The following is a 501,193-nucleotide window of genomic DNA, read 5'->3' on the forward strand; positions in this document are numbered from 1 at the left end:
AGAGGTTCTTGGGTTCAGGGACCTGCACTGTCTCCATCAGGCTCTGTGAGGAGGTGGTGGCCAAGGTGGTGGTTGATTTGTCCAACACAAAAGGACTGAATCCCTTTACCTTGGATTCTTTACTCTCATCTTGCCTAGTTTTTGGCCTGATACATTAGACCCAAACCGTGATTAGTCTAAGCTCATTATAGATGTCATTTGCTGCCTCATTATTAAATTCTCTGCTACACCTAACAGACAAGTTTTTCAGAAACAGGTTTATCTTTGTTTTGATCCTGTATGGCTCCGTGTACCAATAAGTTCCTGGTAATGCTCTCTGGTGCTGTTCTCTGGCACTTGCCCCTCTTCCTTATATCAGGAGGCAGTGTCTCTCCTTTCCTGAAGACGTTCTGTGAGAGGTAGTAAGATTCCTCACTGAGTAGCTTCAGCTGGGATAGGAAATTATTGCCCTTCCTTTTCTGTTTTCCATCCATTGAGCCTGTTATGACTGAGGTCCTCAGATCACCTCTCAAGATTGAGGGGAAAGAGTTTCAGACGTCTACAATATCAAATATACCTCCCTAGGCTGTTTCAGGAAAGCTTTATTACAGAGTACCTAATACTAAAAAAACTGACCTCTCCACCCCCACCCACCCAGCCAAGCAACAGGGAAGTACTGATTATGGCCACAAGCAGAAAAGAGGCACACTGAAGAGGGGAAACAAACACACACAACTATTTTGATAGTCTTCCCAGGAGTTAGAAACCTGGGGAGAAGACACCCAGTAGCTTGGCCACTTCAAGGAAGTCTAATGTGAATCCTAACAAGCTAGTTATGACCTCCAATAATACTGGAGGCTCACTTGGGTTTGAGTTGTCTTATGAAAGCAATTGAATCTGCAACCAAATTCCACAAAGTGGCCCATCTCCCTACCAGCAAGGCAGTTTACTTTTCCTTTTTCTTAAACACCCCATGAACACTGCCTGCTGTAAGTCTTAAGCAACTGCTGGGAGTAACTTGTACATTCACTTAGAAAGTGCTGCTTTTATTCAGAGGCCTTATATACTCCCCTCCCCATTCAGCCAACCCTGGCTAGGATGCTGACCCAACCCCTCAAATACCCTTGTCACTTAGCTGCCAAAAGTCTTTTACTCCTGAAAATCCAAATCCTACTGTTGACCTTTCCCCTATCTCCGGTACCCATCTCAAGCTATCATTATTCCTCCCTCTAAATAAAAATTATTAGCTGATCAACATTCCATTCCAAACTAACTCTTTTATTTTTTAATATTTCATAGATTATTGCTGAAAAAACCCCCAAGCTATCCAGTTTATTCCTCTTTTGTTACCAATTTATGACCCTATCATCTTATACAATAAGGAAAATAGTCCCAGGGAGATAATTGGCCAAAGATCACCCAGCTAATTAATAGCAGAATTGGTTTTCTGAACCACTACAGATGAGTACGCAGGTCTCCTGGATCCCCAAGGCAGCCTCTTTCTACTATAACCTAGTGGTCTATTCTTGTGCGGCCCTGGAGTCCTCATCTATATTTCTATTCTCCCATCTTGGTGCAATAGAACTGGAGACCCATAGTTTCCTATGGGATCTTGAGAAAATCATTTCACTTTGCTAAACCTCAGTCTCTTCTTGTTTCACTTAAGAGTTAGAGGTTTAGGAGCACCTAGGTGGCACAGTGGATAAAGCACCAGCCCTGGAGTCAGGAGGACCTGAGTTCAGATCCAGCCTCAGACACTTGACACTTACTAGCTGTGTGACCCTGGGCAAGTCACTTAACCCCAGTTGCCTCACCAAAAACAAACAAACAAAAAAAGAGTTAGAGGTTTAAACTAGATAGTCTCTAAGGACCTATCCAATTCCAACATTCTTCACCCTCACTTACGATTTCCCTATTGTGGGATCTTCCACCACCCTTTTGTTGGTCTTCGCACATTCTCCTCTCCTTGTTCTTAGAACATACCCTTGGAAGAAGGGAAAAATTTTGTTTTGTAAAAAAAAAAAATGTGTTTGGCAAGAGAAAAATAAAAACCACTATCTAAGATGGAAAATTTCCAGGGTGGATGAGTTTTGGACATTCCATTACTTCATTCAAAGTTTAAAAGGTTAAAAGACAACTCAATTTTCTATCACGGGTTTTGAAGAATCTGAGAGGTCGAGGGGAACTCTAGCTTTAGGACTTAATGATAAAGCTACAGTGACAATGTAATATATTTCTAATGTGCCCTGTATTATAGAGAATCCTTGAAAATTATCTTTTGCTGAGATGGAGGGTGGTAGGAGGAATAAACAGGTCAAATTTCCCCAGTTGTAGACTTTGGGATTGTTTTGTGCTTTTTTGAAGTCAGTATAAAAACAATAACTACCAGCTAAAGGCCTTTATTCTCCTTCAAGATTAACATGGCTATTCATCAACTTTAAATTACTATACTTAATACAAAATATTCCAACATATTTTAAATAGTATTTTTAAAAATTATAAATAATGTTCCTCCAATTTTGTTTTCACTTAAATATTTGCATGTTGTTGGACCATTTCAAAAACATTTTGCCTTTACTAAAACTAGAAAGTGCCAAAATATCTTGGCCAAGGATGCATCAGGAAGAGAATGAAATTCTGCTATAGATGAAGCTGAAGACTTTTGATGAGAAAGTTGTCAAAGAAAGCCATTTCTGTGGCTCACAAAATGGTACACTGAGCTGTGACATGACACTTTACAAATACTGCCAGACTTTCCTGCGTTGTCATCTCAGCTCTTGCTCAAACCACCCTTTTCCAAACCATGAGAATTTTTTCCATGCTTGAACTCTCCTGAATCTACACTTAACAGCTTCTGGAATTTATTTCTACTCCTATTTCAACTTCAAATTTAATATCGACTAAAGTACGGTTAAAAAACATCTTTTGTTGATAAATGATACCCTCTAACAAGTAATAGGTCTTAGCCTTCCTGTAGATCCCTTCAACTCAAGGTTTCAGTATATTAAATTAGTTCCGTACTTTAACAACTTGGCAAACATAAAATTCTATATGCTTGCTCAAAACAAAAGATGTTTATAGAGCCAAAACGCACATCAGAATTTCTTCAAAATGTAGATCTATTTAAAATGTTAAAATACATGCATAATCTAAAGCTATCATAACCCAAAGAAGTCTGAAGCAAATGGGCATGATGGAAACCTAGAGAGATGGGGGGGTAGTGGGGGAGGAACAAGAGACTTCTGGTTTTCATCCATGCTGACAAGGATGAAAGGGCAATAGACAACATTCCTGGGCCTCAGTTTCCTCATCTGCAAAATAAGACAGTCTGGTGTGATGTTTAACATCTAAATGCCTTAAATTAGAAGCTTTAGCACCAGTCTTTGGGCATTAAGCATTTATTAAAGCATACCAAGTATTCACGTGGAGTTCAGAAAGTTAAGAAAAGGCCTATCTAGCCTAGAGTTCCAGCCTGGTTTGGTTCTTCCTCAAGTCCTCTGACACAAGCCTGCTTCAATCACAAACTCCCCAGCAAACTGAGTGTGGAAGCTTTTTATAGGTCCGGAGCATAGGCGGTCCTTACACACTGCTTCAAGCTGATTGGTCTCAAGTTGAGTTAACTTCTGAGAACAATACCTTCTTAAAGGCTAGCCAGGTGTGCTTACAATCCAGTTAACTTGAAGTAGGATAATCAGCAAGCAGTCAATCACTCTCACTTAATTCAATCAGTTTAGATTAATCTCCAGGTGGGCCTTTGAGTATCTGCTAAATCCCATTATTTTATCACACTGGCCAATTTGTCTTTTAGGCAAAGTGCACTTCAATAATCAATTTCCCCATGAAAATAAATTTAGTGTGCATAGAGAAAAATTTTCCCTATCTTCATATTAAACAAAGGGCAACAGAGAGCAACATAGAGTCCATGCAAAGCAATAGCTAGTGAGAAAATGACAGGTTTTCTGATTTGGGAAGGATGTCAAAGGGCATTTGGATCAGCCTATACAAAGCAAGAACCACTTCCACAACATCCCCACAAATGCTCATGGCATTATAGACCTACACCTAAAAGGTATTCAAGTAAACCATCTCCTCCTTATTTTATGGATAAGGAAAGTGAAGCCTAGAGATGTTAAGTGATTTGCCAACAGATAGTGAGCATAAGAGGTAGAATCTCAATCCAGGTCTTTAGACTCCAGATACAGTGCTTTCAACCCCAGCTCCCCTCATTTTATAGAAAAGGAAACTGAAGTCTAAAGAAGTTGGTGTGACTTTCAGCAAATTACCTCAACTCTCTACACCTCAGCTTTGTCATCTATAGAATGAGGATATTAGAGCTGATGATCTCTGAGGTCTCTTTCAGTTCTAACATTCTAAAGCTTCTAATGTCAGTTGGAGTTTCAAATCCAGCATCATAATGTCTCCTGAATTATATTGTGTATGAACTCCTTATTCAGGGTAGTGCAGTGGATGGAGCACAGGGCTCGGAGTCAGGAAGACCTGAGTCCAAATCCAGACTCAGATTCTTACTAGCTACATGATCTTGGGCAAATCATTTAACTCTGTTTACCTCAGTTAGTTTGTCTGTAAAATGAGCTGGAGAAGGAAATGGCAAACTGCTCCAGTACCTTTGCCAAGAAAACCCCAAATGGGGTGAAGAGATAGACACAACTGAAACGACTAAACAACAATGAATTACTTAAACATGCCAAATCTAGGACCCTATCCTGAAAGTCAACAGAGAGTACAATGATAGCAAAACTTCATCAATATTCAAAAACCAGGCCTGGTATGTGGGTGGCAGTGGTGCTATGAGGCATACAGAAAAACATTAAATAGACATTACATAGCTCTACTTATCTTTCAGGATCTGGAGTTGGAGGACCATACTTTGAATAGTAGCTCTGCCATTCTTGGAAAAATCACTTAACCAACCACTCTGGGCCTCCATCCCTCATCTGTAAAATCTCTACATCCCCATCCAGCTCTAAATCTATAATCTTAGGATCAAATAGGTCCTTATTAAGTTTCTTTTTCTTTTCCCCTCCTCTTCCATCTGTCCTCTTGCCCTTTGGCACTTCCATCAACACTTTATCCAAACTTGGATTCAGTCTCAAAGGCAAAACTAAATGAACAGCTGTGTTTTTCAATCACAGTCTTTTGGATCTTCTTCCTTCATGAGTCATGGAGGGAATCATGGGGCTAATTAGGGGAAATTTTGCCATTGATGAGGGTAGAATTTTGATTTATTGGTAATAGTCACTATTTTTGCAAATTGATTTGGATGTTTCCTCTCCCTTAACTTATATAGATTGCTTTATATGTGAATTTGAATTCTCACCTCTGCCTTTGATATAGATCATTGGATCTGTTCCAATGGCATTCATAGCTCTAAGCCACAACTATACCTTCTTCTTGATTAAAAGTGTTGTACAAGAGTAAAACTGTACCTAATATAAACAAAGGTTCCAGAGAAGCCAGCCTGTTTGAATTGTATTTTGTGCAATATTTGTTATTGAATTCTTTTTGAAAATCAGTTATTCCAGCTGAACAAGTTGTGGTATATGAATGTAATAGAATACTATTGTGCTGTAAGAAACAATGAGCAAGCAGATTTCAGAGAAACCTGGAAGGACTTACATGAACTGATGTTGAGTGAGATGAGCAGAACCAGGAGAACATTGTACACACTATCAACAACATCATGTTTTGATCAACTGTGGTAGACTTGACTCTTCTCAGCAATATTATGGTCCAAGATAGTTCCAAAGGACTCATGATGGAAAATGCTCTCCAAATCCAGAAAAAAGAACTGTGGAATCTAGATGCAGATCGAACCATATTATTTCTACTTTTTTTGTTTTTCTTTTTTTTTTCTCTTTTGCCGTGATTCTTCTTTCACAGAATGACTAATGCAGAAAGATGTTTAATATGATTGTACCTATATGACCTATGTCAGATTGCTTGCTGTCTTGGGGAAGGGAAAGGGAGGGGAGGGAGGGAGAAAAATTTGGAACTATAAATCTTATAAAACAAATGTCAAAAATTATCTCTACGTGTAACTAAAAAATAATAAAATACTTTTATGATTAAAAAAAAAGTACCACAAGTCAATAAAAATTCTGTTCTATATATTGTCCAAAAAAATCAGTTATTCCCCTCTCCTGCTGCTTGAGGATCTGGCCACCACCATGAATGACACTATAACCATCAGTACCAGGAATTTATGTAGTATGTTTCAAAGGACTTTATAAATATTATGTCAGTTGACCTTCACAACAACCCCACAAGATAGGTACTATAATTATTTTCATTTTACTGATGAGAAAATTAAGGAAACAGAAGTTAAATGACTTACCCCAGAGTCATACAACTAGTAAGTATCTGGACACATAGCTGTATTAATCTTTAAAAAAATATTACTTTCAGAGGGAAGCTAGGTGGCACAGTGGATAAAGCACTGGCCCTGGATTCAGGAGGACCTATATTCAAATCTGGCCTCAGACACTTAATACTTACTAGCTGTGTGACCTTGGGCACTTAACCACTTAACCCTCATTGCCCCTCCCCCCCTGCCCAAATATATATATGTGTGTGTGTGTGTGTGTGTGTGTGTGTGTGTGTGTGTGTGTGTGTGTGTATGTATATGTATATACTGTGTGTGTATATATAAAACATTCAGCATTTTCCCATGACCTGATCTTATGGTTTTCTTGCATAAATTTTATGAGTTACAGCCTTTCCTGAGAGAAGACTATTATGGTAATATGAAGACTACAAAGCCTTATAACAGTATTTGAGGCCAGATCTGAACTCACGTCTTCCTGATTCCAGGTCCAGCACTCTTTCCACTACACCAACTAGCTAGAGAAAGGATATGGTCACAGGAGGGGACCTGACAATTGTGGGAGAGAGATGACAGGCTCAAGATTTAGGAAAAAAGAATAACAGGGAAAATGGCAACTGGCTTCTCCTCACAAGACTCAGCCTTTGGGCACATTCATTTCAGTGTACCAGAGATGAACTAGCTGTGACCAGATGACACCAGAGGTCTCTGACCAGATGAAGGTAGGTCAGATTGGGAATAGCTTCTATCAGCTCCCAAAACCACCCAGATCCCAAGCTTATGGCTGATGCCATGAGTCCCAGGTCCAGAATTGCTTCAGAATTCCTATCTTTACGTTGGCACTACTTTGGAATTAACCTCAAATTATGCATTTCCTATAATTTCGAGGTTGATAAAGCTTTTGTACCATCTGGGGGTTTCTAGAATGTAGATGAATGGCAGACTCACAGATGTCTTATAGACATTTTATTGTTTTATTATACATTGTGTGCTAGTTATTATGTACTGTTTATTCAATTCTTGATTCTAGCCTAGAAGTAAAAACAATCATGTGAAAATTCCATCCAAGTATGCTTGTCCTCTTCTGTGGAGAGCCAATGCTATTGTGCCAGGTTAGGTGACTAGAGCTCACTGAAATACAAGTCCCCCCAAAAAAGGTAATGGGTCATTGGTGGGGGAGGGTTTAGCTAACTTTTTTTAGTATATCCAACAATCCATCCACTCCATGACACATGGACAAAAGAGCTAGTAGACAGATACCCCCTGAATCTTTAAGAGTCCTAGAGGAGATAAAACTTTCTCAACACTTCCACTCAGTGGAGGAAGTACAAATTACCAGAATGTGCATCATGTGCCCCAGGCCCCACATCCTCAGAGTTTACTAGAATTGAATGAGTGACTATTAATGTTTGCTGGTAGTTCAATCGATCGATAAGTATTTATTAAACACCCCTTCTATGCTAGGCACTGTCTTAGGTGCCAGAATTGATTATGAAGATGAAAAGGATGATGATATTTATACAGTGCTTTAAGGTTTGCAAAGCACTTTACAAATACTGCTTCATTGTATCCTCACAACAACCCTGGGGAGTAGTTCATAATAATAGCTACATTTGTAGAGCACTTAGTATGTACAGGGCACTGTGCTAAATATCTAAAAAGGGCAGTTCAGAGGAGAGGGTGAACCTAAAAGATCCCTCATATTTCCGGGATCCCAATATTAAGTCAAGTCACCCAAATAATGCTCCATATATCAAATTCGGGCCCTCACAGGAGGAAGAGGGTAAAAGAAGATAGAAAATTGAGTAAATATCATGGAAAGGGAATATGATAGAGGGAAATAGTCATGATGATTGACTATAATGGCAAAACGTATGGTACCTACTCTGCTGGGCTATTGTGAAGAAAATTCTTTGTCAAATTTAAGATACTGTATAAAATTTATGATGAACAGGATGCTATCAGAAAAACCTGGAATGAACTGAAGCAGAGTGAAATGAGATGATCTGCTGGGAAGCACATGATTATTCTCAGGAAGGCAATGATCCAATATAACTCTGAAGGACTTATGAAAATTGCATTCCATCTACAGAGAAAGAACTGATGGTATCTGAAAACAGATTGAAACACATTTTTTTGACAATTCCTTAATCTGAAGTTTTGTTTTTATCTGTTTTCTCTCACAGCCTAGCTAATGTGGAGATGTTTTCCATGACTACTCATGTATAACTTATATTGAATTGCTTGAGTTCTTGGGGTGGGGGTAGGAAGGGATGGAGAAAGAGAAGGTGGAACACAAAGTTTTTAAAAATTGATGTCAAAATGTGTTTTTACATGTAATTTGGAAAATAAAATTCTAAACAGAAAAAAAGAATGACATAGACATTCAACTGGGTATGGGAATCTATCTTACTATACAGGAAAGAAAAAAAGGAAAGGGGGAGAATGACGGGGTGCTTGTAGAAGGGAGGACAGGTTGGGGGAGGCAGTAATCAAAAGCAAAAATATTTGAGGAGGGACAGGAGAAGGAGAAAGATAGAATAGATTAAATGGGGATTACATAGGATAGAGGGAAATATAGTTACCAATCATAACTACAAAAGAATTCTGAAGCAAGTTTCTCTGATAAAGGCCTCATCTCTCAAATATATAGAGAATGAGTCAGATTTATGGGAAGAAGAGCCATTTCCCAACTGATAAATGATTTAAAAAATGGTCAGTTTTCATGTGAAGTAATCAAAACTGTCTATAGTCATATGAGACAATTCTCTAAGATCATTATTGATTAGAGAAATGCGAGTTAAAATGAACTGAGGTACTACCTTACATGTATTAGGTTGGCTAATAGGATGGGAAGGAAAATGACAAAAGTTAGAGGGGATGTGTGAAAATGAGACACTAATGCATGCTTGTTGAACTGATTTAACCATTATGTAGAACAACTGGAAACTATGCCCAAAGGCCTTGAAAACCATGTATATACCCTTTGATTTAACAATACTGCTACTAGGTCTATATCCCAAAAGAGATTTAAAAAAACAAAAAAGGAAAAGAATCTATATGTACAAAAATTTTTACAGCAACTCTTTTCTGGTGGAAAACAATTGGAAATTGAGGGATCGACCATCAACTGGGAAATGGCTGAACAAATTATAGTACATGATTGTGATGGAATACTATTATACTATAAGAAATGAACTAGATGCTCTCAGAAAAACTTAGAGAGACTTACATGAACTGATGCAAAGTGCAATGAGTAGAACCAGGAGAAAAATGCATAGCAATACTGCAAGATGATCAATTATGAAAGACAGCTATTCTTAGTATTACAATGAATCAAGACAACTCTTAAGGACTTATGAGAAAAAAATGGTATTCATCCCCAGAGAAAGAACTGATGCAGTCTGAATACAGATCAAAGTGTATTTATTAAATTTCTTTATTTTTTTTGTTTTTAAAAAAATTTTGGTCTGTGTTTCCTTTTACAACATGACTAATATGGAAATATGTTTTTCATGACTACACAGGTATAACCTCTACCAAATTCCTTGCCTTCTCTCTCTTTTTTTTTCAGGACAATGAGGGTTAAGTGACTTGCCCAGGGTCACACAGCTAGTAAGTGTCAAGTGTCTGAGGCTGGATTTGAATTCAGGTCCTCCTGAATCCAAGGCCTGTGCTTTATCCACTGCACTATCTAGCTGCCCCCAATTGCTTGCCTTCTCAATGAGAGGGGTGGGAAGTGAGGGAGAGAATTTGGAACTCAGTTTTAAAAACAAATGTTGAAAATTTGTTTTTACATATAATTGGAGATAATAAAATACTAAATAATTTTTTTCAAAAAGTCCCCCTCACAACCAATTGACAAAGTCAAAGAAAGTTTAGGCTACAGACAAAAAGATTTTGAATGAGGCTTGAAGATATGTATATGCCCCTTTACTCCCTTTAAAATGTGAAGTTTTCCTTGATGCTATTCTAATTGGGGACCCAACCTGTGACTTGGGAGAACCATATTGATATGGTAACTCATACCTGCTAGGATTTGCTATCTGTTGGACTGCTAAGATTCACATTTCATAAAGCATTCCTGCCTTGACTCTGTATCCATAATTGTCCCACCTTATCTTTGTGTTCATAGCTGACAAGTTAGCTTTTTAAAGGTCACTAAGGGAACACCAAACCTTTGGCTAGCCATCAGAGAACTCACTACAATTCCATTAGGAGGTATTTCTTTGCATTTCATAAAATGGTAACAAGGTACAGATACATTTCTACAGTTCATCTAACATCTCATTGTCTTCTTTAGCTGCCCCCCCTTTTTTTAGTGAGGCAATTGGGGTTAAGTGACTTGCCCAGGGTCACACAGCTAGTAAGTGTTAAGGGTCTGAGGCCGGATTTGAACTCAGGTCCTCCTGACTCCCGGGCTGGTGCTCTATCCACTGCGCCAACTAGCTGCCCCTAGCTGTACCTTTTGAGATTTTATTAACTGAGGTGGGATTGGAGGCATCATGACTAAATCTGCACACTCTCTTTCCAACATATATAGTAGTGGGAAATATTCTGTCATGATGAAAATATATGTCAATTTTCAGGACAGAATGAGGAAAAATAGAATATTTATGTCTTTATTATGTTATAAAATCTCTTTCCCGAGATGCTTAAGGCTAAATACTAAAAGAACTTCAGTATTATTAATATAACCCTGTAATTATTCAAACTAGGATAGCAGTGTTTTTGGACTGCTATCATCAAGAATTTATTTTCTTCCCTAACAGAAATTCCAATTTTATGCAATTTACTTATTGTAAAAAAGGTTTAAAATCTTAAATAGCCTTAGCTAAAGTAATTTTAAACTGAAAAATTGATAAATGGCCTTTTTTTTAAAGAATAATGATTTTGTCTGAGACTCTGAGAGTATATCAGGGAAAATTTCTGGGTCACACAACCAAAATGATGGAAGACTAGACCTTTTTCCCCCAGTGCCCACTAAATTTTGAAAAAAAAAAACAGAAGAGGAATTATTCACTGCAGATAGAATAATTACAGTTAAATATTCAGGATATTAAAGATAGAAGCCCAACAAGGTAATACTCTAATGAATTAACTCAGGGGGTCCCTAATCCTTAATGTGCTAACTCAGGATCTCTCCCTTGCCAACCTCCAAGCTCTGCTAGGGAATACAATCTGACCTGTGAACTTGTGCTATGGAACTTGTTCAGAAATTGTCATCCTGCTACATATTCTCTATGGATCTCTACTCCCTACCTGTCCTCCACCTTTTCGCAATAAGCAGCAAGTAGTGACTCTATCCTGGCAAATGAGGGACAATCAGAGGTAGGGTGGCTTCCTTTTGACTGGGACTGTCCCTAAATTATTGAACCCCAAGGCTTTTAAAGAAGCATCTGGGAGGGCAGCTAGGTGGCACAGTGGATAAAGCACTGGCCTTGTATTCAGGAGTACCTGAGTTCAAATCCGGCCTCAGACACTTGACACTTATTAGCTGTGTGACCCTGGGCAAGTCACTTAACCCTCACTGTCCCACAAAACAAACAAAAAAAAAAACAAAAGACAAAACAAAGAAGCATCTGGAATGTCTGTACCAATCTCCCTTGATGCTACAAAAAGTAGCAGGTCCATCCCAACCAAAGACCAGAGGCAGGAACAGAACTGGAGCAATAAACCAAGGAGCATGGTTGTATCCAGCCTGGAGGAAAGGGAAAATCTACCTCAGGTTAATCCTGTCCCCCTAGAAACTATTTAAGGAAGTATTGAAGCTGTTGGAAAGTAAATTCCCCTTTAAAGTTCAAGATGAAACAAGGAACAGAGAGAATTGCAGAAGATACAATGAGCATTTCGATTACCTAAGATTAAAAAGTTTGTGTACAAAGTCAGTATTATTAAAATTAAAAGGGAAACAGTTAAGTGGTAAAAATCTTTACAGTATACTTGTCAGATAATGGCCTCACTTCCAACATATATAAGGACTTAATTCAGACATAAGAATAAGAGCCTTTCCCAAATGATAAAAATTGTCGAAAGATATGAACAACAGTTTTCAAAAGACTTTCAATTAGCCAATAAATATTTATTAAGCAGGGGCAGCTAGATGGCACAGTGGATAGAGCACCGGCCCTGGAGTCAGGAGTACCTGAGTTCAAATCCGGCCTCAGACACTTAACACTTAACTAGCTGTGTGACCCTGGGCAAGTCACTTAACCCCAATTGCCTCACTAAAAAAAAAAAAAAAAATTTATTAAGCACCTACTATACTTCAGGCACTGTGCTAAGCCATGAGCATACAAATACAAATACACACACACACACACACACACACGCACGCACGTATGCACGCACACACACACACATGAACAGTTCCTGTCTTCAAGAATCGAAAAAGACAACAAGCAAAAGAAAACTGAAGCAGGTTGAATGACTTGCCCAGGATCACATAACTAGTAACTGCCTGAGGCCAAATTTGAACTCAGGTCTTCCTGATTCCAGGTTGAGTGTTTTATCCACTGGGCCACCTAGCTATCCCCAATGACAAAATGGGAAATGACAAAAAGGTTAATTTAAAAGAAACCTGAGAAGACTTGCATGAACTACTGTAGAGTAAAATGAGCAGAACCAGAAGAACAATTTGTATGAGAACAACATTATTGAAAAAACTAACATCTTTGAAATACTTAAGAATTCTGATCAATGCAATGACCAACCATGATTCTAGAGGACCCGTGGTACCCATGTCCTGCTAGAGAGATGATAGACACAAGAGAAAGTATAGGATATATATTCTTGGACATGGATAATGGGGAATTTTACTATGCATATTTGTTATGTGTTGTTGTGGTGTTTTTTCTATTGGGGGGAGCATAAGACAGAGAAAATAAATGCTTGTTAATTCATTACAAATAAAATAAAAGGTAAACAAAGAAGAAAGTTCCTCAATGTAGGAAGAGGCTAAGGAAGCATAGTAGTTCTACTATCAAAGAAGTCAGAAAATGAGAGACAAGGAAATAAGAGGGAAAAAGTTTAAAGGTACTAAAGATATCAAGAGGAAAAAATTCAATTAAAAACCTATAACATCAAAAAATTAACAAAGAACATACCAAAATTAAAAGAATGAGTACTAAAACTTCAAGAAAAATTATAAAATTTATCTAAATAACCATTACACGGCAAAGGAAATTGAACTAATGCCTGATGAAATACACAATCCTGTACAATTACAAGAAAGAATGGAGCTACAACAAGATATTCCAAAATAATTAAAATGAGAGAAGTTAAAAGGGAACAAAAATCTGAATTTTTGGATTGAATGGCAGAAATAATATGCAAACTAGAAAAACATGAATCTACAATGGCTAGTCTCAAAAAAGAAATAAAAGAGAGAACAACAGATTAGGAAACTAAATATACTAAAGTAAAAGACAATGTGGAAGAAGAGAATCAAAAGGTAATAATGCTAAAAGAATACATAATATCCATACAAGCAAAAACTATTGATCTTGAAGACAAAATGCATAGAAACATGTTGTATCATAGGTCTACCAGAAGAACATGACAGATCTAAAAACCTGAACACCACAATGTAGGAAATGGTACAAAGAAACTAACCAGAACCATCATATACTAAAAACAAAGCAACATGTATTCACAGATTACCTGTGGACCCAAAGAATTCACAAGTCAACTCTAGGAAACAACAACAAAAACCTTCTATTCAAACTCTGAGACACAATGGTTAAATTTAGCAATGGCAATAAGGAACAATAAGTCCTGCAAGTGGCCAGGAGAAATATCTTCAAATATAAGGAAAGGAAATTCAAATAACACAAAGACTATTCATTATCCACTAAGAACTTCAGAAGGAAATGGAATAATATAATATAAAAAGTAAAGAAGCTCAAGACACAGCCCAAAGTAACAAACTCTGCAAACCTGAGCCTAGTTATCAAAGAAAAAAGATGGATGTTCAATAGAGATATTTCAGAAATTCCTGAGAAAAAAAACAGACAAGTAGAATATTCAACTTGTAAACATCCCAAACAAAAGCACATAAAAAGTAAATAAATACAACTATAAAAGAAAAAAAAGTAATAAAGTAGATTACTCTATTTCTACATTATTTCTTTAAAAAACAGAAAGAGGAAAGTTGACCTATTTGGGTTAAAATAAAATAAGAGGAACCAATGAGAGTTTTTTTTAAAGTGCATAAAGAGATAGATGAAACTAGAATTTATTTTTTATCTTGATTAACTACTTTTATTTTATTCAAGCACAGTATCTATTATTGAGCACCTACAAAGAACTCAGTACAAGGAACTGAGCTAGACACTGTGAGAGAATAAAAAAAGATGAATAAAATATTTTCCCTCAAAGATTTTTATAATGAAATAGGCAAGAGAAGATATATACAAGTAACTAATACAAGGTAACACATTGTAATTGTTATTAGAAGAGTGAAAAAATTAAAAGGACTGAGGCCTACTAATTGTAATGACAAAACTTAAGTAAACACATCCCAATTTTCATGTCATTTAAAAGAAATATATGAAAAAGTGGAATTTAAAGAAATATAAGTGATGGTGGAAGAAAAAGTCTGAAATACCATGAACTAAACTACACAACTCCACTACAGCTAAATCAACTTATTTTATTGGACTAAATTGCAAAATGGAAGACTGCATAAATGAGAAAAGAGATGGAGAGTAGAGGGAAATATATGACATACCTTAAATCATGGGCAAACAACAAAGGGAAGATAAGCTCTGTAGTTTCTCAGGAAGAAGAGGAACTATAAGAATGGGAGAGGTGGCAAAAGGAAGGGACTGCAACAGAGTGGGCCTCAACCCAAGAAGGGTAGGGAGTCCCATATTCTATATTGAAAAATAGGGACCCCACAATGGACCCCACCTGGGAAGAGTTAGTGATGTATAGAGAATACTTGCTCTGAGTATTGTGCTTCCAAGGACAACATGCTACCTCTGAAGAAAGACAATCAGATATCCTGCGTGCAACTGGAATCAAGAAAGATGGGAGGACATAGACTCAGATCGAAAATTAAATACCAAATGGCAAAGTGAATCATGATGTAGAGAACAAGGGGTAGAGCTGGATATAGCACTTCCCCTTTTCACCCTCTTTTCAACAGAGAGGGGTAGAATAACTAGTTTAGAATGGGACATACACTGTTAAACTGTTGTTTTGTCATTTGGTTATGCTTACCTGTCCTACTTTGTTATAGGTACCCCTCTCTCACTGAACTCTCCTTCATGTCAGAAAATGACTATATGTACAAAGAAAAAAGCATCAACTTAAAAACGAAAAATAAAACAAAATGGTTAGATTATATTATTCAATTTCAATTCAGCTTAACCAGCAAATATTAGGTGCCTGGAAGGTGCCAGGTACCTAGCTACATGTTGGTGTTTAAAGGACAAAAAGCAACAGTCTCTGTCCTCAAGAAGCACACTTTTGAGGGAGGGGAGGTACATGACAGGGACAATATATAACAAATATTAACAATATAAACAAATACAGATGAGGAAGCACTAATAATTAGGGCAATTAGGAAATGCCCCTTGCAACACTTGTACAGTGCCTTGGATGAAACCAGGAATTCCAAGAAGCAGAGGTGAGAAGGGAGAGCATTCAAGGACTTGGAGATGGGCTGGACAAAGAAAGAGACAAGAGATGGAGCACCATGCTCAGAGAACCCATAGTAGTCTGGTTTGCCAAGAATACTAGCATTCTTAGAATTTAGGAAATTGTAATATTTGTATTAAAATATATGCTATCTAATTTCCTAAAATGTGGCCCACATGGTAAATAATGCCTCAGTGATGATTTCTAATTCCAGGGTTACTTGTTACATCTAAATATGGAAATTTGTTACCACTATTTTTATTTCACATTAACCTTCCTATGAATTTTAATCATTAGGAATAGAGAGTTTTTCATTTTATCTATATATATATATGCATCTCAATGTTCTTTGGTTGTATCTATGCCTACATTAACATTATAGTTATGTCTTCTGATTTATATAATGGAAAAACACTAAGATTTTTCAAACCTTGTGAAGTTAGGTTTGATGTCCCCAAGGATGAGTATGATTAACAGTCCTGGAAAATAACCCAACCATAAAAAAGGCAACATAGCATCAGTTTGTCAACTTGCTTGAAACACAAGTGACAGCAGCAATTTTCTCTTTTTTACTAGACCACCATGAATCAATATTCATTAAAGGGTCTGGTATTCAGTGCTTTACAGGTGCTCTTTTGTATCTTGGGAATATTAAGTCTTTGTATAATATTCAGTCACTAATTGCTATTTAGTTCCTCCAGTTCTGTCTCTGCATCTTTTTGTATCACTATTTTTCTCTTGCTCAGCAAGCCTTCCTTGCTTGGCAGTATTTTACATCTTCCTTTGGCTTATATGTTTGTAACCATTTTCCTTGTGTAGATTATTCCTACGCCTTCACAAAGCCTCAGAAACAGCCTGCGTATTATTTTGACTTCATTGAAATTCTGTTACAAAATTCCACCCCCTCCCCTTCTTTTTAATGTTGTTCCCACAGATACCTTGCCAAAAATTTAGTTTCCTGGGAAACTTTATGAAGAAATTTTCCTGCACGGTATAATCTTGGCAAGTATAATAAAATCATTGGGTGGGTCTGCTTAGCTTACAAAATTTATGATCTTATCTTTAAAAGTAGAGAATGGTTTAATCAAGAGGGAAAGAAATTTAACCATGTACCCAGGTTACATTTTTCTTCCAGTCCTCCTCCAGTGGAGTCAGCTGAGAAAAGTATGTTGGTTTAAGTAGGAATGGAGAGAGGGACTAGACCTGTGATTTCATTAGTATTGGAAATTTCCAGACAATGAAACTCCCTCTATTAATGTAGGTTGGCACCATCTTTGGAACTTTTAGTCTCCGAGCTGAGGTTTTTAACACTGGGCTAAAAACAGGCCCCTAAGAGATCTATTGATTGATTTCAGGGAATCCATAATCTTAGATGAGAAAAAAAAATACATCATTATTTTCACTAATCTCTAACTAAAATTTAGTATTTCCTTCTATTATTTAAAAACATTATTCTGAAAATGAATCCATATGTTTCATTAGTCTGACAAAGGGGTACATGACCAAAAAATATTAAGAACCCCAATCATAGAGCATTTTCTAGATTCAGTGGCATAGCCTGAACCATATAGCCACTATGCATCAGAGGACATTACATCTCCCTCTGAAACATACTGAAGACATCCTCTGACTTCTTTCTCTGAGGTCTGCACTCCATCTACTAGGCCACACCCCCTCTCTAATGAGTATAATCCTCATTATTAATACCCTGTTCCCATACATTCATCCAAGGAGCAATGTTATTGTATTAGGGATACTGAAGTGTGGTCACCAAAATATTTTTCTGACAAGGGCTCTGATTCTTAATTCATATTATTTCTTAGATTTCTGTTGGTGACAATGTTTTATAACCTGGAAAAAGTAGTCTTAGACTAGCTATAAATAAAATGAAGAACTAATGAAAACTATTACTGGCCATTGCATCTTACCAGAGAGCAGGACTGTGGAAATGACACAAAGAGCTGAGAAATTTTGAAGAAATGCTGCAAAAAAGGAGGAGATAAGAGCATGGAGCATTGTCAAGCCTCGGAGGGATACCATAGTGTGATGGTCAAGGTCCCTTGACTTCTGACACTGAAATGCTTAAGAGAATAGAGAAAAGCTCGAAGAAGTTGTGTTTTTCTTTTTAATCAAGTTTGCAGAGGCCTCTGACCTTGTTTCAGATTCATTACCACCAGATCTTTTGTTGTCTGTCTGTTCCAAATACCTCTGGTACCTTACAATATAGTAAAGCATACAAGAATCCCCTATGGACCCATACAATACCACACATAGACACAGAAAGGCAGGGGGAGGGAAGAAGCGAGGGAGAAGGAGAAGAAGGAGAGAAAGAGAGAGTGAGAAAGATACCCAGATGGCAAAGAAATGGAAATCAAGGGGATGCCCATCAACTGGGGAATGGCTGGGAAAGTTGTGGTGTATGAATGTAATGGAATACTATTGTGCTGTAAGAGATGATGAGCAGGCAGATTTCAGAGAAACCTGGAAAGACTTACATGAACTGATGCTGAGTGAGATAAGCAGAACGAGGAGAACATTGTACACAGTATTAACAACATTGTGTGATCATCAACCGTGATAGACTTAACTCTTCTCAGCAATGCAATGGTCCAAGATAATTCCAAGGGACTCATGATGGAAAATGCTCCCCAAATCCAGAGGAAAGAACTGTGGAGTCTAGATGCAGATTGAACCATACTGTTTCTACTTTTTTTTTGTTTTTGGTTTTTTGTTTTTTGAGGTTTTTCCCTTTTGTTCTGATTCTTCTTTCACAACATGACTAATGCAGAAATATGATTAATGTGATTGTACATACATAATCTATATCAGATTGCTTTTTGTCTTGGAGAGGTGGGAGGGAAGGAAGGGAGAGAGAAAAATTTGGAACTAGAAATCTTATAAAAACAAATGTTGAAAACTATCTCTATATGTAACTAGAAAATAATAAAATACTTTTATGATAAAAAGAAAGATAACCAGAAACCTCTATTGCAGCTCTTGCTCTCTCTTTTCCTCTATCAAATAAGCATCTTGGCCTTAGCAGCATAATGAGCTAGACTATTGAACACCAACAAAACAGGCCCGTTTCTCCCGGTTTTTGTGCTTTAACTGAAAACCCCAGCATGAGAGACTAGAACAATGGGAGGTAGGCTGTTTTGTAGGTAACAAAATCTCAGTAGTGGAAGAGTGCTAAGAGGTTATATAGTCCGAACACACACAAACAGTAATCTCTTCTACAAGATGCTAAACAAGTAGTCATGCGACCTTTTATTGAAGACTGCCAGGGAAGGAGAGTCTACTAGCACTTATTCCACTTTGGGGCAGTTCTAATATTTATGACATTCTATATATCAAGCTTAAAATTGACTGCAACTCCACTCATTGTTACTAGTTCTGTCCCCTGGGGCTAAGAATAACAAATATATTTCATCTTCTACATGACTTCCAAATAGCAAGTTTATCCCCCATAAGTTGTCTTCAGGCTAAACATTTCCATTATCTTCAATAGATTTTCATGGGATATGAATTCAAGGCTTTTCATCCTTATTTCCCTGCTCTATGCCTTATTCAATTTAACCAAAGTCCTTACCAAAATGTGGTACTTGGGGAAAAATGTTCCAGGTCAGGGAAGAATTTGAGGAAAGGGGGCCTAGATAAGAGCATGAGGGAATTAGTCTGGGAATGCTAGTAAAAACAGTTATGTATGGAAAACAGTGGGAAAAACCAGCAGCCCATAGCTGACAGTTATGTCCAGGATTTATTTAAGCTGTGTTAGTATATATGCTTATCAGTGGTGTTCAAAAAATTGGGGATGCTGGAAAAAAAATTGTCTGGGAGGGAGTTTTAAGACGTGGTGAGTATTTGGGAAAGGAAAGAATGATTCCAAATCTGTGATTTGGTGTAGAGCTTGAAAAGAGAACAGAGGGTGACTGAGAGGTAGAGAAACAGTCACAAAGGAGAAGCATCAGCATCATGAGGGAAAGTCAGGGTCTAGGCAGCCCCAATAGTTGACGTAGAAAGAGACATGAATCTACATATGAGAGAGAAAGAGAGTTTCTGGGATTTTGTTGCCACAGAGCACTGGGAGGGGATTCAAAAAATTGGAGTATTGAGAGAGGTGTATGGAGTATAAAGGAGAGTGTAGGTCGCGGCGGTTTGAACTTTGTTCTGTCTTGTGCAACTTCCTACTCTCCACCCCCATAAAGGGATACCCCTACTGGGGAAATATGATAAGAAAGCTCAGTAAGATCCTCTACCTGAATGGCAAGAATATAATCTCCCTATAGTCTTTGAAAAAGAAGAGTTTATCTGAGCAAGGCAAGGAAACCTAAAGACCGGGATGACAGTGCAATTAATGTCACTGTGAGGGAAATGTTTCCAACTTTAACGGTAGCAGTTGGTTGATGGGCCATAATCCTTAGAAGGGTAAATGTTTAACCATTTTAATTCATTTCTTTTACTCTTGCTTTACCTTAACAGAAAGTTGGTTCTTAAAGAATAAGTTTAACATTAGGAAAACTATTAACATAATGAACCACATCAATAAGAAAACCAACCAAAATCATATGATTATCTCAATAGATGCAGAGAAAGCTTTTGACAAAATACAACGCCCATTCCTAATAAAAACACTAGAGAGTTTAGGAATAGGTGGAGCTTTCCTTAAAATAATAAACAGTACCTACCTAAAGCGATCAGCAAGTATTATATGCAATGGGGATAAATTAGAGGTCTTCCTAATAAGATCAGGGATGAAACAAGGGATGTCCATTATCACCCCTATTATTTAATATTGTACTAGAAATGTTAGCTTTAGCAATCAGAGAAGAAAAAGGAATTAAAGGAATTAGAATAGGCAAGGAGGAAACAAAACCATCACTCTTTGCAGATGATATAATGGTATACTTAAAGAATCCTAGAGAATCAACTCAAAAATTACTGGAAACAATTAACAACTTTAGCAAAGTAGCAGGATATAAAATAAATCCACATAAATCATCAGCATTTCTATACATGACCAACAAAGTCCAGCAGCAAGAGATAGAAAGAGAAATTCCATTTAAAATAATGGTAGATAATATAAAATATTTGGGAGTCTACTTGCTAAGACAAACCCAGGAACTCTATGAAGACAAACTACCAAACACTCTTCACACAAATCAAATCAGATCTAAATAATTGGAAAGATATCAATTGCTCATGGATAGGCAGAGCTAATATAGTAAAAATGACAATGCTGCCTAAATTAATTTACTTATTCAGTGCCATACCAATCAGACTACCTAAAAATTGTTTTATAGAGCTAGAAAAAATAATAACAAAATTCATCTGGAAAAACAAAAAATCAAGAATATCCAGGGAAATAATGAAAAAAATTCACAGGATGGTGGGTTAATGGTACTAAACCTGGAGCTCTACTGTAAAGCGGCAGTCATCAAAACTATCTGGTACTGGCTAAAAAATAGAGTGGTAGACCAATGGAATAGGCTAGGCACAGGAAATGCAGTAGTAAATGACACTAGTAATGTAGTGTTTGATAAACCCAAAGACTCCAGCTTCCGGGATAGGAACTCAGTATTTAACAAAAACTGCTGAGAAAACTGGAAGATAGTATGGCAGAAATTAGGCATAGACCAACATCTTACACCTTATACTAAAATAAGATCAAAATGGATACACGATTTAGACATAAGAGGTGATACCATAGGTAAACTGGGAGAGAAAGGAATAGTCTACCTAACAGATCTTTGGAAAGGAAAACAGTTTATGACCACACAAGAGATAGAGTATATTATAAAATGTAAAATGGATGATTTTGAATACATTAAATTAAAAATTTTTGTACAAACAGAAGCAATGCATCCAAAATTAGAAGGGAGGCAGAAAGCTGGGAAACAATTTTTGAGGCCAGTACTTCTGATAAAGGCCTCATCTCTAAAATATATAGGGAACTAAATCAAATTTATAAGAATCCAAGTCATTCCCCAATTGAGAAATGGTCAAAGGATATGAACAGGCAGTTTTCTGATGAAGAAATCAAAGCTATCTATTCCCATATGAAAAAATGCTCTAAATCACTATTGATTAGAGAAATGCAAATTAAAACAACTCTGAAGTACCACCTGACACCTATCAGATTGGCTAAAATGACAAAAAAGGAAAATAATAAATGTTGGAGAAGCTGTGGGGAAATTGGAACACTAATGCATTGTTGGTGGAGCTGTGAACTGATCCAACCATTCTGGAGAGCAATTTGGAATTATGCCCAAAGGGCAATAAAGCTGTGCATACCCTTTGACCCAGAAATACCACTTTGGGGTCTTTCTCCCAAAGAAATCATGGAAAGGGGAAAGGGACTCACATGTACAAAAATATTTATAGCTGCTCTTTTTGTGGTGGCAAGGAATTGGAAGTTGAGGGGGTGCCCATCAATTGGGGAATGGCTGGACAAGTTGCGGTATATGAATACAATGGAATACTATTGTGCTGTAAGAAACGATGAGCAGGAGGAGTTCAGAGAAACCTGGAGGGTCTTATGTGAGCTGATGATGAGTGAGATGAGCAGAACCAGAAGAACATTGTACACAGTATCATCAACATTGAGTGTTGATCTACTGTGATGAACTATATTCTTCTCACCAATGCAATGGTACAGAAGAGTTCCAGGCAACTCATGATAGAAGAAGATCTCCAAATCCAAGAAAAAAAAAGAACTGTGGAGTATAGATGCTGAATGAACCATACTATTTCTTTTGGTTTTGGTGCTGTTGTTTTTTCTATTTTGAGGTTTTTCTTCATCGCTCTGATTCTTCTCTTATAGCATGACTAATGCAGAAATAGGATTAATGTTATGTATGTATGTGTGTATATATATATATATATATATATATATATATAACCTATATCAGATTACCTGCTGTCTAAGGGAGGGAGGGAGGGAGGGAGGGGAGGGAGGGAGAAAAATCTGAAATTGGAAAACCTGTATAAACAAAAGTTGAGAACTATCTTTACATGTAACAGGAAAAAATAAAATACTTTATTAATTTTTTAAAAAGAATAAGTTTAGTCACTTTTCTCGTATAATAGCATACAAAATGTGCAAGAAGAATACAGAAGAAAATTCAGAGAAAGACACAGGCAAGCAAGACTTCCTTTAAATTAATGTGTTGAATTCATTGGGTACTTTTTAAAAAACAAGCTGTATGTAATAGAACTTCATGGTTTCATATACAAAGTAGGGTTTTTCTATTCTTCGAATGTGAAAATGTTTTAATTGGCATTTATAAAGTTTAGGATTTTTTTCAAGTAAGAAGCATTTTTAAAAATCTATTCCTCTGACTACCCATGGAGCAAATAAAAACAAAAATCAAGGTTCAGAATAACAAAAAAAAAACCTTTTTTTTTTTAAATAAAAAACTTCTTCCTCAAACATAGATCTGAAAGCATCTCGCCATTCTCTATTTTTTAAAAAATAAAGTGACTTTTTCTATTTAGGTTACATATCTCCATGGAGCTTATTGTGCCATATGGTATAAAATGATGGCCTAAACCTAATTTCTGAAAAACTGTTTTCTCATTTTTTTCAGACTTTCTTTTCAAAGTGGGAATCTTTCCTCCAAAAGTTTGTCTTTGGGAGTTTTTCAAACATTGGGCTGCTTTGTCTAATTGTTTCTTGGGCTTGTTATTCTAGACGGTTCTACTGATTTTCTTTTCTATTTTTTTATCCAGTACCAAATAGTTTTGAGGATAATGTCATAATGTACTTTGAAATCTAAAAATACTGTATCTCCATCATTCATGCCCTGCACTTATTTCTGTTCAGACTTTAGATCTTTTTTCTTTCAAATGAATTTTGTCATATTGATTAATTTTATAAAATAAGCCATTGGTGCTTAGGTATAGCATTACATCTGTAAACTGATTTAGTCAGGCTATTTACTTAAACTATATTGGAGCAGCCTAATCCATCAGCCTATACTTCTATTCCATTAGTTGTCTTCATTTATTTCAGCAGAGTATTTATAATTGTACTTACCCAAGTCTTGAGTGTGTCTGGAAACATGTTAACTCAAATATTTTATGCATTGTGTAGTTAATTTAAATTAATTTTTTATATTTATATGTTCAAGGAGGACTGGTATCTCTGGTGTGAGGGCCTGCTGAGCCCTTTTCAGGGCTGCTCATCCACCTTTGGTGTCCATCTTTCGCCCAACTTTCAACCGAGGCTCCAAGAAGGTACAGCATGCACAGTGGCCACAGACAGGCCTCAAACCCATCAGTGAATTAGGGGGATGTCTACCCCAAGCATGTCAAGACTTTTCTGGTAGAATAGGCAGATGAGAACAATTTGTTCTAATTGCTATGAAGGGAGCTAAAGCAGGAACTGTGGAATGCTTAAAGGTTGGTCAGACATGACAAGATGCCACTGTCATTCATCCCAGGTCATTGCCAGTTGTCCTGATTTTTGTCTTGCTACTGGTCTTTGATGACTCTGGAAGAGAAAATGAGATCTATGACTTTGTGCAACTCTGCCTCACAGAAATCCAATTCATGGACAAGTCAAGATATCACCCACCATGTCCCTAGTTCTCTTTGAAAACAAAGGATGAACAACAAATTAATTTTAAAAATAATTTTCTACTGTTTTCATTGACATTATATAGAAATATTAATGACTTATCTGTACTTAATATTTATCTACCACTTTACTGATGCTATTCTCTTAAATAGTTCCTTTGCTGATTTTCTAGTGTTTTCTAAGTAAAACACCATAATATCTCAAATAAGGACAATTTTCTTTCCTCTTTGCTGATTTTTAACTTGTCTCTCTCGCTTTATAAATACAGCTAGTATTACTTGAACTTGGTCAAAAAGTATTGGGTAGAGAACATATCATTGCTTTAACCCAATACTTACTCAGAAAGTTTCTATTATTTTGCCTTTGCAGTGAATATTAGTTCTTGATTTTAGACAAATAGAGGGTTTTTATCATTTGAAATAAGCTCTTTTCTGTGTCTATGCTTTTGTGGGATTTTAACATAATTTAATATTGTATTTGGTTAACAACTTTTTCTACATCTATTCACTTAATCATGGTGTTTTGGTATTTATATGATTACTTAATTGTTTTTATAATTTTGACCAATTCTTACATCCTACTATTAATCCAACTAAGTCACAATAACAATTTTATGTACATATGGTTTTTGTAGCTTTACAACATTAACAACATCTAGATAAAATATTTTGTTAAGATGTGTTCATTAATTTTACTACTAAAATTGGGTTATAGTTGCCTTTCTCTGCTTTACCCCCTCCTCAAGAGTTTAGGTATCATGACCATATTTGTCTCATGAAACAATTCTGATAAAGTGTTTTCATTCCTAGTTTCTCAATAATCTAATATGCAAATATATCTGTGAATCTCTTTGAAGTGGGTTATCTCTCCAATGATAAGGATCCTGTCCATGCCTGTCCATTAATATCATAATGGAGGAGCACAGGATCTTAGAATCAATACAGGAAAGGTTCTGAGAGATCATCCAGTCTAACTCCTTCATTTTATAAGTTGAAGCACATAACAAGTTGACCTTTTTCACTCATAGATTTCTTTAATGCCATTCTTTACTCCACTTCTTTTAAAATCTTTGTAGCGTGTGTTTTTAAAACCTGCTCGTGTCCAATTTCTACCTCTTTTTGCCTTTGGGGTGATTTTTTTAGTTTCAATTCTTTAGATCCTGTAGTATTCCATAACTTGGAGCCATATATCAATGCCCAAAAAGTAGTGGTTCTAAAAAGATGGACATTTATTTCAGATAAAGCTTGCAGTCACTTAAAGAACTTTGCTATTTACAAAAGGAATTCCAGTCCACTGTCCTTCTAATTCAATCCTATATCCAATTTATAGTACATCTGCAGTTTTATCAAAGACATATAATGATGGACAAGCACTAAAGGCATTTTTCATCCACTTATTTTTTTATTTGTGGACAATCAAAGCCAATTTCTTTTTAAGGATTTAGTATCTCATCCAGGAGGCCCAGCAATGTTCTTGGACTTGAGTCAATTGATACAATGTCATCCATAAACAGGAGCACCTACAGGACCTCCTACCATCTGTAGGGAATCATTCTTCAACTTGAAATCTGCATTGGATTGCCTACGTGAAAGTGGCAAATACCTTTAGCCAACATAACTTTCCCTATTTTAAGGATCAACTGACATTATTAAAATTTCATCCAATAAGATTATCTCTGTTATTATATTTCAAAATATCTTTGAAAATTTTACAATATGCATGGATGACACCTTTTTGGAGGAGAAATTTTAAGGTTGCATTTTGCTTTACCAAATAAATGCTTTTTAAAAAATATAGTCGGGGGCGGCTAGGTGGCGCAGTGGATAAAGCACCGGCCCTGGATTCAGGAGTACCTGAGTTCAAATCTGGCCTCAGACACTTGACACTTACTAGCTGTGTGACCCTGGGCAAGTCACTTAACCCCCATTGCCCCGCAAAAACAAAAACAAAAAACCAAAAAAAAAAAACAAACAAAAAAAAATAAATAGAGATTTTAAAAAATATATATATAGTCAATAAAACTAGGTAGGGTAACATCTTGTAGTGTCTACATCTTTTCGTCAATCATGTGATAGTAAAAAAGGTGCTTTTTAATTATTGAGAAGCAGTATAATATAGCTATTAATTTCTCTTTAAATTTTTGATAGGATGCATTCATAAATTCACATGAACTTTATAGCTTATGCTACTTCTCTTGATGAGATTGGGATGTTTAAGATCTCTATTTCTTATTTGCCAGTTTATTTTATATTTTTGTATATATCCATTTTCTTTTAAGCTCTCATTTTCTCTGGCCTATAATTATATATAATAATTTCTGATCATTCTTTTGATGTTCTCTGTATTGCAAATTCACTTAATTTTAAATAATTTGATTCTTATCTCTTTTTCCATCATACGTCTAATGCTTTGTGATTTGTTAGTTTTTTCAATGAGTTTGCTACATTTGTTTTTATGATCACTTTTTAAAGTCTTTTTGATTTTGTCTATTTGTCCTCTTATTTTCATGATTACTTCTTTTGTGTTTTTGAAGTTTGCTAATTTTTGTTCATTATCCAATTTTTAATTGCATGATCAGTTCATGAATCACTGTTTTTTTCTAGTTTATTAATGTTTTCATAAATGTAAGTTTTTTTGAGGACTGCAACAGCCATATCACCCAGATTTTTGTATGTTGTCTCACTGATGTATTATATTTCACACATTTATTCATTTTTTATGATTTGTTCTGTAACCCATTTATTGTTCAAAATATCACTGATTGCAATTGCTATGATTGGTGATTACCTCCATTTAGGTCACTATCCTTTGCTTGTATTCCCTATACTAATTAATACATGGTGTAGGTAACAAATGCTTTCATTTCAAATTATATCCTTTTGTATTTCTTCCATTTTCTGGCTTTCACTGAGACTTGGCTCCCTCCTGTTGATACAGCATTCCTGGCCTCCCTTTCCAGCACTAGCTGCATCTTCACTCATTTTCCCCAACTCACTGGTCATGAAGGGGAAACTGGAATATTTTTTGTTCCCCACTGCCTCTTCCAAATTGTCTCTCTACCATAATCATTCAGTAACCATTCTCTTCCTTTGAGAGTCACTCAATCCATATCTACCACCCAATCAAAATTCTGGTAGCTGTTGTCTGCCAATCTCTAGGACGCTCCTTATTCTTTCCTCTATGAGTTCAATGCCAGGCATAGTCTTTCCTCCTCAACTCCTGCCCTCATACCAGAGCACTTGATATTCCCTCAAACATACTATCCTCATATTTCCTCAACTTATTTCACATGATCCCCCAACAAATATGGTCATACCTTTGATCTTGCCATTACCCACCAATGTACCACTTCCATTTTCATGAACTCTAAAATTCCTTTAGCTAATCATAATCTATTGTCATTCTAACTCTCCCTCTGCCTTGCAAGCCAAACTCTATTCTTAGTCTGCCCCTACAATTCCTTGACCTCTCACTTCTTTCCTAGACCATCAACCCTTGCCCTAGCTACATTTTCCTTTCTTCCCTATCTTGACCCCTTTGGTGAACCAGTTCAACTTTATATTGTCCTCTTCTCATGAGTTCCTTGCCCTCTTAGTCTATCTTCAGTCTTGTTCCCAAGCTTCAGCCTTGGGTCACTCTCACCATCCACTGTCTTTGATCCTATACACATATTGCTGAATGAAGCTAGAGAAAATCATGAAACCTTCTTGACTAGGTCCATGACAAATTTATGTTACATAACCTCAACTGGTTCCTCACTATTATATCTCTCTAATTTATTCACTCTCCCACTCACTATAGAAACTCTTCCAAACCTTTTCTCTCCTCAAACATCCCATAATTTCCCTTCTTCCCATCCTCTCAGCTGAAAACGTTGCTTCATATTACACTAGAAAAGTTAAGAATGTTCATCAAAAGGGGGGCAGCTAGGTGGCACGGTGGATAAAGCATTGACCCTGGATTCAGGAGTACCTGAGTTCAAATCCAGCCTCAGACACTTGACACTTACTAGCTGTGTGACCCTGGGCAAGTCACATAACCCTCATTGCCCCACAAAAAAAAAAACCCATTAAGAATGTTCATTAAATGCTCTCTCTCCCTTCCTCTTCATCTGACATGACCCAAACATTTTCTTCCATTATCTTCTCCTTTACTCCTATCTAGCATAATGAGGTAGACCTTTTCCTTGTCAAAGCAAACCCCTCTACATGTACAAGTGATCCCATTCCACCCTGTCTTCTGCAGCAAATTGCCCCTTCTATCATCTCTACTTTCTCATTTATCTTCAATCTCTCCCTATCCACTGGTTGCTTCACTACTGCCTACAAATGTACCCATTTCTCTCTCATCCTCAAATTTATTCAACCATCTCAATTCATTATTTTGTTTTTGTTTTTGTTTTCTGTTTTTGTTTTTGCAGGGCAATGAAGATTAAGTGACTTGCCCAGTGTCACACAGCTAGTTAAGTGTCAAGTGTCTGAGGCTGGTTTTGAACTCAGGTCCTCCTGAATCCAAGGTCAGTGCTTTATCCATTGCTCCATCTAGCTGCCCCTTTCTCCATTCATTAGTGTCCCATATTTCTCCTCCCTTACATGACTAAACTCCTTGAGAAGGCTATCTACAACAGGTATTTCCACTTCCTTTCCTCTCACTCTCTTCTTAAGCCTCTATTGTCTGACTTTCAACATCATTTAACTGAAATGGCTCTCTCCCAAGTTTCTAATGCTCTTTTAATGGCCAAATATAATGATCTTTTCTCAGTTCCTATCCTTCTTGACTTCTCTGCAGCCATTAACGTTTTCAGTCATGCACTTCTCCTTCATAATCTCTTCTCTCTAGGTTTTCTTTTCGTTTTGTTTTTTTTTTTTTACTTTTACTCTAAAGGTTTTCAAGACACAACTTTCTCCTAGTTCTCCTTCATTCAGGTCATACCTAATAACCATGGGTGTCTCTCAGGGATCTGTCCTGGCCTCTCTTCTCTTTTTATACAATTTCACTTGGTGATTTCATAAGCTCTCACAGATTTAATTATGATCCCTATGCTGATCATTCTCAAATCAACTTAGCCCCTCTGTCTACTGACCTCGAGTCTCACATCTCCAACTGCCTATTAGACATCTCAAAGTAGATATACCATAGACATTCTAAATTTAACATGTACGAAACTTATCTCAGTATCTTTTTCTTCAAGCCCTTTCCACTTCCTTATTAATGATCATTTTTCCCAGTCACCCAGATTCAAAATCTAGATGTCATCCACAACTATTTACTCTCTCGCCCCCTATATCAAATCTACTGCAAAGTCTGTTGATCTTACCTTTGTGACATCTCTCAAATGTGCCCCTACTTTCTTCTGACACCACTACCATCTTGCTGTAGGCCCTCATCACCTCACACTTGAACAATTGCAATGTCCTGATGGTTGATCTCTTGCCACAAGTCTCTCCCTACTCCAATCCATCGTCCACTCAACTGTCGAAGTGATCTACCTAAAAAGCAGAGCTAACCATATTACTTCCCACACACACATACTCAATAAATTGTATTGACTCCCTACCTACCTTCAGAAGCAAACATAAAATCCTATTTGACACTCAAAACTCTTCATAACCTGCTCCTCTATCCTGTCAGCTTTCTTATACCTTACACGCACCCACCATGTACTCTATGATCCAATTACACTGGCCTCCATCATGTTCATTGAACAAGACAGTCCATCCCCTAGGTCTTTGGGACCTGAGATTATCACACTTTCGTATTTTTATCCTTAGTGCTTAGCATGGGACCTAACAATAAATTAACAATTTGTTGATTAATTAACTGATTTCCTAATTGCAATCAACATTTGTAAAAGAATTATGGGATACTGAGAAATGTCTATTCTTTAATATCCCTATTTAGAAGTCATTTAAATTTAGATGGTTTAGCTTTATGGTTCCATTTTCATCTTTCTGCTAGATGCATATAAACCTCTGAAAGTGGAAAATGAAAGCCTCATATAATTATTATGTTGTTATGCCTGTCTTTTCCATTATGATTATAGACACAATGCAATTTTGTACATATATATTTGATGATATTTGTATCATCTGTAATACTGCAAATATAAAGTACTTTCCCTGTTTATCTGGTCATTATGAATTTTTATTGTTGCCTTATCTGTGATCATGATTGCAACTCCTGTTTGTTTGTTTTTGGAATTACATCATGCAGAATAAATGTTCTTCCAGTTCCTCATTTTCATTTTGTACCCGTCTTTATTTTTTAAGTGTTTTCCTTATATGCAATACATTGTTGGGTTTTATTTTCTTATTCATTCTACTATTCAGCTTCTTTTCATTGGGGAGTTTAATTCATTTGTCATTAAGATTATAATTTTAGGCTTGTGTTTTCCTCCATTTAATTCCTTTGAATTAATCCATCTGAATAGTTCTTATGCAGTAACTCAGTGTTTACACTAGGGAGAATGAGAAAAACTCTGCACAAGACCACAAGACTCATGTGTCCAAAGGATGAGACGATATCCATTACAAGTTGGCTATAAGGGAGGGTGGCTGCTATCCTCCAGAATGGTGTCAAAATTGAGGTTCTTTTTCAGCTTTTCTTTTTTGGAGGGAGAGACAGAGACAGAGACAAAGAGACAGAAAAAGAAAAAGAGAGCTTTTGTTGAGTGCTTACTATGTGCCAGGCACTGTGCTAAACACTGGTGATACCAATACAAGAAAGCAAGATAGTTCCTGCCCTCTAGGACATTATATTCTTTTTTTTTCCTTTTCTTTTCTTTCTTTCTTTGGGTTTGTTTTTTTTTTGGTGAGGCAACAGGGGTTAAGTGACTTGCCCAGGGTCACACAGCTAGTAAGTGTCAAGTGTCTGAGGCTGGATTTGAACTCAAGTCCTCCTGAATCCAGGGCCAGTGCTTTATCCACTGATATCTATGGCACCAAGTCCTTTGGGGCCATTTGGGCCCAGTTGGATTATTACCTGTGAAATTATAACTGGGAAGATCTTCTCAGCTACTTTTAGAGGAAAAAAGCAAAAAAAAAAAGCAAGAAGCAATTAAAACTGCAAATAAATACATAACAATAAACAATATTAACATGAATATCTCCCAGTAGTTTTGCTTCTAAGGTTTCTAGCCAGTGGCAGGAAAATAGCCTCGAACTGTTTTCTCAGAAAAGATCCTCTGAGGCAGGTACTTATTATATGCTTTCCCCTTGGGATTCTGTGTATGAATGCTAACTCAATTTGAAAGTTGAAGGGTAATAAACTTCCAATACACAAAAAAAAGCATAACAAGGAGGAAAAAGTCTCAATTATTAATATAACTATGTAAAGATGTATTTATGTAAGTATGCTCTAGCAAGCAATACCAATTAATTTGCATTAGCCATAGAAAAGATGGCAGCTGCAATTGCAAAATTCTTAATAGTAAACAAAACTTTGTACATATAATAGTTATAGGATCACAGATCTGAGGCTGAAGAGGCCTCATTTTGGCCCCCTCATTTGACAGATGTGGAAACTGAAGCTAAAGGATTTGCCCAAGTTTGCATGGGTAGTGTCAAAGGTAGAATTTGAACCCAGATCTTCTCTCTCTGGAGTCAGAGCTCTTTTGATTGCACTAAATCGACTCTATTTTTTTTTAAAGTCACAGAAACCACAACCAGATACTAAGAAATGAATTGAACAACTCATAATTTAAGGGACTTTGTGTGAGTATATTTCAATGTTCTCTCTATTATTATAAGTGCCACTTCCTCTTCCCTTATCCCTTTTGTTACTGCTCTTACCCTACCATGTTCCCCCAAGTAGGCCAAAGAACTAGAAATATCACTTCCCATTCCCCGCCCCCTTAAAGTCAAATGTGATAAGACTTATCACCAAATGCCTCCTATCATTTGTCTCCTTTCTGACTTCCTTAGCTATTTCTATCTTAGCATGACCCCTTGAATTAAAAAAAAAAGTTTCATTCGGGAAGTAACATGGATTTTAATCCATATATTAGTAAGTAAATCAATTTTCTTTCCTTTCTCCTGATTCTTTGCTTCTTAAATTTTTAGCCTTTTCTATCCTTCAATAATCTTTGTTTGCTTGTAAATACTTGATTAATGTAGAACTTGAAAAATAATAAACAATAGTCTTATGTAGACCCAAAATCATTAGAAATCTATTTCATTGTTAAGATTTTTCTTTATTAACTATAATCTCTTATTTTTCTTTTGTTTTTCCTATTTGAAGTGTTTCCACCTCAAGTATGTGTGTTACTTATAGTGGGGAGAAGAGGAAGATCAAAGAAAGTCTAAAATCATTACTCAAGATAGATGAGATGATGACAGTGGAGAGAAGACAGAACTACTCAACTTGTGTTTTTCTTCAGCATTTTTTTCAAAAGATAAAAGACAGTCTTCGGATTGGAGAAGACAGAATGAAAATATGTAATAGAAAACCCAAATCCAAGGTATGTAAAGGGTAATAATATCTAGCTGTCCAAGATGAGTCAAAATCAGAAGGCCCAGAGAAACTGCAAACCAGGATTGTGGTGGTAGTGGTGGCAGCAGCAGCACTTTAAGGTTTTCAAAGTGTTTTACAAATATTAACTCATTTTACCCTGCTAACTACCATGGGGGAGGGGGAAAGTACTATGATTATCCCTATTTTACAGATGAAGAAACCGAGGCAGAGGTTAGGTGTTGTGGCAAAGGTCACAAGTATCTGAGGCTGGATTTTAAACTTAGATTTTCCTGACTCCAGAACCAGCTCTCCATCCACTGTACCATTAAGCTGCTTCAACTGAGATTATAACAAGAATTACTAGTTAGAAAGCCTGAGTTGTAAAGGTTGGGGGATTTATACCAGGAGTGTAGGGCTGGTTCAACTTGAAGAAAACTATCAACATAGTCAACCACATCAATAACAAATATAACCAAAATCATATGATTATCTCAAGAGATGCAGAAAAAGCTCTTGACAAAAGACAGCACTCATTCCTATTAAAAACAATAGATAGCAAAGGAATAAACAGAGCTTTCCTTAACATGATAAGCAGTATCTACCTAAAACCATCAGGAACCATTATATGTAATGGGGATGAGTTAGAGGCATTCCCAATAAGATAAGGGGTGAAACAGGGATATCCATTATCACCTCTATTATTCAATATTGTATTATAAATGTTAGCTTTGGGGGCAGCTAGGTGGCACAGTGGATAAAGCACTGACCCTGGATTCAGGAGAACCTGAGTTCAAATACAGCCTCAGACACTTGACACTTACTAGCTGTGTGATCATGGGCAAGTCACTTAACCCTCATTGCCCCACCAAAAATAAGAAAGAAAGAGAAAAAGAAAAGAAACATTAGCTTTAGCAATAAGGAAATTGAAGGAATTAGAATAGGCAAGGAGGAAACAAAGCTATCCTTCTTTGCAGATATGATGGTATACTTAAAGAATCCCAGAAAATCAACTAAAAAACTACTTTTAACCATTTTAGTAAAGTTGCAGGATATAAAATAAATCCCCATAAATCATCAGCATTTCTATACATGACCAACATAGCTCAGTAGCAAAAGATAGAAAGAGAAATTCCATTTAAAATAACTGTAGAAAATATAAAATTTTTGGGAGTCTACCTGTCAAGACAAACCCAAGAACTCCATGAACACAATTACAAAACACTTTTCACAACAAATTAAATCAGATCTAAATAATTGGGAAAATATCAATTGCTCATCAATAGGCTGAGGTAATATAATAAAAATAACAATTCTACCTAAATCAATTTACTTAGTGCCATACCAATCAGACTACCTAAAATTATTTTATAGAGCTAGAAAAAATAATAAAGTTCATCTGGAAGAACAAAAGGTCAAGAATATCAAGTGAACTAATGAAAAAAAAGTACATAGGAAGGTAAGCTAGCAGTACCAAATCTGAAGCTATAGTATAAAGTGGCAGTCATCAAAATTATTTGATATAAGCTAAGAAACAGAGTGGTGGGTCAGTGGAATAGGTTAAGCACAGGAGACACAGTAGTAAATGACTACAGTAATTGACTGTTTAATAAACCCAAAGACTCCAGTTTCTGAGATAAGAATTCACTGACAAAAACTGTTGGGAAAATTAGTCAAAATGGGTACATGATTTAGACATAAAGGGTGATACCATAGGCAAATTAGGAGGGGAAGGGATAGTTTACCTCTCAGATCTATGAAGAGAAGAATTTATGAATGAACAAAAGATAAAGAATATTAAGAAATGCAAAATTAATCATTTTGATTACAATACATTAAAAAGGTTTTGTATAAACAGAAGCAATAAAGCCAATATTAGAAGGAAAGCAGAAAGCTAGGAACCAATTTTTACAGCCAATGTTTCTGATAAAGGTCTCATTTCTAAAATATATAGAGAACTAAATCAAATTTATAAGAATACAAGTCATTCCCCAATTGAGAAATGGTCAAATGATATGAACAGGCAGTTTTCAGATAAAGAAGTCAAAGCTATCTATTGCTACATGAAAAAATGCTCCAAATCACTATGATTAGAGAAATTCAAATTAAAACAACTCTGATGTACCACCTCAAACCTATTAGATTGACTAATATGACAAAAAAGAAAAATAATAAATGCTGGAGAAGCTGTGGGGGGGAAATGGAACACTAATGCATTGTTGGTGAAGTTGTAAACTGATCCAACCATTCTGGAGAGCAATTTGGAACTATGTCCAAAGGGCTATGGGACTGTGCATACCCTTAGACCCAGTAATACCACTATTAGGTCTGTATCCCAAAGAGATCAGAAAAAAGGAAAAGGTTCCACATGTACAAAAATATTTATAGCTGCTCTCTTTGTGGTGGCAAAGAATTGGAAATCAAGGGGATGCCCATCAATTAGGGAATGGCTGAACAAGTTGTGGTATATGAATGTAGTGGAATACTATCGTGCTTTAAGAAATGATGAGCAAGCAGATTTCAGAAAAACCTGGAAAGACTTAAGAGGACTGATACTGAATGAAGTAAGCAGAACCAGGAGAACATTGTACACAGTAATAGCAACATTGTATGATGATCAACTGTGATACACTTTGCTCTTCTCAGCAATACAATGATCCAAGACAATTCCAAAGGACTCATTATGGAAAATGCTCTCCATATGTAGAAAAAAAGAACTGTGGAATCTGAAAGCAGATTGAACCATAGTATCTCTGCTTTTTGTTTTGTTTCATTTTCTTTTCTTTCCTTTTTTGAGGTTTTTCCCATTTGTTCTGATTCTTCTTTCACAACATGACTAATGTGGAAATATGTTTAATGTGACTATACCTATATAACCTATATCAGATTGTTTTCTGTCTTGGGGAGAGGGGAGGGAAGGGAGGGAGGAAGAAAAAATTGGAACTCAAAATCTTATAAAAACAAATGTTGAAAACTATCTTCATAAGTAACTGAAAAAAAGAAAATACTATTAAGATTGAAAAAAAGACATACAAACCAATAAAGAGAGTGAGGGAGTGTGTTGCCCAAATAACATAGATGCTCCCTGTCTTCCTGTGTAGACAAAATTTACAATCATAAATGTCTCTTCATTCATAATGACTCTTTGAAAATGATTTTTAAGAAAATGCATGCAAAGAAACTAGCTAAATCATTTCAAATGAAACTGTTTGAGGGGAGGGAGTGAAAATTTTAGTCTTAATTTTAGGACTGTCCTGAAAGAGTACATCTTGGGACTCATAGAGGATAACTTCTGTTCCTAGGTTTAAGAACTCTGCAGTTATCTATGTTTCCCCTGAATCATCCTTGACTAAGTCTCATATTCTTGTATGGAAGACCTAAAAAGCTACTGTGAGGACAAAAGAAATTGAAAGTGTGCACTGTCCTCAACCAGTAGAACTGGCTCTTTTTCTAATCAGATCAGCTTTCCTCAAAGCATTACAGAGCAGTCTACAAGCTGTTTCCCTTCAATAGACTAGACAGGTGACAAGGTTTATTACTTTCATTTCACATTAGTGAAAAACAAGCATAGAAAGGTCAGTTATTTGGCTGACATTGTAAACTAAGAGATGGAAATTTGAAGGAAACACCCACAAACCACCCAATGTGTCTAATTCTTTCAATTAGATCTTGTTGCTATCTATCCATTACATGTCAGTCTTGGTAATTTTTGTAAAAAACAAACAAACAACAACTACTGTGTACCAATTCCTATCTCAACTGCAGTATCAAGAATGACATTTACATTTCTTTTCTCATTGGTTTCTAGGAAAAAGTTACATGATTATATAACCCACCCCAAAAATTCCACATTTCAGGAAACAAATAGGAATTTATTTTTAAACTCTTAGTACATATAAATTATAAAAGGATTTATAATGGAAAAGTGTTGTCTTTAGGCAAGCTATGGTTGGGATTGATTATATCCACATCAGTATATGTGGCCACCAAAATTTAGTGTAAAAGAAGACACAAGAGTAAGGGGGAGTCACATAACACCTGCATTCTCCTTCACCTATCTTCATCAATAAATATTTTTTAAGCCCATACTGCCAGGTACTGTGCTAAGCACTGGAAATAAAAAGGCAAATATATGATTTCTTACTTCAAGGACATCACATTCTAATGGGGGAGACAATATGCAATTAACTACATACATTATGTAAATGTGTCCGTGTGAATACATGTTGTTATTTTTCGGTTGTTTTTCAGTCTCGTCCAATTTTCTTCGTGACCCCAGTTGGGGTTTGCTTGGCAAAGACACTGGAGTGGTTTGCCATTTCCTTCTCCAGCTCATTTTACAGATGAGGAACTGAGGCAAATAGAGTTAAGCAATTTGCCCAGGGTCACATAGTTATTAAGTGTCTGAGTCTGGATTTGAACTCAGATCTTCCTGACTCTAGCCCAGCACTCTATCTACTGTACCAACCTAGCAGCCCAGGTGTGTGTGAATTCTCTCTTTCTCTCTCTCTCTCTCTCTCTCTCTCTCTCTCTCACACACACACACACACACACACACACACACACACACACACACACACACACAGAGTATAAGTGGGAAGAAATATCAGAGGGAAGGCATTAATAGGTAAAAGCGGAAAGGTGAGACTACAGCACTATCAGATAAGAAGATATACTCTTCAGAGGAGAACTAGCAAACAGAAGGGCAAAGCATGATGGAGAATGGTGGAGAAAAGAAAAACTATAATAAGCAGAGGATGATTAGGGCTTTCCTCCAGGTCTCTCTAGGCATGTGTACTTCCATTTTGCAGGGGACTTGAAATATTAGAGGGAGCACTTCCTATGAAAGAGGGTTTCAGCAGGAGCCATTGGACCTGTGAACTCCCACCCAGAGAAGATGACATCTACACCTAGATTTTGGTTCTCTGGGAAAAACTTTCCTCTCCATTTGTATGAATTTGGGGCTTCCATCCTTAAGAGGCCTGCCCCTCCCTCCCTCCCCCCCCCCCCCCCTCTCTCTCTCTCCATGGGCAGGCATTTCTCTCACTAGAGCCATTATTGCTGAATAGGGCAGACTTCCTACCCTCCACCTGGACTATTTATGGCAATTGGGATGCTCAGGACCAGCAGCAGAATCAGAGGTGATGGCACACTACACCAAATAAATGAAAACAAAATAATTGAAACAGAATGATTTGAAAATAAAATGATGACCAAGCTTGGCCCCAAATAAGAGTTATAAGATCACAGAATCATAGATTTAGAGACAAAAAGGACCTTAGAAATCACCAACTCCAACTTCCTAATTTTATAGCTGAGAAAATTGAGGTCCAACGTTAACTGGATTGCCATAACTTGGTCATACATTTAATAAGTAAAAGCAATATGACTTGAACTCAGAACTTTCTAACTTCAAGGCCAACCTCTACACTGTCTCCCCCTGCTTCTTTACAGTAGTGGGGGGGACTCTACATGTGACATCTTTTTTTGTTGGTTTTTTGGTTTTGGGGTTTTGGGGTTTTTTTAGTGAGGCAATTGGGGTTAAGTGACTTGCCCAGGGTCACACAGCTAATAAGTGTTAAGTGTCTGAGGCGGGATTTGAACTCAGGTACTCCTGATTCCAGGGCCAGTGTTCTATCCACTGCGCCACCTAGCTGCCCCCCACATCTTTTTTTTAATATGCTGGTATCTTTTATAGAAATTTTTATAATGGGTTATTTTATGGAAGGAAGTGGGGGAAAATATATAGTGAGAAATGCAAGTGATATAAAGATATTAATATTTTAAAATTTTAAGAGAAGCATGTTCTACAATTTTATGAATTGTCATCCCTTGTAGATTTGGGAAGATCTCAAAAATAAAATTCTAGAGTCACAAAGAGAAACTGACTAAGAGGAAAAGTATAAAGAGACTAATGGGGATGCACAGGGAACTAAAAAAAAAAAGATTTTTAAAAGATACATACAGGGGCAGCTGGATGGCGCAGTGGATAGAGCACCAGCCCTGGAGTCAGGAGTACCTGAGTTCAAATCCGGCCTCAGACACTTAACACTTACTAGCTGTGTGACCCTGGGCAAGTCACTTAACTCCAATTGCCTCACTAAAAAAAAAAAAAAAAAAGATACAAACATAAAGAGGAAGGGCAGGTAATGAGGATAACCATAAGAATGTGATTTAGGATCATATTTCAAAATGAGCTAAGATTGATAAGGAGAGTTAGGAAAAAAAAAAGGAGTGAGGAAGGACTAAAGAATATACCCCTGCCTCCGAGTAGATAAAATAACTGACAATAGACAGAATTGAATAACTATTATTATCCTTCCATCTTATCTGCCAATGAGAGTAATAATCTTTTGACTGAAAAGGACAGAACAAAAAAGGTCTGATAAGATGCTGATAATGAACATTATAAGAGAGCACTTAACTACCCTCTAATTCAAATCACTGAAATCAAATGAACAATCTCCTCTGAACTCTGAAAGAACTGCCAGACGTGATTGTTAATAAGGGACTGTCTATAACTGTCCACATTAGTGCATATGGTTGCCAAATTTTACTGTCAAAAACGGGACACAAGCAGGGAGAATGCACAGGCATAAAATGCCTGACTTCAATGAGTATTGCCTTCTCCTTCACCTAACATCATCATTAACAAGTACTTAAGCACTTACTAGTGCCAGGTTATGTGTTAAGCATTGAAAATACAAAGAAAGAGGAAAAAAAAAAAAACATGATCCTTGTCCTCAAGGAGACATCATTTAAGGTAAAAAAATTCTATTAGATCTATCCAAAAGAGGGATGGACTACCTAGGATGGTAGTGAGTTTGTCTGAGCCTCCCACCCTCCAGAAGTCTTTTATGAAAAGGTAGAAAACTAACCATATATGTTTTCAGTAGATCCTGGTCTAGATGGCCTCAGAGATCACTTTTGACTCTGAAATTCTGTAATTCCTAGATATCGAACCCCAATTTATCTGTTCTACATCAGAGAGCACTCCACTTTTTACTCCTTCTACCCTTGTTTACATTGCTCTTAGAGATTTATGAATTTGACCAGAAAGACTAAAGCTATAATTGGGTCTCTACCAAGCACATAATTTTAAAATTTTGAGACACCTTTTTAATACATACCCCCACCAAAGTCTGTTATAGTGGTCTCTGTAATGCATCAGTCTGAGGCTCCCAATGATCTATCTCCTATTAAAAATAAAATCTGGGGCAGCTAGGTGGCACAATGGATAGAGTACCACCCCTGGATTCAGGAGGACCTGAGTTCAAATCCAGCCTCAGATACTTAACACTTACTAGCTGTGTGACCCTGGGCAAGTCACTTAATCCCAATTGCCTCACCAAAAAATAAATAAATAGATAAATAGATAAAATCCAAAATTATAATTGTTTTCCTTGTCATATAAACTAACCACAAGAATCTGAAATAGGGACACCTAAACACAATCTGAAGTGTATGTCTCCAGTCCAAAGAGTAAAAATTCAACTAGCATATGATCCACTTTTCCTAACATATTTATTCTTTTACACATGGTCTGTGTATTCTGGTATCAGATATAGCATAGACTAAAGGGCATTGGTTATAACATAGTAAAGTTTGCAACTTCTTTCTTATTTATAGTTTTGAATTCTATTTCACTAGTGAAATATTAAAATCTACCTTATCAATTTTAACTTAATTTTTATTGTGTATTTAATTATCAACACAAATATTTCAATATACAAAGATTGTATTTTTGCAATTTGATTTTCTGAATATACACATATGTAAAATTTGATAAGACAGTAAAGAATTGAGTCCTGCACTTTTTATGCATTTAAAAATGGTTTATTGATGCCTTTTTTATATCAATCACTACCTACTAACCTATCATTCCATCCCCTCCCCTGTAGAAACCTTCCCTTATAACAAAGTTAAGGAAAATAAATCAATATATTGGCAATGTCTGAAAATACCTGTTATTCAATTACTGATTTTCTATTTAATTATTTCTGCAAATCAGTTACCTTTTCCTATATAAATTTAGTTGCTTTGCTTTTAGGCACAGAGATGTTTAATGCTGACATTTCCTTGTTAATACCTTTAAATTTTACAAAATGTCTTTTTCTCATTTGAAATTAGCTTTATTGAATATCACTGGAGTAATTACAAATTTCCTATAGCTAGCTCAAACGTGGTAAATTTTAGAAAATCCTACCATCTCAAACCTCTGATGTGCTTCCTATACACAACATATTATTGGGATTTTTCCAAAAAAATCTATTCAGTAAAAATTTTATGAGCATGTATGTATGTTCAGGGTGATAAAGGTTAAATCTGACATATTCTGCCATTTTGTTGTTCCTTTCTTCACAAATACAATCTTATTTCACTAATCTCAATTTTTTCTCAACCTTAACAGACACATATATCTACCCATAAGAAGCCTGAACAAAATTTTTTTATTTAATACCATTAACTTTGCTTTTCAAAAATCTGACCACCATCCTATTATGGTAGGAAATTTGTTCCACGAATTGGACTTTTCTTTTTACTCACAAACAGCTATCAATCTTCGTCCTCTTTATCCTTCACTTTTTGCTTTCTTCATATATCTTTAAGCCCTAAAACAACCTATTCTTTTTTTCCCTTATATTCCCTCAATTCCATTACATTCTTTGGTAATCAAAAAATACTGTTTTCTAATTCCTTGTTGTGATTGTATCCAGATCGTGACTAATCAAACAATGCTGTAAAGTTTCAATTTTATTAAGATGCTTAACTTAAAGATTCCAGTTTTTCTTGGAAGTTTTGAGATTTAGCTGTTTTTTCACATCAAAAGTAATTTTAAGTTCCACACTTTAAATATGTTGGGGGGGGTTGTGTGCCCCTTTTCCCTACAGCCGGGAAGCTGATTTGGGGTATAACCTTAGACATATTACGTTTCTTTTCTCCCCACCCTTCTTTATGATGGACAAGCTTTACTTTTCCAAGTGAAGTTCTGCATACACAGGAGCAGACCACCCCAGACCTAGTCCAGAAGTATACACAACAGAGGGGCAATTCCTTGTGCCAAGAGAAAAGGGGAGAGCCACCAATACCACCCCCATCCCTAAACCAAAACCCAACCAGGGAAAGAGCTCAAACAAATAACTAAAACTTGAGGGGCCTTCTTCAGACAGCAAACTCCCCCTGCCATCCGTGTTCTTTGGAATAGATGAAGGTAGACTGGAGGTGAGGGAAGGGAATAAGACAAAACAGAAGGGGGAAAAGCTCCCAAATGGGCAAACTGAACACTGTAAAAAAAGCCCCCACTCTTGTTTTTGTTTTTTGTGGCAATGAAAGTTAAGTGACTTGCCCAGGGTCACACAGCTAGTAAGTGTCAAGTGTCTGAGTCATATTTGAACTCAGGTCCCCCTGAATCCAGGACCGGTGCTTTATCCACTGCGCCACCTAGCTGGCTCGAAGCCCTCACTCTTAATGACTGGAATTGCCTCTGAATTCAGGATAAAGCTGGGATAAGGAACAAGAAGTACAGGGATGGGTGGGTGTTCAGTCGTCAAAGTAGGGTAAAATTTATTTGCAGGCAAAGCAAAGGAGAAAAGGCAAACTATGGGGCGGGACGGGGGTGGGGGTGGGGGGTAGCTGTATTGCCAGTGGAGCCAAGGGAAGGCGTGGCCCCTGACACCTGGTGAGGATTCGATGGTGCAGTAAACCAGCACACACGCACACTCACACCACATAACCCAGAGTCAGCTGGTTGTGCCCGGGAGGGCACACTCACACCATGTGTCCCACAGGCAGATGCGTGTAACGGAAGGCCCCGAAGCTCGCTGATGGGGCCCAGGATGTAGGTGGGGGCTGGGGCGGGGAAGGGATTAGTCGAGGCTGGGGAGGGCCCTCACTCCATCATCTGGTCTTCGGGGATCCCCTCGGCCTCCAAGGGGCCCGCTCCAGGCTGCTGCTCCCCCTGGCGGGCGAGCTCTTCGGTGAGAACCTCGCAACGCTTGTACAGGTGCAGGGCCTCAGCCTGGGCCCGCCCCAGGTTCCTGCGGCAGGCCTCCAGCTCCTCAGCCAGCTTCCTGAGGTCCGCCCTCAGGGCCTGGTTCTGGCTCACCTCGGCTGCAATACGCAGGCTGGCCTGGGCCTCGGCCTCCTCCAGCAGCCTCTCCTTCTCCGTCAGGTACCGCTGAGCCACCTCGCCCGCCCCTTCAGCCTGCCTCTGCAGGGCCTCCCGGGAGGCCTGCAGCGAGGCCTGCTGGTTCTGGAGGCTGGCCAGGCGGCGAAGCAGCAGCGACAGCAGCAGCGTGAAGCCCGTGACATGCAGGTTCCGCTGGGCTCGGAAGAGCTTCATCTGGTGGTGCTCCAAGGCCGACGGGCAGTTGAGCAGGCTCGACTTCTCCATGGTGTCAAACTTCCTGATCTCCCACATGGCGTCCAGGAACAGCAGGGCCAGGATCAACAGCAGGATCCCAAAGAAGGGCTGCCCGTGGCTCAGTACCAGGATTACCAGGCGGGAACTGAAGATCTTCTGCCATTTCTGCGCAGAGATGAAGGGGCTGCAGAGGAGCAGGACAGCCAGGATCTCAGCATAGAAGAAGGTGGCCACCGCCATCCACTGAAGACTCATCCTGAGGGGCTGCCTGGATGGGCTTGAAGGAGAAGGGGCACGTGGCTGGGCCCCCAGGGTGATCACTAAAGCAACGGCTTTCCAGGGGGTGGGGCTAGCCTCAAAGTGGATCTGGGAGGTCACTCCAGCCTGCCCAATCCTCCAAGCCTTCTATGATTTTGGAGGCTAAATAAGCCACCTGGAACAGCATTCTGTCTAGTATTTTTATTTATAATAGAGACATATGTAATATATCTAGTACCCTTCACTAAACCTAACTATGGCTTCATCTATTGTTTCTTCTCTTTGGGGAAAAATCTTGTGAAAATCAAATCATCTTTTAAAAAAAAAAGTGGTGCCTTTCTCTTTAAGTTCATATATGTAGAGCTGGAAGGGTCCTAAGGTAGTAGGAAAGCCAACACTTTCATATTAAAGATGAGGAAATTGAGGCCCAGAGAAGATAAATGACTTTTTCCTGCCTAGGATAAACATCAACCTACCTAATACCTTTCATTAAACCAAACTATGTTTTGATTTGGGTTTTATTGTCTTTAGAGCATAATACCTTGGAAGCACCAAAAACTTACAGACACCTCTTCCCCCCAAACTAACTCTTAAAACAGCAACACAAAAAAACCTCAAACTTGGGACAGTGCCTTTTCCATCCTGAGAATAGAGCCCAACTTAAACATAAAGTTAAAAGTGAAGAAATAGGATGGGAAAATGAGCAAAAAATAAACAAGAGTCTGACCAAAAAGAGTTATTATGGTGACAGGGAAGATCAAAACAAAAACTTAAAAGACAACAGTGTCAAAACAGCTACAAGCAAACTCTCAAAGGAAATATATATATATATATATATATATATATATATATATATATATGAATTGGATACAAGCCAAACAAAAAATTCCTAGAAAAGCTCAAAAAGGATTTTCAAAATCAGATAGCAGGTAGAGGAAAAATTGGGGAAAGAAATGAGAGAGATGCAAGGGAATTATGAAAAGAATCAACAACTTGACAAAAGAGGTAAAAAAAATTAAAAATAATAGCTTAAATGCAGAATTGGCCATATGATAAAAGTTACCAAAAAATCACTGAAGAACCCCTTAAAAAGCAGAATTGGCCATATTTTAGGGTGGGGAAGAGGTACAAAAGCTCACTGAGGAAAATAATTCCTTTTTTAAAGTAATAAACTTTTTTTTAGAGTTTTGAGTTCTAATTTTTATTCCTTCTTCCCTCCCTACCCTCCCCTCTCCCTGAGGCAGTAAGCAATCAGATATGGGTTATACATATATGATTATGTAAAACATTACCAAATTAGTCATTTTGTAGAAGAAAACTTGAATAAAATAAAAAATGAAAGATAATGAAAAATAGTGTGCTTCGGTTTGTGTACCATCAATATCAGTTCTTTCTTTGGAGGTGGATAGTATGTGAAATAATTCCTTAAAAATTCGAACTGGGGAAGCGGAAGCTAATGGCCCCATGAGATATCAAGAAACACTAAAACAAAACCAAAAGAATGAAAAATAGAAGAAAATGTGAAATATCTCAATTGAAAAACAACTGACCTGGAAAACAGACCAAGGAGAAATAATTTAAGAATTATTGGACTACCTGAAAACCATGATCAAAAAAAATAATTCAAATATTGTGGAGCCACAGTCAGGATCACACAAGATTTAGCAGTTTCTATGTTCAAGGATCAGAGACCTTGGACTATGTTATTCCAGAAGGCAAAGGACCTAGGATTACAAGTAAAAATAACTTACCTTGCAAAATGGAGTATAATTCATGGGAAGGGGGGTGAGGAAAGGGGGGAGGGAAATGCACATTTAGTAAAATGTCTTTCAAATAGTTTTTGAAGAATTCCTGATGAAAAGGCCAAAACTGAAAAGAAAATTTGACTTTCAAATATAAGATTCAAAAGCACAAAAAAGAGAAACATGAAAGAGGGAATCAATAAGGTTAACATGGGAAGATTATAATTATAATTCCTAAGAACTTTATCATTGTTAGGTTGTGCACTATCAAGGCCAACATTTGTCATTGTTCAATTGTTTTTGACTCTGTGTGACCCCAATTGGGGTTTTCTTGGCAAAGATACTAGAGTAGTTTGCCATTTCCTTCAGCTCATTTTATAGATAAAGAAACTGAGGCAAACAAGGTTAAGTGACTTGCCCAGGGTCACACAGCTAGTAAATATCTGAAGCTGTATTTAAACCCAGGTCTTCCTGACCCTAGACCTGGTGCTCTATCCACTGCACCACCTAGCTATGCAAGGGTAACTGACATACTTCAAACCAGTCACTGAGTTAGAGGAATGTCTACTATAAGCATGTAAAGAACGGGGGGGGGGGGGGGGGGGCCCCCCCGCGGGGCAGCTAGGTGGATAAAGCACTGACTCTGGATTCAGGAGAACCTGAGTTCAAATATGGCCTCAGACACTTGACAGTTACTAGCTGTGTGACCCTGGGCAAGTCACTTAACCCTCATTGCCCTGCAAAAAAAAAAAGGTGAAAGCAATTCATTTCAATAGCCACAAAAGCTGCTGAAGCAGGTGCTGTGGAGCTCTTAGAGCTTGGTCACACATCAGAGATGCCAAGGTCACCCACTGCATCCTGAGCCACCACCAGTGATCTTGACTTTTGCCCTGCCACTGGACTTTGATGACTGTAAAAGAGTGAGCATGACAACTCTCACTTAAATCTAATTCACATGCAAGTCAAGACATTACTCCACAATGTCACTGGTGCTCTTCAAAAATGAAAGACAAAAGTCAGCATCATTATGAGGGCAGTTAGAAGAAATTTCCATAGAGGACACAGTGTGAGTTGACTATGATGGGATGATTTTTTTAAATGAAAGTAAGGAATGAGAAAGAGGGATATACACTGGGAAAGGGGGGGAAGAAAGATGAAGAACAGGAAAAATTGTTTCATAAGAGGCCCAAAAGAAGAAGCTTTTACAATAGAGGGGCAAGTGGAGGGTGGGGGGAAGCATACTTGAATCTTCCTCTCATTGGAATTAGCTCAAAGAGGGAATAACATATACATTCAGTGGGGTATAGCAATCTACATTACATTTATAGAAGTTTTTGTGGTGGCTTAAGAATTGGAAATTGAGGGGATGCCCATCAATTGGGGAATAGCTTAATAGGTTGTGGTATATGATTGTAATGGAATATTATTGTTCTGTAAGAAATGACAAGCAGTATGATTTCAGAAAAACCTGAAAAGACTTAAATGAACTAATGCAAAGTGAAGTGAGCAGAACCAGGAGAAGCTGTACACAATAGCAGCAATATTGTATAATGAAGGAGCAGCTAGGTGGCGCAGTGGATAAAGCACCAGCCCTGGATTCAGGAGGACCTGACTTCAAATCTGGCCTCAGATCATTGACACTTACTAGCTGTGTGCCCCTGGGCAAGTCACTTAACCCTAATTGCCTCACCAAAAAAAAAAAAATAAATATATATATATATATATATATATATATATATATATATATATATATATATATATATATATATATATATATATACACACACACACACATATATATATATTGTATAATGAAGAATTGTAAATCAATTCGTTATTCTCAGCAATAGAATAATCCAAGATAATCCCAAAAGATTTATTGTAAAACATGCTATCCTCCTTCAGCACTTAAATTGTTTGAATACACACTGAAGTATACTATTTTTCACTTTCTTTCATTCTTTTTTTCAAGTCTTCTTGTATAAAATGATTAATATGGAAATGTCCTACATGCTTTCACATGTAGAACCTATGTCAAATTGCTTGCCATCTCAAGGAGAGGGGTGGGAGGAAGGAAAGTAGAAAATGTGGAACTCAAAACTTTAAAAGTTAAATTTTTAACATGTAATTGGGGGGCATAAATATTTTTACAAAAAAAAGAAAAGAACTCTATCTTACCCTACTGGGAAGTAGGAGGAAAAAAGGATAAGAGAAGGGGAGAGGGGCTAATAGAAGAGAGGCTATATTAAGGGAAGTTATGGTCAGAAGCAAAACAGAAACAGGCTTTTCAAGAGGTACAAGGGGGAGAGAGACAGAAAGATAAATGGAAAAATAGGATAGATGGAAACAGTAATCATATGAATAGAATGAACTTAACCTATAGAGTGGAAGCAGATAGCAGAATGTACTAAAAAATAGAATTCAACAATACATTGTTTACAAAAAACATACCTGAAACAAACACACAGTAAAAATAAGGAGATAGAGGGGGCAGCTAGGTAGTGGATACTGTCCCTGGATTCAGGAGGACCTAAGTTCAAATCTGGCCTCAGACACTTGACACTTACTAGCTGTGTGACCCTGGGCAAGTCACCTAACCCCAACTGCCTCACTAATATATGTATGTGTGTGTGTGTGTGTGTGTGTGTGTGTGTGTGTATACACCTACCTGCCCCAAGATAATTAATTCCAATACTGCATAAACCAGTTTTTTAAATAGGCAAAGAAGGACCCCTATCAAATTCCTTTTTACAACACAAATTTGGTACTGATACCTAAATCAGGAAGAGCAAAAACAAAACTATATACCAATTTCCTTAATATTTATGCAAAAATGATGGCAGCTGGGTGGCACAGTGGATAAAGCACTGGCCCTAGAATCAGGAGGACCTGAGTTCAAATCTGGCCTCAGACACTTGACACTTACTTACTAGCTGTGTGACCCTGGGCAAGTCACTTAACCCTCATTGCCCAGCAAAAAAACCAACCAAACAAACAAAAAATATTGATGCAAAATTTTTAAATAAAATACTAGCAAGAAAATTACAGCAACATATCACAAAGATCATATACTATGAGCACGTGGGATTTATACCAGGAAACCAAGGCTGGTTCTATATTAGGAAAAGTATCAGCATAATTGATGATATTGATAACAAAACCAGCAAAAAATTATATGATTATTTTAATAGATACACAAAAAACTTTTGACAAAATACAACACTTATTCCTATTAAAAACACCAGAGAGCATAAAAATAAATGGAACTTTCCTTAAAATAAGTAGTACCTATCTAAAACCATCAGCAAGTATTATCTGTAATGAGGATAAGATAGAAGCCTTCCCAATAAGATCAGGGGAGAAGAGAGTGCCCATTATCACCGCTATTATTCAATATCATACCAAGGATGCTAGGTATAACAATGAGAGGAACCAAAATTGAAGGAATTAGAATACACAATGGGGAGACAAAACTACCTCTCTTTGGAGATGATATAATGTGTACTTGCAGAATCCTAGAGAATAAACTAAAAAATTACTTGAAATAACAGTTATAAGATATAAAAACAACCCACAGAAATCATCAGCATTTCTATATATTACCAACAACATCCAGCAGGGAAATAGAAAGAGAAAATCTATTTAAAATAACTACAGATAATATAAAATACTTGGGATTCTGCTTGCCAAGACAAACCCAGGAACTATATGAACACAATTACAAAACAGTTCACACAAAGTCAGATCAAATTGAAAATGTGATTTTTAAAAATGTCAATTCTACGTAAATCTTATTTTATAGAGTTAGAAAAAATTATGGCAATTCATGGAAGAACAAAAGGTCATAAATATCAAGGGAATCAATGAAAAAGTTTGTGAAGGAAGGTAGCCAAGCAGTATCACATTTCAAATTATATTGCAAAGTAGTAATTATCAAAACAATCTGGTACTGGCTAGGAAATAGAATAGATGAGTAAAATATAATACACAGTAGTAAGTGACCATAACAATATATTGTCTGACAAACCCAAAGATCCAAGATTTTGGGACAAGAACTCCCCATTTGACAAAAACAGCTGGGAAAACTGGAAAGCAGTTTGGCAGAAAGTAAGTATACACAAACACTTCACACCATATACCAAGATTAAAGCCAAAACAAGTTTTAAGCATAAAAGGTGATAAAAGTAAATCAGGAGAGAGGGGAAAGCTTTACCTGTAAGATCTATGAAGAAGTGAAGAATTTATGACCAAACAAGATAGAGAACATTATGGGAAATTAAAATGGACATTTCTATTACATTAAATTAAAAGGGTTTAGCACAAACAAAACCAATGCAACCAAGATTAGAAGAAAAGCAAGAAACTAGAGAAAAAATTTTATAGTAAGTTTCTCTGATAAAGGCCTAATTTCTCAAATATATAGGGGACTGAGTCAAATTTATAAGAATCAGTCATTTCCCAATTGATAAATAGTGAAGGGATATAAATAGGCAGCTTTCAGAAGAAATGAAATATATCTATAGTCATATAAAAATACTCTACATAACTATGATTAGAGAAATTCAAATAAAAACAACTCTGAGGCATGACCTCACATCTATTATATTGACTAATATGACAAATATGTTGGAGGGGATGTGGGGAAATAGGGACACTAATGCACTGTTGTTGGAGTTGTGAACTGAGCCAACCATTCTGGAGAGCAATTTGGAACTATGCCCAAACCGCTATAAAACTGCTTATCCTTTGATCTAGCAATACCACCACTGCTAGATCTGTCTATATCCCAAAGGGATAAAAGAAAAAGTCCTATATGTACAAAAATATATATACATATAACAGTTTTGTGTGTATCTCTGTGTGTATGGTGGCAAGAAATTGGAAACTGAGGGGATGCCCATCAATTGGTGAAAGGCTGAACAAGTTATTGTATATGATTGTGATGGACTACTATTGTGCTATAATAAATGATCAGGATGCTTTCAGAAAAACCTGGCAAGACTTAAATAAACCTATGCAAAGTATGGTGAGCAGAAGCAGGAGAATATTGTACATAGTAACAGCAATAGTGTTCAATAATCAACTGAGAATGACAGCTATTCTGATCAATACAATGATCCAACACCATTTTGAAGGGCTTCTGATGAAAAGTGCTATACACCTCCAGAGAAAGAACTAATGGAGTCTGAATACACATTGAAGCATACTTTTTTACTTTCTTTTTGCTTTCCTTTCTTTCTTTCTTTTGATCTGCATTTCCTTTTGAACATGGCTAATATAGAAATGTTTTGCATTACTACATATGTATAATCTATGTCAAATTATTCTAAAGGGGGAGAAGGGAGGGAGAGAATTTGGAACTAAAAAAAGAATGTTAAAAAAAATTAACAGTGCCTTTCTTCTTAGGATTATAGATTTAGAACTAGATGGGACCTAAGAAGCCATGGATTTCAACCCCTTCATTATAATTGGAGAAAACAGAACAGAGAGATTGACTTGTTTAGAGTCAGAAAGCTTGACTACTTGTATAATTATCCCCTTAACAATGTGGTATTACAGCTTGAAATGATGCATCAGATGCATCAGGGTGTTCTAAATGTGAAGTTTATCCCTTTTCATGTATTGTAAATTTTGTCCATTCACAATCGGTCCCTTGTCTTCAATATTTCACTGAATTTTTCTTGTATGGTTTCCTCATATAGGATTTTTTTCTTTTATATATTTTTGTGTTTTGGTCCCTTCCTACCTTTCTAGTATTCTTACCTTCCTCCACTACAAGTATTTTAAGATCCAGTCACAATGACATCCTTGCTGTTCATCTCACAAGATATCCTAGCCCAGTGCATTTTTATTCACTGTTGCCCATGCCTGAAATTTTCTCCCTCTTCATCCCCACTTCCTGATGTCTCTACTTTCCTTCAAGTCCCAGCTAAAATCCCATCTTCTGCTAGAAACTTTTCCTGACCCCCTTTAAAGCTAGTGCCTTCCTCCTGAGATTATCTCCAATTTATCCTATATGTATCTCATTTGTACATAATTGTTGGTATGCTGTCTCCCTCATTAGACTGTGAGCTCATAAAAGGAAGGACTGTTTTTGCCTTTCTTTGTATCTCCAGTTCTTAGCACATTGCCTAACACATAGTTGGTGACTGATAAATGCTTCTTTACTTAACTTAGCTAGAGTTTCCTAATATATGACATTCTCTCTCTCTCTCTCCTTCCCTCAATCTCTCCCTCCCTCTTTTCCTCCCTCCTTTCTCCCCCCTTTCTCTATTCTCCCCTCTCCCCAGCTTCCTTATCTTCCTCTACCTTCTCCTCCTCATCTTTCCATGAGATTTTTGAGAATCCCAATTATTCCTGAAATTTTCCATCTTTGTTTTGTCCTTCAGATCCATAACTTTTATATGTATTGTTTTGAAATCTTTTTCTGGGCTTCTTTTTCTGATTGTTCTGTTCCTTCTTTTATAAAATAATTCTTCTTTTCATCTAACTTATTATTTTGTTTATATTTTCCAATGACATTTCTAACCCATTGAGTTTAATCATCCTAAAAGTTCTTAGTTGCATTCAGTTCTTTATATCTTATGACAGTTTTATTGATATCATTTTTTCCTTTAGTTCTTTCAATGTGATTATCCTTTTTAGTGTGTTTGGGGAAATCTCTAGCTTTGTTCACGGCACTGTCTTTAGGAGATAAGACTTGGGCACATGAAGCAAAAAAACAGTTCAAGAATTTCCTTCTTGTGCCATCTTTTCTCCCTCTAAACCCTCTTTCAATTATCCCATCTCCTATGGGTTCAATTATTATCACTATGCAAATGAATGCCAGATTTAGCTATCCAACCTTAATCTCTCTAGTACCTTGAGATCTTACCAGCCGCCTGCTTGGCCATCTCCAAATCATCTTCTTTTTTTACTTTCCCTTGGCCCCACATAAAATTAGTTGCCAACCATTGTCCTTTCCATGTCCTCAACTTCTTTGACACCCATTCCCTTTTCTTCATCTACACACTTAGTAACTGTGTAGGCAGAGAGTTGGATTCTGTTACCTATTTCCTGGACTATTACAGTAGTTTCCTCTGCTTATTTTACTCCCTGATTTCTTTCAAGGCTCAGTTCATGGACTATTTATTTCCAATGAGAAAGCTTTCTTGATTCCCTAACAATTCATGCTCTCTGCTTCTTCAAATTATTATGTATATATCTGTGTAAAATATAATAGAATTTAAACTCATTAAAGTGCTAAATTATTAATACCCTTGGGAATATACCCCAATGAAATCAAAGTAAAAGAGAAAGCTACCATATATAGTAAATATTAATGGCAAAGATCTGGAAACAAATGGATTCTCATCATTTGGGGAATGGCTGAACCAAGGTGAATGAACTTCATGGAATATTATTGTGCTATAAGTAATGAGAAGTGTGAGAAATTCTAAGAAATATGGGGGGAAGTGTGAAGTGAAGCAGAACCAGGAAAATAATATACACAATAAACATTAAGAGGCCAAACCTTAAGTAATTATAATAATGAATCTTGATCTCATAGTCCAACTCTCCTCTGGGCAGAAAGGTGGGGGACAGCCACTGTATTGATTGATTCATTCATTCATTCATTCATTTTTTTTCTTTTCGGTGAGGCAATTGAGGTTAAGTGACTTGCCCAGGGTCACACAACTAGTAAGTGTCAAGTGTCTGAGGCTGGATTTGAACTCAGGTCCCCCTGAATCCAGGGCTGGTGCTTTATTCGCTGTGCCACCTAGCTGCCCCCCATTCATTCATTTTTACAATGCTAGGAATGGGGGGATGCTACATCTGAAAAATAGGAATACAAAAACAAAAGGTAACAATCTTTTATTTAAAAAAGAGTATAAGTTCCTTGAGGTCAGGAACAGATTAGTGATGAGAATTTATTCCTCAGGTGCTCTCCCAGGAAGTGTGAATTTTCAGAGTCCTGTGATGACAATTATATAACATTAAAAATAGTGTAAATATGTAGTAATAGCAAGAGAGTATTTCCACCAATATTACCCTAAGGGATCTAGAAGGCAACAGTAGAGTGTAAGAAAAGCAGCATCTTGTAATGGAAAAACTATTGGAAAGACGTGTTTGAATCCTATCGCTGATGCATGCTACCTATGTAATTATGGGCTGATCACAACCTCTCTGAGCCTCAATTTTCTTATTTGTAAACTGGGATTAATACTACCTGTAATACCTACCTCATAAGATTGTTATACATATCAATAAAAATAATATGTATAAAGCACTTTAGAAATCTTGAATTTTAGTTACTATTAATTAGATTCCTTCACAACATCCATAGCACCACATGAATTCCATGCTATCCATCAACTCATCTGGAATTCTCATTGCCCTCCCGGTTCTACACCTCCATGGCATAGAGAAATTAAGAAATTGTCATCATCATCATTTCATTTTTTCAATGAAATTGAGATGGAAATTATCTATTTGGGGACAAGTGACCATCCTGCTATTATTTCTCTATATCCATTATTCTTCAGATTCTTAAATGGATAAAAGTAACTGCTTTTATAATTAAATAAAAGTATTAAAGTGGTGTTTAACTATTTGCCATGTCAAACTGGTCATCATCATTGTTTTGAGGTCATTCTATACTACCTCTCTATTTCATTGATTTCTTTCTTTTTGGGGGGCAATGGGGGTTAAGTGTCTTGCCCAGGGTCACACAGCTAGTAAGTGTCAAGTGTCTGCTTTTCCCTTTCAATATCTCTTTTTAAAGCCATATTTGGCAACATCTGGGTCACTTCGTAAACAAACAAGCTAAAAGGTTGTTTATTCATTCCATTTTGGATCATCTACTCATTTCTCTCCCACAGAGCAAATGAGCCAGCCTGCATCTGCATGTTAGAAAGCTTCCTGAATTAAAAGTACAAAAAATCTGATGTTCATCCATGGACTCTGTGTTTTATTATTTTTAAAAGCCATGAAACACAATTTAATAAAACACAGTTCTAAGAAAGCTGACAGTGTTTGGGGTTCCCTGTACAGAAGTTTACAAAACACTGACAAGACTGCTGTTGTCATTGCTTAGAAATGGATGTGATTTCTTGTCTCTGAGTTTTTAAGCTAATGAACAATTCCTTTTTCTCAACTTTAATAATGTTAACAGTTCAAAAGACCACGGTAAAATTTACCAACTTTCACCTAGGGGTGATTCCTTGTCAGATTTTTGTTGGTGTCTCCTCACTCTTGTTGGACAGTCTCACACATAGGCAGTTCATCTCAAGCTACATTGTTACTTAGATTTTTCAGGAAGCATTTTCTAACTACACTTGATTAGGATGAAACAGAAGCAATTTTTGAAGAAAATTAAAAATTTAAATTTCAAAGACTTAATGCTAGGTTCCCTGGTTCTTCTCCAGTCTACTTAGAGGACAGATGCTGACTCAGCTGCTGTGCCAAGTTGAAGAGAGGCAGCCTGGTGGAATGAATAAAGTTTACCTCAGAAATAAAAAAACAGGTTCAAATCCTACCTCTGATACCCACTGTCCACATGACCCTGAGCAAGTCACTTAATCTCTGAATGTTCCCGGTATCTCTCTAAGACTTAAGTTGCAGAAAAGGTACAGATCTTTATTGACAAAGGGAGGCAGCTTGGTACATTGAAAAAAGGTATCGGGTTCAAATCCTGCCTTTGACAAGATACTTACTTTAGGACAGTCATTTAATTTCCTGGGCCTTGGTTTTCTCAGCTGTAAAATAGGAGGATAGGGAAGATAGACTCTGGAATCCCTTTCAGTTGTAGGTCTAGATGATTCCCTCATCTGGGATTCCTTATGTGAGTGAAATCACCAAAGAGGAAAAAATGTTATCTTGAATAGGATCTTGAAGCTATCATGAGAAAGAGACCTGGAATGGATCATAGGAGCCATTGAATCCTCACTTTACATATTAGAAGACTGAGGCAGAGGGAGGTTATGACTTGTCCATAGTAAGCATCTGAGTCTTTTGCTTCCAAAGCCACTGTTCTTTCCACAATATCATCATTGCATTGAAAAAATAAATATAAAATTTTAATTGCCACACTTCACCCTTTCCTCCCCCATACTTCCTCCCAATACTCCCACAATTTCCTAAAATTTAATAATAACATTAGCCTGGAGCAGCTAGGTGGCACAATGGATAGAGCACCGGCCCTGGATTCAGAAAGAACCAAGTTCAGATCCGGCCTCAAACACTTAACACTTACTAGCTGTGTGACCCTGGGCAAGTCACTTAACCCCAATTGCCTCACAAAAAAAAAAAAATCAAAGTGCTAGACTAGCTGATTTTAAAGTTCCTTTCGACTGACTGAAATAATAACATTAGCCTGCTCTTTTTTTCATTAGGAAACAGGACAATTTTACAAGAGCTGGGTCTAAGAAAGCAATCATACAAATTACTCATTGACCTAAATCTTTCTAGATTATGAGTTTTCCCCTATTTGTGTTGTGATATCAAGCACTGCCACTAGGAATACTGCCCAGGCTCCACCACTGCCAGGTACAACAGATTGCAGAGGTACTGAGGTCAGTGCCTTAGTAGAAGAACAGCCTGTACACTGTGAGATGCTTGGCATGCAAATTGGCCATAACTGACAACACCAGAATCCACATCTTGGGTCCTGCTGTAAATGACTCCCTTGCATTTGACATTTCAGTTTGGCTTCCTCCCCATTCTCTACTCTTGGCATTTTCCTCTTGGGCAACCTGAATTTCTAATTCTTCCTGTGATTACTTTCCCTGGTTTTGGAGCTCCTTGGCACCTGTTCCTTATTCATGTTCTTTGTATTCCTTCTTGCTTGATTATGACTCAATATCCCTCTCTACCCCAATTTCCCTTTAGGACAGAATTCTCATGTTGTAATTCTTTTTTTCAATACCCCTATTTTATGTCTGAATCAGCCCAATGTTCCATAGTTCTGCCCACTCTGGACTGTCATAAGTCCAGGGTGATATATATTTTCTAAGAGAAGAATGACCTTTAATGCTCAACCAAAATTTAATAAAAACAAACATTTTAAAGGACCTCCTACGTTCAAGGCTCTGTTCTGGGTACTAGAGATATAAAAAATAACCGAAAGCCCTTTCCTTCAAGGAAATTTTTTAAACTTTTTCTGGGGCAGCTAGGTGGTGCAGTGGATAGAGCACCGGCCCTGGAGTCAGGAGTACCTGAGTTCAAATCCGGCCTCAGACACTTAACACTTACTAGCTGTGTGACCCTGGGCAAGTCACTTAACCCCAATTGCCTCACCAAAAAACAAAACAAAAAAAAACCCACTTTTTTTACTCTGAATATAACAAACATCAAGTAAGATGAGCATTTCCATGTACAAAACAGTACAAAAAAAGAGGATTGCATATACAGTTCTGTCTGTGCCACCTACAAGCATGATTCTCCCTCCAAATATACAACAAATTCAAAATGTTATTTTCAAAAATATTCTGCTTCTCTCTTTCCTACTGATTTTTCTGTTCCACACATTTAAAAATGTTTCAATGACAGGCTTTCCTTTTTTTCTTTAAAAAAAAAAATGACAGGGGCAGCTAGGTGGCACAGTGGATAAAGCACCAGCCCTGGATTCAGGACTCCCTGAGTTCAAATCCGGCCTCAGACACTTGACAATTAACTAGCTGTGTGACCCTGGGCAAGTCACTTAACCCTCATTGCCCTGCAAAAGCAAAAACAAACAAAAAACAAAAAACAAATCCAGCCTCAGACACTTGACACTTACTAGCTGTGTGACCCTGGGCAAGTCACTTAACCCCATTGCCCTGCAAAACACAAACAAACAAATGACAGTAACCTTATCAATGAGCCCCTTCTGTCCAAGTGCACTCTTCCAAAATAAAAGAAGGAAAACTAAAATCCTTATCCAAAAATGCATACTCATGCAAAATGAATCTCCAAATTAGCTATGTCCCAAAATATATCTCATTCTATACCTTGAGTTTATCGCCTCACTGTCAGGAGGTGAGTAGCATGCTTCATCAGTTCTCTGGAACCATGATTGGTTACTGCATTATTAAGTCAGCTAGTTTTTCAAAGTTCTTTTCTTTAGTGTGGTTGCATGAATTATTCTATACCTGGATTTTTCTAGGCCTAGAAAACAGTATCCCAGAACAGGACCAAAGGTTCAGCAGCCTAAGAAAACCAACAGAGAAGCCTAGAACCCCTGAAAGTGATAGATTGACAATCCCTGTTAAGGAGGATTTACTTTCACCTGGGAGATGCCTCTACCCCTAAACCTTCTCCTCTGATTACTGAGTGACAAGAACCACTATTCATGAAGTGCTTAAGCCATCCATATTCTCTTCTAGCTCCACTCCTGACTCTGTGGATTTTTCCCCCTCCTTGACAACAGTCTTCTCTCTCTGGAGATGCCTCCACTCCTGAGCTCTCTCCTCTGACTAGTAAATAAATGGATAGAACCATCATTTCATACAGTTCCTTGGCAACCCATGATCATTATTCTCTCAGATACCCTCGTGTCTTTGGACTTCTCCACCTCCTTGCCAGGAGACTGACCCCATGCTTTACAATTCTCTTTTTCATTTTGTCTTCTCCTATTAAATGGCATGCTCCTCTGCTGTAGCAACCATTGTTTTTTCTTGAAATTATATTCCTAATAGCACAAGACATGTAACATTTTTGTTGCTCAGTCATTTTTCAGTCATGTCCAACTTTTTGTGACCCCATTTGGGATTTTCTTGGCAAAGATACTGGAATGATTTGCTATTTCCTTCTGAAGTTCATTTTATAGAGAAGGAAACTGAAACAAACAGGGTTAAGTGACTTGCCCAAGGCCACATAGCTAATAAGTGTCTGAGGCCAGATTTGAATCCACGAAGGTGAGTCTTCCAGATTCCAAGTCCAAAGATCTATCCATTATACCACTTGGCTGCCCACATGTAACGTAGAAAATGTTTAATAAATGCTATATCTATAATGTATGTATGTAATCTATAATTTATATGTATACTTATCTATATCTATCTAGGTATATATTTCTTTCTATCTATCTATCCTGGTTCTGCTCACTTCACTTTGCATCAGTTCCTACAAATCTTTCCAGGTTTATCTGAAAATGTCTCTTACATAATTTTTTACAGTGCAATAATTTCCATTACATTAATATGACAATTTGTTTAGCCCTTCTCCAATTCATGAGCACTGTGTAGTTTCTAGTTCTTTGCCACTACAAAAAGAGTTGCTATATAAATTTTTTAACATAAAGGTCCTTTCCCCTCTCCTTGATTTCTTTGGGGTGTAAGTATAGTAGTGGTATTGCTAGACCAAAGGATATGCATGATTTAATGACTTTTGGGGAATATTTCTGAATTACTTTAGTTGCATTATAGGATGGTCAAATCAATTCACAACTTTACTAAGAGCTTATTAGTGCACCTATTTTCTAGAAGGCCCTCCAAAAATTGTCATTTTCTTTTTTCATCAGATGTGAAGTAGAACCAAAGAATTATTTTAATTTGTAATTCTCTTATTACTACTGATTTGGAACATTTTTACATGGGTATTAATAACTTTAATTTCCTTTAAAAACAGCCTATTCTTATCTTCTGACTATCTTTTGGGGAATGGCTTTCAGATTTTGAATCAATTCGTTATATAGCCTGAATAGAAGAACTTTAACATAGAAATTTGATGCAAAGATTTTCCTCCAATTAATTGTTTCTCTTCTTAATTTTAATCAGATTTATTTTGTTTATGTAAATAATTTTCAATCATATGTAATCAAAATTGTTCATTTTATCTTCTGTGATTCTCTCTCTTTTATTTGGCCATAAACTCTTCCCCTATCCATAATTGTGAAAGGTATTCTTTCTTTGCTTTTATGATGTAATCTTTTATATCTAAGTCATGTACCCATTTAGATGCCATATTGTATGATATTAGTCTAAACCTAATTTCTGCCAAATTGCTTTCCAGTTTTCCCAACAGTTTTTGTTGAATAAGGATTCTTTGGTCCAGTAGTTAGAACCTTTGGGTTTATCAAATATTATACTTTTAAATATTGTATATATAATCTTTTCTAATAATTGACATATATTCTTTAATCAGTACCAAGTAGTTTTGATACTTACTGCATTGTAGTACAGTTTAAAATCTGTTACTCCCACATCCCTTTGCATTCTACTATTTTTTCATTATTTCCATTGAGATTCTTGACCTTTCATTCCTCCAGATAAATTGTTAATATTTTTTCTAGTTCTGTAATGTAATTCTTTGGTACTTAATAAGGAAACTAACTCAGTTAATATTATGGTTTTTATTAATACCACATGACCAAGAATACCTAGTGAATCTCTAATTATTCTGGTTTATAGTATTTTTTAGCTTTATAAAATGTTTATGTGTCTTGGTAGATAGACTCTCAAATACTTTATACCTTCTGTAATTTGTATCTGTTATTATTGGGGGGTTCCCATTAATATACAGAGGTTAATTATTCACTTGGGTTTCTTTTATATTCTATTTCATTGCTAAAGTTATTGTTTCAAGTAATTTTTTAGTTTCTTCCCTAGGGTTCCCTAAGTATACTATCTTATTATTTGCAAAACTTTCAAGGAGTTTCAGGGCACACAAACAACTAGACAAGAAAAACTGAGGTGAGAGGGAACACTAACAACTGGAGAAGTGAAGGAGAGAAGGAATCAGGGAAGGCTTCATGGAGAAAGTGGTACCTGTATCTTTAAAGAAGACAGAAATTCTAAAGGAAGAGGTTAAAAGATAGTATGTGGAGGTAGGAAATGGAATGTCAGTGTCGAGTGCAGGGGATGGTTGATAATTGGAATGTAGGGGGCAGTTAGCGCAGTGGATAAAGCACTGGCCTTGGATTTAGGAGGGCCTGAGTTCAAATCCAGCCTCAGACACTTGACACTAGCTGTGTGACCCTGGGCAAGTCACTTAACCCTCATTGCCCTGCCAAAAAGACAAAAAAAAAAAAGATAATTGGAATGTAGCATCCATGAAAGAAAATAATATTAAACAAAGCTGGAAAGATAGGTGGGAGCCAATTTGGTTTTTGTTTGTTTTTTGTTTGCTTGTTTTTGTTTTTGCAGGGCAATGAGGGTTAAGTGACTTGCACAGGGTCACACAACTAGTAAGTGTCAAGTGTCTGAGGCCGGATTTGAACTTAGGTCCTCCTGAATCCAGGGCCTGTGCTTTATCCACTGTGCCACCTAACTGTACCCTGTGGGGACCAATTTGTAAAGAACTTTAAATGCTAGATTAACAAGTTTGTATTTTATTCTAGAACAGTGGGAAGCTCATAATTTTTAAGCTGTAGAATGCAGAACTGTACTTTAGGATGATTATTTTGTCAGCCCTTTGAAGAAAAAATTGGAGAAAGAAGATAGTAGAAGAAGATCAATTATGAGGCTATTACAGTAAACTAGATGAGAGGTCTGTGAAGGTCTGAAATTTTGTGGTATCTGTATGAATGGAGAAGAGGAGACAGATGCAGGGGATAATATGGAGGGAAAATTGATGACTTGGCAACTGACTGGAAATGGGAGTTGAAAGAGAGGAAAGATCCAAGAATTACTCTTAGATTGTGAATCAGGAAGGTTATGAACTATGTGATTGAAAAGATGGAAGTAGAGGCAGCTAGGTGGTTCAGTGGATAGAGCACCAGCCCTGGATTCAGGAGGACCTGAGTTCAAATCCGGCCTCAGACATTTGACACTTACTGGCCGTGTGACCCTGGGCAAGTCACTTAACCCCAATTGCCTCACCAAAAAAAGAAAAAAGAAAAAAAAAGATGGAAGTACCTCCAAAAGAAAGAGGGAAGTTTGGAGGAAGGGCATACTTGGGGGGGGGGAAACAATTCTGTTTTGAATACGTTGAGTTTGATATGCCTACAGGACATCCAAGTGGAGATGTACAGTTGGCAATTGTTGATGCAGAATTAGAAATTGAGGAGAAGTTAAGCCTGAATATATAGAATTGGGGACATCTGAAGCCCTGGAAGAAAGTGTGATTACCAAGAAAAATTGAGTATAGGGAAGGAGAGTATAAGGAAGATAAGAGGGACTGGGATCGAGCTAGTTGACTTCCACCTCTCTTCTAGCTCTAAATCTATGATCCCATGAGCAACCTTAACAGAGTCCTTGGGGAATCCATGTTACAACAAAGGAGATGGAAGATGATCCAGCAAAGGAGATCTCGAATACTTGAAGAAAGCTAACATATCCCCCTTTTTTATCTTCTCCAGGCTAAGTATCCCAAGTTCCTTCAACTGAGTCTCATGTGACATGTTCTTTTTTTTAAAAAAATAATAAACATTTTTTTAAAGTTTTGAGTTCCAAATTCTATCCCTCCTTCCCTCCCCTCCCCTTTTCCCTGAAGCAGTAAGCAATCAGATATAGGTTATATATACATGTACAATTATGTACAATATTACCATATTTTGTATAAGAAAACTTAAAAGGAAAAAAGTAAAGAAAGTAAAAAATAGCCTGCTTCAGTCTGTGTTCAATCAATATCACTTCTTTCTTTGGAGGTGGATATTATGCATCATTAGTCCTTTGGATCATTGTATTGCTGAAAATAGTTAAATCATTCACAGTTCTTCAGCAAACAATATTGCTGTCACTGTGCTCAATGTTCTCCTGGTTCTGCTCACTTCACTGTACATCAGTTCATACAAGTCTTTCCAGGCCTTTCTGAAATCATCCTGTTTGTCATTTCTTATAGCACAATAATATTTAATGTGGCACATTCTTGAGGCCTTTTTTCATTAAGATTGCTTTCCTTTATGGGGGCAGCTAGGTGGCGCAGTGGATAAAGCACCAGCCCTGGATTCAGGAGGACCTGAGTTCAAATTCGACCTCAGACACTTGACACTTACTAGCTATGTGACACTGGGCAAGTCACTTAAGCCTCATTGCCCCACAAAATAAGCAAACAAAGATTGCTTTCCTTTGCACATTCTTCAGCTAAATGAGAAATGTTTATTATCCATTCATTCAATACACATTTTTAGTGTCAAAAAAACTGTATGAAGTTCTGGAAATACAAAAACAAAAAAGATTAAATAGTCCCTGCCCTCAAGGAAATTTCATTTTATTTTATGTGGGGAAGGAAAGAGAAGACATCATAAACACAAACAAATAAGTACAAAGAAGATTAAATTTTAATACAAAATACACTACAGAGAAGATACTAGTAACTGTTTAGGGCAGTAGAGAATAATGGTAGGTCTTATCAGGGAAGTAACACTTGAACTGAGCCTCAAAGAAAATTAAGACTTTTCATAGGTTTTCCATGATTCACATGTAAAATTAATATCACATTTATTGTCATCTCAATGAATGGGGGAGGGGCACATGGGAAAGAATTTGGAACTCAATTTTTTTTTTAAATAGTAATACATCTATCTAAAAAGAAAGAAAGAAATTAGGGCTTCTTCAAGGTATGGATGAAAAGGGTTTACATTCTGAAAATAGGACACAGGGTTAATCAAGGCACAGAGAAAGAAGATGGAATAGCATATACAGAGAACCACAAGTGGGCTAGTCTGGCTGGAATTTCGAGTACATATGCAACATGCCAGCAAAGGTAGAAAGAATCCTAATTTTGAAAGGATTTTAAATGCCAGACAAAGGAATTTGTGTTTTATCCTAGATGCAACTGGAGTCCACTGACCAGGGGAGTACTATGATCTGGCCTATATTTTAAGAATATAAACATGGCAGCCAACTGGAAGGTTTCTTGGATAAAGTGTAAGACAGAAAACAGAAAGACCAGTTAAGGGATTTCTATTGTCCAAGTGAGAGGTGATGAGGGCATGAAGAATGGTGGGTATGGTGTAAGTAGAGAGATAGGAATGGTACAATGTGTAAGTTAGCAAATGGTTGGGTATAAAGCTAAGAGAGAGGGAAAAGTTGAGTGGAAGGATATCTTTTGTTCAATTCTTTTCTCTTTTTCATCCCAGGTTGCCAAAAAAAGAACAAAAAACTCCATAACCCATTTTGATGTCAACAAGTCAAGTAAACAAGCATTTAAGTGCCTAGTATTGCTAGAAACTGTCCTAAATGCTAGGGATTCAAAGAAAGGAAAACAAGCCCCTGCCTTTAAGGAGCTCACATTCTAACATCCTTACCTTTCCTTTCTTGTCTTAGCCATGAATATATTTTTAACACCACTGACACTATTTTTACAGGGCCATGCAACAATTTATACTCTACTCCTTTTCTATTACCAGCCCTTGCTTCCATCTTCTGTACATGTCTTTTAATCTAAGAATAAGAAAAATAACTGGTGCACACCCTCTCCTTAAGGGGCACCTCTACTTTGGATACAAGTGGCCCAGACTATGTCTAGGCCTAGGGGAGACTAACCTCTAATCATTGTAAAGGCTCTGTATAACCCACCATGAAGGGCAACTTGGTACATGCTCTAAGGACTGTGCCCTCATTGGCCAGTTCCCCCAATATATTTAATATTATTTTATCCAATCAATTATTTAAAATTCTTATATTTGATGGGGACCTTCGAGGTAATTTAATCCAACCCTTTCGATTTACAAATGAGAAAGCTGAAATGCAGAGAGGGTAACTAGCTCATTCAAGGTCTCATAACTCATTGCCTCTTTTTCTAGCCTGGTTATACCATATGTACTTGAAATTACTACAGTTATACTTACACCACAAATATTCCCCAATTCAGACAAACCAACACTGTGATGTGTATCACAAATATTTATGAGTCAGTTCATTATTATGATATTGTTTCAAAAATTACAGTGGAATGGCAGTGGGGAGATGAACTGCTGGAGAACTACTCTAAGAACCCAAAACTATGGTACATATTGACTATACTTTTAAATCCTCTTCATATGCTGAGATGCTGACTATTATCCCTTTACATATTCAAGTTTGCACTTCAAGCCTCAAGAATCTGTGGCTTTTTTTTTCCCCAATCACGAATATTTGGCCTTCAATTTGAGAGACAACTACTAGGTGGCCTTAGGTGTCTTTATCAAGTATTACAAACTACAAGTTTAGGACATCTGCTTTCACCTCTCTCAGGAAACAAACCTCTACTTGAGCTTTACAAATTTAGAACAAAACTGATTTGAACTAGAATAACGTAATGATTTCTAAGTACTCCAACAGCTCCAGGATGACTTGAAGCAGAGGAGGGCTCTTGTAGACCTGCTTGCCTGAGTCATGAATGACATGAATGATAATTGGGCTATAATGGGCTATAGTATCCAGGGGCAGAGCTCTGCGAGCATTGTTTTGGAGGAAAATGCTACCGCTGTCCAATGGTGAGATGACCTACAGATCTGACAACACAAATACAAATACAAACCATTCAATAATCAAGAATTTATTATGCTCCAAATATGTGCCAAGGACTTTTCTGGTCACTGGGATGGATATAAAGGCAAAAATGAAATAGCCCCTGCTTTCAACGAACTTCATTAGCAACAATCTAAGCCAAGGGTCCTGTATCTTCCCAACGTACCTAAGTACAGAAACTCACTAAAAAGATGCATACCAGTGAACTATGATTAAGCTAGATTAACTTGGGGGGGGCAGGGAATTTGAAACATTCTTCTCTCTTTTGAATCATTAATTTGTTTCCAAGCTATGAGGTCTTTCCTGATCCCCTTAGCTTATCGAACTTCTTCCCGAATGCCTTGTATAGATTTTGCTAAATTTTATATCTACTAATATGTGAATATGGCATCTTCCCCAACAGAATGTAAGTTCTTTAAAGGCAAGGGCTATTTCATTTTTGTTTATGTATAATCAGTATCTGACACAGTGCCTGGTATGTAGTAGACAAGTAGACACTTGATAAAGACTAATTGATTGAAATATATTTGTGTGATAACAATGATAAGAACTAACATTTATATCATACTTTGAGATTTCCAATGCACTTTTCATAGCTTTACAATAATACCCCACTTACCAAAATTGCTTCCCCACATTGATTCTTTTTTTTGTGGGGCAATGAGAGTTAAGTGACTTGCCCAGGGTCACACAGCTAGTAAGTGTCAAGTGTCTGAGGTCAGATTTGAACTCAGCTCCTTCTGAATCCAGGACCAGTGCTTTATCCACTGTGCCACCTAGCTGCCCTCTACCTCACATTGATTCTTAAGAGCCCTTTAACATGTAACAAACCATTCTCTTCCCACAGTTAGAAATTAATATTAAAATGCTAATATATTTGGGAGAAAGAAGTAATTTAACAAGTCCTGAAATTGGATTCAAGAAGACCTGGTTCAAATCTTGCCCCTACACTAGCTATGTGATCCTGGACAAGTCACTTATCCTGTAACACAGACTAGACCTTAGGTAACTCCCTGGGATTTATCTACTATATTGAGATTTGTTTTAATGGAGTGAATTCCTACAATGGAAATACCCTGAGTGATATTAGATCCATTTGGTAAGTAAAGGTTTTCATAGAGAAAAGAGTAGTGGAATACCAAGGGAAAGGGAGCACATTGACAGAAAAGGGACAAAAAGAAGAGAAACGGTGCACTAATGACAAATTTTACCTATTCCACAATTTTAGGTAAAACCAACCTTATTGGCAGGTGACAACCACTACAACCACACGCCAAAACCCTAATGTGCTTTGTAATACATTTCTGTAATTCCAGAAGAGGAAGAAATGTGCTTCTGAAAAGAGTAGTCAGCGCCAGTCTAAATAACTTTGAGAGGCCTGCCCCCTACTGGAATAGTGAGATATTGCATATCAGTATTTTCCAAAACTTTTCTTACCTAGGTGCTGATGCTATCCTTGTCCTATCTCTTATTGTTAGATGTGTGTGTATGTGTGTGTGTGTGTGTGTGTGTGTGTGTGTGTGTTAGAAAAGAAACTTGCTGAAATGTTTGTCTAAGCTTGTAGAATCATTTGTTTGCACTCTACAATGGAGTTCGTGGGTTTCCTTATTTGTGATCATTAGAGTACATCATTCAAAGCCACACTAATAAAGTCCATGAAAAGAAAAAACTCTTTGTTTTCCGATGCCATTTTCTTATTAATTTGTAAATACTCAAATTAGTAGAAATAAATGCTTATAGTCAGATTCAGCTTGAGTAAATTGCCACAGAATAGTCCAGTTGTCTTGCTATGCTCCAAATGTTCTGGAAATGCCCTTGGATTTGAACAAATGGATTTTTCAAGCAAAATGGTATTAACTGTTAAATCAGACTTTTTACCTGAGACTCTCCCAAGGGTTTGTGAATGTTCTTTCCCCCATGGATCAGAAAAAGTTAATTTAAATTAACCCTAAAATCTATCATCTCAAGGAAAGAAGCATTGGCAAGGCAGTGATTTTCCTCTTATCTCAGGCTATCTAAACATTGGCATTTGTTTATTCTCCATATTCTTGCACATAGTCTTCATATGACTGTTTTATAACATTAACTGTTTGGGATTAGAACTCTGAAAGACTAAACTGAACCAGAAGAATCATTTCAACAATAACATTATAAAGAAAAACAACGTTGAAAGACTTAAGCACTTTGATCAATGCCATAACCAACTATCATTTCAGAGGACTAATAAAGAAGTGTGCTACGTGTCTGCTAACAGAGTGGTGATGAACTCAAGGCACAAAATAAGACATAGGCTTTCAGATTTAGACAACTTGGGCATCTGTTTTGCTAAATGCATATTTGTTATGAGCTACAGATAGAGTAGCTCCCAAAAAGAAGAAAAGAAAGGAAAAAGGGGCATTGAAGCAATTTTTAATGTACAGAAGAGAACAGAATCACATATAAGCTGGCATCTTTGAAGTTATGTATTGAATTTATGTTATAGTTGAAAAGTAAGCTATACATTTTCAAAATTAATAGTTGTGAGCAATAGTCTTTTTTAGTTCTAACTTATGCATATAGAAATGCCCCTTGTATTATGTTTGTTAATATCAAAATAAATAAATAATTTTCAAAAGAAAGATTACAAGCCTGAGAAGAGCTGGGGTCCTAATTCATTGAGTATAATTATGTATGATACAGGTAAGTTCTTAGAAAATACTCCTTAAAATGGTTAGAAGTAATTAAAGGAGGTTGAGGGAGAAAAGAGCAACCCCTACCCCTAAGCAGAGTAAATATTTGAGTTGTTGAAAAAGTGGTAAACATTTTCATTTCTGGATTAGAGACAACTGGTAGTGTAGTAGATAGTGCTCAGTGCTTGGAATAAGAAAGATCTGTATTCAAATATGGCCTCAAAGACTTACTAGCTGTGTGACCCTGGGAAAGTCACTTAATCTCTATTTGCCTCTTTCCTCAACTGCAAAATGGGGATAATAATAGTGCCTATGGGGTTGTTGTGTGGATCAAATGAGATAACATTTCTAAAAGCACTTAGGATGGTGCCTGACACATATTCGGCACTATATAATTGTTCATTCCCCATCCCCCAGGCTAGAGAAATGAAATAGTACCTCTATATTATTTCATCAAATTATCACAAATGATTTTCACCTAGTAGGCAAATTATTTGAGGAAAAATAAACAAGTAAGAGGCAGCTAGGTGGCACAGTGGATAAAGCACTGACCCTGGATTCAGAAGGACCTGAGTTCAAATCTGGCCTCAGACACTTGACACTTACTAGCTATGTGACTCTAGGCAAGTCACTTAACCCTCACTGCCTGGAAAGAAAGAAAGAAAGAAAGAAAGAAAGAAAGAAAGAAAGAAAGAAAGAAAGAAAGAAAGAAAGAAAGAAAGAAAGAAAGAAAGAAAGAAAGAAAGAAAGAAAGAAAGAAAGAAAGAAAGAAAGAAAGAAAGAAAGAAAGAAAGAAAGAAAGAAAGAAAGAAAGAAAGAAAGAAAGAAAGAAAGAAAGAAAGAAAGAAAATAAGCAAGTAGCAAAAGTCAATATACACTTATTCAAATCCTGTTGGATTTGTTCCTTCCTTCCTCTATTCCCAGATAGCCAAGAGAATCAATGTATCTTTTCTGCCTCAGAGAGAGGAAGTGCATGGAGGCAATAAAATCCTTCCTTATTTTGTCTACTCTGTGACCCAACCTCACTGTATTTACTCAGTTATGCTTTCCTGCATTTGCCAGTTTTAAAAAGGAATATTTGTCTGGCAATAAAACCCAGTAGCTAAAGGGCAAGCATAGATTTGTTTATCCAAGCTGTGTGACAATTAATAATGCATACTTTAGAATATAACCTGTTAGCAACAGGTGAGTGAGTGGGTTACAGAAATACATAACTGAGCCAGGCAGCAGAGGTGAACTCTAAAGGCTCTGCTTACACCTGTATTATAGAAGAGGAAGTATTTAAACAAGGTTCCTGCTGAGATCAGTGCTGGCATACAATGTTCAAGATTCAAGCCAGCTGGGGGCAGCTAGGTGGTGCAGTGGATAAAACACCAGCCCTGGATTCAGGAGGACCTGAGTTCAAATCCAGTCTCAGACACTTGACATTTACTAGCTGTGTGACCCTGGGCAAGTCACTTAACCCTCATTGCCCTGCCAAAAAAAAACAAAAAAGATTCAAACCAGCCCAGGGTATGGGAGAGTGGGAGCAAAGGAATAGGTAGGATTCTCTGGAGGGCTTTGACAGTTCAACTAGGGCCTGGTGTTCCTCCTTGCTTCCACCAATCTTCCCTCTCTTTAAGCCTGGGTGTTGATCCTCTGGGAAAGGCAGCCAGGATTTCCTGTAGCCCACCTGTCTACATCCTCACCCCCCACGCCCAGGATTTTGAGTATGGATCCCTGAGTTGGCCTTGTGCAGGACACATACTAGATACAGAGGGAATCGTGGTAATGGTAACATGGCCTGCAGATTTGGCCTACAGCCACACATCTGATCCTCTACAAATAAGGTCAATCTTCTGTTCTCCAGCCTCAATTTGTAAAAAAAAAAAGAAAAGAAAAGAAAAGAAAAGAGAGAGTTTCACTGGTTCCCGTCTAACTTTAAATCCTATAATCCCATGAGTTAAAAGGACAGCATAAGTACTTTGAGCACCTAGAGAACAGAAGATAGGAGATGTCAGGGAATAGGAGAGAAGGGTAGGGGTGTGAAGAGAGAGAAGTGCACCAAAGGCAAACTTCACTTACTTTCAATTTCTTTATAAATTTTGCATAAAACTTTCACTGTCCCCTTTTCCCTTCAGGAAGGATTCAAGAGCAAAGCAACCATTTAACTGTAGCCAAATCCCTTCTCTCCTCATCTACAATTCCTTTGTCTTGATTAAAGAGTATAGGCATGAAATATAGAGACAAATAAGGCAAGGTGAGTTGGGTCCATTAGGGATGCTTCACAGAGACAGCCCAGAGTCAGATTTGTGCTGCAAACAGAAGGTGTGTACGAGGCTATTGTATGCTATGAATAACTGTGTACATATGCAGGTTAGTGAAAATTATGTTTGTTCCAGGAGCAATGACCACCAGGCACCTTTCTTTACTTCTTTGTTGTTGTTGTTTGTCCTTCATTCTGAAAGAGCACCATGACACAAGGATGATGTCGTGACTTACATTGAATTGTAGTTAAGTGAGGGAGGGTTATGCAACCTCACTCTCTCCCCCAGAGCTATCTGGGTCCAGTGGATAAACATCAGGATGACTGAAGATGGCCCCACATGTTTAAGGCAAGTGGGGTTAAGTGACTTGCCCAGGGTCACACAGCTAGTGTCTGAGGTGAGATTTTAACTCAGATCCTTTTGACTCCAGGGCCAGTGCTCTATTCACTGCACCACCAAGCTTCTTACTTCTTTACTACTTAAAGGGATCTAAAATGTCACCCATACAGGGATTCTCTACAGTGGGACAGATCTCAGCCTGTCCATGACTGCCCATCATGTGTGACCCTTTTCCATATCCTCATATAAATCCAATCACTGGGAGTACACATAATTCACAAGGATTTATCTACTTCTTTTGATGTTGCAGGGATACCAAGAGAGCACATACATTGTCTCTTTGTTTATCCCTTATTCTCATGTTACCCACCCATCTTTTGTTCTGATCATCGATATTTCTGGTGACATCCTTTAAGCTAACATGTATCTGTAATTTCTCGTTTATAATATGCTGCAACTGCTCCATTGGTCTTTTTGGAAATACTTAAATGTAATTCTTCATGGTATTACATGACTCGGTGGCATGTAACATCACTGGAAAGTCACTTTTCCTTCCTGGGAAGAATTCACCAGTGCTAGACAACAGCTTATGATGTGGCAAGCACCCTTGGGTATCATCAAAAGTTCTCCTGAATTGCTTCATGTGACCATTTGTCTTGAGTAACTTTTCAATCATGTTTCACGGGCAATAAGGAAAACATTTCTTCTAAAGTCTAATTTCATCACCAGGTGGTATAGTTAGCCACTATCTTGATCTAGATCACAGGAAAATGCAGTCCATGGGCAGTCTCATGTTCACCCTGGTGTTTGTGCATTCTTCCCAATACTCAACCTATACCAGAGCACACTCAGGTGAGATTAACAAGCTCCCTATGAGTGTCACACAGCTATTGCCTCGATCCCTGACCCCACCTGTTTGTGAGTAGCAGCTGCACACAACATTAGCCTAAGAGGTTGTAGACAGATTGGATTTATCCAATCAGAAATCTTTGCTATCAAGGCCCCAAGAACAGGAAAAATTTCATTCTCCTCCCATTGTCTTGCTGTTAAGACAACACAATTGCATCTCTATTCATTGACAAAGAATCAATGAAACGCATAAGACCAAAATAGATTATAAGACCACTTCCCCAGGCCCTGACCACCCTGACATCCTATAAATGTTCTGCAAACCCAGGAATTAATGAAGACATGGCTCAGTGTTCTAAAACCCAGGTCTGTCCCTCTCACTAGGAGTGAGCAGCCATCCCCAATTGCTGTTCAAGTCATCCCTCAAGAGGAACAAAGTCTAGCCAAATGAGAAAACTAATGATTCAGGGCAATCTTGCTGTCATAAGTTCACAGATTTAGATCTAGACGTAACTTTGGAGAACATATAGTCCCAGGGTTCTTAACCTTTTTTGAGTCATGGATCCCTTTGGCAGTCTGAGGAAGTCTGTAGACTCCTCAGGCAGTTTTTAAATAATTGAAGGAAATGCTAAGTTTCCATTAAAAGTGAGTGTGCAGGGTAGCTAGATGGCGCAGTGGTTAAAGCACTGGCCCTGAATTCAGGAGTACCTGAGTTCAAATCCGGCCTCAGACACTTAACACTTACTAGCTGTGTGACCCTGGGCAAGTCACTTAACCCCCATTGCCTGCAAAAAAACAAAAAACAAAACAAAAGTGAGTGTGTGTGTGTGTGTATACATACATACATACATATATATACATATATACATATATAAATTCGTTCATTTATTTATTTTCCGTCCAAGTTCACAAATCCCTTGAAATCTTTAATCAAACTTCTTGTGGGTCCATGGATTCCAGGTTAAGAACCCCCTACCTATTCTAACCCATCCCCTAGATGAGGAAACTGAGATCCTCTGGTTTCATAGCAGTCCTCAATTAACAGAATTGGTATGCAAAACAAGCTTAACCAACTCCAAATCCAGCATTACTTCCATTGCATCATGCTCCCTCTCTGACAAACTTTCACAAAGTAAAACTACCACATGCCCTAGTACAGTAGGCATTGTGCCATTTCACTTGTGTAAGGTCTGTTCCCATAGCTAATATATTGGTTTAAATGGAGGAAAGGAGAAAGGAGATCAATGTTAGGACACAGATGCCCAAATCAGAGGATATAAGCATTGGCATGTAAGAACTCAGTCCCTACCGCTGTCTATTACCCTCCCCCTTCTCCCTTCCTCTGAGTCCTTTTGTGTCTCAGTAGCCACAGCCCCCCATGCTACCCTGCCTCTCATTTCTACCTCCATCTGCTCTTCTGCTTTTTGTGAAGCATCATGAATGGAATCAGCCACGTCATTAACCTAGACAAGGAACCTATACTCATCAACTTGGAAATAAATGTTGCCTTCTATCACACTAAACACATGGAATCCATGGCCTTTATCCCTTTCTCTATTCCAGAAGTCTCTGTTGCAGAGCTATACATAGAGGCATTTGTTTTCTTTTTTAAAAAATAAATTGTATTGGTAGTTTTGTGGTTATGTTACAAAATTTATCTTCAAATGCATATACCTTCTCTTTCCCCCTACCAGAGTCAGGAAGACCTGAGTTCTAATCCAGCCTCAGGCACTCACTAGCTGTATCACCGTGAGAAAATAACTTAACCTCTTTTGCCTCAATTTCCTCATCTGTACACTGAGGATAATAGTGCCACCTATCCCCACCAGGTTGTTATGATAATAAAATGAGATAACATTTGTAAAGTGCTTTGCAAACTTTAAAATGCTACGTGAACACTAACTATCATTAAAGAATGGAGAATATCATGGAGAATAAAAAGAGTTAGAGGAAAACCTGTTAGTAAAACTAAGCACACATTGTCCAGTGAAAACTATTATCCTTAATTCATTATGAATGTTTCTCAAGGTATAAACTCTATGCAGCTCAGTCTAGCATTACTCAGTTAATTTGGTGCAGGCATTAAATTACTATATCTTTTCTAGCCTTTCTCCAATCCAGTAGAATGTAAGCTACTTGACGATAAGGACCGTCTCACATTTGTACTTGTATCAATACCCTCTACCACTGCACCTGGCACATGGCGGACACTCAGGAGAGACCTGCTGATTAATTTCACAATCCTTCCTTTCACTTGTCTTCTTGTGATGTAATGGATAGAATGTTGGTCCTGAACCTGGAAGACTTGGGTTTAAATCCTTCCTAAGGCACTCTCTGGCTATGTGAACAAAGAACCTTTTGTCCTGTGATCATTTAATTAATGAGGCTGGAGGTTAGATGAGGTAACCTTTAAGGTCACTTCCAGATCCAAATTTATGACCCATTAGTCCTTCCCAACACCATATTTTTAGAGATGACACGATAGTTAGAATCCTGGACATAGCGCCAGAAAGACTTGAGTTCAAATTCAGCCACAGATAATAGTGGCTAAATCACCTCTATCTGCTTCTGAGGCATCATCCAATGGGGATAATAATAATGCCTAACTCCTAGGAATGCTAAGAAGATAAAATGAGATGATGTTTGTAAAGCACTTTGCAAACCTTAAAGTGCTGTATAATTAATATCTATTGTTACTGTTATTATTCTCATATACAAGTTAGAGATCAGAACACCTACAGCACCTCAGAGTTGTTGTGAGGAGTAGATAGAAAAACTATCTCAGAGTTACAAAGAGTTGGGTTCAAGTCTTACCTCTGATGTGTACCAACTGTGTGATCCTAGACAAGTCCCTTAACCTTCCAGTGTCCCATGGCGTTCTCTAAGAATGTAAGTTGCAAAGCATTTATTGACCTGCATTGGAAAAAAGAGTTTCTTCATCAGAAGAATGCCAATGGAATCATTCCTGGTCTCCCCACTTAGTTTTAGGATTCTTACAAACATGTGACACATTAACCATAATTGAATATTTTTAAATTTTCGTTTATTTTTAATTTATAGAATAAAACAAGCATTTCCATAACATAGTATAATTTTTTAAAAAGATAATTGGACATGAAACTGCAAATCCATTATGTACAATTCACTATTCCTTTTAAATATATAATAAAATTATTATATAAATTTCTTTTTTTCCCTTTTTACCCTCCCTCGCCCCCACCCTAGAGATGGCTACCTTTAGTCACATGTGTGTATATATGAGTGTGTGTTTGTGCGTGTATACACATAGAATTATGTGTAGAATGGTTCTACATATATGCATGTATATATGTGTGTGTACACATATATACACACATACACATATATAAGACCATTCCATATATAATTGTATTTAGCTGTTCTTTCTCTGGATTCAGCTAGCATCTTCCTTCATATGTCCTTTACAGTTAATTTGAGTGTTTATTGGATTTAGCCAGTATCCTCTGGCTTCGGTGTGCATAAATTCCCAGAAAAGTCTTTTCTCTGCCCTAAGCACTAACACTTTCCTAAGTGCTTAAGAGTGAAGCTTCTAATTCTCATCAGCTTCATTCTTCTTCCTTGAATCCCCCAGCCCTCAGTGTCTTTAAAAATTCCCAGTATTCTTTATAATTCTCCCCCCATGTCACCAATTTACAGGAGTTGTATCATTCTATCATCTCCCTGACACATTACCATGCTAAAAAGCTTCATTCAATTCACACAAACTGTTCAAGTATTATCTTTTCCCTTGGAGCATTAACATTCTTAACATTCATATTTACATTTTATAACAGTTACCTCACCAGTCTGAAGTCCCCAATCAATTCAGTTATTTTTGCAGAGGGATTGCTGCCAAGCACTGTGACTCAAGAACCTTGAAGTTTAATCCTGCTCTTCCAAACATCATATTTTACCATTTGCTTCATGAATCAAGTTGAGGAACTTGATGAAGTCACTAGTCTCCTTGACCCCACTTCCAACTTGAAGCAGTATAAGAGTGATTCCTTTAGACAGATGAAAATTAATCTTATTTCTAAAGACCTACAGAATAGAGCAGCAGAACAAGTGGTAGAGTTGTACTTAGAAGAGATCCGGGTCTAAATCATGCCTCGATCATTTTACTAGTCATGTGACCATGCAAGAGCCATTGTACCTCTAAGAGCCTCAGTTTCTTTACCTGCAAAAAGGGAGAAAAATACCTATACTATTTACCTCTCAAGGCTATAATCAGAAGCCAAGGAGATAATGTATTCACAGTGTTCTGTAAACCTTGAGATGCTATTTAAATGTAAGGTATTATTGTTATTTATCTGATAAATGATGAATGTTCAATTGTTGTTTGGTAATGTTCAACTTTTTGTGGCCCCATTTGGGGTTTTCTTGGCAAAGATACTGGAGTGGGGGGGGGGCAACTAGGTGGCACAGTGGATAGAGAACCAGCCCTGGATTCAGGAGGACCTGAGTTCAAATCTGGCCTCAGACACTTAACACTTACTAGCTGTGTGACCCTGGGCAAGTCACTTAAACCCAATTGCCTCACCAAAAAAAAAAAAAAAGATACTGGAGTGGTTTGCCATTTTCTTCTCCAGCTCATTTTAAAGCTGAGGAAACTGAGACAAGCTGAATTAAATGACTTGCCCAGGGTCACACAGCTAGTAAGTATCTGAGGCTAGATTTGAACTCAGGAAGATGAGTATTCCTGACTCCAGGCCCTGTGTTCTATGCACTTTGGCACCACCTAATTGCCCATAGCTCACACTGATATGAGGCTTTTTGCATATGTTACAATGTGAAAAACAAGAGAACAGAGCTGTTAGTCGTTTTACTCCATGACACCTTTTGTGGGCTTTCAGAGTGACCTTCTCTCTAGCCACTCCATCTATCCTCCTGTTTCTTTTCTGGAAGGGTAGTTCCTTTTCAAACAAGCCATATAGTAGGGAAAGAGAAATGTTGGATGCTTGACTTGCTGACAACTAGCTCGTCGCAATGTTACGGACTCACTTGCTCCCCAGATATGGTGGATGTTTTCTTTCTACTCTGGGAAGTCGTTCAAATAAATCAATAAAGTAAACTTGAAGCATTAAAAAAATCACTCATTTAATCAATAATTCTCTCCCTACTTTGAATTTGAGCCCCTAGCCAGAAATCCCATTCTGGTAAATACAATATTTTTATATCTCTATTCCTTCCAGGGTCTTTCCCAATTGCCACATTATTCAGTCCCTCCTATCCACCTAAAGTTGCATCAATCAATAACATAGAGTCAACTTTATCTAAAAGAAAAAATTGTTTATATGAATTTGGAACTTATTGGCTTAAAGATAAAAAGTGAACCAATAAACCAGTGAAATGAGAGAGACAGAGACAGACAGAGAGAAGTGGGGGAGAGAAAAAGGTGAGAGAAAATTGGGTCAAGGACAGAGTTTTGGGAGAATCCACACTTGATAGGTAGAAAATGGATTCTACTTCACTACAGATAGTGTTTCTGAGGATTTGGAAGATTTATATTAAACATCTGAGCTTTTTTTTTTTTCATTATGTGAATGAGACCCAGAAGGAGTGAGGCTTCAAGAACAAGTGTAAGAATAATCGAGAAGGCTGAGTTTATGAGATACACATGCCCATACCTTGTGTTTTATTGGCCTTTTATCCAATTAAACTACTTACTAAAGGTAATGATCCTATGTACTGAAGCTTTTGGTTGACAAAACATTATAAAAAGAAGCAAAGGGGACAGCTAGGTGGAAACCAAGCCAGAGAATGGGTAAGTCATATACCTAGACCAGATAAATAAGAGAGGACTTTGGGACAGTGAAGTGGCAGTGAGGAGCAGAGAATTGAGTAGATTCAGTGTGTCCCTTGTCCTTGATCTTGAGACCCATACAGACAGAGCTACCACTCATCCCTAAAACTCTAACTGGAAGACACCTATAAGCACTGAAGTTCAGTGCTTCCCACCACTGTTCCACAGAATTAACAGCTATTTTGCCTAGTTTCACTTATATCACACACAAATACACACACAAACACACACATATGATCCAAGAGATACAATGGAAAGAGCTCTGGCAGTGAAATCAGAGCACCTGGATCCAAATCCATCCTCTGTCACTTCGAACCTGTGTGACTTGGGACAAATTACTTTTACTTCTTTGAGCCTTAGTTCCCTCACCTATAAAATAAAATAGTTGGAAAAATGTTCCCAAGGGTCCCTTCTAGGTCTGAATTTATGAACTTATGGACAAAAAAAGAGTACTTAATCATACAACTAAGCAATAGTGATCAGTTATTTTTTTTTTAAAAAGAGTGAAGCAACAGCTGTTTAGGAAGTTCTGTTAGGAGTGTCAAAATTTTGAGTTGTCAACACAGGCTTAAGGTGGCTGGGGTAGGCAGATATGTTCTTCATTGAGAAGTAAGTACACCTAGGCTGTCTCAAAACTTAAAATATTTACCAAAAAATCCACCAGACTACCAAAAATAAAGAAAATTTTTCTTTAGACAGGGATCACTAGTAGGTTATTAATCAGCCTAACAATTCATCCCAGTTCAATATTTAAGTAGGAATTATTCAATCTTTGACTCTGCCCCCTACGTATTTGTAATGCTCTCTTCCTCTTCCCTAGCTATTATATCAACCAAAAGAAGTACAAATGATCATTATCTTTTATATACAATTTAATTGGATTATATAATAGGATAATTAAATACAAACAACAGACAGGACAAATGCAAGCAACATCTCCCTCCCCCCAGTCCTCACCCTGTCCCATTCCCTTCGGGAAAGAAAGAGACAAAAGCTTAGGTGCTTAGTGCAAAACTCCTGACTCCCTCACCTGCCACTCTTTTTTTTTTTTTTTTTTTTTTAGTGAGGCAATTGGGGTTAAGTGACTTGCCCAGGGTCACACAGCTAGTAAGTGTTAAGTGTCTGAGGCCGGATCTGAACTCAGGTACTCCTGACTCCAGGGCTGGTGCTCTATCCACTGCGCCACCTAGTCACCTGCCACTCTTACTAGTCCTCTTTACTGCTCTGTCATTGACTCAACTATATGGGTACTCCCTGGCTTAGCAACAAATTTGAAGTTCTAGTTCACCTCTGTACTTGCTCAGGTATGGGAATGATTACTTGCTGCCCTACTCTGCTCCAGTGCAATAATCATTCCCAAGACTACAAACTTACCAATATTCCAGCTCTCTCAGTTTCTTCAGCCTTCACCTTCAAAGTCCATGACCAGTAACATTATTCAGTTGTCCTGCATAAGTCCATGGGAAGTCACTTTCAGGAGTCATGTATTCACTATTCCAAAAGTTATCTGGGAAAGCTAGCCTATGGGAAATGTATAAGGTGTGATAAGATAATGACAGTGATTTTTTTAAATGAGCATACAAGATCTTGTGTATCTAAATGAATGCTATATCAACCATTCTGAAAAGTTATGGCCATATTCCAATGATGCTATTACTCAAAATATTTTTTGAAATTAATTTGACAGACACTGGATGGAAGCAGTTTCATTATTTTATAACATCTAACTTTTTTACCAAAATGCCCAACTTGTTATTATTATCCAGAATTTGCTCCAAATGACTTGTCCCTGCTTCCAAAATTCAAATTTACCTGCAAAGGATGAAAATTCATCACTCTGATGGGCTTTAAGGGGAAGGGGGGATTGCCACAGACCCTACAGACACTTCCAAAAGAAAAGGTCTTAAAACATTTTGAGTCTGAAATAAGTGAATGCCCTTTCAAGGGGACTTCTTTGGCAATAATAATAATATTTTCTAGCATTTCCAATTCACAATAGACATATATGTTATGATTTATCTATTTATTTATTTATCTATTAAAAAGCAGTCACATTGTGGTTACAAATTATCTTCTTATTAGTTTTATTTTGAGTAAGGTCTCATACTTTTCTTGTTCTTGTCCTGTATAATTAAATTATAAGCATTTTGAAGGCAGTTCCAGCGTACTAAAGTCCCAGGAGAGATGAAACTCCCCAAATAAGATTACTTTTAAAGAGTTAAGCGAGAGGGGCAGCTAGATGGCGCAGTGGATAGAGCACCGGCCCTGGAGTCAGGAGTACCTGAGTTCAAATCCGGCCTCAGACACTTAACACTTACTAGCTGTGTGACCCTAGGCAAGTCACTTAATCCCAATTGCCTCACTAAAAAAAAACAAAAAACAAAACAAAACAAAAAAGAGTTAAGCGAGAAAGGTGGGAGACATCAAACATAATTAAGAATTAACAAAATAAATTTCCTCATAATATGGACTGATTATTTTATTTTCTAATCTGGACCAGTCATTTTTATGAAATACCATGTCACAGCAAGAGAGATTTCAGCAAATAATAGAAAATTAACCAACTGCATCAGAGATAATGAATCATGCCGAGAATAATAATTACATTCTGACTAATTCTGGAAGCAAACAGGGAAAGAAATCATGTTAACAACTAAGTTAACACGTAGCAAATACTCAAACAAGATCATATCTCTAAGTTCTTGGTAAATTGTAAATCAAGAAAGCTTACCATTCCTGCCAGTCAGGAGACTCCCTCCTCAAATAATTAAATAATCCTGTATATACTTTTGTTTATCTGTTACACTGACCTTTCCATCTTCAGTAGTGCATAAGCTCCTTGACAGCCAGAACTGATTTCTATTTTTAAAATGGACTCCCATCACTTAGTTCAATGCCTGACGCAGAGCAGGAACTTAATCAAATGTATATTGGATTGGAGTCAGGTCCAGTTGGGCCATAGTTCCCTTGCTACCATAGGATATCTCAACTATAATGGCTCAGGTGATTGACAGCAGTTATATTTTCAAATGATCATATGTAGGGATATTTATGTTCTGCTTTTATTTGCTTGCACCTAGGAGCCCTAAAAACTCTCTTCTGTGGGGCTGTCTCTGCTGTCAACTGTGCAAACCTCATATTGAGGGCAAATTACATTAGAAACTATTCTAAACGTGTAGATGCTTCAACCAGTCAGTCAGTCAATCAATATTTATTAAGTGCCTACTATGTGTCAGGTACTGTGCTAAGCACTGGGGATACAAATATAAAAAAAAAGACAGTCCCTACCCTCAAGGGGCTTACAATCTAATAGGGGAAGACAATATAAAAAAGAAACTAAAAGGGATAAGGGGAATGGGTACCTGCCACTGGGGAATAGTGGAAATGTCAGAAGTCCTAAAGTAGTGAAGCCAGGGAAGAAATGAAGAGATCAGAGAGGGTGGTGATGAGATGGAATAGTAAGTTTGGTGAGATCTTGCCGGGTGATGAGGTTTTCCCACTGATGAGCATGGTGGGAATGTTAAAGAAGTCCCAAAGTAGTGCAGCCAGGTGAGAAATAAGAAGTTCAACCATATGATTGTGGAGTTTGGAACACCCCCACCAAAAAAGTAATCTTAAGAGCTTTTCTGCAATGCATTTTTAGACATTGCAAAAAAATTTTTTAAGGAAACTAAGTATATGTCCTTGATATTAAAGTGAAGGCAGGGTTTCTTTTTTTGCACTATCACTCCAATCCATCTGTTCTTTTCCATTCCCTCTGCCACCATTCATCATCAGGACCTAAGTAGAATAGAATTTATCATTACTTTATATCTTTAACAATGTGATGAAGGGGGAGAATCACTGGTTTTAAGCTCAAATCCCAGCTTTTCTGCTTACCACCTGTGCGACCTTGGGAAGGTCACATAACTTCTCTTTTTTTTCTAATTTATTCAAAGAATTGGGTTGAACTAGATAATATCAAACGTCTTTTTCAGCTCTAAATCTTTTATTTAATATTTTGTTGCCATTCAAATCCAAGTTTTTATGCAGAATATAATGTCATTGGGGCATTTAAGCTTTTAAAGCTTAAAACTACTAAGACTTTTGGAACACCATTTATCTACATGTCTGGGCTAATGTTAAAGCTGTCCTAACTGTTTTCTTACCCCCTAGTCTATCCTATATAGTACTACTAGAGTAATCTTTTTTTAAACCACCATTTCCATCATACTCCTTTAGCAAGGCATTCAAGGCCTTCCACAGTCTGGCGCCAATTTAACTTTGCCACTTTTTTTAAAACTCCCATGGGTTCATCATCTCTATATAAATGGCCCAGATCTTCATATCCAGCCTCCACTTCCCCCCAAGCCTCATTCCCAGATCACCATATCCCTACTGAACATTTCAAACTGAACACCCTGGAGACATCTCAAATACAGGATGGCCAAAACTGAATCATATTTCCCCCAACCTTCCCTCCCCCTTCTAAACTTCCCTATTTCTGTTGATGGCATTCTTCACCATTCTTCCAGTGTCTAACATTTGGAATTTCAGCATTATATTCACTCCTCATTCTCCCTCATCTCACATATCCAATCGGTTGCCAAATCTTGCCATTTCTACCTTCACATCTTTCAAGTTTGATCCCTTCTTTCTTTTCACATGACTACCCAGACTACCCTCATCACCTTTCAATTAGATAATTGCTACAAACTGCTAACTGGTTTCCCTAACTCAAGTATCTCCCTACTCAAGTCCAATTTATGCACTGATGCAAACTAGTTTTCCTTAAACACAGACCTGATCACGTGACTCCTTTACTCAGCCAATTCCAGTGGTATCCTGTTGCCTCTAAAATAAAGCACAAACTTCTCTTTTTTAGCTTTCAAAATTCTATACAAACTGGCCCCAAACTATCTTTCCAACATCATTATTACTCTCTATTCCATACTCTGCCATCCTGCCAAACTGGCCTTCCCCATATCTGGAATCCTCTTTACCTCCATCTCATAGAATATCTTTGTTTCTTTAGGAAGCAGCTTAGGCACTATCTTCTCCTTCTCCTTCTCCTTCTCCTTCTTCTTCTTCTTCTTTTTGGTGAGGCAATTGGGGTTAAGTGACTTGCCAAGGGTCACACAGCTAATAAGTGTCAAATGTCTAAGGCCACATTTGAACTCAGGTACTACTGACTCCAGGGCTGGTGCCCTGCACCACCTAGCTGCCCCTAAGACACTATCTTCTAAATGAAATCTTTCCTTATCTCCCCAATTGCTAGTGGCCTTCCCTCTCAAATTACTTTTCATTTAAATACTTTTTACATATATGCATATATGTGTGTACATATACATATATAAACTTTACACATATAGATATATTATCTCCCCCCTTAGAATATGAGATAATTTTGAGATTGGGAAGGTGGAGGAAGAGGATTAGGGAGAGACTAGGAGGGGTGGGAGGCTAGGGGGAGAAAATAACAGGGATAGAGTAAAAAGAGAATCTGAGAAGGAAAATTGTAAGTAAAAATAAGGTGGAGGGAAATTCACAAATAGTAATTATAACTTTGAATATGAATGGAATATTTATAGCAGCTCTCTTTTTGGTGGCAAAGAATTGGAAACTGTAGGAATCTCCATCAATTGGAGAATGGTTGAACAAGTTATAGTATATGATTGTAATAGAATATTACTGTGCTATAAGAAATGATGAGCTCAATGATCTTAGAAAAACATAGAAAGACTTGCATGAAATAATGAAGAGCAAAATCAGCAGAACCAAGAAAACATTGTACACAGTAAGAACAATATTGTTTTAAGAATGACTTTGAAAGAGCAGCTAGGTGGCACAGTGAATAAAGCACTGGCCCTGGATTCAAGAGGACCTGAGTTCAAATCTGACCTCAGACACTTGACACTTACTAGCTGTGTGACCCTGGGCAAGTCACTTAACCCCCATTGCTCCACCAAAAAAAAGGAAAGAAAAGAAAAAAGAAAAAGATTGAGTGAATAAGTAATTTTGACTATTAGAAATATACAAATTAAAAATAAAAGGACATATGAAGAAAAACACTATCTGTATCCAGGGAAAGAACTGATAAATAGAAGTATATATAGAATAATTTCATACACATACACCTACTTGTGTCTAATGGTAGCTATCTCTAGAGCAGGAGTTGGGGAAAAGGAAGAAAATAAAGAAAAAAATTTACATGGTAACTAGTATATATTTAATAAGTTGTACATAATATATTTGCAGTTTCATGTGCAATCATCTTTTTATTATATTATGTTATGGAAATGCTTGTTTTATTCTGTAAGTTAAAAATAAATTAAATTTTTTAATGTGATTAGGGAAATTTAACAAAATAAATGAAAATACAATAAAACATAAGAAAGTAGAGATTGTTTCATTATTTGTACTTGAATCTCCAGCACCTGGCACAGTGTTTGACACATATTAGGTCCTTAATTACTTGTTGATTAAGTGATCTTCCAGTGTTCAACTAAACATATCCTCTGTTCCAGCTAAGAATAGTTTTATAGACTGAGGTCTGGACCCCATATTTGCTACATACTGCTTTTATAAGCTGCCAGTCAATAAACACTTATTATGTATTTACCATGTGCCAAGCATTGTGCTAAATTCTGGGGCTACAGTGAAAGGAAAAAGATAGTCCCTGCTCTCAAGAAGCTCATAGTCTAATGAAGGAGACACTGTGCAAATAACTAACTGTATTATATGAAGGATAAATTAGAAATAATCAAAAGAGGACACATACTAGAATGAAGGGGGATTGGGAAAGGCTTCCTATAGAATGTGGGATTTTAGCTGATACCTGAAGAAAACCAGAACAGCCAAAAAGGCAGCGATGATGAATGAGAGCATTCTAGGCATGGGGAAGAGCCAGAACTGGGAAATGTTTAGTAAGCCAGTGTCACTGGATCAAAGAGTATGTGTGAGAGTGTAAGGTGTAAAAAGACTGGAAAGGAGGCAGCTAGGTGGCATAGTGGATAAAGCACTGGCCTTGGATTCAGAAGTCCCTGAGTTCAAGTCCAGCCTCACACACTTGACACTCACTAGCTGTGTGACCCTGGGAAAGTCACTTAACCCCCATTGCCCTGCCAAAAAAAAAAAAGAAGAAGAAGAAGACTGGAAAGATAAGGGGGAAGCCAGTTTATGAAGGTCTTTGAAAGCCAAACTGAGGATTTGATGTTAGATCCCAAAAGTGATAGGGAAACCAAAAAACAAAACAAAACAAAATAAAACAAAAAAGTGATAGGGAGCCACTGAAGTTTATTGAATGGGGGAGGTGAGATAATATGGTCAAACATGTGCTTTAGGAAGATTACTTTGACTGTTGAGTAGAAAATGGACTAAAGTGTGGACAGATTAATGGTAGGAGAAACCAGCCAGTTATTGCAATACTACAGGAATAAGGTGAGGACGGTTTGCATCATAGTGGTGGCAGTGACAGAGGAGAGAAAGGGGGAATATTTGAGAAATGTTACAAATATAAGATTGACAGGCCTTGGCAACAAATTGGATGAGGGGAGGGAAATGGGAGTGAGAAGAGAGGGAGGATTACACCTACATTGTAGTCCTGGGTGACTGGAAAGATGATAGTACCTTTGATAGTAAAAGGGAGGTTAGGAAGAGGAGAGGGTTTGAAAAGAAAAATAATTAATTCAATTTTGGACATGTTGACTTTAAGGTGTCTATGGGACAACCAGTTTAAGATATCCAATAGGCAATTGGAGATGTGAGATTAACTGAGATTAGGGTTGGATAAGCAAATGTGAGAATCATCAGCATTTGGATAATCTTTGAATCAACGGAGGCAGATGAGATCAACAAGTGAAATGGTAAAGGGGAAAAGAAAAAGAGGGATCAGGACATAGCCCTGGATGAAAATCCAGCAAATAGGACTAACAAGAGGTCAGATAGATAGGAGAAACACCTAAAGAAAAGAGGGCATCAAGGAGAAGATGGTAATTGACAATGTTAAAGGCTGCAGAGAGGTCAAAAAGAATGAAGATTAATAAAATGCCATTGTATTTGGCAATTGAAAGATCGTTAATATCTTTAGAGAGAGTAGTTTCAATTAAATGATGAAGACAAACTATAGGGACTTAAGAGAATGAGAAGAAAGGAAGTGGAGGCACCTGGTGTAGACAGCCTTCTCACACAAGGGGAGAAACATATGAGGCAATAACTATCGGGAATGAATCAATCAAGTAAGAGGTTTTTGAGGATGAAGGTGATGTGGGTATGTTTGTAGGCAGTAGGGAAACAGCTGGTAGAGTGAATAAGTGAGGATGAGAAAGGGGACAACCATTGGAGAAGACAGGATGGAATGAGATCACTTGTCAAATTGCTTACTTTTCTATGCCTTGATTTCCTTATCTTCAGCTGGTTTAGATGATCTTTGAGGTAAATTCCAACTCAAAAGGTTTAACCCTAAATTCCTTAGAAGTGTTTGTTAATCCTTCCTCTGTAGTTTTGTCCACACCACTCTAACATAAGAATAAGAGGTTTGTTGTTTATACTAGGTGCTAAATTGAATAAATGTGTTAAATTGTTAAATGAAAGAATGATTCCCAACCCCCATTCAGATTATACCCATTCTTCAATACCAAGCTCAAATCCCAAATCCTCTATAAAGCCCTCCCTGACCATCCCAGCTTGAAGTGATCTCTCCTTCCTCTGAACTCCTGTAGCAATCATTACCTGTATCATTTGTTTATCAGTTAATCATTACTGCCTTTTTGATATTTACTCTATTATTACATCAAGATGTTATTACTTATTTCTTTTATTATTATTTAATTTTTCATGTTTTAATTTCCTAATTGGACTTAGAGCTAATTGAAGATAGAAACTGCATCATGTGTCTTTTTATCCCTTATAGCATTTTTCCCCAAACAGAACTATGTTGGTGACCAGTATCTACATTATCTTTATTACTATAAGGCCTATGCCACCTCAGTGGTGTATTTCTCTATGGCTCAAGGGATTGGGGCGGGGTGTGGGGGGGAGGTTGAGGAGAGAACCAAGGGCAAAGATGTGTCAGGTATGGAAGGAGTAAAATTCAGGAGTTAGAAAGAGGAAATTCCAGGGTATGGTATTTTTTCCCCTATATTTAAAAGTTTTAAGATGTAGGAAGCAAGCTAGTAAAAAGTTTTCTACACCAGTAAAATTTTGCCACAAACTGGTGTTCATTTGTAAATGTCAGCTGAAAGATACTACCCCATGTTTATCAGTGAAGTGCCCAGTATACAAGAGCTTAATAAATATTTTTATTTGATATTTGTTTGGTTATCTCCAATGGAAACAAAAGATGGCTAATGGACCTTTCTCCCAATCTCTGAACCAATAGTCACCCCCCGCTTTAGACTGTCACTCAGCACTGCAAATTTATTTTGTGAGTTCTAGATAAATACTGATTGAGGAAGATCAGACTCTTCAGATAGATGTCTGACTGTGGCAAATTAGTTGTGAACCAAAGATGTTTAGTATGAACTGGTATGAAAGTCAATTAGCTAGTAGTCACCTCCTCGGATAAATTCATATTTCAGGAAATGAAGAATCACAGCTGCAGCAACAGATGCAGAGGGGAGAGGAGGGGGATATCAAGGTCCCTCTTGCCATCTGCCAAAGACAAAAGGCTTGTTCAGAGAAGCCAAGGGTGGAGCTGGTCTTTTATTTTCTTCCTAGTTCTCTATGGGTTTACACAAATTGTCCAAGAGTACTTTCTTTTCATATCATATGTGCTACCTTGAATCTCCTTACAGATATTTAGAAATTATAAATGGTGAATTTAGGTAAGGAAAATCTCATCAGTTGTATTCACTTCAGTTAAGTATCTTTACATATGTATTAGACCGGCAAGGATGAGGAAGACATGATTTAATGTCATGCCAGATGCTAAACTGTCTGCTTCTACAAAGGGAGTTTAGAATGTGTGACCTTTATGAGGTTTATAATTCATTTTCTTTTTGGAGGGACGTTGCAATTAAAGTTTGGAATAATAGTTTGATAAGAAGATCCTTCAAAAAACCATTAGGGAATTAATATAGTTTTGAATTGGTTTGCATTTAGGAATAAGGAAAAAGAAAGGCTGCATCAGGTTTTTTTTTTAAGAGATGGCAGTGTTTTAGGGGTAGGTAGCATGACACAATGGAAAGGTTTGTGGGCAGTTTGGTGCAGGAAAAAGGATTTGGAACTTGAATTTCAGCTCTGCTATCATAGGGTATGACCTTGTGCAAATCATGTTCTCTCTGTGAGCTTCTTCTTCCCCATCTGTAAAATGAGGTAGTTGGATTATCAGAGGTTCTTAATCTGGAGTCCAGGAACTTCAAAAAAACAGCTGTACTTCAATAGAATTGCTTTCCTTGGTTACCTTGCATTTAAAAATATAATTCTGAGGAGTGAATAAGTTTCACTAGGCTGCAAAAGGGTTCCATGATAGAAAAAAAAGGGTAAGAGCCCTTGGATTAGATGACCTCTAAGATCTCTTCCAACTTTAAATCTGTGATCCAAGAATTGCATCATTTCTGCTCTGAACAGTTGGTTAATTAGGGTGAAAAGCAATTATTTTATAATACATTGTCATGTTATTAGTGACCTAAGTGCCTTACCTAGAGATAATTAATGTACTCTTTCCTGGAAGATTTCCTTAAAAAGGAAAGGAAGGAGTAGAAGCAAAGATTTAAAGCAGGTAGAAAGTTTAACACTTCATGCTATAAGCATAAATTACCCCCACATAAACACTGCTCAGTATTTAATGGGGTATATTTTGTTTTAAAATGAAGAAAAAGACAAAGAAGAAGGATGTCTCCTATAATAAAGGGTGAATTTTTATTTGAAAATGTTTGACTATTGCTTGTAAAAATTATGAAAAAGTATAGGTTGGCTTAAAAATGTAACTTCAATACATCAATATGAGTTAACCATCAGGTATTTGCTGTATGTTTGAAACCCCAAAATGTTTTTCGTTTTAATTTATAAGTAAAGGATAAATGAAATGTAACTGTTAGGTAAACATGAAAAATTAATATTTAAGCCCTGAGTTGTAGTAAGTGAAATTTTGCTATTTGAGGTAAAAACTCTTGGGACTATCATTTAATATTTTTTTGAGTGTTGATTACAGGGATGGTTGTCTGAATAGTCACAAAGCCCATAGTAAAAAATGACATGTCCTGCATTCTGAGAACCACAGATGGATCTCTGTCCCTGGAAAAAGTTGAGATGACCTTGTCATGGCCTAAGGTAGGATCCTTTTAACTCAGTTTCCCCATCATGTATTTCCTTTCTGAACAGGAAATTTCTCCACCTAGTTAATCCTGGGCCTTGCTTTTGATACCCTGTGAATATTTGATTGGCTGTCAGATATGACTCATGCCTGGATTCAGAGGTAAGGGAGTTTTTTCCCTTCTTGTTATCTATATGTCAGGTCAGTCTGTGCCCTCAAGGGGCTGAGTCTTCACATTATTATAACTATGTCCCTATTTTTCTTTTTATAGCAAATTTCTACAATCAGGACAGAAGAACAGTAGAAGTTTTGTAAGTTACAATACTAAATCTATTGATTAATGGATTAATACTGAAGTATATCTGAGTTGCTATAATAAGATCCAAATATTAAAAAATCCTACAATTTTAATCTGTATTTGTAGTCAAATTTATTATGATTTATTGTAAATAAAGATGATATCCTCCTAAAAGGAGAATTAGACAAAGTAATGAGAGAAACATGTAATATAAAAGTTTTTCTAAGTAAATTGAATGGTAAATTTTGAGAAAATGACAGGATTAGATTGTTTTCTCTAAGAACCATATACATATGTATATGACTGACTTCTGAAGCATCTAGCATGCAAATTCAAGCTTTGATAATGTTTTAGTAATGAGTTCTCAAAATTGGATTAAGGTGTACATATAAAATTGTATTCATGATTATAAAATGAAATTATTTTCCATTTTTAAGTATCTCATAATTTTAAAAGAAAGAAGAGTTCATTTTTACAGTTAAACCCTCATGATTATTTTTTAAAAGATTTTTATATCAGATAGGTTTAGGTAAAGATTAAAAACAGTAAGTTTCATATAAAAATGATATTTTTTGAAGTTTTAGAATTGGAGAACCAAATATAAGAGATTGTATTAAATTGTGTTGTCTTATGGCTGACAGATTTTAGAATTACCTAGGAATCTCTACAAGTAATTCAGTACCAGAGAATCAGAGCCCCCTTCATATTTGCCCTGCGAATGAAACCTATTCCAGGTTACATTCCAAGAGAAGATTTCCAGGAGCCTGATGACTACCTGAGACATCTGAGGCTCAAGACAAGAAGAAATGATTAAATCAACATTGCAAGTGGAATACTAGGATACAAGGAGATAGTGTTAGTTAATATTGATAATCATTATTGTATTGCTTTGGTCTTTTGTTTCATGGTATTTATGTTTAAGTTATAATGATTATCTTGGTGACATGTAAATCTCTTTTCTCAAAATTAGTTCATTTTGAGCCCTCTATGTAGTTTGATCTATAACCTGACATGTAATTCTGGGTATGAATATGTGAAAAACCTTATGGATTGGCATTATAGATAAGTGATCCATGGCAGTAGAGAGCAGCCCACACCCCCATGAATCAAAAGGGAGAAATTGAGGGAATTGAGGGGATTGGAGCAGCAAGTGGTGATGGGAATTGAGTGAACCACACTAACTCCATCTTGTGACTCAATTCTGGAGCTAGTTCAGCTTCCTTTCTGTTCAACTATGAGTCTGGTCCAACTTCTGTCTTATAAGAAAACATTACTTAATTGTGAGAATTATGAAAAAATTTTATTCAATTCTGGGAACTGAAAGGAAACTTTATTCTATTGTTTGAACCTAATCCCTCATGACTGAGAAGCTGGACCACCTCTACCTGTTGTTGTGAGACCATTAAGGACCTATGTTATACTATCCAGAAATCCAGTCAGATTCAAAGATTGACACAAGGAGTTTTCTCACAATTATATGTGTCAAACAACCTGTATGCCTCTATGTCTTATCTGAAAATGGGCACTGTACTGATCAATGAGTTATTGTTTCCATGTTCCTTTGATTGTTTACAGGCACTTGGAGGGAGGGGGGAGGGGGATATCCCTTTTCCTGAATTCAGGGAATTAAATCTGTTTGGTCTCCCCCTCCCAACTTGAAAAGTCTTTAATCTTTCCTCTGATTAGAAATCATATTACCTAATGTTGTATTGTTTCCTTTTAATTAATTGATCTTATTTGATTAATTGTTTTTAAAGTATAAAAATCTGTCTCCCTCTGTATGTAGGTTCAGTGCCAAAGCTGAGGAAAGCTATTGGCTCTGATTTGTTGGGCATTGCTTAATAAATCGATATGCTCTAGGCTTTGTTTCCTTGGTCATTTCATTTTTCACCCACTACACCCCCTCCTATGAATCTTTGCCTAAGATTTAAATCCTTTAAACCTAAATTAGTTTTGTTTGTTTGTATAAAGAAATATACAATTTTCTGAGAGTACCACTTTGGAAATGAGTTCACAGTGCAATGTCAAATTCAAACTGTGGATGATGACAGGGACAATGAAATATTCTTTTTAAAGCTGGTCACTTTGAGCAATAGGCTATAAGAAATAGCAATCTAATTTAAAATCATGCCACAGTATATCAGTGGTGGTGGTGGCAGGAAGTATTTCTTGGCTGAATGAAATTTTTAAAACTTTCAATAGAAAAACAAATGAGCTGCATTTTCTTTAGGGGAGAAGACTTGAGGGCTTATGCCCAGGAGACTTATGATGGAAATAGGCTTATTGTGTTTACAGACTATGATTATAATAGTCAATAACTAATAGGAAATTTCCAAGGAAATTACTCTGGTGTGAATGCCCAGAGGGTTCAATGTCTAGCATCAAAGAAGGGTCTTGAAGAAATAAAGTGAAATGTTTGAAACATTTGCTAGTTTCTATTTATCTTTGTAAAGAAACAAGCCTTCATTATTCTATTTAAATGGTTTTGAAGCTGTTGCTTTTTCCTATACACTTATAGCAATAAGTTGTATTGCTAGTTGTTTTCCTATTTAAAGAAAGTAATTTTGGGGCAGCTAGGTTGTGCAGTGGATAGAGCACTGGCACTGGAGTCAGGAGTACCTGAGTTCAAATCCAGCCTCAGACACTTAACACTTACTAGCTGTGTGACCCTGGGCAAGTCACTTAACCCCAATTGCCTCACTAAAAAAAATAAATAAATAAGAAAGTAATTTCTCTTTGTTGAAGAGCTACACTGAATTCTGATTTGGAGTTATATAGATCTAGAATTTTAAATTATAGATTGTACAACATCGGAACTAAAAGCAATATTAGAAATCATCTCATCACAGAATCCAAAATTTAGAGCTGGAAGGGACCCTAGAGGTTATATACCCCAATCCCCTCATTTTACAGCGAGGAAACTGGAGCCCAGAGAAGTTAAATATGGACAATCATAGCTAAAAGCCAATATTTATATAGCACTTATAATGTGCCAGGCACTGTGCTAAGTTCTTTATGGTTATTGTTTCATTTGATCCTTACAAAAACCCTGGGAGGTAGGCACCATTATAATCTCCATTTTACAAATGAGGAAAACTTTGGCAAACAGAGGTTAAGTGACTTGCCCAGGGTCACACAGCAAGGAAGTATCTGACGTTGCATTTGAACTCAGATCTTCCTGACTTCAGGCCCTGTGCTCTATCCACAGTAATTTGCCAAGTAAGAATTTAAATTCAAGACCTTTGAATCCAAACAGAGTGCTCTCCACCACACCACATTGCTTCCCTTTACAGATGAAGATACTAAAGCTCAGAGGAGTTAAGTGATTTGCACAAGGTTCTACAGTAAGTTGCATCCCTTTTTTAAAAGCATACAGCTGGTGTTTGAGAAAATGTTGAGCATTGTGCACTGCTCCTTATAGGGAAATAGGCATTTTTAAGTTTTTACTTTTTCTTCATTCTCATTTCTGTGCAGATTTAGAAACGGGTTTTCTTTTGTTCCAGTGAGTTCCAATTATGGAGAAGTACAACTTCATGAATCAGCCCATCCACTCTTTGAAAGCTCTAATAGTTAGCAAGTTTTTTTTATCGCAACTTTGTACGTTTTTCAAAGTAAAGCAAATAATACCACTTAGGAGAATGTTTTTAAAAATTAATTTACAAAATAAACATAATTACTTCAGGATTTCAAGGACATATGACTGCATTATAGAGATTACTCCCTCCACTGATGCAGATTGTAACCCCCTAACACTTGGTGCATGGTTTCCAAGGGATGCTATACTGTGACATGATATTTGTGTCCAAAAAAAGTATAACCCTATGGCCAATCTGGTAAAAAAGTAACAATGACAATCTCAAATCCACCATGTCTCAACTTCCTTCCAAACTTCCCTATTCCTACTAAGAATACCATCATCCATCCAGTTATCTAGATTCTAAAACTAGGTATGATCTTTGACCTGACTCTCATCCTTTCCCCACATATTCAATCAGTCACCAAATTTTGTCATTTCTACCACTGCAATATCTCTTGCACCTTCCCCTTTTCTCTACTCACACAGCTATTACCTCCTAAATGGTACCCCTGCTTCACATTTCTCCCTATCCTAGTTCATCTTCTACAAAGCTATCAGCATGCTTTTCCTAAAGAGATATGACAATCTTGAAAAAACAAACAAAAACAAACAAACAAAAAAAGGAGATGTGACAGGGGCAGCTAGCTGGTGCAGTGGATGGAGCACCGGCCCTGGATTCAGGAGGACCTGAGTTCAAATCCGACCTCAGACACTTAACAATTACTAGCTGTGTGACCCTAGGCAAGTCACTTAACCCCAATTGCCTCACCAAAAAAACAAAGAGAAAGATATAACAATGTTATTCCCTACTAAGTAAACTCTAGTGATTCCCTGTTGCCTCTATGATCAAATACAAGTTCCCCTATTTAGTTTTTAGATTTCTTCACTATTTGGCCCCACCCTACCTATTCAATCTTATTACACATTACTCCCCTTCCTGCATTTTCTGGTCCAGACAAATTGGCCTTCCTGTTATTCTCCACACATGACATTCTATCTTCACTCTCTTCATATATATGTAATATAATAATAGCTGTACCCCATGCCTAGAATACATTTGTACTGCACATTTGCCTCTTAGAATATCTTGTTTCCTTTAAAACTTTGCTCATAAAGCCTTTCCTAATATACCCAGCTGCTAGTGCCTTCCCCTAAATCTCCTTCCCTCCCTTCTTCTCTCTCTCTCCACATATATATCTATATATCTCTATATACATATAGAAACAGATACAGATCCAAATAGAGATTAAAAATGATAAAGATAGAGATAGATATATATACACACAAACATATATTTGCATATATAGGTAGCTATGGGTGTAGGTATGTAGGTATAGTCATATTAAATGCTTTTGATATTCTAATTCACCTTTCAGTGCACTATATAACTTCCTTCAAGTTTTTATATTTTTTAATGTAATAAACATTTTTTATTTATAGTTTTGGGTTCCAATTTTTATCCCTCCTTCCCTCTCTCCCCTCACCCTTCCTTGAGGTGTCAAGTAACCAGATATGGATTATACATGTGTGATTATGTAAAGGTTTTTATATTTTTAAATATTTTCACATTTGTCATTTTTTATGCTGCCACAATCTTCCATTACAATACAATAACACAATGTATTCAACACTTCTCCTATTATTAGCTAAATGGATTGCTTCCAGTTTTTCACTATTAAAAATAAAGCAGCTATAAATATTTTTATATACCTAGTTCTTTCCCTCCTTTTAATGGCAAACTTAGAATATAGTCCTGGTACAGGGATAATTGGGTCAACAGGTATAATAATTTATATTTATTATTGTCTATTGCCAGATTATCTTCCAAATGAGTACCCCAATAAATAAGTCTACCAACAGTATAATCAAGTGTTTATTGTACCACCATCAAGCCAACATTGAATTTTATCACTTATTAACATATCCTTGACATAGCCCCAGTTGCTGCTGACCATCTCCACCCCATTGGATTCCACCCTACGCTGATAAATGAACCTTCTCTTTTAGCTTGCTCAGATTTCCACAATATTGTCATTTCTTGCAATCTCAACATGACTTTTCATTGAAATACCTTCTCCTCTTTCTCTGTCCTATCAGGTTTCCAGGACCCCCTTATTATTCTCTTCTCTCATTAGAATACAAACTCCTTGAGAAAATGACTGTCTTATTGGGGGTGGGGAGAGTATCCTGTGCTTAGCATAACACTTGGGACAAAGTAAGTGCTGTGAGAATTGGAATGGCACCCCCTGCTGGGAGGGACATTGTGAGTTCTAGACATGAAAAGAAAGCATGTGACTTTATCATCCAGAAGTGATGTCAGCCACCCATGGGACCTGTCAATCAAAGTTACCAGCCAATTAGCTTGGAGCTGTGTGTGTGTGTGTGTGTGTGTGTGTGTGTGTGTGTGTGTGTGTGTGGAGAGCCCTGTTTCCTGTTTCACAAGAGGTTCTGGGAGAAGTCATGGAAGAGCAGCCTTTTTTGGTTCCTGATTTGGGCTTGGCAGGTGAGATGCTGGTGTCTTTTAGATAGTTAGATGAAGTTTGCTTTTTACCTTTCTCTCTCTATTCACTACCTTTTAATGCACTTAAATAAATACTTAAAAGTCTAAACTTTTGCTAAAGCTTCTAATTTAAGATAACCACTCATTAGATTTTAGAAATCATAGCTAGAATTTTAGACCCTTACAGTGCTTAATTAATGCTTTTTCTATCATTTACCTATCTACCTGTCTATAATTTCAAACTATTTTGGCCAACCTCAGAGATATAAAGTGGTAAATCAAAGTTGTTTTAAATGTGTGTTTCTGATAATTACAAGTTTTGAAACATTTTAAAGTGATCTTTCTGTGAAAGATATGTTTCAAAACCTTTGACTATTTATTGATCAGAGAATGGGCTATTGTTAATGTAGATTTATAGCAGCTTCTATAAATTTAAAAGGTAGCATTTTGTAAGGTCTATTTGCTTACCAGAAAGTAAATGGGAAATAGCTGAACAAATTATTGTATATGAACATAATGAAATACTGTTGTACCATAAGAAATTATGAAAGCCATGAGTTCAGAGAAATGTTGGACTTACACAGAATTAAGTGAGTAGAATTGGGAGAATAATTCATACCTCACTAACTATACTCACTTTGATAAATGCAATGACAGTGATGAAGCATAGGTACATAGGTACCTTCTGACAGAAAGGTGATTAACTTAAGGTATAGAATGAGACATATACTCTTTTCACATGGACAATGAGGATTTGTTTATCTTGATTATTCATATTTGTTACAAGAATTTCTTTTTCATTTTTTCTTTTAAATTGAGAAGCAGAAGGGAAAGAAAATAAATACTGTTTAAAATAAAATAAAAAGAAACAAAAAATCTGTTACAGATAGATACTTTTCCCTCAATTTCTTCCTTTTTTAAAATTTTGGACACATTGATTTTCATTGTTCAAAGTCTATTTGGTTTTATATAACCAAACACATCACATATATCTTACATTTGTTGGATAAATAGATGAAATTGATATGTTATTCCTATAAAACTAATTAATAAATACTTCTCACTGGAATATTGGTCAATGGACAAAAACTAGAAAAAGTGCTCAAATTCCTTATTAACCAAAGAGATGCCAATCAAAAAAAAAAATTCCATGATATCATGAAAATCCACTAAAATAAAAAAGTGGTATAATAAAATGTCATGTCGGTAGGGCTGTGAAGAAATAAACTCAGACAATATTTTGAGTCAGACAATGGATTGCACAGCAACCTGGAAACATCTGAGTCACAAAATTAATCATATCTTTTATAGGAATTGTGGGAATTGAATGAACTACACTGACTCCATCTTGTCACTCAATTCTGAATCTAGCTCAGTTTTCTCTCCATGCAATTATGGGTCTAATGTAATCTCTGCCTTGTGAGAAAACTTTAATTATGGGAATTATGAGAAAAAATTTTGCATTGTTTGCACCTAGCACCGCATGGCTGGGAAGCTGGACTACCTCTACCTTTTGCTTAGAAACCCTCGACTAAGGGCCTATGTCATGCTGATCAGAAACCTAATCAGATCCAAAGATTGATGTAAGGAGTTTTCTCATAATTATACATCTCAAGAAACCTATATGTCTTATCTGAAAACTGGCCCCCTACTGGTCAATCAGTTACTGTGTCCTTGTTCCTTTGATTGAATACTTGGAATGGAGGAAGTGGAACACCTCTTTTTCTGATTTGAGGGAATTCTACCTGTTCACTCTCCCCCTCCCAACTAGGAAAGTCTTCTAATCTTTCTTCCAATTAGAAATAAGATTACTTAATCTTGTATCCTGGTATATATGTAATTAATTGTTTTCTTTTAATGCATAAAAATCTTCCTCTACCTGCATTCAGGATTCAGTGCCAATCTAAATGCATGGTCCCAATTTATTATGCAATTGGCTTGCATTGTTTAATAAATAGATATGCCTAGGGGCAGCTAGGTGGTGCAGTGGATAGAGCACCAGCCCTGGAGTCAGGAGCACCTCAGTTCAAATCCCGCCTCAGACACTTAAACTTACTAGCTGTGTGACCCTGGGCAAGTCACTTAACCCCAATTGCCTCACTAAAAAATAAATAAATAAATAAAGATTGAGCCTGGAAGCTCAAACCTCTGTTTCCTCAGTCATTTCATCTTTCACCTGTCACACTTTTGACCCAGTAACTCCATTATGAGATTACACCATAAAAATATAATAAGGAAAAGTGGGAGGGAGGAAACTATCTGTACAAAAAAAAACTTTATAAGCCATCTATAATATGCATTTGCTATATTTATTTGGAATAGCAAAAAACATGAAAACATTTATTCCAAAGACTAGAGAATGACTGAATAATTTATAGTTTGTCCATATAGCAGAAAAATAATCCCCCCATAGAAATACGCATACAAGGATTGTGGAAAGGCATATGCTGGTGCTATAAAGCATTACTGACAAAACCATAACAATGTTCATGTTGAGTTCTATTATATGTTAAAACAAAACAAAGCAAAGATAATAAAACCTCTTAGAAGCATGGAAAGTGACAGAGAAAATTATTTCCCATTTATTTGTTTTCCATTAATCTGTTAGACTCTATTATATGTATGTGTGGTTGTTTGTTTGGTTTTTTTTTAATGAAAGTTACATACTGGGGTAGCTAAGTGGTGCAGTGGATAAAGCACTGGCCCTGGATTCAGGAGGACCTGAGTTCAAATCTGACCTCAGACACTTGACACTTACTAGCTGTGTGACCCTGGGCAAGTCATTTAACCCTCATTGCCCCACCCCCCCAAAATGAATGTTACATACTGTATTCCTTGTATTATCAATTTGATTACTTTTCTTTCTTGAAATTAAGCAACTTGTTTAAAATGTCCTTAAGATGTTTGTTATTGACAACATACTGTTCATGTTCTTCTTAACATACTGTCTAACTTCTTAAGAGGACTACAAAACATTTGCATTTAATATAAAAATTGTTCATTTTAGCTTATAATTTAAAAATTATCATTCTCTATTAATTTGCTAAAAAGTGATGCAAACTATCTTATTTTTTTATTTCTATTACTAAACCAATGTAACAAAACCAAACTAAATGGCACTCCTTTATCCACCATCCCCTTCCCTTTCCAATTTCATTAACCTGTCTTTTCTTTTTCTCTTCACTTATCTGCAAGATACTTTAAATCATATAATCCTGTTTCTTTTCCTTTTTTCTGTTTTCTGTTTATCTTCTCAGTCTTTTGCTTTTAATGCCAACTTTATCATTCAGGAGTTAAAACACAATACTTCAGTTATTATTGTCACCAGAAGGAGGCTCTCACACTAAAATAACTAGTTCATCTCACTGGAAAAGAATTTCTTCTTCAATGTACTTAATTCTTTGCTTGTTTTTCTAGTTCATTTTAGAAGCTCTCTTAAAGTAAGTTATTTTTCTTCAAGAATTCTTTCATTTTTAAAATGTTCATCTTTGTTTTTAAATAGAATGCTTAAATTTTCTGGGAAATTGATTCTGAGATTGCAGCTTTTGATCTTAAATGGTATACATGCCACATTCCAACTTCAATTATTTTTAGTATTTCCAAAACAATTATTTGAAATTCTGATGGATTTTGTGGTTGCTGTTGTTGTTAATTGATGCCTCTTTCCTGATGACTTGAAGGATTTTTTTCATTATAATTATAAAGTTTGGTAAATTTATCTAGGTTGCAAAATTTTTTTAAAAATCTCTTTCAATCAATTAACAAGCAGTTAAGTGCCTATTATGAGCAGGCCCTGTGCTGGCTTCGAGGAAGAAAAAAATCCTTTCCCTCAAGATGCTTACATTCTAATGAAGGAGGCAAGGATGTATATAAGTACATATAGAATTAATACAAAATAGAGAGAAATGTGGCCTAGTGGAAAGCCAGGCTTTAGTCTCTTTCTCTGGAATATGCTGGCTTGTGACACTAGGAAAGTCACTTAACTTCTCATTTTTCTAAGCAATTCTTTGTAAGTATTTGCAAAGAAAGTACCCACCTGAATTGGTAGAAGGAGTTTCCTCACCTTTGAGTTCCTTATATAAATGAAATTCCAGATCTGGTCCCTATTTCTTGAATACAAAATAAATACAGGGTAGTAAAATGCAGTTAGATGGCACAGTCTATGGGTTGCTGGCCCCAGAGTCAAGAAGACTCATCTTTGTAAGTTCAAATTTGGCCTCAGATACTGACTAGCTGTATGACCCTGGGTAAATCGCTTTCTTTATATGTGAAACAATCTAGATAAGGAAAGGGCAAACAATTCCAGTACCTTTGCCAAGAAAACCCCAAATGGGATCATGGAGAGTTGGAAATAACTAAACAACAGCAAAAGTAAAATGCAAGGTAGTCGTGGAAGTAGGACGTTAGCTATTGAGGTGAATGGAAAGACTGAATGCAAGGTGGTGCTTCTGCTATGTCATGAAGGAAGAGAGATTTTATGAGGTAGAGATGAGGAGAAAGTGCATTCCAGACTTGGAAAATATCCAACATAATGGCAAGTGATAGAAGGTGATGTGTGAGGAACAGAAAGGAAGCTAGTTTGTTTGGATTCTACAGGGCAAGAAGATTTGTTGTTTAGTCATTTTTCAGTCATGTCCAACTCTTTATGATTCCACATAGGGGTCTCTTGGCAAAGGCACCAGAACGGTTTGCCATCTCCTTCTCTAGCTCATTTTATAGATGAGGAACTGAGGCAAACAGGGTTAAGTGAATTGCCACGGGTCACATAGCTATTAAGTGTCTGAGGCCAGCTTTTAACTCAGGAAAACAAGTCTTCCTGACTCCAGACCAGCACCTTATCCTCTATATCACCTAACTGCCCTATTTATTTTCATGGATATTTTTAAATTCTTTATTCTTTGTCCCATTTTGCCATTAATTTCCTCCTGGGCTTTTAAAAATTGTTTTTACTTCTTTTAATTCTTCCTGGGACTTTTTATTTGTATTCAATTCTAATTTAATTTCTCTTATTTGCTGATTTTTATCTTTCATTTAATTTCTTATCTAAACCTATTATTAATTTACTTATATCTTTCATGATTCTTTCTTTGTTTCTGGTGCTGTTTTAGTACTATTTTGGGATGCCTTTCTTCTGGTATTTTTTACCTTGTTTCCCTTTAAACTTTTCTTTAAAGTGCATGTGTCAGGGGCAGCTAGGTAGCACAGTGGATAGAGCACTGGCTCTGGAGTCAGGAGTACCTGAGTTGAAATCTGGCCTCAGACACTTAACACTTACTAGCTGTGTGACCCTGGGCAAGTCACTTAACCCCGATTGCCTCACTAAAAAAAAATATAAAATAAAATAATAAAGTGCATGTGTTTCTTTGGTTGGCTGTTTTTAGTGAGTTTTAATTTTCTCTTGGAGATTTGTAGCAATTTTCTTTTCATGATTTCCATTATTAGTTTGTTTTTTTTCCAGTGGAATCATGAGGAACTAGGGTTCCTTGTGGCTTCTCATTCCACTACTTTCCCAGACATCTGTCATTTTTCCTTCATATTTACAAAAAGTTTTTGCGAGTGTTTTTCTTCCATTTAGATCACTTTCCCCCTTGTCTCCTTTTTCACCTGCTATACTCCAGAGATATCACCAATAGTGATAACAGTCTTTAATAAAGCCAGTGCTGATGAGCAGATCAATTGCCTTAGAAAAAAGGCACAAGATCAGTGTGTCTATTAGAATTATTTTGCTCAGACCAGAATCTTAGTTTAGATGAAGGGAAGTATGAAGGTGATGTGGGGAAAGTTACTTTTACTAATTACTTTAATAGCATTTCAATCTGTTCCATTAAATCTTATTTTCATAAAACCATTTTTATTGCTGTTAATATAATATCTTTGATACTATTTTTATATCTTCCCTTAAGGGCTAAGTTGTTGTTGAGAAGGATAAAATGGGAGGGGTTTTTCAGTTTCCTGAAAGTGGCTATGGATTTTTCCCACTCTGATGGTACAATCTACCCAAGGTAACAAACCGTAGAAGTTGGAAGGAATGTTACAGACCCCCTGGAAGTGTCAATGGCAGCTAATTATAACCTTTGTTAGCTGTGAAATGCCAGGACTTGCCTGAACTTGTTATATTACTGCAAGGTGAAGAATTTGCCACTCCAAAGGTAGCTAACCAATTTTAGGAAATTCATTTTATGGATTTTCATGTTTCATGTTTGGCAGCTTTGGTGATTATTTCTCTTTAAGTTTGATTATTATTCCACCAATCTCCTTCCCTGTTGGGATTCATGATGAACATTCTTGGAATCACTCCCCCCTACTCATCTACCTCCATGCTTTCTTATTTCACCCTTTCCAAATCTATTAGCCCCTCAAAGTTTGTGGTAGTCGTAATAATTTTTTTAAATCTAAGGTCAATAAAAAACAACTGTAACCCAGGCTTACTTGTTCTCCCTGACTCATGACTTCCAGGCTTGCACAAAACAGCTGCTTCTAAAGAAGGCTCTGCCTAAACTTCTATGCTAGGTGGGGAAAAGATTACAATAGTTCCCTTGGGAATTTGCTTTCATGTCTCATTCCTACAGTCTGGAAGATTTCCTTATATCTTTAAAAGGTGTTTCCTGGTTCAATTTAAACCTATTTGCTTCTTTTTTCTGCCTTTAGTGAAGATGCATAATAACACGTTCAATGTAACAAACTCTCCATGTGTTCAGGACTATGCATCTCTGGGTCTTAGCAGTTAATTCCTAAATGGCTTAGATGCTACTGTGCTAAGTGCAATGTAAATAAATAATTGATGACTATGTGTTTCTCATTTTCTGGTCCCCAGACATATCTGTGTGGATTCCACCTCTGATCAATCCAAAATCAGATTAGCCAAGTGATGTACTATTATTATCCCTCCGTGTAAGTGTAGTTCTTTTAATATGCAATCTTATTAATGCTCTGACTCAAAGGATAAAATCAATATGGTGCAATTCTGAACTTTGGGCACTTGTTTTCAGGCACAACACTGCCTTGTTATAATGCTGACATCTACTCTGATGTGCAACTTTAATTTTTTTTTGGTGGAAGACCCTTTAGAGTAAATATAATATTAGCATGAAAGGGTACAAGCTATACATTTGGGGGATTTACACAGGGATGTTATTTTTTAATTTATAAAAGTATTTTATTATTTTCCAGTTACATGTAGAGATAATTTTCAACATTTGTTTTTATAAGATTTCTAGTTTCAAATTTTTCTCCCTCCTTCCCTCCCCCCTCCCCAAAACAGCAAGTAATCTGATATAGGTACAATCCCATTAAAAATATTTCTGCATTAGTCTTGCTGTGAAAGAAGAATCTGAGCAAAAAGAAAATACCTCAAAAGAAAAACAACAGCACCAAAAACAAAAGAAATAGTATGGTTCAATCTTCATCCATATTCCACAGTTCTTTTTTTTCTGGATTTGGAGAGCATTTTCCATCGTGAGTCTTTTGAAACCATCTTGTACCATTGTACTGTTGAGAAGAATCAAGTCTATCACAGTTGATCAACACATAATGTTGATGATACACAAGGATGTTATTAATCCAATATAATAGCATGACTTGTCCAGTGTCCTCTAAAGTAAGAAATTATGAAACTGCAGCTTATTCTTTGGAACAGCCATAATGATTCATTTGAGGTACAAAGCTTTGATTAGATGAGTGCTTAGACTGCATTGTGGTTTTATTCATGTGAAGCCCTAGAGCTAGTTAGAGAATCATGTTGAGACTCACTCTGGGCAGATCATGTCCTTCCCCTCTCTAAGCCTCAGTTTTCTCATCCATAAATTGAACTAGATGATCTCTAAGGTCCCTTTCAGTTCTCAGGCTATGACCTGTGAACTTCACTGTGTGCTCATTTCAAGTCTTCTCAATCCTACTTGATGGGACTTCAACCTTTTGACAAGCACATTCTCTTATAAGTGAGATGACTCCCTCCACTGGTGCAAATCACAAGCTTTTTCTTCCTCTGCACATCTTGCTCTCTTTCATAAATCTGTAGAAGCACCATGCAATGCCCTGAAGGGTTTCCTCTGGGTCTTTTAATATTTCATAGACATCATTTGAAAACTTGAGTCATTAATCTGTTTTTATGGATACATAACTGACCCACATCTTTTTTCCTGTCATTCATGTTCTTTTTTTTTTTTTTTTTAGTGAGGCAATTGGGGTTAAGTGACTTGCCCAGGGTCACACAGCCAGCAAGTGTTAAGTGTCTGAGGCTGGATTTGAACTCAGGTACTCCTGAATCCAGGGCCAGTGCTCTATCCACCGTGCCACCTAGCTGCCCCCATTCATGTTCTTAATGTGTTTGATGCCACTGCTTTCCTGCAAGTCACCATTGGTGAAACCTTGAAGATTATAAATAGCCAACCTTTTGTCTTTCTGTTGTCTTTTAATTATGTTCAGAAATGGTAATAATCAAAGTCAATCTCTTTACCTTTATCCACTTATTTCTTCAGAGTTAATAATTTATTTGTTTTTTTTTTCATTTTTTTGCAGGACAATGAGGGTTAAGTGACTTGCCCAGGGTCACACAGCTAGTAAATGTCAAAGGTCTGAGGACAGATTTGAACTTGGGCACTCCTGAATCCAGAGCTGGTGCTTTACCCTAGGCTTTAGCCACCTAACTGCCTCAATAGTTTGTTTAAATAGATCAAGTCATAGCCATTGTGATTATATGAAGTATAATCTCAACTTTATCTTTTCTTCTAATTTGGTGTTGTTTTTTTACTTTTCCTTTAACTGATTAAGGGTGTTTCTCAGGGCTGGTCCTCAGACAAAAGGCACAGAGTTCCTCTGAGACTTTAAGCCCAAAACTAGAAGTTTGGTAGAACCTGCTAAAATTTATACTCCACTATGTAATTTTTTTAAAAATTAGTCACCTCCATCTAATTTTTAAGTAGAACTTTGGGGGAGGCTGACAATGGACAGTCTCCAAGCCTTTAAAGTTCTGAAGGATATATTATATTCTAAGCATAGGAGTAGGGAGAAAAAAAACAAATATAAAATAACCATGAATATCGTGTAGTCCTTTTCTATTTCCACATCAATGGTAGCAGAATGACAGAAAAAGAGTCAAAAGATGTGAAGGATGACACAATTTCTAGAGCACTTAGAAACATAAATTTCACTATTGTTACTTTGAACTTGAGTTCCTTGTCCAGTGACCAATGAAATGACACACTACTGAAGGAAATGAACCTTAGCCACAATGGCATTCTCACTATCAATAAAACCAGGAGACATAAAAGCATTGTAATCAAATAGAAGGATAACTCACAGGGTTTCCTTGAAGAGGTAAACATAAGTAAAATTTTTACTTTTAAAGAGAATGCCTGGGGCAGCTAGGTGGCTCGGTGGATAGAGCACCGGCCCTGGAATCAGGAGTACCTGAGTTCAAATCCGGCCTCAGACACTTAACACTTACTAGCTGTGTGACCCTGGGCAAGTCACTTAACCTCAATTGCCTCACTTAAAACAAAAAAGAGAATGCCTGACAGATTTTTAATACAATAATCAGCATAACTATAACTTTCTTTTCTAGTTTCAACTCAGGTTGCGTTCTATAACTCATACTGTGAAGAAAAAGGTGTTTTTGATTGAGAAATATATGCAGTCTACAAGGTCTTAATTTGTAAAAATAAAATAAAGAAAAAATTTTCAGTTGAAGAAAATGGTAAAATGGGTTTTGTCATGCACAGAAGAGGAACAAAAACATCATTTCATAATATATTTTCAGGGATAATGCTAAACAATGACAAGGAGATCATCGAGAAAAAAAGAAATAGCAAGTATCTTTTAAAATAGATGAATAATAACTAATAATGATATTGGGCATTTATATTATGGACACTTTTAAGATAATCAAAAGTAAAGAAATTCAATGATAATTTAGCAAACAGCTGCTAACTTATTATGCTCAGTTACTTTGGTGCAAAGTAGGACACAGAGGATCATGGTGAGATAATATGTGAGAAAATGTAGTTTGAACTTAAGAAGTAAAAAAGGCCAAAGGCTTACAGATTCCTCAGAATCCTCACACCTATATCATGAATTCTTTCCTCAAGAAGAGATTTAGGGGGCAGCTAGATGGTGCAATGGATAGAGCACTGGCCCTGGAGTCAGGAGGACCTGAGTTCAATTCTGGCCTCAGACACAACACTTACTGGCTGTGTGACACTGGGCAAGTCACTTAACCCCAGTTGCCTCACCAAAACAAAACAAAAACAAGAAGAGATTTGGAAGGCCCCTAACATGGTACATGCCAAATAACGCCATCAATAATAAAACTAGCCATATTTAACAGAATAGGAATCCTTTCAGAATCAGCCATTTATGTCATTCAGACCTTTGATTTGTTAGGACAAAGGTCAAAATTAGAGAACTAGATAAAATGAGAAGACTGCATGAAAATCCAATCCAACTTATTTAATCAATCATGACTCAAAGTAATGCAAAATAAATGAATAAAAAGTTGAATGAATCATGTCTAAAACCAGTTGAACTGATTTAAAACAATTGACACTTTGAATATCCCAAAAGAATTCGGGAATCGTCTTAGACAATAAATTCCCTAAGCAGAGACTCATGATTGTCCAAACAGTTTAGAATATAAACTTATTTGCAAAATATTACAGGGTAAGAAGACAAGAGAGGAAAACGAACCTCCAACAAACTTGTCTTAAAACCTAAGCAAGAACATACTAAAAAGACAACAAATAGATGCCAAAAAAAAAAAATGGAACAGTTTTGCCAGCATTTCTATAGCCATCTATACTCAACATCGATAATTTTGGAATGGGGCAGCTAGGTGGCGCAGTGGATAGAGCACCAGCCCTGGAGTCAGGAGTACCTGAGCTCAAATCCGACCTCAGACACTTAACACTTACTAGCTGTGTGACCTTGGGCAAGTCACTTAACCCCAATTGCCTCACTAAAAAAATAAAAAATAAAAATAATAATTTTGGAATGACCATATTTGGATTTTGGGTTTCAATATCTCAGTGTCTCTGAGAGAAGGAGAGAACAAGAGCCAGAGCCAGAGCCAGAACCAGAGCGAGCAAGAGCGAGCGAGTGAGAGAGAGAGAGAGAGAGAGAGAGAGAGAGAGAGAGAATGGAAACATGCCCACACATATATATCAAGTATTCATAATGAAAATACAAAAAAGAAACAAGCAGACTTCACAAATAATTTTCTAAAACAGACCATATCTTCAAGGGGAATAGGGAAAGTAATAAGCATTTAAGTACCCATCATGTGCCAGGCATTGTGCTAAGTGTTTTACAAATATTATCTTGTTTGATCCTCACAACAACCCTTCAAGGTAGGTGCTATTATTATTTTTTATTTGACCCTAACCAATAGATTTATTTCTTCTCTCAGTGACGGTCTCATTTTTCTTTCTTCCTTAGGTTTTGGGGAAACTGGAGTCAGAGTAATAGACTGTCAGTCATCTAGTCCAACACATAGCTGAATAGAAATCTTCTTTTTTTTCTTTTTTAAAATTGTTATTCATTTTAACTTAAATACAAAAAGACAAAAAATAAGAACACTTCCTTATACACAGCACAATATAAAAAGAGGATTCAATTTAAAACCAAGAATTTCCATTTCATACTGTTTATTTTTTTTTAAGTATATAATAGGAGGCTGCTAGGTGGTGTAATGGATAAAGCACCAACCCTGGATTCAGGAGGTCCTGAGTTCAAATCCAGCCTCAGACACTTGACACTTACTAGCTGTGTGACCCTTGGCAACTCACTTAACCCTCATTGCCCACAAAAATAAATAAATAAATAAAATAAAGTATGTAATAAAAATGCACGTCATTTTCAAAGCTATCCTGCTTTTCTGTACTTCCTTCTACATTTTCCTGTTCTCTGCTGTGCAGTTTTTATTTTTTTCTCTCTCCCTCTCCACCTTGCCTTAGAGAAGGCTATCATTAGACACAAATATGCATACACATACACACACACACACATATATATGGTCTGTTGTAGTTGATTTAAGTATTAATAATACTCAAAATGATTTAGTCATTTAAAGTTGTTCTTAGAACAATATTGCTATTACAGTGTATGTTTTCTTAGTTCTTCTCATTTCATTATTTCATGCATCTCATTTCATTATTTCATTATTTCTTCATTATTTCATGCAAGTCTTTCTATGTTTCTCAAAAATCAACCAGCTCATCATTTGTTATAGCACAGTAGTATTCCATCACAATCATATACCATATTTTGTTTAACCATTCCCCAGTTGACAAGTAGAGCCTCAATTTCTATTTCTTTGCCACCACAAAAAGTGCTGCTATAAATATTTTAGAACATATAAGTTCTGAGAATGAATAGTGGTATTGCTGGGTCAAAGAATATACACAATTTTGTAACTCTCTGGGCATAATGCCAGATTGTTCTCCAAAATGGTTAGGCCAGTTCATAACTCCACCAACAGTGCATTAATGTCCCAATTCTTCTACATCCCTTCCAATAATTGTCATTTACCCTTTCTATCATTTTAGCCAATCTGATAGGTGTGAAGTGATACCTCAGAGTTGCTTTAATTTTTATTTCTCTAATCAATAGTGATTTAGAGCATTTTTTTCATATAACTAGATATAGTTTTGATTTCTTCATCAAAAAACTGCCTATTCATATCTGTTAGCCATTTATCAGTTGGGAATGATTAATATTCTTATAAATTTGACACAGATTTTATATATTTGTGATATGACACCTTTATTTGAAAAACCATCTACAAAATTTTTCTCCCAAATTTCTCTTGTCCTAATTTTGGCTACATTGGTTTTATTTGTACAAAAAGTTTATCATTTAATGTAATTGAAATTATTTATTTTATACCTCAGAATGCTTTCTCTTGTTTATCCATAAATTGTTTGATAAGTGATATATTCCACGGTCTTCTAATTTTCTTATATATCCTATATATAGGTCATATATCCATTTTGATCTTATCTTATCCTTCCACATTGCACCTTTCACCATCTCAGTTTTGATATATTGTGGGTCAGCATAAGAAATTAAATGGGAATTTGGGGGGAGTTTTGCAGAAGCTGCAAATAACATGCAAAGGCCAGTAGATAACCCAGAAAAAGTTTAGAAACTCAGAAATGAATAAAATATATGTATAGTATTGTATAATATCAATACATTTTGTCTTTTAATACCATAATAATTCAGACTTCTCTGGCACGAAGGGAGAGTCAAAAAAATTTTAGATCACAGGGGTGCTATACCCCTAACCCCTGTGATGTGGAAGGGCTAACTATATATCATCATATCATCTGCAAAAAGAGATTGTTTTATTACCTCACTGTCCATTCTACTTCCTTTTATTTATTTTTCTTCTCTTATTGCTATTGTTGTCATTCCTAATACAATATTGAATATTTCTGGTGACAATGGGCATCCATGTTTCACTCCTGATCATATTGGGAAGGCTTTTAGCTTATGCTCATTACATATAATGCTTGCTGATTGTTTTAGATAGATGTTTCCTGTCATTTTAAGGAAAAATCCATTTATACCTATGCTTTTGAGGTTTTTTAAAATAGGATTTTGTTGTATTTTATTTAAATTTTTCTGCTTTTATTGATATAATCATATTATTTGTTATTTTCATTACTGATATAATCAATTATGTTAATAGTTTTCCTTATGTGAGAAAATAATTATTAATCAATTTCTTGGGGGACCCAGGCTTCAGTGCTTTCTTCCCTCCCTCCCCCCAACTCCAGAAAGTTCTCCTTGAGACTTTATCAAATCTCATCTGGGACAAATCCAAGGGAACAAAAGGAATGGAAATAAATTCTTTTATCTAGCTTGCTGAAGGACTGATGGAGTTAAATCATACCTAGATTTTGCCTTGAGCAAGTTGAGTGAGGGGTTTTTCACTCTTTTCCCTGATATCATCCCTAGGGTTCATTTAGATATAGACCACCTTCAAGTCATGTCAACCAATAAGAGTTGAATAATGCTAACAAATTAGATTTCTTTGATGTATATGACCCAATTAGATTTAATTGATGTATAACCACCTGCCTCTTATCAAAAGGGATAAAAAACCTGGATAGGTAGCCATGTTGGCTCCCTTGACTCTCTGAGACTACATGGTCTTTGTCTCTCTCACTCTCTTGGGTCTCCTTGAGAACATATGCTGTCTCCCTGGGAGACCACATGGGTTTCTTGGGGGATTTTCTCCTGCTTGCACTAACTGGCATACTGAAGCTCTCTCCTTGCCTTCTCTACCATGTGGCCTGGAACCATGAGAAATTAGGGAGACGAGGTCAATCCTTACTAGTATTATATTGATAAATAAACTGGTATCTATGATAATTAATTTTCAAGTGACACATTTATGTTAAACCATTCATGCATTCCTGGTATAAATCTCACTTGGTCACAATGTATAATTTTAATAATATATTGTTGTAGTCTCCTTGCTAGTATTTTATTTAGGGGGGTTTTGCATCCATATTCATTAATGATATTGTTCTATAATTTTCTTTCTCTTTACTCTTCCTTGTTTGGGTATCAGCATCATATTTGTTTCATAAAAGGAGTTTGGTAGGACTTTTTCTTTGTCTATTATTCCAAATAATTTATTTAATATTAGAATTAGTTGATCTTTAAATGGTAAAATTCAATTGTAAATCTATCTAGTCCTGATGATTTTTTTTTCTTAAGAAGCTCATTTATGCCTGTTCAACTTCTTTTTCTAAAATAGGCTTATTTAGGTATTCTATTCCTTCTTCTGTTGGTCTAAGCAGTTGATGTTTATGTAACTATTCTTCCATTTCACTTAAATTGTTAAATTTATTGGTGTAAGACTAGGCAAAATAACTCCTTATAATTGTTTTGATTTCATCTTCATTAACTATATATTCACCCTTTTCATTTTTAATAGTAGTGATTTTCCCTCTTTTTAAAATCATATTAACCAATGACTTATTTCTTTTATCATAAACAAAATCCTAGTTTTATGTATCCTTTCAATGGCTTTCTGATACTCAATTTTATTAATCTTACCTTTAATTTGTAAGATTTTCAGTTTGGTGTTTAATTGGGAATTTTAAATTTTTTCTTTTTCTAGTTTTTTAACCTCCATACTCAATTCATTGATCTGTTCTTTCTCTATTTTATTGATATAAGCATTTAGAGATATACATTTTTCTCTGATTACTGCTTTTGCTGCATCCTTTAGGTTTTGATATGTTGTATTATTATTATAATTTTCTTTAATGAAATTCCTGATTGTTTCTATGATTTGTTCTTATCCCACTCATTCTTTAAAATTACGTTCTTTAGTTTCTGATTAATTTTTAAATTGTGTTTCCATGATGACTTATTGAATAACATTTTTATTTGCATTGTGATCTGAAAAGGATGCATTTAATATTTCTGTTTTTCTGCACTTAACTATAAAGTTTTATGCAGTAATATATGGTCAATTTTTGTAAAGGAACCATGCACCATTGAGAAAAGGCTGTATTCCTTCTATCCCTATTCAATTCATTTCAGATATCTATCATATCTAGCTTCTCTAAGACTTGATTCACCACCCTAACTGCTTTCTTATTTATTTATTTTTTTGTTTAGATTTAGCTAATTCAGGGAAGGGAAAGTTAAAGTCCTCCTCTATTATGGTGTTATTATCTATTTCCACCTGTAATTCATTTAACTTTTCAATTAAAAATGTAAATGCTATAGCATTTGATGAAAATAGGTTTGGTATTGATATTTTTTTCCTATGGTACTACTTATCATAATGTAATTTGCCTGTTTATCTCTTTTAATTATATCTATTTTCCTTTGACTTTGTCTGAGATCATGATTGTTACCTGGTTTTTTTTCTGCCTCAGCTGAAGCATAATTAATTCTACTCTAGTCCTTTATTTTAACTCTGTATGTATCTCTCATTTTTAAATGTATTTCTTGTAAACAACATATTGTCAGATTCTGATTTTTAATTCACTCTGCTATCCATTCCCATTTTATGAGTGAGTTCATCCCATTCACAAAGTTATAATTACTGTTTGTCTTTTCCTCCATCCTATTTTTCCTCATGATTATCCTTCTCGCCCTCCCTTTTTACCCTATCCCTCCTCACATGTCTGATCTACTTCTTACCATTACCTCCCTAATCCACACTCTTTTAAAGAATCCCTCCCTTATCCTCTCCCCCATCCTACTTCATCTATAAGTCCTTCTAAAAATCCCTCCCCTGTCTTGTCCCCTTGCCCTGTTTATAAAGAAATAGATTTAGAAATAAATTTATACCCTTCTAGATGTATATGTTATTCCTATTTAACCCAATTCCAATGAGAATAAGGTTCCAGCACTACCAGCTTCCACTGTAACAGTTCTTCCATTTGTTGTGGGGAAATAGGTAGGGCTTTGGGATAGGGGTTCTTAGGAATTCCTCTTTAAAGAATTATGCCCTCTTTTAGCCCTCATTGCCCTGTCCCGCCAAAAAAGAATAACTAAGAATTATACCCTCTTGCATACAAATCCAATTAGAATAAAATAATAGTTTATTTAGGTGCTAGGGAAAGGAAACCAAGAGAGAAATCCTTGGACTTCTCATGAGGAGAAGGCGTGGCACTCTGAGACCTTTCTCCTTGAGCAGGAGACAGTAGAGAACTGATGGTGGTCTGATGAGGTCATCATCTGACTGTGGAGAGTTCCCTTATTGGGGGAGGATCATCCCCCACTGGTGGTGGCTGGGGGAAGTTGGGTGAGGGGTGGCTCCTGATCTCTCAAGCCATCTCTGTCCTCCTCATGCCACAAAAGCAGCAGCCACACCTAATCTTATCTCCCTGAGGGGTGGGGGAGACTGGAATGAAGGGTAGTTGTCCTGGGGCTAACTCAGTCCCCATTCTGGTGCCACTTATCTCTTTAGGTGTCTGTCCTTTGGTTTAGTTTCTCAAGGAGAAGGTTCTTTGATGTACCCCAGAAAACTTCTGAGGTACCTAGGGGCTCATAACACATTCATGCCTTGTTTGTATGAGATAATTTCTCCATTCTACCTCTTCCTACCCAATTTTATGCTTTAGAATCATCCCATCATTTTCAAATCATCCCCAGGCGTTCTATCTATATATGCTCTTTCAAACTATCCAAGTAATGATAACATTCTTAAGAGTACAGATAACATTTTTCCATATAAGAAGTAAAAAGTTTGATCTATATTGAGTCTCTCATAATTGGTGTTTAATGTTTACTTTATGTTTCTGTTAGATCTTCTTTCTTTCTCTTGCTCTTATTTTTTCCCCATTTTTTCCTCAACCTCTCTTTTTTATTTTTAAAATCCTTTTTAAACTCTTCCAAGAACTCTTTCAAGGCTTATGACTATTTGACATTTTTCTTTGAAGTAGGAGTGGCTTTTTTAACTTCACTATCTTCTTCTGAGTATGAACCTAGATCTTCTCTATCCCAATAGTAACTATTATCAAGTTCTTTCTCCTTTGCTTGCTCATCATTGTTATTATTATTGTCTTTAGCAACTTATTGTTATAGTCAGATTCTAGTGCTGAGGTGTGAAGGATGATGCCTCAGGCTTCAGGTTTTTTTGTGCTATTATTTTCTTTTTTTTTCTTTTTTTTTTTTTTTACATATAAGGTATTTTATTTTTTCCGTTACATGTAAAGATAATTCTCAACTTTTGTTTATACAAGCTTTACAATTTCAGATTTTTCTCCCTCCCTCCCCTCCCTCCCCCCTCCCCTAGACAGCAGGTAATCTGATATAGGTTTTATCTATATACCTATATACATATACATATATATCTATACACACATATATATACATATAACATTAATCCTATTTCTGTATTAATCCTGTTATAAGAGAAAAAATCAGAGCAGTAATGCAAAACCACAAAATAGAAAAAAAAAACAACAGCACCCAAAACAAAAGAAAGAGTATGGTTCAATTAGCATCTATACTCCACAGTTTTTTTTTTTTCTTGGATTTGGAGATCCTCTTCTATCATGAGTTCCCTGGAACTCTTCTGTACCATTGCATTGGTGAGAAAAATATAGTCCATCACAGTAGGTCAACACTCAATGTTGATGATACTGTGTACAATGTTCTTCTGGTTCTGCTCATCTCACTCATCATCAGCTCACGTAAGACCCTCCAGATTTCTCTGAACTCCTCCTGCTCATCATTTCTTACATGTGCTATTATTTTCTAAGCTCTTTCTGGGATTCCAGTCTCCGGCATTCCTCTCTGCCCTTGAGCCATCACTAGGGCCCCTAGCCACATTGTCACCACAAATTCTCTTAATCCCTGCAGTCCCTCTGTTGGCTGAAAACTTCAGCTCAACTGTCTGCCTTGGAACTGAATCCAGGGACTCCACTCTCCTGTAAGTGCCCATAGCCAGCAGTCACAGCTCCTCTGCTACTGTTCTCACTGGTATGCTCACTCCTCCTCACCCACAGCTACAGCCCAGGGCCATGTTTGGTTAACACAAATGGGTCTGGTGTCCTGAGACAGTGGAGGGCACAATTTTCCCATATTCAGCTGTCTGAGGATGGACTAGATCAGGGGTTTGTGTGTCCTAGAGGACCCCCATGGCAAGAAGCTTACGGACCCTTTCAAAATGTTTTTAAATAACAGAAGTAAGTGCACAATTTCCTCTGAGGTTGGTTAAAATGTATTTTTTCCCCATTATAAGTTCATGAAGCCCCTGAAATCTATCAATGAACACCTTCCATTGACCCCAGGTTAAGAACCCTTCATCTAAGTGATCTCTAAGATCCCTTCCAGCTCTAAATTTACAATCTTCTGACTTCCTGAGGCTACAGTAGATGTTATTATTAACCCAAATTTTCCCATTGAGGAAAATGAGGCAGAAATCAAATCACTTCCCCAGAGTCACTCAGCTACTAAGTATTTGAGGCAAGATTTAAATTCAGGTCTTCTTGACTCAGACCCAGTGCTTCATCCCTTGTGCCACCTAGCCGTGTCTTCATAGCAACAGTTAACTGAACAATGCAAAGAATACAAAATTCTATGGTTTTTGTTTGTTGATTACAAAAAAGCATTTGACTTAGAGTAAATTCCAACCTTAGTTTCTCCTCCAAAAAGGTGTCCCCTGTCAACATGTTAAGACTGTATCAGATTCCTGGAAATAAATCGTGTGTAATAGAAAGAAGGCTGGTTTAGGCATCAAGAAAGACCTGAGTTTGAATCCCAGTTCACACATCTAATAGCTGTGTAACCATGGCCAGGTTACATAATATCTTGGGCAGGTACTAGAGAAGAACAATGAACTAGACTTTGAATTTTTTTTTTTTAGTGAGGCAATTGGGGTTAAGTGACTTGCCCAGGGTCACACAGCTAGTAAGTGTTAAGTGTCTGAGGCTGGATTTGAACTCAGGTACTCCTGAATCCAGGGCCAGTGCTCTATCCACTGCGCCACCTAGCTGCCCCTAGATTTTGAATTTAATATAATAAGAAGGCCAGAAAACATTTAGAAAATTACTGAGAGTTTTTAATGATCTCAAGTTGCTTCCTGACATGAAATCTAATCCTTTTAAATATAATATTATCCTGGAGATGTTATATGGTTCTAGATCATGAAAGATGATGATTTGCAAAGAATCCAAATTGCAAGTGACCAATGGAGAGATGAATGGTGGGTGTAAGTGCACTGCGCTTCTTAATATACTGATATATAATGTCTATATAATGTCATATGATATGTATATATGTATGATGGTAAATGATGACTTGAATACCAAAAATTACACAGAAAACATCATCAAAGAAATGTGATTAGAAAATAAAGTAGGCCAGCAATGTAGCCAAAGTAAGAAAAAATATTATTAATGTTCTGTGTACCTATGGTTCCTCTCAGTAGGAACCTGGAGGGCAGGGACTTTTTGAATTTCTTTGTTTGTACACCTCCCCACTAGTACCTATCATAGTGCCTGGCAAATCATAGATACTTAAATAACTGCTTATTGAATGGAATTAATGGACAGTCCGAGTGAGTATTTTGGATATCCATAAAATAATATAAGTTCTAAAAGAAGACCTTCAAAGTGCCAGATTAATATATGTATATACATACATATATATACATACATACACACACACACACACACACACACACACACACACACATTCTCATTCTCTCTCTCTCTCTTTCCCCCTCTCTCTCTCTCTTTCTGTCTCCTCAATGGAACAATGGAACAATATGAACAAGAATCACACAGGATGTGAAGGTATGGATGGAATACATCCTGCACTGATGGAAGGGGTCACCCCAAACATGGTATCATGGATCCATTGAAATGCCAGTGTTTCATGAGGCCAAAGAGCTCCTCTCTCTTAGCCACTAGTTACATAAGTGAGTTTATTTAAATATCCATTCATTTTCCAAATGAAATTGTTTTTTATCACAAAACATCTTTAAGAAGGGTAATTTTTCACTAGATACTAATATGGAAAAGAGGCAACCTGGCATGATGGAGAGAGGGCTAGCTTTTGAGTCAGGAAGAATCAGGTTCAAGTACTGTACCTGATGCACAGTAGTTATATGACCATAGAGAAGTTACTTTACCATTGAGTGCATCCAGACAACCAAAATTATACATTGCAAAATTGTTGGCAATATTCATTGATGAAAGAAATTCCCACAATTTAAGTTAACTACATAGATGAAATCACAAGTCTGGTATTCTATCCCCTCCCTTTTTCCAAAAACAAATAAACAAACAAAAAAACAAAAAACCCACTCATTTCATTTTGAGCAGAATGTCCTTTTTGTCCAGTGTGAATGAATTGGGAAAACAATGGCCTTGCAGTAAGCCAGAGACAAAGGAAGTTTCTTGGAGACAAAGGAAATTATATTTAACTTAATGGGTACAGAATAGAATATTTAATCTAAAGAAATTTCAGTAATTTTCATTAATGTTTATTAATTAAAAACTTAAGGCAGCCAGGTAGTACAGTGGATAGGGCTCTAGGCCTAGAGATAAGAAGACCTGAGTTTAAATCCAGCCTCAGACACTTACTAGTCTTTTGACCCTGTAAAGCGCTTAGCACAGTGCTTGGAGCATGGTAAGAACCTATATAAATGTTTTTTCCTTTCCCTATTTTTATTTTTCAGTTTTGCTACCCAGTTGCACTCTCATCCTAAGAAATAAAAAAGCCTGTTTCATAAATAAATCTACCACCTTGCCCTTCTCCCAAAGCCTGGGGAAGGGGGGGAGGTTCATTCCATAGGGATCCAGCCACTCCCATTATGAGGGATGCTTAATCTTTCATTTCTTTCCCCACCCACATCCTCAGAATTCTAGACCCCTCTCTAACACCAGACTCCCTCTCCATCTGCCTCTTTGTAATCCTTCCCCCAAATTCCAGTCCTATAAGAAATGAGATATTCCCACTCACCCTGATCACTACCACCATCACCATCTTGGAATTTGGCTGGAACAGGGGAAAGGGAGTTGAATAGGAAGTATGGAGTAGGCTGGGATGGTTTCTGTTTGGATGTATTGGGGGTGGGGGGCAGGAGAAATGCAGTTTTTACAAAGTCAAGAATAAATATTATTTGTGATATAACTACAAAAAAGGGGGAGGGGGGCACAGTTAGGTGGTACAGTGGATAAAGCACTGGCCCTGGAGTCAGGAGGACCTGAGTTCAAATCCAGTCTCAGACACTTGACATTTACTAGCTGTGTGACCCTGGGCAAGTCACTTAACCCTCATTGCCCTGGGGAAAAAAATCGGGGAGGGTGCAACTTTGCCTTTTAAGGCAAAGGCTAAGCTGCCTTAGAAGAGGCTGGTAGGCAATGTCTCTGAACTAAGAATGTCATATGTGTTTCCTTAGAATTCACTGATATTATCACAGTAATTGTTTGCTGTTTTAAAGCCATAATGTGCAAGTAGAAATGACTAGGGACCATTTAGCAGTAACTTCTGATCCTAAATGAGTTTTTGCTTTGATTAAAGGAGAGCAGTTTTCCTTTTCAGGGTCTGTTTGAAACAAGATGTAATTATTTTTCAAAGATCTATTAGATTTGCATTTGCACTCTGAGTAAAAGAAGATATTTTATGCAATAAATTCTTGATATACTTTATTTTTAAAGGATTTAATGAGTTCAAGAAATAGTAATATTGTTTTATTTACTTAATTTTAACCGACTCTTTTTAAATTCAAAAGAGTTTTTTAAAATTGAATCTATAAAAAAAAAAGTAAGGGGCAGCCAGGTGGCGCAGTGGATAGAGCACCGGCCCTGGATTCAGGAGTACCTGAGTTCAAATCCAGCCTCAGACAATTAACACTTAATAGCTGTGTGACCCTGGGCAAGTCACTTAATCCCAATTGCCTCACCAAAAAAAAAAAAGTAATCTATTATTTTGCTTCCCCTCCCCCCATCAAACTTTTCTCTTCACTTTTACAAGTCTAATCTGCCATTTTGCAAATCAATAAGTGGGGCCAGGGGATTTAGGTTCATGGATTTCCTAATGTTGACTGATGTTTTCCCCAAAATGTAGAGAGATTTCAGTTGGAATGGTCAGGCCAAGACCCAGGGAGTGACATCATATCTAGCCTGAGGCAGGGTTAGGATCTAAGTATACACTGGTGGTTAGGCAAACCCCTTAGGTATTGTTCCAGTTGATTACTTTCTGGTGTTGTGTCTTGGACAAAGGAAACTGCTTCACTTCTCACCAGTAGATATTGATTGCCTTAATTAGCAAAGCAAAGGATACTACACAGAAATGTACAGCATCACCACACAATCACAAGGACATCCCTCCCCCCATCCCAATCGTATGCCAACTCAGGATTCCAGACTTTGGATCTTGCAGTAGCACATCTTTCTAATACTTTAAGATTGCCCAACTTCATAACTGGCACATTTTTACCAAATGGCCCTGATTGCAAGTTAGTGATCCTGACCTTACCCACCTCTATCCACTTGCTATAAATCAGCGAGATTTCCTGTAACAAGATAGTTTGAAAAGTCATTGTTTCAATTTCAGTAGGAAGCCATGTTGGCCAGCTGATACCCATCTCCTCAAGGAGAGGTTATGGAGTCAATATATAGAACAAGACATCCGTTTTTTGGACGTAATCAGTTCAGGAATTTGCTTTGCTTGTCAGGGTGGAGAGAGAGAGTTTATTATGTGAGGACCCAAAGAAGGTTTCAATACTCTATCAATGGGTGGTGAGTCTTGGTTATATACAAAAAGAGTAGGCATGGTAGTGGCAAGTTTATCAAATGAAGATCAGGTCAGTGGTTAAGGGAGGTTTGGCGTTGTAGCTGGGGTACCATTAAAGGAGGGTTAAGGGAGGCTTGGTGTTACAGCTTGGAACATAGCAAGGCCAGGGTCTGTTTGAGATAAACAAAATCAGAGGCTATATGTGATTTTCTACATCAACTGCTCTTATTAAGATGGATTTTTTTTAAAGCCCAGTCTTGCACCAAGTCTCATCCTCCAGCTTTTTTTGAACTTATAAGCTTCAGTTCTTATTGTTACCCTTACTAAGTTCTATGACCACCATGGAATCTTCCTAGCCCTCATATAATCAGCTAGAAGAACTACCTTTTGTATATCAGCCTTTATATATATAGTTAATCAATTAAGAAGTATTTATTAAGAACCTTCTGCATGTCAGGCATTGTGCTAAGCCCTAGGGCTACAAATAGTGAAATAGCCCCTGCCTTCATGAAGCTTATACCCTAATTCATAGAGAAAACATATAACAAAGTTCAGCTGGGAGGGTAGAGAGTCCCAGAAATCCTAAGAGTGTAACAACAGGTTTGATGGAAAGACCTAAGGGGTGGGGGAGCAGGAACTATAAAAAACTTCATTAAGAAGGTGATAGAGTTGAGTCTTGAAGGAAAACAGATGTTCCAAGAAGTATTGATGAGAAAAGAGGGCATTCCCATGGACAGGGAGGAAGGGAGGGAAGTAATTGATGCAAAGTGTGAGCATGGGAGTGGAGCTCATGCAAAGAATCAAGTAGGTGAATGTGTCTGGATCTTAGATTGGTAGAAGAGAGAAGTAGAGAATAAGAATAATGGAAAGGTAGCAATGTATGCAGTATGTAAGGAATATGGTGGAATTAAACATTACAAGATTGGACAACTGATTGTATATGTGAGGTGACAGTATGACATCTAGGATGACACTAAAATTATGAATCTGTGTCAGTAAAAATGGTGGTATCTTTGACAGAAATAGCAATATCTAGAAAATATGGCTAATGCAGAAATATGTTTTGCTTGACTTCATGTGTATAATGGCTATCATATTTCTTACCTTATCAATGGGTAGAGGGAGGAAAAAATTTGAAACTAAAAACAAATAATTTTTGTTAAAATCCAGAGTGGGTTCAGGTGGAAGAAAGATAATGAGTTTGGGTTTGGACATCTTAAGCTGGAGATACCTATGAGATGACCAGTTTGGAATGTCTAATAGACAGCTTGTGACATGGGACCAGAGTTCAGGAGAGAGACTATGACTGGATATGTAGACTTGAGAGTCAACTGCATGAGATGATAATTAAAACTATGAAAGCTGATAAAGTCACCAAGTGAAAGATTATGGGAAGAAAAGAGATGGGGAACCAGAACAGAACCTTGGAAGTACACCCATGGTTAGAACATGATATAATGATCTAGCAAAGTAGACTGAGAATAAATGATCATAGAGGTAAGAAGAGAACTAAAATAACAATCTCGAGAAAATCCAGAGAAGAAAGAATACACAGGAGGAGATAATGACCAACAGTATCAAATGCTGCTATGAGGCCAAGAAAGAGAATTGAGAAAAAGCCATCAGATTTGGTAATAAGGAGAGCAGTGGTAACTTTAGAGAGAGCAGCTTCAGTTGAGGAGGTCAGAAGACAGAGGGTTTATGAACAAGAGAGAGAAATGGATTAAGGAGTATAGAAAGCTTTTTTTTAAGTTTGAGAAAGGAAAGTGCCATTTAGGATGAAAGTTTATAGGAACAGTAGGTTCTAGTGAAGGTTTTGAAGGTTTTTACACTTATTGCTGTTTCCCTGTTCCTCCTGAATAGCATTCCATGTATCTCATAGCTGCAATTGCACTTCCTCCTCCTCTCCATCTTTTAGAATCTCTAGATTTCTTAAAACCTAAACTTAACTACTACCTCTTAAAAGAAGGATATGGAGTTCTTAGAAGCCTCTCTCACCTCAAGAAATTACATATGTGTGTGTGTGTGTGTGTGTGTGTGTGTGTGTGTGTGTGTGTGTGTGTGTGTGGTCTCCCCCAGCCCCTACTCCCCACATCATCCCATGCCATAGAATGCAATCTCCTTGAGGAAAGGAACTATCTTATTTTTGTCTTCTTATCCCCTAAAATTAGCATGCCTGGCAGATAGGAAGTATTTAATGAATGCTTATGATTTTTTAAATTATTGGTTTTGCCCCCTCCCCCTTTTTTAATAATAAAGTTTACATCTTCATTGGATGGTCTATTGAAAAAGTCTATGGATTGTGATCAATGCAATTACCAGTAATGATTTTGAGAGCCAATGGTGAAGCAAGCCTCCTTATTGGTAGAAAGGCAGTGGATTACAAGGCATACATTATCACACATGGCCAAACATGTTGATTTGTTTTGCTTGATTTCATTTATTCATTACAATCAATATGGTTCTGTGGGTGGGTGGAAGTAGAGAGAAGCATTGGTCAATGATAGTGATATAAAAAAGAACATCAATAAAACTTTTTAAAACAATAAGCAAAAAAAAATAATAAGCAACAACACTAAAATATAGCCAAGCTTACATTCATTCCAGTGACAAATTTTGGTCCCAGAAAACCATTGATAAAACAAGCTTCTTTCCCTCTTCTTCAGAGAAATGTATCAGACTTTAGGTACAGTTGCTATTTCCCTTTCATACTGTGGGGGCCAAATTTAATATGTAGAGAGTTAATTGGGTGACTTGCCGTAATATTGGGGTTCAGAAAATAATGAGGGACCTCTACGTCCAATACTTTCTCCCCTCCGAACTGCCTTTTTAGATATTCTCCCAGGCTAATAAGAAAGGAGCTTAACGGCCTCTTTTCCACAAACAAATCAGGTTTTATTCATGGCAATAAATATACACAGCAAAGGTGAAATTAATAGAGTCAAAGACAAGGGAATAGGCAAAAAGAAAAATGGATAATCCCCCTAACTCTAGCAAAAACCTATACAATCCCCAAACTCACTTCCAGCTCAATTCATTCAAAGAGCCAGGCTCATTTATTAACTCACCACCTGGGGTCCGTAGCTTCAAAGGGAAACAGCTATGCAGCCAAGGCCCACAGGACAAACTGTCAGGAAAAAACCTCTCTCTCATCCACTCCCGCAGCTCACCCAACCTCAAAGGGACTAAGCTCCCCTCAGCAAGCGCTTACTCTCCCTCCCCAAAAGGGGAGGTCCTTCAAACTCTATCAGAGAGTGGTTTCTCCTGCTGACATCAGCAGCATATCTCTCTCAGGACAGGACAGGTGTAGCCCATTCCAATCAGTCTGCCAAATTCCATTATTTTACCATAATACCTAATTGTTTTTCATGAGATTCTAGGCCTTTTGTTCTTCTAAATGAAGTCTTTCATTATTTTATGTAGTTTTATAAAATATGTATTTAATTGGTAGTTTTTGTCATGTTATTTTTCCCCATGCACACACACAAACACACAGTTGAGAGAAGGGGCCATTTCATTTTTGCTTCTGTATCTCTGGTGTTTAACACTGTGCTGGACATATAGCATGTACTTAACCAGTGTATGTTGAAGCAAGGTGGCACAATGGATAGAGCATTGGGCTTGGAGTCAGGAAGACCCGAGTTCAAATCTGGCCTCAGACACTTAATAGCTGTATGACCTAGACAAATCAATTCATTTCTGCCAGTTTCCTCACCTTTCATTTCCTAAAAATGAGGATAATAATAGCACCTACTTCAGATGTAAAGAACAAATCAGATAATAATTATAAAGTGTTTAGCACAGTGCCTGGCACATATGTGGTAAGATTATTGGATTTGGCTGACTCATTGGGAGGGGCCACACCTGGCCTGCCCTGAAGTGATGTATGCTGCTGATGTCAGAAGGAGAAAGCACTCTCCACAGGCAGTTTTGAAGGACCTCCCCTTTGGGGGGAGGAAGATTAAACACTTGCTGAGGGGAGTCTCAGTCTCTTCCAGAGTCTCCTTCTTTCTGGTGGTGCAAGTAGCAGGAGCAGATGCCCCAGATGGTGAGTTAACATAAAAGCCCTGCTTTCTTTTGAATTAGCTGAACTGGAAGTGAGTTGGGGATTATATAGAATTAGGTTAGATCTAGGAGGATTACCTGTATTTCTTTTTTCCCTATTCCCTTATCTTTGATTTTTATTAATTTCACCTTTGCTGTTTATTTTATTCCCAATTAATAAAATCTGATCCGTTTGTGGCTTTTCTTATTGGCCTGAGAGAAATATCTTAAAAGGCAGTTTGGAGGGGAGGGAGCTTTGGACCTAGAGGTCCCTCATTATTTCTGGGACCCCAATATTATGGTAAGCCACTCAATTAACTCTCCATATATTAAATTTGGCCCTCACACATAGTAAGCACTACATAAACGTCAGTTATTAGTATTGAATTTCTTAAATCCGATAAAGGGGATCTAGAAAATTGTTTCACTTTAAAAGGAGTTCCTCATAATATAAATGATGGAGAATTACTGGTTTAGATGGTGAGGAATTTGGTTTTCAGGATGTTATATTTCAGGCTGTAGAGTTAAAGTAAATGGGATTTTTTTCTATTACATGTTATTCTACTTCACATAGCTCCCTCAGCCAAACTTTCTGCCCCCACATGTTCTTTCCTCTTTCCCCCTATCAGCACTGCATGACCTTTTTTACACCAGATAGAATGGGTAGAGCAGTAGGCTTGGGGTCAGAACTGTGTTTGAATTTGGATTCCTTTAGCTACCATTTATGTGATCCTGGACAAGTCAAGTCTCTAGGCCTTGACTTCAAAGGAAACCATTGTGGAGGAAGTGGTACATGAATTGGGTCTTGAAGGACAAAAGAGATTTTAACAAGCGTAGATGAAAGAGAAAGGGAGAAATCTATTCCAGGATTGGAGGGTAGCATGAGCAAAGGCAGGGAGGTAAGACAAAACAAGAGGAAATAGAAGGAAAAGTAATATAGGATTGTAGATTTATATCTGTAAGGGACTTGGGATATTATCTCCTTCAGATTTCTTAACCAGGGGCAGGGTTTGCACACGCACACATACACAGAGATCCTTTTGTCAATGTGGTAAAATTTAATACCACTGGGATTTACTTACTATACTCATAATTGAAAGAAATACTAGGGGGCAGCTAGGTGGCGCAGTGGATAATGCACCAGCCCTGGATTCAGGAGGACCTGAGTTCAAGTCCAGTCTCAGACACTTGACATTTACTAGCTGTGTGACCCTGGGCAAGTCACTTAACCCTCATTACCCCACAAAAAAAAAAAAAGGAAAAAAAGAAAGAAATACTATATTTCACTTAGAGATTAATGAAAATGTAATTTTTTACCATCCAGGTTCACAGACTGCCTCCCCCATCTTGCAAATATATCCCTTCAACCTCCTAATAATCCTTAATGCAATCCAATTTCTTCTTACAAATGAAGGAAAAGGGACAGCTAGGTGGCACAGTGGATAGAGGACTAGAGTCAGGAGGACCTGATCTCAAATCTGATCTCAGACACTTACTATCTGTGTGACCCTGGGCAAATCCCTTGACTCTGATTGCTTCAAAAAAACAAAATAAAAAATGAAGGAATGAGGCCCCAAAAGACTAAGTATATTTCCAATGTCATGAATGTAAATGTAAAAGTAAATGTAAAAAGTAGCAGAGCCAGAATTTGAATTGAACTCATTTGAATCCAAAGCCATGGTTCTTCCCCACTGTACCAAGCTACCTGCCAAGTCTAATTTTCCTGGAAAGTAGAGTAAATGAAGAATAGTATTATGAAATAAGGCTGGAAAGGTCACTCGGAGCCAGATTGGAGAGAATCTTGAGTCCCAGGATCAAGAGATTTACATTAATCAGGAGGCAATAAGGAACCATTGATATTTTTTGAGTCAAGGACAGACATGGCCAGAGCATTATATTCAGAATATTTCTTATAAAATATGTTGAAAAATATATTGGAGAAAGGATAGATTGGAAGACCTGTTAAAAACCTATTATGCTATGCTAAATGAGGGAAGAATTTAGGACAAAATAAGAGAGAGCATTATGAGATGTAAAAGGGATAGTTTTGATTACATTACATTTAAAAGGTTTTGCACAAACAAAACCAATGTAGCTAAGACTAGAAAGAGAGCAGAAAATTGCATTAGGCCTAGTGGCAGGGGTGAGATGGGGGCAGTTTGTATCTGGTTTCTTTGACAAAGACCTCATTTGTCAAATATATACAGAATGGGGTTTAATTTATAACAAAATTGGTCATTTCCTAATTGATAAATGGTCAAAGGATGTGAATAGGCAGGTTTTAGAATAAGAAATCAAAAGTATCTATAGTCATATGAAAAAATCCTCAAAATCACTATTGATTGGAGCAATGCAAATTTTAAAAATTTTATTTATTTTTTATATTAAACATTTTTATTTAAAGTTTTAAGTTCTAAATTCTATTCTTCCTTCCCCTACCTCCTCCCTGAGGCAGTAAGCAATCAAATCCAGGTTATACATGTACAATTATGTAAAATATTATCACATTCATCATTTTGTATAAGAAAACTTGAATAAAAGGAAAAAATGAAAGAAAGTGAAAAATAACATACTTCAATCTGTGTTCAATTAATATTAGTTCTTTCTTTGGAGGTGGATAGTATGCTTCATCATTAGCCACTAGGTCATTTACAATTCTTCATTGAACAATATTGTTGTCACTGTGCATAATGTTCTCCTGGTTTGAGCAATGCAAATTAAAACAACTCTGAGGTACAACCTCATACCTATTAGATTGGATAATATGACAGAAAAGAAAAATGACAACTGTTGGAGGGGATGTGGAAAAATTGGGACACTAATGTACTGTTAGTAGAGTTGTGAACTGATCCAACCATTCTGGAGAGCAATTTAGAACTATGCCCAAAGTGCTATCAAACTATGAATATTCTTTCACCCCATTATACCATTACTAGGTCTGTATCCCAAAGAGATCAAAGGAAAAGGAAAAGGTCCTATATGTGTAATATTTTTTTCTTGTAGCAAAGAATTGGTAATTGAAGGTGTACCCATCAATTTGGGAATGGCTGAACAAATCATGGCACATGATTGTGATGGAATACTATTGTGCTATAAGAAATTATGAACAGGATGGTTTCAGAAAAACCTTCAAAATGATTGTAATGTATAATCTATATCAGATTGCTTGCTGGCCTCAGGAGGGGGAAGAGAAGGGAGGGTGGGAAAGAAATTTGGAACTCAAAAAAAAAAAATTTATATGTAATTAGAAAAAAATTAAAAAGAAAAAAAAGAAAAAGAAAAACCTGTGAACACTTATATGAAGTATGCAAAGTGAGCTAAGCAGAACCAGGAGAACATTGTACACAGTAACAGCAACATTGTAAAATTATCAACTGAGCTATTCTGATCAAAACAATGATCCAAGACCATTTTGGAGAATTTATGATGAAAAATGCTATCCGCCTCTAGAGAAAGAAGTGATGGAGTCTGAATGCAGATTGAAGCATGCTTTTTTAAAAAAAAACAACTTTATTTTTCTTGAGTTTTTTTGGGGGGGAGGGAGGGTCTGGAACATTGCTAATATGGGAATATATTTTGCATGACTTCACATGTATAGTCAAATAGTATAAACAATTTAGAAATATTCCTTACATAATTCCAAATTGTCTTCCACAAATATTGAACCAATTCCCAACTCTACCATCCATGAATTAGTGTATCTTTCCTCCTTTAAGAACAAATTTTCCTATGTCTTACTATTTTTGCCCACTGATAGTGTTGGGGTGATACTTCCACATTATTTTATTGTTATTTCTCTATTGGTGACTTTTGAACAGTTTTTTGGTTTTGTTTTTTCAAGGCTATGGGGTTAAGTGACTTTCCCAGGGCCATATAATAATTGTCAAGTGTCTGAGGCTGGGTTTGAACTCGGGTCCTCCTGACTCCAGGGCCAGTGCTCTATCCATTGTGCTACCTAACTGCCTGACTTTAGAACAGTTTTTCATAAGCTCATTGATACTTTGTACTTCATCAAAATGGTTTGTTCTTATCCTTAGATCATTTGTCTATTGTTAGTCTTTTAACGTTATAGATTACCTATAGAGTTTAGATATCAGGATTTAATCAGAAATGTTAAATGCAAGGATATTTTCTCCAATCTAAATCTTTTTTTCTAATTCTAGATTTGCTGATTTTATTTGTGGAGTTTTTAATTCTATAGAATCAAGATTTTTATTTTGTTTTTTATGACCTTTTTTATCCTATATATTATGATTTCCCCCATCCACAGTTGTGAGATACTTCCATTTCACTGTTTTATATTTAAACCAGTCTGTTATTGTCTTATGTGTTGTGAGATGCTAGTCTAAAACCTTTGCCACTAGACTTTGTTTGTTTGTTTGTTTTTTGCCGGGCAATGAGGTTTAAAGGACTTGCCCAGGATCACACAGCTAGTAAGTGTCAAGTGTCTGAGGCCAAATTTGAACTCAGGTCCTCCTGAATCCAGGGCCAGTGCTCTATCCACTGCACCACCTAGTTGCCCCTGTCACTAGACTTTTGTCCAGTTTTAAAAATAGTTGTCAGAATTCCATTCCTGCTAACCTTGTAAACTTAGGTTTATCAATGACTAGACTGCTGAGTCAATTTGTTTTTAGTCTTCTACAATATTACTTAATCAGCCTTTGCCACTGATCTATTTTTCTATCTTTAATTTATATTTTAATCTATGTTTTCATACTGGATAGTTTTGATATGTATTGTCTTTTTTATGTAGTTTGAGCTTTTTTAGCACCAAGTCCCCTCAGAAACAATGGATTCAAAGAAAAGGAACAATCCAGCAAATCTTTGACAAGAATAGGTCATCAACAACATCATACAGGATATTGAGAATGGGGAAAAACTGGTCAAGAGAAGTCAAGTCAACAAGCATTTATTTATTAAACACTCACCATCCATGGTCCAGGCACTAGGTTGAGAACCAGATACAAAGAAAGACAAAAAACAGTTCCCGCCCCCAAGGAGCTCACATACTAATGGGGAGCTAAGAGGCAGACAACTATGTATATAGAATATATAGCTATATCTATATATGTATGTATGTTTATGTATACACACACGTGTGTGTGTGTGTGTGTGTGTGTGTGTGTGTGTGTGTGTGTGTGTATGGAGAGAAAGAGACAGAGAATTGGAGGTAATGTCAGAGGGAAGGCACTAGTTTTGAGGAGAGGGGAAAGGTCCTCTTGGAGAAGGTAAGATTTGAACTGAGACCTGAAGGAAGCCAGGAAGCAGAGACAAGGGGAAAGAACATTCTAAGCATTGGGGACAGCCAGGGAAAGCATGAAGTCAACTACCTCGTGGAGGAGTTGTATCTATAAATCTGTACACTGCCACCATTCCAGATGTTGTTGTGGTCCTGTACTGGTATAATTTTATTAGAATGTTTATCTTTTTTTTAATGGTTGAACAATAGCAGGTGATATTACTATTTGGTTGGAATAGGAACCATTATGGAGTTACTGATAATGAAGTCACAAATCAATGTCCTGAGCCAGACAGGTAGCCCAATGCCCGGAGGAATAAACTGTGTCCATAGGTAATGACGCCTGAAAAACAGAGACCCCTACAAATTTCAAGTCTGGCTAAAGTTTTTTGAGACCACATATAAGGGACACCATTTATTGATGTTTCCAATGGTACCCGTGTAGACTATAATGAGTTGAATGCAATGTGCACACCCTAGAATTTTGCTAAAAGATTCATTAAGTAAACTGCTACAGTCTTACCCTGGTATGGAGAGGACCCCAGAGGCTCTGACAGAGCTGATCAAGCTGGAAATGCTTCCATCATAGGTCTAATGAAGGGATCAATTGATGAAGACCAGTAAAGCTAATTTCAGAAAAGCTTTGCTTGAGAAAGTGGGCCAATGCATAATGAATTATTTTGTCCCCAGTAGCTTATGAAGCCTCTTGAGGAAGGCATGGACAACATTGCAATCTGCAACTGTGGGAAAAATACACACATTGATAAATGAATTCATTTTTTGAAATGTGGAAGTAACCCTTATAGAGTACTACTGAAGAACACCATTTGGGCAGCACTCTCTGGCCCCTAATTGGAGGGTTGCTAAACTAGAGGGCAGAGTTTAAAAGTCCTTTCAAACTTCCCATTCAAAGATGACTTCCAGGGAAGGCATCTCTTCATATCCTATCAGGTTTACTCCTTTTATTCTACTCCATCATGTCCCCAAGAAAACTCATCATTAGGAAATTCATCATCTTTCTATGTTATAGCAGTTTTGGAACTCAAGAATCATGAGTACTCATGGCACACTCTGATCCTCTGATTGAAGGACATGTAGTATATAATACCCATGTGTAACAAATGACACATGAAGTATCTCAATAAGTCACCGATTTTCTTGCATCATTTATAGTATATGTTGTCTAAGTTAAAGAGATGTTATATATGTTAATGTCCTGTAGATGTTAAATATTTGTATCATGTATTGTCATATGTATCATGCAAAAGATATAACTTCTGTATATTGACATGTTATATATATATTTGTTATATATCACACATGTATATGTACACAAGTATGCCTATAGCTAAACATATGAGTATAAATATAGACATATAGAGATAGAAATATATATACATATGTATAGAAATATGCAGATATGTATGCACATATGTTAGCTTTGGTACTCTCATCTCATTAGAACCCTCAGTACTGTCTACCACTCTCATCAGAAAGATAAAGAACTTTTTCTAAAGCCTTAATTTTAAAAGGGTTCTGAAGCCAGCCATCTCTTCATATACATGCACATATGTATACATATATGTGCATGTATGTGTATATATATACATGTTGCTTACATCTATCATCTGTACTATGTATGTAGTATATTACCTATGTGTAATAAATGGCAAGATGCCCAAGTGTGATGTCACTTATTATACATAGTCAATGTCATTGGATGTGGTTATATTATTTATATTGCATGTTTATATATATATATATGTGTGTGTGTGTGTTATATGTGTACATTATATATTAAAGTATCATGAATGCTATATATAGCATGTGCTATATAAGACATGTTTGTTATATACATATCTATTATGACACACATATGTGTGCATGGATGTAGATAAGACAGACACAGATGTAGATGTAAATATAGAAATAGATATGTCAGCATTGGTACTCACATCTTGTTAATACCCTAAGTACTCTCTACCATTGTGGTTAAAATGTTGGAGTAAAGAAGTCTTTCTAAAATCTTTGTTTTAAGACAGCTTATATGTGTGTACATATGTATGTACGTGTCTATATATATACATGTGCATGCATGTATGCATGCACACACAAATGTATACATATATATTGCTTGCATATATGGCCTAGGTGTTAAGTGTAGAATATTAGCCATGCATAATTATATACACATAGAGAGATGGCCAATCAAGGATCCATTGTTCAAATAAATATATTTCAACTTAGCTCTTGAGTTCTAGTCTGAGGTGTGGAATTTCTATAAAGATCTTTGTTCTACATTCGGAATGTAGGCAAAACTCCAATTGACATTACTGAGGGAGTTTTGCCTTTGCAATGTGTGGGAATGGGCTTTAAGCCAACAATCAAGATGGATTTTAAATTTAAATGCTAACATCATTTCAATGATATCCCTTTTTTGACCAAGAGAATAAAGCCACTGTCTCCAAAATGGAACTAATCTTATTTGTGTTCAGATCAATAAAAGAAGGCAGAGAAGACTTCATGCTGATTCTGAATTCTTATCCCAGTCTTGTTAATATAACCTCTAAAATCTTTAGAATTTTGCTCTTGGGAAAAGTTCTAGAAACAAAATTCATCCCCCCCCCCAAAAAAAAGTCTTTTATCTTCAGTCTAATATAAATATTACTGGAAGTCTTTTCTTTTTTTCACAAAAAATACAACTCAACATTTACTAATAAAGACATTTCCTTTTGGTAGTTTCCCAGAACTAGTTCATGAAAGATTAGAGCTACAGGGGGTGTTCAAGGTCACTTGATCAAGGCCCATTATTTTACAGATGAAAAAACTGAGGCCAGAGAGGCCAAGATCACACAGCAGACCAGACCTGAGATATGTCTCAAGGCCTCTCTCTGGTAAATCACCTTGCTTTTTCAACTCTAAACTGAGGTTCTTTTCCTATAATCTTTGAAATGTGCATATTTCATTGACCTTCAACATATTTAACAGATTTAGACTTTTCTGTTTTCCCCCATTGTTTATTCTTCCTTTCCTCCTTCCCTCAAGTCCCTATATCTGATAACCAGCAATGCATTATTAAAAATTTTAAAGTCCCTAAAAATGAAGAAGAAACTCAGGATTCAAAAAAATTATCAACCTTTAAAAATGTTATTATCATTATCAGTTTCATGACTAGCTAATTTCATGATCAAGGTAGAATTCTGTTTTATTGTAACCTGAGGTTCAATGGTTATTTGCATAAGACTCCGTTCATTGGTGAAGATTGATACTCTAATCCTGGGAGAGGGGCATGAAAGGTTGAGTTGGGAAGAGCTTGAGGCAGAAGAGAGATCCTGCTGGTCTGACTTCCAGATTCAAGAGAGAAGACAGAGGGTTCCTTATTTTCTTCAAATCCCAAAATGTTGGCTTCTTCCAACTTGGTAACTCTCCATTTTGCATAAGCAACTCTGCTTGGTTTCAACTCCATAGAACATCAGCCATGTAATCCTTTAATTCCCATCCCCCCCACCCCCATTTTCATCTTTCTTTTGTGTTGTCTTCTTCCATTATATTATAGGCTCTTTGAGGGGAAGGACTGTCTTTCTTTTTCTTATTTGTATCTGCAGTGCTTAACATAGTGCCTAGAACACAGTATGCACTTAATAAATGTTTGTTGAATCCAAAATTGAATTGAATTCTTCCAGAGTCTTTTTCTCCCTTCGTGTACCTGAAGAGAATCTGGAAATGTCTGGAACTTCTCTCTTGAAGCAGGAAGTCAGACAAGCAGGATCTCTCTTCTCCCTCAAGCTCTTGCCAACTCCACCCTTTACACAGGTCTAGATCATCAAATAATCAATCTGAACAATAGAATCTTATGCAAATGGACATGGGTTATACTATGGAGAAAAAATCACTGACTTCCATGAACATTGAGACTATGAGGTAAATTTCAGGTCCCACTTAATTGTTCTTCATAAAATAGTTTTGATTATATGAGATAAGTCACCTTACTGGCTTTAGAACCTAACTGGGTGTTAAAGTGTGACTGAACTGTGTTCTGCCCTCAGGTGCACTATAGTGCAGCCAAACTGCCCGGCAGATACACCTCTTGCTTTAACATTCTTGCTCCTGCCTCCTTCCCTTAGGCAAGTCTGTATTGCAGGCTTGGAATGCTTTCTCTTCCTACCTCTGCCCCCTTGAAATCCCAAGCTACCTTTTTTAAGCCTCAACTCAAGTACCAACTTCTATGTGAGACCCCTCTACTCATTAGTGTTCTCCCACAAAAACTAAAATTAATGCATTAGGCTTTATGTTTTATATAGGAGAATGTAAGCTCATTAAAGGCAGGGACTATTTTCTTTTTGTCTTTGTATTCCTAGGACTGATCATAGTGCCATGCATTTAATAAATGCTTATTGAATGAATGAATGAATGAATGAACAAATGAAGAGTATTCTTAACCCAGTTTTGATAGATGACAAGGTTATCTGCCAAGAATAAATAATAATAGGGTAAAGTGTTAGGTTGCTAAGTGGATAGAGGGGCTGGGCTGGGGACTGGGAAGACATCTTGAGTTCAAAACTCCACCCAGACACTTCCTAGTTGAGTGATACTGGGTAAATCACTTAACCCTGTTTGCCTCAGTTTCCTCATCTGTAAAATGAGCTGGAGAAGGAATTGGCAAACCACTCCACTACCTTTGCCAAGTGACCCAAATGAGGTCACAAAAAGTCAAACACAACTGAAATGACTGAACAACAAAGAACAAGGGTTAATGACAATAGCAGCACTTACATAGTGCTTTAAGATTTGCAAAAACACTTTTCAGATATTATCTCATTTGATCCCCACAACAACCTTAGAGGAAGGTGCTATTGCTATGCCCATTTTACACAGTAGCAGACAGATGTTAATAACTTGTCTGGTACTCACACAGATAGTAAGTGAAGGAGGTAGAATTGGAGCTCAGGTCTTACTGACTTCAAGTCCAGCATTCTATCCACTATATCAGAGCTTCTTAAACTTTTTTCACTCATGACCCCTTTTTGCCCAAGAAATTTTTATGCAACCCCAGATATATAGGTATATAAAATAGGTATACATAACCTTTTACTGTTGTCCAATTTTTCACAATCCCCACATTCAGTTACAGGACCCACAGTTTAAGAAGCTGGGCACTATATCACCTAGCTTGCTAGTGAAAGGGTATAATGAAGCCTTGGGCTTTGGAATAATTTCTGTGGGGAGTGGGCGAAGGAATAACTGAAATGAATATGAAAACTTCTACCTCTAGTCTGCCTAAACCTAAATATATAATAACTAAACCATGCTCCTTTACTGAAAGGGTATCCTGTTGGGCCATGAATTCCATCCTATACCCCCTCACCTTTCTCTAGCCTTGCTCTTCATTTTCTATTTCCAGTAACACTTTCTTGTCCCTAAGGACCCCTCCTCCTCCATATTGCCTCCCTAGGCTATAGAAGAGTCTCAGAAATCCACAGTTGTAACATAGCCAAGTCTCACACACATACAAGTCTTCATGGACTAAAATCGATACTTTATATTTTCTCTCAAAGGAAATAGGGAGAGAGGCAGTCCAGTCTATAGAACAGAGAAGCAGCTGTTCTTTGATGCCTCTCTTTAAACAAGCTACTACGTTTTGTGCAAAGTGAAGTTTTTCCAATATCTTTCTCAGGGGATAGGATCATAGATTAAAAGTTGGAAGGAATCTCAGAGATCATTGGGTCTAATCTCCTTATATCACAAATAAAAAATAAGGCCAAGGGTGAGGATGGGTGCAAAAGGATGTGCACAAGGTCATCCAGGTAATAAGTAGCAGAGCTGGGATTTGAACTCAAATTCCGGTTTTGAGACATGCATTTTGGAATGTGTGTCTCTCTGCGATTTAAATTCAGCTCTGTTAGGAAGTGGGGCAGCTGGGTGGAAGACTGGATAAAGTGCTGGGCATGGAGTTAAGAAGACATGAGTTCAAATACAGCCTGAGCTCGATGACCTTGGGCAAGTAATTTAATTTCTATTTGCCTCAGTTTCTTCATCTTTAAAATGGGGAGATTAATAGCTTGTACCTCCCAGTGTTATTGGGAGGATCAAATGAGGTCATTTTTATATAGAGCTTAACACAGTGTCTAGAATATAATATACACTATATAAACATTAGCTAGTATGATGATGATGATGTTTCATCTTCATTTTTTTGAACTTGTGGTTTATCATTATGTTGATAAGAATTCTAAAATCTTTCAACATTGGTTTTCTCTTTACTGTTATTATTATTATTATATAAATGTTCTCCTGCTTCTATTCATTTTACTTTGCATCAATGATCAAATGATCTTCCCAGTTTCCCCTAAAATCATCCATTTCCCCATCTCTTATAGTACAATTATGCTCCCATTATATTAATATATATACATATATATGCAAATCTGATAAGGATGAGGTAGAATCTCAAACTTGCTTTAACTTTTCTCTAATTTTTAGTGATTTAGAATTTTTTTTATATGATTTCTGATAGCTTGGATTCCATCCTTTGAAAACTGTCCATATCCTTTGACCATTTATTCATTAGGGAATGGATCTTATTCTTGCAAAATTTGAATTGGTATTTTATATATCTTGGAAATTAGATCTTTATCATAAAAACTTGTTACAAAGACATTTTCTAGTTATCTATTTCCTTTCTAATTTTTACTACATTAGATTTGCTAGTGCAAAAGTTTTTATTGTCTATTTTATCTTGTATGATCTTCTCTGTCACTTGTTTAGCAAGTTTCTCTTACTCACAAATACAAAAGGTAATGTCTTCCTTGCTCCTCTAACTTGTTTCTGTTATATCTTCTACACCTACGTCATATATCAATTTGGAGATTATTTTGTTATATGGAGTATGGTGTTGGTCTAAACCTAATTTCTTCCAGATTGCTGCTGTTTTCCCAGAAGATTTTTGTCAAATAGTGAGTTGTTGTTGTTATTGTTGCTATTATTCCTCCTTCATTCTTTTTTTTTTTTTTTTTTTTGGTGAGGCAGTTGGGGTTAAGTGACTTGCCCAGGGTCACACAGCTAGTAAGTGTCAAGTGTCTGAGATCGGATTTGAACTCAGGTCCTCCTGAATCCAGGGTCAGTGCTTTATTCACTGCACCACCCAGCTGCCCCATCCTTCATTCTTTAAGATGACCAATGACATCATCACGAGGGTGATGTCTTGACTTAAAAGTGAATTAGATTTAAATGAGGTAGAGCTGCCCTTCCCCAGGAACTACAATCTTTAGATTTATCAAACTCTATTTTACTGTGTTTGCTTCTGTTTGGTGTATACCTACTCTTCCACTGATTAACCTCTTTGTCTCTCTGATACCCTGCTTCTACCTCTGTCTTTTTCTGTCTGTCTTTCTCTGCCTTCCTATCTCTTTCTGTCTTTCTCACTCTGTCTCTGTTTCTCTCTCTGTCTCTTTAGAAGAGCTGAATTGTTTTAATGATTTCTACTTTGTAGTACAGTTACTTATAGATCCCCTTCCTTTCCTTTTTTTATAATCATTATTACCATTGAGATTCTTGCCTTTTTCCCCTCAATGTGAATTTCATCATAATTTTTCTAGCTCTTATTTGATTAGTACAGTATTGAATAAGTAAATTAATTTAGATAGCATTGTCATTTTGTTATAGTAGCTTGATCTGTTCATGAGCAAGTAATGTTTATTTAGGTCTGTATTTTTGCAAAGAATGATATTTTTTGTCAAATTCAAATAGTCTCTAGGTATATCCAGACCATATCTGGAATATTATTCTTGGCCCCCACATCTTAGGAAGGATATTGACAAACTGGAGGGTAACTAGGATGATAGAAAATTGGAAATCATGCCATTTTGGTTAAAGGGAATGTTTAGCCAAGATAAGAGAAGACCTAGGGGCACATGGGAACTGCATTTAAATATCTGAAGGGCAGTCAAATGGAAGACAGGTTGGACTTGTTCTGCTAGACTCTGTAGATGTGATCTAATGAACAGAAATTACAGGGGCAGATTTCAGCTCCAGGTAAGGAAAAATATGCTCATAATTAGAACTCTAAAAGTGAAATGAGCTGTTTCATGGTATTGAGCTCTTCAGCACTGATGGTTTTCAGAGACTAAGTAGGCTAGAGAAGGGCTTCTTAAACTGTTCCCACTCTCAACTCCTTTTTGCCCAAGAAATTATTATACTACCCCTGGTATGTAGGTATATAGTATAGTATACATAACATTTTGCAGTTGCCAAATTTTTCACAACCCCCACATTCAATTACGTGACCCCATATGGGGTCATGAGCTAGAGTTTAAGAAGTTAGGGGCTAGAGGATATACCTGTTCAGGTATGGGTTGTACTATATGACCTCTGAGGTTATAAGATTCTGTCTACACAAAAAACTTGTTTTTTCTGGTTTTGGTTTTTAATCTTGAATGGTTAGGGAATTCTAGGTGTTCTACTTAGCTGAAGATTTTGATTGACTGAATATTCTCCTATAGATGAAGGGTTAATTTTCATAGAATTGAGCTAATGTGAAAATATTTAATAGTAAAAATTTTTAGAAGATAATTTAATCTTTTTTCTGATTATTCCAAAGGTACTTCAGAATCATTCTGGGCCTCAGGGTCATCATTATAAATGTCTGCTATTTAATGCTGTAGTTTATGATGAAAGAAATTGATTCAGATCTGTCCCCAAAAGCAGATTTTGTCCAAAAATTCCTGATATCAGACTGTTTATTTTTAATTTTTTTCTCCTTCTTATAAAAGTAATGTATACACTGAGGGGAAAAATTTATTCTCTGAGCCTCCTGGTAGATTGTATTCTAGAAAATGGTCATTTGCTGAAATAATGCCCTGTATTACAATGGAGTTTGTCTTTTCCCTCTACACTATATTTCAAATTTTCTCTCCCAATTTTATTTACAGATTCAAGGTGTTCTTTGAATAAGGTATCAAATAAACAGAAATGTGAGAAAAACACTCATAGCACCATTTCACTGCTTAAACTTTGTGCTGACTCATTTGCTCCCTCTTAATTGAGCCCTTCTTTTAAAAAAATTAATTACATCTCTAGTTCTAAAACTGCTTTCTTCCACCCTCCTTTCTTTTTTGATTTGAAGTTCTGTGTTCACAGACTCCTCCAGGAAGGAGGAGTTCAGTAACAACATCTCATAGAGTTCTCATTCTTCATATGGCATTCAATAATTATCCTGGGAGTAGAAGTTACATTTTTTATGTCCACCTTCTGACTGGTTGTACTTCTAACCTCATGCAGGTTTTCATGCCTAAAATAAATTGTCTATTTTCTGTTACTTTACTCTAAGCAAAGCTTACTATATTTAAGAACCTGCCTCAGGGGGGAAATGAAGAGAAGGCCATTATTTCCCACCCTTATGATGAAATATGGCATATTTCCTTTAAACATGTAGATTCTTCATTCAGAAACTTTTACAAATTGCTTCCCCGTCAAGTGAATATAGGATTTTGACAAAAATTAATTTTCATATGTTCTATAATTTTAATTTGATTATAAATAGGATTTTAAAAATTTGCCCAACCCCATTTCACTAAGATAAACAGGCAAGTGTTGATAGGCATGTGTGGCAGGCCTATTTGCCTGCTTTGCTTAAATGATCTATTCTACCAATGTTATTGACAATTTGTACTGATCACTGAAATTGGCTGGATTTGCTGACAGTGGCAGTGATGCACTGAATAAGAAATGATTTATAATGGTGGCATGGTGAATCACAGGCACATGTGCTGGCAGTAAACACTAAAAACTGATGGATGCCCTTTCTTCTCATGGAACTCTACACTTGCAACACTGGTGTAGGTCTCAAAAGGAAGATGGGTAAAGAATATAAGCAGGGAAAAGAAGCAGAAAAGACCCCTTCTCTTTATCCTTAAACTCAGTGGTTCACGGTTTCACATGATCACAGACTTGATGTTAGAAAGGACCTTAGAAACCATTTAGTCCAACTTTCTCCTTTCATATATGGGGAAATTGAAGCTCAAAGAATTTAAGAAACTTGTTCATGGTCTAATAAATAACAGAAGGGGGCAGCTAGGTGGCGCAGTAGATAGAGCACGGGCCCTGGAGTCAGGAGTACCTGAGTTCAAATTTGGCCTCAGACACTTAACACTTACTAGCTGTGTGACCCTGGGCAAGTCACTTAACCCCAATGACCTCACTAAAAAAATAAAATAAAATAAGTAACAGAGGGATGTGGGGGAAGCTAGGTGGCTTAGTGGGTAGAGTTCTGGGCCTGAAGTTAGGAATACTCATCTTTCTGAGTTCAAATCTGGCTTTAGAAACTTTCTAGCTATGTGACCCTGGGAAAGTCACTTAACCCTGTTTGTCTCAGTTTCCCCATCTCTAAAATGGGCTAGAGAAGGAAATGGCAAACTACTCCAGAATCTTTGCCAAGAAAACCCCAAATAGGGTCATGAAAAGTTGGACACAACTAAAATGATTCAACAATAACAAGAAGGATTTGAACCCAAGTCTTTCTGACTCCCAGTTCAACACTGAAATAGCTATTATGCCAGGAAGGGACACTGCTCACTGTGGGGAAGGAGAAAATTAATGAACCTGATTTACCATAAGCTGATCCAAAGAGGAAACTATGGCCTCATTGGAATACACAAGCAAAAGCATAATTCTGCAGCAGCCTGAAGGAATTCTTTCTGTGGAGAGTGGATATTATTATTATTTGGGGGGGGGGCAATGGGGGTTAAGTGACTTGCCCAGGGTCACACAGCTAGTGAGTGTCAAGTGTCTGAGGCTGGATTTGAACTCAGGTCCTCCCGAATCCAGGGCCGTTGCTTTATCCACTGCTCCACCTAGCTGCCCCAGAGAGTGGGTAAAAGAACAGAAAGTCTCAAATAGTGCCATGGCATTTTGTGCCTGGGCATGAAAGAACTATAACCCTATCTTCTGCATTGTGTATCCTCTTGCTAGCAACCAGAGATCCAAGGAGATCCCTTTATCTTGTTCACCATTAATGTCATAATGAGTACTGTCAAACACCTTGTTAAAAATCCAAGTTACTAAGTTCATGAAATTCCACTGATTTAGTAATTGAGTCAAACTTTTCAGGTATTACATGTTCTTAATAAACCTGCATTGACTATAAGCATTCACCATTTCCCCTTCTAAATGCTAATAGACCATGCCCTTAATAATGCCCATTTGAGAATTTCTTAGCAAAAAATTATCAACATGCATTATTATATTTAATCCTTATAACAATCAATTATGGACTGTCTTATTGTACAGATGAGGAATATGAATCAAAAGTTCTCTCTGACACTTAACCAAGTGTTTTCCAAGGTCACACAGCTAGGGAGTGAGTAGGGATTTGAATTCAGGTATTACCTCCAAGACTAGCACTCTATCCAATGTGCTATGTTAGTCCTTCAAGCTAAGCCTGCCTGTCTGTAGCTTTAAATGATCTACCCTCTTCTGTTGTTTTCTTAAAATTGGGATATTAGACTGTTTGTTTCCTATAGTACTTCATCCATTCTCCATGATTTTTTAGAACTCACTAATCATAACTTAGCAATCATATCCACCAGTTCTCTGATGTTCTCTGGAGTCAAAATCAAGCAGAACTGCTGATAAAAAATGGAAAGCTATATGGAAAGTCCTGATTTAAGGTTTCTCTGAAGGAAGGCTTTGGAAAGCGTTTACTTCTCCACCCTTTAGCCCTCTAATCAGAGGGAAGAGAAAACTGAGGGAGTTAAGATGTTTCCATTAATTGGGAAATGAGTGAACATATTAGGGAATATGAATAAAATAGGATATTATTATGCTGTAAGAAATTGTGAAAAGTGCCATTCAGGCATCTGAGAGGACTTGTATGAACTGATGCAGATTGAAGTGAGCTGAACCAAGAGAGCTATTTATACAATAACAGAAATATTGCAAAGAAAAAAAAACTTAGAAAGAATTAAGAATATTGATGAAGTATGCAACTCTCCTTCTGACAGAGAAGTAAAGAACTCAAGGTGCAGAACGAGGCATGAATTTTTGGAAATGGCCATTGGGGTAATTTGTTTTGCTTGACTATGCAATCTGATACAAAGGTTTTACTTTTCTTTCTTTCCATTTTTTGGTTTTGTTTTGTTTTTGGTGGGGTTAGCTTGAAGGAGGGGCAGAGGGAGTTTCTTTATGGGGTTACCAAAATTAAAAGAAAAAATGAATAATAGAGGGCCATTGATGTATTTTTTAAGAAGAAAATAAAACAAAGGTCAGTAGGAAACAGAGGCAAGTGGGACACCTCTGAAAATAATTTGTTGAATGTATATATACTTAAAAAGAAGAGAAAGCTGTTCGTATTACAGATTTGCAGTTTTATATACAATCCTTTTCTTCTATTCTACTTTATATGTGGATATTTTTGTCTCATATGGTATAGGTTAAGTTCATAATAAAAAGAAAAAGAAAAAGAAAAAAGATAAGTTTGCTAAGACCTGTTGATAATGAAGCCATGCTAGATAGTTGTGATTCACTAATCATTCCTTGAATAAGTTCTAGACTTTTTCAGGGAATCAAAGTCAAGCTTATTGTATTACGAATTATAGAATCTATTCTCCAGTACTTTTTGAAAATCATAACATCTTTTTTCCCCTCATTATGTAGTACTTTTCCTGTTCTCCAGAACCTTTCAGAGATTCCTAATAGTGGTTCAACAATAAACATCTGCCAGGTTTTTTTTTTAGTATTCCTATTGGCCATTTTTGTTCAGTCCTTTCTAATCTAAAGATCACTTCTTCTTGACAGAGAAAACAAAGCAAAATAACTGAATATTTGCTTTCTCTCTACTTTCAGTTAACATTGTCCCATCCCCCCACCCCAAGTAGCAATTCTATCCCTTATTTGATCCTTTTATTCCCTCAATACAAGTTGTTGTTGTTGTTTTTAACAGATTTTTATCTTTTTTTTTCCTCATTAGTCTCAGGTCATTCTAAGCTTTAGCATTCTGGACATTCTTGGTTCTTCTAGAACCAAGCCATACTTTTCCTTCTTTATTTTTTATCCTTAATTACCTGCCTTTCTTCCATCTTCTGTGTTTAAAAATCAAAGCTACCACCTCACACCTATCAGAATGGCAAATGTAACAAAAAGGGAAAATGCTGGATGTCAGAGGGGATGTGGGAAAACTGGGATGCTAATCCACTCTTGGTGGAGTTGTGAACTGATCCAATCATTCTGGAGAACAATTTGGAACTATACCCAAAGGGTTATCAAACTGTGCATACCTTTTGATCTACTAATATCACTTCTAGGTTTATATCCCAAAGACATCCCCCAAAAAGAGAAAAAGACCTATTCGTACAAAAATATTTATAGCAGCTCTTTTTGTGGTGGCTAAGGATTGGAAATCGAAGGAATGCCCATCAACTGGGGAATGGCTAAATAAGTTGTGGTATATGATTGTAATGGAATATTATTGTGCTATAAGAAATGATGGGCAGAATGATTTCAGAAAGGCCTGGAAATACTTATATGAACTGATGTATAGTGAAGTGAGCAAAACCAGGAGAACATTGTACACAATGATAGCAATATTGTTTGATGAAGAACTGTGAATGACTTAACTATTCTCAGCAATACAATGATCCAAGACAATGCCAAAGGACTAATGATGAAGCATACTATCCACCTACAAAGAAAGAACTGATATTGAATGAACACAAACTGAGAGATACTATTTTTCCACTTTCTTTCTTTCATTTTTTTCATTTTATTACTTTTATTCATTTTGTACAAAATGAGTATGTATTGTAATGTTTACATAATTGCACATGTATAACCTATATCTGATTGCTTATTGCTATAGGGAAGGTAAGGAGAGGGAGGGAGGGAGGGATAAAATTTGGAACTTAAAACTTTAAATAGAAATGTTTATTTAAAAAAACTGAAGTTGAAACTTTCCAGGTGACACAGCCAACAAGTTGGATAATGAAACCTTTTCTTTTGGGTCCCCACAATTTCTCCAACCTCTGTCAAATAGACATTATTCCTAAGAGATATAGAACTTTTGGCTGTCTCCATGGTCTAGGACACCAAAAACCCAATTGAGGTAAAAATCCAATGAAGTAACACAATCAATACGTCAGTTTAGCCCCTCCTCTCCCACTGACCACAAACCTGTAGCAGCAGGATTACACAAGATTACCCATAGGCTTGCAACAGAACTCTATGCTTCCCTTGCCTCGCTGAGAGCCTCAGAGATCAAAACAGCAAAAATTTGCTCAGGCTAGCAAGAAATATAACTCTGCTCTATGCCACAACAGAGCTCAGCTGGAGTACAGAATAACAGTGAGAATGGTACAGGACATTTTGGGAGTAGAGTGCAGGCAGATGTGAGGCACTCTACTGAGCCTGATGGAAAGAGTACAGCATCCAGCTGTTCTTCCCCATTCCCCAACAGTTACTTGGGGCAGAGACTGAGGCTTTTGTACTGTGAATTTCCCAGTGTATGAGACACTGTTTTCCAACCTCCCAGGGAAATTTCCATCACAGGTGAGGAGAAAGGGAAGGGAAGGGGAGGGAGTCAGAAAGTGAGTAATAGGAGATAATAAGAGGTAAAAGACTAAAATTGCTAAAGCTCTCAGGAGGAATAAAACTCAGTTAAAGTCTTTGAATATAAGTAGATAAACTGGCAGGAATATGTTAATAACAGAAGGGAATATGACCTCCAGATTAGGCCAAAAAAAGTTCACACAGCTATGAATTAATATTGTGAGGAAAGGAATATTAATTAATACCTGATGAAGTAGAGAACCCTATGAATTCCAAAGTGAGCATGAAACCATAGCAGAATGTTCCCCAATGGTTTAAGAGAAATATAAGAATTTTGAAAGCAGAATGTGTGGCCTTCAGAGTAAAAAGTAATTGGCCAAACAACAAAACTTGAATCTATGGTTTCAAGTTTCACCAAAGAAACAAGAGAGAGGGGCAGCTAGGTGGCATAGTGGATAAAGCACTGGCCCTAGATTCAGGAGGACCTGAGTTCAAACCCAGCCTCAGACACTTGACACTAGCTGTGTGACCCTGGGCAAGTCACTTAACGCTCATTGCCCCACAGGGGGAAAAAAGAAAAAGAAAAGAAACAAGAGAGAATAATTCATTGAAAATGCAAAGACATGGACACGATGGACAACATGGAAGAAAAGAAGTAAAAATAATAACATTAAAAACAAAATATAATCTCTACACAAGCAAAACATTAACTTGAGGACAAGATGCATAGAGACAACAAAGACTTTTAAATATAAAGACAATGAAATTTGAATAACACAAGAATATTCTGAAATCACAAGAAACTGTAGGAGGGAATATAGTAATGTATTGAGCAGAGCAAAGGAACTCACAATGCATCCTAAAATGATCTATACTGCAAAATTGAGCCTATTAATGAAAAAAGACGAACATTCAATAAAAAAGAGGCATTCAAAACATTCTCAGAGAGAGAACCAGATGTAAAGAAATTGTTTGCTTCTCAAACATTCCATTCAACAAATGAATAAACAAATACAATGACTGAGGACAATAACAACAAAGAGATCATTAAGGGATCACTTTCAAAATACACAAAAGGTGGGGGCAGCTAGGTGGTGCAGTGGATAAAGCACTGACCCTGGATTCAGGAGGACCTGAGTTCAAATGTGACCTTAGACACTTGACACTTACTAGCTGTGTGACCCTGGGCAAGTCACTTAACCCCCATTGCCCCACAAAAAGAAAGAAAGAAAGAAAGAAAGAAAGAAAGAAAGAAAGAAAGAAAGAAAGAAAGAAAGAAAGAAAGAAAGAAAGAAAGAAAGAAAAAGAAAAAAATACACAAAAGGTGACAAGGGTAAAAGTAGATGTCAGACAGAATTGATGATGAAGAAACAGGTCTGAAACATCATGGACTAAACTTCATAAATCTCACCTTCAGATAAATTAATGATTTTTGTGGGACTAAACTGTAGAATCAGAGGATACTTAAAAGAGGTAATGGAGGGGCAGCTAGGTGGCGCAGCTGATAAAGCACCAGCCCTAGAGTCAGTAGTACCTGAGTTCAAATCCGACCTCAGATGCTTGACACTTACTAGCTGTGTGACCCTGGGCAAGTCACTTAACCCCAATTGCCTCAAAAAAAAAAAGGTAATGGAGGAAGAAGATAGAGGTAAATATGTGATGTATCTTAATAAAGACAAAGGATAACCGTGAATGTAAAATTAACTCCTGTGATCTCTTAACAATAAGAAAGGAAGAGATTTCTAAGCAAATGGGAAAAAATTACCAAGGGTAGGACAAATGTCAATAACAGAAGACCAAATAGAAATCTTAAATAACTAAACCTCAGAAAAAAAAATAGAATAAGCTATAAAGGAACTATCAAAGAAAAAAAAGCTATTGGTTCTAATAGATTCACAGGAGAATTCTATCAAATTTTGAAAGAACAATTAGCACTCATACAACAAAAGTATTCTCAAAAATTGAGAAAGAAAATAGCCCACCCAGCTTAATTTTATGAGACAAATATCATTTCAATACCCAAACTAAGGAAGGATAAAGCATAGAAAGATAACCATAGCTGAATTTCATTAATGAGTATTGATTTGAAAATTTTAAATGAATTCCTTTTAGACTACAAAAATTCATCCAAGAAATAATCCATCATGATCTAGTTGGATTTATAACTAGGATACAAAGATGGTTCGACATTAGGAAAACAATCAACATAATTAGTCCTATGAAAAACAAAAGCATCTAAAATCACACAATTTTATGTCAGGAAAAAGTCTTTGTCAAAGTACAGAATTCATTTATGCTAAAATCCCTACCAAAAATAGGCATAGAGGGATATTTCTCAATATCATAAAAAGTATAAATCAAAATCAAAAGCATTATATGCAACAAGGATTTCTAATAAATACAGGAGTAAAGTAAGGAGGATCACTCTTCAAACTATTGTGTGACATAGTTTTGGAAATGCTAGTAAAAGCAGTAAGACAAGAGAAAGAAATTAAAGGTTTAAGAACAGGTAAAAAGGAGATAAAACTAATCCTGTGTGCTGATTATATGGTTTACTTGGAAAATCCTAGAGAATCAGCAAAGATACTAACTGGGACAATTAAGAAAGAGCCTTAGCAAAGTTTCAGGCTATAAAATAAATCCTCAAAAATCAATAGCATGTATAAAAATAATAACAAAATCCAAGAAGCAATAATAGAAGGGGAAATACCATAATCCAAATAATTATAAATTATATAAAATATCTAAGGATCAATATATCAAAGCACATTAAAGACTAGTATAGATGTAATTACAAAGTATTCCTTAAAGACATAAAGGACAACTTAAATAGAGGGATAGGTAGGCAATGCCAATATAAGAATGACAATATAATCAAAGTTAATGTATATTTTGAATGCTATACCAATCAAATTACCAAGGGGATGCTTTATAGAACTTGATAAAATAATAAACTTCATTTGGAAAAACTATAGATCTGGAATATCAAGGGAAATCATATAAAGAGGTATGGACAAAGGGGGAATAGTCCTGACCTCAAATTATGTTATAAAGCAACAGTCATAAACACCATTTGGTTCTGGTTAAAAAAAAAGAGAGAGAGAGAGATCAGTGGAACAGAATAGACAAGAGAGAATAACAATGTAACTTCATAACTCATTGTTCAATAAAGTGGGAAACATATATTACTTAGGAAAGAATCCCCCCTTTTTTAATGCTGGGAAATGTGGAAAGCCATTTTGCTGGAATTATATTTAGACCAACACTGCACTACATTCCACAAAACATTTTATTTTGTTTTGGTTTTGGTTTTTGGTGGGGCAATGAGGGTTAAGTGACTTGCCCAGGGTCACACAGCTAGTAAGTGTCAAGTGTCTGAGGCTGGATTTGAACTCAGGTCCTCCTGAATCCAGGGCTGGTGCTTTATCCACTGTGCCACTTAGCTGCCCCCACAATACATTTTAAATGGATATATGACTTTAATACTAAAGCTCATACTATATAAAATTTAAAAAGAAGCAAATTATATAACTCACAGCTATGGGTAGGAGATTATATTATTAATCAAAACCGGGATAGAGGCAATTACCAAAAATAAAATATATAATTTTTGATTACATGAAACAGAAAAGCTTCTGCATAGACAAAATTAATGCAAATTGGGTTAAGAAGGGAAGATGATATAGATATAGAGAGTGAAACATTCATACCCTTTGACCTAGAGATTCCATCACCAGGCATATACACTAAGGATGTCATTGATATGAAAAAAGTCCCCATATACATCAAAATATTCATAGTAGCATTTTTTGTGATTGGAGAAATTGATAAACAAATTATGGTACATAAATATGGAATAGTATTGTACTATAAAAAACATCAATGACAAATACAGACAAACATGGAAAGATCTACATGAACTGATACAGAATAAAAAGGCAAAGCCAAGAAAATAATTTATATAAAGACTACAGTAATTTAAATGGAAAGAATAACCACAAAAAAGTGAATGTTGGAAAATTATAAAGAATAAACATGTCAGGGAAGCTAGGTGGTACAATGGATAAAGCACTGGCCCTGGATTCAGGAGTACCTAAGTTCAAATCTGACCTCAGACACTTGACACTTACTAGCTGTGTGACCCTGGGCAAGTCACTTAACCCTCATTGCCCCACAAAACAAACAAACAAACAAAAAGAATAAACATGTCTTAGATAAGATAAGACATCAGAGGTGCTTTATAGCATATCTAAATGACTAGAGTGCTGGCCTAGGGTCAGGCAGTCCTGAGTTCAAATCTAGCCTCAGTCTTTTACTAGCTGCATGACCTTGGGCAAGTCACTTAACCTTTGTTTGTCTTAATCCACTGGAGAAGGAAATAGTAAAACACTCCAAAATCTTTGTCAAGAAAACCCCATGGATAGTATGGCCCATGGAGTCATGAATGAACAATAAAATATGTCGATAAAAAGTATTTTAAAATGGAAAAAAAAATGTAGTTGTTTGGCCAGTTCTCTGTACATTCACACAGTTCTCTTCAGAAAATTCTCTGTTATCTATTCATCAGAATTGTTTTTCTTTATGTTTTCAAATTTTCATTCTGAGGGCTTTCTATTTTTTCTGGGCTCCCTTTTCCAGTGGCATTTTATTTCCTGGGATTCTACCTACCCTTTTCCTAAATCCTTTGACATCTGGCCTCCTAAAATCTAGGATGCATATCAAACTATGCCCTACTTTCTTCTATTTCTCCAGTAGAAATTCTTAGAAAGAATTGTCAGTTATCCCCAACTTTTCCATAATTTCTACTCTACCAACAAGTTGATCCTTCTTTGTAAAATCAGATCCAGAATAGAATTCCTACTGTTGTTTTCTTTATCACTTGAATGATGGAATTATCATTATAGCAAGTCAAGAAATTATTAGTTTATTAGATGTTTGCTGAATTGAATTGATTTGAGCTACATTATCGACAGTGTCAGCATCTTAATTAAGAAATGTGCTAGTCATGATGATAAAGCTGGCACATTTGCTATTCAAATTAGATCTACTTAAGACAGGCATAACAAACTTATTCCTTAATGCTAGGAAATTTCAGAGAAAGAAAATTCATTGTATCATTACTTTAATGTCAAATGAATGGCATTTTTTTCAGATTATTGCAGATATTTTCAAACCAAATAAATATGTAATGGAAAATTGCATAGACTGTCCAATCAGTGGAGCATATGATATGAAAGGTTAAGTCAATGGGACTATATCATTGTTCATAAAAAGAATCCTTTGGCCATGTTTGTATGTACATGTGTGTGTTAGGGGTGGAGGAAGTTGAGGGTGTAAGTATATTTTATGTCTTGACACATTTGATGAGGAGGATGCCAGAGGATGCTTTTTACTCTTTTGATATTTAAATTGCAATAAATGCTCACTGGTTGAATGAATGAGTCATATAAAGAAATATATATATATATATATATATATATATATATGAACCTTAATAGCTATGTGTATTAAAAGAAATAAAATTGTAACCTTAAGAGACAGCTGTTATGAAAGTAAGTCTCTTCAAGAGACACCTTAAAAATTACTGGGCATAAAACCATGCCAGTAAATCTCTATAATACAATATCTTATATATATTATACAATATATAATAAAATACAGTATATAATATAATATTGTATATTATATATATATAATACAATAATATAATACAATATGTTCTCCAAAAAAGACACCCTGACCTAAAATCGTGAGGTTGATAAAATCTACCTTTGGTGCCTTAGCTGCATGCCTCTTTCTGGGACTTTACCACCATCCTTTCTGTCTCTGAAATGGCTTCTACTTTCTACCTCACTTTTCCATGTACTCCATCACCCAAGCCTAGAATACACTTCCTCTGACCTCTTTCTCAGAGAGTCCCTCTCTTTCTTTGAGACATAGCTCAGACACCATCTTCTACATGAAACCTTTCCTGATCTCACAACTTCCAGTACCCCAGGGACACTGGCTTCCTGGCTGTCTCAGAAATGAGGCATTCCATTTCTTGGTTCCTGGAATTTTGTCTGGCTATTCCCCATGCCTGGTGTGCTCTCCCTTCTCAACTATGACTACTGAGCTCCCTTTAAGTGTCAGCTAAAATCCCATTTTCTATAGGAAGCCTTCCCCAACCCCTCTTCATTCCAGTGCCTTCCCTCTTTCAATTATTTTGTATTTATTCTGTATATAGCTCATTTTGTAAATATTTGTTGGCATGTTGTCTTCCTAATTAGATTGTAAGCTGCTGGAGGGCAGGTAATATCTTTTGCCTCTTTTTGTGTCCCCAGGGCTTAGCACAGTGCATAGTAGGCACTCAATAAATGTTTATTTATTGATTGATTATCTAATTACTTTGTATGTATTAACTTTATATTTAGGCTATTATATATAAATGTATTATATAATATATACACAATATATATTATATGTACTTGTTATCTTTTCCATTAGAATGTAAGCTCATTGAGAATAGGGATTGCTTCATTCTTTGTTTTTGCAACCCCAATGCCTACCACAGGACTTTGTACATAGTAAATATTTAATAAATGCTTTTTGTTTGATTGATTGACACTTTTTTGTCTCTTTATTCTTATAGAATGGTTTAATAAACTTATTCACACTAACTTATAAATGACTGATGATGTTTAAAATGTTAAACTGTTGGGGGCAGCTAGGTAGCACAGTGGATAAAGCACCGGCCCTGGATTCAGGAGTACCTGAGTTCAAATTTGGCCTCAGACACTTGACACTTACTAGCTGTGTGACCCTGGGCAAGTCACTTATCCCTCATTGCCTTGTTAACAAACAAACAAACAAAAAAAAACAAACAAAAAATGTTAAACTGTTCATCAGAAGTATGGTGTCCTAGAAAGAATGCAAGACATAGAGGTCAGTGACAATTGAGTTTGAATTTGAATTATAATAGACTTTAAATGTTATGCTTTGTCTTATTCTTCCTTATATTCAGAATCCTGATACATATAACCTTGGAATGAGCTTTAGGACAGAGTTGCTTTTAAAGTCTACCATTATGATTAAATGTATCATTGTTCAAAATTATGGTTTTTAGTCTAGTCCTATAATTTTGTCCATTCAGGGAATTCCTTGCATGAAAACTCCATCTACTGGTATGGATGTATAGCTTTTCTATTCTAACTTATGCTTGGGTGACCTAGGTTCAAAGAGTTATTTCTAAGAATTGAGAAAGTTATCTTTTGTAACTATTCTCCAACATTTAGGAGTAAATGTTCTCTGTATGGAGAGTTAAAGGATAAATTTTGCACCACTAAAAATGAAAGCAAATTCTGCTATACAATTCACCTGTGTTATCATAGAGTTTATTACAGCTTGTGTTATAACTGCTGAGATTTTAGATAGATAGAAAATACAGGTGTTATAAATGCTGCTAGGGCTTCCTCATGTATTTATGGGTAAAGTCTCTCCTGGACCTATAGAGCTCTTGTTATTTCCTATGGTATTTGTCAAGAGATAAATATAAGCACTAGCAAACATGTGAGAGTCATTAGACAAATTTTAATCAGCAATGAAATTTGAGGCTTTCTTGTTTAGGCTTATAGACTGAAAAAATAACATCTCACTTCACAATCGGGCCTCAAGGTCTGGGGAGTATATGCTCAGATTTTCTGAAGTCATGATTTATCTTTTGGGTAACTTGTTCTTGGCACACATTCAACATTCTTAGCACCTTCAGACCAAGGTAACTATTATTGGTTTGAAAGTCTGTACTGAACTGTTTCTCATAATTAGCCTAAGGATGACATACATTTAATAACCTTGAGAGGCAACTCTCTCAGAATGGGCACCCTGCCCAGTGCAGGTGCTAATAATTATCCCTCTTGGAAGAAGGTACAGTTATCTTTGAGAGAGAGTAGGGGCAGGGTGGAGGCAAAATTTGATTAGTAATGATCCTTGAAGGGAAGAGGAGAAAAGAAAAGAAAATCTGTTGAACTTTTAATCAGTAAGTTGCCTATTAAAGTTCAGTCAAAGTTGCCTGTTAAAAAGAAGTGATTGGTTTTCCTTCAAAATAACGTTATAAACTTTAAACATGCAAGCACAAAGTATTACACTAAACCATACTTAATACAAATGTTTCTTCTGCCAAGGAAGAAAATATCACCAAATGGAGGTTGTACTGGTGCTTTTGATACACAATAAGCAATAAATTGATCCAATCCTCAATAACCTGTTTACTCTTACATCATACCTTGGTCCAACGCCTCTTTCCCCAGGCGGGTTCTTTTCCCATAAATTACCCCATAATCACCAGCAGGTGTAAGTCCTTGGCCTCTCTAGAGGAAAGAGATTTGACATACACCACTGTTTAAGTTGAATTTAACCGGCTAGAAAAAAATTTTAAATTCTAATTCATTGTGTTTCCTCATTACTCAGATCAAATTACTTAGTCACTTAGAGGTTTTTCTGACTAGGTTAATGAATGCACACACATGCACATTTACCACACAAAAAGAGTAATTTTTTTCTTACCCTACCCAAAGGACACACCAGTATCTGAATGTGTGGTAACTGCACTTGGGCTTGGGCATTTTCAGGGCCTTTTTTTGAGCTGGGAGTGAAGGGTATGACACTGGAGATTTTCTGGAGTATTAGACATTGTATGTATCTTTTAACTGGGGGTATCTCTTGGCTCAAAAAGTTAATGCTGGTGGTAAATTCTGTTTTCAAGAAAGAATAATTAGAAAATAATACATTATATTCTTTTGCTTTTTTTTCAGCTACCAGAGCTAAATGGTACTTTTTTAGTGATGCTTTGATAAGAGACAAATGAAAAAAAAAGTGTTGACTATCTTTGGCTTCATGCTTTTAAGCATAATACTTTGAGAGGGTTCAATGTGATATATAGAGAGCTGATATTGCAGTGAGGAAGGCCTGGGCTCAGGCTCTGGCTCTGCTTCTATGACCTTGGTCAATTTAAGTGCTCTGAGCTCCATGCAATTCTCTGAGACCACAAGTTGCAAAGCAGTTGTCTTTCTCTATAAGTGGAAGGAGGTTCTGTCCTGAGTTTATATAGTTTCATTTTTAAATGTTCACTAAAACCTACAACTGAGACATAGCTATAGCAAAACGTGTAAACAGCTGATTTGTTTGAGTTGCAAACAGACATATATTTCAGTTCAATTCAGCAGTCATTCTTTAAAAACCTGCTTTGTTTACAGAATGTTAATTATAGTGGACACAAAGATAAAAGGAACTAGCCCTTAGCCTAAATAAATTTATGTTTTACTTTGGGGGTACAGGTGGGAGAGGAAGAGGAAGGATGAAATTAGCCAACCAACCAATTAACTATTGTATGGAGCAAACTGCCTCAGTTTACCCAAATAACTCGAGGAGACCACCAAGTCAAGCAGAGACAGATTTATTACATCCTCATGAGGACGGGCAAAACCCAATTACACATTGAAGTCTTGCAAAGATATGCCCAATCCTCTAGGTTTTTATAGTAATCTTGAAAAGGACTGTCCCCACGTACACCTAGGGTGGATGAGCTCACAATCTAACATCCAATCCTGTCTCATCCAAGGTGCGTGTTCAGCTCGTGATCAATGTATGGAGACATGCATACGTGTTCCAGGAGCAAGGGGGAAAAGGGGAGGGGGAACAAGGTCAAACCAAAGGAAAAGGAAACAGGGGAGTGAGAGTCAGATGTTTCAAATCTCACAGTTCCCACTGACTCCCCTCTCCAGGCCCCTGTCTCTAAAGATAAGGATGACAGGGTTAAAATTTATCTTCGGCTATGTTGGGAAGTCAAAGAAATAATTGGCAATTAAACTTAAAGGAGACAGTGAGAATTTGACAAGCAATAAACTTCTAACAAACTATACTGGGGCAGGTCTGGGTACCTTCCAGACCCCATGGTCAGAGTTTAATCTGACTCAAATCCATAATCATATCATACACTATCAAGCATTTATTGATCTCCTGTTGTGTGCTAGGAAACATGCTAGTGGCTGAGGATTCCAAGACAAAAAATGCAAGTCTGTTATCAAGGATCTTGCATTCTCTGGAAGACATGACAAGGATATATACAAGTAAAGGCAAAAAATAGAATTGGATTCACAGTTTTCTTTGATATAGGGAACTCTAGACTGAAGAAACTCCTGTTATTAATGAAAGTTAGCACCCTCTTTGCAACTTAGGGTTTTAGAGAGTTATCTAGAGCAATGAGAAGGACAGTGCCTTGCCCAGAGTTACATAGCCACTATATGTCAAAGGTGGGACCTGGACCCAGCTCTTCCTGACTCCCAGGTCAGCTCACTAACCACAACACCATACTGCTTCTCATGTACCTATAAATAAATAAATGAATGAATGAATAAACAAACAAACAAACAAACAAATAAATAGAAGGTAGTAAGACAGGGAAGCCACTTGCTGTTGAAAGTAGAGGGGGGGGCAGCTAGGTGGCGCAGTGGATAGAGCACTGGCCCTGGATTCAGGAAAACCTGAGTTCAAATCCAGCCTCAGACACTTGACACTTACTAGCTGTGTGACCCTGGGCAAGTCACTTAACCCCAATTGCCTCACCAAAAAAGAGAGAGAGAGAGAGAGGGAGAAAGAGAGAGAGAGAGAGAGAAGGAGGTTGAGGAAATGCTTTATGTATAGTGGGTGTGCAAATTATGTGGGACAACCAGTGATTCTGATGTTTCATTTTGTTACAGCAATAGTCATACATATGCTTTTCTACTCAACTGGGCCAATCTTGACAATTTGAAACTAGATTGAATTGGTTTCCCCACCTTTAGTCAGTTCTTTGTCAGTTGAATGCTGGATTGTGTGCAATTTTTTGTTGCTCTTTTGTTGTATTATTTTATTCTTTGGTATTTAGGAATAGATATTCCTCCTTCCCTCAGTGCATCAAGCCCCACATGTGGTTTGCTAGAAGCAGGTAGGGAATCTGCACAGACTCTCTTCTAACCCTGTTACTATAAATCCAGAAGTCATCTGGAGCCAAATATGGTGAACAAGGAAGATGAAAAAACTATGTGATATCATTTTGGTTAAGAAACAAAATTATTTCAGAAAAAGTCTTCTGTGGGCTGGGCAACTGTCAGGGGGAAGAATCACTAGACCACAATACATAGTTTGTAGAACAAAAGTCCAGTATAGGGAAGGGTTTTGGGGAAAATTATACATTCTATCACACCAGGGGACTCTTTTTTTTTTTTTTTGGCGGGGCAATGAGGGTTAAGTGACTTGCCCAGGGTCACACAGCTAATAAGTGTAAAGTGTCTGAGACTGGATTTGAACTCAGGTCCTCCTGAATCCAGGGCTGGTGCTTTATCCACTGCACCACCTAGCTGCCCCCAGGGGACTCTTAAAGACTCTAAAGGGGCATTCCATTTTCTATTGGTAAGTTTTTTTGTGGGGTAGGGAAGGAGAACCAGTAAGGAAAAATATGTTCTTGCTCAAGTGGAGATGGGTGGAAGATATTCTGTTTTGGGTCTCAGATGTGGGGCCTACTCACTGGGCTTGGATATCATGAGTTCTTGGGAGTTGATACCCGTCCAGCAGCTGTCTGTGCTGGTTATTATTATGGGTAAGCTTTTCTGGTCGCCTTCTGGTTAGTATCTCCAGCTTCCTTTAAGACTCAAGTGTCCCCTCCTGGAGAGGAATTTTCATGGTCTCCTCAGTTGTTAATGCCATCCTTTCTAAAGTTATCTTCTATCTGCTCTATTATTTAGATTGTATATTCTGATAGATAGATGATAGATAGACAGATAGACAGATAGATAGATAGACAGATAGATAGATAGATAGATAGATAGATAGATAGATAGATAGATAGATAGATAGATAGATAGATAGTTTCCTTCATTAGAATGTGAGCTTCTTGATGGAAGGGACTGTTCTTGCTTTTCCTTTTTATCTCCAGAGATTATTGAAATGCCTGACACATAGCAAACAAGCATTAATAAATAACTTGTTAATCAAATGTTCAATACAATTTTATTGACATCCCTATAGGCTGACTTCAGTTATCTTTTGTTTTACCTTGTGCTTCTTTTTTTTGGGGGGGGTTGGTGAGGCAATTGGGGTTAAGTGACTTGCCCAGGGTCACACAGCTAGTAAGTGTTAAGTGTATGAGGCCGTCTTTGAACTCAGGCCCTCCTGACTCCAGGGCCGGTGCTCTATTCACTGCACCACCTAGCTGCCCCTACCTTGTGCTTCTTAAAGGAGGTTCAAGGCATGATTTTTAAAAATGCAAAGTTCATTTACCTCTGACTCCGATTGCCTAATTATAAAGGAAAATTTATCTTCATTCTCCTTACATTGTCAATAAAAGCCATGGAATACTCCATTCCATTTTACTTTTCCTAAAAAACTTCTCAACTATCTATCCAAACTGCATTCACCACAGGGGGAATGGGAGCTTTTTCCTTAGCTCAATAAAAGGTCTCACTATAAACCCAAACCACATGTTAGCCATTAGAAACCTGGCCCTGTATCTGGACAACTAATCACCCAGGGCTCTTTTTCTTCCACAATACCCTACACTTAAAAAAAAAATTAATGAGGTCACTGCAAAACAACCATTTACCAGTCAAATATTCTGGACTTGTTTTAACTCTAAGCCAGTCCTGTAATTCAGGCTTGGGAGTTAAAATACAGTAAGGCACTCACATAGCATAAAATGCAACTAAAACCAACTTCATTGATAACAAGCGATAAAAAGGATATAATTTCTAAAGTTAAGTGCCACTCCCCTCCATCTCCATAGTTACCACACCCACTGCCCTTGATAAATCAGGAAGGTGTTCTTCATTGGGCACTAAAAGCAGTTTTAAAACCTCTGACATCAGTTACTCCTAGCCAAATAACTTTCCCTACTGTTTAGAGAGTGAACCCACCCAATATAAAATAGGCATAGTTCCTACCATATCAATCAACAAATATTTATTAAGGGTATTCTTTGTGCCAAGTGCTGTGCTAGGTTTTGGGCAAGATACATCTTTGAGCTAATACATGGTCTCTGCTCTCATTGTACTTGACCTTGAGTTTTGAAGTTATTTCATGATGGTGTTTGATGCTTGATTTGTCCAAGGTCTTTGATGCTTTCCTTAAAAAAAGTGTTCAGGGCAGCTAAGTGGTGTAGTGGATAAAGCACCAGCTCTGGATTCAGGAGGACCTGAGTTCAAATCTGGCCTCAGACACTTGACACTAGCTGTGTGACCCTGGGCAAGTCACTTAATCCTCATTCCCCTGCAAAAGAAAAGAAAAGAAAAGTATTCAGGACAAACATGAAGAATCTTGAGTAACCTTTAACCTCTTTATTTTCCTGATCTTTCACCATATTTTCCAACACAGAACAACATTTTCTCTTGGGCCCACCTTCATTTTTACCTTGCCAAATATCATGCTATATGTTGACTTAGTTTAGAAGATCTTGAGTTATTCATGGAATTTCCAAATTCTTCTTACTGTTCTTATCATCCTCTCCAAATGATTTTAGCATTTAAGCAATAATCATCTTCTTGGTTGTCTGTTTGCTTACATAGGGTAGGTCAAAAGTCACAAAGGGGTTTCAATATTTAATAACTCCTTTATTTTTTGTTTTTAATTTACAATACCATAGCATCATATACAGTATATATAGGAAACGAATCTACATTACATGTGAAAAATAAAATCTCATAAAAAGCAACAAATAAAGAAAAATTATTTTCAAAAAGTTATTAAAACATTTTGAAGCATGACAAATATAGTCTATGAAATGATATTTCTCGTCACCTTTGGGCATATGATGAAGCCAGCTCCCCCGATTCCTTTATTTACTTCACTAGAGAGAACCTATGAAACATCTTTCCACTTGGCTATAATTTAGTCTTTATTATCTTCTGTGTTTGTATGGCTTTGGTTCACTTCTGAGAGTAGTGTGTCAATTTGTTGGTCTTTACATAAAGATCACACATTAAGAGGACTAACAACTAAATATGGGTGAGGGTCTTAAAACTGTGATTCTTGGCACTCACTGTCTCCTTTTATGTCCCTCTATGACTTTTACTGCTTAAGAGGAAGGGACTATGAAAGAAGACATACTAGAGCGAATCCCCTTCCCTACTCTAGGGGCTAGAACATGCATAATTTGTATTTGGTTGATGTGGGGGGTTAGTTTTGATGGCCTGTTTTTTCCTGTTTCAATTCTTTGTTGTAAGGGATGACTCTTTGGGAGGGGCAGGGAAAATGGACATATTGGAAATATGTCAAAAATGATGTACAAACAAAAGATGTCAATAAAATGTTTTAAAAAGAAATCAAGCGATGGATTAAGTGATCAAAACATTTTTAAAAAAGAGGAGGGGACAACATAGGATAGAGGACCATTTTATGTCTTGTTCCCCCAAAATGAATGACCATAATAGTCAACTTACTGCTGATTTTCCTCTTTGTAACAAGGCTGGAAGGCAAACACCTTCTGTTTCTGTGACCTTTCCAGCTTGCTGGAACTTGGAAGAAGTTTGTTCTTCACTAGTATAACCTTTAAGAATCCAGGGTCACATCCATCCCATGATTAGATAGGTTTTTTGGGACAGTTATTCATGAATGTCTGTTTTTAAAGTTACATAAAATATTGGCAAATAGAACAAAGCAATATAAAAACCAAATTTTTCGTTATCACTGAGTTGGCTTTATAACAGAAATGCAAGGATATTTTAACAGTAGAAAAACAATAAAAATAATCTTCATCAACAAGAAAAACAGTGAGAATCCTATGATTATATCACCCAATGCCCAGAAGAAATTATAATGTCTCTTTATTTTATAATTGCTAAAAATACATAGGAATGGAAGGATTTTTCTTTACTATAATAAAATATATCTTTGTTTAGATAGGTTGTTTGAAAGACGGCCTTATCATCACTGGAGAAATGTTAGAGGCATTCCTAATAAAAGTAATTGTAAAGCAAAATTGTAGGAGCATCATAGATTTTTAGAGCTTCAATGGACTTTTAGAGATTACGCAGTTTAATCTTGTCATCTGACAGTTTATGGAAACTAAGGCAAACAGAGGTTAAGTTATTTGCCTAGGGTCACCGATTAGTTATGTGTCTGAGATCCCATTTAAACTAATTGGAGGCCCCACACTTTATCCACCAGGCCAACTAGCTCCCTCTGAGAAGTCAGCATTAGGTTGACTGTACTGGTCAAATATGTGCTTCATTTGGGTTGTACTGCCATACTCTCTCTCTCTCTCTTTTTTTTTCCGGGGCAATGAGGGTTAGGTGACTTACCCAGGGTCACACAGCTAGTTAAGTGTCAAGTGACTGAGGCTGGATTTGAACTCAGGTCCTCCTGAATCCAGGGCCGGTGCTTTATCCACTTCACCACTTAGCTGCCCCTGTACTGCCCTACTCTCAAGGTTTGATATGTAAGACTTTTGCCCCTACACTGAAAGCCCCCAAACAGCTGCAAAATTCTAGTTTGCTCTGAAACTGTGATTTCCACAGGGGCTATTTGCAGCAGAAGCTGGTAAATGTTTAACAACTAGCTGGAGGTGGTGGCAAGTATGCATGACATACTTTTAAATTTAATCTGCATTATTAACATTTTTTCCATCACCTTCTTAAGTCTACATAATCAACAAAACAACACATTGAGCTCTAATAGCATTAGTGGGTTTCTTAGGTGAGAATACTCACTCCGAAAATTTAACAATTGGCTCTCCTAAGACTAGCTTGTTCTACAGTAACTCTAGGTTTCTTTTTATATGTTGGGCTTAGTGTGACCTGCAACTGAATGACCTAGATTGCTATTTGAGGTTATTTTCTCCCCTTTCTCCTTCTTTATGTCCATTGCTCTTTGCTATCACCTCTTAAGAATGTTGTAAACACATGGGTACATTTGGAGGAGTTACTGCATTTGGGGATACCTGGCTTCCAGATAGTATTCTCCTCATTCCCACACTGACTATTTCTAGGGCTCCATTTATCAAAAATTAATGCATGGTATTGGGTTTCATTATTGTTTTGGGGGGCTCAATCCATACACTTATGTCTGCTTTTCTGTTTTCTCCTTTTCTTTATACTTTTCTTGTATTTTATGGCATGAGCATCACTGGGGCTTAACTTTGACAGTTATACCAGCTAAGGAGAATGCTCCCTTCTTACGGTCTATGCAATGACTAATCAATCAGTTACATTTTGACATTATGGATCTTTTCTGATTTTTTTTTTACTCCTGTTCACAATTAGAGGCATTTTCATGGTCTGTGACCATTCTGAACTCATTTGAGGATTCCCGAAATTGAATGTTGGATATGTGGTGAATTGCTATATATTCCTTTTAATTCTGCAAGCTTCCTAATCGCATGGTCAGTGTGTTAATCACCTTGGTATCCCTACAGTCCCTAGCATAGTATCTTGTACATAGTAGGGACTCAATAAAAAATAGTTTAATGAATGAACATCTGAAGGTGTTTTTTAATCAAGTAAAAGCAAAACCTTTGCTAGAAGCAACAAGCCAATAAAAACCACTATTTTATTTTCTTTAAAAACAGAATCAAGTAATGCTTCTTGGTTCTCAAACCAAGGATAACCCCAGCTAGGCACAAAGAATCTTCACTTAGGTGTCAGAGAAAGTTGAATTCCCATGATGCCACTCCCTCATTCAGAACCCACATCAGTGCATCAGCAGTCAGAAGGTCACTGAGATTAATGGGGAGTCATTAAATGTCACAAAAGCAATTCTGTATGTAATATAAAATGTAATATAAAGTCAATTTAAAGAGATGGTTGGGAAAATAAATGAAAGCATAAGTCTAGAAGTGGCATTTCATGAATTGAATTCCTTAGAACAGTCAAACTATGAATTTAAAAAGCAGGGACCTTGTGATCTAGCCTAAAATTGATATCTACCTCTTTTATCCTTCTAAGTTAATGGTGGTAAAATAGTCACCACTGACGTCTTAATTATGAACAGTATTTGACTTAGGAACATGGAATCACACCCAACTCTGGACTTTGGATAATAGATAGCTTAAATTATATCAGTATAAAGCACATGACACCAATATCAATAATATGTGTTTAGGATCCTTGGACATGGTAGAGTTTTGTATATTCCAAGCTATTTTCCAGAAGACTATTTTACATTTGTTCAGCAAGTTAAGACAAAGATTTAATGTTTACTTAAAAAAAAAAGATATAAAAGGGGCAGCTAGGTGGCGCAGTGGGTAGAGCACAGACCCTGGAGTTGGGAGGACCTGAGTTCAAATCTGGCAAGTCACTTAACCCCAATTGCCTCACCCCCCCAAAATAAATAAATAAATAAAGATATAAAATATGATATAATGGAAAAACTTTTGCATGGAAAATTGGAACCAAGTTCTGGTCTTAGTTCTGTCACCATTTGTATGATTTGAGGCAAGTCATTTAACCTCCTCTGGGACTCAATTTCCTAATCTATAAAATGAAAAGGGTTGGTCTAAATGATTACTAAGAGTCCTTCTGTGTCTTAAGTTCTATTATCCTATCCTATACAATTCCTTCCATTCAATCTCCATCTAATTCACCTTTCTGACTGCAAAATATGGTTCCCCATCTTAGATCTTGGGAGCTTATATCAAATTAAAACCTTAAAAGCTGGCATTTTAGTGAACTGTTGTGAACACGATTGGCCAAGCAATCATTAGTAGTGGTAATGACTGCAGATATGTTGATAAGTTTTCTTTACCCTCAACAAAAGATGGAGGGACTGGCCTTTCTTCATGAAATGACAATGTTCTCTTTGCTATACTTTAAAGATCATTCCTGAATTTTTTTCCAATTAAGTTTGGATTGTCCAAAAGACTATCTTTATTACTACACTAGGTATTTTCCTAAAAATCTTAGCAAAAACTGATTTTTTGAAATTTTGTGTGTTTTAACAATGTTCTAAGAAAGTTGGCTATTTTGAAAAATCCTATAGAGAGGTTTGCAGGAGGGAAAATAGGCAATCTTGATTACATAAAATTTAGAAGTTTTTGCACAAACAAAACCAATGCAGCTAAAATTGGAAGAAAAGCAGGAACTTGGGGGGGGGGATTGGCAAATTTCTCTGATAAAGGTCTCATTTCTAACAGATATGGAACAGAGTCCAATTTAAAGAATAAGAACCATTCCCCTATTGAAAAAAGGTTAAAGGCTATGAATAGATTGTTTTCAGAGGAAAAAACCCCATGCTATTAATAGCCATATGAAAAAATGATCTAAATCACTACAAATACAAATTAAAACAAGAAAAAAGAAAAGGGTGCGTATATACAAAAATATCTATAGCAGCTCTTTTGTGGTAGCAAAGAATTGGAAACTGAGGGGATATTTATCAATTAGGGCATAGATAAATAAGTTATGGTATATGAATATGATTGAATACTATTGTGCTGTAAGAAATGATGAAGGGGACAGTTTCACTGTAGCCTGAGAAGATTCATATGAACTGATACATAATGAAATGAGCAAAACTAGGAGAACAATTTATACAATAACAACAATATTGTAAATAACAACAACTTTGAAAGACTTAAGAACTCTGATCAATACAAAGACCAACAAGTACAGACGACTTGTGAGTCCTTTGTAGAACATTCTGCCTACCCCCAGAAAGAGAGAGGGAATAGGCTTAGAGTGCAGATTGAAGCATTTTCTTTGGATGAGGCTAATGCAAGTTTTTTTTTTTTGCTATATGTATTTGTAATGTTTTTTTTTTCTTGCTTTTTCAATGGGAAGGAGGGGAAGTTGAGAGGAAGAAAATTCAGGTTCAGGAAATAAAATTGAGTAACAAAATAAAGAAATCCTAAGGTGAATTTGTGGTAAAGTGAAGAATTAATTTGTAAAAAACTAATCACTCCCTAATTTATTTGCTTTGTGGTTTTGGATATTAATATATTTAGTTTGATTGAAGTGAGTCACTCCTATAATGATAATACTGTATCAACTTAAAACTTAAGAATGTACACAGTTGGTCAGGGTCCAAAGGATCTCTGGGTTTGTGTTTCCATTTTGCTCTGATGGTTAGTTTTTCCAATCTATTTCTGGGTATATTCATAGTAACATAGATTTAGAGATAAAAGGGTCTTCAGAGACTATCTAGTACAAGTCCCTCCTTTTACAAATGAGAAAACATTCTCAGAGAGGTTAAGTGACGTGAGAGAAGGCAGAATTTGAGTCCAAATTCTTTGACTCCAAATTTAGTGCTCTTTGCCTCTCTCTAATACAGACTAGGAAGAATTTCTTCAGCACCTACTATATGCCAGGCACTATTCTAGATACAGAATAAAAAACTGTCACAGCTTTCAGAGAACTAATATTCTTGCAGGGGAGGGACAGGAAATGCATGTTAAAGAAAGGTTCTTGAGACATGTACAAAGGGTTCTTAATCTGGGTTCTATGAACTTTTTTTTTGTGAACTTGTTTTTAAAAAATATTTTGATAACTATATTGCAGTATAACTGGTTTTCTTTGTATGACATGTAAAATTTTAATTTGAAAGCATTCTTTGGGGGCAGCTAGGTGGCACAGTGGATAAAGCACTGGCCCTGGATTCAGGAGGACCTCAGTTCAAATCAGAATTCAGATACTTGACACTTGTTAGCTGTGTGACCCTGGGCAAGTCACTTAACCCTCCTGGCCCTGAGCAAAAAACAAACAAACAACAACAACAACAAAAACCCAAAGCATTCTTCACATGTGGAAATAAAACAAATGTAAACTGTAAAGACTCTTTGGCCCTACCCCCATACCTTTTGGTTCAAGAGCCAATGCCTTTGATTGATTCTCACACTATCCTTCACACATAAAGATAATGGTACTGACCCAACTGTTGATCTACCAGTAGTTTTGCATGCACTTTACTTTGATTTTGCAGTAGTGTTGATAGTTCTACATTGGATTTCTTCTCCTGTTCTGAGTGGGAGGGATGTACAAGATGGTGGCAGAGCCTAGGGATGGAGAAATTCTGGTTTTCTAGGTGGAGCTAATTGGTTTGTGTATTTGTTTCAAACTGGTAATACTAACTTCATTACCATTTTTATATTTCATTGAGTCCTGATACATTGGCTAGAAGAATCTAAGCCCTTCTTTAAGATCTCTATTTACATTCAGATGACTTAATGGAGTTCACATTCATTCAATCATGTTTCTTTTTCCTTCAACATATTTTTTATTTTATTTTTTGGTGTGGTGCTCTATGTTCGGGGATTGGGATGTTGGGTGGGTTTGGAGGTGAAGCATGTTCAGCATATTTGCTCCTTCCTTAAAACAAGTGTGCTAAAGTTGATTTGTTTTTCTGAGAACCTCTTTCTTCTATAGTTGTATAGTTTTTTAAGTTGGATTTTAATTTCTGTTCTGGCTAAAATAGTTATACTACTATACAGCCTAGCCCTAATTGGCCCATTGTTTCCTAATACTCTTAAGTAATTACATCCCCTTATCTTTACTTTACATCAATGTTTTAATTTGGCCCTGAGTTGTGTTTTTCATATAACATTTCAAATTTTCTTTTGGGCAGCCATAAAAATTCTTTTCAGGGATTCTTTGTAAAATCCTATGAGCTCTTTTAAAAACCATGCCTATTGCCTCCTTAATAGAATATTGATTAAGGAGTGAGATTCACACAAGACTGTGACCTATTATTCATTGTTATAATTTCTTTTTTTTTCTTTCTTTTTTTGCAGGGCAATGAGGGTTAAGTGACTTGCCCAGGGTCACACAGCTAGTTAAGTGTCAAGTGTCTGAGGCTGGATTTGAACTCAGGTCCTCTTGAATCCAAGGCCAGTGCTTTATCCACTACGTCATCTAGCTGCCCCTCTTTTTTAGTTTCTAAGGATAAGGATTATCATTTCAATGCAATGTACAGTCTAGAACACGTGGGGCCATCATTGGTCAGATTCAACCTGACCACATATAAAACACCTACTATGTTTAATGTGAGTATTGTTTTAAGCAGCCAGTGTTAAATAATACGTCTTTATAGTTAAGATTACTATGCCTAAAAGAGAAATTATATAGCAAAAGTACTTTTGTAAGTTTATGAATAAAGTGTTTTTGGGATGTTCAAAACTGACATTCCATTTGTGTACCAATGTTGTTATACAGGCTGTCTCTCATGCACAGAATTCAACCTACCCTTTAATGCACAGCTCATGTGCCACCTCTTACAGGAAGCCTTTCCTGATTGCCCTAGTTATCAGTGCTCCCTCCTTCTTCAAATTCATATTTATCTGTATACTTTTTGTATGCTTGCTCCACCCGGAATATAAGCTTCTTGAAGGCACCACTTATTTTTCGTTTTGACTCTGAATCTCCAGTGCAGGACACATAGTAGGCACTCATTAAATGTCTGGTGGATTGGATTGGATTGTAGCAGACAGTAAACTAATTTTAACTCAAATTGTTTTCTTATAATACAGGATTTTTTTTTAAAACCAGTTTTTAAGTATCTGGTCAACAGTTCTTGAATGGGTTAATAGATCTCATTATTAAGTGTTTAGAATTGGGAAATGAGCGCCCAAAGCATTCTTCAAAATTCCAGATCATCACCTCCCAGGGATCAGAAGGGCTGGGAACAAGTTTACGAATGGCATTTCATTCACCAATGGAGGACTACGATTAGATTAGGAAAGGTGGGGAAGGAATATTGGCAGGTAGAGAGCACCGGAAAGTTACAACTTAGGTTATTTTTTAACTGGCGACCTAATAAAAAAAAAGTGCCTTGAGGTTGCTTCCTTCTCTATCATTTTAATAGACCTTCATTTCCTCATAATGGGGGTTGTTAGGTCTTTGCATTCCGGACCGCATCGCTAAACCGAGGGTTCGAAACCCCCTCCCTCTAGGAATCAGCTTGGGGCTTGGCTATTGCACATTTGACCCCTCCCTCTCATCTCCCCTGGGCATCGGAAGGAAGGGGGCGGGAGAGATGTTAAAGGTATTAAAACTAAAAAATAAACCAAAAAAGAAAAAGAAAAAAATCTTAGTCCAGCTCCAGCTCAGTGAATGGAAACTTCTCTCTACACTACCCCACCCCCCCATCTCGTTCTCCCCCGCCTTTCACCCCCACTCCCCACCCCCCTCTCCCTGCCCGCAATGGCAGAGACCTAGCCCGGCAAGTCTCTCAGCTAATGCAAATGACCCAGCAGCCCTCCCTCCCTTAGCTCTTTGGGGGCATGAGCGGGTGGTGCTGCCAGACGAGCGGCAGCAGCCTCCGCAGCCAGCCGCAGCGAGTAGCGGCCACCGCCTCCTCGTTCTGCCTCCATCTCTTCCCTCCCCCTCCTTCTTCCATCTCTTCCCCCTCCTCCCCCCCTCCTCATCCCCTCCCTCCTCCTCTTCCCCTCCCCCTTCTCCCCTTCCCCCTCCCTCATCTCCTCCCTCCTCTTCACTCTCTCCCTCTTCCCCCTCCCTCCTCCTCCCTCCTCCCCTTGGCGTGCTCAGCCTCTCCGCTCAGCTCGGCTCGGCTCGGCTCCCCTCCCCTTGTGGCTGGCCCTGGCAGGCAGGCAGGCAGGCAGGCGGCAGGCGGCGGGCGGGCGTCAGGCAGGGAGGGAGGGAGTGCGCGAGCCCGGGTGAAAGGTGTCCGCCGGGAAGGAAGGGAAGTTAGGAGTAGCAAGAAGGTCGTTGGCTGCTCGGGGCGCCTCTTCCCTCCCCCCCACCCCAACCCCCCACCCCCTTTTTCTCCAGCAGCATCATGGCGGAGCCCGGCGACTCTCCTGTCCACGTCCAGCCCCAGCAAGCAGCCCCGGTGGCGACGGCGACGGCCGCGGCCACGGCAGCCCCGGTTCCGGCGGCGGCGGCGGTGGCGGCGGCTGCCGGGGCGGCCGGAGCGGCCTCGGCGGCCCAGGCCATCGGCTGGCCCATCTGCAGGGACGCGTACGAGCTGCAGGAGGTGATCGGTCAGTGCTGCTGCCGGGCTCACCCGACCCCGGGGCCCGGGAGGGAGGCTGGGTGGGTGGGTGGGGTGATTGCCCGGGAGGGAAAGGATGCATGCATGCATGCATGCACGCCCCGTGGACTAGGAGGACGAGGATGAGGAGGAGGAGGGGGCGGCGGGAGCCGGCTTTCGCGGCCTACCGGCTTTTTCCCCCCCGCACCCCTTGGGAACCTCTTGGTGCAGGAGGCCGGTCTGTGGGAGTGCTTGAGCTCGGCGGATGTGACTCGCACTGCAGCCGAGCCGCAGAGTGCAAACTTTTATCTCCTGGGTCCCTGGCAGCCGGGGAGGAGTGAAGAAGGGACCGGTTTCCTCCTCCTCTTCTGGTTTCCCTAGAAAAGCCAGGAGCCCCTTCCAGATGTTCGAGGCGGGGTGTGTGTGTCGGGGGGGGGGTCGCATGCATGCAACTGTTTCTGCAGCTGGGGACGTCCCCCCTCTCTTTGACTCGCCTCCACCTCTTCTCTCTCGCGTACGCTTGGGGGTCTCGTAACTCTTGCGGTTCTGTCTGCTTTCTCCTCCCTCCGGGGCCTTTTAACCTTATGCTCTGGGTTTGGGTTTATCTCTGTGCCCTGGGGCAGTGTGTGTGTGTGTGTGGGGGGGGGGGGGAGGGGGGCCGGGGGGCGGGCGGGGAACCGGGAGAAAGAAGCTCTCCGGATCTCGGTTTGTGTTTGTCTGCATCGTTGGGGTGGTGGGTGGTGGGGTTGGGTGTGGTGTGGGGAAGATGCTTTTTCTCTGGATGTGACGCCGGCCGGCTCGTTCTCTCACTCTCTCTGTGCAAAACCTCCCCCCCCCCCTGCCGCGCGTCTTTGGGAAGCCCCCTGTGCCAAGCGCGCCTGCCGGTGCCGGGCGTTGCGCCTTCCCCAAGATGGGGGCGCGGTGCCCGTGCCCGTGCGCGCTGATGCTGCTGCCCTTGCTCGCTGGTCCAGCGCTGGCTTGCGAGCAGTGAAACCTTAGTCGTCCCGCCTGCGATCGTCTCCCGGCCTCTGCGGGGGCCTCTGAGTCGGCTCACACACACCACCGTAGCTTGCATTTTTAAAAACCTGGGAAAGTTCCACGTTGAGGCCGGATGTGACCTCTCTCGGGCCACTAACGTAAAGGGCCAGGTTGATTTCAGCTCGGGCTGGTGGTTTCCCTCCTTGGGGCTGGCTTGTTCAGGTCCTGAAACCCAAGAAGGGAAACCTAAGTGGCCAGGGGTACACACTGGTTCTGCATTCCCCACCTTCCCTCCCCACCCAGGTTTGTGCGCCATATTCAGTTCAGTGGGCGTGGGGGTACTTAAACCGGGTGGTGAAGTGTTTAAGAATTTTTCTATTAAAATGTTTTTGAGACCCTTACTTTTTCTAGTCTCCCTTTTCTTTTACAGGTTTGATCCAACTTTGGGAACTTTTATCACCTCCTGTGTAAATGTACAATATTTAGGGTTTAGGCAAGTGGATACCTTACCTGGTCAGCAAATCTAGGGTAGAGGAAAGTGGGGTTTAAGTACACTCTTGTGAAGTAACTACAGACAGGATTGTTTTTGAAGGGGTACAGATTCTTGAGTATATAGGTATGGGTGCTTGTACTATGAAAACTCTCCATTCAATACAGGTCAGCAACTTCTGGACACGAGGAAGCTAAATGGCACACAGCCAGTTTTTCAAAGGCAGGATTAAAACCCAGGTCTTCCTTATTCTTAGAGGGGATCCATTTTTCATTCTACCACACTGATAAAAAAGACTTCCGAAGTTGAGATGTATCCATACCTCTTGATACTTCTCTTCTCTTCTCTTCTCTTCTCTTCTCTTCTCTTCTCTTCTCTTCTCTTCTCTTCTCTTCTCTTCTCTTCTCTTCTCTTCTCTTCTCTTCTCTTCTCTTCTCTTCTCTTCTCTTCTCTTCTCTTCTCTTCTCTTCTCTTCTCTTCTCTTCTCTTCTCTTCAGCTGTAGATATGATCCCAACGGTATGAAACTCAAGAGAGAAGGTCTTTGAACTTTCATACTTATTAGAAGTTTGGAACAGATTTCTAAGGACTAGTCCCTCTCCCCCATCCCCCAGGCGAGCTACATAATATTATTTTGGAAGTCCAGGATTCTGGACATTTTTAGTTGGTTCCTGTTGTTGTTTTTAATGGCATTAATGATGTGATATTGCTTTAAAAAATAGTCTGTACAAAAAGAAAGTGGTAGTATCAGGCTTATTATTTCATTAGGGTTAATTTACAACCCATATATTTAAAAATGAATCTCTACTTGAATTGATAATTGTGAACCATTAGAGAAACTTTTGCCCTTTCCATTAAAATAATTTAAATTAAAATTAAAGTGATTTTTTTCTTCTTGCTGTAACATTGTTGACTTAATTATTAGTTGGTCACTTTAATACAAAATCACCCATTTTCTTGAAAAAGTTTATGAGAAAAGCTTGTTTAATATCTTGGCCTGGCTTTCTGCACAACTGCACTCTTTGCCCTATTTTGCTCATTGTGTAGTTTGTTATTTCCTTTAAGTGTTGTTGATGAAGGGACAAACTATATAAAGTATCTCTTTGGCAGCAATATTGCAAATAAATAGGTGGATCTGGGTGTTGCAGGGGATTAATGTTTACAGGGTATCACTGTAAACCCATTTCTACCAAGCCTTAAGAATAAGCACTTTTTAAGCTAAACATTACACATTAAAGTTAGTAGTACAAACACTGAACCAGTTTCAATGGAAGTTCTAGTTTTAAAGTCTTTTTGCTCTGGAACCACCATACAGCAGGTGTCATATGGTATCCCTTTCCAGCAGTATAAATCATGACCAGCAGGAGGCCCAGAAATGCCTATTTGGGTAGGAGAGATGAGAAACTGTTTTAACTTGACAGTGTGGCATAGAATACTTTTCTCTTTTCCTTCTCTGTAGAGGTTTGAGTTTCAGGCTTAGGAGAGATTTGTTTTACTGAGAATCCAAACAACCCAAGTTCAATGAGTTGGCTTTTTTTTGGACCCCCTCAAATAAAATAGAAGGCTTTGCTAGTCTAAAAATAAACTTTTCCCTTTTATTGACCTTGTTTGTCATCCTTGTTGTATGAGCTCAGTGAGAAAATGGTTACAGTCTACAGTTTTATAATTTTTAGAAGCTGTTGCAGACTAAAACTTTACCTTAAGTATAATTGAGGGGTTATATGCTAGGGAGAGGTTAGAAATCTGGGATTTCTTTCTTCAGCTGTCAGTATCTTAATCATAGCATGTTTCAAATATTTCTATAACTCAACATTTCTTATACAAATGTAAATAGGTGAAGGAAATTTCCATGTCTTTCATACTCTTCCTTTCTCTTCACTTGTTTTCATATGTACTAAAAAAAGCTGCTTTCTTTTATCAAACAATCAGTCTTTATTATAATTTAATCAGTTTTGATTTGAAAAACAAGGAATAATAAGGGAATCCCCAAAACTTTAATACCTGTGTGTGAGAATATGCCTCCTGGTGGCATCCTGTGAATCGTGTTTACAATCCATCTCTTGTTTTCAATATTTTCAGTTAAATGAATTCTTGTTGAATTGAGTGAGAAATTTTCTGCTGTGATTTCCAGAAATGGAATGTAATGTTATTTTCTTGATGAAGTTTGGGAAGACCAATTATTTAAAACATTTTTCTACTTGCCGCATCCATTGCATTGCCACTTTTCTCTTCATTGCTTACAAATACTTTCCTGAATTAGATAATTTTCCAGGTTTGCCTTTCAGCTTGTATGTTTCCTTTCCCCTATTTTATACTCTAAATAATTCTGCTTTAATCAGATCTATTGCTTATCCTTGCCATATATATTTCTATTTATTTATCTATCTATCTGTTTATTTTTTTTTGTGGGGCAGTGAGGGTTAAGTGACTTGCCCAGGGTCACACAGCTAGTAAGTGTCAAGTGTCTGAGGCCAGTTTTGAACTCAGGTCCTCCTGAATCCAGGGCCAGTGCTTTATCCACTGCGATTCCTAGCTGCCCCCTGCCATCTATATTTCTGAAGTGATGAGTTTAGAAATCATCACCCTATCTTGTGATTACATAGGCATACATAATTTAAAATGTCATCTTCTGATATATCTGCTGTTAATTATTTAGTTCCTTGTTTTTACTAATAATCACTTTGTTGTATCTTGTAGAACATGATAACTTTTTTTTTCTTCTGATTCTACTCTTGGTTCTGGAGTTTTTGTGTTGGCCTCTTTTAATCCATAATATTTTGGTGTTGGAAACTTTTTGGGTTTCCTTAGTTCTTAGTGGAATTTGAAATTTTTCTTTTGAGGATTTTTAGTAATTTTTCTTATTTTTGACATATCATTTGCAGTATTTGAAGGGGCAGATTCCACTGTGACCCCCCTCACTCTGTCTTCTCCCAGAAATCTTTTTGGTCAGAGAGCTAGAGCTGGAGGATATCTGAGAGACGACAACTACATCTTATAGTTGGTACTGAAATTTGGGTAAGTCAAATGACTTTATCCAAGGTCACCCAGGTAGTGAAGGATTTGGACATAGGTTCTCTGACTTAGAACCAGTGGTTCTTTTTTTTTTTTTTTTTTGGTGAGGCAATTGGGGTTAAGTGACTTGCCCAGGGTCACACAGCTAGTAAGTGGTAAGCATCTGAGGTTGGATTTGAACTCAGGTACTCCTGAATCCAAGGCAGGTGCTTTATCTACTGCACCATCTAGCTGCCCGGTCATTCTATTGTATGATAGCATTTTATAACTCCAATTAATTTAAAGTTTTGAGTTTAAAATATTTTCATTGCATCACATAATTGGAAATTTGAATAATTTCTTTAAAGCAGTGGTTGTAGATTTTTCCTCTTTTTCTCATTAGACACCAAATGGATCATTGACCTAAAATGTTTTATTTTCTTGAGTTTATTTTTTGCAGGATGCAGAACACATACTGACTAGCCTGTCTTTGCAGTAGTTTTGGACTTGATTTCTAAGCATCACTGCCCTCTTGCCTTTGATGATGAGTCAGGGTCACATAAGAGGTAGCTCATTATATATTAGTCAAAGGAGTATGTACATAGATTCTCTTGTAATTGTGTATGTGCCATCTTTGAGTACATATGTATGTGTGTATATATGTATACAAACATAATTCTTGATTGCTAGTATTCCCAATAGTAAGTAGGTGATAGAGATCTAGAAGAATATCTGGATTCTCCTTTTCTTGCTTTCCAGATTGGACAGGTAGTGATATTCAAATTCAGATTCTTCTCCACATCCCAGTAATGAAGATAGGTCATCATGTCACAAAGTCTCATTACCTAATTCGGACATTTTTGATGGTTTTATTCTAGAGAAAGATCAGGGAGGGGCTGTTAGGTGGCGCAGTGGATAAAGCACTGGCCTTGGGTTCAGGAGGACCTGAGTTCAAATCCAACCTCAGACACTTGACACTTACTGTGTGACTCTGGGCAAGTCACTTAACCCCAACTGCCTCACCAAAAAAAAGAAGAAGAGGAGGAGGAGGAGGAGGAGAAAGATCAGGGTGCTGTGGAAGCTGCTTTGGGAAGCATTAGGAAGATTGTGGCAGTGGAGTAGATTTTTGGTCTCCTGTGAAAGCTGTTATCTCATTGATCTGTATATAGACTCTGATCTTGGAATCCTTTAGATCCTGTGTCTTGCTATCAGTATTAATTTTATTATTAGGGTGTGATTTTTAATCCTAATAGTAAAAGGCTTGAAAGAATTGACTAGGGTACTATATAGTGTTCATGAATCTTTCTATCTTAAATTTTTATCTAAATTATTTTTAATTAAAATTTTTTTTAAGCCAAGAAAAACATTTACTGAAATAACTTTTACAGGTACAGTTGATATTACAGTGGGAAAAGCCTGTGGTTAATAGGAAAATTAAACCATAGATATATTCTATTCCTATTTTCTTCATTTGATTTATGCACTGATTTGCCTCTTAGCTCTGATTTGTTTTCCCCTGTGGCTATTTTCTATTAGTGTTAAATTTTTGATAGTATTTGAAACAGGAACTAGACTATATGCTGGACTTTGTCCTAATCTTTCTTATTTGTTGGATAATGCCATACAAAGCTTTAGAAATGCAGAATCTCAGAGTTGGAAGGGATTTCAGAGGACATCAGAGGCATGTGTCCATATATCCCTAAACCAAAGTGACCTCTACAATATTCCCAATAAATGGTTATCCAGACTTTGCTTAAAGATAGCAAGTGAGGAGGGGAAATCCCACTGCCTAAGAGATGGCCCTTTCTACTTTTGCATAGTTCTGATTGTTAGGCCATTTTCCTTGAAATCAAGCCTGAAAATTTCCTCCTTTCAGTATTTAACCATTACTTCTAGTTTTCTCCTAAGGGTCAGAGCACAGTTTATCTTCCACATGACAACCTTTTAAATAGGTATTGTGTTTCCTCTAAATCTTCTCTTCTCTATGATAAACATCACCAGTTTTTTTTTTTAAACTGATTCTCATGTTAAATAAGACAAAGAAAGCCTGCATATGCTGTGAAGTTAAGGCCCCTTCACTATCCAGGTTACATGTCTTCAAACATGGCCTTTATAAAAATGTGGTGCCCAGAAGTGAATGCAGTGTTCCAGATGTTTTTTGATTAAGGCTGAATACAGCATGCCTACCATCACTCCAGTTGCGGATACTTGTCCCCATTAATGCAGCCCAAGATTGCTTTAGCTTTTTTTGGCTGTCTTTATTACAGGCTCATTGATTGATTGGCTTCCTTATCACATCGTTGATATATTGAGCTTGCAGTCCACAAAACTCCCTAAATCTTTGCCAGATGAACTGTCACCTAGCTACATCTCCCCTATCTTATGCTGATGATGAATTATTTCATCTATAAAATTAGGGGGGTTGGATTAAATGACCTCTGAAGACCTTTACAGCTCTAATTCTGTGATCCCATGAAAATGCATGCAAATTTTATTTCCTTTGAATACATGGTTTATCCAAAACTCTTTCCTTGTTCTATTTACTATTTTATATTGAAGGACGACATAATTATTTGAGAGAACTTTTGTACCACTGTGTTTTAGCACAAATTTAGCTCTGATTATGTTTTTGCTTATAAAAATAATTTTGAGAAACCTTTAAGTCTGAGATCTTGGTGGGTAAGTATGGTCCAGGGGCCTGGGCAGGAGGGCCTTGAGACCCTCTTGGGGAGTCTGAGGTCAAGACTATTTTCTTTTCTTACTTCCTTTTTTTTTCTTCAGGGCAATGAGGGTTAAGTGACTTGCCCAGGGTCATACAGCTAGTTAAGTGTCAAGTGTCTGAGGCTGGATTTGAACTCAGGTACTCCTGAATCCAGGGCCGGTGCTTTATCCACTGTGCCACCTAGCTGCCCCAAGACTATTTTCATAATAATAAGGCATTTACATTTCTAGTAAAGTAAATATTGATACGTAGAACTCACCCATATAAACCCACTTGAAAGCTCTTTGGCAAGTTCTCAATAGTTTTTATGTGTGTAAAGGGGTCCTGAGACCAAAAAGTTTGAGAACAACTGCTTTAGATAAAGCAGTATTGGCAGTTCTTTTCCAATACATGATTTACTTTGGTATGAAGATGCTTTTTATCATTATTATTGTTATTGTTGTTGGCAGTAACAACAATAATAATGGTAATAGCTAACATTGTTATAGTGCTTTAAAGGTGCAAAAGCACTTTACAATTATTATGCATTTTGATATTCACAACAACCCTATGAGGTAAGTGCTGTTAGACTTATTCTTATAATGTGCCAAGGGTCTGTTGGAGTTGCTGTCTGTTGGTTGGCAGCCTTCAAACACAAAAGAGGTTGAGTTCTCTCTGGAATGTTCCTGGCAACAATGATTCCTTGTGTGTGGTAAGGGCGCTAGTCTTGAAGAATCTTGGTTTGTATTTTGGTTCTGATGCTTTGTGACCTTGGCCAATTCACTTTTTTCTCTGTGAACCCCATTCTCTAAGTGAGGCTGTTTTTTCATTATTCTCCTCATAGGATTATTGGGAAGAAAGCTCTTTGGAAGCCTTAATATTCCATAAAAATGTTGTAGCACTCTAATACTGCCCAGAGATAGGTTCATCAGAGGACCTACCTCCAGTTGAAAAAAGGGAGATTCATTTCCAGCAAGACTGCCTACCTGGCAATGATGTTCTCAGCCATTGTAACTCACAAAGGCCATCAACAGGGCCAGAGAGGGGTTGTGATGTGCACTGGTGAGTCCTTTACCCCTCCTGATGAAGAGAGAGATCATCAAATAGTGCTAACTTTGGACTCTTGATGATTCTGGGACAGAATATTAGTCTGGCTTCCTACCAGGAAAGAGAGAAGCGAGAAGAGAGATGACTGCTGTAGTTTCCTCCTCTTTCCCTCTGCTAGCATTCAGCTAGAGAGTCAGGGAATTTAGGAAGTAGCTTGGTGCTGCAGTGCATAGAGTGCTAGTCTTGGAGTATGATAGACCTGAGTTCAAATCCTGAACTTTGACTCTGGCCAGTCACTTAATTTTGGTTAGTCTCAGTTTTCCTTATCCATAAAATAGAGATAGTAATGGCAAATGTAATTATATATATGCAAAGGGCTTTGCAGATCTTGAAGAGCTTTCTAAATGTTAGTTGTTCTTGTGATTGTGAGGAGGAAGAGGATGGCTATTCATTGCAGAAATGGGTGACAATTGAGAAAAATCATATGAGCTTTAAGAAACCATCTAGTCCAACTTCCACATTTTATAGATGAGGAAACTGAGGCCCTGAGAGTTTTAAGTGAATTGTCTAAGGTAGTAAGTGGCAAGCCTGAAATTTGAACCCATATCCTCAGACTCTACCCACCTCTCTTGCAGTTTTTGAATTGGTGCTTACATTCATTGTCAGTTGCTGGCTCCACAAGTGGTGAGCATAACTTTCACAAAGGCTGCTGTAGAGTAGCGAACATCCTCTTCTAAAAAAGGATGTAGCAGTTGGCTGCCAGGGCTGCAGTTTTCTTCCACCTCCGAGTTCACCCTGTGCAGGTTGCCATGTTGGCAGGAAGTGCAGCTGACTGTCAGAGAGCTAGGAGGGAGGCCAGGGAAATTTGCTTTTAGGTAAAGTCATCATATGCAGACCAGAAGGGCCTCCTCCCCTGAAGGGGAACATTGCTTGACTTAAAAAAATAAAATAAAATTGCCCTGCTGGGGTTCTGCATACCAGTATTGTTAACGATGGTGCTGATTTAGGGCTTTTCCACCAATCAGCTCAAAGAGCTTTGCAGAAATTAGCTCCTTAATCCCCACATAGCAAGGGTAAGCAATTCTAGTGTTCTCTGCCTTCCTGAGTCCTGGAGGTAGGTGAGCAGAGGTGGGGCGAGATGAATTTCTTTCTCTCTTAAAAGAGGGGGTTGGATTGATCCTATCTTGAGGTCTTCTTCAGCTCCAATATTCTGTCTTGTGAATCTATGAAGGGAGTTTTCTGAGATCAGAGAAGCAGAAGTGCAATTTAAGAAAAGGATGAAGCCTACACTTCCAGGGAATCTTTTTCTTTGGATCTCTTGAGTTGAGATCAGAACATCCTTCTCTGTTTTCTCTGCTGCCTTAACTTTTTCTTTAGTGATCCACCTTTCCAAGTTTTGTTTTGTTTTGGAAGGGGAGAGGGTTGGGGGAGGCCTAGGTAGTTGGGGTGACAGCACTCATACTTAATCCTGGACTTTTTTTCTGAATACATTTCATGAGCCATGTTTAGAAGTCAGGATGGGAGAGGAATTAGGATATAAGAAGAATAAGCAAATCTCTGGGAAGGTGGGTTTCAGAAGAGGCTTTGTTGGTGGGAATTCTCCATTAAAAATATAAGGTATTGGGGCGGCTAGATAGCACAGTGGACAAAGCACCGGCCCTGGATTCAGGAGTACCTGAGTTCAAATCCGGCCTCGGACACTTGACACTTACTAGCTGTGTGACCCTGGGCAAGTCACTTAACCCCCATTGCCCCGCAAAAAAAAAAAAAATAAATAAATATAAGGTATTGAGGAATCTAGTGGCCTCCCGGTTGCTGGACCACGGATTTGTTTCTCTTTTTAGTCATCAGGACTCAGAGATGTTTAACTTCCCTATAATATCTTCTCTGGGTTTTCCTCTACTGGAAAGAGATATTTTCACATCATTAAATGAATTGATTCAGTCTGTTTCAGTGCCTAGATAGTTATGTCTAAGTCATAGTGTTATGACAGTTTAAAAAAAATGACTTCCAAGATTTTCCTTAGAACAACACGATCTTTGATGCTGGGGAGTGGGGGTTGTGTACGGGTAAGACCTTATTATACTTTGTTACAGAAGCATCACAGGCTCTGCGTAATTGAGGAACTTTGGAAAATTGGAAGTCTTTCTGACAATATAGACCAGCAAGGTTTTTATTTCCAGAATTGGTTGACTCAGTTCCTTAGACAGTAGGGAACCATTTAACATTTTTGAGCAAGGGAGCGACATTCATTCAAGAAGCATTTAATACTTGTTTCCTAGATGCCCTTGTGATATAGAAGATGAGTATCTCACAGAGAGCAGTTGTGAGGCTTGTGGTGTTCTGAACAGACTTCAACAGATAACAAACAAATGAGGAACTTTGATGTTATTGGGAAAGATGTATGCTTGAAAAAAAGATGGTCTGGTCACATGGTGAGGGTGAGGTTTGACAAGTGGATGACAGGCTTGAGTGCTTAGAAGATAGATAGCAAGGAAGGCTTCCAGTGCTTTGGGTAGACTTCTGGAAGGCCATGCACAAGAATGTACAGCTGCAATTTCTATTACTGGCAAGAATATCCAAATGGGTGTGATCACAGATCCGTCTGCTGATGTTCTGGAACTCTGTAAACAAACATAGTCCCATACCCTCCAAGAGTTTCCATTCTTATCTCCTAGAAGACCTTACATCTCTTATGATTGGAGTTCTACCATAAGAATGCTGATCTAGCAACATTGTTTAGCTTAGACTGGAGAAGGGAAAGACCAGAGGCTGGGAGAAGAGATAAGAAGAGATTGATCTATGGTATCATCATTGGGCATGAAAAAGGGGGAGTGGATTAGAGAGATAGTTTGGAGATAGCAACAATGGGACTTAGCTGTGGATGGAATTCTTTTTCAGGTTTGAGTTGTACTAGCTGACCATGGAGATCCCTGCCAAGTCTGCACTTCTATGATTATGTCACAGCTTAGTATGTGAGGGGACAGGGGTATATTACAAGTCTTTTCTCTCTAGCCATCTGCTCAGTTGAGACTATACTAAAACTTATTTCATGAAGTTTTTTGAGCATTAAAAAGCCAATAGAAACAAAATCTTAAAAGTATTACATTTTACTTCATATTGTGGGATTAGATAAATTATAATTTGTGATGATTGGTCTTAAGAAGGCTTGGAGGCCCTGACTGTTGTTATATATCTTTCACACCTCTAAATAAATGATAGCAGTTTTGCAAAATGGAGTCAGGAAGACAAGTCCTCTCTCATTCCTCCTGGCTATGTGACCCTGGGCAAATCACTTAAGTTCTCAGTGCCCTGCATCTCTCTTAGATTAATAAAATTGCAGAATTGTTGCCAGTTAGCATTGGTGGAAGGGATTTTTTTCTCTAGGAACTCCCTCTACCATTAAAATCAGAGAGGCTGACCAAAAAAACAAAACAAAACAAAACCCAAAACAAAACCGCCTTTTTTTGGCCAGGGTAATGCCTAGAGGAAAAGAGTTTGTACCCTAAGGACTACCTTTCCATCTGCTGTGCAGCCACAGCTTGTCTCCACTAATTAGAATTCGAGACACTTGAGAGCAGGTACGTCTTGCTTTTCTGTATCTGTGGTGTTTTAGCACAGTGCTTGGACCATAGTTCTTAATCTTTCCCATTCCATTCATTAGGTTTTATTAATTTATTATTTTCTCAGGTGAAATATTAATTTTTGTGGCTGCCATGTTTCCAACCTTTGGTCTTTGCAGAAAGCCATTTGGGGTTAAGTTATATGCCTAATATAAAAATAATTTGATTGAAAGATGGAGATGACCCATAAAGTTGGTATTGGTTAATTTTTCCATGTAAGGGACAGATCTTTTGGAGACTAAGGTCATTGGAGTATTCTCTTAGTTGGGGTTGAGATATTAGCATAGGAAGGGAGATGTGGCTTCTGTAACTTGTATTTTCTGGATTGATTTCTTGTTAACCTGTATTGTGTAACTCTGACCTCAGCCCATGTTGTTTGAGTAGCCCTTTCAATTTATAGATTTAAATTCTATCCTTACTTTGATAAAGTCTGGCTGATGAAAGTGATGGTAGGCATTAGAATACAGTAGTCAAAGAAGTGGTAAGGTAGAATTCTATAATATAAAGGGGACTTGAGAGGTCATTTCAAGCTCCTCATTAGATTGTAAACTTCTTGAGGGCGGGGACTGTCTTGTGCTTCTTTTTGTATATCCAGAGCTTAGCACAGTTTAGTGATCGATTGAAGGACTGATTAAAGCCCACTGTGTCTAGAAGAGGCTGTGCTTTGTCCCTAAGATCACACAGGTAGGCCCAGAGCCAGGACTAAAACACAAATCTCCTGACTTCTAGCCCAGTGTTTCTTCTATTTTGCCAAACTTCCTTTCTGCCAGTGGAAAGGAAGAGCATTGAAGCTAGCAGGTGGGATATGGTCTACTGACCTCAATGAATTTTATAATTACTGTTTTAGTAGAAGCAATGTGTGTGTCTGCCTAGGGACAACAATTCCCATACAGGTATAATGATAATACTCTTATATTTATATAACACTTTGGTCAAGAAATATGAACAATATTTTGGAGATTTTTAAAAAATCTTTTGCAGTAACCCTTTGCAGAAAGCTGACTGTTGAGAAGAATTGTCTCTCTCAACTCTGCACAATTGAGGGAAAAATGAAGTCTGAGTAGTAGATTTCTCTCCTGGCCATCCCCAGCAGTACAACTGGCCATTTGCCAGGACCCAGGCCTGTGTGCTTAGGTATTCTTGAGTGAGTTCACAGAACTGTCTTTACCAATCTTTACCATTCACCCTATCACCGGAGCTTCCCACAATAGTATTTAAATAATGTTACTTAAAGCACAGGTGTCAAGCACACAACCTTCGGGCCACTACACTCCTGAATGCCAGAGCCAGATTAAAATGCAATTTGGGATTAAATATTTAACAAAATAAAGACACTTAACGTGGGTAATGTTAATAGGTGCTTTTCCCAGTCAAAAGTAGCCAGCAGGCATCCCTGTGTTGGTTTCACGGTTTGAGTTTGAGTTTGAGACCAGTGACTTATAACAAGACAGTGTGTGTGTGTGTGTGTGTGTGTGTGTGTGTGTGTGTGTGTGTGTGTGTATATGTAAACTTCCTCCATCAACACAGATAGGAAGTGGCAGAGGTGGGATCTGAACCCAGGACTTCTGACTCTCTGTCAGGTGCTTTATCCACTGGACCTTGATGCTTCTCAAGATCACTGCTCTCTGACCCAGATTCTGTGAAGCAAACCTTCTTGTAACAGTTCTGAAATCTTGAAGACAGTGTAGGTCCTATGTTAGATCTGAAGGAAAATGTACTTGCCTTAAAGAATTTCTTAAATATCTGTGGATTTAGTCTCTTGACTAATGAATATTATGGCCTCCAGTGCTGCAACATTGGGGTTAATTAGAATAGCTGTTTTTAATTCTTTCCCCCTAGTGTGTTTGAGGATTGACATTGATGCTGATTTTAGGATTGTAGAAGTCAGGTAGGCTAGGGGAATGTTTTTTTCAGTGTGCTCTGCATTGGGAATCTGGTCAGTTCAGATTTTAAGAGGAACACTGATTCCCTATGTGTATTGAAAATGGACACCGTTGATGACGTGAGGGGATCGTTTTGAAGTGCGAGGGTTGTTGTTTTTTTTTTAATCTCCCTGGTTGAGCTCTCACATCTCTCTGGGAATGTTTTTTTTTGTTTTTGCTTTTGTTTTTGTTTTGGTAAGTGCTTGTGATTTCAATGAAGAACAAAACACTGCACTCCCTCCACGTTCCCAAAAAAAGTCAATGGCAATTTTCTAAAAACTTAGGAAAACATTATTTGCCTTTTCTTGAAAGATCATGGCACAGCACTACAGGGACTTATCTGGCCTGTGACCGGGCAAGGACTCACTGTCCCTGTGGTAGGAAAACCTCCAGAGTCCTGGGATCTCGGCTCCATAGGAAATGGATACCCTGGGGGACCAGAGTCATCTCAGTTTTTTATCCCATCCTTTATCCTGACGGGGAAAATCTGGCTTGGTAGCATTTTTGGTGGGAAAAAAATAAAAACACAAAAAGAAACAGTTGCTCCTCTAGGGAAGTTTTTAAATTAATTACTGTCAGAGGCAGTCAACAGCAGTGTTTGTTGAAATCACTGAAAGATTGGACTTAAATTCCTGCCCTTTCTGATAGTTTCTGGCTTAAAGCAGAGATAGAAATATGTATTTTTACTTTTCAAAATATAATTTTCATTACGTAGTCTTTCCCACAAGCATCTAGAGGACTAATGAGACAGCTCTCTTTGGGGAGGGAGTTGGCAGTTTGCAGCTTTGCAGGATTTGGGGCAGAGTATAACATCATTCTGTGGCATGAAGTTTGGGGGCAATGAGAGACAGGTCAGAGAGGACAAAGACTTGGAGGAAGCTCTGTGGGAGCAGTGAGCAGAGGGAAGGAGTGGCTGTGAACTCAGCCTTTGAAAAAGGCTACATTTAGAAAGTGCAAAAGCCCTGTGGTCATCAGGCCCCAAACCAATTGCATGTGCAGTGTTATCCAAAGTGGATCCCAGTTTATGTATGTTTAGAGGAGTATGTATGTATACAAAAAAAACCCAACCATATTGAGGGCTTTATGCTCTCCAGCTCTGACTAAAATAACACGGTTTGGTCTTTTTGATCATTGAAGGTTTTGAGTTATATATAATTGATTGCAGAAGGGGACCTCAGAGTATCTGTTTCAACTCCCCCTACTTCCTCTCTTGATTTTATAAAGGAGGAATATGAGAATCCAGAATCTTAGAGTTGGAAGAGACCTCAAATAGCAATGATCTTGGCCAACTCAAATCCTAATCGAGAATTTCTTCTACAACACACAGAAAGAGACTCACTTGGGGTGGGGGTGGGGGGGGTGGTCAGAGATGTTGTTCACTTGCCTCAGTAGCATCTGACTCTTTGTGACCCCATTTGGGATTTTCTTGGCAAAGATACTGAAGTGGTTTGTCATTTCCTTCTCTAGCTCATTTTATAGATGAAGAAACTGAGGCAAACAGGGAGAAGTGACTTGCTCAGGGTTACACATCCAGTCTGAAGCTGGGTTTGAACTCAGATTTTCCTGATTCCAGGCCTGGGACTCTATCCTCTTTCTCACCTGGCTACCTGGGTTCAAATCTTGCCTCTGATGCTTATTATGAACCTCCCTGGGCCTAAGTTTCCTTATCGGTAAAATGGGGAGGTCGGGCTAGATGGCCTCTCAGTCCTCCACAGATCAGAACCAGTAGTGCTCCGAGGTCGCGGCTTCTGGAGGCAGTCCATGATATTTTTGGAAACATCTAATTATTAGGAAGGCTTTGCTTAGATGGAACTGAAGTCTTATTTTCCATAGGAGAATCTCCCATAGATCCTGGTGGATCCAGGTGAATTTTCCTTATATGTGACAATCCTTTGAGTATTTGAAGAATTCTTTATATACTTGAAGCATTTGGGATTCTGTCGGTGCCTAGACTTTTTCCCCTGCTACGGACAACAATCCCTCTCACTTGGTAGTTGGTCTTTGATCGTTGCTGTGACTCAATGTTTATTACCTTGCAACCAAGCTGGTGATGAGTCTTAGCATCTCAGCCAGGCTGGCCCTCGGATGACACACGCACTGACACACGCACTGTCACTGTTTTGTCCTCAAAACCTTTCCATTATGGTTGACTGCCCAATTAACTTAGACTCTTACCTAGAATAGGTTAACAGCACTTGGGCCACCTCTAAGCCAAAATGAAGCATACTATGAGAACTTGGTGAGCAGGCTTTGTAGACTACAAAACACACACATACACACATACAACCTCCAAAGAACACCGACTTTGGAATCGGTACAGGGATCAAACCTGCATGTGTCATTCATGGAAGTGCTCTTGGCCTCAGGATCCTTATTTGTAAAATAAGTCTGTTGGATTAGAAGGTCAGCCTCTAAAGCCCTTTCTGGTTTTAAATCTATGACTTTAGGATGCCGACACATATATACCTGCTAAGGATCGAACTTCTTAGGGCACTTTGGTGGTAGAGACAAAGGAAACATGAAAACAACTGCTTTATGAGTAGTTTTTGGTGGAGGAAATAGTGTATGTAGGGAGATCTTTACCCTCATCTTTTTTGTGTTCCTTGTGTGAATGGTCGTGTTCCAGCGACTGGGGCTACGTAAACCTCCCCTTCCCACTCCACACCCTCCAACTGCCTCCTCCATTGGCTGTTTTGTATTTTTGGAGTCCTAACTGCAATGCCTGACCTTAAACCAGTGTTGTTACAGAAACAAAAACGATCATGTTTAAACTTTATTATTTTAGAGATTGGAAGAGGTATAGGAGAATGAAACACATTGTCCTCTTCTTGGTAGAATCAACTAACCAGTAGGAATTTATTAAGCACTTACTTTATTCTAGGCTCTGTTAAGTGCTAGGGAAACTGACCCCCCCCCCCAAAAAAAAAAAAAAAGCAAAAACAATCTCTGATCCTAACAGGTTTATATTCTAATGCAGGAGACAGTGGTATGAGTAAAGAGATACTTGCAAGTTAAATTGGCCTTAGGGAGAAGGCACTAGCATGTGGGGAGTGGGGTAGCGGTCCATGAAGGACCTCCTGGAAGAGATGGCCCCTGACCTGAGTCTTTTTTTTTTTTTAAATTGCAGGGCAATGAGGGTTAAGTGACTTGTCCAGGGTTACACAGCTAGGAAGTGTCAAGTGTCTGAGGGCAGATTTGAACTCAGGTCCTCCTGAATTCAGGACTGGTGCTACTACTGCACCACTTAGCTACCCCCTGACCTGAGTCTAAAAGGAAGGCAGAGATTCTAAGAAGTAGAAGTTAGGGGGACAACCAATGAACAGGGCCTGGGATGGGAGTTTGACAGTTGTACAGTATGATGGGGGAAAAAATGATCCCTCCTGGCTGCTGCATAGGCTCATGACAGTAATGGTTGCCGCGTTAGTCAGTTTTGCTTAACTTTTATGTGACATAAGAAAAGTGTGTGTGTGTGTGTGTGTGTGTGTATGAGAGAGAGAGAGAGAGAGAGAGAGAATCTGGTGTAAAAAAACAGGTGCTAAAAGAAAAAAAGGTGGGGCAGCTAGGTGGAGCAGTGGATAGAGTCCTGGACTCAGGAGTACCTGAGTTCAAGTCTGGCCTCAGACACTTAACACTTACTAGCTGTGTGACCCTCGGCAAGTCACTTAACCCCAATTGCCTCACTAAAAAAATAAAAAGAAAAAGAAAAGAAAAAAGGATAGAGGGATGTTTTGAATCATCGCTAAGTTGTATGGTTTCTTTAAGATATACTTTTTTTCTGTCATTCAGTGATATAGATATACCTTTGTCAGGGGCAGCTAGGATATGCGGTGGATAAAGTGCTGGGCTTGGAGCCAAGAAGACGGGAGTTCAAATCCTTCCTCAGACAATAGCTTTGTGACCCATGGCAAGTCACTTAACCCTTTTTGCCTCAGTTTCCTCATCTGTAGAATGAGGAATCTATAGAAAGAAATGGCAAACTACTCCAGTATCTTTGCCAAGAAAACCCCAAATGGGGTCAGAAAGAGTCAGATACTACTGAAATAACTGAACAACACCACCACCTTTGTCAAACGAAGTAGAAATCAGTTGTTGGTAGAAGCATTAAACATTGTTTTGTACCTTAATGAATCTGGGGAAATGGAATGTTTTCTGTTTGTGGGGACCCTGAGTTTTAGGTTTAGAAAAATTAGGGTGTCTTCTAGGAAAGGTAAGATAGAAAACTCAGCTACTATAACCCTTTTTGGGGGGGATAGCAGTGTTTCTTGGATTCTTAGGTTACTTTGCAGTGCTCTTTGAAAATAGCTAATTTAGGGTGATATAGGATGTGTATATATTTGACTAAACATTAGTCTGAAACATTCAGCAATATGACTGATCTTCAAGTGATATAGGTAACAGTGTAGTGAATTAATATTTTCTGGCTAATAGTTTTTCTTGACATTATAAAGGTAATTATCTTGAAAAGTAAAATTATTTTCAAGTGTGTATAGTAGAACAAAAGCTGAATAACCTCTTTGAACTCCTTAGAAGAAAGGAGTTTACGATACCAGGAACAGAGACTTTATGAACTGTGATTATAAAAATAATATTTTTGTTGAACAAATATATCAGAGCTTCTATATCCAAGCGAGCCCTTGCAGCCTTTGAGAAGTCATCTTGGGAAGGTAAAAATCCTTTCCATTGAGAGTGGTTTTGGTTAAAGCATTTCTTAGCTTCCTTTTTAGAATTGTCTTAAAAATCCATGGTACATTCTTTTGAATTTCCCCAGTGGTGGCAAATATTTGACCCGTGGTGGTTGGTGGGGTTTGGAAATAGCCAAAAGTCATTTGAGGCTAATACTTATGAATGAGATGGTTGATCAAACTAGGTATATCCTAATTTGTTGCTTTTGGTTTTGTTTTTTAGTAACATATACCTGATACATTTGAGTTGTTATTAGGTAGTTATTTATCGATCTCATTAATTTTTATCTCATTACAGTAAAGGAACAAGTGACTTCTTATATAGCTTACGAATTGGATTTTCAGACCTCTCCTCCCCACCCCCCCCAACAAGAACAAGAACAAGAACAAGTTCCACCAGAAAATTAAACAGTTTCAGTATAAATAAAAAACTGTAGTTCCTCTCCAGGTGACTGACTACTTAGATGGAGAATAAGTCATTTAGATATATAAGTACTGGTGTTTTTGTTAGGGGGAAAAACCAGTTTCCGGTATACACAGCAGCCCTTAGTATAAGAAGCAGAGTGTTTTATTTTTGACTGTGATGATGACAATGTCTGTGTGTCATAATTTGATCCTTAGAACAGTTTTTTAAAATAAATGAGATGAGAAGAGATTGTCAGTTACAATGTCTTAAGAATATGTCTAGAACTGAAATGACCATTTTTCTTCCCAATTCTGCTCCATTTTTCAAATTCTTTTCATTGATATGATGACTCCTCTTCCTGTCAGCTGTGCCCATTGTCATCTTTGATTCCTTCCTCTCCCTTCTCTCAAATATCTAACCCAGTTGTCAAGTTCTTTGCTTGTCCACGGATGTTGTCCAGACCAATGTTGGGCCTCCTTATGATCACATACCTGACTGTTGCAGAGGCTTTTGCTTCTTGCCCAAATTCTGGCTACCTGCCCTAGTACTACTGTCAAAGTAGCCTTCTTCACATGCAGGTCTGGTCATGCTCACTATTACTTTAAAATCTTCCATGGCTCAGGGCAGCTAGGTGGCACAGAGGATAAAGCACTGGCCCTGAGTTCAAATGTGGTCTCAGACACTTGATACTTACTAGCTGTGTAACCCTGGGCAAGTCACTTAACTCTCATTGCCCTGAAAAACAAACAAATAAACAAACAAAAACAACAAAAAAAAACCTTCCATGGCTCTCCATTACTTGATAAATAATACACAAATAAATAGCTTAGTGTTTTGCAGGCTATCCAACTTGTTAGCTTTTTTTTTTTTTTTTTTGGGTAAAATACAGTGCCCAGAAATGAACAGAATTACTCTGACTAGGCCAGAATACAGACGGATTGTCGCTTCTATTTTTGGAAGCTATGCCTCTATACAGTCTAGATCCTGCTAGCTTTCTTGGCTGCCACATTGTTAGCTCATATGGAGTGTCCAGTTTATCAAAAGTCTTAGATACTTTTTAGCTGAACTGTTCTAGCCATACTTTCTCATCTTGTATTCATGAAACTGATTGTTTGAACCCTTTTTTGTGTTACAAAATAGATATTCATTTTTATCAAAGGAGCTTCCATCTAACTGCACCACCAGCCAAAATCAAGGTAAAATGAAAAGTGATTGGAAAAATATCTTGGATAAAAGTCTGACATCCAGATTCTCTAAAGAAATGATGCAAATTTGTACATTCTGTTTCCAATGGATAAATGGCCATGGTTAAAAGTAAGTTAGTTTGGGGTGTATTTGTTGCCAGGGTGAGAGGCAGAATAGTAGAGTAGCTAGAGAGGCCAACTTCAGAGTCAGGGAGACCTGGACTCAGGCCCTGCCTCGACACGGACTGGCTTTGTAACTGAGTAAATCCTGTAATCTCTCAGTATACCAGGCAGTTCACTTTAAGTTGCAGCTAAAGTGCTGATCTTCATTGGTAGATGATGTTTTCTCAGCAGGATACCAGTGAGATCACTGGTCTCATCCCTTCCCAAAAATAGCATGGTTCTGAGGATGTAGTAAATAAAATAAAACTCATAGTCAAGAATGTTTTATTCGACTGGGGGACTCAGTGGATAGAGTGCCAGGCCTGGAGTTGGGAAGACCTGAATTCAAATTTTACCTCAGATACTTATTAACTATGGACCCTGGGTAAGTCATTTAACCCTGTTTGTCACAGTTTCCTCACCTGTAAAATATGTTGGAGAATGAAATGGCAAACCACTCCAATATCTTTGACAAGAAAACCCCAAATAGGGTTAGGAAGAGTCAGATAAGACTGAAAATGATTAAATAACAATATTGTGAATGTGCCAAGGTGGGAGATTGTATGTAGAGTTTGGGGAACAAGTAGTAATCCAGTTTGACTGAATTATGTGATGTCATTGTTCAGTCCTTCATTCATGTCATACTCTTTGTGACCCCATGGATCATACCGTCCATGAGGTTTTTGTGGCAAAGATACTGCAGTGGTTTGCCATTTCCTTCTCTAGTAGATTGAGACAAACAGGTTAAGTGACTTGCCCAGGGTCACATAGCTTGGGCTGGATTTGAACTCAAGTCTTCCTTTGACCTAGCTGTCTCATTACAATGAATATACACTAAAGTTTTAATAAAAAAGAAGAAAAATCTGTATGAAAATATTCGTAGTGCTCTTGTTTTTTTTTAATTCATTTTAATTTATTTTTAATTTTGGGGGCTGAGGCAGTTGGGGTTAAGTGACTTGCCTAGGGTCACATAGCTAGTAAGTGTTAAGTGTCTGAGGCCGGATTTAAACTCAGGTCTTCCTGACTCCAGGGCCGGTGCTCTATCCACTGTGCCACCAGCTGCCCCCAATTCAGTTTTATTTAATTTTCATCTCCCTTCTACTTACTGTTCCCTTCTACTCCCAATTGAGAAAGCAGGAAAAACAAAAGATGTTATACACATGTATAGTCAAGCACTATAAATTCCCACATTTTTTGTGTTAAAAAACAACAACAAAAAGTATGCTTCCCTTTGCATTCTCGAGTCCATCATCTTCATGGATGTGAGTAGCATGTTTCACCATGAAGTCCTCTAGAATTGTGGTTGGTCATTGTATTGACTTTCAGAATGGTCTTCTGCCCATTTTACTTTGCATCAGTTCATATAAGTCTTCCCAGGTTTCTCAGAAGATATCCCATTCATCATTTCTCATTTCGTTCCTTCATTTGTAATGGTGAAATACTGGAAAATAATTTAATAGCAGTTGGCAAATGGGTCATATGATCATAAATCTATAGCAGGAAGGGACCATAGAAGCTCTCTAGATCAACCCCTCATTTTTCAGATGAAGAAACTGAGGCCCAGGGAGGCTGTGACTGGCCCAAAGTGCAATAGATAGTTTCTGAGGTGGGTTTTGGAAACCCCAGGTCCTCTGACTCCAAAGCCAGCTTTCCTTTAACTCTGCTCTGGTGCTGAACAAATGGTGATCTAGCAAGGGAATGAATGCATTACTATTGTGTCACCAAAATGATACTTAGGAAGAATGTAAAGACCTAGACCAATCTCCCAGCATATGCATGGACGATATAAAAATTTCCATAGATTGTCAAAGGGTAGCAAGGGACATAGAGGAAATAGATTGTTACTAGTAATTTATTATGTCTGTAATAAGTAGAAAGAGTACTGACTATTGCAGCCAGAATCCATCTTTGACACTTCCTCTGTGACGTTGGGCAACTCTTTTATCCTCTATGGGCCTTAGTTTTTGTGTCTGCAAAATGGGAGGATTAAACTACATGACTTTCAAGGTCCCTTTCAGCTCTACATCTAAGATCTTATGAACCATGTGATATTTTTTACAAAATAGTTTATTTCTTCCCCAAATCCTATTCTGATGCCTTATTTTGCGATGGAACATGAGCTTTGGCCAGTCTTTCTAAGCTGAAAAGACTTTGAAGATGGGCTTGGCGATGGACTGTGTCTGTTACTTGAGGGCCATTTGTGCCAAACTGGGAAAGACTGGCCACCAAAGTTAGGATTTTTTTGCTCTCATAGTAACTCATGAACATCATCTGTGAAGGTATAGAGGTTAACAGTGAAAGCATAGACTTTAATGAAGTGTTTTAAGTTCGTTTTAAAAAAGTATTTTAAAATAATATTATCAGCTTTAATGAATAGATAAAAATGTTTTGTAATAAAGCACCAGTGTTGGTCCATTATTATATGTGGAAGCACTAAAAAAAAGCATTTTGTCTTAATGAGTAGGTATTCTCCCCTTCCTTGTCAACACCATTTGTTTCCTCCTTGCCTACAGTTTTCATTTTGTTTTGTCTTCCCTCTAAAAAGGTAAATTCACCTTCATTCTGAATTATCTCAAATCTTTGAATTCTGAATTAATGAAGGCTTCCCATACTTTTTATTTGGCATGAGTCTTTTAAAGACACTGTGTTGTGGAGATGTACCTCTTTGTCTGAATAAGGGGAGCAGGGGCTATATCTTTCCATATCATGTTCCAGAAATCTCATTCTGGAACCTGGAGCCTCTGGAAGAAGTCATTTTCCCATGTCAAAACATAAAGCAACTTGTAGATACTTCAGTTTCATCTCAGCTCTATCTTCTACATGGATCTGGTAGGAGGAATTTCTGACCCCAAGTGTTTCATTGTGCAGCTGGTAGTTTAGTGTTTCAGAGGTGAAGGAATGTTAAAAATTCCCTGTGGAATATTTCTGGAGGCTGCTTTGTGTTTCTGAGGGGTCAATTTCAAGGTATCTTTTTTCCTGATCTCCTCCCTTCTTTCTCCCAATCATTTTCTCCCCAAACAGTGATTTTTCTGGGTGGATATTTTGGTGGAGATGTTGAATGGCTGCTGAGTTCTGAACTTGGGCTGCCTGAGGCCCTCTGAGCTTGCCCAGCTGCAGATCTGCTCTCTGGCTTTTTTTTTTTTTAACCTGGTTAATTAATTAATTAAAAAATTTTTTTAATCATAAAAGTATTTTATTATTTTATAGTTACGTGTAGAGACAGTTTTCAACATTTGTTTTTATAAGATTTCCAGTTCCAAATTTTGCTCTCTGCCTTTTTAAATGAGAGTGCTCACTTGTTGGATGCAGATAGTTGAAATAAAATCTAATTTCAGACTCGCCCTTTTAAAACTCTGTTTGCTTGACTCTCATTTGGGGGGAATTTGGGTTTGGTAAAAAAAAAAAAAGACAAAGAAAGGCATATTTGTTTTTAGAAAAGGCAACCAAAGAAGCTTTTGTTTATTTTGGAATGTTTGTTCTTACAGACTTTATTTTAATCCTGATCTAATAGACATTTTAGAGATCAGCAACATTAAGCACCTGTTTTATTAAAGAATTTGAAGTGGTGTCAGAGCGTGGAAAAATTCCTTCAAATCTCTTCTAAGTGAAACTTTAAGCTGTCCTTTGGGCAACCTGTTTTTTGACTGATAAGGCATGTTAATCTCTATTTGATTGCTTTAGTAGGGGAGAAAAAATCATGATGCCCATAGTAACAGTAGATTTGTAAATGCCCCTTTTTATGGACTAATAAAGTAACTTTAAATTTTAAGCAATTTGATACTTTTAGTTTGCCTCAAAAAAAAAAGAAAGAAAGAAAAGAAAAAGAGCATGAAATATACTTAAAAACAGCTCTAAGGGTTTAACAGTATCCTTTTTACTGTGGAACTGAAGTGATACTGGAAATAATAACTAAAGTATTCTGAGGGAAAACGTTTATGTTCCTACTTTAGTTGATACCAAGTAAAGACCAACATGGCTATAACACTCAAAGACCGAAGTGATAGAAAGGATCATAGAAATACTTTGAATTATTTCTTTTCTCCTAAAGATACGAAATAAACTTCCAGATGCAAAATCCATTGGGGAATCAATGACGCTGAGAGATTTAACTTAAGTGGGATCCATAAAAGTAAATTTCTCAAATAAGGAGCCACCATTTTTTGGGTGAAGATATGATCTTTCTACCAAATGACTAGTTTCACATGCTTAATTAGCTTCTTTTGGGTTCAAGAGCATCTGCTTTATTTTTCTAGAAAATAACGCCATTTTGCATCTGTCCAAATCAGGAAATTGGCCAGATACATCTTGCCTAATTCTTTATCCAATATAGACCCCATTTAAATACAGGCTACATTTTGTGAAATCAATTAAGTGGGTCACTTTCTACAAGCTACTACCTTCTAGCTGAAAAACTCATGATCTTATGTATTGACTTAATAAGATGCTGAAATCAAATATGAATGTCCAAGTCTCTTCAGATCCTTTGTTTTGTCTTGGAAATATTTGTCTACTTGGTTTAAGCAATAGCACAGCTGCTGATTTCAGTGAAAGTGGGGTGATGAGCAGAATAATGGGACAAGTGGAAATGTTCTCAGCAAGCAGGATGCTTTTGTTCAAAAGGACAACTTGATTAAATTCATATCCTGTTGCCAGTTGGTTGAATTCTTAGAACAATTGCAAATTTAGTTCTTAGATGCCACAGAGTGTTGTTTCTTTATTACTCTCTTCCTTGTCGAGAGGATAAATAAAATGTAACACATCTCAGAATGAGTAAATTATTACAAGGATGAAAGAGTAGTGTTTGTACACACTCATCAAAACAAAACAAAAAAAACCTCCAAACTACAAACCATGTTAGAGTTTAGATAGTTTTGACCATGAGAACATAATAATACATATACATTAGAATCATTAAACTTCAGAACTTGTCCAAATGTTGGATCTGGAAATGTGTAAAACTTGCCAATTTGGATGTGATCACCGGTTTTTAGGATAGATTTAAAACTGAAAAGAACCTTAGAGGTCACATTGGCTGACTTCTTCATTTTACAGGTGGGGAAACTGATGTCTGGAGAGGTTCAAGGTTACACTGAAAGTGGTAGAGCTGGGATTCTCTCATTCCAGATCCAGAACACTTGCCATTTTACCATTATCCTGTCTGTTGATACAACTTGAAACTTAGGAAGAAAGTTAGTACCCGTCAGTCAAAGTATAAACTCCTGATCCTGGCATTCAGAGACCTCTAAAATCTGGATCCAACCTACCTTTCTAGCCTTATATCCTTGTACTCCTATTAATATATTTAGCTTTCTAGCCAAATCAGACTGTTTTCCTGTCTCACATTCTTTCTCATCTTCACCTTGGGTAAAGCCTACATCATCTCTTTTTTTATCATAAGTAGGCACTTAGTTAATATTTGTCGACATAACGTAGATGAAAACAATGCTAAAAGGGGGTCTGAACTTCAATAACCAGTTGTTCCAATAATGTACAGATAATGGAACATTCTTTTCTCCTGTCATTAGAGATGTGGGGGACCTACAGGAGCAGACTGTTGCACAAGAGGCAGCTAGGTGGCACAATGGATTGAATGCTGGCTTTGGAGTGAGGAGAATGAGTTCAAATGAGGCCTCAGACACCAGCTGTGTGACTCTGGGCAAATCACTTCAACTCTGCCTCAGTTTCCTCATCTGTAAAATGGGGGTAATAACCTTCCAGGGTTGTTGTGAGGAACAAATGAAATAATAATTGTAAAATGCTTAGCATAGTCTCTGGCACATAGCAAGCACTATATAAATGTTAGTTATTATTATTTTTAATTTGATGGTCTGGTTCCACTGGTGGTGTGTTCCTCCTAAGAATTCTAAGGTTTTCAGTTTTTTGCTGGGAATCCCCCTCTTTTTGGATCTTAGTTTGGTTGGGTCAGGTATCATGTTTCTTCTGTATTCTGTTATTTCACATGTAAGACCCTGAAGTGTTAAGTTTTAATTAAAAAAAAAACTATTAATGTAGTGATATGGAGCAAAAGATCATAATGCCAGTTGTATTATGTGCTTTTTGACTCAATGAAACTTTGACTTTCTGTTGCATTTTTTTGCAGTTGTGTGTGAAACGAAGGTACGAGGAGATAGAATTGAGAAGGCATTTTTACATTGATATATTTTTAGTCTAGCATATGTTCTTCAGTGCATTTCCTTCTCCCTTCTTCCCCTTCCCCCCAGCAAGTGTCAATCTATTGGCATCTGGGCACTTTGACTCTACAGAATGGGCATTTTTAATTTAAGAAATTTAAAGAATTTAAGGAAAAGGTTTTCTGATTGTGTGGTAGTTTATGTATTGTGATATGTTATAAAAAAGATAACTGTTAGGTTTTAGAATTTCTACCAGTTTCATGCATTTTTTCCTTTCTAGTATTATAATAAAAACACTTGTATATTCAACTTTTAATTTTCCATGTTAATGGAGTAGAATATGAGTGTGGATAATCATTGAATTCTGGGCATATTCCTTAGAAATCTCTCTATTATAGTGATCTGAAACCTGGAGACAGTTGTAATTTCTAGGGAAGCAGGATACTAGAAGAAAGCCCTGGGGGAGAGTCTTAGGAGTAGAGGAAACCTCCATCCCCTTTGATGAGAGGGATGTCTTCTGCAAAATGGCTTCTTTTTAGTTGCTTAGCTTGGAACATTTGGGTTACAAAGAGGTTGATTGGAAAGGGAGACACGATATATCCTTGACTAATTGATAAAAGTTTTTGTACTAAAACCAGGTACTAGGTTACTTTAAAATTCCATGGGAGAACATCAGGGAATGATTTGGAAACAAACAAATTAAAAAGAAAAATCTATGTCCTTCCCCTGTCCTCTCCCAGCCTGTCACAGCTGGCTGACTGTCCTTAGACCAGGACAATGGGAGAACAGAGGAAACCAACAAATAGATCTTTGTCTTTCTGAAGCTGGGTGCGGTTGGGAGCCAGAGGGAGAGTCTGTCCTGCGAAGCTCAGGCTAGAGAAGATGTCAATGGGATCTGCTTAGGCACTGGACCAAAGGTAATCCCAGCATGGTTAATCTATGGATAGAGCATCTGTATGTTCCCAACTGAGTATTGAATGATTTGAAGGTCTCCCCCACCCCCTGAAAACAGCTGCTGAAAAATTTATGTTCTTTTAACTGATGCACCCAGAAGCCAGATGTGAAAAAGTATTTTGATGGGTCATTCAGGTGCTACCATCATTCCATGGCTGGAAAGAGTTCTGATTAATTATTAGACTGCTCGTTTGCAGTCTGCCTTCCCAGAGTATGGTCTCTCACGAGGATTGGGTCACTTTTACATCTACTTCTGATGGTTATTTTTATCCTTGGACTAACCCATGGTTTATTGCTCTGCTCTTACACAGGTGGTTCATGATGGGAATGAAGAGTTGAGAAAAACCTTTAATTATATATCCTAAAGTGGGAATGTTTTGACCTCTGGGCACTTGAAAGGAGTGTGGCCCCCCAAAGCAATAATAGTAATGGGTCCAATGTGGTATGTTGGTCGCATCCACCTTTTTAGTGTCCTGTCCTTTCAGTGTGTCTACATATTTCCAAGCATCTCCCTCACCCTCTCTGTACCTTTCTGCTCTAGTCAGTTAGGACAATTCCCTATTTCCTGTGCCTTCCTCCTGCCTGTTGTATTGTCCTCTGCTTCATCTGCTTCTCCTAAAATATACTTTTTTCACTTTAGTTTTTCATTCTGAACTTTATTAAAATACCAGATATAATAGGCATGGCCATATACAGAGGACAGAAAAAGGATTATTACGTGAAATGGGTCTCTTTTATGCATAGCTTGCTTTTCTTTTAAATGTATATAATAAATGCAATATGTTGACTTTTTGAAAAAATAGATTTTATTGATATCTTTCAGTAAATATCCTCTTGTAGCCCTGCCCTTCCCCCTTTGTTTCCTCCTAGAATCATCCCTCATGAACAAATAATTTTTTTTAAGAAAAAAGAGAATGAAGAAATCAGTCTATACATTGAATACACTGATGATACATGCAATATTCCACATCTATAGACATTCCATTTCTTCAAAGGAGGAGGGAGAGAGATGTCTTCGTATCTTCTTTGGGGCCAAGCCTGCTTTTTTTTAGTTCTGTAACATTCAGTTTTGTTTCATAGTTTCAAGATGTAGTTTTTAGAGCTATCTTGCTTGTCTGTGATTTCTTTAGGCCTTCCCTCTGTTCTCTTCTGTGCTTTAAAAAAATACTTCAATGACCCCCTTTTCTTTGTTTTCCTTTCACAACTATCCCTAGTTATCCTCCCTCCCCAAACCATATTTGTATTTCAAGATATGCTGTTTGGTTGGTGATGTTAAAAAAAAAATCATGCAGCAGATGGGAGACAATGTGATACAGTGGAAAAACTGATAGGAGTCAGAGGACATGGACTCAAATCCCACCTATGATACATAAGTACATATGTGACCCTAGGCACATGACTTCACCTCCAATGGCTTCAGGTTGGGTTGGGCCAGATAGTCTCAAAGGTACCTTCTCGATCTAGATATGTGATCTTATATGTCTCCTAAATCTCCTTGACTTTATTTCTAAATACTGTAAATGTTTCTTTCAATTCATTTTATCAATTCACCGTCACCATCTTGGATGATGGGAATATAACACAGATGCAGATAAGCAAATTTAGGTAATTTGAGGAAGGAATCATGAAGGACCTTCCACCCCATCCTCCAGTAGTTTCAGGTTAATTTTTTCATGCTATCAGTAGACCTTTTCTTTGTTATCTGTGCTGTTCCACCATTCTCTGTGAGTGTAGGTGAGCTTTTATTGCTCTAACCCTCTCCTAGGGCTAGAGCTTGGTTCAGACAGTTTCCTAGAAAAGATGAGAAACTAATCATCAATAAAAAATGAAATTTTGCTTCTTCTCAGACTTTTGACTCAGCTTCTGTTGTCCTGAAGTTAATTGTCTAACTTGGTAAGCCATGGGATGTGGAATATAATTCCATTTAAAAAATTATGTGCCTGTTATTCTTCAGTGAGCAATAATACTGAGAATAATAATGCTTAGGAAGGTGGAGCACAAGTTACTGGAAATCAAGGCTGCTGCTTCCTATTATTTCTTTTGTGACCTGTAACTTTTTCTATCAATGGGATCCTTTAATAACAAAATAACAGCAATCTTGCTTTCCCGATTTCTAAGGCTATTATAAGAAAGAATTGTAAAAATATGTACAGCTCTCTTATAGCATGTAATCTTCAAAGACTCATTACTTTTAGAGATTCACTGATAATGCATTATTTCATTCCAAAACAATACTAAGGCAGCAATGACCTTGAAATCGATCAATATTTATTTTGGAACTGATACATTTGCAGTGCTGCTTTCTGATGGACTGGTCCCAATTATTCTATAATCCTTCCTTTCTCCACCTTCCCTGTTTATGGAGAGGGGTGGAGGGCAAAATAATGTTGTTTTTTTCTTTTAACAGAAAATTGCTATCCAGAAGTTCGAGGTTATGTAATTTTCAAATTCATTGAATTTGCTTAGCTGTGGAATTCTTTGATTTTGCAAAATTAGAACTCCTTTTATTTTTTATTTTTTTTGGGCAGGGCAGTGAGGGCTAAGTGACTTGCTCAGGGACACATAGCTAGTAAGTGTCAAGTGTCTGAGGTCGGATTTGAACTCAGGTGCTCCTGAATCTAGGGCCTGTGCTTTATCCACTGTGCTACTAGCTGCCCTAGAACTCCATTCTGCTGATGGACCTGGGGCTGTTGCTGCTGTCCCTCTGTAGTCTCTGTCTCTCTCCATCTTCGTGCTTTACATCAAGTTAGGATTGGAACAACAGTGAGTCCTTGAAGTCAGTGGAAGGTGATATAAGGCATAGGTTTCAAGGAATTGGGTAGAATTTTGTGACTGACTTAGGAAAATCAGCATGTCTTTGGCCCTGAATTTGAAAGCCTAGAGTTTAAGGGGGCATTTGCTCTCTTTGGCCCCTCTGAGGAAGGCTCTATGTGGTTCCTTTGTGTCTGGCTCAAGCAGGAAGTCAGTCAGTGCTTTCTCAGAACAGTACTGCAGAAGCAGAGGGCCCAAGCCACCTTGCCTTCACTCCCAGGTGACTGGAGAATGGCATGTCCCTTCTCAGTCAGACTTGGTGAGTCAGCTCATAGAGGGACTGAGATAATGTTGCTTCATCCTTCCCAGTCTTTCCAACCACTCCTGCCTTCCGCTCTAGGGCTACTTTCCATCTCTATCTCCTCTGTATATATCTTGAATGGACCTCCTTGTAAACTCCTCCAGGATAGAGATTGTTTCAGTTTTTGCTTTGTGTCCCTAGCACTTAGCACAATGTCTGGTATACAGTAAATGTTTAATGAATGTTTGTTGACTGATTTCTGCTAACCAAATGTGGAGTTTTAACCATCCCTCCAACCCTTATTGTCCTGGAAGGAATTTTGTTCCCAGAGGTTTTGTTAATCACGGTATCTCTTTAATAATATAGACAGTGGTGATAGAGAAAGGAAGGTCCGTAGATTCCTGCTTGTCTGACTCAGAGTAAAGTAATATGCCTACTTGGTAGAAGACTCATAGATGAGAGGTGTGGTGGTTGAATTAGGCATTAGATTAAGCTAGGTGATTGAAAACACACTAATAACAAATGTTTTTGAAGGCTGAGGATAGCAACTCTTCCTTCTCTGTGCACAGAAACGTCTGTGGGATTTGCCCAACTCAGGAATAGTGGGCTCATTGCTTGTTTTTTACTTCATTAGGTTACATCTACTATGGAACCTCCTCCCCTTCCCAGACAAACTTGTGTTACCCATTAGTCCAGAGACCTTTTGCAGACATCTAAAGGTGGGATTTTAGAATCATAAACATAACATTTTGGAGTTTATGGGAATTAAATAAATAATCTAACCTCCTAATGTTAGAGATGAGGAAATGGAGGCCCAGAGAGGTCCTAGGCCGCACAGTTGCAGACCTCTATATTGGCTTGAGGCAGCAGGGAACAATGGAAAGAGCTTTGCTCTATGGTCAGTGGGCCTTGGTTCACATCTAGCCTTTGATGCTTATACTGCACATTTGACCATGAATTTATCCTTCCTGGAATTCATTTCCCTTATCTGTAAAATGAATTTCCAAAATGGCAAATGGTCTTTGCTATTGCATGCAGTTATATACCCTTCTCTGCCTAGATACCTGGGCACTTGGGCAGGAGCCTCATTTTGATATTTCCAGTGGAAAATTTGGGTGCAAAATGAGGGAGAAGAGAGGAGAGAGATTATGCATTTGGATTCTGGAGTTGTAATTTGATATTTAAATAAAAAATGAATAGCCCAATCCCAGTAGTTAAGGGAGAGTTCTTATCTGACCTGAGCTAGGATATTTCTTTAGGGGAGCTTTATGTTAACTTCTTCACCAGGATCATTTGTTACCCCTTTGTTCATCTATGTACATCGTTCATCTTGACCTCTCTTTGACCCTTTCATTTGAATTCCAATAGTTTTCACATGGGGGAAAATGGAAGGTAGGGAGGAAGGAGGTGGGAAGTCCTCTCCCCTATCTGAACTGTTTATTTCCTGCCCTTCCTCTAAGCTACAAAGTTTCCCCTTTTAAACTTTTGCTTTTATTGTGTTTATGAATGAATGAGGCCCTTTGTAAAGCTTATTGGAATGTTCTGTGGGAAGGACACTATGCAAAAATTAATTGTATTGCATAACTGCCCGTCCGCATGGAGGCCAAATCATTTTTGGCACTTCAACAGATCCTCCTCTGTGGTCAGTCATATGAGACTAGGATGCCCGGTGCCTATGAGATGCAGCTCTGTCCTCATCAACCAGTGCCCCTGGGGATGACCTTTAGCCTGGCTCAGACAAATGTCTTATCTTGTATTTCTACAAACCCCTGCTTCTTAATACAATGGAGAATGTGACTTTGTTTCTTGTATGATTCTTTCTTTGGATGCTGATTCTTTACAGATGTCAGATTTTTGTCCCTCTTTCTCATCTATGGGGGAAGAAAACTGGCATTCTTGACTGTCACAAGGGCTGTCTTTGGTGCCCATGATTGGCCTTTTAGTCCTAATAAAACTCTCTTTAGTAGGATACCTGTTGTGGGACACATTAGGAAACTGGCTGGGAAGTTCAGTGTGTTTTTTTTTTCAGTCTCTTCCATCCCTTCTCCTTTTCTACCTCATGATGTGGGTGTTTTCTGAGGGTCTGTCCTTGGCCTCTACGTACCTTCTTGGCAAGGAAGCCATGCCATTGCTTCTCCCTTGGCAATTTTTCTTCACTCCCACAACTGATTTATTTTGCCATCCTTAACCCCTTTATGAACTCTCCAGACCTGCATGTCTGTCTGTCTTTGAGGTATCTCTGCTAGATGTCTCCCTGACACCTCAAATTAAGCGTAGCCTAAACTGAGCTTATCTTTCCTTCTAAGCCTGCGCCTCCTCCTCCTTCTTCTCTCTCTCTCTCTGTCTCCCCCCTTTTTTTTTTGGGTGGGGCATTGAGGGTTAAGTGACTTGCCCAGGGTCACACAGCTAGTAAGTGTCAAGTGTATGAGGTGGGATTTGAACTCAGGTGCTCCTGAATCCAGGTTCTGTGCTTTATCTACTGCACCACCTAGTGGCCTGCCCGCTCCTTCTTACAGAACTATATTCTATTCCTGCCCCACCCCCCACCCTGTTCATTTACCTCTATTTGCACTTTAGGATTATCTTTTACCTTAACTGGTTTCTAGAAATATTCACATCCAATCCTGCTTTCTTGTTCCATGAACAATGGCCATGTGATTTCTAGCCTCCATGTCTTTGTTCACAACAATTCCCTCCCTCATCCTCTTCATGTGATCAGTTTTTTAAAACCCACCACAGATAGTATAGTATCTCTTTTACTGTGCCATGCTGCATCTATCTTCTGAATTGCTTCTGCTTTTGACAGCCTGGCTTTTATACTTATTCCCAAGGCACAGGGCAAGGGGAAGAGGGAGGCCCTCACTTGCGTTTAGAATTCAGTTGTTGGTAATGGTCATTTCTAGGGGATTATAATTTAGATCAAATTGCACAGTATAGTTCCTCCATTGGTTCCTTCCTTCCTTTTATACTGTGAAATTAAGTTAAAATGATTTTAAAGTGAGTCTTGAAAGAAAAGTTAAGTGATACAGTGGTTAGAGCACTGGGCCTGGAGTCAGGAAGACCTGAATTCAGATTTAGCTTCAGGTACTTACTAGCTCTATAACCCTGGAAAAAGACTCGTTATTAAGTGCTGCTTGCCTTAGTTTCCTCATCTGTAAAATTCTGATAGTGATATTTACCTCTCAGGGTTTTTGTGAGGATGAAATGAGATTTGTAAAATGCTTTGTAAACCTTAAAGTGCTAGATAACAGCCACTGTTATTGTTGTTATTATTATTACAAAAGGTAGAGTGTATTATTGGAGATGGAGTAGTCACAGTCCTTTTGACTTGGTGATTGTAGTGGTGGTGGTGGTGGTGAGGTGAGTCATCTGCTGATTGGCACATGTAGAATACCAATTAAGATTCAAGAGTTAGATCTTAATTTGTCCCAGCTGGAGTAGTTAACCACCTTTTCCTTATTGGCTGCTTCTCTGAATCTCCACTGGTCTTTGATGACTCTGGAGAAGGGAGTGAGGCACAGCTCTGCCTCACTTAAATCCAGTTTGCTTGTAAGTCAAGACATTCCCCTCCTGATGTCACTGGTCCTCTTCTAGAGTGGATCTCCCACCAGCTTTCTTGCTGTCCTCCTGTCATACCCTCTCCATTGCCCATACTCTTGGGCTGACTCTTCCTGGATAGGATGCAGCTACCAACAATAAGGTTTTGGAGTACAGTCCTGTCGATTTCATAGGATCATAGATCCTAGAGCTGGAATAGATTTGTCCCATGACTTCATTTTATAGATGAAGAAACTGAGGTCCACGAAGGTTAGTGACTTTTCCAAGGTTCACAGGTCATGAGTTTTCAGGTGGAACTTGAACTAGGTCCTAATTGAATGCTCTTTCTAATGTACCATGCTCACCTTGTGCCATCCTTCAACTTCCCTTAGAAAACAGTAAAACATGTTGATGTTTCATTAATCTATTCAAACAGGAATTTACTCTAGGCATATATTGTCTGCTGTATTTAATATGCTTGTGTATTGACCACCTACTTAATGCATTTCTTTTTTTGTTCAGACTAGTAATTTCATTAGGATGGGGAGCCCTGATGTAGAAAATTTTCTTTTACCAGTTGCTGATTCGCTCTTATTCTATGATCTGTAATCTTAGAGAATTGATGTTAAAGGGTTGAACTCGAACCTGACTCCAAAGCAAACTGACTCCAAAGCAAACTGTTTCTATTATTGTGAGATTTAAAATTGGATATTAGATCATAAATCTACCCTACTTAACCTTTCCCTTAATTTATCTCCCAGACTCCAGCAGTAAGTGACGGCTATCTTCCTGACAAATTTCAGCATTAGGAGAGGCCAAAAGTAAGTCATCAACATATTGTACTAGTGTGGAGCCTTTAAAGGTAATGGAGGCCAGATCCTGCTGTAAAATTTGGGAAAATAATGTGGGACTGTCTACAAATCCCTGTGGGAGTCTAGTCCAGGTCCACTGTCTATTTTTCCAGGTAAAAGCAAATAAATATTGGAAGTCCTCATGTACTGGTATGGAGAAAAAGGCAGAGCAGAGGTCTACCACTGTGAAACATGTAGATTCATAGGGAATGGATGAAATTATCGTAACCGGGTTTGCAACTATAGAATGTCTAGGAATAACATAATTATTAATAGTTCTAAGATCTTGCACAAAACGATAAACAGGTTTACCATCTGGCCCAGGCTTGGGTTTTTTAACTGGCAAAATGGGAGTATTGCATGGAGAGTGATGACATGGAATAATAATATGCTGGCTTTTCAAAGCCTCAATTATAGGGGTGATCCCTTCTATTGCTTCCCTAGACAATGGATACTGTGGAATGGAGGGGGGTGGTCCCCCCTTAACTTTAAAGGTAACAGGCATAGCAGACTTAAGGAGCCCCACCTCATTAGGGGATGAGGCCCATAAAGACTCAGGAATGTCAGAGGGGATTTTGGATACCTCCCCTGCTGTTCCTTGAGCTTCTGTAAGTAAAATTGGTAATAAATGAACAGTATCCTCAGGCAATTGTAGGGAGACAGCCCCATCTGGAGTACAAGATATGGTTGCTCTAAGCTTGCAAAGGAGATCACGACCTAATAAATTTACAGGGGCATCAGGCATGAGTAAGAACGAATGTTCCACTGTTAAGGGCCCCATAGATACCATGCAAGGATTCAATTTTGCCACTCTCTGGCTCTTTCCTGAGACTCCTACTACATTCAAAAGTCCTACAGGTCTACACCCAACATCTGCTTTGCTTACTAATACTGATTTAGAGGCTCCTGTGTCTAGCAGATAATCATAATAAGTCTCCCCCACTTTTAGGGTGACATGTGGTTCTTTACTCTGGGGAGGTGAATGGACTGGTACAAGGGCATTCAAAAAATCTGGATCTGGGAATATATGTCTTTCATTATCTATGTTCCATTCCTCCCCAAGACCCTGTCAATCCTGTGCCCTCCTCTGAGAGGGACCTTGGTTACCATTATTCTGGTACTGCCTTTCTGTATTCCTCCGAAAAGATCTATTTCTATTTTGATTTCGCCTGTAATTAGAATTAGAATTTCTTCTCCAAGTCCTACATTCTCTCAATTCATGCCCCTCCTTACGACAGTAACAACACACCTTAGTGTCCTTGTTCCGGTGTTCACATGGCTGACAGGAACAACACACCTTAGTGTCCTTGTTCCGGTGTTCACATGGCTGACAGGAACAACACACCTTAGTGCCCTTGTTCTGGTGTTCACATGGCTGACTAGGAATCACCGGTGCCAGAATGCTCTGTTTGGGGTGATCTGGACCTGTCTCACATGAGTCAAAGACATAATTTGCAAGTTCCTTAAGTCTATCAGCTGTTAAGCTCCTCCAATCTGGACACTGGGTCAGAAAATATTTGCGTACTTCTGGCAGTGAATTACAAATAAACATGTTGAGAATAATATAAGAATCTTTTGAATCAATTGGATCTAATCTGGTGTATTGCCTGGCGGTCTCACAAAGCCTATCGTAAAATCTGCTTGGTCTTTCATTAGCCTCCTGAAATGTGCTCATAAATTTCATCCAGTTTTCGGGTTTTCTAGAGCATAATTCCATTCCCTTCAGAAGTGTTTCCCTAGCATCTTTTAATCTTTGGAAATCCCTGTCATTATTATAATTCCACTCTGGATCCTTTAGAGGCCATTCCTCATCGACCTTACCCTTCGCAACAAGGGCATTTCCTGCTGAGATAATATCTGTAATCTCAGTTGGGGACAGTAAAGTTTCCATAAGGCAAGTAACATCAGCCCAAGTGGGTTGATATATATTAAATATAGTCCTTAACTGTGAAACTACACCATTTGGATGTTTCTCAAAACTAGGGAAGATTGTTTTCCATGAGCTCAAGTCAGTTGCTGTAAAGGGGTGATATTTTCTAACCTGAAGTGACACTCCCTTTTTATTAAGTTCTATATCTTCCTGCAAGGGAAGTAGTTTCAGCTGATTTGATTCTAAAGACTGGCCAATATCCGTTTCTGTAACTGGGTTACCTCCAGTAGGGGGAGCTATCTTAGCGTCTCCCTCGCCACGTGGTGAGGCTGGGTTACCTTCAGCAGAGGGAGCCATCTTAGTGTCTCCCTCGCCACGTGGTCTACCTTTAATCTCTTTCCACATTAAAACCATGATAATACCCATAATGAGAGTTATAGTCATGTGAACTATCATGAGTATGGTATTACAATTTATTTCAACTGGAGGCATAAAATTCCTACTAATATTAAACACATTTTCAGTGGAGACAGTTACACTCATACCATTATACCAAAAAGATTTTGCTGTGTGAGTGAGGAGGAGACCGATAACACAATGAAGGAATATCGAGTAAACTAGATGTCTGTTTGGACAGTATGGTACCCCAACACGCCCCAATGCAAAAAACCGAAAAAAAAAACCAAAGGGAAAATGACATATTCGATCATATTTCAAACTGGACTGGCTTTTTCCTTTAAAACAAGGCTTTTAGAGGCTTAAAGTCTTTAAGGGAGATTAGACAAAGGGAAAGTCCGTGGGGGGGGGTATTTGGAAAATCCACCAAATTAGCCGGCTTGTGGCCAAACTAGGGAGGGTGGGAGGGTCCTTAAGGTCCCTTCAGGGTCGCCAAACTGTGAGATTTAAAATTGGATATTGGATCATAAATCTACCCTACTTAACCTTTCCCTTAATTTATCTCCCAGACTAGTAAATGGAAGAAGCTTCTGGTTTTCTAGATAGACCATTTATTGTATGGTAGTCACAAGGTGATGTTGATTAGAAGGATAGGAAAGTAGAAACACAATACAAATCGTCTTAAGTCTAAGCTTAGTCTATATTCCGTATAAAACTCACCAAAAGAGAAGGCCACCTTTGGGGAGAGAGAGACCGTCTGTGCAGCGCAGTCAGGAGACCAGCAGAGCAGGAAAAAACTCCACTTCTGTTCTCTCCTTGCCTTTTAAGCTCGCACCCCGGAAGTCGAGTGCGTAGCTCATGCCGTTGGTCTCCTCCCCAAAAGGGTGGTCCTTCAAAAACTGGCGTCTTTCAGTTATCCTAACCGACTGTTAAAAAACTTTCATATTTTTTACCACAATTATATTACACTTCCTCCCAGCATACAATGCTGAACATTGTATAAAGCATAGATACGTGGTTTTTGCCATCTAAGAACATCTTACAACTTGTGTGTATTTTATTATGAACTTATGATGATAGTAGCTATATATTTTGGTATTACTTTTTGAAAAACATATGAATTTCATGCTATATTTTTCAAGGTGCTTGATATATTTTCCTGATTTATCGTTTGTTGCTATTTGATAAATCCTATGAACAGTTATCCTACAATTACTAATAAAATCTCACTTAGGAATCACAGAACTTTACAACTGGAAAGAGTAATAAAATGCTAATGCATCCTTCTCCTTTTCCAGGTGAAGAAACTGAGCCTCAAAGAGAACATGACTTGGCTAAGGTCACACAGCTGTGTGTTAGAAGTAATATTAATAATTCAAAATTACATAGCACATAATTAAAATGCTTGAATCATAACAGACTTATGAAGTAGTTACCACATGTGTTATTCCCATCTTACAGAGGAGGAAACTAAGGCTCAGACAAATAGCTTGCATGAGGTCACACAGCTGGCATCTGAGCCAAGGATCAAATCCAGATCTCTTATCTCTAAGCCCAACTCTACATTATACCAGGCTATCTAGTTTGACTGGAAGGGGTGTGTGTATTTGGGGAAGGAGGAGGGAGAGGAAGAATAGATGGTGGTTAAGGTTTCTCCCAATGCTAGATTTAAGGCTAGAACTAAGAATATGACTCTGCTGAGCATGGGGAGGAGATAGTCTTCTCACTAACAGTACATTTCAGTGACTTCTTATGTAAACACTTGATTGAACAGATGTATTTATCTGGTCCATTTACTAAAACTCCAGGTATTCAAGATATTCCATTTCTTCCAGCTGCTTCTCTTTACTTGAAGACCACATTCCTTTCTGAGGAGTGGTTTATTCAAGCTGCTTTCTTTTCATTCTCTGTATGCACTCCAGTGGGCTAGCATGGATAGAGTGCTGGCTCTGGAATTAGGGAGACATCTTCCTGAGTTCAGATCTGGTCTCAGACGCTGAATAGCTGTGTGACCTGTGGCAAGTCACTTAATCCTGTTTGCCTCAGTTTCCTCATCTGTAAAATGAGCTGGAGAAGCAAATGGCAAACCACTCTAGTATCTTTGCCAAGAAAACCATGAATGGGGTCATGAATAGTTGAACATGACTGAAAAACAACTGAACAACATGCACTACAGCAATAAAAGAAGCAAGGTGTTCAGTGGCTGACTTTGTTTTTCCCATGCAGATTGTGAATTCAGTGGGGCAGCTCCTTCTACCAGTAGAGATCAGCAACTCCTCAGTAACTGGCAGTTTCAGTGATGCCTGGGGTATTTGATTTGCCCATGTCTGTGTCAGAGGCTGAATTTGAACATAGGCCTTCCTGAGTACCAGGTGGGCCCTCTGTTTACTCTTCCATCCTGTCTCCTCGGACTTAAAATTGTCATTAGAATACTACACGATATTAGCATTGAACTGTTTTCCTTCCTTCCCTGTAGGAGCTCAGGTAGACAATTCAGTTCTGAAGTGCTTATTGAAGGAGGGACATTAGTAAGCTAGAGCTTTTCCAGAGGGCTACCCAGGTGGTGGGAAAGCTCATCATGCCTGCAGTGAACTGAAGTTTGGGCTTCTGGAGAAGAGAGTATGGTGGACGTAGGGCAGCAGAGTTGTCTCCAGTTGTTTGGAGGACTGTTGCTTGGAAGGGAAATGAGATCTGTTCATTTTAGCTCCTGTGGGCAGACCTAAGACTAATGTGTTGTTTCTGGGAGGCAGATTTTGACTTAATATTCGACAGAGGATTTTCTGTTGATGGGAATGCTCTAGAAATGGAATGTTCTGCCTTGTAAGGTTGTTTTCCATCGCTAGAGGTGTTCAGGCAAGGGTTGGATAACCATCTGTCAGCAATGTTATAGATAGGTTCATACATCGAACAGGAATTTGGACTAGATGAGAAGCAGCATGGTACAGTGGGAAGAGTAACAAATTTAGAGTCAAAGGACTTGGGTTCAACCTTCTCTTAGGAGTATTGCCTGTGTGACTGTGGGAAAGTCATTGATCTTCCTTTGTTCTCAGTTTTTTCACCTGTAAAATAAAGGGGTTGAAGTAGATGTCTTCTCAGGACCCTGCTAGCTGTAGTTTGATGACCCTCTGTTCTCTCCAGTCCTTTCTATGGTTATTTTTATTTTTTTTTCTGGTGAGGCAAGTTAAGTGACTTGACCAGGGTCACACAGCTAGTAAGTGTTAAGTGTCTGAGGTGGGATTTGAACTCAGGTACTCCTGAATCCAGGGTCAGTGCTCTATCCACTGTGTCACCTAGCCGCCCCAACAAGGGCATTTTTTAGAAAAGGGGATATATGTTCACTGGATGATTATATTATAGTGGGCTATTGAAAGCATAAGATAGACACACATATAATATACATATATAATAATACCGTATTATACATATTATATTATGTATCCCATGTGTGTAATACACACATATATCCCTCATATTCTCCAGAAGCCATATGTATGTGTGTGTATCCATGTATATGTGTATACATATTTATTTAAATGAAAGACTCGAAAGTTCTGTATTCCATTTAAGGGAGACATTTGAGCTCTTTGTACAGCCCTAGGAAGGGATTTAGAAATCCCATCAGTGAATAGTTGTTGTTCGAGCATTTGAAGACCTGTCCCCTAGCCTAACTCTAAAAGGATGACTTTGTTTCCTATTGAAATCTATGAGATGAAGTCTCTCCCGATCTTCCTGGTTGGAAGTGATCCCTTCCCTAGAATTTTCCACTACACTTTGCTTAAACTTCCTTTTTATACTTACTGCATTTTCCTAAGAATGCCACTTATTATGTATATGAACTTAAGTAAGATATTTAATTTTTCGGGGTCCTACTTTCCTCATTTGTAACAAGAGGGAGGTTGTCAAGCACACTAATGCATTATTGGTGGAGCTGTGAAATATGGGTGTAGCTATCCTGGAAGCAATCTGGAATTATTTGTTTACTTATACTTTTGACTTAGCAATACATCTGCTAGGCCTGTGCCTCAAAAAGATCAAAGAGGGGGCAGCTAGGTGGCACAGTGGATAAAGAACCGGCCCTGAATTCAGGAGGACCTGAGTTCAGATGTGGCCTCAGACACTTGATACTAGCTGTGTGATCCTGGGCAAGTCACTTAACTCGTTGCCCTGCAAAAAAAACCAAAAACAAATCTAAAAATGAACTTACATGTACAAGAATATTTATAGCAGACCCCTTTCATTATAGCAAAGAACTGGAAGGTAAGTGGCTACCCATCAATTAGGAAGTGACTAAAGAAGTTATGGTATATGAAAGTGATGAAACATTATTTCACCACAAGAAATAATGGAAGGGATGGCTTCAAAGAGACCCAGGAAGACTTATATGAACTGATGCAGTGATGTGAGCAGAACCAGAAGATCCCTTTATACAGTAACAACAGCATTGTCCAGACGATGACTTTGAAAGGCTTTAGGGAGTTTATCAACATACCGACATCTGTCCTCTTGAATCAGTCTGTGCCACCCAGCTCCTGACAGAGACGTGATGGATGGCCTTAGAGCGTCGAGAGACAAACCTGTTCAGACAGGGCCATTGTAGGATTGTTTTGCTTGATGTTTAACTTTTAGATTTATTCACTTTCCTCCATCTTCTGTGTTAGTAATAACTCAGGTTTATAGAGTGTTTTACAGTTTACAACTTGCATTCTTCACAAACACTCTGAAGCTGGTAATGCAAATGTTAATATGAAAAGTTTACAGGTAAGGAATTCAAGTCTCAGAGAAGTTAAGTAACTTGACCAAAATAATTGCTATGAAGTGGCAGGGTCTAGACTTGAACTCAGGCCTATTGACTATCCAATACATAAGTCAGTGATCTGTAAACAAATGCTTAACTATATTGAGAGTCCTGTCTAAAAGAACAGGGACGATTGTTACAGGGTGGGGTGTGGGTTGTTTTTTCTCTTTGTGGGGGGAGAGAAAGAAAAGAGGGTCATTATAACATGTTTCTGAAATGAATAGAAGGGAACAGAGGGGAGGCCAGAAGGTATCACAGTCTAGCAGGACAGCTTTTAAAGTAACAGTTTTAATTTATTACATTCATAGTTTTAGGTACAGCTCTTTTTTCATATATATTCATATATATATATATATATACACACACACATACACACACATACGTACATACACACATATGATAATTAAGATCAGAATAAAAAAGATTGGGAAGGAGAAGAATTGGACTCCCAGCCCTAAACTTATGATCCTTTTTTTCACAATTATTTGTATAAGTGTCTTTTGTTCCCTGCTTTATTATAAGTTCCTCTGGAATAGGGTTTGTGTCTTATTTTTCAATCTGTATCACCTAGCATCTGGCTTACAAACTATAGGCACTTAATAAATGTTTGTTGAGTGGAATTGATTGCACCTATTCTTTTTTTCTTTCCTGTCTCAGAAGATGAAGTGTCCGTGCTGCTTTACAGGGTTAATCCCTCTAATTGTACCATCCCTTTATACCTCCTCTAGGACCCTGTTTTATTAGTTAGGTCTTTGTAATAAAGTGATAGGACCTCTTTGCTAAGGTCCCCAGGCTGAAGACCTGTTCTATAACATAGCCATGTGGTTGTTTGCCAGGTTGATTCCTGGGGGTCTGTGACCTCTCTTCCAGGGATTGAGCTTACTACTCTTAAATTCATTGATTCATTACCCCTACCTTGGCTACTCCAGGGACAATTCTATTTCTGGCTCTAGCCTAGGGTTTGTTTACAAGAAAAGAGGGGGAGAAAAAAAGAAGTACTCAACGTTTAAACAAGAATCGGATACAGACACAGGACAGGTGATTTATTCCTATTTTGAGAAAGGCATGATAAGCACAGAATTCAATTCACTTAGCTGGTCATTTCAAACCTTTTGGGGGGCATAAATATCTTTGCAAGGCTGCTAATTAGCCACGGTACATTTCTCTTTTGTTTTCATTGCCCGGTCAACTGAACTTGATATTTCCATTGGCCTCTCTCTGTTGCCAACTTCTCTTTAGGGCCAGCTCTCTCATGTCACTGCTTGGGCACTTTCTCTTGGTGTTGGTAGAACTGCCCAGTGCAGGTGGTTCCCCATGTAGATAGCCACTGTCAATCCAAGGGATAGATGCTGTTGCCACAGCTTTGCTGATGAGAGATGCCACCAAGACTTTAGGCCTCCAGGTCTTTTGGGTTTTCACAAGACCCTATTAAAAGGGAGATGGCACCATCTCATCCTGGGTACTGGTTTGCCTATTTGTGTGCTTGTAGCTTTCAGCTGATTGGGAAATGGAGTGGAATCCCTTTTCCTAATTAACACTGGATAACTAAAAGCTGTGCTCTTCCTAGGGGAGGGGTGAGTTGCCCTTTTTGTATATCCACTAAGTCTCAGATCAGTAGCCAATCATTGAACTCTTGACTGATGGCTTAATATACATGGTAAGAAGTGAACCAGTTGGTTGACTGTGATGGCTGTTGCTTATGGGGAGAGTAGATTAGAAGAAGGAGAAAGGAGATTTATTAGACTCTTTTTCTCTTATTCATTTTGAATCTATTCCTTTCCACAGAACCCTTAGCACTTGCTTAGAGACATGTATGGGACTTCTCATTCTAAAAAATGATGGGCCTTCCTTGGGCCTTCCATTCTATCAAGTCTACCCTGTCTTTATTCCCCCACTTTATTTACTACACTTCCTGAAAAGAAGTATTCTGCATGTAATGCCTCTACTTCCTCATGACCTCATCCCTGATTACAATGAGGCCTTTCCCTGCCCCACACACACATCTAGGACCACTTTTGACACCATTATCTTCAAATCTACAGTCCAAAGCTTAATCCTCTGAAGTTGTTGATAAGGTTGACCACTTCTTCCATATGGAAACACTATCTTCTCTTTTTAACTATTCTTCTATTTTCTGACTCCTTAGGAGACTTAATGTTATTGTTACTCAAGGCTTTCTCTGATGTCCTTTTCTCTCATGTTCTCATTTACTTCTCATTTCACTGGATCATCTATAGGCAGATGACTTTGAAATTTATATCCTCAGTTCTGATCTTTTTCCTGAGGTCAAACACATGTTTAGGCGTCCATCTGGTACCTCAGCTTACCATATTTAAAACGTAAGTAATTGTTTTCATCTCGGACCCTCTCTCACATCATTGTCAGTAACACTATCTACATTAGAAGCCTTCTGGTATCTGTAACTGATGTGTCTCCCTCACCCCTGTCCAAGTAGGTGTTGAATTTTATTAGTTCAACCTATGCATGATTTCTTCTGTCTCTTGTCTATCTTCACTGCTACCATCCTAGTACAGATAGACTCTCATCACCTCTTGGTGGTCTCCTAACTGGTCTTCCGGACTCTGCTTTCTTCCCCTTCTGAGTCATACTTCATACCTTTTCCAGATTAATCTTTCTTTATCTGGTCATGTCACCCCTGCTCTTAAAAGCCCTCTGGTGACTCCTTATTGCTCCTCGTCCCACATTTGATGCCCTCTATATTATGGTGTACTCCACAATCTTATATTCCAGTGTCATGTCAATCAATAAACATAAATTTATTCATTGCCTGTGATGTGTCAGGCACTGTGTTCAGCCCTGGGGATACAAATATGAATAATGAAACAATCCTTACTCTTAAGGAGCTTACATTCAAATGGAGACAGATACACACACACACACATATATGTATTCTATATGTATATATGTACAGAATAAAGGCAAATTGGTATGCAAATCAACTGGGGAAAAAATAAAGTAATTTATTGGCAAAATGAATCTTAAAACTTTTGATATCCCTTAAAATTTTTAACATATAATATGATTTTGCGTGAGGCTCTTGTTTTTATACAATTTGGCATTGAGTTCACAAGATTTTGATATGTATTCTGTGGGTCTTTACTGTGAAACAACACAGAACATTGGTTAATCAGTGTACTTTTGTCAGGCAGTTCCATTTGCCTAATTGATAGCCTTGTTTTTTTAGCCCATAGGTCTTCTGTGGGCATTGAAATAAGTTTGAGTTCTCAGGCCACTAAATCATGTTTATCTCCATCTTTTGAATATATTTCTTAACCTTTCTTGACACATGACATATTGCAGTCCTCTTTCTCTGAATTTCTATAATTGTGGAACAATTTTAGGCCTCAATATATCAGTGTATTTATTCAGTCAGAACCGAAAGGTACAACTTTGTTGGGAAGGCATAGCTTGTCATCTATTCATGTGATGGATATGCTGAACTCTAAGTAAACTCTCCTGGTGAAAGAAGTTTAATGTAATCAAACATGCATCTTATGGACAGTATCGCAAGTACCTGGAGGGGCCAGGATGATCAATAAACAAAGGGAATTGGAGTTACTTCCTTTTGAGTTAATCTAAGGTTAGTCTGTCCAATTACAATATTTACTTTTAAATGTGTTGCAGCAAAGTTGAGCAATACCGCCATATTTAGTAACACTCTTGAAAAGTAGTGGGAGGAGTGAAGAGATAAAAGGCACACTTTGACTTTTAAAATAGTGATGCGGAACAGATTTTCAACCCTTGCTGTGTGTCTGTTTGGTAGACCCTTGTCTTATTAGAGTCAGGCAACAAAGGCTACACATAATGCTAAAATTGGAGTCAGGAAAATCTGGGTTTAGATTTCAGCTGGGTCGCTTCCTAGCTGTGTGACTGTGGGGAAGTCACTAACCTTTTTATGTCTCCGCTTCCTTATATTATCAAGTGGTATCATAATAGCCATAGTGGGATGTATAGAGTGTTCAGGAGGACCAGCTCCTTTGGTGTGAGGGTTTCATGGGCCCTTTTCAGGGCTGTTCCTCTAGCTTGGGTGTCTGTCCACCTATCACCCAACTCTCATCTCTGGCTCCAAGAAGCATGGGCCATATTCCAGGAAAACCATCTCGGCAGGTGGGCCAAACCAGGTTGAGGGTAACTGGCAGCCTCACATCTGTTGGGGAGTTAGGGAAATGTCTACCCCAAGCATGGGAAGACTTCTCCCAGCAGAATGACTGGGTGAGAACAGTTTGTTCCAGAGGCCTTGAAGGTGGTTGAAGCAGGAACTGTGAAGCACTTAAAGCTTGGTCAGGCATCGAAGATATCAAGGTCATCTACTGAATCCGTGGCCAGAGCCAGTCATCTTGACTTTTGTCCTGCCACTGGACTCGGATGACTCTGAAAGAGAGTGAGGCTAATGACTTTATTCAGCTCTGCCTCATTTAAATCCAGTTCCCTGCAAGTCGTCACCTGTGATGTCATTGGTCCTTTTTGAAAAATGAAGGAGAAACAACAGTAGCCAGAGTACGTGTCTTACATGGTTGTTTTGAGACACAAATAAGTTGAAGTATATAAAATGCTTTATAGGAGTTATGTAAATGCCAGTAATATTATTATTAGCATATCCAAGGCAATGGGAGGTGTGAGGTTTAAAATCTAAGGTGTGGTCGCCTTGTTTCTACCTCCAATGTGGGGGGAGAACTAGCTAAGGTTTACTTATAAGCTAGAAACATCAGCACCAGTTTTTGGCATTAAGCATTTATTAAAGGGTTAAGAGAGAACATGTGGAATACAGAAAGTACAGAAAGAAAAGCCTCTCTCCCTTAGGGTTCAGACTGGCCTCCTTCTTGTCCTTTCCTTTCTGCTACCAACCCGAGGTTCCGGAACCAAAAAGACCAGAGCCAAGAAGCCAGCCTCATCTCCTACTTCCTGTCCTCCTCCCCCAGAAGGGGAGGTCCTTCAAGCTGATTGGTTGAGGGTGCTGTGCTGTGGAGATGGGAAGAGGGAGTGGGGTTTGAGTATATTCTCAATGCAGGCTGGAGAATGGGAACTCCTTGAGATTTCCACTGTTTGATTTTTATTTTTTTATTCCCAGTGCCTGTCACATAGTAGGTACTTAATCAAAACTTGTTGAAGGAATGAACGCTGAGAAATATAGTCTGAAAATACCATCTACTCTAGTTGCCTATACTCCCCCTCCACATAATTCCTGAGACCTTTTAACTTTAGTCCATTTTAAGCACTCTCAGGCCTTCTCTTTTATTAAACAATAAAAATAATTATTATTTGGGCTATTTCAGAACTTCCTTGGAATAATACAAAGACTTTATTAGGCTATGGCACACAAGAAACATGGTCCCTGTTCTCATGTGTCTTATTGAGGGGTTGAAAGGTGGCATACCTAATTTAAAAAGATAAATAGCAATCCAGGGTAGCATATGAAAATTACCAAGGGAATGGTATCTATACATATACATATACATATACATATACATATACATATACATATACATATACATATACACATACATATACATATACATATACATACACATATACATATACATACACATATACATATACATACACATATACATACACATACACATACACATACACATACACATACACATACACATACACATACACAGGGATGGGGTACCTAAATAAATGTGTGTATACATGTATACACACACGTGTACATGCATGTGTTCACACATGTATGTATGTATGTGTATATATGTGTGTGTTTATACACACACACACAAATAAAATGCTGGCATTACTAAGGCAGGTGTGAGTAAATCTTTCTTCTTATGTCCACTGAGGGACTTCAGCTAAGAACTCTTTAAGTTGGTCATGATGGTCTCTCTGTGTGGGTTTCCTTTTCTCATCACTTTCAGTAAGACTGGATTACCTACTCCCCAAGCTGGTCTAGTCCTTTTGGTGTCGCTGATTTTTTATGTTCCCCTGTGTCTGGAGTGCCTGGTTCTCTCTAACACTCTTGGTCTCTTGAAATCCTGCCTATTCTTCAGAGCCCTGTCCAAGTGCACCCAATTCTAGGAAGCTCTGAATCACTGTGGTTGCAATATAAGCAGAGTCAATTTGGTAAATAATCAAAGACCCATAAAGGTTGCTTAAAACTGGTTATGCTGGTTAGTACAAAGATAGTTGGCTGGTAAAAATAGGATGATTTGAGAGTTTGAGTAAGTTCCGGAAGTTGTCTTTTTGGAATGCCCCTCCAGAACCTGCCTCTTGACCTGGGAGTCATGATGCATGTGTAGAAGATACTATAGATATGTGGCCCATTCCCTGATTCAGAAAAGGGAGCCTGTGGAAAGGAAGGAGGAGGACAAGGGTGGATATAGCCAGAATCATGGGGGTGAGGATGGTGTTTGGGCTTCCAGTGTTTGGCTGCTTCTCCTAAGTCTCTTAGGTCATACTTAATGCCTTAGTGTCTCATTAGCTTGCTTAAGTTGGGAAGAGAGTCTAGTACAGTGGTGGTAGTGGAGACTCACTCACACACACATACACACACACACTCTCTCTCTCTGTCTCTCTGTGTCTGTCTCTCTTGTCTCTCTCATCTCCCCTTGATGAATACTATTTGCAGAAGGGCTTTTAACCTGTGCTTCCTTAGCTTGGCAGCAAGACATATAAATAGGTAGTGCATCTCACTCATATTCTTACCTTGTGATTCCATTTGATCACCTGTGATTTTTCTCCGATTTGGGGACCAGTTTTTAATTGGGAAGTGTTAGCTAAGCGGCTCACTGCAATATTGGGGCAAGGAAGGAGACAGCTTCCCTCAAAACAGAGCAGGATTTATTTTAACAAGAATGAACTTAAAAAAAACACAAACAGGGGGCAGCTAGGTGGAGCAGTGGATAGAGCACCGGCCCTGGAGTCAGGAGTACCTGAGTTCAAATCCGGCCTCAGACACTTAACACTTACTAGTTGTGTGACCCTGGGCAAGTCACTTAACCCCAATTGCCTCACTAAAAAAACACACACACAAACAGGATCAGTAGGATCAAGGGAAAGGAAATAAAATGGGGAAAGGGAAATTATACAACCTAAACAACACCACCACCCAGGAATCAGCTGAGAACACACGGCAGCGTCCTGTCGCCTTTCAGCTTCAAGCTAGAATGGTGGAAAACCCTCCCTTTTTCCCAGCAGACCTCAGGCTGACCACACACAGCCCCCAGCCAATTGGCTGGCCGCTCTGACAGTCACATGACTGCCCTCACTAGGCTTCCAATCATTATAATTTTTCCAGGCCTATGTAGGTGTTGGCGAGTGGTGATGACCAGCGCCATGGCAACTGATACAACCAGTGGGTGGAGCACTGTGCCATTTGCGGAGCCCCAGAGGCCAGTGTGCATGCCAAGTTTTGTTTTTTTTTAATTCTAGCCAAAAGATGGGGTCATAAAAACCTCAAATAACAATGAATTCTTTACATTAATGAGATTATCTGTTTTTCCTTGGAACCACTTTTCCTGTGGTGTCTCCTTTGCTGCTTCCTGGCTATACCCGTAACTCATTCCCTCTTCCTTTGAAGACTCCTCTTGAAGGAGTCCTTTTTAGGTCCCCACAGTTAGTGCCTTTCATCTCCTCTGTACTTATCTCCTATGTACAGATTTATTTGTATGTTGTCTCCTCCTTTAGAATGTAAACTTGAGAGGGGCTCTTTTTCTTTGGTTCCCGTCAATCCCCAGCATAGCTCCTCCACATTGTAAGTACTTAATAAATTCCGTGTTGATTCATCATTGATTGATGCCTTCTTTATTTTCTGGGAAGTGATCATTTGGACTTAGTTGCTTGTCTTGATGCTTACATAGAAGAGGGTATGGGGCCCTCCTTAATGTATGTGCAGAAGAACTCACACACACACACACACACACACACACACACACACACACACACATACACATTGATGGAATGTCAGCAGTAGGTCTGGTATTGTGGTGGGGGTGGGAGGTGACAAACAGAGTATGTCAGCCCGTGATTTTGCTTATTCTCTTTGAACTAATTTATCAGGTATTGCCTGGGTGCTGGGTGCTTTTTTAAAAATTGAAAACTCATTATTAGTCATAGTTTTAGGGTCAGTGGAAACGGTTTTAAGATTTGAAAAATATTTGCTGACAAAGCTGACCACTGGATCCTCATTCCTTGTTTCTCAAGTATGTTGCCAAAGGTTAATGATGTTGTTGGTTGAGCTAGATTATGGGCTTATCTTTTATGTTGTTAGCGTCTCAGTGATCTGCTTCTAGAGTATAAGCTTAAACAGTGAATAATCATAGAGTGTAATGTCTGGAAGGCCCCTTGGAGGTCATCTCATTCAACTTTTATATATGCAGAAACCTAGGCCCAGAGGCATTAAATGACTTACCCATTAAATGGCAGACTTGGCATTTAAATCCAGGTCTTCTGATTGCCAAGTCCAGTGTTCTTTCCAGTATATTTTGCTGTTTTTTTTTTTTGCAAATTTGACTATGGAATATATTCAAGTGTATGATGTTTTGAAAATTGAATCAGGGTTCCCTCCTTCACTATGTTTTTGCTTTAGCATGGCTGAGGGAAGAGAGAGATGGCCTGAATCAATAAAACCTGGGTTCAAGTCTAGTCTTCACTGGTTGCTGGCTGAGTGACTCAGGGCCAGTTTTTTTGCCTCTTAGTGCCCCAGGAAACTTGCCCTTGTCCAAGTCATCCTTTGTAATGGATGAACTTCCCTTGACTGGCACATGGCATCATTGAAAGATCTTTTTAAGTGATATGATTTCATTCAGGTCTTGCATTGGAAGCATTCGTACTCCTGATAGGATAAAATAAAAGCAACAGTACCTTCAAAAGGCCATTATGATAAATAAACTAATATTCAAATCGTTTTGTGTACAATGTAAAAATGGTTCAATATAAATCCAAAGTATTTTTATATAGTCTTAATTAACTACTTATATATATATATATATTTACCATGAGATTATTAATTTACCTCTATACAGAACATTTTCACCCTCAAATCCCAAGATACAGAAATAGAAAGGTAGACTGCAAATGCTAACTATAAACAATACTAGCTCTGAGAAAGTTTATCAGCCATGTATAGGAATGTAAAAATGGATTCAGTGCTGTTGGTCCCTTCTACTTCTCACCCAGGTCTTTATCTAGGAGTTGGCAATGCCAGGGGACAGCAATATAAAAATACAAAAATTAAAAAAAAAATTGCTCAAAAAAGATAGAAGTCACCAATTCCATAAACACTAGCTGGACAATATGGAATCAAGTTGCATCTGGTACCATCTTCAAGCAAAAAATAGGTGATGAAAGTCTAACTGAAAATTCCCAAAGTTCTCTTCTGCTGTAAGGCATCATTAAGGAGTTCCACACGAATATTTGGAGAACAGGCCTCAGAAATAATGTTGAAGCTGTGGGATAAGGTATTAAGAAGAGAGACGTCACTCCAATGTAGCCAGTTCCTCTATTTCATGCTGTACTTCGTTTTTATGCTCTTTAAATTCAGTTATTTTCCAGGAGGTTTCCTTTATAATCTTGTTTTTGGCTCTATCTTTGTCCAGTTTCAGGAACTCGTTGAGTGTTAAATCTTCCATCTTCTTAATGCTGATGAAGGCACAACTAGATGAATGCTTTTTATGTTCCAACATAGGATCATCATCTGGTTCCCAGCCCTCTAATTCCTTGAAACAGAGGGAGCACTGGACTAAATCAGGCTCTTTCTCACTTGGGCAGTGGATGAACCCAGCTTCAGCCATCCACTCCAGGGTGCAGGCGCAAGTACTCCGTGAAAGGCCAGTTCTGGAAGGTAGAGATGCGGGTATTGAGCAGGTAGAGCTGCCACATCCGGGGCAGCTGCGGGGTGCTGCTCATCTTGCAGCCAGGAACACAGACCGTTTCAAACTCAGCCACTGCCCAGCATGCCGGGAGTACTTGGGTACATATCTTTTCAAGAAGGTGCCTCTGTCTGGATTAGTAGGGGAGCTACTCCTCCCTCCCTCCTAATGAAATTATTTGGATTGAATAAGGGGGAACCAAAAAACATATTTAAATGATTTTGTATTCCCTAAGTCTGCTTAAGATTGACACTTGACCAAGGTGCCACAGAGTTGGTTGTGTGTATAGCGGAGCTAAAGTTGTAGATTAAAGGCAAGGGGAAATGGTTGCCCTTGTCCCAGTCATCCTTTGTAATGGATGAACTTCCCTTTACTGGCCCTAGGTGTCTGTCAGGCTAGAGGGTAAGCCAGGTGTTGGCAGGGCAGAGATGCTACTTTTTTTTGTACCTCATAGACCCCAGGAGGCAGATAATAGGCCCTAAGTAAATATTTGTTAATTGATCAGTGGATGGTGACTTTGCATCTGCTCAGTCATGGGGGTAACAGAATGACAAGGCCCCTGAGGAATAACCAGTGGTATTTCCTTCTCCAGTGCTTTTCTCACCGTCTCAAGCTCTGTGTATTATCCGTGAAATACTGCTCTTTTTGTGACTGTCTTGTTCTCCCAGGCATAGACAGGTAGCTTTTCTTTTGGTAGGGGTGGGGAGGGTGGGCTATAATTTGTTCTGGCAGCCCATCGTTGGTTTCTCTGTGCCCATTATTGGTCCAGTGACAAACTGGGCTTGGTTGCTACTTTTTTCTTACCTTGTCCTGAATGTTGGGTGGCTTCCAAACAAAGTATAGTACTGGATTTGTTAGTATCTTTACAGTATCATATATTTAATTTGCTTTAGGTTATAAGTTCCTGGAGGATGAGGAACAGCTCTGTGTATAGTGCCTCATGTGCTGCTCTGGTACTTCTGCAGATCATACGCTTTGACAAGAAGTTCCCGTATGTTTAAATCTCTGGAATCCCTATGATTATTCTTGTCCTAAAAGCACACGATGCATTTCAGGAGTATGCATCCTTTCCCCCAAGCATTTACAATCCTTTCTTGTCTTCTTGGCTGGATTCTCTTAAGGATCCTATTGTTCACGGTTCACTTTCTAGTTTGTCAGACTCTTGGATGTCATATCAGGGCTATTGAAAATGATAGAAAAAAGGTCTAGAGTCTGACACTCCTGACAGCTGTGACAAATCTTATTCTTTATAAAACCAGCTTCGGGCAAGACTCTTAGGTGCTGAACTCTCTGGAGATGTAACATTTCATGATTGATTCTCTAAGGCAAAACATTTCCCCTACCTTTCTCTGGGCCTCCTTGTTCTCTTTTGTTGTTTTCCTGTGTACGATCTACTCTTGGCCACCTTAGGTAGATTATCCAGTTTGTGGATTACTAATGTTCCTTATTTCTTCCCTCTGGCTATCTGAGGGCTCATAAGGCTAGCAGGGACCTTGCAAGGGCATCTAATGTGTCTTCTGCCCCTCTCTCTTTCCAGTGTTCTCTATGCTCTTCCCCCTCAACACACATAGACACACCCTTGGACACACCTTTCTGGCAGACCTTTACCTAAACAAATCCATTGCTTTGCTTTCCAACTCATTAGTCTTGTTCTACCCAACCCCCCTCTTTATTTTAAGTTTTCCATGTATGGCCCATTCATAACAGTTTTCCTCTGGAAACTAACTGGCCCTTCTATTACTATTTTGTCTAACATCTGGCTTTCTTGGAACAGATTAATGACCTTTGATGGGGTTTGCTCATACACTTTTCTATGAATAGTTTGACCAGTACTGAATAATCAATAAACTATTTTTAACTGTTCAGCAAACTTTTACTAAGTATCTTCTACATTCTAAGCACTCACTGTACCTATTCAAGGTTATCTTTTCATTTTCATTTTCATTTTCTTCCTAAGTATTTGTATCAAGGCCTTTGTAGCCAGGGGAAGGCAAAGGAATAGTTAATCTCATTGCTCATTAGTAACTCTTACTGAAGCTGTATTGAGGTTTAGAGATTTCAATTTGGTTTCTCTAAGGTTTCCATTTGGAGAAGGGGAATCCCTTTGTTTTATCTACCATAGGCATTGTTCTCAGTTATCTCTCCTGTTGGATGTTTTAGAAGATATAACCATAACCCTGACTTTTGCCCTCTCAGGAAGCATCTATCCCCTTTATCCTAAAGGGGCTTGTTGAGAGCTATTGCCTGAGGTAGCAACTCCTTCTGAGCTGTTTTTTTTTTTTTTTGGCAGAATAAAACTTTCCTTTGTTCTAGTTTTTGATGGTTGCTGGAGGTCATCTTTTTAAGGATGCTTTCTTTTAAAACTTTTTGACCCGGTAGCCTAAGAAGTCTTTGGGGAAATGCCCATGAACTGAAAATGGGAGAATTCTCCTTATCCATTGTTGATAGGCTTGTGGTATACAAGCAGTTTGATGTGGATAACCTAGAACTATGATTTAGGATCACAGAACTGGATTGGACCTTAGAGAATAATTCCTTTATTTTATTTTATTTTATTTTTGCGGGACAATGAGGGTTAAGTGACTTGCCAGGGTCACACAGCTAGTAAGTGTCAAGTGTCTGAGACCGGATTTGAACTCAGGTCCTCCTGAATCCAGGGCCAGTGCTTTATCCACTGCACCACCTAGCTGCCCCTAATTCCTTTATTTTAGAGATGAGGAAGTGAATCTAAGGGACTTGCTGAGGATCACACAGTTATTGTTTGAAAGAGGATTTGAACCCAGGTCTTCTGACTTTATCCAGTACTCCAGCTACTATGCCATCTTGGGATGTTGACCCCAGATAGGCCTTTCATATTTTTCTTATAGATGAGTAAACTTAGGTCTGCAGATTTTATATGAATTAACCTAGTTTACTTATTTAGTCAGTGGCAGGGCCAGGGCCCCTAATGGGTTTATATGGGTAGAAAGGATTGAGGTAGGATTTGGACTCAGGTCTTATGGTTCTGATGCTTAGGCTTTTTCCATTACACCCTACTGATGCATCCTACAGACCTCTTTCTCTTAGTCATATTTTAACAACCACTTTTTCTCCAGTGGAACATTTTTGCTGCTAGTTAAATTCCAACTTTGCACAGAGGGCATCAATTCCCAAATATTTAAATGGAAGATCCTGGGAGGATTTTTTCATAGTTTATCTAGTAAGAGTTTGAAATCCAGATCCATCTGGCAGTGTAGTTAGAAAATGTAAACATTGTGAGAAATGCCTCTTAGAATTTTAACTCTTTGTAGGGCATATTTTCAAGGAATTTTTGATGGAAATTGACCTTAACTTAAGGGAATATTAGCAGATATTATTGTACCTTTTAAAAAACTTCAGTTATTTCCTCAGTTGACATTTTTTGCATTTAGCAGTTTTTCTGATTCTACTAAATTTTAGATATCTAGAAAAAAATGCATCTGCTTTATTTTGAAATAATTGTGACTTGTCCTGTTTAATGCTGAGCTAAGTGAGCATATAGGCATACCTAGCCTAGTGCTAACTGATTTGACACAGGGGTAGTTAAGTTCATAAGAGAAATGTTTTGTTTTGTTTTTTAAAAAAGGTGGTCCATTGAAGACAAGGCCATGGGCTTTCCCAGATTTGCAGTGGACATTGATTATAATGTTTAAATGATAATAGTTGGTGGCAATCTTATGCACAGTCTTATCTCTGTTGTGTGTGGGTATACCCATGTCATCAGAATACAAGAAGACTTAACAAAGGCAGTATAATTACTTGTAAACTTAGTGTAAAAATGAAAGGGAATGTTTGTAAAGTGGTGAAAGGAGGAAGAGCGCTTGCCAGACATTTATGTGATAATTATAGAAAACCCAAACGAGGAGATTTTTATCTTGACATATTTTAAAAGTGTGAAAACGGGAAAAGAAAGCATGTCGTTTCACTTAGTTAAATGGTTTATGATTTTTATTTGAGAGTAGAAAGGCAGGAAAGATGGTGGTTTTGTGCATGTGGGTGTTTTTCATGGCTTTGCTGGTGCAACAATGGCTTTTCAGTCTTCTTATCCAGTCAGATCCTTCCTGGCTTCTGACACGGTTGTATGCATGACTTTTGTTGGAACAGGAAAAAATCTATGAAGGGGGTTAGGGGGGCAGAGCCAAGATGGTGGAGGAAAAGCAGTTACTCACCGGAGCTCTCTCCCAAACTCCTCCACATACCTTTAAATAATGCCATAAGACAATTCCTAGAGCAGAACCCACCAAAGGACAGGGTGAAATAATTTTTGAGCCAAAGACAACTTAGAAGGTCTGTTGTATCATGATGGAAAGGTCTTTTGTACCAGGGTGAGAGTGGAGCACAGTCCAGTACAGGCCATTACAGTGCAGACCTGGCACCAGCAAACCAGGATCAGGCCTTGGGAGCCATTAATCAGCAGTGGCAGCAACTGCTTCTGGAACTGTCAGGCCACAGAGTTTGGTAAGGGGGTCAAATAACTGGTCAGAAGGAGATTATAGGTGTCTCTTTGCTAGCACTGGGAGCAGGGCTTTTGCTTTGCCTATACTCAGATCCAGGTTGCAGTGCTGGGTGGCAGTTCCAGGGCAAGGAGAAGCACTAGCACATCAGAGCTTTTGTGGCTGCAGTGGAGGGGGCCCCTTTCTCACAGTTCCAGGGCAGAAAAATGGGCTTCTGGTTGCTCACAGACCACAGCACAGGCCAGGAGAGTAGCAAACACACCTCTCCTTAGATCATACCATCTTGGAAGAACTGAAAACTTACAGGTCCCTAGAAGTATCTCTGAAAACATCTGCATGAAACTTGGAAGCCTGAAATAGTGTGCCCTCTACCCTGAAAGCAGGGTCCTACTGTTGCAGAGTTAAAATTCAAGAAATAGGCTGGGAAAATAAGCAAACAGAAAAAAATTCTGACCATAGAAAGCTATGGTGACAAGGAAGATCAAAACATACCCTCAGGGGGCAGCTAGATGGCGCAGTGGATAGAGCACCAGCCCTGGAGTCAGGAGTACCTGAGTTCAAATCTGGCCTCAGACACTTAACACTTACTAGCTGTGTGACCCTGGGCAAGTCACTTAACCCCAATTGCCTCACTAAAAAAAAAAAACAAAAAACAAACAAAAAAACAAAAAAACATACCCTCAGAAGAAGATAACAGTCAAAGCTCCTACATCCAAAACCTCCAAGAAAAATATGAATTGGTCTCAGGCCATGGAAGGGCTCAAAAGGGACTTTGAAAATAAAATAAGAGGAGAGGAAAAATTGGGAAGAGAAATGAGGATGCAAGAAAATGATGAAAAAAATTAACAGCTTGGTAAAGGAGACACAAAAAAAGACTGAAGGAAGTAACACCTTAAAAACAGACTAGGTCAGATGGTAAAAAGAGGTACAAAAAAGTCAGTGAGAAGAAGAATGTCTTGAAAAAGCAGGTTTGGCTTAATGGAGAAAGGGGCACAAAAATTCACTAAAGAAAAAACTCCTTACAAAGTAGAATTGGCTAAATGGAAAAGGAGGTACAAAAACTCATTGAAAAAAATAATTCCTTAAAAATTAGAATTGAGCAAATGGAAGCTAATGACATCATGAGAAATCAAGAAACAATAAAACAAAACCAACAGAATGAAAAAATAGAAGATAATGAAATATCTCATTTGAAAAACAACTGACCTGGAAAATAGATACAGGAGAGATAATTTAAAAATCATTGCTCTACCTGAAAGCCATGATCAAAAAAAAAAGATAGGCAACATCTGTTAAGAAATTATCTAGGAAAACTGCACTGGTATTCTAGAATTAGAAGGTAGAATAGAAATTGAAAGAATCCACTGATTATTTCCTGAAAGAGGGCATTCAATGAAAAAGAGGACTTTCAGGCATTCTTTATGAAAAGACCAGAACTGAATAGAAAATTTGGCTTTCAAATACAAGACTCAAGCAAAGCATAAAAAGGTAAACAGGAAAAGCAAATTATAAGGGATTTTAAAAAGTTAAACTGTTTACATTCCTATATGGGAAGATAAGATAACTCATAAGAACTTTTTCATTATTGGGGCAGTTGGAAGGAGTATATATAGACAGAGGGCACAGGTGTGAGTTGAGTATGAAGGGATAATATTTAAAAAAATAAAATTAAGGGGTGAAAGAGGAATGCATTGGGAGAAAGGAAAAGGGAGAGGTGGAATGGGGCAAATTATTTTGTGTAAAAGAAGCAAGGAAAAGCTTATACAGTGGAGGGGAAGATGGGGGAGGTAAAGGGAAGTGAGGAAACCTTGGTCTCATCAGAATTGGCCAAAAGAGGGAATAACATATATACTCAATTGTATATAGAAATTTCTCTTACCTTCCAGGAAAGTAAGAGGGGAGAGGAATAAGAGGGAATAGGGTGGGTGATAGAAGGAAGGACAGATTGGGGGAGGGAGTGCTCAAAAGCAAAACACTTGAGGAGGGACAAGGTGAAGGGAGAGAGAATAGAATAAATGCGGGGCGGGGGGGGTGAATGGGGAGGAATAGGATGGAGGGAAATACTGTTAGCAGTAGTAACTGAAAAAATTTTGAAAAGCAAGTTTCTTTGATAAATGGCTTATTTCTCAATATATAGAGAACTGAGTCAAATTTATAAAAATAAGAGCCATTCCCCAATTGATAAATGATCAAAGGATATGAACAGTTTTCAGATGAAATAATCAAAGCTATCTCTAGCCATATGAAAAAAATGTCCTAACTCACTATTCATTGGAGAGATACAAATCAGAACAACTCTGGGGTACTACCTCATACCTATTAGAACAGAAGAGAAAAATGACAAATATCGGAGAGGATGTGGGGAAAAATGAAACATTAATGTACTACTGGTGGCATTGTAAACTGATTCAACCATTTTGTAGGGCAGTTTGGAACTATGGCCAAAAGGCTAGAAAGCTGTGAATACCCTTTGACCTAGCAATACCTCTACTAGGTCTGTACTCAAAAAAATAAAAAAACAAAAAGGAAAAGGACTTACAGGTTAAAAAATATTTATAGCAGCTCTTTTCTGGTGGCAAAGAATTGGAACTTGAGGGGTTGCCCATCCGTTGGGGAATGGCTGAACAAATGGTGGTATGTGATTATGATGGAATACTATTGTCCTTTAGGAAATGATGAGCAGGGTGCTCTCAGAAAAACCCGGAAAGACTTCTATGAGCTGATGCAAAGTGAAATCTACTTTCTATAAAGTGACAACAGTGTTGTGGGATGATCAGCTGTCAATGACTTAGCTATTCTCAATAAAATAAATGACCAAAGACAGTTCTGGAGGATAAAAAATGCTATCCATCCCCAGAGAAAGAACTTATGGTGTCTAAATAGAGATTGCAGCCTATATTTATTTTTCTTGAGGTTTTTTGGTCTGTTCTCTTTCACAACATGACTAATATGAACAAAACAAAACATGACTAATATGGAAATGTTGTACATGACTACACGTGTATAGCCTATTGCTTGCCTTCTCAATGGGATTCAGAGGGGGAGGGAGGAAGGGAGAGAATTTGGAACTTAAAGGTTTAGAAATAGTTGTTAAAATTGTTTTTACATGTAATTGGGGAAAAATAAAATACTAAATAGAACTGGGGGGAAAACAAAAACAACAACAACAAAACCTTACATGGGGCAGGTAGGTAGCGTTACAGTGGCTAGAGCACCCATCCTGTATCTGAGTTCAAATGTGGCCTCAGATACTTACTAGCTGTGTGTCCCTGGGTAAATCATTTAAGCCTGATTGCCTCCTGAAAATAAATAAATGAATGAATGAATGAATGGAAATAAAAAACGTCAATGAACGGGGGCAGTGTGACACAGATAGAATGCTGGACTTGGGTTGATGAAGGCCTCTCTTGGACACTAGGTTCATGACTTGGGCAAATCATTTCCTAATGCATAAAATGTCAAGAATAATAGCACATACCTTAGAACATTGTGATGAGGATCAAGAGATACTATGTATGTAAAGCTCTTAGTGAATCTTAAAGCTCCAGATAAGTGTAGGTGATGGTGATGACGATGTTACTGAAAATATTGCTTTAATGAGAGATGCTAGGACGAGTAATTAAAAATTATTTGCTTCTATCATTTGAGAGTATATGATATGTGAAGAAAAGTGTCTTTGTGGCCACCTGAGCTCTTTGTTGGATAGCTAAAATTGTTTTTTAGGTTAGATGTTCTTATAAAAAATAACACTGAAATCAAACTGTCTTAAGATCAAATCATTTCTAAGCCCCATCTAACCAGCCTAGTTATTTCAAGCAGCATTTGATGTGACCATATTCCTATATGACCAAAGAATTCGGGCAATCCAGCGTGGTCTGTTGCATGGGCTAATAACAACTTTTATTTTCGTCTTATTTGATCAGCACTCAACCATTTCAGGTAGCTTGTCTACATGTATTTATCTTCATTTTACATATGAGAATGCTTGAGACTCATAGGGACTTGCCCAAAGTTATTCATCTAGTAAGTGGAAGAACTGGGATTCAAACCCAGGTTTCACGTTTCCAGCTCTAGGATTCAGTTTATTAAATTTCATTTTATACACAATTTTTCAGGAACATACATCTAGGTACTCCCACATTGGGATTTGACCTGTAGATAGCAATCTCTTACTCTGCTCCAGGCATTCTCTTGAGATGTCTAGGCAGGCTCACAAGCTAAGTTTAGCAAATATAAACACCGTCGGCGCAACATCAATATTCTCTGAGGCCAAGAAGAGGCTTTTATAGATTTATGTGAAGAAGCTCCTTGGTCTCCTTTTTTAAAGCATTGAAAATAAATCTTATTATGTCAACTGAATTTTGGATAGCTGCTTAACCCCTTCATCATCAAGACTTTAACATTTCCAGCTGACCCAAAGCACTTCCTTTAACTCTATTTTTAGCCATGGAGGGGAGTGAAGGGCAGGAATGCCTAAAATATAGTGCTTGAGTGAAGAATCTAGAAGACAGCTGGGGAAACTGGGGATTGCATGCAGATATATCACTTACTTTCTTAGATATGTCATTGAGGATTCTGAAAGGCAAAAATGTAACTTCTAAATAGGTTGCAATCTCCATTTATCTGTACTGAGTATTCCCCTCTTAGTTTTCTTTATCTACAAATGTTGAAATAAAAAAGGAAAGTAATTCACAACTAGGGCTATCTGTATTTGTTTAGCAACCCTCTGATGCTTTCATCTGCAGAATCTAATCTGATCTCTTTACAACAAAATGTAGATAGTGAACATTAAAATTTATTTTGATGGTGGATTATAGTGTAAAATAATAAATTCCCCCCTTTCCCCCCACAGCCTTTTAAAAGGAAGCTGGCAACTTTCTCCAATTCATTGCCTCACTTTACTGGTGTTTTGTCCTCCATTCTAGTTTCCTAGTTATATAATCCGTAAGTAAGGTGGTTCTGTCTTTTTCTTTTTTATTGGCATGCTTTGGCAAGACATTGACACATAAATTATAGAATGACAAAATTTGAGAGTTAGAACCGTAGAACTGATTTCGAAAGTCATCTCATCCTACTTCTTCATTTTACAGATGAGGAGATTGTAATCTAGACAGTGACCTTCCCAAGGTTACAGAGTCTGCTGTATAGCAAGAACCTAGGGGTCTCAAGTCTCAGTTCAGGCCTCTGTTAACCCCTAATTTGATTGTTCTCAAAACTAGAGGGCTCGATAAATCTCCTTGGGGCAGAGCTAGAACTAGAACCCAGGATCTCTGCTTCCCTGTCTGGTGCTCTTTTTCTCTTTTGGTCCACACCTGTAATTTCATTGGTATAGGGAATTCACAGTGGTGAAATTCCTTTCACCAATGCAGACCTACACTTGTGGATAGAGATCCAGCTGGGTTTCCAGTCCTGCCTTTGACATATTCTAGCTGTGACCCCCAGGGCAAATTAGACAATTCGCTCTATTTATAGAAATCCCAGAATTTTGGAGGGAGAAGATACCTTAGTGACCCAGTCCAACCCTTTCATTTTTGCAGATAAGAAGTTGAGGTTCCAAGATGGGAAGAGGGGATATAACCAGTCAGTAGCAGACATGGAAACTAGAACTGAGGCCTTCAGGGCTCTTTGCCCATTGTTTTAGCTGTTAGCCTCAGTGTATCTGCTGTGCCTTTTCCTGAACAAACTAGTCAACCTTGTCATTTATGTTTGCTAGTATTTTAGCCCTTAGTTTGAATGAAGGTTAGGTTAATAACTGAATATGGGGGAAATGTTTGTAGCTGGTACTATTAAGATTTTTTTTGATCCTTTTAAGAGTTTCTTCTTGACTCTGGAAGAAAAGGGGTGCTGTGGTGAAATAAAAAAATGAAAACCTCCAGAAATAAGCTTTTCTAATTAAATTATTTTCTCTTTCAAATTTGTATTTCTTTATACTTTTTTTTTCCTCCCAGGTAAGAGTAGTGATGTATTTATATACAGATGTCAATTGTGAAGCAATGCGCAGCATTGCTTAATTGTTTATCATTTTTCTAACCCTCCCTTTGCTACCTAGGAACCGTTGCTCTTTTCCTGTTGTAGTTACTAGATCTCAACTTCTTACTGTATATTCCTACTCCTCTCTTTTTTTTTTTTTTAAGTGAGGCAGTTGGGGTTAAGTGACTTGCCCAGGGTCACACAGCTAGTAAGTGTTAAGTGTCTGAGGCCGGATTTGAACTCAGGTACTCTTGACTCCAGGACCGGTGCTCTTATCCACTGCACCACCTAGCTGCCCCCTACTCCTCTCTTTTGATGATGTCTTTTTGTTCCAACCAAAGCAGCATAATTGATAGAGATGAGTCATTTGAGCTATCATCCAGATAAGGCTTAAAATAGTCCAATCTGTATGTATGCATATGGATGTTAGTGTAGGGCTGCAAGGTTCCTGGAATGATAAATACCTCTAAGTGTTGATTAGAGTGTGGTGAAGGGAATATGGGAGTAGTAAAATTTTTTTCTACCCCCCCTTTTTTTTTCCCTTTAGGAGTATATATAGGTTATAGGTTTTTTGGATGATTTATTGTAGTCTTGGTATGATACTTTGGTTTAATGACAAAATTTTATTTTTCCCATAGAACACATTTGTTTTTTCTTTCTTATTTCAAGATGACAATATAGTAGGACACACCCCTTCCCCTATATTCCAGTGGTGGAACGTTTACTTCTGGGGCAGTTCAGAGAAGCAGACATTTTTATCTGGAAGGGCTCATAAGATGAGATAGATGTAGAGCTGGGAGGAACCTTCTAGTATAGCCTCCTCAGTTTATACGTGAGGAATCCAAGGCCCAGGGATGTTGTCACGTGGGCAGTTAACATCAGAGATGGGATTTGAACTCTGGTCCTCTGACTACAAAGAGTACCTTTTCCACTATAATAAGCTGTCCTCCCTCCCCCCCCCCTCTCGTGGGGCATTGAGGGTTAAGTGACTTGCCCAGGGTCACGCAGCTAGTAAGTGTCAAGTGTCTGAGACCGGATTTGAACTCAGGTCCTCCTGAATCCAGGGCCTGTGCTTTATCCACTGTGCCACCTAGCTGACCCAGAAGCTGTTCTCAAAAGCAGTTCGACAGAGGGATTAGAGTTTTGAACTTGGAGTCAAGAATACCTAACTTTAGGGGCAGCTAGATGCCTACTTTTAAAAACGTTCTGAGAAGGGGTCCATTGGCTTGACTAGACTGCCAAAGGGGTCTAGGACACAGAAAAGGTTCTAAACAGGGAGCCCCACAGTTCATTCTTTCCTTTTGTTAAGAGGGTATATGATTAAAATATTAATGTAGTAGATATATTGTTAAAAATTTTAAATTACATCAACTGAATTTGTAACTTAGAAATTGGGCATCATGACCAGAAAACCTCTCTCAGGCTCCTGTGGCTCCTGCTTCTTTGGACACTTGCCTCTTCTGAGCCTCAGTTTACTTACTTATAAAATAGGGATAATAATAGAACCCCTCTCAAAATGATGTTTCTAGGAGCAAATGAGATGCATAAAAAGTGCTTTTTAAACTCGTGAACCCTATGTAGCCATGGTGCGTTGTGAACACCAACTCTGACTTTCTGAGCAGGCTCTTTGATGCACCTGACCCTAACAGAGGCAAGTCTAGAGTACAGAATGGGGTACTCCATGGTGCAGCCCCTGAGTCCTCTCTCTCATGAGCCTCGGTGTAACCTCATGTGTGGAAATGTGCCCCTGTTCCTCATTACTGTAGCTCTTGAGCCTCTGCCAGTGTGCTTCCCTTTTCCACAGTCAGGCACCATGATATCATGAGCTCGTTATACAAATCATTTTACTAAACTATAAGGCAGAAACAGGAATAATAATATTTATCCATTATCAGCAAAACCAGAAAGAATCAAAACTTCTACTCAGTAGATGAAAAAAGCAGGAATAATCAAAGCATTATAGTCTGCCCATATACTTAGGTCATTCTCTACAATGAAAAGGGGAAAGTAGATACTTACTCAGAGGAGTTGTGCAGTGAGACACACGTGTGCTTTGCACAGTGCCTGGCACATAGTAGGTAGGCACTTAATACATATTGACTGATTGAATAGGAAAACTCATGCATCTGGAGTAACTTATGGCTCTGAATCAGAGGCCTGTCCTTTTTAGTTCTTCCCTGCTGGGCAAAGCTGTTTATCTTCTCTAGCTGATGAAGCAATGACAAGTTGATTATTGTGGCTTTTGCTATTATTTTAAAGCTCACAACCACCATTAATAAGGCACTGAGAAGATGATGCTATTGTAGTGGCCAGCAGTTCCTTTTCAGCTGCCCAGCTCTTCAGATTTGCAAAGAATAGGGAGATTCTGCATGGTCCAGTTAGCTCCTAACTCCTCCCAGCAAAGTAGATGTAGGGCCTCTTTCTTTCTCTGTGTCTCCTGGCAGGAGAAGACAAGAGGTATCTCTGAAATGTCTCCTCTCAGGGACTTGAAGGAAATAAGGCAACAGGATTCTTCCAGTGAGGATTCAATAGCTGTTCCAGCCTTTTGCTAGCTAGAGCAGTTCCTCTTTTCCAATCAGTAAGTTCCCAGTGAAACAGTTCAAAAGTCAGCTGGCTCAGTTAAAAGAGTGTCAGGGTCTTCTGCCCCCTGCCTCTTGTGACTTCTCTACTCTGCCTACTTTCTTGCTTTTTCTGTCTTTTCCTGTAGTTTTTTCTCTGCCCTCTTCACCATTTCTAGTACTTAAAATCAGATTCTCTTCATGATCAGTGACTCATCCTTACCTTCTGAGGCAAAACTCAAGAAATGTTGCTTTCTGTCAGGTATGATCCCAGTACTCCTTATATAATCTTCCCATTGTCCCCCAACAGTTATTTGTCTTACAGTTATTTAAGTTGAACTTTTAAAACTTAAAAAAAGGGTCACATGCAAATGATCTGACGAGCCACAGTGCTCTGTAGCCACTGTCAGACTCACTTATTGCTCTGCCTTCAAACAGATCCTCCTCTTAGTCTGTTGATCTGAGGGGCATTTCTGTGTCTGGTCGTCAGAACCATCTCTCTTCCAAATACTTGATTTAGGAGCCTGTGTTTCTTAGGATTTTATCAGTTTCCTTTACAGAAATGTACTTTTTCTGCCCTTTTCAGTGCCCAAACTATTCACATGTAAAAGAGGGGCAGTACCATACAGGTATATAAATATGATCCATGATTACTATTTGTCCAAAGTAAAACAACTGGCAAAGAAGACTTGAAACTGAATAATTTCCATCAGCTGAGAAAGGTAGGAATTAAATTAGTTGTTTAACATGTCATGTGACTATCATCAATCACTAATTTGTAATGTCCACACATCTATTTATAATTAATAGGGGTATTTAAAGCTTAGGGGTGCTGGCATTTGTGGTATAAGGAAGTGGGTTCAATATTTAAAAAAAATGTTTTTAATGGATTTTCCCCTTGGAATAAACATTTCTTAACACACACACACAGAGTCCTACAAATATACAAATACTGTTCTTCTAGAATTTGATTGTTTTTTGCCAATAGAGCCAGGAGCAAATTTGTCTTAAAATGTGTGATGAGGGGACAGCTAGGTGGCACAGTGGATAAAGCACTGGTCCTAGATTTCAGGAGGACCTGAGTTCAAATCCAGCCTCAGACACATGACACTTACTAGCTGTGTGACCTTGGGCAAGTCACTTAACCCTCATTGCCCCACCAAAAAAAAACCCACCCAAAACCAAAAACAACACTTTGGGTAGCTAGGTGGCACAGTGGATAAAAACACTGGCCCCTGGATTCAGGAGGACCTGAGTTCAAATCCGGTCTTAGACACTTGACATTTGCTAGCTATATGACCTTGGGCAAGTCACTTAACCTCATTGCCCCACCAAAAAACAAAACAAACAAACATGTATGATGATACTTAAGAATAACGTGGCCTTGCCTTTCAGCAGCAGTATAAAGATATTCTCTTAGTTATCTAGAATGTTAGGGAATTGTTGTTCAGTCACATTGACTCTTCCTGATCTCATTGGGGTTTTCTTGGCAAGATACTGGAGTGGTTTGCTGTTTGCTTCTCCGGATCATTTTACATTTGAGGAACTGGATTAAATGATTTTCCCAGGGTCACAGAGCTAGTAAGTGTCTGAGCCCAGATTTGAATTCAAGTCTAGTCTGACTCTAAGGCCCAGTGCTTTATCCACTGAGGCCACCTGGCTGCCTCCAAGAATATATAGTAGAAGGATATGATTGAGTCCTTTGAAGTCATTCTCAAAGATTTAGGGATATAACCCTCAAAACATCCTAGTTTCTTAGTATCCCATTTTGTATTGTTACCCATAAAATTAACTTTTTTTTTTTTTTTTTGTGGGCAATGGGGGTTAAGTGACTTGCTCAGGGACACACAGCTAGTAAGTGTTAAGTGTCTGAGGGTTGGATTTGAACTCAGGTACTCCTGACTCCAGGGCCAGTGCCTCTATCTACTTGCGCCACCTAGCTGCCCCATTCATAATTTTTTTATACTTAAATGAATAAGTACTATGTTGTAATTCAGTTTCACATATCAGTATCCATTATTCCCTTAGTCATTTGTTTTTTGTTTGCTAATTCCTAGCTTTCTTGAGTTGTGATTTAGATTGTGGTTTTATATAAAAGTAAGAAAAAAGTTAATGTTTTCTCTTTGTTCCCAGTACCCTTTTGGAGAGGTAGTGTGCCACAGTACATAGAAGGCCAGTGTTAGAGTCAAGAAAATCCTGGGTTGAGTTTCTTCCTCTGGCAAAAACCAGCTTTATTACCATGGGCAAGTCCCTTAACCTCTCGGATCCCTAGACAACTCACTAAAATGATAAGTTAAGGATGAATATTAGTGGAGGGAGTTTCCATGTGGGTTATATCCTATACAAATGAAATAACAGGTCTAGAAAAAATAAAATATCAAGTATCATCCCAAAAATGTTTTTGTTTCCCAAATGATATAGACTGCACTGCACTTAATTTTAGGTTCTTATTTTTAATAATTTAGGATAGTCATTTGAGGTTTAAAGTTTCTTTCCTCAATATTCTTGGACCATGGATGACAAAAACAAGCCTCTTGAAGGCTAGGACTATTGTCTTTGTTAACCCTCAGATGGGCAAAGTCTAGGCAGTATAAAGGTACTGCTGGGGAAGCTGCAAAGTCCTGGTTAGCAGTCATATGACATTTGGAGGAATTATCCATCCTTTATTCCCTGAAGTAATGGAATTCATCTCAGGAAGAAAGAAGCATTTCTCTCTTTTCCTTGTTATTATGAAAAACCACCATAAATGTATTTTAAAGGATCTGATGGCATCTAATTTTCTAGTATTTTGTTTCTCTGTCCAGAGGACATGAAAAATCTAGAAGTAGAAAAGTGTTTTTTTTTTTTATTTGTGCTATTTACATCACTGTGTGATAAGATGAATTAGAAGGCCCTGTTCATTCATTGTTCAACATTTGGACACAAAGCCGAATGACAGCTTGAGGTTCCAAAACTTCTCAACAAGCCCAGGATGATAGACCTCATCTAATCACATTATACTTGCTTAGTAGAGATATGTAAAGCGCTACATTTGAGTTTAATAACTCAGGATGGTGAGGCATGGCTAGATCGCCAGTTCATTTGAAAATGGTCTGGGTTTTAGTGATCACAAGCTCAAATGTGAGTCAGTTATGTGACATGACCACTAAAAGACTCTGGATGTATTGAATAGTGTGTAATTTAAGATTCTAAATGTGGGTTCTACTCTGTTCCCCCCCAGTTTTGGGGGAAACTGACTAAATCACTGATAAAACGAGTTTAGGTTTTTAAGGGTTTATTGAAAGATAGAAAGAGAAAGATTGAGAACAGAATTCCAACAGCATGGCAATCCTATCTTTTCTCAATTTTCCTGTGAAGTCTTCTGCCCCGCCGCCACCACCACCACCATGAAGTAAGGAACCCAAAAAGAGACAGAGCTCTCCGAGCAGGCCCTCCTTCCTCCTTCCTGTCCCCTCCCAGAAAATGGGGTGGCTCCTCAAGTTGATTGGCTGGTAGCCTTGATAGACAGTACCCATGAGCAAATGTCACTTCCTGACCTCAAGGAAAAGCCACATGGCCTTGCCCTCTGAGGCATTCTCCTCATGGTGGAGCTTTCCTATAGTAAGTCTCCAGTAGGTGGCGTCGTTCCAATCATTACAATAGAGGCATTTCTACATACTGTGAGGGACGTGATAGTCCTGCTATACTCTGCCCTTGTGAGACTGCATTTATAGTATGTGCATTTCTGGGAGCCGAATTTTAGTAAAGAAAGACCTTGGTAAAGTAGAGTTTAGACAAAGGAGGGTGACTGGTGTGGGTGGGAACTGGTCTGCAAGTTAGAAAACTGAGAGGGCATGTGATAGTTGTCTTCAAGTATTTGAAGGACTCACATGGAAGGAAGGATTAGATTTTTTTTTTTTCCTGCTTGCCTCAGACGGCGAGAACTAGGATCAATGGCTAGATGTTGTTCATAGCATATTTAGCTCAGTGTAAGGAAAAACTTAGACCTGGCCAAAATTAGAAGGGACTAACTTTGGGCAGTGGTCAGTTTCTCTATTTGAGACATTCAAGAGGATCTGGAAGGTGCCTTTGTTAGCATAGTTGTAGATTGGATTCTTGTTTAGGTAGAGGTTGAACTAGATGAGTTCTGAGGGGTCCTTTCAGCTCTGAAATTTAGTGATTTGGCAGTTCATTACTTGACATTTGTACTGTGCTTGTCATTTTCCTAGACACAGGTCTGACCATGCTGTTTCTTTCCTCAAAAAATCTTGAATGGCTCCCTATTTCCTTTAGAATCAAATTAAAAATCCTTAGTCTGGACACCTTACTTTGTTAGTCTTTTACATTTTACCCTGCGTTCTAGTCAAAGTGACTCCTCACATCACATTTACCTCCATTTTCTATGCTTTTTTTTTTCTTTTAGAATTTGCGTTGTAAACTGAACACCAAATTTCCCTGTGAATGTAACAGAACAGAAAAGAAGAATTTTCATGAAATTGAATTTAAAAACCATTTTACATTTATATATAAGGTCTTCCCCTGCCCCACCTCTGTGCCGTGTTTACCTAGTGTGCTTCTCCTCTATCTGGAATAAACCCTAGCCTTTTTTTTGGGGGGGGGGATTGTGAGGCAATGAGGGTTAAGTGACTTGCCCCATGTCACACAGCTAGTAAGTGTCAAGTGTCTGAGGCCTTATTTGAACTCAGGTCCTCCTGACTCCAGGTGGGTGCTCTATCCACTGCACCACCTAGCTTCCCCCCCCAGCTTTCTTCCAATAGCTTAGTTGCTACCTCCCTACATGAGGTGCTTCCTGCCTGAAATAACTTTATCTTGTTTTGCATAAACCTTGAATATTTCAGAGAAGGGCTGATCTGCATTAATAGAGAGTTCTATCTCTTATTCCTTGTTAGTTACAGTTACTTGTGTTGTATTTCCCCAGGAGAACAGAAGCTCTTCGAGGCAAGGCTGCTTTGGACCTTGTCTTGTATTCCCCTGTGACTGGTTTGTTTTTTTGAGGTGGAGTCAGACCTCCAGCATAGGGAGCTCCTAGTGAGGAAACCCCTTCGTGTATGTACTTTGACCCTTGCTTGGCAGCTCGTACTCTTTTTTTTTTTTTTTTTTGTGAGGCAATTGGGGTTAAGTGACTTGCCCAGGGTCACACAGCTAGTAAGTGTAAAGTGTCTGAGGCCACGATTTGAACTCAAGTCCTCCTGAATCCATCCACTGGCGACACCTAGCTGCCCCAGCTCATACTCTTAAGAGAGTTGCCTGGGAGCTACTGAGAAGTTAAGTGATTTGTCCAGGGTCGCTCAGCCAGGCTGTGTCAGAGGTGGGATTGAATCCTCTTTTCTGTGACTTTGAGACCTGCTCTTTATTCAGTATTCTTGTTGCTTTGCACACAGTAGATGCTTAAAGAAGCATTAAATTGAGTTGAATTGTTTCACTTGTGCTTAGAACTGGAACTCAACTTTAAGTCTATCTTCACTGGTTCTTCATAAGGAGGACTGTTTAAAAAAATACTATTTTAAGAAGCACTGAATCACATAGTGCATCATCCACCGATCCAGAGATAGATTATGAACCCCAAGCCTATTACTTTGCCTTATTCAGACTTTCTAGTTCAGTTGATCAGCCCCTTTCTCCAGGTGAACTTAATTTGAACCACTTGGGTGCTATAGTTTGAAGAACTTCTCCCTGAAATAATAGTTTTCAGGAGGCATGGGACCCCTGTAGACACTTGTGTTTTTCTTGCCTTTAGAGGGGGGTCTTACTGACTATTTAAGCAGCAGGGTGGTACAGTGGATAGGACCCAGAATCACCAAGACCTGAGTTAAGGCCTCAGACGCTAGCAGGTCAAGTCACTTAACCCTTGTTTGCCTCAGTTTCCTCATCAGTATGATGAGCTAGAGAAGGAAATGCCAAACCTCTCCAGTATCTCTGCCAAGAAAAACCCCAATGGGGTCAGGCACTGTCCAATGTGACTGAACAACAGCATCAAACAACACAAAGCATTGTTTATCTGGACAAATAGGATTTGACATTCCCTTGTGGAACATGTTGGCTTCCATTTACTTTGATTTAATCAGTGTATGGAAGAGGTTTTTTTTGTTTTTGTTTTAGCTTTTTTTTTCTTCTTTTGGCTAGGCAGGATTAGATGGACCGTCTTCTTGGAGCAGAACAGAACATTTTTCCAAGCCAGGTTATGATATTTTATTTTATTTATTTCATGAAGTCATAATAAGGAAAAAGAATCTCAAAGTTAGTTTTTCGGGATATAAAAATAAAGTTGCTCTGTAATACAGGTGTTTGACTATTGGCTAAGGGGCATTCGGAAGTCTGTAATTGTTCCAGGACCGTTACCTCCTACTGGTATTATTATGTCCTCTATCCCAATTTGTTCTACTGTTTAGTCATAACAACATTAAATTTTTGAGAATAACATACCCTTGTGCAGGTTTTAAAAAAATTTATCGTAATAGCTAGCCGGGAATGTCATTTAAGATTAAAGTGTCTAACCTATTCTGTTCAAATATTCCATTTTAATAATAATATTTTTGTTTAGATTCTATTTTGACAGAGTTCTTTTATATATGGTATTACGTAATTACAATATAGCCGATATCAGTTCAACTCAACAAATATTTATTAAGCAACTGCTCTATGCATGGCAACCTATGCTCAGGGCTGGGGATGAAAAAACCAAAAACAAAACATTTGGAGTAGCAGATATTATTTAAGGCATTTTTCGGTCTGGCCTCTTGTCCAGCTTCTCTAGCTCCTGGCCCATTGTCCTAAAGGCTTTCTGTTTGTACAGTGTCTACACCTGCTCTTCCTTTTGGAGGTGGTCTGGGTTCAGGTTTACTAGGAAAAGCCCATAGCAGCTCTTAGCACATTAGTCATGGAGTTTTAGAGTGCCCCACTCTATCCCCCCTTAAGAAAAAAATAACTTAAAACCTAAACATTTTGTTTTAAGACGAGAGAACACAAAGAATTGTAACTTTTCCATTAAAAAGTTTATACCTTGCCACATATTCTAAAAATTGTTGTTGAGGCTAAACCAGTTTTTTGAAAGCTGATAATAATAATAAAAAAAAGTATACACTTAATTTAGCTTCTGTGTTTGAATTAGAAATTGTGTTTTTGGGAAGGTAATGTTTACCTTTTATCTCGTGGATTTTTTTTCTGAGCTAGTCAAGCCTCATTGCTTACTGTACAGTACACTGTTTTATTTATTCTTATTAAAAAGGCTCTGCTCCAAACTGGTTACTAATGAAGAGCTAGATTGCATTATAACATTAAATAATATGTATTTTCATAGACTTTTCTGAAAACCTCAGAAGTTAGTTTCATTCATGTTTAAAAACCCTATAACCGGGGCAGCTAGTTTGGCACAGTGGATAGATCACTGGCCCCGGATTCAGGAAGACCTGAGTTCAGATCTGGCCTCAGAACCCGTGATACTTGCTAGCTGTGTGACCCTGGGCAAGTCACTTAACCCAATTGCCTCACCCAAAAAAAAAAACGCAAGAACCCACAACAACAACAGCAACAAACCATATAACCCTCTCAACAAATGTTTAAAGTAGGTCAGAAATAATATTAATACCATTTTATAGACCCTAACAATGAACTATTTGAAGACCTTTGGTGGAAAATTATGAGCTGTCAATAGGATGATACAAATTTTGTTTTGGCAATAAATGTCCAGTTTCATTGAGACATCTTGTCTTGTTCAGTTCTGCCTCCATTGCGTCTTTCATCCATCTGCCCCCATCTCTCATAGCATAGAACCCTACCACAGCCATTTCAGACCCTCTGTTAACAGTAGCCTGAACATTTGCAGTAACCCTTAAATGTCTCCCTCATCTCGGGGTCTTTTCTCTCCAGTGCCTTATTTCAATGGAGCCAGAATAATCTTGTTAACACCCAAGTTCTTGCCAATGCCTCCCTCCTCAATCAGGAATCTTCAGTGGTTCCTCTTCCCTCAAGGAAACAATATAAACTCTAGCAGTTTAAAAACCATGTACAGTCTGACTGTGGCCCACATTTTTTTCCATCATCCAAGTGGAGAGATGGAGTTAGCTTTCCTTCTTCTGGCCTAGTTGCTATTCCCAGAATTTCCCAGCCAGAAGACATTTGCAGAAGCTGTCCGCCCATGCCCATTCCCTGAGCACTCCAGGGCCTTTTGAGAATGTTTATCTTCTTTCAAAGCTCAATTACCTGTTAGCTTCTACAGCTCAATCCCTGCTAATTCTATCTCCTCCTTAAATTTTAAAAAAATTTACTTTGTTTTACATGTTATATCACTTATTACAGCAGTAAAACTTCTTGAGGGACAGGGCAGTTTTTCATTTTGTCTTTATCTATTGGGTTCTTTTTTTTTTTTTTGCAGGGCAATGGGGGTTAAGGTGACTTGCCCAGGGTCACATAGCTAGTAAGTGTCAAGTGTCTGAGGCTGGAATTTGAACTCAGGTCTTCCTGAATCCAGGGTTAGTGCTTTATCCACTGTGCCACCTAGCTGCTCCATATCCACTGTTCTTATGCTCACTGAGCCAATGATTGAGTGTACTCCCCAGTATCTAACATATTTCCTGGTGTTATGGAGAAAATTGGTGGGGGTTTGGAGTAGGGGGTTCTTAGGAATTCATCTTTAAAAGAATTACACCCTCTTGCCACAAATCCAATTAGAATAAAATAATAGTGTATTTAGAGGCTAGGGAAAGGAAATCAAGAGAGAAATCCTTGGACTTCTCATGGGGAGAAGGCATGGCACAGAGGCCTGGCTCTCTGAGATACCTATCTCCTAGAGCAGAAGACTGGCAGATACTTTATTAGAGGACGGATAGTGGTCTGATGAGGTGATAGCGTCTGACTGTGGAAAGTTCCCTTATTGGGGGAGAACCATCCCCCACTGGTGGTGGCTGGGGAAGTTGGATGATGGGGCGGCTCCGGATCTCTTAAGCAACCTCCCTCCAGCTCTTGTCACCAAGGCAGCAGCCACACCTAATACTTATCTCCCTGAGGGGTGGGGGAGACTGGTTAGGTGTGTCTGTCCTTGGTTTAGTTTTCTCAAGGAGAAGGTTTTTTTGATTTACCCCAGAAAAACTGGGGTATGAGCCCACAACACTGGGTAAACCAAGGATGGTCACCTAGTGCTAAACTCTATTGTAATAGTGTTTGAATCAGATTTAAAAAAATCTGTATCCTTCAACGTACCTTTACCTTGTGTAGATTAGGTCTTTCAAATGCCCAGGTACTCCTATCCATAATTCCTTGTTCCTCTTCTTGTTAGTATGTGGTTTCCCCACCCCCTTTGGATTCCTCCCTTAAATGAGCTTATGTAGACTGGTATTTGTTGCTGCCTTAGCTATAGTTTGAGGTCCAGCTTGAGTTTAAGTATATTCATTCCCATTTGATTCCCTACACCCTTTCTGGCTATCTCTCTTCAAATCAGTACCCCAGGCTAGTCTTTGTTTTGCTGTGGTATTATCAGATGGTTGTTACAAGTGCTGGCCTTTCTTTGTTGAGGTCTGTGACCTCCAAATGTTTTAACAAGTCAGGTCTTCCCAGGTAGTGGAGCTCATTCAGGTCATTGGTGAAATTTAAGTACACTTTGCTGAGAGGCTATTTTCCCTCCTCTCCTAGGTTTTTACTGTTCAGTTCTCTCTAAATCTGTGACTACAAACATGCAGGAAGAAAATTCATTGACTTCTTTCCCTTGGCCAAATGTAGATGACTCCCAGCAGCTACCAGGCTGTTGGTGCCAGCTTGACTGGAGCTCAGATGAATCTGTGCCCCTGCCCATCATATACCCATCACACGGGTTTGCCTTAAGAAACTTAAAGGGGAGAGAGAGAGGAGATGTGTGTTTTGTAAAGGAATGAACACGGTGCATTCTATGTATAACAAACATCTGTCCTCATTGTACTCTTCGGATGGCAGGGGGCATTTGATTTAGAGATTTGTAGTATAGGGTGTTCTTTTCACATTGTTATGGGGGAAAGTGGGGTAAGGGTTTGGGGTTAGGGGTTGGGGTTCTTAGGAATTCCTCTTAAAGAATTACACCCTCTTGCACACAAAAGCAGTTGAGAATAGGATGGTAGTTTATTTAGGGGCAAGGGAAGGGAAGGGAAGGGAAGGGAAGGGAAACCAAGAGAAATCCTTGGACTTCTCTTCGGGAGAAAGGCACAAAGCACGTGGCTCTGAGGTACCAATCTCCTGGAGCTGGAGACAGGTACTTTATAGGGGACTGACGGGGGGTGTGACCATCTGCCTGTGGAAAGTTCCTTTAGTGAGGGAGGACCATTGCCCACTGGTGGAATTGGGTGAGGGGTGGCTACAGATCTCTCTAGCCATCTCCTCTGAACACAAAGGCTGCAGCCACACCCAGAGTTATCTCCCCTGGGGTAAGGGAGATCAGAATGAAGGCTGGAGGTCCAGAAGCTAGCTCAGTCCGCTTATCTCTCTAGGCCTATCTGTCCTCTGGTTTAGATTCCTTGATGTGCCCTGGAGAACTTCTGGGGTGCTCTGCGCCCTCAACAACTTCGTGAGAGTGCTTAAAGATAAAGGAATCTTTTGGATAAGACTTCTTTTAGAGGAGGTAGGAAGATGAAACAGATGGTGGTAAGTGGTCAATTGAAAGAACACATGCTAGATAGAATCAGAGAGTGTCCTTAGAACTAAAAGACACCCTGGAGGTCATCTTAGACTGAGGCATCTTGGACTCCTTCGGCAGTCTAGTGAGGTCTATGGATCCCTTTTCAGAGTATTTTGAAATGCATACAATAAATACATAGGATTACAAAGGAAATCAATTATATTGAAATACAATTATCAAAATATTTTTTAAACAATGCATAGACCCTAAGTGAGAATCCCTCATCTAGTCTAACCCCTCATTTTACAGGTGGGGAAACTGAGGTCCAGAGAGGAAGGGACCTGCCTTCTTTTTTTTTCTTTTTTTCTTTTTGGGTGGGGCAGTGGGGGTTAAGTGACTTACCCAAGGTCACACAGCTAGTAAGAGTCAAGTGTCTGAAGCTGAATTTGAAATTCAGGTCCTCCTGAATCCAGGGCCAGTGCTTATCCACTGTGCCACCTAGCTGCCCCTGGGACCTGCCTTCTGAAAAAAATCAGTGGTAGATCAAGAACCCAGGTTTCTTAACTCATTCCTGTCTGATCTTTTAACATAAGTGATTTCAACTACAGAAGACTTGTAAACATGCAGTTTCAATTCGACAAGCATTTATTGAGGCATCTAGAGCATGTAGTGAATATAATGCTATACCTTGGAGTCTTGAGGACCTGAATTCAAATTCTGCCATTGCCACTTCCTGCCTTTATAACCTTGGACAAATCACCCTCTGCCTGACTCAGTTTCTTCATCTATAAGATAGGGATAACCATAGCACTTGCTTTTCGGGGTTGTTGTGAGAATCAGTAAGATAATATATGTAAAGCACTTTGCATTCCTTAAAGTACTATATAAAATGTTTAACTTATTATTTGTGAAGTACCAACTTACATTCGATGTATTGGAGATGATGCAAAGACAAAATGAGACATTTGTGCCATCATGGAATAGCTTTCTCAAGTAGTGTTCTGAGTGCACTTAGTTTGCTTGGATAACTAGTAGTGAAATTTCAGGAAATAGATATTATTTTCTTCAGGGCCAAAAGCAGGGAAAGAGGCAAAAAGTAAGGCAGGAGGGTCATGGAACCCCGAGAAGATCGGTTCTGGATTCAGGTATTACATCTGAAAAGAAAGAGTGTATTTGTTGAAGATTTTTTGTTTTGTTTGTGGTACCTATTAGTTAAAACAAACCTTCAACACTGGTATCTATCTGTACTGTGCTCCCTGGAAAATTGATGTGTCTGTCATTTCACAGCTATTTACTGAGTGAAAGGTGGCAAAGTCGCGCAAAATAGTGGACTAGAAAGTCCTCCCTGTTACTCAGAATCAAACTAGTGACCTGGAAACGATCTTATAGAATGATTTTGGTTCTTGTTCTTACCTTTCTTTAATGAACGCTTGGAAATGACTTGAAAACTGAAGGCAGTGTTAAGAGCATTCTATTTCCAAGTAGCACCGCAGTACTACTTTGGAAACTTATTGTTTGCAGTATAGCATGGATTGTGAATTGGATATTCTGAAAACCCCTCTCTCTTTACGCCTACATCCCCCGTTCCTCCCCACCCCCAGGACACACGGGTACTACTCAGCTGTCAGAGTCATGGCTGTAACTGTGGCATGTGTGGGAGGTGGGGGGATACATTTTTATTACTTGGCCACCGTGATTCCTGCGCTCACCACTGCTGTGCTTCCCACTTAGGCAGCGTAGGTCACAATGACACCATTGACTTTTGTTTAGTATAAATGTTTCAAACAACAGCAAAAAATAATCATCCTGTTTATACAATAGTAAGTAAAAAGCGGTCAAGATGTAAGAGCCATCCATAAGCTTGCGTCCCACATTCCCATCCATGTATACACTTTCTATGGGGGGAGAGTGAATACACACTAAAATCTAGTGGAAAAAACACATGAGTAGGGAAAGCTATGTGCCCAGGGCAGTTTGCAACTTTGGACTACAGGCCTGGATGTCAGAAATCTCTTAGGAAATGGTCTGCACCATATGTTATCTCTTCCTCTTCTGAGCCTCTCTGCTTACAGCTAGATTTTAACGTTATTTCTCTGCCATTTTTGCGTCACTGAGGTAGTGTTAAGTTTCTTTTAAGAAAGCAAGCAGCATTTTGTAACGGTTTCACTGAAACTGCAGGCCCTAAACCTGGAGGACTGTGGGCTTCCTTAACCTGGGCTTGGAAGCAGTATTAAGCCATTTTAGGGGGATCAGCAGCTCCCCAGATCTGCCTTTTGTGCCAGGAGGAGGACTTTTCTTCTCAAGGTAGAAGGTAGAGGGTAATGCAATCAAGTCACTGAGGGGTTTCCTTTGTGACTTTCCGTGGATGAATGCTAAAGGGCGGTACACAAATAGGTCACTTCCCTTTGTCTTTGCTCTCTTTAATTATACACCTTTAATTAATTTCCAAAGGGCTACCTCAGTCGACCTCCAAATCAGAGAGCTCCCTGCATGAAATGCAGAACTTGTCTATCAGTTTTGCTTAGCTCAAGTCAGTTTCCGTATTCTATCTTCTGAAGCAACTTTTCTCTTGGACTCCTTGGTGTTTAATCATACTAGCTTTCTTATTCTTCTGACTCTTCTTTGCTCCTATAGCTTCTAAAGTCTCATAGGGTGGCATTCCTCATGAGTAGTCTTGTTGGAAAAAAATCCAAAGGCATGCTACAATCAGGTACAGGTGTTTCCTGTAGCCTCTAAATCATTCCGTGGTTTAGAGTTTCTTAGTTTAGTATTGTTCAAAACCCTGCAAAGAGTCATATGTAAATGCTGCCATCCCACCCGCAGCCAGTAGTTTTTGGGCTTTGATGTTCTTTCAAATGTATGTTTGAAAACATGTTTGAAGCAGCTCTTTTTGTATATGAATGTACATTGTCTGTCCCTTTCAGTCAGTAAATTGTTTACATGCCAAAGGGGCATTAGTATGAATCTGACCTGTGATTTTACTGGAAATAGAACACTATCGGTGACTTCTGCCTAAGAATCCTTGCTATATCACCTAGCAACTGAGTATCTGAAGATTTTGATGTGGTGGAGGCAGCCTTTGTAACCTTCAGAATAGCTCTAATTATTAGGAATTCTTATTTACTCCTACCTACATCTGGCATTGTATACTCACAAGGCATCTCTTTTCTCCTGGGCTACTTGTAGACTATTACATAAAAAACATACCATATAATAACCAGAACCTCTTTCTCACTTCATAATTTCTGTCAGTAGAAACCACCACTCACCATGTCTCATCATGTCTAACACCCATGGATCTTCACATCCATCCAATTACTAAGTTCGTTCTACCTTTGAAACACCCTTCATATCTACTAAATCTCCTTCTATTCCCAGGCTCTCACCTGTACTCTTGCAGTGGGATCATAGCTCAAGAGGAGGAAGGGGTCCTTAGAGGTCTTCTGGTCCAAACCTTTCATGTTACACATGAGGAAACTGAGGCTTTAGAGGTTAAGTAATTTGCTTAAGGTCACCCAGGTAGTAAGTAGCAGAACATGGATTTTGAATTAAGATTCTTCGACTGAAAGGCAGACCTTTTCCCCCTTGCATCAAGGATGTCTCTTGAGTCTCCCAAAAATGTTTCTCTTTCGTATTTCAGCCCACGTTTTCAGTGTTCCCAGACTTATCTTTCTTATGTATAGATCTGGTGTTTCTTCTTGTGCGATAAAAAAATCTTTCAAGACTTTCTCTTCAAAGAAACGTTACACTCTTCTGGTTGGCATTCAAGACCTTTCACACTTTGTGCTATCTTATTATTTCAGTCTTCTTTCAAATCTCCCTCCTCTCTGGACTCTACCGGTCAGCCAAGATGGACTGTTCTGGACCAGTTCCTCATGTTTGGTAACTTCACTCTTAATGAGTTGAGGTTTTCAAGGACTCAATGTAAGCTGGCTCTATCGAACCACTTAAAGGAGACATTTAACCAAATCACAGAATTTGCCCATCACCACTTAGGAGCTGGTCAAGCAGAGACATGAACTTGAAAGTAACCAGAATGTACCTTTCTTCTTCTTCTCCAAAATTCTGAATAACCTGTGGTTGTTATTGCTATTTAGTAAGTATTTAAAAAGCCCCCACTAACTTTTATAACTTTAGAAATGTTAAAAGGTAGCATTGGCATCCCCTCCGTATGACTGCTTGTATACACAGATACCTGTTTCATCAAAGTGTTAACAAAGATTAAAGGCTAACCAGTCAGCTTCTTGCTTGGTAACCTCTCTCTCTGTTAACTCTTTCAGGCAGCGGTGCTACTGCTGTGGTCCAGGCTGCGCTATGCAAACCCCGCCAAGAACGAGTAAGCAATAAAAACGCAGTCAATTTAGAAAAATGCCAGACGAGCATGGATGAACTACTAGTAAGTAAAGATGGGTGGAACAAATGAATGGTTTAGTATTCTTTTTTTTCCCCCCTGGATTGATAAAATGGATTGAGAAAGAGAGTAACACTTGGGTGTATAGTTTTGGAAGCATTTATTTCTTAAGGAACCAGCTTTAAATTCCTTTGCTCAAATGTTCGAATTATTGTAGTAATGACACCTAACATAATGTTTTATTAAATTCAATAAGCAATTTGGAAGCACTTGTTATATAAAAAAACATTGTGCTAGGATATACGGAGTACAGAGATGAATGAAATATAGTCCTTTCCAGTAGTAGTAGTGATAGTAGGGCCTCCACCAGTTGAGGACGACCATGGATCAGTGCCTTGAGGAGCCACAGGCCACAGTGGTGCTGTGCAGACCAATATGGGAGCCGCAGCTCCTGAGTGACTCATAACTGGTAACTGCTGCATCCCGTGTTGTATCTACGTCATGGGGAGTAGCTGAGTGTCCTCTTCAGGGCACTGGCCTGGGGTGATCAATATGGAAAACAAGCTGGTGCCCATGCAGCAGGTTTTCCCTTTCTGAGACATTGGTGGATCCAAAGGAGAGTCCTTTCCAGTAAGGAGCTTATAATCTATTGAGTACATGAACTAGAAGCCTGGGTAGAATAGATTGGTTAGGTCATAAACAAGGAGAGCTGGGTAAGGGTATGCTTTTAGTGATTTTTGAAAAGTGGGAGGATAATAACAAAGGGACAAAACAAGAGAAGGAACAATGTCGAAATCTCCAAAAAAGAAAGAAGAGAGTAGAGCCTGCACACTGTTGGACAGTGAGCTTTCCTGAGACCTGGCAAAATCCTAGAACCCCAAAAGGTCTTTAGTGGAGTGCCCCAGGGATATTGTCCTAGTCCTCTTTTAACATTTTGATTGTTGACTCCGATATAAAGACATAATATAGCTTGCTTACCAGACCTGCTGTTATACAAAATTAGGAAGTATAGATACTATGGATAATACAGTTTAAATCTAGAAAGATCTCTGCTAGCTAGAACATTAGGCTGAATCACTGATTTTTTTTTTTGTCCTGGACCCTGCAATTTTCAGTGTAATTTCAGTGAAAATTATGAAACTTAATAGGGTGTAAATGTAAAATCTTAAACATGGGTCCAAAAACTCAACTTTATAACTTCAAGATGGTGAAGACATAGGAGATAGCAGTTCATCTGAAAAAGATTAAGAGTGTTAGCGAACTACAAGTTCAAACACAATGTGATATGACAGTTAAAAAAAAAAGACTGTGTTTTAGGCTGCATTAAGAGAGGTGCAGTTGTGCCTCTCTCTCAGGACTAGTCCTTAGGCATAGCACATCCTGAGTGTTGTGCTCAGTGCTGGACACAGCCTTTCAGGAGGGGCATGAATGAGTTGAAGGGTACCCAGAGGAGAGTGACCAAGATGACGGAAGCCCTGCACAGTGTCATATAAAGTTCATCTAAAAAAAACCAGGGATGCTTTGCCTAGAGAAGAGAAGGACTTAGTGAGAGGGCTGTATTATGGTATCTATCTTTTAAGTATTTGAGTGACTGTCACGTGAAGGAGATAGCAAACTTGTTTTGCTTGGGCCCCAGAGACAGAATTAAAGAGTATGAGGTAGAAGTTGCTGAGAGGAAGATTTAGGCTTGATAAAAGAAAGAAAATCTTTTCTGACAGAGTTCATTGTACATTGAATGAGCAGTTTTCATTTCACTTAAAATCTAATGGCTGAATGACCACCTTGTCAGGAACATTATCGTAAGTGTGACTTAGAACAGGGAGCCTGGGTTGTTCACTCACTGTCATTTAGGGACCCTGAGCTTTGAGATCACATGGCTACCAGGTTCAGTTCTAGGGAAGCTTAGACTCTAACGAGAGAGGACCAGGCTCTTTCTGGAGCTTTCTGTATTTTATGCCCCCATGCCAGAGTATCATGGAAAAATCTGTTAGGTTTTATTATTGTCTAGGGTCTCCCTAAAAGGTAGAAAGTGACTCAAAGTACAGTGTAGATCAGGTAGAGGACAGCTGTTTATTTCAGAACACAAAGGCTCAAAAGCTCTCATTGACAAAGATATAAAACATGATATATCCTGTTTTAACTCTTCTAATAGCGTGATACTTAAAAACAAGGAAACTGAGTGTGATTGTGGTATACATATTTCACTTTTGCCATGGCTCTGCAGTGTCCCACACGACTGCCCTCTAGCTCATGTCCTCGGCAAGGTGAGCCAGGATATTGCCTTGTGTTCTGTGTGTTGGCATCTTCTCCAAGAAGAGTCTTCTGCAGGCACAGCCAGCATTAGGTTAGGGATCCAGCAGTTCTTGAGTTCTTAAACTAGTGAGGTTGTCTCCCAGCGTGGAAATGTCTTTCTCAGGATCTCTCAACCATACTCTGGGAAAGAAACACAAAGCAAGAGAAACAACCAGACGCCTTGAGAACCTAACTTAGACTTACTTAGATGACACAGTGCGCGTTTAATGAGCAGGTACTGTATATGCTGTGGAGGAGAGAACTCTTTCCTCACCATGGGAAATCCACAGAGAGTGAGTTCTGTGACACACATTCTAGAGACCCAAGAAGAGTCAGAATGGAGTTTTGTCTTCAGAGTCTTGCTGAGTGGGTAATATCTTTCTCTAAAATTAGTGTCTAGTCGTTTTGTTGAATTCCCTTCCCTATTTCTGCTGATACATGTATCACAGGATGCTTGGTGTCATATATCACACTTGTGGTCTTGAGGTGATCAGGGTACTCCATGCATGTTTCCATGTACACTTCAGTGAGGTATGTTCTTAGCCAGAACAGATCACGGGAGCACACATAAAGAGGTGATTTCTGTTTAGGTTAACTGCTTTAAACTAAATAACCTCTTGGATCCCTTCTAATTCTATGATTCCAAGCATGGAAGATGAATTGAAAAGATGTTTAGGGGAAAGATGGGGATGATGAATTTGATAAATGGCGAACATCTAGTATGCCAGGATGATAGAATAGTTGGATAAACTCGGAATAGTGTAGGTTTGGATCTCTCATATATTAGAATAGCTAGGGCCTTAGCTTAAGTCCTGCTGAGCCACCTTACAGGAGATCTCTCTCGACCAAGAGGGTCTTGAAGTGCTAATGCAGTTTAGCATGGCCTTCATTCTCAGACTAAGAAATCTGAATTTTATCAGCAAGTGGGTAGCCATTCAAAGTATTGGTTTTTTTATGATGGGTGTGACATGATTAGAACAATTAGATTAAATGTAGCAGAAGTGTGTAGGATGGATTGGAGCAGGGGGCCAGAATAGAGGCCAAAGAGATTCAGCGAGAAAGTTACGGGCAGTAGTCTGCCAGATAGGTTATTAGGGGCCTGGTCTATGGTGGTAGTAGGTATGGAAGAAAGGAGACTGATTGGAGAGATCAGTCCGAAGTGGTGGACGGATTCTCAATAAGACTTGATTCTCTTTGGGTATGGATTGAACGCGATGGCAATGATATCATTTCGCACTCTCTGAAATTCTGTGATTCTTAGACTTGGCTAGTGGTGTGATATGAAAGGGGGAAGGAGAGGGAACAGAAATAGGAAAGCGAGGAGGAGCAGCTATGTGTTCTGGAGTAAAGAGAATACGATTCCAGGTACAAATATCTAGCAGGAAATTGGAGACTGGCATCTAGAGCTCAAGGAAGAAGTCAAGGCATGGGTTATACATTTGTGATTCATGTGCATCAAGATGACATTTGAGTCACTGAGAGTAGGGTCTAAAGGAAGAGTATATAAAGAAAGAAGAGAAAAGTCCTGGGGACAAATATTACAGATGCTTTCACACATCTTACTTATTTATTATAATCAACTTGTGTGAGATGGGCAGAGGATGGGATCTCTGTCTCACATCAGGAAACCGAGGCTCAAAAATCTTGTGTCACCTGGATAGGAAGAAGCAGAAACAGGACTTGAACCTAGAACTTTTAATTCTCTATCCAGAATCTTGGCTCACAAGACTTATGAGTCATTGTGTGTCTGTAATTGCTGGGGAGCTTGGATTTGGCTACTGAGAAGCAGCTTGTTTTTCCTATAGAAGATCCTGTGCCTCCTATTATAAATAAAGTCCTTTGTGTAATGATTGGAACTCCTCAGTGTGGGTAGGAAAGTAGTGGTAAGTTGATGTTTTTGCTTTTTCATTGTATCCCCAGTGTTTTACCATGGTGCCTAGCACATAGTATTTCATACATGCTGGTTAGTTGATGGATTGATGGAATGATGGAATAATTGATTTTTCTGAAATAAGTTGTCTAGCAAGCTGGGAAGAGTTTGAGAATTTAATCTCATAAATATAGTTATCTTTGTGCCTGCCAATTTTCTTTTTTCTCCTTTCTGGCCATTTATATGCGAATGCTGGAAAACTGCAGGGGAGGAGTTAACTGATTGGTTACTAAAACAGTAATCCCAGTGCAAATATTAGTCTAGCAGCTCCAAACAAGTTAGAAAGTATAATGACACTTGGCTGCAAATGAAGAAGGCTTTTGTTATATTCTGTACTGGGAATGAAATGTCATTAACAAGAGCTTTTTGTCTCCATTCAGAATATAGCTTTTATTTCAGGTTTAATTACAGTACACTATAGTTTAAATTGAGTTCAGGCATAAAGCTGTAGTTTTCCAGATCTTCTTGGTCTTATAATTTAAATTAGGCAACACAAACGCATGGATTTTGTTGGGATGGAAACAGCAGATTGGCTATCGTAACAACTCAGATTAAGGAGAAAGGGGTTTCCATAATCCAGAGTTATTTTTAAATTTGCATACGCTTTAAACTGCCTTCAAAAATTCACCTTTCATGTGGCTGTCAAGCTTATATATTGTACTCACAGTGTTAAATTATCCTGAGCGTTTTTTTGTTTTCTGCTATTATGAGCAGGTAGCCAGTGATCATGTAGATGGAAATGATTTCCTTTTTATTTCTTCCAGTTTCAAAATCGCTTTGCCTGGTAGGGAAGAGAAAGAGTCACTATTTTGGGGGAATATTTTAAAGTAATTCATTATTAGGTAATGTTTTTCTAGGTGATTGGCTTTATTTTTTAAGATCACCAAAAATCAGCACCTTGTTGAGGTCTGCTTACTTTTCAGAGAATCAGATTTAGCTTGATGGAACCTAGAGATCATCCAGCCCCGTCTCCTTATTGATTCAGGAGGACCTGAGTTCAAATCCAGCCTTAGACACTTGACACTTACTAGCTGTGTAACCCTGGGCAAGTCACTTAACCCCCATTGCCCTGCAAAACAAAACAAAAAAAACCCCGTAACATTAGTATCACCATGGTAGTAAGTGGCAGAGCCAGGACTGGAACCCAGGTTGGTCTGTCTACAAATACAGTCCTCATTCCACTGTATCCTGTTGCCTTAGCTCTTCTTACTTTGGTGTTCCTGGTGGTTAAGGGGTGACAGCTGAAGCTGATCCTTCATTCTTATAGAAGGGCACTTCTGGTACTTGTACCTGAAAATGTTGGGTGAGTTCCCCAGGGCTGGAAGACTAGATTTTTTGTTCCTGTAACTTCAGCTTTTGGACTGTCTTATTGTTTCCTCTTAATTCCATAAGCATTTATTAAGTCAACTACTATATCAGAGACACTTTACTCTCTTGAACTTATTATCACAACTAGTTTCCCTGTTGTGTCTTTGAATAGGTAATAGTAATGCTGATACAGGATATGGGGCCCTAATCAGTCAACCAAATATAATTTATTAAGTGCATACTAAAGAATAGAAAGGATAAAAGACAAAAATAAAATAAAGTGATTTTTTTTTTTTTAAGGGGGAAGCAGTACCATGGGCTTCATGGACCAAGGTGGTACTCAAGCTGAATGAAAGAGACCTGGGGTTCTTCGAGGTAGAGGGGTGAGGAGGGAGGGCATTCCCCTGTGTGGGGGAGAGCTAGTGCAAAGGGGTGGGTTGGTAAGAGCAAGAAGGCCAGTCTGGCTGGACCTCAGAATGTTGGGAAACAAAAGAATACCCTGATGAGAGTCACAAAGGAGAATGGGCCCTCCCTTTTTATTTACTCTAACCAGGAAGCAGAGAGTAAGTGGCCCCAGGAAGAACAGCACTTCTGGTAGGCCAGTGCCTCCCACCAGTGGGGAAGGAACTCTTTGTTGCTTTGGAGGTAGGGAAAGGTTTGAGAGTTGCAGATAGTGTGGATTCTTACAGTTGTTTTTTTGTTTGTTTGTTTTGTTTTTGAGGGCAATGGGGGGTTAAGCTAGTAAGTGTCTGAGGCTGGGGTTTGAACTCAGGTCCTCCTGAATCCAAGGCTGGTGCCTTATCCACTGCGCCACCTAGTCTGCCCCCCTTCTTACAGTTTTTTAAAAACTATTTTATTGGGGGGGCTAGGTGGTGCAGTGGATAATGCAACCGGCCCTGGAGTCAGGAGGACCTGAGTTCAAATCCGGCCTCAGACACTTGACACTTACTAGCTGTGTGACCCTGGGCAAGTCACTTAACCCCCATTGCCCCAGCAAACAAACAAACAAAGAAACCTATTTTATCTTTATTGTGATATCACTGTCATATTGAGGGGAGAAATCCCTCACACCTCCCTAGGCTGAACCCTTCCTTTTGACAAAATCAGGAAACCAAAATCTCTGATACCTTGGCCCATGTGTGATGACATGTACAACAGCTGGTCCTAGGAGTTTCTTCACCTCTCTTACCATGAGGAGGATTTGATCAGTTTTAACGAATTCTTCATTACCAATATAGTTTTCTTCTGCATCATGGTAGTATGAATGAGCATATATATATGGATGTGTATATGTGCGTATTATCCTTTGCATTTTATTCAGAGAGTAAAAATCAGAAGCATATGTTTAAAATTTAGAAACAATGATAAGAGCTTATAATCAGCAAATTAACAAATGTTGATTAACGCCTACTATGGTCCAGGCACTAGGAATACAGCTACAGGAAGTGAAAGCTGTTTCTGTTCTGAATTGATTTACATTATAATGGGGAGAGACAACAATATGTATATACACGGTATAAATAGAAAGTTAATAATACAGTTGTTAAATACTAGATAGTTGGGGAGGGAGAGTATTATGGTTTGAGAGTTAAAAAAGGCGTCATAAGAAGATGTTTGCATTGGCATTTTAATGGAAGCGAGGGAGTTTTTAAGTTGGAGATCATGCCAGGCATGAAGGATAACCAGGACAAGGTTTTGGAGATGGGAGATGGCATGTGAAGACTGAGAGAAGGCCACTTTGCCAGGATAACAGGGTAGGAGTGGAGGAACAATAGCCAGTTGAGGCTGCAAAGGTATGTTGGGGTTTGGATGCTAAACAGAGGATTGTATCTTTCGTTTGGCATTGGGTGAATAAGGGGGGTCACCTGGTCAGAGCTGCACTTAAGGACACACTTTTGGTAACAACGGGGGGATGGACTAGAGCGGGATAGACTTGAAGCTGGGACACCACTTAGGAGTGGAGAAGTGATGAGGGTCTGAAATAATATGATAGCTGTGTAAGTAGAAAAAAGGGGTCACATGTAGAAATGGCATGATTTGTTGACTGACTGGATGTTTAAGATGAGGAAGAGTGAGGGATTGAGGATAATGCCACATTATTGATCTGGGAGGCACCAGGATTGGATATCTTGATATGAATCATGAATAGAAATGGTAGCTAAACCTGTGAGATCAGACAAAATTACCAAGACAGATTTTAGAGGGAAAAGAGAAGGGGCCTGGGACATATCTTGGGAGCACCCACAGTTAGGTGACAATATGTTGAGGATAAGAAATCAAAGGAGAAATAATCTGATTGGAAGGAGATGAGCCAATAGAAGAATAGTAAGGTATCATTAAAACCCAGAGAGTAGAGATGTGACAGGAAGAGAGAAGGGGTAGTTCATAGTGTCAAAATACATGAACATTCTATAACCTTTGACATGTTTTTATATTTAACCTTTTCAAGAGGAAAACGAGTCATTATTTGACTTTCATAAAGGACTGAATGAACTTGAGCCTATGAGATCTTTCATGTTAAAAAAAAGTAGCATTTACACTAAGACGTATTTCAAGATCTATAGATCTAAAGACTTGAATAACTTGTTCAAGGAAACTCAGGTAACAAATGAAAGAAGTGGAATTCTGCTTCATCGGTCAAATCTAGTTTGTTGTTTTTTTTTTTTTCTGCCATGCCAGGTTGCCTTCTTTTAAGTTGTAAAGACTGCAGTGCCTGCAATTTAATTATCTCCCTGGATTCAGGTTTTGACAGTGTTTGGACATCCGGTATCTTAGTAATCCCTTCATTCCCTGTATGTGTATTATATGCAGGATTAATACATGGATTTTTTCTTTCCAGGTCAGTGCACTAGATCCTTTTGCAAACTGTGGCATTGTTTAACTAGAAGCCATTGTTCTTATAAGAAACAATGGTAGCTGGAGTCCCAAACTACTGAGAGCGTTATGTCATGGGAGGACCTTTACACTGATGTTAACCTTTTGCTTACTCCTTGCCTGATCTGAGCTGTCTAGCATAGATAGTCTCCTCAAGTTGAGTTTTTCTTTTATTTATTTTTTAAGTGAATATTATAGGAGATCAGTGACTGTTTTTGAGGAAACTTTATATAGAATATTTGAATGCAGTTTTTTTTAAAAACTATAGAAAAATAGTATGCGGTTAACTAGAAGAGTTGAGTTTGGTATTGATCAATGGAAAAATCATCATTAGTCTCTTAATAGTAGGCATCTCATGGGGGCATCTAGGTGGCACAATGGATAGGGCACTGGCCCTGGATTCAGAAGGACCTGAGTTCAGGTCCAACCTCAGACACTTGACACTTACTAGCTGTGTGACCCTGGGCAAGTCACTTAACCCTCATTGCCCCCCCCCCCAAATTAGGCATCTCTGAGAAGATTTTTCTACTTTGAAAAACAGTTTTAAGTAAAAAAAAACTGAGAGTTATATTGCCTTTTTATTTGAAGCTTTTGCTTGGGAAGGTGAGATTCAGTTATTTAATATATTTTGTTCTGAAAAATCATGGTGTTTGAAGGAAACTCATTTATTTGGTTTCAAGTCAAGTTTTCTTACCAACACCCCCCCACCCCCCCAACTCCCTGCTAATGATTTTAATACACCTCTCACTTAAACACTGAGTGGGTATTCAAAATGGGAACCTGGTAACCAAACCCCAAATGAGAGACTTTGAGTTAAGCAGCTTTTTGGAAAAAGGTAAGGAAATAAAAGGTGTCAACAGACGCTAACATTGCCAGAAGTTGGCACTTATGGACAATACTTTAAAAGTCTGAAAACAAAGAGTGAATGCCAGTTTGCTTTAGAATTAAGGGAGAGAAAGATCTGACAGAGATGGTAAATGGATTAGATGACATCACTGGTGCTAAATAACCTAAGTAAATTTTAATGAAATTCACTAGATTAAAGAGGGATTTGTAATACTTTATTATTAGTTATTATTATAGTGCCTGGAGAAGTGAACTTTAAGTAGGTAGAAGAAGGAAGAATGTAGAATGGGACGGTTGAATATATAGAAAGGCAAGGTTTTTACCTTGATGAAATGATACTTTTCCATAAGCCTTTATGCATTTGATGCCAAGAGTTAGCCTAAAACATGTGTTTAAGCATATGTATTTATTTGTGACACAGAGATAACATTTTTTTTTGGTTTGTTTTTTTTTGGGGGCAGTGAGAGTTGATTGACTTGCCCTGGTTTACACAGCTAGTGTCAAATCTGGATTTGAACTCAGGTCCTCCTGAAACCAGGGCCGGTGCTTATTCACTGTGTCACTTAGCTATCTCCAAGAGATAACATTTAATTCATCTCAATGAATGCATTTTTTGGGGGAGAAAGTAGTAGATATAGTGCTGGACTGCTAAATGTGGGAGGCAGGAAGGCTTGGGTTTAAAATACCACCTCTGATACTTGGATAGATGTATAACCTTGGGCAACTATCAGTTTTTTCATCTGTTTTGAAGCTCAAATGAGATGATATTTTTAAAGCACTTTGAAAACTTTAAAATACAACATAAATGTCAGCATTATTTAATGTTCACTTTTTCCTCTGCTGTCCAAGCTTTGAAGATATGTGAAAACACAAGTGTGCTATGATTTCTAGCCATATTATATAACTTCTTAATGTATTTTTGTAGCTAGCCTTTTAAAGGGAGGTAATTATATAGCTTCTATAGGATTATTCAGTAAGTATTTGTGAAATGAATGCATTAACAAATGCCAAATGATCTATGTAGATCAGGTACAATCATGATACTTAGAGGTGATTTTCAGTGGCGATGGAATTGTTAAAAAATAGATATTTAGAAAAAAGTAAGGTGTGTCATTAGCACATTCTCATCTTATTTAATTTTCTACGCTCAGAAATCTGAATCCTTTGTGGTCCACTCTCATGTGCCACATCTTTATCTTTGTTAGCCAGCAGTAGTACAGCTACTTCTCTTCTGCTTTCATGAGCAGTCATTATATCACAGGAGCCACCAGGAGTAGATTCAGTTGGAAATGAAGGAATGATCTTTCAGTATGTGAAATCATGGCTCTTTGCCCAAGAAGATCTTCCCCTCACTGCCCTCCCCCCATCCGGGCAGTGAAAGGATAAGTAATTGATTCCATTGTGAAATAACCTTTAAGTTCAACTGGGATTTTAGCATGTTTCTCTGGGAACTTAAAAAAAGTACACATAAGTTATGGCTATATGCTCATCGTGGTCTGCACCGAGCACTGATTAAGAGTCAGGAGACCTTGCTTCTGCTCCAAGCTTTGCTGCTGAGTAGCTGAGTGACCTTTAAAGTCATTTAACTGGGATTCTGCTTTATTTAATAGGAGTGGCCCTTAAGAGTTAGCAAGGCTTAGTGGCTAGAGCTAGCCTTACACTCAGGAAGCCTTGGTTTCAAGTCTCATCCTGGCTATACACTGTGTCTGTGACCTTGGGTAAATCTCTAAATATCTGTTTCCCACTCAGACCCCTCTGACCTTCAGTTGTAGGACAGCTGCCAGTCTCCACTGATACAGAAAGCTCCTGCCTTTGATCTTCTTGCACCAATGCGCCTCTCTAGTCCAAACAAACACACAAACACTCAATATCAAACTCTCACTTAATAGAACACTTAGTAGACAGCAGTATTGACTGGAAAGTGGTTTGCATGGCAGGAATTCTGTTTTCTTACTGACCTCCATCATAAGGTCAGAAATTCCAGTGTTTTCCTACAATTTTTCTGTTCTGGCCAAGGTAATAAAATATACTTTGGCCAGTAGAACTTTTGAAAAAAACATCACACTTCTCCAGTACTATGAGCACCTCTGATTTCATTAGCCTGGGTATTCTCTTACCAAAGCATATGATAAGAAGTTAGTAGACATTCTTTGAGAGTTGTGCTCAGGGTGAAAAATCCATCCCTCTGTCCAGATTCTGTCTGTCAATGGACCTTTTCAGACTTACCTGGGCTGTTGGATAGCAGACTTTTGCTACCTACTTACTAAGACCCTACATTTACACTTAGACTAAGTTTGTACATTAATGACAAAAGAACTCTGATAAAATTTCACACCATCATTCACAAAATATTGCCAGTAGTCCATGGTATGAAGGTGTTTCTGCGGTTCTACAAGACCCCTTTATTAGAGAAGGCAGTGTGATATGTGAGGCAGTTTGTTATAGGAGTTAGTGATGGTCCCTGGAATAAGGAAGACTTGAGTTCAAATTTCACCTTTGTCTAAGACTCAGAGCATTGATATAGAAGAATTGAGGTCACATTCATATTGATATCTTTATTGTAAATGGAAGCAGAAGAATTGTAAGCCAAATGGAAGGATACCTTCTTCTTAAATGAAATAATGACAGTTCAGGATGTGGTTTTTATTCTCTGCCCCAAAGCAAGAGAGAAGAAGCATTTCATGGGGCATTTGGTCATCTAATTTCTTTTTTAGAATGCTTTTAATAATAAGCATAGCAATATGTTCACCCTGAAAACAAGCACAACTTTTGTAGAGAGAGAGAAGTAGTGACATTCTCTGAAGAAGTGGATGAGATTCAGCAGCTGGAGGTAATATGGAATCATGGCTTAGAGACCTTGAGTCAAGTTCTGCCTTTGACATATACTGAATGTGTATAACTCTTGCTAAGTCACTCTTTTTTTTTTTTTTAAATGTATATAGGTATTTTATTTTTTCCGTTACATGTAAAGATAGTTCTCAACTTTTGTTTATACAAACTTTAACAATTTCAGATTTTTCTCCCTCCCTCCCCTCCCTCCCCCCTCCCCTAGACAGCAGGTAATCTGATATAGGTTATATCTATATATCTCTATACATATACATATAGATATAGATATATACACACACACACACACACACATATATATATATATACACATAATAACATTAATCCTATTTCTGCATTAATCCTGTTACAAGAGAAAAAATCAGAGCAGTGATGCAAAACCTCAAAATAGAAAAAAAAAACCAACAGCACCCAAAACAAGAAATAATATGGTTCAATCAGCATCTATACTCCACAGTTCTTTCTTTCTTTTTTTTTCTTGGATTTGGAGATCCTCTTCTGTCATGAGTTCCCTGGAACTCTTCTGTACCATTGCATTGGTGAGAAGAATATAGTCCATCACAGTAGGTCAACACTCAATGTTGATGATACTGTGTACAATGTTCTTCTGGTTCTGCTCATCTCACTCATCATCAGCTCACGTAAGACCCTCCAGGTTTCGTTCAACTCTTCCTGCTCATCATTTCTTACAGCACAATAGTATTCCATTGTATTCCATAGACCACAACTTGGCCGCAGCCATTCCCCAATTGATGGGCACCCCCTCAACTTCCAATTCCTTGCTACCACATAAAGACAGCTATAAATATTTTTGTACATGTGGTCCCGTTCCCCCTTCCATGATTTCTTTGGGGGGGCAAAAGACCTAAAAGTGGAATTGCTGGGTCATAGGGTATGCACAGCTTTATCGCCCTTTGGGCATATTTCCAAATTGCTCTCCAGAATGGTTGGATCAGCTCACAGCTCCACCAACAATGCATTAGTGTTCCAATTTTTCCCACAGCCTCTCCAACATTTATTAGCTGCCTTTGTTGTCATTTTAGCCAATCTGATAGGTGTCAGGTGGTACCTCATAGTTGTTTGAATTTGCATCTCTCTAATCACTAGAGATTTAGGAGCATTTTTTTCATATGGGAAATAGATAGCTTTGGGTTTCTTCATCAGAAAACTGCCTGTTCATATCCTTTGACCATTTCTCAATTGGGGAATGACTTGGATTCTTATAAATTTGATTTAATTCCCTATATATTTTAGAGATGAGGCCTTTATCAGAAGCACTGGCCTCAAAAATTGTTTCCCAGCTTTCTGCCTCCCTTCCAATTTTGGATGCATTGCTTCTGTTTGTACAAAAATTTTTAAATTTAATATAATCAAAATCATCCATTTTGCATTTTATAATATACTCTATCCTCTTGTTTGGTCAAAAACTGTTTTCCTTTCCAAAGATCTGATAGGTACACTATTCCTTTCTCTCCTAATTTACCTATTGTATCACCTCTTATGTCTAAATCATATATCCATTTGACCTTATTTTAGTATAAGGTGTCAGATGTTGGTCTATGCCTAATTTTCTGCCATACTATCTTCCAGTTTTCCCAGCAGTTTTTGTCAAATACTGAGTTCCTATCCCAGAAGCTGGAGTCCTTTGGGTTTATCAAACACTACATTACTAGTGTCCATTTACTACTGCATTTCCTGAGCCTAGCCTATTCCATTGATCTACCACTCTATTTTTTAGCCAGTACCAGATAGTTTTGATGACTGCCGCTTTATAGTAAGCTCCAGGTTTGGTACCAAGCTACCCACCTTCCTGTGAATTTTTTTTCATTATTTCCCTGGATATTCTTGATTTTTTGTTTTTCCAGATGAATTTTTGTTTGTTATTTTTTCTAGCTGTATAAAATAATTTTTAGGTAGTCTGATTGGTATGGCACTGAATAAGTAAATTAATTTAGCAGTATTGTCATTTTTACTATATTAGGCTCTGCCTATCCATGAGCAATTGATATCTTTCCAATTATTTAGATCTGATTTGATTTGTGTGAAGAGTGTTTGTAGTTGTGTTCATAGAGTTCCTGGGTTTGTCTTGGCAAGTAGACTCCCAAGTATTTTATATTATCTACGTTACTTTAAAATGGAATTTCTCTTTCTATCTCTTGCTGCTGGACTTTGTTGGTCATGTATAGAAATGCTGATGATTTATGTGGATTTATTTTATATGCTGCTACTTTGCTAAAGTTGTTAATTGTTTCAAGTAATTTTTGAGTTGATTCTCTAGGATTCTTTAAGTATACCATCATATCATCTGCAAAGAGTGATAGTTTTGTTTCCTCCTTGCCTATTCTAATTCCTTTAATTCCTTTCTCTTCTCTGATTGCTAAAGCTAACATTTCTAGGACAGTATTAAATAATAGGGGTGATAATGGACATCCCTGTTTCACCCCTGATCTTATTGGGAAGGCCTCTAATTTATCTCCATTGCATATAATACTTGCTGATGGCTTTAGGTAGATACTGTTTATTATTCTAAGGAAAGCTCCCCCTATTCCTAAACTCTCTAGTGGTTTTATTAGGAATGGGTGCTGTACTTTGTCAAAAGCTTTCTCTGCATCTATTGAGATAATCATATGATTTTGGTTGGTTTTCTTATTGATGTGGTTGATTATGGTTAATAGTTTTCCTAATGTTGAACCAGCCCTGCATTCCTGGTATAAATCCCACCTGGTCATAGTGTATTATCCTGGTGATCACTTGCTGTAATCTCCTTGCTAATATCTTATTTAAGATTTTAGCATCAATATTCATTAGGGAAATTGGTCTATAATTTTCTTTCTCTGTTTTTGCTTTGCCTGGTTTTGGTATCACCACCATATTTGTGTCATAAAACGAATTTGGTAGAACTCCTTCTTCACCTATTTTTCCAAATTTATTGTATAATATTGGAATTAATTGTTCTTTAATGTTTGGTAAAATTCACCTGTAAACCCATCTGGCCCTGGGGATTTTTTCTTAGGGAGTTCATTAATAGCTTGTTTCAATTTCTTTTTCTAATATGGGTTTATTTAAGGATTTTATTTCCTCTTCAGTTAACCTGGGCAGTTTGTATTTTTGTAAATATTCATCCATTTCATTTAGATTGTCAAATTTATTGGCATACAGTTGGGCAAAATATTTCCTAATTATTGCTTTAATTTCCACTTCATTGGTGGTAACATCACCCTTTTCATTTTTGATACTGGTAATTTGGTTTTCTTCTTTCTTTTTTTTAATCAAATTAACCAATATTTTATCTATTTTATTGGTTTTTTCATAAAACCAGCTCTTAGTTTTATTGATTAATTCTATAGTTTTTTTGCTTTCAATGCTAAGTCACTCTTAGTACTGTAGGTAATTTTCCAAGTCTATAAATGCAATATGTATTCTTTATCCACTTGGAAATGGACTTGTATTTATTTATATTGATGTAGGGACCTCCAGGCTAAGGAAACCCCTCTTGCTGATACACATAGGCACTTTTTCTGCAAGTTGCAGTCTTTGAGATTGAAAAGATTGAACTAATATTAATATGCCAGCTGACTAACCTTCTGGGCACTGCCTGCCAACTGCTTTGGCTAGGTAGGTGGCACTACCAGCAGTCAAGGGCCTCTGAGAAAGTGCAGCTCTTTTGAGTGGGGGATGGAGTATCTTGAAGCACTCAGATCCTGTGTTCAGGCCTTTAGGTTACTCTAATAGTCTTCAGAGTGCTATCTCTGCATCTAGTTTCTCCCCCTCCAATACATCTTTCACAGCATTATGAGACTAATTTAAAGCATTGCTTTGATTGGGTTATTTCCCTGGTAAGAAATTGTCTGTTGTTGCTTTTTAGGATTGATTAGAGAATTAAAAAGTCCATATTCTATAGGTTGCCTATTTATGGTCCTCTATAATTTGCCCTTAGTCTGCTTTTGCAGGTTAATTTTGAATGTTTTATTAAACCAAACCTTTCCACTATTGGCAGTTCCATTTACTTACTGTCTTGCCAACACAACTTGTGCTTTCTCCCTCAAGGTTTTATTTACATCTTTCCTCCCCTCCTGGAATTTCTTTTTTCTTTACCTTTCCAAATGCTATCCATAATTAAAGACTCAATACAACTCCTCCTTGGTCACTGCAGCCTGAACTGACCTAGCTCACATCTTAACAACTTTACAACTTATTGCCTGGCATTCTTCGTTTGGAAATTAATCATATATTTTTGTGTGATATATTACCATTAAATATCATTTATATTTCTTGTGAAGTTTAAAGCTTTCATGTTTTGTATTTTTTCCCTCCACTAGATTCTAAGTTTCTTGGTGTCAGGCTGTGAGTAAGTCACTTAAACTTTTGTTTTTCAGGAAATTCTGTAAACTGAAGAGAAGGTGCTGACCTACATTTGTTGAGTGCAGTTCTTCACCTGGGAATTCACTGTAACAGTGAAATCTTAGGTCTGGTCCTTGCCCCTAACATTTTCAAAGGAAACAAGTAGAAATATTTATAGCTTCCTTGTATTTTCCTTGTATTTCTGTGCCCGGCTCTTAGCACAGTGCCTGGCACATAGTAAGCACTTAGTAAACGCTCATAACCTTGCCTTGTCCTGCCCTATCCTAATTCTCGTTTATATAGCAGACAAGGTCATTCTTCTCGACGTCTATATACTCTCTACACAATTATGTCAAGTTATCTCTTTCACTGGGTTAACCTATAACTCTTATATTAGCCTTATCACTTGATACTACCTTATAAAGTTATTTTATGGGTTTTAGAAGCTGGCTTCCTTAGATCAACTGAGAACTGCCTTCCTTCATAACAAGACTGCTTTTCTCTACTCCATTTTTGCCTTTTTTTTCATAGTGTTCTTCTGTGGATTAACTCTCTTCCTTTTTCTCTTGCTTGTTCCTGCCTTCCCTTCCTTCTTAGTGGAGTAGCAAGGCCATTGTGGGGTTTCTGTATTTTAGAGAATAAAACAGCAGTGATTTTCTTGGCATAGTGGATATTTTTCAAGTTATTAAGGGGCAAAATTTGTTACTGTCTTTTGATTTATCCTGTTTGGTTAATTACAGCATCTGTGGGCCCAGCACAGCCCCTCTAGTCTAAAGTTTTTCTTTCCTTTTTAAATTTAGCTTTGAAAACTAAAAGCACAAAACCTTTTTTTCCAGGAGCTACTGGGGCCTTTGGCATTGTTTTCTTATGCAAAAAAAAATTGAAGTAATTCTTTCCTCATAGTTTGAGGGAGGGACTCTATGAAGATGTCTGAAGCCACAAGAGTTATGGAAAGTGGCTTTTTCACAATTGTGTCTTTGAAAATAGTTAATCCGCCCCCCCCCCCCATGCTTTTGCTAGTAAGAAAATTTTCAAGTATTTCATGAACCATTAAATTTTTTTTATAGCCTTGGTATATCTTGTAGACTTGAAAACATTCTTTATATTTCTGTTGTACAATAAAAGTAATAAAACACATTTTGTTGAATTATAGCTGTTATCTCCTATAAGGGAGAACACTTGGTTGTACTTTGGATGAGTCATTTTTTCCCTTAGGTGGCTATTTAAGAGATGGGCTTGTAGGAGACTAGGCTATAACCACATCATTCCTTGTCTAGGCAGGCACTTTATTGTTTTTTGTTTGTTGTCTACAGCACGTAATTAGGATCAGGAAAAGAAATTCTCACTTTTTATGCATGTTTGCTGAATATATACTTCATTATTGAACAGATACAGTTCATGATGTTACCCTACCTTTCTGCTCTCTTTGTTAGTTAGAGGGGCCTATTTTTTAAAAACTCATTTGTTGGCGCTGATGTCTTGATTAAATAATATATATGAATCTGGCTACCCAGAGTTGGTGGACACAGCATCTTTTCCCTTTTAACAGGCAGCTCCTATGTCTGGAATGGAACCCTTCCCAACACACACACACACACACACACACACACACACACACACTTCTTCAAAACACACTTGAGTTACTACCTTCTACTGTAGACCTCTCTTGATTTCCATTCTCCCACCCCAAGTGATTAGTGTTTTTTTACCTCTTGAAATTGCTTTGTATCATGAATGAAAAAACATTTATTAAATGATTTCTATGCTTCATACACTTGTGCTAAGGGGTGTAGTTGTAGGTTAGTCATTTTTCCTCATGTCTGACTCTCTGTGACCCCATTTGGCATTTTCTTGGCAGAGATACTTGAGTAGTTGGCCATTTCTTTCCCTAGTTACAGATGAAAAACTGAGGCAGACGACATTAAGTGACTTGCTCATATCATAGAGCTAGTTAGTGTCTGAAGACAGATTTGAACTTAGGAAAATGAGTCTTCCTAGTTCCAGGCCAGTGCTCTATCCAGTGTACCACCTGGCTGTGCCATGGGCTAGGAAATACAAGTATAAACAAGACAATCATCCTTGCCGTCATAGAGCTTACGTTCTCAAAGTGGGGAGCACTTTGGTAGAGTGGGGCCATAGAGGAGGAGATTGACAAACTCTTTCCAGGAGCAATGGCAGAATCAGTTGGATCGCATTTGATCATAGTTTTGGAACTTTAGAGTGGGAGAGAGGGTGATACAAAGGAAGTACAGGATGGGATCAATGAATAGATGGCTCTGGAATAGGAAGTGAAGTAAAGCATCTGGAGAGACAGGCTTCACTAATGGGGCGGGGTGCAGGGCACACATTCTGGAGATGAAAGGGTTAACAGTTCTAAGGCATTTTCTCTGATCCAGTGTCAGAGTGCCTGGTCTATTAATCTGAATGTACTTTTTATCATTTATTTGTGTATATGTTGTAATCCTTCCCACCAGAATGTAAGCTTCTTGAAGGCAGTGGCTGTTTTCTTTCTTTTCTTTCCTTCCTTCCTTCCTTCCTTCCTTCCTTCCTTCCTTCCTTCCTTCCTTCCTTCCTTCCTTCCTTCCTTCCTTCCTTCCTTCCTTCCTTCCTTCCTTCCTTCCTTCCTTCCTTCCTTCCTTCCTTCCTTCCTTCCTTCCTTCCTTCCTTCCTTCCTCCCTTCCTCCCTTCCTCCCTTCCTCCCTTCCTCCCTCCCTCCCTCCCTCCCTCCCTCCCTCCCTTCCCTTCCTTCCCTTCCTTCCCTTCCTTCCCTTCCTTCCCTTCCTTCCCTTCCTTCCCTTCCTTCCCTTCCTTCCCTTCCTTCCCTTCCTTCCCTTCCTTCCCTTCCTTCCCTTCTTTCCCTTCCTTCCCTTCCTTCCCTTCCTTCCCTTCCTTCCCTTCCTCCCCTTCCTCCCTTCCCTTCTTTCCCTTCCTCCCTCCCTCCCTCCCTCCCTCCCTCCCTCCCTTCCTTCCTTCCTTCCTTCCTTCCTTCCTTCCTTCCTTCCTTCCTTCCTTCCTTCCTTCCTTCCTTCCTTCCTTCCTTCCTTCCTTCCTTCCTTCCTTCCTTCCTTCCTTCCTTCCTTCCTTCCTCCCTCCCTCCCTCCCTCCCTCCCTCCCTCCCTCCCTCCCTCCCTTCCTTCCTTCCTTCCTTCCTTCCTTCCCTTCCTTCCTTCCCTTCCTTCCCTTCCTTCCCTTCTTTCCCTTCCTCCCTTCCTTCCTTCCCTTCCTCCCTTCCTGTATTCCTCCCACCCTTATCCCCCAGCTTAATATCTTATACATAGTAGATTCTTTGGTGTTTGTTAAATTGAATTATTAACAATCACATTAACAAACATTCCATTTGACACATTTTTACCTACCCCTCTTCCTCATGTCGCTGGCCTTTACATGCCTTTCATACAATGGAACACTTGAACTTCTTAAATTTCTATCTACTTTTGAGAATGTTGCTGTTCGTAGCTTGCTCTAAACTGTTCTTTTTGGCAGATAGCAACAGTGCATAAGTATTAGAGGACAGAATGAAATATGTTGTGCATGACACCCAGCTGGTGCTCTAGGAAAGGTTCAAGGTAATAAAAGACAATATAGCTGCTTATGCAGTGAACATGAATGGGAAGTTTTGAATTGAAAGCTTATTCCTTAAGACAAATCATTTCACAATTTAATCTCCCTTTTCTCAGTTTTAGAACCCTCATTCCCACATTGGGCAGCCCACAATTTTGGAGTACTACACATTGTTTAAAAAGTTTGTTCCTCAGTGGTTTGTTGCTCAGAGTATATTTTCTCAATGGAACAATGCTTACATCCTTAGGCTGGATTACATCTTTTCATGAAGAAGTCCTAGCAGCAAGACTGGAGACTCTCTTACTTTTAACAGATGATCTCTTTTTGGCTCTAAATCTCTCTTTTATGCTTACACAGTGGGAGTGGAGATTATTGTAGTGTGTCCAGCCACCCATGGGAATGGGGAAAATATTTCAGCAGGTTCTGAACTGGAGAAAGAAACTGTTCATGAATTGAGTAACAACATGTCAGTGGTGCATTATATTTGACACATTTTTGCCACCCTTCCTCCTCATATTGCTGATCTTACATGTCTTCCATACAGTGAAACACTGAATTCAGTAAGTTTCCCCTTGAGTGTGGCCCTCTGTGTGCATGGGATGGGGCATGATAGTAGTATTATTGTGGGAGATGCTTGATGGAGATACTGAAGTGTGGGCTAACTTCTCCCCCCTAGTCATTTCTGGGGCATACATAGAGATTGGTTTGCCCACTTCCATTTTCATCACTTGTGGGTGGCTTCTCTCCTTTTGTTTCCTTTCCTTCCTCACTACAAAACAGAACAATATCAAAGCTTCTCATCTATCTTCCTGCCCTTGATGTTTTGAAGTTCTCTAGGTGTTGTTTTTTTTTGGGGGTGGGGGATGGTGATTGTTCAAATTGCTAAAAGTTACCAGAAACACATTGGATAGAAAGTTTCTCTTTCTCTACCTTCCCCTCATCATCATTTTTCCATTTAAATAAGTTAAGGAAAGACAAAAGTCCTTTGTGATAATGGTGAATCTTTGGATTTTCTGAATGGAGGTTATATTTCTTTTTCTCTTTTTCCTTTTCTTCTTTTTTCTTCTTTTTTTTTTTTCAGGGTAGTGAGGGTTAAGTGACTTGCCCAGGGTCACACAGCTAGTAAGTATCAAGTGTTTGAGGCCAGATTTGAGCTCAGGTCCTCCTGAATCCAGAGTTGGTGCTTTATCTACTGAGCCACCTAGCTCTCCCCCCCACCCCCCATTTCTTTATATTTCAAAGGACCTTAAGTTGGAGTTTACTGGGTATTTCATCTTTTGGATAGAATAGGGCTTGTAGTACAGGCAAGAAGACATGTGATAAGGTTGTTGAACTGACTAACAAACACTCCCATAGTGTATCGTATTTTATTTATTGTTTGCCCCCTCTCCTCCCCGACTCTCATATTGCTGGGTTTAGATGCCTTTATATAGCAAGACATTTTTGAGATTGGTGTCCAGTCCTGACAACACAAAGCATAGTCATCTGGGGTGGGGGGAGGTGAGAAGCTAGAGGTAGGGGGAGGGTGTCCTGGTCTGCTGTCAAGTTATATATGAAGGGTAGGGGGGAGAAGAACAATTTTGAAGAAAGGCGGCAGTAACAGAAGAAGTGGAAAAGTTCATGTTGCTACTTAGCTAATCAATGGTTACCATTCCTGGGTAGCCATTTGTATATTATGTGGGTATATGTAATATACCTACTGCCTTAAGACTGGACTGACTACTGCCTGCATCTTATCTTTCATTCATTAAATTTGTAATGTATGTATCATTTGGCTCATGACACTAAAATTATTTTCATGATACAGTGGTGGAAAGAGACCCTATCTATAATGAGCAAAGACTATTTGATATTAGGGAAGTCACTTAATCTTCATGGGTCTCAGTTTCTTCATCAGTAGAATGAAAGGGCTGCACTTGGTTGGCCTCAGAAATCCCTGCCAGCTCTAGATATATAGGATCACAACACACATGCGTACATATACATGCATGTGTATATGTATTCACATTTTATGTATGCAAAGTGTTCTGTATACAAATGTACCCATATCTGTTGATCTCTATTTGGAGTTTAGCAGGGCAAGAATTAGAGAGGAAAGGTTTCAGGACATGTTTTCTTTCCTCCTTTGTAAGAAAGGGATACTTTTTGTATTTCTTTTACTCTGTTCAAAACAAATAATAACATTTTTGCTTTTCTCAGAATTTTTAAAAGAGTTGAAAATGGATACTAGGGGCACAAACACAAAAACAAGACTTGCTGCCCTCATTGGAAAATGAAGGGAAGGAGAGAAAAGCATCTTTTTTTTTTTTAAATGAGGAAAGGGAAGTTCTTACTTAAAAATGTATTAATTATATAACATTTATGTGTCTATTAGAGTTCTAACGTCACTTTCTTAGTTGAGGAACATAAATATTAGTAGTTTTGTTTGCTTTTCAAAAAGCATTATGTTTACAATATTTAAAGTATAGTTTATGTAGATGACAATTACAAATATGCTTTTACTTTTTTATCAAAAGCTGTGGAAAACTTTTAGCAATCTAGGGTCATGTTCATTTTCCGGCTTATGAGAAACAGACAAAAACTTGAAAAGGAGAAACAATATCATTAAATTAATATTTTAGTAAAAGAAAGCATATTCTTAGTGTCCTCCACAGTTTCAAGCCAATACAGAAAATTCACCTTCATAGAAATGAAGCTGTAGAAAAGAGCACTGCCCCCTGGAGGCAAAAATTTAGTTTTGCTTTTTCATTTCAAAGTTGTCCTGTCCCCATGGCTTCTAGCATCCAGGAATTAAAATGAGTTGATACAGTTGGTAATTTTTCATAAGTTGATTACTTTTTTGAAATAACTTTGTGGTAATAAAGTCCATTGACATGAACAATGTGAAAACATCTTCCCTTTGAAATAATTTTGTGATCTAAAATTTTCCTCTTTAAAAAAAAAATAGAAAAAAATTAACAATTCTTTTTGTCTACCTCTGTGTTTCTTTTTTCCCCTTGCCTTTTTATATCTTTGGACATTCTTTTTTACATTTAAAAAAAAATTCATTTGCCCTGCCTACTTATATCACTCGTAGGAAGTTTTTTATATCAGGCCTTAGTTTAGGAAACTTAGCTGTGTATCAGTAGGCATTTTACTAAAGCCTCCATTCTTGTATTTAAATGTTGTTTTCTTCCTTCATATATTACTCATTATGTTTCAGAATCGCTGTGTAAGACATTTTGTTGAGCAGAGAAGCAAGCAGATATTTTTTGTTTTTGTTTTTGTGGGGCAATGAGGGTTAAGTGACTTGCCCAGGGTCACACAGCTAGTAAGTGTTAAGTGGTTAAGATAGTATTTGAACTCAGGTCCTCCTCAATCCAGGGCCTGTGCTTTATCCACTGCGCCACCTAGCTGCCCCCTAGCAGATATGTTTTTTAGTTTCCTTTGTGTCAATTCATTGATTACAAGCAAAAAGATCATTTCAAAGTTAGGTGTTTTACTGCAAGGTTTGGTAACTTTATTGACTGGGGCCTTCTCTTCTCTCCCCCCCCCCCTCCCGTTTCAAAATCCATTACAATCTACCTTCACACCTGCTCATTTGCCCTCACTTTAGTCAGGTTGACTAGAAACCATCATAGCTGCTGCATATGTTTTCTCTCTCTTTCTCAGCATTCTGATCTCTTGTGAAGAGAACATGGCCTGGCATAATGAGTGCTAAATATCTGTAGTCTAGAATCAGTAATCTGAGTTTGTGGGGAGGGGACATGAGGATGTGGGACAGTTTCCTTGTATGTACTTCAGCCCTTATGTCACCAACTTGGGGTTTTACTAATAGTTAAGCGTCAATAAAAACCTTTTTTTAAAAAATTCAGATAGTGGTACTGGCTACAAATTTATAAAATGACAGAATCCCCCAAATTAGCTTAGAATTCTTGTAGTTAGTACGGAGTCTCTTACTTAGATTAAATGTGACCTCATCAACTCTTCTCTCTTATCCTTGTCATTATCCATAGGATTTTCACTGTGTTCTGAAGGCTCTAAGTGTCTTTTTTTGAACGCTTTTATTATCAACGGAACTTTTGTTATTGAAAGAAAAAAGAAAGCCTAGTGTTAGTTTTTTCTCTGTGTGATGATATTCATATTGCTTCAGTGTTTGTTTTTTTGTTTTCTTGCTTTAAAAATTTTTTTAAAAACTTCTAAATAGAAGATAGGAAGGAAGAAAGGAGGGAAACCAGCATTTATTAAATGCCTGTTATGTGGTTTGGATAGAATGCCAGGCTTGAAGTTGGGAAAACTGATCTTCCTACTTACTAGCTATGTGACCCTGGGCCAGTCACTTAACCCTGTTTGCCTCAGTTTCCTCATCTGTAAAATAAGTTGAAGCAGGAAATGGCAAACCACTCCAGTATCTTTGCCAAGAAAACTTAAAATGGGGTCACGAGCAGTTGGATATGACTGAAACAACTGAACAACAAATGTGATTCCTTTAGGACCTAGACCTTTGATTTTATTGGTATAGGGAACTTCTAGGGAATAAACTACCTCTATCAATGCAAGCTTGGGCCTTCTCTGCAACTTAAAATCTTAGAGAGTTGCCTAGACCAGAAGTGTCTGACAGGTAGGCCCTGTAAAACTCCTGAGTCCATCCCAAAGTAAATTAAACTATAATTGGGAAAACAAACTGAACATAAATACAGAAGAACATGAATGACATTAATATGTGGTTTTCTAAGTCAGTATGTGGCCCGCTCACTGGTCCTGTTTCTTTTTGAGTTTGATGTCACTGGCCAAGAGCATGGAGGTTTCATGACTGAAGCAGGACCATAATATAGCCAGTATGTATCTGGGGTTGGACTTCAGCCTAAGTCTTCCTCTTTTTGAGGCTTTTTCTCACTCTCTTGCCTCTATGGAAGAAGCTTCTTTACTCTGCATTTTTTGTTTGTTTGGGTTTTTTTGTTTGTTTGTAGGAATTCAACATTTTTATTCTATGATAGATCAGAAATGCATGTAACTGTGCAAGTAGGTGTGTGCATGTACTAAAATTCCCAAAGGATTCTACAGGTATTCCCCAAAAATCTCATTATACGGAAAGTCCAGAGAGGTCAGAACTCTTTCTAGTTTTTATAACTGCCATTGGTCTTTCAAGCACAAAGCCAGGGAAGGAATATTCATTAATGGTGAACACAACTAGTTTCGACTGTTTCCCTGAAGATGATTATGATGATGGTGACGATGATGACGGCGATGATGATAACCTCTTCAAGACTTCAGGTTGTAAGTGGTATATAGGTATAGGAAAAGCAGTGGTGCACTATGGGAAGGCCAAATGGGTTTCAGATGTAGAACAGGACATTGCAGTGCCCTGAGACTGTTATGGGAACATCAGTTCTTTCTCTGTAGATGGATTGCAATTTTCCTAAGTCCCTCAGAGTTATATTGGATCATTGCCTTGCTGAGAATAACCATGTGCTTCCCAGCAGATCATCTCATTTCACTCTGCTTCAGTTCATGTGGGTCTTTCCAGGTTTTTCTGATAGCATCCTGTTCATCATAACTTTTATTTAGTACCTTAAACTTGACAAAGAATTTTCTTCACAATAACCCAGCAAAGTAGGTACCATACATTTTGCCATTGTAGTCAATCATCGTAACTGTTTCCCTCCATCCTATTCCCTTTCCATGATATTTACTCTATTTTCTATCTTCTTGATCCTATTCCTCCTCAAAAGTGTTTTACATCTGACTGTTCCCTTCCCCTGCTTTGTCCTCCCTTCTTTCCCCCTTCCCTCTTTATCCTCTTCCCCTCCTACTTTCCTGTAGGGTTAAATAGATCACTCCTCCCAATTGGGTGTGTATGTTATTCCCTCCTTGAGCCCACTCTGATGAGGTTGAGGTCTTTGAGCTAATTCTGTGTTCTAAATTTTTCTTCCTCCCTCACTCCTCAACCCTCCCTATGAAATCAAGCAATTCAATATAATTACCCTGCATTTTGAGCATGAGTTTTCTAGGAACAAATTTTTACTTAAACTAAACTTATTTGAAATCTTTCTGCTTCAAAAGAAAAATATCCAAAGATGGGCTAGTTAGTCCATGCCTTTGGAAATCTTCCTCTCACAAGCCATGTTGGAGTTAACAATTTCTAGTATTCTGAAACAATAGACAAAATTCTATAGTCAAGACTTAGCAGAGAGGTTCAGCATTTAGTTAACAGTTTTATTAGAACTTAAAATAATATTGATGCAGACTGAAGAATAATTTTCCTAATACCTGAGTCCTTTTCTTTGTGTGCTCCCTGTCAGGCAAGAATTCTTAACTAAAAGATATTTTTATAATTTCAGTATGGTTTCTTTTATTTTATTCATTTAAAAAACAATTTGCCTAGAAGGCGTCCATAGGTTTCACCAGATACCAGAAGCTTCTAGGATGTTCCTTTCTATCTGGTCAAAGATGAATCCAAGAAATATTTCTTGTAAATGAAGTCATCAAAGACTTCTTTCTTCTTTTAGTCTGAACATTAACTTAATCTGGTCCAAGCGTGAGGGGGAAAGGTATTGCTCTTAGAATCAATATAGAGCATCTAGATTGTCCAGGTTGCATTAATTCTGTCCTTTGGAAGAACAGAATTCTCCCTGAACTTTTACTCAATGTATCAAAAGAAAGTGGTTAGTCCTTTGGTAAGAGGGGCAGGGGGGAAGACAAATATTTTCAAAATTGGTAATTAGAGAAATATTGATAGAGTTTTCATTTAGATGTGACTAAAGATTTTAGACTTAAGTCCCCAAATTCTAGTTTTAAAAGCATAATTTTAAAGGACATTAAGACTTTTTTTTTAACACCATGTATATTAACATGGAATTATTAAATCTGAACATTTCAACAACCTCTAATATTTGAAAGATAATAGTGCTAGTTCACATTGCTGCAGTTCCTTAGAGTTAAAAAAAACAACACCCATTTTTACATACATTCCCTCTTTTCCCTTTACTAGAATCTTATGGGCCTCTTTTCTCAGCCTTCTAAGTCTAAGATCCATCTTATTCTTCCCCACCCCCCAAATCCCAACATGTAGTTCTATTTAAAAAAATACTTAGATGGCTCAGCAATCTTAGCATTGTAGACGTAGATCACAACCAATACATTCTTGGCCATTCTTTCCTTCCATCAGTTTGCCATAGAAGATTCATATAACGTTATGGGGAATAGCTTTTTTCATACATTGGTAGGATAACACATGGGCTATCCACTGGTTATATTTTGCTTTTGTCATATGATTAACCCATTTTCTTTTTTGATCATGCAGGTCTTATGTAGCATTCTTTTTTTTTGTTGTTCTTTGGAGTTCTTTTATTTATGTGTTACATTCTGCTAATACCCATCGTGAACCTCTTTACTGTCCAATTCTTAGGTGATTCTGGTGTTCCATGACTTGCACAAATAGAGAAACAATAGTAGAATTAAAAAAGAATGAAGTATTTAAAAGATGAACTTTAATTTCTGAGAGAAGTTTGGGGTCATTAATGGAACTTTGCACCCTCTCAGAAGCAATCTAGTCTTCTCTTCTGCTTTTACTCTGGGCCCAACTAGTCTATTTGCAGTGCCTGTATGGGATGTATCTACTGTTGGCTGTTCACTGAAACTACATGTTATAGCCTAAACAATAAACATTCTTCATCTGCATGGTTTTTTCTATGTGAATGATGAAGCTTAAATTCTTTTGAGTAGTTAGACATCTCACCCAGGAAGTTTGCCATTGTTTTCAAGCTCGATTTCAGCCAGCATGATTTCATCGTCTGAAGGGTCTCACCATGTATTAGGAATCCCATAGACTGTACTCCACAGTGTTGAATATCTCTTTCTAGCATACTTATCCTTATTTTATATCTCATCTGATAATTATGATTAGAGGGTCATTGGACAAAGTTATCTCTCTTTTTCTATTTTAATTTTGATATATGGATGGGGAGATGTTGGAAGAAAGCCTTTAAGGTGGCATTTGGTTCAAGTGAATCTAATGCTTTTTTATGATCAATGAAAAGTGATGAATCAATAAGTATTTATTGAGTGCCTACTGTGTGCCAGGCACTGTGACAAAGAGGTAGGCATACAGATAAAGGCAAAAGACTACTTTTTCTCAAGAAGCTTATAATCTAATGAGAGACAACATACAAACAGCTACATATAAGCAAACTATACACATGAAAAGTCGGAGATAATTAACAGTGGGAGACACTAGAATTAAATGGGATTGGAGAAGATTTCTTATAAAAGGGGGGGATTTTAGCTGGGATTTGAAGGAAGCCAGGAGGCTGAAATGAGAAGTGAGAGACTATTCCAGGCATGTGGAACACCCAATAAAAATGCCCAGAGCTGGGAGATGGAATATTTTGTTCAAAGAATAGCAAGGAGTACAGTGTCACTGGAACTCAGAGTATGTGATGGGGCATAATGTATAAGAAGACTGGAAAAGGGTGAGGGTGGGGGGAGTTGGGGCAGATTATAAAGGGCTTTAAATGCCAAATGTTATTTTATATTAGGTCCTAGAGGTGATAGGGAACCATTGAAGTTTATTGAGTAGGGAGGTGACATGATGAGACCAGTGGTTTAGGAGGATAACTTTTTCAGTATCTTAAGTCTTTCAGCCAGTTATGTGATGGTAACCTTTGATCTACCGTGAAATGAAAGCTTGCCTATTCCTAACTCGTCCCTTCATGATAGTTTCAGTTTGTGGGTAGCTTATTCCTGTAAGATTTTTATAGAGATTAAGTAAAGTAGATGTATTGACCAGTAGTAGTTGGTATTCTCTTGTATGCCTTTTCTGGGAGCATTTAATGAGTTCTAAGATTTTCCCAAGTTTTAAATTTTCAGATAACTTGTGAGATGATTCCATGATGCCCTTACAGTTGTGTTGCTTTAGCATGGTTCTTTTCTGTGTACGTTTGGTCTAATTCAGCTGCATCATCTTTGATTTCTCTGGTGTCATTTTCTACCTTTTTATTTTCTTGGACTAAGTTGTTAGAGTTCAGTTATCAGGACTTCACTTTCTGTGATTTGCAGATATTTTCTATTGTTTTCCCTTTTTTTTAATTGCCCTGTTTTCATTCTTTTTGGGGGTAGCGGGGGCAGGGCAATGAGGGTTAAGTGACTTGCAGCCAGTGTCAAGTGTCTGAGACCGGATTTGAACTCCGGTCCTCCTGAATCCAGGGCCGGTGCTTCATCCACTGTGCCACCTAGCTGTCCCCTCCTGTTTTCATTCTTAAATGTCTTAGGTAGAACCTTACTTAGTTTAGTTTCTCATTTTTCTACTCCACTGCTTCTTACTGTTTTATGAGGTGATACTGCTCTTTGAGAGGAATGATGGTTTCATCTTTTGCCTTTGTATTCCCTCTTCTTAGCATAATGCCTGGGAAGTAGTAAGCACTTAATAAATACTTGTTGCTTGATAATTTGTCATCTATTTCCGTTTTTACAAGTAAGTTTATATTTTAAATTGTTGTTGCTCTTGGTTGTCATAGCTTTCTAATTATCAAGTACAATACATTAATGCATGTTGACTAAATTACTTTTTTAGGTTCTTTGGGGCTTCTTAGTATAGCAGTTGATTTACTTTGGTTCAACTTCTATGCAAAATTATTGCAGTCAATGCCTGTCTTTTCTCCTATCTTTCATTTTCATCATAACATAGAAAGATCAGGAATTGTTTTCTGTACACAGCATTCTTTCTTTTTTCCACATTTATTCTTCTGACTTTGGACTGTTTTGATTTTTGCACTAACGATTGGGTGGTCTAATTGTCCATAAAATATCTGCTTCGGGAAGTATTACTACATCAGTAATGAATGAGTCATTTCCTGTGTTATAATCAATTTTTTTTGGTGATGTCATTTGATGCTTGCCATATCCATCACTTTTTCATTTTTTTCTTGAAGAAAGTATTCATGTTGCATAGTCATGAGGCATTTGTGTAGTGCCCACAAATCTTTGGCTCTTATTCCTCATTTGTGTACCATATTTTCCAACATCTCATTGTCCTCTCCTCTTCTTACCTTTACATCAGTGTCACAAAGAATCATAGTGGATATTCTCTTCATCTTTTACAACATAATATACAGTTATTTTTGTGGTGGTCTTTTTGTAAATGCTTACCATAAGAATTGCAATGTAGAATGTCTCATGACGTAATATTTCTTGTTGCCTTGGGACGATAAAACCAACTCAGCCAACCTCTTTATTTGCCTCTCCAAGAAGAATCTGTGAATTTGAACCATTTTTCCATTCATCTGCAACTTTTTTCTATATTTGTTTAGGGCAAGAACCACAAGAGTGATAGGATTAATTTCCTTCAGTGATAGATCCACTTATTGGCCATTCGACAGTGGACATACATTTACCAACATCTAAGTTAAAATTTATAGATGGTCTAAAACCTTTTATTGTTATTGTTCCTAGCTCCTTTTACCACCACTTTGTCACTGTTACTGTAGAGGTTACTACATAGGACCAAGGGCTATTTTGCATTTTTCTTTGCTTCATAGATTGCCATCACAAAGTAATTCATCACCAGCTGGCCAATTTACTAAGTGATGGGCCTCTGTATACATAGATAGGCAGGTATTGGGAAAGCAGACTCAGTCTGTTGCCATGGCCTTGCTTGAAGCCATTACATAGTGGTAGAACCTATCAAAACTTGCCTTTGAGATCCCCAGATTTTGTTTATGCATGATGTGGCATTGAAGTAAGAATTTTTTTGGTGTTTGATTTTTAGAGAGTTAGCTCTATAATAGACTAGACCATTTCCCTCAATCAGGATTGTGTAGTAGAAAAAGTACTGGGTTTGGCATTAGGAGAGACATGGAATCCTAGTTTAGCCACTTGCTGTGTTATTATAGGCAGAGTGTTTCACCCTCAACCTCAGTATCTGTAAAGCAGGGAGAATAATTGCATTATCTCCTTCAGTCTTCTTGGGAAAGTGCCTGTATAAAGGTAAACTCTTGTTGTTATCCATGGCTTTGAGATTTAGATTTGGAAGGGACCCCTGAGGTCCAACCCCCCCCTCCATGTATAGAGAGTAACTTCTCCCATAGTGATATGGGATTTTATAAATCTAGAGGTAGAAAAAGACCAGGGATTGTCTAGTCCAACCAACTCATTAACTCATCAACAGGGAAACTGAGGCACACCCAGGGAGTGATATAACTTACATTTGGTTACACTGGTAGTATTAGAAGCAGGACCTGAGCTTCTGACTTCAGAGCAAGTGTTCTTCCTTCTATGCAATATACTGCCTTCCAGTTTCACGAATTAATTATTTGGGGGCGGGGGGGGAGTCAGTTGTGGTTAAGTGACTTGTCCAGGGTCACACTGCTAGTGTCAGAGGCCGGATTTGAACTCAGGTCCTCCAGACTCCAGGGCTGGTGTTGTATCTACTGTGCCACTTAGCTGCAATCCCCTCTCAAGCCCTTAACTCTTAAAGTTAGTAATTAAGCGGCTAGTGTGGGGAGAAGGGTTAGAGCTGGGATTCTTAACCTCTTTTTGTGCCATGGACCCCTTTGGCAGGCTGGTGAACTGCCATTTGCAGGATAATGTTTTTGTGTGTGTGTGTGTTTTGTGGGGCAATGAGGGTCAAGTGACTTGTCCAGGGTAACACAGCTAGTGTCAAGTGTCTGAGGCCGAATTTGAACTCAGGTCCTTCTGAATCCAGGGCCGGTGCTTTATCCACTGCACCACCTAGCTGCCTCTCGGATAATGTTTTTAAGTGTATAAAATGAAATACAAAGTAGACCAAAGGTTAATGAAAATAACGATGTTTTTTTTCCCCGTTTAAGTTCATGTGTCTTGAAATCTATTCTTGGACCCATTGGAGGTTCAGAATTTGTGGGCTAGAGGATGTTTATTAGCTTGATTGAAATGATCTCTTTATCTTTATTTTTCCTTTCTCCCTCTACCCCTCTTTTGTTCTGGTAGAGGCGAACTTATACTTTCACCTAAAACTTCAGAACACTCGTAAAATTCAACTAAATTCCCAAATGCCAAAAGTTCTCCTGGAAAGAAATATGATAACTTGTAGGTCATGGCATGCCTAAAAAAGCTTGCTCTGTTCCCTTATGGCTCCTTCTCTCAAACACACCCTCACTTGTACACATGGGCACCCACCATTCTTCTCTGTCTCCAATGTCAGAGAACCAGATACTTTCATTAGGAAGTGATACTGGCTGTCTGAAAGAGAAGGACTGAAACAAGTGTTTTCCTGACTCTGGCCCAACCCTGCTTTTGTACAGAAGACTTTCCTTTCTGAACAGCAGATGGACAGTAGAGTTGTTTATGGGCCATTTTGTTTAATGATTTAAAACTTTAGATGTTTATAGCTACAATGAGGGTAACTGTCACCTGTATTCATTTGCATTTAGCATAAAATGATTAGAGATAGGAACTCTGCATGGTCAAGAAAACTTTGCTCATGTTTCTGTGAACAGCAGGGGATGCCTGTTTAAACTGGACTCCATTTCATGCTGCAGAACTTTAAATGGGCCATTCTCAACAATTAACAGATGTCAGAATGAGTTAAAAAAGGAATGTCCTGGGCAGGCTTCCATTGCTCCTTACAAAATTGTCCTCTCAACTCCAAACCTAACACCAGAAACAGACGGAAACTGGACCTCAGGTTTCAGATCTTGTTTAAAGGACAGAAGTTGACTGAATTGAAAAGTGTCAGATTTAGAAAAGCTGAAATTATTTAGTTTTGTGGAAGGGCAGAAAGGAGGTGAAAGAGAAAGGAGAATGTTGTATAATAAATAGAAATAAAAAGCAGTAGTACATTTCCCCATGATAGTAGGAGCTTATAATTATTTAAAAGCAATTCTTTTCCTTATATTTATCTTTTACAGATATGGTTATTTGACAGTCATACTTATTACAATGATCTTTGAAGCATGTGCTAAGCAGATTTAGTGCTAGTATTAATTATATTATAAAGAGAAAAATTTCAAGAACCTAGGCTATGCTGGTCTGTTGACATTCAATAGTACACATTTAGACAAACATTTCTGATTAGCCTTGAGTTAACCAATCCATCAGTCAGTCAGTAAATTAAATGCCTCATGTATGACAGTTCTAGATACTGAGGATAGTTACAAAAGTGAGGATGTCCCTGTTCTCAAGGTACTTAGCATTTCAGAATAGATAAAAAACAAAGTACATGGGGAGTGGAATGGGTGCACTGAAATTCTTGCAGAGTGGATAAGGCACTGGCCTTAGGTGTAGGCTTTAGTTATAGAGAAGTTTTGAAGATTGATCTCCATTGGTTTTGTTTAATAATCTTTGTAAAATGTATACTTTTCCCCTACCTTTAAAAAATACAGACAGGGTAGCATTATCTTTATTTAATAATTTGGGACATCTTTAGTGGCTTGGGGACAGTGTTATAAACATGTTATTGTTTTACATACACACAAACACATACATACATGTATATGTGTGAATATCTATATCTGTCTGTTGATTGATCAATTGATTGATAGATCAAGACTGGCTGTTAGGTAAAACAATAGATAGAGCACCAGTCTGGGAATCAGGAAAACCAAAGTTCAGATCTGGCCTCAAGATGCCTTGTGAGTCTGGGCAAGTCACCTAACTTTGGTTTGCTTTAGTTTTCTCATCTTTAAAATGGGGAAAATAATAGCACCTTCAGCCCAGGGATTGTTGTGAGGATAAAATGCAATATTTGTAAAAGTACCTAGCACAGTGCCTGAAACACAGTAAATACTAAAGAAATGTTGTTTAGTTGTTTTCAGTCGTGTCCAACTCTTTATGATCCCTTTTGGGTTTTTCATGATACTGTTTCTTCAGCTCATTTTACACATGAGGAAACTGAGGCAAACAGGGTTAAGTGACTTGCTCAGGGCCACACAGCTAGTAAGTGTCTGAAGCCAGATTTGAACCCTGAGAGAGGAATCTTCCTGACTACAGGCCTAGAACTCTATCCACTGTGCGACCTAGCTACCTTCTATAAATGTTAGCTGCTATTATTATTATTAGTAGTAACTTTAGTTAACTTTAGTATTATAATTAGTAGTAGTATTAACTTTTATGTGTGTGTATGTGTAACTGTGTAAAGCCACTTTTTAGTAAGAGAAGCTAAGGTACACAAGTGATATAGTTAAGAAGAAATGAGGCATATCTAGAAAGACCTGCATTCAAATCTTATGTCTTGACATTTAACTCTTGCCCATGTGACCAGGGGCAAATCAGTTATCTTCATCTTTAAAATGGGCATAACAAAACCTGTCATAAGTACCTTATAGGCTTGTTCTGAGGCTCAAATGAAATAATATACATAAAATACTTTTCAGACTTTTAAAGTGCTAAGTGTTAGTGATTATTACTTATTGGTGGAGCTTGAACTAGGGAACTTTGGTCTCCTATTTTCTTGTCCAGTGTTCTGTGGTTTAGCATTTCTTTGTCTATGGACAAGAGTAAAATTTTGGTTCTACATCTTAAGAAATCATTACAGTCTCAGTCTAACTAATGCTTCAGGCATCATAATCACACTTGCAAAAAACCAAAAGATTGCCTTTTCCCCCCACGGTACTGTGTCATGTTTTGCTTTCTTTATAGAAAGAAATCCAAGCCATGAGCCAGTGCAGCCATCCCAACGTAGTGACCTATTACACCTCTTTTGTTGTAAAGGATGAGCTTTGGCTGGTTATGAAATTATTAAGTGGAGGTAAGTTGTTTGTATTTGGGGGACTCTGGGACATAGAGTTAAGATTTCTTCCTATGTGTGGCATGTTGTCATTGCCCTAAACTGTTCCTGTGCCCTATTTTGGCACAGAAGCAATCCTGGGTTCTTGAAGACCGTGGTAATAGACTGCCAGGTCTGGGAAGTTCTACCAAGCTGAAAAGCCCTGGCAGTGGGTTCTTGGGAGAGGTTCACCATCAGAAAGTTGCCCACTAGGTCACGATTTTTTTTTCCTGACCATAGCAACTCAAGAATTTCTCTGCTGAGAGGTATAGTGACTATGATCTGTGTTTGTAGAAGTATCTTCACTGAATGAAACAGCTTCATTAAGATGGGTGGTTGTAACCAGAATATTGGGAATTGACAAAGGACTTTCTCTCTCCAGCTTAGAGGGCAGTCTTTCTCAATGGTTGGCTCACATCAGCATCTTTTCCATAGACCACCCTCTGGTTCAGATGCTTAGCTCCCACCCCAAGGAACACAGAACATTTTAGGGCTGCCTAGGCAAAGCCAAGCAGACAGTAGCAGGGTTGATGTAATTGTTAGGACTGAGCCCAAGCCCCCAGAGAGGAAGCAGGGAGCTGTCCAAATTTAAAAGATGACACAGTCAGTCTTGGATCTAAAGAGGCCCAGAAATGAAATAAAACAAGGAGCTGTAACTTCCTTGGATCTACTTTGGCAGACTCATGGAGAATCTAGGTGAGCCTAGCTCAGCTTTGTTCTGGGTTCCAGCCAATCCTATTAGTCATTGTTTCCTTGAGTGCCCACTTGGCTTGCTAATTTTTTTTAAAGGGAGAAAAATAGAGGATAGAGAAGAAGCCCTGTCATTGCATCTTTGGATGCAAGATTATTTTGCCTCTGGTTGAACTGCCTCACAAGAAAGACAATCTGGAGGATTTCCAGGGACTCAGGACTCTGTACAGGATCAAATACCCGGTCCCATGTCTCAGGTTTTAGCTCCTGACTTTGCTTTTCAGCTTGCCATTTTATTTTTAATCCCATAAAGCAACCTTTACTGAATAAACGTTTTTAAAGGTTCACTAAATCACTTCCATTCCTTTTCTTATTGCTCTTTGACCTGACAGAAAATTTCCCTGCCCTTTTAAAAAGGAGGCCTTCCTATACTGGACTTTGGGTAAGAGGAAAGTTAAGCAAGTTTCCACAGGTAATCCTCTGAATGCAGACTGATGTGGAAACTTGCTCATTGTTCTGTCTCAGCAAAGCAGGAAATTATTTTGCAAGCTTGATGGTGTAGTATTGCCATATACAAAATTCCTTTGGAATTTGGCCTTTTCCTCCCTAAATGATCAGAATATGTAGTTTTAAAGAACATTTCTCTCTGAGGGGAAAAACTTATTGATTTGCTTTTGATTGTCTCTTGATTGAGAGGAGGAGGTTGGCCCAATGCAGTAATGTCTGATGGGGAGACAACTTCCTCACAGTTAATCACTGTAGGCCAGAGGCCAATTTTAGGGCCTTAAAGAAGCCATTTGTTAACTCCTCAGAAATGCTCAACCCCCAGGTAATTACAGCTATTATAAATGACCTGGAGGTACTGAATATTAATTAATATGTGTTGAAACTTGAGTTGTACATTGCCAAAGGAATCTGTTCTGTTTACTTTAACATTGTATTGAATAGTTTTTCATTATAAAGATTGGGCTGTTTCCCTCAGGTATAGTCAAAGGGATGTATTGATAACCCATAAAGAAAATGGCCCTTAGTTTGTCAGTGTGGGTCTTGAAGTAGTGAGCTACTTTTTTTTCATCCATCTGTTCTGCACCCATAATTTCACTGCTGAGGAGGAGCTATGACCCTTCATCTCTTCAGTTCTCCCCTACGTTTATCTCTTAGTGTTTTTTCCTCACTTCCTCACTTCTTGTGTCCTCTTTGAATCCTTCAGGATTCAAAGCCTTTCCATCATCAAGGAATGGAGAAAGGACCTGGTACTACTGTTTCCCTGAAAGCTGAAGGTTTGATGTCAGGAAAGACTTCCCAACACTTCTGTCATGGGAAACTCACTACCTTCCTGAGGCAGCCATTCAACAGCTTGGCTTGTTAGGAATTTTTTCCTTATATTGAGCCCAAACCTGCTTCTCTGAAACTTCCATGCATTGCCTCTAGTACTGCCATGTGGGATCAAGCAAAATAAGCCAAAGAGCCAATAGAAAGGCCTTTGCGATTCATATTTTTATTGTTTAAAATTCTTTTGAAGTATTTGTGTGTGTTTGAAGTCACACAGAAGAATATACTACTTATATAAACTTGGAAATTAAGCTAAATGCTTAATTTTGAAAAGTAAAATTAAAAAAAATTATCTGTGGTTTTGTGTTATGTGCTGCCCCCGCCCCCCCCCAGCAATCCCTTTCTTATAATCTGCTTCCATAGACCTCTCCCTTAAAACAAAGAAAAACAGTTAACTGTTGAACAAAACCAACGGACACAATGCCCTTGTCTGACAGTGGCTACAAGATTCCATGTCTATAGTCTACCATTTCTCTGCTAAGAGGAGGGAAGGGTGTATTTCATCCAAGGGCTTTTGGAAGCAAGATTTTTCATTACATTTAATATGACTTTGGGGTGGTTTTAATTTATGTTATTCTGATCATATCTATTCTCCCAATTTTGTTTATTTCACTCTGTATTTATCCACGTGTCTTCATTTGAGAATATTTTAAGTTTGTACAAATAGCTTTTTTCCTCCAGTTAGTAGAACACTGATCTGATAAGGCAACTAAGGCAATTGTTTTTAAAAGTTGTACTTATCAATTTAGGTTCAATGCTGGATATCATAAAGTATATTGTCAATCGAGGAGAGCACAAGAATGGAGTCCTGGAAGAATCAATCATAGCTACAATTCTTAAAGAAGTTTTGGAAGGCTTAGATTATCTGCACAGAAATGGTCAGATTCACAGGTATGAATATCTGAAGATTTTCTTGTTTAGATACTTATTTAAAGATTATCAGAGTAAATCATTTCATGCATGGAAAAGTTTAGTGACATTTCTAGTTTCATTTTCTGTAGATAACATAAGGAACAGTTGATTGACAATTTAAGTACATAAGGAAAAAGCTTGAGAATCATTTTGGGTGAGATGTACTTACCTACAAACTTAGGTCATCTATTTTATGATTCTGAAATGCCAGTTTATTTTAGAGAACATTTCTTTGGAATTAATTTCAAGGTAATGCACATTTGAGATATAGATATACATACATATGTGATGCATTATTTATTTATTTATTTTTGGTGAAGGAAGGGATGTGTTAAATTTTTAAAATTTAGACTTCATTTTGTTGCTACTTCTATTGGCTTTGTTTATTTTCCCAGGGCTTTGATAAGTGACACAACCAAGTTTTCATTGAAAAATTAATTTGCACACTATAAAAATATTGATTGTTGCATAGAAAATCTGCAGTGTACTGCTTGGCTCATATCCTCTGTTTTGTTTTTGCTTTTTAAAACATTTTTTTTATTTATAGGACTGGGATAATGGCTGCAAAGATTGTAATGGGTTGATAAGAGTAAGGGATATCCTTTTGAGAAGGAAAGGGGAAGGACATACTTGCTAGATCTCTCTCCTTTTGAATATGTTCCAGTAGTTCTTGAAAGAGTACTGGAGCCTAGAAGACCCCAGGGATTCTGCTGATTCACATGGTTTTCCATTTGTTGGTAAAGTTTAATCTAGTGGGCCACTATGTCAGTTCCAAGATATGATTAGAGGTTTCCCCCCCTCAGAACAATAAATAAATTTATACTTGTAACATCTGTTTTCTCCAACCAGATTTTTCTTTTTTACCATGTGACTTGTACATTTCCCCAATTGCATGTATAAACAATTTTTAACTATACATTTTCTTTATGAGCAGTCATCAGTACTGCCATGTTAGTAGGACTGTTCATCTAATCAAACTCTTGAGAGTAAGGACTAGAAATGTTAGAATGTCCTACTTGGTATTGATAATGAAAAGACATAAGCTCCATAATCAGTTTCCACAGAGTCGAAACTGATGTATATTGGATTATTTTGAAGAATATTTTGGAATTGTTCTTAGGGGCAAATATGAATGAAGGTAGTTTTAAATAGGTAGCATTTTAATGAGAAACCTGATAGTATAGTGGCTTGAGGGCTTGCCTTGAAGTCAGGAAGGACAAGGGTTCAAGCCCTACTTTCTACAAAAAGTAGCTGTGTGGCTAGGCAAATCTCTTGACCTCCCAGTGTTCTAAGCAGTTCTTTAAGAATGTTTGGAGGGGGCAGCTAGATGGCACAGCGGATAGAGCACCAGCCCTGGATTCAGGAGGACCTGAGTTCAAATGTGACCTCCGACACTTGACGCTTACTAGCTGTGTGACCCTGGGCAAGTCACTTAACCCTCATTGCCCTGCCTCTCCCCCCAAACACACACACACACACACACACACACACACACACACACACACACACACACACACACACACACACACAGAAGAATGTTTGGAGCCACTGTCAATCTGTACACCAAGAGGTCTTTACACCAATGAAATAACAAATATGTTTAAAAACAAAAAAAACATTGGAGTGCTTCATAAGCTGAAAGTGTTATGATTCAGATCTGACTTTGTTACCAATATGCAAGATCAGGGTTTTATTTTTTGTGATTTAAATTAAATCTAGCTAATGACAGAATATGAAATACCTTGGTTACTTCAGTGTTGGTCACATTTTCTAATTTACAAAATAATATTCGTGAAGTGCAATTCAAATTAATACTATTTGCCTTATTAAAAAATCTTCCTGAAGAAATGTATATAACATAATATGTATACTTTGTATAATTAACTTCTGATTTATTTCTGATAGGGATTTGAAGGCTGGTAATATTCTTTTGGGCGAAGATGGTTCAGTGCAAATAGCAGGTAAAGATTATAAATCTAAAATTCATTATTTGTTTATACAAGGGTGTTCTGCTCTTCAGTTTCTGGGGGTTTTGATTTGTTACTGAGAAATGAATAAATGCATATAATCTATTTTCTCCAGACAGTGTTCAACAAGGCCTGATTATACTATTTATAGTTTCTTTTGCAATCCAGTGCCTGTGGCAATACCGTTTTTTACTTTTGTCTTGATAAATTCATGCTGTATCCTTTGACAAACAATATTGTTTTGGCTAATAGCATTTTAGTTTAGACAAATCATTCTGTCCTTCTTGGGGTTTTGTTAGGCTCACTAATATTTTGATTGAATAGTGAACACTGATCAAGTGTGGGAGGTAGAGATTTGCACAACTTTGAAAAAAAATCTCCTTAAAAAATTCCTAGTCTTGATGACGCTGAGAGAGTTCAAAAACTTAGTGACAAAATAAAAGCCCTTTTTTGAAGGGATTTCCAGGGAGCCATCCCCTTCTGTTTTTAATGCCTCTTCTTATTCTGATAACTTTCTCATAACCAATGGTAATATATAGATAAACCTTTATTAGCTCTTAGGTAATGACCATTCAGGAGAGTCTATTGCTTTGGGAATTCATTCGGCTCTCTCATTTTACCCCCAATAATGCTGAAAATATTGACTGAGCTCATTTGGTCTTGTTGGCGGTGAAGATAGAGCTACTCCATTTTACAAATGAAAAATGCCACAAAGACTTCTTTAATTCTCCCCAATTCCCTGTGTACAAGCTAAATCAGATCAGAGTTGTTGGCCTTTAATTCACTTTTCTCTCTGTGTTCTGCCTGATCTTGAGATCTGTGTATAGATACTATATCACTATCAGAAACCCACTAGGCTTGTTGAGAATAGACAACACTTGTCTGGAAGGTTTTCTATTGACCAATGCTTGCTTGCTTGCTTTCTCTAGGGGCCAAATAACTTTTTGGTGAAGTAAATCTTTTAGGGAGGCTCCAGTACACCTATGACTGTGTACAAGAGTCAGGGCACAGGATCACAGCCCTAGAGCTGGAAGGATCATATGAGGAAACTGAGGTCCAGAGAAGTAAATGACTGGCTGCAGGTCACACATAATAAGTGGCACAGCTGGGATTAAAACTCAAGGCCTGTGAGTCTGTATTCCATGTTCTTTCCACTACACCATGTTAACATCTGATGTGACTGTAGGACAAAGGTTTTGACAGACAACTGCATTCCTGAAGGAAAGTATTGACTTTCTCCTTAAAGGAAGGAATTGTCTTGAATAGGCAAGGAAGAGAAATTAGAAACTTTGTGGAGCTGAGTGTCTGCTTCCCAAGAAGCCAGCAACAGTAGAAAATAACACAAGTAAACTTCTTTGCAGCTGTTTCTATCCTGAATGATAGGTTTTATCCTAACGGTTTGTTTAGTGGTTTATTTGCTATTCCTGGGGCTGCTTAGCTAAGCTCCTCATTCACCTAATCCTCCACTTCAGGTACTTATTAGCCCTTACCACAGAAGCTAGGGACAGTTTAAGAATGCTTCCATTGAGTATCTGAAAACTAAGGATAAACTTTTGGACCCACTTTAAAATCTCTTGGCTCTTTCCTTCCTCAGTGCTCTTTCCTTCCCCCTTTTCTTAGCTCAGGGCTGTCTCTACATTAGCTGTATCCTTCGCAGTCACCTGAGTTTGAATGGATTACACATGTCCTCTAGGTGGTTGGCTTCTGAGGGCATCTGTGAGCTAATAAGAAGTCAGTGGATGCTAGTTGGGAAACCAGAAGAGTTAACTTATCATTTATCCTGCTTCAGGTTGATAGTGAAGTATAACAGATGTTCCATTTTTATAAAGAAATTGTCACATCCTGATAGGAGGGTTTGAGTAACTGCATTATGTCTTTGAAGTAAAATGACCTATCAATTGCTGTCCTTTTAATGCCTTCTCTTCACTATCTGGCAGCCATTTAATCCCATTAGTCTTATATTAATGATTTGGTGTTCTTGACTGTGCCTTCTATGAGTTTTTGGACAAATCATCCTTTTCCAGTTTGGATTTCCTGAGCTTGGCTATTCCTGAATTGTTTTCTTCCACCATGTTGAAGTATGCCCTGGTATTTTGTTAGGCTGTGGATGTGTGCCATATACCACAGGGATGGTTGGTGGGAGGGGAGGAAGGGGGGAGATTTTCTATGTTGTGTGGACATATGGCATATATCTTGTAGTAAATATGAGCACATTTTACAAGCAAAAGGGTTATTTTGAGCCTTCTCTAGTGTCCTAAGATAAGAATCACTTGTAAACTTCAGTCTAGAAAGCATTTATTAAGCACTGATTATATGCCAGGAACTGTGCTAGATGATGTGGTTACAAAGACAGAAACGAAACAGCCTCTGCCCTCTCCTCCTGGAGAGATGCAGCCTATACACAACTGACCTCAGTGCCTGGGAAATTGAGAGAGAAAGAGCCCTCTAGCAGCTCAGGTGGGTGGGGAAAATAAGAGGCACCTGAGTACCTGAGTTGAACCCTGAAGGCAGATGAGGTCTCCAGAGGCAGAGATGTGGTGAGGGGAAGCTTCTGGGCAGAGGAGATGGCTTGGCTACTGAGGCTCAGAGATGGAAGATGGACAGATGCTGCTGCTTTTAGTTTGACCAGGAGTCCATTTTGGAAAAGCAGCTTGGAGTAGTGGATCAAGTGCTAGACTGGGAGTCAGAAGACTTAGGTTCCAATTCTGTTTCAGACACTTTGGAGTTAAGTGATGTTAGGAAATCATTTAACTTCTCTGGGACCTGGTTTTCTCAGCCATAAAAATGTAGGGGATTGGATTCCTTTTAGATCTGAATGTACGATTCTGTGAATGGATGGTATTCGGAGATAAAGTGGGGGAGGGGTAGTTAGTTGGGAGCCAGATTGTGAAAGTTTTTCACTTTTACCTTATTGGCAGTGGGGAGCTATGGAACATTTTTGAGCAGGGAGTCATATAATAGGCAGACCCATGTTTTAGGCTGTTTGAAAGCTGTGGGGAGGATGGACTACAGAGGGGAGAGATTCTAATTAGGGAAACCAGTTATGAAGCTATTCCAGTCTAGGTTAGAGGTGAAGAGTTGCACTTGTGTGCTGGGTATTTTGTGAATGGAGAGAAAGGGATGAAATAGATTGATGCTGTGTGGTTAAAATGGCAAGAGTTGGTGGCTGGTTAGCTATGGAAGATGAGGGAAAGAGGGCAGAATCCAGAATAACTAGGTTATGAACTAGGTTAATAACTAGATTATAAAGGTTGTGAAGTTGGGTGACTGGGAGGATGATGGTGCCCTCAAAAAAATAGAGAAATTTCAAGGAAGAATAGGTTTAGGGTGGAATATAATTGATAATAACGAATAATAATAATTCCATATAACAATAATCTTGTATATGTTGCCATTAAGATGCCTATGGAACACCCAAGAGCAGGTAGTCACTAGGCAGTGGATCCATTCATGAATGGACTTTATTAGAGAGATTAGTATTGATTATATAGATTAGAAACTATATGGTTATTCTTGGAGATATTTTCAAGGTAAAATGTTAGGTTTTGCTTTCCTGGAGGTTCTCTTCCTTCCAATTTTCCCCCCATTTTCTTTCTTGCTCTTGACCCTGATCCCCCAGTCTGAGTGAATGAGTGAATGAGTGAGTGAGTGAGTGAGGAAGGGAGGGAGTAGAAAGGAGAGTACATATGAGCCCTGGGTAAATACCAGCAGAAACCCTTTCTAGGCCAAGGACAGAATGAAAGACCTTAGGGGAAGAAAGTTAGTATATTTAATTATATAGAGAACAGTACAGACTTTGTATGTAGAAAAACTGTCTATTACACAGATCCTAGTTGTTGAGATGAAGTATGTTCAGGTGTCTGCAGCTGTAGGAGGTCAGGAGGACAGAGCCTCATAGTTGGGTTAAAAACAAAGGAGCCTGGATAGCTTTCAAACACTGATAGCATTTATAATTGTACAAACAAAAAGAATCTGGGCCATAATTAGATCCTCTGCATCTGTGCATAAATTGATCACCATCTGGGCCAGGGAACATAGTCCACACCTTTTCCCTCTTCCATCTCCTCTACTGCTGTTGAAGCCTAAAGTATTGCACAGTCACTTGTGAGGTTGTGGGGGGAACTGGGGAGGGGGAGGGATTGGAGGTGTTCCAAGGAGAAGCACTCCTCTTGTGAGTCATCATCACATGCAGACCTCTACTGAGGAGCTCCCTGGGTCTAATCAATGCAGAGTTTTTAAACCTGATACACAAGGACTCTTCTTTACCTTCCAGATAAATAACTTGATCAGACAGTGTCTATAAAATTAATATCTAGCTCTCACTACTGTTTTCCAGAAAGAGAAGTAGCCATTTTAGTCATGCTTCTCCCATAGTACACTATGTCTTTCTCATTCAGTGCCAGGGAAAGGCAAAAGTCTTTGGTACATCTTGTTATTTGTGCGCAAAGGTGAATTCTCATTTTAAGCAAACTTAATGTGAGAAAACCCATAATTATAAAACTGACAAATTATTTCCTGTGGGAACTTTTCCCCCTCATATTTCAGGGGATTCAGTTTTTGGATTTCCTTAAATAGTGGGTTTTTCTGGAAAATTTTAAATTTATTTGATTCACCATAATCATTTTCATTTTGGTTCAATCAGCCACTGTTGATTAGAAAAAAGTTGTTCATAAATCCATTAACTGTGTAAGAAGAAGCAGTTCATTACTCCCACTGCTGTAGGCTCTGTTTATGGATTTCCCTTCCTTAGTTTTAGTAATGTTTGGGAAATGAGAAGAGACATGACTTAAGCTAGGTATAGCATTGTTTTGAAAAGGCCTGGAGTAATGTGGGGAGCTAGGGACCCTGGGATGGTTTCATCAGCATCTGTCTGTTTGACTTTAGTCATATTTTTAACGCCCACCTATATTCTCTTGGCACTCACATTCCAGGCACAAAATGGAACAGAGTTTTGTTTGTTTGGTTTTTTTTCCTTTTGTTTGTTGGTTGGTTTAAATAATGAGTTAGGATAGTTATTTTCAGTGAGGGGGGGTTGTTACCTGGGTTTTTGTTTTGTTTTTTTTCCTCTTGGTATATTTTCAGATTCAGCCTGTGAGTTGAGTCTTCCGTGACTAAAGCTTTTTCCAGTAACACCTGCAGCTAGACTTGACTTGCCTGGAAGTAATCAGGCTTTATGCTTCATCCATAAGAACCCAAAGGGAGGTAGATATGCTGACTGAGTGTTATTCGTAAAACCGCACGGGGTTCTGCCTTTCACTGCTTTGGCATGGAGTTAAAGAGGAAAGGACAGTGCTACAAGAAGAAAGGCATTCTTTGGTTCTCAGGAGAAGCAGTGCAGTCAGGCTCTGAAAAGCAGCATCCCTTTGGAGAGCTGGGATTGAGATGCAAAAAGTCTAGTACTGGGGCTATTCTGTGTATGAGGCAACTTCAGACCAGAGTCTGGCTGCTGCACTGGGGAACTTAACTGTCCTGAGGATTCAGAAATAGGTGATTCCTCCTAGTGCCTGTGATTGTTGCAGCACACACACAGAGGGGGGAGGCCTCTTTTTCTTGTTTCTTTTGTCCATGGGCAGGTGGTGGTGATAGCACTGTAGTATGTGGGAAAAATTAGGCAGACAGAGAACTAGGATTCTGGAAGCTTCACTTAAGCCTCAATCCCTTTCTCCTTCACTTGCTTCAGATACATGCCCAGAGTGACTGCCCTTCTGGCCACATCCCCACTGATGAGTAATTCAGGCTCAATTTGCTGTTCAAAGAAGAGGGTTGCTTTCTGCTTGAAGCTTGAACCTCTCAAGAATACCTCTTCTTTATTGTGCTCTTTAATTTTCTTTATAGAACAAGGTGAGTCCTTTTAAGAGGGCTTAGGTAGTTAAAGCCAGGTCATTGAAGATGTAGAACTAACTGATCACCTGCTGTAACATTTTGTAGGCAGAGGCTGTCAAAATGTCAAGTTTGATGGCATCAGTTTTTTAGATTTTTGCTTCAGGCATGCCTCTAGAATGTTATGTTTTATGCTAGTGGTTTCCCACTAGTTTGGACTTGGAGTAAGTTTCATAACCTGGACAATAGATTCTCTAGTGTAGTTGCAACTACATACATAACACAGTGGCATATGGGATTGGGGAATGATTGTTTTTTCCCTTCCCTCCCCCTGCCCCTCCCCTTCCCCTTCCCCCTTCCTTCTTTTTTCTTTTTTTTTTTTTTAGGGGCAGTGAGGGTTAAGTGACTTGCCCGGGGTCACACAGCTAGTAAATATCTTGTGTCTGAGGCCAGATTTGAACTGAGAATGATTCTTAATGGAAAGAAAAGGGCAAAGAAAGACTAGTCCTGAAATACTGTGAGAATTTAAAAACAGCTCTTCATAGTTGAGCCAGGCCTAGCATTAGGCAAAGTAGGCAATTGCCTATGACTTGGCACCATAAAAAGACAATGAAGTGCACTGTGTATTCCTTTTTGTAAATACTTATTTTTAACTTCAGATAATTCATGTTCCTCATGGCATTTGGGTGTTTGCTTTGTGTTAGGTCATATTACATGTGTGGAAATGAAGGAATGGACAGAAATCCTCAGGGGCTACAATTTTCAGGCCTTACCTAGGGTAAACAAATAACCTTCTCTCCAACGTTGCTTGGTGGCAGAGTTCTGTGGGCATGAGTTAGTATGTGGGAGGGGAGAGTTGAGTGTAAAAATAGAAGGGAGTATTATGAACAATTCCTTTACACCCCCAAAAGGGGCATGTGTTAGAAAATTTGCAAACTATGGTTTACAAAATTATGTAATCCTCTTGAATGCCTCCCCCAACCTAGGAGGTGCCATTTTGATTCTCCTACCCACCCCAACACCTACCACTCCACCCCTACCATATCAGTTCTCTAAAGCAACCTCAGAGTTTATGATTCTTGGTTTGACAGCTAGTGTTGAAATCTGAGTAGGAAGGGGGTATGTGGAAAAGACCTAAAAGAGGAAGACGCTTTTTTATTGAGCTCACAGTTAACAGCTATGAGTATCATCTCTCAAATTCTCTTGAAATTTCACCACATCTTTTCTGAGCATCTTAAACCTCTTGCCCCACCTCCCCTTCACTTTATAAATAATTCCATCAGAGGACATTTAATTCCTTAGCTCTAAAGGCCAAGCCAGATTTTGTGCCTTTCATTGTTAAAGGGTAAATAAATATTTCAGAGTCATAGCTAGAATTTTAGTGGAGAGAGAATAGTTTGTTCTTGTTCAATCATTTTTCAGTGGTGTCCAACTCTTTGTGACTCCATTTGGGGTTTTCTTGGGAAAGATACTGGAGCGGTTTGCCTTTTCCTTCTCCAGCTCATCTTACAGATGAGGGAACTGAGACAACAGGCTTAAGTGATTTATTCAGGATCTCATAGCTAGTAAGTGTCTGAGACCAGTATTGAACTCAGGAAGATGAGTCTTCCTGAGTCTAGGCCTGGCATTTTGATCCACTGCACCACCTAGCTTCTATACCAGCATTTAATAAAGGATAGGGGACATGATGTTAAATATTAGTCCTATTATAGATCTAAAACATTACATATTTTAAAGGTCGAAAATGAAGTCATTCAAATGAATGTTTTCCAACTATGACTATGGGCATGTCTTCCTTAGTTAATAAATAAATGGGTAAAAAATTAAGAAAATCCTGAAACAATGGGTAGGAATTCAGAGGCCTTCAGCATAGTCAGAAAAAACAATGCAAATAAAAGTTACAAAAACCTAGGACATAAATTCTTTTAAAGCTGAGTCTGGTTCTTTGATACTTTTCAATTGAAATGCTTTCCTCCATATAATTCTCTAAAAAAGACAAGGAATTTCCTGGGGGAGGGGAGCACTATGTGTGTTATTAAAAGGTAATAAAATAAACGAATGGACTTTTTATTTTAGGATTTTGAAAAAATGTTCCCATTTAATTAAAAAAAAAGACGTATGGCTTGTAGCAGGAATGTAATCAATTTCAGAAACTCAGTTTTCCATTACATATTTAAACCATTGTGGGAAACTGTATGGGTGCTTAGAAGCTGTCATTAAGATTATTCCTATCCATAAGCAGCTGCCAGCAGCTGTCTAAAGAACTTTAAAAAGTCTTATAGGATGAGTCCCATGGAAGTGAATTATTTGCCCTCCCACCCTGCTGGAATTTTACCTCTGTGAAAGCCTAGCAGAGTGAAAGGGGGTTAATAGAAAATGGAAGGAGGGGATGATTGATGGAAAGAGGGGTCTGTAGGGAAGGAAGACAGATGCTTTCCCTGTCCCTGAGGTGTGCTAGACTGTTTTGATGAGACTTGTTATGTAAAATAAGTTTTTAGTTTGTAGGAAAAGCAATACAAGTTGTTGAGCTATAGTTTTATTGGTAAGCATATTTATATATTCAGCTTATTTTCTATATCCCAGCATCTGAAATTATTCTAATCTTGAGCTTAAGGACAGCACCTGCTCCTTGGAAAAGGGGAAAACACTGTTTGGAGAAGATCTATATGTATCCTGGGTAATAGGTTGTCTCGAGGAAAGAATCTCCCATATACCATAACTCTCTTTTATGTAGCTTGGCTCAGGCTTAAATCTTCCAGCTAGCCACTTCAATGCTGGGGACTCCTCTCACTTAGAAACACTTGAGTTCCTTAAAGATGCTTTTTGATTCATTCCATTTTAGACATTACCTGTTCTGAATCCTTGTTATGATTGCCTACCAGCCCCATGATCATTCTCTTTCCCTCAAGGAATTTACTTGTGTCTAGCTTATAGTCTTTCCTTCTAACCCAAACCTCACTATCATACCTGAGTGTAAACAAGCCATGATGCATTGATTGAGCACCTAATCTGTATGTACCAGGCACTCACTGAGGATACAGAGACAGCAGTGGAATGACTAGTCCCTGCCTAGAAGGAGCTGACACTGTTGCCTCAAACACCCTAGTCTTCCAGTTCTTCAACTATCTTTACTTCAGCTACCACTCAGAATGGTTATAACTCTTGTTCTAACTATTTCTCAGGAAGACCTGGGTTCAAATTTGACCTCAGATATGTATTAGCTTAAGAAAAGTACCACCTTTGCCTCAGTTTCCTTAACTGTTAAATGATGATAATAATAGTACCTACCTCCTAGGATCAAATGAGGTAATACTTGTGAAGTGCTTAGTATAGTATCTGGCACATGTTTAATAAATGCTTGTCTTCCTTCTGTCCCTTCCTTCCACTCTTCCTCCCTCCATGCTGTCACTGTGTTGTAGAACTAGCAGTTCCCCTCTCTTATCACAACCCTCTTACTCCATCTCTCCCCAAGATTTACTTCCCCTGAACTTATTCTTCATCATCAGGACCTCCTGTTTGTCCTCTGTGTCTAGTGTCCCTGCTCCTGCTTTGCCTTCCTCACTCTGCAGTCTTGAGCCTGGTCTGCCTCTGAATACTCTACCTTCTTATTCTGTCACCAGCCATACTTTGTCAGACCCAAATCCTGTCTTAGCAGCTCCAACTAACGTGTTGTTACATGCTGCTGGGGGAAAAGCAAGCAACCATGTTGACTGATTTCTTTATAAATTCCTTATCTGTTTTTAACCAGACTCTCACCACCACACAGCATCCTTTTGTTCTTTTTCCATGACTGATTCTGTATCACCTTCCCTGCAGCAGCTGTTCCAGACCTCTTCTTTTCCAATCTCTTCATACCACTCCTCTCCCCATATTCTCAGTTAGGCACCTCATCTTTACTGAGAAAATAGAGGCCTTTCACCTTGAGATCTCCCTTCTTTCCTAATCCACATTTCAACCCCAACCTGTGACACCCCCCATTCTCTTGTTCTTTGCTCTAGTTATATTACAGCTCTTTTCTTTACCACAGCCAGTCCTTCTACTTGTACTCTTTGTCTGGTCCCTCCCTGTCTCATCTGGAAATGTGCTTCCTCAATTGCTCCCTTTCTTTCTCTCATCTTAAATCTGTAAGTGTCCTCTGAATCCTTTCCTGCTGCTTAGAAACGTGTGTATCTCTTCTCATCATTTACCAAGAATAAGCCAGAAACCTTTATTTCTTTGCCTTTTGGTGAAAGTACTGCCCTTTTCCTCTTCTTCCTTTCACAGTCAGACTCTGAAAAATCATCTATACTCAATTGCCTCCGTTTTGCCTACTTTCCCTATCCCCCAAATGCCTTTTAATCTGATTTCTGACTACCACCCAACTGAAGCTGCTGTCTTCAGGGCTACAAAGGATCTCTTAACTGTTAAATCTGGTGACCTTTTCTCAGTCCTAACTTTGCGAGACCCCTTTGTAGCTTTTGACACTGTCAATCTCTATTTCCTCCTGGATACTTTCTTCTTTTTCTTCTGTAACGAAATATTTTCCTGCTTTTCTGACTGTTCTTCAGTCATTTTTATTGGATCATCATTTAGCATTAAGCATGGATGTCCAAAGGGGCTTTCTTGAGTCCTTTTTTCTAATTTCTTTGCACATTCTTGGTGATCTTAGCCCCCACAGACTCAAAGCTCTCTAAGTATCTTCTAAATCTAAATCCATTCCTTTGAGCCCCAGTGTTGCACTTGTCAGCTACCTCTAGGACATCTCCACCCTGATTTCCCATTGGCATTTCAAACTCACATTCAAAACAACTGCCATTTTCTTCAAAAATCCATATCTTTGTCAAACTTTCCTGTTTCTTCTGAGGGCACCATTGTCCTAATCATCCCCTTTCACAGTATTGGATTTTGCCTCCTTTCCTTGCTTAACCTCCTGTGTCCTATCCATTTCCAAGTCTTTGTGATTACAACATTGCCATTTTTCTCATTTCCATTAGCTTTTCCTCACTCATGTAGTGTCCGCTTTGCTCCGGGCACTCTATTTCACTTGGACTACAACTGATGAATTGATCTCTCTGGTTCCCTTCTCTCTCCTCTGCAGTCCAGTTTCCACATAGATGCCAAATTAATATTCATAAAACACAGATCTGACTCATTCCCTGACTCAGAAATCTTTTAAGTTCATTATTGTTTCTGATGTAAAGTGTAGTCTCCTCAGCCTGTCCCTTGAATAACTTGGTACCCACCCACCTTTTCAGAGGTATTCCATATGACTTCCTTTCATGATAAGATCTGATCAGACTGGCCAACAGGGTAGTCCCTGAATCCAGTGTGCCTTTTCCCATTTCTGTGCATTCTCAAGGCTGTCCCTGTCTGGAATATACTCATTCTTTCCTTCCACCTTCTGGATTCTCTGGTTTCCTTTAAGGACAAGCTTAGGCACTTCCTCCTACAGGATGGCTGGTAATGCTCTTATTTTACATTTATCTACCTGTATACCTGCTGGATTCTCTAGTTTACTTCCCCTGTCCCATAGAATGTAAGGTTCTTGAGGGCTGAGCCTTTTTTCTTTGTATGTTTGTATCCTTGGTGCCTAGAATAGTGCCTTGTACACACTTGCGTTGTTCAGTCATTTTTCAGTTGTTTCTGACTCTTTGTGACCCCATTTGTGGTTTTCTTCGTAAAAATACTGGGGTGGTTTGCCATTTTCTCTTCCAGCTCATTTTACAGATGACGAAACTGAGATAAACAGGGTTAAGTGACTTGCCCAGGGTCACACAGCTAGTATGTGTCTGAGGCCAGATTAGAACCAGTGTTTTATCCACTTTGCTACATAACTGCTCTTATTTGCACTAAGTTTTAATAAATGTTTGTTGAATTGAGTAGCATATTTATATACCATACTCTTTAACATTAGTTTTCAGAGAAATAGAATGCAATAAAATATACAACCTCTAAGTTAACACATTGATGTTTCTTTCACTTAGAAGATAAGGATCTTCATTATGAAGATTATTATTATTATTATGATTTTATCTAGAATGTGAGTTAGGATACCTGAATATCTGAATACCTGAATTCTGAATGATCTTGGGCAATTCATTTACCCTACATGGGTTTCAGTTTCTTTACCTGTAAAATGAGGTAATTGGACTAAAGATAAGAAGGGTGAGGGAACTGTGAAGGATATTTGGAGGGTTTCGGCCATCCCGATAGCCTTAGGATAAATGGTTGGAGGAAATTGTAATGTTTAGCCTGGAGAAGCAAAGAATTAGAGGGCACACAATAACTTTCTTTAAGTATTTGACAGGCTCTTGCATGGAAAGGATTAAACTCGTTCTTCTTTGCTTTTGAGGATATAATTGGGAGCTGTAGATGGAGGTTACAGAAAGACAGATTTAAGCTTGATATCAGGAAAAACTTTCCATCAGTTAGAGCTCTCCAGAAGTAGAATGAGTTGCCTCAGGGGATAGTGGTTTTCCTTTCACTGTAGGTTTTCAGGCTGGGGATCAGAGCTAGAAAGGCACTTAGAGGCCACCTCCCCTAACCCTCTCATTTTACAGTTGAGAAAACTGAGGCCCAGAGTGATGGAGTGAATGCCTGAAGTCACACAGATGGCAAATAGTAGAGCCAACATTCCAACTCATATCCTATGGTTCCACAATTCCACCTTCTTTCCTCTATGCCATGTAGCTGTTGGGTATGTTGTTAAAAAGCATTCTTGTCGGGGGCAGCTAGTTGGCGCAGTGGATAAAGCACTGGCCCTGGATTCAAGACTCCCTGCGTTCAAATCTGGCCTCAGACACTTGGCACTTAACTAGCTGTGTGACCCTGGGCAAGTCACTTAACCCTCATTGCCCCACCAAAAAAACCCAAAAACAAAACAGCATTCTTGTCCAGGTAGGAACTGGACTCGATAGGTAGACTTCAAGCTTCCTTCTAGTTCTGAGACTGATTCTGTGGTTTCTGAAAATTCTTATTCTAAGATTTTATTTGTGGTTAATAGTGAGTTCTGCTAAACAGAATGCTAGTTAATAGAGCATTTACTGTATAAGGCTCTTACTTTTGAGTATTTGCTTACCTTACTTAGGTTCCCAAAAAACTTAGTTCCTAAGGGGCCTTACAGAGGTGCTTTTGTTATAATTTGCTTACCTCTTTAAAGTTCTTTAGAGATTGTTAACCTTGACTAGTTGTTCTATAAGCTTAATAAAAATTATTAAATTCCTCTTAAGTGTGTGTAGTACTTTAATCATTCCCCTTAAGGGAACATCTTTGTGGCTTAAGAAGTTATTTATTCTGGTTTCTCACAGGCTTCTGGTAATCAAGTTAGTGAGTCCACGTGGAAAGTATTTTCCCACATGATAAGGACATGACCATCTAGACATATATGGTCATTGTTTTGAAATTTTATATTAATAATTCATATCCTTTTTTGTTTCTTTGCTGATTCAGCATCTCTGGAGTTCTTATGACTTCAGGGTATTACTATTTACTTTGAGAAAAATTTGAGTTCAGGTAATAACGACTTTTATCTTGTACTGATTTTTTTTATCGTAAAAGTATTTTATTATTTTCTAGCTACATGTAGAGATAGTTTTCAACTTTTGTTTTTATAAGATTTCTAGTTTCAAATTTTTCTCCTTCCTTCCCCCCTCCCCAAGACTGCAAGCAATCTAATATAGATTATATATGTACAATCACATTAAACATTTCTGCATTAGTCATACTGTGAAAGAAGAATCAGAGCAAAAGGGAAAAACCTCAAAAAAGAAAAACAAAAAAGTAAAAATAGTATGGTTCAATCTGCATCTAGATTCCACAGTTCTTTTTTTTTTTTCTGAAGATCATTTTCCATTATGAGTTCTTTGGAACTATCTTGGACCATTGTATTGCTGAGAAAGAGTCAAGTCTGTTACAGTTGACCAACATACAATGTTGTTGATACTGTTGTACTGTTTTTTTTACTTAATCTGATCAGTTTCATATCGAATGCCATATTTTAGCCTAAAAAACTCTCATTTTTAGTAGGCTGTGATTTATCTCCATTTGCAGATGAGAAGCCCAAGCTACAGAGATATATTACATAATCATGTGTAGATGCCCTGAATCTTAACTCATTTTCACAAACTTTTTATGTATTGTCTTTCAACTCTCTGGGCTCATCCCAGCATGTTACTTCCTCTTTTTGGTCCTGCACAAATGAGGAGTTTTCATGGGAAGGCCTTTTAGGTCCCATCCACTTTTTTTTGTTTATTTGTTTTTGCGGGGCAATGGGGGTTAAGTGACCTGCCCAGGGTCACACAGCTAGTAAGTGTCAAGTGTCTGAGGCCAGATTTGAACTCAGGTATTCCTGAATCCAAGGCCGGTGCTTTATCCACTGTGCCACCTAGCTGCCCCCCCCCCTTCCACTTTTATCATTCTCTGAATGAGCATCACCCCTCACTGTTTGGGATTTCGTGGAAGCCTGATTATCACTTAAGTAAGAGAATGACCTTGTACGAGAAGAAGGCATCTCCCATCTGTTGATGTAGCTATTCTTTTAGCAGCACCAACCAAACACTGGGTAGTGGAAGTTGAAGCAAATACAGATTTAGATTGCTCTTGATTATTTGAGTGTGAGAATTATCTCTAAAGCGGATTGCTTGAGAATTGAGAGTCCTAGCTGCTATGTGCCATAAGTTTGAGGAAGCTTCAGTTTAGCTGGACAGCTGCATGTGGATCTTGGTTCTTCTATCACAAGTTTTCACGATTTGGGGAACGGCGCTTGGGAAGTTATTCATCATTTATCATCATTTGTACCAATACCTCCCTCCAGTGGTCTGGCTAATTTACTATATCAGTAGCCAAACTAAGAGCTGATAATGGATTGCCTTGCAATCCTGTATCTCTGTGCCCTTAGTGCCTCTGTCTTTCCCTTGAAGTTTGGAGTGGGAAGACAAATATGGCTGTCATGGAGAGTGGGGGTGGAAGTGCTTGGTTTGGGGATGGTAGAGCCACAGCACTATTAAAACCCCCCCCCACAAACCAGTGCTTAATTATTTTCCTGATTGTTTTTATTTTCATGTCAGTGTGGGATGATAATTTCATATCCAGAATGCAAATTATGCTTACTGCCTAGAGTTACTCCTTTAAAAGTTAACATTTTAACACATCTGTAGAATATCAAAGGGGAAAAACAACAACATATGGCAGATGATTCAGGGAGACCATATAGGTTCTGATATAGTCGGGAATGTTTTCTCCTGAACTTGTCTTGAATTTTGCAGTTAACTCTGTATACATGAAGGCAGTGTGTTGTATACTCTGCATTCTCTGGGTGGCAGTGCTGAGAAAGTCTGTGGAACTGTCAGACTTCTTTTTCTCTGGTGTTTAAAAGAAGAGGCCAGGGCTCTTTCATCAGGCAATAGGAAACATCTGCAGGAATGGCTGACAGACAAACAAAAACTGTCGGCCTGGGTTGATTCAGTGTCACAGGATTAATATCTCCTTTCAATTTTCCCTCTGTGCTACTTTGTGGGGACCATGCTCTGCTTTGAGGTGGGGCCTGGAAACTGTTTTTGTTCTGAATCTTCTTATGATGCTAAGCAGATGCAGGGGTGGGAAAGAGTCTCCATCTTCTGAACTGATGTCGCATTTTGCATCTCTTTTGTTGCAGTTTCAGATTTTATACCTAATTCTGGTAATATCACAGTGCAGGTATCTCAAGAACCAGAACAGTATTCAATCCATCAATGTGCTGAGCATTAGGGATATACAGACAAAAATGGAGCATACATTCAGTGGACTATATACTTGTTCATTTCTTATCAAATGTTATGAAGTACATTTGGGGATAGCAGTGTCTCATGTCCCTAGAAGCCCCTGGGGCTCACTTTGCTCTTGAAAGGAGACCTAGACTCAAATTCTTCCTCTACTAGTTCCTACCTGTGTGACATTAGGCAAGTTAGTTGTCCTCTCCGGATCTCAGATTCCTCTCCTGTAAAATGAGAGGGGGGGTTGAACTAGAGGAAGTAACCTCTTAGTCCTTTCCAGCTCTAATATTCTAGCTTCAGAAGATGGTTTTAGATCTTTTCTCAATTCAGTGGATTAGTTGTGTACAGGCATAAATAACAACTGTGTGTAGCTTGTGTCATCTATATAACCAGTGATAGAAATGTTAAGCAGTACAGGACCAAGCAAAGATTCTTGGAACTTTCCTTTAGAGAGTGCTTCTTTTCAGGCTGAAGTAGAAAATATTAGTGAATCCTATTCACATACTAATACTACTATCTGGCTAGCTCAGTTGGATAAGAATTCACCTAAATACACAAATACCTAGTTCATATCTCTTCATATTTTCCCCCAATAACAGCCTAAGAAACTTTGGTAAACCATATCAACAGCATTCCTCTGTAATACTTATCTCAAGCCTAGGAACACCTTCAAACAAAGGTTCAAATAAGTTTAATTTGCCACAAGCTATTCTTTTTTTTTTTTTTTTTTAGGTGAGGCAGTTGGGGTTAAGTGACTTGCCCAGGGTCACACAGCTAGTAAGTGTTAAGTGTCTGAGGCCAGATTTGAACTCAGGTCCTCCTGAATCCAGGGCCACTGCTTTATCCACTGTGCCATCTAGCTGCCCTGCCACAACCTATTCTTGATGCGGTTACTCTAGTGGTTCTTGAAATCACTGTTTCTTCCCCTGATGTGCACTAATCTTCATTTAACAATATAGCAGAGAATTTTTAAAAACCAGCAATAGAAGTAAGTATCACTAGCTCAGGGTCTGCAGACTTTATTCTCTTTCCATTTTCTGTAGTATAAGGCTTTTAACCGTACCTTTGTCTCTCTTCATGTTAAGGAAAATGAGTGTTTATCAGTATTAGTAGCTCAGTGATCACTAAGTACTAGCTTGAAGTTAGAGGATCTGGGTTCAGATCCCACCTCTGTCACAAATGACCTGTGTGACCTTGGGCAAGTCACTTGAGATTGAAGTGTATGGCCTCCAAGGTCCCTTCCAGTTCTAACTCTAATATCCTGTGATCAGTACTCTAAGATATAGTTGGGCCTGGTAACAGGAGATCATTAAGGATAGCCAGATAATCTTTAAATATTTTGGAATTCAGAAGAGAGACTAGATTGTTCTTTTTGTCCTCAGATGGCTGAATTAGAAGCAATGGGTGGAGGTTGCAGTTAAATTGCCTTTTGTAAGTCAGTGTAGAGGGAGGTAGGAGCAAGTCAAGTCTACCCACGTGTGCGTCCCTCCCTCAACCCACACTGCACTCCTTGCCATGTATACTGTTTCTCTGTTTCAGTTCTCCCTTGAAAAACGGAATGTAAGCGTATATAGGGTGTTCTAAGCATCTCAGTGTGATTTGCACTAAAACTTTTGGAACTCTGTCTGTGTGTGTGTGTGTGTGTGTGTGTGTGCGCGCGCACACACGCGAATATATTCTTTACAGCTTAAAATATTTCTGTGTCTTTATTCCATTCTGTCTCAGAAAACCTTTTTAAGCCTAACCTGTGCTTTTTATTTCTTCCCTCATACTATAGCAAATGGCAGCAGCAGGGTTTAAGGGACCCTCTTTGTCTACATTATAAAGTGTTTCAGATGTACAAAAAAATGAAAGCTGTAGACTTTGGGGGCCATATAGAGTTTTGGTATCTAAGGAAATCTTTAGGTAAAAATGTTTTCAGAAAAGAAGTGGAGAAAAAGCAAGCAAAGAGGTTAGACAGATGGCTTTTGAAATGATTCTAGTTCAATAGCTAAAGATCTAGTGGAAGTTTCTAAAGCCAAGTCTGTACCTGATCATGCTAAAGACTGTGTTCATACTCGATTGTAAGAAATACTCCACATGGTGTATAGTGATATTGCCATTTAAGCAAACAAACAGGGATATCTAGGCTGTTGCAGTAGGCTCCAAAGAGATCTTTTGTTTTCATTATCTGCCCACTCAAATTTATTCTTTATGTCATTTACCTATATGATTATTCTTTTTTAATAAAATAAACAGGTAGGGGCAGCTAGGTGGCGCAGTGGATAAAACACTGGCCCTGGATTCAGGAGGACCTGAGTTCAAATCTGAACTCAGACACTTGACACTTATTAGCTGTGTGACCCTGGGCAAGTCACTTAACCCTCATTGCCCCGAAACCCCCCCCCCCCCCAACCCAGATAATCATTTAGCCTTTTATATCACTACTGTGTTCCAGTAATCCTCTACATGAGTACCCTCCCTTATAATAATAAAAAGTTAAGTAAAACCACCCTATACAGCAACTGAATGTGACAGAATATATAGCATTCTGTACCCATAGTCCCACATCTTTACCAAAAGGAAGTGTGTTCTAGGGTCAGTCACCTGAAACCAATATCAGTCATTCTGTGTGACCAGAATTCTGTTGTCTTTTAATGTTTTCTTCAAGTACATTATTACGATCATTGTATATATTGATGTTATATAGCTCTTGGTTTTACAACTGTCTGATCTATTTATCATACCTTATATATTATAACATATCGTAGCTCTTTAAGCTCCATCAGGATGTCTCACACTTTTTAAGCTCATCTAAACATAGCGCTTTGCACCCAGTAGGCATATAAAAAAACAAAAACAAAAAAACTGTTGTGTTGTTGTTGTTGTTGTTGTGTGAGTGAATGAGGTTTACCCTCACATTGGTGATTTTGAGACTTTGGGAAATTATTCACAGAAAAGTTGCGGGGCGGGGGGCGGCTATTCTAGAAAATAGTCTAGCCATGTAGAGTATATCTAGGTGAGGAAAGATAGAATACTCATTATATCAAAAAATTCAAGACAAGACATAAGGCTTGTTCATAAATTACATTTATAAAGAATTTAATTGTGAGATTAAATTCTATCTTTTTTGATAACCAACCGCACTGAATTAAAAGATTTGTATCAGTCAGTAGGGAGAAAAGCTTTCTTGACTTTTATATATATTTGCTGACTTAAACTTGGGAAGCACTTCATTGTCATTCAAGAATTATGTTTTAGGCAGGAAATAAGGAACAAAGAAGTGTATCATATTGATATTTAACCTTTGGGGTGGGGAACCTTTCTGAATGCAATTGCCCTTTAGAATTTATGGATTTTGGGGGTGGGGTAAAAAAGGACCAGGTTAACAGATATTGGCATTCATTAGCATATGACACATGGGACACTGTAGCTATGAAGGCCAAAGAGATTGTGGATACATAAAAATTTAAGTAGGTTTGATCTAATAGATTCCTCAGGGGAATTAAAAACAAACAACCTGTGTGTCCTGCTTGCAGTCTCCTCTTGGGATTTCTAAATGCAGTGGAAGAGAACACTAAATAAATTCTATTTATTTTCCTTGTGAAATTCCTTAATTAGGAAGTGTATATTTTACTGGGTATTTCTGATAAATGTAAAGGAATGCTATGCTTAAGGACTGCCATGCAGCAAAGTGCCTGATTGGGGTGGAATGCCAGTTTTGAGTCAGGCATGCCTGACTTAAGTATTTGATTCTCTATGGGACCCTGGGCAAGTCACGCATATACATAGATATGTATATGTGGATGTGTTCATATATACATAGATTTTGTATATGAAACGAATATTTGTCTATACGTCTATATAGATAGATATAGATACATAGGCAGATGTAACACAGTGCCTTGCATTCTCAAGTGACCAGCCCTAATATAACCATGGCCTTGTTCATTCCTGGTTAACCTTTTCATGGTTCAGAGGGTAGAGGGGAAACACTTTATGATGGGTAGAAAACTTGGAACACAGGGTTTTTAAAAAATTCAGAGATTGTGAAGATTCAGTGGCAGTTAGTTAACAAATAAATGCTTACTAAGAACCTCCTGTATCCCAAGCTCTGGGCCAGGCCTTGGGGACATAAAGGCAAAAATGAAATTACCTGCTCTCAAGGATCTTACAGTCTATCCGGAGAACCATGATACAGATATGTAAATTTATGCAAAATAAATACAGTGTGATTATGGTAGGTGGGGGCATAGATATTGTAGAAGTAGAGAATTTTGAGGTAATATCTAAGAGAATAAAGGAAATAAAAATGAAGGGAGTTGATGCTTGAGGTTGAGTGGAGTCTTAGTAATTTCTAGTTCGTAATTTTATATATGGTTAAAACCTTGAGGAGGAGGATCCTATACAGAGATTTTTAGGTAGATAGATGATGTGGTTAATATTTTGTTTGCTGGTTCTAGATGAACCAGAATAACAGGAAAAAAACCCCAAATCATTATAATCACAGAAGTTGAACACAAGAGCTTCTTAATTCAGGTGGAAGGTAAAATAATTTTTATTTTACATATTCATCTAAGAACAAGGGGTGAGGGCACATTTAGATAAATATACATGGTAAAAATAAATGGTGATGATTAGAAGTCACATTTCCAAGATTTTAAATAAAATGCAACCAATTCATAATAGTGGTTGTATCCCACTAAAATGTGTTGTAGTAATAATAATATTAAATATGGAAGGAAATTGTAAAAAATCTGAAACTTCCTGGAAGAAATTCATGCAAATGCATGCATATATTCATGTGATTTTTGAAAATCTTTTTTATGAGGAGAGAAGTAGAATTAAGGAAGTTAGACAGATTGAAAATATTCAAGTTAATGAAGAAAGTTTAAAATCTGTGTCTTACACAGAGGTGAAGAACAGGACTTGGAAAGACATGATAATATCAGATATATTCCAAAGGTAGAACACCAGATAAGGTGGAGTTTAGCATGATAAATTATAAAATAATAGCTGAAAGTGGTAGAGTAGGGAGGCATTTTGAGTTGATAAGAGAATGTATGGAAGCTGGTCCAAATGAAAACACGCTGTGGGTTGAGGAGCTCTCCAAAGAAATGTTAAATGAAGAAGGAAAAGTCTTTGCTATTAGTTCATAAAAATTCTGGATGCAAATGTCAATTAAAGTAGGAGAGACACAAACATATTTAGTGGTCTTTGGGACACTATCTCCAATGAAGGCATAAGGGTAAGACTTGGAATGGAAGCAATAAAGAAATATTTAGAGGAAGTTTGATAATGGAAACCGACAATCTCAAAAACTAAAGAAATCATATGAGATAGAAAGTAATAGTGATAGCAGAGCCACAGAGTCATAACATATTCAGAAGATTCATTTGTATTTCCTTTCTTCTATGAAAGTATTATTAAAAATGAAAATGGTGTCTTCCTATCTTGTTTTAACTTTTATGAGATGGTCAGGTGTCACTGCCCTGTCAACTGCCCCAGAGTTTTTGGCAAAAAGAAAATTGAATCACCATGTTTGTTTTCCTTTGTGCCAAAGGTTCTTAACAACTTGGGGTCTTTGCATTTAAAAAAAAAATTGGTAACTGTATTTCAACATAAATAATCATCTCTTATCTTGTGTATTTTACACATTTAAAAACAATCTTGGATCCTTTGGCTTCACCCGACTGACTGCCTGAGAGGTCCACAACACAAAAAAAGTTAAGAATCTCTGCTCTTTGCTGATAGTGTGGCCCTTTCAAACTTTGATTTTTCTTGTTCTTCTCTGCTTACCATCACCAACTAGAAACAGGTGCACATACATCTACACTCATGCATGGTCACACACACATGCACATGTGCATGTACACACAGCACCTAAAGATTCATATTATGTTACTATGTATTTGCTATTTAATTTAAAAAAAATATTCTATTGGAATTCTATTTTTTCCTTATTAATTTTCTCTGAAAGACAAGAACAAAGCAAGGTGTACCCTCCATGACTGCCCTCTGTGAGAATGTACTTAATGTTTGTTGATGATGACCAAATGGTGTTAGGAGATGGTACACACTTGAGAGGAGGACGTGAGGTTCTGGAGGAGCCAATGCAGGCACCTCTGAAAATGTTCCTGTGGTTTTTGGCAGTACATTTCTGTTTTGACCAGTAACAAATCTAAGACTTGGAATCTCATCAAACTGCTCAGGCATTGTTTTGGGGGATATGCACATGTCATTTAGGATTAAACAGAGAACATCAAACTAGTTTTTCTGTATTGAGTAATCACTATTTGATCTTTACTCAGCAGAGAGCTTGGCAACTCTGGACTGTTAACCCAACTACCCTGATTTGCCCTTATTCATTTCCTTTTCCTCAAAGGAAAGTTCTTTGACTCTCACTGATGAGCAGTGAAACCCATGAGACTAAGCAGCTAACTAGAAATTTTAGGATTGTTCCTTTTTTATTATTACTTTAATTTGCTGCGGGGAATATGGCAAGTTATTTTAAATCCTTTGATGCCAACTTTTCCTATATTACCCATATCTAATCAGTACTAAATTCTATGGATAGTACCTTTGTGATGTTTCAGTACTATACAATTCAGTACTATACAATATTGTTTAGTTTCATGTAAGTATATGTTGTTATTCTCAACCGGATTATAAACTCTTTGTGGCAGGGACAGTGTCTTGTACAACTTTATATGCAGTAGAATATAAGCTCTTCAAGGGTAGAGGCTCTTTTTAATTTGTCCTATGCCTTGCATAGTGCTTGGCCCATAATGAATACTATATGTTGAATTGAATTTTCTATAGTATCCAACAGTGCTTACTGCTACAGTGCTTGTTCAGTTTGATGCATCGTGCATTTTAAATTTCATTATTTTATGAGAGGCATTGTCAATAGTGGCCAGAGAGCTGGCTGCACAGCCAGGTAGTCCTTTGCACTAGTCCAGCTTCTGACGAGCCAAGTCAAAGAGCATTTACAAAAGAGACAGAGAAAGGGAAAAACAGCCCTTGTCCCCAAGGAGCTCACAGTCTAATGGGGTAGATAACATGAAAACAGTTACTTATGGATAAAATATGTATGGCATAAACAGAGGGAAGGCACTCATACTAAGGACTAGAAAAGCCTTCTTAGAGGTGTTGCAGAGAGGATGCTCTTCTGCATTGGTAAAGAGAGTTACTTCACCTGGGGGTGCCCCAGGCAAGTCCAGTTCTTACTACCCTTCTTTTTATGGCAACTCATTGGCAAGAAAGGGCCGTGGCAGGCTTTTTCAAGGTGCGGTGATTGTTAAACCTTGGGACACAAAAGGTTATTTCTGAGGAATTGTTACATATGGTTCTATGTCCAGTGAGCAAATTGCTGAAAATAAGAGCAGGGCACATATTTCAATTGTGGGTACTAGTAATATAGTGATGTTAATTGGGGAAAAGTGGAACTAATAACCTAAGCAGGTTGTCATGCTGCCTTGTTTAGATCAAAGGTCTGTAAAAACCATTCTTAACCTGTAGGCTGTACAGAAAAAGATGGTGGCATGGATTTGGCTCACAGACTATTGTTTGTTAACCTCTGATTTAGAAAATAAGGTAGGCCTGTTTTTAATAGGATGGTGGTAGTATGCTCATCCATGGGGTACTGGGGGAGAAGGGATATGAACTAGATGGCATCATCAGGATTCTTCTAGTCTTTAGATTTTGTTTGTCTTGTTCCGTTGTATAGCACCTCTATGTGGAGGCAGCCTGGAGAATGAAGTCAGTAAATACTGAGCACTATCTCTGTGTCAGCCATTATACTAGACCCTGGAGATAAAAAAGACAAAAACGGAACTCCAGAACTCGAGGAGGATATATTTTATTGAGGATAACAACATGTACACGTTTAAATACAATCAAAGTAAATACAAGGGAATGTCATTCTAGCTGTGACAACACAATGTGCCAGTATTTCTGTTTACACTGGTACACTCTGTACTTTGGGGACTATGTTCTCTCCCTGTATATAGATTTTCCTTTACATAGGAGACACGCCTGTTCAGCATATTGCATATTTATAGTTGTATGTTTATGTAGTTGTTATGATAGATACTTTCTAACTTGGGCATAGGTTTGTAACTTTCCTCTTTGGGCTTTAAAAATTTCTAACTCTAATGGTTTAAAGGTGAATTTTCTTAGATGATATTATGAATAAACCCACCATAATTTGAATTATGAAAGATGTATTGATAGAAAGGTTTTAACCAATAATGAACTCTAATTTTAAATCTCCCTCAGTGTTTTTGTAAGTTTCCAACTCAAGTTGACAGCTTGTATAAGAAAATGAGAAAATAAAGACCAGAAAATCCCACAACCTTTAAACTGTACAAGTGGCCAACTGTACACTGTGTATATGACTTATGTTTGGAAGACACTAAGGAGGTTTCTTGATTAATTTTCATTTTAAAATACCTTCTACTTATACCCTCAGTAAGATACATTTGCAGATTATACAGAATTCTTTTATACTAATCCATAAGCAATAAATTATTTTAGCTTAAAATCAGTTAAGATAAAGTCCATAATGGGAATCTTTTTCAGAATTAGAAATTCCATTTAAATTAATATCTTAAGAGTTTTTCTTACATTATCTTTCCCCTGTCTTAACACAGTAAATCCATTTAGCTCTACTGCTTGAGAATTGTCCTCCCTTTCTCCCAAGAAGCCTGACCCTTTGGTTCTGGCAGTTTCATTTCAAACCTCTTAATAAAGCATGGTTTCTTAAAATATTTATAATTGGAAGATGTTTTCAATTTGACAGATATATCCAGATGAATCCAAATATTTTTTAAATGAAATGCATTTTTGAACAATATTAGCATGAGAGGATGAAGGAATAAAGTTTTTGTTTGTCAGTTTTATTCCTTTTCCTCATATTTGCAGTCTTACTGAGGAGAGTTTGTAAATTTAAAAGAATGAAAATCTATGATTACTGTAACACAACAAGGAAACTTTTAAAAGGCAACATTGAGTAGCAAAATTACATGGTAATTTATTATCCCATATAGGACAGCCTCAAATAAAGTTCTAATAAATTGTGACCTTGGTTTGTTTCAAGTTGTATTGTGGTGATTGCTGTTACTCTGACTGCTAAAGAAGTATGACCAATCAAAGAAGTCATATGAGAACACTTTTGAAGATTTTAGATTGCTTAGCATTCTGTCATTTTTTTGAAAAGCATTTACTGTCCTTCAATCTTGCTGGATCACCTGGATATGGTCCTTTTGTAGGTCTGTATCAATATTTGTGTTGGTAATCCTTTTTTTTCCCCTCTTTATGTAAAACTGTCCATTTGTGTTTCGCAAGGCATATACATATTTATATTCACACATCTCTCCCACCTATATTTAATGTATTTCCTTGTGAAAGAATTTTAAATGGATTACAGATGTCATAAAGAGTATTATTTAGCACACAAAAGCAAAACCATTTATATTCAGGAAGAATTATCCAAAAGCCAAACATTGAGAAAAGTCATTGTATATACCTTAAGCTTTTTTCTCTTGGTTAATTCTCACATTGAGACATATCTGGGCATGTTGTTTGAGTTAAACCTAATAGTGTTTATAGATTTGTTGTTATGGTTTTGGTTAAGGTGCCTAGAGAGATCTAAGATTAGAGAAGGGAGTATGGGAACAATAGAAGTTATTCATTGCTGGATTAAAAACCAAAAAACACTGTCAGTTGGAATCAAGAAGGCAAGAAAATACCAGAAGCCAACCAGCCAGAGGATTGCTTGTTGTGATCTCTTTGTAGGTGATCTTGTAAGTAGTTTGTCTAAAGTTCATGTTCTTGTACATAGATGCTATCTTCTGAGCCTCTGCGGGGTATTGGGCTGATGTGAATGTGTTCGTAGCGAGCAATTTGTCCTAAGTGTATCATCATTAAAATATTAAAGATATGTATTATAGGTTCCTAATAAAAAGGTTGCACACAAATTAAATGATTGTCCTTTGCTTATTTTCCTTTCAGATTTTGGTGTAAGTGCTTTCCTGGCAACGGGAGGTGATGTTACCCGCAATAAAGTAAGAAAAACATTTGTTGGCACCCCTTGTTGGATGGCACCTGAAGTCATGGAACAGGTAAAAAGATTAGAATTATTGATTTCTACATATATATTATATAATTATTGAGTACGGTGAACTGACACCACATAGACACAAGTTGTGGATAAATAATAGTGGATTCTTACTATGTAACGTGATTGCAGTATGTGATATTAAAGTAGATTTTTCTTCTTGCAACAATAGGTGAGAGGCTACGACTTCAAGGCTGATATGTGGAGTTTTGGAATAACAGCCATCGAATTGGCTACAGGAGCTGCACCTTATCACAAATATCCTCCTATGAAGGTAATTACTATTGAAAATTATCTGTCTGATCTTAAATTTGGTTCCAAGGAATCTGCAGTTCTTTTTTTTTTTTTTTTTGTATTCGTGAGAATGAACAAAAACCTGTCTATCCCACCAACTTCAGTGTTTTGTGGTTCTTTGAACACTTACTGTGAGTGACACAATTGATTGTATCTGCTGGAATTGAGGCTTTATAATCTGAAGGTGGCGCTAACTAAAGAATTCATTCAGATTCACTGTGATTGGTAGGTAACAAGTACTGACATTATTTCTTTTGAAATCCATTTACAGATAAAGTGCAGATGGAGTGTAAGGCCTGGAGTCAGGAATGCTGAGTTCAACTGCAGCCTCAGATACTTATTAGTTGTGTGGCCCCAGGCAGTTCACTTAACTTCTCTTTGCCTCAGTTTCCTCATTTGTAAAAGGGGATAATAATAGCACATACCTCCCATGGTTATTGTCAGGATCAAAGGAAATAATATCTGTAAAGTGTTTAGTACAGAGCTTGGCATACAGTAAGAACTCTATAAATATTAGCTATTATTTAAATCAGCTAAGCGGCTGAGTTCCTCAGCCTATCAGTTCTCTAAAGTTTGTGCCTTCCCTGGGGCAGTTAGGTGGCTCAGTGGATAGAGCACCAGCTCTGGAGTTCAGGAGTACCTGAGTTCAAATCCGGCCTCAGACACTTGACACTTACTAGCTGTGTGACCTTGGGCAAGTCACTTAACCCCCATTGCTCTGCAAAACAAAAAAACAAAAACAAAAAACAAAAACAAACAAAAAAATATTAACTAGCCCACAAGTAGTTTCTCTCATGAACCCATGTGCCAAGTGCTAGTGCACCTGGGCTATGTGTTGAGGTTGAGAAATTTTAGAGTAAACAAAATGTACAAAAACCACTTTTTTGAGCTGAGAAGGCTCAAAATTGTTTAATCTTACCTGGGGCAGAAATTGTAAATTTAAGATAAAATGCCTAACATTCTTTATTCAAGCCTCCCCCCCCCCCCCCCAATTTCTTTCTCCCCTCCTAATTTTGTTTTGTCATATACCAAAGTCATACTGACTAATGCTAGTCTGAAACCTTAGGAGCCTTTCTTCTTGTTTTACAATTCTTGTGATTTCTCCTTTTTTTTTTTTTTTTGTTATCCCCAGTGAACAATAAATTGCTCACTTTATCAAATTTTTATTCACTGATCTGAAAGAATTGCAGAAGAATCTAGGCACACATGATATCATTGACATAAACTAATACTGATTTGTGTATTCATGGCATAGGAACATTTTGTGGCCTGAAGTAATTTATTTGCAAAATCTACTTTTCAAAAACAAGTGATTTGGGGCTCCAGGAAGCCATTTTCCCCCTTTCCCCTTTGAATTTGCTGACAGATGCATCACAAGTAGCCGTTGGAAGAAAGGACTTGTACCTTTTTGGTTGTATTTCTCTTGTTTCTTTAGTAACATGCTGTTCTTATCCTGGATCTCTCTCTTTCACTGTCTTTTAACCTCAGTTTGGACAAGTGATCCTACCATTCTCTGCATGTTCTTTCCTTTCCAAAAGAGGAAAATCATTCTACTCCCTAGGATTTGCTGCATTAATATTTAATTTTAGTAATGTGTTATAAAATTCTGGGTTATTTCATCTTATTTGTGGTAAATAGTGTGTTTCATGTCTCTTCTTTGTTGAATTTACTCTGATGCTATTTGGATTTGTATTCCCTCTAACTCGTTTTTTCACTTCTGATTTCTTGTTACAGGTCCAGTGGTCCCATGCCTTGAAATGATTGTTATAGTTTCATTAAGACAGTTTCCTCCTTTCAGTTTCAGTGATTTGGTTTCTTTGAAGGCTTGGTTCTCTGAAAACTAAACAGTTCTTTACTGGCATGACTTTCACCATGTCCTTAAAAAAAAATTATCTAATTGGAGAGTTATGTGAGGGGGCAATGTTGCCCAAATCTTTCTCCTTTCAACGTCTGTAGGCCACTCCAATCTAGAATGACACAGAATCAGAAGTGACAGCCTGGCTTTTGTGGTGCTGTTACTATATCCTGACATTTTGTGCCGTTATTATTTAACTATCTTTCTCCTTTGAAATTAATTTTTATAATGGATATATAGTGTTGCATTTTCCGAATATATTGACCAGCTTATTAATAAAATAAACATGTTTCTCTGTGCCTCATTCTCAACATATGTAATAGATTTCATGATATGTGGTAGTAATGTTAAAAAAGGTTATAAAGCATATATGCATGTTTGTATAAAAGAAAAAAAATATATGAAAATAATATAATTTTGAAGAAAGTTTTCCCATCAGAATTTTCTTTTTTGGTACATGTGTAAAATCCAAAAGATTTTTCTTTGTTGAAATTTTACCTTCCTTTTAGGAAGGAAAGTACCAAACCTTTTCTTTTGTTTGTTTCTGATACAGGTGTTAATGTTGACATTGCAAAATGATCCTCCCACTTTAGAAACAGGAGTAGAAGACAAAGAAATGATGAAAAAATATGGCAAGTCCTTTAGAAAATTACTTTCATTATGTCTTCAGAAAGATCCTTCTAAAAGGTATGTCATTTCTACAAAGACAAATTAATTACCTGACCTAAACTGTTATGTTAGAGCTGAAACAGATCTGAAGAGGTCATTTACTCCAATTACTATTTATTGATTAGGAAAGAAATTAGGCACAAAGAAAGATACATATATACACTCATCCACACACTTTCCCATAAAGGTGCTTATGTGTGCTCACAGACAGACACATTCACACACACAGTGATTTAAATTATTGTTATTATTTATGGGGAGGGGTTGTGAAAGGTGGGAATTACCACCTAGCCTAAGGAAATGAAATTGACTCCTTGGGTCCCAGATGTCTCTCCTCCCAAGGGGTAATTGTGTAGGGAGAAGAAAGACAGGTTTGGAGAGTACTTGTCACTCTTGCAGATGAATTCAGTAGGTAAAAACAACAAAATCTTACAGCATGGGGTCTTGGTTCTGTTACCAGTATTTATTGTAGGTGTTAGGAGACTCTTTTCATGAAATGAAAAAAGAAATCAAAGGAAATTTTCTGTGCTGCATATAAAAGCTCCTTTGACATCTTGAACAGGGTAGGTCGAGCTGACCTCCTATTATTTGAATATCTTGCCAACTCTAGTCTAAACCAGGCATGGCTATTGAATTTTGCATGAGTTGCTTTTTCCATACAGAACAAACTGTTTGTACCACTTACAAGATTATCAGTAAAGAAGATTAAGGAGATTTTTACATTAAAAAGATCAATCATATGAACAGAAGAAACAAATGGCATCCAATTAGCTGTAATGCTTCCCATTTATTCTTGGGTTATTGCTGTGAATATGTGCTCTCATAGTCAGGTTTTTCTTCCTTAACTTTTGTCTGTGACTTTGAAATACCCTAGGTAGCTATGATATATTCCAGTAATCATTATTACTTCATTAGGACTATTGATTATCTGAACTACTGAAATATGCACTATATATAGGCCTTTCTCATTGATTTCTAATAATAAATCCATTGTTGACCTTGATTAGTGTATGTAAATGTAAAATCATTTATATGATTTAAAATCATATAGTAAACTTATGGAAGTAGACAGGCTCTTAAGAAATTCTCTGGAAAAAAAAAAAGAAATTCTCTGATCTATTCTGTCTCTATCCCATATAGCAAAATATGTAGGACCATAACATTTAGAGCTGGGAAAAATGTTAAAGGTCTTGTCTTCTGATACCTTCATTTTAAAATTTGGAAGAAGGTGAGGCCCCAGGAGGTTAAGCAATTCACCTAAGGTCATCTAGATAGTAAATGTTGGAGGTGGGATTTCAGCCCTGATCTTCAGATGGTCAGTCCAACACTTTTCCATTACAAAACACTTAAATCATCCTTGACAATTCAGTATGTATAGTTTAAAATCTATGGCAAAGCATATTTTTCTTCTAGCACTTTTCCGTGTTTTACAACCATGTCTTTAGGGAGTTTTCCCTCTTCTCTTACCAAAATCCCACATGCCACAAATCAAGACTTTTCCTCTATAGAAAATATTTTTACGCTCTTGACTATTAAATCATCCTTTTTTAGACTTGACAATTCCAGGTCTTTTAACCATGCTTTGTAGGTCCTATTCCCCAGTTCTTTGAATTTCATTTCTCCCTTCTAAACCCAAAGCCCACCCTGAGAGATAATACTTTAATAAGCTTATGAAAGTATTCTTTAGAATTGAATTGTTACTTTGGTAATGTGTTTATAGCAATGCATCTTATCATTTTTCTCATTTGGGCCTCATTTCTGGCCTCTTATTATTATATTTCAGTGTCCTTTTTCTTTAATGGAACTTCATTCCATTTATTTGTCACCAAGCTTACAGTTGGTGAAAGTGATTTTAAATTCTCACAGAGCCCTCTCTCATCTCTTCTTTTTATTCTCATTTTTTAAAGTAAGTGCTATTCCATTCATTTAATTTATTACAGTCATTAATGAAAATGCTAGTAGAAATGACTCACAGGCAGAAACAGAACTTAAATTGCTACATCCCCATATCCTCCATCCCTTCCATCAACAGTGGGTCATTATTTTTTAGCACTCTCTTCGAACTAGTTATGAAATCTACTGATATGTATGAAAAAGTGTACAAAACCACATTCATAAAATAATTAATAAACATTTATTAAGCACTTGCTGTGTGTCTTATGTATTTCCCAAATATAGGTGGCAGAGTTGACAAAATATCCAGCCATTCCTTTAAAAAAAGAATCAGTGTCCAATGTCTTATGATTTCTATCCCTTTTAAGGAAGACTGAAGAGAACTCAAAGTTACTTTTAAAAATAGGGAAGTGGAATTTGCATAAGTGAAATATGAGAAACACATAAGTCTTAAGCATTTCTGTGGAGGGAAAAAGTGACTTAAGCAAAGTACAAAGAATAAACATTTTTATACTAGAACTTTTCAAGCACTAGATCCGAGGTTCTTTGCTTTTGTATCATGGAGCCCTGTGGTCATGGTCTGGTGAAGCCTAAGACTATCCCCTTCCCAGAATAATGTTTTTTAAAATGCCTAAAATAGAATACATAGTATTATAAAGGAAACTAATTATATTGAATCACAGTTATTCAAATATAAATTTTATAAGCAAGCTTTTCAGACTCCACATTAAAAACCTTTGTCCTTGTCTATACTTTCAGTCCTTTAAGGGTCTCTGGATGATTTATGAACATGAATGCAGAGGATCCTTTGGGGTGGACATCTGGCTTGCTGCTTTTGCTTTTGTATGTCTCACAAGCTAAGAAAGGTTTTTATTGGATTTTAAAATGTAAAAAAAAATGTCACCCCATGGCAGCCCTCTGGTCCATTGTTTGCCCAGGAGTGTTTCATTTAAGGGAGAGGAGCTGTTAATCCTGGTAAAAACTGAAAACCTGTAGACTGCTGGGTGGCTTTCAAGCTTTAAAATGAATCATCACTCAGAACATGGACCTTTCCTGTAGGTGCAGGGAGCTCCTATATTTATATTGTGTTACATTGCAGTGGAAAATTGCTGGTAACCATGAAGGGAGGGAATGTAATTGCAGTGTTCTCTCTTCTCTTGTCTCTGTCAGCCAAAAGGATTGAGTCACACAGTCTTCTCATTGTGCACTGTACTTACGTGGAAATATAAGTACTGAAACACCGATGTTTCCTTTACTTTTCCCTTCATTTTAAAAGTTAATATGTGGATATCCTTCTCATCCTTTCTTCTATCCTCTTTTCCTTCCTTTTTTCTTTTACCTACTCTGCAAGGCAGTGTGTTACAATGGGCAGGGTGCCGGACTTGTTGACAGAGGACTTGGAATCAAATTTGCCTCTGCTTTGGGCAAGTCACTTAATCTCTCTGGGCCTCAGTTTCCTTATCTGTAAAGTAAGGAAAGTGGACTAGATGGCCTTTCATGTACCTTTCCAGCTCTAAAATCCATGATCCTATAGCCCACAAGTTCTACATCTGTTTTTTTCTTTATCCTCATATTAGACATATTACAATTGAGGGAAATTGTTGACTTCTTTTTCTTTTTCTTTTTTTGCAGGGCAATGGGGGTTAAGTGACTTGCCCAGGGTCACACAGCTAGTAAGTGTCAAGTGTCTGAGGCTGGATTTGAACTCAGGTCCTCCTGAATCCAGGGCCAGTGCTTTATCCACTGCACCACCTAGCCGCCCCCGACTTCTTTTTCAAACCCATAATCTGTTCGCCTAGTTTTAGGGAGAAAGTGGGCTTTGTCATATGCTGTTTCATTGCCCTATGCAATTTGGTAAAGCAGCACCTGTTGATTAAATTTGTTATTTAAAAAAATGATTACAGTAATCTGTTGACCCTTTTCTTGGGCCATAGTGGTTTTTTATTGGGGGGAGGGGGCATTTTGATGGGAAGGCATATGGATAAATAAGCCTTTCTCTCTACCCTGTGTCCCTTCATGCTTTGCTTTTGGACCTGCTTTCCTTGTCGTCACAGAAATTATGTTGTGATAGAAAATATTATTGCCCAAACTCCATACCCCAAGATAAACCCTGTTAGTCTGGTATTCTGAAGAGAAAGTACTTTGTCTAGGAGAGCTTAAGTAGGAGAGCAAGAAGAACTTCATTTTCCCACTTGAGTATCTTATTTGTGCATCCACTGTCCTCCTTCCTCACTTCATTTGCCTCACTTCCCAGTTTTGTATTTAGTGAATCTTTGCAGTTTTTATGATGTCATTAATGCAATCTTGAAACTGTACCCTTGAGGATGAAGCACTAGAAGCAGTGATAGCTTGTCCAAATTGAGACCTATCAAATGTTTCAGCATCATATTATTTTTAAATCCCTTTGTGATTTTAAAATAGGATGGTCATTTTCCTGTCTTTTGGAGGCCCCTCAGTTTTGTTTTAGATTGTGAAACAATAGGAAGGAGCAGCTAGGTGACTCAGTGAATAGAGCACTGGACTTGTAATCAGGAAGATCTGAATCAAACCCCTACTTTAGACACTTATTAGCTCTCTGACCCCTTGGCAAGTCATTTAACCATTGCCTGCCTCATTTTCCTCATTGTAAAATGGGATAATAATAGTACCTACTTTCCACGGTTGTTGTGAGCATGGAATATTTGTAAAACATAAAAATGCCATATGAATTATTATTATTATTTAAAATATATCTTCAGCTTTCATATAACACATTTTATGGATAGCTTGCCCCTTACCTTTGTCTTTTCTTAACTCCTTTCATATAAAGTTATCCAAAGGGCAGCTAGGTGGCGCAGTGGATAAAGCACCGGCCCTGGATTCAGGAAGACCTGAGTTCAAATCCGGCCTCAGACACTTTAACACTTACTAGTTGTGTGACCCTGGGCAAGTCACTTAACCCCAATTGCCCCACCAAAAAAAAAAAGAAAGAAAAAAAAAGATATCCAAAAACTTATATTCACCTCTCTTCTCAACTTAGTATTTCTCCACTTCCCTAATGCTTTGAATTGCTTTGTAAGTTAAAACAACAACAGAAACCCCTATTAAAACCTTCCTAAATTAAATCATGTAATAATGATGATGATGATGATAATCCATTTAAGTTACTTATTTCTGTGTAGACATGTATATATATTCATGTATTTAAAATAGAAGAGTTTGGTGGGTCCTTGCCTCAACAGCCCTTTCCCCTTTCAACTACTTGTTGTTCACCTCCTAGTAAATGAAATATTTTTAGCAAATAATTTTTTGGGAGGAGAATGCGGTGTGGTAGTCCAGACCCATGAGTTCATATGGAAGCTCCCACTTCTTATGCAGACAGGCAACTCTAACTTTTAGTATTCCCGGGAGCAGTGAGAGGCAAAGTGACCTGCTTATCAAGACACAACTTGAAATCCAGGTCTTCCTGACTCCAGACCCCTCTATTTCCTATACCATGCGTCTGTCGTGGAGAGCAATTCGTGGTAGTTTTGTCGGACGGGTGTCATTAGCTATAACTGCTGCTCCACTGGAAATCTGAGGATTGAGGACTGGATAAGCATTCTCTAAATTGTGACCCCTTAACTGACTGTCATTGACATGGTAAAGGATCTTACTGTTGTCATCTGTTGTTGTTTCCTCTCTCTGTTCCTTTCTTTTTCTGTTTTCATCATTTAAAAAAATTATTTATTTATTTAATTTTTTCTCAATTATATGTAAAGATATTTTTTGAGTTCCAAATTTTTCTCTCACCTTCCCTTCCCTCCCCCCTCCTGAAGCCATTTAGCAATTTGATATAGGTTATACAGTACAATCATGTTAAAAATATTTCCATATTAATCAGAACAAAAGGGAAAAAAAACCAAGAAAAAATAAACGAGAACAATAACAAAAAAGCAACAACAAAAAATGCTTCAGTCTGCATTCAGACTCAACAGTTCTTTTTCTGAATGTGAGAGCATTTTCCATCATAAGTCTTTTGGCATCATCTTGGATCACTGCATTGCTGAGAAGAGCCAAGTCCATCACAGTTGATCATCACAAAATGTTGTTGATACCGTGTACAAGGTTCTGTTGGTTCTGCTCATTTTACTCTTGCTGTTCCTTTCTTGACTGTATTTATTGAGGAAAGAAAAAAAACCAAGAAATGGTCACCTTGGGAAATAATAATAATACTCTTAAATAAAAACTCCCTGAGAACATAGAGCCAATATAGCCATTCTATATATTTGGGGCAGATATATTTTTTGGCCTTCCTAAATCAGTTTTTCAACTCCCTACCCCCAATTCAGTAAACATTTAATCCTATTTTCGTTGTGGAAAACAGTGGGGAAGATACACCGCTTCAATAAGGCACAGACTTTGCCCTCATAGAGCTTATAGGTCAGCTGGGAGACAAGACAAACACAAGATAACTCTTGTGCAGATAGTGCATGACTGTTTCATAGGCTTCCAGATGGCCATTGGGAACATCTTAGGAGTGCTTCCGAGTTTGACAGATCTTCTTAGGCCCAAGGGACTTTACCACAAGCTGGAGGAGAGCAGGGTCATGCAACATACAGATTGTGTTCTTGCATTATTGATAGAGAAAAGGATTTCTGGCAGCATTGTCACTCTACTGCCTTGGGATTTGCCATGAGCAGTGAGGATCAAAGAGAGTCAATTGACTTTGCTCCACATAATGAACTTGTAAGGTTTAAAATAGCATCATTTGGACAGAACTGCACCATTGCTGCTCTTTTATGTGGGTCCATTTTATAATTTAGCAGCCAGTTTGGCTGTTCCTAAAGTTGTCTTTTACAGAATACTCCAGATTTTGAGTTATTTCATTCAGGCACTGTATATTTTGAGTGGTCATTGTTTCAACTCTGATTTATTATTGATCTTTCAGGCCCACAGCAGCAGAACTTTTAAAATGCAAATTCTTCCAGAAAGCCAAGGTAAACTGCTTCATAACCTCACAAGTCAACCTGCTCTTTTGAGATGATGTTGAATTTCTGTGCTGCTTAGTTGATTTTAACTGGCGGAATGTTTGTTTTACAGAATAGAGAATATCTGATTGAAAAGCTGCTCACGAGGACACCAGATATAGCACAGAGAGCCAAAAAGGTAAGGTCCTTCAGATGGCACATCCCTATCGGAGTTTGTTCCCTTGAAAGAAGTGGATTTCCTAGGGAAGTGAAGCCACTGTCTCATGCAAAGGTGGAACATGTAAAGGGTGACTTTTTTTTTTTTTTTGGCACAGGGCAATGAGGGTTAAATAACTTGTTCAGGGTCACACAGCTAGTAAGTGTCAAGTGTCTGAGGCTGGATTTGAACTCAGGTCCTCCTGAATCCAGAGTTCGTGCTTTATCCATTGTGCCATCTAGCTGCCCCAAGACTGATTTTTGTAGTTGATAATTTACTAAAAACCCTTCTTTTTTTTGCTGACAACCCTGGTCATTTTGCTGCTTGGTTGTGTTTTCACATTGGAACAACTAAAACCCACCTGTTTTTGTAAAAGGCAAAAAGAAGATTGTGGGAAAGGAGACAGAAACTGATGGATAAAATGAGGCATTAGGATTTCAGATATCCCTGAGCACCATTAGCATTGTTGATAGGGCATTAAAGGGTGAAGTCATGCAAGTTTTCTAATATAGTCTTAGATGACAAAAATCAACCTGGTTGGTTGATTTGAATGAGTTCCAGGCTTTGGGTATTTGCTTATCAAAGATCTGGAGCCTCTTTGCTGTTAGACCATCTTTTTATTGTTATGGGCTGATAAGAGGAATTAAAATAATTTTTACCTGGAACCATAGTTTTAAAAGTGACTTGGCCAGGTTTGTCTATTACAGATTTTGTGCTGGTATATTTGAAGGTTTTATTCTGTGTTTGACACACAGTCATAGAGAGATCATTTATTTTAAAATTAGAGGAGTTATTTTTAAAAAGTGCTAATTTTCTACATATTTTGCTTTTTATGAGATTCAGGAAAGTATGATTTTGGGTTATTTTCTTTTCTATTTTAGTAGTATGGTAGAAAATGGTCTTTTAAAGACGGGCTAGAATTAAGTTATTTCAGTAAGACAGTTTCCAGCTATTGTCTGTAGGAATAGCCATCATTTGAACATTAACCTCTTTTAATGCATTTTAACATGACTGAATTTAACTGATGACTTCAAATTCAAGTTTTAAAGCTTTTATAAAAGGGACTTGAAGAACTAATCTGGTAGGACTTTAAGTTATAGTATTGTTGCTGAATTTCTGTCCTGAGTTCTTCACACTGATGAAATCTTGCATTTGGACTTGGGCAGGGAAAGCTTCATTTCAGAGGAATTTATAGGGTGAGAAGCAGATAACTAGAAATCTTTACACACCCAAATAGATATAGATTATCTGTAAAGTAAACTTGTCAGCAAGTATAAATTGTATCAATCCATGTACCTTTTTTTTTGGGGGGGGGGTGAGGCAATTGGGGTTAAGTGACTTGCCCAGGGTCACACAGCTAGTAAATGTCAGGTGTCTGAGACTGGATTTGAACTCAGGTCCTCCTGAATCCAGGGCCAGTTCTCTATGCACTGTACCACCTAGCTGCCCCAATCCATTTACTTTTTAAAGTGTTTTCCTTATCCTCATTCATGGAATTCATAGAAATATTCTAAGAATAAAATAATAATAACATGATTTGGTATGAATGTTATTTGACCTGGGGAGTGATTGGTTGTTTTCAAGTCTCTGTCTTGTGGGTATTTTGATTGTATAGTAAATAGCCCTTTTGGTTAAGAGAGCATTGTGTCCGAGGATTCTAAGAAGAAAGTAAAAGGACTTCTTTCCATTCTCACAAAAATAAATTTATTTCAAAAATCACTGAACTATTTTGTTCAAATTTAGAGTTAGATACCTGTATGAAGTGCCTCAAGCAGTGGCCTGCATTCCCAAGACAAAATTTTAGATAATGATCTCAAGGAAATGGAATGTCTTTTATCTTTACATTCTATGTACTTTTCATTTATTTTCCTCTCTGAGGAGAAATAATGTCTGCCACAGTCTTTCTTAGCTTAGGTGGCATGGGAAGAAAGTAAAGGAATTCATTATAATTTTGAAGTGAGCTAGAACCAAACCATATTTGTTAGCAAAATCTACTTTTTGTGGACATAATAATTTTTAAGAAAATATTGAATAGATGGCATGATATGTTTGTTGGTTGAATTGATGAATAAAATTGAATACCCCAAAACACTTTTATCTTTTGTGTTAGATTCACTGATTAATATTGTTTCCTGAAGCAATTTCCCCTTGGTAATTTAGAATTATGGGGGTTGCATTTCTTTACCAAAGTGTTTGCTGAGTCATCGTTGTAGTTTTTTTAATGAACATATATTTGTCCCCGCTTCACATTAAAAGTTGCATTGGAAAATTCCACACTCCTCAAAATGAAGAAGTAATAATAGATTTTGGTAAATTCAGTCATCTATATTAATATTTTCCAAGGAAATGTTATTTATTGATCAACATAAAATGAAGTACGTATTGTTAACATAATTTTGTTTCTAGTACCTCATTAAAGCATATAGGATTAATAGCTTTTTTCGGGGTGGGGGTGGGGCAATGAAAGTTAAGTGACTTGCCCAGGGTCACACAGCTAGTAAGTGTCAAGTGTCTGAGGCTGGATTTGAACTCAGGTACTCTTGAATCCAGGGCCGGTGTTTTATCCACTGCACCATCTAGCTGCCCCCGGATTAATAGCTTTTTTAATTAGAGTGGCAAAAACATTTAGCTGAATGCTTTTCTTATAATCAATTGACAAGCATAATGTGTATGTACCTGTGTGTGTGTGTGTGTGTGTGTGTGTGTGTAAGATGACAAATGATTCTAATAAGGTATTTTGTTAGGCTTATTAATAAAACATTTGGATATAACTTAACTCCCCATTTTAGGAGGATGTAAAATGAGGTTTAGATGTAGTTTTTTCAACCACATCCTCTGTCATTTAATTGCTGTTTTATTGTATTATTGGGCAAGTCACTTGACCCTTCTGGGCCTCAGTTTTCTTATCTGTAAAATGAATTGGGCTGGATAAACTTCAGGGTCACTTCAGCACTCACATTTTGTGATTCCAAGATTTTAGGACTGTCACTTAAGTTTTGTGCTTATTTTCTCATCTCTTAAAATGAAATATGGCCATTGAAATGAGAGCTACAATGATCATAAAATCATATATCCTCATGATAGGAAGGGACCTTGGAAATAATATAGTCCAACCCATACTTGAGTAAGAATCTTTATAAAAATAATTATAATTATAAAATCATCATATCATATATAATTCTTAGGCTATTTTATCTCATTCGATTGTCACAAAAACCCTGTGAGGTAGGCCCTGATTTTACAGTTGAGGAAATTACAGCTCAGATGGGTTAAATGATTTGCCTCAGCCACACAGCTAGTAAGTGTCTGAGGCAGGATTCCAATAAAGATCTTCCTCATCTCAGGTCCACTGTTTCATCTGCTACTGCCCCTCTAATGTCTGTTGCCTTTTTTATAATGTACTCAACAAATAGTCATTTAGCCTCTGCTTAAAGGTATCCCATGATTAGGAATTTGTTATCACTTGCTGTGTTGCCCGTTTCATTTTTAACAGCTCTCATTGTCAGGGGGATACATTGTGGCATAGGGTAGGAGATCTTAATCTAGTATTTGTGAACTGTATGTCTGTGCATGTGTATATGTATATCCACACATGTGTATATACACACCTATATACATGTGTATATATACACACATAAATACCTACCGACATACTTAGATATACATGTGTATAGTATATCTACACACAACAGTATTTCAGTATATTTGGTTTCCTTTTCAGTCTTAGGTATTTTATTTTATGCATTTAAAAACATTATTCTGCGAAAGGGTCCATAAGCTTCCCCAGACCAATAAAGGTTGTAGGGAGAGATGGGGATCCATCCATGATCGAGAAAGAAGAGTAAGAACTCCTGGTATAGCAGATAGACCTAGTTGTTGAGTCAGGAAGAGGTGGAGTTAGGATCCTCTAATGCTTATTAGCTATTTGATCATAAGCAAGTTTCTTTGTTTTTCAGTGCCGTCATTATTAAGACTAATATTTAAAGATGAGTTGCTGTTTTTCATTGTTGGAAGGAGTTTCTACACCAAGAATTTTTTAGACTATTGTATTTAACCTTCCCTTCATACTCTGTATTCCTCTCCCCAAAATAAACAGAACTGAAACCTCAAAAACAAATCATCAGGAGATGTTACTTTTCTTATCTGAGGGCAAGAATTCTTCTTGCTCCTGACAGCCTTTCATATGTTTTAAGAAAACTGTCGGGGCAGCTAGGTGGAGCAGTGGATAGAGCACTGGCCCTGGAGTCAGGAGGACCTAGGTTCAAATCTGGCTTCAGACAGCTAAGGCTTACTAGCTGTGTGACCCTGGGCAAGTCACTTGACCCAAATTGCCTCACCAAAAATACAAACACCACCCCCCCCCCCCAAAAAAAAAAGAAAACTGTCATGTCTCCCTTTATTCCTTTATTGACCCAGGTAAAAATCCCATCCTTGATACCATCCATCAGTTGTCATATGCTACGATTTTCCAGTCCTCTTACTGTCCTGGCTTCTCTGTTCAGGACTTGTTCCAGCTTTTCAAAGAACTTTCTAAAGAGAATGCACTCTGGTTTGACAGTCTTCTAAAATGGGGCACTTCAATATGCTATAGATATATAAATGTATGTATGATACATGTATATATATATAGATAGAGAGATAGGTACCTATACAGTCACACAATGCCAGAAAGAGAGGAGTGGTAAAGAAGAACTTAAATACAAAGAGTATGCACCTTGTAATTTTTTTTTTACAATGACCTTTCTTAAAAATGTTGTTAATCTTCTTCTCTTTGGCCATCTCTGTCTCAGCTTATTATACAGTATTTTATAATATCATAGGATAATTGATTTAGATCTGGAAGGGGGTCTTCAAAGCCTTCTAGATTAAATCCCTTATTTTATGAGAAAACTGAATAATTGCCCAAGGTTAGACAATTTTCTTAAATTCATCGTTCTGCCTCTAACTTGTTTCTTCCATCCTGCATCACCTTGTATAGTATTCAACTGTGTTTTGGGGGTATTATTTCTTTATTGGGTTCTCTTCTGCCTTTTTTTAGTGAAATCATGCGACATTACTATTTCTTTGAATTGTTTCATCTCTTATTTAGGCTCAGCTTTTTTTAGTTGAATAACCCAGTATGTTCCAGTGTTTTATGATCTGATTCTTAAAAAAAAAAATATTAGTTTGCAATGCAACCAAAAAAGCAAATTTTGTTTTTTGCATATTTATGTAAGGAGATCATTTGCTGAGGTCAGTGTTGTGACAATAGGAGTTTTCTTTTTTTTCTCTAGAGAATGTGAAATCTTCACTAGTGTCTTTCTAGGACATGACTGTTCCTTTCTTCATGTCTGAAGTCCTTACAATGTGTGTTTGTGTCTGTGTGTGAGGTGAAACTTGAACCCAGCTCTTCTCACCTGTGAGACTTGTCCTCTATCCATTATGTCCCTATCTCTAATTTATAATATTGATAAATGATAACAGTAAAAGCAAAAATATACCTGTAATGTGTTTTGCACATCTTAGGGTGGGGAATTCCCTATAAATGCAAAGCGATACATTTTGAATGGTTGTATGACTGCTTCTCATAGCTGGCTTGTCAGTAATATGCACATTTCTTCTTTTGGGGGGGGGCGCAGGGCAATGAGGGTTAAGTGACTTGCCCAAGGTCACACTGCTAGCAAGTGTCAAGTGTCTGAGGTTGGATTTGAACTCAGGTCCTCCTGAATCCAAGGCTGGTACTTTATCCACTGTGCCACCTAGCTGCCCCTCTTTTTTTTTTTTAATCATGAAAATATTTTATTATTTTCTAGTTACATATAGAGATAGTTTTCAACATTTGGGTTTTTTATTTTTATATTTTTATTTTGCAGAGCATTGAGGGTTAAGTGACTTGCCCAGGGTCACACAGCTAGTAAGTCAAGGATTTGAGGCCGAATTTGAACTCATGTCCTCCTGAATCCAGGGCCAGTGCTTTATCTACTGCACCACCTAGCTGCCCCCTCAAGATTTGTTTTTATGAGATTTCTAGTTTCAAATTTTTCTCCCTTCCTCCCCCCTCCCCAAGACAGCAAGCAATCTGATATAGGTTACATATGTACAATCACATTAAACATATTTCTCCATTAGTCATGCTGTGAAAGAAGAATCAGAGCAAAAGGGGAAAACTTCAAAAAAGTAGAAATAGTATAGTTCAATCTGCATCTAGATTCCATAGTTCTTTTTTTCTGGATTTGGAGAGCATTTTCCATCATGAGTCCTTTGGAACTATCTTGGACCATTATTGCTGAGAAGAGTCAAGTCTATCACAGTTGATCAACACACAATGTTGTTGATGCTGTGTACAATGTTCTACTGGTTCTGCTCTTCTCACTCATCATCAGTTCATGTAAGTCCTTCCAGGTTTCTCTGAAATCCACCTGCTCATCGTTTCTTACAGCACAATAGTATTCCATTACATTCATATACCACAACTTGTTCAGCCATTTCCCAATTGGTGGGCATCCCCTCAGTTTCCAATTCTCTGCCACCACAAAAAGAGCAGCTATAAATATTTTTGTTCATGTGGGTCCTTTTCTCTTTGGGAAAAAGACCTAATAGTGTGTATTGTTGGGTCAAAGGGTATGCACAACTTTATGGCAATATGCACATTTCTTAAAGAAGGCTATTTTTGAATGTTTTTCCTTTTGAAAAACTTTAGTGAGCTCTGTGTACCTGAGTTCATGCCAAAGCGAGGTAAATTAAAACTTTCTTTCTTTGTCATTTTGACTGGAAATGGACACAACTTCAACTTTAGATGATTGTTTGCCAAAAATCTTGTATTGGTGCTTGAAACAATCCCTTAGGATTCCTGTGAGCAAGGGTGAGATTAAGCAGGCTAAGATTGAAAGTGGCTGTGCTTGTCCTACTCAGTTACCACTAGGAAAATACTTTAATCACTCGATTCAGTAAATTAATTTAAGATTTAATTGGTAGTGTGCCATCAGTTGTCTTAGGTGCTTAACCTTGAACCTAGTGATATATCAAGTCAGTAGCTTAGTCTTTTGGTGTTCTTGGCTTTCTTATATTCTTTTTTCTTCATCTTTTTGACATCATGCTCCTTCTCCCTCCTCCTTTCCAACAGCCTCTGAAAATGAAATGTTGATAATAATTTCATACTGGTTCCTGATCTTGACAATTCAACTCCAGATTCTGTACATTTGTACAGACCTTCTTTGGGCCTGAAATTTATTTCATCCTCACTTCCTCCTTTCAAAATCCTTGTTTTCCTTGAAACCTTAATTAAGGTACATCTTCTTTTGTGAAACCTTTTTTGATCACCCCCCCCATTTTTCCCATTAATTTTTTTTAATAAACAAAAATCTATTTTCTCTTCCCCTCTGCTTTTTTAGGGGAAAAAATAAAAGAAAAAAGTCTCATAACAAATATGCATAGTCCAGCAAAAAAAACCCAACCCAAACAACTTATACTGGCCATGTCCAAAAATATGTTTTATAATTCTATACCCCGAGTCTTATCATTTCCCTGTGAGGCAGCTAGCATTATTGGTCCTCAGATCATTGTGTAGATCAGAGTCCTTAAGTCTTTCAAAGCTGTTTGTCTTCATAGTATGATTGCAATTTATGAATTGTTCTGGATCTGCACACTTCACTCTGCCTCAGTTCATATAGGTATTCCTAGATTTCTCTAGGAAACTGACCCCTTCATCATTTCTTATAGCACAGTAATATTCTATCACATCCATGTTTCCTATCTTGTTCATCTCTTCCCCGATTGCTGGATACCACTTAGTTTCTAGTTCTTTTCCACTATACCTCTTCCCTTGTTATTATTTTTCTTACTCTCTTTAGTTTTTCACATACTGTATTTATTTGTGTTTATTTTATGTCCTTCCAGTAGAAGATAGGTTCCTACTGAGCAGCAACATTTTTGTCTTTGTGCCCCCAGTGTCTTGAATGCATAGACACTGAATAAAACGTGTACTGAATTGAGTTGTTGCTCTCCCTTCTGTTTAATGTGTAAACTGATCTATGAATTTCCCCTTTTTATTTTGGTAACTTCTGGCTTAATTGTCTTCAAAATTCATCACCTTTCTCCCTCTCTTTGTCTGTTGAATTTTCATTGTTGTTGAGTCATTCAGTCATATCTGACTCTGTGACTCCAGGGGTTTTATTGGCCAAGATCCTGGGTTGGTTAGCCATTTCCTTTTCCAGCGTGTCCTCACTTTACAGATGGGGAACTGATGCCAATAGAGGTTAAGGGACTTGCTCAGGATCATAGAGCTAGCAAGTGTCTGAGGTCAAATTTGAACTCTGATCTTCCTGACTCTAGGCCCATACTCTATCTGCTGTACCACCTAGTAGCCTAAATTTTTACTTAGCCTTTAAAGACCATTCTAAGTATTAAGGATAACCCACCCTCTGCCCCATACCCCCCCACACACATGCTAGGTGAACATCCTTTCTTGTTTCCATAGCATTGAGTATGTCATTCCTAGTGGTTTGTGAAGCACTCTACAAATCTTTTCATTTGATACAACCGCTCTGAGAGATAGGTGCTTTTGTTATCTCCATTTTACATTTGAGAAGAATAAGGCATAGAGGATTGTCCAGAGTTACACTGCTAGCAAGTGCCTGAGGCTAGTTTTCCTGACGCTAGTCCCAGTGCTCTATTCACTGTGCCACCTAGTCACCATCACACACTCCCTATTCCACCTCCCTGCCCCCCAATTAAAGAAAAGGAAGGCTCCTATTTTCATGGAGCTCAAATCTGGGTGAAGAGCACACCTACACATATATATGAAATAACTATAATAAATATGCAACATGTAGTTAGCCTAGAAGGGCAAATGTAGAATTGATTAAGCTAAGTACATGAGGGAGTGCAACAACTACTTGATAGCCAAAGAAGGAAAGATTCTTGCTGGGGTTGGGAAGAATGAAGGAAAGGAGAGGGGGCAATTATTCAAGCTGGCTTTTGGATAATCAGTTAGGGTTTTGAGAGTTAGAGACTAAGGAAAAGAAAAGGGATTCCCAAGCAAAGGAATGACATACTCAAAGCTATGGAGGCAAGAAAGGACTGTCAGTGATGGACAGCAGACGTTTATGAGTTTAGAACACATGAAGGAGAGTAGTGCAAGATAAAGTTTGACAATATCATGTTGTAGAGGTCTTGAACACCAGACGAAGGCATTTAGAATTTATTTGATACACAGTAGGAGGCCACTGAGAAGTTTTGAGGAGAAGAGTTTTGGTCAGATTTGTACATAACCAATATTAGTGTCGCCACATGTGAAGGATGGATTGGAATGGGGAAACACTGAAGATGCGGGACCCATTTAGGAAGTTGTCATAGACCAGAAGTGTGATTACAAGGGACTATACTCGTATTCCTGTCTTCAGACTCATGGAAGACAACTTCACCAGGATGACCAAGAAGCTGAGGGTACCTGGAATGGAGTGAATGAGGGGAACAATGTTGTCATCATGATCAACGTTTGTTTGGTCCCATGCCAATGAAGATCAAATAGTCCCAGTGCAACAAGTGTAGGCCCAGGCCCAGGCCCAGGAGGAGGAGGAGGAGGAGGAGGAGGAGGAGGAGGAAGAGGAGGAAACTATTGGAATATATTACTTTTTAACCTGTGCTTTCCAGAACAATTAATTAATTAAAGTTAATTAGTTAAAAAAAATTAAGTTTGTTTAAAAAAACAACACAAAAAAAACCAAGTGGTTATGCTTGAGTGGTGGCAGTGGGAAAAGATAGGATGTGAAGGGTGTGAAAGATATGTTAAGTTAATTGCTCTTAGAATTGACAAGGTTGGGGTCAGCTAGGTGGTGAAGTGGATAAAGCACTGGCCTTGGATTCAGTAGTACTTGAGTTCAAATCCAGCCCAAAGACACTTGACACTAGCTGTGTGACAATGGGCAAGTCATTTAAACCACATGGGAGTGGGTGAGATTGGCCAAGGGAAAGAATGGAAGCATATTGGATGGCTTAGCTTCCTTTAAACCCCAACCAGAATCCCTACAGGAAGCCTTTACTAAACCTTAATTCTAGTGCTTTCTATATTTCTTGTTTCTCCTGTATTTAGCTTTTTTGTCCATATTTGTTGGCTTCTTGTTTCCTGGATTAGATTGTGAGCTTCTTGAGGGCAGGGACTGTCTTTTGCCTCTTTTGGTGTCCCCAGGGGTCATTTCTGTTTCCTTGTATCCCCAGTGCTTAGCAGAGAGCCTGACATGTAGTAGGCACTGAAATACATGCTTATTGACTGAGAACGAGAGTTAAGGAGAAAACATTGAAGGGAAGAGGAAGAGGAAGAGGAAGAGAAAGAAGGGCCGCAGATTCTGTAAGAGCTGGAGTCAAAGTAACTGGTTCTTTTTCTCTAACCTTTGGCCGCTCACCTTCAAAGCACAGTTAAGCACTCCACTCTTCAGCCTGTGTGAATATGGAGGGCTTCCATGACAAGTTTCTCCTGTTGATTTTGGTAGCCTATTAGTTTTTGTCATAGCTTAGGTCTCCTCTTATCTTCCTGCCCAGTGGATAAAATTAACTGGTTATCCCTACATTATTCACAGTATCATCATCAAAATGTGATGTTAGCACAGATAGACCTGTCTCAGGTCTTTGGGGGGTGGTGGCTGATATAACCTCATGTGCTGACTGCTGGCCTGTGGTGTCAGGCCTGCTTGTCTTTATAGTGAGACTTTGCCGGATTATAAGCTGAGAACTATATGATCATGAATAGTTAGATAATTTGTCATTTTAATATGTGTCACCAGGCCCATTGGTTCCTCTTTTAAATTTGGGAAAATAATATAGACAAGTTAACTTAGGTAATCAAGTGAGCTGAAAGAAAATGTTCTCTAAGGATACTACATGATGGTAACTGTAATAATTGTAAGAGTTGTAGAACACTAGTCCAAATTGTGTGTGTGTGTGTGTGTTGGGGGGGGCCTGTGTTTGTTTTCCTCTTGACTTCATGACTCAGAAGTATCTTGACTTTTCTGTCCTTCAATTTCCAAACTATAAAGTGGGGATAATATCTGTTCTTACCATCTCTGGAATGCTGTGAGTGTTAATGAGATTTGATCTGCCCTGCGTAGACTAAAAGGTGCTGAGAACGATGCTGACGGTGAGCCAAGAGAACAAGGTTAAATGCAGTTAGAGTAACTTCCCTAAGCTTCTCCTTGTGGAAGAGAAGAGGTTTCCTGTCCCATGTGCTTCCCATGTGACCCTCCTCAGGCCCTCTTCCAGGTCTCTTGGGGACTTTTGCTTTTTGCTGTCTGTTTTTCTGAAACTCATTCTCTGTGGGTTGTAGCAGCCATGTCATTAGCAAGAACCTTATGCCAAGAGCCTAATAGTATATCAGTCTTGGAGTTTGTTTGAGAGGTGTGTGTGTGTGTGTTGGGGTAAGGGAAGCAAGGATATTAAGGGAAATGTTCTGTTTCTCCTTCATATTATCATCTTATTATATTTTCATGAGCTTTAGTATCAGTGGAAAATAATTGCTTGAGCTATTTTAGCGAGAAGCAGTGTAGCCTAGTGAAAATAACCTCAGGCTAGGAGTCAGCACACCTATACTCTGGACCTAGTTCTGCCCCTTAGTGGCTGGGTGACCTTGGGATCAAGTCACACAGCCTCTTTGTCTGGGTTTCCTCATACGTAAAACTAAATTGATGGTAACTGCTTTGTTTTCCTTACAAGACTGTTATTGTTGTTTGGATATAATAAGAGAGTATTTTGGGGGAAGAAAGTAAAGTGCTTTGTGACTGCACAGTGGCATTGTTATGCTGAGCCATGACTCAGAATTTCAGATCTGGAAGGGATCTTTTCAAGAAAATGTTAACTGATTTCCCCAGTTATTAGTGAGCCTTGCCCATCCCAATATATATATATATATTTTTTTTTTTTTCCAATATATTTTTTAAATGTGTGTTTCCTAGATTTATTTTTTCTGTGACCATGTTGACGTCCCCTTGTAGAATATTGGCTCCCTGAGAGCAGAGACTGTCTCCAGTTTTGTATTTGTTTCTCCAGAGCTTTGATTAATTGATTGATTGACCTCATAAGCCATCTGATCCAGTCTATATTTGAAGAAGAATCCTCTTTACAACATCCCAGACAGGTAGTCATTGAGGCATTGCTTGAGCTCATCTGTGAGGGAGAGCCCACTGCTTCCCAAGAGAGCCAGCCCATTCTACTTTGGGGTAACCCAGGCCATTTGCTTGCCCTACCCCATTGTGTTCCTCCCTCAGTGGAGGCCATTCATTGGGAGACTTAATCCATTCTTCATTGGTATTAGTATTGCTCTCCATGGGGGAAGCTATCCTAATTGCACTTGCCTACTCACCAGTAATATAGTGCATTCCCTATATCCAGCACAAAACCAGGCTTTCCAGCTGTCCATCTAGGACATTTTGTTTAGAATGTAAATTTATGGAGGGCAAGGAATGGCCTGTGTTTGCATTTCAGACCCTTGCACTTCCTTCCTTAACTCTTTTTTTCTCTTCTTTCTTCTCCCTCCTTCCAATATCTTCCTCCCTTCCTTTCCCTTTTTTCATTCTCTCTTCCTTCCTCCCTTCCTTTCCTTCCTTCCCTCCTTAAGTCTAAATATCCTTATCCACAATTTGTACAGGTTGCTCCTGGTTCTCCCCTCTGGGGCCAAGCAGAATAAGCCTAATCGCTCTTCCAAATTCCAGGGTAGTTAGGGAGCACCTGGCTGCTGCACTTAATGAATTCAAGTCACCAGGCCCAGATGAACTACATCCTAGGGTACTTTAAAATCTGGCAGATGTGATTGCTGAGCTGTTGGCACTGATAAACCATCTTGGCCATAATTCTGCTGAGACAAGGTCAGGGACTTAAAGCTTTGCTGAGTGTAAAGCTTTGCCCTTTGTCCAAAGAAAAAGGGAGATGAAGGGAATCTATAAACTTAGGCCAGTGAATTTGACTCAGGGAAGCATTGACATTAGATTGACTGTTTCCATAAGGGGGATTGGATAACGCTATTTTGGCATAGGTTGGCCTGATGGGAATATTCTAATATTTGTGAGCTCACAAATTTTAAATTAAGAACCCAAAGCATTCATCTCCCTCTTATCCTTAAATATTCTTCATGTTCATTGAATCATCTTAGAAAGTAAACTCAAGGGGGGCAGCTAGGTGGCGCAGTGGATAGAGCACCAGCCCTGGAGTCAGGAGGACCTGAGTTCAAATGTGGCCTCTGTTACAATTTTTGTCAGTTCATCCTTGGGTTGGGAAAATCATGAGGTATTCCTCTCTTTGAATAATTCTATGTATAGTGAACATTTGTTGAGGGGTAGGAGTTTGGGGGAGAAGACTTCCAAAGTATGGAAAGAGGAGTTCAGACTTCTAAGTCTGATTGGAGTTAGAGAATGCAGGCAGCTAGGTGGCGCAGTGGCTAAAGCACTAGGCTAGAGTCAGGGAGACTCTTCTTTTCTGAGTTAAAATCTGGCCTCACACACCTATTAGCTGTTTGACCCTGAGCAAGTCACTTAATACTATTCGCTTCAGTTTCCTCATCTGTAAAATGAGCTGGAGAAGGAAATGGCAAACCACTGCCAAGAAAACCCCAGATAGGGGCAAGAAGAATTGGATTTGACTGAGAATAACTGAACAGTAGCAGCAAGAGTACAGGCAGTAGGGGTGGCTAGGTGGCGCAGTGGATAGAGCACCGGCCCTGGATTCAGGAGGACCTGAGTTCAAATCTGGCCTCAGACACTCGACACTTACCAGCTGTGTGACCCTGGGCAAGTCACTTAACCCCCATTGCCCCGCCAAAAAAAAAAAAAAGTACAGGCAGTGGAAAAGAGGTGATGGCATTGTTTAGAGCAAAGCTTCTTAAAATGTGGGTCACGACTCCATATGGAGTGGCATAATTGAATGTGGAGGTCATGAAAAATTTGGCATTAAATGTTTGATTTGTATACATATTTTATATACTTATATACCTGAGATCACGTAAAAAATTCTTGGGCAAAAAGCGGCTGGGAGTGGAAAACATTTTAAGAAGCCCTGGTTTAGAGGAAGCATAGTATAGTAGAAGGAGAACTGAACTTGTCAAGTTTAAATTTCAGCTCTGGCACTTACTCCTACCTTTGTGACCCCATGAACCTTTGTTTCCTTATCTGTAAAGTGGGGATAATACAACTTGTACCACCCACCTGCAGTATTATAAACTGTAATGTGCTTTTGGAACATGAGTTAACTATTTTATAGTGGGTTAGGTGATAGTGACGTGCTGAATGAGCTTGTACAGGTTTGTGAGAGATAGTTGTTAAATTTCCAGTGTAACCATATACACTTTGGAAAGCTGTAAATATTACACATCAGAGCTTGATTTATTGATATATTGATTGTCTAGACTTAAGAGAAACAAAAGTATACAAGATGATGTGAGTGCAAATAATGAGACAAAACCAGCAAGATTTGAGTTATATGTTTGCTCCTTTTGCCTATTGTTTTCTCTCTTTACCTCACTTAAAAATAACAGCAGTATTGTAAAATCAATTGTCTACAGTTTTCTTCCTGTCAGAAGTGTATACTAGTGGATAGAGCACTGGCCCTGGAGTCAGGAGTACCTGAGTTCAAATCCGACCTCAGACACTTAACACTTACTAGCTGTGTGACCCTGGGCAAGTCACTTAACCCCAATTGCCTCACTAAAAAAAAAAAGAAGTGTATACTAACACTGAGGGGTATGCTAGTAAATGTTTAACAGCTATCTTGGGGGGGGCGTGTATACATGGCATACTTTGATTTTTAATCTACATTAATATTTTTCTCCAACTCTTTCCTGTTACCCTTGATTTTTTATGTAAACACAGAAGAGAGAATGTTGGAGAAGCAGGGATTTGGGTACAAAAGAAGGCAAAAGGAAAAGAGAAGCAAGGAAGAGATGGAGCACAAATAGAAACAAAGGGGAATAGAGAACACAAAGTGGAAGAAATAAAATGTTGTTACTAATTGAATTCCATGAGATCCAGGTGATGACATACATTCTGTGGGATTTGGGAATTGAGAAATGATAGGGAGGGGCAGCTAGGAGCACTGGCCCTGGATTCAGGAGGACCTGAGTTCAAATTTGACCTCAGACACTTGACACTTACTAGCTGTGTGACCCTGGACAAGTCATTTAACCCCAATTGCCTCACCAAAAAAAGAGAGAGAGAGAGAGCGAGAGAGAAATGATAGGAGCATATAGGAGGACTAGATGAGTTTAAGAGAAGGAATAAGTAATGCACATGCCCAGAAAAGAACAAAATAAAATGTCAAAGGTTAAGGAATGTCTGCCATTTCATTATCATCAGTAAATATATTGCATACTTTCTAGATGCAAGGAGAATAATGAAGATACAGTTGTAGAGATGGGTAGGGCAAGGTAGGGTAATGGCTGAGAGTGTTTTGAATTCCTGATCAGGCATACTTAATATTTTTGTGACCTTGTGTCTGTCACATAACTGTTCTGAGCCTCAGTTTCCTCATCTGTAAAATGAGATAATTGGACTCAGTCTCCACCAAGCCTTCTAGCTTTTTAAATTAATGACTCTCTGACTTGTGGACTGGGAGGGGCACTTGCTTATTTATGTCAGGGTTGAGGAAGATTAACCTGAAAGTGGTATGCAAGGTGTACTTGGTGCTCTGAAGGCTTTTATTATGAAGGGGGAGTTGAGTAACTTACCTGAGGGTTAAGATGTTTGGGGGGTGTTCATTACCAGTGGAAAATGATCAAAGCTTGGAAAATGTGAGGTAAAGGGGAATCTGAGATTCAAAGAGGCTAAAGTGTTGAGGGAATTGAAAAGGCTTCATCTTGAATGTGATAGGGATGGTTAAGGGTCATCTGACTTGTAATCTAAAAGTCAGGAAGCCAGCCTTGAAATGGGTGTGATTTGGAAGCTTGATGGATGGAACTCACCCAGCTAAAGAATTGAGGCAGAGAACATGATGTAATTGTGCTAAAGATGTTTGGCCACCAGAGGGCAGCATTGCCTTTGAGTTGTGTGCTCTTCTCTCAAGCTTGGGGAGCAAATGAGGTTTTTTGGTAAAGTATCCAGTGAGCTTTTTGGTAAATGCTTTAAGCACCTTTAAATCACTTTGATATCTGCTTTAAAATGACCAAGAATACTTCTGGGCTCCCCCCCAATTTGTAGTGTTCTGACAATGCTGCTTAGGATGATTCATAACTAGGAATCAAAAACCTTCTCATGTCTCTGGGACAGGATTCATAATCAAAGGATCTAGATTCGTGTCTGGGTTCTGCCAGGTATGACCTCGGGTTAGTCATTTACTCACACTGGGCCTCATTTGTCCTTTCTGTGGATCAGGGGCTCCTACTTATCCTTTTTTGATGTTCTATACTGCTCTGGCTGTAAAGAAAGACTCCTCAGAAGGATGTTTTGAAACGCGTAAAATAAAATGCATAAGAGTATATATAAAGGAAACCAATTATATTAAGATACAGTGATGTATGTCTGTCTATCTAAAAACCAAGTTCATGGATCCTCTGAAGTCTAACCATCGACCTCCTCAGGGTTTTTGGACTCCAGGTTAAGAACTCTGGACTAGGGAATCTTTAAGGTCCCTTCAAGTTCTAAGTCTGTGATTCTGTGGCCCAGCATTTATCTGATGAAGAAGAGGAAACCTGGTCACCTCATGAGATCCCTTCAGACTCTTAGGTTCCTAGAGCCAGCAATTCTCAAACTTTTGGGACACTGGATCCCTTCTATATGTTTAAAAATCGAGGACCCCCTCAAAGAGTTTTTGTTTATGGGGGTTATATCTATTGATATGTACCATATTGAACATTAGAACACTTTAGTATTATTATGGAAATAATTTTGACCCTGCAAACCCCTAGAAGGGTCTTGGACACTCTTAGGTGTCCCAGTACCCTGCTTTGAGAATCATTAACCTAGAGGAAAAGAAAGGAGAAGACATCATTCCTTTTTTTTTTTTTCTTTAGCTGCAAGAAAACTCAAGAAGTTGATTATCTCTATTACAGAAATTAGCTGCAAAGTCAAACATTTCAGTCATTAAGATTGAAGTTAAGCTGGGAAAACTTCGTAGCTTAATTAATGGTGATATTTGAGAGCATTGAGACAAAGATAAAAGGGTAATGTTCAAAGAAGAATCAGAAATGGTAAAGAGCAAAAAGAATCTATTTTTGATGTTGTTAACAAAGTGCATGTTTGTATTGAAGGAGAAATGGGTCAGCCCTTATTAGCTATCCCTTTAAGTATGGATGGATTTGAATAAGCAAGATTCCTGGTAATTCGACCGACAGCTGCTTTTTCATGTCAGAATCTTAGAGCTGGAAGAAAACTTTGCTCTTTTCTGACTCTTTTCTTTATGAATTAAAAAAAGCTACTGGTATATAATCCCTGCTTTCCCAAGGAACTCAAACATGTCGCAGTTATATCAGCGCATCAGACCTTAGAGTAACTCGTTCAAGCAGAGCCTGCTGGTTTTATAAATGGCAGACAGGCAGAAGAGCAATGAAATGATTTTCTTAAAATCATTGATTGATGTTAGCTGAACTTGGATGATAACCCAGGGCACCTGTGTTCTAAGTTTACCCGTGGTGGTTCTCTGGCATTCTGCTCCACTTCAGTGGGATGCTTTTCTTTAGTCAATGCCCAGACTTTGTCATTTTAAACTGGTTTTGTTTGAATAAATCCTTTTTTTCCCCCTTGTAAGTCAGTCACCAGGGGGCGCTAAAAGAACAGCGTATTTTCCTGCCTTTTATGTTTAGAGCTGGAATAACTTTCAAGGATCAATAAGCCTTGGTGGTCCTGGGGTTTCCTACTTCCCTTTCACTCATTCGGACTTTTCTTTTCTGGATGCTGCTGTGTAAAGCTATGCCTGATGATTGTTCTGTGCCAGAGGGGGGAAATGCAGAATATTTTTTAAAAACAGCCTTGCATTGCCATTTTAGATCAATGGAAATTCATCTCTCCCAAAAAGGACTATCTGTTTCACTTAGCTTGTGGCAGAGCAGACAGTGATTGTGACTGATTTATAAGTAAATAAGGAACATCTCTAACAAAACCAATTGAAAGTGAAAAGACATGGGGTTCGCTAAAGCAACAGCTCTCAAAGTGTTGTCCAAGGATCACTCAGGGTCCCTGAGATCCTTTTAGGGGGCCTAAGAAATCAGAACTGTGGTCATAATAATATTAAAATACTCACCCATTTTCCAAATGCATATGTAGGTAAGGCAAGGCAGATGAGTGTGTTAAGGGGATCCCTTGAACTTGTCTTTTTGAATTGCCATATATGTCAGACACACCATACTTGGAGCATGCAGGAGGCCTGGAATGTGTCATGGATGAAGCTCCCCCTGAGCTGATGTAATTTGTTGTTGTACTCCAAGCTGGATCCATGGTGTGTCCCTGGGAGGCAAGACAGGCACCAGCGACTGTCCCAGGCTGGGATACTGCTTGTGCAGCTGGGGTCCTTTGCAGATAAGGGCACCCTACCATCTTCATAGTTTAGCAGTTCGTGCTCCTCCCCATGGGGAGTGGGTTTGGTGTCCTACACCTTTGCTGCACTGTTCCCCCAGCCATTCTGGCATCTCCCCCTCTCTTTGTTCTGTGGTTGTAAAAGTGTATAAACTTCTGTAAAAACTTTGAGCCTGTTGGGTTCCCATGCATGTTCATTTCTCTCGTAATAAACCTGTTTTTCACCAAAGTTTCATGATGTTGTGATTGCCTATTGACAAGCAGTTGATAGAATTTTGGGCTTGGAATCAGGAAGTTCAGATTTCTTAAGTAGCTTTCCTTTTTTTTGTCCCACTGCTCTCAAGCTATTTCTCCCCCTGTTGAGTTCATATAAGTCCTCAGATGTCTCCTAGCTTTATGACCCTGGGCAAGTTCTGTTTGCCTCAGGTTCCTCATCTTTAAAATGGGAATAATAGCACATACCTCTCAGGGTTGTTGTGAGGATCCAACGAGATAGTGATTGGAAGGGCTTAGGACAGTGCTTGGAACATAATAAGTACCTTATAAATGTCATCATCAGCATCATTGGTTAGTATCGATCAAGATAATGACAAATGCAGATGGACATTTGAAAATCTGGCAGTCTTCTCTTAAGCCAGACATTGAAGAAATTAACAAGAGTATATAAAACAATACTACTCTTCTCAATAATTTTTACCAAAAAAAAGTGTTATTTGTGTTAACATGTAATATAAAATGACAGTTTTTTATTTTAAAGTGAATGAATACGTATTTTTAAAAATGTCAGTTTTTAATTTTATTTTATTTCTACTTTTCAGTAGATTATAACTCACATAAACCAAAGCTCTTTGGGGTCCTCAGTAATTTTTAAGAGTTAAGGGGTACTGAGACCAAAAAGCTCGAGAACAGCTAAACAAAAGAAATGAAAGCTACTTAAGGAAATGGAAAGATGGTTATTATTATTGTTGAAGGAATGCTTATTATTATTATTATTATTCAGAAAGCACACCAGACTATTGAAATGTCCCCAGAATATAACACAATACCTGGAATATAGTAGGCGTTTAATAAATGCTTGTTCATTGATTAGCTGAAAAAAATTGTCTCTACAGTTTTAGGATTTGTATTTCTTCTTTGCTTTTTGCCACCTCTGGTCCATGCACATATACAGTAGCTAGTTTTCCTAAGGCATGCTGCCCACTGGGGAAGGTTGGCATTAATTAAGGGACTTTAGCTTCATTCCGCGTCCAGCCTACTCAGTTCTATCCTGCTATCAGACTATTGCCTTGAGAGATCACCCTGAATTTGTTACCTGGAACAATAGATGAGTGGGGGAGGGAAAGAAAAGTCAAAAACTGATCCTGAAAGACAAGATGAGTTAGTGGTGGTATGGACAGGAGTTTTGGGGTGAAAGAAGGGAGTGAAGTTAAAGTTTACAGTGTTTTTTGTTTTTTGTTTTTTAGTAAAAGAGTTGAAGACCATAGAATCATTATAGATTTAGAATTGTAATGAACTTTAGACACCATGTAGCCCAACCCCCTTGTTTTTTTGTTTTGTTTTGTTTTTTTTGGGGGGGGTGATGAGGGTTAAGTGACTTGCCCAGGGTCACACAGCTAGTAAGTGTCAAGTGTCTGAGGCTGGCTTTGAACTCAGGTCCTCCTGAATCCAGGGCCAGTGCTTTATCCACTGTGCCACCTAGCTGCGCGCCCCCCCCACCCCTTGTTTTTTAAAGAGAAGAAACTAGGCCCCAGTAAGTTAAGTGCCATATGCAATGTCAGCCAGATGTTTCTCAAGGAGGCAGTGGATAAATTCTGTTGTGGTAGAGGGAAGAAGGCAGGATTCAGTTGTCTAAAGGTTAGGTCTATGTACAGTCCACTGCTATGAATTTGGGGTAAGCCATTTCACTTCTGTGCTCCTTTGCTTTCTGAACTGTACAGTACTCTTGATTATTCAGTTACTTTGAATAATATTTGGGATTACCTGCTGTAAAATTTTAATGTCACCACCCCAAAGTGCCACACCTTACCCTCCTTTCCTTCCATGATCCCCTCCTCAAGCATATCTGCTAGGATGTAGTCATGTTTCCCAATCAACATCAATATTAGATGAAGCAAAATGTAATTGTAAATAGAAAGGATAAGAAGGCAGAGTTATTCTTCAGTTAGTGAATTCCAAAATCAAGTTGAATTGGGGAGGGGTTAGCTGTGGTTGACTGATTATTTGTGTCACTCTTCCTCTTTATTTTAGGATGACTAAATGAAACCTAAATTTAATAATAGCTGACATTTATATAGCACTTAAAGATATTCTTGTATTTGATCATCACCCTATGAGGTGAGTACTAGAGTTACTATCATCGTCGCCATTTGATAGATAAGTAAACAGAGAGACCCAGAGGTCACTCAGCTTTGTAAGCGTTTGAATCATTGGATTTCAACCCAAGTCAAGTGGGCTGCCTAAATATTTATCAGGGGGGGGGGGGGTGGTTGTAATAACCAAAAAGAGGATCCACTAATATGCTGACCCCTTTAGTTTTGGAGAATGTGAGTGGATTGGAAGGTTTTGTGCTTGAGCAGAAGAGGAATGATCTCCAACTCTTTACTACTTCAAGGTGGGGATAAGGAGGGGTTGTAGTTTTATACAGCTTAATCGCATAAAGGAAGATCAGAGATTATAGAGGGCTAAGAGAAGTTAGGGGTCATCATGGCCAACCCTTTATTTTGCAGATAAGATTCTGAGACTCAGAGGGGGTTAATGCATAAAAATACACAACACAGAAGCTGTGTAATGTGGGTGAAAGAAATGATTTGTGCAGTTGAGAAAATATCTTGGCATATTTTTATTTAGTATATTTGTTGCTTTGAAAATCAGAATAATCAATGTAGTTATAAGGCAAATTAAAGTTCATGGCTCTCAGTCAGGGTATACTTTGATCTAGGATTTTCTAAGATTCCCACTCAATCACTACTTGCAAATTCAAATACAGAATTAGATTAGGATGTGTTGGTTTTTAATTTATTTCCACATATAAACACACAGAAAGGAAAAGAGTCCTTGAACAAATTACAAAGAGATAATAATAAGAACTATGAAATTCAAACAACATTCTTTAATTTAAAAGGCCAAATTGAAGTTACTTTGTTTTTTATGTAGCCAGTTTGTCAAATAACATATTCAAGTTTATCCAAAAGGAATAATGATTTTTAACAAAGTTTTCTTTATCAACAAGTGCTGTTTCTTAAACTGCTCAGGATAAATGCTATACAAAACAAGTCAAACTCAGTCTTTGCCTGTGAGAAGCTTTTATTCTAACTTAAGCACAAACTTTTTTGTTCTTTTTTTTTTCCAGTTCCAAATTCGCTCTCTCCTTCTACTCCCTCTGCCTCCCACTGAGATGTCAAAATAAACAAAATCCATTACTAATATATAATTATGCAAGACAGATTTCAGTATTTGTCATCTTTCTCCTCCCCCCCCCCCCCCCCCACCAAAAAAAGGGGTAGGGGGAGGAAGAAAGATAAAATAATATGCTTCTATCTGTACTCTGAGTCTATCACTTCTCTCTCTGGAGGTAGATAGCATAATTCATCATGAATCCTTTGGAATTGTCGTGGATTATTATGTTGATTGGAGTTATTAAGACTTTCAAAGTTGATTATTTTAAAAATGGGCAGCTAGGTGGTTCAGTGGCTAGAGTGGCAGGCCCTACATCAGGAAGACTTATCTTCCTGAGTTTAAACATGGCCTCAGACACTTACTAGCTGTTTGACTCTGGCTGGGCAAGTTACATAACCCTGTTTGCCTCAGTTTCCTCATTTGTTAAATGAGCTGGAGAAGGAAATGGCAAACCACTCCTGTATATTTGCAAAAAAACAAAACAAAACAACCAAACCAAACCAAAAACCAAATGGGTCAAGAAGAATCAGATCCAACTAAGCAATAACATTTAAAAAATATTGCTCCTACTATGTAAATTGTTCTAGTTCTGCTGACTTTACTTTGCATCAGTTCATATAAATCTAAACAGGTTTTTCTGAAACCATCCCTTTCATTACTTCTTTTTTTTTGTTTTGTTTTGTGAGGCAATGGGGGTTAAGTGACTTGCCCAGGGTCACACAGCTAGTGTCAAGTGTCTGAGGTTGGATTTGAACTCACGTCCTCCTGACTCCAGGGTCAGTGCTTTATCCACTGCGCCACCTAGCTGCCCCCTTTCATTACTTCTTACAGCACAATAGTATTCCATCATATTCATATATCATAACTTGTTTAGCCTTTCCCCAACTGATGGGTATCCACTCAGTTTCCAGTTTTTTACCACCAGAAGCAAAGCTTCTATGAAGAATTTTGTACTTATAAGCCCATATCCTCTTTCTTTGATCTTGTTGATGTATAGATCTAGTAGCTGGTATTTTGGAGTCAAACAGTAGGCACAATTTAATTGCATCTGGGGGCTAATAATATATTTTAAAAGATAATGATAATTGCACTTCAACATTTGCAAAGCACTTTATGTATGCTATCTTATTTGATACTCTTAAAAACCCTATCAAGTAGATACCTGTAATATTATTTTCATTTTAACGATGAGGACAGAGGCTTAAGTTAAATAGCTTATTCATGGCCTCATAGCTATTAGTGTTGCTATCAAGGTGCAGTCTGCACCAGTGTGGTACAGTTCTCTTTTTAACAACGTATGGGTTGCAAAGGCAAAAACAATTCAGTCCCTGCCTTTAAGGAACTCACATTCTGTAGGAGACAATATATACAACATAGACGCATGTGCATGTGCAAAATAAATACAAGAGGGGGCAGCTAGGTGGCACTGTGGATAGAGCACTGGCCCTGGAGTCGGGAGGACCTGAGTTCAAATCCAGCCTCAGACACTTAACACTTACTAGCTGTGTGACCCTGGGCAAGTCACTTAACCCCAATTACCTCACCAAATATAAATAAATACATACATACAAGGTAATGTATGGGAGGGTAGGATTGGGGGAACTGAAAGGCTTCCTATAGGAGATGATGTTTATGCTGAGCTTTGAAGGAAACTGTAGGGAGAGATCCTAACAGGTGAAAGTAAGGGAAGTTATTTGATTCTAGTTTTCCTAAAATTCTAATTGGTTAACCATTTGTTGGCATTTAGTTAGGTCTTTTCAGTTTCTTGATGCTTCCATTGAAGCCTCCAGTAACTTTATGAGAGGTTCGTGTAGAATGTCTACATATCAAAGATGACTTGTTGGGCCACTCAAAAATAAATAACCTCTCTTTATTTCCAAGTCTGTCTTGCTGTCTGAATCTAGCTGTTTACATAGTGTTGTTAAATATTTAAATCTGTTATTCTGTTGCTATTATTCTTCCCTGATAGACTGAATGTTACCATCAAATTGTTGTTCCAATCAAATTTTAGCTGCAGGTGCCTGCCATGCGGCACAGCATTTGAAATTTGCATAGGACTAGCTGATATTTGTGACTAGAATCTCCAGCTAAATAGTTTTAGCCCGCCATTTTGATTCCGTGTATATTTTCTCCGTGGGTTTCCTGATTGACCTTTAGAGAATTTCTCTAGTGGGTCTAGGAGATGGGGAAGGAAGCTAGTAATCCTTAACTGAGTCTTTCTTTCTAATCTTTTAGTGATGAGATTTATAGTAAAAGGGTTTACCCATGAAGTTCATATCTGTTGCTAGGCACATGGTTCTCTCAAGGCTGGGCTCATTGCTACATCCTGACCTTAGCAGAAGCCAAGTATTCTCACCATCTAAAGCCGGAGATTTCTAGGAGACCATCTTAGTGATAGGCATATAATTACTATTAACAGGACTTTCCCTTTTCTTATCTTAACATCTATTTGATTGTAGCTCTATTACCCATCCCTGGCTGATCAGTGTCTGAGATCCTGATCTCTATTAAGGACCTTTTTTACAAGCTACTCCTCCCTTTAAAGAGACATTTACTTTATATAACTTCCTAAAAACTTCACCTTTCTCCATAAAATGGAAACAATGTTTTTTTACTACCTACGTATTAGTAGGGTCATTATAAGGAAAACACTTTGCAGGCTCTAAAATGCTATCTAAATTTGAGTTAGTAATAACCTGTTACATCAGGTTTTTTTTTTTCCCCCTGTTGAAACTGCCATCCTTTTTTTTTTTTTTTTTAAATGAGGTGCTCTTTCTCTCTTTATGCATACGCAAACATTTTGTGAAGGAGGAACCTCTAGCTCCCCAAGTGTGCACAAGATAGTATTTAAATGTCATAGGGATTGCCTCTTATTTTCTTAAGGAAATTAATGTCCTAAGGTTAGTGAATTTTTCATAGTGTGCTGCCCATTCCTTTTCTTCTTCTCACTGTGAAACTCGGTGATCCTGCAGCTAAGGCATTGTCCTTCATCTTAAAATGAAGCCTTCTTTCTGTGCTTGCTCTTGAGTTGAGCACATGGAGCATTAGTGGATTCCTCCAGCAGTGCTAACATTTTATTAAAAGCCCTCTGAATCATATCCATTTTGGCTGGAAAAGTTTTCACTCCTTTTTTTTTTTCCCCTTCTTGGTGAATTCACAAATTATAATTAGAAATGTGTCCCAGTCTCTGTATTTTTTTAAAAGTAATTGCAGTGAATTAATTACCCTTTACAATAAAAATCATTACCTAGAAACTTCTACAACAAAAAGATTTCCAAGCTCTCCTAGGAGTCCATTGAAATGGTGAATGACCTTGGTTCTCCCTCCCCTACAATTACCATTGAGATAAAAGGATTTGCCCCTTTTCCTTGAGGAAAATGTTAGAACCTGTTATCTCCTTGTCATAGATAAAGGTTTCATATCTGGTTTAGAAAATGGCCATAATGGTCTGCTCTGTGTATAGATCTTTCCTTAATGATTCTTTTATACACACACACACACACACACACACACACACACACACACGTCAGATGCATAACAAACAGCCTGTGAAAATAGTCTGTGTTCTGAAAGTTTTCGTGTCAAGTTGCTAAATCTTTCCATTTCTACCTCCACAGCTTGTCTGGCATCTGACTCCTGACAACCACCACTTTAGCTCAGGGCCTCATCACCTCTTACCTAGCTTACTGTAACTGATTGCTTCCTTCCTTTCCTGGTTTCAGTTCTCCCCCCTGCTTTTGTCTATCCTACATTCTGTTGCCAAATTGATATTCCTTGTAGGAAGGTCTAACCATCTCACTCAATTTCCTTACTCAATAAACTTCTCTGGTTCCCCATTGTTTTCTAGAATAAAATATACATTCCTCTGTTTAGTTTTAAAGCCTTTCACAACTTGACCTCAACCTATCTTTCCAGGTCATTGTATATTCCTCCTTCTCTCCCCCTCTTTTATTTTTTATTTCTTCCTTCTTCCCTCCCTGCTCCCCCCTTCCAAAAAAACCCCACCAAACAAACAAAAAAACCCCTGCTGGCCTTTTTTCTGTTCCTTATGAATGTTGTTCCATCACCTGTCTTTCAGATGCCTTTGCACTAGCCATTTCCCTCATTCTTAGAATGCACTTCTTTCTGTCGTTTCTTCCCCCTCACCTAGAATTTGTTTCTTTGTTAAAAAAAATAGCTCAAGCACAACCTTCTGCTTGAAGCCTTTCCTGATCCCCTAAATCCTCATACCCTTCCTCAAAAACTCCTTTGTGTCTGTTAGTGTTTATTCTCTTTATTCTATATGTCCTTGTATATTCATTTGTCTTATCTCCTGGAGTGTAAGCTCCTTGTCAGTAGGGATTGTTTCGTTCTTTGTGTTTTTATCTCCTAGTGCCTGGCATGATGCCAGGTATATCTTAATAAATATTTGCTGATTGAGCAATTGATTAATTATAGTTCAGAACTCATTTTCCTATTGAATAGATAACAGATGGTGGTCAGGTTTCCAGGGTAGCCACAGAAACTGGTTTGACTTACAGTATAACTGAGGGATTGGCTGTTGGTGTTTGTTATTTTAAAGATGATCCCTGGATCTCACCTAGACTGAAGATGCAGGGGCTTGTCATGGCCCAATCCCATTTTCATTGCCACAGGGCTTTTGACCTGCTCTGCTTATGAGTTGGGCCCATTTCCCTCTCCTTAGACAACCTCTGGCCCTTATGTTAATGTCAAACTTATTATGGACACTCAGCATTGTCCACTGCAGCTCAAGAGCCTGCCTAGTAGCAGGGAAACAGGCATGTGCCACCACACTCAGCAGTGCTGTTTGTCATTTTAAAAACTGCAAAATCATTTTGACAGCTGACCTTTGTGCAGCACTTGGTATTTCAGAAAGCATCTCTGTGTATGTTATCTTGTTTGGTCTTACCAGAAGTCCTATGAGGTGGGATGGGTTGGGTTGCATAAGTAGGGAATCAGTATGGTCTCTTGGGAAAAGAAAGAGATGGGTTCTGTTATCAAGTCTAGCATTAGTCTTCTCTATGACTGATCAAGTCAAGTTACTTCAGCTTCTTTGGCTTTGCTGCCTCATCTATGAAATGAGGAGAGTAAAGATTAACAACTAATGTTTCTGTAGCACATTAATGACTTGCTCAAGGTCTCCATCTAGTTAGTGTCCTAGTGGGGTGGGTGTGACTCCCATGCCGAGCACCCCTTCTCCTATATATATACCTGTCCCATTCAGTTAGGACTACTATATCTTATGAAAGTTGAGTTGCTCAGGGCTATGTAGTTAGAAGCCAAATTAAAATCCAGTATTCTTCTCAAGAGACCATCCTGTCTCAAAAATACTATGTTATCAGCACTATTCTGCTGAAAGTCATAAAATTTATTTAAGTGTATCATACTCTATAAAAGTTGATATAAAACTCAGTGTACTTAAAAATTACTGTTCTAGACTAATTCCAGTTTTGGCCCTATCATTTGCCTAATCCCCAAAACAAATCATTTAGAATTTTTGAGGGCAAAGAAAGGGAAAAATCAGAATCCTTTATCCCTGAGGGGACACTTCTATAAGCATTCTAAAGGAAGAGATGCCATCTTTCTGTCTCCCAGAAGAGGTACTTTGGAATGGAAAATGGTAGCCAAGTACTCTCAGCCTATGATCTCTGTCCTTCCAAGAGAATCAATACACTGTTTCCTTTCATTCAAGGTGAATGAGGAAGGGAGAATAGGAGGAATGGATTTGGGGGTTAATAGTATAGAATAACTACAATGGCTGGAAATTTGAGCAGATAGATAAAAGCCAAAGTAGGCAAAAGTAGTGGGTAGAGGAGCCAAGTGCCATGTAGCTGTGTTACTGAGGAAATCCAGGAAGAAGGGATACAGGAACAGTGGAGAAAATTAGAGCAACATGGTGATGAGTTTGGAATCATGAGACCTGGATCCAAATTCTGCCTCTGCCACTTAGTGGTGGAGTATGAGAAAATAATGGGTTTTGGTGGAGCCACCCAGAGGGCTCCCCACTGCAGGGAGCCTTGCCTGTTTTTTTTTTTTTTTTTAAGGCCAGCCCAGAGTCAGTCAAGTTGGACCTTAGACTGTGAATAGAGGCAATAGAGATTAAAACCACACCTACCTGAAAGCCTTTTCCTCCAGAGGGTCTGGCTTCTGGACTCCAACCTCAGCACATACTGCTCATGGACCACCTTCAAGTCCAGTAAACCAATAGATTTGAATGATGCTAGCCATTTAGTTTGGAGCATTGTGTTAGGGCCGCCTCTCCTCCTGACTGCAGGGAGCTGATGCTCTATCATGCTCTCTTGGCCTGGGACGCGGAAGGCGGTGGCCAGGTTGAGTACTTTCTCTCCCTTCTATCCTAGGTATGTAGTGCTTCTGAACTTTAGGAGCCACGTGCTTTCCCTTTACTAATATTTAATATGCTTTAATAAATTCTCACTGCCCAAAATTGGTGTTATAACCTCAAATTTCTAAGTAACAATATATCAGACATGCCAGCTAAATCCCCCAAAACTTGGGATAGAGATAGGCACCCCCATAAATTTTTAAATGACACAGGAGTGATGTTGGGTAAGTCACTTCAACTCTACTGGGTCACAATTTCCTTGACCAAAAAAATAAAATTGTTAGATTAGATAACTCATACAGTCTCTTCCGATTCTAAATGCATGATCCTGTCTTTCCTCCAAATTTAACCTATTCATATTCTTACCTTTCTCACAAAGATATGTAGAGATAAGTAGTGAGAGCTGAGAGAGGAAGAGGAAGGAGTTTTCAGTGATGTAGAAGAGAGGAAGAAGGAAAAAGAATTCCCACAGAATAACTGTGGGTAAGGGGCTGTCAGGGATATCTTAGTGATGACCAGGATGGGCAGAAGGAGGGAAACAGTCATAAGAAGTACCATGGACCAAAGTGGAGACCGAGAATAAGAGAGTCAGAGATTGGGAGGGAAGAGATATTTGTCCCGATGCCAACAGAGAGGGTTTACCTTGGGCTGTGACTACCATTCAGTTAAATGAAGGGACTTTCATTGAATACCCATTTAGGGCCAGGTACCATTAAGTGCTGAGAAAAATTTGTCTGACTTGTAAATCCCCTGTGGATATGTGGAGTCATATGTAATGAAAAAATTCTGTATATTTCAGAAATTTTTGAGGCTTTTCTTGATAAGCTTTTAGCCCAGGGTAATGAATGGGAAAACTGAAGAAGATCTTAATCATTTTGGCCAGCATCTTCATGTTATAGAAGAAATGTCCATATAGAGCAATGGGGATACAGGCTGAAGTAGGGAACATGACTCTTTTATTACGTGCTTACTGTGTCAATTTCTAGGGGATAGGTTCAAAGTTAAGTAAAGTTATTCTGTTCTCCTGAAAATTAAAGTAGGGGGAAAAGACACAAACATACATAACTAAGCCACAATATCATAAAAATCAGAATCTCAGAGATAGAAAAAACGTATGATTATCACTCCTGTTTGTTTAGTAGAAGTAGGCCGATCATCTAGAGAGGTTTTAGAAGGAATTTCTAGCTTGGGTTGAAGGTCCCAAAGACTTTTTAATACTTGACAGATTGAAAGGAAGAACTTCCTGTCAGTGTGAGAATAGAGGAAGGGGTTCATTCTTAAAAATGTATTGAAGGAGAAACAGCAGACTTGGGTTATTCTTCTCTGACTTTGCTCTGGCTGTGTCCTATCCCTGGAATGCATTTCCTCCTCTTAGAAAGCTTAGTTTCCTTCAAGTTTCAGCTCCATCACTACCTTCTATATAAAGTCTTTTCTAGTAGAGCCTTTTCTCCCCCAAAATTATTTGCATTTATTTTGTATTTTTTATATTTTTGTATTTATACATTGTATGTTACATGTTGTCTTCTTTGTTAGAAAACGTAAACTCTTTGAGCACAAAGACTGTTCACTCTTATCTTTGGATTCCCCATGCTTGGCATATAACAGGCCTTTAACAAATGGTCATTGATTGATTGGTTGGTGGGTTGATTGATTACAGTCCATAGTGCTAGAACTTTTACTTTAAGCACGGGAAGAATCAAAGTGGTCAAATTTTGCTTGTCTTATATCCCTCTCCACACTGAAAGTGTGACTTTACCTTATTCCTCAGTTTGAGAAAAATTTGTCTGACTTGTAAATCCCCTGTGGATATGTGGAGTCATATGTAATGAAAAAATTCTGTATATTTCAGAAATTTTTGAGGCTTTAAAAAAAACCCACCACGTTTTAGGTGCTTCACATTGGGTGTTAAAATAGATGTGATTCAGGGCAGCTAGGTGGCACAGTTGATAAAGCACTGGCCCTGGATTCAGGAGGACCTGAGTTCAAATTTGGCTTCAGACACTGGACACTTACTAGCTGTGTGACCCTGGGCAAGTCATTTAACCCTCATTGCTCTGCCAAAAATAGATGTGATTCCTTTCCTATAAGCATTTGTAACATGATAAACCACACTGATGAGACAGAGATATACAAGATGGGCATTTAAAGGTATTTCAATAATAGATTATGTATCATCAATGGATTTAGTCAGGTGGGCAAGACCTTTAGAAAATATCAGTTTGTCCCTGCTGTCCTCTGATGGACTAAGAGGTAGGTGTCCTGAATAGGTCTGGCCTGGAGTCTTGGCACATTAGCAAAAAGTGCTCTTGTGGCTCTTTACTACAAGAGAACATCAGGAAATGGCAATTTACCAAAAGTAGGGCACATGCTACTTTTCTATAGGAGAGAACCATCCCTGGAACTGTTTGTGCTCTTGAATCAGTAGTAATCATGTAACTCTAGTGGTTGAGAATAGGGTTCAAATACCAGAAGACATTTTTTAAAAAGGGGTTATTCTAATAGAGAACATTTTAAGGACTTTTGTTCATTCTACAGATGTAGCAAGTTCTCTTTTAAGGTCATGACATTTTACCATGGATTATTAGAAAAGTGTGTATTGAAGTTAAGTTTTAAAGTTGCTTAGTTTGAAGATTGGCAGCAGTGGTGAGGCACTTGTTATTATTATAATTATTCTAAAATATTAAACCGGATTCTCCCTGGTATGGTATTCTTTGTTAGAGGGCAGAGCTCAATATAAGGTGTGTGCTTCTTAGACCCCATTCAAAGAGATTTAGAAAAATGAAGTCTTACAGTCAAAGCAGGCTCAGTTTAAAAGTGGATTTCATTATTTGTTGTTTCCACAGCTCACTTACTAAGAAGAGTATTGTTGTAATACTCCAAAATTTAATAAACTCTTAGATTGAGGACCATCTTGGAGATTTCAGTAGAGGTATGTTCTTATTGGTGTGGGAATTCCCTCCAGGAGTACAGATCATAGCCTATCCATACCTTACCCTATATGTTTTATGTTTTCTTTGCATATCTTTGCAGGAGGGTCCACCCAAAGTGTATATGGGGTGGGGGCACTTCGCAAAAGCTAATCTTTAATGTTATATGGATGGTCTTGAAGCATGTAGGATTTCCCTTGACTCTCACTCTCCTTGTGTGATACAGCTCTCAGGAGTCCTCCTTTATGCTGATTCTTTTGCATAATTCTTCATGGGTAAAATGCACGCCCACTATTTTCCTTGCCTCTCCAGTATGGGAACACCTGTAGCTTTAATTCTTTTGGAACCATGGTATTCTATGACTCTTGATCCTATAGTATTCCTGGAAGAGCTTAGGTCTATTAAAAGTATTGTACACATTTTCAGAGACAATTTTAGCTGACTTCCTGCTCATCAGTTTTAAGCAGAGGTCACTGTCTATACAATGCCTTTCCCCAATCATATTAACTGATGGACAAACTCTATTGGGCTGTTATATCCAAGAATGTCCACATAATGGCATTCTTCATAAGTTAGGTTTTTTTGTTTTGTTTTGTTGGGTTTTTTTGTTGGTCGGTTTGTTTTTTTTTTTTTGGGGGGGGATAACAGTTAGGCCGGGTTCTTTTGAGTGATTCTTTATACCATTTAGGAATGTCTGCAGTGTGCCAGCCCCTAATGTACTAAGCATCGTGTTACACATAAACTTCTGGAGGATATCACCATCTATACAGAATTCTTCCATTTGGACTGAGATGTCAGCATTTGTCTCATGTTGGAGGCAGATTGGCTTGATGAGTAGAACATCTTACTGGTGATCAGGAAGACCTAAGTCCAAATCCTGCTTCAGACACGTAATAGCTATGTGACCCCATGAAAGACTTAACCTATCCCAGACTCAGTTTCCTCACCTGTAAAAGGAGAATGAAAATAGTATTTACCTCCTGGGGTTAAGTGAGATAATGTTGTAATATGCTTTGTAAATGTTACAGTACTATAGAAATGTCAGCCATTATTATTGTTTTATATACCTCTCCAGCTCTCAAGAAATAGTGTGTGATTTTTAATATATGGATGGGAGACTTCTTGTTAGAAGAGAGCCTTTAAAGTGGTATTTCCTTCTACTGAGTCACACTTTTTAAATAATCAAGTACATTGTATTATAAGTACAATGGATTTTGAATTTTCTTTGCTTTTCAGTCCATTTTATAACTGCATAGATGTGATGTGCTTTTAAATTTTATTTATTAAAACCCACATTTCTTTCTTGTTCCTTTATCATCAAGTATGCCTTCTATGCCAGTAGTGTCAGATTCAAATAAAAACAATCTGCCAGCCCTTCTTGACTTAGAAAACCATAAATGAACATTATATGTACTGTATTTTTGTTTATTCTGTTAAACACTTTCAAGACACATTTTAATCTGGTTCAGGCTGTACTCTGTGAGCTTCCCACAGGTGGAGTTTGGCCACTATAGGTCATTTTCCTAAAAATTTTGTGGAAATGGGGAAAGTAGCCATATGGTTGATAGTTACTGATATTTCTTTTCTTTTTTCTTTTCTTTCTTCTTTCTTTCTTCTTATCTTTCTTTCTTTCTTCTATTCCTTTCTTTCTTTCTCTTCTTTCTTTCTTTCTTTCTTTCTTTCTCCTCTCTCTCTCATTCTCTCTCTCTCTTTCTTTCTTTCTTTCTTTTTTTGGTGGGGCAATGAGGGTTAAGTGACTTGCCCAGGGTCACACAGCTAGTAAGTGTCAAGTGTCTGAGGCTGGATTTGAAACTCAGGTCCTCCTGAATCCAGGGCTGGTGCTTTTATCCACTGCACCACCTAGCTGCCCAGTTACTGATATTTCAATGAACTTTTTGGTCTAATAAGGTGGCTCTCCCCACCAAAAGTCGTACTCACCTTGTTATGAAGTATCTTGACATCCCTAGAATATACTAACCCCCCTCCCCCAATATCTGCCTTTTTACTGGCACCATGTTCATAGAATAAAGAAAATGGCAAGGCCTTGCAGTTTGTAGAATAGAAATAGCAAAGTAGATAAAGAATTGAAGAAATTTCACCAGGTTTAGAAACTCAGTAGCAGAATTAGAAGTAGTACTTGGCTCCCATTAGATTAATGCGACCTCTTTTATAAGAGAATTTTCTTTTTAGTTTTGCGAGTTTTCTAAGTCAATTGCCTAGTACACAAGTCAATGTTTGTTATTTTGCCTTTTAAAAAAAGTTATCCTAAAGATCAAATACACATTTTCAAGTAGATATATGATGAATTAAATTTATACATGTACCATTAAAATTCTACTTTTTACAAAATCCTTAGAAGAGAGTTATTAGAATCCCATGAGGGGGCAGCTAGGTGGCGCAGTGGATAAAACACCGGCCCTGGATTCAGGAGGACCTGAGTTCAAATCCAACCTCAGAAACTTCATGGCGCCATCCCCCCACCCCCCCCACCCCCCCCACCCAATACTTTTCAAATTCTCCAGTTGATCGTATTATGATCATATCCCAAGTATTTTGGAATGAGAGGATAAAACCCACAATGTTGAGCACAGGACCTGTTCCTTGAACTGTTTAGTGCACACAATGATTTAGAAGCCCTTTTTGTTTATGAGTTATGAGATAAAGTGCTCTACAAAATAGTAAATGTCAGTTATAAAGAATTTCAGCATAGTACCCATCAAGTTAATGCATTTTATTTAAAATTGTGTTTCATTTCTTAAGAAAAATTGTAGCTATTCCACATGCTTCCTTCATTTAGAAGTAGTAAGTTTCACAGCGTTTGCCTCTCTTGTGTACTTCTTAGCTTCTTAGATGTATATCCAGTGTAGGTTAACCTGAGCTGACTTTGTCTTTGAAATTGTAGCTGTAAGCCATAGAGTAAAGACAAACAACTTTTAAAAGACCTAAGAACTCTGATCGGTTGCAGTGACAGACCACTTTTTCAAGGGGACTGATGATGACATGTGCTGCCCATCTGCTGACAGAGAAGTGATAGACTTGGGGTGCAGATTGAAACGTTTTTTGGACACGGCCACGCAGGAGTCTGTTTTGCTTGACTATGCACATTTGTGACTAAGATTTTTCCTTTTTTAAAAGAGGGAGGTTTGTGGGAGAGAAAATAGAGTTTTTGTTCATTAAAATGATTTTAATTTAATTTCAAAACAACACAAAAGGAGAGAACCCCAAAGCCAAAAAAGACAAGAAATTATAGCTGTAAATACTAGAGTTGAAAGGAGACAAGATAGAACTCAAAAAGCTCAAGGTGGTACAGCATTGACTCCTCCAGCCAACTTTCTTGTTAGGAGAGAAAAGGAGAGGGGAACAAGGACTGTGAAACAGACGCAGAGATTGACTGGGAGGGGACTGTTGAGTAGATCCATAAACTGTAGTACAGACTGGGCCTTTACCAACTTGTATCAGAGTCCCCTGCTATGCAGCTCCTCCTTTGTAAGATTGGCTTAGAATGAAGTTCTGTTGGTACTTCAGCAACTACCCTCACCTCAACCCCCCCCCCCCCCCCCCCCCCCCCGTTGGATGAGGTTCAAGAGAGATCTCCGTAAGATGAATTCTGTTCTGCAGTCATCAATGTGTTATAGTGAGGCTCCCGTATAATTATATTCATTCTAGGACACAATTGATTTCATTGCTGATATAGTTTGAATCTTTCTTCACATAGGGTCCAGCCATTTGGTTATTAATTCTCAAAGCACAGGCTTTTAAATCGCAATTAAATTTGCATAGCTCTGTGCAATTTTTCTGAGAGGCATGGCTGCTACTTCCTGCATAAATTAGCTTCTCAAAGAGCTGGTGGGTTTTTTTTTCCCTCCCAATTCGGAATTCTCCTTTTAACTTCCCAGGATTTATGTCTGCACCTTGTCAGACCCTGCTTGCCTTTGAAAATTGACTTACATGCCCAGACCTCACTCTGCCAAGGTCCTTCATTGCTTTGCCAATTAGCTGACATCACATTGTGGGATCTCTCTAAAGCATGCCTGTAGGGGGAGAGGGGTGCAGGGAGGAAATGTGATCTGCCTTTCCAAGGCCAGCATCTGCTGACCCCTTTGCATCATCAACTGGATGCAGCAGGTTATCTGTGTGTGCACGTCATGGACAGAATGAAACTCACCTAACTGCCAGCAGATGTTCAGATGGCTGAATCACTTTAGTTCTATGGCCCCAAAGAGGCAGTGCAGGCTGTATTTTGTTCAAAGTGTTGATTCTGTTGTGGGCTAGCATTTGAGTCTAGCAGTTCATTATGGTGAGTAGATTGGACAGTGTAACCACCAGTCTTTCAGCACAGACTGGGTGGCATGCAGGGTTGGGATTGTGGTGAGTTTGAACAGCATGTTGCTCCTGCCACAGAGACCAGGAAATTTTCTAGTCTTAAAAATATGTAAGTCTATAAATAATAGTATTGAAACTGTCTCTCATTGTGCCTTGGGTACTTGCTTACTTATCCTTAGACAGATCTAGGGACAGGATTCATAACAACAAAAACAAAATCTCTTTGATCCATAAAAACTGGAGAACGTTTTTAAATCATTGTTGGCACACTGAATACTTAAGACCTAAACTACATGGGGAAAATTCTTAAATATATAGGACCATAGGGGACAGCTAGGTGTTGCAGTGGATAAAGCACTTGGCCCTGATTCATTAGGACTTGAGTTCAAATCTGGCCTCAGACACTTGACAATCACTAGCTGTGTGACCCTGGGCAAGTCACTTAACCCTCATTGCCCCTTGCCCTCCTCCCCCCCCCCCCCAAACATAATGACCCTAGCAGAAGAAGTCTAACTCAGATGGGAACCAGATGCCAATAAATATCATTATTGCTGTTTGAACTGAATATGCTTTTAGTGAACCCATAGAAGATAAGCCTATATCTCAATATTTCTATGTATTCACAAAAAGTTATCATTTTCTCTACCTCTATAATACTTAAAAAAAACTTCAACAGCAATGGTAGGCCATTTCTATCTGAACTCAATAATATCACCTACCTCCACCCCAATGGACATTTACATAGAATTTCATAGTTACAAAGCATTTTATATACAGGGTGTCACAAAAAATCTCAGTGCAGGTTTTATTTTTGAAAAATTTTATTTTTTGTCAGGGCAGTGAGGGTTAAGTGACTTGCCCAGGGTCAACATAGCTAGTGATTGTCAAGTGTCTGAGGCTGGATTTGAACTCAGGTCCTCCTGAATCCAGGGCCAGTGCTTTATTTATCCACTGTGCTACCTAGCTGCCCCCTCAGTGCAGTTTTAAGCTTTAAATAGTTTTATTGCAAATTGAATACCCTGTACATGATCTCATTAGATTCTCAAAAGAACCCCATCAGATACTTAAAGCTCAGTATTGGGGGGGAGGCGGGTCGGGGCAGTGAGGGTTAAGTGACTTGCCCAGGGTCACACAGCTAGTAAGTGTCAAATATCTGAGGCCAGATTTTGAACTCAGGTACTCTTGAATCCAGGGTCGGTGCTTTATCCACCATGCCACCTAGCTGCCCCAGAGCTCAGTATTTTTAATCCCCATTTTCACACAAAGAAGCCAAGATTCAGGGTAAGTAACATGCTTATCATGGTCCATGGCAGAGGTGGACTAAGAACCAAGAGTTTCTCTCCCACTATAATCTCTGCCAGAATCACTCTTCCTAACAGTTGTGTTTTCATTCTGTCACTCCTCATATCTTCTATGGCTCCCCATTAACCACCATATAAAGCTTAAATTGTACCGAATCTAGTCATATATTCTAATACTACCTTATGATTGAGCCAGTCTGGTTTTCTTCCTACCCCTTAGTCTGTCATGCTCCTGGTCTCTCCACCTGGCATACCACACCCCTTCCTCTCTCTCTCTTAGAATTCTGCCCTTTGTTTTGAGGCTAGCATAAGTATACCTTCCTATATGAAACTATCTGGCCATCCTAAATCACTCTGCACCGATCCTTCTCTCTCCCCAATCCTATAGCTATTCTGTGTCAGCACCACCCATTTGGGCCATTTAATCCTGGACCTATTTTGTTATCTAACCCTTTAATAAAAGCCAACCCAACAAGCATTTGGCAAGGGCCCATTATGTTTTAGGACCAGAAGATATGAAGAAAACAAAACAAAAAACCCCAATCCTTGTCTTCAGGTCCCTTATATTCTACTGGGCAGATTCATTATTTTTTATCATCCTTTCACTGATATATGCATGGGGGGAGGGGCGTGGATAAGGGAGCAGCATGCTAAATGCTTTTTACAAAAATCTCATTTAATCCTCAAAACAAACCAGGAGGGTAGGAGCTACTATTATCCCATTTTACTGTTGAGTAACTGAGGCAAAGAGGCTAGATTTGAACTCAGGTTTTTCTGACTCCAGGCCAGTATTCTAGCCACTGTATCTCTCACTCTTCCATCTTTTTTCCTCTCTCTCTCTCTCTCTCTCCTCTCTCTCTCTCTCTCTCTCTCTCTCTCTCTCTTTCTCTCTCTTTCTCTCTCTCGTGTGTGTGTGTGTGTGTGTGTGTGTGTGTGTGTGTGTGTGTTTGTTTTGGAGGGAGGGGTCCCAGAAGTCGTGGTGCAGTTCAAAGCTGTAGTAGTTAGAGTGTCCCAACAGTAGTAGTGTAGTTACAAGTTTTAAAGCTATAGCATTTAAAAGTTTGTGAAGTACTTCAATACATTGTTTTGTTTGGAGTCTCATACTAGTTCTACGAATGAAGAACTAGAGGTCGTCTTATCCTTGTTTTATAGATGAGTTTGTTACTTGCCTGTAGTCAATAGGTGGTAGAATTACAGAGACTGGATTTGAACTCATCTTCCTGACTCCCAGGCCAGCCCTCTGTCCCCTAATCCAGGTCTGTGCTTGCTTTACTTCTCCAGTGAGATTAAGTTCTTTAAAGGACTCTTTGAGCATCTCCTCTTCTACTTGTTTTGTATCCTGTATACTGCCTATGACACTGCTCTGTACTCAGTAAAAAACTTGTTTGATTGAATTCAAGTAGTAGAGACATCTGAGAAACAAATAAAAACAGTCTCTTATCACATTCACATGTAGCTATCCCAGTTGTGAGTCTCAGTAGTCAAAATGTACAGAGAACTTTTAAGTCAATTGAGGAAAAATTATTAGAGGGAAAAAACCAAAAACAAAGCAAAATCTTTGTGCCTATAGGATGTCTTCCTTTTATGCAGTAACTACCACCACCAACCACCACTCCTCCCCCACCTTCTCACATTTATATGGCTATTACCATGTGCCATGCACTGTGCTAAGGATTTTACAAATATTAGCTCATTTGATCCTCACAACAAACCTGGGAACTAGATGCTATCATTAACCCCATTTTAATGATGAGGAAACTGAAGCAAATAGAGATTAAACGTCTGTGCTCAGGGGCATGCAGTGAGTATCTGAAGCCAAATTTGAATTGAAGCCTTCTGATGCCCCAGGGGGGGGCCCCCCCCCAGGACTCATCCTGTTTTGCCACCTAACTGCCTCAAACCATGTTTCCTTTTGTTTAGCCTCATCTAATTCAGAGTAGTATACAAACATTTATTTTACTATATTTTCATTGACGGTTAATGAAAACAAATCTTTCTGAATTCAATTAAAAAGAAAATTTAAAAGTTGCTTAGGAAAATAACATAGTTCTAGTGAAAAGTTGGTGGCATTGGGGTTTGTGAAATAGGACATTTGAGCATGTTACCACTCATCCTCTAGCAGGAGGAAGCATAGCATTACCTGCCTTTCTTTCCTATGTGACTGAGTCTTTCTGTCTTGGGGTGACCTTCATTATTCCTCCACCTTTCAACCAAAAGGATTCCAAGGTTTGCTACCCTGGAGAAAAACTGCTTACTGATAGGGGCTGGGTGGAGGTTGAGGGTGGTTCAGGGAGGAACTAGGTAGAAGCCTCAGAATACTAGCAAATTTCCAGTGGCCACTGCCAGCTGTTTTGCAGCTTACCAATGTAGCTGTCAGGCATTGATAATTCAGTAGCTGGATAAACCAGTCTGAAATTTTCCTGACTTTTGCTTCTCTCCTCATTTTCTCTGCTTCTACTTTCACTGTCGACATTCTCATTAGTACTTCTACTAGAAATGTGGGCCAGGGCAGAGAGTTAGGGGATGAATATCTGGCAGAGGGGTTGGAGTTCAGGAGATTAAAAGATGGAGCCAGGAGTTAAAAATAAAGTTTTGTAATTCCTGCTGGATTTTTGGGGAACTTTGTCTTTCTCTGTTCCAGCTGCGATAGCTGAAAATTATGATAGCCCATGGCAGCTAGGGTCCTCTCAAATAAAGTTTACTAGGTTTTAATTTGGATTATATTAGTCTGATAAAATTGGGTAATATTTTAGAAAAACTTAGGATCTCCACGATAGACATGTCAGTTTTAATTTGCTTTATGCAGTGTTGACGAGAGGCCATCGTGAATTGAGAGCCAACCTGGAGCCAAGAAAACCCAGGCTTGAGTCTCCTCTCTGACATATACTAGCTGTTTAATCCCGGGCTTAATCTCTGTGGTCAAAGCTAGGGCTTCTTAAACTTTTTCTATTCCAACCCCATTCCCCTGAAAATCTTTTTATGCAACTCTGGGTGCGCGCGTGCACACACACACACACACACACACACACACACACTATTGCCAAATTTTTCACAACCCCCACATTAAGTTAGGTGACTTCATATGGGGTCCAGACCCACAGTTGAAGAAGCTTTGGTTTAGGCAACAGCCTAAGACTATAAATTGCAGAAAAGGGGCTGACCCTCATTGGTAGAGGGAGAGTCCTCATATGTGAGTTCCTTCTCCCTATTCTTGTCTGTTGGGCCGTTGACAATTATTATCAACTGAGCTATCTCTACCAGTCTTCCAGAAACCTAAGGAAGAAAACAGCTCCTTATCCCTCCCCGCCAAGGAAACTGAACTCTTTCAATGCAACAAACATTTATTAAGCACCTGTTACATACCAGGGGCTAAGATAGTTAAAAAAAACAAACAAAACAAAAAAAACCAAAAACCAGTAACACAATTCTTTACCTAAAGGAGTTCATCATATACTGGAAACTCAGGCTTTTGTCCTGGCTCAAAAAAACAACCACCAAAGATACTCAACAAATGAATTGAGAAATAACAACCTAGAGATTACCCCAGACGTGCAGTGATCGGTCATGTCACGCTCAAGTTGTAATAATGGTAGTTATTGCTTAGAATTTGTACAGTGCTTAAGGCTTTCAAATCTCTCACAAGAAATTTGATGGGAAAGAGTGCTGATTAGCTGGCAGTGTTGGTAAAAAGCTAGCCTTTTCCTGGGAGTTCCAGGAAGCCACAGAGACAGAAGGGTCAAGAAAAATGCATAAGAAGGAATGGTGGGAAACATCAGTGGAGTTGGTGGTCCAATAGGACAGGAGAGTGGAGAGAAAGTCATCAATTAAAGAGAATATTCTTCAACCAGTATTGATTGATTGCCTGCTCTGTGTAAAGTGCCCTCCCAAGGGGTTGAAGAGCTTTCTAAGATAAGGAAGATTGTGATCTGGTAGAGGAATCAAGCAAGAAACAGAATTAATCCAAAGTAAAATACAGGAATTTGTTTCAAGAGGGAAATGTGAGCGGGAGTTGAGGAGAGGCAAAGATCTCTTCCACCCAAGAAGAAATCAGGGGATGGCTATTTGGAAGAGTTGGCAAGGTGAGACTCATTTGAGCGCCTCTTGAACAGCATCACATTTCAATAGGCTGAGATAGATGTGGAAGACATGTCAGGTGGAGGGAGCAGCATGAGTAAAGGGAATGGGTAGGATGGTGTGGGAAAAGTGTGTTTTGTAAATTATAAATTGCCCCATTTGAGCAGAGCATAAAGGGCTTAGTGGACATTTGTAATAGGAGATAAGGCTAGAAAGCTTATTTGGGGCCATGTTGTAGAGGACTTAAGATGTCACATTCATGAGTTTGGCATTAATTTAATTAAGCAGTTTGTAGTCATGAAAAAAGTGGGAGGGCAGATTAGGGTGGGCATTCAAATACAAAGATTGAAATCAGTGTAGTGAAGTGAGGCAGAAACCAGGAGAACGTTGTGCACAGAGACAGAAATATTGTTTGATGAAGAACTTATGGATGACTTTGATTTATTCTCAACAATACAATGATCCAAGACACCCCAAAGGACTATTGATGAACATACTATCCACTTCCAGAGAAAATACTGATATTAGATGGAACCACAGACTGAAGCATGCTATTTTTCACTTTCTTTTGTTTTTTTTTTCTTTTATTCAAGTTTTCTTGTACAAAATGACTAATATGGTAATGTTTTGCATAATCATACACGTATAACCCATATCTGATTGCATACTGCCTCAGGGAGGGGACAGGGAGAGGGAGAAAAGGAGGGCTAAAAATTGAACTCAAAACTATAAATAAAATGTTTATTTCAAAAAAAAAAAAAGAATGAAATCAGCTCAGGGAGCTTGTAGCATATTCCTAAAACTTATCCTGAAGGTTTCCAAGAAGGAAGTAAAAAAATGGTCAGCAAAAGGGAGCCAGGATTCCTGACATTGGAAGGGCAGTCTCCTTGTAATACTATAGGGCCTGTGTATTTGGTATCTCTAACTTGGCAGCCTTCCTCTCTCCCCAAGTATACCTTTGCCCCTGCTCCCCCTTCCTTTAAGTGGCTGGTTCAACCTTCCTTTTAAGGAAAGGACCCAGACCAGTCATGTCTTCATTCTTCTTTGGACTCTATATCTGACTCTCTGGGCTTTCTCTGTCATGCCTTGAGCAGGTACTTTCCTCACCTGTCCCCATTCCTCCATTTTTCATGTATTGTCTTCTCTCATCAGAATGTATGCTCCCTGAGTCCTAGTGCTTGGACAGTGCCCAGCACATGCTGATTAAATATTTGTTGACTTGTGTCTACCCACTGACTGAGGTGTGAAGAAGTAGCTTCAGCAGGAGTCCTGGACCCCTCTGACATTGATTCCTTTAGTTTATCAAGAAATTGCTCAGTTATCATTCTTGTAGTCTATTTAGGAAAGGACTTCAATTGTAGAGTAGATTCTAGAAAGATTTACATTTAAAGTCAAAATATAAAGTTAATTTTGCTCTTGTTAATAACTTTCAGATATTACTGAAAGTAATTTTCCTTTAGAGCTTAGTGAAGCTAAAATGTCATCTCTCCAGAATAATTCATTCCTTGCATGTTCCAGATAGCTAAAATTTTGCTGCATTTAGTTATGGTTATCCAAAGGAGAATGGAATTCCATTTTACGTTTATGTTGTATGAAGGTTGATTTTCTTCATTGTTATTTGAAGAAAATGCCAAATTTCATAGGACTGAGAAATCTAACCCTGAATTTAAGAATTAACTAGATATTATAATTAATATTGAAAATAAAGTGCAATAGACATATAATTATAATTTTTTCTTGCTTCAGTAATTTTTTTCTGTAGAAAATATACATATATGGAATTAAAGATCTTTATTCCTAGATTCTAAATTGATTTTTGACTTAACTGTCAAACACAGTTAGTGAATTGTATTTGAAGAGGACATGGAAAACCGCACCCTCTACATCTTGAAATAAATGTATGTAGATGTAGATACATTTATACTCTGCATACCACATCCACATCATCCAGTAAAAAATTCACATCAGACTCATCAATTTACTTAAGGATGGTCTAAACTAATTGTACTGTTAGAAAATCATAGAACTTATTCCTGAGGAAAGAAAATTAGTATCTAGAAGTATTGTTAAAATCTTTCTGCTTCTTAGTGTTATCTCATGATTTGACTTATATTTCAGGAGTTATGCAAAATAGTTGATGTTATTTTAGAAGAAATTGTCAAGAGAAAATGTATATATTTTGTGAGCATAGTGTGTTAATTGCTCAGAATCCTGAGTTGGTATAAACCATATTCAGCATGGATCATTCATCTATCCAGCAAGTTTTTAGACTTGTGGGAAGGTACATAGATAAATAAGTCTTCTTCTAAGAACTTAGAGTCTAGTATGGGTAAATAAATATTTAGAAAGATAATATACTTAAACACCTAAACAAGAGCAACAGGTTTACTTTCTTGGTGGCCTCCTTCCAATGGTGCATATTAACAACTACTCCTGCCTTAATAGACAGTTTAATGAATCACTAGGCCTCAGCTGAAGATGAGGCACTTTGGTAGGATCTGCCAGAATTTGTACTTTGATGGTATAGCCTTTAACCTTATATCTGGTAATTGCCCATGCTGCAATGATGAAGAGCTGTGATCTCATCCCCAGTCCTTTTTCAAGAATGAAAACCAGCAAAAACAGATGTAATGTACAAAAACCTTTGGAAGATTTTTTTTCCCCTTTTTTTTAGGGCAGTGAGGGTATAAGTGACTTGCCAGGGTCACACAGCTAGTGGGTTGTCAAGTGTCTGAGGCCGGATTTGAACTCAGGTCCATCCTGAATCCAGGGCTGGTGCTTTATCCACTGTGCTACCTAGCTGCCCCCCTGGAAGATATTACAAGAAAAATATGGTTGTTTCACAGGGTTCCTGTAGCAGCAGTTGAGTAGGACCTGATGGTTCTAGTTACACCATGATCTGCAGCTACGTAAGAGTGCAATATCTTTAGGTCAACTGATGATGATTTAGAAAATATATCTCCTAAGGGGGAAAAAATCTTGTGTTGTAAAGCAGATTCAATGAAGACCAATTCAGAAAACTGCCCTAGGGAAGAAGAATAGTATGATCCTTTCTTGTGGTACACCTCCCCCACCCAAACACACCCTTCAGAAAACCTACACTGGGTACCAATAAAAGATGTTACGTGATATAAACATAACAACAAAAGACTGCTTGTGCCCCAAGGTGAGGTCTCAGGATAGGGCTTCCGTGGAGCACAACAGAATATGGCAAACATGTAATATATCCATCTAGGAAAACTTGTCTGAAGTGATGTTGGTATTAAGACTATGATTTTATGACCTTTCAATTTTACACCAATATTAGTAATTACTCACTATTTAGTGTTTTTGAAGGTGTTTTAACTACCATGCTCCACTGGAAAGAGTGCTGAACATGAGTCACGGAACTGAGTTCAAATCCTGGTTCTGGTTTTTTAAAATCTTGTGAGTTAGATCAAGTTACTGAACCTTTCTGGGACTTCCCACATTTTTTAAAAAAGAGGGCTTTAAATGATGACCTCCTGGTTCCTTTCAGCTCTAGGTCGGTGATCCTATGGTCCTGAAAAGTGTTTTCCTCCACAACTACACTGAGGTATGTAGTTACAGTCTTATTTCCCATCTGAACACAAAAAAGTAAAGTTTTAGGGCAAGCTATGTCCCCTTTTTGGACCTCTCATTCCATATGTAATGAATGGATTGGATGATCTTGTATAGCTTAAATCCTATAATGAGTGACTAGATGCTTAAAGATTGTCAACCATACATTTTAGTTAGCTAATGTATAATTACTTTTCTTCTTCCCACCAACCATGTTATTATTGCTGGGAAATAAGTTTACTTTTTGATAGTAAGGGGAAGTGAGTGTTATCTTGCTTTAAGGCAGACCTTAAGTGTGCTACATCCTCTCTGAGTCCTTTTTTTTTTCTTTATCTCCCATTTTTAAAGTCCTTTCCTTCCTCAGATTACCTTGTGTTTATCTCCCTGTGTGGATGATACAACAGAAAGAGCTCTGGACTTGGAATCAGGAATTCCTGAGTTCAAATTCTGTTTCATACACTAGCATACCTAGACAGCTAGTAAGGTACTTCACACCTCCTGCCTCAGTTTCCTCATGTGTTAAATGAAGTCATAATAGCACCTCCCTCAAAGAGCTGTTATGAAAATCAAATGGGATAATACATGTAAAGTACCCTGCCAATCTTAAAATGTTCTGCAGTGCCATCGAGAATGAGGATGTAGTCAGCCAATATTTATTAAGTGCTTCGTAAGTGCCAGGCACTTTGGTAAGTGCTGGAGATACAAGAAGTAGTAAAACTAAACCCGGCAGTCTAATGGGAGAGGCAGAATCCAAACAACCATGTAGGAGTAGAAGCAATGTTAGTAATAATAATAGCGAAACATTTGTATAACACTTAACTGTGGGCAAGGAACCGTGCAATTATTGCCCAAATGAGACACATGTTGGGAGATTGGGGTAATTTTTAAGATTAAGACCTTCTGCAGAAGATGGTTACTCTCCCCCTCCCCCCCCCCCCAATAATATATAAGCTGCTACCTGTAGGTGATGGTTCTTTTGTTTTCATCTTCACCTTCTCCAGGCCTAGTACAGTACTTTGCCCTTAGTAGGTCCTGAATACATACTTGTTGAAATAAATGAAATTCTGCTGTTCATGATTAACAAAAGAGTAATGAAACATTTATTTTCCAGTTTAAGGTTGCAATGGTAACTATAGACTCAAATGCACTTCATGCTGTACCCAGACCATGCTTGAAGGGAGTGAGAGCCAGCTTGGAAAAAAAGCAATGTAGAGGAGGGGGAGGAACATCTGTTTTTCTGCTGTGCTTGTCACTTCTGTGGCAAATGTGCTGTTCTCTCTATATGCAGTGATTCAGGGTTTCTCTGCCCATCCTATCCATGAATCCAAGGAAATAGCAGAATTGTATTTCTCTCCTGTCAAGAAAACAATATTGTGCCACCCAGAAGGAGAGAGAGAGCAATTTTCCATGTACCATGTATCCTTCCTTTCTTCAGACTTTTTCCCACAAGGAAGATGCACATTCATTAGGTCCTTGACCTCCATCACTTCCTTTGATTTCTTTAGCGAGGGTGATGTGGAAAAGTAAAAAGAGCATAAGTGGAATTAATCTATAAAGAATGGAAGAGGGGCAGCTAGGTGGTGCAGTGGATAAAGCACCAGTCCTGGATTCAGAAGGACCTGAGTTCAAATTTGGCCTCAGACACTTGACACTTACTAGCTGTGTGATGTGGGCAAGTCACTTAACCGTCATTGCCCTGCCAAACCCCCCCCCCCAAAAAAAAAAAAAAGAATGGAAGAAGATGAGAGTGGAAATTTGAAATGTTGGCAGCAGTTCAGTCTTAGGCATTCTAATATGTGCCTCTTGTCAGTTTAGTGGTACCCTGAAATTTGGCCTGATGCCATTGGAACTCAAGTGGAATTCAGCACTGTGTGTACTGAATCTATATCAGAAATTTCTTGATCATAGAGTCTTTCCTCTTTGAAGACAGCCAGGCAGTGTTTAAAAGAGCTGGTTGCAAAGGGAAAATTATTCAGGAAGTCTATAAGGACTTACTTGCTTCTCGAATTATCCTCAGCACAATAGGACACTAACACATATTCTCAGAGGCAGATGGCTCATATTATTTTGATCACCATCAACTGAATTTTTTATTATTTAACATTTATAACAGTGCTTTTCCTCTAAAGTGCTTTAGTGCTTAAAGGCCCACTGAATTTTCTTAATGTCAGCTCCCTGCCTTAAGTACTTAGAATATATTGCATTCTATGAGAATCCCACAATCATCTCTATCATCCATGATGTCCTCATGATTGGGCCACTATTAGCAAAATGACGTTACGCTTCCTTTAGGGATAATAAAACTGCTCTGGGTTCTTTTAACAGGAATGTTAGGCCAAAATGTGTAGTTTACTGTGAGTTATTCTAGACTGGCCATACAAGGTCATTAACTTTTAATGCCAGAAGACCGTCTTATTGGGCTGGCAAATTCGGAGAGGAACTGACATTGCTGTCAGGGAAATTTCTTGACCAAGAGAAAAGGGACTTCTTGAGAGAGGTGTGTGCTGTCAGAAGTGATCCAGTGACTGTGAGTCAATGAAAGGAGGCCAAAATTAAAGGAAAGAAATAGATTTATAACATGCTAAGGAAACTGCTGATAGCAGCCTCAACTTCTTAGGGTGGAGATTTAGTTCCTAAAAATTTTCAGTTTGTCATGGAGTACATAACCAGTCACTAGGTTTCTTTCGCAACCTAGGATATATAAACAACACCCTTCACGAGAGAGAGGGATGGGTAGAAAAGGGGGAATTGTTTAGGAGAGAAATGGGGAACTTGGAGGATATTTGCATGGCAACTGGCAGGGTTTATTACAGATATGAGAAGACATTCTCTTTTCCAGGACAAATGACAAAAGAAGGTGACCAGAAAGTTTTATAATTGTGAAAAGGTCCTTGTAGACAGAATTGCCTTATTGTCCTTATTCAAGGACAACAGATAGTGTTATAGTAGTGAATGACCTGTCCACTTTACATAGTTCAATGTATTTTATTTCTCCTTACTTTCCACTATTAGGCCACCAGTTGGGTTGGTAAGATTTCAATATGCACCAAAATGCCACGAAATGATTGTGGTTCCTATCCTCTTGCTTCTACCCTGTTAGAAACTGTCTTTCCCTTCTTATTCTATTCTCATTTCTACCATCATTCCCCCTTCCCATCCTGAAACTTCATCACTACCTACGACAGGAGGAGGAAAAGAAGAAATGGATAAATTTCTGGCAGCTTGCCATTTTGTTAGAGCTGAGATGAGCTGGATCTGAGTACTCATCATCCCTAACTCAAGCACTGGCCCAAAGTTGTCAGGATATTTTTTCAGTGCAACAGCAAAATTTTCCAGACATATTTGTGAGGTCTACAGCAAACACCACAGCAGAAGTTTATTGCAACCTAGACCATAATGTGAAAAGGTGCTGACAATCCTCCTACCAGGCCAGATAATTTGGAAAGACCAACATTAATAACTGTGACATCAGTGAGCCTCAGATTTGTTCTTTATATCCTGTGTGTTCGAAAAACCTGATGAGAGGCATTTATTGACTAGATATGATCTATAAAGTCACTGTAAGACATTTTTTCCTTTCAAATTAGCTACATAAAATCAAGTTTTTAAATGATTAGAAATGCTGAATATTGCCCAAACTTCATTACAATAAATGTTTATGAAAGTAAATCAATACTTCATAACACTTTTCCTGATCCATCCCCTCACTGCTAGTACTTTCCATCTTTGTCTATATTTGAATTTATTAACTTTATATTTATGTCGTAGATATTTTAATATGTTTGTTGTCTAAGAATGTAAGCTCATTGTGAGAAGGTGTTGTTTCATTCTTTATGATTTTATTACCACTACTTAGCATTAGAACTTGGCACAAAATATATTCTTTTGTTTTTTGTTTTTTTAGTGAGGCAATTGGGGTTAAGTGACTTTGCCCAGGGTCACACAGCTAGTAAGTGTTAAGTGTCTGAGGCCGGATTTTAACTCAGGTACTCCTGACTCCAAGGCCAGTGCTCTACCCACTGCGCCATCTAGCTGCCCCACAAAATATATTCTTAATTCTTATTGATTAGTATCGTGAAACTCTCCCACCCTGGCTACTGGTTTGCCTAGTCCTGCTGATATCTTTTAAAAGTCTTCCTCTTTTCTTCTGTCTATCTTTACATGCTTGGTATACAGATTTTTTTTGTATTTAGAAAAAAAATACTACCTGTGTTCTTATTTTACAGGGATAACAGATTACATACATACTCATTGGTTGAGAGTGGCATTTTGATGTTTAAAGTTGCATCACAGGGAAGTTGCAAAGCTTATTGCTAGTATTGAAGAAAAATGATAACTGTTTAAAATATGCTTGTTTATGACAATGTGTTATTCTGTCCATTTTGGTATGCACGGGGGAATGAATGTTTTCCCTATAGTTATGTTGCCAGATTGTTGATAAAGGGAGCTGCCTAAAGAATACGTTGTTGCCATTTGAAATGGATTATACACATATGCTCTCAGAAATGTATCACCATGAAGAGTTATTTGGGAATGTTTTGGATGCTTCTGCAAAACTTTCATGAGAATATTCTCAAGCCATACTTCCATCAGAAGTCCTAAAAAGTTTTTCAATTTTTCCCATGGTCCTGTTAAACTTCTTAGTAAAAATAAAATATTATAAACTCTCCTTGAGGACTCTTCCGGGTAAAAATTGATGTGCCTATGCTAGAAAACATCATTCTATGTATTCTCTCTTAATACCCACAAATCATCAATAGATGTAAAAGAAGGACCTCAACAAGTTGGATGAATCCTCTTTGAAGGCTATAGACAAGAGTCACAGAGGAAGAAGTAGAAATTTGTACCATTGAATCAGCTATAAGGAAATACACTGATAATCACAGATCCATCAGATTATCAGCATAATATACAAAATCAGGACATATTCAGAGTCCTTCTAAGGCACTGCTATAGGTGATTGATTGCGTCACTTAGAAGGTGTAATTCCTCAGAAGCATTTTTTGAGATGGACTTGTTGAGTATATAATTCAAACCTAACCAGCCTGATCCTTAGTAGTACACCGCCCCTTATGATTTGGTTATGTGCCTTAACATGTAAGGCATACCTGTTACTGAGAGCACATTAAGACACAGTAGTGAAAAATCACCTCAGACATTTTCCATTTAAATACCCTTCCCATAAGACATTCTGTTTGCATGACCTTGCAAGGCATTAATATAATACAGGATCTACTAGGATCAATGGAAACAAAAATTGGCTATTGCTGTTCTGTCAAGTAATTGAATCCATCCACCCATCCTATCATAACTCTTTGGTTCTCATGATTTCTATTTTGTCCCATATTTGTGAGAACATTCCTGTTTTCAGTAAATCTCTACTCTCATCTGGCCACAGCTGCATGCAGATGATGGCTATGGTTTTGTTCTTTGTTCCCTGTTTCCCACCCCCACCCCCCTCTCGTTCCTCTTAATTCAATTCCCTCACAGTCTGTCTTTTGCTGCAGATTGCAATATGCTGAGCAGCTTTTCTGTTGGGCTCTGTTTTCCATTGCCAAATTCTTAGTTTTCCTTTTTCTTTTCACATTCATTTTATTTTACTCAACAAGACTGAAAGTTCCCATTTTCTCCTGTTGTTTTTTTTTTTAATATAACTGAAGTTACAGATCCATTTGCCATCCAGTAACTTTATTACTTAAAGACAATAGTAGCGAAATTAGTTGCTACTTTATTGTTTCCAAGTCATTACCATTGTTATTTCTCACCCTAACTTGGTAAAATAACATAATCGAAATTTGACGGGACTAGATAACATACCCAGAAATGTAATTATTACTCTAAGGTTTGTGCCACAGCTTCAGAATATCTCTTAACCTTTGAATAGTCTATTTTATAGCATTATTCTTCCAGTCTGGTTTCCAGAGTAACAAAACCCCATTATAATTATTTGAAGAGCAGCATTATCAAGTTTGATTTTTTTTTTACACTGAGTAGTTATGTTGATAGGGATGCAAAAGTATAGCTTTTACTAAAGCTATTCCAGACTTCTGAATGATTATTTTTTCATTATACTAATTTGTGTTTTTAGAGGGGTTTTTTTCTGTAATTGTCAATAGAGTGGTTTTAGACCCATGTTTCCTTACTTTATCCCTTTATATACCACCAGAAGGAATGATGAAATTTAGCAGAATGAGTCATTGGATTTACCCATAGCTAGTTAACTCACTATGGCCAATGTAAATTTGTTTTAAAATTTCACTATTTTACTAGGGAGAAAAGGACTAGAGCAAGTTGTCATGACAAAAGTAATTTTTTGTTAAGTCTGAATATATTCAGTAGCAGGGTCACAACTGAAAAATACTATCTTGTGGAATTACCCATCTGTGGGGAGGTGGGGGGTTGGAAAGCCATTGTTACCTGGTATGTATTGTTTCTTTATATATCATTCCTATACCAAAATGTAACTTTCATGAAGTCAGAGATCATTTCTTAACTAAACTGGTATTACCTTGATATTTAATAAGTATTTGTTAAGTAAATTAAAATTAAAAAAAATTAAAATGCAATGTTACATTTAACACTAAAGCTATACACAGTACAAATGTATCCATTTAAAAATTAAGATGTTTTAAGTATGGTGTACTGATTCAGGGTCATTATTAATCAACTCTTTCTCTTTCTCCCTTATTTATTTGGGTGGGGCAATAAAGGTTAAGTGGCTTGTCCAGTGTCACAGAGCTAATACGTGTCAAGTGTCTGAGGCTGGATTTGAACTCAGGTCCTGCTGAATCCAGGGCTGTTGCTTTATCTACTGTGCTACTTAGCTGCCCCTGAATCAACTCTCAGAAAACACCTTTCATAGTGTTTCTTAATAGAATGGCAGAGAAGAGAGTGTTTGCTGCCATTTGTTTACAACATGCTGTACATTAAGTCTATCTTCTAGCATTTTAGAGCTTCTTCCTCCTTCTCCTATCTGTTCCTCTTCCTGAAACTAGTCATACATAGTCTTGCACACATAAAGAAAAATAGCTGCACAATGCACTCATCAGAATAGCCAAACACTAAAGGTTGCTATATTTATGTTAAGAGACTCCAACATTTGTTATATAGAACATCTTGACTGGTTGAAGGACCAGATTTTTAAGATGCATTAACTAACGTTAAGTTAGGTTGATGCTGAAATATCATTTATCTTCCAAAGAACACAGCATTATAAAAGCAGACACCCAGAAATACTATGACAGAATTGGAAAATGAGCAGTTTACTGAATTTGAAATGTCAAAGTGTTATTGTTTTCCCTAAAATTAGCTCCAGGGATTTTGTATGGTCTCTTCTATTACATATTTTCAAAACACTAGTCTTTAAGTTATTATCTTAAAATAATGTGAAGACCGATGTTCTTCTTAAACTTTTAAAATAATTACAATTTAGATGTAAAAGTTGTAACAGTTTCAAAACATTAAAAATGCAAACATTATGTCATTAGATCCACAACCAATTTGCAAGATTTAAGCTTGCATGTTTATAATAATTTGCTCATTTTCATGGAGGAAGTCATAATTTTAGTTTCTTCTATCCGCTGGTGAGCTCGTCTCCTTTTCCTGTGAGATTGAAAACCCTTGTTGAAGAGCCAATTGGTGGACATATGTGTCCCCCATCTGGATTTTAAGGACATGGCCTAGAGAAAGGGAAGAAAATTAATTTCCTTATCCAGAAGTACAATACACATGTAAGTAACACAACTACATTTTCTTCCCTTGTCTTTTGTATCGATGGTACTTAGAGAGGTCTTTCTAACCTTGTACTACCTGCCATTTCCAGAGAGATGAATTTTTGAGATTGTCGTTATTCTTAGGTATCTTATAAATTAACCTCATCTTCCTGAAAAGTAGGGTGTACGTGAAGTGGCTAAATTGTTTTGTTCCCCCCACCCTGGCCCCAATCTGGGAAAATGAGAATGGAATTCATTCTGCTATGTTCTGGTCTTAGCAATGAGCAAATCATTTAACAGAAGAAATTCAATTTAACAGTAAGGCATTCAGAGTTCCAAAAATAAATAATTAGCACTTTCAACATTTTCTCCCCTACCTCCTAGGGTAGGGAGAGGGAGGCAGGAAAAAGGTACAATGTAATGTTGTGAAAAGAGAACAGAATACCTAATGTTAAATATCTACTTATTAACCATGTCACCTTGGTCAGGTCACAAAGATTTCCCGAGACCCTTGATTTTATTTGAAGAATGCTTGTAAAACTTAGATCACAGGTTTGTTGGACATGTAAAATACTTTGTAAATCTTAAATATTTTGAGAGATCTATGATTTCTCCAATGTGGGTATCCCTTTTATAGAGCAGATCACAGCCCCTCCTAATCCTGTCAATTCTTGTCTGTGTCTTAACATAAATCATAGAGGATTTGAGTTAGAGAATCTTACCTTTTTAAAAAATATATATATTTTGTATGCACCGGTACAGCATTTTGGCTGCTCGTTGGTTGTCCTTCTATTACATGATCCTTGCCAACCTCTTCTAGCCATTCAGTGGTGTCTTTTATATAATTTCTTACACACATGTTATCATTGGTAATGTGCTACAGCCTATTTATACCCATCATGTCTTTTTTCCATTGCCCTTTGAGTTACCTGTACTTTTTATTCTTCTGAGCTAAGGATGTTCCTTGATTCATAGTCACATAGTATCGTTCGGTGTTAAAAAGATGGGTTTTTGGATAATTGCTGGGCTGTTAACCAAGTTCAATCTAAGTCATAACAACAAGTTTTTATTTGGGAATTATTATGTACCAGTCACTGGATACAACAAAAGGCAAAAACAGTCTCTTCTGGACACTGAGGTTGTCTTCTGCCTTCTTCCTGGTTCACTGACCATATGCAATATCTGTCCAAGATAGATCTTGGTTTGTATGTATATAAAAAGGTTGGGTGCACATATAGAGTTAAGCAAACTTAATGGACTCGTCATTGAACTGTCATAATTGGGTTTCTTAATCCACTTTCCAGTGTGGTGGTGAGGCTAATCTCTTTTGAGTAATGATGGGATTTTTTCTGAGGAGGCCCCATAGTGTTTTGGAACTTGATGTCCCCAGCATGCAGTCATCCACAAATATTATTTGGGGACCTTAGTATCAATAGAGACTCTTTCTTCTAGTTGGGTTTTGCACCGATTACCATCCATGGAACTGGTGAATGCTTTAGGTGAGCATGTCTCCCTATTGTATGCATCACTTGATACTGATACTCAATGAGTTGTTGAAAACTAATGTCTCCATAGTTATATCTTTAATGGATTTATACAGATGATTCTCCTCTTTATCCAGACCATACCTCTGTCTTGACCTCTAGTCTTGTATCTCCAACTGCCTATTAGACATCTTGAAGTGGACATCCTGTAGATCATAAACTTGACATGACCCAAACTGAACTCATTATCTTCCTCCTCCTTTCTTCCTAACTTCCGTATTATTGTTGGGGGCACCGCCATCTTCCCAGTCACTCAAGCTCACAAACTCTGTGGTTCTCATTTCCTCACTCTTACCCCCTGTATACAATCTGTTGCCAAGAATTTTCTATTCTGCTCTTGTAATATCTATGTCTCTTCTTTCTTCTGACACTGCCACTGTCCTGGTATAGACCTTTGGTCTCTTTGCCTCAAGCCTTTCTTTCAATTTGTTCTTCATTTGGTTATCAAAGTGATCTTCCTAAAGCTTTGACCATGTCCCTCCCCCCATCCCCATTCAGTCAATTTCAGCAGCTCCTTGTTACCTGCAGGATAAAATATTACCTCTTTTTTTTTTTTTTTTGGTCTTTAAAGTTTTCATAATATGGTCTCTTTATACTTTTCCAGGCTTCTTAGAACTTAGAATTCAGTGCCATTGGTCTTCTTAATATTGTATGCACGAGACCATTGGTTCCACTTTCCCCAACCTCCATGCCTCTTGGTTTCCTTCCTCATCTTTTGCTTCCTGGCTTCCTTTAAATCGTTTTAAACCCCTCCTTCTGCAAGAAACCTTTCCTGATCCTCCTTACTGCTAGTGCCTTCTCTCCAAAATTCTCTCTAATTTATCTTGCCTTTATTTTTATACACAGCTGTTTGCATGTTGTCTCCCTCATTAGATCGCGCACTCCTTGAGGGCAGTAACTGTTTTTGCCTTTCTTTTTATCCCCAGAGTTTAACATAACGTCTGGCCAATAGTAGTTGCTTAATAAATACTTATTTGACTGATAGATAGTAGCATGATCTTAATCAATGTCTGGGACATTGCTTCTTTGAGGGAGGCCTTTAAGGCTGCAAGTTTCTCTATTGACATTAATGGGTTGTTTTGTTTTGTTGTTTTTTTTTTTTGGTCATAAATAAATAGTAAAAACACAGCAGCATCTTTTATTCTCCATACAGCCCAGTCAGTTTTGTGCCTGTAAAGATACGGTCTGTGAAATGTGAGGTGTTTATGGAAAATCTGCCTGTCCCCTTATCACATTTAGATAAATGCTTCAATCATTACAGTTTCAGATTATATAGAAATGAAACAATAGCCATAGTCAGAAGTAGCAAATGCCTTCTTGCATCCCTGTTTTTTTGGTAATAGTACTGTGATCTTTTCCGTTCTTTTGTAGTCTTTACCACTTTGAAATAAATTCATGAGTGTCTTTCAAGTTGGGTTATCTCCAACTGAGCTTTCTTCTGTTTGTATTAATTTGTGCCCAACCACTGTTCACAAATTCCTTCTCTTAAGTTATGACCATTTGCCTACTTGGTGCTGAAGTGGTAGAACACAGATGCGGTTCTGCTCTCACTGATGATAAAAGTAGATTGTCATGTGTATGTACACTGTGATCGGTTCCATTTCATATCTGTTCTCTTTGCAATTTCATCTTGAAATGCTTTGGGGACCATTTGGCATAGATAAGCCTCATTTCAAGCTCTCTGCAGGCTCATTTTCTTCTAAAATCCCCCCATCCCCATCTACCTGTTTTGTGAAGTAAAAGTGTTGGTAGTTTTCCATCATTGTCTTCCATTTTGTTTTACAGACTTATGTATACTATAGACTGTTTTTGCCCTTGGCTGTTATGTCTTTCCATGGCAAGTAGATTAAATGTTTGCCAGCTGAAGCAGTTTCTGGGCTCTCTTGGTCTCTTTGTAGTGACTGTTTTGCATCCATTAGACTTTTCAAAGGAATGTTGATACTCAGTATCTTTACTTTTCTTCATTTCCCATTGTTTGGAGTTGGCAGATTATTTAAAGTAGTTGGGTTGGAACTATTTTAATTGGCTACTATGGCTTCTCATTTTTCTCCTTTATTCTAATTTAGTATTGATTTTGACATTTGTTCTAACCAGTGGATAATCTGATTGAACACAAGAAGCTGATTCTGATATAACTGCTGCATTGGTAGTCAGGCATTTCTTGCCTGTTGTGATCATTTTCTTTTTCTTGTTTTGGTTTAGTTTGGGGATTTTTGTGTGTGTGATATTTTTGACAGTCATCTTGAAGAAAGTATATCTTCATATATAAACTATGAGACTTCTGGGTGGGTTGCAAGTCTTTTGCCTTTTCATTTCTAGTTAAACTATGTTTTCCAACTTTGGTGGTTTTGCTGTTGTTGTTCTTGGTTTTGTTTTGTATTGTCCTTTGTGCCCCTCTTCCCATTAAGTCACTGGGTGTTTAGTTATAGATGGATTTAATTTTTGCTTGATCATCATAGAATTTTTCCATTGTGTTCTTTGCCAAAGAGTTGGTACGTGAGCTTCTTTTGCTTGTGCTCATCACAAAGATTGCCCATTTGAGATACCACAATTTTGGTTAATATTCATACACTCTGCATTACCCCTCTCTCTCTCCCTTCCCTTTCTCCACTGTTGCTTCCACTATGTTACCATGACATAGATGTAGAAGTTAATGGTGGGGGGGGCAGCTAGGTGGTACAGTGGATAAGGCACCGGCCCTGGATTCAGGAGGACCTGAGTTCAAATCCGGCCTCAGACATTTGATACTTAGTAGCTGTGAGACCCTGGGCAAGTCACTTAACCCTCATTGCCCTGCCTTCCCCCCCCCCCCCAAAAAAAAAGAAGTTAATGGGGAAATTTTGCATTTTTATCTTATGTGGGTCCTCTGACCAAAATTTATTAATTCCTCGGCATCTTGGTGATGAACCTCTGTATTTAGGCAGGAAAGCCCTTAGGCAACAGATAAGGTTTAGAACAGGTACTGTACCCAAAGCTTTTCCATCTTACTTGAAATTGCCAAAGCCTGTGCTCTTCAATGGTCCACCCTCCTAGGGCCCATTGTGAGATACCTCACCACACTGAGGTATCTGGAAGGGAATTTTATAAACCATACAGCTCTATATAATTGACAGCTCTATTTTAATTGCTAGGAAAGTAAGATCAGAGGATAGGACCTTTGAGATCACTCTTTAGATGAGGACCCATAGAGGCAAGCTAGGTGGCACAGTAGATAGAGCTCTGGGCCTGGATTCAAGAAGAACCAAGTTCAAATCTGTCCTCAGCCACTTAGCTGTGTGACACTGGGCAAGTCACTGAACTTCTGTTCCAGTTTTCTCAACTGTAAAATGGACTAATATTAGCACTTACCTTGCAGGGTTGTTGTGAAGGTCAAATGACATAATATTTATTAAAAGAGCATTTTGGGGCAGCCAGGTGGCACAGTAGATAAAGCACCAGCCCTAGATTCAGCAAGATCTGAATTCAAATCAGGCCTCAGACGCTTGACACTTACTAACAAAACCCCAAAACCAAAAGATACTTACTAGCTATGTGACCTTGGGCAAGTCACTTAACTCTCACTGTTCCACCAAAAAAAACCAAACAAAAAACATTTAGCACTGTCACTGGCATATCATAGGTACCCTATGAATGCTCATGACCTTCTTCCCTTCCTCCCATAGAGGGTGATATACACTGTCTAAATTATAAGATTGCAAATAAGGTGGACTAGATTTGTGATTTCCTTGATATAGGGAACTCCTGGGTAAGGAAACTACCTCTACTGATGCAGGTTAGTAGTTTTTTAGCAGTTTATAATCCTAGTTATCCAGAGTGAAGGCTGGCTCTCCGCAAAACCATGCTGCTACCTTTCTATCCAAATTATTTTTTGAAATTAATTTTGTTTTTATAAGTTTTATTTATTAATTTAATTTAATTTTTTGGTGAGGCAATTGGGGTTAAGTGACTTGCCCAGGGTCACACAGCTAGTAAGTGTCAAGTGTCTGAGGCTGGATTTCAACTCAGGTCTTCCTGAATCCAGGGCTGGTGCTTTATCCACTGTGCCACCTAGCTGCCCCCTATTTATTTATTTTTAAAGAACTTTCCACATCAATATTACTTTTATGGAGGTGACTTCTAGATAGGTTTTGCAAAAGATAGAGAGAGATATACACACACCTATATTTAAATTAGGTTGGCTCCTAAAAGGAGTTCTCTTGGAATTGGGAAAAAAACAAAAACTTGGTTCCTCTAGCTCTGGAAAGCTCAGATCACGTTCTGGTACACAGAAAGGACTTTTATAGTCAATTTTTGATTTTCCCCAGTAGAGAACAGTGTTATACTATGGAGCCTGTAAATTAGATTATGCTAAGATTCTCTTCCTTTTCTTCTTCCCCCAAAACCTCCTCAAGCCCTAAGGTTAGCAGAAGGTATATTCATACTGAGGTACAGTTAGTTACTGCTGTATCATTATATTAACCATGGACAGATTTAAACTGTTCTTTACCTTATGCTAATCACAGTTACTGCTTAAAGTGCAAGTTAACCTTATCTTCCCCCTTTACAGTTGTAAACATTGACATTTTATTTTATCTCTTTAGATTTTAGTAAATAAAACTAAGTGGGTAAGTCAGTACTATAAAGAGTAAAACTAATGCAAGTAGGTGGGCATTTTATTGGTTATAGATGAATCATACTTTGGGAAATAAAATGGATCAAGCCCTGCGGGAGAGATTGGAAAGGGAAGAATACAAACTAAAGGCCAAGATTGGAAGCAGAATTTTATTTGGAGTTTTTTTTTTTCTTTTTTAACTCTCTTCTTTTTCTCTTCTTCTTTCTCCAATTCTCCTCTCCCTCTCAGTAGTTTCAGGAAGAATAAAATTTCTTAAATTTTTTAAATATAGTGTTTCTGGTGGGAACTTGAGAAATTATAATTCATCAGTATCTTTGGTTTTAATTCAAGAAACAGTTATTAAGTCTGTCCCAGGTACAGGGTGCTTGGTAGGTGATTACTGGTCTGTGCTGAAAGTTTCCTGTGTGATATGGATTGGTAACTTGTCTATTATTTTATAGATCCTACTTGGTAGGTAGGGCTCTTCCTTACCCCCGCCCCCCCCCTCAGATGAGTGTTAGAGATAGGTCTTGAACCCAGGGCTTCCTGACTCCCAAGGTTGGCTCTTTATCTCATGGCTACAGAGGTAGTAAAAGCATCCTTACATTCCAGAAGCTTAAATTACACCGGAGGCATAATTTTGTTCCTCTTCTGAAGCATCATTTATAGTTATTTGTACTGATGGAATAGAAGTTTTGACAGTTTGGGACCATTTGTTTGTGTTCTTTGTGCCCTGAGTACATTGCACCTCTAGACCTCTAGGCTACCTAATATTTGTTGAAAGTAGATTGCATGGAATTGTGGCTCCCATTCCTTGGTAGCAGTCAGTATGGTTTTCTGTTATGTCACTGGAGGAAGGGCGAGTGTGGGGGGTTGGGGGGGCACATTTCAGTTCTTTTATTTGATTGTAAGCATTGAGGTCATGTTTTGTTTTTTTTCATGTTGTTGTCAAGAAGTCTTTTTTATAGCCTGGGTTAATTTAACTGTACAGTTCAACAACAACAGAATACTTTTTCATCCATAGCTCTCTCTTCATTGCCTTTTAAATAAAGCAATCTGTTTAAAAATTTTTGAAGCGCGTTTCAGCATTTCTTTTATAGTAGTTTGCCTTACTATCAATACATCCCATTAAAATCACTCTCTTTAGACTAGGTTTTACAGTGCCTCTGACTACAAAGAGAAAAATATTTCACCAGGGTCCCAAGAGGTTTTTACATTAAGATCTAATGTGCCTCAAAGGTGTGTGTGGGATTCTTTTCTTTTGTAAATAAAAAGATATTTAAATTCTTTTTAGAAGCCATGGATAATAATCTGGTTGCTTTTTAAACTTTCAGTTGCAGAACAGTTAGAACTCTGAAGCCCCAGTTAATTGCTTTCTTTTCCTAGACCCTCATACCAAATCAGAGTGGGAACCAGCTGTTGCTGTTCTGTACCTTAGATGTCAAATTGAGCTGACATGTAGAACTGTAAACCTTAACCATAAATGTTATAGTGCTTTTGTTAGAATTAAAGAATTGACTTTGAAGTAGCTGGGGGGGGGCATGAGGGTGGAGAATGATTTTTCTACATATATTCACATAATTACATGAATCATAGGTTGTTGGCATGTACTTGCTAATTACATGGCTTCTTGATTTTTTTTCCTTACGCAGAATACTTCAGAATCAAAGCCTCATTCTAAACCATCTCTTCTTCACCACCACCCCCCCCTTTTTTTTTTTAAGTTTTGCCATTTCAGCTATAAGACCTTAGGAAAGTATGCACTATGGATCACTCTTGACTTAGTTCAATAATTTGAGATAATTAAGAAAAGGCTGATTATAATCTAAACAGCAGTGTGGTTGCTGATTATCATGCTGTGCTCCTAGCAATCTCACGAGTCTCATAAATGCTACAAGGTGTGTTAAGAATAGTCTGATGCTGTTTTGTTTTGCTCAAGTAGGCTGAGCAGAATCCTGGGAAAACAAGCATGATGTCAGGTTCTGAAAAAGAGCAAGATGGCAACCGAAGGGTATTTGATTTTTTGATTTAGGATTTAGATCGCTGGGTGCTCCTAGTGTGCTTCATTAGGCTGTCTGATTTACATGTATTTGCCCTGTCAGCATTATGTTGTTTGCATGCATTTTGTTTTGTATTTCTGACTCTTTCCATATGGCATTGGGTGTGCAGTCATTTGTGGATGTGTTTAACTTAATTTTTAAGAGACTATAAGGGCTTGCCCTTATGTCATTTTCCTTATATTTTCTTAAGTCTCCTTCATCTTCCAAAATGTTCTGTTCTCCTCCTTGGTAAAATAGGTTCTCCTATGACATTCCAGAGAACAAAATATTTTCAGAAGAGGTGGAGTCCTGACTGTGTGGTCTTTTAAAATTTAAATCAGCAGTTAGTTGCCAATGAATGCATAACCATCTAGGTAATTGCTGGGGAGGGTTATATGCCAAATAACTAAGTAGATGTGTTAGTGAAAGCTTTAGCTCTGTGTGTGTGCCCATGCACGCATGTGCGTGCACATGCCCAAATGTGTGGCCAAGAATGACTGAAGAATTTGTGTGTGTATGTTATTTTAATAGGTTAGAAGGGTTCCTGGATCCAGTGGTCATCTTCACAAGACAGAAGACGGAGACTGGGAGTGGAGTGATGATGAAATGGATGAAAAGAGTGAAGAAGGAAAAGCAGCATTTTCTCAAGAAAAGGTATAAGGCAGTTGTTTAACTTTGGGTTTACACTTATAGCAAAGGAGAACTGGTTAACCTGTGGTATTTTTTTTGTGGCATTTAAATATGGCGTGTTAGCTTTTGTGCATTAACATTGGATACTTGTTTTACAGTCACGAAGAGTGAAAGAAGAAAATCCAGAGGTGAGTTGTTTTCTTCCCTTTTTTATCTCATTCCTATCCTGCCCCTTTGCTATGCAGGACTAATTATTTAGAAGAGAGACTTTGAAGCTTTGAGTCTCTACTTGAATGACAACACAGAAACCAAGGTAAAATGTCATCATCATTTTTGTTGATGGGAAGTCACTGGTTAAAATATCCTGGAAATTCACCCAGAATTTGCTGGTCTTGATCTTTTAAGTCTCCTATGAGTCTTGGTTTGGCAAGGGAATACTCTTTTATCAACAGCTTCTCTTTGAGAATTGGTCATCTTTTGATCAACTTTCAATTTTGGAATCTATTAACTTCCCCATTTCCTTGTGACTAATGATGGCCATGTTTCAAAGGAATTGGTAACTCTTTTAGAGAGAATTTCAGCCTGTTAGAATAGATTTAAATATCATACAGAACTAGTCATTACTATGTGCTTGTGGCAAAATTAAATAAAAAGAAAAGAAAAACATCATATGTATACCCCAGCATCCTTCATTCTCTTTACACTTATACCCAACATCCTCCAGGCATTTTTATTTGATTAAGTGTAGCCAGCCTTCTAGTTTGGGCTTATGTCAGTGGCACCAGTCAGTGGGAACTAATCAGAAGGGATGGGTCGATCCCTTAACCCTCTACTTCCCTGTTCTCTTATTTTCCTATACTGTTTATACAAAATCCCTTTTGTAACTACTACCATTTTGTGGTTCTGCCCTTTATTTCTCTGTACCTAAACTGAATCTGACTGGTCTCTTCTATTTACCTTTCCATTTGACTACTTCCCTATCTACTTCAGATAATTTTTCCTCTAATATTTATTCTATAAATTGATTTTCTTTCCCCACCCCACTCCCAAGCATGAAAATAATTTCCAAACATGAAAATAGTCTGTCTTTCATCAAGAAGAGAATCCTGTTTTACAGTGTGTGATGGTCCCATGTAATAGAAGTTTTATGTAATTTAGGTCACACTGGGCAGAAGAGCTAATGTCTTCCAGTCATTGTGAATACTTCCCTATGCTCTGCCTGCTTTCTCATTTTTGCCTATTATTTGACCCCAGAGTCACGGATGGAAAACCATTGTTGTTATAAAGCTATAAAAAACTAGCCCAGGAAAGAAAATGGCTCCAGTATCAGCTTTGAATCAAACAACCATTACTAATGTACTATTAAGAACTTGACTGGCTGATACTTAATCTTTACATCACTGGTACAGACTGATAGGTGTGTGGTTCTTTCCTCATGAAGATTGACAGGTATGTTATAGTACTATTTGAAATATTTCTCAGAGTTTAAGAAAAAACATGGAATAGTAATATTCTCTTGCCAGGAAGGATATTACTGCCTTGCAATGAAAAGAGACACCAACTGAAAGGTCTCAACCAACATTTTAAACACTGGTTATTTAGTTCTACACCAAGAAGACATGATCCCCTACCTTGGTATCTTCTTAGAGATCTCATTATTTAATCAGCTTATGATTCAGACATATTTTTGATAAGTCCTATATCCCTGATTTTATTTGTATGTGTATTTGAGGTTTCATCATTTCTACCTAGTTTTAAGAAATTTGAAAAGAGAGTTCTATTTTGCTTTAGTCTATTGCTGTAACAAAATTTCTTATTGCATACACACACACACACACACACACACACACACACACACACACACACACACCCCTCATTTTGGTGCCATGGTTAGGTGGTTGGCATTGTGAGATTCAAAATTGGATATACGAGCATTAAACTCCCCTTTTAAACTTTTTCCCTATATATATCTCCCAGACCACTAAGAAAAAGAAGCCTCTGAGCTTTAATCTGTGAGGGATTAGTTTTTATTGCTTGGGAATTAATTAGACAACAAAAGGTGATACCAATTAGGGAAATAGGGAAGTAGAAATATATATGGATAATCTTAGATCTAAGCTTAGTCTATTTCTCTTTATAAAACTCACCGAATTCCAAACTGCCAGCCAGGCCGAGAACCAGCACACCCAGAGCGGAACACAAACCACGTGTTTCCTCTCACCCGCATGCGCCGCCACTGCTAAGTTTTAAAAGCCAGAGAGAGCTAACTTCCGTTCCTCCCTCAGTTTTAATCTGGTGACCCAGAAGTTCATCGTGGTCTCTTCCCCATAAGGGAGGTCCTTCAAAAGCCGCTTCAGTAGCATGTGCTCAACTCTCAAATGATTCAGCTAAAACTTCCGATATACATATATATATATATATATATATATATATATATATATATATATATATATATATATATATATATATATATATACCACAAATAATTTTTTTACCACAGCATCTTCCCAAAATGGTGGTTAGAAATGTTTCAGTATTAGCAGTGTCAGAAAGAACCAATTAAATTGCATGGAATACAAAGAGATGAGGTTTTGGGGTACTGTGATCTTGTAATGTACATCAGGCTGTCACACAAATACATCAAAAAAGATTCTAGAATTCAAACCTCTACCTATGTTATCTCACTTGTTCCTCAGAACAACCCTGTGAGGTAGGTGCTATTATTATCCCCATTTTACAGATGAGGAAACTGAGGCTCAGAGAGGTTGAATGCCTTGCCCATGGTCACACAGCTAGTAAGTATCAGAGGTGGGATTTGAACCCAGTTCTCTCCTGACTCCAAATTCAGCACTCTATCCACAACACTACGGTGCCTTTCATCAATACCTGAGTGGTTTGTCAGGTGTTTACGTCATTTCTAAGCCAAAGGTAAGCATGGAGAGCACAGGTAAATGCATAATTCTGGTGAAGATCAGGAAAGGACTCCATGGGGCTACAACATCCAGATGGAGTGAAGTAAAAAACAATGTTTTGTCTGCTTAATGGTATTTCACATTCCCATGAAGAAGAGAGAGCAAGAAAAACAGCTTATTATCCAGGGGTTGGAAGTCACTGTCTAGGTTGGATAAAACTGAAAAGGCTGAGTGACTAGTTAAGTAGACCTTGTGGTTATGCCTAAGAATTTCTTCATAAATTACACACTCTTAGGAGCTAGCATAACAAGGGAACTCAGAGTCCCCCTAATCTAACCTGGTGTGGTGGATAGAGCGCTGGACTTAAAATGAGGAAGATCTTGGTTCAGATCCTTCCTCTGCCACTTACTACTATGCAACCACAGGCAAATCACTTAATTTCTCTGAGCCTCAGTTTCTTCATGTGTAAAAAAGGGAAAATAACACCTACAGTACCCTATAGTACAGGGTTGTTAGGAGACTCAAATATAATTATGTATGTTAAACTTTTTGCAAACCTTAAAGCACTCTATATTCAAAATAACTGCATGTGAGCACACGTGCATACATACAAAAACACACATGTACACATAAGTGGTACCTGAACAAGAATTCCTTCTAATTGTGAATGCCGGTAACTATTCTGCCTCTCAGTAAAGGCTTCCACCAAGAGAGAACCAACTGTCACTTAATGGGATGATATTATACCTTTTAGATCACTTGAATCCTTGGGATATTTTTCCTTAGATTCAAGCTAAATCATCTCAGTAATATCTACCTGTTATTCCTAGGCTGCCCTCTGGGGCCAAGCAGAGCAACTCTTATCTCCCCTTCCCCATGACAGTTCTTGAAATCCTTGGTTACAGCTATGAAATGCATATTTTCTCCCCCAAAGCCTTCTACGGGCTAGAGTCCCAAGGACTTTAACTTATCTTCCTATGGCAAAATTTTAAGGCCTTTTTAAACATTCTGGTTATCTACTCTCCAAGCTGTTCAATGGCCTTCCTAAAGTGCAGCCCACAGAGCTGAGGCCACTACTCCAGATATACCGTTGCTCTATTCTTGTCTACCCTAGCTTAGGCTCTACATGTAAGACTTTTACATTCATCTTCTTTCTGTCTTATCAGCTTTGGCCAAACATTCTTGTCTTTTGAGGTCTGTTGGAATCCTGCCTTTCTCAGGCAATCTGTTGACTATTTCTCTTGAGCTTTCCATAATCAGCAAATTTGATAAGTGTGCTATAGTAATAATAATCACAATGGCAAACAGTTGGCATGTAGCACTTTGAGATTTGTCAGATGCTTTACTTACTGTCTCATTTGATCCTCACAACATCCCTAAGGGGTAAGGACTGAAGCTGTTTTTAATCTCCATTTTCCAAAGGAGTAAAGAGATTAAATGACTTAGCCTTGTTCATGCTGCTCATAAGGTTTTAGGGTATGATTTGAATCCAGTTCTTCCTGACTCCGAGTACCCAACACTTTAGCCAATATACCAAATTGTCTCTACCATAGATGCCTTTATCCAAGCCATTGATAAATGTTAGGGGTTCAAAGCCATGCCCAGATCCCTGGAAAGCTCCTCTAGAGATCACCTTCTAAGTTAGCTTTGAACTTTCCATCACAGCTCAGTCATTCAGTCAGTTTTGAACCTAACTATAATTTCATCTAGCTCAGGTTTTTTTTATCTTTTCTACCAAAAAATAGCACCAAATGCTTGTAGAATGCTTTGCTGAAGTGTAGGTTACATATATATTTAGGTATTGACAGCATTATCCTGCTTTACTAGCCTTTTGATACTGTTCCCCCTACCCCTGATGACTTCCCTTTCAGTTTTTGAAAGTCAGGACAATATGCATCTTTGCAGTCTTGTAGCATTTATCTCATTCTTATTCTTTTTTGTTTATTTGGTTTTTTTCTGGAACAATGGGAGTTAAGTGACTTGCCCAGGGTCACACAGCTAGTAAGTGTCAAGTGTCTGAGGCTGGATTTGAACTCAGGTACTCCTGAATCCAGGACTGGTTCCTTATCCACTGAGCCACCTACCTGCCTCCCCCCCATCTCATTCATATTCTTCATGCTCTTTCAAAATCTTTGATAATAACTCATCAGTCACATTTCCATGGTTTCTTTAAGTACCCTGGGAGATAGTTCAGCTGGGCCTGGTGACTTAGAATCATTAAGGGCAGCTCCATACTCTCCTATCGTCTCTGAAAAATGTTCATTTTTACCCCCAAGATTTTCATCATTTCTATTTCAGCAGCCTCCTTTATGGTGGAAGTCTGGTCCAAAACAGGAAAAGAAAAGCAGATTTATTATTGCTTCCTCCACCTTTTGAAGTAGACAGTTATCATTAAGGAAGAGAAGAAATTATTAGCTGATCTGGTTTTGACAGAGTAAGAATTCTAGATTTCTGAATAATTGAATTCCATCTCTACCATGTCTCCATGGCAGCCCATCCATATTTCTAACTAGGAGTCTATAGTATACTGTAGTCACAATATCATGATTGCTTCTATTAAGCTTTGTCTGGATGCTCTCCTCCATGCTTCCCCCTCCCTGATCCCATTCTTGGATTTCTTCACATGAGGTTATCATCTTAATATATTCACACTTCCCCTTTTGTTTAGCTTGTTTTCTAAAAAAAAAAAAAAAAAGTATCCTACCAGAGCCAGTATTCCAGTAATGGGTTCCATTCCACCAATTCTCAGTGATACCCTACAGTCAAATTTGCCTCCTTGTATTAGTATCTCCCGTTTGCCTTACTTGTTATCTGTACTTTGTAAATGTGTATGGTAGCAATCTGAAGCTGTGGGTTTTGTGGCTGACTTATTTCTTAGTTTTTTGTCATTGTGAATTTCTGGGCATTCCCACTACTATTCTTCATTCATTGTAGCTACTGTCTATGATACCTAATCTGGTAGGTTTTCATGGACAGTTTTTTCCCTTTGCTGTCCTTGTCTCTTTAGCCTTTTGATTAACTTGGAAGAACATTTGCTTTTCATTTCCCAAATCTGCCTTCCTTTTGTGAAGCCCTGTCTTCAACTGACAGCAGTGATGGAGAAGCCACCCCTGCCCTTAAGGTCTTCAGTTTCTTGCCCAAATCAAATTCAGGAGGAGCATCAGCTTCTACTATCAAGTATAGATTTATTCCTTTTTCTCTTTTCTAAGCATAATAGATGACACTGATGAAAAAACAGGAACCATATTATAACAAGATTGCTTAGAATTTGCTTTGGAAAGAACAAGACACCCACGTTATAATAATAACAGCTCATGTTTACATAATGCTTTAAGGTTTACAAAGCACTTTTAAGTTCATAGCTTTTGTCATTTGAGCTTCACACCAGCCCTGGGTATAATAAATTATACCCATTTTACAGATGAGGGAACTAAAGTTCAGTAAAAGTTAAATCACTTGCCAAAATTCACACCACCAGTGGAATAGGAATTCATACCAGGTGGTCAGGTGTTCTTTCTGCTATAGTACACTGATTCAATTTGAGGAAAAAGAAATGATCATTTCATTATTGCATCATCTAATATGTGATTAAAGAAAAGTACCATTTCTTCATTCAATAAGTTGTTTTGGAAGGCCTAGCAAAGCACAGTGAAAGCTATTTATTTGTGGGTGATAGACAAAGAAGTACTATTAAACAGTCCTTTAGCCCTGTGGGGACTTCCCCATCCTGTGAACTAATACTTTCTTGCTATTATTTGCAGTAGCTGTAGGGCTGAGAAGAGTGCCATCCCCTCAGGGATAGGGAGTGGGAATGGACTTGTCATTTCATTAGCTAAGGGATCTCTCAGGTGAGATAACTTCCTGGGACACTGAGAGGCTATGAGTTTGCCCAGGGTCACCCAGCCTGTCTGCATTAGAGGTGGGCCCTGAACCCAGGGCTTTTTGGCTTCCAAGGCTGGCTCTCTAGCCGTCAGTGCCGGCTCACCTTACACATAGAAGACTCTTAAAAAACAATTGTTCTGGGCCAGCTAGGTGGTGCAGTGGATAGAGCACCGGCCCTGGATTCAGGAGGATCTGAGTTCAAATCCAGCCTCAGACACTTAACACTTCTAGCTCCGTGACCCTGGGCAAGTCACTTAACCCCAATTGCCTCACCAAAAACAAAACAAAACAAAAAAAAAAAACCAATTGTTCCATTAAATTAATTTGAAGCACCCCTTCTTATCAGTTAGGCATTGTACCTGTTTGTTCTTTGCCGAAGGGAAATGAGATGGATTTTGATTCTAGGGATGTATGTCCCACATCCCTTGTGAGGTCAGTACTTTGTAGCTAGCATTCTTATTACAGGGCACTCATATAAGCAGCACCCTCAAGCAGCTGGTATTGCCCTGCACTCCAGAGGCCAGGCTAGAAACCAAGGGCAGTCTCTGCCCTGCATTTGTGAAGATCCATACTTACAAGCACAGCCTGACCCTTTCAGAAAATGAGTGTGGACTTCAGTAGTTCCTTATAAAAACTCTGGACCTATTCATTAATGGGGGTGGAGCAGGGTCAATTGGTGTGGCAGTTACTGTCTGCAACTTAGCTGTGCCTACAGTAAATACCACAGAGTGTTCTGTTTTGGGGAGCTACTTTCTTTCAGCTTCTGCATTTTGATTTCATGGGGAAAATTATTCAGCCTAGATTCAAGCCAAGTTTATCATGCTAGCAAAGAAACTAGAAACATGCTGAGATTTAGTCACCATGATTTTTTTTTCTAAAACATAATACTTTTCAATGGCAACAGTTGACTTTTAGAGCCATGCTAGCTACTTCTATTTCAAATCAAATTTTATTTTTTATCACTGATTATTTCCATCAATTTTCAAAGCTTTGTGTTTTCTCTTTGTGTGGAAAATTGGAAAGGAATATTTTATTTTTAAGTTCAGGTTTATTATACTTAAACTAAACCCATTAGAGTTAACTATCACTTGTTATTTTTATAAAGCCATGTTAAGAATGTGAAAGATAGAATACCTTGGCTGGCTGAACAGTTAACCCATCCTTGTTATAGGACAGTGACTCTAACACAATCAAATGCAGAAAAGGGAAGGACCTGTATTGATACAGGGAGTTTCCTCATTTGGATTTCCTTGTAACAATTACATCACAGATCTAGTCCAAAGAAATTTTTTTTTAGTGCTGGATGCTCTCATTATTAAGTGAAATTTTTTTTAAGAAGTGGGCTGTATTTCTAAAATTACAAAGTTAAAAGTTAAAATTGATTTCTAGGCAAAAAGTTGACCTTACATTTCCTGTCTTCGCTTTTTGCAACCCTTTCCTCTTTGTTAGGTACTCATCTCCTCACAGTCACCTCCTGAACATCATCCAAACTCCAAAATTGTTGTCTTCTTCCCCCCAAAACACTCATCCCATCTAGTGTCTTTGCCTTTATTGGAGATTGAGCCAGCATTCAAGTTTATACTAAAGTAGTCATAACCATTAGCTCAATATGTTACCCTCCTAGGATTATTTCTATTTCAACAGCAACTGCTGAGAAATGTCAGTGTCTTAGACCCAAAATAACATCTGAAATGGTGGCATTTCAGGCATGATGGCCAGCCCACAAGGAGTGGAGGGAGGGGATTTTAGTGAGGTGATCCATTTCGAGACTCCTCATATCAACATACACACCTACTTTGCCTGTATGTGTGCCTTACCAGAAGCCAACTGATAAAGTTGTGTGCCTGTGCTACGTAGGCACTTCAGGAGCCAAGTAGACAAGAGTGGCCTTTTCCCCTAGTTTCAATGCAAAGACAGATTAAAATCCTCAGTTAATTTCCAGAAAATTAAACAGAATTGACCATTCTCCAACTATTCTTGTTAACTTGAGTTATTTCTACATCTGTTCCAGGAGGGATCTGGAATTTGTGTCCAAGTCTTGTCTTCTGAGACAAAAGGCAGAATTAATGGGAAATCCAGAATATCATCCAGTCAAGTAAAGAGTACTAGAACATTCTGCTAGATCAGCTGGGGATGAAAGGATTTAGCTACAGTGGTTCCATAGCTAATGATAGAGTACTTCCTTATCTGAAACAGCAGTACTTGGGTGTTTCATGCAGAATGTAGCAATTAGACCCTAATTAAGGAGGTGGAATCATGGGACTAAAAGACACCTCAAGTGATCATATGGTTCAGTCCCATGCCTTCAGGAGAGGGAAATAGCTGTCTCATGTATTCATACCAATCTGCTGTCTTCCATAGTCGTTATGACTGTATCTAGAAAAGGAGATTTTGCTTCCTTTTCCTTTTGAAAACTTTTTTTTGAAAACAGAGTTAGCTTTAGTTATGGTATCTAATCATGGGGACTGATAAGAAGATAGATAGAGAGCATCTCCTTTCTCATTCATAATCCCTGCTTCTTGTGGAATGCTGGGTATTAGAGTTGGGCCACAGGACAGAGGTCAGGAAAAGCAGCACTGAAGAAGAAAATCACTTGGGTATGTCACTAGTGCCCCTTACTTTTCAGACTTTGAGGGGGAAATTCTGCACACCACTCTGCATCCGTGCTTCTCTGATGGGAAAAACATACACCAAAAAACCCAACTTTCTATATGTTAGATCTTCCTTTTGATACGTTTTCAAGGTAATGATTAAAGGGTCTTTACAAAGGTTCTGCTAAGCAAGCATCCTTTAATTTAGGATCCTTTAATATTTTATCAGATTATGCCACAAGTCACATGCGTCTTCTGGCTTGTTTCCATTATCACCTTTAGTATGTCAAACAAAACATGTTTTCTGTCACTCATTTCTTTTCTTAATTTCTTTACCTTTTGAAAACAGTAGCTGTGTTTCTGATCATTAAGACTTGATCATCATCAGACTGACTTTAATGTTATCCATTTGGTGCCTTTAAGTACTCTGATGCATTACTCTCTTGACAGATTACAGTGAATGCCAGCAGTATACCTGAGCAGATACAGTCACTTTCTCTACAGGACTCTCAGGTATGTACCTGCTCTGTCCATTCAAATTCAGGATACTTTGTAGAGGAATCTTGAAGGACCACCAGTATTTTAGTAAGGAAAATTAATAACTTTTTAAAATAATGCTTCCAAATCATGGGCTTACATGTAAATTTTCTGGTTTTGAATAAAAGTGTGGGAGAGCAATTATTTATCATGGCCTATGGTCCTCCAAGCAAAAATGGATTCCTAGGCTCCTTTCAGAATTGCTAGTGTTGTATGAAATAATGAAAGGTGTGAAAATAGTGAGAACATGATACCACATTCCAACCTTGTAACTCATGACTAATTAATAAATAGTGGATTTTTTCACTTTTGTTTTGTTTTGATCTTAGAGAAGAGTACTGGCCTAGGATACTGATTTTTTTCATTCAGTCCTTTTTATTTCTTGATTCTTTGTTAGCAAACTTCACAAGCTGTTTTTGTCTCTTCTGTTTTTCCTATTAAAACAATGCCTTGATTGACTTCTTAGACCCTTTAACGTAATTATAGCAAATGTCACCTTTGTGGAGAATCTTATATGGTCATTTGGGATCCAGTACCATTTAGGAAGGAGAATGCTCCATCGAAGGTTTACTGTGACTCCGGGCAAGCTATCTGCTTCCAGACACCAACGAGTTACAGTGGCACCTGGGCTGCACAGCACCACTGATTTTTTACTTTGAAAATGGAAAATGCATTTAAAGTTTTAGTCACATTCTCTTAAGTTTCTTTTCTTTAGAAGAATATTGATTTGAATGATGTAACAGGTTGGCAGGGGAATGCTATGGACCTGGCTTCAAAACCTGATTTTGGCACTTTGCAGTTAGACAAGGAACAAGTTACTTAACCTGTTTAGACCTCAGTTTCTTCACTTATAAATGGGTAGATTTGACCGTGAGGTCTCTTTCAACTATTAAGTTTATGCTACACTGAACTTCTATAGGTATAATAAGTCTGGCATCATCATGGTTGGTATTTCTCAACAGCTAATCTGTGGTAAATCTGGGGCTGGTTTATAAAACTTGTCTACTTCTTAAAACCTATAAACATAGACTAACTTTTCCCAAATGCTTCTCCTCACACCTTTGGTTCTGTCTTTCTTCCTTTTTTCTTGGTTCCTTTCCCTTGCACTGCTGAGAGCAGCTGTGGTAAAAGCAGAACAGTCCTTAATGGAATTTAAATGTCTTATTGGTCCACAGAATAGTTTAGGTTGGAGATAATGGACTTGTTCCAAGCTGGCCTTGTCCCCATTTAATAAATGAGAAAATTGAGACCCAGAGATATGAAATGATCTGCTTGGGGTCACATGCAGTTACTTGGTAGCAGAATGATTGCTACTATGATTATGACTACTACTTCTACTGCTACTATGGCTATGACGATGATGACTACTACACGAGATTTGCAAAGCATTTTACATATATTCTCTCATTTTATCCTGTAGATAACCCTATGAGAAATTTTATTATCATCCTCAATTTACAGATGAGAAAATTAATAATGATAAATAAATAAATAGCATTTCTATAGCACTTAACTGTGTGCTATCGTGCTAAATATTTTATAAATATTATCTCATTTGATCCTTGTAACAACCCTGGGAGGTAGTTGCTATTATTATTCCCATTTTATAGATGAGGAAACTGAGGCAAACAGAAGTTAAGGTTAAATGATATACAAATATCAAATCAATTAAGAAAAATTTATCTAATTCCTTCTCTGTTCCATGTACAGTACTTAGCAATGGAAACACACAGACAAAAGTGAAACAGCCCTTGCTTTCAAGGAGTTTGATATATTATAGGAGATAACGTTATAGCCATAGAAATATTTACCAAATGAATATGTGGTGATTAAAATTATATGGGGCTGCCCTATATACTGTCCCAAGTTTACAGAAAGTTATCTGGGGTTCTGATATATAGCTACTTAGAAATTAGAGGCCACTGTATCAGTTTGGGGCATTAAGCATTTATTAAAGCATATTAAATATTAGTAAAGATAGCACATGGCTCAGAAAGTTAAGAAGGAGAAATAGTGAGGAGTCATAGTGGGCTGTGTCTGCCTCTCTCCAAGTTCCAGGGCCAAGAGAACTTGTGACTGTGTAAGCTTCCTGTGGGCCAGAGGAGAGCCCGCCCTTACACATTGCTTGAAGCTAATTGGCTAGCATCATTCAAATCTATTGGTTTACTGGATTTGAGAGTGGTTCAGTGCATTGTGTGCTGATGTCAGAGTAGGGAGCCCTTCTAGGGGAAAAAGCCTTTAGGTAGGTGTGGTTTTAATCCCTATTCACAGCCCAAGGTCCAACCACATTTCCTTTGAAATTCTCCTGACTCTGGGCTAGCGTTAAGAAAGGTCTGGCCAGGCTCTCTGGGTCTCATAGAACCCCATTATTTTCTCACTAATACAAGGTAATTTCAAAAAGAGTGGCATTAATATTTTGGGGAACCAGGAAAGGCTTCAAAGAGAAGGTATATGAACTGAGTTTTGATGGCTACTAGGGATTCTAAGAGTCGAAGGTAAGGAAGGACTTTTCGAGTGTATTAAAAAGGCATCTCAGTTGTAGGAAACAGCCTGTGCTGAGGCATGGAGATGAGTGGTGGAGTGCCAGGTGTGAGGAATAGCACAAAGTGGACAGTTTAGTAGGAACAAACAGTATGTAATGGGGAAGTCCTGTATCATAAGGCTGTAAAGTTAAGTTGAAACTAGGTTGTAAAGGACTTTACATGCCAAGTAGAGGGGCCTGTATTTGATCCTGGAGATGATAAGGAGTCAATGGGCTTTGCTGCTCATGGGAGCGATGTGGTTAAGCCTGTGCTTTGGCAGTAAGCTAGGAAACATGGGAGGCAGGATTTGAACCTTGGCCTTCTCCACCACCATGTTCCCACAACTAGAACCCTTACTTTCCAGTTCCTATACTATAATTGGATGATTAGTAGCTGGTTCCCAAGAAGATGTTGTCAGTGAGTAAAGGGAAGACTGGACAATAGGGAAATGAGGTCCTATAAGTGGATCACCTTTATAGCAATGGTAATTAGAAGGATGGAGTTTTGTAGGAGAAGCATCAAGGGCAGAGCCTCCGTTTCAGCAAGGGGCTAACAGAGTGACCTAGAATGACAACAAAGTTGGATTTTAAAAAAGAGAACACATTTTGCTTCCAGTATGAAACAATATGAACAGTTACCAAATGGCTGTGTGCTTTCTGGTTACAGAAGGATTCACATACATTACCTCATTTAGTCGTCCCAACAACCCTGTCTGATAGGCTACACAATTTCTATTATTCCCATTTTATAGATGTGGAAATAGAACCTCAGGGAAGTTAATTGACTTTCCTGAGTCCTCTCAGCTGGTATGTGTCAGAACTGGAACTTGAACTCTGGTTTTCTAATTCTAAATGCAGTCTCTTTCTACTGTGCCACTATAGCTTTCCCCCTTTGTTTTCCTTAGTGTCTCTTCTTCATTGTTCACCTTTTTGAAGAGGAGAGATGTCCCACGAGTGAGGACAAGGACCAGTTGGCAGCAGGCCGAGCACTTCTCTTTAAAGACACTTTTGATGGTTATCTTCTCCCTTTTTCTTCCTCTCAAAGATACCAGTGGGCCACTTTTTTTCTATCCTGAAAACAAGGATTTCTTTTTGAAACTTCTCTCTACATATTCTCTAGAAATTAGCAGCCCTATATCTCTAATGCTATCTTTTGAGAGTAAATGGGATGGTATACATAAAGTGCTTTTCAGGTTTTTAGGAGCAAAGTGCTATCTTAATTTAGTGAGAGGTGATGCCAATATTTATTTATTTCTTGATAAATCTTATAACACCTTGTACTCTTTTGTTTTTAAAGGGTCAGCCTAATATTAATGAAGAGCTCACAGAAACTTCTTGCGCTGTGAATCTTGTTTTAAGATTAAGGTAAATAATTTAATTTTTTTAAAATGTTGCCTTTTGTCTTTAGAGTATTATTTCTTAGCACCTCATTAAGTTTTCATGATATGAATATGAAATAAAATTGTTAACCTCTTTAATCTCCCAATATGGCCAGCTATATGCAGTATTCTGTGAACTAATTGCTATCTTCTAATTGCTTACTAAAGAAGAAGAAAATGAAAAGCAGAATATGAATGTGACTTCAAGCTCAGTGTACACTTCATTAAGGGTTTTTCCCCCCTTTTCCTTCTCTTCCCCCCCCCCCTTGCAATGTAGGATCACAGTGAGAGATTTTTAATGAGTTTCTTTCACACTTCAGCAGTCAGTCTCTGACAGAAATAAACCATGGCTGTATTAGAAGTTGCCTGCTCAGAACATTTTTCACTGGCAGGTTTGATCAACCACTGTGGAGAAATGACAGATATATTTTGAAGGAACATTCAGTCTTCTAGGAAATAGATACAAATATAGTGCCTCTCCAGACCGTGTCTAGTCTTTGTAGTTATGTAGTGAATAGGAGCTGCTGCATTTTAAAGAACTTTTTAATAGAATCAAGTGTGTAGCTTGTAGTCCTTCTTAAGTATTTTTGTAATAAGCTTGGTTTACTCTTTAAACATTTTGTGAACTTTCCTCAAAATGACCAGTTTGCAAATGATCAAAATGCCTTTCTCAATATTTATGCATATATATTTATCTTGTGTGTTTTTTGTGTGTGTATCTTCATTGCCATCCATATACACACATAGGTTATAGCTATATAGTATCTAGCTATGTATACTATACGTGTGTGTGTGTATTTACATGGTGTATAGCTATATATTCATAAACTATATACATACACACTTTTCATCTAAAGTGATGCATATCATTTTTATAATGGTCATTATCAAGAGTCCCATATAGCAGGTTAATTAGGTAAATAAAAAAGATGATGAACTAATTTTTGAATGAGCCATATTATGTATCTGAAATTTAAAAAAACAACTTATGTCTTAAATACAGATGTTTTTGTTGACACAGTGCATTAATACACATTTATCCTTAAGTAAAGATTTTAGACTTTAATTTAAACTTTTAAAATGTTAGTTGGTATGGCGACATGAGTTATGAAGCTTTTGATGTTATCTGTATTATGACAAATATTTAGCTACAACCAATGTACAACATTAGCTAGTTAATGTCCAACATTAATTTGATGGTCCAGTGCGTATTTAGTATAAATCAGCATGTCTTCTCTTCAAAGGAGAACAGCTTAATTTGCTTCATCAATCATAAAAGATATGAACACAAAATCTAGTCTGTATCCAAACCTTAGTTGAACATTTTGGTTTGCACCGAATATTGACTGTTTCCCAGCCTTTTCACTCTAATTGGCATCAGGCATTGTTGACATTTGGATGAATAGTGAAAGTCCCCAAACTAGAAGACAGAGGCTGAGGTAGTGAAGAGAAGAGCAAACCAGGGAGGAGGAAATATAACCTCCCTATCAGTAGATCATACCAGTGATGCTGTGGCTTGGATGATAGTACAGCTCAAAGAAAGGGAGAGGTTGCAGAAGGATGGTACAAGAAGGAGAGGCCAGAAGTAGCCATAGGCAGCCCAAGTCCCTGTAGCCCAGTATTTTGGCTGTTAGGGAGCTTGAAAAAGTAGCCAGAGTTGCATTGTCTTCTGAGGAGAACCATATTTGCACGGATATTGAAGTATCAAAAGAATAGGAGATGAAAAGGTTTCTGGTGAAGTTTGTCATCAGTAGAGTGGGGATGCCAGAGGTTTCAGTGGACTAGGAAATCTGGGAAGGACTACAGGTCAGAGCTGAGGTTAACAGGCATAAAAGTGAGTAGAGGGGGGCAGCTAGGTGGCGCAGTGGATAAAGCACCGGCCCTGGATTCAGGAGGACCTGGGTTCAAATTTGACCTCAGACACTTGACACTTACTAGCTGTGTGGCCCTGGGCAAGTAACTTAACCCCCATCCTCCCCCCGCCCCCAAATGAGTAGAGGGAGAAGAAGAAGGCTTTTTGCCATGGCAGACGGCAGTTCCCAGTCTCTTGAGTCCATGGAAGCACAGACATCTGGCCCCTGATGGCTCCCTTCAAGATGTCTGCTGGGCTTGAGCCCTCTTCTTCAAGACTCTATCGCCTTTAGCTCCTTGAGCCTTGAGGTCTCTACTAGATACGGGTGCCCTTCAGCTCAGGCTTCTACTGCCTGGTGGAGTCCTGTGAAGTAGGAAGGTTAAGTTGTGGAGTCAGAGAGAGCTAGCACTGGGAGGAAACTCAGGGGTTACCTAGTCCTGGATTCTTGTCTTCCTTTTACAGATGGTGAAACTGAGGTTTGGAGATGGTAAATGGTTTGTCCAAGGTCACAGAAGTGGGAAGTAGCTGAGTGGAGACTCGAATCCAGGTGTTAGGATTCCGAACTCCATTCTTCACTATACCTTTTATATGACAGACACTGTGCTAAGCGCTGGGGATACAAAGAATGGCAAAAGACAGTCCCTGTCATTAAGGAGCTCATCATAATCTAGTGGGAGAGAGAGCGTGAAAATGAGTATGTACAACCAGGATACAAACTGGAGAAATCAGAGACCGTCAGTAGAGGGAAGGTGCTAGCATTAAGGAGAAGGGGTGGTAAAGAAAGACTTCTCATAGACTGGAATATTAGCTGAGACTGGAAGGAAGCCAGAAATTCTAGGAGGGAGAGTTGTCCGAAGACCTAGCGAACATCTCCAGTGTCTGCAGTCTTGTTCAGGACATAGCAAAGAGCTAGTGTTACTGGTTTATAGTGCAGTATACTGGGGAAACGAGTGTGGGAGTAAGGTATAAGAACACTGGAAAGATAGGATGGGGCCAGGTGGGGGAGGTTTTAAATGTCAAACAGCATTTTGTATTTAATCCTGGAGGTGATAGGATAGGTCTTTGTTAAATGAGGAGGTGACACGGCCAGATCTAGGCTTTAGGAGATTTAGTTTGACAGCTGGGTAGAGGATGACTAGTGTGGGGAAAGACTTGAGGCAGGAATGCCTGCCAACAGGCTACTGACATGAGGTAATGATGGCCTGCACCAGCATCTTGACAATGTCGGAGGAGAGAAGGGGTCCTATATGAGAGATGTTGTGAAGGTCAAATTGACAGGCCTTAGCAACAGATTGGATATGGGGGAGGGGAGGATAGAGAATGAGGAGACAAGGATGACACCTAGGCTGCATGTCTGGGCGACTGGGAGGCTAGTGGTGCCCTTGATAGTATTAGACAAGATCAGATGGCCTGCAGGGAAATAGTTCAGTTTTGGACATACTGAATTTAAGATGTCTCCCTGACATTTGGAGATGCAAGCCTAGAGGTTAGGGCTGGATAAGTAGATTTGAGAATCATCAACATAGAAGTGAGCCTTGTCTCCATGGGAGCTTATGTCAAGGGACAGTTTAGAGAAAGAATAGAAGAGGACCCAGGGCAGAGCACTCTGTGGGACAGCCGTGGTTAGCAGACAGATCCAGCAAAGGAATGCTCAAGGAGGAAGAAGATCAGGTAAGAGCAGCATTACAGATCCCTAGGAGAGACTATGAAGAAGGTGATGGACCGTGTCAGAGGCTGTATAGAGGCCAAGGAAGATGAGGATGGAGAACGGGCACTGCCATATTTGGCAATTAAAAGATTGTTGGTAATTCTGGAAAGAGCAGTGTTGGCTGAAGATGAGGTAGGAGGCCAGAGTCTGGAGGTACCTCCATTGTCACCACCTGGCTGCTTTTCCTGCAGTCCTACATCTCAGCTCCCATTATCTCCTCTACATATTTGTTTGCTGTTTACATGTCATATTGTGGCCTCAATTGTACAGCACTTGGAAAATAGAAGTTCTCAGATTTTTGTTTGAGTGGGTTTGTCAGGGGAGGGGTAGAGTTCCTAGAAAGCAATGGCTAAGACTCCCTATCATTCACCTCTCTCCCAGCACTTATTGAAATCTTTGGCATACACAAATGCTATGAATAAATACATAATGATGAGGAGATATAAAACAGGTACCCAGGAATTATCCTTCTGCTTGCTCTCATTGGCATTGTCTCATGTAATTTTTGGAACGGTTTTCATCTTACAACACCATCACTTAGCTTATTAGGGAGCATATGGGAGGTCACCCTTCTGACAGTGTAAGGAGATAGATTGTTTCTCCTGGAATAAGATTCATTTTTTAACTTATCTGTATGCTTTCTTCTTCCATGACATTTAAAGAGAAAAATAAACTGATCCATGTTTTCAAAGTTATTAAGAAGATTTGGATCTGTAGGCAGGGTTTCTGGTCTTATAAGTTTCTGTCTTTTGTCTGGACTGATCATCTTTGATATGAGGGGGAAGGGAATAAGCATTTATATAGCACCTACTATATAATAAGCACTTTGCTAAGAGCTTTTTAAATATTGTCTCATTTAATTCTCGCAACAACCCTGGGAGGTAGGTACTGTTATTATCCACATTTTACAGTTGAGGAAGTTGAGGCAAACAGGTTAAAGTGACTTGCCTAGGATCACAAATCAAGCCTTTGAGGCCAGATTTGAACTTCCTGACTTCAAGCCCAGACTTCTACCCATTGCACCACCTATCTGCTTCATCATCATTTCTCTAATGCAATTATATTCCAGCCTAGAAGTAGAATGCTACAAGATTATTTTCATTATGAAAGAAGATCATTCGTGATTCTTATTCAGGATTTCCCTAATCCTAGAAGCATCCTTAATGCTCAGTATGATATAAACCTGCATATTTGATAGTCAACTAATACGATTATAGATTTAGAGCTAGAAAAGATCTTAGAGATTATGTAGTTCAACCTCCTCAGTTTACAGATGAGGAAACTGAGGTACACAAAGATGAAGACATTTATCCATTTCCACATGCCAGAATTCTAACTCAGGTCATCTTAATCCAAATCTCTTTGAATTGTACCGATCAGTTAATCAGTAAGCATTTACTGAGGGCCTACTATGTGCTTAGACACTGCTAGGTGCTTAGGATACAAATATGATGAATGTAACAATTGCTCCTCTCCTCTCTGCTTCCCTGTATGTGGTAGCATGACTTGGCAGATCAAGAGCTGGTCTCAAAGTTAGGACAACCTGAGTTCAAATCCCAACTCTAGCATATACTAGCTTTGTGACTTTTGGCAAATCTTTGCAAAGCTCTTAGCCTGAGAAATTGTTGATTTACAGCTGTAGAAGGAATTTCCTCACTGGAAATTCCTTAAAACAATGAAGGTATGGTTCTAATCCCATGTGCATATATTCATAACATTGATGCATACACATATGCGTGTGTATTTAGATGCATGTTATACATTTAAGTATGTACATGTTGTTTCCCCAATTGAATATAAAATCCTAGAGGAAAGAATTTCATTTCTACCTTTGTGTACTTAACACCTAGCACAGAATTTGGCACATAGTAGGCATTTAATAAATGCTTGTTGCTTGACTGAAATAATAAGGTATTTTATGTCATCTGGTGTGAAGATGATTGTAGTAGTTTATTTCTTAAATTACTGTTCCCCTTCATAAATATAAAAAACTCCAACTGTAAAGATGAGCTTCTCTGAGGATTTTGATATCTTTTATCATCTGAAAAATGGGTAGTCCTGATTAGAATAGATTGATTGTCTCAAATATAAATTGCATGTTTGTTGTGATTTTATATCACTAACTCCTTTCTACCATTACTATCTACATCTTGGTTTCTCTTCAGAAAGACTTGTTGATCTGATGACACAGTCATCTGAATAAAGAAACGGAGGATTTCATGTTATGATTTTCTGGGAGGGAGTTTAAGTCACTCAGAGCAGTAGCCCGGAGTCTGAGATTTCCTTTATTAAGTAATCTCCGAGGTGTCTTCTTCTAAGATTGTATGTCTGTGTTTACTTACCTTGTTTGTCATTTTCCAGTCTATAAAAAAATAATTACAAACATCAATCTTACCAGTCATGGGTATGTGACATTTTTATTAACTTTTATTTTCAAAAAGTACCATTAAATAGTATAATCTCTGATGAGTCTGGTGTTCATTTAAAGCAGTGTTGTGTTTGGTTCATGTTCTTTTGGTTTTCCTGTTACCACAGTAACTGTTATTTCTTTTCTCAACATATTAACGTTCTGAACACTGTAACAATTGGAGATAGGATCAATCTGGGAACTGGGAAGAGGAATTCTGCAGGTTGTAGGCAACCTGGTGGCACCATAGTTTGCAGAATGCTGAGCCCATAGGCAGTCCTGAGTTCATATGCAACCTTAGATACTTTCTAGCTGGGTGACCTTGGACCGGTCACTTAGCCTCTGTTTGTCACAGTTTCCTCAGTTGTAAAATGAAGATAATAATAACACCTGCTTCCCAGGGTTGCTGTGAAGATAAAATGAAATAATATTTGTGAAACACCTTTGTGCCTGGCGCAAAGTATGTAAATGTTAGCTGCTATTACTGCTGTTGCTGTTTATTATAGGCTTCAGTAGGGACCCTTTTCTTCAGGATTAGGTATAATAGATCTGATAGAGTACTTTGCTAGTATTGTTCATTCTTCAGCAGTTATCTATTTTTTCTTTTGATTTGGTAGCCAAATCCTTCATAGAAAAGGCTTCAAGTAATTTATTATTTAACTATTTAAACTATACCATTTTTGCTTCTCTTCCCTGCTTGAGAAGTAGAGGGAATAGTAATTTTCCTTGTATCTTCCTCAGGTGTTTTATCACTTGGCTTATACTCTTCCTGAACCGTTCTTTGCCTTGTTGTCATCCTCTGCAGCAGCAGTTTTCACCTGGGTGACCTTCCTCAAGTCTTGTCTTCATGTATTCCAGATCTCTATCCATGGAGTTCCTGGAACTCTTGCTCTTCTTCAATTGAGAAACTTCTCATTTTGGAGCTCCTGTTCTCATTCTCCCTATGTCTTTTGTATTTCACTGAGGCTTAATTCCTCCTAGATGACTCTGCATTCAAGACCTTCCTCTTCCAGTGCTGTGTGGATTTTTTTTTTATACCCCATGTCTGTCTCTGGACCTGGTTGTGGTGGTCGTTGTTGTTAATAGTCCTAATCATTGTAATAGCTATAGTAGGTATTATTGTCATCCAAATGAGGAAATAGAGGCAGACAGAAGTTAAATGACTGGGCCAAGTCACACAGCTACTCATTGTTTCAGGCCAGATTTAAACTTGAGTTCTCCTGACCCCAACTTCAGTATTCTGAGGTTCACAGTCTCTGAATTTATCACCTGATTCGGATTCTGGTGGCTATTACCTCCTGACCCAGAGAACATTCTCTCTCCTCAAGTTCATTATCTGATTCGTGGTGCCTCTCTCTCCACCACAACTTCTGCCCTCACATATTCTATTCCCTTAAATATCCTAATCTCTCAGTTCCCTAGTTTTCTCAACCCTTATAACCTATTGCTCTTCTCCTCTATCTCAACTGCATACAGAATGCACTGCTTCCAAGATTGAGGACTCGGGAGTTCTTTTATCATCAGTTTCCTGTTGTTTGTGTTCTCTTGCTCTGGCTCTCTCTCTGTCTCAGCCCCACCCTTGCTTCTCTCTCTCTTTCCCTCATGTCATCCTCATCTTGACCTATAGCATTCTATCAGTGATGAGTGGGTCATTCTTATGTCCCCAAAGCTCCCATACTACCTATATGAAAAAAAATGTAAGCTCCTGGTTGTTCTTTCTAGACTCTCCTCAGGTTTACTCCAGCCTATTTTTCAAATCTCCTTTCATACTACTCTGCTTTCCAGCCAGATGGGACTACTTAGCCATTCCCATTTTAAAATTTCTTTAATTCAGTGGAATAGTTGCCTGCAACATCCTTTATAGCCTCTACATTTAGTCGTGCTTTCAGTTTGGGAGACAGCATATTTTTAAAGACTGTTGCCTATTTGTGTCTTCACACTGATTTTAAATTGTCCCTCTAACATCTCCTAATCATTTAATATTATGACAGGCACATCAGAAAGGATTTTTTAAAAAATAGATTTTAAATCTAAGAGCTGGCATTGCCATAGAATAACACCAACTTGTTTATACATTCCTTTTCTGGGCATCTGGTGGTGGCCCGAGGGGAGGGGCTGTGGTATTCAAAAAGATTTGTTTAGTGTGGTATGGTGGATAGAGAGTGGCTGTGAAGCCAGGAAGACTAGGGTTCAAGAGCTGTCTTTGACAGTCTTGTCAGGCTGGGAGACCCTCTACGTGTCACCTAACTTGTTAGTGGTCTGGGCAACTCTCTAAGACTATAAGCTGTAGCAAAAGTACTGACCTGCGTTGGTAGAGAGAGTTTCCTCGGCTGTGTTTCTGTGAAATTTCAGGTCCCCATCTCTATAGCTGTAAGAAAGAAGATTTTTTTTTTTCAGTTTCTCAGATTTATTTATGTCATGTTTTCCGCTAATCAACAAGAAAATAAGAAGTGCCAGTTGAAGTGCTTTCCTGATTATAGTTTCAGTGCATAGCAACTGGACATAATAGTTTATATGGGTAAAAGCAGTCCTTGGAAACTATCCAAAGGAAGTGCCTTTAACATTTAATTTTCACTTTTGAAAAGTAATCCCAGAATTTGGGAAACCTGTAAATATATGATATGGTAGAAAAAGCACATGGGAATTAATTAGAAGTCCTTTAGCTTTGTAAGACTCTCCAGTGAGAGTGTTGTACATGCTAGCCTTTGGATAGTCTCTTAAGAAGATGAAAAGGTGTGGTGGTTTTGTGGTGTTTTTGTTTGTTTGTTTGTTAAGCATTGAGTACACTACTATCCAGTACCCACAAAAATGGATGAGATCTGTTTGTAGCTAGGTCACAAACTGTAGGAAAAAAATGTGTGACTGCATTTTCCATTACTGATTCTGTGTTTTGATATATTCAATAGAGTTTCTTAAAGAGATCCAATCACTGGCACAATTTTGGAAATGCTTCTGATTTGGTGAATACAGGGGTCCAGGAGACAGAGGGAAAACTACAAGTGGGAAAAGCTGGGTGTTAAAAGAAACACTCTTAGCATTTGACATTTAATTCCCTTATTTCATCTATGTAGATACTTATTTTGGTCACATAGGTCACATCTATGATAACAGGATCATAGATAGGGACAATTGAAGTGACCAGAGGCTATCTAGTACAACCCACTTATTTTACACATGAGGAAACTGAGGCCTAGAGAAGCCAAGTAACTTTCTCAAGGTTAAATTACTTGCCAGGAAAGACCCAGGAATTGAGGGAGAATATTCAGCATTAAATATATATATGTGTGTGTGTGTGTGTGTGTGTGTGTGTGTTTTAAGTAAGCACCTACTGTGTGGTAAGCACTGTGTTAAGCCCTGGGGATTCAAAGAAAGGCAGAAAAGCAGCCCCTGCCCTCAGGAATTCACATGCTCGACAACATGCAAACAGCTATATCCAAAGAAAATATATACAGGGTAAATTTGAGATATTCTCAGAGGGAAGGCAGGACCATTAAGGTGGGATTTTAGGCAAGACTTAAAGGAAACCAGTAAAGCCAGGAGACTGAAGTGAGGAGAGAAGGAATTCCCAGCATGGAGGAAAGCCAGTGAAAATGGCTGGAATGAGAAGATGGACTGCTTGGTGTAGAAGCAGCAAGAAGCCCCATGTCACTACATCATAGATTGTTTAGGGGACTGAAGAGAGGAGGGAGGAAGGTGTAAGAAGACTGGGAAGGCAGCAAGAGTTCCGGTTATTATGAAAGACTTTAAAAACCAGAGGATTTAAAATCTGACCTTAGAAGTCATAGGGAGGGGCAGCTAGGTGACACAGTGCATAGAGCACCGGTCCTGGAGTCAGGAGTACCTGAGTTCAAATCCAGCCTCAGACACTTAACACTTACTAGCTGTGTTACCCTGGGCAAGTCACTTAACCCCAATTGCCTCACTTAAAAAAAAAAAGTCATACGGAGCCATTGGAGTTGATTGAATGAGTGGCATAGTCAGAACTGTCCTTTAAGAAGATCAATAATGGCTGAGTGAAGGATGAATATAGAGGGGAGAAACATGAGGCACAGAGATCAACCAACAGGCTATTGCATTAGGCCAGCTGTGAGGTGATGAAGGCCTGTGCCAGGGCCTTGGCAATGCCAAAGGAGACAAAGGAGAATACATGTGAAATGCTGAAAAGGCTTAATTGACAGGCTTTGGCAACAGATTGGATATGGGGATCACGTTTGCCTGTCATCTCTATGCAGATTATTTTCAGATTTATTTATCTAGCCCTCACGTCTCTCTTTACCACCAGTCTCGTATTTACAAGACTTCACACACAGGCGGATATCCTATAGACATCTTAAACTCAACATGTCTAGAAAGGAGCTCATTATTTCCCCCCTCCTTTTCCCAACTATCTGTGTTACTGTTGTACCACCACCCTTCCAGTCACCCAGGCTCTCAGTCGCAGTGTAATTCATCCATGATGCCTCACCTCCTCAAAATATTACATTAAAATTAGTGTTAATGTGTTAGTAGTTTCGGTAATTGCCTCCAAGATTTTACTTAGCAAATCTCTTTTGGTGGTGGTGCTGTTTATTTTCCTTGCTTCTGTGTGAGGTGACATAAAGAGGAAGCTCTTTACAGTGTATTTCTCAGCACCAGGTGGAAGTATGTCCCCAGTCTGAGCAGGGAATTTGCTGTTCTTCTTAGCCCTTCAAACAATTCTGTACTTTTATATGAGAAGGTTGTCTCCCAGGACTTGTCCTCGTGATCAGATTTGAGTAATTCGGTGAACTGTTTTCAAAGTGATTTCAGCTCTTGGTTACCAGGTCTCTGGAGATAATGAATGTTAAGATTTCTTGCTCAAAATTCTCAGTCTTGAAGAGTTACATGTATATGTCAGTGCTAGAGCTTTCTCCACATTTAGGCTTCTGTTGAAAACAAACTTCCCAGAACATATTTTTCTTTATTTGATAACCACTGAAGAACTAGACAACTTTTACTGCTTGGTAAAAATCTTATTCATGAACTTGATGGTGGAGTGGGAGACAGGTCACAGGTGCAGCCCTGTGGATTAGAACACTGACCATTCTGTGGTACTCATGTTAAAGGAAGGTGTTTCTTTTTTGGATGATGGCTCATCTCCTTCTAGTCCCCTGCCTCCATCCCCTTTGGTTCCCTGTTTTCCAGATTCCTCTATCTTTGATCACATACTCCAGAGTATCATTGACTCTGTTCAACTATCATAGCATGCTAAGTGGTGCTCAGGATATACAAAATACAACTCCTTCTCCTCCCCCTTCCACTTCCACCCCTTATATCTTTATAATCAGCTTAGATAAATAAATACAAATTCTAAAATGCTTAGTTTTTCTCAGGCGGAAGCATTGATTTTAGCATAGAAGTGATTCCTGAGATGTTATCAAAACAGTGTATAGTGTTAATGGTAGAGCTTTCTACAAGACCCCTATACTTCAGACTGCACCTGTGGTTCCCCTCCAGAATCAGGGGCATGGGATTCTTTGAAACAAATGCCTTGTTTTACCTCCACAGTTTGGTTATGTGACTAATTTAGGAATTGGCTACATTGGCCAAATCCATAAGACAGTAGCCCCCATCTTCATTTCTAGCCAAAGACCATAGAAGTGTTTATCATTGATGGAACAGACACAGTGTGCTAGGTATTGTAAGAACTAATTCTGTCCTCATCTTTTTTTTTTTTTTTGGTGAGGCAATTGGGGTTAAGTGACTTGCCCAAGGTCACACAGCCAATAAGTGTTACGTGTCTGAGGTCAGATTTGAACTCAGGTCCTCCTGACTCCAGGGCTGGTACTCTATCCACTGTGCCACCCAGCTGTCCCCCTGTCCTCATCTTTCAAAAATCCCCTTGGCTCATTTTAGGATATAGCCAGTTATCTGAGACATAATGTGATCTTGAACCTATCACTGGACTCCTTTAACACTCAGGAGTCAGAAATCATTATCTTAGCCAACAAGCTTCCACTTGTTCAGAAACTTACCTTTGTGACCTTGAGCAAGTCATTAAACCTCTCTCTGCCTTAGTTTCCTCATCTGTAAAATAGAGATGGTAATAGTGCCTAACCCTTTGGGTTGTTGTGGGGGGGGGGGAGCAGCTAGGTGGCACAGTGAATAAAACACCGGCCCTGGATTCAAGAGGACCTGAGTTCAAATCTGGCCTCAGACACTTGAGACTTACTAGCTGTGTGACCCTGGGCAAGTCACTTAACCTTTATTGCCCTGCCCCTCCCCCCAAAAAAAGTTCTCTGCACAACTTAAAGTGGTACGTAAATTGTTGCTTCTTCTTCTTCTTCTTCTTCTTCTTCTTCTTCTTCTTCTTCTTCTTCTTCTTCTTTCTTCTTTCTTCTTTCTTCTTTCTTCTTTCTTCTTTCTTCTTCTTCTAATTTGCCTTCTGGGAAGAAAATGTCAGACCTTTGTCCAGAGTACTGAGATAAGTTTAAGTTCACAGCTACATTGTCTCTTAAAGCTGGGATTTGGAATGGCTGTGTCAAAGGGTAGTAGTGTGTGGAGGTGGGGGAAGAGAGCAGATGAGGAGCACCTTGCTTGAAAATTGTGCCAGGGAAGAAAAACCAGAATGTTCGGGGGATTATTAGAAGTCAGGAGGTGGGCAGGGTAGATCATGCTATTAAAGATATATAGGTATCCTAGCTTTAAGTTATCCTCTTTTGGGACAAGGCTGAACTTGATGAATCTCAGAGAGATAACTTCCTACCTTTTCCTTACATATTCAGAACATAAAACTCTGTAGACTCCTGTGGTAATATGTTCCAGTTTTTGCTCTAATGAGTTTGCCCAAATTAAATAAATGGCTAAATAACTTAGGTCTCCAAGGGAAACATGAAATATTATTATTGTTTTTTAGTAATGCAAGTAAACATTTCCTGGATGCAGAAAATAATGTTCCTGGCCTCTGGCTACATGTGTAAGACCTTCTCAGAAACTCAGTTTTATTCACTTATCTTTTCTGGACACATCTTCTTTTAGAAGTGGCTCTAGGGCTTTTGTCATAACTAAATAAATGAAGTCACTTTCTGCTCTAGAGAGAAATATTTTGCATTGGGGTTACTCCTGTGAGCCTATCAGTTTTCTCCACTGAGCTGCATCTTCACTGGTCTGATGAATTAGAGTAGGCTGTGATAGGAACTTTGGAATAACTTCAATCCCCTTCTTGGGAGGATTTTTCAACATGCTGATATGATGATTGGCTCTGAGCTCTTTGTGGAGAAATCTTGGGAATAGCATAAAATCATACCTTTAGTTTATGTCTGGATTCTCTTCTGGGTTCCCTTGTGATTGAGAAAATAGTATCAGTGCAGTCACAATACAGTGTGAGCTTTGGATTTGGTTTTTAAATTTTGAGCAGTCTTAATGTTTGTAAATGCTATACTTTGAACACAGTAGGTGTTTTTATTAATGCTTGTTGGATTTTTCCCCAGACAAAAATAAATTTGTTCTAGAGTGCTCTGATGAGTTCTTAGCTTTTAAAAAGTGATTATGCAAGCTTGTTAAAGTGCTTTGCAAATCTTAAAGTACTATATAAATGTCATTATTTTTATTTATTGTTACATTTGGGACATCATTATTTATGAACTCATTATAAATTAACAAAAATTTTATGTATCAGATTTTTTTCCTAATTGCATTAGGTTACTAATTCTTTTGGAAAGCGAGAGGGAAAAAACATTTATTAAGGACCTACTATGTACCCTGCTAAGCACTTTACAAATATTATCTCACATAATATTCCTTTTTGTTGCCAGTTGGCATTTAAAAAGGATTTAAAACATTTGGTTCATAAATTGTTGTGTCTTTTGTTTTGAAAAGGGTTAAAAAATCAAGATGACACAAGAAATCAGATAGCATATCTAAAATAAATTACATAGCTAGGCATGATGATGCACACCTATAGTTGTGGTGGCTGGGAGAGGCTGAGATTGGTGGCCTCTTAAGCTCCACAGTTCTGAGCAGCAGTAAGACTCAAGGCAATTGGGTGTCTTTTCTAAGCTCAACTCCCAGGTGGTGAGCCCCTGGGGGAAGAGTGCCATCGGGTTGCCTAATTAGGAGCACACTGTCTCACATTGGAAAAAGGGAGCACATCAAAGCATCCATGTTGATCAGTATTGGGACTGGGCCCATAAGTGTCCACTGAACTTACAGTCTGGGCAAGATAGGGAGACCCAGTCTCTAATTAATTAACTAACAAATTAAATTATATGGTCATTCCTTCAAAGGGGATCTAATGAGAGCATAGCACTCTATTAGGCACTGTGAAGAACACAAATTCAATTCAGCAAACATTTATTAAGTGATTACTGTGTGTGAGTAATTGTGCTAGGTGCTGGCAATATCAAAAGGAAAAGTCTCTGACATTAAGGGATGGGCATTTTCCTAGGTGGGGAATGGGTTACAGACAGAAGTTCATTCTAGAGGGAGAAGACACTGACCATGGGGAACGTTAGGAAAGGTCCCTACGCTGTGCTTTGAAGAAGGCCACAAGGTAGAGGCATTTCAATGTTGGGTGCCACCTATGCAGGGGTGCAGGGCTGTCTTAGCTTGTCAGCAGCTTAGGAAATTACATCGACTGGAATGGAAAGTACACAGCGGGGAGTAATAGGAAATAGGACTGGGAAGGTCAGTGGGAGCCAGATTGCTACACTAATAATTTTGTATTTCCTCCTGGATGTCATAGAGAGACATTGCACATAGGAAAAGGACATGGTCACATGAGTGTTTTAGGAATATTGATTTGGTAGCTGGGTGGCAGATGGATTGGAGAAGGGAAAGACTGGGAGCAGAAAGACCAACCAGGATGTAGTAGACAAGATGAGGGAACAGGGGCTGCTTTAACTAGGGTTTAACTCTGTTTGAACAGAGAGAAAGGAATAGACATGAGAGATGTTGTGGAGGAAGAATGGCCAAGACTGGGAAAGTAACTGGATGCGAGGAATGAGGGAAAGAAGAGTCATGGTCGATGCTAAGGTTATGAACCTGGCATGGTACGGAAACAGCAAATCATTATTAACAACAATTGGCACATGTATAGAACTTTGCAAAAGACTGTATATTCATGTTTTCTTTTACTATTCAGCACAACCTATGAGGTAGGTGTTGCGGGTATTATAGTCCCATCTTATAGAGGAGGATACTGGGTGTCAGAAAGATGAAATGATTAATTTATAGTAATACAACAAGCTAGTGTTAGAATTTACATTAGAGGGGGCAGCTAGGTCTAGCACAGTGAATAAAACACTGGCCCGGGATTCAGGAGGACCTGAGTTCAAATCTGGCCTCAGACACTTGACACTTACTAGCTGTGTGACCCTGAGCAAGTCACTTAAACCTCATTGCCCTGAAAGAAAAAGAAAAAAAAGAAATGACATTAGAAGTCAGGCCTTTGGAAGAGGGATGAATAGCAAGTTCTGTTTTAAACAGGGTGAGGTTGAAATGCTACAGGTGGAAATGTTATTCAGAGAGTCTTTAATTTTAGGTAATAAATTCAGAACTGGAGAAGCCATCTGATCCAATCCTCTCATTTTCAAATGAGATAATTGAGACCCAGAGATGTTAAAGCGACCTGTCCAAAGTCACATAGGTACTAAGTGGCAGAGATGAGATTCAAACCCAGTGTTGTTGTTGTTGTTGTTGTTGTTTTTTAATACCAAATTCTGGACTCTTTACATTGTACCACACTGCCTCCTGTACAGTACAATTCTAAATCTATTTAATAGAGAAGGCAGCCCCTTGCTTTCTGTGAAATGATAGTGTAATTGGGATTGGAACACCTATAAACATTTAGGTAACTTGACAGGTTAAAATGAATTGCCACAATGAGTGCTGTATATAGAAGTGCCGTGGAGCTCAGAGGAGGCAGAGGGAGGACTTTGTAAACTAGACTAATAATGAAAGTCAGCCTCCTCTCTAATCGTTTTATTTTGTTTTGGAGTTTTTTGGGGGGTGGTTGTAAGACTTGACCAGCAGTTTGCTATGGAGGGGCTATTTGTGAAGCAGAAAAAAGAGATCTAGGAGATGATGGAGATTGTTATTAGCAAAATTGTGGGATGTTAGAACTGGAAGGGATCAGAGGAACATGAATTTAGAGCTGGAAGGGACCTTAGATGTTATCTAGTCCATGTCCTCTCATTTTACAGATGAAGAAGCAGTGACTTACCTAAGGTTTCATAGGTCATACACGACAAAACTGGGATTGGAACCACACTCTTCGCATTCTGCAGATCAGCAGTCTTTCCACTGTTCCATTCTACCTGGTGATTTTTGACTTTTTTTTTTTAAATAAATTTTTGATATGAGTCACCAGCTATATTTGTACATACCCAGTATGTATGAGGCTCAGTGCCTGCTTTCGTTTGCCCTGGTCTCTTCTGACTCACTTACTACAGGCCACTTGGCTTACCATCCCTTACCATCCTCCCTTACCTTCTCCTGCCCCAATCTGCCTCCTTGCCATGGGTCCCTTTTCTGACCTTTGCTTCTAGGATGGGTTTCAGGGTACTTCACTACTGCCACCATTACTTTTCTTTTAAAAAATTGTACATTTTTAAAAATCACAAACTTAAATATCATGGACATTTCCCCATACTAAGAACAATAAAAGAGAATTGTATAGGAATCCATGAATATTTATTACATACAGCTTGATTTTTAAAACAAGTATATGTTCAGTTTAGCATGCATGATAAAACAACACTGTGTTTATCTGTCTCCCTTTTAAACTTTTGCTCTCCTCTGTATATTTTTTGTGGGGCAATGAGAGTTAAGTGACCTGCCCAGGGTCACACAACTAGTAAGTGTCAAGTGTCTGAGGCTGAATTTGAACTCAGGTCCTCCTGAATCCAGGGCTGGTGCTTTATCCACTGTGTCACCTAGCTGCCCCCTCTTGTCTGTTTTTAATGTTTCATCCAAGTTTTTTTTTTTTTCTGTTACTATCACTACATCCCTACCCTCCACCCCCAATTCCCATAAAGGTGTGTGACTCTGGGGCAGAAATGCGTGTATTCAACATTTTGTGATATCTTTCTTTTAATAATCTTTTCTTCGATCCTTTTTTTGCCCTCATTTTTAGCATAGAAACCATTGAATCTGGGCAGCTAGGTGGCTCAGTGGATAAACTATCAGCCCTGGATTCAGGAGAACTTGAGTTTAAATCCGGCCTCAGACACATGACACTTACTAGCTATGTGACCCTGGGCAAGTCACTTAACCCTCATTGCCCCGCCCCCCCCCCAAAAAAAAAAAAGGAAAAGGGAAAAAAGAAACCATTGAATCTAATTCCCTCATTTTACAAATGAGAAAACTGAGGCAGAGAAAGGCTTGAGTGACTTGCCACAGTCATACCTCCAGTAAGTGCCTAAGCCAGGCCCTCTTCCCTCCACAACTGGTGTCCTCTTTACTGTGCTGCCTTTTGTCTTGTCTTCTACATATGTTCTGGTCTTTCCTGCAATACTTCAGCAAGATTTGTGGGGGGTCGTTGTCATTTTGATGATCGAACTAAGCTGATCTTTAGTGACATTGTACCCAAAGCTGACTTGGAGGCATCTCGTAAGCCACCCAGTTCAGGGACAGCAGACTTATCACAGCAGCCTTGGCATGAAAACTGCATATTGAATGACAGTGAAAGGACATAATTCCCCCCTCCCCCCACCCCCATTCCATTTTCCTACTATATCATAGAAGCTGGATCTGAAGAAAGCTATTAAGTCTGAGGAGCCAGAGAGAGACTTTGTACAAGGAGGGTATCTCTGACATTAAACTGCCAATACCTCTAATGAACTCCACAGCTTTCTTGGGGACCTTTCCCCCAGCCCTCAAAAGTTAACTATGGGTACTTGTTGACGTTCCTGCCTAGGGGATATAACTCTGGAAGAAAGGGATAATAGAAAAATGACACACTATAGCATGTTATAGAAGTGAGAAAAGTTTTTTAACAAAGAAAACCTCCCCAGAGGACAGAATAATCATTTCTTTTATCAAGTGCCCTGCATTCCAAGGTTTATGGAGGTTGCTGTCAAACAGCTAAACCCCCAAATAAAGGGAGTTTTAAATGTTGTTCTGTAATAAAATTTCCCCTGACAGACAGTTCCTTCATATCAGGAGAACCTTCACCCAAAGATATTTGTATCTTAGATGTAATGAAGCAACCTGGACTCAAATGCAAAATGGAAATTAAGATACTGTACCTTGAGGGTACAGAATAATAATACTCCTTGAATAACCAGGTCAGAGAGGGTGAACTTGTTGGAAATACTTACAATATGAAATCTTATGTGAGAATTCCAAATCTTTATAAAATAGTATGAGCTTACAGTACATTTCAAGACAAAAACCCAGAGAGGCATTTGAAAAAAAGTCATTGCTTGAGCAGTGGCCTAGATCTTCTGCTGAGGTCTGCCTGTGGCTGTGACACTTCTTTTGACTTGACTTAAATGAGATCTACAATTCCACTTTTTCTGTCATCCCAGCAAGGGGAATTTATAGCAAGCATATATGTTTGCTCTGCATATGAGTTTAGGGGGGAGAGGGGGAAGGAGTGTGGGTATGCACACATTTTTCTTTAAAATTTAGTAACATCTGTAGCATGACTTAATCAGGAAGAAAATATTGTTTAACTATGATTTGAAGTTTTCTGTTTCCCTTTTTATTGTAGGTATATAATTACTGGCCTCTTTTTTTTTTCTTTTGTTTTGGACTTTTGTCTGCATTTTCATCCAGTGTTTGGAACTCCTCCATTGTTAAAGGATGTGTCTTCTACCAAAGAAGATGAGTAACTGTTCTGCAAATGATAATCTTAGAGATTTTCCTGATGCTATGAGAACTTAGTTGACTAAGCTAGGATCATTACTACAATCCTTGCTCATCTTTATTGTTATTTTCCTTATATTTCACCATTCCTGTATGAATCTCAAATACATATAAATATACATGTATACATATATTCCTTGACCTTTCTCAGATACCAGTCCCATCTTTCTAGCTACCCACTACACATTTTCACCCAGGTGGTTTCCTGGTAACTCAACATTAGCCTCCCCAATACCACACTCATTTTCTTGCCTCCTCTTCCACAAAGGAAAAACGCCAACCCAACACATCCTGGTTTCTCTATCATTATTAATGGTGACACCATGCTCTTTTATGATTAAGGCTCAAACCCTTTTTTATGTTGCATTTCTTACTTCTCTTATTCCTTTGTCCCACCATATCCGGAGCATCCTCTGCAATCTCTCTCACATTCTTCTGAATCTTTCCATCCTTACTGGCTCTTGTTACTTCATGTTCAGATTTTTGTAATAATCTCTTGAATTTTTTTTTTAAAGAAACTTACTCCTGTTTGTTTTCATGCCCCTTCCAGATGAATATTCCCCAAACGTGTTTTTATCATATTATCCTCATTTTTCCTCCAAAAGATCTATAGTGGCTCCCTACGACATATTGAATGCACTCTTAACTTAGCTGGACTTTTTAAGTCCTTAATGATCACTTCAGCCTTCACTCCCATTATCCCCCAGTTATTGGATAAAAGAGCACTGAGTTCTAGTACTGCCTCAGCCATCAGCTAGCTGTGTGTACTGTTCATTTGGCTTTGTATTCCATTCCTTCCATTTCTGTTGGTCAGAATCCTACATCTCTTTCCTGTGCCTCATGCACTGTGAATTTTCCCCTGAATCCTCCCTACAAGGTGTTATCTATGAATCTTCTTAAACATCCCCCCTTTCCCCTAAAAAAAACCCCAAACAGAGCAGCAAACCAACTTTGTGCTTCTCTTTTTGGCATTAATAGACTCTTGCATTATATTAATTATTTGTATACTTTTTATCTTCCTTATAAAATATTAATCCTCTTTTGGGAAGGGACTATGTCATATTCATCTGTTGTCTCCCACAGTGCCTGGTAGTGTTATACACATAATATGTATTCAATTCATCTCTTGAATTAATCAGACATATTATTTTGAAGCATTTACCACATTTTTAATACATGTGGAATTATACTAGTGTTAAAACCCGCTTGTATATTTTATCACATTTAAATCAACCAAACTACTTATAATACATATAGTTTGGGATTTGAGGAGGTTTTTTTTTTTAATTATCACATATCTTTACCAAGATTTTCTGATGAGAGGCATGGAAAAGTCATCCTTCCCCCTAAATGTAACAACCTATGTCATCCTATACACTTTTGAAAACCACTTGTGGATTAGTCTCAGGATTAATAATAATAATTGCTTTGGTTTTTTTTTCTTCTGTGAATTTTTGTTTGTTTGTTTTTTGTTGTTTTGTTTTTGTTTTTGTGGGGCAATGGGGATTAAGTGACTTGCCCAGGGTCACACAGCTAGTATGTGTCACCTAGCTGCCCCCATAATTGCTTTGTTTTTAATTATTAATTTTAAAAGCCTTCAAAATTACCTGTCAGGAAACAGAAGTGCCCACTGGTGAGCATGGTCAGTAGAGGAAACTGAAATGGACATTCAAAGACAGCAGTTACCTTATCCTAATTCCAAGAGTAGGCAAAGGAGTGAGCGTGGGCATTCTTGATTCTACCTTTTGAGAAAGCTCAGGTGACCAGCCAAAAACATCAATAAGGTACTCTGGATATAGAAGCCTTCCCTGCCCTGCTGAGTGTGGATTACCCATGTCCAGCTTTGGTCCTGGCTTCAAGATTTTCAATTGCACAGCTGTTTGGCAGCTAGGGACAGATATGGTTTATAAAAAGCCCTTTCAAGTCGTTTAAAAATGTTTTGTCAATGAGCACATCAAGGAGGTCAGTAGACTGGGGCCTGAACATAAGTGAGTATTGTACTTTCTCTTTAGTTTGGCTGAGAGTAAGATTCTACTTGTGCTCTGAAAAAGTACATAATTAAATTGGTACCTGCTGTTCCTTTGGTGATCCAAATGCATTTTTAATGTTCAGAATACAGTAAGTTCCTGAAATATTGTCTTCCTCATGTTCCATGCAATCACTGCTAGCCTACAGCCTTTCTGAATGACAGCTCTAGTAATAACAGTGGTAATAATCATCATTATGATAGAATTCTGAACTTATAGCAGTGTTTCTCTATTTTTAAGTTCAAAGATGTCTTTAATGGTTTGGTGTAGAAAATATGGATGATATCTACTATGTATTCTGTCTTTGGCACAAACAGATTGCCAAAATACAAGGTAAAATGTTAGAAAGATACATATTTTAGGATCATCACCATTCTATAAAGTGAATGTCAGTATGTGCTGAATTTAATTCAGCTTGAACCTTTATTAAGGTTCCTGGGTAAGGTTCCTCTGTGCATGCGCTTGCATGCGTGTGTGTGTGTCTGTGTGCACACGTGTGCATGCGTATGCATGTTTTATACCTAAGTTTACTTTCTAATCTCTGTAATGACTTTACTACAACAAAGCAAAGTTATTAAATGTTAATCTGTGAAGGAAAGGTTTGGAGGGTTAGAACAGGCAAGAGAACCTTCAGATTTTCTTTGAATTTAACTGATAAAGGTAATGACTTCAAAGCCAATCCCACTTCACAGTTTTATTGTCACATCCAAATGTTAAGCCTGATAGAAGACACCAAGAACTGTTTAGCATAGAATCATACATTCAAAACTGAAAGGGGCCTTGGAACTGGTCATCTAGTCTATCACTCTCATTTTACAGATGAAGAAACTGAGGCCTGGAGAGATTGAATGACTTTTACAGGGTCACATAGGTATTTAATGATCAGAGTCAGAATTTGAACTCAAGTACTCTTATAAATCCAACACTCATTACTGTTTTATACAGAGCCTATATTTTAGCTAAAAGCCAGTTCATAATTTATTTTAAACTTTGAACTTGTCTATATTGGAGCAATACTTGGAGGTTTGGGTTTTTAATTTTTTTTTACTTAATCATAAAAGTATTTTGTTATTTTCCAGTTAATGTAAAGATAGTTTTCAACATTTGTTTTTGTTTGTTTGGTGGGGCAATGAGGGTTAAGTGACTTGCCCAGGGTCACACAGCTGGTAAGCTTCAAGTGTCTGAGGCTGGATTTGAACTCAGGTCCTCCTGAATCCAGGGCCAGTGCCTTATCCATTGTGCTACCTAGCTGCCCCCCTCAACATTTGTTTTTATAAGATTTTGAGTTCCAAATTTTCTTCCTTCCCTCCCCAAGACAGAAAGCAGTCTGATATAGGTTTTATATATATGTACAATCAGATTAAACATATTTCTGCATTAGTCATATTGTGAAAGAAGAATCAGAACAAAAGGGAAACACCTCAAAAAACCAAAACAAAAGTATAAACAGTATGGTTCAATCTGCATTTAGAATCCACAGTCCCTTTTTTTTGGTGGGGGGCGGGGATGTGGAGAACATTTTCCATCAAGAGTCCTTTGGAATTGTCTTGGATCATTGTATTGCTGAGAAGAGCTAAGTCTGTCAAAGCTGATCATCATGCAATGTGGCTGTTGCTGTGTGCAATGTTCTCCTGGTTCTGCTCACTTCATTAAGCATCAGTCCACTTAAGTCTTTCCAGGTTTTTCTGAAATCTGCCTACCCATCATTTCTTACATCACAATAGTATTTCATTACATTCCTATACTACAACTTGTTCAGCCATTCCCCAATTGATGGGCATTCTCTCGATTTCCAGTTCTTTGCCACCACAAAAAGAGCTGCTATAAATATTTTTCCCCTTGTATAGGCTTGCCTTTTTTCCATATCTGTGCCCTAATGCAAAGGTACAGAGGCAAGGTAATAGGGAGAATTTCTCAGAGGTCAACAGATTGGGAGATCTAGATTTGACACATCCGATTATGTAGAGTTTGGTAGGAGGGGATTGGTGTATTTTTCTTTCTTTGTTCTTGGATAAGAATTACACATCAACCCCACATCATGTTCCCTTTTTTATCTCTCTTTGGGGTACAGACCTAGTAGCAGGTATGCACAGTCCCAGTGCTCTTTGGGTATAGTTCCAAATTGCTCTCCAAAATGGTTGGATCAGTTCACAACTCCCCCAACAATGCATTAGTTGGAACAGTGCTTGTGAGGAATAACTTTGGCAGCTAGGTGGCATGGTGGATAGAGCATAGGGCCTGGAGTCAGGAGGATCTGAGTTCAAATCCTGATTCAGACATCACTAGCTATATGATTCCTGAGCAATTCATTTAACTTCACTGTCTGCCTTTTCTGTTAAAAGGATTTAATGGGGGGCAGCTGGGTGGTGAAGTGGATAAAGCACCGGTCCTAGATTCAGGAGAATCTGAGTTCAAATGTGACCTTAGACACTTGACACTTGCTAGTTGTGAGACCCAGGGCCAGCTACTTAACCCTCATTGCCCTGCAACCCCCCCCCCCCAAAAAAAAAGGATATGACGGATGATAATAAATAATATCCATCTCCCAAGGCAGGTCATGAGGGTTAAATGAGATTATATTTGTAAAGCACTTAGCACAGTGCATGGCACATAGTAAGCCCTTAACAGATGTCTGTTTCTTTTCTACTAACTAATAATTTCAACAAGTTAATAATCTTACCTTCACATTCTCAAATTCTTGTTTCATGTCCTTCATTAAGGGCACCCAGAGATCTCCTTAATAACATAAATGCCCCCACCCTCTCATAAGCCCCCATAGCTATTGACATAATGACATAGTGCCTGTCAGCACCATCTCTACAGGCTTTGATAAGTGTGTGGCTTTTTTTTTTTTAATACCCAGCAATATGATGCTGGAGTTAAGAATATTCTTTTCCCTCAAATTGAACTTACTCTGGTCTCAACCGTACAGAAAGCTGTGGGTTTATTCAAGATGCTGCCAAATTGTTTACTCTTAGAGACTTTTTAAAGCTATCTCATGAATATGCGTTTCTGCACCCAATGTTAGATAAACAGCTTAATCATTTTTGTCAACTGAATCTTTCAAATCTTTGACCCAAATCATCAGTCACGTAATTTCCCCCAAGCCTGTGTGCGTGGTCGGAATAAGTTTAGTTTGTTCTGTGAATCATTTTGAAAAGGTGTTTGTTGCCCTTTTAGTCTAAAAACTTCCTCCTTAGCAGACAGCCATATTACCTGGCAGCAGATCTGTCACTTACTAAAAAGAATAATGGCAATGTGAGATTTATTTCCTTCTATTAGAAGGAAACTGATTCATTAATAATTTCTATTTTTTTCCCCTTGTATAGGCTTGCCTTTTTCCCATATCTGTGCCCTAATGCAAAGGTCCAGAGGTCAACAGATTGGGAGATTTAGATTTGACAGATCAGATTGTGTAGAGCTTGGTAGGAGGGGATTGGTATATTTTTCTTTCTCTTTTCTTGGATAAGAATTACACATCAACCCTATATCATATCCAACATGCCCGACGCTTGGAGGCATAGTTATGTCAACAGAAACAAACGTTCCCCAATAGCATCATTAGGACTGGAGATGGCTTTAAAGTAATGAGACTGGTCCCATTGTGCATGGAGGCCAGTTGCGTTACTTAAGTACAAAAATAGCCTCCTGTTAACACGAACAGTAGCTCTAAGAACATGCAGTTAAAGATGAGGACTGTATCTGCTTACTAGTAATGACATCCCCTGAAAATTAACGCAGACCTTGTTTTCTTATGGGGGCACTTCTGAGAAGTACCTGAGGTTTTTATTCTTGTGGCTATTTGTTGGTGTTTGGAAATTTCCAGTGAGGCGTTTGTGGTTTCTGCTGAAAATGATTTATCTCCCTTGAACATTTCAGTCCCAGTGCAGTATATTTATGCTCCAGAGATTAAGAGCAAGTTCAGTTTACACCCAGGGAGTAAATATTGTACTTCTACTAATTTTTCAGGTTCAAATAAAGCAAGAAGACAGGAAAGGAAGCACTGCTTCTTGATTATGGAACAAACTTTGTGGTCCATTTAGTAGCTGTAGGATATTGTGGACTCTTTATCACCACCCCCACCCCCCCTCCACTGAATAAATTCTGGTGGCTCCCTTTTACTTATGACTTCAAATGTAAACCTGTCTTTTGGGTATTTAAAGGCCTTTACCACTGGGCCTCAACCTATTTTTCCAAGCTTTTTATACATTACTTCCCTTCACGCTCTCTGCAATCCAGCCAAACTATCCTTCTTGCTATTCCACATTCCATCTCCCTAACTTTGCACACACAGTTTCCCGTGTTTGGAATAGAAGGAATACTCTCTCCTCACCCCTATTCTCAAAAGGCCTAGTTTCCTTCATGGCTCAGGGTTTATGTATGTGGTTAACACAGAAGCTGTTGGATTGGCCTAACCTGTAGGATCTTCCCAAACAAAAATCCCCACCTATGGTGTTCACAACATTTTATTTAAAAAAGAAAGAATGGTTTATATTGGTAACTTGTTTTAGACCATTTCAGCATGAATGATGCTTTTCATAGATTGTAAATACTGTAGCTTTGTGTGGTGAAAACTTTTTATGCATAATATAATCTATTCATAGGCAGCTGTAGTCTATGGAGCATCACAGATTCCCATGGTGATTCCCATATGCAGGAGTCTGTATTTGGATCTTCAAGTTAGCTGACAGATGTGTAAAATCACATACAGCCAGGCTGTTCCCCACAGGCATCATAGCTGAGGAGTTCTTGTTGTTCTCCTAGTCTGTGGAATATATTGCACTACCAAAGTCTGCTCCCAATATTGTAGTCCTGGAAGAATCTGTTCTTTACCGGTATGTAAAGCTAAGGTTTGCAAATAAGCTCATTAATCATAATGCATCAGATACTGTCTTTTAAAGGTAATAGTAATTATTTGACACTTTCCCACATCTAAGGTTGGACTTTTGGGCAGTGAGTGAGTTGCTGAGTGACCTGATGTGGACATTAGGACTTGGTTGCCCCTATGCTTGTATTTCTTGGCCTTTGATCCAACTTTACTTTGTTTCTGGAGGCAGGCCACCAATCATTCTTCTAAAAGATCCTGTGAGGACCAGGTGGGCAGCTCCCAGAGTGCTGCTGAGAACAACTTGCAGGTTATTAGATTGGGCTGAATGATCTCTGGGCTTCTCCCTTTCTCGGGGAAACAATAGATCTTAACCCAGAGGGCCCAAGGCCTCTTGATTAGTGGGTTCTAATCTTTTCTCATTCTGGACCTTTATGAGATTTAAAGACTCATTTAGGAACCATGAGTATTCAGGGTGTTGTAGTCAAACCCCACACTGCCACCTTCCCAAGGAAACATTTGGTCAGATGAGGGTCTAATGACCTGTGCTAGAAGTTCTTCCCTGTATTTTAAGTAAGGCTCTGTGTTTCAGGAAAAAAGAGTGACTGATTTGAAGTCAGAAAGTCTGGAATCAAATCCTGACTTGGCTACTTAGTAATTGTGTTATCGGGGGGCAAGTTATTTAACCTCTCTCGGCCTCAGTTTCTTCAACCATGAAGTGAGGGGACTAGACTCACTCTTAGTGGGGGGAAGGGGTGTACCCTTCCATCTCTAACTAAATATATAATCCTATAATATGGGATATATTGGCCTTCCTTGGAGTCCTAAACTAAACTGGAAACCACCTCCTGGTTTCCCAGGTTTCATCTTGACCCAGATTTCTTCAAATGGTTGTTCAATGGGAAGGACCTGGCCAGTTGCTACTTTAGGTTGATGCAGGGACTTCTGAACTCAGAGAGGGATCAAGACCTACAGTGATTCTTTATTCAATAAAGTATCAAATTCAGGTTCCTCATTCTAATGTTCAAAGTCCAGCATATTTGACCTTACCTTAACCTGTCTGACCTTATAAACTGAATATACATGCCTTGGCCATCTCTGCCTGTTGTCTGTCTTCATGCTATTTTCCTATCCTTAGGTAGTTGTTTCCTTCTTGTCTATCTACTTTCTACGCATTTTTCAAATTCCATCTATAGCCTCTAGTATGTGTTGATCCCCGGCTCTGACTACTTGTGACACCTATTGACTATACCATTTATTTCAGAACTTAATTGTAAGCTGTATTCTTCTCAGTTTTTTTTTTTTTGCATGTAAATTGTGCTTCCTCAAATAGATGGTCATTTCTTTGAAGGCTAAGAGCATATTTTTTACTTTTTGTCTTCATGCTTTGCAAGGCCTATAATAGATGTTTAGTAAATCGCTTCTAACTTGATTTGCCTTTAATTGAAGACCCATGCTTAGGACACTTACTTTCTCTTGGCTTCTTTTAATGTCACACTTACTAGAAAGAGTGATCTGGTTTTTTTGGTTACTTTTGTTTTTATACACATTTTGGCTTTTCTGCCTCTGAATTTTTTTCCCCTTTATATTTCTTAAGTGATAATAGTTCTGAATCATAGCTGAGAGTGTCTGCCTGATTGTAAGATTTATTTTCCCCTTAGGAGGAGTTCATGCCCAAAGATACAGATATATGAGTCTGCTTACTGTTACTTGCTGAAGAGAAGAATAATTGACTACAAAAGCCCATTCTCTTGACAATAATTTTCCAAGTTAGTTGACTTATTCTTGGCGGGGAGGGGAGCACGGAAAGTACCTTTGCAATTAAATTCACTTCTATCTATATGTCTTTTCCAGCAAATAGGATGGATTGGAAAACATTTAAAGATAAAATTCCATCTAGCATTTTATGTTATTGAACTTGATTTTCTTTCCCCGGTCTCCCAGCAGAATGTAAACTCCTTGGGGGCAGGAAATGTTTAGCTTTTGTATCTCCAAGATTATTCTGACTATAATAATAATAATAATAATAATAGCATTTAAATAGTGTTTTCAGGTTTATGTTCCTAGTCTTTTGTGTATATTATATCCTGTGACACCCACAACAGCCCTGTGAGATAGGTGCTGCTATTTCACAGATAAGGAAAATTATGTAAGAGGAGCTAAATGATTTGCTTAGACTCTGTTTTGCCACCACGCCTTGGGCCTTGGGTAATAAACTCTAGTGGCTCCTGATCTTCTCTAGGATCAAATAAAAAATCCTCTGATCTTCAAGGACCTTGACTATCTGACCCCCTACTACCTTTCCAGTCTTCTTACACCGTACTCATTCCCACTTGCTGTACAGTCTGGTGATGCTGGCCCTCATACTTTTCCTCCCACAAGATGCCATCCCAGTTTAGTGCATTTGCAGTGGTTGTCTTCATGCTTCCTCATCTCTGCCTGCTGACTTCCAGGTTTTTCTTCAAGTCCCAGCTAAAATCTTATCTTCCAAGAAGCCCCTTTTTGATCTCCTTAATGTAAATGCCTTCCCTCTGTTGAATATCTCCAGTATGTATCTTGTTTGTGCCTAGCTGTTTTTATATTATCTCCCTCATTATACTGTGAGCTACTTGAGAGCAGGGAATCTCTTTTTTGTCTTTCTCTGTATCCCCAGAACTTGGCACAGTGCCTGGCACAAAGTAGGCACTTAATAAAGACTTCTTGACTCCCAACTCTAAGACTCTCCTATATGCTGTACTTTAAACTTTCTGTTATATTTTCATTATAAATAGTAGATATACTTAATAGGATAACAGTGATGAGAGTTCAGTTAGCATTCCATAAACTGTGATAATGTCCAAATTAATGGTAGTCATTTTGCTACATTTTAGCAAGAAAATTGTTTGGGGTTAGGAGGTGATAGATATTGGTCAAGGAGGAGATCTCATGTAATTATAATAGAATAAGAGGGGTTTAATGAGTAGACTCAAAGGATAGAGGTTTATGGATCATTGCCATCCTGAAAGAGGTATTAAGTAGCCCAGAGATATGTTCTTGGTCCTTTTCTCTTCAGCATTCATATTAGATGATATATTTATCAAATCTGTGGATCATAGGAAGTTGGGTGTTCCTGAATGCTGGATGGTAGACTGATGGTAGGCCAGAATGATGAACCAAATGTAATAAGAGAAGCCTCACAGTATAGCAGAAGGAGTCACACATCACTAATAGTGTGTGTGTGTGTGTGTGTGTGTGTGTGTGTGTGTGTGTGAGTGAGAAGAGGAGAAGGAAGAAAGGAAAGAAAGAACAAAAAGTGAAAAAGAAAGAAAGCTGAGAGTTTTAGTTTTAGTGAGCTGCAAACCCATTTCAGTTGATACAATTTGATGTTGTCTAGGGCTTCATTAATAGATGAGAATGCAGAATGAGGAAGGTGAAAGTCAAACCATGGACTTGTGTTCAGTCCTCAGTACTGAATTTTCAGAAGGACACTAATAAGCTGGAATGTGTCTAAGGGATGGCCACCAGGACAGTATGGGGAACTGGAAACAATAGATGATTTATTGAAGAGATTGTATGTATTAAAGATGTTAATTAAGACTGGAGAAGATGTGAGGAATAAGATCATTATCCTGAATTATGTCTGTGTTCATCCAGTAAAAGTGAGATTAGTTTGATTTTGATTGTCTCCAAAAGGTAGAACATGGGCCAAGGGATGGAAGTTGCATAGACGTAAATTTTGCCTCAATGGAAAAGAGGGTGAGGAGAAATACCATTGACTCTTGTTTTTTTGTGTTTTTTTTTTTCGGTAAGGCAATTGGGGTTAAGTGACTTGCCCAGGGTCACACAGCTAGTAAGTGTGAAGTGTGTGAGGTCGGATTTGAACTCAGGTACTCCTGACTCCAGGGCCGGTGCTTTATCCACTGCGCCACCTAGCTGCCCCTATACCATTGACTCTTAACAATCAGAGTTGACCAAAAGGGTAACATACTGCATTGGTAGTTAAGTTTCCCATCATTTAAGGTCTTCAAGGAGAGGCTGAATGACTCAACCTGCTTATTGTTGATATTTATTAAAAGAGATTTCTACTCAAATTTTTGGTCTTTCCCAAATATTAGATTCTTTAAATTTGGGATTCAGGACACCGGGGTTCTAGTTTCTGTTCTTTCGCTACTTACAGCCACACTTCTCTAGAAGTCAGTTTTTTCTTCTATAAATTAATGGCATCTAACTCATTTATCTCTGAGGCGCCCCTTCCATTGCTGAAATTTTGTGATTTATTGTATTTCCTCTATTATAGTATTTGCCTTCTGAAGGAAAATGACACCTAAAGTATCCCTTTTCTAAAGGTGTGTGTGTGATTGTGTGTGAAATGTCAAGGCTCCATCTTAATTTCGTGGAATGATACATATGTTTTTTAAAATTTAAGAAATGGAGAAAAATTGTGGCTCTAATTAGTGGCAGAGCTAGAACTAAAACCCATCTGAATTCTTAGAAAATGTGCCTGTATATTTTCAATGTGTACAACATGTATGCAGGTAATTATTGGGCTTTGATTTATTAGTAATTTTAAATAAATGACCCAAAAGGTAGAGGTTAACTGTCTGCAGGGTTTTGGGTCCTTTTCCCTGTTAGTACTTGTAGCCTCACTTACTCTCTTTCCTCCTCCATATGTAAATAGGAAAAGGGTGGGGTCAAAGATGTGACTGGCAAGTAAGGACTTGTGAGCTCTAAAGAGAGGTTTGGCTGGACCTAGCTGGCAACACTCATATTCCATAGATGGGGGGGCCAGAGCAGGGAATGAGTGTGTTTTTTTATTTTTGGCTTCTTCTCTAGCCTCAAACCCAGATAAGTACAACAAGTTGCAAAGGCTAGCTTTTAAAAAAATTTAAAGTTTTGAGTTCCAAATTTTATCCCTTCCCCCCTTCCCTGAGGATGGTAGCTTTTTAAGATTTTTTTTCCCTATGACTCTTCGTGTTGTCTTCGCTATGAGAGTTTAGATATTTTTATAGGTACTATAAAATTTTTTCAGAATAAAATGCAAAAAAAAGAAGCATAAAGGGGTACTTCATTTAATTTTTTCTTTTACCTATCATTACACTTTCCCTGAGTTAAGCGACGAATTTAGTTCATCATCTGGCTACTTTTGAGGAATGTTCACTGAATCTTATTGAAGTTGTTTTAAAGAGTCTTGGCATAAAGCATTTAAGAATGCATAGAAGCTATTTTTTTTTCTTGAATTCTTGTTATATTACTTTAAAAAAGGGGGAAAACTCCTGCAACCTGAAAACTTAATTAGGAATTAAGGTCATATATTTAAAGCTGGCAAGGACCTTCAAAGCCATGCTCTCATCCTGCAGGTGAGGAATCTGAAGCACAGAGGATAATGACTTGTGGGGTCTTGCAGCTAATAAGAGTCTTGAACTCAGGTCTTCCTGCCTCCAAAGTCCAGAGCTCCATCCCCTCAACAGTGCTAACGCTAATGGCCTTTCCCCACATTTGGCAGGGATATCCCAGCGTTCTGTTAGTTGTCTCTGAGCCAGGGCATCCTCTCATTCAGTCCCAGCGCTATAAATGTTAACTCGCTTTTTTGTTAAAGCTATTATGACCTGATTTCTTTAGGCCCAGCTTAATTTCCTTCACATTCCAGAGCACAGAAATCTAACTTCATAGGATGGTGAATTTAGGGCAGGAAGAGGCCTTAGAGGTCATCAAGGAGTGAATGAACCTGAGCCTCAGAGAGGTTAAATGATTTGCCTTAAATCACACAGTAAGTAGCAGAGCCTTGATTTACACGTAGGTCCTCTACCTCCAAATCTAGCACTTCTGCCATTCTTCCTGCTGATAGAAGAGCTCTATGTTTTCATAACAGAAAGAGGTCCCTTCTCCATTGACTTAGATGCAGTGAGTTTACTACTGTCCCTTGGGATTTTATAGCGTTTTGGTAATAGGCACAAGTCGATCTACCCGAAAGGCTTTATTTACCTTTAAGAAAGCCCGTGTTTTGAAACTTGGCTGTTTTTTCTTTAAGGCTGCCTTCATAAAATTGCATTGACATAATTTCTGGCCTTAAATCATGCAAATCTTTAGTTTCCTTGAAATCAAGAGTATCCTGTGCCATATCAATTAAAGTAAATGTACTTTCAATTAAAGGTGTTAAGGATGAGATTGAAGAGATTAATTCTTTATAAAAGAATGACCTTCAGTAGTCAGATCCAATTAGGTGGTTCTCCAACTATATTTCATCTTGATGGGACAAGTCTACTGCTAACAATCCATCATTGTGATCTTTTCAAAGGAAGAGAATATGTTAGATTTGGATTCATAAAGGAATAACTAAACAGCTTTGGTAACATGAACAGTAGCTAATTTAAATAGTGGTGTCTAGGTATTGTAGGTGTGAGTAGAAATACACCAGAAAATGTTGATGCTGGAGATGTTTTCCCCTCTAAAATATTAAGTAGGAAATTATGTTCATATAAAGAGGCAGCTAGGTAGCTCAGTAGATAAAGTGCTGGGTGTAGAGTCAGAAAAACCTGAGTTCAAATCTGGCTCCAGACACTAGCTATGTGACCCTCAGCAAATCACTTAACCTCTGTTTGCTTTAGTCAACTAGAGAAGAAAGTGGCAAGCCAGTCCAGTATTTATGCCAAGAAAACCCCATGAAAACTGGTCCATGGCGTCATAAAAAGTCGAACATGACTAAACGACTGAACAACAAAAATGTTCATATAAAATGAATTACCTTTTCTTGAAAGTAGGTTAAGTGGCTAAGAATTGGAAATCAAAGGGAGGTCAATTAATTGGGGAGTGACTAAACAAGCTGTGACATATGTTTGTAATGGAATATTATTGTGCTACAAGAAATGACAAGCAGGATGATTTCAGAAAAGCCTGGAAAGATTTACACGAACCGATGAATAGTGAAGTGAATAGAACCAAGAGAATGTTGTATTCAGTAACAGCAATATTGTTCCATGAAGAACTGTGAATGACTTAGCTATTCTCAGCAATACTGTGATCCAAGACTAATGATGAAACATGCTATCCACCTCCAAGAAAGAACTGATATTGATTGAACGCAAACTGAAACATGCCATTTTTCACTTTCTTTTATTTTTTCTTTTATTCCAGTCTTCTTGGGCAAAATGACTAATATGGAAAGGTTTTACATAATTGCACATGTATAACCTATATCTGATTGCTTATTGCCTTAGGGAAGGAGGAGGGGAAGCAGGGAGGGAGAGATTTTGGAACTTAAAACTTTAAATAAAAATGTTTATTGAAAAAAGAAAATAGGCTTTACTTTACTCCAAAATTTCACCTGTCCTTTGTTATCCTATAAGTCTTTTTATGCCCCAACGTTTATGGAATCCATCAATATATTTCAATCCTAAAAGTGTTTTGTAGTGGTGTAATCTCTCTGGGCTTGTTACTTGAACTACAAAATGAGGGGATTGGAAAATGGGTCCCTTCTAATCCTAAAGCTGTGAGCCCATGAACCTAGTCTGGGAAACTCTAGAGTAGAGAATTTCATATTCTAAAGGGTATTTAATTTTTTTTCACATAGTAAGTTAAATAAACTTAATTTGTTTTTTGGTTGGTTTTTTTGTTGTTGTTTTTTTTGCTTCAGATTTTGTTTTTGTCCATTTAAATTCTTTGTTTACCAACCCAGCTTCCCACTCTTGCTATAAATGGGCCTCTCTTACCTCAGGCTGGTTTTCAGACAGTAACCTATGGGCACATCCACACCAAAACCTTTCCAGCTTGATAGGCCCAGCTTGAGTTTGCATGGCTCTGCTATAACCTGGGAACCCAGCATCACTTGGAAACAGGTTGCAGCACCAGTGTAGAGCTTAACTATAGTAAAAGGAAAGTCAGGATGATTCAAATACAGCATTATTCAGATATTCTTTCCCTGTAGGTTTTGGTCAGATGATTTAACAGTTCAGTGATTTAGTCTAATGTATTTTCTTCCTTTAGTAATTGCTGTTTGGTCTAGCTTTTCCATTGCAATTTTTCAAATTGTGCTTTATTTTATTAGTTCTTTGTTGCATTCATTCAATGTGCTTTATATCAGTATGCCCTATAATAGAACATAGTCAAAAAGAAAGATTTTTTCCAAATTGTCTGTTGTGTATACACACGCATATATATTCATGCCTTCACTTCTTAACATTAGCATAAGTGGAAAAACCATTGATGTATTCAGTATTATTGTTCCATTTCCTCAATTTTTTGGTAACTTTTAAATGGATATTTATTAGTCATTCTTCTCCCCATCCCTTTAATCTTTATGAAAATTGCCTTTGTGATCCTAGCTACTAGCCTCAACCTCTCAGTGCCCTAGATCATAAGTTACAGATCAGGTGCTATATTTTTTATTGGTCGAGGGAATTTCCTCGTCAGCACTTCCCTTCCTCAGTGAAATCACAGATTTTCCCTCTCTGCATAAAAACAAAACTATAAGTTCATTAGGTGATATAGTCCCTTAATATTGTATTACATGAACTCTAGAATTTTCAATAGAAAGTAGCTCATCATAGGACTTCTCCAAGGACCTCCCTGTTGCAGTCTTTAGTAACATAGTTCATATATATATATAGTGGGGACCAAATTTTAATTGGGGAGTGTTAGCTAAGTGGCTCACCGCAATATTGGGGCAAGGAAGGAGACTGGCAGCCTCCCTCAAAACAGAACAGGATTTATTTTAACAAGAATGAACTTAAAAAAAAAACACCACAAACAGGATCAGTAGGATCAAGGGAAAGGAAATAAAATGGGGAAAGGGAAATTATACAACCTGAAAAAAAAATACCACTGACCAGGAATCAGCTGAGAATACACAGCCCCGCTCCTGTTGCGGTCCAACTTCCAGCTAAAATGGCGACTTCTCCCCATTCCCCAAAACCCCACACAGCCCCCAACCAATTGTCTGGCCGCTCTGACAGTCACATGACTTCCCTCACTAGGCTTCCAATCATTATAATTTTGCCAGGCCCATGTAGGCGGCAGCGAGTGGTGATGACTTGAGGTGCCAGTGCCATGGCAACGGCTACAACCAGTGGGTGGAGCACCATGCTGTTTGCAGAGCCCCAGGCCAGTGCGCAGGGAGGCATAAAAACCTCAAATAACAATTAATTCTTTACTATACATATTTATTTATTTATTTATTTTGTTGGGGGCAATGAGGGTTAAGTGACTTGCCCAGAATCATGCAGCTAGTAAGTGTCAAGTGTCTGGGGCCAGATTTGAATTCAGGTCCTCCTAAATCTAGGGCTGGTGCTTTATCCACTGCACCACCTAGCTGCGCCCTCCCCCCCCATAATTCATATCTTAATGCTGGGTTTTTTTCTCCTTTGTATGGTTATAATGTTGGGACTTTGGTATAGCATAAAGAGTTTGGGATCAAATTCTACAAATTGTCATACCAGACTATTGATTTTGGATCAGTTATTCAACTCTTCCAGAATTTAGTCTTCTTTGTAAAAGTTATCAGGAGGGTAAAACGAGATGATAAAAGTAAAAGCTAAAGTCAACAGTAAAGTGCAGTTTTAATTTGTGGCATTATTATAGATGGAAGCAACTTTCTAAGACTATTTTAGAGGCAAGGTGCCAGACTACATTGGTAGAGGGAATTTCCTCATCTGGGAATTTCTGTTGCCAATGAAATCATGAGTCCTAGCCTTATTCCATTACTTGAAAATACTCGTACACATTTTTGTTGCTTGCTCATATGTGATTTGTTCAAAGCCAAGTATGCCTTGGAAATTATGAACAGAATTAAGGAAGCAAATAGCATTTGATTGATTGGGATAAGTGGATATAAAACAGGGCAGTATAATATGATGTTAGGAATTTCAGTTATCAAGTTTGATTTGAGGTTACCAATATGGTGCAAATTTCTGAAAAATAAATATTATCATTAGTTTTGTGAGGTAAGTACTACAATTAGGCAAATGCTGTTCAATTCCATAAGTCCTTTCCTTTATTTATGTCTTGATATATATGTCTTTGAGTCGAGGGAATACTATAGCATCAAACTGTAAAATGCTGTTTGCATATTAACATCAAGTTGTATAAAAATTGGAATACATTTAGTTTGATTAAGCATCGCTTCATTAGATTTTAATGTGTTGTGTGTAATGTATTTCAGGAACTCCAGAAAGGAACTTAATGATATACGATTTGAGTTTACTCCAGGAAGAGGTAGGTTTTAATTGAAATTATTCTTTTATTGCCCAAAAGCGCATTTCAGAAATTGATTACTGGTTTGGGGTTAATAAATTACTGTTTCAAATTCTGCCCCCCCCCAAAAAAAAAAGAAAAAGAAGAAAAGAAATTTCATCTTACTCTAGTAGTTCCAAACCAAAATCCTTCTGCTCACTTGAGTCTCAGTGCTATACTCTGTACTGTGTATGTGAACATATATAATAAAATATATGATACCTGTATATATTAGCTCACCCCTGGAAATAGACACTGATACTGTTGGAGTAGAGCTTAAAAGAAAGCAGGATAGACCTAATGAGAATTATACAGAAAACCTAATAAGAACCAGCAACAGACAACTACTCTACTGAGAATTATAACATTCTTTGATTTTACCTTCTCTCTTGTGCTGTTATGGAAGTTTATGTTGTAAGAAATTGATGGAAAATTTTGTATTTGCTTTAGATGTTAGTAAATATGTGTAAACCCAATGTCTATGTTTCAACTGAATAGAATTTTTGTATTCTAGGTAAATTTTTAGTACTGTCCAGGGTGACCCAGTTGCTTTGCAAAATAAAAATATTTCAAGTGATTAAATAAAGTAATGCACATCAGTCAATGTTTAGGGAATCCCAGAGTCTAAAGACACTTCAGAAGTCATCAAGTTCAGTCCATACTTCAGCCCCAGCTCCCTCCTAAATTCCTAAGAAATGGCCACCCAGCCTCTATTTTTGTAGACCTTCAGTGATAGAAACCTTTCTACTTCCCTAGATATCATTCCACTCTTGAACAGTGCTTACTGTTTAGAATTTTTTCCCTAAATCAGACCGAACTCTCTTTGTACCATTCACCCATTTTTATATTAGAGTCAAGTAAACAAAAGTAATTGCCTTTTCCATACATGATAGTGTTTCATATACTTGGAGTCAACTATGTCATCCTCTCTAATAAGTCTTCTGTTCTTCATAGTAAACATCACCAGTTAGTGAGGCAGGGTTGTACTGTGGAAATAGCCATATATATCCCCTTACAGCCATGCAAGACAGCCAGCCCATTTGGACATTCCTTGGTTACTGCAATGCACTCATTCTAATGTTGAGGCAGCCAGGGAGATTGAGTGAGTGACTTGCCCAAGGTCAGGTGAATACTCAGTGGAAAAGTAACAACTTAAACTAATATCTTCTGACTTTCCAATTCCGGTGCTGTTTTCACTAAGCTACAGCGCCAGGAGTTCTCTTAAATTTGGCCCATTGTTCTATCCTGTTGAGATCTTTCTGGATCCTAATTCTTTTTTCCAATGTGTTTGACTTCACAGCTTCATGCCCCTATATAGATTTGAAAAATATGTCACCGTCCAAGTAACTGATAAAATCATTGAACCAATTAAAATAAGGATCTGTCCTTAGGACATTCCTTTAGAGATTGTCTTAGGGTGACCTTCATCACCATTCTTTAATTTAATCATTCAGTAAGTTCCAAATCTTTCTAACTCTACTGTCTTTATCCAGCCCATATCTCTCCATCTTGTCTACCAGGGTGTCTTGATTGAATCTTTAAAATACCTAGATAAAATCCAGGTACATATACTATGCCTCTGACATTACTTTGATTTACCAGTCTAGTTACTCTGTTGAAAAAGGAAATGAATTTAGTCTGACATGATGCTTGGTGGCTTCTGATATTTACCTCTTCCCCTTCTAAGTGCTCATAAACTATTCTTTTAATAGTGTGTTCTAAAATTCTTTTGGGAATTGAAGTCAAGTTTACTGACCTATAATTTGAAGAATCCTCCTTCTTCCTCTTTTTAGAAAATTGGTATATTTTGCCTGTCCTCCAGTCCTGTGGCACTCTTTTCCTCCATAGTTTTTTCACACACTGCCTGTATTAAATTTTAGTCTTCTACATCCACAAGTTTTATTTTATTACCCTGTGATATAGTTCTTCCAGGCTTAGTGACTTAAATTCATTGAGGGCAGCCAAAAACTCCTATCTCCTCACAGCTTTTGATTTCCATTAACTTTTAAAATCTCTATTCTTGGATCTAAAGTTAATTTGGCTCATTTCAGAAAATATTAATCACCTTCCCTTTGTAGGGTACTTTGCTAAGCACTGAAAATAGCAAGATAAATATGACACAGATCCTGCTCTCAAGTAGTTTATAATCTAATGGAGGAGGATGGGAGGAGGAGTAGAGATGGAGGGACTTTAACATGCATGCAAATACCAATGATGAGTACAAAAGGGAGGCCCAGGGTAATTGCTAAAAGGAATTTGAGAATGATAAGACTACTTTCTGCTCTGGTAGTTAGGGAAAACATCATGAGGGAGGAGGAAGTCAGTTGAGCCTTGGAGGAAACAAAAATCTAAACAGAGTGTAGGAGTTGGCAGTAAGGGAGGGATTTAATTTCATGCATGAGTGACAATTTCAACAAAAACAAAATTTAGGGGAGGGTAAGATGAAAATGGAGGACCAAGAATTAGTTCATTTTAATTTGAATCTAGAGAATGTGAAGAGAAGTCATATGAAGATGGCTGCAAAGGTAGGTTGTGGAGGGTCAGCAGGATGAGGCAGCGGGGTTCAATGAAGGTCTTTGAAAGTACAAGTGATATGATGAGATAGTACATTAGGACAGTCACTTGTATAGCAATGTGAAAGATGGTTTGGTAAAATGATAGATTAGAAACAGGGAGATATGAGGGAGTTGATGGGGGGTGAGATTTGGGTATTTGAGTTAGAAATGGAACATAGAAGATTGCAAGAAATATTGTCATGGAATAATTGCCAGGCTTTAACAACTGATTAGATGGAGAAAGAAAGAACAGCCAAAGAGGATACCAAAGTTCTAAGTTTTTTTTTTGTTTTTTTTTTTTTTAAAGTGAGGCAATTGGGGTTAAGTGATTTGCCCAGGGTCACACAGCTAGTAAGTGTTAAGTGTCTGAGACTGGATTTGAACTCAGGTACTCCTGACTCCAGGGCCAGCGCTCTATCCACTGTGCCACCTAGCTGCCCCTGTTCTAAGCTTTTTAATTGAGAATACATTGTTGCCATCAGGAGAAAGAGTGAAATTGGGAGGAAGAATTGGTCTTGGAGAGAAGATGAAGTAAGTTTTGGATATAATTAGTTTGAAATGCCAGCAGGAAATCAAGGCAAGGATCACCAACCACAGGCAGCTAGAAATATGGAATTGAAATTCTGGGTAGAGGTTAAGGGTGTTGGATAGAGATTTGGAAGCAACTTAATAGAGGTAATCATTGAAACCATAAGACTGGTTGAGATCACCTTTGAAAGAATGTAGAGAGGAAAGAAGAGGACAAGACCTTAAAACTCTGTTGGGGAGAGGAAGGAGAGACCCCTATTTAAGTGCAGGAGGAGAATGCAGAGGATATGGTGAACAGGTAGGAAGAGGATGCAATATCACAGAAACTCATTGAAGGCGGAGGATAACAAGAATAAGTGGTGTCGTCAGCAGTGCCAGATGCAAAGGGAGAATATCAGATGTTCTCAGGCAGGGGGAAAGGGGAGGATGTGGGATTTAGTGATGACCAAAGTCTTAGAGATGAGCTGTTTCAATAGTGGTGGGTAAGGTGTTGAGAAGTGAGTGAGTAGTTGTTGAAGTAGACTTGGCCAGGGTGGACTAATCTTTCTGGAGGTTTGGCAGTAGGGGGGAGAGAGAGGGAGGGAAGGCCGGCAGGCTTCATCAGGTAGCAGAGTCAAGGGGAAGGCTTGGGGGGGGGGGTAGCCCTGTGAGTATTTTGTGAGCCAAGGACACGGAGCCAATATGGTGAGATAGGCGACAGAGGAGAGGGGGCCTGTTTGATAGACTTACATACTGAAGTAGACAAGAGATAATGGGGTTGAGCTTTCAGGTGAAGACAATAAGGCTCAAAAGAGGTAAAGGACTTCCTGTCACTTGGATGTGTCATTTCAGTAAAGGAGGTCTTCTGTTGAGATTGAAGAAGAGGAAATGGAATTCGGGGCTTCACAAGAGAAGGTTCTTTAGTAGAAAAAATACAAGCAAAGGCAAGAACTGAGTAGTACTACTTTTTCTGTTACCATACCATCTGCCAGGCAGCATCCTTTCCTCTTTGGTCATTCATTTGCCTTCAAGCATAGCTTAATAAATCACCAACATTTCTCATAGTTTTACAACCAGCATTGTTTTGGTTAGAGTCTTAATTCTTATTCCATTAATAGAGTTAAGCAGAAGTTCTCATTCTTATCTCTGAGGATTAATGTTAACCTCTGTAATTGCTATTATAGTTAATATCAGAAGTTGAAAGTAGTCAGTTAATGACGCCAGGGGACTTAACAATTTTCTACAAAATTTGGAGTAAAAATATTTACCAGGCAATATGGATAAAACCTCACGGCAGAAGATGAATTTTGAAACAATACCAGCAAGGACCTCATTGGTATTTATATCTTGTTTCGTTTTATCTGAGGGATTAAAAACGAACATTGCAATAAAAATCAATTGTAATTTCACTGGCAACAAAGAAATGGATTCTTGTTTCTGTACCAGTTGTGCTTGCTTTGGCAACATCAGCTGCCATTTTTTCATCAAAGTTTTCTGCTCTCAGTTGCCAGACAGTATTGAAGGCCTTCTGCTATCAGGCAGCATTCGTTGGGCATTGCTGTAATTGGCCAGTTAGTAACTGAGGCACAATGTGTCTATTCTCCTATGATAATATTGCAAATTAGAAGTCATTAGAAGTAGTGTCTACTGACATTTCGGATATTTTCTGCAGGGAGCAGAAGAATAATTTACCTATTTTCCTGTCCATATTTATGATGACAGGCAGGAGGGTCCAGTGAATAGAGTATGTAATAGAGTCAGGAAGACCTGGATCGAAGTCCTATCTCTGACTGCCTGTGACTCCAGGCAGATCTGTTAACCTTTCATTGCCCCAGGCAACTAACTCTAGTAGACTGTAAGTTGCTGAAAGAATTGCTGATCTGCATTAACCCAGAGAGTTTCTTTTATGGCAATTCTACACTAATGTAGAATACAGGTACACTCTACACTAAAGAAATTCCAGGTTTGGGCCCAAAGAAAATAAAATAAACAGTGCAAATGTTACTTTTTATATTGGAAGATTATGATTCTGTCTTCTGTTGTAAATATGCACTGACAGTCATCAACCATTCCCTCAGACTTTAGTTGTGAGAAGCAGTAACCTGCACAAATACAAAATAAAATCCTGTCAAAACACCACTTCCGAGGTCCTTCCAACTCCATCTCTATAAACCCCATGACCCTTATGTAGTTGGGATGCAGCAGAACCTCATTTCCTATTTTTCTTCTCTAGCAGCTAGGCCTATGCCTTGTCTCATCAGTGCCTCCTTCAGGTTTCAAGGTGCCATTCTACCCCTAGCTTTTGAGGGTTCTCTTTGCAGGGAAATCATAATAGGCCCCCATTTCTGTATCCCAGTAACAGCTCATTGATCTCATAGGTGATAGGAAAAGACTTATTAGGAGCACTACAGGTAAGCATATTTGGTGTTGGGGAAAAGGTTAACAAACTCAGAGAGCTCACTCAGTCCTGATCTTCCCCACCTGTAGAAAATGGGCACTGTTCTCCTTAGCTCTTTCCTGTTGAAATTTCTTCTCTTCTGTTTTGGTTGTGGTAATAGCATAGTTTCCAGTTTCATTGTTGTTGGCCGGGAGCTGGCCTTCCCAGCTCTGCAGAAATTGCTTTTTCAGCCTTGAGTATGAATAGGATCATAGAGTTTAGGGCAAGACCCTTCTTTGAAGCTAGTTTTCAGTTTCAGTGATTTCCAGGATACCTCACCCTCAGCCTGGATGGAGGCTTAATTAAGCCTTTTCTGCCCGACCTCACCTCTCAATGCCCCAATTTACCAGCAAGAAAAAGATTATTCCTGTCTGCACCCCAATGCCATTTTTTCCCATTTTTCAGGTCTTGGGATATTTTATAGTGGGCATTTCCTGAACTTCTTCATACTCTGAACCCAGAAGTCATTTGCTCCATTTCTCTCTTAATAGTGACAGCTTACATTTATATAGTACTTTGTATACATTAACCCTGTGAAGTAGGTGTTATTATAGTCACCATTTACAGATGAGAAAACTTCCCCTTGGTGAGGTTAAGTGAGTTGTTCAGGATTACTATTGGTAATAGCCAATGTCTGAGGCTCTGGGATTTAAATCATGGTCTTCTTCTCCCCCCCCCCCCAACCTTGGCAGTGAGGGTTAAGTGACTTGCTCAGGGTCACACAGCTAGTACGTGTTAAGTGTCTGAGGTTGGATTTGAACTCAGTCCTTCTGAATCCAGGGCAGTGCTTTATCTAGTGCACCACCTAGCTGCTCCTAAACCATGGTCTTTCTAACCCCACAAATAACACTCTACCCCCATTCCACAGTTTTTCCTTCTCCTGTCTCCTCCAACATGGTCCCTGATGTAGATTCTACAAAACTAGATTTTCTGCTGGTTTATAGCTTTGATGAAAAACCAGATTCTAGGTTTTGCTGTTCCAATTCAACAGGCTGCTACTAATCTTTTTATTACAAGGTTGTTCCCACTAGACTAGTTTTAGTTCTCAGACCTGGCCTCAATCCTTGATTTTTAGCTAAACTAACTGACCTTCCCCAGAGCCAGTAGATAACTGGAACCATTCCAGCCCTTCTCCTCAGATAGGGATCAGTCATTTCCCCATTTTTGAGTCCCAAGTCACTTGGAGTCTTGGGGCCCCTTCCCCTAGGCTAGGGTATGCGGGCAGGCCTATATCTTGGAAATACATGCATTTTTACCATAACTTGGAGGGGGGGGCAATGAGGGTTAAGAGGGTCACATGGCTAGTAAGTGTCAAGTGTCTGAGGCTGGATTTGAACTCAGGTCCTCCTGAATTCTGGGCCAGTACTCTATCCACTGCACCACCTAGCTGCCTGTTTACCATAACTTTTAAGGAAGAATTCATGGGTATGCCAAATCTATTCTCACTGTATTTAATAGAATCATTTTATCATGCCTTATCATTGAGATCTGATGGGAGTATAGCAGCATTTTCACAGGATGCCAGTCACAAAAACACAGAGGAGTGCCCTATGCAGTCAGCCAACCTGCTGTCTTTCAGAATTTTTAATATGGCTCCACCCAGTGCTTAGCAGTGCTGATATTCACAGCCATTTGTGAATGTCAATAGCCTTGGCCACACTCCAGGACTATCCCTCATTTTTGCTCCATTAAAATATCTCATTTTTTTCGGCCCTTTTGTGCTGTAAAATCTAGTATAACTTCAAGCATGAATGGGGTAGGGGAATGAAGGGCTATTAAGCCAGACAACAAACATTATTGAGCACCCACCATGTACACAACAATGGGACATGTGACAAGCACAGAAATTGAGTAAAAATTTTTTTCCTAAATTTATTGCTGTCTTGCAAGGACATAAAAATTAGGAGGTGCTATTTTCTGTGACCCCACTAGAAATTCATGTCGTGTGAATCATTTGATTCTTTGCTGCTATTTTGTAAGTAAATATGTTATTCTTAGGTTTTACTCCCAATTTTAAACCCTCTTTAGGGAGGCTGATGAACCGGACTCATATAGGTCATGTCATGTCACTGGAATTATAAGAAAGTAAACCAAACTTCTCATCCATTAAGGAAAAAAAAAAATAAAGATAGACCTCCTCTAGCAAGGTTCTAGTCCAGAGTTTATTAATTTTAGGGGTGTCATGGAGCCTTTTGGCATACTGGTGAAGCCTATGGACCTCATCTTGGAACGTTTTTAAATGCATAAAATAAAATATAAAGATTGCCAAAGAAATCAATTACATTGAAATATGACTATCAAAAATATCATAAACAAAACAAATTCACAGACCCCAGATTAAGAACCTTTGTTCTATTCTATCTACATTCATTTCAAGAAAGACAATTAACAAAAAGACAGGTGACAGTTACTCAGTTTTGCAAGTGAAAGATAGAGGAAATACATATTGAGCCTACTTTGCTTTTTTTTTTTTTTTTTAAACTGCTATGTGAAAATTGGGCTGTGGTTGGGATAGAGGTGTTAGGGTGGGCAGACAAGTTTTAAAGTGTGAAGAATGCCCTTGCTGACCCTGTAATGCCCAGCAAAACTCTCCTCTGCCCTTTCCCCACACAAACACATGCATGCATGCAGTGGCATCACAGAGGGATGGTGGCAAGGCTGTGGTTGGGCTGCTTTGGCGGAGATGACAACAACTAGCTCTGTTATCCTGCCACCTGCCCCTATCTCTAGGGTATGGGAAGATGTTTACATTGCAGCCTCCCCACCAGTTCTCTCTGGGCTGCTATGGTATTCTTCCATGTAGTTAGTCGTAGCTCTGGATGCAGGGGAAAATACTCAGTGCATAGAGACTAGGTTGGGGTATATAACCAGAGCCTTCTGAGCCCAGAGGTGTTACCTCATTCTCATGGTTTTAGATTTAACTACTCCATGAAGGCAGGGGTCGTTCTTATCTAAACTTTCTATCTCCTCTGAGAAGCCGTATAGCAAAGGGGATGGAGAGCCAATCTTACAGTCGGGAGACCTGGGTTCAAGGCCCCCCTTCTGGGCAAGTCCCCTTCATGTCTCAGTGCCCTAGATCCCTAAGACTCTTAAGTTGCAGAGAAGTCGCTGCTCCAGCACTTAGCACAGTGCCTGGCACATAGTAAGCACTTAATAAATGTTGATTGATTGCTATGCCTTAGTAAAATGTGTTTTCTCATTTGCCAGTCCTAAATTTTACCCTTCCTTCTTCCTCTTTCTCCTCCCTCCCAACCTAAGCAACTCCAAGAAGAGCTCAGTAGGAGATACTTAATTCATTTTTACTGAAGTGAATTATATTTAACGGTTTCAAGATTCTAGTTTGGGCAACTTTGAATCTCCAGTAATATAATGTTTATTAAGGCTCTGTCACCTGTGTTCTCTTCTTGCCATTCATTCAGTCCCATTGTATAAGAAAGTTGCTATCCATAGACTTCACCAGAAGCTTAATTATTTCATTCATTTGTTTTTTGTAAGAAAATGTATGAGTCTGTTACTGTCAAATATTATCCTCACAATGATCATTGTATCTTCTAATAGGAATAAATTAAAAAGGCTAATTTTGGGAGTCTATCAGTTGTTTGTGTCATGTCTATGATATATCAGATACTAGTAATTTGACCTTTATCTTAAATCTTGACTCACTCGCTATAAAGATTGAATTGGATTGTAAGATTACTGGTATTAAACCTTGGTAAGAAAGAAGAGGCAGTGCCACCAAGAGCGATTATGACATAACTGAATCAAAGTGCATTTAAGTGAATAATTCAAACAACAGAGAAGAAAAAGTCGGTTCACAAAAATGAAATAATAATTTCATGTGACATCTACTGAATAGGTGACAAGGTGCTAATTATAGCTGATGAAGATTTATCATGTTGTCCCCTCTGGATTTTCTTCCTAAAATAGACTTTGAATTTAATTAAAAGGGCATATGTAGGTAGAGTTTGGTATCAGAAAATATATGTATTTTTAGATTTCACTGGATTACTGATTTTTATTTTATGGCTGATTCATATTCATTTCACATTGGGACAGACACGGCAGATGGCGTTTCTCAGGAGCTGTTCTCTGCAGGCCTGGTTGATGGTCATGATGTAGTTATAGGTAAATCACTTTTTAGTATGCGTGTTATCTTTGTCTGTTGATATGCCAAATGTAGAAGTGCTTAGAAAAATGTTTTCATAAGGGAATGATTCTCCACTTTTACTTCATGTAGAAGCTTTTAAATTCTGCTTGAATTTTTACTCTGTATATGACAGAAACCTATCTTGGGATGGGTTTTACTTATGTTTCTATCAAATAAGAAGGTCGTTTTTACATACAATAACATTTTGCTTATCCAGGAGTCACTTAAACAATCATCTCAACCTGCCAAAATTGCCAGAAACCCAGGAGTAAGCAACATAGATCACCACAAAAACAAATGTCCCAGTGTCCATTTGCTCAGCTGAAGCACTATTCATCAGAGAGCTCCCTCAGAGCCTTCCTGAGCATTTATTTTACTCTTATTTTAACAAAATTATAACAAGGTTGCCTTTCCAGTTTCCAAGCCCATCACAGACTTAGATGCTGCAAACTAAAAAAGCAAGGGAGAGACAGGCACACAGACAGCATCAAGGAATGACGGCCGGCAGCTTGGAATCAAGGGAGTAGGCAGAAGAACCATCCATAAATTGCCAAGACTTTTAAAAGCACAATCAACAGGGGACTTAAATGTACAGGCTGCTATCGCTGTGGGGTTCACTAGCCCTTGGGGCTATATTATAGCCTTGCTACAGTGAATGTGTTCATAATGATGACCATGATTCATGAAGATGAGGATAAAGTCTGTTCTCCATCCTCTGTATAAGAAGGCAAAGAAGGCTTTACCTGGGGTGAGCCTTCAGGTATCTCAAGAAGTTACATGTGGAAACCTTATTTCTCCCGGTGCTGCTGGGTGTTTCATTTTGTGCACAATGCAGCAGTAAATGTATGTTTGGTCTCCACCTGACTCATTCACTTCAGTGATTTCCCGGAGACCATGTCATGAAATAATTTCTCACAGAAGAGCTCCGCTTTTCTACAGTTGTAATTGGGGTTGACGTGGCATCCGAGGAATCATAAGTATGACCTGAATTACATCATAAAAGCAAGGATAGAGTAACTGTTTGCTTTCTCCAGTTTATTTCAAATAGGTAACATTATTCTCCCAATTCTTGTGAGCTAGAGTACATACTCTACGAATTGGGTTATGCACTTGATCCTTCTGCAAATGTATGGTTTGGGGCCCTCCAGAAGTTAATGTACTACTATCTGTCACACTTTGTTCTGCTACCCAACATTGTGGAATCCTGTGGGTTTCTTTTTTGTTTTCTGGTTGGTTTCTAGGTGAGAACTGAGAAAATGAGCTATTCAACTAAAGTTTAATACTTTGTACTTTGGTTCAGAGTACTGTTAAGTAAAATTGTCGGTCCATTGAAAAAGGTAAAATACTTTCATCTATGCACAAGAAACAAAAAAAACCTTACTACCCTCCAGGTTTCAGGAAAAATGAGAGAAAAAGAGGCCTCTAAGTGTACACTAAGTTTTTTTTTTTTCTCCTGGAAAGATCTCAGGCAACTGGAATTCAGATGGGAACAAAATGAATTAGGATTTAAATACTAAACACAAATTCTTAAAAAATAAATAAAGATTGACCTTTCTCCTGCCTGGCAAGAATGTTGTTGAAGATCAGATGTGTCAGAATCTGAATTGAAGCTGGCTAGCTTTGAGTTGGAATACATGATGAAATAAGAAACTAGTGGGAAAGGTTCAGCATTTTTATCTTTCCGGTACATGATTTCACTTCAGGTACTTCTGTTCATTCAATTTACCTTCTTTGTCACAGGATAGGTAATAATATGTGTGTATCCATATATTAAAAAAATATATAAATAGCCATTTCCATTTCTGAATTGTTCATCCTCCCTACCCCTCCTAAAATTGTTTGCTCTTTTACTATTTTCTTAGAATAGTAATATTCTTTCATGTAAACAGTATTTGAGAATATAACCAGGTGTCTACATATATTCATTTATGTAGTGGTGCTGAAATGAATTAAGTATTTAAAATAGGGTTATCATGGTGATACAGTCTTCTCTCATGGGATGACAAGAAATGTTCTGTGCTTATTCATGGTTTTCTATTATAATAGATGGCATATCAGGTTTGACCATCTGATCAGCAATTAAAGTAGTATAAGGATGAGCAGATTATGTTTTGAAACTGAATCACATGTCCCACAACACTGCCTTTGGGAATAAGAAAAGGGTAATTTTTCAATTGCACAAGAATAAAAAAATCCATAGACAAGATTCTCAGACAGTGCCTACAGAATCTATTACTTGCAAGACTGCAAAGTGCAAGTTATAGTTTCAAATCGGTAGCGTTGTTGTCAGACTGTACAGAAAAGAAAAATAATTATTAACAAATGGAGTTTAATAATGGGTTTTTGAGGTGGTAGACTTCCCCCAAGTATCTTATCAAATAATTTGAATTAGTTAAAAAAATTCCAACAGATTTCTGTGGTTTCTTTTTTACAAAACTCTTGAAGTAAGTTTTTATCATGGTATGAAAAAGCCCTGGAAAAAAAAAAAAAGCAATAGCGGCAAAAAAACCATATGCTACGGACCAGTGAATGTTATGACTTTTACTGAAACAGTAACAAATGGAGGGTTTCACAAAATCTTTCAATACATAGCTTCGGGGTAATCAGCCTTTGGTTTCCAAGCCCTTCATAAAACAGAATTTGGATTGGAAGGAGGAGACTGATAGGGACATGAAATGATTGCCTTTGTGCAAAGACAGAGTAGAAACAGGAATTAAATGCAGTGCTTATAGACTCGAGTAATAACCCAACTGTCATTGTACTTATTAGAGGTGCCTTCTAGGAAGACTTTTTGCTTTGCATAATTGGGAAATGATAAAATTGGTGAGCCCCCGAGTAACTTGGCTAAAGAATTCGAACTTACCTTTAATGGTGGAAAGCCTGGGACATAGGATTTAACGGCTTGAAAATATGCCTCTGTCTTGACTTAGAAATGGCAGTATACAAGCTCTAAAATTCCTTGGTAGTCCCAAATAGGAAAGGCTATAGGAGAGATCAGTTTGTGTAACCTGGCTTCCGTGAGAGGTTTGCTTTCTGATTGAAAGGAGCTGATAGATGGCATTCTCCTTTTCAGCTGAAGCATGCAAAAATACAGCTTCTCTCTAATGTGTCAAAGGAAACAATAATCCCAAGTTCTGCAAAAGCCTTATGAAACATAAAATTCTGCCTGCTTCTTTTAATAAATCCAGGCTGCAAGGTGTGGCAAGTGGAGCATCTTTGAATACTCTTGCAAGAGACAGTTTCTTGGCTTGCCTAGTGAACTCATTCTCTCTTAGCTGCAGTCAGCAAGGAAAGTTACTTGGAGAGAGGTTTTAGATAAAAATGGTGGGTGAGGCCAGTTGGCAGTGGGCCCTCCAAAGTTATATCACTGTTTTAACCCTGAAATCCCTCAGTGCCTGGCATGCAATAGGCACTTAATCAATGCTTGATTTATTGACAGTTATCAACTGTATGTGTCTTTAGAAAGAGATGCTGGTATTGCTTTTTACAATGGCCCTGTATTGACCTATAAAATTCCCTTGATTAAGCTCATTGGACTAGTACCCTAGTCTAAGTGCACTAAGTCTAAATGACTAAATGCCTATTGCTGTTATTTGTATATCCATGTAAAGCAGTTCTATTCATCACTGTGCTGTGGGGAAGGAGCATGGAAGTTTGGGGGGAGGTGCGGGGAACAAAGCCCTAAGGTAGAATCCTGGTTGTCACATGACAGGTCATCAAATCTCTCTGGGCTAACCTCAGATTGTCTATCCATTCAGCTGTAAAATGCCATAAGCATTTATTGACCACTACAGTGCTTGAGTAGCTAGGTGGCACCATAGTACATAGAGTGCTTGGCCTGGAGTCAGGAAGACTCATTTTAAGTTCAAATCTGGCCTCAGACACTTACAAGCTGTGTGACCCTGGGCAAGTCACTCAAAGCTGTTTGCCTCAGTTTCCTCAACTGTAAGTGGGTATTAGAACATTAGCCCCTTAGCTTCCAGGGTTTTGTGATGATTAATGAGGAAGTTAATATCTGTAAAGTGTGTAGTTACAGTGTCTCGTCAAATGCAGCTGGAGAAGAAAATAGCAAACTACTCCAGTTGTCTTTGCCAAGAAAATTCCAGTGGTCTTGGTGAGTCGGCATGGATGCAACTAACTCAAACAATAGGAGGCTCTTAATCAGGCTCTTCCCACTCATTAACCTAATATATTTCGTATACTATATGAGGTATTTTGGGAGACACAGACCTTGTTGCATCTTTCATAAACCCATGTAGTTTTACAAGAAACCTTTGTTTTGTTTGGCTTTCAATCTCATTTTGCATTTTTAACACCACCTATGTGACCCTATGGGCAAGTCACTTAACTTCGTTTCAGCCTCAGTTTCCCCTCATACGTGTTAGAACATGTATCATGATAGCACCTACCTTCCAGGGCTCTTTTTGATGACCAATGATGGTAATATTTGTAAAGTGCCTAGCATAAAGTGGGTGCTGTAGAAATGCTAGCTGTTCTTATCATTATCACTGGTCTCAGTCATTTTTACACGATATTCACTTGAAATATATTTTCCTGTCCCCCAGACTGAACAAAGCAGTCCTTGTAACAAAGACTTTAAAAGGCAAAGAGAAAAATAAGAAAAACCAACCAAGACAGCCTTGTCCAAGAGCATCCCCATAGCCATTGTTTTCCATGTCTGCTGAAGGGAGGGGAGGTACATGAGGCAGCTAGGTGCTACAGTGGATAGAACAATGGACTTCTGGGGTCAGGAAGCCTTGAGTTCAAATCCAGCCTCAGACATTTACTAGCTATTATGACCCTGGGCAAGTCATTCATTCTCTCTCTGCATGTACAAATTGGGATAATAATAGTACATCCATCCCTGGGTTGTTGTGAGGAAATAAGATAATACTAGAGCACTTTGTAAATCTTCAACTGCTATATAAATGATAACTATTCTCAACTCTTTTCTGGGGCTAAACTCGGTCATTATAATTATACGAAGAGAACCCTTGTTTTTTTGGGAATGGAACCTTTTATACACCTTGCCTGCTTTCACACACTGCATGTCAGAAAGGAAATTTAGTGGGTTGGGAGGGCTTTTTTTTTCCCTGCCCAATTACTGCCTGGCATAGTCTTTTGAAGCAGTTTTTATGTATTCATCTTCTCTGAATCTCATATCTGCAAAGGAAGCAGCACATTGTTTTTGCTTTGCTGTCATGCTAGTGCAACTTCTTCCTCTTCAGGGCAGCTTTAAAGCTGCTTGTGCATGTGTAAGTGTGTATGTGTGTAAGGGAGAAGGTAGTACATAGAATGGGTTGGGGGTTTTGTGGGGTTTTGTTTTGAGGTTTTTTTGGTGACTTGCCCAGTATCACATGTCTGTCTACAGTAAGTGTCTAAGGTTGGGATGACATAGAGTTCTTAATAGAAGTTTGCACCACACTGAAGAGTGGAGATAGTTGTTAATTAAAAAACAAACAAAACAATCTAGTATTGCTGTTCAGGGAATGGCAGCCTCTGAGGCAAGTACTGAAACCTTAGACATTTTTATTTAATGGTCCAAGTATCTTCGCCACCAGGGCATGCAGCACACAGAATCCTGGTTCACTCTGGAACATGAGAATGCTTGGGCTAGGTAATGTGGCCTCCGTGGCAACAGTCAAGAATATCCCAGCGTGTGGTGTGCAGTCTCAAATTTATGACATACCAGCGCACTTTCCTGGTGCAAGTCTTGGGGAAGAGGAAGCCTGTCTTGGCAGTGAAGCCTGCTCTTGAGGCCTCTTCTTATATTCAGCCCAATTGTTAATGCTGTGATGTTTATTTACTAGTGAGGAGACTTAGAGGACAACTCTTATCACCTGAACTGCTCTGCCCAACCGAGACTCACTATGGCCCTTTAATGTTGAAGTATGTCATTTTTCCAAATGTTGGAAAACCCATAAGCATGACCCTGAATGCTGTTGTACTTTTAGTCATGCTCATATTTAGTGAAGATGTGGCCCAGTGATTTATACTCAGGAGTTGCCCACATATTAAGTGAGCACCCTGGGATTTATTAGGAAGGGCAGATACCTTGGGAGAAGAGGCATCACTAGTTTGTAGTATCCTGTTTATTGGTGTTAAACTGGGAATATTTTCCCTGGCAGCACCAGCAGTAGCTTTGAGGATTTTTTCTTTTTTTCTAAGCATTTATGCTGAAGATGCCAGCCGTAGAGTCCTGTTTCTCATTCCCCAAGCTTCTATTTTCCCTTATTTACAACTTAACAGAAGTGTTTCTTATAGTCAGATAAGAGAAAATACACTGTCAGCTATTAAAAGTTAGTGCCCAGAAAAAAATGTTTTAAACTTTAATGCAGGAAGGTCCTGGCTCTGGAGTGAGAGGACCAGAGTTTGTTGGCCAGCACTGCCACTTCTGCATGGCTGTGTGACCTTGGACAAGTCCCTTCAGTGCTGTTTCGTCATGTAAAATGGTGGGTTGTACTAGAAGAATTAAGTCTCTTCCAGGATGAAAGCTATGCTCCTACAAAAGATCATGCTAATTTTGAAGATTCTTAAACATGAATTTCTGATTCTTTAGATGTAGATAAGTTGAGGATGCTATGAAATTAAAAATTTTAGGAGACAGTTTTTTGACAGGAAAATCTCAAAGCAAGTATCTTTAGGGAGAGTTCTTTTCAGTAATTCCATTGAGTTATCTCCAGTAAAGACCTACAACATTGCCTTCTTATTTGGTGTGTGACCCTGAATTCTTTAAAACTACATCAAGGGGCAGCTAGGTGGTGCAGTGGATAAAGCACCAGCCCTGGATTCAAGAGGACCTGAGTTCAAATCTGTCCTCAGACACTTGACACTTACTAGCTGTGTGGCCCTGGGCAAGTCACTTAACCCTCATTGCCCCACCAACAAAACAAAACAAAACAAACAAACAAACAAACAAAAAAACTACATCAGTACAGTGTAAGCTTAGACAGGTCATCCTAAATTGCAGGTGTTGGGGAATGAGCCCAGGGATGGAGGCTCATCACTAGGTTTCTGAACACCAGGAGAACAGTGGTTTTGGGGGGGGGGTTGGTTTTTTTTGCCTCAGCAGCTCATAAAACCATCTACTAATGCACAGAGGGGTTGTGTTTTGTGTTGGAAGGGAATACTGAAATCCTTGAAGTATTAAACAGTTCATTCAAAAGACAGAATATTAGTGAACTGAAGTCAACTATGAGAGATAGAGGAAGGAGATTATTACCATCTGTCACCAAAACCAGAAACACTCGGGGATTAAGTGAGAGTAAAAAATGTTAAATGACTTAAAATCAGATTTTGCTGGGAATTAGAATTGCCTTGAATGAGAAAGGAGAGTCAAAACCTGCAGCAAAAGTCTTTTTAGTGTTTGTACCTCCTGCATCAGAGTTTGGGGAATGAGTGGATTTTTTCAGAACATGAGCCGTTATAGTCATAAGCCAGAAGTTGCTTCTGTATTGTTCTTTTAAAGCATCTCATAACACCTATGATTTCCCTGCTTGAGCTCTGATTCTGAATTCTGGGATGATGAATCCTGTCTGCTCCAACCCTGATTTTTTCTAATGAACTTCATCATTGTTGTTTATTTAGAAATTCTAAATGTTGTGAGCCTCCAACAGGATAATGAATGAATATACTTTGTGGTTCTTAGAGCACCATGATAATTGATATTTCTGCTGCTGCTGCTACTACTACTATTAATCAAATTAACCAGTAGTTATTAAGGGCCTACTGAATGCATGCCAGGCATTGTGCTAGGTATATGGTACACAGATGCAAAGATGAAGACTATCCTTATCATCAGGGACCCAGCATTCTAGTGGAGGAGATAACAAATAAATAGAGGGCTACCCAGCATGAATCTAAGGAGAATAAATAGAAATACACAGTAGTTAAATACAAGGTGGTTTTGGAGGTAGGCATGAGCAGTTTGGAAAAACTCCATGTCAAACACAGGAGTCAGTCAACTTTTTTTATATATAGATATAGTGTGTGTGTTTTGTTGTTGTTGTTGTTTTTCAGGACAGTGAGGGTTAACTGACTTGCCCAGGGTCACATAGCTAATAAGTGTCAAGTGTCCAAGGCTGGATTTGAACTCAGGTCCTCCTGAATTCAGGGCCAGAGCTTTATCCACTGCACCACCTAGCTGCCCCCTCTAGATACAGATATTAATAGAATTTAGTATCATTGATTTCCTTTTTTTTAATGTAGTTTTAATGTATTTTAAAATACATTATTTTGAGAAGAGATACATTGTCTTCACCAGACTTCAAAGGGGCCCATGACTCAAAAAAGTTAGGAATCTCTGATGTTGAAGGTGATGCCCAAACTACACCTTGAGGAAAGAGAAAAATTGTATGAGCCAGAGACATGGAGGGGGGAGAGCATCCCATACATCTGGAACAGTTGGTACAAAGGAACAGAGATGAGAGATGAAGTGTCTTGGGGCAGCTAGGTAGCGCAGTGGATAGAGCACTGGCCCTGGATTCAGGAGGACCTGAGTTCAAATCCGGTCTCAAAAACTTAACACTTACTAGCTGTGTGACCCTGGGCAAGTCACTTAACCTCAGTTGCCTCACCCAGAGAGAGAGAGAAAGAGAAAGAGAGAGAGAAGTGTCTTATTCAATTTGTTGATGGGCTGTAGAGCACAGTTTCCTTGAAAAGAAAATGAAGGGGGCAGCTAGTTGGTACAGTGGATAAAGCTCTGGCCCTGGATTTGGGAGGATTTGAGTTCAAATGTGGCCTCAGACATTTGACACTTACTAGCTGTGTGACCCTGGGCAAGTCACTTAACCCTCATTGCCCCGCTTCCCAAAAATAATTAAATCAGAACATGGTGAAGGGGGCAGCTAGGTGGCACAGTGGATAAAGCACTGGCCCTGGATTTGGGAAGACCTGAGTTCAAATCCAGCCTCAGATACTTGACACTTACTAGCTGTGTGACCCTGGGCAAGTCACTTAATCCCCATTGCCCTGAAAAAAAACAAAAACAAAAACCCAAGAAAATAGTGAAGCAGTGACAGCAGTAATGTTCAGTAAAGAGCTGTGAATGATTTAGCTATTCTCAGCAATACAGTGATCTAAAACATCCCAAAGGACTAATGATGAAGCATACTGTCCACCTCCAAAGAAAGAACTGATATTGATTGAACACAGAGTGAAGGATGCTATTTTTCACTCTTTCATGTTTTGAGTTTCTTATACAAAATGAATAATATGGTAATGTTTTACAGTTGCACATTTATAACCTATCTATATCTGCTTATTGCTTTGGGGAGAGGAGAGGGAAAGAAGGAGGGATAGAATTTGGAACTGAAAATTTTAAATAAAAATGTTTATTAAAAATAAATAAAAGTAATCCCTAGGCAAAAAAAAAAAGAACGTAGTGAAGGGTCACCATTGTTATTACTGTTAATAATAATAATAGCAAACATTTATTTAATGCTTTGCTTGTTATAAAGCACTTCCCACACCATAACGCTGAACTGAGATTCAGGGAAGTAAATTAAGTTGCTCAAGGTGATGCAGCTAGTATCACTATAAGCAGTGGTATCAGGCACAAATGGGGGGTGGGGGTGGAGAAACAAATCCAAACTTAAGGATCCTGCTGGCCCACATATTGACAGTTTTAAAATGTAACATTATCAGTGTTTTATTCTATTTTTTATTATTTTGTTATATATTTCCCAATTGCATTTTAATTTGGTTCAAGGGACACTTGGGAATGTTGTGGATCACATGTGTGGGTCTCCTGTTTGTTACCTCTGACTACTAAAAGCATAGGCACAGTCAAGGGGTACCATAGAGTGGTGGTGTCAAACTCAAATAGAAATGGATCCTTGCAGCCAGAAAGCCACAAATTAACATTACCTGCATCATATTGTATTTTTGTTTATTTTGTTAAACATCTCCCACTTCCAGTTTAATCTGTTTCAAGCACAGGAATTTGATACCTTGCCCTCATTTACAGATGAAGAAACCGAATTTCTTTACTGACTAGTTTGAGATCACAGAGCTAATAAGTAGGAATGCCAAGCTGGAGCCCCAGGTCTCAGGCTCCAAATTCATTAACATAACACTGATCTCCAGAGAAGTGCTTTGACCCCAGCCAGGCCATGATTTTCTCCCTTCTACCACCTTCAGCTCAATTGTTCATCAAACATTTTTAATACCTTCTATGTGCAAAGCACCGTGTGAAGTCCTGGTGATACAGAGAGGTGGATTTCAACACAAGCGTTTCTTTAAAAGAACCTGAAATGTGATGGATAGACTGTACACAAATATCTGTAAGATTGGAGGGGGAATGCCAAAGAAAGGCCCAGGAAAGGTTTGAAGAAGGGGATATATGTGTTGGTAGGACACCTTCCTGATTTCTGTGTGACTTTAAATTTCTCTATTTTGGTCTATTTGGCTGCAGATTCAGCTGTGACAAAGCTTGGTCTGATTCATTCTGTTTCGCTGTGGTCAATCTGTAGTACAATTTGAGCAACAAAGAATCCATAATTGCCAACCCCTGCTGCTCACAAAGCAACTTTTATGAGCTGCTGCAAATTATAACCCTTAAATCATCTTATTAGTAGACCCAGTCCTCCAGTGAAGTCACTTTGCAATCCCAGAGCATATTCAAATATTACATTTGAGTCCAGATTTAGCCAAACTCTCCATCACTGTAGATGGAAACTTTTGAATGTTTTATGGATTCTTTGTAATTTAAGTTCTGTCTATATGTTTATTTTCACCCACTTCCAAGTTTTCTGAGGCTGTAAAAAATTTCATTCGTCCATTAAGTGTGCTTTGATGCCTAGAATACAGTATAAGCAGGTGTTTATGCTTGTTAACGCATTGACCAGTGTGCTTACCAATGCCAATCTCCCAATCTCAAACCAAACCCATCTGTTCTTACTCGCCCAGCATGTGGAATAAGAGACAATCATCCATTGCCTCAAGCTGATTTCCCTCTGCACCAGATTCCCTTGATTACCCAACTAAGGGTTAGTAGGAGAGCAAAGAAACAAAATTTATTGTAGTTCTTTGAGACACAGTGCATATTTTTTTAAAAAATTCTTATTTCTTTAGACCTTGATTTGTGCTAACTTGGTGCGCAGAATTATAAAATTCTGATATTTGGCTTTATGCCTTTCATTTGGTGCCCTTTTGGGAAAATAAAGAGGAAATATTTGCCAAGCCTAGTTATGAGCAATTAAGCTTGGGTCCTTAAATTTGAAGCTGGTTGTGCTTTTACCATCCAGAATTATCTATTTGTGGATATTTTAACTGCTAATTAATTTTGAGTCTTGAGGAATAGAAGCATTAACTTGATAGCCTCCTGGCAGATATAAAAACATGGTGGTGTTTTTCCAACACACACTTTCTCAGTTGCATTATCAGAGTATAGGCACCGTATCTTTCTTAATTATCTCCATGGCCTGTTGAGCAAGGTTAACCACTGGGGCATCTGGCTGGGTTTTGCAGGCAAGGAAACTAGAATGTTCTTGGACTCAAGAGTACAGGGCTCTGCTATCTTCTCTTCCTGGCCTGTTGCGAAGTGAGACCTCTCCATTAGACCCAGAAGGCAGAGTTGGGAGGTTATTTTGTTTTCTTTTTACATATAGAAAAACTTGAGAGAACCTACCATAAGGGTATCTGGTCAGTCATGGGCAGTTGTGAGACCAGGAATAAGAACCTCAAAATTCAGTCTTCTTCCACTCCAAGTTCCTAGGAGGGCCAAATTACAACAGATTTTGAGATACAGCATTTGCTTTGATAGTCATAACAATCTATAGTGCCTTTATTGAAAAATGTTTGTGCACTATTTCTTTTGTTGAAAAATTTTTCAGTGAAATAGGGTCAGAGCTCTTGGATAATGACCCTGCACATTCTTACTTGTCATCAAAATAAGGTAATTCCAAAAGGAAAAGACTCCGGAGTTGTTTATTCTTTGCTATCTTTTATTCACCTTCTCTTTAGCTGTTGTGCTTCAAGGTTTATTGTCATATTCTCTCCCTGTCCCCCTCCCCCCAGCCAAACTCCTAGAAAAAGCCGACTATACTTGTTTCCTCTGCTGGCTCTCCTCTCACACACCTGTCAACACTTGGCATTCTGGCTTCAGCCTCATCACTCAGCCAAAACTACTCTCTCCAAAGTTATCAATGATCTCTTAATTGCCAGATTTAATGGCCTTTTCTTAATCCTCATTCTGTCAGCAAAATAAGAAAGTGTTCTCGAGACTCTACTCCTGGACAGTCTCCAGTTTTTGTGATGCTCCTCAGTGGTCTATGCTGGTTCATCTTTCATATCACACACCATAACAATGAGTGTGTCCCAAGACTCCATCCTGAGCTGTCTCTGTTCTGTCTCTACACTTCCTCACTTGATGACCAGATAACCCTTGGATATCCACACTGTCAGATGATCTGGAGGAAGGCACTCAACATGTGGAGTACATTCCCCATGGAGAATTGATGGGGAGATACAAGAGAGAGACTAGACCTGGATGTACAGAGGATGTGTATCTCATAAAGGCCGAGGAGGCACAGAGGGATTGTGATCTGAACCCTTGGAGGAAGTGCCTTTAGTTGGGACATCGATCTCTTGAAATATTATGAAATACACACCTTTCATCAGAATTTGCGTTAGCAAAACCATATGGGGAAATGGGCCTTGGATGTACTTTGAATTTTTTTCCCTAAATATATCATCAAAAATAGTAAACAAATTTCCCCCTTAAGCTTTATTCTCACCCCGCTCAAAACCAAACTGGGTATTTCATTCTAAATAAAATTGTTCCTTCACTACCTACACATAATTCCCATTAGTTCTAATGTGAGGTGAGTTCACAGAGGGACAGGAAAATAGCCTTGGAGGGTTTTAGAGATAACTAAGTTTAAATATTTCACTACCCAAGCTCATTTAAACTTCACTGCATTGAAAAGTAATTCATACTAATTTAATATTTGGGGATCAGGAGAACTTCAGAGACACCTTCCAGTAATAGCCCACATCCAATTATTCTATCAAAGAAAAATTAGAATTCCTAGCAAAAGCAGAGCTCACACATTCATCTCAAGCTCTTTCTTAATATTAAGTGACAGTTTATAGTACATGAAGCAAGCATATCCTATGGTCTTGATGGTAAGATATATTTCCTATGCTGTAACATCACTTTGTTTTCACATGAATAAGAGCTCTTGCTAAGATAACCCTTAAAGCAGAACCATTATCATTTTAGCTGTACCGAGTACATACAGTATTTGTGTTCATAAGTGTCAAATAAACCTTTTATCCCAAGCAAAGTAATCGAAGGCAAGTTAAGTTAATTTTCCTGCAGCTAGTTGCCTAAATTAAAGCAGACCATCAATTCTGCTGCTGCTGCTGAGAAACCAAAAGTCCTTTTTTTCAGTGACCCCTGCCCTAGTTAGCTTGACTATTGGTGTATATGCTTCATAGAGCATCAGCTCTCCAGTTGAGGTTTTGGAGCACCGACACCATTTTTCTTTCACCTTCTACTTGAGTATGTGGGATAGTTCCCTGTTAGGAAATCAGTCAAAATCAGTGACTGGGTTAGAGGGAATAGAAAAGAGTCAGCAGGGCAGCTAGGTGGCGCAGTGGATAGAGCACCGGCCCTGGAGTCAGGAGTACTTGAGTTCAAATCTGGCCTCAGACACTTAACACTTACTAGCTGTGTGACCCTGGGCAAGTCACTTAACCCCAATTGCCTCACTAAAAAAAAAAAAAAAGAAGAAAAGAGCCAGCAAACTTAGATTGACATGAGCAATGATGACATTTTAGCCTAAACAATTAAACGTTATTGTAACATCTTATGTTTTAGGATTTATAGTTTATAGACTTTAGCTCACTTGGTTCTCTCTAAAAGCTCTGTGAAGTAAGTAGTACCTTGTTCTTCCAGTTGATCTGTTAATTTATCATTGTGGGGGGCAGCTAGGTGGCACAATGGATAAAGCACAGGCCCTGGATTCAGGAGTACCTGAGTTCAAATCTGGCCTCAGACACTTACTAGCTGTGTGACCCTGGGCAAGTCACTTAACTCCCGTTGCCCTGCAAAAAATAAAATTAAAAAATAAAAAATAATTTATCATTCTGTATGTCACAGATCAGAAACCATCCATGTCTTCTCAGACTGTCTACCTTTTTCCATGTCTACCGAAAAAAAAAACCCTGCAGAGCTTTTGGTTGGGGTCCGTACTCCAGATCACATTTGCTGCATGATTAGACTACCTCATTTTCCTGATTGTAAAGCTCTTGGATGATATCCTTTATGTTGTTGCTTCTGCATAATTTTTGTTGGAAATATGCCACACTCTACTCATACTCATAGTTGAGTCCCTTCATTGCCCTACCTATGCTTTGTCCTCCAACTTTAATTATTTGTTATTCAGTGATTTGCAAACATATTAGAATCACCAGAAGAACAGGATCTTTGTTTCAGGGAGAAAAGCTTGGGCTTGTGAAAAGTTCTGCACACGACTTCCCAAACGTAATACTATCCACTTTAACCCCTCTGTTCAGTTCTACACCCAGTTCATTGTCTATCTGCAGTGATTGTCCAAGATACATGTACTTAGAGACTAGAAATGTGAGCTGTCCATACTTGTGTGCATTATAATTTGGACAATAGCGTAGCTTTTCCTGTTTTATATCTATCTTGACAGTAATAAGAAGGGCCATCAAGCGAAATTATTTCTGTTGCATCAAAATTGGGTATGATTTTAACGTGGGAAAAACCTTATTAGAGGAGAGCTTCTTAGATGACATTTTGCTTTACAGAATTTAACTTTTTTTGTAGCTGTCAAACAATAAGCACAATAGGAATTTGTATTACCTGCATCCTTCTGTCAATTAAGTGACTGACAATGTGGTCTGCTATCGAATATCATTTGCAAAAATTTGTCTATTCCTTTCATACCTTTATCAAAGAGGCCCCCTATTTATGTGTAAATTCTTCTCATAACAAACATACTTTGTAGAAATGAGAAAAGAGGCACATGAGTTAGTATTGTTATTCTGCTATAATATATGACTATATTATATTAGTTATAATATATTCCAAATTCAGTGTTGTCATTCTGATTAGCTTTTTTGATAATAACAACAAGCTTGATTCCCGGCCCCCCCCCCCCCCCCCGAAGCCTTTGGTGCTCTTCCCTTCGGAGATTATCTTGAGGATCAGTCATTAAATATTGTGTTATTCACAGCATGGACCTCCTGTTTGTAATTGGTCTAATTCAACTATATTCTTCACTTTTTTGTTTGTTTAGCGCCATTTCTTTTTTCTCCTATAGTACATTAGGGATTGTGATACTAGAGTCCACAATTTTGTGCAGCTACCCCCTACCTCCTGAAGAAGAAAAGAGCTTATGATAGACATCTTTACAAACCTGCCCCTTCCCTCAACCCCTTTTTCCTTCTGTTTTTCTTCTTCTGGTTAAGTGATTTCAGAATAATCTCACATCATTGGGTTTCTTAGCAAGCTTTCTATAAACTTATTTTGCTTCCACCTCTCTTCACTATTTTATGATGTGTTACCTCTCAATATTTAACCTGAATTTCCTCCATTAGATTTAATATATGAAAACTCTTTTTCTTTGTATCTTGAGAAGATGAAATGTGTTTTGGCTAAGGTGTTTATAGACTTTTTGGGGGGAGGGGTTAGTCTCATTGTGATGATTGGCTTACATCAGTTAAGCTTCTTTAGTTAATGGTAATAGTCTGTTGATCTTTATTATCTGCTGCCCATGTTTCTTCATCAGTAGCTTATTTAAATAGGTCCGTTTGGAATTGTTTTAGTTTCTTACCCTTATTTTTATTCTTTGATCTAATTTGATTTAGATTTTGATGTTTTGCTAATGTCAGTGGTCTTGACGATTCACAGCCAATTAAATGATTTTTACATTGGCAACTGGACATTTCCTATCTGTTAGGATAGATTCATTTTCATTTTTTTTTTTGAAATGTGATAATAGATATCTGAAGGATATCTGTTAAGTTTTTATAAGTTTTCTCTTCTCCAGGTTAAATATGACTAAGTTTTTCTTCTTGTAATATAATTTGTAAGCCTTAGAGGCAGCTTAGGTGGAAGTGGATTGAGTGCTGGACCTAGAGTCAGGAAGACTTGAGTTCAAATCCAAACTCAGACCAGCTGTATGACTGTGCAAGTCACTTACCTGCTGACTGCCTCAGTTTCCTCATCTATGAAATGGTGATGATCATGATAGCACCACCCTCCGAGAATCATTGTAAGCATAAAGTCAAATAATACTTATAAAGTGCTTTGCAAACCTTAAAGTGTTCCATAAATGCTAGCCACTGTTGTTATCTTTATTCCCTTCAACAGTTCTGTTCACCCTTCTGAATATTTTCCTGATTGTGAATCTCCCTCTTAAAATGTGGTGCTTAGTTTTGTTGTGTGTTTGCTTATGTGTGTTTTTGTTTTGCTTGTTTTCTTTTCTTTTCTTTTTTTGCAGGGCAATGAGGTTTAAGTGACTTGCCCAGGGTCACACAGCTAGTGTCAAGTGTCTGAGGCCGGATTTGAACTCAGGTCCTTCTGAATCCAGGGCCAGTGCATTATCCACTGTGCTACCTACCTGTCATCGTTTTCTTTTTTAAAGCATGTACAGACTTTTGTCTCTTTGGAGTTCTGGTCAGCCACAATCCTTCAATGTTTTCCATATGAAAATTGTAAACAAATCCAAGTTTTCCCCAACTTGTATTTTGTAAAATTTATTTTTATAGCCAAAATACAGATCATGTTTATCCTTATTAAATATCATTTGGCTATTTTTAGCACATTTTTACACAAGACACAGTGTAAGCTGTGTGTTCAAGGAGCCATGTAAAAGATATCCTCAGAAAAATATATAACCAGAAAAGGAGGTCATTTGATCATGTAGCTAGAGCGGGACATAACCAAAGGATGGTTTATATGCTGCATTAGTGCTCATATAATGTCCAGAAACTTAAAGGAAGGAAGCCAGCACAGTGTGAAGACCAACCGTAGAGGATTTATGGGAAACCACAGACAAGTAAGTCTTATAAGATGAGAGGAATCTGCTAAGATGAGGTACATACTCATATCAGTGAGATCATAGATCTACTGAAATAATGAAATATAGATATTTATCTCTTAATTGTTATCCTGTTAACCTTAAAATCTGGCTTCATGTCATCTGAAAATCTGATAAGCAAGCATGCATAACATACCTATAATAAAAGTTGTAGATAAAAATGTTAAACGGAGAAGCCCTAAGCAGAACCCTTTGGCTCACCAATGGAGACCTCCTGTTTTGACACATTCATTGATCAATACTACTCAGATGCACAACTTTTTTTCTCCAGGTTACTAAAATATGATAATAACACTTGCAATCTCTGTGGATTTTCATGTGGATTGAAGCCTTAAAGATAAATAGCATAAATCTAATAAAACACAAATATCTATACTAACCTGCCTATCATTTATATTTACTCTTATCCCAACTTGGATTGTTTCCTTTGTTGACTAAGTGGGAGAGTAGTTATAGATAAGTCCATGATGTACGTATTGTGGGAATATAAGTAAATGGATAGAACTTAGCAAAAACGGGTTGCTTTCCCAGTAGACATGAGGTCCTACTTTCCCGTGATACCAGGTGTGCTCAGCTATGGAAGAAATAGTTGTAGGATTTCTGAAGAGTTTGTATATGTTTCTGTTATTGTGTTGGGCACCAGCATGGATTCCCTTGGCTTTCTCTTCTATCTTTAGTTTATAATTTACAGTTTAGTGATAAGAGTTTATCACTAAACTGCAAACTACAAAGTTGTCAGGTCAGAGTCAGACTTTTTAGCCTTTGGGGAATCTGTCTAAAGAAATATTTTCTCCTGCACAAAGTGGTTCGAGTTGTTTGGCTGGAGTTAGCCTCTTAGCATTTGTAAACAGACTCGATGCAGCATTCGGAAACTGAACCTTCTGGGTGTGTACATGTCTACAATATCAGCACACACCAGAAAGCAGTCCACATAAGTGAAAGTGATACCTTAACAGCGTGAGAAATTTGAATTCTTTTTGGTCCTGAAGCCTCATATAATCTTTATTTTAAATGGTTTTATTTTATTTTAAATGGATTTCTTTCTTCTTTTCAGCAAATCACTTTTTCCTATTTCCATCATTTGCTTTGTTCTACATATTGGTAATTCTCATAATCCTCAACAAATTTATTGCATCACCCTAAGGTCTAATTGAATGGAAGCTCACTGAGGGCATGCAGTGTTTCATTTTTGTCTTTGTGCCTAGTATAAAGTGCTAGGTCCAGTGCCCGGAACATGGCAAGTACTTTATTGGTTGATTTTTGTCCCAAATGCCCTGGTGCTAAGTGAGCTCTGCTACAAAGTCCTTTGACGTTTATTGTCAAGAACATCAAGTAATAGAGAAAGTCATACTAGTCTTTAAGATTTCTGTACTTAGTAGTCTGAGTCTTTGGTTTGTGTATGAGTACTTCAACTGGAAGTGAAAGCTCTAACTTGTTCTGCTTCCTCTGGATTTGTATCTTAAAGGATGCCCTTCATTTAGAATCAGTTTATGGTCTCTGTGTCTCTAGTGCTTGGTTGGGCTGCTTTAATCTATTTTCCTAACTGTATTTAGTATGTAGACCCACATTCTCACCTACTATTGTTTTGCATTTTCCCCCTTAATTTCATGTCATGTTCTTTTCAATTTGAATGTTTGGTTTTTTTAAAAATTCAAATGGATCTTTTAGAAACCATTTCAGCACATATTATTTTTCTCAAATCTTAAATTAATCACATGTTTTGAAGGAATGAAATGACCTTTCTTTAGCTGAGCATCTTTTAGGATGTAGAATTCTCATCCTCTGTTGATTTAGTCTGTCTGGTCTAGGGTTTCAAGAAAGAGACAGAGCCCCACACTCAGGTAATTTAACTTCAGTGTTTATTGGTGACAGACATATAAATATACATATATGTTCCCTGTCTGTTTCACTGCTGATTGTGGTTTAAGCCATTTGTGTGATAGTCCCAGGAAACCAGTCCCAGCCAGAGCTGCAGGCTGACTCTGAGTGGTCCAAGGTATTTAGAATTAGCTGTGTTTTATACTCAAGAGGACAAGAGCATCTAGAGCCTTTAAAACGCACCAATCTGGGGTAAGCTGACCTCAGGCACCTTTGGATACATACCAATCATGAGCAGAGCAGATAAGGATGAACACAGAGGTTAGGGAAATTACTTTGCCATTCAAGGGTCTGCACTTAAAGACTCATTATTCTTTCTGGCTATTTGGGAAGGGGCCTAGTCTGATCAAACTGCATCGGGTAGCCAGATTGAAATTGGTTAAGCACCTAGTTCAGAGACCTTGCAATATAAACTTGCTTCTAAGTGTCAGCAAATGACATTTGTTTCTCTTCAGAACAGTAGCTTTTCCTAAAGTATTCTCTCAGTGCTGCAGCTGCTACCATTCACTACAATGAATTGGTGGTCCATCTTCTTCCCCTGTTCTCAGCTAGTTTTCATCCATACTCCTGTCTCCATATCTATCTATATCTCATATAAAGTCACTTTTAGGAAGTTTCTATGCAAACAGTTTTCAAGCCATTATTACTTTCAGATCAGGAAATAGAGTTAAATTTCTTCAGGTCCAATTAGGATTTTATCATTGTTTTATGATATTGTGGAACTCATTAATGTCCAAAATACCCCAACCCCTCCAAAATTCAGGGTGTACCTAACTGTTGAGTTAAAGGGTGTTAGAGATCACTCCTTTTATCATTTCAGGGAAATCAAAGTGAATTAGGAAACTAGAAAAGATCTGGAAGCACCTAAGTGCTTGTATCCTCTTCCTTTACAAAAACAGAGAGCATATGAATAAGGTGGATGCTCCAAGGAAGAAAACTATATTATATAGATAGGCCAAGATATACAGTTAGAATTCAGGAGATTTTGTGTCTAGTCATTTTTAAAAAATAGTGTATCCTGAAACATTTGCCACTCTCAAGAAGGATGTCCTGTTGAAAGTCTCAAGTAGAGATGGGATTTCCTATGGATGATGAGAGACTCAAGATGCTTTTGTTTGTAAATCACATGGTTTATTGGCTGTCATCAATCTCTAAAGCTTCCTCATTGATCACCACAGACTCTCAAAAGATATGGACCCAACAACCAATAGAGAAAAAAAAAAAACTGGGAGGGGGATGGTAGAAATGCCTGTTTTCCTGTTGTTGGATAAGCTGTCCTTTGTTTTGTTTTGTTTTTGTTATTTTGTTTTTTGGTGGGGCAGTAAGGGTTAAGTGACTTGCCCAGGGTCACATGGCTATTAAGTATCAAGTGTCTGAGGTCGGATTTGAACTCATGTCCTCCTGAATCCAGGGCTGTTGTTTTATCTACTGCTCCACCTAAGCTGTCCTTTGAATTGTCTTGGCAATGCACCTGTCTAAGGCAAACTACGGCTGAATAGTAAGCCAGGCCTAGAATAAAATAGAATGAAGAGAGCAGGCAAAAATGCGTTTGGAAAATTTTGCAACATAATAGACATCAAACAGGAACGTATTCTTAGAAGGGGGAAATGTAGAGCTGTGGAACTAATCATGTATCTGGAGAGATGAGGGATAACAGATAACCCAAATGCTATATTGGTTACCATGAAATGTAAGATGTTCTAAAGGAAGGCCCTGCAGCCCATGGGGTAGATTTTTGCTTTTGTATCCTTACCCCTTACAAGCCCAGTCTTTGGAATATAGCAGAGCTTTAAAAATGTTTGTTGGTTGGTCCTCTTTGGAACATTTATGGGAGAAAGTGAGCAAGAATTCCTGTGAAGGCATGGATCAGTGGCAAGTTAAACCAGTAGAACAAATCTCACCTGGGAAAAAAGATAAATATTTCTAAAGCATATGCCACATTCACGGAACTCACTGGTACTATATATAAATTAATTTTTTTTTGCTAAGAATGTTACCTGGAATTCTTTATGGTGCTCTCATGTTCATCAGCTTCACGCTGATCAGTTCAGTGATATTCTCCCAATGATTTGAGCATCTTCTTGAGACCAGTGACCAGTAATTTCTTTTCTAGCAGCTGATGTTTGGTTCATACTATACATTTAGATTCTTTTGCTTATGTTTATGAAGCCTTCTGTTTCTTTCGTCACATGCATATGTGTCATATGTATGTGTATATGTATGTTGGACACATGCACATATGTGTGGGTAGATAGTTCTTTGATATCCTGAATATTTTTGCTCTCTGGTAGCCAAAACTGTAATAGTGGTGAAAGCTGGAGATTGAACTTTTACAGAGCTTCTCAAATTTATGGCCCAAGTATAAATGAGTATTCCAGTGGTTTCTACATTTCAGAATTATGTCTGAGAAACACAAAGCTAGATGTGTGATCGTTTTTTACTACATTATGTAGGAATGAATTCATCATTTTTATCTCGCCATTTCTCATTAAAAGCTTAATGCCAATATTCCTTCCTGACCTATGCCAAAATGAAGCCTCAGCTGCAAGTACAAATTGGGTGCGTGTTTGAAAAATTCATTGTGGTTCTGTAGGCAGATTAACTCCTAGGAAATATATGTCTGACTGAACCCTCAGTCATCCAGAAATAAATCATCTGCATAATCTTGCCAAAATGCCATTGGTCTGTGAGCGAGTTCCTATGGAACCTATTTACTCACTTGTCTTTATATAGCCTGTATATGTTCTTCAAGTGCCAGGCTTCTGCCATCATCCTCTCTGGCTCTTGTTCTCCAAAACAGTTGCACCTTTGTTAAGGTGAGTTTGTGCTTTGAATCTTATTGTTTTGCTATACTTTTTCAAGAGCTAGATTGGTTTCTAGTTGCATGATCCACCGAGTGTTTAAAGGCTGGGGGTTTTTTCCTTAATTGATTTTTCTTAACTCTTTTACTGGTTCTTTTACATTTGTTGGACTCGTTACTTGAACTGTCACCATGCCTGTGTTCTCAGAACCATTGCATCATTCCTGACATTAACTTAACATTCTGCTAGTATTAAGTTTACAAATGGATTCCACCTAGATTGATGGTTGGGTAAAATTTGATCAAGTCAGTTTCTTTTTTAACACTATACTTACTTAAACATGTCCCTAATGTATGAGTGATGGCATATTCCTTCCATATTCTTAAATTAAAGCACTACCTGTAATTTTTTTAAGCTTCCAGTTTGTGATGAATAATTAGATGTAAATAACACTGAAATGAGCTAAATTGGCCTCTCTTTTCAAATTTTCCAGGAAATCAGTCCTGTTTATGAATATGATTGATAGAGATAAAACAGCTTATCCACCTGGTTATCAAATCAGAGGCTGTGAGAATTGGCCAAGACCTTGCCAATTAGATGATCTAATCCAACCCCTTCATTTTACACATAAGGACATCAAAACCCTGAAATCAGTTCTTAATTTGGCAAAAATGAAATGGAAGGGACTTTTATTGTTGAAAACAATGAATAATTAAAATTCATTTCTATTAGATATTGGGACACATTGTATGTTATATTACTTTTGCTAGGAGGTTTACTATCTTAATTGTATTTTGTTGATTCTTACCTTGAAATTAGTTTGATTTCCCTGGTGGGGAAAGATGACTAGAGTTTTAACAAACATTATTTTCACCAAATCTGCTGGTGGTCAGCACTCCTGGGATCTAGCAGGTTTTGAAAACAGTATACTTGAAAAAAATAAACTCTACAAAATAAAAAGTTTTATTCAAGGAAGAGAGTTATTAAGTGAGAACCATGGAACACATGAGTTACCAGGGAAATTCCCAAATCACTCTGGGACAAATTGTCAGATATATGGACTATGAGCTAAACTTGTTAATTCAACAATGACTTGAGTATCATGAAAATTGTTTTTGTTTTTCAGTTGTTCAGTCATGTCTGACTCCTTGTGACTTAGTCGAGAGAGGCACAAGCTTTTTCAAGCACAAGCTCTTTTACACAGCTAGAGGTTGTCATGTAACTGTGACATTGCTAGGTTAGCCTCCTCATAAAACCCCTTGGGTTTAAATAGTTATTGGACTGTCCATACACTGGGTCATTTTAGTAGTAATACCCAAGGCTCCAGAAACAAAGCTCTGGGTTATATAGAACAGGCTCAGTCATGGTTGCTTTTTACCCAAATCCCTCTTTTTGGCTCAGGTCCCCACCCAGGATTTTTCCTGAGGATATGAGAATTGGGCTTGTGTCCAAGTCTCTATATCAGAAAGAAAAGGGTACTCAGATCCCTACAAAAACTGAAGGTAACAATAGGCATCGATGATGGGCTTTCTTTCACTCAACAGAAAACCCAGTGAATTACATCTCAGCCCATAAACAGACTAAACTCTTGTTCCCTCTGTGGGAATCTCCACTTTCCCCAGAGATTTGTGCTGTCCTCTGGGCCTAGAATCCTGTCCTGGTTGTTGTCACCCAACTGGGGAAAGAATTTGGGTTGCATAGAGAGCTCTATTTCCTCCACAGTCCACATAGCTCAAAGTACCAGGGACTTGTCTTCTGTGTCCTGGAGCCTTAACCCAATAATTTCTCATGCTTCCCCTGTGCGTTGATTATCTGTTGCTCTGATACACTTGTCCCACTATTGCTCCCCCCTTCCTGCAGCCCTCTGCTTGACTCAAGAGCCCCTTGCCCTGCTCCTCCACTGTCATTTCTGGAGCACTGTGACCCTTTGGGGGCTTTCATGGGGTGTAAATGGCTCATTGTGGAATCTGCTTCCAGGCACCTGAAATGTGTGTGTGCCAAACTAGCTTTTATCTGCCTCAGAGCTAGTTCTCTCCATGTGTTTGACCATCTGCATCCCTTTTAATGGCTAAATCCAAGGATGGAACTCAGGTATTAACTTCATCAGCTCATAATGAAGTATTAAAAGGCCAGGGAGAGTGCCCAGGACCAGGTGACTTTGTACTTTATCAAAGAACTAGTCTTGTCAAGGGAATTTATTAACTCCTTAGAGGGACATTTTTAATCCCAGAACAAAAAATCATGCACTCATAGAAGATTCTTTGAACATGGTTATAGACTCTAGGAAAGATGATGCTTACTACTGTGGAACCTTTCCCTATTTCTATTTCCGACTTCCCTAGGAAAATATCCAGAATTGGGACTGCAGATGAGCCCACCCAAAGTCACTATAATATAATTTATCCTGTAAACATTTTAACCTTCTGCCTATATTGTGTATTAATTTATTTAATATTAGAAAGTCAGAGTGATACTCTATTTTTCCATTTAATTGCTCAAAATGTGGTCCACATCAGGCAATGAAATTAATATCTCATTATAACAGAATATTTATGTCTATTATTTTAACTATCTGGAGATTTCATATTCCTTGGATGACTCAACCATGCAGTACTATTGTTCTTAAAAATATCAGGGAAATCTGAATGTTAAATTTTGAGGATTTCACATAGCCGAAGTCACCTACTCCATGCCTTTCCCAAATCTCTTATTAGAATTTAAGTAGTTATTTCTTAAGTAACCTGTTAACATTAACAATTATTTCTAGATCTCTGAATAAAAGATAGCAGTATAAAGAAGTAATGTTATTATGTTTTTGATTCCTTTAAAGATGAATACATCTTTAATACCTAATAGGCTATGTAGACTGTACAGGCTTTGCATATAACTCAGCTTTCTGAACACTCTGTCTTTATATATCAGGGATTTCTCTGAAAACTAATGATAGCACTGAATTAAAATGCTGCTGCACTTAACTACACTGATGGGGAGGAGTAGGATTTAGGGACTTGGACCTGTGATTTTGTTATAGAGAATTCTTTACTGAAGGAAGTCCCTTTCCTTTCCAAAATGCCTCTGGCCATTTTGCCTCTATTTTCCCCTACCCCCTGGAAATTGGATTTCACTCATGGAACTACATTGGGCTTTGATAGGCCGGCTTTATCTTTATCGGTTCCAGCACTTCCAAGACAAATCCAGCCATGCCACCCCCATGCCCTTTCTAGCCTCCTGTGAGTGTTAACTCTTCCATTAGAATGAGTTGCTTGAAGTCTGGGAATGACTGCCTTGCTTTTATTGCATCTCTAGCACTTAGACAGTTCTTGGAGCAGTAGTAAGCACTTCGTAAATGCTTGTTGGTTGATTTAATGGAGGACAATTGAATACAGCACAGCACCTTTGATGACATTTAGTCTTGAGTATTGCCTAGAGCACAGGTTGCTAGTGAAGTGCCTTGCCCTGGTTCAGGCAGTTGTCAGAGATGGGAATAAGACCACGGTAAAGGATCCATGGCTTCACTCAGGCAGTGAGAATCTGTCACCTTTGTCATAGTCTTTTTATCATTAACAAATGCAGGGGGCGGCTAGGGTGGCGCAGTGGATAAAGCACCCGCCCTGGATTCAGGAGGACCTGAGTTCAAATCAGCCTCAGACACTTGAAACTTACATACTGTGTGACCCTGGGCAAGGTCACTTAACCCAATTGCCTCACCAAAAAAAAAAAAATGCAAACATGTGTGAGATTTTTGAATTATCGTTAAAACCTTACCTTTGAGGAAATGGCCACTTCTAATTTTTCTGCAATTTTATATACCAACTCCTTGTATGCCTTTTTCTTCCTTTTCCCACTACAACAGTAGTTTGTAATACAGTTCCTTCCAGGTCCACTGCTTAAAGCAGGAGGCTTGAAGAGCTATTGTTGTGAATCACATTTTCATCTGACTTGAATCAAATGTTCTGTGATCACAGATGACAGGAAACTGATTTGGAAGACCAATTATAGCTAAAGACAGCTTATTAGAAGTATTAATGAAGTTCTTAATTATAAGCAGACACTCTCCAATCTCTTCCCCCCAAACCCCCCGTTGAATTTTGTTTCTTTATAATTGTTTATTCTTGTAATAAATTTTGACGTGACAATTGACATTTTTTTCTTTAAAACTCATGAACTTATATTTTCTTATTTTGTCAAAAATGTTTTAAACAAAGATAAATGTTTGGGTATACCCTTGCACTGTCCTTGTATTGTTTCTCATTTTTCCTACATGAATGGCCCACTTCCTTTTTTTGTATAGCATCCAAAAGATTAAAAGCAGAGGAAGAAGTCAATTCAATTAAGTATCTACTACAGGGTGTTTCAAAAACTTAAAAGTACAGGAAGACTTTGAGGCCATCCTGGATATATCAGGCACTCTGCTGGGCCCCAGGCATGCAAAGGTACAGACAAAATGGCTATCCTCTGAAGACACTTTCTACTAGGGGCTATAGCATGAGCACAGATTATTAAAGAAAAACTTTTTGTGCCCTGAGTAGAACCGTTATACATCTATGACAATTTGTGAAAAAAATATGGACAAGAATCATGCAAGATGAGAAAATGCCAAAAGGTTCTGTGAACCCTATGATTGAGGTAGCCAACCAAATTTGGTAAAATAATTTATCCAAGATAAGATGGCTCCCCCCTCCTTTACTCCCTTGTAGAGGTGGCATGAGTATGGAGCACTGTCAGATTTTATTAATGTATTGGCCCATTTTGCTGGGGTTTTTCTCTTCCTCTTTAAAAAAAAATCTTTGTTAAGTAAGATGAGGCAAGAGGAAGGATACGGGGGAGATTTAGGGGATACAAAGCCAAACTCAGCAATAAAATTTATTTTTAAAAAATGGATCCAGCAAATTACCAAAGTAAATGTAAAACGATGCACTGTGTGTGATGGAAGAAATTCATTCACTTGTTTAAACATTAACCTTATTACCACAGCCGTGATGGTCTGTAGAATAATTCATGGCCTTATAATTTTTTTTTTATTTTGAAAGGTTTTCTTCATTTCTTGTATGTGGTACATACCATTAGATGGGTCAATAAGTTATGCCCCTCTAAACTTGTTATTCCACTTTGGTTGCTAGTCTATACCTTTTCATTTGGATTCTTCTACATCGAAGAAGAGATCACTGGCCTCAGTAAAATCACTATGACTGGGCTGCTTTCTGGTCTCTAATTCTGGGTATACAGCCTAGTCTTGTCTACCCTTGTCTTTGCTGTCACACATAGTTTTGAAGTTGTTGTTGTTGTTGTTTCCCTAGTGTATTAATTGATGATCCACCCTTAAGTGTTGCTATTTTGATTTTTTTTTAACAGCTTTTGATTGCAGTTCTTTGTCCTAATTCCTTGTACTTCCTTTCAGTGCCTGACCTTATTACTGTATGCTACATCAGTCCTTTGCCCAGATCACTTGTAGAAAACACTTGTCTTTCCCACAGTCTCACCATCTTGATTTATAACAATACCTTACCACACTGAGCCTCCTAATGACCTGGGCACATCCGTTTCTTACTGTTATTCAGCTAGAGAAGTATGTTGTCTTACCTCCCTCTCTTTTCTATCTCAGAAACCAATACTGGAGTTCTTATTTCAGATCATTACCGGTGTGACCAGTTGTCAAAGTATAAACCAGTCTGCAGGAAGATTTGGTAGCAGGGTAGAAGTCCAGCATGTTGGTTAGACTTAATTCTCATTTGGGAGAAATTGGATTTCAAGCCCTCTTCGTAAATAATGCATTCAAGAATGTTGAGTAATCTTCCGCCTTATCAGAATTTCTTGTATCTTTCTTAGACCAAAGTTCCAATAGCTGTTATTCTCTAGATTGCCTTTTTGTTTCCCTTTTTTAGTATAAGAAATGCCTTAGCCTTTTCCAGTCCTCTGGCACTATTCTGCCCTTAGTGAAGGATCAGATCTTCACCACACGGCATTCTTATTTCCCTTGCCCTTTCTCTCAAGTAGCTTCTGATAAAAAACCAGCTTTTGATAGGCATCTCCAGTGCTTTCTCTAAGGGAAACACTCCAACAGTGCACTTTCTGCTTGCCTTTGGCCCCTTCAATCAAGATTGAAGTTTTAAATAAATCATTTCATTGCTCAGCAGGTAGTGCCAGACATGCAAATACAAGTGAAATCAAATCCTAAAAAAAAAGTCCTGTGTGATTAGTTTATGAAGATGAAACCCGACAAAAGATAAGTGAATAGATCCGTTGACATTTTCCCCATCCTGACAAACACCTTGGTTTAACTTAGGAATAAAGCAAAGATATGAATAAGAGAATACTATGGATATCATAGACCGCTAACAGTTTAAAAGAAAAAATAGATATTTTTGGAGTCACTCAGATTTAGCTAAGGTTCGTTCTTTCTACCTGTCCTCTGTCTGTCTGTCTAACTATTTACACATACACATATGTGTGTATTTGTATATATAAATGTAAATACACTTGCATATCCCTTTACAGCTTAGAAAACAGGGGCCTTGCATATATTAGATCTGCAACAAATATTTATTGATCTGTTAGGAACAGTATTAACCTAAAGTGGCCAAGTTCCCTCATTGCTAAATGTTATATTTATATGTATATATATATATATATATATATATATATATATATATATATATTTTTTTTTTTTTGTGTGTATATACACATATGTGTATGTATATAGGTATACATACATACACATACATAGACACACACATTCATATTTGGTCCAGACCTACGGTTTATTGATATAGGGCAGGAGTAAACAAGCCAGATCTAAGAATGGCTTTTACATTTTTACATTAAGTTTTGACTCCAGGACCATGTTTGCCAACCCCTAGTATAGGGCATCAGTTCTCAGAATACATTCCAGAGACCCACGGGGTGGGGGGGGGGAGTCCCTAAAAGCCTTTTAGCAGGTCTGTGAAGTCAAACTTATTTTCATAATACTGATCCAGTCGGATTTCTTAATATGGCAAATACTATAGATATAACCCACATAAGCAGAAGCCTTTGGAGTCCTCAGTAATTTTAAGAGGGAAAAGCCCTCCCCCCAAGACTCAAAAGTTTGAGAAATCCTGGTATAAGGAACTTTCTGTATAGAAACCACTTCTACCAGCGTGAGCACTCCCCTAGCACTGCAAAGCTACAAACTGTTAGACACCCAATAGTCTTAGGGAGTTAGTCGCCATGGGCACTAAGAAGTTAATGGATTTGCTGAGGCAGTGTCAGGATAGAATGATAATGATGATTTGCAGTCTCCAAACGTGCTTATCAACACCAACACCAGGCACCAACATACACACAATGTGAATTCATATACATCCAAAGGATCCTGATTGTTGTGGGTGCCAGGAGGGTGTGGGGCTTGTCATCCTGCAGGGGAGGAAGAAGACCCTCCCAACGCAGGGGAGGAAACAGTAGGAGGCACAGTAAGAATGGGCCTGCATTTAACGACCTTTGGCAGATCTGTGGGAGGGGGATAGGGCCCCGTACTCCACTCTTCCAAGTGGTTTTAGTTTGTAGAGCTCAGTGGGGGTCAGCTCGATCATTTGACAGATGAAGAAATCGAGAGGTCAGGGTGACTGGCGCAAAGGTCACACAAAGAGGCTCAGAGGTGGGATTCGAAGCCAGGGCCCTCTGCCCCAGGGCACCATCCCACTTTTTGATTAAGCAAGGTTACCCTTCAAAGGCAGCCTAGGCTTAGATTCCTGGGGAAGAGGGGACCCCTAAAATCTCCACCCCCTGCTAACTATTTCTTACAGTTCCTTTAAGGCAGAGCCGGGGGGCCCTGAGCTTCTTTTTAACAAATATTTTGATAACTGTCAATATATCTGGTTTCTTTGGCGTCCTGTGTGTTTTATGTATGTTTATCCTGAAGTTTCATCAAGTGACACCAAAAAAAAGGCTAAGAACCTTCCTTGAAGACAGTCAGAACTTTCATTGATAGGTCAGAGATTTCAAATGCAAAATCCTGGTATAACTTAATGTGTTGATAGGTTGTAGTCAAAATGTAAATGAAGGTAAGCCTGGCACATCTAAGTATGAGCAGTTATTATAAGGAGAAGGAACATGTTAGAAATGGGCTTATACTGAGTACCCTACTGATGGGGGGAAAGGGAGAGTAGCATTACTCCTTCCTCATCATGAACTTTTTTTTTTTACCCTAGACAGACTCGTGACTCAGTTCCTGTATGCCTCCTATTCATTTCATAGCTGCCTCTACCTTCTTTTTCAAATGGTTCCCCCAACTCAGAGGAAGGACAGGCCTTTCCCTGCCAACCCCTGTGCCAAGAAAACATCACACTGCCCTAGTATTAAATATTTTTAAGGGGGTTTACTGCTGAGCACTGCATAATCAGAGTTACAAATTTTACAGGGATCTTTCATGAACACTTACAGGGTAGTAGGTCAGGGCTTCTCTATGCCTGAGTGAGGGGTGAATTATCTCACATCTGAGTCACTGGCCCATAAAGTTAGTTCAGCAAAGGGATCAGTGTTTCAGCATTTCCTGACCCTTACCTCTGAGTCTGAAAAGCCTTTGTCCATCACAGGTTTTGATTTTTTTAGGGTCCTAACCAAGGACTGCTAGGTGACACACTGGATAGAGTATCCATCCTGGAGTTAAGAAGACTCATTTTCACGAGTTCAAATCCAGTCTCAACACTCACTAGGTTTTAAGTTTGGCCAAGTCACTTAACCCAGTTTGGCTCATGTTCTTCAGCTATAAAATGAGCTGGAGAAGGAAATGCAGACTATTCCACTACTTTGCTAAGAAAACCTCCAAATGGGCTCATAAAGGGTCGTGAAACAACTTAACAACTAGGCAAGAACTTGGGCAAAATTCCAAATTATTTTCTGTCTCTACAATGGAGTTTCTAGAATTGAGATTATTGTTACTCATCTCCCCAAATTTTCTCCTGGATCAAGCTATCTGTCCATTTGCTGTTCTATTTAACCATTGATTTTAGAGATCTTGAGGCTCTGGCCTTGAAAATTGGCTCTCTTTTGATCTGTCTTTTCTGTTATAACTATTTGAAAGAGATTCAGTAGCCATATGCATGTTATTCCCCTTTGGCCATAGACTTTTGTGTTTCTTTTCTCTGGACTCTAGGGGTTCTTAGCCGTAGGTCTATGAGCTATTATTTTGGGGTTTGTTTTGGTTTTTAGTATTTTGATATTTCAGTATGTACCTGGACTTGCATTAATGATGTAGAGTTTACACCATAGGACCCAAATCATGAAGCATAGCTAAGAAAGAACTTGTATTTAAGCCTCCAGTTAGGATGCATACCACTTCATAGGGGTATGGAGCTGAAAAGCAATATTAAGGTCTTCAAGTTTTTTTTTTTGTTATTGTTTTCAGTCATTTCATTTTTATCTGACTCTTTATGATCAATTTTGGATGTTCTTGGCAAAGATACTGGAATGTTTGCCATTTCCTTCTCCAGCTCATTTTACAGATGAGGAAACTGAGACAGATAGGGTTAAGTGACTTTGTTCAGGGTCATATTGGTTCTAAGTGGAAGAACTGAGATTCAAACTCAGGTTGTCTTGACTCCAGAGCCAATGATTTTTACCTGCCCCAATCAATGCACTTGCTTGCACACACTTACGCAGGAAACTCTTTGAGATCAAGTGGAAGGTAAGAGGGGAACCTTTAATAGTTGTATGTTGATTTTTTTTTCTCTCATCAGAAAACTAGGAAGGAATTCATTTCTACTTGCTATTGCAGTATAAGATCTTTGTTTCTAAGTAGTAGAACATAAACCTGAGAACAGAGACATCTTACTTTTTTCCCTTTTTGTCTTTGCATCCCAAGTACAAGGAGTAAATCTTTATTAAGTGTTTGTTGCATAGCTTTGCTTGAGATGAAGTGTTCAATCCCAGCCTGCACCTGAGATGACCAACTAAGCCTTTATTTTTCAAGGTTTTGAAAAGTAATCCAGCGGCAGCTAGGTGGTGCAGTGGATAAAGCACCGGCACTGGATTCAGGAGGACCTGAGTTCAAATCAGGGCCTCAGACACTTGACACTTACTAGCTGTGTGACCTGGGCAAGTACTTAACCCCCATTGCCCTGCAAAAAAAAAAAAAAAAAGTAACCCAAAAGGGCTCCTCTTAGGACTGGCTAGATGTAATCCCAATTCATGGAGCTGCCCCAATTATAGAATGGCCTTATTAATGGATGGTTTGTTAGCAAAGCATTTGAAGTATCTCACAGTATCCTTGTGGAGAAAAATGGGAAAATGTTATCTGTAGATGATAGTGGAATAAAATTAATTTGGAAGGACTTGATATCCATATTCTCAAGCTTTTTGGGGGGTGAGACATTGGGGTTAAGTGACTTGCCCAGGGTCACACAGCTAATAAGTATCAAATGTCTGAGGTCAGATTTGAACTCAGGTCCTCCTAATCCAGGGCTGGTGCTTTATCCACTGTGCCACCTAGCTGCCCCACATTTTCTATTTAACTTTTTTTTTTAAGTAAGGCAATTGGGGTTAAGTGACTTGCCCAGGGTCACACAGCTGGTAAGTGTTAAGTGTTGAGGGTCTGATTTGAACTCAGGTCCCTGATCCAGGGCCGGTGCTCTATCCACTGCGCCGCCTAGCTGCCCTATTTAACTTTTAAACAGTGACGTGTGTGAAGGCATGGATGACATAGTGAGCAGAGCTGTAGATGACAGAAACCTTTACAGTTGGGAAGAGAAAGCCATTTGAGGGATGATTGGTCATTTGATAAGGTCATCGTAATTGAGGTCCAAAAAGGTATTTTTAGGCTAGACAGTGGACATGGTCTATTATCCCAAATCAAATAAGGATAGATGTAAAGTCCTGCACAGTGCGTGGAGGTGAAGGGAGAAATTCCCAAGAACAGGGAGGCATGACTGGAGGGAAGAGGTTAGAAGGAATCTAGGTGACTTAATTGATAATGAGTTTCATATGTCAGTAATGTAACATGATGGCCACAAACTATGGCTCTATGTGCTAGATGTGTAGTGTCCAGAAAGAGGGAGTGTTTAGTTTCCACTCTACTGCTGGTCAGGCCATATATGAAATACTAAGAAAATTATATGCATCCCCTCTTTCTGACACTGTGCTAAGTGCTTTATAAATAGTATCTTCATTTTCTATCCTCACAACAAACCTGGAAGGTAGTTGTTTGTGTTATCCCCATTTTACAGATGAGGAAACTGAGGTCAGTGGAGATTTTATGACTTGCCCAAGGTCTTGCAGCTAGTTAAGAGTGAAGCTGGATTTGAACTTGAGTGTTTCTGATGCCAGGCCCAGAGTTCTATCCCCTGTGCCAGTATGCTGCCTAGAACCCTTGAAGCTCTTCCAGTGAGGCTGTCTGGAGGTGGGATTCCAGTTCTGGGGGATATCCGGGATTCCCTCCAGTCCTGAGATTCTGCAGTTCTGTGAAAGGTGCCCTAAGGCTTTTGCTTTCTTTCACTTCTGGACTTTCTTTACAGGTGCCTTTCTAATGTTGTCATTTGGAGTTTAGCAAAAACAAATGCAGGGCTTGGAAGCATTGAGGTTTTCTCTGTCCTTTGTGTTTGTGCCAGATGGCCCTGCCTCAGTTGGCTGCTTTGCCTTGTCATTTATGTAGTGTTCTTCATATGACTATATTTACTGTGTCATTAATTTTAACTTTTCAGAACTTTTCTCATTTCAAAAGATATCTTAGGGTTAGTCTCAAACTGTGCCACAAATTTCGCTAACTAGACACAGCAGCATATGACCCTTGAACAAAGTGCATTTGAAAGAAATGAATGTTAAAAGTCTCTTCCAGCAGATTGCCCCCTCTTGTCATCCTCACTCCAGCACTTATTTTTAATCTTTCCCTTTCTACTGGCTCATTCCCTACATACAGGCCCATTTCCTCCTTATCCGGAAGAAACCCTCAGTTTGATCCTTCCATCTCCACTAACCATCCTCCTCTATCTCTTCTGACCTTTGTAGCTAAGGTCCTTGAAAAGGCCACCCACAGTAGATGCCTCCACTTTCTCTCCTCTCACTCTCTTAACTGCTTACGTCTGGCTTCTGTCTATTTTTCCTTCCACTAAACCTGCTCTCTCAAAGTTACCATGATCTTAGTTGCCAAATCCAAACAGCTTTTCTCAAACCTTGGTCTCCTTACTTCATCTGCAGGCTTTGACACTGTCGATCAGCTTCTCCTGCTTGATACTCTCTTCTCTGGGTTTTGGGACACCATTCTGTCCCTGGTTCTCCTACCTATTTGACCTTCCTTCTTTTTCTGCCTTGCTACACCCCTCCTCTAGACCATGCCTTCTAACCACAGATTTCTCTCAGGGCTCTGCCCTGGGTCCCTCCTCTCTTCTCCTTCTATCCTACTTCATTTGAGGATCTCATCAGCTCCCTTGGATTTAATGACCATCTCTATGTTGATGTTCTCAAATCTACCTTTCCTGCCCCAAACTCTCTGCTGACATCCAATCTTACATCTCCATTTCATTCCTTCATATCCCCCCCCCTAACACACACACACACACACACGCCATCTTTTAGAGGAAGCCTTTTCTCTTACAGTGCCTTCCCAAAATGTCCTTCCCACACTGTATGGTGTGTGAAAGAATGAATGAAAATGAACCATGCAGATGGAGTTGCCCAACTCTTTGGAACACCAAAATTATTAAATATTTTGTGTGATAAGAAATCTGTCCCAGCCAGGGGCTCTTTCCCCTTTTTTTTTTTTTTTTTTTGTCATGTACCCATCTGACAGTCGTCTAGTGAAATCCACGAACCCCCTTTTAATGTGAGAAAGTAAAATACATAAGATTACCATAAATCACAATATAAACCAAAATGAAAGTGTAATTTCCTCCCAGATCACCTGAAGTGTTTCCCTGTACTACAAGGGTTTATGAATCCCAAATTAACAACCTTTGAGTCAGCTGAATAAAAACCTTACTGCTGTTGATTGGGGAGGTGGCACCTGCTTAGAAAAATGACCAGTAGATTGTGATTGCTAATGAAATCTTCCTCTCCTGACACTTATTTTCTTTCCTGTTCTAAAACTTTAGCACAGAAGCACCTTAAATCACTAAAGAGGGGCTAGCTAGGGGGGCACAGTGGATAAAAGCACCGGCCCTGGATTCAGGAGTTCTTGAATTCAAATCGGCCTTAGGCACTTGACACTTACTAGCTGTGTGACCCTGGGCAAGTCACAACCCTCATTGCCCTGCAAAAAAAATAAATTAAAAAAATTTTTTTAAAAATCACTAAAGAAAGTTCAAAACCAAAATAATAAGCTTCTCAAGTTTTTTTTTAAATTAACCTTTGGGGGCAGCTAGGTGGTGCAATGGATAGAGCACTGGCCCTGGAGTCAGGAGGACCTGAGTTCAAATCCAGCCTCAGACACTTGATACTTACTAGCTTTGTGACCTTGGGCATGTCACTTACCCCAATTGCTCTCCCCCTACCAAATTAACCTTTAACGCATCCCTTAAGCTTTTCTCTAACCCCAACCCTCACATCCCCAAAATGTTCCAAAGCCTGTTACACCATTTGTAACCAAATGAAAACCAAGTAATAATTCAGTTATTAAATTTAAAGTTATTGTAATTTAAATAAAACTCTATCCTAACTTTCTTTTCTATGTATAAGAATTACCATATTGGCTAATCTTTACAACCTTGCCAAATATCCTTCAGTATTTGTTTGATATATTCCTTTCTCTCTCATTTTTTCATCCATTCTGAGGTAGCTGGTGATGCACTAGATAGAATTCTGGGCCTGCAGTCAGGAAGACCTGAGTTCAAATTTGGCTTCAGATACTTACTAGTTTGGTGATGCTGGGCGAGTTACTTAACCTCTGCCTCAGTTTCCTCATCTGGAAATGGAGATAAGAATAGCATCAGATGTTTGTAAAAAGCAGGCAGCACAGTGCCTGATACATAATAGAAACAACATAAATACCCTTTCCTTTCCCTCTGTGATTGTATAATTTTTAAGATCATTATGACTTCCACTTTTTTCCTAATACCAATACAGTTGTTTATGATGTGTGTGCTTTTGTGATAAGATATTTTTCTTTACCATATCAATTCCTCGGACCTCATTTTGGCTAATGTCAAAATTAAACGTTGACATTAGTCAGTTTTGCATCTTTGCTATTATGCCAACTAGCAGTTATAAAGTCCAAGGTTTGGCATCTGTTTAGCCTTGCAAATAAACATAGCCTGCTCATTAACAAGGCTTAGTGCAGTGTCACCCACACACTCCAATGATAATAGTTGCGGCTCTTTAGCTATATTAATTTAGTATGACAAGAGCAATTTCTAATGTACCTCCCAGTGCTGGACATTATTAGTCTTACTACATCCCCGCATATCTCCTATCATTGCTTGGGTTTTCTCCATCTGGAGATCATAAGTCCTCTAAGAGCCGGGATGACTTCTTTTTATGACTCTATGGTCCCTGTAGTGTTTTCAGCTGTGCCATCTACACATGGGGCACAAAGAGGATGCTGATGGGCCAGCAATACTGTGAAGTAAGCACCCAGCAGTCATCTTAAGGAAACTTCTTTTGGTCTTAGCTAAGAATTTTCTTGCTTTATTAGACTAGACCTTGAGTGTTTGTCATTTCTTTTCTCCTACAGTTTTTGGTGGATGAATAAAATTAAATAAAGACAACCAGCCATGAGCCCTTTGTGGGGTTGTTTTCCAAAATATGCTTATATCTGAGGAGAAAGTTTCTTTGGACTAATTGCTAGGAATACAGATACACAGAATATAAACAGTCATTACATAATGGTTATTTTTCCATCTGTCAAAATGAGAATGTATTGAATAGTACATATTATAAGGAACTTAGAGAAAACAGGGAATGTAGAATGTCAGACATGGTGCCAAAGAAACTGGCGGTTTAGTTCTGCATTTGCTCCAATAGATTACTCCACGGGCATCCCATTTCCTTCTTTATTTGGAAGCAGAAGGCTTTGAATCATCCAATTTCTTCACATACCTTGGTTACTGTTAATATTTTCATAAACTCAGGATTCAGAGGACCTTGTTATCCAAAATGCACATTTAACCTTCTTGCCTAGACAGATACCCAGAGTAGAAGAACACCGGAGACCTCATGAGAGACAGTGTAAAGGGAATTACTCACTGTGTAAGATCTTTTTTGGAGAATGGAAAGGACAAAGGTGTGATCTAGGAGTAAATAAGGGCATTTCCTATCAGTGACTTATTTGGAAGACATAGCGCCTTCTCTCCTTCCTCTCTCCCCTCCATCCCTTACATACACTTTGGAAAGATAACTAGGTAAGAAAACACTCTGTAATAAAGAAGGTAATTGGGGGTGGGGGCCAGCGATTGAAAGGTAAAGTAGGAATAGGTAATTTCCTGAGGTATTATGCAGAAAATAAGGAATGGTGGGCAGGAAATTGAAATTAAGACAGGGATCAGGGGAAGGAAGAGCAAGTTCAAAGTCACATTTTGTTCGGTGGTCTGGAGGACAGTAAAAGATGAATCTTGGAATAATCAGCACATGCCTGAAAACCTTAAAATAACCACAGCCCTTTTCTATAGACACCCGAGATAAGGAGTATCTTTATTTTTGAAATCCAGGTGCACAGTAAGAAGAGGGGGGAGGGAACAAACACTGTGATCACCCTTCCTTTTAATGAGCATTGCTACTGGAAGGAGAAAAAAAAAATTAACATCACCCTGAATTTTATGTGATGTCAGTTAAATGAAGGTGTTTTATAGCACTTTACAACAAATTAGAATCAAGTAAATTGAAAATAAGCCTAGCAGCTGGGATAAGTAATCAGGTAAGTGGCCAGTTTGCTATTTTCGCTTTGAGCGGAATAAGAGAATTTGAATTTTTAATGTCCCTGAGGTACAGGACTCACAACTGGAGAACATAGTTTTTTAGGGTGATTGTTTTAAATAGCTAACAGCTCAATCTTGCCCTCCAGTACACAACTTGCTTTTTGAAGCTGCTTGGAAAATCAGCAATGGTATGTATGTGCACCCAAGCAAGCATTGTCTGTTGGCATAGGATTGAGCCCTGTTTTGGGATGGAACATCTAGAGCAGAGTAGAAATAGATGGCCTGGAACGAGGTAGTAAATCATCAGTATTAACTGAGAGGCTGTTTGTGATGGAAAGGAGCAAAATTCAAATGATAACTTTATGGCTGCCCATGAAACAGCCAAAATCAGAGAAGCCACTAGAACATTTTATTTCTCAAGAAATGAGTGCTGTGTTCAGTTACTACAATTTGCATAGTAAGAATGCTCTGACTTTAAAATAACACAGATTATTTTTTCTTTTACAGAAAATGTACAGGAAAAAAAAAACCCTATTGTTTCCTAGTGGAGGTAGATGTATAGGTTTGTAGTTCAGGATACTTGCGAGGGGGACAGGAAAAGATCGACTGTGAGATGGTAATAGAAAACAGGATACTTGACCTGATGGCTTAGAGTGAAAGGTGGGTATCTTGAGGTAGGGACAGCTAGGTGGCACAGGGGATAGAGCACTGGGCCTGGAGTCAGGAAGACTAATCTCCCTGAGTTCAAATCCTGTTTCAGACACATATTAGCTGTGTGACACTGGGCTAGTCACTTAACCTTGTTTGCCTCAGTTTCCTCATCTGTAAAATGAGCTGGAGAAGGAAATGGCAAAACATTGGTATCTTTGCAAAGAAAACCCCAAATGGGGTCATAGAGAGTCAGAAATGACTGAACAACACTGTTGAAGGGAAAAATGAGCACGAAGGAAGGGACAATTGTTATTAGATTTATTAGGTCACATTAAACGCACATTTCTTCTTTTGGGGGGGGGGAGGGGTGTAGGTGTGTGTGTCTCTGCAATTCCCAGGCCAAATATAATAAGGAAGTCAGAATTGACTTGCAGAGAGATTTTGCTGTTGTATTGTTGTTGTTTCTTGTTGACCTAAAAGCCAAACTTTAATCAGGTCACACTCTACTTTATAAGCATGCTAACTCTTCAAGCATTATTTCTTACATGTTTGCAATTGGATCTGAAATTATTTCAGCTTACTTTAAAACACTTAATTGTAGAAGAGGAAGCTCTTTTTACCCCTTTTGGAAAATAGAAACTAAATCAGTGTGTTTTCTCAAACAATGATCTATTTCTCTTATAATGATTTAGGATTTGCATTTGGTAAAGGCCACAATGAGACTGCTATCATTGTCTTTTTTATAAATTAGTCAAAAAATATCCTGCTAGGGAAAACAGGGGAAAATGATTTCTTTATTAAAGTATTCCAGTGTATGATGACACATTGGTTTTTGAGTTTGTTTTTGAAAAAATCTGCACATTTGAGGTGGGGGGGGGAGATACTGTCTTTCAGTATTGCTGCTAAAATGATAAAGATGCAATCAGTTGGCAATTTTGAACCTGAAATGACAAAATCAAATTCTGACCATGTTGGGCACAGTGTGATACTATTCAAGATTGTGCTTAGGTGGTTCAACAAATCACTGTGATTCAAAGCTTCGGCATGTATGCCTGATTGGTAGAAAGTATCTATTGTTTTTTGCTGCTTTTGTTAAGAGCAAATATGAGAAATCGAGCAATTTCTTAACTTAGGAGATCAGATGTGCATACTTTTCCCCCCCTGTTATTTCCAGATAAAGGAATGATTTTAATATCTCTTTGTTTTATGTCACCCTCTACTCACCAATAAATCTCTTCAGGCTGGTTGCTTATGAGGCCAAGCGTTTTGAATCACTGCGGACCAACTCTATTCCTATTTACTTAATTTATCATTTTATAGAATGGAGCATGTTCAGGGGAGTTATGATTTATTTAAGTGTGCTTGAGCAAAATTCATTTTAAAAATCTCTTTGTTCTGAAAACTGCCCAGCCCATTTTGCCCAAGAATAATATTAGACCATGCAAATACAGTCTTGAAGTGGCTGTGAGGTCTGTGAATGAAACTGTTTGGAGGGTCATTCTGATTCAATGATTAGAAGCTAGTTGATACTACAAACCTCTCATCCACGCATCATACTCTGTTTTTTGCTTTACAGTTGCTGCAAATTTGCAGAAGATTGTAGATGACCCCAAAGCATTAAAAACATTGACATTTAAGCTGGTAAGTGAAAGGCTGTGAAGAGTGACTCAAAAGGTCACTAATGAAACAAATACAAAGAACAGTACTGCTATTTGTTCCCTGTTTCTCTTACCTTTTATTGTTTTCTTTGGAGATCTGTTCCTGCCTTTAACACCCTCCTCAGTAGTGTAGAAACAATTTTCTTAAAAAGAAAATGTGTCTTGTCCAGTGAACCCATTTCCTTCTTTTATAGTCCTGGCTTATAAGTTAGAGGAATCACTTGGGAACCTGGAAGCTGTATCCTGTCTCTTCTCCAGGGAAGCATCACTAGACTCTTTTTTTCAAAAACCAATGTGGATCCAGTGACATCCCTCTGAGGATGCTTCCAAATTGGTATAAGCAAAGTGCTGTGAAATATTCAAAATAGAGAGACAGTTGTGCAAAAAGTATTGTAGGTACTTGAAGGCAGTTGTGACTTAGCTCAGCAGGTGCCTGATGAACAAAAAAAGTAACATAGTGTGTGTCTCCCCAGTCTTGGTCCCCACAAGACTTTGGAGACACTGTATTTCAATGATAAGTTTTCGATGACTGTAACAAGGGAAGAATGATTTTCAGTGGCTTATATTTCCCAGTAAATCAAATACCAATTCTGGTGTGGCTGCAACAAGATAGGCATTCTATCTCACCCTGAAGTTTCACTGATAGTCAGAAGGCAGCTGGGCCTGGGGAAAGATGGCTGCAGGGCAGGGCTAGGGTTAGCTAGTTTTCATTTTTCCCTAGTAGTATAATATAATCTTGAAGACAGGTATGGTTCCATTTTTTTCTCTGTATTCACAGTACCTGCACAGTCCCCTGGTGCATTAACCAGGTGATTAATAAAATGTTGAACAGGGGGGCGGCTAGGTGGCGCAGTGGATAAAGCACCGGCCCTGGAGTCAGGAGTACCTGAGTTCAAATCCGGCCTCAGACACTTGACACTTACTAGCTGTGTGACCCTGGGCAAGTCACTTAACCCCCATTGCCCCGCAAAAAAAAAAAAAATAAATAAATGTTGAACAGACCTTCCAAAAGGATTCACTTTAAAACCATAAAATCAAAGGCTTTGAGATCCAGTCAAAACAATACCAGATATTTTAAAAATTGTAAATAACCAAGACTTTACTGTGAATTACATTTATTGATGATCTGTATTTTTCATTCCTTGTGAAAATTAACTGGAAAATGTACTTAGTCCAAAACTGCAGAATGATTAGTTACAGTAAATGCCAGGCCGCTGCCAATTAGCACTCTGGCTTTCAGCCCTTATTTGATTTCAAGTGACTAGGCTGCATTTAAAAAAAAACAAGAACAGCAGCTCAGTTTTCAAAGAGAAGTAAGTAGTCTCTGAAGAGTTCACATTGTTTTAGGAATAAATGAATGTTGTGTTTAGATGTAAAATGAGAAATTAAAGATGGGAAAACTCATTAGCACCTCTGTGTACCCTCAGGGATTAATACTAGTTAGTAACCTATTAGAAAAGATCCTTCAGGCCCTTCAAGCCCTAAAATTATGCAGTTTTATAGTTTATTTTCTAACTTGCCTGCAATTTTTAAAGTCAGTAGATCATTCATTTGAGATATTTCTAGGCAAAGAGAACTAAAAGCCAACATTTCAATAGGAGAAACAATCTGATGGAGCTGGGATTTGAACCCACTATAATATTTATAAGTTGGATGATCTTGGGAAAGTCACTTAAATTAGTTAAGTGAGCCATAGTTTTCTTATCCTTAAAATGGGAATGATAATACTTGCACTACCTACTTCACAAAGTTAAGAAAGCATTTTGTCAAACTTAAAGCTCCACATAAAAGTGAATTGATATTATAAACATCCTTTTGTTCATCTTAGGAATTATATTAGAATTTTATATGTCAAAATATTCCATCTTCAGAATACTTTTCCCTCTAAAAATTATTCCATACTTAATTTATAACTAATTAACATACTTCCTTAGCCTGAAATAGGAGATTCAGTTTCAGTTCTAGCCTTATCCTTGTTTGACTTTTTCAATGACCAGACAAGTAACAGTCAGTCTTCAAATTGTCCTACTGTGAAATGGGAATTATCAGCACCCATCTCTCTCTACTTTCTTAAAGACATCTAAAATACGTGCCTTTGAGTAGAAATTATGAAGTCCTTTTCAGGGAAGACAGTATAACCTAAGCCCGGGTACACTTTACAGGCTTGCTTTTTTTCTGTATCTTTAGCAAATTCTTTTGTAAAATTTCTCTAAATGATACTCAGCCACCTAGCACAATTAGTGAAGCCAGTGTAGAAGACTGCTTGTCTTGATAAGACAGCCATGTAAAGGACCAATCTTCTTCAAACATTTTGGACTACGATCTACAGCTTGTGATTGAAAGCTGCCTGTACAAAAGACCAGTGTTTTAACAGAGAACAATCTCCAGCTTTCTTGGACTGTTCTGGTCAGATGGTCTAGAAATACTGCTCATATTCTTATTCACTCTCTTGCAATATTGTTGCCATCCATTAGTTAACATGGGTTCAGATTAATTTCATTTGTAACTTTCCCCATGTTCCTAACCACTCAGCTGTATTGGTCCCTTTTTCTAGGGGAGAGCCTTAAGAGATGCTATCACATGATGCTTCTCCTTCTCTACTAGCCCCCCTCCCCCAAGAGCCTGAATACTTCACAGCCTAATAGTAAATGCAGTAAATGTAATTGGTCATTTTATCCCAATGACAGTTAAAGCTGTTAAATGAAATTAAGCCCAGAAGTGAACTGGTCACAACACTCAGTTTTCCTTCTAGCTGTGGCTTAAAATAATGATAGGTTTCTGCTTTTATTGTGATTGTCAGCCAATGTGAGATCCTCTCACCAGACCAGTTTGACCTGACTTTCTGTAGGATATGAATGTCCTGATAAAACTGCAGTTTCAAATGGCATTTTATTAGGTCCATTAATGTGGTATTTTGTCAGTATTGCCCCTCAAAAGCCTTGTGCTACTTTTGATCCTGTTCTTTTAAAAAACTTTTCCAAATTGTTTTAACGCTTAATTTTATCTTGTTATTTGTTTTTGAAGGACACTTTTCAAGGTTCTGGCAACTTTTTGAATGTGTGATATCTTAAAATGAGTGCTGGTAGATCACTTAGTTTCTATTCACTTCACTATCTGCTGTCAAATAGTTATTAAAAGTTATAGCACAGACATACATATTTTTGTGTTTATATAGAGCATATGCATACATATGCATATGTGTGAGTCTATTTAAGTAGTTAGTATAGGAAAAAAAGGAACTAAAAGGATAGAAATTAAGAGCCATAGTTTATCTCTGTTTAATCCATTAGACAAAATATTCAAAGAAGTCCGATACTTGTAGTTTGTGGAGCTAGGAGTAGTAAGGACCAAAAACTTTCCTGCTTCATTTTTCCCAAGCAGGATGTCATCGGGGAGGGTCTTTCTGCTGAAGTAAAATGTGTGTAGCCCAGTATCATTTTATTGGCTTATTTTGCATATCTTTTCTAAATACAAATTTATTTTTGAGTCATTTTTATTCTACTCTTCATACCTCTCTCCAAAGTATAGTATTCTGAAAAACATCCTATTTACTGTTTTTATCATTGGAAATAAGTATATTTAATTGACTCTTGAAGGCAGAACACAGAATAGGGTGCATGTTAATGAATGTCTGATTATGTGTGTTTGACCTGCACCATAGCTTTTCTTCTGAAAGGTAGGATAAAATTTTAGGCACTAAAGACTGGAATAGAAATTGCAGAGATAGTACAGTAACTTACAGGAAAACTAAATCACCAGGTTTACATGTTGTGTTTGCAAAAGAGGGAAGGAGGTTCCCAGGAAAATAAGGAGAGTAGAATTTGAAGTACTAATATAGATCAGAAGAAGCTAGTTTTGTTGGACCTGAGAGAAACAATGTGTGGGAGTTACCAAGTAGGCAGGGTGGTGGAGGGAAACCACTTCCTCACTGTCCAAAGAATAGAAAGGGCCATGGTTGGTTCTCTCTGCTGGAGGGATCCACACTGAGGCTGGAGAACCACTTGTCAGGTACATCATAGAGGGGATTCTTTTGTATATAGGTTGGACAAGATAGTTTCTGAGGTCTTTTCCACCTCTCAAACTGTATGTCTTTGAACTACAAAAGACATTAGTTAGACATCATCTTGAAGAGCAGTGTTCTCCCAAGAGGCAATCCTGGGCTTTCTGGGGCCTGAAATGCTTTGGGGCCCTGATGACAGGGTTTCAGGCCTCACCCTGAAAAATGATGCATAAGAGGAGATCTGATAACACCATCACAGACTGGGACGCAGTTTCATTTCCCATAAAACGCCATCTATTGGATGGTACAGGCCTCTGAATCCAGATGTGAAGTTTTGTGAAACTGGCTGGCGGAGTGGGGAGTAGGGGTCTTCTTCCTCCACCAAGGCCACAGAGACTCACTTTTTCTTCTTCATATTCCATAGTGGGTGCATTAGAAATGTGATTTAAGCAGTACTAGAAAAGTGTGGTACAGCACACACAGCACACACCTTTTTAAACACTTACTATGTGCCCACGAACTGTGGCCCAGTACTTTAATAACCTATTTCTTGATCTCACAACACCCATGGGAGGTAGGTGCTATTATTATCTCTATTTTACACATGGGGAAACTAAGACCAGCAGCTTTCAAGGGACTTTCCCAAGGTGACACATTAAGTGTCTGAGGCTGGATTTGAACTCACATCTTCAGGACTTGAAGCCCAGCCTTCTATCCATTGAACTACCCAACTGCCCTATTCATTTCTGATCTCCCTGATTCACCCTTATAGTACCTAAAATCCTGCCCGCTAGAGATATATTTGTATTCACAGTCCTAACTGTTCTCTTTAAAAATAAATAGTTCTGGGGCGGCTAGGTGGCGCAGTGGATAAAGCACCGGCCCTGGAGTCAGGAGTTCCTGAGTTCAAATCCAGCCTCAGACACTTGACACTTACTAGCTGTGTGACCCTGGGCAAATCACTTAACCCCATTGCCCCATAAAAAAACAAAAAACAAACAAACGAAAAATAATAAGTTCTAGAAAGTTGAGGAGCTGGAAGCCTTCTGTGAGGACTCTAAGGGTTATGTATCTAATTCACCCGCTGTGACCATTGGTTTTAACACCTTATTAAAGGCTTATCAGTCCATTGAGTCTTCCACAGGCAAAGAATTTGTCTTCTATTTCTAGCTTGATTTCCTCATTCTTGATGTATTAGCCTGAAGTCCAACATGGTGAAGTCATTTGTTGTCATTTTAACATTTTATGACCATCACCACCATGTTGTCAAACATTTCTTGAAATCTCATTATAGAAATTCCGTGATAAAAATTAATAGTTCCTTACCCCATTCCACTCTGTCTTCTAGTATGCCTGAGGATTTCCTATTATAATAATTATAAGGGTGGGGGGAGGGTAGAATTTAGAGTTAGGTAAGGGAAAAAAGTATAATAAAATGAAAAGAGAGGTGAAGAAAATGCTGATTGCATTTCAAAACATTTTTTCCAATTATGGCCATAGATTTGTGCTGAATTGTCTACATGTACTAATATCATCTCCTTGGCAATTAAGACCACGCAATTGGAAAATGCTGCTAAGGTTGTTTAGAGGTGCCTTGTGTGGCATATGGCCCACACAAGGATTGAAGAGCAAGACATACAGAATGGAATAGGGGCTCTTTGGATCAGAACACTGAAAAATATGAAGAGAATAGCAAGGAAATATGCTGACCACCTCATCGTGAACTTGAACCGTGTCACCTCCAAGCATATTTCTAACTCCTGTCCTTCCTTAGTTGTTTTAAATATGTTCTATAAAGTCATACCAGTATTTCTCAGATCGTAGAAATATAAGGTTATAGAGAAAATGTAAAATACAATGAATAATACTGTTCAGATCAGATTAGACTTCTTAAAATAATTTTTAAAATATTTTACTTAGACATTCTAGAATAGCTAGGTAGCTTGTCTTGAAGGAACATGGATTTACCCACTTACAGATACTGTTTAATGGACCGACTTGATACACTATCTTTTTGTATTGTTCTAAACATCCATACCAACTGATGCTAAGTAGGTTAATTGTGATGAATTGGAAGGAAATTTAAAGGGCTCATTTCCATGGGAGACTAATTGTTGTGACAGTAGTTTAGCAGGAGGTTTGCCAAGAAAAGGGTCATATAGTGTTATTGACGTTTAATTCACCATTCCCCCACTATTTATCAGTTCTCTCCTGCTCTCAACCCCATTTCTTGAACTGGTATAGTGTCCAGATTTGATTTATGCATTCAACAGCATGATGGGAGAAGCTTAGAAAAGGTGATCAACATACTGTCTGTAGAATAAATTTGAGGGGAAAAAAATTGAGGACATTTAGAAATGAGTCAGTGAGAATATTGGGGTCCCATAGTTTGACAACTCCCATAGATTTTTGAAGAAAGAAAATAACATTGTGTTTGACATGAGTATATATAGCCAATTTTAGGCTATATATACCTCCTAAGAGATTCTAAGAAGAAATTATAGGAGATTTTTCAGGATAAAGCATTCAAGTATTTAAATATTAGCTATTTCAGTTAAAGATCATTAGTTTTTACACTGGTCCTTTCTCAAGATTAGCTAATTGTTGTTGGGAAAACATTATACTTGAGGGAAAGATTAGTTGGAGCCCTTCCATTCATTTTTGCACTTTTCCATTTTTAATTAACATTTAAGCTAAAAGCATCTTTTAAATACCAATCTTATCCAATAAATGAGATTACTGATAAACTGCACACCAGTGACATGAGGCCACTTGCCTTATTTGTAAGCTGAATCACATGCCATGTAACAAATCTCTTCCCTACCACTTTACTGGACCCTCTAGACCATGCTTAGCTGAGCATTCAAGTGTGCAGTTATGACACTTAAAAAGAAAACCACAACAAACCCTTATTGAAAGTTTTCCTCCTCTTTTCAGGCTTCTGGCTGTGATGGAACTGAGATCCCTGATGAGGTGAAGCTGATCGGCTTCGCTCAGTTGAGTGTCAGCTGATGCCTGTGGCTTGATGTCATCCTCAGCCCCCCAGTCCACCCTCATCCCCAGCAAAATCAGAAGATTGTGAAGAGACCTGCTTAGATGAGAAGGGGGGAAAGAATTAAACACAACAGAACCCCAACACCAATACCACCACCACCACCACCACCCCTCACCAAGTTCTGCATCATGCTCCAGCAATTCACATCAGAATCAGCAAACCCCACAGCTGCACAATTGCTGCTAACTTGTCCAAAAGCTATTCAATGTTCTGAGCAACCAATTTGGATCTCCCTTAACTGAAACCAATCTGGAAATGCACTCAGGTGGCCCTATTTATTGGTAATAAAAGGAATTTTCTATCAGAAACGTATTTCTTCTTTCATTGTAAAATTTCTGTGATAATACTTTAATTGTACATCTGACAATACTGCCTCTTTTATGTTGTATTTAGAAATTAATATACTTATAAAAATTAAGATTTATTAGCCAAACTTGAATTCTAGTTTTAAAACTGACTGTGAATTTTATTTTTCATATATTTATGCTTTACACATCTTACCTATAAGGAAAACAATGGTTTGATTATGTGCTACTTGCAGTTAATCTCCTGTTATTTAAAGAAAAAAAAAGTTTCAGGTATATCTTTGGAGTATTTGTAACTTCTAGTTTTTGAAATGACCTAATTAGGAATTAGGAAGCGTATTATGTTGGTTTGTTTGTCTATAAACCAATCCACAATCTGATTGTCTTTAGGGAGTGGGAGGTGCCTTGCAGACATTAATCTTAAGAATGTGCCTGAGATGGCTTTATTCTAGAATAGTCTCAGTTCTAGGAGTTTCATATGCATCCGGTCGAATACATTTGTTTGGCTTAAGTTTTGCTTTCCTGGGGCTTCTACAAGCTAGAATACTATATGATGTTGCCATCAAACTAGACTGCTAACTAACTCTACCCATCTCTGATTTGGCTTCTCCTTAAGCGATAGAACTTGCTTCTAAAAAGATGAAAAACTTGAAAAACAAAAAGGAAAAAAACAAACAAGAATCTGAGCTTTACTTGAAATTCTGCAGAATACCAAGATGGAGAGAAAATAATAGAAAGGGCTTTGTGCAATGACTAAAAGGTAAATTGCTGTTAGGTTCCAAGAATAAATGTTTTTTGGCCCCCAACTAGCCCTCTGCTTAACTTGTGACATATCTAGATATATATTACGGAACTAGTGAAACCGTAGGAATTTTCAAAATTGGAGTATTCCGTCAGGAGGTAGACTTCTTGACACACACATGAGTCTTTCCTAGCTAACCCTAATATGGAAGCTCTTCAAAATGTACTTAAAAAAGCAATATATTACTAAGGAAAAAGTTATTTATATTTGCCATTGTCATAATTGTTATGGTGTTCTAGAGCCATTTGCATACAACTTAATGTAATTTCATTCCATTCTATGTTTACACAACAATTACTCAAAGATGACTGCAAAGGTAAAAGGAGAATAAAAGTGTATTGCACAAAGAGGGTGTTTTGGGGTCTTCATTCTTTTAGATGTTTTTTCTGCATTGTTGCCCTCATGTTGCCTAACATATTCAGTACTTCAGGCCTTTCTGTGGGAAAAATCGGTGTGGGAACTTCTTCCACCAATATAAATTGCCATTCTCCTCTGAATTTATTTCTAGGGCTAAAAATTCCCATCAGTCCATGGGAAGGAACCTAGTGATGAATCTCTCTGAACTTAGCTAAAATAGTAGTAATAATAATAATAGCTAAACATTTATATAGTGTTTACTGTGTGCCAGGCCCTATACTAAGCACTTTTACTATTCTCTCATTTGATCCTCACAACAATCCTGGGATCAGGTGCTATATTATCCGTATTTTACAGATGAGGAACTGAGGCAAACAGAAGTTAAGTGACTGCCCAAGGTCACAACAAATTCTTACACGTCTGAGAGTGGATTTGAACTTGGGTCTTCCTGAACTCTGGCCTAGTGCACTGTCCATGGTGCCAACCCAGTTATCCTCTAGCGCTCAGACAATAAGTGAAGAATTCATTATAAGACCGCAATTGAAACCTTTCAACTTTGTTAGGGGGACCTGCCAAAATTTACACTCCATAGGCCCACCCTTGAGAGAGCCTAAGTCACTGCCAAACCACAATAAGATACTAGAATTAGATTTTGCCAGAAAGAGATTTGGGACCTGAGTGGGGGCGTTTTAAGACCTCTCTCCAACCCTCCAAAAAGATGCCTTGGAAAAAAATAACAATCAGTAGGCATTCCTGAGGGAGAAAAGGACATTTGGACAGAAAGGCCATATTTGCAGATTACTTCAAATGAGTTGGGAAAGACAGAAATGCATACTGCAATCAGACAGATGATTCTCTGAATTACAATCACAGAATTGTGGAGTGTGAGGGGAGAATAAAGATTGTTTGTCTGCCATCGCCTTCATATTACAGAACAGGAACCTGAGGCCCAGAGAAGAAACAAGACTTGCCTCACAGGAGTTGGAGTCAGAGCTGCCGCTGTGTGCAATTCCCAACTTAGTGACCTAAGCAAGTCGTTTAAATCTCTTAGGTCTCAGTTTCCTTATCTGGTAAAATACTAATTCTAACAGACAAGATGAGCTTAAAGCCTCTTCCAACTCTAATCTGTGGTCATACGATACACTTGACAACTAGATAACAATGTTCGGACACACCATGTGGCTGACACCTAGCACACAAGACCCCTTGTGCTGCATCACACTGGATTAACAGTGTCTGTGCTGGAGAGGTGACAGTGGTTAGTTGCAGTGTAGTGTTGGACGGCACTCTTAAGGCTCTGGCCTTCACTAACACAGAGGACGTACTACCACACATTTAATGAGAGTACCATATGTAAATAGTCCTTAAGCATAGGTAGTTCAGTATATGTATTGACTAGCCCATTATGGGCAGAAATCTATGTCGAGAGCTGTATGGAAGTATGGAAGAAATAGAAAAGGTGGGTTTCCTAGCTGTAGGAAGCTTTAGGTCTTGTAAAGATACACTAAATGACAACACAGGGCATTGTGAGTCTATATAATATGATAGAATTGCTATGGGATGCAGACAAAAGGTGTGATTGAAATTATGTGGGATTAATTAGCTGTCTCACTTTGATGCTTCTTTTACTCTATTTTTAACTGACCTAGAATCTGGAAAAGTCGGCAAGGAACCAATGTGAACCTAGAAACTGGGAGGTAGGAGTGTGGGTGTAGGGCTGGGGAACAGTGGTGAGAAGTTCGGCCAAGCCGACTGCCCAAGCTATGGAGGGCAGCATCGAAAGGAGGCTCTGGAGTCTGCGGACATTGAGTTCAAACCCTAATCCCTACTACCTGAAGTGTTTTTAGTAATTTCCTGTACCTCATTTTCTCATCAGTAAAATGATGAGATTGAATTGGGTGAACTCTGTCATATCTCCCAGCTCTAGATTTATGGTCCTCTTTGGAGAACAGGGATTTAGGAACATTTGAAGAGGTAGCTTATACAGCACAAGAGCTTACAACAGGTCACCCTGCTTAAGCAATGGGGTTATACATACATACAAGCAAGCAAGACAGTCCCTACACTGAGAAAACTTCTATTCTGATAGAGAAAAGACCACATAAAGAAGAGCTGGAAGAGGAGGGGAGGGTTGAATGATTTGGGAAATAGAAAGTATAATGGAGGCCTGGGTTCAAGTAACCACTTGTCCTCACAGTTAAAATAAACATCATAATTTAAGTAAATGAAAGGAAATCTTATATTTCACTTCTGTCTTCACAATAGCAAAGTAACAAGTTGACTCAAAGGACATCAAAATGTTAAAGACAGAACCAGTGGGTCCACTAGACGCAAGGCTAAAAGAGGCTTCGATCCTGGTTTTGTCACTAACTTGCCTGATCTTGAACAAATCGACTATAGGGTCACTGGGGCCTCGGTTTTCCTCATCTGTAAAATGAGGTGATTGGAATTGATGTTTTTCTATGTTCTGGCTTTCTTTGACTCCTGTCTAGAATTCTTTTCCCAGATTTGGAATGATTGCATTTAGTGCTTCATGCTGCCTTTGCACCTTCCCCCCTCCATTATTGATGTTATCTCCTCTCTCCTCCATCCTCATCTTCATATTCTATCTACCCTTATCTCAGGATGCTCTCTAAAATCTATTTCAACTAAAAGATTCTGTGATTTTAAGTGTGGAATAGAAGAAAGAAAATAGTTACTTGACTAAACTTTTCAATTTAGTCTAAAAAGTCATTGTTAACTCAGGTAGAGGCATCACGGTATCCTTCCCATCTCTCCTCAGTTCAAAAGCTGTAGCCTGTTAGCTACCTGATTGTAAGTTTCTAGCATTATCATGTCTGCATGTTTCTTTGTAAATATGACATTTTTGTACTTACCTGCAGAGCCTGTGTCCCGCCTATCATGATTCACCATTCAACTGTAAGCTCTATAAGGGCAAAGCCTTCCTCAAATAAAATTAAGCAATCACACGGGGTCTTGTACAGAGTTTTATATCCCATGAATACACCCAGAGCCACAATTAGCATTCTTGTCTAAACCAAGAAAGACGAAACTCAATTCCTCAAACAGGGAAGTATTTGTCAGTGTCCCAGGGCACAGGCTGCTGGAGAGATAGAAGAAGGGCTGGGGGCGGGGGGGGGGGGGGGGGAAGGAGGAGGTCTGGGTAGGAGTTTTACCTGAAGGAGAAGGCCCTCGTCCATTATGTAGCTTTCTTTTTATTTATTTATTTTTTTGGTGAGGCAATTGGGGGTTAAGTGACTTGCCCAAGGTCACACAGCTAGAAAGGTCAAGTGTCTGAGGCCAGATTTGAACTCAGGTCCTCTTGAATCCAGACTCAGTGCTCTATCCCCTGTACTACCTAGCTGCCCCTAGCTTTCTATTTTAATCAAATTCTTGTTAATTGGTTGCTTAGCTTACCTGTGTATGTGCTGCTGAAGGACTGTAAGCACCTTCAACCCTCACTAAATTTCACCATTTGAAAAAAAAGCCTACTTGCCCCATCCTAGTTAAGGCTCTGGGACAGTAACACATAGGCAGATTTCAGGAGAAACAATTGTTTCATGTGTTCCTTGGGTACAGTCAAATCACAAAGGAACTGCAACCGAAGCCAAGCAGAATGACAGAAAACCCAGACGTGCCAGGTATAATCCACTTCGGCATTTCCCATCTTCCACAGCCTTTAAAAGCCACAGATTGTGTTTAATGCCCTCACAGGCTCCAAAGGACTCGGTGTCACTAGAGTCAATTGCTCTAAACGAGCTTGATGTGATTGGATGACAAGGCTGGTTTAATCAGAAGATTGCTGAGAAGATCAGTCTGGACTGGGAAATAAAGAAGCATCCAAAATTGCTGCTGATCTTCAAGGCAGGAAAAAAAAAAGCTAGGGTTGAATTGTCAGCAGGGCTGCTACAAAAATCAATCTGTTCTTTTTCAGCTTCTACTCTACAGAATAGAAGGAAGGACTTTTTTTTTCCTCTTGCCCCAATGACCAAGTCACCAATAGTTCCCTCACTTAGCGCTGTCAGAATGAAGGAACTATAGGAGTATAAAATCCTCATTGTTTCCAAGTTTATGTAGCCAGTGAAGGATGCAGTCCTAGGCTTTAGACCTCTCTGTAGCGTCCGCTTCCTGGGCACCTACTGAACAATTTGATATTTTGCTACTAAACTGCCTCTAATGAAAAATCCATCTACACATTCCTAAGTATAGATCCTCTTCTCTCTAACAACAGTTCCCTAGGCCTAGGGGGGGATCCACCATATTTCTTTCCAGCCTAATGCTCCATATCACCAAGTCCAGATCTCTCTTGTCCCAACAAGAATAGCATGTTCTATCTCCAAACACCCTATTGCCATTTTAGGATTTAGTCCCGTGGCCTTTCTAGAGTTCACTGGTCCATTCTGCAATTCTAAGCTTACTTTCAGATGAACGAGAAACCTTAATGTATTAACCAATTTGTCTCCACCTGCATGATTTTTGTCAAACGGGGGTTTGGTTAGATAACCTTTGAGGTCCCTTGCAACCAGAAGTTCCATGGTTTTGCATTAGGGACACTGAGGATGTGAAGTATTTGTGGCCAATATTCATTAGGTGTAACTGATCTCAAGAGATTATTTCCAGTGACAATTAGAATAAATTCAGGGGTACACACGGAAGACATTTGATTGGTTATTTGTGTTTGAATAGATGGATAAAATTGACCTTTAAACCTTGAGCTGGGTAGGAATACTTATTGGAAGATGCGATGGCACTTACAAAGCATTAGCAAGAGCAGCAACTTCTCACATTCTGCCTACCCAGGCCACCCAGCCTCTGTTGAAGTCTTTAGAGAACCTTGAGGTTTCACAGTCACATTAGTGCTCTTGAGTTTGCAACAATGCCAAACAGTTAAGGTGGTCATATTATATGAAACCCCAAAGTAGTTTGTACTCCCATTATTGATAGGGCAATTGAATTGTTTTTTCCCCTAAATCTATCCCTGCTTTCAATAGGGAGACATTTCATAAAGCACCTACTATGTGCAAGTATTTTGCTAATTAACTGGAGATTCAAAATGAAAAATCCCTTGCTCTGAAGAAGTTTAAATTTTATGAAGTTGATGAATTTAGTTCTGTGCTTGTTGAATTAAGGTTGTGGTGGGACATCCAGTTCCTCTACTTATAAATAGAAATACCACACAACCTTAAGGTCCAGTTAACAATTAGAGGTTTTATAAAGACCTCAGGGGAAAGATTAGAGCTGGAAATAAAGATGTGGGAATCATTTGCATTGAGATTAAGAATTGATCCATGGAAGTAGATGAGAGGATCAAGAAATCAATCATTCAGTGAACATTTATCATCACTTACCATAGCCAGGCACTGGACTAGGCATGAAGCATTCAAAAGAAAATGAAAAGAAACGATCCTTGCTTTCAAGGAGACAAGTGCATAATTATCAGGGGGAGACAAACACATAAGTAGTTGTATACAATACATAAAAAATAAATACAACGGTGGGGCGGCTAGGTGCGCAGTGGATAAAGCAGCGGCCCTGGATTCAGGAGTACCGGAGTGCAAATCCAGCCTCAGACACTTGACACTTACTAGCTGTGTGACCCTGGGCAAGTCACTTAACCCCCATTGCCCTGCAAAAAAACAAAAACAAAAAATAATACACGGTAATTGAAGGTAGAGGAGAGAAAGCACTAGCACCTGTGGCTTGGGGTTAGGGATGGGGAATGTCAGAAAAAGGCTCCTGTACAGTAGAAATCAATACAGGAGTTCGAGTACTGATAGAAAATAGGAATACCAAGAGATGGAGGAGGGAAAGAATATGTAAAGAGTTGTTGTTGTCATCATATCTCTCTGACTCTTCATGACCCATTTAGGGTTTCCTTGACAAAGACACTGGAGTGTTTGCCTTTTCTTTCTCCAGCTCATTTTACAGATGAGGAAACTGAGGCAAACAGAATTAAGTGACTTGTCCAGGGTCACACAGCTAGTAGTACCTGAGGCCACATTTGAATTCATGAAGATGAGTCTCCCAATTCCAAGCCCAGTGCTCTATCTACTGTGCAACCTAGCCAAGGGGTAGGTACCTAGTTATTGACATATTGCTTCTCCCATTCAAATGTGAACTCCTTAAGGGCGGGAATTGTGCCCTTTTTTGTGTTGTGTCTTCATCACTTAGTCCAGTGCCTGGCACATGGTACTCACTGAATGAATATATTTGCTTTCTGACTGACAAGGTGGAAGCAATGTGTCAATTTCTCTTTTTATAAGATTAGCAGTTAGTTAATAAGAGGAAACGTTCTTAGGCATCAGGAAAAGAAAATGAAACAGGATGAGACTGAAGGTTATAGAGAGAAGGGATGATGGAATTGATAAAGGTGAGAGCATCCTTCCCAGATGAACTGGGAAAAAATGGGATGAAGGAAGAAGCAGATCTTAGAATGCATGAATGACTTGTTTCAGATTCTGTTGTCCACTGCCTCTTCCTATAATATAAATTTAGAGGTTATGTTCAACCTTCCATTTAATTCTTAGCATATAAAATCTCATAATTTATGAAGGCTCCTATAGTGAAGGTATCTCCATCTTCACTCCCCTTCACTATTTGAATTTTTATTTCACCCTCATCACACCATGAAATTCCACTAATTGAAGATTCTGTTAGATTACCAAGCAACTCTTCTTTAAAAATTAAAATGCCTCCAAGAGGTCTATGGGGCTATCAATCATTCATACATTAGTACGAATTAACTCAGAGTAGGTTTTTCTCTCTAGAACCTCACAGATATTTTGAGGAAAGAGGAGTTTTGATTGAGAGCTAGAATAGAGAGGCAATTTTGTGGGATAGAATCTTTGTAAAATGAAGCAGAGGTGGGGCAGCTAGGTGGCGCAGTGGATAAAGCACTGGCCCTGGATTCAGGAAGACATGAGTTCAAATCCAGCTTCAGACACTTGACACTTACTAGCTGTGTGACCCTGGGCAAGTCACTTAACCCTCATTGCCCTGCAGGGGGGGGAAAAAAACAACAATGAAACAGAAGCAGAATAAAGCTAAGGTGGGTCTGGGTTAGGAGCACATTAGGAAGCTCAACAACCTAAGACTGGGGGCCTTAGGAGAGAGGCACTAGAAGTTAGGAACATACCAAAGTCAAATTTCACTTCCTTATTGATCTTGCTTGGTAATAACCAGTGCCCAGGAATTGGAAAGTCCTTCACTATCTCTCCATCTACATTCCTGCTGTGGTAAAAAGTTTTTAACAGTTGGTTAGTGAATACGGAAAGATGCCAGTTTTTTAAGGACCACCCTTTTGGGGAGGAGACCGACAGCTACGCACGTCGGTCGACTGCTAAGCACTCCAGTTCCGGGGTGCAAGCTTAAAAGGCAAGGAGAGAACAGAAGTGGGATGTCTTTCCTGCTCTTCTGGTCCGATGACTGCACTGCTCACACAGACATTGACTGGAGTTCGACTCGGCCCGGCTTGCCGTTAGCAGCACGTGCTTGCCGCGGCTCTTCCCCCCCCCCCCCCAAAGATGGCCTTGGGCTTTTGGTGAGTTTTATACGGAATATAGACTAAGCTTAGATTTAAGACTATTTGTTTTGTATTTCTACTTTCCTATCCCTCTAATCAACATCACCTTGTAACTACCAAAAAATAAAAGCTCTAACTAGAGACCAGAGGTTTCTTCCATTTACTAGTCTGGGAGATAAATTAAGGGAAAGGTTAAAGAGGGGAGATTAATGCCCTAGTATCCAATTTTAAATCTCGCACTGCTTAAGTCAATTAGCTCTTCGGTCCTAGGATACTGAATTCAGACTATTCCTATAGTTCAGTTCCATATTGGCTCAAGTGAGTTTTTTGTGGGCTAGGGAACTTAACTAAGTAAAACATTTCTTAAGAAAAATGTGTGATGATCAACTATGAATGATTCAGCTCTTAGCAACACAATGATCCAAGACAAGTACAAAGGACTCACAAAGGAAAATGCTATCCACATGCAGATAAAGATCTGATGGACTCAGAATGCAGATCAAAGCATGTTTTTTCACTTACTTTATTCTTTTTTGGTGTATTTTTCCTTTTTGATCTGTTTCTTCTTTCACAACTGTGACAAATATGGAAATATGTTTTACATGATAGACATGTATAACCTATATCAAACTGCCTACCATTTTTGGAAGAGGGGAGGGGAGGGGAGGGATAGAGGGAGAAAAATTTGGAACTCAAAATTTTGTGAAAATGAATGCTAAAAATTATCTTGACATGTAATTGGCAAAAATAAAATGCTCTAAAAAAAGAAAAGGGGGCAGCTAGGTGGTGCAATGGATAAAGCACCACCCCGGATTCAGGAGGACTTGAGTTCAAATCTAAGCTCAGACACTTGATACTTAGTAGTTGTGTGACCCTGGGCAAGTCACTTAACTCTCATTGCCCTGCAGAAAGGAAGGAAGGAAGGAAGGAAGGAAGGAAGGAAGGAAGGAAGGAAGGAAGGAAGGAAGGAAGGAAGGAAGAAAGAAAGAAAGAAAGAAAGAAAGAAAGAAAGAGAAAGAAAGAAAGAAAGAAAGAAAGAAAGAAAGAAAGAAAGAAAGAAAGAAAGAAAAATGTGTTGAGTTCTGAACAACCAGTTTACAGAGGAACTTTTGGAACCCTAGCTATTTTTCCATTGGAAATTAGTTGGGAAGGATGCCTACAAGTATACTTAGCTATTGCCTTGGTTTTCTTGCCCTCATGTTATCTTTCCCTGAGTCTATCTTGCCTACTTCTTGATATTTTCCACCTAGGACTTTAGTTTCTTTTTTTTATAATTAAATTTTTGGTTTTTTATTGTGAATTTAATAATCAACAAAATCATTCTGTATGCAAAGAAAAATAAGAGAGGTTAATATAAGAAACTATGAATTTTGATGAATGATAAATTCAGAGAAACATGAGGAGACATGTATGGATTTTAGTTTTTCATACTTTAGACTGGCCTCAAGGAAAGTTGTGTCTCTTCCCAGATCTCTATTCTTCTTCCCCCAAGGTCACTTTTTCTTATTTCACAGGTTCCTTGATTCCAGCACCTGGGCCTAGGCGAGTTGCCTCATGTATCCTTCATGAGTCTTCTTTTCTTTGCTTTAAATCCCTCATCACTGAACTTTGATGAATATGACAAATTCAGAGAAACATAAGACTTGTATGAATTGTAGATTCTCATCCTTAAGACCTTTTTCAAGGAAAGTTTTGCATTTTCTCCTAGATCCCTATTCTTCCTCTGAAATCAATTTCTTCTTTTCTGCATGTTCCTTTATTCCAGCACTTGGGCCTAGATGAGTTTTAATAGCTACAATAGAGGAATTTTAATAGCTTCAAACTGCATTAAGATTTTTGGAACACCCTGCATAGTCTCTGTATTAGATACATTTGCCTTTCTTTCCTCCAAAGGCCAGTTCCACAATGACTGAATGTAGAAAATAGCAAACAAAGCCATTTATCCAAGCTGATAGGAAACAGAAATCTGAGAAGGTATACAGATAAGAATATACCAAGACAATACATAGTTCAGATGCACTCTCACTGGGAGTGGTTATCTCACTGTCCTATAGAAAGAGTCCCAGATCTTACCCAGTGAGAAATTCCTATATTTAACCTATTTTACTTGTTTTCCTCCTACCCACCTTCTTTCAACATTTTCTAGGCTTACTAGATTTTGCTAGGTTCCACATTCTCTTATACCTATCTGCTCCTCCCTACTAAACAAGCAATGGGTAAAGTGAGAAAGAGTGAGTGTACATTTCAATGTTTGCTGAGACAAACCCAATTTGAAATATTCACCCTATTCAACAAACATTTATTAAACAAACAAAGAAAGAAATATTTGACCCTATTACGATTTAAAAAATTAATTAGCAGACCATGAATCCTATTTTTAGATCTGGAAAAATAAGGTCATGATATCCATGGAACCCCTTAAGCGAGTTGGAGAGGAACTCTGGAGGAAAGGAGTCCACATTGACCTCCCAATCAGTATTTTCTACAACCAGGGTGTGGTAAAAAAAAATAAAACAAAACCTAAACAACTTAGTCTTGGAGTCAAGAGACGATGGTTCAAATCTCAGGTCTGACACTGACTAACCTTAATTCCTAGTCTACAAAATGGTGATAATAATATTTATACTGCCAACTTTATGGGGTTATTGTGAACAAAGTGCTTTGTAAACCTCTTATTGTAGTGGTGGTTGCTGTTAGTATCCTCTTTCTTCCCTCATACCCCTTCCCTTCTCACCTACTAGGCCCATGGAAGAGCTAGACTGGAAAGGGAAACAGTCATTATTAATGAGAAGTGCCTTTTAATATTGTCCTCAATAAATTTTAAATGGAAAGTGAAGGGACAGAGGGAATGAAAGTTGGTTTGATTCTTCCTGAGTTTGTTTTTTCCTGTTAGCAAGTCAAAAAAGCTAAAATATTAAATTTCATTTAAAAAATAAATCAGTGAAAAGTTTCATGGCATAGTGAAAATGAAGACAGTTTCAGAATTGGGTTTAAGTCTGATCCCTAAGAATATATTGTGACCCTCTCAGGGCTCCAGACAACTCTCTAAGATTCAATTACAGAGAGGCAAGCTAGGTGGCACAACAGATAGAGCACTAGCACTGGGGTCAGGAGTTCCTGAGTTCAAATATAGCCCCAAAACACTTCCTAACTGTTTGACCCTGCACAAGTCATTAATCCCTGTTTGCCTCAGTTCCTCATCTGTAAAATGAGCTACAGAAAGAAATGGCAAACCACTCCAGTACTTTGCCAAAAAAACCCAAAATGGCATCATGGAGAGTTAGACATGACCAAAATGACTCAACAACAATATACAACATAATAAATATATTGTTAAAAAGATTCGGTTAAAGAATAGGGGCTTCTGTGTATTGGTAGAAGGACTTTCATTACTGGGATTCCCTCACTGGAACCAAAGAAATAACATCTGGTCCAAGGTAAAAAAATATTTTTTCAGATCATTAGAAATTTATTTGAGGGACAAGATGGCAGAATAGAAGCAGCAACTTATCCAACCTTTCCCAATATTCCTCTTCAAATAACTTAAAAAATATATATCAAATCAAATTCTGACCAACAAGAGGTGAGGGTGAAATATTTTTCCAACCCAGTGACACTGGGTTGGGGATTGGCCCTAGACCACACCACCATTGGTGGGTCTTGAAGATGCATCTGCAGAAGCAACATCTGGAGCTCTCAGCCTGGAGATGGTAAATCATTCTACCTAAATTAATTTATTTATTAGGTGTCATTCCATTCAAACTATCAAATATTATTTTATAGAGCTAGAAAAAATAATAAAATTCATCTGGAAGAACAAAAGGTTGACTATCAAGGGACTCAGTGAAAAAAAAATGTGAAGGAAGATATCCTAGCAATGCCAGATTTCAAGATATATTACAAAGCAGTAATCATCAAAACAATCTAGTACTGGCTAAGAAATAGAGTGGTGGATCAGTGGAATAAATTCAGCCCATAATACACAATAGTCTATGCAATAATTTATTTAACACCTTTTGTCCGATAAATGCAAAGATCTAAACTTTGGAGGTTAAGAACTCACTATTTTTTTGTTTTGTTTTTGCGGGGCAATGAGGGTTAAGTGACTTGTCCAGGGTCACACAGCTAGTAAGTGTCAATTGTCTGATACCGGATTTGAACTCAGGACCTCCTGAATCCAGAGTTGGTGCTTTATCTACTGCACCACCTAGCTGCCCCCCAAGAACTCACTATTTAACAAAAATTGCTGGTAAAACTAGAAAACATTTTGGCAGAAACTAGGTATAGATCAACATCTCACATTGTATACCAAGATAAGGTCAAAATGGGTACATGATTTAGACATAAAGGCTGATATCATAAGCAAATTAGTGTAGCATGGAAAATTTTATCTGTCAGATCTATAGATAATGGAAGAATTTATGACTAAATAAGAGACAGAGATCACAGAAGGTAAAATGAATGATTAAATTAATTTTAAAAGGTTGTGTACAAACAACACCAAATGCAGCCTAGATTAGAAAGAAAGCAGGCAACTGCGGGGTGGGGGGCAGTTTTACATTAAATTTCTCTGATAAAGGCCTCATTTTTCAAAAATATAGAGAGCAGAATCAAATTTATAGAAATAAGAGCCATTCCCCAGTGTATAAATGGCCAAAGGATATGAAGAACTCAAAACTGCCAACAATCATATAAAGAAATTAATTTTTGATTTGAGAAATGCAAATTAAACCAATTCTGAGGTACCACCTCACACCTATCTTATTGGCTAACATGATGGAAAAGGAAAATGACAAATACTACAGGGGATATAGAAAAAAAAGGGACTCTCATGCACTGTTGGTAGAATTGTGAACTGGTCCAATCATTCTTTTTTTGTTGTTGTTTGTTTGTTTGTTTTTGGTGAGGCAATTGGGGTTAAGTGACCTCCCTAGGGTCACACAGTTAGTAAGTGTTAAGTGTCTGAGGCTGGATTTGAACTCAGGTCCTCCTGACTCCAGGACTGGTGCTCTATCCACTGCACCATCTAGCTGCCCCAGGTCCAATCATTCTTGAGAACAATTTAGAACTATGCCCAAAGGGCTATCAAACTGTGCATACCCTTTGATCCAGAAATATCAATATGAAGTATATATACCAAGGAGATCAAAGAAAAAGGAAAAGGATATATATGGACAAAAATATTTATAACAGCTCTTTTTGTGGTGGAAGAGAATTGGAATTTTTGGGAAATTGAGAATTCTCCATCAACTGAGGAATGGCTGAACAAGTTGTGATGGACTACTTTTGTGCTATAAGAAATGAACAGAATGGTTTCAGAAAAACCTGGAAGACCTATGCTAACTGATACAAAGTGAAGTGAGTAGAGCCAGAATATCCTACAGAGTAACAGCAATATTGTAACAATGATCAAGTGTAAGAGACTGAGCTACTCTGATAAACACAATGATCTAAAATAATCCTGAAGGACTCACAATGAAAAATGCTATATAACTCCAGAGAGAGAACTGATGAACTCTGAGTGCAAATTGAAGTAAATATATTTTCACTTTATTTCATTTTTTACAACATGGCTAATACGGAAATATGTTTTGCATGATTTCACATGTAGAATTCATATTATCGCTTGCCTTCTGAATGGATAGGGGAAGGACTAAAAGGAGCAAGAGAATCCAGAACTCAAAATTTTAAAGAATTGAAATAAATAACTCTTTTTCCTTTTAAAAAGTACATATTAAGATAATATCAGAAGATTTTACTAAAACGATTCAACAGAAGTGTTTTAAGATTCTAAAAAAAATCTAATTCTGACCATAACAACTAAAATGAACATTTCCAAATATACAGTAAAACCACAACAAGATTGTACATAAAACTGCATATTTCATGTGTTATTTTGTCTTTTTAGGCATAATAAACTGTAAAGTTGCTAAAATCTTAGCTAGTTTGTCTAAAATATCTAATGAGTGGTCGCCAATAAATTAGAAGCTTTAGCAAGAGTATTTAAGTGTTTAAGTATTTATTAAAGAGCATTAGGATCTAATGATCAGAGAGAAAGATAAAAATCTAACTATTTCTAAGAGACCCCATCATCCCACCTGCCATGTCGAGGTCAGGAACAAAAAGGCCCCAACCTTCCTTCTTCCTCCCAGAAGCCTCCTGTGAAAC

General features: G+C 38.3%; 2 protein-coding genes and 1 pseudogene across 3 annotated transcripts; 1 reads left to right on the top strand and 2 right to left on the bottom strand.

The window, feature by feature from the left end:
• Positions 1 to 42,882: 42,882 nt before the first annotated feature.
• Positions 42,883 to 43,596, bottom strand: LOC122747773 (B-cell receptor-associated protein 31-like). Its single transcript, XM_043993616.1, has one exon. It carries the CDS (start codon positions 43,594 to 43,596, stop codon positions 42,883 to 42,885), a length of 714 nt encoding a protein of 237 aa, XP_043849551.1.
• A 120,395-nt stretch (positions 43,597 to 163,991) lies between these two features.
• STK39 (serine/threonine kinase 39) lies at positions 163,992 to 487,308 on the top strand. 2 transcript variants are annotated; one of them, XM_043998694.1, is made up of 18 exons: positions 163,992 to 164,211; positions 243,676 to 243,791; positions 278,338 to 278,446; positions 281,236 to 281,377; positions 283,304 to 283,359; positions 308,907 to 309,016; positions 309,185 to 309,286; positions 311,715 to 311,848; positions 318,633 to 318,681; positions 318,785 to 318,850; positions 379,687 to 379,809; positions 379,944 to 379,973; positions 389,621 to 389,683; positions 393,526 to 393,593; positions 429,387 to 429,439; positions 439,013 to 439,081; positions 478,903 to 478,967; positions 485,922 to 487,308. In XM_043998694.1, exons 1-18 carry the CDS (start codon positions 164,007 to 164,009, stop codon positions 485,994 to 485,996), a joined length of 1,635 nt encoding a protein of 544 aa, XP_043854629.1. In that variant the 5' UTR covers positions 163,992 to 164,006; the 3' UTR covers positions 485,997 to 487,308. The 2 variants fall into 2 exon arrangements, with proteins under 2 accessions (XP_043854629.1, XP_043854630.1); XM_043998695.1 differs by lacking the exon at positions 163,992 to 164,211 and adding an exon at positions 191,343 to 191,433.
• Positions 215,427 to 215,871, bottom strand: LOC122751593 (annotated as a pseudogene).
• Positions 487,309 to 501,193: the final 13,885 nt, after the last annotated feature.

Source organism: Dromiciops gliroides, chromosome 3 (genome assembly GCF_019393635.1).
Source record: "Dromiciops gliroides isolate mDroGli1 chromosome 3, mDroGli1.pri, whole genome shotgun sequence".
Lineage (NCBI taxonomy): Eukaryota > Metazoa > Chordata > Mammalia > Microbiotheria > Microbiotheriidae > Dromiciops > Dromiciops gliroides.

Coding starts and splice junctions, on each gene's coding strand:
- LOC122747773 (XM_043993616.1), bottom strand. CDS start 43,596: ATGGCGGTGGCCACCTTCTTCTATGCTGAGATCCTGGCTGTCCTGCTC.
- STK39 (XM_043998694.1), top strand. CDS start 164,007: ATGGCGGAGCCCGGCGACTCTCCTGTCCACGTCCAGCCCCAGCAAGCA. Junction 379,810..379,943: donor CAGCATTTTCTCAAGAAAAG/GTATAAGGCAGT, acceptor CTTGTTTTACAG/TCACGAAGAGTGAAAGAAGA. Junction 393,594..429,386: donor AATCTTGTTTTAAGATTAAG/GTAAATAATTTA, acceptor AATGTATTTCAG/GAACTCCAGAAAGGAACTTA.